This window comes from Sciurus vulgaris (assembly GCF_902686455.1).
Source record: "Sciurus vulgaris genome assembly, chromosome: 10".
NCBI lineage: Eukaryota > Metazoa > Chordata > Mammalia > Rodentia > Sciuridae > Sciurus > Sciurus vulgaris.
This window is the reverse complement of record NC_136470.1, coordinates 40,902,717-41,479,432: the sequence shown is the minus strand read 5'-3', so window position 1 is coordinate 41,479,432 and position 576,716 is coordinate 40,902,717. Positions and strand designations below refer to the sequence as shown.

Genomic DNA, 576,716 nt, shown 5'->3' with positions numbered 1-576,716 from the left:
CAAAAGAATAATGTTTCTCCATTACAATTTCTTGGTGTCTATGAATTAAGATAATAAGATAAGATAAGATAATGAATTAAGAAAATCTCTACTGACAAGCTGGTTTCATCTTAGAAATGACAAATATTTATCTCTAAAAATCAAATTGGCCAATTTTGAATAAAGTTACATTTCTTAATGATGACCTTAATTTTCTAGGACTTGTGCTTAATGAATCACATTTTGGGACATTGGATTTAATTTTGAAAAAAAAATTACAAAAATATTGCAGAGTATAAGTCTAACAGGTTTTTTAAAATCTTTAAGAAATGACATCACAAAAGAATCACCAGGTTCGTGATGACCTTAGAAAGGCCCTTCCCACCCATGTCTTTATGCTTTTGTGTAATTACACACAAATACATAAAATATGGCTGTATCTCTACACACGACATGCATTATTTTCATGCATTTCAAAATTTGAGATAACTGGTATAACCTAACAATTCTCAACATTTTTATTCTTTTTCTTTATTCACTGTGACTGTTACATATAAACTTATGCATTTCTAATAACACATTTAGGTTGTTTCTGTTTTTTTACTATAAACGAAAATGGTGCATTAAATATTCTTGAGCATATTTCTTGTGTGCATATGCAAGTTTTTTTGAAGTAAATACAGCACTTAGAATGCTGAATCTTGGGCAACTTAACTAAACATCACCAAATTGTTTTCAAAACTTACATCAGTTTATACAATCACTACAATCCTGTGAAGATTCCCTTTATTTCATTTCACCAGAATATGTCAGAATTTTTTGGATGTTTACTGTTTTGGTGAATGTGAAATCAAATAACATTGTTCAGATCCTGTTTGAAAGCCAAAGTTAAAACAAACTCAATTACTGGGTTGTGGGTTTGAGGTAGCTTACTAAATTTTCATTTAACCATTTTGTACCTATTTGGAATGTTACCATATGTGATATTTTGAGTCATCCAAAGAATGACAAGGGAAACACAGCAGATTGTCCTTTCCAAAGGGGAGAAAGACAGTTACCCTCATCATTTTCTCAGGGTCAGAAGTAACCAGTTAACAAGAACTCAACAAATAAGTCAGAACATTTTTGTTATATTACACTTTTGTAAATAATAGCTTCCATAGTAGTCCTTCTGTTCTCTTCTTTCCTTCCTTCTCCACCCTTTTCTTTGGTTTCTTTTCTTTTTCTTTTCTTAAGAAAACCCATTTACATATACTTAGTTGTAAAAATGAATTGGTTAGCCACTTCTTAGGACTTGGTAGAGAATACAACATTTCAGAGATTTTGTGTGTGAGTCTCAATACAGCAGCAGGAATGTAGGATATCATTAACTACTCATTAAGAGTTTGACAATTCTAATAAACTTACTATTCTCTTAAAACTCTGTCTTTATTTAACCATTCACCCATCATAGTAACAGCAAAACCTGCTCTGAACCAAATTTTCTGCAAAGAGAATTTTTGTTTCTAAGGTTTATCCCTGGGAGGTAGTTTTATTTTTAATTAAATGAAAATTTGGGTAAAAAATTGCCATACACAAGAACTACATAAGTTAGAATATTAATTAATGTGTATCTGTTTATTAGTTTTTATTGTTGATATTCAAGTAATCATGTAGGTTATGCATGCATATGGTCATGATTATACTTAAACAATAAGTTTCCTGGAGTTAATTTTATTTTTAAAATTATAAGAAGAATTTAAGTTCTTGTGAAATAATCAGAATATAATTCTTTAAGTATACTTTATTGTTATTCATTTTAAGGAGTTTTATTTGATCTTTATGTTTTAATAATTCATAAAAATCAAATAATATTAAATACTTTGATTTCTATCTCTTCTTTAATGCAATATTATACACTCCTTGGCGACTTTTCGGTAACTTACACTTTATCATAAGAAAATAAAACGCTTCTGCCTAAATTTCAAGGCCTCTATAACCTAACTCAACCAATTAATACTGATTCATCTTCTATTATTTTTCTATACACGTCCTATACCTCAGTTAAATTCTTTACTGATTCCTTAACTTCTGTTCACCAAAGGATGATATTTTTCTCTCTCTGCATCATGGATCATATCAAAATCTTTACATAAACACCTTTATATCAATTTCCTAGTGCTGATATAACAAATTGCCCCAAATTTTGTGTCTTAGAACAGCACAAACTTAGTATCTCATATTTCTGTAGGTTAGAAAGCCAACACAAGTCTTGCTGAGCTAAAGTAAAGGTATCATCAGGGCTCGTTCCTTCTCCAGTTCTGGAGTTCACTCTTAACCCCTGACTTGGTTCCTTCCTCCATATTCAGAGTCAGCAATGCTGCCTCTTTCTGACCATTCATTTGTAGTCATACATCCCTGTCTCTTATCCCCTAAAAATATAGTCGTCCTTCTACAATGTTAAGGACCTGTCCAATTAGATTGAGTCCACTGGGACAATCCAGGATCAATTCCTTGTCTCAAGGTCCTTAATTTAACCATATCTGCAGTCTCTTGCCACATACAATAGTATTCGCATGAGTTCAGGAAATTAGCACATAAACATCTTTGAGGCCACTATTCTGCCAACTATAACTTTCTTCTAGTCTATAAAGTTTACCTCTTTATCCATATACTTAAAGCATGTGATTCAAACTAGAAAAGTTCATTCAATTCACTCTCCCATTTTACAAATGAGGCCACCCAATCTCATTGCTGCCATGTAGTAGATTTTTATAAGGTATTTATTAAATGTGAAATGAAACAACTTGCCATTCTAGGCCAGGCTCAGATAATAACATTTCTTAAAAGTCTCAATTATACCAGTTTAAATAGATTTCTCACCCCAAATTCCTCTAGAATATAACATCTTACCACTTATTTTTAATCTCCCATTTGTTTGACACAATGGCAAATATTTCTTTCTCCTCTCAAATGTTATATCCATTATATGTCTCTTTGGTGATGTTTCTATTAAGAATAATGTCTTATTCTTTTATCTTTATTACATTTCTCATTCATTCCATTGTGCATTTCCTGTGCAATGTGCCATATTTATGGGCCATAGTTTACTAATCTGGGTTCACTCTATACCTAAAGGTAAGATTCAGGGTCCCCAGTTTATTTCCTGTGTAAGCTCACCTTTGTAATCTCTCTCACCAAAAAGTCAGTAGTATACCTTATACAGAGGCAGATTTTTCATTCTCTCTTCTTTTCCAGGTTTTCTGATGACAGTTGGAATGCTCAGTTTGCATTAGCATCCCAGGTCTTGTTGTCTTTAATTTATAGGACAATAAAGAGGAATCCTTACTTCACTCTCAGACCTGTGTTCCTGTCATGGAATTTCTAACAGGAAGAATCAGTTTTATTCATTACTACCTGCCTAATGTCCTGCATAACATCTAAATATATTATATACTTCAAAAACATTTATCAAATGAATGAATGATGAAATGTTGACAAAAATGTAAGGTCTTATGTATGCCTGAACTTTGGATGCAGGAGCAGGGTCGGTAAGATTCAGCTACTTTTCTTTTGTCAATCAATCTTGGATATTCATTTATGAATATCCTTCAGACAGATGACATATATACTTTTAGAATTTATATGTGTTGTGTTTTGTTTTGTTTTTCAAATTGTTAAAAGTCAGTAAATTGTCTTCTTTAAAATATTAGTGATTAAGTCCAGGGCAACCATTTTGGCCTAAGAATACATAGTACAACTTTAATAAAATTCATAGTAATGGGCTATTTCCAAAAGAACTCCAAAAATCCTTTATGTTCTTATGCCAATTTTGGAGAATGCATTCCTTAAAAAGGACTTATTCAGCAATACCACATATAAAGGTCTATAAAGTTAGTATTTTATTATAACTTTATGTTTTAGTATACCTTTCTTCTAGGCAGATCTCAAAGTTCTTAGAAGGTCTGATAAATCTTTGGAGACTTAAATCTAAGACAGTTACTAGGCATGGTAGTGCATGCCTATAATCCCAGTGACTTAGGAGACTGAGACAGGAGGATCACAAAGACAGTGTCAGCAACTTAAGAGAGGTCCTAAGCAACTTAGCATGATTCTGCCTCAAAATAAAACATAAAAAGGACTGAGGATGTGGATTAGTAAACACCCCTGGGTTCAATCCCTAGTACCATAATAATAAAAAATAAATAATTCTTTAAAAACCAAAGACAGTTACTACTTCTTTAAGTATAATGAACAAGTGGATATCATGTTTGGTCTCATTCCTTCCTCAGATAATATTGAGCATTAATATGTGCAAGAGACTGTGAAAGTTGCACAGATTTTAGCACTAAGCAAGGCATGGATGTTATCTGTTATCATGAAGAATGAAAAACAACTGTATAAGAAATTATTTGTCTCTATATATAAGGCTCCATTGAAGAAAAATTAATATGTCCTTTCTAAATATCTCTAGAATTCCAGATGAGCTCTCAAATTATCATTAAATAAAGATTCCTGACTATTTGATCCAATGTCCATGATTTCTCTTCATATTCAATATACTACCTCTCTCTATTCATAATGATAATTCCAGCAGAGTGAAAAGAGCTTCATTGGTAAAAATGGAATATATATTTTGGCATATATATATATATATATATATATATACACACACACAAATATACATATATATACACACATATACATATATAGTATTTAAGAGCATTTAACTCTATAGAGGCCTCATATATTTGGGGACTCATCTAACTGGTACATGGATTAAATAATTTTAAATTATAGTATTTTTGCATTTATATTAGTTGAGTACTCTAGTAGTATTCTTACAACCTTAAGAATTAAAGAACAGAAAGAAAATATATTTTTCTCCTTAGTTCACTGATGATGAAACAGAAGCATGGAATTTTTAAGCATTTTATTCTAAGACATATAATGATTCCTGATTAAAATCACTGTGAGAAATCAAAGCTTTTTGTTCAATGGCTTTAACAATGGACCATTCATCATCCTTGAACATTTTGCCTAAGTAATAGCAGCTCAAGATTAAGAACAATTCCAGAAGCCATAATACCCATATTCATTCTACATTAGAGCATTTAATTTTCTGTTTATGAATTCAGCATATTTCTCTGAGTTGGATGTAGTTCAGTGTTTTATTATAGGAAATCATATTTTTTTCCTGTAGGTTGTCAGGAAACAGTTACCCAATTACTAAGTTATAACAATGGTTCTTATCCAAAAAGCTGTTATAAGTAATGAAAATGAAATCAATTTATTGGCTCAACTCCCAGATTAAGGATTACTTTGTGAATAAATAAAATAAGGCATTGCATCTAAAAGGAGTATGGACAATTTATATATTATCAGGTCACTTCTTACTTTTCACTCTTAGTAATTAAATACTTACAATTTGGTATTGAGATGCCTCAAACTGTGATATTATTTTGCAAAACAGATAGGAAATAAATAGACATTCTAATAATAATAAATAATTTTAAAGCTGATTCTATAATAGTCTTACATGTACTGAATACTTTTAATATTTATAATATATACTACCTCTTCTATTTTATTTTCAATATTTTCTTCCCCAGCATATTAAGTTAAATGCTTTCACATTTTATATCTTTCTTGTGATCTACAAAGTAAACATGCCCATTTAGAAGGTTGTCGAACAAATCTCCATTGTCCAATGTGAAATGTCACATGAGGAATTATTAGCATTTTGACAAAGTATTTTCCATTTCTTCTTATTATTATTATTTCATTAATTTTATAAAACTTGATAAAACTAATAAATGATGAATAATGTTAAAATTATAACATTATGATATAATAGTACAAATATATATGTATTATAGTACAAAATATAAAAATCAAAGCAAAAAATTGAAAACTTCAGGGAAAAAAACATAAACACAGCAGTCTTGATATACATACAGCTAACATGTATTTTAACTAGAAAAAGAGCAGGAATTGAGGTGGCCCTCACCTACTTTCATTCTGGAAGTCTTCCTAAGCTCATATTTTCACCTAAGGGTTCATATGACAGGTATACTGCACTGTGAAATGAGTATATATCTTCTATCTACAATTCTCTGATCTCAAACACACTTGCCAACCATCTATTATGCACCTCCTCTTAAAAATACCATTGCCGGGGGGTGGGAGGCGGGCAAGAATGGAGAAAGGAGGGACTGTATAGAGGGAAAAGAGAGGTGGGAGGGGTGGGGAGAAGGAAAAAAATAACGGAATGAATCAAACATCATTACTCTATGTAAATGTATGAATATGCAAATGGTATGCTGTTACTCCATGTCCAAACAGAAACAACATGTATCCCATTTGTTTACAATAAAAATTTAAAAATTAAAAAAAAAAATACCATTGCCATATGTTTGGTCCATTGATACCATCCTCAACACCATTCCTTCACTTTCCAGACCTAACCAATATATCTACAAGTCTTATTAATTTGTTGTTGTTGTTGTTCCAGAAGTACCTCCTGAACATATTGGTTTCTCTCCATTTTCAACTCACCACCTATTTCGGGCCACCATCTTGGACTATTGCAACATCCACTTAACAGTTGTCCTTAATTCTATCATGACTCCACTCTAATCCAGTCTCCACAGGACAACCATGTTGATTCTCTTAACATGTAATTGCAATGATACTATGCTCCTGCCTAAAATCATTTAGAATAAAAACAAAAATGACTTTGAGATTATGAATTTAGACACTAAATTATCTCTCAAATCAAATCTAATCTTGTTCCTCTCTTGATCTCCCCTAACTACCACAACGGTCTTTTGATACCATATCCTCACTGTATTGATTCTCACCACAAGGTCTTTACTCATATTTTCTTTTTCTGATTAGAACGTGCTTCCCTCCCTTTTTCATTAAGTCAATTTTTATTCATCAACTCAGACTTAACTCCCTTATACTTTCATAGGAAAGCTTTCTCTACTTTCTTTAGAAGGTCAGATAATCTGATCATGTCAGATAATTTGATCATGCAGTTGATGTAATAAAAGGGGAACAAGGTGCTCCCATTTTATCACACCTACTTTGTAACTTATCAATGTCTGCCTTCCCCACCAGATTGTAAACTCTGAAAGGGCAGAGAGGGCCTAGGATTTTGCTCATTCTGGTAACCCAGAATTAAATAACTAATGTATATAGTAGATGTCTGAAAAATACTAGCCTAATTTAAGCATCAACTAAAAGTAATTAATTACAATAATTATAAAATAAAAATTTTAAACAGTATTTTAAAATACATAAAAATGTAAAACATTTAGGTATATATTTAGCAAAATATGTGAAGAACTTGTGTACACAAAATGGAAATAATTTCTGAGACAAAGTAAAATAGAACCAAATAAATGGAGTTATATAGCATTTTAATGAAAATATTGTTAATACACCAATGCATTCCAAATAAATTCCCAGACTCAACTCAATTCCATTTAAAATTCCAACATACTTTTTTATGTAGAAATAATAATCTCATATATTAACTTGCAATGAATCATAAAATTAGTATAATACTAATATAAATTTTTAGTAAAAATGGAGGAAAAAATCTTATCACCTTTCAATAAGAAAAGGGTCCTAGGATGAAAGATGATACACTATAAAATTTGATAAATTGGAATTTATGAAACTTTAAAATTCTATTCTTCAAAATATGCCTTTAAGAAAATTAAGACAAACTACAAAAATTTATGAGTTTTGTGTGTGTATATACTTAAACACAAATACACATAGGCAAACACATATATGTAGATTATATAAAGAATAATTATAATTCAATAAGAAAATAATTTAATCAAAAAACTAGGCAAAGATTTGAACAAAGTTTTAATAAAAGGTATATAAATAGCCAGTAAAAGATGTTTGGTATCATTAGTCATCTTAGAAATGCAAATTAAAACTATAAGATACCACCATACATTAATCAAGCTAAAATTTAAAACAAGCAAATATTGATGATGATATGGGTAAAATCAAATGTGCATGAATTTCTGGTGGCAAAGTAAAATGATCCATTTTGAAAGCAGATTGGCAGCTTCTTTTAAAGATAAATATATAATTACTCTTTTATGTACCAGCAATACTCAAGAAAGATCTAATTATGAGAGATCTAATTATGAGACTTATACACAAATATTTAAAGCACCTTTATTCATGATAGTCCTAAATTGAACACAGCCCAAATTTGCATTGAATAGTCAATAAAAGATTTTTGGTGTGGCCATACAATAAAATACTATTTATCCATCAATGAAAGAACTACCAATGTATGAAAAATTGTGGATATATCTCAAAAATGTTATGCTAAGCAAAAAGCAAAACAAAGAAGACAGATTCTAGGATTTCACTTATATGAAATTCTATGAAAGGCAAAAATAACCTATAATAAAAAAGAACAACAACCAAAAATGGATCAGTAGTTAACTAGGGCCCTATAGCGAGCAGTACATTGACAATAAAGGGTAACAAAGGAATTTTTCTGAGTAATAGAAATGTTCAATAACTTGATTATGATGGTAATCACATGGATGGCTACATTTGTCAAAATTCATCAAACTATATTAAAATGAACAAAGTTTATATATATATATATACCTTATTAAATCTGAATAAATAAAAAAACTAATTTTTAAAATAACATGGGGAAAATGTTACAGGCATATTTACAAATATGTTACAAGAAAAATAAATGTTTAGCCTACGAAATTGATACCATATCTCCTTTCAAAATGAGGAACTGAGAATCTTGCCTTCTTCTGGAAACAGATGATTTAGGGTAATCTCCATAGTTTTTTTTGGTTAATGCTAAAAGTAAGCCTTCATCATGGCCTATACTCTTGAAAACTCTTCCTTTAATAATATTTCATACATCTTCCCTACTAAAAAATATTTTGGCCACCACCTCATCCAAAACTTCAGTGTTGGTCCAGCTCATATATTCCGACAATCTCTTCTATTTTGTTAAAAAAAAATTTTTTTTTTCACTGAGTGCTCTCCACCTCTCCTACTTTGAAATGTAAACTTGATCTTTTCTGTGGATACCAAGTAAAGGCCATCCATTGTCCCATGCACTTCACACAATTACAGAGAATTGAGACCCTTGTTCCCTAACACTGCTCTGAGACCATTAAGCCTACTCATTTGTGGCTAATGGTATTCCAGTTCATCAACCTTCCCAAAACTCTGTATTGTCTACCAATCTCTGGGTCATTTTCCTTTTTTCACTAATAATCTTGGCTCCCAGATAACATCGTCCCCCTCTTGCCAAATCTTATTTTCTTTTTATTCTACATTTTGAATTTTACATTTCAGATTCTACATCTCCAAAGGAATTTTCCTCCACGTCATTTCAAACACATACTCTGAAACCACAAAATGAACCAGGCAATCACATTAGACTGCTTCAGAGATTTCACTGTCTAACCACAATCTCCTAAAATTCTAGATACATTCAGCTACTACAACTACACTTGTTTTTAAAATATCATTGAGTTCTTTGCTACGTTGATTTGATCATAATTCATTGTATACATATATTGAACTGTCACACTGTACTCCATAAATTATGCAATTAAAATACCAATTAATCTAAAATAAATACAGCTGAATCCATTGAATTCATTGCCTTTCTATATATGTATCTATCTACTTATCTGTACATCTATTGATCTTGTCTATATTTTGTTATTTATATCAACTTCATCTGTATTTATAGGCCTTCCATTTATTTTGATTCAATGAATCATTGTACTTACTACTCTTTCCATTCCCCAAATTTATTTTCCTATACAAACATGCCAAATCTCTGATTCTTGGTGAATCAACTACCCACTTTTTCCATGCTTATAATCTAGATGGAGGAATATTTAACTATTATAAAGGCTGTTTTCAAAAATATTAAGTTTTCAGATGGGCTTTCAAAGTTTCTCTTGACTCAGTATGTTTACCTAGGCTGCTTTCTTCTCTCTTCCCCTAAAGACTTTATCAAACTTTCTCTAATCTGTTTGAATCTAACCCCTCTACTTTCCCTATGTCTTCTGCAGATATGTGATTTTCTCCAATTTTCATTATCAAAGATATAATTTCATTTATACCCATACTCATCCTTTCTCCCTTTCTCCCTATACCAAGGGAAAATGTCCATCATTCCTCCCAAGGCCAGTTTTCCCACTTATCCTTTCGATTCCTCTTTCTCTCCTTTCTGTGAAACTTCCTTCTACTAATTAGCTACCTCTGAACTATAACACAACTGGATTTTGTGTTAACATTCATCACACATTCTTTCAAGAATGTCTTTTTTTGCCCCCTCTTAAAAACATAAAATAAAACAAGGAGAATAGAGTATTTGCTTGACCTAATCAGCTGACTAACCCTCTTGTCCTTTCTCTTTCTAAACTTTTCAATGTGCTGGCTGTTCTTTTCTCCAATTATTCATCACTTTTTGTTTCAAAACCATTTCAATCTGGATTCAACTTTCATAAACCCACTGAAACCATATTCATCAAAGTTACTAATGTCTTTTATACTCCAAAATTTGATTAAAAATATTTGTTCTAACCTTATGTAACTTCTTGAAAAAAAAATGACTATAGACTGCTTCCTCCTTTTCAGAACACTTGCTTTCCTGAATGTTCATGCCACATATCCTCCTGGTTTTGCTATTATTTCTCTGGCTTTGCTTTTCTGTTTTCTTTGCTTGTTCTACCTCTTCTGTCAATGAGTTCCTTGAAACTTGTCCAAAGCTCCCTTTTCTTCTCCCCTTACACTCTATTCCTAGGGGTATCCAATTCCTTCCATGGGGCTTTAATTGCTACTTCAGAGAATGTGGCAACAATTTAGCTATCTTAAGTCCAGAATTTTCTCCTCAATTGTGAACCAAATATCTAACTGCCCACTTGGTATTAACACATTCACAAGTTATATGGAGAAATAGTCTGTATTATTTTCTATGATCTAGCTTGCCCTATACTACCTGCTTCTTTTTTTGTATTTCATATTATGATAAATAATACCCCAATTTTCTCAGGTGATCCATTCAGAAGTTTGGGACTTCTTTTTGGCCATTCTCACTTTGTCTCTTCTTTCATCCAACTTACTACAAATTCAGACACTGCATTCTAAAGGTTATTAGTTTTATTTCTTTGTTTCATCTATTTTCCTCCATTAAAACCATTAGCAAATCACCATTGTCTCTTGAATGAATTTCTACACAGCCTCCTCATTATTCCCACTTCAGACATTATCAGGTGCTTTCCTCACCTTCAGTATCTAATTCCAGAGTAATCCTTTTAAAATGTATAATGATGGTGTTATTCTTGCTATATCATTGCAACTACTTCCCGTAGGACAATGGGTAAAGTGACAGATCTCTGTTGGCTTACCAACACAGCAACCCTTTTCCTGTTGCTCCAACCGCACCAGCAGTCTGCCTTTGCTGCTTCTGTTCCAATAATGATAGAATTACTAGTTTGTCAAATTAATCATTTTTTCTTATCACTGGTTGCTGACCTCAGCTGGCCTCTCTGCCTAGAATACTTTTTCCCCTATTCTTTTCTTGGTTATTGCCCAAACAATTGTGTATTCATACCATATGTGTTATTTTAAGAGCAGTAGCACAAGAAGAAAATTCTAGCTTAGACTTGACTTATTATATGGACATTTTGCATCCTATTTTTATTTTTTAGGTTTGGTTATTTTCTTTAATAATTTAAATATTTTATGCCCTGTATCTATGAGTACAAGTATTATGGTCCTTTAGGTGACAGCTATATGCCTAGTACCTAGCACATCCTGTAGTGTGTAGCAGGTTTTGTTTTTTTTAATTTGTTTGTTTTGTTTTTGTTTTTTATTTTTCGTTGTAGATAGACTCAATGCTTTTTTTTTATTTGTTGTTGTTGTTTTTTTTTTTTTTTTTTTTTTTTTGTAGTGTTGAGGATCAAACCCAGTGCCTCACAACACGGGCTCTACCACTGAGCTGCAACCCCAGCCCCCATAGCAGGTTTTTTAATAGTTTTTTTGTTGTATAAATAAATGAGTGAAAAGTATAATCCAAGAAACCTAAAAATCATAATTTGAAAAATTCTGAATAATGGTAGTAGCTAACATTTTTGGTTCTTATTAAGCCTTAGACAGTATTGGCATGGTATATCTGCATATCTTCATTTCTATTTTATATTTACAGGTCTCACATAGAGAAAGAGAGAAAAACTCAGACCTTGAAGATAGGTGCCTATAAAGTATTATTGCCCTCATTTTGCCTATGTGGAAACAACATATAAAAATTAAGCCATTTACTTTAATCATATACTCAAAGGTGAGAGCTAGGAATGAACAGAAGGCAGTTTGAGTCCAGAGACTAACTTCCTAATCATAATGTAATATTTCCTCCTAAATAAGTACTGACTGATTTTAAAATTTTTACATTTTAGGAAGGAGCTATAAAATAACAAAATATTACTAATGCTATTTTTATTATGTATTCATAGTCAGAAGTATGACTATGTATATGTATGACTATGTATTCATAGTTAGAAGTATGACTAAGTATTGCCTGAGTACACTATCACATGCATACCTATCAAAATACATAAGGAAAAAAAACCAGATTTTCCTAAATCTTAAAATAATTGTGGCAATAAAGCAGACATACATATTGCTTCATTAATTATTTCAGACTGCTCAAGAACTCATTAGTTAATATCTCACTAAATAGAATGCTCCTGTCCTAACAGAATTCATGTACTTCCAAAGCATGCAACTTTTAATGAGAGAATTAAAGCAATGCTAAAAATGCTTAATTTTGCTAACTTTTTTACTGTATATTTATTCTATCAAATATTTGGAACTGGTATGGTATGTCCCTTTGAGAAGACCTCATTGGATATGACATTTGGTCAACAGCTTAATGAAGTTTCACAATGCTCCATGACCACCTCTTTTGTTTCCTATGCTTGTCATCATTTTCTCCAAAGTACCAGGTTGGTGCCACTGAGCCTGAGAATGTTCCAGCACTAACCACATCCTGGGCTCTAAACCTTCAAATTTAAACCTTCAAATTCACATGTTCTGATGTTTAATCTTTACTATAACCCAAAAATGCTACATATAGAGTCAATTTTCTGTAAGACAGTCATTTGTTCTTTATTCCTGTTTGCCAACCTCATTTGTCTCCAATCAAGAACATCAAAGTAATTGTCATAATTTTAAACTTATTCAAATTTATCATCCTGCCCTTTCTATGCACACAAGTCCCCACTTTAAAAAAAAAAAAAAATAGAGTATCTTTTGATGCTTCTTATATTCATGGCATAGGATGGAGGGGCTTTAAAGTTCTATTCATCTTCAGAGAGCCTATTCTCTCATTGAGACAAACCATTCTCACATCTTTTCCCTAGAACATTATGGGGGTACCTGGTCACAATTTGTTCTGGTGATTTTCTAATGAAAGTGCACTAACATGATTTCTATCTAATAGACAGAATGCTTCTGCAGTTTAGGGGAAGAAAATTCTTCCTAACTTTAAAAAAATAATAAAGTACATAATTGCAGCCTCTCTGCTTCCACCACATTTTCCAATATATACTTTTGTAATAGAATGCTACTGATAACTCTATTTTTAAAATACATCCAGAAACCATCCTTCTTCACTATCTTTGCTCCTGACCAACTCCCTAGCATAAATCAGAATGATTCCCCAATCTGAGTATTTATGTCTATGCTCTCCCTGCCTCTGCCCTTGCCCTCCCCGAAGTGCATTCTCAGCACAGACTGACTCTTTTTTAAATGCATGTCAGATTATCTTATTCCTCTGCTTACCAATTTTTAATATCAATTGGAATAAATTTCAAAATTCTCATGATAGCTTGTAAATCCCTCCATGACCTGGCACCTTGAAGTCTCTGACTTCTCTCCTTCTGTCTCACTCTGCTTCAGCCGGGTTGGCTTTGCAACAAGTTCCCAGACAAGTTCCAGCCTTAGCTAGCCTTTCATCTGCTGTTGCCTCTTCCTGAACAACCTTCCCCCCAGAAAATCTCATCTTCATTTTTGATCAGATGTTATCTTCTCAGTGCTCACAACCCATTGTTTTAAACTGTGCTTTTACTCTGGTATTCCTGATTTCTCCATTTGGCACTTTATTTATTTTTTTTTACTTTTCTATTAAACACTAATCATCTAGGATATTCTTGTAATTTATTTATTTTGTTTTTATCTCCTCTAAATACATGCTGATAGGGGCAGAGATGTTTGGGTGATTTTAATTTTTTGGTGATTTTTTCTTTTGCTTTTTGTCTTTGTTTGGTTTCCTATTATAGCCTCATCTCCTAGAATTATACTAAGGAGAGAGTAGTTATTGAATATTTCTTAAATGAACAAATCAATTAGTATTATTATTTGGTGTCAAACTGTTTAGAGAGAGGAAATAATCTTAGAGAGGATATACACCACCTTTGGAAACCTATTTCAGCTAACCAGACAACTTTAGTTCAGCATACATTCAACTAACCAAAAATTAATGTTGCAGATAGTTTGATTAAATAGAAAATGTTTGTTTCTACATGGGACATGAAGGTTTTTCAGAATAGCAAAGGGAAATAAATAAAGATGGCAATGAGCTAGACAGCCAATCTTATGTCTGACTATAGTTAATAAAGCAACTTTCTCCACTTCCTGACGTAGATGCATTTACAGTCTCTATCCTAATGCTGAATTACAGGCTTGCATTTAATTAGATAATAGATTCTGTACATTTGCACTTCCTGTAAAATAAAGGACCATCATTTTGACCTTTTTAATTGACTTAATCTGCCAAGATTCTGACCAAAGTCTGTAACATTTTGACACTACATTTTGCAAAAAGCTTTTATATATTGAAGCTTGATCAAATTGAATAATATATGTGCAGAGAATGGAAATATGTACTTTGCTCAATATACTCTAATTAACATAATTGGCCTACCACCAAAAATGACTGGAAGAGTTAACATTTTAAAAAATATAGATATTAAACAGACTGTTTTTTCATGTAAGACACTAATAGTGTGTGTATGAGTGTGTTTGTGCATGTTCAATTCAAACAGGAATTTATATGGAAAAAAATTTATCAGTAGGACTGGGATTGTGGCTCAGTGGTAGAGCATTTGCCAAGCATGTATGAGGCACTGGGTTCAATTCTCAGCATTGCATATAAATAAATGAACAAAATAAAGATCTATTAACAACTATATATATATATATAAAATAAGCAAGGGGAACTTTTGGAACCTAAAATAGGAATGGCAAAGGAAGAAGGCTCATAATCGACTTGCTATTAGAAAAAGAAAAGTGAATAATATGTACAAAGAAGTAGAAAAGAGCTAATTAAGTAAACAAATATGGTGGAACACCCTGGGAAACTAGGTTTATAATAATATTTATAGATTATCTCAAGGCAGTTCTAGATGGGAAAAGGGGAAGAGAAATAAAAATCACATACCAATACCATCCTGCAGAATACTGTGAGAAAGAGAAGCTATGCACAAAACTGTGATGCACTTTGATGAAAATTTTGGTTTAAAATATAACGAGAACCATGGGAGCCACATCTAGTCTCTCCAGTGGGATACAAATATGCAAGCACACAACGTAAGGGGGAGAGTTTAGAAAAAACATGTGTTTGCTATCAATTATATTTAAAGGATGGCAGTCATTGCAAAACTGAAAAATAAAAGACTTATAAAAAGACTAGATTGAGAATGGAGTCATGAGGTTTCTTGCCCACTTTCATCTCCTTGCAACTTCTCACCCACTGTTTATTGCTTGCAGATTTTAGCTTCTATTTCATTGCATTTCCAACCCTGGTCTCCCATCTACCTCAGAACAAGTCTTTTTATTGACACCCTTCCTAACAATTTATCTCTCAGTTCCTCGACTCCTTCACTTTTGATTATCTTTTTCTTTCTCCCTCTCTCAGTCATTTTCTTACATAGTCAACCCCTGGACTTTGTTCTCACCAACAACTACACTATATAAAAATCTCTATTTTAGCCTTTCATTCACTGACTACCCTGTACTTTTCTTCCATTTCACTTCCAATCGTATCTACCACTGTAACATTCAACCGCTATACAATTAACCCCTTCTATTTGTCTGAATTCCTTATTCCACTCTCCCTCATTTTCCATATTCCTACTCTTCCTACTCCACTCTAGGAGACACGTTATAATCCACCCTGGAAACGGTCTCAGTTCTTTGTTTTCCCTTTGTAATACTTGGTTAGCCAAACCTTGAACCTGGCTTCACCAAATGACCTACTTTCTTGTCATTTCTATATAACAAGCTTAATATTACTGCAAACGTATTTCATAAATGGACAACCATACTTTATTTTAAATTCACAAATTTAAACCCAAATTGAGTTTTCCATATTACTCTAAGTTTCATATCTCCAAAGTAAATCCTCTTTCCCTTCTCCAGATTACGTTTCACACCTTTTTTCAGTTTCCTCAAACAAAAGCATATATCTTCACGCTCCTTCATGTTTAACAAACAATTTCATACTTGATTGAAATAATAGAAGTCATGGAAGATAATTCCTTCATCTTCCCACCTTAAAATCTACAAAAATAACTGTATAAGTCATTTTCCCATGCCTTGTGTTTCTCCTGTTAGGATGAAATAGGTGTTCCATGATTATCTACAGCTAAGTCACCTTGACCTTCAGTTTCCTGCTCTCATCCTCTCAAGGGTTTTACAGTATCAGTTAAATTCCTCTTGCAGCTTTGCCAATTTCTCTCTTTGTAAAACTTTTCTGTCAGCCTACAAATATGTTGTAGTGGCATCCATCTTAATAAAAAATAATTTTTCAGATCTTTTTTAAAAGAATAAAAACATTTTAAAAGAGTTGTTTACTACAACTAATACAGTTCCTTTTATTTCAATTACTCTTCAACTTCTTCCAGTCTGGTTTACAAATGCCCAACATGATGTATTTTTCTCCAGTTGAATCTTTCTATTCTATTCTCACATGATGACTGGGAAGCATTACAGATATTTCCAGCCCTCCTTCTTGGAACCCTCTCTTCTCTTGTCACTGCACACTCCTGGTTTTCCTCCTGTCTCACCAGTCCCTCTTTTTCTGTCTCTTTTGCCAGCTATTTCTCCTGAGACCAACATGAAATTGTTGGATTGCATCAGGATAATGCTGTGAGTCACTTTTTCTCTTTATATTACACTCTCGCCCGAGGTGATACAGTTATATCTTTATAGTATAAAGATATTTTATGCTATTTCTCAATATGAATCTCCATCTAGCACCTTTTCTACCGTTCCAGATTCCTATAACTAACTGCTCATTTTATATCTCCATCTTGAATAGCTTCAGCTAGGCTCCTCCTACTTAGCTCATTTCAAAAGGAATTTTTGATCTCTCTTCCCCCATTAACACTTCTCAATCTTTTTAATCTTAGAAAGTCATACACCATCTGCTCATTTCCTTATGATTGAGGCTTCATTCCTTTATTCCCCTCACTCACTCTAGCCAAACACTATGTTGAGTTGAACCTCCTAACTATATTTCAGTCTGTCTACCCCTCTTTATTTCTGTTGTCTCCATCCTAGCTCAGACAGCAGCATTCCAATTTGAACAGTGGTTAGTCTCTTTATTCTCACTACTTCCATTCTTATCTCACTATGGCCATTTTCTATAGCCACAAAAATTATTCACTTTTTAAAATATAAGTAGAGTCATACTACCTCTGTACAATGAAATGGTTCCAGAAGTTCTATTGTTCCTTGGGGAGGGGTGTTCTGTCAGATTATTTTCATCCTGTGATATCATTCTACCCCTCCATCACATATCACACCTCAGTACGGCCACACTAGCTTCCCGGCCCTCCTCTATCTTGATAAGTTCTTTCCAGTATCAGAGTCTGTTTCACTTTCTACGCTCAAGGCTTGTAAGTATCCTCTCCGGGCTCTCCACATAGCTATGTTTAAAAAAGAAAAAAAGAAACCCCTCAGGTCTCAGTGAAAGAGAGAGAAATGAAAAAGGAGAATGAGAGGGAAAGCAGGAGGGGAGGAAGAAAGAAGAGAAGGAAACTCCTTGACAACCCAATCAAAAATGACCCTTTTCCTACTTCTAGTTACTCTAGTTTAATATACTGCTTCTTTTTAAGCATTTTTCACAAACTACATCTTGGTTTATGCATTTGTTTCCTGGTTTGTGGTCCATTTCAGGTTATTAGAAAGGGACTTTTACTGAAGCAGTATTCTCATTTCATCTTATTCACCATGGTATTATTCCCAGTTCAGAGAAGAGCCTGACACAAAGGAGTCATTCTGGTAAATAACAAAATGAATGTGCAAATGAGCTATCATATACAGGCTAATGGGGAAAAGTTATTGTTTTCTATACTTCGTCCCTATATGTGAAGTGACCAAAGTGTATTTGTAAGAAGAAACTGGTTTCCATGGCTGTACAAAATTATGCACAACTCTCAGAAACTAGCATATGACTAATCAAACACAAGAAATGCCACTTAGGCCATATGCTGAATGAACAGTAAAGTGATTCCCTGAGTATCCATCTGGTAAGGGAGTTAAAAATAATAAAGCCTCCACTGTGCAGCAAACATTATGCTGGGTTATATTGGGTTACATGTATACACACACACGCACACACACACACACCACACACCACACACATGCACACACACAGTACCTCCTTTAACACTCACAACATTCTGAAGTGTACCTTATCATTCTGCCATGAAAAAATTCAACCTCAGATAGATAAGAATTTGCCTAAGATTTGATAGTGAACAATTTTAGACATCGTTTGCCTAATTCCAAAGTCCATATTGTCTCTATGATAATATAAAGTCTAATATTTTTCTATTTATTTCAAGAAATGAGAATAAATGCTCATTGAGTCTGATAACAAAGAGAAAGGCCCAGAAGAGAACCAAAAGTCCCATATTTTGTGTCCTTCAGGACCTACAAAGATGAAGAAAAATGAGGAGAAAAGAGGAAGGAGGGAGAAAATAAAGACTATTTTTAATGTACAATATAAGTTGTAGGTAAGCAGTGTCAGAGTTAGTAAATGGGAAATGTAACATTAAAACTGGTTCTTAGATCTAATCTAGTATTCTCTTCAAATGGCTTACTCTAATACAAACAAATGAACTAAGTCAGCAATGGAATCCACTAGTTAAAAAAAATTAAGATTGATATCATCTTCCTGAATATGAACCCTAAAGGCCAGAGCTGCTTTAATCACACGAAGTTACTCAGAACATCATTAAGTCCACAATTAATGACCTCTGTATCTTCCATCCTCAGGTCTTCACAACCGGGCCCAATGCCCACCTCCCTTAGCAGAAACAAATTAAACAAAGGCAGGAAATATACTACTTCTTAACAGTTCAATATACAAAGGGAATAAAAACAAATCTGTGACTTCTTTGCTTCCTAAAATCTTTTGATAGTGGGATCTAAACCATTTTCTTTTCCTGACACAATCCCTACATCATCTCTTTTTATACTTATTATTGTTCCCTTCTTAATTATGAATCATATTTTAGATGTAGTATCCTGCCTTATTTTGTTTTACATGGGACATTTCCAGTCAACAATAATAAAAATCTATTGTCTTCTAAATAGTGCTGTTTAGAAACAGCTGTTTTTCCTTTAATAGTTGTACACCTAGTTTATAAATAGCACTAATTAATAAAATAGTTCCTATAATTCTATGGACCTTAAAGATATTAGTAAATAGTACAAAAATCAAATGTGATCTTTAAGAAACTGTTGGGTCCTTGCAATCAGATCCTTTTTAGGAGCCACTAGTGTTAATTGACATAGTCCAAGGTATTTTTGCTACACTCTTTTGATTCTTATATTGCAAACCCTAACCCGTGCAATTAATAGTAATGAAGTAACTGTGGCATGCTAAAAAGTACAATGAATCTCCTTGGAAAATGAAAACTGATAATCTGCATTACAAAGCAACACCAAGTACCAGTAAATGCTTTAACACACCCACACACAAATTCAAATGTCATTACTCTTGGCTTAACTATGTCAAAGAATGCTGTCGCAAATTTATAGACAATAATGAGGCTAGGGCTGGGGAGATAATTCAGTCAGTAGAGTGCTTGCCTTGCAAACACAAGGCCCTCGGTTGGATCCCCAGCACCACAAAAATAAATAAATAAATAAAAATTAAAAAAAGAATGAAGCTAGTCTCAAATACAACCCTTTCCCCTATTTTTTTTTTTTTTTTTTTTTTTTTTTTTTTTTTTTTTTTTTTAGCTGAGTAGATTTGTACACTCTTTTGTACTTTTTTAACCAGTATTAGTTTACAGGCTTAAAGGGGAAGACCTAGAAAGTAGTCTTGAAGAAGATTCAGATAATTCAAGCCCTAAAAAAAGGAAAAAGTTTGTCTGACAATTTGTAAAAACTTAAAAGACGTTATGAAATGAAACAGAATTATCACTACCATTAATTGCACAGGCATATTAAAAGGACCTCAGAAAGTGACCTCCCCTAAAAGAGAGAATGTATGTCTAAAATGCCTTAATCTTCCATTCTGTAGTTAGATAAATGTCAAGTATATCTATCACCTCAATTAACCATAGGAAAAAACTGTCAAAATCTAATTCTTTCTTTTTTTAATTTTTTTGACAAGGCGTTTATTCTGAAACAGCAGAGAAAGGAACAAGGAGGTGCAGAGGAAGAAATAAGGAGGTGCATTGGAAAAAGACAACTACTACAAGGGTCAAACCACAAGCGATGATTTCCATACACAATAAAGCTGATTAAAACCATAGTGAATCTAGGCTAATGTTCAGTTTTTGTTGACTGAACTAGAGTATGACAGGGACTTTGTCTTCGGGTTGACTCTGGAGTGGAGACTGTTACCAGAAAAGATCTTTCTCATTTTTAGAAATACCAGAAAAATATGGATGAATTGATTGAATAAAAGCACTTTCCTTTAAGGAATTGTATAATCAACTGCAAAGATGAATGCATATATTTTTTATTATATCTTTTTTTACCTTTATTGCAGTGAAAAAAATAACATTATGGAGGAATTTATAACTCTAAAACTAACACAATTAAATAATTTTCAACAGATGGTTTTCCAGTCATCAGTCACATCACAAATATTTATTATACATTTTTAAACCCCAAAAAAGTACTAGATACATTAAGATACACAAAAAAATTTTAAAATGTGAATACTTCCCTCCAGGAAATGACAAACAATAAGAACAAGATAGGTATATGCTATAGTACTATAAATTTTAAAATATATATTGGTCATTCAGCATCACCTGCATACTATTATTGAATTAATAGTTTAGAATTGCATTATCCAGTACTGAAGCCTCTAGCCATACATGACTATTGAAGTTAAAATTGACTAAAATCAAATTAAACTAAAAATTAACTTCTTCAGTACTCTTCTGTGCAATGAATGTTATATTGAATTAACATTTCAAGTACTCAATATCCACATGTAGCTGTATCAATCACTGTATTGGACAGTTCACTCTCTTCCTTACTTTATTTTTATTTTTTAGGTTTGAGGACCAAACTCAGGGCCTTGCACATGACAGGCAAGCACTCTGCCACTGAGTTAAATCCCCAAACCCTCACTCTCTTCATTATGAAGAATCTCATTGCAAAGAAGTGACTTTGATTATAGAAATCTATCAAGTCATAGGAATAAATAAAATAACTGAGTTGCATGAGTGGAGAGAATGCATAGAACATCGACACAGTCAAAAAAGTTAAGGTACTATAGTATCAATGGCAAGGAAATACCATGAAGAAACACCAAACAGTCAGAAGGAGTGAAGTATATAGAGGGACAAAAGTCTTCATTTATTCATTTATAATGTATTTATTTATTTATTTTTACTGATTGGACAATAAAAGGTAAGAGTAGAGAAACAGCTATATATTTAAGTTGGAATTGCATCATTAATAAATCTGAATGACAAGAAATTTGCATAACAGCAAAACAATTTTACATTTGTTTTAGACAAGTATGCTCTGAAATATGGTATGGAATATGATTTTAAGTCATATTTTAATGGCTACATTTTATGGAACTGTGAAAATTGAAAGGAATATATCATTAGCACAAAAAATGTGTTAGAGTACCTATAGTATTTCTTAAGGGGGAGGCTGAAATATTTTCAATTATAAAAGGGTAAATTGAATCAAATTCATAGATGGTCACTGTGTATTTAATCAAATACCAACTTTAACATGTATGTTTTCTGTGCTTCAGTTTCTGCTACAAAATGAAGTTGAGAATATATTATAGGATTTACATGAGAGTTAATTATAAAGGACTTAAAAGAGCACATAGCATGAAGTAAGCACTCAATACAATTTTGCTACTTTTACTACTGGTAGTGATGTCTGCAACATTATTAGAACTATGTTTTAGGAAAGTTAATCTAGCAGTAGAATTGCAACATGGAGGAATAGAGGCGACGCTACAATTTGAGGGGAGCAATTGGATACACACTGAACCATTCTAATGTCAAAGGTGGTTCTGTGCCAGAACAGAGTAGTAGCAATAGGAAGATAAAGAAGCAGATAGGTATTAGAGACATAAAACAGTCAAAATAAATAGGACTTAACAAATAATTTAATATGGGGAAGAAGGAAAGGTAGAGATCAAAGGAAATACCAAAGTTCCCAAATCTAGATAGAGGGACACTGATACATAGTGAGAAGCAGATGTTTGGGAAGAATGGTGATGGATTTCCTTTCAGAAATATTGACTTTGAGGTTATGGCAAGAACTTTAGGTCGAGGTATCCAAAAACCAGTGAAAATAAGGATCTGGAACTTTGTAGAAAAGTCAAACTGCAGGTTTATAAATCACCAGCACATTGTTAATTATTAAAACCATGATACCACACGAAGTTGCCTTTGAAAAAAAAGGTGGAGAAAAGTATTCCAAAGATTACCTTCTGTGTGCAAGTGAAAAGAGGAGACTGAAACCAGAAATGAGAACACAGAGAAATCCAGAACACAGAGAAGTGGATGAAAAATCAGAACACTGTACCATCCAAACCAAAGTCCAAAAATGTTTAGAAAAGGAAAAGATAAACAACAACATTAACTGCTGCAGAGTGGTTAAGGAGGATGAAAATTTAGACAAGTCACTGGATTTAATAACTAGGAATTACTGGTAACCTTAGACTAAAAGACTTGGCGTTCACCAGAACCAATGTTCAATCTTGACATGAAGGTCAAATGTTGAGGCTTTTTTCAATAAATTTAGGCACTAAAGGAATGAGGGAAAGTATGTTAGCTTGAGAAAATGGCAGGGACAAAGGGAAAGTTTTTGCTTTGAATATATTTGTAGACTGAGAAAATAGTGGATGTAAACAGGGACTGACAATGAAAGCAAAGAGCATATAATTCAAAGAGATTCTGAAACTAGTGAAAAAAGTATATAATTTGTATTTTATGGCCCTGTTAAAAATAAATGTAATTCATTTTTTAAAAGAATGAATCAAGGAAAGGAAATACTGGGATAATTTAGCTATGGAGAAGGAGGAAGAAATTATTTTTTGGAAAAAGAATCAAAAATAAGTAGGTAAAGGTCTATAAGAATAACAGTTAAAGACTTAAGTTAGCCATCTGAGGTAACTAAAATCAAAAGTCTCAAAATATTCATTGGTTTATTCAGAAACTATTTGCTGAGCACCTAAAATGTGTCAGATATACACTATTCTAAAAGTCTGTAATATAGAAATGAACAAGAAAGGCAGGATTCTGACTTCAATGAATTTATTTCAGAGAAGAAATACAACCAAGAAGAGATAGCTGAGGTCAAATTGTGGAACACACCAATATTTAGTATAATAAAAGTTAGAAATAAGAGAAAATGAAATGGAAATTAATGATCAAAATAACTAAGTTGAGAAACAAGTATTGGAGAAAATTAAATTATACAAGAGGAGAGGGAATGACTGAAGGAGTAGCCAGGAAGACAGGGAGACCCTCTGCATTTGGAAAATACAAACTGAAATCAAGGAATTCTCCAGAGAGAGTAGAAATTCTCCTAAAGAGAAAACAGCTACTATGTAAATAAAATTTAAAATGAAAATATCTTTAACTTGGAGAAATAAGAAAGGGTCAGAGTGGTCACTGCACAACTGAAATCAAGAAATGATGTCTGGAGTAAATAGGACTATCAAGAATGAAGTTTTGAGTGTTTTTAGAAAGAATTTTGGGAGAGTGGTAGAGAAAGAATATTAAATATCATCTAGTCACATCATTTACTTTCTCATTCACATATGCTTCTAAAATACCAAGAGACTTTAGCAATCTGTCCATAACAATCTTTCCTCCTGATCATTAACAGATGATCTCATATCATTTCTTGGTAAAATTTGTCTAGATGCTGATAATCCTGTTATGGTTTATGTCATGTTATGTGCTAACGCAGGAGGTAATGATTAGATTATAAGAGCCTTAACCAAATTGGTCTATTTTGATAGACTGACCATGTGGTAACTGTATACAGGTGGAGTGTGGCTGGAGGATGCAGGTCACCGGGAGTGTGTCCTGGAAGGAATGATCTGCTCTACAGCCCCTTCCTCTCTCTCTGTTTCCTGGCTACCATGATGTGAGCAGCATTCCTCCCCACACACTTCCACCCACCACACACCTCCATTACACATTTCCACACTTTCAACCGAGTTGGTTGACCATGGACTAAACCTCTGAAACCATAAGCCAAAATAAACTTGCATACATCTAAATTGTTCTTGCTGGGTATTTGGTCAGACTATGCTGACTTACACACCTCCCAAATCCATATTTTTAGCTTGGAGCTCTTCAAAGAAGACAATACCACTTGGCAAATTCACTTGATTATCTCAGAAGCATCTCTAATTCAGCACAAACTAGAATTCTTCATTTCCCCCTTATCCCTAAATACACTTCTCTCCAGTCTCTCCAATTGAAATCACAGCTCTCTCTTCCCATTCATTGCCTAAGTCAAAGACTAGAAGTCATCTTGATTGTATTCTCATATCCTAGAACTGTCAAAATAAAAAGTACCATCAGCTCTCCCTCCAAAATATATCCTCAGTCAAACCACACTCATTAATTCCACTGCTACAATATTAATTTAATTTACTATCAATTTATTATGTAGTGTTTTAACAGACTCTTAACTAGTATCCCTGCTTCAACCCCAACAGTTCTCCACCCTACAGTTTAGTGACCATTTTCTGGAAGAATTTGTATAAAATTGGCATTATATATTCCTTAAATATTTGATAAAATTCATCAAATAAACTATATATCTTAGAATTTCTTGGTGAAAAGGTTTTATGTATGTATGTGTATATGTATGTATATGTGTATGTAGGTATCTATTATTGTGCTGGGGATTAAATCTAAGGCTTTGCACACACAGCAAGAGCTCTACCACTGAAATTAGAAAAGATTTTAAATTACAAATTTCAGTAATCCAACTTCCGTTGTATAGGGCTATTTAGGTTTGTATTTGATTTTGAATCATTTTTGGAATTTTTGTCTCAAGTATTTTCTCCATTTCATGAATTTTTGAAATCTATTGCATAAACTTATTGATAATAATCTCTTATCTTTTAAACTATTTGTACTGATATCCCATCTTTAATGCTTTATAATGGCAATTTTTGTATTTTAATTTTTGTGTAGTTGGTCAAGCTAGGTATTTATCAATTTTTTCAAACTAAAAAGAATCAGATTTTGCTTTCATTTAGTTTCTCTATTTCATTAATTTTTTCCTATTTTTATTTCAACAATTTTTACTGTTATATTATTTTTTTTTTACTTTTATTAATTTCATTTGCTATTTTTTTCCTGGCCTCTTTAGGCAGTAGCTTTGATAAGTATCTTTCAATGTTTGTTTCTTTGTTTTGTAAGAGAATCATTTACTGTTCCAAATTTCCTTCTAAACACCACTTTCCTACATCTCACAGATTTTGCTATGTCATGATTTTAATTTTATTCAACTTAATGACATTTTGAAATTTCCTTTTTTCTTAAACCCCTTTGTCATTCATTCCTTATTTATTTTCATTGTGGCCAGAGAACACACTTTCTCTGTCTACAATCCTTTTAAATGTAATGATAGGGCTTTTATTGCCCACAACACAGCCTCATTTGAAAAATGTTCCTTGTGCTTCTGAAAAGATATGAGTTTTTTGTTGTTGTTTTCCAGTTTTTTTTGTTTGTTTGTTTTATTGTTTTGTGTTTTGCTTTGTTTTGTTTTTAGTTGACGACAGTATTTTGTAAATATTAATCAGGTCAAATTATCTGAAAGTGTTTCTATAACTTTACTAAATTTCTGTAAAGTTGTTCTATCAGTTACTGAAAGGAATATAATCTCCAAATGTAATTGTTAATTTATTCATTTTTTTCTTGCGGTTTTATCAAAGTTTTACTTTAGTGTTTGTTATTAGTTGAATTCACATTTATAATTATCTTTTGCTATTGAATTTATCATTGTTATAGAATTTTCATTAGTTTTTATGACACTGTAACCAAACAACTGATAAGAACAACTTATAGGAGGGATAGTTTATTAGGGGCTTATAGCTGCAGAAGTTTCAGTTCATAGATGGCCTATTCCATTGCTCTGGGCCCAAAGTGAGGCAGAACATCATGGGGAAAGGGCCCAGCAGCAGAAAGCTGCTCAGTTCATTGCCGAGTCAGAAAAGGGGATGGGTCACAACCTAGAGGTCACAACCTTTCTAGGGCACATGCACAATGACCCACTTCCTCCAGCCATGTTCCCTCTACCTACAGTTACCACCCATTCAGTTCATTCAACCTAGGATAGATGATTAAGTTAAGAGCCTGTTAATCCAATCACTTCATTTCTGAATATTCCTGCTTTGGCCCCCCCAAAAACATATCCAAAACATGATATACATCTTTCTAATGTATTATAACTCCTTTATCATGAAATCTCTACCTTTGTCTCTAGTAATAATTCTTGTGTTAGGTCTGGATAATGCTTACTGCCTGCATGTTATATGTCCTCTATCCTCTTTCAACCCACATATTTAAAATGCATCTTTTGTAGACAAGATACATGAGTCTTGCTTTTCACGTAGAGTGTTATAGATTGAAGATCACGCACTTTTAAGGTAATTATAAATATACTTGAATTCATGCCTGCCATTTTTTTATTTATCATTTGCTTGACACCCTGTGTTTTATTCCCTTGTCCCTTCTTCCTGGTTTCTTTTGTGTTAAACAAATATCTTTTATAGTACAATTTAATTTTTCTTTTGTCTTATAAAACATATTCCTTCACATTTTTAAATGGTTGCCCTTGAATGAAAACACTAAAAAATTGTTTCACTATATCTGAATATTTACATTGTTTTGGTGATATAAGGAGACCTTCTAACAGTAAAGTTTCAGTTCATACCCCCCTTTTCTATTAACATTATCATGTGTATCAATGTTATAAACCTAACACTACAGTGTTATAAATTTGGTTTTACACATTCATCATTATTTTAAAGAAATTAAAAAGTAAGAGACAACTATAATATCTAGTTATTTGTTTATAATTATTTAAAATAGTTGGTCATGTTTATTTCATCCTTTGTTGTTCATTACTTTCCAACCAGAAGGATTTATTTAGTGGTGCAATAAATTCTCTCAAATTTCATTTCATTGTTAGACAACTCTTTCATTTTGGACAGTTTGACTGGAAACGGGAAATCTTGGTGGGCATTTTGTTATTTTTGTTATTGTTCTTTTAATACTTGGGACTATGTCATAAATGTCTCCTGATCTCTCTTATTTCTGAAAGGTCAGTTATAATTATATCATAATCTCTTGTATATAAGTGAATTGTTTTTCTCTTACTGTTTTCAATATTTTTTATTTCCAACATTTTAATTTTGATGTATATGGATGGGCTTTTCTCTATATTTTAAATTGGTGGCTCATTATCCACAAATCCATCCGTGTATCCATCCATGAGCTAATGTTTATCATCATATGTTAAAAATTTTCTGCTATAATCTCTAGAAATCTTTTTTCTGTCACTTTCTCTTTCTTTATCCTTTCTTAACTCCAATTACACATGTGTTGAACCACATGACACTTTCTAGTAATCTCTGAGGAAGTGCTGTTCATTTTTATTTGATCCATTTTCATTTCTGCTTTTTTGATTTGATAGTTTCTATGGAACCTCCCTAAAATTCACTGATTAATAATTATTAATTATTATTGTTGCCATCTCCGATCTACTATTGAATCCTTCTAGGGAACTTTGATTTTCAGTATTTGTAATTTTCAATTTTACAAATTCTATTTGGAACTAACTTTGGAAATAAGTGTTTTTTTCAGTTATCTTTAGTTTACATTTCTCTGTTAACTTTTCCCTCCTATCTTTGAACACATTTTTCTTTTCACTGAACATTGAGAGTAACCATTTTGACACCTGTTAATTTAATATCCTGACCCAATTGCAATCAATTTATATCTATGGATCATTCTGCATATGTCACTCTTGCCATTTGATTTCTAAGGCTAGCAGTATTTTGCTGTGAACTTGACATGGTAGGTAGTGTGTTTGAACTGCCATAATAAAATACCAAAGAGTGGGTGACTTAAATAATAGAAACTTATTTTCTCAATTCTGGTGGCTAAAAGTCAAAATGAAGTTACTGGTTGATTCAGTGTCTGGCCAGGGCTCTCCTCTTAGCTTGCAGAGAGCCACCTTCTCACTCTGTCCTCACACTGCTTTTATGTGTGCAAGGAGAAATAGAGAACTAGCTCTCTGATGTCTCTTTTCATCAGAAAAATCATTCTATAGAATCAGCCCCCATCCTTTATGACTTCACTTAAATTTAATAGTTCCTAAGAAAAAGGATTAGTCTCATCTCCAAAGCTCAGTTCAAAACTGACCTTTAGCAAGTACAGACTAAAGATGAATGTAAACACATTTGGGGAGAAAGTGGAAAGAAGACTAAAACTCTGGGTTCTTGTTGACAGGATCAAATAATCCTCAAAATGCAGCCACACTGGAGATAGGGCTTCAACATGAATGGGGGGTGGGGAACCCATTCAGGCCATAACAGATAGTATGTTTTAGTGACTTGGAAACCTCCTTTCTTTTTCTTAGGCTTATTGGATTTGGGTTCTAGTAAGCCACTAACTTGTCTGGGCTCACACAAATTTGTCTCCCCCGTGGTGGTGTAGGGAGGCTGATATCACTGCCAAGTTTTCTTGGCTTCTGGTACCTGCTTTTTTTGCCTGGCCCCCTGGTGGTCTTCTCCATGCCTATTTTGTTTAGGAGCCTGCCAAGGAATTTAGCTGGGTTTATACTCAGATTTTGAGACTCACCCTCTTGGTGGTTTCTTTCTCTAGGCCCCCCTAGTAAATTCCCAGTTGCTCTTCTATGCCATAATTCTGCCCTCTGACAAATCAACATAATAGGCTTCTGTTTTGTGCCACCCAAGCTGCATGTAGAGGAGGAATGCACTCAACCAAAGGCACCACAAACTCCAGTCTCACCAGAAGCAATACTGCATTTCAAGAGCAAATTCACCTCTACTTTCTCCCTACTTTTTGCCAAACTCCCAGGGGTCTCATGCATACATGCATACTTACTGATCATCCAGGGATCTGGACATAGTTTATACTCAGATATTTGGATTTCAGTTTTTTGTAGTATTCCTGCTTCTAGAATTTTACCTTAGGGATCCAGTGATTCTTTTCCTCTAAAACTGAGTCATTTAGGCTGAATTTTAACAAAAGATCCACAAGTTTTTGCTTTACGCCTGATATGGTAGCAATATTTCAGTAGTAAACTCTTCCCAAGTTTTTGAGTGCCTCTGGTCATTTTCCAATGCATTCAAATAACTGTTTTTGATTATTTTCCAGTTTTTGTAATTGTGTTCTGAAGAAGGAATTCTCTCTCTCTCTCTCTCTCTCTCTCTCTCTCTCTCTCTCTCTCTCTCTCTCATATACACACACACACACACACCCCACATACATACACTTAAAATCCAAAAATTGATTTCCCCTTCAACTAGAAAATAATGTAAATTCAGTACCATATAATGTTCTTGATAATGAAAACCCTGCCTACATGTCTGGCTTCTCTTCTTTCCACCTCTTCTTTCTTCACCATTCCATAGCCAGAGTGTCTGTATCTGATTATTAATAAGTTGTCTGACCAACAGATTTCCCCAATCTCCTCCACCTCCTCCAAAAAGAACTGTGATTTTTTTCCATGTCCTTCCTTCTGCCATGAAAGCTTAGATCTCAGTAATATGGAGTATGGAGGTCCTCCTACTTGTCATATCCAGAGGTGAGCATGATTTGACTAAGTTTAGTTCTGTTCTCCTCACTGGTGATTATGTCAAGACTGATCATTTGAAAAACGTGAGTAATGCATAAGGAAAGGTTTCCAGAACTTCTGAGAAAGTTCCTTCCCATCTTCTGAGACTTTTGGGTATTCACTTACTGGCCCTATGAACCTCAATGAGGTAGCCACTGGAATCCATCCTACCCCTACATAGTGAGCCAGCCTTCCCTGGGTACAGACCAAAGGCTAATGCAAACACATTGGGAAAGAAAATGGAAAAGAGGAAAAACCTCTGGGTTCTTGATGACAGGATCAAACAACTCTGAAAAATATCTGACATTTGCACTTCTAGTTATGTGAATTAAAGTATCCTAATTTCTTAAACCTACAATATTTGTGTGTGTGTGTGTGTGTGTGTGTGTGTGTGTGTGTGTATGTGTGTTTCTTCTGGAGGAAAGCATATTAGCATTCATTCCTCTCAAATGCAAGCTTGTTGCTGACCTAGGACATTTTAATAATTACCACTAGTAGTCCCCAAGACCTTTCCCTTTGATTTAATTTGTCTCCCTTTCATTGTCTATCTTCCTAACAAGAATGTTACCTCCTTGAAGGCAGGCACTGTGCATTGTTACTACTGAATCCTCAGTATCCAGAAAAGAACCTGGTAGCCAGTGGGCCCTCAACAAGGGTTATTAACCAAATAGAAAAGCAGAAACATCTCAATTTGTCTAGAAGTTTGCATAATAAAATTTGATCTTCATTAGAATATAATGTCTCCAAACATAGATTGTAAAACATTTACTTCTAAGAGAAAATGTTAATAATGTCATCTGAAACCCATATTGTTTATCTCATCACTTTTTGGTCCCCATAATTCCTTAGAGATATTCTCCAAAATATTTGTGTACACATTTTAACAACAAAACAGTCTCTACCACTTGAAAGCCAGGTTTAAAGGTCATTTTTCCATCACTCAAATTCCTGGAAACAAATCTGTTTACTTGGAAGAAGAACTAAATATTATCATCTTACCATTAGTCAAAAGACTTGCATTTTTAATAAATGCTATCCAAATGGGGTTTTGCAACAAGCCTTTGCAAATTATCACTAGTTCATATGCCCAGGGAACAAAACAAATCACTTAGATAACCCAGAAATTCTTCATGTCTTTAATGTTCAGCAGTGTCAGATGGGTTATTATCAAGTGCAGAAAAGAGTAGTTAGTGTGCATTTCAGTGGTGTGAAGATTTACATTACCTTGAACAGACTAAGGGATCTGTTTTCCAAACCTTTGTGTGAAACAAAGTTAGAGATAGTTTCTAAGAACACAAATTTCTGGCTGTTGGAAGTGGAATTAGGCAATGTGAAATCTCTTTAGAATATCTCCTTTTTGTCATTATCTACAAAAACTTGGGAATGCTCTTTCTATCTTAATTACAAATATCACAGAGCAATAATGTATGAAAAATAAAGCTCAGCATGATAAGCTACTCTGCTCAAGTGCTATTGTTACTGCATCTTTTCTCAGATTCCTGCCTCTGTCCCTATGTCACCTTCTGATCCTCAACCTTAAAGAGCTAGGTGCCTGCAGGTAGGCCCTGAGTATGATTTCACAACAAGGCCTCAACTTCCTCAGCAATTCTTTGACTCTTCTTTATCACTTTCACTTCTCTTTGTTATTAATATGAACTAATATATTACTCTTAATAATAACAAGGACTTGGACAAGCTAGGTTTCTGAAAAGAACACTTCAATTTACAAACTAATTACACCCCTATTTAAGAAAGGTGCCCCTTTTCTTTGTATTGGTTCCAATTACATGTTTCACTCCTACTTTGCCTTTCTTCCTCCCCCTTTCAATATAACCATTAACTACTGAGCTTTCTTAACACTGTAAATTGCTGATCATTTTAACTCTTTAATTTAAATTTCTCTGTATGTATTAAAATATAAACATGATAGGGGATGCAGAATTATTACTTAAAGAAGTGAAGTCTTTTGTGTTCAAACTTCATTCTAAAACCAAACTTTAGGATTTGCTGACGTAAAAACTTAAAATGCTGTAAGACAAATTCCTGTTTCCTAATATGCATTATGGGTTGACTCTATGCCTCACCAGCATCATCTGGCTATTGGCAAGCTCATGCCAGGACATCATGACCACATGATACCCACACACGACTATAGCTTAACCTTGCACACATGCCTGAACAGGAACAGCAGTGCTGCCTTGGCACTGCCGTGCTCAGAAGCACTTCAGTCATGGAACCAGCCACATGTGGAAATCCCAGACTGGCAAGGTCTATAGGCCCTCACGTGCTGGAGTTTAAAATGAGGACTAAGCTCCTATACCTAAGACTTAAAAATTCTCCACTCAGGAACAAATGCTACAGAGCAGAAAACCCACAAAAAACACAGCAGATGAAAAAGAAAATGGTCAAAATATAGTAACATTTGAACTGACTTGTACATTATAATCCTGTATGGTACAATATAGAAGGGATTCCACTTTCTTAGAAAGGAATTTGTGCCACTTTCCCTTTAATCTCCATTAGGGGATTTATGTAAATAAGTCTCTTAAAAGAGCATGTTGTTAAAATGACAATAATAGTAATATGTTTGACATTAGAGAGCTGAGGAATCACCTACCACACTAATACTAAATCATGAGCTAAGAAACAGGGTTCCACAGGAGGGACCCTTTAATACATATTCATTCTGGTGAATTCCTCTATTGCTGCAAGAAACTCAGGTGACCCTCCTGGGGTTTCTGTCACTGGTGCAGCACCAGATAAGAGAAGACAACATGTTTACTTCATAGAGATCAGTTCCAAGAGATGATGTGAAGAAATTCCACTGGGAAGGCCCAGGATTACTTCAGGAGTGATGATGGAAAGTATATCAGAAAAGCAAATATATGCACATTTTAGATTGTCTGCTGGAAGGTTGAGGACCTGGGAGCCTGTATTTCCAAGTAAAATGCAGTGCTCAATTGTAGGATTTCTCAACTTCTTGACTTTTTTTTAAGGTCTAGAAAAAACCATCCAGTATGACAAAAAATGTATAAAAATAAAATTTCATTAGTCAAACTTTTAACTCTAATTTGGCCAGTATTGTAGGTGATCTTAATGTCTATGAGCATGAATTATCCAAAACGTTACCTAAGGGTACTTAAATGACCCCAACTCTAATTACGTTTACTTCAGCCCTACTTCAGTCACTGACCGTAGGTCCAGGGTCACCCAGAGCTGCTCTGTCTTGACATCTTAACATTAATATCCTGCCTTCTGACCACAGTCTCTAATCCTTTCAGCTTTCATGTGTATTTTAATCCATTTCTATTTTAAACTCATTGGCAATATAGTCAGTGGTTATAGTGTGGGCTCTTAAATCAGGCTGCTAGGACCCACATCCTGTATCAGTCATCTTTTAACTTGTAAACTTGGGCTAGGCCTCAATTTCCTCATCTAAAGAAAATGGAATTATGTTCAACTAGAGAACACTCATAACCTCATATTTGTTACAAAGATAAGAATGAAACATCAAAATTTAAGTGCGGCATATAGTAGGTGTTAAATAAATGGTAACTGTGGTGAATTCATTTATTCTTAAATTTATTATTCTTTTCTAATTTCTACCATATTCAGCCTAAATCTGTGGTTCAGTGTTTTATTTTCTCCATATTCAGACATAGGTAAAATTAAGCAAATAACTGCTCTGCTCTACACCAAAACTATTGAAAAATGATGAAAATATATATACACTCTGGGAATTGATATAACCATAAATTTAAGACCTTAAAATACAGACTATGTTATTTTGTGGTTCAGTTATCATTTTACATGTCAACAGTCAACAGTGCCTCTAAATATTGACAACATGTATTTCAAGATTTTGCCACATCCCTCATTCTTTATATTTCCTTTCTGTATAAATTTTAAAATAATCTCTCCTTTTTGAGACTTTGTTGCTTAATTAATTGTCCTTCTGTATTTTCATACTCCATACTCACATTTTCCCAGATCCACCGTAACTTTTGCAGAGGCCAGGGCAAAAGTATAAATAGAAGCCTACGTATAATATTTTTAAACATTTCAAAATTATAAATCAAGCTAATAGGACCTTATGATTCTACCCAAGATGGAGTAACAGTGACCAGATTTACTATCCCACCTGAAGCAACACTCACTCGAAAACAACAGAGGAAAGATATAAAACAATGTATTTCAGGGAATCAGACACAGGTCATCAAAGGCCAGTGGTCCCTGGGAGATGAGGAACAAATGAGTCCTACGGATTGTTTAATTTACTGCCCAGAGTTGGCAGACTGTGGCACAAGGAGGGAGGATCCAGGAGGAGAGTGGTGGGTTCCCTCAATTGAGGAAGAAGACCTGCAACAGTGATGGGAAAAGGTGGCTGTAAGAGTTCAGAAGACAGAGCCCAAGGAGAGGATGACAGAAATAGCAACTTGAACATCTACAGAGGATGCCTCTGAACACTGTGCAGAGAAACGTCAGTGCATGTGTGTGAGGAGGCTGCCCAATGCCTGGAGAAAAACTCATCAGAACACTAACACGAGGTCAGGAAGAGTGTCTTCTCGCCAGGAAGATTAATGATACTATGTGCAGGTACTTGGGTAGAATACTCAGGAAGGTCAGTAGTGAGAGAAAATTAACCCTGGACTGAATACTAAACTGGCCCCAGCCAAAGGCTCATAAAAGCAAAATTAGAAAGAGTCAAACTGTTCCCAAGTAACTTAAAGTAAATCCCAGAATGAAGTTCAAGAATACTTATAGAAACACAAACCCTATCTAGCACTGAAAAAGGACAAACCATATTTAGCACTGAAAAAGCAAATTTACAATGTATGCCAGCCAATCAAAGATTACAAAACATGCGCCTCAAAAATTACCGAGCACGCTACCAGGTGGTGTGTACCTGTAATCCCAGCAGCTCGGGAGGTTGAGGCAAGATCATCACAAGTTCAAAGCCAGCCTCAGCAAAAAGCGAGGCGCTAAGCAACTCAGTGAGACCCTGTCTCTAAATAAAATACAAAATAGGGCCAGATGTGGCTCCTTGGTCGAGTGCCCCTGAGTTCAGTCCCCAGTTCTCCATCCCCCAAAGAAGTAACCAAGCATGCAAGCAAGCAAGGACACCAAGGACAAGAAGAATAATTAATAAAACAAAATTTAACCAAAATAAAGGTATGTTAGAATTAGCAGAGGTCAATAAAATGTTTATAACTATTATAGAGAAAAAAAGTTTTAAAAAGGCCCAAATTTAACTTGTATAGATAAAAACTAATATGGCTGAAATGGTATGAGAAATACCTTGAGTGAGATTTTTTAGTAGATTAGACATTACAGGAGAAAAGATTGATAAACTTGAGAAAAAATTTTAGAAAATATTAAAAATGAAAGAGAGGAGAAAAATAACACAAAAAGTTAAAAAGTAATGGTCAGCTATGATGCTTCAAGAAAGCTAAGTACAAATGTAAGAAAATGGATTCATACTCCACCTAAATCAGACTAAAAATTCTTTTCAAAAGAAAACAATTTGCCAGGATAAGCTATAGTCTTAGCCATAAAACAAATCTCCATAAATTCAAAGACATAAAAAAGTATGTTCTCTGACCACAATGGAATTATATTACAAATCAGTAAAAGAAAGGTATCTGGAAAATCCTCAAATATTTAAGAAATAACACTTTTCTAAATAATTCATGAATCAAAGAAGCAATAAGGAAAATTAGAAAAAAGCTTGAAAATAGCATATCAGAAAGCAGTACTAACGGGAAATTTTACAGAAGTCTTTGTAGGGTCTGGCAGTGTGACCAAAGACATTTGGACACAGAAATCTCAAGCTGGTCAGTAGGGTGTGTCTTTTTGGACCATAGAATCTTTTTTTTTTTTTCTTTTTTTTTCCCCCCCAAAACAAATGTGGCCAATAGAAAAGTAGTTGGGTCCTTTTAAAGAGCAGACTCTGGGCAGGAGTTCCATTTTCCTGAGGCTAAATCTTTAACCTTCAGCAATCTATAAAAATTCTTCCACACAAATCAAGTGACCTCTTGATTCTCCAATGGCATAAAGACTCAAGAAAGTGTCTTACTTTGGTTTTCCGCCATGTCCACAGTGTTGATCATCCCCTGCTCATTTTCTCCCCTATGCATCCATGATAACCAAGGTTGTTGGTTCCTACCTTACTCCTCCTCCCTATCCTCTTTATTCTCCCTAAGGACACTTGGCTTTCTGCAGTGTTGGAACATTGGCAATACCTAGAACATTAGTGATTCATAGCCCTGACATCAAGACACACTTCTCTGTGAAGTCACAAACATCCGTGGTTTCGATTATGATGAGCCTTGTGTGCTCCCACACTTCCTGCCTGGAAGACAGATGTTATCCAGATCTTTACTGACTTCTGCTTCCAAGATCATGTTTTCTTCTAATCCCTCTTTCACATTGCTGCTTCAATGATCTTTCTAAAAAGTTAATTTGATATTAAAACATGTAAGAGTTCTTTACCTCCATTAAGTTAATCACTACTTCCTAGCTATGGTAGGTAGGTGCACTTTCCTGGGTACTTGCCTGGTTTTCTAGCTTCATTTCTGTCTTTTAAAAATGTTTTTAAATTTGTTCTAGTAGAATGCATTTTGACACATCATACATAAATGGAGTATAACTTCTCATTCTTCTGGTTGTACATGATGTAGAGTTATACAGGTCGTGTAATTATATATGCACATAAACTAATAATATCTGATTCCTCCTATTATCTTTCCTACTCCCATACCCCCTCCCCTCCCTTCGCTCCCCTCTGTCTAGTCCAAATTACCTCTATTCTTCCCTAGCTATGCCTTATTTTGAATTCGCATTTGCATATCAGAGAAAATATTCAGCCTTTGGTACTTTGGGATTGGTTTATTGTGCTTAGCATATTTTCTAACTCATCCACTTACCAGCAAATACCATAATTTCATTCTTCTTTAAGGCTGAGTAATATACCATTGTGTATATACACCACAATTTCTTTATCCATTCATTTGTTGAAGGACACCCTAGGTTGGCTCATAGTTTAGCTATTGTGAATTGAGCTGTCTAGCTTCACTTCTCACATTCACCTGGGTTCAGGGCTAGCATTCACCCATGCCTCTGCCTGAAATGCTTGCTTGTAGTTCAGTAACTACCCCACACCCCAACACAGAGGATTCTGTTCATTATTTAAATGAAGCTGTCAGATCAGTAGCACCCATTCTAACTCATATACAGATTTAAATAATAACAATAACTGCTTTATATTCAGTATTTATTATGCATATAATCTAATTATTACAACCACACAAAAAGGTAGATAGTACTATTATCCATTTTCTATAATATAAAAAGCAAAGCTTAGAAAGTTTAATTATTTATATATACCTAAAAGACACAGGAGTCAAGATTTCAACTCAGAGCTATCTGACTCCTAAGACTGATCTCATCAGCCTCACGCAATTCTCTCCTTAGTCTCTCCATCATATATAAGCATATTTTTATGTCAGAAATATACTTAAAATACTATTATCATTACTCTACTAAATTAAAAGAATCTTAAAAACCAAGCTTTTATTTCTGTAAAGAAAGACCAAGTTGAACTATAATAACAACCCCTCAAATCTCAGTAGTTGCATATCCTCATGCTACTACACAACATTGGTCAAGAGAATGGCAGTGTTCATTGTGGACATTCAAGGATCCAGGGGCTGAGAGAGGTTTCCTTTGAACATATGTTTCCAGGTTAGGGAAACCAGAGTTTTATAAGCAACTAAGTTGTGATGAGCAAGTAATAAACTCATATCTAATGGTAAACAGATGCCATTTAATCAATACCATACCTTAGAACTAGAATGGTGTAGATAGCCCTAGTGATTATCACAAATTTTCTTTTTATGTTTCCTTTGTGTTTCATACCATTTCAATGCAAAGTAGCAGTTGACTCACTAAGTGTAAGTTTGTTGAATGAATAAATGAATGAATGTCTTTCCAGAATCCAGAGTTATGTGGTACAGAAAGAGTGGGGGAAAGCACTTAACTCATCTAAATAATTTCCCCTATCTAAAGAAACACAAAGAAAGAAGTTTCCATATAATAAAGGGCAGTATTTCTCATGGAAAGGGGTAGAGAAGTTTGTCCTTATTGTCTTAGACAACAAATAGTGTAGGATTTCTTAAGATGAACTTGAGATGAAATTAACCTGAAATAGAATTTACAAGACTAATAGAATTTATTAGAATTTATTCTTTGGAGAATTTATTAGAATTTGTTCTAAATTTCTGGAACAAGTTTAGGATGGATTAGTTTATACACATAAATTTACGCCTCAATATGATATTAATATAAAGCAATAAATTTAGCAGGAAACCTGACTAATTTAAATTCTGTCTCCCTGTAAATATCTGTGGAATTGAGAGGATCATGTACGCACTCTGTCCCACAACTTCTCCACTTAAAAAATGAAAGGATTAGATTGGCTAAGTCTAAAAAACCCTTTCAGATTCAATAGTCTTTTTAAATGTCTAATTGTCCTATTAGAGAGTATAAAAATTTTTTATTAAGTATTAAACAAATAAGAAATCTCAAATACGTTTCCCATTATTTTGCCATCTCTTTCCTATAACCTTTGTGTTCAAATATAAGACAATGTCTTTTCCCCAAAACAACCACACTAGAAAACTTAGTTTAAAATTAATTCTTTCAAAGGGTGCTTTTTAAATTCCTTTGTCTTGAGTAGCATTTTAGAATCTGGGTGAAGATATTAGCCCCAAATTTCCTTAATCAAGGTTCCACATAAAAATGTGTGTATATTTAGACAGATGAGAGAAAAAGAGAGTTAATACAACTGAAACAGTTAAACATGAAATCATAGAATATTAGCATATGTTTAACAGTTATTCCTGGAGTCTTTCCACACGATAGCAACTATAGTGTATGGTAACAAACAAAAACATTTTTAAAAGCAATATGATAAATGGTTATATTGTGGAGATTAATAAAAATACTAAATCTCTTAATGTTATGTAAATGGATCTCATGGCTTGAGATAAAATTTCCAGTAATAGCATCATAAGCGTATATAAAAAGTATACATGATATGGTCTGAAAAACTGGTGACTCAAAAGGATGTCTCCATTTATGAAAAATTAATGTTTCATGGAATCTGAGAATTTTTAAAAAATCAACATTCCAAAATTGATTTAATAGGGGAAAAGGGGACATATCTTACATTTAATTTTGCTTTGCATAAGGCACAAAAGGTTTACTATATTATATTTGACAAGGGAAATTATTATGTATTGTTAAATGACATTTTTATTAAACAATAAATAGAGATAAATATATAACACATAATTCTTGTAAAAATATCTACCTTTACAAAGGTACATCTTGGTATGACATCCTTCAACATATTGACTGTGATTATCGTCAGGTGGAGGGATAGCATTAAACATAATGTTTTGTTTTTGTCTTTGTTTGAATTTCCTATAATAAATACAATAATTCTGAAATTAGAAAAACAAAATACAACAAATCAACGACTTTGAAGTCATCATGACTACTTTTTACCATATTTTTTGTTCTATAAAAATATATGTATTTATCTAATAAGGTATCATTCATTTGTAGCATTCCACTCTAGTGTATTACTTTTAATTTTCATCCGTTGTCTACAACTTTTAATAAGACTTTGTTACTTTGAATTCATTATTGAAAGATAAGAAAAACTGCATCTTTTATATACAGGACATCCCTTAGCATCCATGGAAAATTGGTTCTTGGACACTTACAGATAACAAAATCCATGGGTACTCAACACCTTCATGTAAAACCATGTGATATTCATATATAACCAACATATACTCTCCCATATGCTTTAAATATCTCCAAATTACTTATAATACCTAACACAATGTAAATTTGATGTAAATTATTATACTATATTGTTTGGGAATGACAAGAAGTCTATGTGTTCAATATACTGATGCCATTTTTGGGGTTTTTTTCCCAAATATTTTGACTCATAGTTAGTTGAATCTGTGGATGCAGAACTCATGGGTATGGAGGGTTCACTGTATGTTCAAGTCATAATGCAATCAGTAAGCCATGCGAATCCAAGTTTCACTTCTCCATTTTCTAACATAAATAACTCAAGTTTTAGCCCTCAGAAAAGAATTCAGAGTTCTATGTTAAGGATAAGCAGGAGGAAGTATCAAACTACATCACCCATCCTGCAAACGTGGGTCACTTCCTTAGTTCCTCAGAATGTGAGTGTGTTTGTTTATTAGGGAAAGGGAAAAGGAAACAAAGGACAGTGAGCAGCAGCTCATTATGAGCCCAAGAAGTAGCACTGGGTAGTGAAGAAATACATGGACAGCAGCTCCCACCACGTGCCTTCTATTTTGAAATCTGTGCTCTAAGATCTCCTGTAAAGTCCTTCATGGTTTCTTCATATTTATTTTAGTTCTTTGTTGTAATTCATCCTAAAGATAAAAGCTAAAAGACAGCCTGCTGAGCTTCTTTTTTAACGTCCGGTGCTTACTATAGCTCTGTGAAGTTTAAATTTTTGTTCTTCTTTGAATTTTTTACCTTTATTTCCATAAGAGCAACAAATTTATGGATAGTGCAATAAAACAAAATATTTCTCCAATTTTTGCTCTTGACCAACTCATTTTTCTCCCCCATCTATTCCAACAAACAGTAGTATATTTCTTGCAACAAATACCTCAAAGAGGGCAAGTGAATTTGTCACCTAATTTATGCTTATAGTGGAACCACTCTATGAATAAGTCTTTACACACAGATTAAGATCTTTCTGAGTCATCAAACCAGTTTGGAAAGTCATAGTAGAGTGTAAAGAAAAACTGAACTAACAACTCTGAAAGAAGTAAAAGTGAAAAAAGAAGAGAGTATCAAGGGGAAAGATCACATGGTCTTTCAAGAGAGTTTAATGACAAAGGGACAGTCATGAGGGCATCCTAGGCTAGAACAAGAGCATGAAAGAAAAAGGGCCATAGGAGGGAATGCAGTGAGCACTTCTACCCAGAGGAAGCTGTTGTATAGCTAGTGAAAGTGAAGTCACCTCCTAGTTGGAAGGCAATAATACCCACTTTCATGAGTAGAAGGTGCTTAGCGATTACAGCTGACCCTGGAGACCAGATCAGAGAGAGTGACTTGGTAGAATAAATACCCTGAATGTATTATAATATTTTAAGAAGGTATGTGTCAAACTCAAAGTATTAGTTTTTATATTAAATTGGCAATACATTGAATGAAGAAAGGAATGGATCGAAAAAGTTATTTAAAATTTGATACAGTAATCTGGGTGTAAGGTCATGGAGTTTGGATGGTGGGGTTAATGGAGCAGAAAGAGTATGTCAGGAAAAAATATAGGGATAAAAATAATACTTGGTGACAGACTAGTTTAGGGGAATGGGAAAAAAACAGGGTGTTGAAGATGTCCACAAGCAAAAACTTTGTGGTACATATGACAGAAATGGAAACATTGAGATGGGGCTTATGTCCCAAGATTTGTATCTACATGTAGTCTTGCTGTTTTTTTTTTTGGTTTTCTAAGCATCTGCCATCTAGTCCTATAAGGGACTTTGTTGTACTGATTTAAAATGGTGAAAAAAGAAAGTTACTGGCTACCCATTTATAACAGTTTACACAAAAAGTACAAAAGGGTTTTGGAGAAACCCTAAAATGATATATTCCAATAGAGAGTTGAATATTCCTATTACTCTTTACATATATCTGTGAAGTCAAATGATACCTATTTTGTCTTATTTAGATAATATTAAAATTCACCCTATGTTTCTAATGATTGTTTTCATTTAGAACAAAAACCAAATATGTATATTTTCCATAGTTTCTTCTGGCTCTACGTGCATCTTCTCTAAGTTTTAACTGTCCTTTTAAGTCTAAGTGGAGTAGGCAATACTGTGTTCACCGATATCATTTTGAAACCATCCGACCCATTATTACATAAAGATGAGCGTTTCACTTAATAAAGCCTTAGAGTAACACAATTTGTTACACCATAATTAAAGATGGACACATCTGTTCCATTTTAATTCAAACTCCTTTGAACATAATTACATAAAGCTGGAAGAACAGAAATTCTCAGTCTTAGAAATTTACTATCAAAAAAAAAATCATTCTGTCCACAGAAACTACATGGTCAAAGGATAATTTGTAAAATGAAGTCAAATAGATGTCTCTTGGTCTATATCAAAGCATGAAATAAAGCTAAGGACCAGAGTAAAGTACTGTCCTTCTATGAAAGCTGTAATTAGTTAAGAAAGTCCAGATAAAGGACAATCTTGAATGTATGTATTAGTATTCAAACAGTGTAGGAGATTCTAACTGTATATATTCTCTTATCCCATAAATACATTTTTAAAGAAAGGAAAAAATATTAGGATTAAAAGGAAAGAAAGTGTAGGATACATTCAACATTCATATGTTACCTTTAAACTTCCTAATAGATTCTAAATTTCTAGTCATATTGATTTTACAGAGGTTATAAAATGTAGTGTGTCCTTCTGTTAAGAACTTAGCCATTATGTTCAAAATATTTTGCAGTTAATAATAGTCAGATGTTTAATTAAAGAATGCAAAAGTAAAGGAAACTATGTTTTCAGAATGAATTCTGTGAATTTAATAGCATGAGTTAAATGGCAAGCCATGTGCACAAATATCCCTGCAATGTAGGCTGTTCGTCTGTTTTATTTATGTCTCCATATCCTGAAGATGGCTTAATGAGGAGATGCAATCAGTATTAGCCAAGCAGTGAGAACGTGGAGGCAACAGGGTGGCAGTTAGATTTATATAAATATTTGCAGAGACTGGGAAGAGCAGATGCTCTTATAATCCAGACAATGTGTGTGCACTTGATTTTAAAATAAAATACAACAGTTGAAAGCCAAAATATAATTAATCAGAGGAAATGCTTTAATCAACATCTTCCAAATCCTTAAGCACTGCTGAAAAGATTAAAGAAACATAAAAGAAATAAAAATATGATATTCAAAAGGAAACCAGAATTAGTCTATTTCTGCTTCTATTTCAGATGTGGGATGGAGCACACAATTAATATACATTACCAATTGCTGCCAACTAGTGAAATTTCCTGGGTGTTTAAGGTACTAAATAAATCACCCAAGACTTACTGTATAATTTACAATGTGGTAATGATGTCTCTCCCTTCATTATCAATTTATTATGAGAAATGCATATGTTCGCCCTTATTTCCTATCTTTCCAATAGAATTGAAGATGGCAGCATATTATTAGGTGTCTACATGGAATTTTTTAAAGTTGCATTTCAAGAAAAGAATTAGTGCATTGATGTAGATATACAATTTGTATTATGCAGACCCAAAATAAAAGTGAGACTCTTCAAATTCAATTTTGGGCATAGTTCCTTTAAACTCAGGAACTCTCTTGCTATTATTTCTGTTGTTTTCTGCCCAATATTTGATGAGCTGCTCAATATGAACCTATAATTATTGCTAAGACTTAGGGAAGAATAATCTAAACAGAGGATTTTAAAACAATGTCTCAACAAAATAGAAAACACATGCCTTCATTGAAAGTTCAAAAATATGTAAACATTTAAAACACAAAGCATTTATTCTTTCCACAAAGAAATTTTTGTTGGTGATAGAAATTATTTTGTATATCTCATCAGTGTATTATAAACAGTTTTTTAAAGTAGGACTGAGCTCTGTGGATAGTTAATTCTTTGGTACTCTGTTCATTTCAAGAATACCTTTATGCAGGATTTGAGTCTGGTTATAATTTCCAGCAGAAATATATCAGCCTCTACTAAAATTCCACCACAAAGTCACCAGCACTTGGGATTGATTGGGAGACATAAGATCTTGAAAGTCTAATCCTGCAAACGTATTGCAGAAATCATTCTTACTGAAATGACAGAGGTTAGAATTTCTTACTATGTGCCATCCTGTAAATAAATCTTAGTAACAGGAAAAACTGTTTGACCTAAGAGATCCATTATAAAATCCAGATAGGAAAAATGAAAGCAGCTATGTGGCAATTTCTTTTGTATTCAATCATAATAATAAAGAAAAAAAGATACACAACATACACTCACACCGACTTCTCTTCAAATGAAAAATATCAAACAAAAATACCAAAAATAACATACTCATACTAGTATCTAAGTCATAAATCTGGAAATGATCAATTTCATGATTTAGATTCAATAAAACCTAATGACTTAATACAATTTTATATAAACATCTATTTAACAAGAGAGAATACAACAAACAAAATGCATCAGTACATGAGTAATTATATTACTCATATATCAGTACATGAGCCTCTTTATTGTTTAGAAACAAACTAAAATTTATACATTCAAATAAATAGTCACCTTCTCAAATAGCTAATTTTCAGGAGAAAAAAGTCAGACTCTGAAATATTTCTATGAATAGCATTAATGATGTCATGTCTTAATATTTCAAAGGCATAATTTCAAGTATAAAAATAGTTCAAGGTCATCTAAAGTCAATTCTGGACCATAAATTCAGTTATAATCAAAGTGAAGATAAAAATTAGTTAAATATGTAGGAATAATAATAATGAGGTAGCATTTATTGAGCGTGCATGAAATGAAAAGAGGTATTACATTTTAACATAATTATTCTAGTATTCATAATTATTTCCCATCTTACAGATATGGAAACTGCTGCTCACAGTCATTCATATGGACTAATGTCACATGGCAGGCTCCTTGCAAAACAAAGTTTCAGACTCAGAAATATCTAGCTAATGCAAATCTGGAATATGAGGGTTACTTTTCAGTGAGACATTCCAAAAACCATTTGCTTGCTTATAATGCTTTTTACTTCCAGAATTTGTTAAAACAATTCATATTAATCATGGTTCAGATCAATATTTAATGTACATTATATGATGTTATTTTTTAAGGAAAAAATCTATCAACCCAGTTATTTCTCCAAACATATTTTGATTATTTTTAATGTAGAACAATCAATAAAACCCTACAATAAAAATAAAATTCTTCAAATAATTGCTTATTATATTTGAATTTAAATCATTTAATACAGTTTTCATAAATTTCACATGTACCTAATTTTAATTGAAAAGTACATACATATATACTATGTAAATCTGCAATATTTCAAAATGAGAATAACAATGTGAATGCATGTAATTTGTTAAGTTCACAAAAAACTAACAAAATTTGATATAACATTAAATTTGCTTGTCTATCACATTGATTTCAATGTGTTAATGTGAAAGTGATATACAGCTTTAAAATATAACAGAATTATTATCTCATGCAATTCAATAAGACAAAGGTTCATATAAATATCATGTACCACTGAACACTTATCAATTAAGTACATAAACCTAAATAAAACTGTTCATTCAGGTGGCATACTAGATAGAGTGAAATTATTACAGTTTGTATCAATTAAGAAAGTTCAAGCAGTTATTTAAATACTTGAGGCTATCCATTAGCCTTTAAAGCTCAAAGAAATCACCAAAGTGTAATTATATCCAGCCTGGTGATTGGCACTTAAGTTTATAAGAGGTTGAGAAATCCCCACAGGTCTTGATTGAACAAATAGCTCCTTATCACAGCACCAGTGATATCTTAGAACACAATTATAGAGATCTTGGTACTTAAGTATGCCCAGTATATAAAGTAAGTAAATTTAATATAGCAACTATTATTTGAGAGACAATGCCAAGGAACCAGGATAAAATATGTATTTATGAACAATTCAATTAATTTCCAATAGCATGTATATCAGTAGCACATGTTTTCAAAAATTGGAGAAAGCTATAAATCTTAAATTCAGTCTCAGAAACAGTGTTAATAAATACATTCCCTCTCAGAAGTTTCCTTTCTATACATGTGTCTTGACTGGTTAATCATGCTCCTAAATACTACCTCATGGCAGGCAATTAAGACTCTGTAACTATTCAGAATATACATCTGTGTACCCATTTCTTTTGAAACAAGAAAAGAAAATTAGTTAGCTGTAATTCATACTCTCAATGAGTTGTAATTACAATGGCTTTATACCTTTTGAACCCAAGTAGTTCCCGGTGCATTTAGTATTTAAAAAAAAAAAAAAAACAAAAATTCTATTCAGCAAGTTCAAAGTCATTCAAGGACCTCACAAATAGGCAAAAGTAACTCCAGTTCTTAAGGTCCAATGTACGTCCAAAAATATCCATTTTACATTTTAAGATAGGCATAAAATGACAAATGGAGACAGTTATAATAGTAACCCAGAAAATCAAGAACAAAAGGGAAAAAAATGCTCCAATAGACCTAAATAAAGTATTTCTCCACTTAAGGAAATGACCATAAGTTCTCACCCCCATTATTAGAAACTGTTCTAGTTAAACTTCCTTTTGCCTAAGAATTATATGGTTTGTCAGTGTCCAAAGATTTGCAAAGAGTACCAAATCTATAATAAAGATAATTTAACTGTAGATTATTCAAAATTCCCTTGGGGAATTTTCCCCTGGCCTAAGTATTATCATTTCCTACATACATCAGTTCTCATTGTACAGTCCTAAGGGTACAGAATGCATAGGAAATGGATTTTTCCTATGCACATACATGCTTTGCCTATACATACTTTAAGTTACAGTCTGCTCAATATCTAAGGGGAATTGGTTTAAGGACCCTTCCATATACCAAAGTTCAGAGAACTCAAGTCCCATACATAAAATGGCATCATCTTTGCATATAATCTCCAATACACTTTGCATTTTTGAGTATTATTTATAATGCATACTACAATATAAATTCTATTCACATACTTGTTTTACTGTATTTCTTAGGGAACAATGACAGGAAGGAGGGTTTGTTTACATTTAGTACAGATTTAATGTTTTAAATGCAGCAGCATTTAATATGGTTGACCAGTTCCTCCTTTTGATACATTTTCCAGAACACCCTCCACACTTGGATTTCCTTCTCTCTTATCACATCTACTCTTCTTTATTCACTCCCTTAGTAATCTTATCTAGTTTTATTACTTATATTAGTACTTTAAATACATTGTTCCATCATCTTCTGTTATCTATGGTTTTTGATTAGAAGTCAGCAATTTTTGCAAATCATTATTTCCCTCTAGGCAATAAGTCATTTCCATCTTCCTACTTTCATAATTTTCTCTTTTTTTAATTTTATTTATTTTTATTTTTATTTTTACAGACTGCATTTTGATTCATTGTACACAAATGTGTTACAACTTTTCATTTCCATTGTTGTACACAATGTAGATTCACACCATTCATGTAATCATACATGTACATAGGGTAATGATGTTTGTCTCATTCCACTGTCTTTCCTTTCCCCTCCCACCTCCCCTAATTTCCCTCTACACAATCCAAAGTTCCTCCATTCTTCTCTTACCACCCGCATTATGTATCATCATCCACTTATCAGAGAAATCATTTGGCCTTTGGTTTTGGGGGATTAGCATAATATTCTTCAACTCCATTCATTTACCAGCAAATGCCATCATTTTATTCTTTATGATTGAATAATATTCCATTGTGTATATATGCTACAGTTTCTTTATCCATTCATCTATTAAAGGGCATGTAGGTTGGTTCCACAATCTATCTATTGTGAATTGAGCTGCTATAAACATTGATGTGGCTTCCTACTGTAGTATACTGATCTTAAGTCCTTACGATATAAACTGAGAAGTGGGATAACTGGGTCAAATGGTGATTCCATTCCAAGTTTTCTGAGGAATCTCCATACTGCTTTCCAGAGTGTTTGCACCAGTATGCAGCTCCACCAGCAATGTATGAATGTGCCTTTTTCCCCACATCCACACCAACATCTATTATTGCTTGTATTATTGGTAATAGATTGATTTGTATTTACCTTGATCTGAGTTTGCTTAGCTTATTTAATCTGTAATGATGACTCTTACATCAAGTTAGAGAATTTTTCAGCCCTTTTTTTTTTTTTTTTTTTACTATTTTTGGGGTCTCATTCTCTTTCCTCTTTTTTGTGCTCCAATTACAGTTGTATTAGACCTTTTGATTTTACCCACAGATTTTAAAATCTTTGTTCAAATTTCTAAATCTTTATTTTCTTGTTTTTTCAAATTGGATGACCTCTGTTAATCTTTCTTCGAATTCACTGGCCCTTTCTTTTGCCATCTCCATTCTTCTTTAGGTCTACCTAGTGAATTTGTCAATTTGGACACCATTTTTCAGTTCTAAAATATTCATTTTGTTCTCTTCTATGTTTTCTGTTGAGATTTTCTGTATTTTCCTTCCTTAAAAGCACTTTGTCCTCATTGACTACAGTTAAAATGGCTACTCTAAGATTCTTCTCAGCTCATTACAAGATCTGAGTTGACTTTAAATGGTCACAATTTCCTAATTCTTCATGTGTTGAATAATTTCACATTATATTCTGAATATTATAGATGCGATGTTGTAGAGGCAAAATATTTTATCAGTCTAAGAGTGAATTTTTTGTTTCACTAGAGAGTTAACTGGACTCAAACTATAAACTCTATTTCTCAGAAGTAACTCAAATGTTGGTTAACTTTTTCAGTTCTTTGCCAAAGTCTTTCACATGCAAAAATGGTTCAAATGTCATCCAATGTGATGGAGTTTATACACAATTAGTGCCCTACCCTCTCTGGTTCTCTACTTGCACTATCTGTGGTTATTCCAAACTCATCTTCTCAGTGTTCATGCCAGAGAAACTTAAGATTTTTCTATTGGAGTTTTAGATGGTCTTTGTAGACACTACCAAAGACAATATTTAGGCTAAAAATTGTAAAAATAAGAAACTTACCCCTTTACTTCTTACATGTTTCAATTTTGTTTTCTAAAATCTGCCTGGCTTGTTAACTCTTCAGAGCCATCAAGTAGTTCTTCTGTTATTTTGCCTTAAATTTATTGTTGTAATTTGCAAGATGGTGGTAGATTAGATTACTCAAATATACTGAAGAGAAACCAGTCCTCAATTCAGTCCCATTACTTTAAATATTATCTCTATGCTGAACATTCCTTAATTATCTTCAGTTAAGAACTATATAGACTCATTTATCTAACTACCTGCTCAAAATTCCAGTTGACAACCAGACATTTCAAATTTAACATGTCTGTTCCATCAATCTCTTAATCTTTCCTACAACCCCAAGCCTTTCCCATCACTATAGGTTGTAACTACATCCTTCTAGTAACTCAGGACACAAAAATTTAGAGTTCTCTTGACACCCCCTTTCTTTCCTTCATTCAGTTTAATAAGGATGTTATTGACGCCACCTTTCAAATATATTCAAAATCTGACTATAGCACTGACTTTGATTGTGGCACTGACTTTGATAATTCCCTGTTTTAATTATAGCAATAACCTCCTAACTGTTTTCCTTATGACTACCTTTCTTCCTTTAGTCTATGTTCATTGCAGCAGGCAGAACAATCTTTCAAAAAGGAAAATCAGATCACTTTTCTCTTTTCAACACCTTCATAGAGTCCTGTTTTACTCAAAATAAAAGCCAAATTCCATAAAATGAGTATAAAACCCAATGTTCTGAAACCGCCCCCCCCCACTACTATCTCTCTGACCTCTTCTCTTTTTACTCCCTTACTCTGTGCTTTTCCTCAAGCCAGCTTGGTGGGGTCCTACCCTAGGACTTTGGTTCTATCTATTCCCTCTCCCTGGAAGTCTTCCCCTGAAGACCTGTTAGCCTCCTCACCTCTATGAAGAATATGTTTAATTTACTACCCTCGTCACATTTTTATGTATCATCTTGCTAGAATGTAAGCTCCATGTGGTCATAAATCTCTGTTCCCAGTGTATCTCAAGTATCTAGAACAGTGACTGGCACTTTTCAATTCTGTAATTTATATATGTTGAATAAGGGAATGTCAAGTCACATAGTGTCCAACAGCAGAAAATGGAATCTGATTTCAGTTCAGATCTAATGTTGTTTATTCAAAAACTTCCTATGTGTTTTTCCCAATCTGTTACTTAATTGTTAGGGAATTATATGATGAGGAGAGAAGCAAAGAGGAGATGTCTGGCCTGTGGTTGCCTTCTGTGTTATATTGCCATCTTCTGAGATGACCACTGGGTCTCCTGACCACTGTTCCTGTGTTTATTCTCACTGTCTGTCTCTGGCATATCTACTGTCTGCAATAATATCAGACAACCAAAACTGAGATATGAATTTAGCCTGGTGATTATTTCAGCTGATTTCACACCTTCTTTGAAGGCACCGGAAAGTTTGGACTGTTTTTCCACATTTTTCTGTTCTCACAGAATCCCTAAAACTTTATTAAGATTTTATTGTTTTGGATGACACAAAAAGCAATCAGATTTTCTCATACTAGACAAAGGGGCCAAAAATATGCAATGGAGAAAAGATAGCCTCTTCAACAAATGGTGCTGGGAGAATTGGAAATCCATATGCAACAGAATGAAACTAAACCCCTATTTCTCACCCTGCACAAAACTAAACTCAAAATGGATTAAGGACCTCAGAATCAGACCAGAGACCCTGCAGATTATAGAAGAAAAAGTAGGTCCAGATCTTCAAAATGTCGGCTTAGGACCAGACTTCCTCAACAGGACTCCCATAACACAAGAAATAAAGGCAAGAATCAATAACTGGGATAGATTCAAACTAAAAAGCTTCTCTCAGCAAAGGAAACTATCAGCAATGTGAAGAAAGAGCCTACAGAATGGGAGAAAATCTTTGCCAATCATACTTCAGATAGAGCACTAATCTCCAGAATCTATAAAGAACTCAAAAAAGTCTACACCAAGAATGCAAATAATCCAATCGACAAGTGGGCAAAGGAAATGAATAGACACTTCACAGAAGAAGATCTACAAGCAATCAACAAACATATGGAAAAATGTTCAACATCTTTAGTAATAAGAGAAATGCAGCAAATTCTCCAGCATCTCAGATCAGGCCCCCCAGTGAGAGCCTTTCTGCACAGAACCAAGCTTCAGTTCCCTGAACCAGGGTGGCGAGTTCCTGCCCGCAGGTTGCTTCAGGAACCAGGACAGGGCAGCCAGGGATTTCCCCAAGCAGCCCGCAGCCCGGCCCCCTCCGGCAGGAAGCGCCTATCCAGGCTAGCTTCTTGGAGCAGACCCCCAGTGAGAGCCTTTCCACACAGAGCCAGCCACAAGTCCCCAAGCCAGCAGTGACCTCTGGCCCGCAAGCACCCTCTGGGACCAGGGCAAGGCAGCCAGAGACCTCTCCAGGCGGACCTGCCCCCCCGGCCCCCCCGGCCGCAGGCTTTTTCAACGGGGCGATCCAAGATGGCAGACTAGAGGGTGACTGCATCTCCAGTCGCTCCAGAACCCAGGATTCAAGAAGGGGAGGCGTTGAGAGACTCAGACTAAAATAGAGCCTCGGGGTGAGTCTCCCCCACCCGGTGAAGCGGTGAAGTGCTGCCCAGGCGGCAGGCCCGGATTCCGGTGGTTTATTAGAGTAAGGCAGAGCAGCAAGAGTCCTCCCCAGGTGGCCCTGCCCACTCCGGTGGTGGGCTCCTCCCACAGGGCAAGATTCTCCAGCGTCTCGGCGCAGGCCCCACAGTGAAAGCCTTTCTGCACAGAACCAAGCTTCAAGTCTGGGCGGCGAGTTCCTGCCCGCAGGTTGCTTCAGGGACCAGGACAGGGCAGCCAGGGACTTCCCCAAGGAGCCTGCAGCCCAGCCCCCTCCAGCAGGAAGTGCCTTTCCAGGCTAGCTTCTCGGAGCAGACCCCCCAGTGAGAGCTTTTCCACACAGAGCCAACTCCAAGTCCTGGAACCAGTAGGGGGCTAGGGGCAGCTTTCCTTGGAAGCACTGCATTATCAAGTTACTCCAAGATTTCAGGCTACTGAAAGCAGGAAGGTGATACACTGGAAACCTACAGGGACAATATAAGCCAATAGAAGAATTCTGAAATATCAAAAAGTCCCACTGACATCTGACCAATATGAGAAAACAAGGGAAGAAAATGTCCCAAACAAACCCAGATACTATATCAATAAAACCCAATGACAGCACAGCAGAAGAAATGTCAGAAAGGGAGTTCAGAATGTACATAATTAAAACAATCAGGGAAGCAAATGAGGAGATGAAAGAGCAAATGCAGGCATTAAATGATCGCACCAATCAACAGTTAAAGGAGCAAATACGGGAAGCAAGAGATCATTTCAATAAACAGTTAGAGATATTGAAAAAAAAAAAAAACAAACAAAAATCCTTGAAATGAAGGAAACAATAAACCAAGTTAAAAACTCCATAGAAAGCATAACCAATAGGATAGAACACCTGGAAGAAAGAACCTCAGATGTTGAAGACAAAATATGTAATCTTGAAAACAAAGTTGACCAAACAGAAAAGATGGTAAGAAATCATGAACAGAATCTACAAGAATTATGGGATATCATGAAAAGGCCAAATTTAAGAATTATTGGGATTGAGGAAGGCTTAGAGAAACAAACCAAAGGAATGAACAATCTATTCAATGAAATAATATCAGAAAATTTCCCAAATCTGAAGAATGAAATGGAAAACCAAGTACAAGAGGCCTATAGGACTCCAAATATACAAAATTACAACACACCCACACGAAAGCACATTATAATGAAAATACCTAACATACAAAATAAAGACAGAATTTTAAAGGCTGCAAGAGAGAGGAATCAAATTACATTCAGGGGGAAACCAATACAGATATCAGCAGATTTTTCAATCCAGACCCAAAAAGCTAGAAGGGCCTGGAAGAACATTTACCAAGCCCTGAAAGAAAATGGATGCCAACCAAGAATCTTATACCCAGCAAAACTAACTTTCAGATTTGACGAAGAAATAAGATGCTTCCATGATAAACAAAAGCTAAAGGAATTTACAAAAAGAAAGCTGGCATTGCCGAACATTCTCAGCAAAATATTCCATGAGGAAGACATGAAAAACAACGATGCAAATCAGCAACGGGAGGAACTAGCCTAAAGGAATAGCCAAATAAAGGGGAAACCAAATCAGGTCAAAAATAAAAATGAGTCAAATGACTGGGAATACAAATCATATCACAATAATAACCCTGAATGTTAATGGCCTGAACTCATCAATCAAAAGACACAGACTGGCAGAATGGATTAAAAAGAAAAATCCAACAATTTGTTGCCTGCAAGAGACTCATCTCATAGAAAGAGATACCCATAGACTAAAAGTGAAAGGATGGGAAAAAACATACCATGCACAGGGACACAGCAAAAAAGCTGGAGTATCCACCCTCATTTCAGATAATGTAAACTTCAAGCCAAAACTAGTCAGAAGGGATAAAGAAGGACATTACATACTGCTTAAGGAAAGCATAAATCAGCAAGACATAACAATCATAAACATCTATGCCCCAAACATTGGCACATCCATGTACGTCAAACAAATCCTTCTCAATTCCAGAAATCAAATAGACCACAACACAATAATACTAGGTGATTTTAACACACCTCTCTCACTGCTGGATAGATCGTCCAAACAAAAATTGAATAAAAAAACCATAGATCTCAATAACACAATCAACAATTTAGACTTAACCGACTTATGTAGAACATACCATCCAACAAAGAACAAATACACCTTCTTCTCAGGAGCACATGGATCCTTCTCTAAAACAGACCATGTCTTATGCCACAAAGCTACTGTTAGCAAATACAAGAGGATAGAGATACTACCTTGTACTCTATCAGATCATAATGGATTGAAATTAGAAATAAATGACAGAATGAAAAACAGATACTTCTCCAATACCTGGAGATTAAATAATACACTATTATATGATGAATGGATAATGGAAGACATCAGGAGGGAAATAAAAAAATTCTTAGAAGTAAACGAGAACAAGGACACATCATATCAAAATCTCTGGGACTCTATGAAAGCAGTACGTAGAGGAAGATTTATTTCATGGGGCGCATTCAACAAAAGAAGTAGAAATCAACAAATAAACGACTTAACACTACAGCTCAAAGCCCTAGAGAAAGAAGAGCAGAGCAACACCAAAAGTAATAGAAGACAGGAAATAGTTAAAATCAGAGCCGAAATCAACGAAATTGAAACAAAAGAAACAATCGGAAAAATTAACAAAATAAATAGTTGGTTCTTTGAAACAATAAACAAAATTGATAAACCCTTAGCCACACTAACAAAGAGAAAGAGGGAGAAAACTCAAATTACTAAAATTCGGAATGAACAAGGAAATATCACAACAGACAAGAATGAAATATAAAACATAATTAGAAGCTATTTTGAAAATCTATACTCCAACAAAATAGAAAACCTCGAAGACATCAACAAGTTTGTAGAGACATATGAATTACCTAAACTGAACGAGGCAGACATACACAACTTAAATCAATCAATTTCAAGCAATGAAATAGAAGAGGTCATCAAAAGCCTACCAACAAAGGAAAGTCCGGGTCCAGATGGGTTCTCAGCCGAGTTCTACAAAACCTTTAAAGAAGAGCTCATTCCAATACCTCTCAAAGTATTCCATAAAATAGAAGAAGAGGGAACCCTCCCAAACTCATTCTATGAAGCCAATATCACCCTGATATCAAAACCAGACAGAGACACATCAAGGGAAGAAAATTTCAGACCAATATCCTTAATGAACATCAATGCAAAAATTCTCAACAAAATTTTAGCAAATCGCATACAAAAATATATTAAAAAGATAGTGCACCATGATCAAGTGGGTTTTATCCAAGGATGCAAGTTTGGTTCAACATCCGGAAATCAATAAATGTCATTCACCATATCAACAGACTAAAAGTTAAGAATCACATGATTATTTCAATAGATGCAGAAAAAGCATTTGATAAAATACAGCACCACTTCATGCTCAAAACACTAGAGAAAATTGGGGTAGTGGGAACATTCCTTAACATTGTAAAGGCCATCTATGCTAAGCCCATGGCCAACATCATTCTAAATGGTGAAAAACTGAAAGCATTCCCCCTAAAAACTGGAACAAGGCATGGATGCCCTCTTTCACCACTTCTATTCAACATCGTTCTTGAGACTCTAGCCAGAGCAATTAGACAAACCAAAGAAATTAAAGGGATACAAATTGGAAAAGAGGAACTCAAACTATCCCTGTTCACTGATGACATGATTATATATTTACAGGAACCTGGAAATTCCACCAGAAAACTTTTAGAACTCATAAGTGAATTCGTAAAGTAGCAAGTTACAAGATCAATGCTCATAAATCCAATGCATTTTTATACATAAGTGATGAATCTTCAGAAAGAGAAATTAGGAAAACTACCCCATTCACAATAGCATCAAAAAAAATAAAATATTTGGGAATCAATGTCACAAAAGAGGTGAAAGACCTCTACAATGAGAACTACAGAACACTAAAGAAAGAAATTAAAGAAAACCTTAGAAGATGGAAAGATCTCCCATGTTCTTGGATAGGCAGAATTAATATTGTCAAAATGGCCATACTACCAAAAGTGCTATACAGATTCAATGCAATTCCAATTATAATCCCAATGATGTACCTTACAGAAATAGAGCAAGCAATTATGAAACTCATCTGGAAGAATAAGAAACCCAGAATAGCTAAAGCAATCCTCAGTAGAAAGAGCAAAGCAGGGGGTATCGCAATACCAGATCTTCAACTCTATTACAAAGCAATAGTAACAAAAATGGCATGGTATTGTTATCAAAATAGACAGGTAGATCAATGGTACAGAATAGAAGACATGGACATATACCCACATAAATACAATTTTCTTATACTAGACAAAGGGGCCAAAAATATGCAATGGAGAAAAGATAGCCTCTTCAACGAATGGTGTTGGGAAAACTGGAAATCCATATGCAACAGAATGAAACTAAATCCCTATCTCTCACCCTGCACAAAACTCAACTCAAAATGGATCAAGGACCTCGGAATCAGACCAGAGACCCTGCATCTTATAGAAGAAAAAGTAGGTCCAAACCTTCAACTTGTTGGCTTAGGATCAGACTTCCTTAACAGGACTCCCATAGCACAAGCAATAAAAGCTAGAATCAACCACTGAGATAGATTCAAACTAAAAAGCTTTCTCTCAGCAAAGGAAACTGTCAGTAATGTGAAGAGAGAGCCTACAGAGTGGGAGAATATCTTTGCCACTCATACTTCAATAGAGCGCTAATTTTCAGAATCTATAAAGAACTCAAAAAACTCTACACCAAGAATACAAATAATCCAATCAACAAATGGGCTAAGGAAATGAACAGACACTTCACAGAAGAAGATCTACAAGCAATCAACAAACATATGGAATAATGTTGAACATCTCTAGTAATAAGAGAAATGCAAATCAAAACTACCGTAAGATTTCATCTCACCCCAATTAGAATGGCGATTATCAAGAACACAAGCAACAATAGGTGTTGGCGAGGATGTGGGGAAAAAGGTACACTCATACATTGCTGGTGGGGTTGCAAATTAGTGCAGCCACTCTGGAAAGCAGTGTGGAGATTCCTCAGAAAGCTTGGAATGGAACCACCATTTGACCCAGCTATCCCACTTCTTGGCCTATACCCAAAGGACTTAAAATTAGCATACTACAGAGATACAGCCACATCAATGTTCATAGCTGCTCAATTCACTATAGCCAGATTGTAGAACCAACCTAGATGTCCTTCAATTGATGAATGGATAAAGAAACTGTGGCATATATATACAATGGAATATTACTCCGCCATGAAGAATGATAAAATTATGGCATTTGCAGGCAAATGGATGAAATTGGAGAATATCATGCTAAGTGAGATAAGCCAATGTCAAAAAACTAAAGGATGAATGACCTCACTGATAAGCGGATGAGGACATATAAGGGGGTGTAGGAGGGGTTAGTGTTAGGGTTATGGTTAGGTTTAGGGTTAGGGATAAGGAGGGTGGTAAGAATGGAGGAAGGAAGAACTGTATAGAGGGAAAAGAGGGGTGGGAGGGGTGGGGGGAAGGGAAAAAACAACAGAATGAATCAAATAACATCACCCTACGTAAATTTATGATTACACAAATGGTATGCCTTTAAGCCATGCACAAACAGAGAAACAACATGTATCCCATTTGTTTACAATAAAAAAATAAATAAAAAAAATATTAAAAAAAAAAAGCAATCAGGATTGACACCCTATTGTCATGGGAAATTCCTTCAAGAGAAAAGCCTGCTAAATCCCAGGACTGGTCCCCTCTATTTTCAGATATCAAAACTTACACAGTAGGGCTTTATCAATACACCCTCTACCTTTTTTGAAATAACCCAGGGTGAGGAGAAGAGGCTAAGCATGGCCCAACCCTAAACAGGTTTATGTACCTAGCTTGCTTCCTCTCCTTTTCAACTCTCCTCTGTAGTTCATAGAAGTGATTGGCAGGAGCAGGCAGAGTTCAGAAGTGGGTAACAAATATTCTTTGTCCTTCTTGAATAAGAAGCAAAGCTTTTGAACTTAAAAGACAAGGATTTGCTGCTTTTCCTTTCTCTTTTTCAGTTTTCAATATGTATCTAATGACTAATTTCTAAATGCTTGCACAGGAGAAAAAGAATTTTCAAGGCCCAAGGAAAGAAAATCAAAGAATGAGGGCAAGCAGAGATGGGAGGAAGTCATAGTGAGGAAGAGATTCAGTGGCTGCTTCAAAATATGCACAAATGTTAGGTCTAATCTTCATCACTTGAACAACTTATTATACCTGGCTTAGTCTTTTGTTAAAAAAATAATCATGTAACATAGAGAATAAAAGAGGATGAGAAAACTCAATTAATCTTTTCTCACAAGGTAGATTTCCACAGTAATAGTGAACTTACCCAGCATTTTCAAGAAAGCAGAACAAGCAATACACTAGCTCTGAAGATCTGATAATTTAAGGGAGAATAAATCTAAGTGGATAATGGTGTGAATGCCTTCCTGTCTGGGTGTAAATATGGCTTAGAGATTCAGGAAAACATAGGAGAAGAAAGAAAAAGAATTATCCTTCTTTGACATGAAGTATTAAGAAACAACCAGTATTAGCAGCATATAAAGCCAAAATCTAAATGAAGAAATTCTTAGCCTTAATGAAGGTCATATGTAAACATACAGAGAATTCCACACTAGTTTTAAAAGGAAACTTGGGAAATTAACTTCCACACATGATTAACTTTGAGGTTTTTAGAGGAAAGTAACTGCTTATATCCCAAGTAATATTATTTAAAATTTAAGTTCCTTTTTAATTAATGAAGCAATTGAAAGTGACTACCTTTTTATTGCAAGAGAGTAAATTTTTTTTTAAAACAGTTATATCCTCAGGATATTTGTACAGGCTTTCCTTTTGACAGACACAATCTCTGTGGCCTAAGATTATGCCTCAGCTGAAATAGCATTTCCTCAGAGAAGCCTTCCGGGACACCCTGACCAAGAAGGTCAATTCTATCTTACCTCCACTAATCACTAATTCCATGGTCTGTTTTTATTATTTTTAATTACATATTTGTTTATGTATTTACTCTTTTTTCTTTTTCTTTCTACATCAAATTTTAAACTTCACAAAACAAGCTATGACTCTACTTAGGTCTTCAAAGTCCTTCAGAGTTTGTCCCAGGAAACCCAGCACCACAAGTCAGAAACCAAAATCCATGGATGCTCAACTCCCTTACATAACATGCTATAGTATTTGCATATAACCTACATATGTACTCCTGTTTCTTTAAATCATCTGTAGATTACTTATAGTACCTAATACAATGTATATGATATGTAAAGGGTTATTTTACTATATTGTTTAGGGAATAACAAGAAGTCTGTACACATTCAGTATAAATGCAATTATATATATATAATTCAGTATAAATGCAATAATTATATATATATGTAATTAGTCCTAGGTTAATTAAATCTGCAGATGCATAACCCACAGATATGACAAACTGACTATAAATCTATCAACATAGTGCTTAGTATAGAGCAAGTTATCAATTAAATATTTTTAAAAGGATAATAGATGAAAGAAATTAAGTGTGCAGTTAATTGCTCTAAGATTTTTTGGGTAGTATTCTGAATGATAAAGACATTAGTACATATTAAAAGTAACAACCATTTCTATTTGTATCTTTTTTTCAAAATTGCTTTTGTGGCTGTTTACGGTGGTATGCTAGTAAATTTTAAACTATGTGCTCTCTGAATAAAAATGAATGTATGTATAGATATGCATATGTTCCTTATAAATGTACAGATAGAAAGAAAGGATAACATACAATTTACAGCACTGTTCATTGAAAATTCCATATAACCAGTTAACTTCCACAGAATAATTCTGTTGATTTTTCTTGAACTCTTATATCCAGAGTCAGTCTATATTTGAAACTGACAAATAAATACAATTCCAATGTACATTCATTAACATTTTTGTTTATATTATTGAGTGTAGTAGATATAATAACAGACACATGTCAGAATTTTGCATATTTGTTAATGGCATGAGCACTATTTTTTTTGCTGAATCCGATAAAATGTAGTTTTTGAATACTAGAAGATATTTTAAATTTTTTTGTGGTTTATACAATGTAACACCTGTACAGACAACACATTTTTAAATTTATTATGTATTACTATAGTCCTTCATAATTTTCTAATGTATAGATCAGAAGCATGAAAACCTTTTCTGTAAGAAATAATATAGTACACATTTTAGACTTTATCAGCCTTATAGTCACTGCTACAATTTTTTTCTGAAGCCATTTTAATATGAAAGCACTGTAGAAAATTTGTAAATAAATGGGTGTGTTAGTATTCCAGTAAAATTTTTTGTATGAAAGACAATGGACTGGATTTTGCCCAAGTGATGCAGTTTGCCAGTCTTCTGCCTAAATAATTAGCATGATTATAAATTCTCAATTTATAGAATTATAAATTGAGCCTGATTTTTAGCACTTGGTATTTTTATGTATATATGCTCACACCATTGCTGATTTCAAGCTACCAATGTGACATCACTGCATGCTGACTTGGGACCAGATGCACAAGGAATGCCATTATCTAGGATTTCCATATCATATATGATACATATAAATAACCTAAAGGGTACAAATAACAGTAAACAATAGTAAAATAATTAGAAAGTGATAGAATTTGAGTTTTGCTGACTGCTTTTAACATATTTTATTTATTTGGAAGTTCATACAGCATAAATTTATTATTTTTTACATAGTTGCATTTGTAAACTGGCCCCTGAAATATTTGAAAATTCAACCATCTCTTATGAGCTGATAGGAATGGGCTCATGCACATGACAACCTCATCTCATTCCTTCAAACTCTCTCTACGTCTCCTACTTCAACCTGATTCTCTTGTTTCTTCTCACTTTCCCTTATGTCTTAACAGGGCAGTTCCTTTTCCTAACTTTCATTTTTAATCTGTAGTGTTCACTGTGACTATTCTTCATCTCGACATAATCCCTCAGCATGCTTCCCCCAACTACTCCTACATTACTGATTATGCTCAAAATTATATATTTGGCTCTGTAGTACCATTCACATTTCTAAGTAGGTTGCTGGGTTTTTTTTTTTTTTTTTCCCATGTGTATATTTTGATTTTCTACTGTTGTCTCAAGTTTAAGAAATCTAAACAGGTCATGAAATTTTTCAGCCTCCTTTCTCTTTTCCCTTAATTGTTCAAGATATTGCCACAATTCTGTCATTCAGATCAGTAGGAAGTTTTTAGTTCAGCTTCTCCTGGGCCAGCATCTGACTTTACCAATATTTCTCACTAAATAGTCTCTCTATATCACATCTTCCCATATGGCTCATAATAAATGATAACAGTAGTCTCTCATCTGATCTCCCTATTGTTAGCTCTGTCATAGAAGGGTTTCTTATAATGCAGTGAGACTCATTTGTTCTGAATCCTAAAACACTAATCAACAAAATTGATTTTATAGGCTTCCTCACTAAATCTATTTCACACCTCTAGTTTCAAGTTTCATAATTTAGTTTATTGTTAGAAAGTATTGTGATTATTCAAAATATTTTCAAATAGATAAAATTCTAAAATATAACTTTTATTTTCTTTTTAAAGGGGTAGCCAATAAATAATGTGCTGATCTCTTTTAGTTTCTAATGCATTTTAAAGTGTTGGAAACTGCATTTGGAAATTGAAAAGATACGTTTGTACTCAAACAATAAAAAATGAATTAAAGAAACTATAGATATCCTAAAGATGCTTCATATGGGAAAAAAAAAACTTGTCATTTATCTATCCATTCGATAAGCTGAATAAATATATTAGCCAAGCCCTAAGAATTATGCCAAGTAATAAAGTTATTAGAATGAATAAGACACATCCTGTCTTTAAAAAACTGCAATGTACCCAAATAACATTATAAACAACATATTTTTAAAATAACCTTACCTCAGAAAGTTTTCAAGTTTTGAAAAAAAGTGTATTAAAAACTAAAAATCCATGTAGCATTTCAAGAATAATTTAAAAGAAGGTTCTTTGTTGAAGAATATTTTCTTCATTAGGCAAGTTAGATAAAGCTAAAGTTAATATTCAACAGCTTTTTTCAAGTTAACTTTTTTTTTTTTTTTTTTTTTTTTTTTTGCGGTGCTGGGGATTGAACCCAGGGCCTTGTGCTTGCAAGGTAGGCACTCTACCAACTGAGCTATCTCCCCAGCCCTTCAAATTAACTTTTAAAATACATTAAATTTCAGGCAGCAATAAATGTTATAAAGATCTTTAAAAATATTTTATCTCACTTCAAATTTTAATGGGAATTTTCATAGCCCATTTTATTTAATCTTTTCTTTCTTTCTTTCTTTCTTTCTTTCTTTCTTTCTTTCTTTCTTTCTCTTTTTAATTTTGGTACTGGGGATTAAATACAGGGGCTCTTTACCACTGAGTTACATCCCCAGCCCATTTTTATCCTTTTTATTTTTACTTTGAGACAGGGTCTCACTAAGTTCTGAGGCTGGCCTCAAACTTTTGATCCTCCTGCCTCAGACTACTGAGTCACTGGGATTACAGGGGTGCACCACCATGCCCAGCTAAATCCTTTTTTTCTAAGAGAAATATGTTTACATTTATTGCGCTAAAGCAATTCATACTTTAACATATGTTTGGCCCAACAGATCAATAATACTACTCTCAGAACAATATAGATTTTTTTACATGTCAAAAAAGTTTTAGTTTTAGTGATTATATACTCCAAAAAGGAAATTAAATAAATTTCTAAAACACCTTTTCAATCACCTTTTTAACATGTTGATTTTAGATGATATGTAATATCTTGAGTGATTATTAATGTAACATAGAATACTACATGTATATAGATCATAATAAACATTAAAATTAAAATATTACTTAGTTGGCTTCTCTAAATTAAAATACATGCTATCAGTTTTCCCATTAATAAAGTAGTACAACTCTGTAAGAAGACTTTTTTTTCTTAATATCATTTAGTAAAAATTCCCTGTTGTAAATAAATTGAAATTCCACCACAAACAACTCAAAATTTTAGTAGGAACTATCTATAATAAAGCTTTTGGATAATATAAACATATTTAACTCAGCTACAGTATAGTTTAAAACATGCAATATTCTGCATCAAAAAAATAATAGGAAAGAATAACAATTAAAATCCAGAGTATTTAATTCTTTACTTATATTGTAGAATCAAACTACCACATACTTAAGGAAAGGTATATATTTTTAATGATTATAGTGTTTATCCACCTGGATTTCATGAAATTCTTAATCTTCATTGTTATAGTAAGCCTAAAAAACTACTCTTTGGTTCAGGAGGATTAAGAAGAAATCTGTCTTCACTATTTCATTAACTCTAGTAGTAGACATTAAATCTCCTTCTTGGAATTAAATGTCCTATGAATGTGCAAAGTCAGAAAATGAATTTTTTGGTAAGCATTTTCTTGAATGACTTTGTGTTCCAAATGTGATAATCTGAATGCTATCATTAAACACAATTGAACCACTTAAAAAGTACCTTCGAGCTGAATAAGAAAGTTGAACAAAGATCTGTTTCAGTTCTGAAATACTATGATATCAAACTTAAAGCCTTTTTTAATTGCCTTAAAAGCTCATGAAAAATTTCTTTCTAAAGTCAGTGGAGATGTCATATCTTTGTCATATCTTCTTTCCATTAAGAATTTTTTAAATTATTCACCAGTTACTCAGTACCAAACCTCATGATAATTATCAGTGACCAATCTACTGCCAATTTTAGACATTATATGATATGACAAGACATTACATAAATCTCTCCTCTTCTGGCTCATAAACTGGTTTTGATAGAAAATAGTGAAATATACTCTAAATTGGTGAAAAATAATTATTATTTGAATATCTGCACAAAGTTCTTACTTTAGAGACAAAAATAGCAACGTGAATCTTTATTTGTTGAAAATAAATATCACAACTGTGAAAAAATGTACAATCACTAGTAGAAGCAAGAGAAAACAGAAGAAGAAAGAAATCTACATTCAAAATCAACTCCATCATTCTCATGACATATATATAACATGCATGCTACAGACATTCTCAGTTTTTAAGTTTTTATAAAGAAACTTTATAATTCATTTGTACAGTTGTAAACAAGTAGAAATTTGGTCATGCACCTAGAGTATGCATTACTTTCTCTGCTAGTGACTCAATTATATATTAAAGTAAGTTCAAAGTGAAACACTTCAGTATAAGTGCATTGATTAAAAATATACAGTCTTGGAGAGAGCAGCTTTCATGTATTTGATTCTCTATTCTCCATGGGGCTTACCCTTCCAGTCCTTCAAAACTCACCAAAGTTGGACTAAAGAGCCCTACCGAAACTTTAAAACCACATTGCACAGAAGTCTTCCACCAACTTTTAAAAAAAAAAATCAGTACCAAGGCATTTGAGGAAGTATGGATGGCTGATCTTCATTCAGGCTTTGGTCATCACAGGTATGTGCTGAACCATCCATCATTCTTGCTGCATGGCACACCCAGACCTAATGGATCAAGCTAAGCTGAGGGACCACAGGATTCCTCCTGCAAGTGCACCTCATAAGCCATTCTATCTTCTGATCTTGCAGCATCCCCAGCTAACAGAGAGTAGCTGTTGCTAATGTCAAAACCCAGATATCCTCCTCAGCACTTCCCCCCATATTTCTAAAGCCAGGAGAAATCTGTCCAGCCTGGAGGGAATCATACCTTCCAGTATAATGTGTTCAAGACATTTTGTCTATAGCCATGAATCCCCTTCCTTTCAACTCCTCCTTCATCCCTCCCAATTCTTCTAGAGACTTCTGCTTTCAGAAAGCAGAACCAGACAGATCTGTAGTCTCCTTTCATTCCATCCATGTCTGATTTGATGATCACAGTGGAGAAAATCCTCCTTAAACAGAAGGAAAAGGGAAGCAGAACACAAGAAGAAATATGTAGATTAACATCGCAAAATGCTACCAGTCCACAAGAGCATTTCTTCACTTTTTTTTTTAATTTCACTAAAATCATTTGAAGTATGCAAAGTCTCTTAAGAATACCCTCTCATCTAAATGTTCTGCTTCAAGCAACTAGTTTAGAAACAGTTGTTATACCTTTTATAGGGAAGACAAAGAGTGGTAGAGTTTGTGATAAAAATAATACTCTTTGAGTTATTATCTCCCCATATTTAACATTATAGAAAACTGAAAAGAAAAGAAATCATGGAGTTAAGAAAGGCCAGCCCTCTGCCTCAACTAGTCCGACCTGCCAGTAGAGTCCCAAAGGATGCTCAATCTTACCTTTACTGTAGATCAAATGGTATAATATCCTTGCCCTTCCATACTTAAGTATGTCATTGAATATTGTGATTATCTTTTCAGTATCTTCAATCTTCTCCTTCTCATCAAAGTTCCACTATTTTGCTTTACTCTCTTCCATATTGAAATTAATGTCTTTCCTCCACCTTTAAGGCCTTAGTAAGCTACCACCCTGTCCATCGTCAACCTTTAGAGCCAAACTTAAAAAAAAATGTGGACAGTTTTATCTCCAAATTCACTCCAGCCATCAGAGTAACCCTCTCTATAGAAGCATTTCTTATCCAAGGTGACTTCCTCAGGGTACATCCAGTGGGAACTTCTCATTTCTTACATCATTTCCAATGTATTATTTTCTGGCCTGTGTCTTCTGTTCATCTGCTAACACTATGAGGTCCACTGGGCATAGTGAAAAGCACATAGTACTTACCACCAAATCTGTTGTCTAATAAAGAAAGGTAGAGAAAACTGTACTCCTAGTTGTCTCAAAATTCCAGGAAGGAAAATATATTCCCTTGAAAAATAAAGATCTAGATGTCAGTTTGAAACTAATTCAGAAATGTCAAGAACTTTAGTTTTGTTTATTTTTATGGTCCTGTTGCTGGACCATTGCTATTGCTGCTTGTTGATATTGCAAAATATTTCTTCCAGGGACCTTAAGGAAGACTTTTCAAATATTCTCTCCAAACTGATTTTCTATCCCTATTATTCTTGGGAAACAGTTCCAAAATAAGAACAGAAAATCCTATTAAATCATTCAAAATATTTATCTGTAACTAATCTTTGTCAGGCTCATCATGATACAGATCCTCATAAGATTTCAAGCTATTTTTACCTTGGTATTATATTATTTTTGAATTTATGATATAGAATCCTTATGGTATGATAATTGTCATATCTTATGCTCCATTTTATAATGCAAGTATCTTGTTTTAGCAATAATTCAATAGATAGTACATTATTAATGGGATCAAACTACTTGTCTAAGAAAGTAATTGAAGGAGGCAAAACTGTTTTCCCATTGTCTGTGAAATAGTATTATTTCTTTCATAGGAAGGCTTCTCTGGTCCCCACAAATACTCCCTCCACCCTTTCAGGTCTCTATTGTCCTATAGATCACATTGCAAGACAAAGGTTTATTTCCTTCCACTTTATTTCAGACTGCTAAAACAGAAAGAGTTTGCTCTTAATCATCTGTGTATCTTTATGATCAACTACAGTGTCCTGTGTGACCCAATAATACTAAAATGATGAAGATAGCAAATTTATGATCCACCTACTTCCATAATTATGCTGATATCGTCTAAACCAAACACTTATTAATAATTGAAATGTCAGTGTTCAATGATATATAAATAATACTCAAATGTGAAACATAAATGATAAAAAGAGGCAGGTCATTGGCAGAGAGGGCACAATGCTTCTTCTGCCCTATAATCCCATATCCACTGTGATCTCCAACTGAGTTTTTTTTTTTTTTTTTTTTCTTAATTCCCCTCAGAACAGTGTAACACTCTGTCCCTGAGCCCTCACTGAGCTGCAGTGAGCATTCTGTTAGAGGGATCTTCTGTCACCACATTGCTCTGCATTGACTGCTGAGTCAGACAACCTTTGAAACTGAAGACCCTGAGAAATAAATCATGACATAACATTCCAATTATAGTAAGTTCTCTTCACCCTTTATTCAGATGTAGAAGAAACCAAAAAACCTAGAGTTTGAAAAGGTGGCACTAGGACTTAGAGACCTTGAATCCTGCACTCAGAATTATACACCACTGTTGAGCTGTCCCACTGTGTGATCCACCAAAGCAGTTCTTACTCTGGTACTCCCTGCAGGAGAACAAGTCAAGGAGTCTCTATTTGATAACCCAATATTCTTTTTTCATTACTTTTGTCTTCTAAATCCTACTTGTAGGTATAAGAACAAAAACTTTATATATGTATCAGAGATATATATTCACATGGTCACTGACCAAACATATATTTTTAGTCTGGTCCCAAATCCCCCTGATATACCATGGTAGATCTTACCCTAAAATCCCCATTCACATAAGCTATCCTGATAATGTGGTCCAGGGGAATCTTTCAAAAATCCCCACCCTGTCAGTAAGCAATCAAGGATTAGTCATGTTTCCCAGACAACACACTGTAACTCTCTCTATATATATTATCTTTGTGTCATCTGATAACCCTATTTTCCACACTGACTTGGAACCACTGATAGATTTGCTTTCCATGTCTCTTTCTATTGAATGTGTTTTTATTCTTTCTATTGAATGTGTTTTTATCATATGTTGTGCATTCAAGAAAACCTGCCTTTCTGGTTTTTGTGGGATGGAGAAGCATGGCTGGTGCCTCCTGGTCACTACCAAGAACTGATATTGCACCTAGGCTACTTTTGGTATACACCCAAACTTTGAAGTTTACTCAGTTTTCTTCAACTGTCTGAGCTTAGAAAAAGTGTGTGAATGAGCTGAGGGTTGTCCTTTATGTTCATTCTTTCTTTTTCTTTGTATGTTATTTTAACTATGATAAGAAAATACATAACACAAAATTTACCATCTTAATCATTTTTCAGTGTACAGTTCAGTGACATTCACATTTAAGTATGTTCACCACCACCACAAGCATCCATCTCCAGAACTCTCATCTCCCACACTGAAACTCCATACCCATTAAACAAAACACCCACTTCCCTTTTGTCCTAGCTCATGGCAAACCCATCCTACTTTCTATTTCTAGGAATTTGACTACTCTAGGTATTTAATTGTAATCACATAGTACTTGATTGATGATTTAATTCAGCATAATGTGGTCAAGGTTTATCAATGTCATAGCATAAATCAGATTTTCCTTTCTAAGGTTGACTATTCATTATATGTATAGGTTGTATTTTGTTTACCCATCCATCCATCCATCTGTGAACACTTGGGATGTTTCCATTTTTAGCTATTGTAACACTGCTATGAAGATAAGCATGCAGTTGTCTGTTGATTCCTTGTGTTAACTATTTTAGGTATAACCCAGAAGTGGAATTGTTGGATCACATGGTAATTCCATGTTTAATTTTTTTGAGGTATTGCCATACTGTTTACATTAATTCTTGTATCTACCATACTCCAAAATATTCTCTTCAAGTGCACATATTTTAGTATAAAAATGAGGTCAAGTGTATTAATTATCTAAGGCAGTATACCAAATTACTCCCAGAAGTTAACAACTTAAAGCAACAAAAACTTATCTCTCAGTTGCTGTGGCTCAGGAATCTGAGTGCAGCTTAGCTGGGTGTCTTTGACTCAGTGTGCTCTGCAACAAAGGTATTGACAGGGGTATAGTCAACCCAAGTTCCAACTGGGAAAGATCTGCTTCTAAAGTCACTTGTATGTCTAGAGAAAGTCTCAGAAGATGCACTGGCAAGTTCACAAATGGTTGCTTTGCCATAGTCCTTGCTGACTGTGGGCAGAGATAAGCAGTTCTTTGCGACATGGACCTCCACTTAGGGCAGCTAACAGTTGCATTTTCTGCTCTTTTTGAAACCTAATCTAAGGAATGATATCTCAATACTTTTGCTATATTATATTCATTAGGTCTGGTTGACACTCAGGACAAGGCAGGGTATTACATAAGGATATGAATGACAAGAGGCCAAGATCACTGAGACCATTTGAAAGGTTACCTATCACAGTATGATACCTATTTTGTTTTTGTTTCCATTGCTATCATCTAGAAGAACTGGCATATAGAACACTCTCAAAATATGTTTAATGAATAAGCAAATATTAGTGGAAATATGAAGACTGTCCTTCCTCCATACCTTATATGGTATTTGAAATCAGAAAATTTAACCTGGTATAACCTGAGGAAACTTTTAACAACAGAAATATGCTTTTTCAACTTTTTTTATTATGTAACATTAAAAAAATCAGAATCACATTAACGTATCACCCAGAAAGTATAAGGAAAATGATACCACTTACTAACTCCTTTTGTATATTTCCTGGTATTCTGGTGGTAATTTTGTCATTTTATGACATAAGGGAATAGATAATAAGGTTGGAGATAATGCAGTCTATTTTAAGAATTTAATATTGGTTACTGAAAGGCTTTTATGCTTCAAGTTAAAGAAAGCAAAGTGTATTACGCTATATACATACATGCTGTTTATTCTTGGATTCTTTTTTAAAATCATATTGATTTTTAGAGGAGACTTTTAAATTACATCAACAGTAAGGAGGAAAAATATCGTTTTTAGGCATGGGCAGACTGCTACCAAAAATATACCTAACTGTACCCCTAGTTATTTAATATTTTTAAATAATATTATTTGATATTGTTTCCTAAACTAGTTACTTATAATCAAATTTTTTAAATCAGTGATAATTTATTAGAGTCCTAAAAATTGTTAGGTAGATTATCATTCCTTGCCTACCAGTGTGAAAGATGTACTCTTGGATTTTTTCAAATTGTACAATACACAGTTCAAATATTTTCAACAACAACAACAAAAAGATGTAATTCTTTTTTTCGCTGATTCTTTTTAGTTACATAAAACATTTGTATGCATGTTGACATAATCACCAAAGCATGGAATATAATTTGCTCTAATTCAGTCCCCAACACTTCCCCTCTCCTCCCTGCCTTCCTCCTCCTGCTCTCCTCCCTCTACTCTAATGACCTTTCTGCAATTAATTTATAGTTTTTTAAATTAGTGTCATGTGGATATACTTGATGTTGGGATTCACTGTGCTACATTCATGTATGTTCATATGAAAGTTCAGTCTGATTAATTCTACTGTTCTTCCCTTTTCCTTTCTCTCCTTCCTCCATTTCAATCTCCTTCAGCTACTCTACTGATCTTTCCTCTATTTTGATGAAAGTCCCTCTTTTTTTTTCCTTTCTCTCTTTCTTTCTTTCCTCACATCCCCTATTTTATATTTGATTCTGCATATCAGAGAAAACATCCAATCTTTGACTTTGGGGGACTGGCTTATCTCACTTGCATGATTGTCTCCAGTTCCATCCATTTACTGACAAATGCCATAATGTCATTCTTCTTTATGGTTGAGTAATACTCCATTGTACATGTGTTTTATATACATTATATAAAACACATTTTCTTTATCCATTTATCTTTTGAAGGGTGCCTAAGTTGTTTCCATAGTGTGGCTATTGTGAATTGTGCTGCTATAAATATTGGTATGCTGTATCACTATGGTAGGCTGATTTGAGTTCTTTTGGATATATACCAAGGAGTGGGATGGCTGGGCTATATGGTTATTCTATTCCTAGTTTTTTGAGGAACCACCATACTGCTTTCCAGAGTGTTCCCACTAATTTGAAGTCCCACCAACAATGTATGAGTATAGAATTATCCCCACATCTTCATCAATATTTATCATAATGTGTATTATTGATAATTGCCATCCTGACTGGAGTGAAATGAAATCTCAGTGTAGTTTTATTTTTACACATAACAGTTTTTTATTTGTTTTTTTAGATATACATGACACTAGAGTGTATTTTGTCATGTTATACATACTCAATGTAGTTTTGTGTTTCCCTAATTACTTGACTTAAAGAACATTTTTTTAAAATACGTGTTGATCATTTGTATTTCCTCTTTTGAGAAGGGTCTATTTAGTGTTTGTGCCCACTAATTGATTTGATTATTTGGATTTTTTTTCTGGTGTTCATTTTTTTGAGTTCTTTGTATGTTCTGGAAATTAGTGCCCTATCTGTAGAACAGGTGGCAAAGATCTTCTCCCATTCTGCAGGCTCTCTCTTCATGCTCTTGTTTCCTTTACTGTGCAGAAGCTTTTTAATTTGATGATATCCCATTCACCAGAGCAGATCATAAGCTATTTGGAACTACTGTACTAGAGAGAGAGAGAATGGTTTAAAAAAGTTTCAGGGATTAGGTACCTCAGATGAGTGGGAAATATTTTAAGGAATCTACTGGCAAATATTATGAGGCCACTTGCAGGATTTAGCAGATGTATGTAATTTTCAGTTAGTAATGACTGCCCATGATGGGAGAGAAGAGAGCAGTAGAAAAAGATTTACTTGTCATGCTGCTTGCTGTGTGATAATGATGACAATAAATAGTGTCATCTGTTCTCTTATACTTCTTAGTGCCTATCACAGTTACTGAGGAATAAGTATTTGGGGAATTTTTTAATCCAAATATTGAGAAGTCTAAATAGTTCTTTATTACCCTTAATTTACGATGAAATAAGTGCCAGACTTCCCAGTCATATTGATGTTATTTTAACTAAGAAACACATCTTTCATTTTAATAATAAAATTATATTACTTTATTTTATATATCCTAAAATTCTGACTTTGCTGTTCATGTTTTAAAATGATTTTTATGAACACATATGCTTTTTAACTTCTTAAAAGTTCCTAACTCTATAGAACTTTTTTTTAAATCAACTTTTTCTTAAATTATAAACCCCTCTAAATATTAGAATTCCAAATGTGTTATATCTCAAAATTGTGTTAATTATTACTAAATTTCTTTAGAACTTCTCAACTTTGGTTTAAGAACTCATGAGTACACCTCCAAGTCTAAATTTAATTTGTTCTGTTCATAGCAAATAAAATTTACATTAATGGTCTCAGAGGGTTATTGGCGATACTTCAACCAAAATTTTGTTGTAATTCTTCCTGTTTAAAATCTGGGAGTATTAACTTAAAACCTGAATAATCACTTATAAATGATTTAAAATTACAGGCTTAAAATTAAAATATGAGTTCATAAAAAATAAGAATTTCATGAAAGAAATGTAAAAGAAACAGAAAAGTAAAAACAAGGTCCTCCATTATTTAAACATAAAATGATCAGCAGAAATCTAGGGTAGGAAATAGATTGTGTCATAATTCTAAGGTCAAGAACATCTTAGAAACTCAGGGTTGGGGAGATAGCTCAGTTGGTAGGGTGCTTACCTTGCAAGCACAAGGCCCTGGGTTTGATCCCCAGCACTGCAAAAAAAAAAAAAAGAAACTCAGGCAACTGTTTTTCTGACAATGAAGTTTGTAGGATAACAGTGCAACTTCTAATTGTATAATGAAAAGTTGATCACTGTTGATTAACTAGCCAAAAACAACAACAGAAAAAAAAAAAAAAAAGAATACATGTTTCTCATGTCTTCTACTTGTACATAAGGCAGGTGACATTCTTTTCATATTGCAACTGCAAATTAGTGTTTAAAGCCTAGTGAACTGCAGAAACCCTGTCCTTTGATCACACTGTGAGCGTGCTGTTCTCTAGAATTGGTTAAGGCAGATCCAAGTTCCCTCACTAGACTCTTAATCTCCTTATCATACTTTCTCACTATCAATACTTGAAGAGAACACAAGAAGTGCCAATTAGGGTACAATTTTCTATCCATTAAAAGAATCAACTATCAAGTATCATTGTTGGAAGATGAGTATACCATATCACTTTGCAATGAAAACTTTAAAGCATGATGTGATTATAAACTTGAAAAGAGCGTTAGATCAGAGTTCTTTAAAGTTCATGTAGTTTCTGAGCTTCAGGCATCAGCAATCCTAAAACTGTAATATGTAAGAAACCTGTTGAGGAACGTGCTTCTAATCAAAGGACCCCAAGAAAGAGAAGGAGAGAAAAGCAGAAGAGAAGAATGGCTCCTAGGTTTGTGGCCCGAGATATAGCTATCTCCACACCAGAAACTGATAATTCCAAGTGGAACAGATTTGGAAGGGTGGAGGTCAGGTGTTTAGGTTTGTATGGGTTAACTTTGAGATGCTTGTTAGGTAAACTAAGTCCTTATGACCTAACTAGGCACAGAGATACAGGATGGTAAGAAAAATAAAATTCCAAAACATGCATTGTTCATATAAGTAACAGTGCTATAAGGATATGCTATAGAAATCCTAGGACACATTGCTCTTGCATTTTGTACAAAGGCTAATGTTCTTCCCACATCCATTTAAAGAGAAAGAAATCAGTTTGCCTTTGAGAAATCATTTTCTTTCCATATGCATTATTTGTTGTTGTACTAGTGATATATGGCTATTAAATATGGTTATAAATATTTAAGCTATTAATGGTTGCGTTACACATTACAAATAGCACTATGAGCTCACCAAGCACTGTAAGTGATATACTCTGGTTCCCCAAGGAACTGCGGATAAAGTCACCACCACAGTTGGAGGACATAATGTGCCTTCACCAGTGACAAATGAGTGCTGTCTCAGGAACAGATACTACACTGAGTTTATTTTAGTCAGTAAAATTGTGGCATAGAGAGGATATTATGTAAACTGATAGGACACAAAGACTATGAAAAAAATTAAACTCTTTTGGAATTCATTTTACACCAGAATAAATCCTGAAATGAATGTAAAAGAATGCACTGATGACACCAGTTGTTTAAGGACCCTGCATACAACATTTTGTATTTTTCCACTCTTATATATTTCTTGCTTCTTTTTCTGCCCTTAATTTTTTTTTATAGTTTTCCATTTTATGGGGAATTTCTCCTGCTCATACTTTGTATCACTGCCACAAGGTAAAATTAATAACTCATCTCGGCAGACAGCTATAGTATAAGGTGCAGAATGGAAGAAAGGCCAAGTTGACAGAGGTCCAGGTTAGGTTGGTTTCTTCATTTCCATGAGTTTTGATTGTGTTACACATATCTATTAATTTCTCTGAGTATCAGTTTCCCAGCTTATAAAGTGGAAATTACAAACCAACCTAACAGCTATTGTGAAATTAAATGAATATAGAGAGCTGTTTAGTATAAGCTTCTATACTAATAAAATTAGTATGATATAATATGGCAATAATTACCTTTGTATAATTGAGACAAATGTGTGTGCAAGTGCCTTAGGCTAATTTATTATGGAACAGCCCTCGACTGTATGTTGCTTCTGCAGTGGATACATATGGTACATTATCTCTAATTTTTATAGCAATCTCCAAAAGCAGACATCGTTTCTCCATTTTATAAGGAACTGAAACCAAGACTCAGAACAAGTGATGTGCTCAAAGTCACACAAATAGGAAGAGGCAAAGCCTAGCCTGGTCTGCCTAATTCCAAAACCTGCGCTTAGTCCCCAAACCACAAATACAGTGGAGAGGTGACTAGGGCAGAAGTGCTTGACTGAAAAGCACCCCAACACACACACACCCCTCACCCCAGGCAAGTTACGGGAATGTGTTGAAACTCAGTGTTCTCATCCCTAAGATTACACTAGATGATCTTCAGAAACCCAGGAAAATAATTTCCCAGAATGAGTAAGGATTCTGGGATCTGTATATTTTTTAAAATGTGGTTTGTTTTTGCAAAGTCAGTTACCTAATTGAATCCTTTGCTGTTCTCAGATTATTCTAAGGCAAGTACTGATGTCAACACAGAGAAGGAATTTCCTTAGGTCTACAAAGGCAAAAGGAATCCGTCTGGGCTACATAAGCCTTGTTTGCTCTCTCTTTGTGCTGTTGTATGCTCTAGGCCTTCCCAGAAAAATGAAATTCAACACTACAACAAAGAATGAGTATATTTTCATGTACTTACATTATCTGTTTCAAGTATTTTTAAAGCATACTTTATTAACTATTATTGATGATAACAAATTACTTTCTAATTATCATTTGATGATGTCTATATTAAATATGGATAGATAAACTTGATTTAATGCTTTACTCTTACAGAAAGAATATGAGTGTCTTCTGGGATTAAAAAATATAAAAAAAGAGTTTATGTTTCTTACCTTCTCATTATTCTATACATCTGGGCTTGGAGTCAATATATCTGGACTACATCAAGCCTCTTGCAGTAACTTATAGACTATTTCCACTACATATTAAAAAAATTCTCGTATTACCCAAACATCCATATTACAAAATTCTTGTCCTTTGTTTGATTAATGCAAAGTAATTAGATTTTTACAAAGCTATGGGATAAATTTGCTGTATCTTCAGCCTTCAGATATTCTTTAAAGGTAAACAACAATACTGTTGGAATTAAATGCTATATTCAGAATTGACGACAGCTAAGGAGACTCCAGCGTAGACCATGGTATGAGTATTTTCAATACACAAAATTAAAGTGCAAAGTTGAAATGAGAATTTTTCCTTGATTTAATTAATAAGCACAAATTAAAACATAAAATAAGTAAATCAGGATAATTCTCTGATCCATGCTGCATCTTTGAAGTTTACGAAATTTCAACTTATTTTGTGATATGGTTCTAATTTCTTAAGAACCCTCACATTAACTAAATTAGTCTACTGCATTTGAAATCACAAGAGATTCTATACAACAAAACATTATGTTGATTGATTGTGATACTTAACTATGCTTAACACTTATTTAGCACTTTACTTCCTCAAAGCACTTTCAAACATAAACTAATTAATCATCATGTCACTGTGATGTCAGGAACGTGGTAGAATTCCCATTTCTGAGATGAAGGAATTAAATGAAGTGTCCTAAGACAATGGAAGACTTTAAAAAGTCTAAACATCAATACCTCAGGAAAGTTCCAACTAAATGTCTAGAGTGGAGAGTTGCCTGTGTGTTTATGATATACTGAGAGCAGTGCAAGTTAATTTCATATCACGATACAGTCATAGCCCCTTTCTCACCCACATGTAGAACATGTGGTCATTGCCAACAATTCTCAGAGAGAATTATACAAAATAATTCTGCCTAATGTTGTACATTTTAAAAACATAACATTTTAATAATTTAAAAATTCCTATGAATTTAAAAAAATATTTTATTCCAAAATTTTCATTTTTGCATCATGAATCATGTTTGACAAAATCAAGTACTAGAAAGCTTTAAAAAATTGTTTAAAAAACAACAAATATTGACTCTGAAGTCTAAGTTTTTCCCAAGGCAGATTGTTATTTTTTAAATGCTGATTTTTCTAAAATATAATCAATAAATAATTTATAGCTTCTTAAAGGAATGCCATTCAGAAAGTGTCACTATTTCAATTTTACTGAAGATTTTTACTTGTCACATTATATGGTACTGTTGATCTGACATAGATGAAACTCAGTATGCTACATATTCCAAAAGCATATTAATTTTTGACTGAAGTATAATATACAGAGAAAAAGGGATATAAATCATATAGTTCATTAAATTTTTAGCAAATTAATAAAACCGGGTAACCACCAGATGGATTGAGAAATAAAACACCAAATGTTCCTGAGTTCTTCCTCTTAGTAACTGTCTTCTAAAGGCAATCTCTGTTCTGACTCCTAGCACCATTAATTATTTTGCTTATTTTCAAGTTTTTTGAAAATGTAATTATACAGTATGTATTTCTGCTGTTTTGTAACTGTTTTCTTTCAATATTTTTGTGCAAAAATTATTCACGGTGTTACAAGCAGTAGTTCCTTCATTTCCCTTGTCTTATAGTATTTCCTAGCACTTTGTGTATCTATATGTGTGTGTGTGTGTATCTACACATAACACAATTTATTGATAGATTCTACTGCTGATAGACACTTGGGTCATTCCAGTTGGAGCTGTTACAAAGAGTATACTTATGAGCATTTCATATATGTATTTTGCTGCACATAGGTATAGATTTCTATGTAAAATCTCATACATGAGAGTTCCTGTTTTATAGCCTTTCCTCAAGGTCAAAAAGTATTCTTTCATGGTATCTTTTCTATTAACTTTATTGGCTTATCATTTATTTTAAATTATAAAATCAAGTTAATTTTTGCTTATGATGTAATTAAAGAATGGATATAATTCATTTTTTAATATTTTCAAAATCCTTTCTCCACCATACTGAAATTACCCCCATCAATGTAAAGATTTGTCATGGATTCCATCTCATTTCCTGTTTGTATTTATACAAGTGATATGTTGCTATTCATATTTCTGAAGTACCACAGCTTTGCAGCATATAATGTACAACCTACAATGTGAAGCATATAATGTAATCCTGGCAGTGTTAAGTAAATGGCCAATGTTTCAAAATCTAGTGTATAATCAAGAAATTGTAATTTGTAATTCTATTAACTACCTCATCATATTTAGAAGCACCTAAAACTAAAATTTGTGCTCATATAGAAAAAAACAGACCACTACTCTCCATTCCATTATAGTATTTCTCACATTAACCACATTCCAAAGGCCCTTCCTGGTCCTATTTTAGTTTCTCAGTTCCCATTGAACTTTGGCGGTAAGTCATTATGATACATCAGTGAAAGGTGACATGGAGTAAATACACCCTAGAAGACTAATGCCAAAAAAATTTCATGTCTATGTCAGCCCTGATGTGCAAAATTGAGCTCCAAAGCTAAAAGTTCTACAAAAACACTTTCTAGAAAACAATTCGTTTCCATGTATGTATAATGTATCAAAATACATTCTACTGTCATGTATAACTATGAAGAATAAATTTTTAAAACAGAATAAAGAAGAAAGCAATTCATTTAGCTGAACATGGCGGCTCATGCCTATAATCCCAGTGATTCCAGAGGCAAAGGCAGGAGGATCGCCAAGTGTGAGGCTAGACTTGGCAACTTAGTGATGCCTAAACAACTTAGGAAGACCCTGTCTCAAAATAGAAAACAAAAAGGGCTGGGGATTTAGCTCAGTAGTTAAGCACTCCTGGGTTCAATCCATGGTACCAAAAAGTAAAAAAATTAAGTAAAAATAAAAATAAAAAATTTATAATTACATTGAAATTTCCATGATTTCTGAAATACCAAAGACCTTTCCAAATACCAAATATCCTGTCTACTTAAATGTCAATATTTTAAAGAAAACAAATTGTTTAAACACATATATATATATATATATGTGCATCCTACATGCCTTGATTACCGATGGATAGATTGACAATAGATACATATAGATTCAAAGATACTTTTTACTACTTCTTAATCTAAATAGTGATTTAGATTTCAAATTGAATTTTGGTAATTGGAAACTTTTTGTTTTCTTGTTTGTATTTTGTGGTGCTGGAGTTGAACTTAGGGCTTTGTACAAATGGGGAAGCACTCTACCACTGAGCTATATCTTCAGCCCTTAAGACTTTTGAAATAAAGAATATTCATTAATTCATACTCTAAGTTCAGCTCGATAGCCCTATTTTATTAATAACTTTTAAAAGAAATTCTGAAAAGATTTCTACAAGTATGGGAGAATGCATAGATTCCATAACTATGAAAAAATAAATCAATAGATTTTTTTGAAGAGAAATGGTAAGAGGAAGATTTTTTTTTTCATGAAATGTCAGTAGGTTGTGTTTGTGTTAATGAGAAACATTATCTTACCAAATAATCCTGGTATCCTCATTTCCATTTATATAGGAAATTGATTAATACTTAACTAATTGGCACATGCAAATGGGGATTAACTGAATTCACTTTCTTCACAACTCAACGACTGTAATTTAGATCCTTACTTAGATTTAAATCTTTTATTATTTTTGAAGGTAATCATCTTCCTGTTGTTAGAAGTAAAATATCAAAGCACCATGCTAATTATAGCTTATTTGTGTCTCACAAATTAGCTAATTAACATTACTGAAATGTGAGTAAAGTTTAAACTTCTGAATTGGAGTCAAGCCTTTTATACAATACTATGATAAGATACATGCTATTGCAGGACACTGGGTCAGATAGACATTGGAACTAATAACTGTAGTCAGATTTTCAGTTCTACTTCAAAAGAATATATTATTCTGATGTTTCAATGCAATTACATCTGTGAACTTTTTGCAATTAGCCCTCCCAGATACAGAAGAGGTGTGAGGAGATGGGAAATAAAAAGATGTGCATGGCTGGGAAAGCAATCTTTTGAGTAAAATCTCAAAAGATTTATGGCATGCATGACTTGCTTAGGGAATCTATAAAATCAATTGTGTTCATGGTTTTTATATTAGCTGATATCTTTCAAAACCTAAAAGGCTGGCAACAATGATTTTTTAGGTTCAGGGGGGAAAAATCTTGTTTAACAGTTCATTTAGAAGGAAAAAGCTAGAAATCCAAGAGTTTCCTCATGTTTGGTCTTCCCCTGCTTTTTAAGGAATACATCAGCTGCCTCCAAAACTAGTGGCTCCCTGAGTTCCATCATTCAACTGGCTACGCACCACTCACCTGATCTGCCTTTCCCTCTCTTCTGTAAAGCTCTGTGCATCCCCTGCTCATCCTTTTCCTGCCTTTCTAGATAATTCAATAAACTAATCTGTGTTCAAACTGATAACAGTTTAAATCAGAGAAAATGTTAGTGGTGACCTTCTGGAAAAACACAGCTTAATCAAAAAGTTATGGGCTGACAAGGGGTTCCTTATAGGTGGAAAGCAAACACTGCGCCTTAAAATTATACCAAGAAGACTTGCTCACCCTGCTTTGCAATGAGCCTTAGATCTTGAAAGTTAACTTCCCAAATTACAGAATGTTTGTTCGAACAAAGAAGGCTTGCCTCAAATAAAGGGCTTTCAATCACCGTGTGAGCACATAGGAAAAGAATTGTTACTGGCAAAGGAGAAAAACCTCTCCTCTTTGACCCAGTGTCCCACTGAGTGGAAAGCATTTACTTTGATTCCACACACAGGTCAACGTACCACAGAAGCCAAAATCGGTTCTTAAGAACAACAGTGCTAACCACAAGCCACCCAAGAATCAGACACTTTTATATAGACCAGCTTCTTCCCTCACATGCTCCCTCATTTTCAAGGCCACATAGGTAGAGGGAACATTGAGCACCCCTGTCAAAATGGTTTCCAATGTACATGTGAATGTGTTCGTTCTGACATATTTTCTAATTATAAGGGTGTGGGAAAAAAAAAATGTCAAGGAAAAGAAAAATTTAAATTCAATTGTGTAAAAAAATTCACACCATCTTCAAAACATAAGAGAGAATGCTTAAAGGACAATTGTTTTGGTTATTTGCACTTTAATTCCCATCACCTAAAAAGAGGAAATATTGTTAAAAAATAATAAAATGGCTCTACTATAATATATCCCAACATAAAAGGTTAATTATGTACCCTAACTTTAGTACTGATGGTGGCTTAACCAATGTATAGTGTTCATTTCTTTTAGCTCTTGACTCCTAAAAACCTTTTCTGACCCACATAAACCATGTGCTGTATGGCATTACACCAACAGTACTGCTTTATTTTCTAATTGTTTTGTTGATTATATTTCTTCCCAAGTCAACTCCTTGTTCAATCTTCTACTTCATTAATAGATTTTAATATAGTACCTCCAAAAATCTAATGAGTAAATAAGCAAATAAATGAGTAAAAGAATGAATGAAAAAATGAGCTGTTTATTATTTGCCAAAAATTCAGAGGAACAGCATTTAGATAAATGTTATCCTTTGATTTAGAGGCAATCTAATTGAAAATAGAAATAATACATAGTAAGAAGGATAGAAATTTCACTATTTTTTCGAGATTATTAGATAATACTGAGGTATGTGTTGGATATTTTGGAAAGTTCTTTCAGACCTGTAAGGTACCATTTGATACACTGAACTAGACAGTTACTGAAAATAATACCCTGTTTATGTGAAAACTCATAGAACTACATTTTGATAATCAGAAAGCAATTGAGATTCTAGGGAATAAAACTTGCATTTCCATTCAGAACGGTGGCAATAATCAATAAGTAAGGCAGGAGTCATAGCTCAGCAGCAAAGTGCTTCCCTGACATGGGTGAGGCCCTGAGTTCAATCTCCAATATCACAAAAAACAAACAAACAAATAAATAAAATTCAGCATGGAGCCACTTTTCCAATTTTACAGTCATATGAAAAATGGGTTATCTTTCATAAAATATACATAATGCTAAAGGAATTTGTGTGGCTGATGCATTCAATGAACGTTTTAGTTCATTTTTTTTGCTGCTATAACTAAAAGACCTGACCAAAAATATTTAGGAGAGGAAATTTTATTTGGGGACTCACGGTTTCAGAGATGTTAGTCCCTAGAAGGCCAGCTACATTCCTTGGGGCTTGAGGTGAGGCTGAACATCATGGCAGAAGAATGTGGCAGAGGGAAGCAGCTCACATCAGGAAGCAGAGAGAGATTCCATGCTCCAGTTACAAAATATATACCCCCATAGCCACGGCCCCAATGAACCACTTCCTCCAGCCCCACTCCACCTGCCTCCAGTTACCACTCAGTCAACGCCATCAGGGATTAATTCACTGATGAGGTTAAGGCCATAAACCCAATCATTTCCCTTACAAACATTTTTGCATTGTCTCACACATGAAATTTTGAGGGATACCACATCTAAACCATAATAATGAAGTTTCCTTATTTTGTCTAATTTTAATAAAATGTATTTTTTATGAAAATGACATGAGTAATACCTTAATAATAAGTAACAGAAACTGTACTTAATAATTTGTATGGTATTATTTTCTTCAAAAGCAAAAACTCAATTTTCATGATAAATTTAATATTCTAACTTGCAGGTGGGGAAGCAATAGAATAGGGACAGAAGTAACTTCTCAAACTAATTAAAATTAGACCTAAACTTTGACCCCAATTCTGTGCCATTTCTGAGCTCAAGCTTATCATAATTACATTTTCTTTCATCATACATAACCAGAAGAATGTAAGTCCTACCAATACAGGTTTATTTATCTGGTACACCAACATATTACAAATTTCAGATCAATGCCTATCACATATAGTGGGAATGCAATAAATATTTGTCAAATGAAGGGATGATAGATAATAAGGATCATCTTGGAGGAACATTATGTTAATATTCTCAAATCAGTTCTCAACTCAACAAATCTAGGCGGTATTAACCTGAAACAAAACAGGGGTTAGAATGTATGAAGTTGGTTAAAATTTCTCCTGCCAATTGTGTTTTAGCAGTGCCTCATTGTCCACAAGAGTAAAATTTTTTAGAATATTGATGATAGTTTGGATAATTCACAATCTCACTCTAATACTTATGATAAATATTAGAAAGACTGAGATTCTTTTTGTCTATTGAACAAATTTAATAATTCCTAGAATAGCCTTAAAATATATGCAATGTTAAATAATTTCTTAAAACACAAAATTCAATGCAATATGTAAATAACTTCTGAATAGAAAAGGAATTTAATGTACTGAACCAGAAGACTCATAAACATAGGCTCAGCCAAGATGATCTACTTGCTAGTATTTCTCAAAATAGTTTTGGTGAAATATTTTGTGCTATGCATATTATCTCAACCTTATTTTTATTATTTCACATGATCAAAGCATGTAAGAGAGAGCATAAATAAAATAGCAGGGGCGTTGGGTACCAGCTGTCTAAATGGCTTTCTAATTCACAGAACATACTCCATGAATCTGCCATTGTTGGTGCAAAACACACTTTGTTCTTCCTTACCTCCACAGCTCTTCTCATGCTTTTCTCCTACTTGGAACACATTCTTAACTACCCAACTGAATTTCTAAGTTCAGTTAGTTTATACATCATTTCTGTGAAGAACTTTCCTAAGAAAAATATCGAATTAACAGTTTGGGAGCAATTTAAGAACTAAAATAACCCATCTCCCCCACCTGAATTTAGCATAACTTTTCCCTCTACTATTAGTTGGTCTTGCAGCCCAGACTTATACTGCTCAAGAGACAAATCCAGGCAGTAAAGCTCCAAGGTCTAGGCCTTTATCTCCAAGATAGATAGATAGATGATAAATAGATGAAAGATAGATAGATAGATAGATAGATAGATAGATAGATAGATAGATAGATAGATAGATAGATAGATCACATATATATAATTAAAGGCAGGAAGTAACAGTGGTACACAGACTTCTTGGCTAGAACTTGTCTGTGAAAGCTGTATCTAGGAGGTCTGCTTCAGCAAGACCTTGAAGAATATGCAAGATTTGAATAGGCAGAAAGCAGATGAAAAGACTTTGTAGATTGGAAAATGATCACATGAAAAGTTCATAAGGGAAAACAGATAATTTTAGGTAAATATTGATAGGGAGATAGATTACCGACAGCAAGAGAAAACTAACATTAGGATCATAAAGTGTCTGTTGATGAAGGAACTTCAGTGGCAAATGAATCAGAGAGTATTCTTTGAGATAAGACACAGCAGGTTCTTCAGTAATGGGAACAGCATGATGAAAGTGATTTTGTTTGTCAGCACCATTAACTTCTCATCTTACCTTTCCATCTGAATTATACCTTTTCTTTGATACAAAAACAAGACCAGTCAGAGGTTATTTGCAAGAATCATTTTAAAGATAAAAACTTCCAAGAAACCAATTTCAACCAATAAAGATCTAAATTTAATCATATGAGGAAAAAATCAAAACTTGGGTAGAACAAAAATAAATGTTAGAACTGGCACATAATAAATGTAGAGAAACTCACTAATGAAAAAAGCACATTTTTTTTTCAGACAATAAAACTTAGCTAATACTTATGTGGTGGAAAATCTCAACCTACATCAATTTTGCCAGTATTATGGGGTAGTTTTAATTATTGAGACTCCAGAGACTTCCCTCATTTAAGAAAAATATTACTAAAAGATACAGGATATCAACTTTCACCTTATATATTATAATGCAAAGAAGTTATTTTCGTGGGTTTTTCACCATGAGGGAAAATCCTTTCAAACAAATTACTTTCCAGTTTAAAATATTTTTCTGTACATCAGGGACCAACTCAATAATCTTGAGTGCTTTGAGGAGTGAAACACAGGAAATTCTTTCATCTTTCAGTTGGCATGTTTCCTCTTCACCACCATAATATCACACTTAGCGTTGGTTGGGTAAGACCAGGGTGTCTGTCCCACAACCATATTTGGTTTATTTGGGAGGCCAAGTTTAAGTGAAAGGTTCTCGGACCAGGTCAAAAGGATCAGCAGAGTGGCAAAACTGATTGTAGTAGAGTAAAATGCCATAGAGAAAAATGTTCATTTACCTTGTGTTTGATTTAAGAATAAGTTCCTCAGTTAAACCAACTCATCCAATATCACATAGTAACTCAGTTCACTATGTCCGAACAATCTTTGAACCTTTTGTTTTCTGCATCACATTTCTTTACCAAGCTAATAACCACCGACTTATTGTACAATCTCAGAAATTAAATATCATACATTCTAAATATCTTTATGGACCTGAGATTAATTTTTGTTACCAACCAATATTGAGATGGAATTATTTGTACATCGAACAAAATGCTTTTGTTCTACAAATTAGTAACACATTAATATCTATTTTGAATTTCAGGATAGTTCATTCTAGATTACATAGAAACCTTATTGACTCAATATCAGGAAGTCATCATTAAAAATAGTTTTATATTACATCTTAGGGACTGTACCTTACCTCCCATGATATGATTATGCACAATGTCTGAAACCTAGAACAAGTACAATGATTATTCACAGATATATTGTTTCATGATGTTGTAAGAGAAAGCAAAATAAGGAATCAAAGATTGATACTATTTATTTTCAGGACTATTTATATTTCTTTTGGGAATATACTATATGTGTAATATATTATTACAGTATATATGCATATATACTATATATATAATATATTACCTTCAGGAATATAAATAGAACAAGATATTTTATTGTCTAAGAAGGCAATAAGTTCAAGACATATTGAAAATTAAAACACTATGAATTCTGTCATAGGTACATTAGGAAGTTTCAGTCAAAACACAGACCACATACATGACAGTATACCATACAGCATATGTGTAGAGTAGGTTGTGTGTAGTATACCATCTAAGTTTGTGTAAGCGCACTCTGTGATGTTTCACAATGACAAAAATCACCTAATGACACATTTCTTAGAACATATCCCCATATATGTCATCATAAGTTGCATGAATATACTTATGTGTGATATTTTTATTTCCGATATCTTATGAACTTACAACATATCAATTTAACATAAGGAATGAAAGTTCTTTTCCTGATCATGCTTCTGAAATAAATATAAATATTCCTGAAAATAAATATCAATTTCAGTGTATACAAGTGATGCCTGACTATAAACAACTTTGGCCTGCTAGCATGTGGCCGTTTCAGGTTTTTATTTTTTCTGTACCTAATGGAAACTTATAGTTAAAAAAAAAAAAATTCTCATAGAATGTATTCTAAAAATAGATATTCCAACTCAAAGATATAATCAAGAAATGGTGGTCAGAAGACCTTCTCATTTTATTCTGACAAGTAATGACACACATATTCTTACTTCCCTTTCAATTTATCTACAGGTTTTAAAGACTAAAAATATCCTTCTGTGCCTTTGGAGAAGCATTAGCCATCATTAAACTAATAACATTAGGTGCATGTGCTAAATCATTTTGGCTCCGTGGAGGTACCCATTTAAGAAGCAGCTCATTTGCAAATCAATGCCTGCAATTCAGTTCATCTATCCTTGAGATTTCCCTAGGAGACTCTCCTTGCTTTCTGTGTCCATGGATGTCTCAACACAGGCTTCTACTATGTCCAGCCACTTGGGATTTTTGTAGTATCTCAGTTTCAGCTGCTCTTATAACTCTTAAGCACCATATAAATTATATAAAAATATGTCCATAAATCTTCTATGGCATATACTTGGAGAAACCCAAGGAAAAATCAAATGGAAACCACTGCTTTAACATCTTCAGTCAAAACTATTTGAAGTAACAGCATGTTGAAAGCTATGAAAGGATTTTGTTATTGTCCCAAACAGAGCAATATTAGCAAAGGGAAAAAAAAACTAAGAACTACCCAATACATTTAAAAAGAAGAGTGTAATGTTTGTAAAAATTTTCAACCAACAGAGAGGTTCAGTTGAATAAAGAAGGAGCAGGGGAGTTAAATTTGCAGACTAGGGCAACTCCAGCAACTTGAAAGGGGATATTAGTAAAGATTTTCTAAAGGAGAAAATCAACAGATATTTCCTCTAGATCTGCAAATTTGCAAAAATGTTTGGTGATGAAATCAACAGAAATTCCCTTATATTCATCATAAAACCATCACATGTCCAGTTGTTGAAAATGCCCATAATTCATCTTGGACCCTTTCTGTCTCCCATTCCCTACATTTAATAAATTATCACATTCTAAATCTCTTGATTCTGTCTCCCATTTCCACATCCTGAAAGAATTCTCTTTGCCACTTCTTACATTATCAGTATTTCATACTGTCCCTCATTATGTTTCATTGTACCTCTAGAGTAATATTTTATTAAGTATATTTTTGTTTTAAATAAAGTCATGTCACTCAGTCGCTTAACATTTCTCAAAAGTCTATACCTTATGGGATAATATCTAACCCTATGCTTTAGTGGTCTATATATTCTGCCCCCTCACCTAAGAAAAAAATCACCTTCCATTGTTCTTTTATTGCATTTTATGAACACATTGAGTCTACAATAGTTTCCCAAAAAGACAATGTGTTTTTGTGTTGTGGATAAAAGAATTTCTTTTTCTCTTACCTAAGGAGTCCCCTGCTAATCCATATGCAGCTCAATTGTCACCTTATTTTGAAGCCTCCAGACCCCACCTCTACTTCATAATGTCCTTACATGTAGTCTTCACTCACCAGGCACACAGTGCCTGAAAAGCAGGATTTATTTCTTACTCCATTTTGTATGTGAATGCACAATGTCTGTAATAGAAACCTGTAAACAGGTGATCTAGAATTGAAAGATTTATTCTATGTTGTCTCTGGTTCAATTGTCCAGAAGTTCATTCTAAGAACTGAATTTTTGTGCAAAAGATTCACTGAGGGAGTAGCCTTAGGAGAGTCCCGTAGGGCACTGAGGATATCAAAACATGACAGAGGGAGAAGCTAAGCAAAGGTTGACTTTAGTTCTAGTCATAGTTCTAATTCTAATTAGTCATAGTCTAACCCCACCAGGAGCTTTGGAGCACTAATGGCATACCAGAGTTGTGCTCTTTGTACCAAGCAGATCAGGCTTTTAGACCTCTGTGTTAGTCATCTATTGTAGTTTGTCAAGCATTGGAAGGCAGTGGTAGTAGGAAGTATAATCTACCCGTCCATCTCCAGACCAGCAGCTAAGGTCAGCTCAGCCCAGGTTTTGCCCAGTGAAAACAATTTTCTATAAAAAGAAATAACTTACTTCTTGAGTAGTCAATTACTCACTGCAGCTAAATCGTGGAAGGATTCAAGATGGAATACTATCTGCTTCTATTCCTAAACTTCAACACAACCTATTCTTTTTTAAGAATAGGTTATCTAAGCAGGGAACGAAGGCAGACAACCATAATCCCAGCTACTTTGGAGGCTGAGGCAAGAAGACTGCAAGTTCAAGACTAACCTCAGTAATTTAGCAAGGCCCTAAGAACTTGGTGAGACCCTGTCTGCAAGTAATAATCATAAATAAAGGGTAGAGATATGTCTCAGCAACTCTCGGTTCAATCCCAGGTACTGAAAAAAGAAGAACATGCTATTGTCGGTTTCTGTTTTTGTTTTTTCCTATTTCCTATCCGATTCCTCTTCTACTCAAGTGAATTCCTACCTCTGTACCTTGAACTAGTTTCCCAATGTGACATATTTGGGTGCCTTCTATAACCTACCTGAAATTATATAGCCATTTTCTGACAAAGCCACATCTATGACTTTAATGAACTGAAAAGGAGTGATATAATAGTTCTAAGAAAATTCTAAGCAGCCCCATCAGAAAATTCCTGTGAAAATTTCTGTTTCAATATTCAGTATTATCTGATTATTAATATAATTGCAAGAGAATCCCCAGGTTGGGGTTGGGGGTCCGTGGTAGAAAGTTCAATAGCACAGGTGAGCCCCTAGGTTCGATTCTCAACACCACATAAAAAAAAATAAAGGTATTAAAAAGAGAGAGAGAGAGATGCCCAAGTTCCCAGAAAATACCCAGAACATTTCTCTTTTTTTTCCATATTTTTTATTGGTGCATTATAATTGTACATTATGGTGGGATTCATTGCTATATATTCATATGTGCATACAACATAACAATATAATTTGGCCAATATAAGGAATATTTTATTTTTAATATTTAATTAAAATAAATTTTTAATTTTTAAACTCACCACAGATATTTTTGTTGTTGAGGTAATCCTGTGTGTCATATCTGAGGTTTGGTCCTTATTAGCCTCATCCCATATTTAGAGTAAATAAACTACTGGTAACCAAACAAGGTGTTGGCCTTATAGATCTGTTAAGTCTGTGTGGAGCTTTGTAATATTTCCTGGACACTCAGAACTAAATAAATAGTGCCTCATATATCCCAGGCACTTATCTTAGGATAAAACATTTTAAAGGCTTACATTTGCAGGCCATAAGAACATTAGTTTGAATTGATGATTATTAATATTCATACAGCATTTAGACATGCCTGCCCTTACATAAGTAGACAAACAAAACAAATGGAAATTATCTTTCAACTATATTTTAGTATTGTTTCATAATTAGTGCATTGTAATAAACAACTATTCCAAGTATTTTCTAAAATGAATAATATAGGTGAGAACACCGAAGATAAAACTGTCTCCAAAGAAAATATTTCTTCTAGTATGCAAATAAAGAGAGGAATTAAAGACAAAACAGAAAATTCCTGCTAGCACACATGCATATTTTAATCAATAGCCATGCAAAGATGTATGTAGCAATAAGAAGCTGCTGACCTTTTAAATTTTAATTTTGCACATTTTCTGTTTATTGTGTTGGATTCTGACCACAGATCCCTATTAAGATCACTGCATATTAAATGCAAGAGAATTCTACTTGCTTAAAGCTAATTTTGAGAAGTGTTTGTAAAAGTACAATGGCATCATATGTCACATTAGTAATGGGTGTGAAAAGGTACACAAGAAATGTCAATGGCAGTCATGTGTAACTGAGGGCAGAGAAGAGAGCATATTAATTCAGGAAATTCTGGCCCCACTCCAGGGATTTTTACAATCCCTAGACTATTTTTAAGAAGTTCTCAAAATTGAATCACACATTTAAAATGGAAAAAACAACTAACTGCATCCAACTCAGGTATGAAACTGAAGATAAGGAAATTCAGGCAGCCCTTGGCAGTGTGGTTTGAGCAGATAAAAATGGAAAATGTCCAAACCCTTTGACTGTAGAAAAGTCTCAACATTTGCATTTTGTTTCATTTTATTCTTCAGGCAGTATATTAACGCACAGGGGATTACTATTATAATTTTCATTAACATTGAATGCTCCAGATTCCGGTTGAACACATAATGTATTATTGAAACCTTGATTTCCAATTTTTAATGGTTGAGAAAGCAAGTGATTATATCCTTCTCTGAAACAATTTTAAATGACCTTCTATTAAATCAGTTATACAGAAAAGAAGTAATTTAGTAATAAGAATGAAAATCAGTCAGTTTGTATCTATATGAAATGAGGAGATGGATAAAATGAAACAATAAAATTAGCAGGCTTATTTAAACAAATAGATTCTGATTTACCTATTTGAAGTAAATGCAGTGGTGCAGTAGATAGAGCTTAGAAAAGTGTTATTTGAATAAATTAAGTTTCAGACAAGTGAGATTTGATACCTCAAGTTCTGAAACTCATTTTAATCATGTTATGAACACATTTTTAAATTATATTGCATTCTTCTTTTTTATTTCATTTGAAGAAAGTGAGGATGCCCATCTTTAATGATATAACATATTCTTAATGAATTGGGTTATTTTATAGATGTTAGATATATGTATATTAAAATATTTTGATATATCCCCAAACTGAGGAAATACTGTTATAGCATTTAAATGTGACCAAGTAACGTGCTCAGAATTATTGAAGTAAATATGATTTTTCTTTCTTGCTAACATCCCCAGCATGCAATACTTTTCTGGTCAATGTTTCTTCCTTTTGTTTTTTTTCACACATGACCAGATTATTCATTCTTAGGTATTTTTTATAGCAGCTTTCACTCCTGTTAATTTCAGCAGTCATTTCTCTTCTCTTTCAGTGTTTTTCCTTCGTCTGCCTACACAATGTTTTTCTTTCTTATTTTCCTCTGATTTTTTTTTGAAAGTCCTCATATGCCTTCACTTTCATCTGACAAAAAAAATGGTTTTGAAAGCTAGCACCACACAAATGAATGTCTGTTATTTTTCCTCCTGTAGTTTTTCCTTTGGTAACTTTTGGGGGCAATTTTAGATGACGCTTCTACTCGGTGCTTTATTTTCAAATTATTCCTGGTTTTTAATTATTTAAGACATTTGAGAATGCCAAACACCTGAGGGGATCTGTGTACAGTGACTAATTTCTTACCTTTTATAATAATGTAAATGTGTACTTTCCTCCAAGGGTTTTAAAGTATTTCCCAACTCTTTCCCTGGATAATTAGGTTTTCTCTTATTTAAAAAAAAATTTCCATGACAATGTCCTAAATACTGATCTTGCATATAAAAATACTTAAAGAAAATTCCGTTCTCTTAATTATATCAGAAGAAAGTATTTCTAAAAGTCATTCTGGGGGGCATGAATAATTCAGAAATATCATTGTGATGAACAGGAATTTATGTCACATTCTCAAAACTATAGTAGATGGTTAAAAGCAGGGAAGCGATTCAAAGCTTCATCTGAGATTTTTTTTTAAATATCAAAATAAGATCATTTCCATAAGGGTAGTTTCTGCTTTAAAAAAAATCACACTTCATTGATTGATACTGGTTAATTTATTAGTTGAGCTTTCTTAATGCTATTAAAGACAGAGTCATCTTACCCTAAAAAGAAAATATAGCATTATGCCCATATTACCAATACTAAAATAGTATTCTTATTTAGACACATAGATATTTTTGAAGGGTAGTTTCAGTTCAGTGACTTTTGTTATACAACTCAACCCCCATTAGTTCATTTAAAAGTCCCTTCAAAGCTGGTTTCTGCTTAACCTGCCTGGGATTCTCTTTCATCCCCCGCTCTAACTCTGGGTTCCATCCTTCATTGAATCGCTTTCGAAGTGCCCTGCCATATTTATTGTCTCTTCTTGTACAATCTGTTCCCTCTCTTCATTTTCATTCTCCTGCTTTCCACTTTCTTTGGCTAACTTTGGGCCTTTCAGAAGTTATTTCTCTAAGAAACTTTCTGGATTCCCTCCTTCAGGACTCCGGTTCAGATCATAGTACACACAGCATCACCAACTCAAGATATATCTCTGGTATCCTGGTTTTCAACAGTTTCTTCATTTCAATGCCAGCACAATTAACCAAAACTGAGAACTTTCCTGAAGTACACTCATGACCAGACTAGTTTTCATTAAAGAAAAAGACAAACATTTATATAAATTTGTATTTATTTTATTCTGAAATTTCATGGAAAAAGTAAATAATATAGTTTTGAGCACAAGGCAAAAATTAATATTTATCAGTAAGAATCTTGAAATAACAGGCAACTGAAAAAAAAGAGAGTGGGAGTGTTAGAAAGTGACATGGGAAATATTACTAGTGAGAGGGTTTTTACCCCATTCTGACTAAATGAAGAGGGAATACAGTCTATTTTCAACTGAATCATTTATATGTTAATAAGGTATCCAGAACAGTGATGTGGCTTCCAATGGAATTAATCATATGTTTTCTATTTAATCCAAAGACACTATGGGATATGCAAATGTTCAAGTGTAATATTAATTGAAGCAAAAATAATATGACCTTGGGAAAGTGGGCAACCAGAAATTAATTTTTATATATCCTAAAAATCCTTTGTTTGAAAATAATACAGCAATGAGGGGAAAGGTAGAGACGTGATTCTACCATGCATTTATGTATTAAAATATGGGCTTCTCCAAAGGAACAACCTAAGAAATGCCAAAGTGCCAAAAATAAGCCAGAAAATTGAGCTTAAAATAAGATGAGTGAATATGGACTATGATTTCTTACTAATGAGGTATAGCTAAATGAGTCCAAGTGCAGCACAAATAACATGGCTGAAGACTGGAAACCTTCAGGTCAAATATTCATTCATACCCACATGGGCAGTGATCTGAAAACTGAAAGAAGACCATTGGAAATATTTCTTCAGAAATATCCCCAGATGTTTTTAGGCTCTGGATTAGGGTTAAGATACATATTTAATGCCCACTTAATGACTGTATAATGTGTATTTGCCCATATGTATATAACTAGATAGATAAATGATTGATAGATAATACATACATAGATCACTAGGTAAATCAACAGGTAGATGTGTAAGTGTGGATAGATGATAGACAACAAAGATAGATGAATACATAGATGGATATGTAGATACATAGATGGTTAAGCATACATGACATGATAGACATTTGATACACAGATAGTAAGCATGAATAGATATATATATATATATATTTATGCTCATTCCTACATACATACACACATCTTACATTTTTCAGATAATTTCTATTAGATGTAGTATGAACCTTGAGAGGCTCAATGAAATAGGAAATTCTATGCATAAAGTCAATATTCAAATTAATTCATTCCTCTATACTGAAGTCTTAACACCAAGGTTATTTGTCTCTTTATTTTCACATGTACCATAACTCACTACTAGCCATCAATGTATCACTGACCCTTTGACCTATAATGCTATTATTAAGTGTACCAAATTAATAAGAAGCCTTGATACTCAAAGTTCATATGTCCAGAATAGTCTCCTAAGATTTACTTTTAACTTCAGTCTTTCTTCTAATTTGTTATCACACCTGTTACAATAAGCCCTTTGAGGGAAGGAATCATGCCTTTAAGTTTACTACATCCACACCAATCTAAAAATAGTTTTGGACTCATAACAGATGACTTATGAATATTTATTGACATATTTGGTTTGAAATTCCTCAAGAACCTGAGCCACAAAGTGGATCAAGGACTTAAGCATAGAACAAAGAATCTGCACCTAATGGAAGAAAAAGTAGACCCAAATCTCCATCATGTTGGCTTAGAAACTGACTTCCTTAACAAGAATCTAAAGCACAAGAAGTAAACTCAAGAATCAATAAATGAGATGCAATCAAACTTAAAACATTCTTCACAACAAAGGAAACAATCAAGATCACAAACAGAGCCTACAGAATTGAAGAAAATCTTTACCACGTGCACCTCAGATTGAACATTAATCTCTAGGATAAACAAAGAACTAAAAAAAAGAAAAGAGAAAAAGATAGAAAGAAAGAAAACAATAAAACAAATAACTCAATCAATAAATGAGTTAAGGAAATGAACACACACTTCACAGAAGAAGAAATACAATAAATCAACACATGCTAAGAAAATGTTTGACATTTCTAGCAATTAGAGAAATGCAACTCAAAACTACACTGAGATTTCATCTCACTCCAGTCAGAATGTCAGTTATCAAGAGTACAAATAACAATGAATATTGGCGAGGATGTGGGGAAAACAGCACACTCATACATTGCTGGTGGGGCTGCAATTTGGTGCAACCACTCTGGAAAGCAGTATGGAGATTCCTCAGAAAACTTGGAATGGAACCACCATTTGATCCAGTTATCCCACTCCTCACTTTAGACCCACAGGACTTCAAATCAGCATACTGTAGTAACACAGCCACATCAATGATTATAGCAGCTCAATTCACAAGAGCTAAATTATGGAACAGACCTAGGTGCTCTTCAACAGATAAATGGATAAAGAAAATGTGGTATATACACACAATGGAATATTACTCAGCCTTAAAGAAGAATGGAATTATGGCTTTTGCTGGTAAATAAATGGAACTGGAGAATATCATTCTAATAAGTCAATCCAAAAGAACCAAAGGTTGAACGTTTTCTCTGATATGCAGATACTAATTCACAATAAAGAAGGGATGGGAAGAATAGAGGTACTTTGAATTAGACAGAAGAGAGTGAAGGGAAGGGAGTGGGTCTGAGGGTCAGAAGGATAGTAGAATGAATCAGAAATTATTACCATGACTGGTATAATTGTACATCATGTACAACCAGAAGAATGAGAAGTTATACTCCATTTATGTATGATGTGTCAAAATTTATTCTTCTGTCATGTATAACTAATTTGAACAAATGGAAATAAAAAGAACCTAAGCCAAACAATGAAAGATGATAAAATTTAGCAATGGTTTTACTAATAAAGCTAGGCACCTGTGATCATATTACTAGAATTTTATGTCCAATATGAAGCAAATAAAACATGGGAAACTTAGTAGGAGTTTTGGTGGAGAAGACAGACACAGCAGTGTTTTGGGCAGAGAGATGAAACTACAGAATAATGCATTTTTAGATTCTAAATTGAACTGTATCTTTGTGACAGTTATTTAGGAAATTCCAAGTTTTTCATGGTTTCCTTAAGTATGGGGTCTGGCAATAAAAAATAATCTGGCATTTATCCTGTGGAATTCAGGCAGCCACAGAAGCCCAAATAAATCTAATTTCCATAGTTCCGTGATTTTAATAGCCATTTGCAGCACGGAAAGTGTGTTTGCTATTAAATTAGAACTATAAATATCATGTAATCTGTACACTAAAAATATGTAATAATTCTGGAAAGACCATGTAACTTCATTTGTTACTAATGTAATCAGGGTTATGATTTCCCACTGTATTGAGGAGGTAATAATTTCAGATTCTTAATGTCAAATGGGGCAAAGGTGGTGATTTTCATGTACACTTCTCTTAGAGCTAAACTACATATTTTTTTAGAGCAGGGTAGAAGAATCATAAGAATGGGATAAAAGGTCACATTTGTTCAGTTTATGTTTCTATGTATGTCCAAAACATTTTGGTAGGTGAAAAAAATATTGGTTAGTGGGGTATACCAGGATTTAACTCAGGAGCACTCAACCACTGAGCCACATCCCAACACTTTTGTATTTTATATAGAGACAGGGTCTCACTGAGTTGCTTAGGACCTTGCTAAGTAACAGAGGCTGGCTTTGAAGTCTGGACCCTCTTGCCTCAGCCTCCCAAGCTGCTGGGATTACAGGCATGCGCCCGTGGGATTCCACTGCACCCGGCATAGGTGAAATTTTAATAGCCAGTACTATTCTCAGAAGAATCACTACTAAATGTAAGAGTACTTGTCATATTCCTGAAGGAGATAGATGAGAAAGACAGGACGAGAAGCCCTATCCCAGTTTACAAGTGTTGGAACTCATACAAAGTTCTGTGTACATAGGAAAACTCATTTATAAAAATATTAGTCATTGATGTTTCCATAAAGCAAAGAGAGTTTCAACTCTATGACATGAGTCAATTACTGTTCCAAACCTCATTTTATTGTTTTGTTGTTTTGTGTTCCCATTCTAGTGCATAAATTTCTATACTGTTTTTTTTTGTTTGTTTGTTTTTTTTTTTGAAGCACTAACATTTCTAAACCTTTATGTAGAATCTTAATATGTTAATACTAGAAGAGACCTCGGACAATGACTAATTTAGACCAGAAGAGGTGGAACCTACTCTAGGGAAGGGCAGACCAGGGAAAATATCATCCAGATTATCCCAAGTCTAAAATCCAGAACTATCTAAAGGAGACATAGAACATTCAACCAAAGAAACAGAACCCACAGACAGGACAATCCATGTCTTTGGCAGTCTAAGAGATTTTTAGCCTGATCGTTTTCCCTATGTGATTATTTGAAAACAAAAATGAAAAGGATTTCAATTTCAGAAAAGCAGGAAATAGAGATATTAGGGAATGTAACTAGTTCATCTCCTTATATAAGTCTACATAGAATCTTAAGAAGAAGAAGGAAGAAGTAGTGGTAACAGAAGTAGTTAGCCAAAGTCCCTGCTCCAAAATAAATAGGCTCCAGACCCGAAAAGCAGCCATGGTTGGATTGTAAGTGGTTGAAGGACCCATGAATTGTTTTGATGATAAATGCCCATTTCCTGTAATATTCTTGGATTCCTCAAAAAGAAAGTGATGGTTTTCCCTCCTTAATTCTTCTCAGGAATTTTATTAATAACAATCATTTCTACACTCTCTCAATTTTATTATTCATGAATTCTTCCAAACCTGCCTATGTTCCCAGAGACACAGATGGAAGTGTTATAGTTTTGCACTACAAGTTACATAAATTTATAAAATTATCTCAATAAAGATTCTTTGTTAGCCCTCTTCAGAACCAAAAGAAGATTTAGAATTATTTTTATTGCACTAGAAGCTTTGAGGAGTTGGAGGAAAAACTCAGAGAAATATTGGGGACCCTTGACATAGTCTAACTCTCAAAATGAGAAAATAGAGGGCTCGAGTGTCTTCCCAAGGCCATTGTACTAATTAGTAACATAGCAAGATCTAGAATCCAGTCTTTCCAAAGTGAAAGCTTCTCTTTCCAAACAGGGCATCTAAAAGTTATTAGCTCTACAGTTCTGTGATCAATCTCCCAGTTAAAATCCTGCAGAAATATACATATGCATAAGAAACTAATGAAATAATCTTCTTCCTTCGCCCCACTACTCATAAAGTTATGAAAGACAAGGTTAGAGTTCTTTTAACCATAGGCTAAAGGCACAGTAATTTGCTGCCTGCTGATATTTATCTTCCATCAAATAACTCATATAAGGAGATATTAAAACCATGATTCTTCCTGGCTTTCAAATTTCCTAAAAATTAGTTTCTGTGGAGTATTCCATGTATCTTCATTTAATCCACTATCAACTTCACAGTGAGAACTTTGAAAGTAACATTCCCTTCTTTCTCCTTCACACACAGCCAAACCTGGGAACCCAAAATCTGGAAACATGGCTTATCCAGGCTGCCTCTGGAACATGCCATGTTCTGTGACTTGAATATTGAAGCTAATATGTACAGATAAAGCACGTTTGTACCAAAGTACATTTCTCCCAGTTTGTATCCATATTTCAAGCTCTAATTCTGATCAGAACTATTTCATGAAACCTTCTCCTGTAGACTCACCCACAGCTATTTCTCCCTGCTAGGGTACTCTGTAGAAAAGGGTTTGCTCTGCAGGTGATTGACTTTGTCTTTCCTTCAGGAATATAGCACGTGCCCTCTGTCCCAGCTCTGGTCATACAGACAGCTGCAATCTTCACTCTGACCCTCAGGAAATTTAGCTTCTTTTTGTTCTCCAAATTTAAGTTTGGAGGGAAGAGGAAGAATTTTTTTTATTAAATCCAGAGCTTAGTTGGAATTTTCTAAGAGATCTCTCCAAAAGGGAAAATAACTTAAAAAAAAAAAAAAAATGAAAGAGTAAAGCATAGTAACAAATTCATAGAAACTGTACCATTTTGTTGCATACTTTTAAACATAACATAAATTCGTAATAACCACAAACTGAATTGGCTGGTTTAATTTTGGGTATGCAGGCCCTCGGTTCTTGATCTCAACAATCCAGTCTATTCCCCATGCCATAAACCTAATTCGGAGAATATTCACACTGGGGCTTTTGTGTCAGTATCCTGTCTGGGCACAGGGCCACCGCCATGCTTCCTCTGACTTCACACTGCCCTGTCTTTTATCTGGGCAGCTACCCGAGCATAAAACCCAAGTTCTGATCTTCTGTGCCTTGAGAAGAACTTTCACTTCTTGAAAAGTCAGCAAGTCTCTGCAGATTCTCCATCAACCTCCTTTCCAAAATTGAAACCTATTCACCTATCAGGCAAATGAACACACAAAGACTATTGCAAGCTCCTTCAGGCCCTCGCAAATCCTTGAAGTTCATGCTCAAACCCCTTATTTTAATCTAGTGACCTTGCCTCAGATGGAGAGGTCCCTCCCAAGATTTTTTCCTTATGTGGGTTTCTTCCTGCCCCTTCCCTGCCCTCACTGTTCCTCACCTGACAACAGCAGCAGATTTCTACCTTTTCCAATCCACGAGCCACCTTCATTTGACACCTCTGGAAAGAATACTCAATTTTCTGTTAATTTGTAGAGGAGAGAAGATCGACATCTTCTAGCTCTTCTCAGAAGCTGATGACTCTCCCTGTTCTCTCAGATTCTCCAAGGGATCGCCTCAAGGGGCCTTGCCAAATTCTACACTTTGCAAATTTGTAGTGTTAAGACGAACTTTTGATTTAAAAAAAAAAAAAAAAACACATCCTGTAAGAAAAGTTCATTCCCTTGGGTTTTCTGTCGTTTTTCTTCTTAGCCATTGATCAAATCAAGTTATTTAGGAGAGTAAATTTTTTCTCCTCGTTTTTCCCCTTTCCCTTTTCTGTCATTTTAAGAGGCAATAGCCTCTGTGGTTCACGTTTCAGTGGAGGCAGACCAAAAAGAAGTAGCTTGAAAATCTTTCTCATTTTGGTATTTCAAAAGTCAAAACGCAGGAGAACTTGGAAAGTTCACAAACATAAACAGAGTGGCTTTGAAGAAACCTGAAGGGAAAGTGATTCACTCCAAACTAAGGACATATCCCAGGAAAGGACAGAGAGCACAGCTGCAGTTCTTCAGAACACTCAGGGCCCTAAGGGCACGCAGCAAGACCTCATAAACCCAGAGTGCCCCCATGATAGAGAGAGCAGTCAGGCACAGGCCGTCTTGAGGAGTTCCGGGTACCACACACGATAAGGAAGCAGCAAGCTGGCACAGCCCCTGAGGAGGCCCTGCAGACGGGGACCCTGAATTTCCTAACATTGACTTAGATGAATTAATAACCACATGAGAGTGCACCCTGGCCTGATGTTATATAAGCCCCAGAACTGTGTGTGGCACAGCTCTGCAGAAGGGTAGGAACTTCCCTAAAGTCATAAGATTAAATTAAATTTTTCACAGTACATTAAGATATTTCATAGAAAACAAAAATTTGTCTACAGTTTTTATGCCTGAGCTTGTAGAATAGGATTCATACTATTTGATTTACTCCTACACACCCTATTTTTTTAACTACTTTTATGGTAGTTGGAGACAAAGATCAAGCTTAAACTCACTAGAATCTATAAAAGACCTTGAATTCAATAAGTACTCAGTGTTAATAAATTCTGTATAATTAACATAATCCAATCATAAAATCTTTGAAACTAGGAGCATTAGAAAATCATATATCGTAATCTCTTTATTTCACAGATGAGGAAAATAAGGCCCAGATGGGTTGAGGGAGTGTTAAATTCACTGATCTACATAAAGCTTTACATTTGTTTTCTTTCCAAAATAATTTTCATCTTCTGAAGGGTGATGATTATATTTTCAAATATCTTCTTGAGGACTGGAACTTATTAACTGATACACCAGTAAAGTTATTTAAATGGGTAATGCACATTTTAAATTGTGTTCCCAAATCCCACCCTAGTGTTCCAACTACTTTTACAAATACAAGACATTGGTTCAGATTATCTTCTACACCGCCTCCTCCCCTAGGAGTATTCCCTTCCTCTGGATACTGGTGGATTAATCCCTGTACATTAAAAAAAAAAAAAAAAAAAAAAAAATCCCTGTACGTGGTTTCACCTCTTAAACCTTCACCTCTCTCCTGAGGAGAAAGTCAAGAGCACCATTTTTTAAGCAGGTCTTTTCCACACAGACAGAGTCCCTAGAGGGAGGTAAAACTAGATTGAGAAAGGTCCCAGGCCTTGAGGAAGATGTGGCTTTGCCAGATGGTACAAGCAAAAGCCCTGAGTGTTATGCAGCCCTCTGATAGGGACAGTCTACATACTCAGGACCATCAGGACTCTAATATGCATCCATTTGTTCTCAGAATGCTTGCTGTTTCCTTGCTACCCAAAGTTTTTCATTTTCTCTCCAGGTTATACGTGGCTTCATTTGAACCTCACTTGAACTACCTTTAATATTTAAGGGGGTAAGAGAAAGGATTGAAATGCCATGAATTTTGAACTCCATTCCTCATCCTTTGCCTTTGTTTTGTCTCCTCTCCTTTTGAGTACATGTCTAGTGGAAGCAAATTTCCCCAAATCTTCCAGCCTTCAAGGGTTTTTCTTCCCTTGCCAGGTGTGGTGACACATGCCTGTAATCCCAGGAGTACGGGAGGCTGAGGTAGGAGGATGGCAAGTTCAAAGTCAGACTCAGCAACTTAGCAAGGCCCTATCTCTAAATTAAAAATTTTAAAAGGGGCCGGGGATATGTCTCAGTGGTTAAGCACACCTGGGTTTAATACCTGGTACCAAAAAATTACAAGTTTCACTTTCCTTGAAATAGCAATTCTCTTAGTCACACTACAGCGGGAAATCCAACATCTCCCCATGTTCTTTAGACTATTGATTCAGCTCAAATTTTTAAGTCCATGTTAGAGTTCAACCCCACTGTCTTGCACACTGCAGTCCCTATCTTCTCTATAAAACCCAAACGAAGGTAGACCTTCTACTTCTTCACCTCCCAGATCATCACTAACTTGTCACTTGTCTCTATTTTCACTAAAGACATGGGGAGATCATGGCATAGGACCAAATAACAAAAAAACCTTTAAAAGGAACATTTAGACATCCTTTTTCGTTCAATGTTCCTTATTTACCATCACTGTAACTACAGGCTATTTCTCATTGTCATTCATCTTCTTTGACCCTTATCTGGTAAAATTTGGCATGTTCCTGTTTTAATCAGCTTTGGGTCATTGTAATCTAAATACCCAAAAAGAACAACTCAAAGGAGGGAAAGGTTTTTTGGCTCACAGTATCAGAGGCTCAGTCCATGGTGGGCCTATTCTATTCCTCTAGGCAGTGCCCACAGTGAAGCAGCACATCACTGAGAAAGGGTATGGTAGAGGAAAGCTACTCTGTTCACAGCTGGCCAGAAAGCAGAGAGGTGGGGAGAGAGACAGCAGGGAAGATGTACCCTTCCAGGGCACACCACTTCCTCCAGCCAATGCGCACCTGCCTACAGTTACCAGCAAGTATGCCCATTCAAACTAGGATAGATTACAGGTTACAGCTCTCAGAATTCAAAAAGTCCACCTCCAAACATCCCTGCATTAACCCAGGAGCTCTGGGGGCACCTCATATCCCAACCACAGCAGTTCCACTCTTACCTTTTCCCCCAGTATTGTCTGTCCCCTCTCTACTCCCACCCTTAGGCCCCTTCAACATATCACTCTTTGCAGATGCTGTATTTAGAAACTTCACCTTCTCTTATGTAATCATATAGCCTAATTTACCTCACATATATGTTATTCTTCATTTCCAACTAAGTTCTAAGGTCTATTTTCATACAACCAAAAGGTCCAGTTAATGAATTTGTTTAAACAAAAAAGTCACATATCCCCGAAGCTTAATAATTACATTCTTATGTGACATAGGAATAGTACTAATATCATATTATAATCCTAACTACTTTTCTCAATGTGAAAACTTTGAGCCTCTGTGTGTCTAAGAGGAGCAAATTATTCTAGTTTGATTTCCAAGTGAAAATGTCTTTTTCCAAGCCATGTGTTCCAGCTCAGGAATAATCAAACCAATGTCTCCACTATGGCCTAATTATGACTCTCCCTCCCAAATTCTGTACGGTGGACCATGGTACAAAACAGATGCCTTAGATAATCTTAAAAGCCAGTATTTTGATGTAAACATGTTCTCCATTTTAAAAGTTTTAAGTTGGGTATCAGATGTCTGCACTATAACCTCTAATATAAGGTGGCATCTCCTTGAACCAAGGCCTACGGTGTAGGACAGCAGCCTGTGGTTGGGATGGCAGGTCCTTTATGTAAGGGACACTGCTGACTGACAACCAGACAATTTTTACCAAAAAGACCCTGAAAAATGGTTCATGTGATCAACGATGGTGGTACCATCATACCCAAGTGCAGCTTCAGGCCTTCCTAGTTACCTGGAGCAGTAATAAGCTAAGGAAATCTTTGTCCTCATCATCAAGAATCCAACTTCTTGTGAGGTGCAGTGGCACACAGCTGTAATCCCAGGGGCTGTGGAGGCTGAGGCAGGAGGATAGCAAGTTCAAAGTCAGCCTCAGCAACTTAGCAAGGCTCTAAGAAACTTAGCCAGACCCTTTCTCAAAATAAAAATTAAGAACAGGCTGGAGATGTAGCTCAGTGGTTACGCACCCTGGATTCAATCCCTGGTATCAAGAAAATAAAAAAAGAACTCCAACTTGTTGGCAACTTTAATGCTATAGCGAGTGACTATAGCCAAGGAAGGGCTCTCTCACGTGTTTTCATCTCCAGTACTGCTTATTGTGAAGGGGATTATCTGCCTGTTCAGGTTTTCTCTTTGATGAACAGGTTTGAAAGTAATTTGGAGCATCACATGCACATGGAAACCAAACAAGGGAATATTTTGTGCAGCATTGTCAGATGACCTAGTTCTGTGATGACGTTTCCATGCATATGTACATTGACGTTGCATCCCTTCTTTCGTTGTCTGTAAAGATTGTCTCCTTACTCACGGGCACCATGACATTCACAGAGTCAGATTGTGTTCACATCAATAGAATTATCTCCCAAATTGGACTTCGTTCCTAATGATCACTGGGAGGCAGTTTTTCTCGAACTAGTTTAAAGATCAAGTATATGCTGTTTAGTTATATAAACCATCTCAATGCTTTCTTTGTAGAAAAGTTAATTCATAGTTTTTGTAATTACCCCAAAGTTACATGCATCATGAAAGAAAAATTTCAATTCAAAAAGCTAAGTCAGTTATTATCAATTTTCTTTTCTGGGATCTATCTCAGCCGTGAATATCCCCCAAACAGTAGTGTTTGAAAGCAGCTGATTTTCTAAATTAAAAATTTCCTAGAATTTCCTCTCTGATGCCAAAAAGCATAACATTTACTTTTTTATTCCATTAAAAAATATTCTACTATCGCTAAAAGCTAATTTTTGATGAAACCACAAATCCACTTCAGAATCTTTACCATGCTATAATGAGCCCCTTTCATCCATTCATTTGTTCATCCATTATCTTTTACATTTATTGAGGTCCTGCCACAAACAGGTCATAACAAGGTAATTATGACAACTAGGTGAAACAATTTATTTCTGTCGTGATAGTCACAAGATTGCTTCTTGCAAACTTAACAGGATCAATTCTCTGTCCAAGTGCTTTAATTACACTGATATAACAGGGTTAGTTATTCAATCAGAGCCATGGGAAATGAAAGAAGAAAAGAAGAAAAATGGTTGCTTGTACTGATCTTACTGATTCAAAGTCAATGGTGACACTTACAAGCATTGAAGAAATTTCCCAATATTTTTTCACCTCACCTCCCACTGAGAGCCTGAGGGGTGATTGCTTTGGTGGTTGTTTTTCCTAGACAAGTGCAAACAAGCATGGTGGCAGACTGACAAAACAATGCACTGAATTTGCCACTGTGATTCATGGAACCCAGTATTTAAAAAGCATTGCTTCTGAGAACCCAGGAACCAGGGGTAAAAAGCATCTAACCTTAAAGTGATAAAAGATAACATATCTGGAATGAGAGTTTTTCACTTCTTCTGCTTGTGAAATAGAAATCCCAATTTCTAAAAAAATTACCAAACACACTGGATGTAAACACATAAACAAAACTGCATGGCTCCACTAACCCACGTCACTTATAAACTAGAACTCGTTGTTTATGTACATATGACATGATTTGGTGCTACTGCTGCTGGATGGCTTTACCCTAATCTGTAATTGCATTTAGACAAGGATATGTGGTACAGGCCTCATGGCTAAGTAAAGTTCTGCTTGAATTAATACTGGGTACCTCAAGGTCAGATTGTTATAATAACCTCCTGATTGTCTTCCAGCCTCCCCACTACAATAGATCCTCAGACCACTGCCAGACTAATCTAATTAAAACACTGCTGGCTCTAAAGTACACTCATTGAATGGCTCCCCATTGTCTAATAAATAAAGTAAGAAGTCTTCATCCTGGCATTTGAGGTTCTCCACAATACAGCACCAATATAACTCTCTAGCTGATATGTGAGCCCTCCACTCCAGCTGCACTGGGTTTCTCATTGCTCCCCACATAAACAATGCTGATTCCCTTCTCCATAATCTTGTTTATGCTGTGGTCCTCTACATGTGACCATGCTAGAGGTTGGTGGAAAAACACAGCTCCTCAGTGAAAATCTCCTGATCTTTCCTTCCCACAATGACTTTTCCAAGGAATATTCAAAACAAAATTTCTCAATCTCAGCTTTATTGACATTTTGATCCAGGTAGTACTTTATGTGACAACATTCTTGGTCTCAGCTCACTAGATATCAATAGGAGTCATCCTTAGTAGTGATCATCATACATCAATATAGAAAAATCAATTGTATTTCTGTACAATAAAAATGAACAATAGAAAATTGGAATTTAAAAATTATCACTTGTAATAGTCTCAGCAAATATGATATACTTAGGGGTAAATCTGACAAAGAAAGATCCAAGGCCTGTATACTATAAACTCCAAAATGTTTCCAAAAGAAACTAAAGATCTAAAATACAATATCTATGGACCAAATGACTCAGTATTATTAAGTTGATAAGTCTTTCCAAATTCATTAATATATAAGATGCTCTCGGTATACAAGAACTCCTTTGGAGATAATACACTTGTATGTTTTTACTATATGAATATTTTTACATATTTCAAAAATTATGAAATTGTATACTACAAATATGTATCATTTGAATTTCAATTATACCTCAAGAAAAAAAAACCTGTTATAAAATAAATAAATATTTCTAAAATGCCAATATGTATTAATACTTTTAAATACAATCATATATTTGACTGAGGCTTTACATTTTTGGCATCTGTTTCTTTAAAATATGGCTAACAGAAGACACAATTACTATTCCTCAGCTATTCTTTACTAAAAAGCAGTAAGGAAATTTTAAATTTCATTAAAAACATAAAAATTTTACCAACTTAAGTAAGAATTTTTGCCAGGCACGATGGCACATGCCTATAATCCCAGTGGGTTTGGAGGATGAGGCAGGAGGATCAGGAGCTCAAAGCCAGTCTCAGCAACAGTGAGGAGCTAAGCAATTCAGTGAGATCCTGTCTCTAAATAAAATACAAAAAAGGGGCTGGGGATGTAGCTCACTGGTTGGGTGCCCCTGAGTTAAATCCCCAGTACCCCCAAAAAATTAAAAATAAAAAAAAAAAAAAGAATTTACAAAAGTGCCAATAAATATCAATAGTTTTAAATATACTCATGCATCTGACCCAGACTTTATATTTTAGGGATCTATTTCAGTAAAACATAACTGATTAAAGATACAATTGTTCCCTAATCAAGCTAATTTCCAGAGAAAAGAATCTTACCACATAAGATAAGAAATGAGGTCTGCAATTTACACTCTTTTTTTTCTTATCTGCTTCTGTATTTTGCTAGACTTTCAAATGTTTACTTCTAAGACTACTATTTAGATTAGCCAATAGTACCCTCCAATTGTTTTATACCCTACCTTTTTAATGCCATTTTTCTAGTTTGTAATTTTTCCCCAGTGCTTTCACTGAGTTTTCAGCAGTAACCAGAATCAGTTCTTCCCTGCTCTGGGCACTTCCAACAACAAGCCGCCCTCTGCCGTCCCACTCATCAGCAGAAGAGCAACTCAGTACCCAGAAGCTGTTCTCTGGTCCAGAATAGACATTTCCCAGCATTCTGAAGTAGGACTTCTCAACTTTCCTATGGAATAAGTCAATGGGTGGCCTGAGATCATGGCAGACAGCTTCATTGGATTTCCTTTCCTAGTTGCAGTCCGGATGCTCACCAACTCAGGATGACTGGAATGGGCTGAAAAGGTCTGTTTGAGAAGCCAGCAATGCCAGTCAGACACACGGACGTCTTTAACCAGAGCTAAATCAATCATTTTCTGTTGTGCTGTGTCTCTTTCTTTGTAATCCAACTTTATTTATACAAAAAAGCAGAGGCAGGGCTAGGATGTTGTTGTTATTGTTGTTATTTTTATGATTCAGCCACAATAAGGAGACAATTCTCAAGGTCTTAGAAGCGGATTTGTTTCTTTTTTTTTTTTCAGCTCCAATCAGATATTTTCTAAGACCGCACAGGCAGCAGACTCGACACTTGTACAACCTTCAATCTATTTCCACGGAGACAATCCCTACATTATAGATAACGCCAAGAGACCTCGCCATCCTAGGACAGTGCCTTTGGTGCCGTCCACATTTGTCATTGCTTTAGATTAAGCTTTTACCCCTAGGCCCTTGTTAAAAAGCACATCTGTTACCCAGAAAGGTTAGCAGAAGAGCCTATCTGCCCAGAGAGCAGGCCTGGGGCAGCCTGTCACAACATTTATTGAGAATGCAGCTGGGTGTCTGGAAAAGAAGCCCTCACTTGAGAGTAAGCAGAGCAGGTTCCTGATCCTGTCTCAGCTTATTGCTTACTGATTATAAGCCTCAGTTCCTCAGATCTGTTTCCCTATTAATAAGAAATAGAATTGTACCCACTGACCTCTAAGATTCCAGCTCATCTTAAAATTCAGTAATTCTATTTTCTGAACATAAAATGAATACTCTGACACCTCAGCCAACAAGAACAAGGTCTGATATTTTAAAAAGAATAAATGTTTGTATTTTAAATATCCCTATAACATATCCACATAGATAATTTTTTTAAAAAAATTGCAAATAATTCCAGCTGGTTAAATTTAGAATGCTTATATTAAAACCAATTCAACAATACTCTCTGGCACTATTCCCAGAACATTTCCATTTGATTGGGAATTGTTTAAATTTTAATCCATTTTAAGCCTTTCTCTCTCCCAATTGTGCTCCTCTTAGAATGACGCATTTGAAATATTGACTGCAATAGCACTGACTCTCTTATTAAATCATGTATCCCAGCAATGTTACTGCTACCCATTTGGGTTGTTTGGGGGCCACTTGCAGTGGGAAGGGGAGAATGCATTTATATGATTATGGATATATTTCTGTGGATTCCCTTTTCCTTCCAAGAGAGACTGCCAGATCAGCATCAATCCTCCTTCTCATGACCCAGATCTTTCCTTTTCTTTCTTTAAAAACATTTAAGATAATAGCAAGACAAGCTTCCTAAACATTTCTGCCAGCACAAATCAGAAAAACAATTAAAAAAACAAGTCAAGTTCTGCCAATTCCTTCAATCCAACAAGCTCATTTTCTGTAAGGTCATAATCACACTGTTCTTCCTTTTCTCATTCGTGCTTCCTTCTATTCCCTATTTTTATCCATCCCAGATCTCAATCTTTCATTAACCTTGGGAAGAAAAAAAAGAAAATGGAAAGAGTGGCACCCAAACTGTGAGAAGGGCTTCCAGCAGGACCCCTAGTGGAGGATCAAGCCCCATCTCCCACCCAGAACTCTCCTGAGCCTTCACTTTGGGTTTTATCACTGTATACAACAATGGACTATCACATTTTCTTAACAACTCTCTCTCCAACTCCTTTACTGACCTACATACTACTAGAGACTCTAAGATATTCTGTAGTTCTCATTGCACAGGTCTTTCACCTCTTTTGTTAGATTGATTCCCAAGTATTTTATTGTATTTTATTTGAGGCTATTGTGAATGGCATAGTTTTCCTAATTTCTCTTTCAGAGGATTCATTGCTTATGAATAAAAATGCCTTAAATTTATGAGTGTTGATTTTATAACCTGTTACATTACTGAATTGATTTATGAGTTCTAGAAGTTTTCTGGTGAAATTTTTTGGCTCCTCTAAATATAGAATCATGTCATCTGCAAATAGGGATAGTTTGAGTTCTTTTCCTTTCGTATCCCTTTAATTTCTTTGGTCTGTCTAATTGATCTGGCTAGAGTTTCAAGGACGATGTTGAATAAAAGTGGTGAAAGAGGGCATCCCTGCCTTGTTCCAGTTTTTAGCAGGAATGTTTTCAGTTTTTCTCCATTTAGAATGACGTTGGTCATGGACTTAGCATAAATAGCCTTGGCAATGTTGAGGTATGTTCCTACTATTTCTATTTTTTTCTAGTGTTTTGAGCATGAAGGGGTACTGTATTTTATCAAATGCTTTTTCTGCATGACTCTAAGCTATATAATAAAAGCTATGAAACTCTATAGTTGGATCTGAAATATTCCCCCAAATCCCTTGCTTGGTGCTGTTGGGTGGTGGCAGAAACCTTCAGAGGTGGTCATTGTGCATGTGCCCTTAAAGGAGATAATAGGACCCTACCCCTCCTTCCTTCTCCTCTCTCTCTGTCTTAATTCCCAGCCATGTGTTGAGTGGCTTATTCAGCCACATGCTCCCTGCCATGATGTGCTGCCTCACCACAGGTACAAAGCAAAGAGGGCAATCAGAGTTTGAAACTCTTGGAATCATGAGACAAAATATACATTCTGTCTTCATAACTTATGTTATTTCAGGTATTTCATTATTAATGGGAAACTGACCACCATGGATTCTTTTTTTTTTTTTTATTGTAAACAAATGGGATACATGTTGTTTCTCTGTTTGTACATGGTGTAAAGGCATACCATTTGTGTAATCATAAATTTACATAGAACAATGTTGTTTGATTCATTCTGTTATTTTATCCCTTCCCCCCACCCCACCCACCCCTCTTTTCCCTCTATACAGTACTTCCTTCCTCCATACTTGCCCCCCTCCCTAACCCTAACTCTAACCCTAACACTAACCCTTCCCTCCCCCCCATTATGTGTCATCCTCCACTTATTAGCGATATCATTCGTCCTTTGGCTTTTTGAGATTGGCTTATCTCACTTAGCATGATATTCTCCAATTTCATCCATTTGCCTGCAAATGCCATAATTTTATCATTCTTTATGGCTGAGTAATATTCCATTGTATATATATACCACAGCTTCTTTATCCACTCATCAATTGAAGGGCATCTAGGTTGGTTCCACAGTCTAGCTATTGTGAATTGAGCAGCTATGAACATTGATGTGGCTGTATCTCTGTAGTTTGCTGATTTTAAGTCCTTTGGGTATAGGCCAAGGAGTGGGATAGCTGGGTCAAATGGAGGGTCCATTCCAAGTTTTCTAAGGAATCTCCACACTGCTTTCCAGAGTGGCTGCACTAATTTGCAGCCCCACCAGCAATGTATGAGTGTACCTTTCTCCCCACAACCTCGCCAACACCTGTTGTTGCTCGTATTCTTGATAATTGCCATTCTAATTGGGGTGAGATGGAATCTTAGGGTGGTTTTGATTTGCATTTCTCTTATTACTAGAGATGTGGAACATTTTTCCATATGTTTGTTGATTGCTGGTAGATCTTATTCTGTAAAGTGTCTATTCATTTCCTTAGCCCATTTGTTGACTGGATTATTTGAATTCTTGGAGTAGAGTTTTTTGAGTTCTTTATAGATTCTGGAGATAAGTGCTCTATGTGAAGTATGATTGGCAAAGATATTCTCCCATTCTGTAGGCTCTTTCTTCACATTGCTGATAGTTTCCTTTGCTGAGAGAAAGCTTTTTAGTTTGAATCTATCCCAGTTATTGATTGTTGCTTTTATTTCTTGTGCTATGGAAGTCATGTTAAGAAAGTCTCGTCCTAAGCCGACATGTTGAAGATCTGGACCTACTTTTTCTTCTATAAGATGCAGGGTCTCTGGTCTGATTCCGAGGTCCTTAATCCATTTTGAGTTTAGTTTCGTGCATGGTGAGAGATAGGGGTTTAGTTTCATTCTGTTGCATATGGATTTCCAATTCTCCCAGCACCATTTGTTGAAGAGGCTATCTTTTCTCCATTGCATATTTTTGGCCCCTTTGTCTAGTATGAGAAAATTGAATTTATTTGGGTTTGTGTCCGTGTCCTCTATTCTGTACCATTGATCTACCTTTCTATTTTGGTACCAATACAATGCCGTTTTTGTTACTATTGCTTTGTAGTAGAGTTGAAGATCTGGTATTGCAATACCCCCTGTTTCACTCTTCCTGCTAAGGATTGCTTTAGCTATTCTGGGTTTCTTATTCTTCCAGATGAATTTCATAATTGCTTGCTCTATTTCTGTAAGGTACATCATTGGGATTTTAATTGGAATTGCATTGAATTTGTATAGCACTTTAGGTAGTATGGCCATTTTGACAATATTTATTCTTCCTATCCAAGAACATGTAAGATCTTTCCATCTTCTAAGGTGTTCTTTAATTTCTTTGTTTAGTGTTGTATAGTTCTCATTGTAGAGGTCTTTCACCTCTTTTGTGAGATTGATTCCCAAGTATTTTATTTTTTTCGAGGCTATTGTGAATGGGGTAGTTTTCCTAATTTCTCTTTCTGAAGATTCATCACTTATGTATAAAAATGCGTTGGATTTATGGGCATTGATCTTGTAACCTGCTACTTCACTGAATTCACTTATGAGTTCTAAGAGTTTTCTGGTGGAATTTCCAGGATCCTCTAAATATATAATCATGTCATCAGCGAACAGGTATAGTTTGAGTTCTTCTTTTCCAATTCGTATCCCTTTAATTTCTTTGGTTTGTCTAATTGCTCTGGCCAGAGTCTCAAGAACGATGTTGAATAGAAGTGGTGAAAGAGGACATCCCTGCCTTGTTCCAGTTTTTAGGGGGAATGCTTTCAGTTTTTCACCATTTAGAATGATATTAGCCGTGGGTTTAGCATAAATGGCCTTTACAATGTTAAGGAATGTTCCCACTATGCCTATTTTTTCTAGTGTTTTGAGCATGAAGGGGTGCTGTATTTTATCAAATGCTTTTTCTGCATCTATTGAAATAATCATGTGATTCTTGACTTTAAGTCTATTAATATGGTGAATTACGTTTATTGATTTCCTGATGTTGAACCAACCTTGCATCCCTGGGATGAAACCCACTTATTCATGGTGCACCATCTTTTTAATATGTTTTTGTATGCGATTTGCTAAAATTTTGTTGAGAATTTTTGCGTCGATGTTCATTAAGGATATTGGTCTGAAATTTTCTTTCCTTGATGAGTCTCTGTCTGGTTTAGGTATCAGTGTGATATTGGCTTCATAGAATGAGTTTGGGAGGGTTCCCTCCTCTTCTATTTTATGGAATACTTTGAGAAGTATTGGAATGAGCTCCTCTTTAAAGGTTTTGTAGAACTCGGCTGAGAACCCATCTGGTCCTGGACTTTTCTTTGTTGGTAGGCTTTTGATGACTTCTTCTATTTCAGTACTTGAAACTGGTCTATTTAAATTGTGTATGTCCTCCTCGTTCGGTTTAGGCAATTCATATGTCTCTAGAAACCTGTTGATGTCTTCGAAATTTTCTATTTTGTTGGAGTATAGATTTTCAAAATAGCTTCTAATTATGTTTTGTATTTCAATCCTGTCTGTTGTGATATTTCCTTGTTCATTCCGAATTTTCGTGATTTGGGTTTTCTCTCGCCTTCTCTTTGTTAGTGTGGCTAAAGGTTTATCAATTTTGTTTATTTTTTCGAAGAACCAACTATTTATTTTGTCAATTTTTTGTATTGTTTCTTTTGTTTCAATTTCATTGATTTCAGCTCTGAGTTTAACTATTTCCTGTCTTCTACTACTTTTGGTGCTGGTCTGTTCTTCTTTTTCTAGGGCTTTGAGCTGTAGTGTTAGGTCGTTTATTTGTTGAGTTTTACTTCTTTTATTAAATGCGCTCCATGAAATAAATTTCCCTCTCAGTACTGCTTTCATACTGTCCCAGAGATTTTGATATGATGTTTCTTTATTCTCATTTACCTCTAAGAATTTTTTAATTTCCTTCCTAATATCTTCTGTTATCCATTCATCATATAATAGCATATTGTTTAATCTCCAGATGTTGGAATAGTTTCTGTGTTTTACTCTTTCATTTATTTCTAACTTCAATCCATTATGGTCTGATAGAATACATGCTAGTGTCTCTATCTTCTTGTATTTGCTAACATTAGCTTTGTGGCATAATATATGGTCTATTTTAGAGAAGGATCCATGTGCTGCTGAGAAGAAAGTGTATTCACTCTTGGTTGGTGGTATATTCTATAAATGTCCGTTAAGTCTAAATTATTGATTGTGTTGTTGAGATCTATGGTTTCTTTGTTCAATTTTTGTCTGGAAGATCTGTCCAGTGGTGAGAGCGGCGTGTTAAAATCACCTAGTATTATTGTGTTGTGGTCTATTTGGTTTCTGAAATTGAGAAGGATTTGTTTGACATACATAGATGAGCCACTGTTTGGGGCATAGATGTTTATGATTGTTATATCTTGCTGATTTATGCTTCCCTTAAGCAGTATGAAATGACCTTCTTTATCCCTTCTGACTAACTTTGGCTTGAAGTCCACATTATCGGAAATGAGGATGGATACTCCAGCTTTTTTGCTGAGTCCATGTGCATGGTATGTTTTTCCCCATCCTTTCACCTTTAGTCTATGGGTATCTTTTTCTATGAGGTGAGTCTCTTGCAGGCAACATATTGTTGGATCTTTCTTTTTAATCCAATCTGCCAGTCTGTGTCTTTTGATTGATGAATTCAGGCCATTAACAATCAGAGTTATTATTGAGATATGATTTGGTTTCCCGGTCATTTGGTTCATTTTTAAAATTTTGTTTATTTATTGGTTTAACACCCCCCTTAGCCTTCAGTAGGCTGAAGTCTTGGAGGAAGTTGATAATGCGGTGCTCCACAAGGAAGCTGCCTCTCTAGGAGTGGTGGCCTTCAGGTGGGGTATAATCCCTGCTAGTGGGCAGAGGTGCCTCCACTTGTTGACCAATGGTCATCCAAAGGGGACCTAGGCTGCAGGCTGAGGCAAGGCCTGTTTGGGCTGAGTCTCTGGTTTTACCGTCCTTGTGGGGAAACCCCACCCGGCAGGGAAGACTCACCCGGTGGGGAGGTGTCGCTAGTCAGTTCCCTCCTAGAGGTTCCCCTCAATTTACAGCTACTGCCCGGGCTGGGCTGCCTTCCTCTGCAAAGTTCCCAGGGGCCCGGCCCTACCTCCTGGGCCTGGGAGCCTCACCCTTCGCAGATGAATCTCCTTAGGCTGCCCCTCCTCAGAGAATCTGCCCACAGGCCTGGAACCTTCGCTCCGCCCCTAAGCCTGTCTCTGTGCGGCTCTTCCACCAAGAAGCCTCCTAGATCCTGGGACCCTGCTCTGCACCTAATCGCCTGGCTATGTGGCCCCTCCTCTGAGCAGCCACCTGGGGCCCCGTATAATCGCTCTGAGTCCCAGAGACCCGCCACACGCCTCTTCCTCCAGACAGCCACCCAGTATTCCGGTGCGGTCACTAGGAGTCCAAGAAACTCACTGCGTGCCTCCTCCTCCCACCAACCACCCGTAGCCCTGGGCAATCAATCACTCCGAGTTGAAGTGACCCTCCCCGTTCCTCCTCCTTCTCCAGATAACCCCCTGGGTGTCCAGGAGCGGTCGCTCTGAGTGGTTCTGAATCCACGTGACCCGCCGCACGCATCCTCTGGGCAACCGCCTGGAGCTCTGGTGCGGCCACTCGAGACCAAGCGACCCACCACGCTTCCCCTCCAGGCAGCCCCCCTGTGTTCAGGAGCTGTCACTTTAAGTCCAAACAACTCACCACTCGCCTTCTCCTCTGAGCAGCTGCCTGGAGCTCCAATGCAGTCACTGCGAGTCCAAACGCCCTGCCGCACTCCTCCTCCTCCTCCTCCTACTCCTCCGGGCAGGACCCGGTGTTCAGAAGTGGTCTGAGTCCAAACAGCTCGCCGCGGAGCTTCTCCTCTGGCAACCGCCTGTAGCTCTGGTGCAGTCACTCCGAATCCAAGCGGCCGCGCTCCTCCTCCTCCTCCTCAGGGCAGGCCCCGGTGTTCAGAAGTGTCGCTCTAAGTCCAAACAGCTCGCCGCGCCGCTCCTCCTCTGCACCATGGATTCTTAATGAGAGAATTTCCTATGTATACCAAACTGAAGTTTCTCACATCCTTTAAGCTGTGGCACTTAATGCTAACACAATCTTACAAGTCAAGCATGACCTTGTTTGTTTTAAAACTAAGCAAATTGAAGCTAGAGGTGTTAAATCATTTACTTAATGTCCTCAAACAATGTGGAGTTGGGTCTAGGTATATACCCAGATCTATCTTGATTTACTGTATTTTTAGATTTATATATTTTTTAAAGTCCTTGTAACCAGAAAGTAGTAAAAAGTACAAAGTAGCACAACAGTAGTAAAGCATCACCAGAAAAATCTTTACCAGAATTTTCAACTTGTATCTGTATTCTGTGTCCCATAATGACTCTTAATTAGAGCAGAAGCTGGGAAAATCAGAAGTTAGATTTTTCTCATTTCCTTTGGCTACGTAACAAGAAGGAGGTTGGGTACAGAAATGTGTTTGCCAACTAACTAGAACTACCCCGGGCATGATTTAAAAGTAAAATGAAAAACATATTTAAAACTAATAAAAATTCCAGAAATAGTAAAATGTGTTCTTCTTCATATTATAAAGTATATAGTATTTAACTAAATAATAAATTGGGTTTTCTTTCAGAATAGTATATAGCTCACTTATGCCATTCACCAGATAACCTATTTGTAAAAAGAGAGTGCAATAGAATATCAGTGTGTTAACTTTCTATTACTGTGACAAAATACCTGAGACAATCAACAGGAGGAAAAATAGCTGAAATAAACAACAAATAAGGAAGAAAAATTGTTTTGGTTCAGAGTTTGGAGGTTTTAGTTCATGGTTTGTTGGCCCATTGCTTTGGGGCTATGTCAAGGCAGTCCTACTTCACAGCGGGAACTGGTAGAAAAATCTGATCACCTCATCAAGACCAGGAAGCAAAGAGAAATAAAGAAGAGGGACTGGGATCCCAATATCTCTTTGATCCTAATAAATTAACTTCCTTCTACTAGGTCCCACTTCCTAAGGTTTCCATCACCTTCCAATAGCATCACAGGCTGATGACCAAGTTTTTAAAAACATGACTCACTAAGAGACACTTGTCCAGATGATAGCAATCAGGAATGGAGACTATAAAGGAATAGTAGTTCTTGGGATACATAAATACCAAGGTTAGTTTCCCCACAGACAGTTCCCTGATGAGTCCTCTTTAAGAATGTGCAATTACACGTTTGGACACAAAATACAACACTTTTTCTACACATTCTTATTGAACTAATGCTCTGGTTTGAATGTATCCCCAAAGTCTGGCTTCCAAAATTAATTCCCAATGCAATGGTATTGAGAGGTGTGACCATTAAGAGGTGATTAATGCTATTGCAGGGCAGTGGGTTTCTACTAAAGGAAGGAGTTTGGCTCCCTTCCCTTCTCTGTCTCTCACACATGCAATGCCTTCTACCACCATTTGAAGCAGCAAGACAATCTTCACTAGATGCAGTCCTTCAGCCTTGGATATCCCAGTCCTCAAAACTTTAAGAAATAATAATCTCTCTTCTTTAAAAATTTTCCAGTCTCAGGTATTCTGTTATAGCACCATACACTGAACTAAAACACTTACTTTCAGTGTTCATTTTAATATATCACAATGTGTATATGCATCTCTTAATGTTTATTATTCTTCCTAGTCATCTTTCTAAATCTAAATTATAGCAATAAATCGATCTAAACTAATACATTTTTGTTAGACAATCTTAATAGAAAGAAAAAAATTAACTTCAGAAATAATAAATAAAATGCAGCTCTCAAACATAAACATAAGAATTTGATTAACAAAGAATGGGAATAAATTATCCAATAATTTATACTGTAGATAGTTTAAATCCCGCTATAAGACAGTACAAATAATAAATATTGGTAAATTCAGGTATGTTATTCTAAAACATTTCTTCTATCTGTTGTCTCTTCTCACAAAAATCATAAAAACACTTCTTAAACTATGACATAGCATTGCATATTTCATTTAATTATAGAAAACTAATCTGTCATGAAATTATTAAATATAATATAAATTAAAACACACATTTATGCTTATTCAATTTTTTAAAATTTCTTTTTGTAGTTATAGATAAACAGAATGCCCTTATTTTGTTTATTTTTATGTGGTGCTAAAGATAGAACCCAGTGCCTCACACATGCTAGGCAAATTCTCTACCACTGAACTACAGCCCCAGCCCATGTTTATTCAATTTTTAAATATGTGTGCAGGCACTCATATAACTAACTCTCCAATTATTCAAACAGCCCACTAGGTCATCTCATGTTTTTGTGTAGAGCTGAGGTGTCATTAACTACAATATAGGGCACATTGCTTGAGATTAGAATTATAAGCATAAAATTCTACAGAATAAAATATGAATGAATTTAAAACCATCAGAGAAATTAGGTCAGTAACACAGTTTTTAACTCTAATCTTCTGAGATTTGCATTTTGAAATAGAGGAGAAATCCAGGGATTCTGCATGAGAAAAATAATCCCATTACAGCTTCACTACACTGTATCAATTGAGATGAACTCTGCACCACATTTTCTGAAGGACCCACTCTGACCTCTCTATAACTAAGTCCCAGTTTCAAGAGATTTTTTGATTGTTAGTTAATGCATTAAAAATCTAGTTTTTAATGTATTAATGTATTAAAAGAACAGTTTGTGCACTTTAGTATTACCACTAATACCATTAATATCACTAAAAATCCTCTTTTCCTTTCAAATGCTCAGTAGGGTATCAAATGGTTGCTTAACCACACTACATGCAGATGGATGAGTGACTTCTACATTCTGTGACATGGAATAACAATAGTGTCCACTATAAATCAGTCAGTGACTCCTTGGTAACACAAACTCCGTCTGTGAATTGCCAATAGATCATACTTTCTCAGCATTATGGTATTGTGCAAATGTGCACTCAGGGCTGTTAGCACCACTCTGCTTTGACACACACCATGCAGGGTGCTGATGATCAACCACGTGAACACTGCCATTGCCACACATTCCTTGGAGACCTTAGGAAGACCCTTGTGTCATTCCAAGATAATGTAAGATTACAGTGTTCTATTGGGAATAGTTACAGAATTAGTAATTCTTTTAAAATTTAAGAGATAAAAAATGAGACAAATATGTTAATTTCATAAAAAAGAATGGGGACACTAATATTAAATTCAAATAATCACCTCCAGCCCTTCTTGATTTATGCACATGCACACAAAAGACCTTTGGTGCTATGGACTTTAATGAAGGCTCAGAGAGAGAAAAAAGTTATGAAATGTCAAAAAATTAACATTCACTATTGGATCCCTCTCTCTAAGAGCCCTTCACATACCTGTGATGTGGCTCAGTCTTGTCCACTGTTTACTCTCCACTCTTCCCTTATCTCTTAGCCCATTCTGTAAGAAAGAAAAACATTCTTCTATCTTACACAGTCACTCAGCTATCTCCAGTCTCTAGATTCAACTCAGAAAACCAACATCTTTTGCAGGTCCAAAGGCACATTAATAAGCTGAACTAACTCTTTTACTCCCTATGTATGTTTTCAGGAAAAAATGAAAAATACAGTGACTTCACGTACCCACGATATGACTTGTAGAAGCATCCTTAGAAATCAAGCATTGACAGATCTGTTTTTAGAATAACTAATATTACTAGTTTAAATAGATCAAATGTTTAACAACTTAAAATCCAAGTGTTACAGTTTATGGTTTTGTTCATTTAAAGCATAATGGAAGTCTGCATCACTTGGAAACAAATCCAAACAAAGCAAAAAATAAAGTATAATGTCTAGAGTCAGAGGAATTTTAAATATCAAAATTAAAATAAAACAAGTGATTTTTCTACATCGATTTTCATAAAATAACTCAGTCCTTTTCCTGTAAGTGAAATGTCAAATTGAAATAACTCTTAGTAACCTGAGGATGGAGATCTATGGACACTTCAAATTCTAAACTATGTATGACATCTTCACAGTCTACATCAAGTTTCTTACTTTGATTATATAGAAGCAAGTAACTTTATAAATAATCTTATAAGTCCTAACCCTGATAGAATTTAAAAATCATTAGTCAAGTGAGAATTAGACAAACACTTGTCTCTGTGGGTTTCTAGTGTGTCTGCATGTGCCTTATGCTTTCTGATCCAAGACATGTCCGTAGGTTTCATCTTACTTTATGAGAGAAATGAAAACAAATCTCCTAATAGAATTTCATTTCCTCTTACTCCTAAGATCAGAAAACTAAATCAATCACTTGGTGAATATATCATCTTGGGACAGGTGGTACTTCCATCATCCAATTGTGAGTTAGTCACTTTTCCACAAAAGCATAGAAGGCAAAAATAAAACTATTTTATTTAAAATATTTTTGCCTGTGGTAAATAGAAGGAAGTTTTAGAATGGGGAGATGTTCTTTAGCAAATACTATTCAAAGTGGCTGCACCAATTTGCAATATCCAAAATTACTATGTGTAAAAGCAGCTAAGTCTTATTTTTGAATTCTGAAGAACTACACATTAGTTTTATCTAATAATATTTATTATTATTACTCAATATTTATTATTATTAATATCTAATAATACTTATTATTATTAATAAATTATCTTGAGATTTAGGAAATCATAGGATGATTATCAACTAGTAATTCAGCAAGTGTTCAAAGGACTATCTAAAATGGATATTATACCAATGGTATCATAATTATCTTTACATCTTTTTTAAAAAATTTAGAAAAGCCAAATCACCTGAGTTCATCAAATTATAATATGCACTATCTTTAAAGAACTAACTACCTATCTCTTAGAATTATGTATATATTATAATTTAACAATCATATGAATCAAATCTTTAATATTTTCTAACTCTAGTGTCTATATTTAAAACTTGAGTTTTACATTTAATTTTGTAACTTGAAAGAAAGTAAACTCAAATGCATTGCTAGAAGGTATTATTGTAAATGATTTCACCAAAAAGAAATAATAACTATATGAGGAGATAGATGTACTTACTTAGATTTGAATATTATGCAATGGATATATGTATTCAAATACAGAATATCCCATAAGTAAAAATAATTTTTATATGTTGATATAAATTTTTAATGATAAAATAAAATTGCATCTGCCAAGTAATGGAATTAAAACCACAAACTTATATTAAAAGAGATTTTATAATGTCATAAATAGTAAATAAAAAGTGTATTCCCTATTATTTACTAAATTTTAGTTATTAAATTTAATACATATAATTTTTATTATAATTATTTTGTTTTTTAAAATAGTCCCATATGTTAATTACCCTTCACTTACAGATGAGGATATTAAGGCTCAGAAAGTGTAGGCCACTTTCCCACATTCATGTAGCAAGCCAAGGTGGGAAATCGAGTGACTAACTCCAGTATTTATGTTCTTAGTCATACCCCCATAATTCCCCACTAAGATTTATAGTAGTTTGAAAGATAACTGTTATGGTTTGCATTTGCATATGAGATGTGCCCCAAAGCTCCTGAGTTAATGCAGGAATGTGTACAGGTGATTGGATTGTGGGGGCCCCCCAGCCCCCACTGAGGGTGTTCCCTGGAGGGATTTATCTTCCCCTTTTCCTCTCTTTGCTTCCTGGCTGCATGAACAGAGTACAGCTCCTCCACCACTCCCTTGCACCAAATGTTCTGCTTCATTTTGGGCCCAAAGAAATGGAGTCAGCCAACCATGGACTAAACCACGGCTCTAGAACCATGAGCCAAAATAAACTGTCCATCTTCTAAGCTGTTCTCAGGTCTCTTGATCACAGTATTGAAATGCTGACTAACAAAGTAACACTTTCTGAATATTTATTTGTATCAGCCAGAAGTTCAAGTCCCCAGTAATTTTATGTCACCAAAAAGATACATGCATTGAAAAACTATCCTCGATTCCAGATATATTCTTCAACATCTTTTTCTGAAATTTAATTTCGTTATACAATTAATGCCAAAGAAATCTTTCCCTTTTCAGGCACATTACTTCTTGAGCATGTGAGAACTTATTCAGTATAAGAGGCATCTATCCATCTAATGATTGCCTTAATAGCACATGTGGTTATATTTTAGCTAAAATTTGCATTACTAACTATGAAGTAAAAAATTATCTGAATATTTCATTTTTATTAAAATGCAGCATTGAGGCAAACACTACCTGTTTCCTCACCTATAAAAATGCTATAGGACAGTCATTCGAAAGTCATAAAAATGAATGGTCTAGAGGCAGAAGAGTAATGGGTTCATAACAGGTACCCCATAAATGTTTGCTGTCTGGAACAATTCTAATCAGGAAGAAGAGGAGTTGAATGCAGAAGAATACAAAAAAAAAAAAAAAAAAAAAACAGTTAAGGGATAATTTATGAAAGATTAAAAAGTATATTTCAACAAAAGACTTAACTGCTTAATTTTTTGTGTGGCAATCACCAAGGACTTCATGGTCCCTAGATGATCCTTGGAAATGGTTGACCCTTGAATAATGAAGATAAAGGGGCAAGGGGTGCTGACCCTCCCCCCCCACCCATGTAATCAAAAATCAGTATATCACCTTCTCCTTTTTTAAAAAAATTTATTTAAGAGATTTGTTAACAGGTGCATACAATTTGTTGATGGTGGTGGACAAGTCGTGAATTTTTATTACAATTTAAAAGTGAAGTTCTTAGAAATATCCACTTGAGATACAAAACAAATTTAAAATCTTTAAAGCTACACTGATAAAAATAAAATGGACAAAATAAACCATGTTATTTGTTATTTTTAAAAAGCCATCTTGAGTAAAATAATGAGACTTCCATGCTGCATAGACAATGCAAATAATTCTAGTTACCTGGTCAATGGGCAAAACTAAGATCCTCAGCTCTAATCTTTTTTTCTTTTTTTTTTTTTTTTTTTTTTTTTTTGCTGAAATTTCATACATATTTATTCCTGCTGCATAGCTGGATGATGATAAAGATTATAAATGGTCATTTGCTCAGCCCCACTCGGCTCATCCTTCAGTCTGGAACAATTCTCAGCTGGTGGATCAGCTGTTTTGTCACTATGTCATCTTGTGGTTTAGTGTCTTCCAGTCTCTGTAACTGAAGTTGCAGCAGTACCCACATTCAGGAGGCTGCTAATCTCAGGTCTCATCTCCTTGATGTTTCTTGTCCTCTTCATCGCCATCCTCTCTAAGCTGTGGAGGACCCCTGTGAAATCATGATACACGACCCCAGTACATATTCTGTCTCCATAGTCCACCTGGTTCTCCTGCATCCTGGTTGTCAACACCCTCTATCACTTCTTCTTGCATAGGAGGGTTGGCACACTGGGGTCAAGCCCATTGAGGGGGCTCTGCATGTGGTAAGGTGGGAGTATGAGCATGTGGTAGAGCCAGTGTAGTTCCAAAAAACACTGTTGAATGTCTCAAAGGAGAACTCTCCAATTCCTCCTTCTTTTCTCCAGTCTTCTGATCATTCTGCTGGCAATTTCTTGGAGAACCTTATCACAGTAGACAGTGTCTATAATGGGTACATTAGGCTGTGTATTCACTGCCAAACTGAAACCACCAGAGCAGTAACATTGTGACCCCAGCACTCTTTTCTCCTTCAACAGCATCAAAGTCCAGTCTCCAACTCTTCCACTGGGAAAGTATTCCTGCAGTTACTTTTTATGGCAATCCTGTGCACAAATGCATCTCCTTAAGTAGACTACATTTGTGTCTTAGCATTGAATCATTTTAGTTTCCAAAACCTGCCTTGCAATTATTCTCTCACCCTTGCCAGCAGGCTCTGCCCTGTAGGGCTGCCCTGGTGTATTGTCCTGTAGGATTACTGTCCCTGGTGTCTGGCTTGGTGCCAGGCTTGGTGTCCACAGTGCCAACAGGAGGGGCATTGGGCAGGTATGGGTCCCAGCCATGCTGCACCTGGTGCTCCAGCTGCAAGAGCTCTGAGTGATAACTAGTCCAGTGGCCTCTGCAGAGCCTCTCAGGGCACACAAAGGCCCACTCTCTGTTTCCAGTCCAATTGCAATATTAATTTGTGACACCTAAAACACCAACACAGAGCCCACTGCGACCGTAAGCCTTATTTACAAGCAGTCAAATATCATGTAATTTGTTACACATATTATACAGGGTGAACAGTACATGAGAAACAGTAAATATATCACTTTTTGTCACAAAAAAAAAAATTATGTCATGGTTTGGATGTGAGGTGTCCCCCAAAAGCTCACATGTGAGACAATGCAAGAAGGTTCAGAGGAGAAATAATTGGGTTGTGAGAGTATTAACCTAATCAGTGAATTAAGCCCTGATGGGGTTAACTGAGTGGTAACTGGAGGCAGGTAGGGTGTGACTGAAGGGAGTGGATTATTGGGGGCGTGGCTATGGGGTATATATTTTGTATCTGGAGAATGGAGTCCCTCTCTCTCTCTCTCTTCCTGATCACCATGTTAACTGCTTCCCTCTGCCACACTTTTCCACCTTGATGTTCCAGCCTCACCATAATCCCCATGGAATGGAGCCTACCTTCTATGGACTAAGACCTCTGAAACTGTGAGCCCTAAATAAACTTTTCCTCCTCTATAATTCTGCTGCTCAGATCATTTAGTTACAGCAGTGAAAAAGCTGACTAGAACAGGTTATTTAGTGGAAAGACAAGCTGCTCATCAGATAATTAGTGTTGGTTTTAAGCAGATACTTCAAACACTTGATCTCACCCAAATAGCAACAGAAGGTGGCTCCAAAATTATTACAGCAGTACAGTATGTACCACAGTTTATTTCATGCAATTATAATTTAACACTGCCTCTTTAGATCTGTTTTTATTTCTTTCTACTCCAAATGCCATTTATGGTCTATATGTGTGCATAACTTTTGATGAGGGTTAACTTTTTTAGTTGTAGATGGACATAATACCTTTATTTATTTTTTTATGTGGTGCCAAGGATCAAACCAGTGCCTCACACTTGCTAGGCAAACACTCTACCTCTAAGCTACAATTCCAGCCCCAAGTGTTAATTTTTATAGCATATATTTTTAGATTTTATGAGAGTAAATGATGCAATAAACTATTATCCATATATACATATATATAATGCATTATTTTTTTTTTTTTTTGGTACTGGGGATTAAACTCAGGGGCACTTTACCACTGAGCCATATCCCCAGCCCTATTTTGTATTTTATTTAGAGATACGGTCTCACCAAGTTGCTTAGCACCTCACCATTGCTGAGGCTAGCTTTGAATTCACAATCCTCCTGTCTCAGCCTCCTGAGCCACTGGGATTACAGGTGTGCGCCACCATGCCTGGCCTATAATGCATTCTTGACATACATTTGTCAATATTTCTAGTGCAATTGGTCTACCAGTTTTATCAAATTGTCACAAAACTAAAAAAAAGGAAAAAAAAGATACATATAGGTGGGTCCACATAATTCAAACTACTGTTGTTCAAAGGTGAACTATAAAGCTGTTCCATATTGTCACTGAAATACACAAAAATGGTATTTTAAACTCTTGTGGTTTAAAGCACAATTTATAATTTCTTTTCCGAAAGATGTCCCCTACTCCTTTTTCTCAAAGAGCATGGTATCTACGCCATCCCACAAACCCCTTGCTCACTACAATGGGTTCAATAGTTCCCCCCACACCCCATGAAAAATTATTCATGACCATCTTAAAATATGACTTCACTAGGAAATAGAGGCTTTGCAGATGTACTGAGTCAAATTAAGATGAGGCCATACTAGATTGTGAGTGTGTTCAAAATCCAATGATTGCTATCCTTATAAGAGAAGACAAACAGGCACAAGAAAGAAGGTCTCTTAAAGAGAGAGACTGTAATGAAGCAGCTACCAGCTGAGGATTGCCCAGGATTGCCAGGAGCCACCAGAAGCTAAGAAGAGGCAAAGGAGTCTCTCCTAGAAACTGCAGAAGAAGCACACCTTAGTTTCAGACTTTTCACTTCCACAACTGTAAGAGAACAAATTCCTGTTGTTTGAAGACACAAAATTTGTGGTATTTTGTTATAGCAGCCCTAGAAAACTAATACATCATCTCTGAATACTCACTTCCTTGGTATCCTAAATGCTCTTCTATCTCAGCAGAATCATCCAACTCCTGTCAGGGTAGACCTCTGACTCCTTCTGGTCTCATTAGTCATCTCTCTTCTCAACGACGAAAGCCTACATCCATTCCTTCTAATTTAGCTTTGCGCTGTGAATTTTTCAAAGGCAGAGTCATAGCTGATATATTTCTAGACCAAATGGTGTCCCATACTTTTATTGATGCTTATAAAGGCTCTAAGCATCAGAGCACAAGCTCTGGATCAGATTTTGGCTCTGCCAACATCTCTGTAATGTCGAACAACCTCTCATGTAAACTTTCTGTGCCTTACTTGCCCCATGAAACCAGCAGCAGTCCTTATGCTATAAAATTTTCCAAGGAATTGAGCAAGTTAATACTGTAAAGCACTTAGAGCAGTCCCTACCATACAGTGATTAAATAATTCTAGATGCTATCTTTCTATTGACATTGTTACTATTTTCTCAGGAAAGTATATATTCGAATACACCTATTAGAGACTGAGCACAAACACATGAATAGAAAAAAGCTACAAATGAACAAACTAAGTAAAAACATAATACTCAAGGGTTTTACTCTCTGAAAACACAAACTTTTTTTCTATAATAATCAGCAGAGACTTTGTTTTTGGATAAATCATCTAAACATTTTTTTTTTCCTAAGAATAACCATGCCCTTCTCCAAAGTTATTATCCAAAATTCTGGATATCTTCATATGGTTTGTTTACGCCAGAACCCCTTCTCTCCATTCAAGAATTTCCTTCCCTGCAATATTGCCCTCTCCTCTCCCCAGCCAACTCCTGGCCCTTTTTTAGATCTAAACTCCCACCTTTGGCATGATTACTCTTCCAATGTCGAAAGCCCACCCTAATCCTTTCATGCTGTGAAGACTTCCATATCATAACACTCATCCCAGCACATGAATACCGATAATCTATGATTTTGCATGTGTATTATCTTGTCACAAGAATGAAAGTTCAGGTGAAGAATCCTTACCTCACAATTCGGCAGAATATTGACTACAAAGTCTGTCTTCTGATTGCATTTCTATGGTTCAGTCCACATTTATCACACAATTATAAGACTTTTAATACAGACAGAATGTCTTATACTAATACAGTCATTTAATAAACTCTGTGTGTGTGTGTGTGTGTGTGTGTCTGTGTGTGTTGCTTGAGATTTGACCCAAGGCCCTGAATATGCTAGGCAAGCAAGTAAACCTTACTTTTAAAGTAAGGGGATAATTTACTTCTTATACCTGGCCCAAATAAAAATTTTGTCTTATAATTTATATATTTTGCTATATATATAATTTTATGAGTTATGTTTACAACAAAGTGACTCAAAAAACAGCTGTGAGAAAACGCCTTCAAAGGAAAGTTTCAGAGAAATGAGATCATTTAGGCTGAAGAAAAGAAGTCAGATGAATGAAATAACTGAAGTTACATTTCACAACAACTGCATTTAAGTTTCTGCAGAAAACAGCCAGGTAAGAGATTAAAATTTTATGAAGATATAAATTTATATAACATAAAATCAAAAAAGGAAGAGAGAATAATTTCCCTCTTTTAGAACTACTGAAGAGTTGGATTCGCTAGCTGAACAGATAGTTTGCAGCTCTGCCTAAAAGTCTAGATTTGGGAAATAGAGTCTATTCTATAAGTCCTGAAATCAGCTTGAAATAAACATACATTAAACACATTTGGTTTAAAGAAAACTATCATCTGTAATTTTATTCCTGCTGTTTTTCCTCAGAGAGTGATGATTATAATCAATTCTTTAACCTTTTTAATTACAGGAAAATGGGCAGCTTAATTACACATCATGGGATAGCATGCAGTCAGAAAGCAGCTGCAGGGGTTGGGATTCAGGTAATAAAGACATTGTGAAAAGAAATACTCATCAGACAAAATAAACAGGCTGCAAGAAAAAGCAACCGGACAAGTAGAGAGAGGAAACATCTATGTTAACTTCAGAGGGCAAATGGGGAGAAAATATTGGCCATCTGCAGAGAGCAGGAAGGTGTGGAATGGCCAACTCGGAGGGAGCGAATGTGATGGTGGCATGGCGCTTGACCACACACGGTGCGGAGGGTCCACGCAGGCGTGAACTGATGAGGCTCATCGGGCACTGTTTGGTACTTTCCTTGAGTCGCATTCAGCTGCTCAATGGAAGGCACAAGATCAGAGGGTCAGATTTAACCAGAATTTGGTTTTGATCTGACAGGTAACACAGACAGAGCAAGGGATAAATAGCCCATGTGTGGCAGAAGTGCTCCTTAGATAAATGTATCCTAAATTCAATTCATTGACATTTGTATTTATGTGTATTTATTGGCTTACACCAATTCTCAACACAGATAGATGATAGATAGATAATAGAAATGTAGAAAGAAAGAGAAAAAGTACACAAGTTCAACAAGAAATAAAGTGTTCTCTTTTTACATGAAGTAGAAATTTGAAGATGAAGAAAAGAACAAAATTCAACTGAATGGCAGAAGTATTGCTTTGTGGAGAAAATCAGAAAAATAATTAAGTTCCTGATCCAGGAACACACATGTGAGAAGGCAAAGTGATTTGTCATCTAGTTTAGTATGAGCAGAAAGCTAGAGCACAAAGTGGACTTGATAATTTACAAAACCCTTGAGCATATCAACAGTCTTTATACAAAGAGTGAAATGGCGGTTTGCAACAATCTCAAGTAGATCTTAACACCAAAATGACATTATTTTCCCCTAGGGTTACATGTTTCACATTTATACAATTCTGTTTACCCACAAAATGAAGGTTATTCAACCAGAAGCTATGTAAGTTCAATTTCAGTTCTAACATCCTGAAAGTTTTTCTAGGGGGGAAAAAAAAAAAAGAAAAACCCACAGGAAATTAACCTTTGACCCCTCATTCCCAACCTAAAAGCGACAAAGTGAATATAACCCAACTTGAGTTTATTGCTACATCCTTAACCATTCCCTGTTCCCACTGGGATATATGCCTTAATGGATAAAGGGCAACTCTCCAGCTGCCCCCATAAGCTTGTTTAAAGTGATTAGCACTGTGAAAAGGCCATCAGGAGGCAATCTCATCGAGAGTGGCTTTCCAAGAGATGGGGATCTTCAAAAGAAGTCACATAGCCATGTGACAGGACTCTGCTGCTCCTAACCATTCATTTCTGCATTGTAAGTACACTTTCCAAGCCTTAAGTAATTAAATGAATATGAACACTATGTTCTCAAAGGTTAACTTACAGTACAGACATAAATGTTATATCATTGGCTCTTTGTTTATCTTGGAATTTTAACATCACTTCTTGAAAATATAAACATGCGTAGTTTCCATTACTAATTAACAAAGAAGTTGATTAAAAGGCATGTTCTTCATCTACTAGATACAGCATCTGGGAGAAGGATTTAAGAATTAAGATAGTTTCCAGGTGAAATGAAACAGACCCTTTAAGGAAAGGAATCTTACACAGCTATAATATTTACAACACTTTTATCAAGACACTAAAACAGAAGCAGATGCTTCTCCATAATTCTAAAATATTAGTTACACATGGTATAATGCATTACAGAAAACATAATAATAATAGATGAGCATAGAAGGACAGAGCAGTTTTCTCTCGGAGTTGGATACAGAACAGATCTCAAATATTTTCTAACTTAAACTTAATACAGCTGGGACAATCCTAGATGTGATGCAAAATAAATTTCACACTAGGGAGATAGGAGAAAGTATCTCTTTGTGTGTGTGCAAATATCAGAGTTGGGGTATGCTATACATATATATCCTTGTTTTTAATAAGTATGAATTATTAAAGCATCCATAATGTATTTCTACTTAACGTTTCCTGTTGATATGCTTATACTACTTGTACTTAAATACCTACTCCAAATCTGTTTGTGGGTTCATGCTACAGTACAGTCTTACAGCTCTGACTCGACTGAGTAAGACCAGACTCCATATTCTCAGATTTTGACTCCACTGCTTATTATCCTTACAACACAAATTGAGAAATGCTTCTAAGCCAGTCACTGTGTGAAACACAGGGATACAAAGACAAAGCTCTGTCTTGTGTAAGTCAGAAGAGTACACATGAGGGGGCAAGGTCACCTCTCACCAAATTCCCTCCCTACAGGAAATTGGGACCAGAAGTGAACTTGAGAATTCACAGAAATCTAGGACATGCCAATAATCTTTCCACAAATTGTGAAATGGAAATACATAAAACCAGTTTTCCAGTGGAGAAAGCCATACGCAGGAAAAAGCACACAATAATGTGATAAGAATCTTGCTGCAGGTCTATATAAGACACCATGATGGAAGAGATAAAGCAACTAAGGGCTTCTGGAACTGGATACAACTTTGTCAAGAAGGAAGTAATATTCCAAGTCTCTAGAAGGACGAGAAAGGAGAAATACACCTTGGAGAAAGGGCACAGACACCATAAGTGAAAGCATGACTTGAAAGAGCATGATATAGTCTACTTCATAAAACTTCCCAAAGCTATAACTTGCCAATCTTAGGGGGGGAAATAGATTGAAGTGTACCTACTACTTGTGTTAGTCAGATTTTTCTCACTGAAGCACCTGAAAAAAATGACTTAGATGAGAAATGATTTGTTTTGGCTAACACTTTCAAATGTTTCATCCATGATCAGCCAACTCCATTGTGCTTTGGGCCTGAGTGAGGCAGAACAACATGGTGGAAGAGCATAGGGGAGAAAAGCTGCTCAGCTCACGGCAGTCAGCAAACAGAGAAAGGAACCAGGTATGAGAAATACCCTTTCAGTGTACATTCTCAGTGACCTACTGCCTTCCACCAGGTCCCACCACCTATGCTTTCTACAGCCTCCCAGTAGTCCATTCAGCCATCAGTGATCTAATTGACAGATGAGGTCAGGGCCCTCATGAGTCACTCACTTCCCAAAAGCTTCACCTTTGAATATTGCTGTAGTAGGGACCAAGTCTTCAACACATGAATCTCTAGAGGACACTTCATATACAAACCATAACACCATTTTTAATACATATCAAATATTGTGCAGAATTTATAAAGAAAGCATAAGGTAACTCCATGATGTTGCTTCATTCTTGCAAAAGCATGCAAAGCTCAGCCTCTGTATGATTAAATTTTGTTCTGAAATTAAAGCAAACTTCTTTTTTCCCCAAAACATAAATATCTTTGTTCTCTGATTTGAAAAGCAAGAGTTGCTTAGTGTAAAAACAATTCAAGAGACATAGAAAAAAATAAAGAAGAAAATTGAATCCAACTTCCTAAAAACAAACATTGTTTACATATGGGTATACCGTATTTTAATCTTTGTGCGTGCATGTAATTGTGTGTAGCCTCAAGTTGTAGATTTGGGGTAATCTATGTATCTATGCCTGGTAGTGTCAGCCAATGCCTCTTTATCCTGTCAGATCCCAATAACATTAGCTCAAACCCTAAATCCATACCCTATGGATGAACTTCCAAGTTTCCAGTTGTTTCCCTCAGCTCCTCACCCTAACTCCAGACTCTAAACTTTATACATTTTCTTCATCTGATATTTTTTTCTACAAAAAAGTCTGCATTACACAAAATATCTGGAAGCGTAATAGACTTTACTAAAGATTTACTGGAAAGATAGAAGCAGATTCTTTTTGGTTTTGTTTTATTTTTGTTTGTGTTTATCTCAGCAACACCAACATTTAAATCGAAACCTTACCCATTCATGTTCCCAAAGGTCCTTTGGGAAACCCCCTACTAGGGAATTTGCACTGGCCTTGAATTTTAAGCAATCCCTTTCACACAATATTTAACTGGACCTCTGTCTTTTGACTCCCTTCACTCTCCTCTGCTCCCACTATGCAGAGCAGATGGAATAGGTCTTTTGATTCTTTAGTTCGCTCCATTCATGTCTCCAGGTTTTCAACATCAACCTAAGTGTTTTCACAAAGACAGTTCTTTCCAAACAGGAAAACTAGTACAACTTATTGTGAGTCAATTTAATATGTAGATAGGTTTAGCATCATCTCCTGTTGTAATTACAGAACAATGTCATTTTAATGGCTATATGGTATTCTACATATTGACTCAACCAACCATTTTATGGCTACTTACTTTTACCAATAGCTTCATTGAAATATTGGTGATATATATATACATATATATATATACACACACACATATATATACATATATATGTATATATGTATATACAACTGCTCAATGTATTTGTTAAATGGTGAAACTTTAATAATAGCAAAGATCTTAAATATTAACCACTAATTTTATTCAAGTGAAACAGAACTATTTCTTTTCAGAAATTGATCTCCTAAAAATTTCACCAATATCAATCACTGTTTAATCTGTGTTTGAATTTCTTGGGATTTCCAAGGTTTTAGATGCAAATGTATCTTACTGTTTTTTTTTTTTCAAAAACAATATTTTCAGGAAAAATCTTGGCATTTTTATTAAATGACCTATATTAGTCAAGTTCTTCAGAGAAACAGAACCTATAAGAGGTGTATATGTGTCTGTATATATTTATATATGAGCATATATGTATGTATGTATGTATGTGTGTGTGTATATATTATATATTATACATACACATGCAAGGAGAAAGAGAGAGAGAGACAGAGACAGAGACAGAGACAAAGCGACAGAAATGATAAGAATTGGCTGGCACATTTATAGAGGTGGGCAAGTCCCAAGATCTGCAAGTGAATTGGCAAGTTGGAGACTCAGGAGAACCACAGTTTAGTTCCAGTTTTTGTCCAAAGGCCTGAGAAATCAGGAGAGCCAATGATATAATTCCAGTCTAAAACCTGCAGACTGGAGACCCAAAAAGAGAAGATGACTGAATCCAAAGGAATGAAAAATGCTGATGTGCCAGTTAGTTTGAAGGCCCTCCAACAAGAATTCTCATTTTCTGGGGTAATGTCAGCTTTTTTTTTTTTTTTTTTTTTTTTTTTTTTTTCAGGTCTTCAACTGATTGAAAAAGGCTCCTTTATATTAGGGAGGGCAATCTTTATCACTCAGTCTACTGATTTAAATGTTAAATCAAAACCAACCTCACAGACACACCCAGAATAGTTTAACTAAATGTGGGGGTACTTTGTGGCCTCATCAAGTTGGCACATAAAATTAACCATCATATAACCCAGTAATGAACTACTCATCATGTCCACAATACAAGATAAAACTACTCCATGCTTTTGCTAATTGTATTTGAAGAACAAAACAAGGTTTTCAGTGTTTCCTTTCTGACCAGAGCAGAAAATTCTTCCAAATTCCTTCCTGTTACAAGGATAATTGAGCCATCTTTCCACAGCTATTTGTATGACTATTGATCACATTAATTGTACTAAATTATAATTTTATACCCTGTCTTCCTCCCTAACTTAACCCACAATACCTGATTTATCTTGGTTTTCTCATGGTCTGCATATCATAGTTGCTCAATAATGTTTGGTGAATAATTGAATATAACCACGTATAAAAACAAAATCTCAGGGCCAATAAGTGACAATCCAAGCCTGGTACAGAACTCGTCTCTTAAGTCATTTAACTACCATAGAGGATCCTAACTTCTTCAGAAGTCATTAAAAATCTCATTTCCATTCCCCTTTATTCATTTTCATTGTTTAAGAATTCCCACTTTTCAAATTTCTCCTAAACACAGAGTACAAACCTAGACTAGGCAGAGTTCATCATAATAAATACTGATTGCATGTTTCTTTAATTCTAATATGAAAACATCAGAAAAAAACTAAGGTTTGAACAATTAAGTCTATTTCTTTCTTTTTTCACATTTTAGATATCAGTTGAATCTGACATCAGATTGTACTAGCCAGTCCCCAAATTATTTCTGATTTTAAAACATGTTTATTGCATAGATATTTTGAAAAAAAAAAATGAAGTCTGCAATTTGTATACAGCAAATATCTCGAGTCCATTAAAAACTGTTAGTGCAATTATGATTTTCCTGTTACTGTGCCCTGAGAGTCCAAAGAAACATCCCCTTGCCAATTATTCATAATTAAATACAGGATCCACAACAATCTCAAATTCAACATGGCTAGAATTAAATCGATTCCTCGCCTCCTCCCCCAGTATTTTTTACTTTTCCCTATGTTCCTATTTCCATGAAATGTGCCATACCACTCACATTTGATAAGAGGAAGCTGAAAATTGCCCTGGATGCCACTCTCACCAATAAGCGTTAATTACGCTACTTGAGGAGTCTAAATATGTCCTCTCTTACTCTGATCTGACTTACTTTCTTAAGTCAGGTCTGCATTTTCTTTTGCCTGTGTTTTAACACCATACACCTGGCCTCCCTATTCTAATACTTATGCATGTTTCCCATCCCGTTCCAAATTCATCATCATTGCCATGACCAAGACAATGCTTTTGAAAAACTCAAAAACAAACAAAAAATAAACATACAGTCAGATAATGCAATTGTTTTACATTTTTAAGTATTCTTAATTTTCTAAAGGATGCAGTCTAAGTTTCTTAGCATAGGGAGAAACTCCCTCATGACTTTGCCCCTGTAACATCTTCTGTCTCAATACTCATTAGTATCCATTCCTATTCTCAGTCTATTGTTATAGGGAAATATGTGCCAAAGGAGCAACTCCTTTATAATTCCAGGCTCCTATGTAATCAGTCGATCCTTTTCTTAAGCAAAAACAAAAATGTGCACGTAGTAAAAAAAAATGCTTTGCTAACTGTGTTGAACCCATTTTCTGTTGCAATAACAAAATACCTGAAGTTGAGTACTTATAAAGAAAAGAGGTTTATTTATCCCACAGTTTTGGAGGCTGAAAGTACAAGTTCGTGTGGCCCCATTTTTTTGGTGTCTGGTAAGGAACTCTGTCACAACATGGTGGTGGCAGGATTGCATGAGGAAGAAGAGAATACATGGTGGAACAAAAGGCAGAGGGATCGAGAAGTCAGCCTTATTCTTTTGTAACAACTCACTCTCATGGGAACTAACTCATGGCCTGAGACCATCATTAATCCATTGTATGAGTATCATCCCCAAAAACAATTGAAATAATTCCCATGAGATCCCACCTCCTAAAGATTGTACCTCCTCCTAACACCACCACACTGGGGACTGAACTTTCAACATGTGAACCCATGGGAGCCTCATCCACACCAAAGTGCCAACCAAGAAACTTTCATTTTCTGTTGAAGATAGGCTTAATAATATTTAGGTTTGATATTACTCATTTCTCAGCCTACTCATGTATAATGTTTCTTTCCTAAAATTGTTTCTAAAGTTGAAAAGTGAAGCTACCTACCCCTCTTGTATTCTCTTGAGTTTGATAAAAATATTCACTTGGGCTTTGCCTTCCCAAAATTCTTGAATTAATGTTCTTTTCTGTGTGTAGTATTTCAGTTCTCTTGAGGTTTATTGCAGCCAGATGTGGTGGCACACGCCTGCAAACCCAGTGGCTCAAGAAGCTGAGACAGGAGGATCAAGAGTTCAAAGCCAATCTCAGCAAAATCGAGGTGCTAAGCAACTTAGTGAGACCCTGTCTCTAAATAAAATACAAAATAGGGCCAAGGATGTGGCTCAGTGGCCAAATGTCCCTAAGTTCATTCCCTGGACCGAAAAAGGGGGGGGAAAAAAAAAGTTTATTACCCCAGAACTAAACTATGAAAAAAGATCTCCCTTAAGGCTCTCTCAGAGTAGTTTCTTGGGACTATTTCATCTTGTTAATAAAAATAAGTTAATTTCCACATAATAATGACAAGATGAGTTCTACTAAAATACTCCTTCAAAATGTGTCAGTCCATAATTAGTGCTGACATCTAGAAATTTTTATAAAAAGATGACAGAGTATTTTATGTGTATTAAATACAATAAAAATGAAGATTTCTATTCAAGTTTTCTAGTAATTCATTTGCATTGTATTTTATAAAACCATCAGCCCAAGACAGAACAGACATATGGACATATAGTTTTGTTTTTTTTTTTTTTAAAAAAAGAAAGATCTAAGGTTTTCAAGATGGCAGAATAGATGAGATCACTTTCCTGGCTGCTCTCTGGCATGAAACCAAGAAAACAGACAGGCAGCTTCTCCACAAGGAGCAGAACCCAAGGGAGAATGCTGGGGGACAGTCTTACAGCATGGACCAGGAATTACCCGGCCCTGAAAGGTGCTGATTTTAAAATTCCAGACCAATTGACATTCAGCAACGAGCCTGGCACCCACCCAAGCCTAAGCCCTGCCTCCAGGAGCTCCACCTAAGCAGTCCAGAGAGTGGAGCATCACACTCCAGACAACTCCACTCACACTGCTGAGAATCTCTGAACTCCAACAGAAAGAATACTTTAACTTTTCATCAAGTTTTTTTCTTTTTTCTTTCTTCCTTTTGTTTTATTTTTTTCTGTGTTTAATTGTGACTTTAATGGTACATGGATATTTATACATATTCATATTTGTTTTTTTTTCTCTCATCTCTAGCATTTTTGAAGTCAGTTATTTTTCATGGATTAGTTTTTTGAGGACTAGGATATTTGATTAGTATATTTTAGTTTTTTTTTGTATTCCTTCATTTTTATTTTTAATGTTTTAAAATTTTTACTTTATATGTATTTTTCCCTTACCTGTTTCCTTTGACTCTCTTTCTCTCTTTTATTTCACTAAAAACCAATTTCTGTTATTCTCTCTTTAATTTTTTATGTCTATCTTCTCTCCTCTTCCGTCATAATCATCATGTCCTATGCCATTTCTGTTCTCTCCCTGTCCACCATTTGAAATTGTAAACCCTTTTGCAAATTTGCAGTTTTTATTGTAGGCAATAAAGGTCATATCATTTCTGTTTATTGTGATTGATAATTAACACTGTAGATCTCATACTGAGAACTATTTGGTTTGATGCTGTATATTGTTTGGTGGTTGTTATTACTTGTCTCCCCCTAAACAGTGAGGTACCAGAAACCTTCAGGGACACTATAGTCCACAGGGTAGAAACTCTACTTCTTCAGATCCATACTATTACATAAGTAGACACACAAACAGCATGAAAAAGCAAGAAAACAAATTGCCCAAACCAAGATGCTCCTATAACAGAATCTATCAACACCAGGCTGGAAGAAATGTCAGGGAAAGAGTTTAGAATGTACATAGTTAAACAGATTTCTGAAATAAATGACAGTATAAAGAGTGAAATCAGAGAGAAAATACAGTAAGTGAAAAATCACTTCAATAAAAAGACAGAGATTCTGAAAATCAAGCAGAAATTCACAAAATGAAGGAATCAATAAACAAAATTAAAAATTAAATTCAAAGCACAACCGTCAGACTAGATCACTGGGAAGACAAAGTTTCAGGAAATTAATACAAAATATATAATCTTGAAAACAAATTTGACCATGGAGAAAAGATGTTAAGAGACCATAAACAGAACTTACAAGAAATATGGAATAACCTGAAAAGACCAAATTTAAGAATTAGTAGGAAAGATTAAGGCTCGGAGATACAAACAAAAGGAAGGCATAACATTTTCAATGAAATAATGTCAGAAAATTTCCTGAACCTAAAGAATGAAATGGAAAATCAAAAAAAGAGTCTTATTGGACCCCAAATATACAAAATTACAACAGACCCACACCAAAGCGCATTATTATGAAAATGTCTAACATACAGAGTAAGGATAGGATTTTAAAGGTTTCCAGAGAAAAATGACAGGTAACTTTTAGAGGGAAACCAAACTGGATCTCAGCTGACCTTCAACCTAGACTCTCAAAACTAGGAAGTCTTAGAATAATATATGCAGTGCTCTGAGATAAAATGGATGCCAACCAAAAATACTATACCCAGCAAAATTCAGTTTCATAATTGAGGATGAAATAAAAACATTCCATAATAAACAAAAGTTAAATGAATTCACAACTAGAAAGCCTGCACTACAAAACATACTCAATAATATATTTTATTAAGAAGAATGAAAAATAAAAATGAAAACCAGCAAAGGAAGGAAATGCACTGAAAGAACAGTGAATCAATGGAGAAATTAATTCAAAATAAAAACCAGAAATAAATCAAAATTACAGGGAATAAAAATCATATCTCAATAAGATTGAATGTAAATGGCTTAAACTCATCAGTCAAAAGACATAGACTGGCAAATGGATTAAAATACAAGACCCAACAATATGCTGTCTACAAGAGATTCACCTCATAGGCAAAGACATCCACAGACTAAAATGATGGGGAAAAAATATCATTCATGTGGATCTCGTAAAAGAGCAGAGGTTTCTATCCTCATATGAGATAAGGTGGACTTCAAGTCAAAGTTAATCAGAAGGAACAAAGAAGAACATCTCATACTGCTTAACAGAATTATACATCAACAAGACATAAAAATCATAAATATTTATGCCCCAACAATGATGATGTACATACATCAAACAAACCCTTCTCAATTTCAAGAAGAAAACAGACCACAACATAATAATACTGGGTGACTGTAACATGCCTCTCTCACCACTGATTAGATCCCCAAAACAAAAACTAAACAAAGAAGCTATAGAACTATAAAATACAATTAATAATATAGACTTAACAGATATATATAGAATATTTCATCTATCAATGATTGAATACACTTTCTTATCAGTAGCACATGAAATCTTCTCTAAAATACCATGTTGTTGGCCACAAATAACACTTAGCAAATACAAAAAAAAAAAAAAAAAATAGAGCTAATACCTTGCATCCAATCAGATCATAATGGAAAAAATTAGAAATCAATGATAAAATAAAAAATAGAAGCTACTCCAACACCTGGAGTCTAAATAATTTGCTATTAAATGATGAATGGGTAGCAGAAGAAATCAGGGATGAAATTAAAAAAATACTTAGAGGTAAATGAAAATAGCAATAAGACATACCAAAATCTCTGGGACACTATGATGGCACTGCTAAGAGGAAAGTTCATTGCACTGAGTTCATTCAGTAAAAGAATAGAAAGTCAACAAATAAATAACCTAAAATTATGTATAAAAACCCTAGAAAAAGAAGAACAAATCAACACCAAAAGCAGTAGAAGACAGAAAATAATTAAAATCAGAGCTGAAATCATTGCAATTAAAACAAAGGAAACAATCCAAAAAAGAAACAAAACAAAAAGCTGGTTCTTTGACAAAAACCCATAAAATTGATAAGCCCTTAACCACTCTAACAAAGAAAGAGAAAAAACTCAAATTACTAAAATTCATGATGAAAAAGGAAATATCACAATGGACTGCACTGAAAAACAGACAATAATCAGAACCTATTTTGAAAATTCATACTCTAATAAAATAGAAAGTTTTGAAGATATCAACAAATTTCTAGAGACATAAGACCTACCCAAATTGAATCAGGAGGACCGACACAATTTAAACAGATTAATTTCAAGCAATGAAATTAATGACTCCATCAAAAACTTACCAAGAAAGAAAAGCCTAGGACCAGACAGATTTAGCTAAGTTCTACCAGACCTTCAAAGGAGATCAACACGAATACTCCTCAAATTATTCCATGAAACAGAAAAAGAGGGAACACTTCCAAAACCATTATATGAAGCAAATATTACCCTGATACCCAAACCAGACAGACACTTCAAGGGAAGAAAATTTCAGACCAATATTCTTCATGACCAATGTTCACAGATGCAAAAATTCTTAATAAAATACTGGCAAATCACATACAAAAACATATTTAAAAGATAGTGCACCATGATCAAGTGGGGTTCATCCCAGGGATGCAAGGTTGGTTCAGCATTCAGAAATCAAAAGACATTATTCATCACAGCAATAAACGTAAAGACAAGAATCACATGATTATCTCAATAGATGAAGAGAAAGCATTTGACAGAATACATCATCTGTTCATGTTCAAAACACTAGAAAAACTAGTGATACTAGAAATAAACCTCAACATTATAAAAGCTATATATGCTAAACCCAAGGCCAACATCATTCTAAATGGAGAAAAATTGAAAGCATTCCCTCTAAGAACTGGAACAAGGCAGGGATGCCCTTTTTCACCACTTACATTCAACATAGTCCTTGAAACTCTAGCCAGAGCAATTAGACAAAAGAAAGAAATTAAAGGGATACAAATAGGAAAAGAAGAACTCAAACTATCCCTACTTGCTCATGACATGATTCTGCATTTAGAAGACCCAAAATACTCCACCAGAAAACTTCTAGAACTAATAAATGAATTCAGCAAAGTAGCAGGATATAAAATTAACACCCATAAATGAATTGTATTCCTATATGAATATCAGTGATGAATCAACTGAAAGAGATATTAGGAAAACTATACCCGTCACAATAGCCTCAAAGAAAATGAAATATTTGAGAATCAATCTAAAAAAAGAGGTGAAAGACCTCTGCGATGAAAATGAAAGCAAGAAATTGAAGACCTTAGAAGATGGAAAGATCTCCCATGTTCTTGGATAGGCAGAATTAATATTGTTAAAATGGCCAAACTACCAGAAGCACTACACAGATTCAATGCAATTCCTATTAAGGTTCCGACGATGTTCTTCATAGAAATAGAAAAAGCAACTGTGGAATTCATTTGGAAAAATAAGAGGCTCATAATAGCCCAAGCATTCCTCAATGAGAAAACTGAAGCAGGAGGTATCACAATACCAGACCTTAAATCATACTAAAGAGCTATAGTAACAAAAACGGCATGGTATTGACACCAAAACAGACATGAAGACCAATGGTACAGAATAGAAGATACAGAGAAAAACCCACATAAAAATGGTTATCTCATATTAGAAAAGGCTGCATAAACATGTATTGGAGAAAAGATAGCCTCTTCAAAAAATGGTGGCGGGAAAACTCAAAATCCATATGTAATAAAATAAAATTAGATCCCTCTCACCCTACACAAAACTCAACTCAAAACTCAACTCGAAGTGGATCAAGGACCAAGGTATTAAAGGTATTAGACCAAGACCCTACTCTACTAGAAGAAAATGTAAACCCAAATCTCCATCGTGTTGGCTTAGGAACCAAATTCCTCAACAAGACTCTGAAAGCACAAGAGGTAAAATCAAGCATCAATAAATGGGATTCAAACTAAAAAGCTTCTTCAAAGCAAAGGAAACAATCAAGATTATGAAGAGAGAAACTACAGAATGGTAGAAAATCTTTGCCACCTGTATCTCAGATTAATCTCTAGTATATATAAAGAACTGAAAAAACTTAACACCTGCAAAACAAATGACCCAATCAATAAATGGACAAAGGAACTGAACAGACACTTCACAGAAGAAATACAAATAATTAACAAATATATGAAAAATGTTCAGCATTTCTAGCAATTAGAGAAATGCAAATCAAAACTACACTAAGATTTCACCTCACTCCCGTCAAAATGTCAGTTATCAAGAATATAAATAATGAATGTTGGCGAGGATGTGGGGAAAAGGCACACTGATACATTTCTTGTGTGACTGCAAATTGGTGCAACCACTTTGGAAAGCAGTATGGAGATTCCTCAGAAAACTTGGAATGGAACCACCATTTAAGCCAATGATCCCGCTCCTCAGCATATACACAAAGGACTTAAAACCAGTCTACTATATTGACACATCCACATCAATGTTCACAGAAGCTCAAATCACAATAGCTAAGCTATGGAACCAACTTATGTGTGCCATTCAACAAATGGATAATGAAAATGTGGTATATATACACAATGAAAAAGAATAAAATTAACAATAAAATTATGGCATTTGCAGGTAAATGGATGGAACTGGAGACTATCATGCTATGTGAAATAAGCCAATCCCAAAAAACCAAAGGCAGAAAGTTTTCTCTGATAGGCAGATGCTGATGCACATTAGGTTCAGGAGAGGGAAGAGTGGAGGTTCCCTGAATTGGACTTGGAGAATGGGGACAAGGGAGGGTGATGGGATGGGAAAGACAGTAGAATGAATTGGACATAACTTTACTATGTTCATATGTGAATACACAACCATTGTAACTACCCAACATGTACAACCACAAGAATGGAAAGTTAGACTCCATAAATGTATGATATGTCAGAATACATGCTACTGTAATGTATAACTAAAAAAGAACAAATAAAAAATATTTTTAAAAAGGAAAGACCTAAACCTTTACCACAGGTAATTTTATAAGCTCTGCACTCGCATAATTTTTAACTTTATTAATATATCAAACACCTAGAGTCTGACCTTATGATTCTGTCTAATTGTTATTAGCATTTTTTTCTATCTACTGATAAACTTCTTCAGCCTTATCCCTTCCATAGGTGAGTGCAGTCCCATATGGACTACCTCCTACTGAACACCCAGTTCCAAACATTAGATGCTGTGAATTAGTAGAATCCTGGTTGCCACTGCAAGCCTCCTTAGAAGAGTGGTCAGTGTTAGTGGGACTGACTCCTACCCCTACAGAAGGACTCATCAAACACACGGTAAGTCATCTCTCTTCATTAAGGGGGATGATATTACATTGCAAGTCCTATGTTCTAGCAACAGGGACAGTTTGGTGAAATGTTATAACTCTAACTCTGAAAAGCAGTATTCATCATCAAAAATAATAGGATTAAGGGAACTGTCCTTGAAAAGAAAAAGATCAGCAAAAGGTCATTTTATTTTAAATAACTGTTGTATGCCCTTATAACTCTCACTTACCTACCCAACTATTTATTCTATTTATTATTTGCCTCTACTTCTCCTGTTTCTGGCTTTCTTCCCAGGTGGTTAAAACTCTCAATGGGATTAAAGGAAATTTTCGTTTTTATTAAATCTTTCGGGTAATTCTTAAAGTCTTGAATTCCCATCTGCTTTAATCAGTGAGTTTACATCTCATTGTTGCCCTAATTTCTTATTTAAAAATTTATTTTATTAAAAAATGATACATAGAGAATTTCATTTTATGATTTTTAAAATTCCTGGGTTCTTTCCAAATTTAATAAACAAGGCAAATTCCATGTCCTTGTGTTTTAACAAAATAAATAAGTTACAGAATGTCTAATACATTTTTGGGGAATGGCTTCATGAAACACAAGTAGTGTGACCAAATACACTAAGAGATCAGGTCCACTTATTGGCTACATGTCCCCTTTGTTCCTCTCACTTTTCCACCATGCAACCCTGTCTGTTCCATTCACTGTCGTAGAGGATTGCAATGGGGAAGACAGCAGCATTCACTGAACCCCAGCACAGGTCCACAGACTCACTCCTTCTAAAACACTAAATCCAGAGCACACAAGCAAACCAGTCAGATGGAGTGTGGTAGTCAATTTAACCTCAGCTCCCCAAACATCATAGTTTTCCAAACCAACATTAAGAAAAAGGAAGAGACACTTGGAGGCTAGGAAGGAAATCAAATAATGTCTGCTACACAAACATTTTCTAAATATAAACTATAAGCAACCTGAGAGCAGGTACTTATCTTATTCAGTTTCATATTTCCAAAACCAACAGGCCCAACATGTTTTACACTATGTACGTATGCAAGTGTATGGATGAACAGATGGATGATGAAATTATGAGATTAATCATATGCTTCCCTGTGAAAATGCTTTTCAAAACCCTAAGGATAACTGGGCATGGTGGCTCACACCTGTAATCCCAGCAACTCGGGAGGCCGAGGCAGGATTGCAGGCCAGTATCAGCAACTTAGAGAGGCCCTAAAAAACTTAGTGGACCTTGTTGCAAAATTGAAAAATAAAAAGGCTGAGAATGTAGCTCAGTGGTAAAGTAGTGCCCCTGGGTTCAGTTCCCAGTACAAAAAATAACAATAATAATAACCTTGACCCTGAGGATTACAAAAACAACTAGATGGATCATGTTTTAGCCTTATAATTAATTGAGTTTCTCAATTACCAGTAAAAAATAATCAAAATGATGAGTTTTCCACAAGTCAATTTAGACACAAATAAATTAAGATTCAATGTCCTAATCAATGATTCATATAGGCCAACATCATCAGAGTCCAGGGTCCAAGATTCCACTCACACCTTACCTCATTGATTATCAGTCTAGTTGGTTATCAAAGTCTTGACTAAACAAGAGACATGAGCTATACCATACCACAGAAAACCCTGTGGTGCATGAAGCAACTTCTGATGTAAAAACTGTAAACACGAAATATCCTACCTTTGTGGAGAAGGAAGGATCCTATCTGAGAAAGACAGTGACATTCTCTGGTTGGTTTCAGCTGTCATAAGAATAGATAGAAACAAGCAATTCAGTGTTCACTAGGGGACCAGACTTCGGGTGGATATCATGTAATTGGTAAAACAGACTCTTTCAGGCCATTTCCAGGACTCTGATGATTCTCACAGAACTTGAGAACATTGGTAACCAAAGAAAACACCTTTGTCGTAAGTGTGACTCTCTTTTCTTCCTAAGTTTTCATTAAATCTGAGACTTTGTAAACACTGTGCTAACCTTGGAGTATAGTAAAGCGATCAGAATAGTAGATAAGTAGACAACTGATTTAGAAACAAGATGGAAAGCTATTAATTTTAATATATTAGTTAAGATTTCAGGAACTTACTTGAGTGACAACTGTGAAATTTAGCCCAATTAAAATGGGTTAAAAATCAAGTTTCTTTTGATGTCAAAAAATACAATCTGATTACAAGGACATTTACTTTCTAGGAGGGGCAAAACAGATTACAACATATAATATTTTCATATATTTAAATCTTTTTGACTAAGTTTTCTTTTGGAAATATGATTGAAAAAAAGATAATTAAGATTGAGGGAATGATTTAGTCAGCTTTCATGCTACTTTGACTAAAAGACCTGACAAGAACAATTATTAAGGAGGAAAAATTTAATTGGGACCTCACAGTTTCAGAGGTCTCAATCCATGGAGACAGTCAGCTCCATTCCTCAGGGCTCGAGGTGAGGCAGGACATTATGGCAGAAGAGTGTGGCAGAGGGAAGTGGTTCACATGATGATCAGGAAGTAGAGAGGGAGAGAGAAAGAGAGACTCCATTTACCAGATACAAAACATTATACCCACAAAGGCACAACCCCCAAAGACCCGCCTCCTCTAGCCACACCCAACCTGACTTCAGTTACCACTCAGTTAATCCCTTCAGGGGATTAATTCACCAGTTGGGTTAAGGATCTCACAACCCAATCATTTCTCCTCTAAACCTCATCTAAACCATTGTCTCACACATGAGCTTTTGGGGGACACCTCACATCCAAACCATAACAGGAAATAAATCATATGGCTAGTTCTGAGCTCTAAAAATATGTTCAAGATCTAATTCCCACCTAAGCCACTAGTTTGGGAAAGTTCTCAGGATAGATGAGATGAAATAGACACTCTGTAAATATGGCAATCTCAAATCCCATTATGGCTATTTGGAAGCTCTTGAAGTACCAGAAATGTGGTTTATTTCACATAATCAACATTCATATAAATTATTTGACACCCCCCCACCGCCACACACATCCAAGGGCCCTAAGCTAGATAAAGCTGTTTCAGAAGATACACACAAGACCCAAAGATCCTCATCAGGAGAGAAAACATTTCTCAGGCCTTGCCCCGCTAGGGGACTATCTTTAAGGTTTAGAAAGTTGACTAAACAGTTCACAATGGTTCTGAAATTATCCTGTCTTCCTCATTGAGAAATAATTATGTTTAAGATTCACCCTCATGAATCACCTAACAAAAAAGTATTATCTCTGCTATAGTTTACATTTCACCTTTCGGCTTGACTCAGGTACCCTGTGAGAAATAGAGAAGAGTAAAGAGCTCCGTCTGGAGAGGGCAGCAAGGGTAACCGTTGTCCTTTTGCTGTGACCTCCAGGGGCAGAGACAGCATTAGCAGAGGATAGAGAGGTCAGGGTCAGAGCCTCCTAGAGCTTCCTGGGCTTCAAACTCCTTCTGGCCTGAATTCGCCTCATCCTAAAATTCAACGCTGGTGCCACTGACTCTAAGGCTCAAATAATAGCCAAGTTTGGCGTTCATCTTCCTACCAGTAGTTTGCACCTCTTTGCTTTGAATTTTTTAACCTAACTTTGTCTCTGGCATTCACTTAGAATGCGTTCCTCTTTACTTGCTGGTGGAACTCCAATAGTCACCCCAATGGGTGGAGGTCAAATGTTCTCTGGCTCCTCAATTAGAGATGGCTTGAAATTGATCATTAGCACAACTCAGTTTTGTCTGAGGCAGGTCAAGGGGTTAATCTTATGACTCTGTAATATTGAAATAACTTCAAAATTACTAATAGCTGACTTGATATACTATCATATGCTTCAGAAAACTAGATCTCCTTTGAATTTTACCATTGTGATTTCTATTAAAAATAAATGGATGGTTTTATCATATGTCACTTATTGAATTCACTCTGTATCTAAAAATGTTAAATTAGTAGTTTATCCTAAAGATTTTTTAACAACTTCATAAAACATTAAAATCTATAATATTCATATAGAGCAAAACAATATGCTGTCCTAATTTAGAGGTCTAATTTCTAAGGTAATCACTCTAACGTTTAGGTGGGAAAAACTTACATTGAATTAAAGTTGTAAGATGGTAAATAGAATAGTAACTTTGTAAGAAAAATTTTTAAATCATTCATTTCAGTTGGTTTGAAAGGTCATGAAAAACTTACCATAATAACTTAATCTGTGTTTGAGGAAGAATAAAGTCAAACACCTTATTAAGACTCTGTGTATGTGTGTGTAAACAAAAAGTATGGGGCTGGGGATATAGCTCAGTTAGTAGAGTGCTTGCCTTGCAAGCACAAGGCCCTGAGTTCAATTCCCAGTACTGCCCCACCCCCCAAAAAAAGGATGAACAGGAAAATGAGTATAAGATTCACAAGGATTAGAGAATAACCTAGAGGAATTGACTTTATTTTTAAAAATTGCAACAATACAATCAACGTTTCTAAGTGAAAAGAATTGTGCCAAAATTCATAACACCCATGCATCTTTCCTATACAATATAACAGAATAAATGTAGTTTTCCCAAACTACTGCTTTTGATCAAAGAATAAACTTTATAAAAGCTCTTGAAGAAGTTCTGCAGTGATCTACTTGCTTTAATTTTAATTTTAAAAATGGTAAGCGTGATTGAAATAAAGAATACACATTAATCTATAAATCAAAAGGATTTACAATGAGATTATAATTAATTACATGCCAAAAATATCTTATTGAATAGGGTGGTGACCTCAGTTACTTTGTTTAATCACTACAATTCAATTCCCAAACATGAATTTGGATCAATTCCAAATATATCCAATTAAGATTATCAATTCACTAAGAACAGTGACAATAAACCTCAAAAATAAACTCTTTGAAACTTTTCTTTTTGATTAATGTGTCTGTACAAATTTTTATTAGTACTTAGGTGCTTAAGGAATACAATCTTGGCAGGAGGGCCCTGCTGGCCCCAGAATGCCTGAAGGTGATCATTTCCATACACAGTCGCATTGCTTTTCTGTTCCATTACCCAGCACATCAGTTTCCACGTCTCAGGCCCATTTGCAGCAGAACAAAGTCAAAGAATGTTATTCTTGTTGTCTTGTATACATCCTAGAAGTCTCTCAGATGAATAGATTTTTCTCTTAAAATGTAGAAAACTCCTTTATAATTATGATATATTCCTATATGCACGATTATATGTTTTAAATTCAGACTTTTATTTTTCAAGTTTCACAACAACATGTTAGAGTGTCTGAGAAAATAAACATAGTGCCAAAAGGTTACAATACAGTTCCCTAGCTGTATACCACACAGTTACATAGAGATGATTCAGAAACTGGAATAAGAACAAATCATTTCAGGCATCTTATAAGTGAAATTTTACTAATACTAAGTAATTTTCCACTTACATCGATGTCCTCAAAACTATGAGAACTGTTATTTTTTCAGAGGTATCTATTTCTTGTCACATAAAATGACTAGTACTTTCTTAATATTCTAATTGGTACAAAACACTAAGCCAGATAAAAAGGTTTCCAAGGAGCTCCTTTGAATGTATTTTAGAGGGAAACAAAGCAAACCTTCTCTAAACCAAACAAGGGTTAAACAATGTGGCTTATTTATTTTTTTAATGTTTACATTTGCTAATATATGCTCTGTAACTTTGAGACTGCACCTGTTTTGTTTAATCATAATTAACATTCTCAACTAGTTAGAAAGTGAATATGTCTTGATCTCATCTCTGTACATAGCACTTTTATAACGAACTTATATTGAACTTCTTCCCAGAATTCTGCCAAAATCTTTTCTTTGACCTTAATTTCAACCTTGGAATTTGGAGCGACTCAGAACTACAGGACCATTGGCATCTTGGAAATTGTGCATAACCAATGACAAGTGTTGATAAGTTACCAATGTATCTAATCAGTATATTAATGTAATATAAATAAGATGTGTCATTCTGATTTATTGTCAAGCTCTAAAAATTTACATTCAAATATGGATAAAAGCATTCTAGATGTAACCTGGACAGAAAAATCTTGTATGCTTTGTACGTTAAAATTCTGTCATTCAGTTGAAGTAAGATTTATTGTCAGAATTAATTTCAAGATAATCAATGTTAGTAAAAACTGACGAACTGGTCAAAAAAAATGTTAAGAACTTTTCAAGGATTGAATTAAAAAATTACTGAATTATTAGTATTAGGAGATAGTACATTATTGATAACTTTAGGAAAACCACATTGTTTTGGAGACAAGAAATGGGTATAAAATTAATAATACTATGCTTATTAGCAGAAATTAGAATAAAGCTGTATCAGTCTGAGTTTGATCATAAAAAGAGAGTCATGATTAGAATTATGAAAACAGAGAATGTTATATAGATATTATGGCTTCCACAATCATGGTAGGAGATGGGAAGTAAGATCTGGCAAGACATCAGAAAACATTTAACTAACAACTTCAACCTGAAGCACTGGACAATGGACAAGCTCTTACTTGCAGGGAAGATGGTGAAACCATGATCAGAAAAGAGAGTTCAAGAAGCAGTCTAAGTCGGGCAAGGTGGTTCATGCCTTTAATCCCAGTAGCTCAGGAGGCTGAGGCAGGAGGATCTCAAGTTCAAAGCCAGCCTCAGCAAAAGAAAAGCACTAAGCAACTCAGTGAGACCCTGTCTCTAAATAAAATACAAAATAGAGCTAGGGATGTGGCCCAGTGGTTGAGTGTCCCTGAGTTCAATCCCCAGTACTTCTTCCACCCCCACCCCAAAAAGGAAGCTGTCTGAAAGTCACCTCATCTGACCACAGTAATTCTCAAGAATATGGCTGCCAGGGCACTTCCACTTTCCAAATGTTGTGAAAATGGCTAACAGGGAATGCTAACCAGAATCATCCAGCAAAGAAAACTATGAAAAGCTTAGTTTTCATTTGCAGGAGCGATATCTTGGTGCCAAGTTAATACACAACCCATCACTATCCATCAGTATAAACACAGTAGAACTGATTATTGCATTAGCAATTAATATTTGAAAGAAAATCATCTTTAAGAACTGCATTTAATGATCAATTACTTAATTCCATGGAAATATTAAAACTTTCAAGAAAATTCTCCTGAGGAATTTGCCAAGTGTATGTGTATAAATTAAAATGGGGGTTTCAAGATGGCAGACTAGAGAGTGGCTGCATTTCATGTTGCTCCAGGACTCAGGATTCAAGAAGAGGAGATGTTGAGAGACGTGGGACCAACTCAAAGCCGCCGGGTGAGTCTCTCCCATTGGGGAGGCGTCCCGGATGGGGTGGTAGTCCCAGAAGCAGGGAACTTTGTAAAGTAGAGTTGCCCAATGAGACATCCCTACCCCCGCTGGAGCAGTGAACTTGGACAACTGGGAGCATTGGAGAGGAGGATCGCTCAGCATGACGCTGGGACTCGGAGCAACCCACTGGGGCTCTGGGCAGCTGCCCAGAGGAGGAGGTGCGCGGCGAGCTGTTTGGACTCAGAGCAACCGCTCCCGAACACCAGGGGGCTGCCCAGAGGAACAGGAGAAGAACAGCAGGTCACTTGGACTCGGAGTGACTGCATCAGGGCTACAGATGGCTGCCAGGAGGAGGAGGTGTGCAGTGAGTTGCTTGGACTTGTAGCTACCGCACCAGAACTCCAGGCAGCGGCCTGGAGGAGGAGGAGGAGGTGCACGGTGGGTCGCTTGGACTCAGAGCGACCGCACAGAACACTGGGCAGCTGCCCAGAGGAAGAGGAGTGTGGCAGGTCACTGGGACTCGAAGTGACTATACAGGGCTCCAGGTGGCTGCTAAGAAGAGGGGCCGCATAGCCAGGCGATTAGGTGCAGAGCAGGGTCCCAGGACCTAGGTGGCTTCTTGGTGGAAGAGCCACACAGAGACAAGCTGAGGGGCAGAGCGAAGGTTCCAGGACTGCGGGCAGCTTCTCTGAGGAGGGGCAGCCTAAGGAGACTCATCTATGAAGGGCGAGGCTCCCAGGCCCAGGAGGTAGGTCTGGGCCCCTGGGAACGTTGCAGAGGAAGGCTGCCCAGCCCAGGCAGTAGTTGTAGATTGAGGGGAACCTCTAGGAGGGGAACTGACCAGCAAGACCTCCCCACCGGGTGAGGTTTTCCCACAAGGACAGTAAAATCAGAGACACAGGCCCAAACAGGCCTTGCCTAAGCCCACAGCCTAGTTCCCCTTTGGATGACCATTGGTCAACAAGTGGAGGCACCTCTGCCCACTAGCAGGGAATATACCCCACCTGAAGGCCACCACCCCTAGAGAGGGAGTTTCCTTGTGAAGCATCACATTATCAAGTTCCTCCAAGACTTCAGGCTACTGAAGGCTAAGAGGGGATATACTAGAAATCTTCAGGGACATTATAAGTCGATAGAGGAAATCTGCAATATCTCAGCAGTCCACTGATACCTGAACAATATGAGAAAATAAGGGAAGAAAATGCCCCAAACAAATATAGATGTTACATCAATAAAACCCAATGACCGCATGGCAGAAAAATGACAGAAAGGGAGTTCAGAATGTACATAATTAAAATGATCAGGGAAGCAAATGAGGAGATGAAGAACCAAATGCAGGCATTGAATGATGAGATGAAAGAGCAAATGCAGGCATTGAATGATCGCGCCAATCGACAGTTAAAAGAGCAAATACAGGAAGCAAAAGATCATTTCAATAAACAGTTAGAGATATTGAAAAAAAACCAAACAGAAATCCTTGAAATGAAGGAAACAATAAACCAAATTAAGAACTCCATAGAAAGCATAACCAATAGGAGAGAACACCTGGAAGACAGAACCTCAGATATTGAAGACAAAATATTTAACCTTGAAAACAAAGTTGACCAAACGGAGAAGATGGTAAGAAATCATCAACAGAATCTACAAGAACTATGGGATATCATGAAAAGGCCAAATTTAAGAATCATTGGGATTGAGTAAGGCTTAGAGAAACAAACCAAAGGAATGAACAATCTATTCAATGAAATAATATCAGAAAATTTCCCAAATCTGAAGAATGAAATGGAAGATCAAGTACAAGAGGCTTATAGGACTCCAAATATACAAAATTACAACAGACCCACACCAAGGCACATTATAATGAAAATACCTAACATACAAAATAAAGACAGGATTTTAAAGGCTGTGAGAGAAAAGAACCAAATTACATTCAGGGAGAAACCAATATGGATATCAGCAGATTTTTCAATCCAGACCCTAAAAGCTAAAAGGGCCTGGAACAACATTTTTCAAGCCCTGAAAGAAAATGGATGCCAACCAAGAATCTTATACCCAGCAAAACTTACCTTCAAATTTGACAATGAAATAAAATCCTTCCATGATAAAAAAAGCTAAAACAATTTACAAAAAGAAAGCCAGCATTCCAGAACATTCTCAGCAAAATATTCCATGAGGAAGAGATGAAAAACAAAGAAGCAAATCAGAAAAGGAGGAACTATCCTAAAGGAATTGTCAAATAAAGGAGGAACAAAGTCGTGTTAAAAAATAAATAAATAAATAAATACAATGAGCCAAATAACCGGGAAGACAAATCATATCTCCATAATAACCCCGAATATTAATGGCCTGAACTCATTAATCAAAAGACATAGACTGGCAGATTGGATTAAAAAGAAAGACCCAACAATATGTTGCCTGCAAGAGACTCACCTCATAGAAAGAGATACCCATAGACTAAAGGTAAAAGGATGGGGAAAAACATAACATGCACATGGACTCAGCAAAAAAGCAGGGGTATCCATCCTCATTTCAGATAATGTGGACTTCAAGCCAAAGTTAGTCAGAAGGAATAAAGAAGGACATTTCATATTGCTTAAGGGAAGCATAAATCAGCAAGACATAACAATCATAAATATCTATGCCCCAAACAGTGGCTCATCCCTACATCAAACAAATCCTTCTCAATTTCAGAAACCAAATACACCATAACACAATAATACTAGGTGATTTTAACACGCCTCTCACCACTGGACAGATCCTCCAAACAAAAATTGAACAAAGAAACCATAGATCTCAATAACACAATCAATAATTTAGACTTAACAGACATTTATAGAATATACCATCCAACCAAGAGCAAATACACTGTCTTCTCAGCAGCACGTGGATCCTTCTCTAAAATAGACCATATATTATGCCACAAAACTAATGTTAGCAAATACAAGAAGATAGAGACACTACCTTGTATTCTATCAGATCATAATGGATTGAAGTTAGAAATAAATGAAAGAGTAAAAAACATAAACTACTCCAACACCTGGAGATTAAACAATATGCTATTATATGATGAATGGATAACAGAAGATATTAGGAAGGAAATTAAAAAATTCTTAGAAGTAAATGAGAACAAAGAAACATCATATCAAAATCTCTGGGACACTATGAAAGCAGTACTTAGAGGAAAATTTATTTCATGGAGTGCATTCAATAAAAGAAGTAAAAATCAACAAATAAATGACCTAACACTACAGCTCAAAGCCCTAGAAAAAGAACAGACCAGCACCAAAAGTAGTAGAAGACAGGAAATAGTTAAACTCAGAGCTGAAATCAATGAAATTGAAACAAAAGAAACAATACAAAACATTGACAAATAGTTGGTTCTTCGAAAAAATAAAATTAATAAACCCTTAGCCACACTAACAAAGAGAAGGTGAGAGAAAAACCCAAATCACTAAAATTTGGAATGAACAAGGAAATATCACAACAGACACGATTGAAATACAAAACATAATTAGAAGCTATTTTGAAAATCTATACTCCAACAAAATAGAAAATTTCGAAGACATCAATAGGTTTCTAGAGACATATGAATTGCCTAAATTGAACGAGGAGGACATACACAATTTAAATAGACCAATTTCAAGTAATGAAATAGAAGAAGTCATCAAAAGCCTACCAACAAAGAAAAGTCCAGGACCAGATGGGTTCTCAGCCAAGTTCTACAAAACCTTTAAAGAAGAGCTCATTCCAATACTTCTCAAAGTATTCCATGAAATAGAAGAGGAGGGAACCCTCCCAAACTCATTCTATGAAGCCAATATTACCCTCATACCTAAACCAGACACAGACACATCGAGGAAAGAAAAGTTCAGACCAATATCCTTAATGAACATCGAAGCAAAAATTCTCAACAAAATTTTAGCAAATCGCATACAAAAACATATTGAAAAGATAGTGCAAGTGATCAAGTGGGTTTCATCCCAGGAATGCAAGGTTGGTTCAACATCAGGAAATCAATAAATGTAATTCACCATATCAATAGACTTAAAGTCAAGAATCACATGATTATTTCAATAGATGCAGAAAAAGCCTTTGATAAAATACAGCATCCCTTCATGCTCAAAACACTAGAAAAAATCAGGATAGTGGGAACACTCCTTAACATTGTAAAGGCCATCTATGCTAAGCCCATGGCCAATATCATTCTAAATGGTGAAAAACTGAAAGCATTCCCCCTAAAAACTGGAACAAGGCAGGGATGCCCCCTTTCACCATTCTATTCAATATCGTCTTTGAAACTCTAGCCAGATGAATTAGACAGACCAAAGAAATTAAAGGGATATGAATTGGAAAAGAGGAACTCAAACTATCCCAAACTGGGATAGATTCAAACTAAAAAGCTTTCTCTCAGCAAAGGAAACTATCAGCAATGCAAAGAAAGAGCCTACAGAGTGGGAGAAAATCTTTGCCACTCATACTTCAGATACAGAACTAATTTCCAGAATCTATAAAGAACTCAAAAAACTCTCCACCAAGAATACAAATAACTCAATCGACAAATGGGCTAAGGAAATGAACAGACACTTCACAGAAGAAGATCTATAAGCAATCAACAAACATATGAAAAAATGTTCAACTTCTCTAGTAATAAGAGAAATGCAAATAAAACCACTCTAAGATTCCATCTCACCCCAATTAGAATGGCGATTATCAAGAATACAAGCAACAACAGGTGTTGGCGAGGATGTGGGGAAAAAGGTACACTCATACATTTCTGGTGGGGTTGCATATTAGTGCAGCCACTCTGGAAAGCAGTGTGGAGATTCCTTAGAAAACTTGGAATGGAACCACCATTTGACCCAGCTATCCCACTCCTTGGCCTATACCCAAAGGACTTAAAATCAGCAAAGTACAGAGATACAGCCACATCAATGTTCATAGCTGCTCAATTCACAATAACCAGATTGTGGAAACAACCTAGGAGCCCTTCAATTGATGAATGGATAAAGAAACTGTGAGATATATATATATATATATATAAAACAACCTAGGAGCCCTTCAATTGATGAATGGATAAAGAAACTGTGAGATATATATATATAATGGAATATTACTCAGCCATAAAGAATGATAAAACTATGGCATTTGCAGGCAAATGGATGAAATTGGAGAATATCATGCTAAGTGAGTTAAGCCAATTTCAAAAAACCAAAGGAAGAAAGATCTCACTGATAAGTGGATGATGACACATAATGGGGGGTGGGAGGGGTTAGTGTTAGGGTTAGAGTTAGCGTTAGGGAGGGGGGCAAGAATGGAGGAAGGAAGGACTGTATAGAGGGAAAAGAGGGGTGGGAGGGGTAGGGGGAATGGAAAAAAAAAACAGAATGAATCAAACAACATCACCCTATGTAAATTTATGATTACACAAATGATATGCCTTTACTCCATGTACAAACAGAGAAACAACGTGTATCCCATTTGTTTACAATTAAATAAATAAATAAAATGGGAATGTCAATTTTGCCACGATGACATTTCACTAAGAGGAAAAATTAAAAATCCTATGTAACAACTTCCATAATAAATCATTTTCAAAATAAACGTATTTAAGAATGTAAGTACAAATAAAAAAGAAAGTGTTAAAAAAAAAACTAGTTCTCAATTCTTTACTTTGTTCTCACTAATCAACTTCTCAATAATAACTCCATAAGAATACTCTGAAAATATTTGACTCTATGGGGTTAAAAATTAAGCAAAAACTAACTTAAATGATTATTATTCATGTTTTGAAGATGAAGGTTTTTTAAAGTTTGCTTTGTACAACATACAACTAAAACCATTTTCCCGATATAAATTCTATTGGATACAAAAATGTACTAATATTACTAGTTATGCCAGATGAAAGTACACATGCATTTAGTCATGTGGCCACAGTAACAATGGCCATCCAGAGGGTGTGAGGTTAGAGAAACTCTTATTCTGAATCCACAATGTCAGTCCTTCAAAATTTGATAACCCCCAATTTTAATAGTCATAATTTTAAATTTTCATATAAAATTTGAATAATCATAATATTAAATTTTTGTATAAATGTCGCTGGCTCTTTGCGGTACCAAATCCGCGAATATTTGTCACCGCCTGCAGCAACAATTTTCACGGGTCTTATGGGTGGTGGAGTGGAAACTGAGCCACTTCTATCTCTGGGCTGCTTCCTTGCTTGCTTGTTTATAGAGGATAGAGGAAATGAGGCTTACTTGTTTTGAGAGGAGAGAGAGAGAGAGACTTTGCTTTCAGAGATAGCTATGTCTTCTTAGTTTTCTGCTGCTTCTTACTGGTGCGTCCTGCATCCTGTGAACTAAGGATGTGTCTACCTAAGGTGCTTTAGTGATGCGTCTCAGTTCTCCGCTCTGCGATCTGCCTTACGCCACTTTCTGCTTGCTGCTGTGCCGCTTCTTTCTACCAGCTGCTGTCTTCCGCTGTCTCACTCCGCCTACGCTTATATCACCTCCAGGAGGCGGAGAGTAGGGCCCCCACGCCTCTTACGAAAAGATTAGCAAGACGCTAGATGTCCAAGCAGGCACAATTAGGAGTGCTTGAGAACACATGCACATACATTGTATGTGTGGACGATAAATCACCTGAGTGTGCTTATGTCAATTAACCTTCTTGCTGCCGATGTGATCAGGCGCCGTTCTGGCGCAGTCAACATGGCACAGCCCCCAACATATAAATTTTTAAATATTCTTTTATTTCACAAGTTCCCTGTTTTAGTGATATTTAAATTTGGTTTTGACTTTGAGAAAATATTGATCTTATTCTGCCAGTCAGCATTTGGCAAGAAAAGAAATCACATTTTAGGACACATCTCTAAATCATGTCAACACACTGTAACTGGTCTTTTTGAGGACAGCTTTATGTGTGTATAACTATCCTACTCTTTTTTCTTATTAAAACAGAATAAATTTTCAAGGACCACCATCTTTATAATACTTTTCAGTAATCTTACAGCCAGAGCTTTCTGCTTTTAGAGTTCTCTGTTTGTCTTCTTATCTCTCCACCAAATCTGAAGATGTAATAGCAAGAACATCTGTTTTTGTCTTTTTTTCCATACCCAATTAGAATTGTGAATCAGCAAACTTCATGGCAGTCAATCTGAAAATGCATTTGATTTGGTGGGAATACGTGTGTGTTTGTGTGTGTGCGCACACACATGTGCATGTGTGTGTGTTTCCTATGCAGTTGTTTTTTAAGTATGTATCAATCAGCTTTCCACCCTCTAATGAAATACCTGAGATGATTTTCTTATACAGGTGTGTTAGCTTTGCTGCACTGTGACCAAAATAACTGAGAAGAACAACTTAGAAGAAGAATAAAGATTTATGTTGTCTACCTTGTACTTTCAGAGAGTTTTAGTCCATGGTCAGCTAGTCCAAAGAAGAAAAATCATAGTGAAAGGGTGTGGAAAAGAAAAGCTGCTAAGCTCATGGCAGTTGAGAAGCAGAGGGAGAGAAAGAAACCAGCAATGTCCATTCAGATTATTAAACCATCAAAAGATGAGGTTAGAGTCCTTATGATCAAGTAATTTTTTAAAAGCTTCACTGTGAACATTGCTACACTGCCTACCACATGAGATTTGGGGGAACATTCCAGTTCCAAACCAGAAAGAAAGAGAGAAAATGTTTATGTTGTCAAATAGTTTAGGAGGCCCTGCCTCCCAAAGGTTCCAACACCTCCCAGTCTCATCACTGTGGGGGACTAAGGCCTTAACACATGGATCTTTGGGGAACACTTATCCAAAACATAGCAAACTATATTCACAGAATTGTACAACCATCAACATGATCTGATTTTAGAAAAATTCCATCCTCCCAAAAGAATCATATCCATTAACAGGTATTCTCTACCCATCTCCCACAACACTAAGCAAACACTAATCTATTTTCTACCTCCATAGATTTGACAATTTCACCATTTCATATAATGGAATGCTATCATATCTAATCTTTTATTGGATTCTTTGATTTGGGATATCATGTTCAAGGTCCAGAATGTAAATTAGTACAACCGTTACAGAAAACAGTAGGGAATTTTCTGAAAAAATTCAAAATGCACCTGCTATACAATCCTGGAATATCACTACTGGTTATTTATCCAAAGGAAATAAAGTCAATATGCAGAACAGACATTCACACTTGCATGTTTATTCCAACGTTATTTACAATAGCCGAGATATAGAAGTGTCCATCAACAAATTTATGGATAAAGAAAATTTTACATATTGTGTATATACAATAGGCATTGTATATACATTAGGTATTGTATATACACAATGAAATATTTCTCAGTCATAGAGAGGAATGAAATCCTATGGTTTGCAATTAAAAGAATGAAATATGATATGTAAAATGAGCCAAACATACACACACACACACACACACACACACACACACAAACACAAAAAAAAAAAGGCCACGTGCTCTTTCATGTGTAGAAGGTAAAATAAGCTGTCATGAATTAGAAGAATGATTACTAGAGGTTGGGAAGTTGGGGAAGGTGAATAGCTAAAGGAAGTTTGGAAAAAAAGGTACTAAAGCACAGTTAGATAGAAAGAATAAATTCTAATGTTCTGCAGCCTACTGATATGACTATAGTTCTGAATTACCTATCACATGTTTTATGAAGATCCAGAAGAGAGGAGATTGAAGTTTCATATATAAAAAAATGATAAGGACAGGAAAATGGTAGTTACCCTAATTTAATCAGTGCATGCCATTTACTGTGTTGAAGTATCACACCGAACCCCATTAACGTGCAGTTACTACTCATTAATCAAAAATAAGCATCTAATTTAAAAATAAAGAGAAAATGTGGAATTGGATACTATTCAGTCATAAAATCTTCAAAGGGATTAAAGGGAGAGGAGTAAAGGGACGGGAGGGGTATGGGAGGGGGTATGTAACACTTATTTATGAAGGGAAGAAAAAAATAAATGTTTAGGAAATTTTAAAAATCTCATGGTCACTAGAAAATGTGCCCCTCTCTTTAAATAAATTAAAATTATTTAAAAATACTTATGGGCAATTTTGGTATTATTTCTTTAATTTTGGAAAAAGGAAACTTCTTCCAATACAATCAATCAACAAATATATGAAAAAATGTTCAACTTCTCTTAGCAATTAGAGAAATGCAAATCAAAACTACTTTAAGATTTCATCTAACTCCAGTCCAGAATGGCAATTATCAAGACTATAAGCAACAAGAAGTGTTGGTGAGAATGGGGGAAAAGGCACACATACACGTTGCTGGTGGGACTGCAATTCAGTGCAACCACTCTGGAAAGCAGTATGGAGATTCCTTAGAAAACTCGGAATGGAACCACCATTTGACCCAGACTCTTCAGTTTATACCCAAAGGACTTAAAATCAGCATACTACAGTAAGGCAGACACATCAATGTTTATAGCAGCTTAATTCAGGAATAGCTAAACTGTTGGACCAAACTATTGGACTTTCAACAGATGAATGGATAAAGAAAATGTGGTATATACACACAATGAATATTATTCAGTCATTATTGTTGGGGGCCGCTGCCCTGTAGGGCCCGCAGTGGTGGCTGGCCTCGCCCTAAGATGGCGCCGAGAAGCCCAGCTGCAAGTGCTTTCTATTGACTGACTGATCTCCTCTGCGTCCGTGCTTAGCTTGTGATCAGTACATGTCCTCATTACCCACCATTAAGTCTCCACGAGCCAAACGCCTGACCCATTAAGGTGATTGGCTGTTATATCCCATAAAGCTGCGTACTTTGCACAGCGGGGAGAGCAAGCAAGGCAAGGAGCGCAGGCAGCAGCTGTGGGACGAGAAAAGAGAAGAGGCGGCCGCAGCGCAATGAGAGAGGAAGAAGAGAGAAGTGGCAGCTGCACGAGAGAAAAGAAGGAGAGAGAAAGCTGCGCGACAAGAGAAGAAAAAGAAGACGGCGGCGGTGGAGGAGGAGGAAGAACCAGGCACTCGGCTCAGAAGCTCTCCCATAAAAATAAAGACCTTAAAACTTCAATTGAGAGCTGAGTCTTCATTGTACTCACTGGATGAGACAATTATTCCATAAATGGAATATTTACTCAGAAGAATAAAATTATGGCATTTGCTGGCAAATGGGTGGAGTTGGAGAATATCATGCTAAGTGAAATAAGCCAAACCCAAAGAACCGAAGGTCGAATGTTTTCTCTGATATGCAGATGCTAATTCAAAATAAGGAGTGGGGAGGCCCTAAGGGAGAATAGAGGTACTTTGATTAGTCAGTAGGGAGTAAAGAGGGTTATGGGAGCAGGAAGGATAGTAGAATGAATTGGACATGATTACCCTATGTGTACATATGGCTATATAACCAGTGTGATTCTACATCATGTATAACCAGAAAAATGAGAAGTTAAACTCCAAATGTCTATGCTGTGTCAAAATGCATTCTATTATCATGTATAACTAACTAGAAAAAAATTTTAAAAAGAAAAATACAAGGAAACTTCTTCTTACATAACCTACACAAGTGGAGTTGCCATTACTGAATTTATGTCTATCATTTTGCTAAGAAGTAGATTAACACAGAGTGCAACTGGGCTTCTGTGAGGTCCATTAAAGGGTGGAGAGTGGCTGGAATCACTTGAAATACAAATTTGGCCTGAACTAGTCCACATACCAGGCCAGTTCACTTTTCAGGAAAAGATTCTATTCTGCCCTGCCTTCTAAAATGAACTGTCCCCTTGAAGACAGAAAATACTCCCTAGGGTACAGTGAAGATGGAGCATCTCAAAGAAACCCAGTTGAAAAGGTCTTAGCTCTGACTTTCCCCACCTTCCTAACTGTGGACTTGAGTGGCAGGTTCCAGGCAAAACCACAGATTTCACCTCAAGCCAGCACTCTCCCTGGAAGGGAGAAGCCCATTCCTTTGCTCACCAACTGGTCCACCAAAGTTATAGCAGGTAATTTCTCTCACACTTCATAAAAGCGAACTCAAAACGAATCAAAGACCTAGAAACTAGACCAGGAACTTAGCAACTCCTAGAAGAAAATGTAGGATCAATCCTCCAACACATAAGCCCAGACAATGACTTCTTAAATAGAACTCCTAAAGCTCAGGAAATAATATCAAGAATTAATCAATACAATGGCATCAAATAAAAAAAAAAAGAAAAAAAAACTTCTGCACAGAAAAGAAAACAAGAATGTGAAGAGAGAATAGACAGACTGGGAGAAAAACTTTTCTAGCTACTCTTTTAACAGAGAAGTAATATCCAGAATATATTTGAAAAACTCAGTTGAGTTTGGTGGCACACACACACCTCTCAGTGACTCTGGAGGCTGAGGCAGGAGAATGGCAAATATAAAACCAGCCTCAGCAACTTAGCAAGGTCCTAAACAACTTAGCAAGACCCTATCTCAAAATAAAAAATCAAAAGGACTGAGGATGTGGTTCAGTGGTCAAGCATCCCTGGGTTCAATCCTAGGTACCAAAACAAACAAAAACTCAAAAAACTTACCACCAAAAAATAAATTAATTAATTAAATTAAATAAACAAAAAACACATAATCTAATTAATAAATGGGCAAATGAGAGGAACAAACATTTCTCAAAAGAAGAAATACAAAAGGCCAACAAGTATATGAAAAATGTTCAACATCTTTAGCAATAGGAAAACACAAATCAAAACCACACTGAGATTTCATCTCACTCCAGCTAGAATAGTAATGGTCAAGAATACAAACAATAATAAATGCAGGAGAGGATGTGGAGAAGAAGGAACACTTTTACACTGTTGGTCGTATTGTAAATTAGTATACTGTGGAAATCAGCCTGGAGGTTTCTGAAAAGACTAAAAATGGAACAACCATATGACCCAGTTCCCCAACTCTTCAGAATTTATTCTAAAGAATTAAAGTCATTTTACTGTAGCTATACATACGTGCCCATCTTTATAGCAGTACAATGCACAATAGTCAAATTTTAGCAACAACCGACATGTCCACTGATGAAGGAATGGATAAAGAAAATGTGGTATATGTACACAATGGAGTTTTATTCAGCCATAAAGAAGAATGAAACCATGTTTTTGCAGAAAGATAGGTGGACTTGGAGAGCATTATGTTAAGCAATAGCATATTGATCGATATTAAACAATTTTATTTTTATATCATGTGCATATTCAAATATTTAACAACAAATAAAACCATTATGTATAATTAAAATATACCAATAAAAATGAAGAAAAACTTATAGCAGGTGAGAGAGGGAAGGAGGAGGATAAAGTGTTCAGCATAAACTAAAAGTCAGGTCTCCCAACCTGACCAAATATGAATGGAGAATCCTGCCGGGCCTTTAAGTTCCTAAGGACAAACGTACTGAGGCCAAACGTGATACAAGCCTCAATTCACTTCTCCTTCTGTCTGGGATTCAAACCCTTATGCATTAGTCCCTTGCTCTAGGTTCTAATCTTATTGTATGAATTGAAATAGTTAATCGATTTATATTCATAGCATCTTTCTCCTATGGTTACTCAAAACATATGCTCCTGAAGACCTTCCTGCTATTTCATTTAAGGAAATAAAATTATTTTGTCTTCTCAACCCAGAGTCAACCACACAAAGGCACCAGTAATGGTACCATTAAACTCTGCCAAAGCTGGTAACAGAACCCCCTTGTCAAGGTTGGAGGTCTTTTGCTCACCACCCAAATTCACCTTCAGTCATGAGAGTCCCTCCTTGTCCTGTACCCAGAGAAAGAAGCCCTATGTATCCAAAAGAAAGAATGTGAGGTTTTCAGCTGGTGTTATTTTAACTTTGAATACAAGAGCAATATATTGCTTCTAAATCAGGTAGACACTAACAAGGAAAATGGGTCTTATGTCCCCTGACATTGATTAGGACTTTTTAAATCTTTCTGCAATTACTGTGTCCAGCTGTGCTGTTTTTCTTACACTAATTTTCAACGAAGAAGCCAAACAATTACATGGTTTGAATGTCAAAGCCTCTGGGATCTCCCCATAAACAGTTCAGGGGAACACAGAGAAGATTCCCAATTTCTGGACAAGAGGTAGGAAGAAAGAATTGACTGAAGGAACCAGCTTCTTTAGTGAATCTGGTAGGCTCCTGTGGTTGGCCCCCACCCAGCCCCCAGGGCTCTGTGAGATGGAGATGGGTACAGGGCACTCTAAGCTCTCAGTTTGGTGGAGGATGTCTATCTGTGATGATAGGAGAAAAAAGCACCTTTGAGAGGGAATGGATGCTGCCCTTCTCTGAGTCATTTCTATTATTGGAGTAGCGTCTTGCTGATGAGACAACAAATGAATACTGCTTTCTTAAATGATCTACTAAGGCAATCTTCATATTGTCTTTACTGTCCAGGTACCCAAACACGTGTTTGAAATTACTGTTTCATTCCTCAGGGATAGGACAAATTGTTCATTATGGATTAGATACTTAAAACACATTTGTTTTACCTGAGTCACATCTTTATGGAAACTTTCCCAGGATTGAATTTGCAAAAATCCATGACTGGCATTTATCATAGTTATTAAGCATAATGAAATCCAAACCAGGACAAGTTCATCCACTCTATCAACCTCAAGGGCACCATTTCATATTCTGAAGGTCCGGGTTGCGAATACTGCTTTTAACTGAGACCCAATTACTATCTGTTAAAGACTCTAGTTAAGGGAAGTTAGCTTAGTTTATTTAAAAGCCATTTTAAATTCAATTGTTCAGTTTCTGCATTTAGAATAAAATCTCTTCAGAACCATTTAAGTTTTAAAGTAAATTTTAAGGTTTTTTACTTCCAAGGAAAGAAAATTGTCAGTGTTATATTTAATAAAATGTGTCATTCTAAAACATAGTAATAAAGAATTGTGCTTCATTATTTAGGCACAAACCTATAAAGGAATGGAAACCCCAAAATTGAGCCAGAATAATATTAGATATACTCTAAAGCAGTATGTCATGGCAACAATAATCTTGACATTGGGTACTGGAAATTCTTGTTTTGAGGGACTGTCCTGCACTGGCTGAGAGTATTATGGAAAATGGGGCTTGGAAAGTTAGAAATTTAAAAGGCAGAAGTCCAGACTTAAAAAAATATGTGTATTTTTCTGGCAAGAGTATGGAGGATGGCTGGAGAAAAATGGTTTCTTTCTCTTTATTTTTTTTTTTTGTAATGACCATGTTACTTACCTAAAGGCTTCTACCCAAGAGGTTCTTGTTGTGTCCTCAACCATTTAAAGATTAGAATTTTAATAGCATCTAAATTGATGCAATTTCTCATTTACATATAAAAAAGATAACTGGATAGATGCTGCATGTATCAGTCAGCTTTGTTCTGTGATCAAAATATTCGACAAGAACAGTTTAGAAGCTGGGCACAGTGGTGCTTGCCTGTAATCCTAGCTGCTCAGGAGGCTGAGACAGGAGACTTGCAAGTTCAAAGCTAATCTCAGCAATGGCAAGGAACTAAGCAACTCAGCAAACCTGTCTCTAAATAAAATTTAGAAAGGGATGAAGATGTGGTTCAGTGGTTGGGTGCCCCTGAGTTCAATCCCTGGTACCCACACCCCCCCCAAAAAGAACACCTTAGAGGAGAAAAAGTTTACTTTGGCTCATGGTTTCAGATATCCCAATCCATTGTCAGTCTACTCTAATGCTCTGGGCCCAAGGTGAGGAAGAACATCACAGAGGAGGGCATGGCAGAGAAAAGCTGCTCACCACTTGGCAAGCAGGAAGCAGAGATGGGACTAGGAAGGGGCTAGGGACTAGATGAACTCTTCCAGAGCACACTTCCATTGACCTACATCCCCAAGTTAGGTCCCATTTCCCAGTCGTCAGCTATCAATGGATAAATCAAGCAAGTGGATTAATCCATTGGATGACATCAGCCCGAGTCATTGCCCTAATAAAAGTTCCACCTTTGAACCTTGCTGTATTGGGGATCATGCTTCTAACACTTACAGTTTGGGGGACATACCAGATACCAACCATAACACTCCTCTAACAGCAAAGGAAAAGTGTGAGCATGGTACCAATTAAGAATGAAGGGGGCTGGGAATATAGCTCAGTGGGTAGAGTGTTTGCTTTGCAAGCACAGGCCCTGAGTTCAATCCCCAGCACCGCCAAGGAAAAAAAAAAAAAAAAAAAAAAAAAAAAATATATATATATATATATATATATATATATATATATGATGAAGACCATAGTAACAGAGAACATGTTTGAATTCTTGTCATTGGCCAATCACTGATTCTAACGACTTTCCACTCAGTAGCACTTACTCATTTCACCCTCATATAGCAAATTACAAAAGGCAGTAAGTCCAAACCATTTTTGAATGTTCCTTGCAATGTGATTTCCATTCCATCTATCAGAGGTGGAATTTATCTCTCCACCCCTTCAATCTAAGCTTAACGATGGAATTTGCTCTAATTGAGAAACATAGCAACATGGCTCAAACAGAGTCTAGGAAATGAACTTGCTCTCTATAGCTTCCTTGAGATCACTATATGAAGAAACCAGGGCTAGCCTGTTAGACAGTGAAAGGCACATTGCCATTACCAGAGGTAATACCTAGCAGATATGAGTGTGGCCTCCCTAGATCACTAGCCTGCTAACCTCCAGACATGTAATTAAAACTATCCTAAATAATCCATTCCAGCCCAGGCAAGCCTCTCTAGATCAGAAATACCTCCAAGTCAATCATTAGAATTATGAAAAATAATAGATGTTTTTGTTGTAAGAAAGTGAGTTTGGGGTAATTTATCATATAACATATCTTACTGATAAATCTCACTGCAATCCTAGGATATGGATACTGTAGTAATCAGCTTTCCATCAGTAGAACAAACACTTGAGATAATTAACTTATAAAAGAAGTTGGCTAACGGTTTTAGAGGTTTCAGTTCACGATAGATTGGCCCCACTGTTTTGGGCCTGTGGTGAAGCAGTACATCATGGCAGGAGTGCGTGGAGAAGCAAACCGTTTTTTAACATCACCAGTTAGGGAGCAAAAGAGAAAAAGAAAGAGATCAGGGTCCCACAATCCCCTTCCAGGGCACAACCACAATGACCTAACTTCTTTCCACTAGATTCCACCTCCTAAGGATTTCAGCACCTCCCAATAGCACCACCCTGGGGACCAAGTCTTTAATACTGGGACTTGGGAGGACATTTAAAATCTAAACTATAGAAGATACCAATACTACAGCTAATTTTTTAGGGAGGAAGTTCAGACATATGAAAGTTAAGTAATTTGATATGGTTAGAGAGCTAACAAATGACAGAGACAAGGATTTGAACCCAATTTCTAGATTAATGCATGTTCTTTGGTGTTTAGTCTGCTTCACTATAATAATCAGTTTAGTGTTTTCTCAATTAAGGAAACAGATTTTGCTCTTTCTTTAAAAGAAAATGAGGGGGAAGAAGATAAATGAGAATAAGAGATCATGGGGAAAAAAATACCCATCGGTTTTGTCACCAGCAACTAAATTAGAGCAGAATGACAATTGCATTGCAGTTGTCAGAAATAGCAACTCAGAGTCCATCAGTCAACTAAAAGACTCAGTATTCTGCAGGGGCTTCTAGGTGGTCCCCCTGCCAGTTCATGGTACTATGATCATGAATGACATTGCAATTTGGCATGAATGTATTTACCATATACCTCCATGACATGACATGCTATCAAAATGCCTTACAATTCTTCATATTTACTCTTTCTTTCTTTTTCATTTGGTGATGGCAAGTGAAAGGGATTTATTTCCATGCCTTGATCACTAGTGCCTGAAATGTTTGAGACGCACAGCAACCAAGCATACAGTGAAAGTTCTCCTAAAGTGTTCCAATCTGCTGGAACAGGAAGCAAAAATTTCCATGATAATGAAAAAGATAGCAGTGGGAATGTTGTTAGGCACAGGCACCACGTAGAACACAGTTATACTGTAAAGGTAAAAAGAAGCAAATTTTGATTTATTGAGCTGCAATTCCATTGAGGGTTTCTGGTGACTCCAGCTTCACACTTGTGGGTAGAGTATTCCCAGAACCCCTCAATGGAGTGATTTCCTGAAATGCACAGCTGCCTCTTATTTATTTTATTAACTTTACATAAAAACCATGGGAGCACAGTTTTTACGGTATTTGACTGTGATCAGCCTTGTCTTTTCAAGTTTGGGATAAGAGGGAGAAAAATACAAAATGCAATGGAACAGCATTTTAAAACTAAGAATTTTCAAAGGACTGATAAGTAGAAAGAGTTTTTGCTTGGGGTCATAATTTAACAGTGAAATTTCCTCAGACATAACCTATGATAATTGATTATATTTCAAAACAGATCAAGATCCAGATTTCATACCATGAAGGACAGTTGTGCAATATGCAAACACCTAACTAAAAGTCAGGTAAACTGCTGAACTCAGTTGTAGACTTCTAATTAAGGAGGAAGGTAATTTAATTTGTTATAGAATCTATTATGGTCCATTCTTAATTTTGTTTCAAGTGTCCATATTACATCCAAAAAGATTATTTAAAGTAATCATCATTTTTCAAAACATCATTACAGACAATTATCTTTAAAATAGAAACGATTAAGAGTCTGCTCCCATATTCTAGAGTTAAAACAGGACACTAAAATGCAAAAATCAGTATATTGTGAAGAAAATTTAAGTTAGAAATGCATAATTACTTGCTAATGGTACATCTATATAGTTTTGGAATAAATTTACATGTTTTAATAAATTCTCTTGGATGGGTATTTTGACCATTTATTAAAATTATAAAATATTAAGTGCAAATAAACCACAATCTAGTGTTAATGCCACAACGTTTTCTTAACTGAACAAGGATATAATCAGAAATTCCTCATGAAGTCCAACATATGGAGTTTATAGCCCTTCAATTATGTCAACATTTATTAGTTAAATAGAAATCACAAATCTTCCTTAAGGAAGTGATCCCAGATGCCTGCAATTAATATTTCTCAGTCCCACAGAAGATACTATAACTTAATTCCTAATGTCTTTACTTTCAAGGGCTAAAAACTCACAAATTATGTCATTAGAAACAGCAATGGCTAACCAGAGGTTTGTTGTAATGTATTTTCGTTAGCTGAAACTAATTGGAGCCAAATGAGAAGAACAATATAGTAAGGGCACGTAGAGAAATCTTGGGTCCTTAGGAACTGAAACAAATGAGGGTACTCGGCAGAATGCAGTGCATTCAATTAATATAAATAGGATGCAGTCAGCTGCAAACTGCACAGATCATGGTGAGTTCTGGAGGACAGCAGATGTCCTATAACACAGGATAAATACAAACAACATGCCAGACTGAACCAGATCAAATAACAAGGAAGTAGGGAACCAGGAGCTCAAGGAGGAGTCTTTGCAAATTTTTCTGGTGCAGTTTCACAGAGCATGATCTGGTCTTGATTGTCAATTTGTGTGGGTTGGCTGGTAGGAGAGGCTGCAGACAGGTTGCCTTTTCAAAGACAAAAAAATAAAATGTAGCTGAATGAGATAAAGCCGCTACTGTATTTCAACCATGGCAACAATTACTTTTACCCACACACCCATATAATAAGCATAAGAATTATTTTAATCTTGTATTTGATTTTTACAACAAATATTGATCTAAAATAGAACCATAACTGAGAAATCCCCTGATGCTGACATTCAGTTCTTAAGGAGTTAAACTTTGCAGCTTGGCTTTTGTTTGCCTGGTAACTTCAGGAAGATTCTTTTAATAATGGGCCTTTTTTGATGAGTTCCCCTTTCAGAATGAAATAACTTTAAACTCATAAATTGAAACTATTTTGAGCACAGCATATCTAAGCGGTGTCACCCAAAAGCTCATGTGTGAGACAATGCAAAAAGGTTTAGAGGAGAAATGATTGGGTTATGAAGGCCTTAGCCTAATCAGTGGATTCATTCCCTGGTAGGGATTAACTGGATGGTAATGTGTGACTGGAGGAGTTGGGTCCCTGAGGGTATGTCTTTGGGGTATGTATTTTGTCCTTATTGAAACAGCTCTCTCTCTCTGCTTCTTGGTGGCCATGTTCTGACCAACTTCTTTCTGCCACACTCTCCACCATGATGTTGTACCCCATCTTGAACCCTGATGAAAATGGAGTGGCCTTCTATGACCTAAGACCTCTAAAACCATGAGTCCACAAATAAACTTTTCCTCCTCTGATTATTTTTGCCAGGTCTTTTGGTCACAGCAATGAAAAGGCTGACTTAAACAGGCACATTCATACTGAAATTATTTTTCTTTCACTTTATCCTGATTTAGAAAGGCCAACCCTATTGTCATTATCAAACTTCCATGTAATAGATGTGTATGTTTTTCAACAGCCACTGAAATAAAACAATGGAATTTCTAATGAGTTCATATTTGAATTATAAAAGTCATTGTATAGTGAGAATCTTGGATTCAACCCCAACTTTGTGATTGGGGTGATTGAATGTCAGCCTCTCTGGGTTTCAGTTTCTCCCCATAAGATGAAGGACTGGTTTGGATAACCTTTAAGGTTTTCCAGCTCTCAGAGTCTAGGTAAACTGAGAACCAGTCAAATCGTATGAAACCACTAATAATTCAAGCAGAATGGCCTATTTTATTGTAATCTTTATAGCCAAAATATTTCTGGGGCTTCTGAAGTTCTAATTATGAGTCATTACAGGAAGTCATATAGGAGTCATGCAGTAAGCCAAACTGAAAAATTACAAAATACAGACCAGCAGAAAGAAGAAAATATAAACCATAACCTTAACCCCCAGAAAGCATCATACTTAAGATTTTAGCAGGTAGAAAAGGAGAGGAGGATAGACTAACAGTAGAGGAAATGCTAGAAGGAAGATGAGACAGATGGTATGGATGTGAAGCTAATAAATGATACAGCAGTTCAGATGTGGTTATAGACATGGTACCTAGACATAAATGATATAAGATGTGTAGGTATAGCATACTGTTCTCACTTTTTTTAACTTGATTTGATGCTCAAAAAATAAATATTTTCTTTGGTTATTAAGCTTCAAAAATCAACATGATTAAGCACTAGTTATTAGTAAAAAGGCTAACTACATGCTAATGTAGATATACTCCATATAGATAAATATGTCTGAACATATGTACATATACATTGATATTTTTAGTTTTGTAATATATATCCTGCAGCTAATTTTTACATATATCCATCATCTTTTACACATAAAAATAGTATAGGAATGCTATGCAGACTTTTAAGACTTCTGACAATCAATTGACAAGTCAAGCATGCATTAATGAGCACTTTATTTAGGACCAGAAGCCCAGCAAGGATAATGTTATATTGGGCCAAGTAAAAAGGAAAGGGGAAGGAAGGAAGTCTCTTGTTCTATCTTAACCTTAGTTGGTTGAAAATTAGAGGTCTAATTCCTAAAGAGAGATCCAGATTGATCCTGCTGAGGTGTGAGAAGATCACTGGTGATGTGTTTCGATCCCGGGCAATAGCAGTTTCCTCGTTTAATTCATCCCCATTTCATTCTAAATGGAAGAGGCAGGACAAGTAGAATGCTACCTAAGAGACCAATCTCCAGTATTGCTTTTCAGAGTCCTCCATTTCCCTCAGAAGACAGCAAGGAGAAGAACAGAAGCCAGAACTCTGCAAGAATGAAGACAGGTCCTTCCATACATTCATAAAAGAAAACTGCCCTGATTTTTCATTTTCAGATTCCCAACCACATAATGAATAGCTTCTCAAATTCAGTTCCTGAGTTTAACATTTCACCTTTGGAGACATCTATGACTTTCCACTAAGTATATTCACTGACCTTTATTTTTCTGATTGTTAAAAATCAAATATGAAGACATTTTCTGATCAGAAGGTCATTAGTAATGAATTTTGCACTGAAGGGGGATTGTAAATATAGAGGGCATTATTTGCCTTGGGTGACTTGTTGAGAGGTTTCAGTTTCTGGAATTCGTCACCCCATGTTGAGGGACTTCTTCCTCCCACATTTCAGTAGATATCCACAGTCCTACCTCCATTTTCTTAGGGTAACAGATGATCTCAGGCATCGTAGTGGATGGGCAATAGGAGAATGCCCTATTTTTCTCCTTTTATCTGCCCTTCAAACCTTAACTAAGTTCTGCATCCTATTTCTCCTGACACTAACACCAGTTAATTTTCCATATGAGAAGAGTCTGAGTCTTCCCTTCCTGTGAGAAAGGCAGTGATGAACTTTTGTAACAGTCAGACAGCTTCAGTAGCTCCAGGGAAAGTATGCACATCGTTATTCACTAGAAAATGTGTGCAAGTTGGAACTATATTCATACAGGGCATCAGGTCTATCAGGGAAAGGATTCAGGACACCTTTTCCCTGAAAACCTAGAATAGAAGTAATGTTTTATAGAAGGGCAGAGTGAGCCACTCTGAAGAAGAGAAGAAAAAACCAGCCAGCTCGTGGATAAGATCCCAGCAATACAAGACAACAGATCAATAATCAGATGTGCTACCCTAGGCAGGGGAGGGAGGTTGAGGAAGTGGACTGGGTGAGTGGGAAGGGGAGAATTATTTTAAGACATTTACTTTTCCACAGAAAGAGTTACAATCCCTGGCTCCGAAAAGGAAGGCTGGTGTCATTTAGAAAGCTGGAAATGTTGCTGGAGGAAGCCTTAGGGAAGTCACAATAAGCAAAGGAAACTACAGTAACCACACAGTGCAAACAAGGAGCCAAGTGGCCACTCGAGGACAGTGTGATGAGCAGACCACACCTGCAAAGAGCCATGTGGCAGATCCTTCCCGGGTCCCACCCCACTCTGGAAAGGTTTCCTTTTAGTCAGCCTGAAAATTATAAGTACTTGTTACAGGACACAGGCAGAGTGAGACAATGGGCTTCAGAGAGCCAAATGTGCTCTTTCATTTTCTTGTGTGAGTATAGTGTCAACTATAAATGCAGTCTTACATAGAAGTATTTTACCCAGTTACATAAAAGTAGAGAAACTGGAACTTGGCTGAATTGTCTGCTTTCTAAGAAAAGACCATTTTAGGTTTCTGAGGAATGACAGTTGTTTTGTCCTCCAAAAACATAACCTAAAATACTTTTATGTCAATGACATTTTTACCATAAAAACTAATGGAAATTCAATATTATCAGAAAACTAAATTGAGAAAAAATAAAACAAATACCTATGTAATTTTACGATGTGAGGAATTTGAATATGTGCAGCAGTGAAGTAAAAGAAAGGATCTTACAGGTTATAACAGTGAGTTTATTAAGTAAGATGGGTAACACATCATGATGACTCAAAACAGTAACAATTGATATCATCACTTAGTCTCTTGCCAAAAGACAATGCAAATACTTATAAAAAAAAAAAAAAAGCAGCAGCTCTTGAATAAAGATGACTTTAAACAAGGGAATAGTATACATTTGTACTGTAAGTGATATCCTATGAAGAAATAGTTTGCATATAAAATTATTCCTCCAACCCAACCCCACTCCACACAAGAAGACTGCAGCAGGACCATACCAGGAATGGTATACCTAAGATACCATCGAAACCAAGGTTGGACCCATGTCTCTTCTCACTGGCCCAAACTGACTGCTGACATTGTTGGGGATCCACATATTAACATCCAAAGGCAAAAAAGGTCAGCATTCTCTCTTTTGTTGTTTACATGACTGATGAAACCATTTCCTAGAAACTCCCCAAAGCACTCTAGAACCAATTGATACTACTGTTGACCGGTGACGAGTTCTGCTCCCTCTAATGTTGAAGTTTGAACACTAGAGAAGCATGCCAAGGCAAGCATATTAAGCAGGTTTTATTTAAAGGTAATAATACAGACTTCTCCGGGCTGATCACAGCCATGGCTGATGGTCTAAAGTCCCAAGAAGGAGCACACCCTACATCTTTTATAGGTTAAAGTCTCTTTTGTTCTCCAGTTTTCTCCCCCCTTATTTCTCCTGCCTGCCTACAGTGACTAGGCCCAGTTTTGCATAAAGTGAGAAGGATGGGCAGGGGGAGGGCCAAGGTGATTCAGCCAGGCAAAGGCCCAGGGGGCATTAATTAGCAGCTCCTTGCTTGCAGTCCTTGATAAAGGCAGGTAAATTTGGAAATCAATGAGCTCCAGAGATCCTTGACATTCCATGGCTTCATGGCTTCATTTCCTCGATTTGACCTGATCCCCTATTTCTACACTAACTACCTGTCCTTAATTCTGGCTTCACAATCAGGTCACAGAAATGAAAGTAACTGTAAAATGCTGACCAACTTAGGAACCCAAGCATTGTTGGAAAAGATGTGGCTCATCCCCTAGATGACCCAAAACTTGGTAGGTTTAACCAGACCTGTACTGACCAGGAGTTTGTTTGTCACACACACACACACACACACACACACACACACACATGCAAAAAAAAAAAAAAAAAAAACTTGTTCTCTGCCTTCCATCCACCCCACCACCACCACCATCCCTACCCTGAGCCAGCCCAAGGCAAAGGCCTTGAAAGTATGGGCTACGGGGAGGGGTGTGCACAGGAAGCTACACCCTGTGTGAATTTCCTCCCGACCCACCCATGGGTTACAGGCAGCCACATCCAGACCAGCCAGGTTATCACCAGGCTGAAGCTATGCTACGAGGTCGCAGAGATATCATGTTCTGGGCCTGTGACTCAGACAAGTTGCATCCCACTACCCTAGATCCCCACAACCACAAGGCAGATCCTCAGCTCAGGCTGCATTTGCAGGGAGCCGCCTCCTCTAGCAATGTTTTCCCAGCGCCCTCTACTGGGAAAGCATAACATCACATTCACTATCAAGGGGAAAAGGCTGAAGAAAGTCTGATTGATCATAGAACATATATGGACGGGTGCATTCAGAGCTGAAACAATAAATTAAAAGCTGACAAGATGACTTCATATCTCATTGGCCCAAAGTGCATGATAAGCACATGCTTAAACCAATAATTGGTGGAATTCATCATCATAACTGGCTTAGGCTAATCAAGATTTACCCCTAGGACTAAAAAAGAACTCTCTCCGGGGTGCCAGTGACCCACAAGGTCAGTCAGGGTGGTGTCCTCAAGAAAAAAACCTGAGAACTGACACAGAGAGAAACCAAGAAATCATTTTCCCTTTAAAAATAATAAAATTGTGCCAGAAACATCTTAACCATAGCAAAAGTTTCTGATATAGTAGAAGTTTATAGTAATTAAGTAGCTGAAGTTAGTCAGCTACTCAGAAAGCTGAAGCAGGAAGATCAAAAGTTTGAGGCTAGCATCCTCTACTTAGCAAGACCCTGCCTCAAAAACAGAAAAGCCACCATGTAAGTTTTTCATGATGTGAAAATTATCATTGTCTGGAAACCAAAGAAGGAAAAAATTCATGCTTGCTTAATATGAAAAGACAATGGTAGAAAAACTCAAGTACCCATCAATAAAAGTTTCTCTAATCCTCACTTACAGAATTTTTCAGAAACTATTTGATCACCTAACTACCATCACCCCAGACCTCTGATGCAACTTGACTTTTCCTTTTATTACTTTTTGGTCTCTACTGTTCTGTTGCACCTCTCAGTCTTACCCCTGTAGCACACCCATATTCGTGCCTGTCTTGGAGGGCCCTGTCTTTCTTCTCATTACCCTGCTGCCTCCACAGGATAAATTCACACTTTTCCCTGTATGCATTCATAGCAATGCCTTCTTTCCCTTTCAAAGGGAGTTACACCAAAGGTGTGTTTGATGGTGAGGGCATTGTTGATCACAAGTGCTATTCTAGAAATCGCACCTGCTTAATTCGAAGCATTATTTGAAAACATCAGCTTTACCTATAAAAGGAAATGTGTAACAGACATTGTATTCCTTTTACAATTCTGTTTTTTAAGACATTTTAATTTCACGTACTATCACTTTCCCCAGGACAAAGTCAGGCTTATATTTTAAAATAATGTCTCGAATTGCTTTTTCTGCTGAAGAATTATCTCCTGCCAACTCAATCAGTAGTCACCTCTAACACATAATGCTTCTACTGGTGGGAATAATCCATTTAGAGAAAGTTACAAGAATTTGCCACTGAGAGTCATATTTCTAGGTAACACATAACAAAGCTTTGGTAGCAGTCCAGTGTCATTTCCTTGAAAGCTGATACAGGATAATGTTGCTGAGGAATATTTGAAAGCTGCCAAGACCTTCCTGAACCACCTATATTTCAGGGATTACGTCCACTTTGAAATGTAGGAGTTGTATTTGTCATAAATTTGGCTTTGTTTATTGAGTTGGACATTTGTGACACTGCAAAGTTTAACAATTAAGTTGTATTTTGATGTGTGACAACATTCAGACATCAGATAGCATATCCAAAATGTATAGGAAACTGAAAGTAAAATGGGACTCAGAGATTTTATACTGGAGTAGATATGAAAGCTTAAACACATCCTAAAACTGACCCAGGCTCAGTATATCAAAGGAGAAAGTGAGGATCAGACTTAGGCTAGCTATGAAAGGGGATGCCTCCCAGCAACTACCTCCTTTCCCTGAAGTTTGCACACCCTCTCACTCATGCTTAGCCTGGGAAGGGTCTGCAGTTCCAGTTTCCTCCATCCAGAGTCCAAGCACCTTGACCAGGTGTGAGTTGTACAACCTTCACAATATTATTTAACTTCTTCATGCTTCAATTTTTTCTTCTGGAAAATATAGATAAAATGATATCTACCTGTAATGGTTGTTCTTAGGTCAAATGACTCAATACACATCAAATCTTTATAATAAAGGCTGGGATGAAGTAAGTATATATGAAATCAATATAGAACATTTTCCAAAATTGGGGGAATCAAAAAAAGTTGCTTTAATATACAAAGTTTAGATAATTTGAGGGTAAATAACAAATATACAAATCTTCACTAATTTTGGCTAGTAAGTCAAATGATTGGCTAAATGATTGGAAAGCTGAATTAGATATTGTATAGGAAGCTTTATTTTGCATAGCCATGCATCAGATAATAATGTTTTGATCAACAATGGACCACAGGGCTGGAGAGATAGCTCAGTCCGTAGAGTGCTTGCCTTGCAAGCACAAGGCCCTGGGTTCGATCCCCAGCACCACAAAGAAAAAAAAAAAAAAAAAAAAACAATGGACCACATAGATGATGGTCATCCCATAAGATTGTAATGGGACTGAAAAATTCCTTTCACCTAGTGACACCATGACCATCATACATATTCCAGTGCATTGCAGCACCATGAATTACTCATATTATTTGTAGTGATGCTGGTGCCAACAAATGCACTCTGCTGCCAGTTGCATAAAAGGCACATACAATTAACTGCATACGACACATGACACTTGATAATACATCGTATAAAAGTATGGCAGATACAATTATGTACATATGTAATATTTAATAATAAATGCCCGAGCTACAGGTTTATGGATTTACTGATACTAGGCTTTTATTATTTTAGAGTATACTCCTTTCACTTGTGAAAAGAAGTTTACTCTAAAACAGTATGCCGTGTTATGTGGCAGCCTCTGTATCTCATGTCTGCCTTCTCTTGGTTGAATGATCTCTTGTGCTGGATTTAAGCTTGTCTGGTTTTGTTTGTCATTGCTGTAGGGGCAATAGATTATACTATACATATATAGGTGTGTGGAGCATTGTAGCATTTGGCTATGTGTAAGTACACTGCATGATGTTCCAACAATGACAAAACAGCATAATGATGCACTTCTGAGAACCCATTCCTCTTGCAAGTTGCACATGACCATAAATAATTGTATGTCCAATTTTAAGCAAATGCATCCTGAAATTTTAAAATAAACCAGAGTAAATTTTGTGAATCATAAATATTAAATTCAATTAATATTTATTGAACAGCTGCTATTTATAAGGTTATTCCAGTTATCTATTATTGTGAAAAAACCTCACCAGTACTTCATGACTTAACAACTATTTTATTGTGTGCATTACACATGGCAGATTAGGAATTTGATGAGAGCACAGTAGCAATGGCTTGTCTCCATTTCATAACTGATGCTTCTGCAGGTTCAAGATGGTTGGGACAGCTAGACTGGGACATATGTCTAGAGCTTCATTTGGATGGTCACCTGGGTTTCTCAGTTTTCTTCCACATTGCATCTGCTAGGCCCTCTGAATTCACAATGGCTTCTCTACCCAGAGCTTATTCTGTGATGACTGTTGAGATATCTCTCTCTTCATGTGGCCTCTTCACGTGGCTTGCTGGGACGTCCTTAGAACATGATCTTCCTCATCCTCAGACTTTTTACATGAGGATTCATGGCTCCAGGAGCAAATATTCCAAGAAGCCCAGGTGGAAACTGCTGGGGGTTAAAGACCTATACTCAGAAATCCCGCATTATTTTCACCAACATGTGAAACATTATTTTCACCACATTCTATTCACCAATAAGTCACCAAGTCCAGCCCCAAATCAAAGGAAGTTTAACTAAAAACCACCTCTCAATGGGAGAAACAGTAAATAACTTAGATCCTTTTACCTACCTCCAAAAGCAATGAGTCACTGGCTCCGTGCCTTCCGAGCCATGCCCTTGAGAGTCGGACTTCTCCAATGGTTGCTAACCCACACTATCGCTACTTCTTAATGACCTTCAATCTCACTTTATCTCTCCATATGCCAGCAAAATTATTCTTACGTAAGTCATTAATGACCTTCATGTTAGAAAATAAAATGGAAAACGTCAGCCACCTTTTTCTCTCTTGCATTCTCAGCAGTGTTTGTAAAACACTATTTTCCTTAGGCTTTCTGACACCGTACTCTCCAGTTTTCCTCCCATCTCTCTAGCTGTTTCTTCTTGGTCCTCTTTACATCCACTTTCTTCCATCCTCTTCTTCATCATCACCAGCATCACCACACACATTCACATCAATTGTTATTTCTGTTTTAATTAGAACTCAAGTTCAACATTTATCTTTATTTTTACTGCTACTACCCTAATCAAAGTTAAAATGCTTTTGTATCTGATAGTAACATTTTGATTGCTCTTCCCCAGGCCTTCGTTGCCTCTAATCTGGCCTTAAAATCACATCCTGAACAATAGAGACTGGAAACCATAGGATTATATTCCAATGATCTTAAAATAAAAATTAAATCTTAACAACATCTCACCCCATTTAATTCCCTTCTCTACTTTGCTAAATTACTCTAAGTTCCTCAAACTTCCTGCTCTTTCCATTTTATGATCTTCCTCCCTACTCATCCCTCCAGATGGAAAATGCCTACATCTCTCCCATTTTTGTCCTGGCTAACTCCCACTCCCCTGACTAAATGTCTCCACTTAAATACCATCCTCTCAGAGAAATCTACATTTGCCCTCTACCTAACAGATGTGTTCTCATAATTATTTCTCATAGAAAATTATTATTTTTCTTCCTAAAATAACATTAAATGTTATTTTTCTTCCTAAAAACTAACTTTAATTATGTATTTGCTTATTTCTTTAATATACTCTCTTATGAATATGATTAGATCACAGATGCTATTTTTTTCTTTTGAATTTACTAGTATAATAGTTATAATTCTGACTCTAGAATCAGACTACCTGGTATATTTATGAATCTAGAACTAGCAATGACCTAGGCAAGCTATTTAATATCTTATGCTTCAATCCCCTATCACTAAATACCTTTCATTGGTAATTTGTTATTATTATTATTACCTCATGCACGGTGCCTAGAATGTAATTGGTGCTCATTAGTGTTTAACAATTTAAGAAAGAACAAATGAATTATATTTCTATGTATTAGTTTATATTTTATAAGCATATTATATGTTAGTTACATTTTTTAAAAAATGGTAGTATACATATATGAAAAAGCTGAAGAAAAATTATTCTTTTTATATCAAGCTAAATATTTCCCAGTTTAAATGCCTAGTCCATATAAAAATATATAAATAAAATGTGAATTATTTCTTTACAACTCAAATAAGGGTTAACTCCAATTAGTCTTACTTGAAAATTTATGCTCTCTGAATTAATGACATTCTGATTAGTAAGTTTTTCTGTATTTATGGTTTATTCTAAATTAGAAGTTAATTCTATGCAGTGATAAATCATTTCATTTGATTTTAAAAGCATTTTTAATGAGATAATTGAATAAAACTTTTCATGAATAAGAATATATTCATGGTATTATATACCATAAGAAAAAATAGACCTATGAAATTAAAAGTTAATTCAAGAACAAAAAGGAGAAGGGCTGGGGATATAGCTCAGGAGTAGAGCACTTGCTTAGCATGTGCAAGGCCCTGCATTTGCTGCATCCTCAGCACTGAAAAAAAAAAAAAACAATAATAATAATAAGCAAAAAAGTATTATTGTTTATATAATATTCTTGAAAATAATATCTTAATCTAACTAAAATTAGTTTGCTTTCAATTATAATCACATGACACATATTATGTAAGGATCATCCAATAATCCATAACTATCCAACTTTCCTTTTTAATAAATTTTGCCATTTCTATTACTAATAAATTTCTTGTGAGAAGCAGAAATGGAAATTCACTCTGTTTTAGCTCAATATCTTCAAATTTTTCAAATCTTTTTTCAATCTTTTCTAAGCAGAAAAAAAAAGAGTCTTAGTTATGGTTAAATCCAGAAATAGATATATTTATTTTATTTTAGTAATTCAATTTCATATTTTCTTTTAAAATGGAACATTCATTAAATTCCCAAAGGATATATTCATGGGATCAAATCATTATGTGTGCATTTGCATGTGCCGTATATGAAATTTTGTTAAATTATAGTGGTTTATATAATTAACCATAATCTGCCCCAATTTTTTTCACCAAAAATATCTTCCTAAGAGAGTTTTTTAAATAACCTTCATAAGAACCTGATGTGTATTAGAGGAGGGGCATATAAATACATTTTCCTAGGAGACTCTCAGAAAAGGCTCTGCAATTTTATTTGGAAATGTTTTCTTAAGAAAGAAATGTTTCCAGCTGGGTGTGGTGGTGCACACTCAAAATCCCAGCTACTTGGAAGGCTGAGGCAGGAAGATGGCAAGTTTTAGGCCAGCTTGAGCAACTTGGCAAGACCCTGTCTCAAAAAAAAAAAAAAAAAAAAAGAAAAGAAAAGACTTTGGATGAAGGTTAGTGGTATAGCACTCCTGAGGTCAATCCTCAATACCACAAAAAAGACAGCAATGTTTTCCAATTTGCTGTTTTTCTCCTGTATCATGAAAAATCATGGCAATTGAACCTTGTATTCCTATGCTTCTCATTGAAAACATTTAAGAGTAGTAATCATTTTATCTCATTACAATCCTTTGGCTAACATGTGCAATTTTTGGCATCATGAGAACAGTTCACTGTCTTCAAATTTAACAAAAATGTTTCCATATTCATTTTTTAAATACCATGTTGTCATATTTTACTCTGTCTTTGAAAATTATTAATTGAAGAACAATTCCATTCTGTATGTTTTACTAGATCACATTGTAACCCAAAACCACACTGTCCCATTGCTGATACCACGCTGGTACAACAGACAGAATTTCCAAAATGGCACCCCCCAAAGATCTTACCTCTGAACTCTAGTGGCTATGAAGACAATGTCATTCCTGTGACTATGTTGTGCTACATGGCACAGTTAAGCTTAGACAGAGAGGCTTATCCAGGTGAACTTGAAAGCAGAGTGCCTTCTCCAGCAATGCCGGAAGAGGAAATCTGAGAGACCCAGTACTTGAGAAGGACCTAGTGACGTGCTGTGGCTGCTTTCAGAACAAAGGACACCACTTAGGATGCCTTCTTGCTGTAAGAATAGTCATCCAGTCAAGGGCAGCAAAGAAACGGTACATCTCTCTGCAATAATGAGGATCATGGGGAGATGCCCAGCTCCTGATGAGAACACAGCCATTTAATACCTTGCATTCCACCTTGTGAGACCCTGAACAGAGAACCCAGCAATGCCATCCTGGATTTCTGACTTACAGACTAGGAGGTAGCACTCAAAAGGTTTTGAGTGCTAGATTTGTGCTACTTGGTTATACAGCTACTGAAAACTAATACAACATGGAATAAGCAGTTCTAGTATCCATCAAGCCAATGAACTTAGAGTTGTACATTAGGTCTCAAAGAAATCATTTAAATTTATCACCTGTTGATATCAAAACCACTAACTGGCATGTATAGTAATAAAACTATAGATTGCCTTTGTCTTTTAAACTTATTTTTTAGTAATGATAAACATGTTACTGTTATTTGGGGAAAAAAAAAAAAAACCTGTGAACAAAATTCCAGCATTACTTTCTAACAACTAGACAATTTATTAATAATGTGTCTGAAGGTTGAAGAAGCATTGAAGCTACTAGGTTTCAAAAGGGAGGCTCATTTCTACCCCAGAACCATATTTGGAATCATTTTTTATAGTTTGATAATACTGCTTGTCAGCAGCAGTATACATTCTTGTTCTAAAATGGACCCCTATCATCCAAAATATTATTCATGATTACCCACATATGCCTGCCACACATCTGTTTTTAGCTTTTCTCTCTCTACCCCTGGATTCCACTCTAACTTTTCAAGGCACTGATTTCTCAAAATTTCATCAACCACAAATTAACCACCCTACCAACCCCTCTTCCCATTTCCAAGTGACTCTCAGCACCTCAAGTCTTTGCGATATCACAGTACTCTCCTTGCCTAGCATTTCTTTTAAGTCAATTTTCAATAAACCTGACACATTAAATTAGTTTAATAAATATGGATGTGAATGAGTCATTAGTAGTAGAGTTGAAAGAAATTAACAATTGGTTTAAAGTGGAAGATGAATAGAGAGAGAAATTTAAAAAGTAAAAAATAAGTTTAAAAAAGTTTCTAAAAAATGGCTTGAAGGGGGAGGGAAGACTGTAAAAATAACAACAAAGGAAATACAGAAGAAGTCAAATCTGGAAGGAAATGAGTTGATTTTGGATATACTGAGATGTTTATTCAAACACAAAAGGGAAAGATTTATACCACAAGCTTTAGAATGTAGCCCTATTTTACAACTTTATACAGACTCCTAATCTCCTCTCCTGCATTTTGGACTCCTCAACCCATTATTATTAAATGAATCTATATTTTTCTTTATACCTCGAAACTTATTTTCATTTGTATATAATATGACTGTTCCTAATGTGAGTATAAGCCCACCCTCTCATTTATGAACCCATCTATTATGTTTCTCTTTGTAATTCAGGGAGTAAAAATCTTCTTTAGGGAATATTCTTCCAAACTTTATAGCTAGTTTACTATTATGACCAAGCAAGGAAATTTCACTTCCAAGTGTAACCACAAACCCAACTACTTTCCTCTGTAAACTATTGTTCCAACATATTTCAGCCTGAAATTTTCCAGCTGTGCACAAGGGCTTCTCACAACCACATGGAAACTATTTCTTGGGGCTTATTTTTAATTATAGCCTTTATTCTCCTTTGGTTCTTCAGATATTTCTGCTCCCAAGGTTACATGATGCTCCAGAGACATAACATTTGTGACACCACCACCGTATGATATTCTACAAAAACGAATATCATAGGACAGATGGAAGCTTTACCACAGAATTTGAATTTGTTTTGTAGTTTATTCAAAAAGATGTCCATACTGCCATTAATGTAAGTGCTTTGAACTCATCAGATGTTATGCATCCGGTTAGATGCCTATAAATACCACACAACTAGGATCCCACAAAATGTCATGCTAAGCAAGATCCATACCCTTAATGACAGAAGTGGTAACATACATTACACATCCCTCCAGCAGGAAAATGTACTAAGGAACATTGTGTAACTCATCTATCTTGAGAAGTAACCTCCTAATGACTGACATGTCTTCCTGGCAAAAGCTTTCAAGTAAACTTTCTAGTGAAGCTGCGTCAATTTCTCAGAAATGACCAAGAACAAACCAGAACATCCAGAAAGGTACATATAAATGTTTTAAATTTAGTATGAAATAATCATGGTGGATATATTCACAATTCTGCCTCGAATAATTAGAATCTCAAAAGTTCAGCTAGTTTAAAAGTAATTGCAGAATTTGTGCATTTGGAGAAGGAGTGAAAAAGATTTAAGATGTGATGTATCCAACCAGAACTTAGGGTCCACTACTTCTTAGGGACTCTTCCAGAACTATCCAAGAAAATCAGAATGATTATTATGCTCCAATTATATGATAAAGGGCCCTCTGGTAACTTGTCTTAATTATTTAGTGCTATTTTCGCCAAAAAGTCCATACACTATTGTCAACATAATTTTTTTCTCCTGCAAAGTGTGTATGAGGTGGAATAAAGGTGAAAGCTGAAATAAAAGTGGTATATGTTATTGAAAATTAGTTAACTTACAGAGGTTACTTATGCAAGATAGCTAATCATATAATTATCTTTCTACAGATGATGAATCTGAAATCAGAGATACAAAATGGCTTTTTAATAAAGGTTGAGCAAGAACTAAACCAAAGTATTTTGTTTTGCTTTGTTTTCATTTTAATTCTGTTCTTATACTTCTTTGGTTATACCACATCATCATCTCAATTTATCACTTTATTAACAAAAATTTTTTGCTTTAAAAATTATTGTTGCCAAAGATGAAATGCATAAATAACTATGCTATAGGACAGTGATTCTCATGGTGTGTTTCCAGAACCAGCTATAGCAGCAACACCTGGTGAGTTTTAGAACTGCATATTCTTAGACCCCAGCCAATCCTAATGACTCAAAGACTCAGGGAGTGGGCCCCAGCAACTTGTGTTTTAACATGATATTCAGTTGATTCCAAAGCATACTCAAGTTTGAGCTCCAGAACTACTATTCTATTTGGTATGCATCAGTACTACCCATACAACTTTTAAAATTCAGGGACTCCCCGCACCAGCATCGGAGTGATTCGTGCACAAAAGTAAGAGTGACGTTACTGTAGAATGTTCACAAGATTAATGAAATTCAGTTGCTTAACCAATAACTTCATTATTTTCATGCTTGGTCAATCTAAGAATATAGCAATGTTTTTCAACTGAGAATAATTCCACCCCTCCCCAGGGACATTTGTCAATGTCTGAAAACTTTTTTTTTTTTTTTTTTTTTTTTGGTACAAACTTGTGGAGATGTGCTATTGGCATCCAGTAGGCAAAAGGCTAGAGATAACACTAAACAATTCTGTAGTACCCAAAGTTTAATCCTCTCAAAGACACATACAACCACACAACAAAGAATTTTTCAACCATAAATTTCAAAAGTTCTGAGGTTGAGAAACCATGCACTGTAGGATGAAGAATTCAAAGGTGCACTAAATATCCAAAATATGATGCATAATTATCAATATTCTTCACTAAAAATATTTCACTCAACTCAGGTTGGCAAAATTTCTCTGTAAAGAATAACAATCAGTAGTTTAGGTTTTGAAGACCATATAGTCTCTGTCCACCCATTCAACTCTGCTGCTGAAAGGCAAAAGCAGTACAATAAGTAAGCAAATGAGCATAGATGTTTTCCAATAAAACTTTATTTACATAAACTGGCAGCTGGTAAGATTTAGCCTGTGGATCATAATTTGCCAACCCCAAGAATAGATCATTCACATGCTTAATTACAGTGTAAGCTACACAGCTACAGTGCTGTAACACAAGAAGGAGTCATGGATGACATATCTGAGAAGGCTTCACAATGGAAGAAGCTTTTAAACTGTCTTGAATGATCATGGAAGATAATACTTGTATCTGTAGAGAACTTAATCTCATTTTATTATTTGATTCTCACAACTGTTCTATGGGCTTATCAGGGCAGTAGGAAGATGGGTTTGGGAGATGAGAATGGATTAGAGACACTGGATGGGAAAGTGGGTGTACTAAAGGGACCTGAAAGGGACATTATAAAATAAGACTTCCGTTCATAAATTCTCTAAAAGCTTTGAAAGATTGTAAGTAAGGAAATGTCCTGCTTCCCTTTGGTAATGATTCATAATCCAGTAGGATTGGTTTTCTTAGAAAAGGAAGAGACAGCAGAGAGTGCCTGTCTTTTTCTTTCTCTCTCTCTCTCCCGCTTCCTCTCTGAGCAAGCATAGAGTAAAGGCCATGGGAGAACAGAGTGAAATGTCCATTTCCAAGCCTGGAAGAGAGGTTTCATCAGAACCAAACTGACCAGCACCTTGATCTTGGATGTCTAGGCTCAAGACATGCAAGAAAATCAATCTCTGGTTGAAGCCACCAAGTCTGTGGTATTTTATTGTAGTAGCACAAGCAGACCAATACATTAAGCAATCTACTGTGTCCCCAGAAGACTCTCTCATACACTGGAAATAAACTAGCCCTAAAAAAGGTTTACATTTATCCACCAAAGCATGGCTTTAAAACAAGTCCAGAAAGGATCACAATTATTTATTAGTGTACCTGACTGCCAGAACAAAGTACAGAACTTATTAAAGTAATATAACAAAATTCAACACTCAACAATGAGAAATTTCTACTGTCCAGTACTAATCAAACATTAATAAACATGACAAGAAGCAGAAAAATGTAAATCTGATAAAAAATTGATATAAACAGACAGATAAATGACAAATGATGGAATTAGTGGACAAAGACTTTAAGAGGTATAATCAATATTGTAAAATAACTCAGAATTTAAAGAATAAATACAAAGAGGAAAGAAACAAAAGATATAAAAAATCAAATGAAACTTCTAGAATGAAAAATACATTATCTCTAATATAAACTTCACAGGCTAAGGCAGATTAAATATTCCAGGGTGCATAGGAAAGAAAGGTAAATGGGAAGATACAGCAATAAAAGTTATCCATAATATAGCTCAGAGGGAATAGAACAAATAAGCAGCTGGATGGTGGTGCATGCCTGTAATCCCAGTCACTCGGGAGACTGAGGCAGGAGGATCACAATTTAGTAAGACCTCAGTAACTTAACATGACCCTCTTTTGGAATAAAAAAAAAAAAAAAAAGACCGAGAATGTGACTCAGTGGCAAAGTGCCCACCAAAGACATAAAGGGGGGGAAAAAAAGCAAACAAACAATATATACTCAGTGTCACATGGCACAATATCAAGCAACCTAACCTATGATTATTGGAGTCTCAGAAAGATAAAAGGTGGAGAGAAAGTGTGGGATGAAATAATTGAGGAAATAATAGCAGAAATGTTTTCCAACTTTGATAAAAATGATAAACTCAAAGATTCAAGGTTAACAAATTCCAAGCAAAATGGAAAGAAAGAGAGGGAGAGGGAAAGAGAGAGAGAAAAAACTAAATGGAGAACTTATAATTAAATTGCTGAAATGATTAAGACAATCTTCAAAGCAGTTAAGAGTTGGGGAAAAGACATTATGTGCAGAGGGCAAAGAAAAGAATGACTTCAAACATCTCCTTGTCAGAAACAGCAGAATAGATCCTCACCTTTAAAATGCTGAAAGAAAAAATAAGTCAAACTAGAATTCTGTGCCTAAACACATTTAGAACTGATAGTGAAATAAATAACTTTTTCAAAAAATAAGCTGATGGTATTCATAGTTAGCAGACCTGGACTAGGGAAAAAGAAAAGAAAAAAAAAAAAAAGAATGCTGAAAGAAGGTCTATAAAAACAGAAGAAAAATAGTCCCTATGAAAACTTGAATCTACACTAACAAAAGAAGAGCATCAAAAACAGCAAGTATTGAGTATATACAAAAAACCCTTATCTCAAATTTAATTTCTTCAAAATATAATTTTAAAGAGTATTTAACAGATGAATCTTCCAAACCTGTTTATTTTTTAAAACAATTTTTCCATGAACGTGTTTCTGTCTACTTTCCTGAGAAGAGACTACAAGTAGAGCGAGTTTGAGAGAACCACCATATCTTCATTTCATCTGTTATTAACATCCTGTCTATATCTTTCCCTTTCTTTTTTCCTTTATGTTGCAGCTTTGGAACTGATGAACATAGATGATATTTAATTCATTAGAAATCCCACAATTTTGATGATCCTCCAATCACTTCCCTATAACAATCACTCTCCTGGACACTCTGCAGTACTGAAGGTGCTGGAATTCTCAGAACATGCAAAAGATGCACAGAGCAATTTGGCAAGTCCCCTTGACAGAACAGGATCCAGGCTTCCTCATTGTAAGACACTGTTCAGCTTTAAGGACCTACATTCTCTCCAATTAAGCATTGAGTATAATGTTTGGGATTCTTTTTCTCCATAAAAATAAAGATAATGAATATTAGTAAAATATAATTTAAGAGTTTAATAGTACAATTTTTCTCAAATAGAAGTTAATTCCTTTCAACTATCAATTACGCAAATCCATTTCTGAATGGAGAATTACATTGTGATACAAAAGTAAAATACTTTCACCATAATTGAACATATTTTCAAAGGGATTCTTGGTGTGTTGTCAGTTTTGTTATTGTCTCTGTGGTTTTTGTTTGTTTGTTTTGTTTCTTGTTTTTACCCCCAAAAGCTTTATATCTTAAATTTATGATTCTCACATCCAAGTTCTTTTCTGAGAAAAGAAATACAAAACCAAAAGGGAAAAATAGTTTTTAAATCCTTAAAATTTTTAATGTTTGGGATTGAAATTTATATAGTTAGCAGAAAAGAAAATCTTCTTACTCTCCCTCTCACAAACCCTCCAACAGATTTTCACAGAACTTTGAATAAACTCTAGGGAAGGAGAACTGAGAAATGAAGAGCAACTGATACAAGGTTACGTTTAGATAGGAATAAGAAGTTCTTATGCACAGTAGGGGGTCTACAGGTAACAATGATGACCAAAAAGCTAGGACAAAGAATATTGAAAGTTCTCACAATAAAAAATGACAAGTGCTTGAGGAAATTGATAAAGCCAGTGCCAGTTTAAACATTACACAATGTATATATGTATTTAAACATCATGTTACCCTAGTAATGTGTACAACTTTTATGTTTTTATTCATCAGTTAAAAATCAATTTATTTTGTCTCTCCACATATTCAGGAAGAGTGCCTGACACAGTAGGCAATTCATACTTGGGGAATGAATGAACAGCTATATTTGCAGGTAAACTCATGAATGCTATTTACAAGGAGTGTGGTTTCATTCTTGAATGAAAGCCATGAACTGTGGTGGTATTTGCTATTATTTTATATGCTCTAGTGGCTCTTTCAAGAGCACTACATTTTGAAATTGGTTTATTGAGCATTACATGGACTCTCAGTTGTTGTATGGAGAATGAGACAGTTAAAAGCATCATGTTACATGTGTACAGAAAGAGGTTCCAGATGCATAAACATTCTAAAGTTCCCTATCAAAAGAAAGTGCCACACACATGTATGAACTTATACCAGGAAAGAAACACTAGTTTTATAGAATGGAAAGGAAAATCAGTACAGGCAGAGGAAATTCATGTTCCAATATGTGAACTTGGCATTTCTTATTCATGGCAAGGTGAATTTGTGTTGCAACATCTCCACACTGTGGCCAGACCAAGAATCGTATACTACTTTGTGTGAACGCACACTTCAGGTCACAAAGTAATGCTCCCGAGCGTTGATTCAATTCAAAATGAAACTGATTTGAAGAGTCTCTTGAAAATTAAAATCAGTCCAAAATTTGAATGCCCCTTAATCATCATTGCTTAATATAATTTTGGCAAAGTTTATTGGGCTTCTTTGTAATGGTCTATAACAATTTTTCATCCCACATATATCCAAAAACAATTTTTAAAAATTCAAATACTTTATTAAGAAAAGAAATTTTAAAAGAACAATGCACCTATTCTAGCAGTACTTCCTTTATTAACTATTATCCTCTGCCTCAAAAATTTATCTAATCTTCAAAAACCTGAGATGCAAACCCATTTTATGCTTATATTGTATAATAATTTTCAAAGCTTTTGTCATTACTTTGGATATCTAAGATCCACTGTTTTCATGCCTACTCGTTTTAAAATACCTTTGTGCATAACACTTCTTCTGGTATAGAGTGAGGAGTTAATTTCCTAAAAGAAGGACAAAGAGAAAAAATCCAACTGTATTTCCCAATCTTCCTATGTCAAGCCTTTTTGACAGCCTGACTATTTTGTTTGAAGTGAACTCTCGAAGCATCTGAAAATTGAAAACCTAATTCTGTTTGTGTCTGGTGCTGGAAATTGAACCCAGGGCTTTTCTCACTTTAAGCATGTGTTCCACTACTAAATCACATCCCTAGTCCCTAAAAAACATTAATCTTTAAAAACCCTTAATTAGTGTATTTGTTACTAATTTTATCACATAATGAAGCAAAGGGGGGCGATCCAAGATGGCGGACTAGAGGGTGACTGCATGTCCAGTTGCTCCAGAATCCAGGATTCAAGAAGGGGAGGCATTGAGAGACTCGGACTAAAATAGAGCCACAAGGTGAGTCTCCCCCACCTGGTGAAGCTTGGCCCCGGTGGCAAGCCCGGATTCAGGTGGCTTATTAGAGTAGGCAGGGCAGCTAGAGTCTTCCCCAGACAGCCCTGCGCACTCTGGCGGTGGGCTCCTCCCACAGGGCCAGATTCTCCAGCTTCTCGGAGCAGGCCCCCCAATGAGAGCCTTTCTGCACAGAACAAAGCTCCAAGTCCCTGAGCCAGCGCGGCAAGTTCCTGCCTGCAGGTTGCATCAGGGACAAGGAAAGGGCAGCCAGGGACTTCCCCAAGCAGCTTGTCTCCCTCCAGTGGGAAGCGCCTTTCCAGGCTAGCTTCTCAGAGCAGGCCCCCCAGTGAGAGCCTTTCCACACACAGCCAGCTCCAAGTCCTGGAACCAGTAACGAGCTAGGGGCAGCTTTCTTTGGAAGCACTGCATTATCAAGTTACTCCAAGACTTCAGGCTACTGAAGGAGGGAAGGTGATATACTGGAAATCTACAGGGACAATATAAGCCAATAGAAGAATTCTGCAATATCACAAAGTCCCACTGACATCTGACCAATATGAGAAAACAAGGGAAGAAAATGTCCCAAACAAACCTAGATACTAGATAAATAAAACCCAATGACAGCACAGCAGAAGAAATGTCAGAAAGGGAGTTCAGAATGTACATAATTAAAACAATCAGGGGAGCAAACGATGAGATGAAAGACCAAATGCAGGCATTAAATGATCGCACCAATCAACAGTTAAAGGAGCAAATACGGGAAGCAAGAGATCATTTCAATAAAGAGTTAGAGATATTGAAAAAAAAAAACAAACAGAAATCCTTGAAATGAAGGAAACAATAAACTAAGTTAAAAACTCCATAGAAAGCATAACCAATAGGATAGAACACCTGGAAGACAGAACCTCAGATATTGAAGACAAAATATTTAATCTTGAAAACAAAGTTGACCAAACAGAAAAGATGGTAAGAAATCATGAACAGAACCTACAGGAATTATGGGATATCATGAAAAGGCCAAATTTAAGAATTATTGGAATTGAGGAAGGCTTAGAGAAATAAACCAAAGGAATGAACAATCTATTCAATGAAATAATATCAGAAAATTTCCCAAATCTGAAGAGTGAAATGGAAAACCAAGTACAAGAGGCTTATAGGACTCCAAATATACAAAATTACAACAGACCCACACCAAGGCACATTATTATGAAAATACCTAACATACAAAATAAAGACAGAATTTAAAAGGTCGCGAGAGAAAAGAATCAAATTACATTCAGGGGGAAACCAATAAGAATATCAGCAGGTTTTTCAATCCAGACCCTAAAAGCTAGAAGAGCCTGGAATAACATTTACCAAGCCCTGAAAGAAAACGATGCCAACCAAGAATCTCATACCCAAAAAACTTACTTTCAGATTTGACGATGAAATAAGATCCTTCCATGATAAACAAAACCTAAAGGAATTTACAAAAAGAAAGCCGGCATTACAGAACATTCTCAGCAAAATATTCCATGAGGAAGACATGAAAAACAATGATGCAAATCAGCAAAGGGAGGAATAGCCAAACAAAGCAGAAACCAAATCATGTCAAAAAACAAAAATGAGTCAAATGACTAGGAATACAAATCATACCACAATAATAACCCTGAATGTTAATGGCCTGAACTCATCAATCAAAAGACATAGACTGGCAGAAGGGATTAAAAAGAAAAATCCAACAATATGCTGCCTGCAAGAGACTCATCTCATAGAAAGAGTACCCATAGACTAAAGGTGAAAGGATGGGAAAAAACATACCATGCACACGGACTCAGCAAAAAAGCTGGAGTGTCCATCCTCATTTCAGATAATGTGAACTTCAAGCCAAAACTAGTCAGAGGGATAAAGAAGGACATTACATACTGCTTAAGGGAAGCATAAATCAGCAAGACATAACAATCATAAATATCTATGCCCCGAACATTGGCTCATCCATGTACGTCAAACAAATCCTTCTTAATTCCAGAAATCAAATAGACCACAACACAATAATACTAGGCGATTTTAACACCCCTCTGTCACCACTGGATAGATCGTCCAAACAAAAATTGAATAAAAAAACCATAGATCTCAATAACACAATCAAAAATTTACACTTAACCGACTTATATAGAATATACCATCCAACAAAGAACGAATACACTTTCTTCTCAGCAGCACATGGATCCGTCTCTAAAATAGATGATGTCTTATGCCACAAAGCTACTGTTAGCAAATACAAGAAGATAGAGATACTACCTTGTACTCTATCAGATCATAATGGATTGAAATTAGAAATAAATGACAGAATAAAAAACAGAAACTTCTCCAATATCTGGAGATTAAATAATACACTATTATATATGATGAATGGATAACAGAAGACATCAGGAGGGAAATAAAAAAATTCTTACAAGTAAACGAGAACAAAGACACATCATATCAAAATCTCTGGGACACTATGAAAGCAGTACTTAGAGGAAGATTTATTTCATGGGGCGCATTCAACAAAAGCAGTAGAAATCAACAAATAAACAACTTAACACTACAGCTCAAAGCCCTAGAAAAAGAAGAGCAGAGCAACACCAAAAGTAGTAGAAGACAGGAAATAGTTAAAATCAGAGCCAAAATCAACGAAATTGAAACAAAAGAAACAATTGGAAAAATTAACAAAATAAATAGTTGGTTCTTTGAAAAAATAAACAAAATTGATAAACCCTTAGCCACACTAAGAAAGAGAAAGAGGGAGAAAACTCAAATTACTAAAATTCGGAATGAACAAGGAAATATCACAACAGACATGAGTGAATACAAAACATAATTAGAAGCTATTTTGAAAATCTATACTCCAACAAAACAGAAAACCTCGAAGACATCAACAAGTTTGTAGAGACATATGAATTACCTAAACTGAACGAGGAGGACATACACAACTTAAATCAATCAATTTCAAACAATGAAATAGAAGAGGTCATCAAAAGCCTACCAACAAAGGAAAGTCCGGGACCAGATGGGTTCTCAGCCAAGTTCTACAAAACCTTTAAAGAAGAGCTCATTCCAATACTTCTCAAAGTATTCCATAAAATAGAAGAAGAGGGAACCCTCCCAAATTCATTCTGTGAAGCCAATATCACCCTGATACCTAAACCAGACAGAGACACATCAAGGGAAGAAAATTTCAGACCAATGTCCTTAATAAACATCAATGCAAAAATTCTCAACAAAATTTTAGCAAATCGCATACAAAAATATATTAAAAATATATTAAAAAGATAGTGCACCACGATCAAGTGGGTTTTATCCCAGGGATAAAGCCAATCTCAAAAAACTAAAGGATGAATGATCTCGCTGATAAGTGGATGAGGACATATAATGGGGGGTAGGAGTGGTTAGCGATAGGGTTAGAGTTAGGTTTAGGGTTAGGGATAAGGAAGGTGGTAAGAATGGAGGAAGGAAGGACTGTACAGAGGGAAAAGAGGGGTGGGAGGGGTGAGGGGGAAGGACAAAAAAATACCAGAATGAATCAAGCAATATTGCCCTATGTAAATTTATGATTTTAATTAAAAAAATAAATAATAAAAAATTAAAATTAAAATTAAAAAAAGAAAAGGAATCTTGTTAGCTAAAGTCATTCATTCAGTCTTCTTTCATCCAACATTGACAACTTTTTATATTACTCTCTACCAGAGACCCAGCAAAAATATTTCCCTAAATATGTATCGCTTGGAAGGCAAGAACAAAGTCAACATCCGCAGATGCTTCCTCACTAGTTCCTAATATAGTTTGATGTTGGTAATGAAGTCCAATAATATTTAGAATGACTGAAATAAGCAAGTAATTTTTAACCATTATATTTTGTATTTGTTTGTAATTTTTCAACACTGCATCACTGGTAATGTGTTAACATGCCACGTGATTTTATCTAGTCCACTAATTTTTCTGGAATTCTCATTTCTCCCATGTCAAATGATGAAGAAATGACTCTTAATGTCTCTTCTAGATTTGAGACTCTATGATGACTCTGCATGTAAAAATAATAATTGAACAATATAATTTTTAAAACCCAATGTCAAACATTTAGAATTTACTATGATTTTTTAGAGAAATACCTTAAGTAGAAAGCAATGATGAGTCTGTAAAGATATGAAGTAGAGCATATGATTGTTCCAGAGAAAGAAATTGAGTATGTGAATGATCAAAATGATACCATTGTATCTAAGGGACAGATTTTGTCAAATGCTTGACAGATTGAAAATTTTAGCTAGAAAGAAAACCATAAATTAATTCCATTATTTCAAAAGATGTAGCTGAAATAGGTAAACATTATCACTAAAATCACTGGAGCAAGTCATTTTTAAAACCTTGGAGGATCGGAAGATGCCTCTGTCAATGGGGGAAAAAAAGGAAGCTAGACTGTTTCACTACACTTCGTTAGTCCTGTAAATATTTCTGGAAACTATTGTCTGGCAAATGCCCAGGAGGTGAGAAAGTCCCTAGAAGAATGATGAATAGAAAAGGAAGTAAGACAATCAACTAATTGGAACCAAATGTCACAATTAAGTAAAATAGCGATAGAAATGTAATCTGTTTAAAACTAAGTTACAACTAGAACTTCATGACAGTCTTTAACAATGCATTGTAATTTTACACGTTCTATTAAAACTAGTCTTTCAGTAGGCACTGGTGATCTGTGAATTATTAAATTCTGTTCTACTTCATCCGTGTGACTTCCACATGATGCTGTGACTTGTCCCTTTCTTAGAACTGGCTATGCAACTCTTTCTGGTTCTCTTCCACCATCCTAAAAATTGTCTTTCCAGAAGATTCTCTTCCACCAATATTTTCTTCACTTGTTTTCTTTGGATGGAGTCATAGCTACATGGTTTCTAGTATCACCATTGAGAAGACACATGGTTCTCAGCAGCCTTCTCAACCTCTTCATAGATAGTATACCAAATTCAGAGTTCAAAATGGAACTCATTATCTTTCTTTTCAAAAACCACTGTATATTGATATAGGTTTCTATTACTATCATAACTATTTTGCCATCTAGCTTCAAAACTTGGAATTATTATATGAATCTTACATGACTTCCCTGTCCCTGTGCTCAGGAAGACCCCGATCCTTCTCATTTTTACCTCGATAATACTTCTCGTCCCTGTTTCTTTCCCTCTTCCAGTGCCACCATCTTAGCCACAGATGCAGCTCCATCATCTATTACCAGGAATATCGGTGGCTTTCCCTAATTACATCTCACATACGAGTCATCATTTTTACTTCCAAGGTTTGACTTATTTTATACCATTTTGATATTTCCAAAGCCCAGACCAAATCTATTCATTTTCTACAAAAAAAAAAAAAAAAATTCCTAAATATGTTTCCATTTTACATAAACAAAATAGAAAACACTAATGGTCAATGCTTTTCCTGAAGCATCCTAAATTCTCATGCTTTCTACCTGTCTCCATGTTCCAGTGAACCACTCCCAGGTTCTCTCAGTTTGCTCCTAGTTTTAGTGAAGAATCTCATGCATCTTCCGATCAGGTGTGGTACTATTTTAGACAGCTTTTTCATTGCTGTGGTTCAGAACTTTTTGGAGCTTTTTTGAATTGGTGGGAGGAATTTTGAGATGTGTAGCAGTGTAAGCTAGAAATGCTTTAGATTGTCGTAAATGGAAATTAATAACTGATTTTGGTGAGAGCTCAGAAGACCAGAATGCCAATACAACCACAAACGGTGAAGACAGGGCTCAAAATGGTTTAGAGGAAAAAGACGGCACTATTGGAATTTGGAGTTGAGATCATCCTGTTATGTTCTGACTGAGAGGTTGTCTGCACTTTGCCTGTGTCCTTAGACTTTCTGTGAGGCTGATTTTAAAAGCAATGAACTTCCTAATCTGGCAGAAGAAATGTCTAGGCAGCATAGCATTCAGGCGGTGGCATGGATATTGCTGGCGACTTTTAGCCAAATTTATTGTGATAATCAGGAGCAGAAAGATTTGGAAAAAGTGAACTTGAAAGACTGGAGTAAAATTGGGACTAAAGAAGTTGCAGTTGTTAAAGACATTATCTCCACTACAGAAATGCTAAAGACTTTGCCCAGAGACAATAAGAAAGATGGCTTGAGGGCATCCCAGGAGCTGGCAAAACCACAGTCATCCCAGGTTCAAGGAAGTAAAAGTGAAAATTCTCTTGAGAAGAGACCAATGGGAAATCCTTCTTGGGCAAGGGGGTCTAGGAAGTTTTTTCAACGTGCTCAGCCACCCACACACTCAGAGGCTGCTGCAGCCAGGTTCCCAGAATGCTTGGCTACTGCTCAAGATGGTGTCAGACCTTGGCATCAACTACACGTGATGCTGGTTCTGCAGGAATGGAAGATGCTGGAGTTAGGGGGTCATGGAGGCTTCTACCAAGACTTCAAAGGAAGGCCTTGAAAGCCAGGCAAAGTGCAGCAGAGTCAGAGTCCCTGCAGGCACTCCCTAAGAAGGCATAGTGTGGAGATGTGAGAGGGAAGCTGAAGTGCAGTAGAGACCACCCCCCACACCCCAAGATTAGGATCTTGGGACTGTTGAGACTATGGGGACTCTTAGAAATGGACAAAATGTATTTTGCATTGTGAGATGGTGGTGAGATTTTGGGGGACAGGAGAGAAATGTTATGGTTTGGATGTGAGATGTCCCCTGAAACTCACATATGAGACAATGCAAGAAGGTTCAGAGGAGAAAAGATTGAACTGTGAGAGTCTTAACCCAATCAGTGAATTAATCCCCTGATAGGGATTTACTGAGTGGTAACTGAAGTGGTAAAGTGTGGTTGGAGGAGGTAAGAATTGGGGCTCGGCTTTGAGATATATATATATTTGTATCTGGCAAGTGGATTCTCTCTCTGCTTCTTGATCATCATGTAAGCTGCTTCCCCTCTACCACACTCTTCTGCCATGATGTCCTGCCTCACTTTGAGGCATGAGGAATGGAGCCAGCCTTCTATGGACTAAGACCCCTGAAACTGTGAGCCCTCAAATAAACTTTTCCTCCTCTACAATTGTGATGATCAGGTCCTTTAGTCTCAGCAGCAAAGAAAGCTAACTAAAGTGAGTTCCCTCTTCACTCCTTCTCTGCATTCACTTCTTTTGCTTCCTTAGCCAGCTAAGTCAATATCTTCCTCCAGCCAAAGTTGGTCGAGTTGCTCACCTCTAATCTTATCATCTTTTATATTTTTGGAATATTTCTCACTGCAGTATTATTCACAACGGGCAGAATATGTGAACAACAAAACTGTCCACTGAGGAATGAATGGGTAAGAAAAATGTGGCATACAGATTCTCCTTGCTTTACAATGGGACTGTGTCCTAATAAACCCATTGTAAGTCAAAAACTTTGTGTTTTTAAATGCATTTAATGCACCTGAATTACTAAGCATCATAACTTAATACCATCTACACTGCAGAGCATCCACTGTTTATCCATAGTATCTCATCAATGAATGGGAGCTACACCTCTCTATCACTGCCAAGAACCAAGACGGTACTGAAACCCAAGTTGGTAACCCAGGAACAAGTTAAAATTCAAAATACACAGCACATTTCCTGCTGAATATCACTTTTACACCATCATAAAGTTGAAAAATGTAAGTCGTACCATGGTTAGTTAGGACCATCTGTATGGGAACAATGGAAGATCACTCAGCATTCAAAACAAAGGAAGTCCTACCATTTGCAACAACATTAATGGACCTAAAGGATGTTATGCCAAGAGAAACAGGCTAGACACAGAAAATAATGCATGATTTCACTTAAATGTAGAATCTGAAGAAAAAACAAAGTTGATACACAAAGATAGACTTCCGGTGGGGAGGGTGGGAAGAAGGGATGAGGGGTAAGGAACTAAGGGGATATAGATCAAAGGATACAAGGTAGTAAAAGTAGTGTGGGCAAGTTTTGAGATCTAAAGTACAATGTATTGAGATCTCAATGTATTTAAAAATCCTGTGTTTAGGATCTTTGCTAAAAGAGTAGATGCTAGGTGTTTCTCTCTCTCTCTCTCTCTCTCTCTCTCTCTCCCTCTCTCTCTCTCTCTCACACACACACACACACACACACACACACACACACATTATGGTTTAGACATGAACCCCAAAAGCTCATATGGTAAGACAATGCAAGAATGTTCAGAGGTAAAACAAGCAGATCATGAGAGGTGCAACTTAATCAGTGGATTAGTCCACTGATATGGATAAACTGGGTACACACTGTAGGCAAACAGGGTGTGACTGGAGGAAGTAGGTCCCTGGCGGGTGTGCTTTGGCATTTATATTTGCTCCCTGGTGAACAGAGCTCACTCTCTACTTCCTGGTCACCATGTCCAGAGCTGCTTTCCTCTCCCAAGCCCTTCTGCACTGATGTTCTGCCTTACTTCAGACCCAGAGATAAGGAGTTGACCAACCATGGTCCGAATCTCTGAAACCTTGTACCAAAATAAATTTTCCTACTCTAAGTTGCTCTTGTCAGGTCTATCATAGTGACGCAAAAGCTAAAACAGTAAGCAATTTTGAGATGACAAGTATGTTCAATTGCTTGTTTAAAGTAACCATTTTAGTGTTTATATGTATTTCAAAACATCATGTCGCACCCCTTATACACATTTATAATAAATAAGTAAATGTAAGTAAACATCTTTCAAACTTAAAAAAGAAATATATGAACATATGTAAGAGTGTATCAATAAGTCTATAAGTAACAGAATTTAAAACATAGTTGAAGATCTCAATATTTCCTTCCCCAATGGAATTTCTTCTCTCTCACACAAAACAATCCATAACCATAGTTTTGGCATATTCCAAAGTGCATGCCTTATAATTTGCCATACATAGTTTTTTCACTTCTAAGTGGATTAATTTTATGCTGTATATCTTTTTCCCAGTATTGAATAAAACACAAAGGTGCTTCACCACTAAACTACATGCCCAGCCCTTTTCTTAAAATTTGTTTTTATTGGTACATCATAATTATACATAATTTTGAGATTATGCCATATTCATATATGCATATAATTTGATCAAGCTCCTTCCATTCCTCTCTCCCTCTTATCCACTTGCTCTCCTCTACTGATGTCCTTTCTATTATAATTATATATATAAGCAGGATTCAAGGTAGTATATTCATTCACAGACATACCATAATTTGGTAGATTTCATTCACCAGTACTTCCTAGTGCCCTCTTCTCATTCCCTCTCTAACCCCTTCCTCTACCCTACTGGTCTCCCACCTATTTTTGTAAGATCTCCCTCTCTCTTTTATTCTTTTTCCCTCTCTTTCTCTCTCTCTTGCTTCTACATATGAGAGAAAATAGTCAACCCTTGATTTTTTGAGCTTGACATTTCACTTAGCCTGATCTCCAGTTTCATCCATTTATCAGTAAATGACATAATTTAAGTCTTCGTTATGGTTGAATAAAACTCCACTGTGTGTACATGCCATATATTCTTTATCTATTTGTCTGTTGATGGGCACCTGAGCTGATTCAATAACTTGGCTATTGTGAGTTATGCTGCTCTAAACATTGATGTGGCTATATTGCTATAATATGCTGATATTGGTTCCTTTGGATAAATACCAAGAAGTGGAATAGCTGAGTCAATAAGGTGACTTCTTTCCTAGTCACTTGAGAAATCACCATCCTGCTTTCCAAAGTGGTTGTACTAATTTGCAGTCCCAAGAAAAATGTAAAAGTGTAATTTTTCCATGCATCCTCACTAGCCATTATTATTTGTATTCTTAATGATTGCCATCCTAACTGAAATGATGAAATCTCAGTGTAGTTTTGATTTAAATTTTCCTGATTTCTAAGGATATTCAACATTTATTCCTTTTTTGTTTTGTTTTGTTTTGTTTTTTGGTGGTGGTGGTGCTGGGAATTGAACTAAGGGCTCTGTGCATGCTAGACAAGCACTCTAACTCTGAGTCACATCCCCATCCCTTGTATTTCTTCTCTTGAGAAATGTCTGTTTAGATCATTTGCCCACTTTTATTGGGCTAATTTTTTTGGGGGGGTGTTGAGCTTTTTGAATTCTTTATATATTCTGGATATTAATCCTCTGTCAAAATAGCTAGAAAAGATTTTCTCCCATTCTGTAGGTTCTCTCTTCAACCTCTTAATAGCTCCCTTTGCACTGCAGAAGTTTTTTAATATGATGCCATCCCACTTATTGATTCTTGGTTTTATTTCTTGAGCTTTAGGAGTTGGTGCCTGCACCAACATGTTGAGTGGTTAGCAGCTGCAGTGCTTCTGGTCTAATTCCTAGGTCTTTGATCCACTTTGAGTTGATTTTTGTGTAGGGTGAGAGAGAAGGACCTAGCTTCATTTTTCTACATTTGAATATCCAATTTTCTCAGCACCATTTGTTTAAAAAAAAGTTCTTTGTATCTACATGGATTTTTATGTCTTCTGTTCTATTCTATTCTATTCTATTCTATTCTATATCAGCCTTCATGTCTGTATTTATGCCAATACTATCTTATTTTTAGCTCTGTAGTATAATTTGAAGTCCAATACTGTGATGCTTCCAGCATCATTTTTATTGCCATCCCCAGTTTTTTCAATATTTTGTTTAGGGATAGGGTCTCACCACATTGCAGAGGATGGCCTTGAACTTGAGATCCTCTTGTCTCAGCCTCCCAGGTAGCAAGTAGTACAGGTACACATCCATAAATGCATCTTACCCTATAATTTAGGAGGATTTGATGCAGAAGGTGGGGCAGGAACAGGGTTAGGTTAACATTCAGCCTTGCTGACACATATAATCCTAATTTAATTATTTTTACTAGTATATTCAGTTGCAATCATGTACAATTTATTCATTTTCCATGTTGAAGACATTTAAATTTCTTCCATATTTTTTACTATTGAGAATAATGTTGCTAAAATCACTTACTTATGCATATATTCCAGAGGTTTTATTCCTCCATTTATATACCTAGATATTAAATTACCGAGTTGCAGGATTTCTTCCACAGATAATGCCCTTGATGACCTAAGGGTCTTTCACCAGGTCCGGCTTCCTATAGGCCCACATCATCACCCAGGGAAGCAAGCTTTCAACACATGAACTCTTGGGTGATACCCAAACCATATTTAAGCCATAGCACATAAATTCTAAAATGTATCAACATGAAATAATGAAGGATTTAAAATCTCCAGTTGGTCATATTTCCAGAAAATAATTCTAAATAGCACCTTTTTTTTTATTATAGCCTGTAACAAACTTCCTAATAGTAAAGTTATTTGATTGCATACTATTCAAGATATTGTTAAATTCCTTTAATGTATACGTACTTCCTCCTCATTGTCTCTCCCCCAGAGTGTCTTTAAAGAATACTTTGCATAAAGAAAAGATCCAAAATATATTTGCCGTTTTAAACTCATGACTGGATGTCCTAATTTCTACCAAAGAATGAAAATCTGTAATATGCCAGTCTTTAAATGATTAAAAGATGAAACAGATTAAGCAGATTAAGCTATTGTCATTACTTACCAGAAGTTACCTTAACGTCAAAGAAGTAGAGTGTCATGGAATTCAAAGGAACAAAAAGTTTTGAGGAAATTTACCAACCCTACTAAATCACCAAAAAGATGTAGGAAGATAAAATTTTTCTAACTTTATTTTTTGTAGTAATAAGAAAAATTAATCACTTGTGAACTTATTGAGTTTTCAGTGGAATCATTTAGACAGAAGCCAAATTGCATTAGATTGAGAAGTAAATGGAAGGTAATAAAAGAATCAAAAATACTAGTACATATACAGAGGTATAGATACTACAGAACAAAAAGAAAAAAGAAGGTAGAACTGAGAATGTGTAATAGTTTTGTTTTCAGATATTGATACATTTGTGGAGCTCTTTGAACTTAGAAGATAATTTGAAATTACTTATGCACATATTAAATTTCATTTTCTAGTACTATTGGAAACAAGATTCATGTTTCTTCATCTTTGCATTCTTCACACAACTAACACAGTATCTTACAGATAAACAATGCTCAATACAGATTTAATGAGGAAACCAAAGTATCTTCAAGATATTCTTATTTGGAATGATTACAAAGCTGTGTTGTACATGCTTTCCCAATTATGATAAAGACAGTTCTTTTAGGCTTCTGATCTGCAGGTACTCTAAAGGGAAAGAAAACTGTCTTCAACCCTTTGTGTAAAAGGAAAGTGAAATATTCACATATAATTTCTAACTTGTATTTTCATTCATATTTTCCAGGCACAGTAAATGAGTTTCCAGGACAAAAGCATATTCTATGATTACAGGCACTGCAATGATTCCTGGACCTAGAGAAGTGCCAGTCTTATCAATCCAGGAGGATTTTACCACCCACCACAATTATTTATCTACCCCACCTAAATCAGGATCAGAATCATTGGATTTTTCTAGACCAATAATAATATTTTCAGCTCTCATTTACCATAAGAGTATCATCCTCACACCTGGAGGATATACTTACATCTGAGTTTACCTATTGAGCTTTCTTGTCAAAGCTTGATTCAGGTATACAGGTTGTGTGTGAAACTCCTGTGTACTTACATTTGGAAATGCAGATGGATGCATGAAAACATGAAATAAAAGCTGAATTACTACCCATTTCTTATTTACCCACCTCATTCTGTAATATTTTCTACCCCTTGTGGTCCTTGATAATTATGTCTTTGGGTACTGAGCCATGGTCTTGGCTCAAACAGAACTTAACATGAGCCAGTGATTTTTCAAAGTGAGTTCCCAGACAGCAGCATCAGCGCCGCCAGGGAAATAAGAATTGCAAATTTCTTGAAGGTGGGTGGTAGTAGCAATCTCTATTACAACAAGACTTTCAGGTGATCTTAATGCTCTAGTGGATGAAATAGGTTTGAGTTACAAGTGGCAGATTTTACTCAGTGAAAGATTGTTTTGTATTTTCTTCTGACTATCTCTAGAGATACTTTTTTAAATCATTTATTAGGAAAATTTTCAAACATTCAAAAGCAGATAGTATAATGTTTCACATCTGCCACTGACCTGGCTAAAACAATCAAAATTTTTAAAAATCATTTCATCTTTTCCCACTTTTTAATGTTGTTTAGTTGTCACACGGCATAATTGTTTTGCTAGCAAATCCCCCGTCCAAAAAAAAAAAAAAAACTTGCTAAAGTATTTAAGGGTGAGATAATATGATACCTGGAATTTGCTTTAACAAGAAAGATCTTTTAGCCAGGCGTGGTGGCGCACCCCTGTAATCCCAGTCGCTCTGGAGGCTGAGGTAGAAGGACCGCAAGTTCAAAGACAGCCTTAGCAAAAGTGAGGCACAAAGCAACTCACAGAGACCCTGTGTCTGAATAAAACACAAAATAGGGGGTGGGTGATGAGGCTCAGTGATCAAGTGCCCCTGAGTTCAATCCCCAGTACCAAAAAAAAAAATTGTAATTGCCCCCAAATTAGGGGAATAGTGGCTTCTCTCTTACCCATTGTGTTAGAAATTTGGTGACTGTGATGGTTAATTTAATGTGTCAACTCAAGGTGTACCATAGGGTATTCAGATCATTGTTTCTGGGTCTGGTCTGTCTGTGTTTCTGGATGAGATTAGTGTTTGAATCATTGGACTTGGTGGAGTGAGTGGCCCTACCTGACGTGGGTGGGCATCCTCTGGTCTGTTGAAGGCCTGAATAGAACATAGGCCAGAGAGAAGAGAAATCTCTCCTTTTCTCCCGCTTCACTGTTTGAGCAGGAACATCTCATCTTATCTTACTCTGACATCAGACTGCATTTGTCCACTTGTTTTTGAGGTTTCCAACTTGCAGATGGTAGATCACCATCACTTATAGATAGTAGATTCTGAGCCTCCAGAATGACCTGAGCCAATTCCTCATAATGATTCTCCTCTTAGTTCTGTTTCTCTAGAAAACCTAAATGCCAGTAAATATGGTGACTACTATAAGAAATGCTATGGGAGGAATTGTGCATTCATTTTTTGGGAGGAATAGATAATCTTTATGATCTCTACTAACTCTAAACCATATAATTACATGAAGAAATGCATTATTTATATTAAATGGGATTCTTAATTAAAAATATTTAAATTACTAAGATAAATTCCTCACTGAAATCACAAGAAATACTCAAATATATATTCATATGTAAATTTTAGACATAAATTAACATCACTAACATAAAAAGTCTATTTATATATTATAATTATGATATTAGAAATACAGGTTTCAAATTCAAACAAATCTTATACATAATCTCTATAATCATCATGGAGAATTTACTATATTATTAATCATCTCCCCAAACCAGATGCATTAAATAAGTATATCTACACTATAAACTATTGAAAGATATAGTCCACATTCATAGAATATAATAAAATTCATAGTTGGAATATAAAATAAATATTATTAAATAGCTGAAGATATTAAAAATTGACAACTTGTGGTCCAAGAATATGGCCTCCTTTGAAGACCATAACAAGGGAATTATATTTCTCTGAAGCACAGAAGACATCTAGACCTGAGATGACGATTAGATTTTTTCCCTCTTTCTAATGCCAATTGATTAGGAATGGTGCCTGGAAAAAAATGTATTCAAGAATGTGTGGCCTCCTTTGAGCTCAGTGGGAAAGAATGAGAAGATTGATTATCCCTGTCTGCCAAGAGTTGAGGGTGAAGGAGGGAGGAGGTTTTTTGGAGTCAAGTATTTACCAACTCTACTGTTGATCAGTAAACATTTACATTCTATTATCCTTCCACCCCACCACCTCTACCACCTTGTCTAGCTATAAAATCATTCATATTAAATTGTGAGCAGTTCCTCCAGAATACCTACTCTTTCAGCAAAATAATGGTTATTTTTAGTGGGCAAATCACTTTTTTTTTTTTCAAATTTGCAAAAGACCAAGTAGAACTCCAGAACTTCATTTCAACAGACAGTCTTCTTCCATCATCATATTATAATATTAATGAAGAGGGATTGTTAGGCCAACCCAGAGAACATCAATTTGGAAAAGAGAAAGTAGAATGGTGTGAATCACAACAGTGTTACAAAAAAATAAAAATGCTGTTTCAGTGTCCCTTCCCTATATGGACCCAATGGTGTCCCATGACTCCTCCTGAGTGGTGATTAAAATTCCCCATGCTGCAGTCATCAGCCCAGCTGTTAACTCTCACTGCTGGCACCAGTTCTCCCACAGCCAGACTGCCCTGACATAGAAGATTCACCACAATCATAATTGTTCCTTGTGGTGGATCTGTCACTCAAAAGAGAATGTGAGGAAATGTGGCTCAGAAAGACACAGCACTTCTGGGTAAGACTTGCCAGGGTACTTTTAAAAAAAAAAAACAGACTACCCTATAAGTACATCTTATTTTATTTACTAAAATTTTAATTATATGCAATTCCCAGGAACTCACATACTGATAAAAGAGAAATGTGGCAATTCTTAAAAACATTGTGAAAGCAAGGCCAAGACTGTCCAAATGAAGGTTGAACAGATCATCAAGGCCAGTAAAACTTTGTACTCTTAGGTTAATAGAGAACCTTTCTTTGTAAATGCCCAGTAGACCACTGCTGTGGATGTTTTCTGTTAACCTTCTTGCTCAAGATACAACTTGAGGATTGAGCTTCTCTGCAGCCTCTTAAATAGAAACTATTTTCTTTCCCATACTACTGGGTCTCTATGAAAATGACCATACTTCCCCATTCCTTCCTAAAAATGCTCAGCTTTGTATCCCACACCATTAGTCTATGCCAAACAACACTCTCCTTCTTATTGTCATTTACATTTACTTGGCCACTTTCCATCTTTAAGACTTTTTAAAGATTTATTTTCTATAGTATTGTTTCTGTGATTTTGATGATATTCCAATAAACAATAACCATTGCAATTCCTGGTCCTCTTCTATTCCAATTCTCTGGGTCACTCTCCTCCTTCCCATCTGCCATGGACTGAAATTATATCCCTTCAACATTTATATGTTCAAGCCCTAACTTTCAATGTGCTGATATTTGGGGATGTGGCCTTTGGGAGGTAATTAGGTTAGATGAGGTCATAAGTGTGGGGCCTTCATGATGGGATAGTGCCCTTATAAGAAAGGGTAATGGAGAGCTTCCATCTCCTTTTCTAGTCTCTCCCCACCAGCATATACTAAAGAAAGGCCGTGTGAGGGGGACACAGCGAGAAGGCAGCCATTTGCAACCCAAGGATGGAGCTCTTACTAGCAACTGATCCCGAAGACTCCTTGATCTGGAGCTTCTAGTATCCAGAAATATGAGTAATAGTTTCCTGTTTCTTAAGTTGCTTTTTAAGTTCCTGTTTTTAAGTTATATTCCATAATATAATATGGAATTATATTATGGAACCCAAGACAACTAAAACACTATCCACTCCTATCAGCATACCCTATATCATATCACCTGCAACTACAGCCCTTTCCTATTTATGTATTTATTTATTTATTCATTCATTCATTTAGTTATTAGAGATGAGGTCTTGCTATTTTTGACCAGCTGAATTTGTGAGCTAAAATGACCATCCCAGCTCAGCCTCCCAGGAAGCTAGTATGACAGGTGTAGAGCACCATATTTGGCTACAGTTCCTTTTTAAACAGGTATCCTGTTTCCTATTCACTACCTTTTATACTTCTTAGTCACTCCCTTTAATGCCATAATTCCAAAAATTCTTAGACCTATAGTTCATTACTCATGGTATTTTCAATGTCCCACATGGCTTTCGATCCTTTATCCCTTTTTTGCACTATCCAAGGGACCACTGTCTATCATAATCCCTCATGCATGTACCTTCAAATCTCTTACCTTTTCCTTCATTGCACTCATCTAGCAAAACCTGGAACACCAATTAAATTCAATTCCATACTCACTCCTTGATGCACCCAAGAAGATGAACATGGAAGAAATTTTAAGCATCTAACTCTGAAATTTATGCTCACTACCTCAAAGGGTACACAGTGTTGCTAAGAAACTCTACTGCATTTTCCTAGTCCAAGCACATTTCCAGTTCCCTAAGCAACTATGTTTGATCTCTTCCCTCTTTCCAAAAAAACTCACTCCTCTCCTTACTCCTCAACAATGGCTGTGTTCCCAGTTTTAGCAGTAAGTAAAACAATTAGAAAAGAACCCCCTCATTCTTCCTCCATCACTCTACCTTGACTTCTGCTCCTGTGCTTGTGCCCTTCTATTGCTATTTTAACAACAGCTGACACTTATGCTCATGCTCATTCACGTAGCTGTTCAGGCAGAAAGAAAAGCATGTACAATGCCTGAAGTTGCAGGGTGCTGAGCAGGTTTAAGGGGCATCAAAGGGCTTTTTACTGGAAATTGTTCTAAGCACTTTATGTAGATTAAATGATACATGACAGACAATCCAATCATTTGAAAAATGAGAGATCAGAGGCATAGAGGTAAATTAACTTGTTCCCTGGTCACACGGCTAGTGAGTGGACAAACTTGCTCCCTTAACTTCTTCCTGTGTTGTTTTCTGCTATGTTGCATTTATATGAATGAACTGTCTGTGATATCTCAGGCCATTTCCATCTATCGTGCCCTAAATTCCACTAAATCATTCCAGTAATTCTACCCCTTGCTGTGTCTTTGGTTTCTGTCTACAGGATATTTCGCACTAGGATACACATCTTTTCTCATCTTTAAAACCCTCCCTTACCCTCCATCTCCCCTAAACTGTGACTTTATCTCTGCTTCCCTTTAGAACAAAATCCTTGTGAAGAGTGCTAATTGCTCCATTATCTTTCCCTCTATTCCCTCTTGAACTCACACACTTCTGGCTTCCTTTGTCTGTCACTGCACCAAAATCACTCTTGTCAAGTTCACCAGTGACTGATCATATAAAACTCATTCCCTTCTTGAAACATTTTCTTCAGGAGATTCCTGTGTTACTGTCCTCTTGTGGTTTTCTTTTTATCTAGCTGGATACTAGTTTTCTATTTCCCTTATAGACTACTCATTTCCCTGACTTCCTCCTTTCACCTTCTTGGAGGAATCCAGAACTCAGTCCTCAGACTTTCACCTAAATTCATACCTTGATGGTCTCAGCCATTCTCATTGTGCTCAGTAACATCTTTATGCTAATGATTTTCAAATTTATACCTTTGACTGGAATCAATTCTCCAATACGTGCGATGGGTCTTCTTAGAAATATTTGAAGAAAATTGACAAAGGTATAATTAGTTTGTCATCAACCACAAACTTGATGCTTCGACTTACATAGCTATAAAATTAACATGTTCAAAAATAAACTCTTGGTTTTGTCCTACATCACTTCTATCCCAATTCTTTTCCTCCTGCAATTTCTCCATCCTAGTATATTACAACTCCATCTTTCCAGGTATTCGGGCCAGAACTTTGGAGTCACTGTTTTCTCTTCCCTCTCTGTCCCTTTGTTACAAATTATATCTTACATGTGACTAGTTCTCACAACCTCCACTGCAAGCATCCTGGCTTGATCTACTATCATCTCTTACCTGGTTTACTGTAAACGGCTTCTAATGGGTCTTACTGCTTCCACCTACATTTGGTCCTACTTGTTCTCATCACCAAGATCCTTTTGAAATACTAGAGAATATCACTTTTCTCCTTTAAATAATGCAATGACTTCCCTGTATTTGTGGAATAAGCCCACGTTCTCCTGCTGACCTATAAGGCCCTGGCATTGTACCCCGACCACTTCTCATTTCCCACCGCTCTTCCCTTTGTTCTTATTCATGATGGCCACACTGGCCTCCTTGATGCCCCTCAAGCCTGCTCAGCACCCTTCCACTCTGGGCTTTTGCACATGCCGATCTCTCTGCCTGGACAGCTGCACCACTTTCAGCTCTGCTTGAATGTTGCTGTCTTCGGGAAGTTCGCCTTCAGCACTATATGTGACCAATAACCTCTCCTCACAACTTTTCTCTCTGGTTTCTTTTTTCCCCCATACATTCATCATCCTAGCTTTATTTGACATGTTTATGTTCTTTCTTTCCCTACTAGAATGTAAACGCCATGAGAACCAAAGGTAATTTTGTGTCTTTTTCTCCCTGTTCTTCCATTTACAACCAAGAAAGTGCTTAGAACATAGTAGGCACAGAATAGATTCTTACCAAATAAATGATTTAATAATTAACTAAGTTGGTCAATTGGTTGGTTTGACATTTTGGATGGTGTCTTATTTTCACGTTTCTATAGAACAAATTTGGTAACCTCATGCTTAGTAATCTCAACTATAATCTACCTTAAGAGGTTTTTAAAATGATGTTGCTATTAATTATTAATAAATATTATTAATGCTTTTATCTTTTATTTATATTCCCCACTGACCACCATGTATATTCCCCACTGAGCTCCATGTATATTCCCCACTGAGCTATACATGTAGCTTCAGATGTATACCATTGTCATAATCTGCTAACATGCTTCCCCACACCAGTTGTTAATATGATGTTCTATTCTATTTTGCATACTGCCTCTAAATTCCTCTTTCTAGAGAGCACTATGGAAATCACTCCTTGGTTCAGAAAACTGTATGGAATCTCAACACCTGAATGTAAAAGTTCCAACTCTATCTGGCCCTAGTTCACCTCTTGACATTTTTTCTACTACTTATCCTTCCTCACTGCACTCCTACCACCTGCCTGTCACCTCTCTGCTGCAGAGTTTCTCCTCTACAGCAGAAAAAGGCAAACCTTTGCATTAAACATCGGATTGGAAATATTTGAGACTTTCTAGGACATAAAGTCTATCATAATTACTCAAGTCTGACCTATAGGACAGAAAAAATTATTATAAGAAATAAATGAATGAGCATAGATATGCTAGAATAAAACCTAAATTTCCCACATTTTTCACGTGGTACCAAATTTATTTTTAATCATTCAAACATTAAGACCATTCTTAGTATAAAATTTCATAAAGACAAAAACAAACAAGTGTTGGACCAGCTTTAGTTCATGGGCCATAGTTTGTCAACCTCATTCTACATGTTATCTTACCTAAGTCCTGCTCTTCTTTCACAGTTCAATCTACTCTGTGAATGACACCAAATTGTTAGTACCAAGGGTGCCATCTTCTCCTTACTAAATTTCATTGTGTTTATATAAAAAATTTACCATATTGTTGTGTACCTCTGCGAAAATCCAGTGTCCAGCATGATGGCACGCCAACAATACTAAGTATTTGTTCATTGTGATGATGACACTATGCCTGTTGTCACATCATATTACATCTTTTTGTACAGAAAGAAAAAATAAAAACCAGTTACTTAAAAACACACTGTGTATATGTAGCTTATTTCTTTAAACTTAAGACACAATCCAACTCCTATCACAAAAGCTTATGTTAATATTTTTGTGAAGTTGGATTTTTTTAATCCTATATACCTGTTGAGCATGATGCTAACTTTTAGCACCAGAAAGTAACTGAATTGATGATACAGCTTATAAAATCATACAATCAGACCAATACAGGATATTTAAATTATAAATGTTAAAATGAAAATTTTCTTCTGGACATTTTTTTCTGTTTTTATTTTGACCCTGTGCTATAGAAACCACAGCTCCCTGAATTTTGGAATATGGTTTTCATTAAAAATATTTATGGAGCACTCACACTGAACTAAATTTAGTTTCAGAAAACATTGCCACATACCTATAACATGTCAAAGTGGTTCCCCCCCACAACATATTGAGTCTTTATCTGGGTAGATAATTTTAAGTTGTATTCTTAAAACTTGTTTGCTTTTGTACCCCCTCAAAAGAATGTATATATAAAGTTCATTCCCTCACAAATTTGAGTCAGCATCTGAAATATTTAATTATTATGTTAAATAGTCAAAAAAGGAATAATTTTCATATTTTAAGAATAAAAGGCAAATAACTTTAAAATGCACCCAATGTTAACACATAAAATGTATCTAATATGCTAATTTGTTTGACTATAGTAATTGTTCTCTAATATATGTATATGGACACATCATGTTTTATACTTTAAAACCAATGTCATTTGATTCTATACTCAACAATATCAATTTAAATTTTAGAAATATTTAAATATTTACAAATATTTTTCTAAATATAAACTTCCGATTATATTTAGAAATTGTGTTGTATTCCTTTAATTTGTTTTAAAATTCTATCTTAATCTCATATATATTTTATATATATGTCAATAAAAGACTTATTGATCACTGTATAATACTTCTATGCAATTGAAATATGATCATAATTTTTTAAAATTCCCAACATTTTAAGTGCTAAAAAATTCTTCTGGATTGAGTTATAATTTTTAGTTTATATAATTGATGAAAAACAATATAACTAGTTTATACATTTTACTAGAAGTTCATCATTTAACAAAATGCACTAATATTCTTATTACTGGAATAAGTCAGGATTTGTCATCAATTCTATTCTTGTTTCTTTTAATTTTTTGGACATGATCAAGAAGTCATGATTATATTAGTAAGTTCAGAGGAATGAAACTACAGTATCATCCAATATTTTAAATACATTCCTAATTAAGGCATATATTTTAATATACGGAAAAATCAGAGAGTAATTTTTGCCAAAATTTATTTTAATGAAGTCTGTCAAATGAAAACAGAATTGTTTTTCTTTAATTTTATTGAATTTTAAAGAAAGTTGAGCAACCACCTGACTTTGAAAAATTTTATTGAGCAATCATTGTGATTTCCCTCCATCATACAAATACTGTTATATACGTTTGAATACAGATAGTGTCCTCCGAAGGTCCTTGTGTTAAAGGCTTGGTCCCCAGGGTGGTGATATTAGGTTAGATTCTGGATCCATCGGGAGGTGGGACCTCATTGGAAGTTCAGTCATTGGAGAATGTCCTGGAAAGGAATTTTAGGATCCCTGGCATGTCTGTCTGTCTGTCTCTGTCTCTCTTTCTCTCTCTGCTTCCTGGTTCATAATGTGAGCACTCACTCCTTCAGGCTGCCCTCTCCCAATATTGAACTTGAACCTTCAGTACTCTGATCCAAAATAAGCCTGTCTTTACTTCATAAATAGCCTGTGTCATTATTTCATTATATTGACACAAAGCTGAGTAATACCAACACCAATAATTCAAAATTCTCTTTGTTTAGCACCACCCAGAGGTTTTTATGACATAGGATAATACACTAAGTTAAGACTCAGGAGGGATAAGAAGTGGGCCCTTCTTTTGTAAGATGGGAGAATTTGACTGTAAAAAGAAGGTGGAAAAAGAAATGATATCACTCCTAGACCATGGGCATAGATAGGGAGAGTGCAAGGGAAATTGAGAATCAGGAAACTGACTGCCTTAAGAGCCTTTAGATGAGCTAAACTGTCTAAAAATGTCTTCAGGTATGCTCAGAAGTCTCATGTTTTCCAGTTGAAAGTTCATTACTATAAAGCCAATCCTATGACATAGACATAGAACACTCTGAGAAAAGCCTTGGCCACAAGATGTCACTAAATTTCCATGTTCTCGTTTAAGATATTACAGGCCTCTCCTTCAAAGTAATCAGCAGCAGCATCTGGGTTCTGAACAAAAGGAGGACAAAGTGCTTTGATTCTTTCTTAATTTCTTAATTTTAAAAGAAAATAAGTGACTAGGAAAGAAGGCATGGAAGAGTCATTTTGCTGTATCATTTCAGCTGTAGGGGCTTTTACAAATTTGTAAAATTGAATAGTAAAATGTAATACAATAACCATGTTTACATGGAATTGAAACTTAATAATTTTAAATTGGTACTATAAAATGAAAAAACTATTGTAAAAATTAATTTATCAAAATCTTCAGAAAATCTGTAACTTTTGTTTATAACAAATCTAAACATGAGAGCAAATTTACCTTAGCATATGAAATGTTTATTCAACAGAGCTATAAGTAGCTTCTAATGCTTTTTTCTTACTCAAGAAACTTAGTCTTGAAATAATTACCTTTGTTAAGTCATTCAATATTTATAGTATTCACTATACTGTATGTATCTTGAAGAGTTGTTTATTGTCATGATGCATTTTTTTATGGGTGAAAGTTAAATTCATACAGATTAAATAAGGGTTAAAAGAACTGAAATTTCTCAACATTCTAGATATTCAAGATATGCAGTCTAATTAGATATCAAGTTATGAATATTAAACCACATTATTATGTATCTTAAGAGCATTTTAAGTAATCATTCTAACTTTGGCATAAGTAGGCACAAATTAATGTCAAACTAAAATAATCTTCTGGCAATTCCTGCTGGTTTTTACTTGAAACTTAAAACAAAACTTTTTTTCTATTTTTTCCAGTGTTTTACTATAAAAGTTTTCAAACATAAAGTTGAAAGAATTATAAGTGAGCACTTGTATATTTATAAGATCCTACTATTCATATTTCAGTGTACTGACTCTATCATGTCTGTCCATTTGATCCTTCCTTAAACCCATTAATTCATCTTATTTGTATAAATGCTTCAGGGTGAACTGCAGATGTTAGCATACTTCCTGATACATGTATCCTAAATACATCAACATGCAAATGATTGAAAGAATTAACTGGGAGGTCATTAGATGGAGATGGCTCTAGGAAAACAAAATTTAAGTTTAATCAGTCAGAAACTTCCAATTAACCTGTAACTAGAGACACTGGCAATCAGAAACTGCCAATTAATCTCTAGCTAAAAAATTTATCAATCAGAATCTCCCAATTAATCTTAACTAAGGTCTTTAAAGCTACTGTTAGACTTTAAACAATCAAATACTTTCTGTTTTGCTTCTGTGATACCTTACAAGAGTATCCCCCCATCCCCTTCAGTGGAGTCCAAACTATTTATAGTTTCATGCTACCTTATATCTCTGCTCAAATAAACTCTTTAAAATTTTAACATTGCCTAATTTTATCTTTTAACAATATCACCAACTAGAGTTTAAAACTGTATGTTTATGTAAAATTTACATATACTACAATCCACAACTCAAATGTGTATTTGCTGAGTTTCCAGAAATACGTATACCTACCTACAACAAAACTTTATCAAAATATAGAACATGATGGTTACGCTTTTGATCTGGAATGTCAAAACTTCATGCTGCCGTCAACTGTTCCATTTGCTTTAGAACTTCTTGCTAAATAGTCTTGGTTTTATTTTCAAGCTGGTGCTTTGTGTTAAACTGCCATAAAGTCCACTGGCCTCGGAATCCTAATTTACAGTGGTTTCATTTGTTAACTCTTAGGGAAATTATTGCAAAAGTGTATGTACAAAGGTAAAGTTTTCCAAAATATTAGTATTAATTAACAAACAGGTGCTTTGCATTAAACCCTGGGACATGAACAATGGTAATTATGGTACAGACTATATTAATTTGGATACATATATATAGAAGAGAACTAAGTCTAATTGAACTCCACATGACACAACTGCTAGATTCAACCAGTGCCACCAAGAGCCTTTATTTTAATAAAAATTTATGCCAGTGAGAAAATCTTTCCATTTTTAATGAAGCAATTTTCTATCTTAAACACAAGAGACTATGAGTGTGTGCAAGTACAAATACAAAAAGGAAAATATTCACCATTATAGTGGTCATGGTGTGTTACCAGCTAAATCATGCCTCCCTGCAGTTTCATGTATTTTTACCAGATCTCAGAATGTGATTACATTTGGAGTAAGAACTTCAGGAGGTAAGATCAGTTGAGGTACTTAGGGTGGGGCTCTAATCCAATGTGACTGTTGTCCTTCATAAGACGAGTTTAGGACACAATCTCCCTAAGTCCTTGAATCCCTTCCTCTATCTTAAACCAAGAGATGAGGCATTTCCAACTCCCTCATGGTGTGCTATCTTTAGCTCCATGTTTCATTCAACCAAACAAACTCATAGAACCCTTTCCAACTCCACAAGCACCAATATTAATGCGGTCTCTGCTTTGTGGGTTTGAATCAATAAGTTTGATCTGATCCAACTTTATGTTCCTTCCATCATATCACATCCTTTTCAGTCATTCCCACACACATTCCCCAAATTTCTGTTCATATAAATTAGAAAACTTATATGACAAATTTATACATTTACTAATTATAACAGTTAATAAAGCTTTATTTTGGTAAGGAAATAACAAAGAACATAAAAATCATCTGATGAAAATCTTGCCTGTCCTCCAAAATAATTTATGTAAAAACATATCCTTACTCTACACACTTTTAGAGGAAAAATCTAGTGATAAATATGTCATTCGGAAAACAAAATGGTGTAATTCATAGAATTTAAACAAAAGATGTATATATGGATAAGGACATATAGGGAAGAATAGAGTTACTTTATATTAGGTAGAGAAGAGTGAAGGGAGGGTGTTATGGGGCTCAACTTAAGACCAGACAGATCAACACTGAGAAGTCCAAATTTGAGAGTCTTTTTTAAGCCGGCCTGCTGACTGTCTCACGCAATGACTATTGGGAGAATAGCACCGACCACAGGGTTGTAGGGGTTCTTATACCAAAAACCACATCAATCATAAGTGTCTGTTGCTATGATTCAAAATTACAAACTAACATCATGAGATCATCGACAGAGGGGAAGTGGGTCACCTAGGTACAAACTATAGAATGGTTACTAATAACCACACAATTATTGTTTACATGGTACATTGGTTAGGAGCAATAAGGATTAAAAGAGTGCAATTTTTTATTACATAAGAATTGTCATTTTGTGTTGTTAAACATATCACACTAAGTAATTGGTGATGGGTACAGAAGCAGTGTATTTCCATGGAAGAAACTTATTCCCTATATAACATGGAGTCTCAGAGCAAAATGGAGTCTGTTTAGTCATTTCCTTTATAGTCTGACTTATAACATTCTCATAGAGCCAGATCACATGCCCATCACATTCCCCACTGATTCATTAGTATAGAAGTGATTGTAGTGAGTGTGCAACACCATTAGCTTAACAGACTGGATTTTATCTCTAACATATTTAGTTAAACAGTTTATCACGCATGGCCCAATTAACATAACATAATTAGGATGAGAGGTCCTGCCATCACAGTTATTAAAGTAGTTAACCAGGGGAACCAAGAGAACAGATTTTGATACCAATTTTTCACAGGTCTCCAGTTCTCCTCCTGCTCCTTGAGTCTTTTTCTAATTAAAGATAAACTATCACAGATAACACCTGAGTGGTTAGTATAGAAACAACAGGTTTCCCCAAGGTCAGGCATAATCCTCCTTGTTTTAAAAACAGCAAATTTAACCCTCTTTTGTTTTGTAAAACTACTTCAGCAGGTGAACCAAGGGAATTTTTAAGTGGCTTAAGGAATTTTTTTTTTAAATTTACTTAAGTTTAGACCTATTTGTCTACTTAAGGTTTTGAAATTTTGGTTTCCTGTAATGAGGAACTGGCTATGTTTATTCCCACTAGGAGGGGAACTAAGACAGGGGCCACTCGTTTAGATCAATGTATGAGTCCCATATGTTTTCTTTTTCCCTCCCCATCATAATAGTACACCTGGGGAAAGATGTGAACAGTAACACAGAATTCATCCCATTTGGTAATCTTGAAAAGCTGAGGGCCAAGCATGGAGTTATTCCTGACATAGTCCAAGAGAAAAAAACATGATTAACATTTTTTCAGTCTTTCTTTAGGTGGTGGTTGGGGTCTCTGAGGGCTGTCCATTTTTCTGTTGTCTTAACTCAGATGTGATGAGTCCGTTTTGTGAGTAAGGTCCCCTCCATTTTAGCCTTATGTTAGTCCTTTTTGGAACATTTGACGTAGACGTAGTCTTCTGACTGGAATGGGTGTTGGAAATCAGTGGTCTCTTGCAGCTGGTTCTCTCATAAGTTGAGCCTGCTGGAGAGACTTAACCACAGGTTAGAACAGGAGCAGGTTCTTGGAAAGGGTGGAGGAAGGGCTCTGGAAGCATTAACATTTTAATCTCTCAGAGGTCATTTGCCTCCAACTTTCTGGACCAAAATTGGCCCTTATTTTTGTGATTTAACCCAATTTAACTATCTATCTTGACTGTCTTTTATTATTTATTTATATTATTTTAATTATTACCCCTCTAATTTAGGGACTTTTTACTGCTGTAAGGATAAAGGGCAATGACCGCTCTTGCTGCTTTGAGCTGAGAGGGGGCAATGTGGGGTGGGGCAAGCAGTAAAAAGTTCCTTTTTAGAAATTGGGTCTTTCTAGGGGTAAAAGTTTCTATGAAAGAAACAAAAAACAATGAGTAGAAAATAAATAGCATCTGGAACATGTCAATGAATATCATAAAGATGACAGAAATCAATAATCTCTTACCAGGAGGTGGAAGAGCTGAGACCTTGTTTACATAAAAAAGGCCTAACAAAGTCTAACAAGGCTGGAGAGGATAAGGGCTTAATTGTAAATCTTTAACACTGTTGGAGTTATCAGGAATGTAAACATAATATTTAGTTAAGTTACCTAATGTCATCTGATTTTTGAAAAATAGCTTTTTATTGGTATGATCTTTTTGTTTAGTGTGATCCCTTTATTTTTGTTACTTAGGGCTAGAGAATCATACTACCAAACATTAAGTCTACCTGTATCAGAGGTTAGGGAGACCTGTAGGCCTTAAACTGACTAAAAGCTTAGAACTCTGGCAGTTTCTCTTGATAGTTATCAGGCATTTTTATCTAAGAATCTTTTTCGTCACCTCCAGTTTTACTTATTTTTTGGGGGGCTAACACAAGTGTACATCTCAAGTCACATTAAAATAACAATTGTTTTGTTTTTAAAATGTCCAGGAATGACTGTGTTTTGGTTTTAACTGTTTTGCTAGGTATTTAAGACCAAGCTTGTCAAATTGACCTTGTTCCTATCTGTTGTTAAGAGTCAGCTGAGTTCCCATAGGGGTCATTTATGGGGAACTTGAGAGCAGCTTCTTAGCTCCTTTAGTGCCATTTATTTGGTAGGGTCTCCTTGATGAGGTGGCTTCCTCTGGAAACATTAGGGATGTTTTCCTTTTCCAATGACCCTTCTCTGCAGCAGGTGTACTGATTGGCTTTTTATCCTCTAGTGGTCTCATCAATCTCCCTGATCAGAAGGTCGTGTGGCCCAGGATTGCAAAGCTCCTTAAAGAAGTTCTCTTGTTCCCTGGGTTCAGGCAGACTCTGAGGGCAAGAAACAAATATTTATTTTCTAGTCCCCTTTATTTTAATCTTAATTTTTAAGTTTTGATTTTAAACATCCAGCAAGTTAGTTTCACCAGTCATACAGTAAGAGTACTGGCTTTAACTTTAAGGTCTATGAGTTTATAGTCATTTACCCACTTTTATTTAATTCTGGTCTATATTATCTGTCCTATAGGTGATGGTTTATTATCTCAAATTAATTTAGATTGTTCTCGAAGCAGTACTTCTGTAAAACATCAGTCAACAGTTACAGAGTTTACAAGGAAAATACAAAATGGAATTAACAACAGTAAAAACATATTAGTCGTGTAATAGCTATCTTAAATTTTGGCTGAGCTATATATTATATCCTCTGTTTGAGATCACAGTAATTTTACAACAAAAAACCAATCTTTTGAATATAACTTTAAGTGAGCTGAAGTCTGACTTGGAGTAAGGTGGGAAGCAGAGCCTTATCTCAGGTAAGGTGGGGATCTTCATAAATCTTAGGTAAAGTGGTCTAGTTCTGAAGCTAATCTTTATCTTTTTTTAATATCATTTTATAAAGTTTACATATATTGTTTCCTAAGTCTATATGATGTTAGTTAACACAGTATTATATTACATTTAAAACATGAATCAAAGAAAGCTGAAAGAGCTTTTAACTTTCCTTTTGTGTAGTAAAGTAGCAAAATGTTTTCCTGCTTCATGATATTAACCTTTAAACAGATCAGACTCTCATTATCTTTTAGAAATACATTTATATTTTTTATCCCAGTGTAGAAGGTAACATAAGATTCTAGTCCAGTTACAGAGCATTAAATGATATAAATAAATCCCCAATAAAATTCCTTATTCTGATAAGTTTAAAATTACCATTACAACTTTAGATTGGAGAACACCAGCTTGATAAAACGTTCTTTTAAACTTTTTAAAGACTTGTATACCTGGAAGATATGAACACATTTAATATATAAATAAGAGTAACAGAATCATAATTACATTGATTTTTTATATTAATCATGTTTAACTTTTAAAGAAAATTTAGAATTTGTAATGTAGTATAATACTGTAACAGTTGTTGTTTAACCAGAGTTGTACAAACCCCCAATTTTTAAGACTAGTTGTTCTAGGGAATAAAACTTAACAGACACAATGTCAAGAGTAAATTAATGTTTTGAGAATTATTGGTCATTTTAGCATATAGATTGAACTTTGGTTTATATCAGTACATTAATATTTGACCTTAGGAAAAAACCTTGAATAGTTTTAACTGTTGTGTCACTTATAAATACACATAAACCTTTAAAAATTTACCCTTAATTTACACGTTTTTAATCTCTTAATTAGACCCTCTTGCTATTTACTTGGATGTATTACAGCTTTATTTTATCACATAAAGACATTTTTACCTAGAAACATTTTTTACTAAATATATTTTTATATCAAAAACCTTGTAATGTTTTAATCTGTTGATTCCCCTTTTTAAAATTTATATTCTGAAACAACCTTTATAAATTTCTGAATCTAGATAAACTACTCCATTTTAATCAGATGAAATACTTTGTTTCTTATAGAACTCTATTTAGTATAGTTGAAATATTTGGACCCTTTATATAGAACAATACTTGTTCAGATTTTTAGTACTCATGTTTTCAGTGATAAAGTAAATTTAAACCCTTTTTTATTTACCAATTTATGAGAACATCAGAGATGTTTTAAGTATGTTACCCTGTGGAACTTAAGGAGTTAAGAGTACTTGATGTTATATTTAACAGTTAGCATTTTAACTCTCTAAACCAATCAGGTGTCTCTAACAAACACAATCCCATATATGTTAAATGTAATTTAGTTATTTTTTAAATTAAGATATCAGAGAAGTATATTGGGCCATAACAGTCATTTCTTTCCTGTTGAAGAAAAATCTAGAAACAACAGATATTAGACATTTTATAAAATTAACAATTTATTATTTTTTGGCCACCTAGAAACAAAACTGTGTTAGTAACTTGAAAGCCATACATTTGTTTACCTAATTTAAAAACCTTTTAAATCATGTGAATCAAAAGCATTTGGGTCCATTTTTAAAATTTTTAATTTATGAGCTCACATGTCAATTTTGGTACCAAATATATGTAGACATGACAATACACCAGTGTACATATACATAAAATAAACAGATGGACAAAGACCTTATAGCTTATTTTTTAAAACCCATTACATTGAGAGTTAACCCTTGTAAACTGGCCTCTGAATGAAACAGAGCATTAAGAAAACTTTATAGTTGGATAAAATAGGTCTGATCAAAAATTAACCTACATGAACCAGATTGAAAATTTTTAATTTATTTTTATTGTAAACAAATGGGATACATCTTATTTCTCTGTACATGAAGTAGAGGCATACCATTTGTGTAATCATACATTTACCTAGGGTAATAGTTTTTTATTCATTCTGTTATTTCCCCCCCCCCATTGAAATTATGAACTCAAAAAATAGAATCTTAAAAGTCTTTTTGGCTTCCATCCTGATGTGGTCCCTTTCATCAGAGATGAAAAGGCATTAAGAGAATATAGACAAAGGTTATGCCCTGTCCCTTCCTGAAGAGTTTCCTGAAGAGACAGCAAGGGAGCCTGCTTCCATTGGTCTGCTTGGGAGAGGTCTTGTTCTAAACTGGTTTTTCTGTTCTCTTGGATAGCAGCCATCAAAATTTTAGCCTGGCATTTTGATGGACCAACTCCAGTAGTTGGAAGTTTCTATTGGCAGTTTACATTTTAATGTAAGCTTCAGTGAACATGGCTAAAAACCTTTTTAACCATTTTTTCCCCCAAATTCAACTATAAAACATTTGATCAAGATGTTAATGCTGCCCAAAGACAATTTGGTGGTCCCCTGAGGAGGCCATCTGACCTCAAAAGTTGGTCATTCTCCCTCACAGAATTTAGAGAAAGAAAAGATGTCATAGCAGGTCTTCTCTGGAATTCCTGGAAATTTGTCAATATGCATTGAAGGGTGTATATGACGAACATGAGGGAGACTGACCCATGTCCAGTCGAGGCAACAAAAAACAGAAAAAGACAAACAAACACAGAACAGGCAAGACTCCAAAGACAATGACAAATGGCCACTCCTGATTCCTAACCTGAGGACCTGGGCAACATCTTGCCAGTCCCAGACTTGGGAAGTAATGCTGAGTCCAGCCTTCCTCAGAGTCCCCAGATACGAATCTTCCAGAAACAGACTCACGGGTCCCCCGGGGGTGCAGAAACAGGTGACTCTTGGAGAATTTAGTTAAGTTCTGGGGCATGGCTCCAAAGACTGTGCAGCCTGGGGCTGCGGAACATCTTTCAGAGGCCTTTCCCTAGGAGCAACGTTGTGGCCCCTCCCCTCCACAGGAGTTCCCAAGTCAGTGGTGAGTGGTGGTTACCCACCAGGCAGCGAGAATCTCGCTGGGGCCTTCAAACGTTATGGGGCTCAACTTAAGAACAGACAGATTACCACTGAGAAGTCCAAATTTGAGTCTTTTTTTTTTTTTTTTTTTTTTGCGGTGCTGGGGATTGAACCCAGGGCCTTGTGCATGCAAGGCAAGCACTCTACCAACTGAGCTATATCCCCAGCCCGAGAGTCTTTTTTAAGCCGGCCTGCTGACTGTCTCATGCAATGCCCCAAAAAATGACTATTGGGAGAACAGCATCGACCACAGGGTTGTAGGGGTTCTTATACCAAAAATCACATCAGTCATAAGTGTCTGTTACTATGATTCAAAATTACAAACTAACATAATGAGATCATCGACAGAGGGGGAAGTAGGTCACCTAGGTACAAACTATAGAATGGTTACTAATAACCACACAATTATTGTTTACATGGTACATTGGTTAGGAACAATAGGGATCAAAAGAGAGCAATTTTTTTATTACATAAGAATTGTCATTTTGTTAAACATGTCACACTAAATAACTGATGATGGGTACAGAGGCAGGGTGTTCCCATGGGAGACAATTATTTCCTACATAACATGGAGTCTCAGAGCAAAATGGAGTCTGTTTAGTCATTTCTCTTATAGTCTGATGTATAATATTCTCATGGAGCCAGATCTGTCATCCCATCACAAGGGGAAGTGGTATGGGGGAAGGCATGATAGTAGAGCGAAACAGACATTATTACTTCATGTACAGGGATAACTGCATGACCAATGTGATCCTGCAAAATGTATAATCAGAAAAATTTGAGCTTATACTCTATGTATGATCTATCAAAATGTATAAATGCATTCTACTGTCATGTATAACTAATTAGAATAAAATAAAAAATTAAAAAAAATATATGTGGATACGCACGCACACACACATGCGCATACGCATGAAACTAGGCAAGTACTCCACCAATGAGTTACACCCCCCCAGCCAAAAATATTTAAGTTTTCTTTCTCACTTCTATACCAAAAATATTTCAAACTGAGTCTTGATTGCATGGAAAGTGAAAGCAGAAAGTAAAGTGAAACCCAAATTGCCAAACACTGAGGTTATGAAAGAACAGAATGTAAGGGACATTGAATGGTTGTTAAAATGCAGGTGACAATTTGTTCAATTATTTGTATGAAAAGTAGATTGCTGATTTTTTTAACAACATATTGTCAGGTCAGCATAAGCATACAACTTGTTGAAAACTTTATAAGAATGATGTATATATTACTATATCCATAAAAAAGAGGAAGTGTGTCACTCTTCTGCAGAGATGAGACATGATTTACAAAGCTTCCTTATTTTTTTTGTTATACTGGGATTGAACCCGGATCCTTATGCATGATAGACAAGTGCTCTACTACTGGGTCACATCCTCTGTCCCAGTTGTGTGTGTGTGTGTTTTAATTTTTATTTTAAGACCCAGTATCAATAAGTTACCCAGGGGGCCTCAAATTTGCAATCCTCCTGCCTACGTTTCCAGAGTAGCTGAGATTACAGGCACTTGCCACCTTGTCAGACTGACTTACGAAACTGTTTTTCCTACTGATTGACCTATGTAATTCTTTTTCAGTCACATGCTTTCTCTCATAATACTCTTTATAACTACTGTCACTAAAAGAAAAATCTACCTGCAGATGGCATTAAATGGGTTCTCAATCTGTCCTTTGTATTTACCTCAGAGAATTTTCATGTTCATTGCAGTATTTGGATGTGGTTTTGAATAAGCCCCAAAATGTACTCTTTCTGAAGCAAGCAGAAACATTGAGATGGTGGGGAGAAAAATGAAGCTCTGTAGAACTGAGCCCTTTGCACAAGAGTCGTGTAATCTTGAAATAATCCTATCTCCTTGTCATTAAAATTCACATTATGAACTTGGAGGAATGGCGCTTCAAGACAGTAGATCGGTTGATATGCCACTTGAGCAAGGTACCTAATATCAAGGGAAAGCCTGTTACTAATATCTCAGAGAAATACTTTTAATCTCTTCCCTTAGCTCAAAATCTCATGCGAGCACTTTTTCTCTAAACAGTCACTATCAGAAGATAAAAACAATTTTGTTAAACTTCCTGCCCAGTTTTTCCCAAAACATTATAATGTAGATTTAAGCAATCAAAATTGATTATAGGGGTTGAGGATATAGTTCAGTTTTTAGAGTGCTTTCCTATTAAGCACAAGGCCCTGGGTTCAATCCCCAGCACCACAAAACAAACAAAAACAAAATTGATTGTATTTTCTACTCCCTTCAACAATCTACCTTCATCTTGATAGTTTCTTATTATACTTCTTTTAAAAAAGGATGTGTCATTGGTGGGGTTCTTTGAATAGTCCTTTTATTTACCCAACAATCATCTTCAGGGCTGCCCAGGTAGCTGGTGCTCCATCATTAAATGTCATGATTCACCCCTTCTAGTCCCAAAACTTATGTCCCAGTGAAGTATATATTCATGGGTTTTCAGGGATAAATGGAACAAGAAACTATTAAGAACTTCTCATATATTTAATGCACCTGTCAAATAATGATTCATATACTTCACATAGTGGTTTTGTCTGAAAAATGAAATATCTTTTTGAATACATGGTAAGAATTGCTCTTCCATGTTGTCACCAAATTATGCTATGTCCTTTTGGATTTTTTTTAATGTCACTTAATGCTATAAAGTTTTTTTTACATAGTTCTTCACAATATATTTCAGTTGTCTATCCAGTATTCTAAGTATGAAATACTATCAAATAGATCTGATTTATAGGAAAACACAAAACAGAGATTGATTCTCCAGTTTAATATATACAGTGCCATTAGTGGTTGTTATTTTTAGTTTCTTTTTTTTAGAATAATTTACTATATTTTTTTGCTGATAGCATTTCAGAGTGAAGTAGTTTTCAAGAGTAGATTTCCACAGAGAATCAGAAGTATAACACTCCAATGTATTTTATAGTGTTGACAGTTTATGGCTGGATATATATAATTTTTTTCCACTTTTTTCTTCAAAAGTCTGAGTGATGAAGAATCATGACTTTCTCCACTACTGTAGTAGTGCTCATATAGTTTTAGCAGCTTTCAAAACAGAGTTACGAGAATTCAGACCAAGTTGGCCCAGAACATATTTCATCAATGGCTATCTTAGTCATTTGGTTACGTGGATGAGTTTGAATTTGAACATAGGTAGGTGCCAGGAGGAGCTCAGGAATGGATATCCTCTTATTAAACCACACTTTAGGGTCCCTTATTAAACCCCACTTTAACACATCTTGAACATCTTTCTCTGGAATATCAGGAAATTCAATGTCATGATTAGGGTCAATTATGGCATGTAACTTAGGAATCTGATTAATTATATGCTGAAATGGTGTTCCCCATAAGTCATATAGTACAAACTGCATCCTAAGGACCAAACATCACTTTTGGGGCTTATCTTCAACTTGGATGTCCCATTCTTTCTTGAGAAAGACATATCTTTGATTGCTTCTGGTGGTATGTTATTAACGGTGCCAACCTGAGAATCTTTAACAATACTTGTATCTGGTTTCATTTGGTTTGCAATCCCAAAATCAATTAGCTTTAGCAGTCCATCAACTATCAGAAAATGGCAGGCTTCAGATAACTATGAACAATGTCATGTTGATGGATTGTGTGTGCTGCTCCCAACATATTTTTCCAGTAACTCTTGTGCTTCTATGGATTGATCGATTTCTTTTTAAGCCAACTATTACGATCAATATTTCCACATTCCATTACCATGTAGATGTACTGGTCTGTGATGTCATAATCATAAGGTTGGATAATCTTATCACTAGGTTGTAATTTTTTTTCAAATAAGCTATTTCATTCTGATAACTACCTACCAGTAGTTTGTTTCTTCTAAATACACATTTAATAGAATGTATCTGCTTCTTTTCATTCGACACCTGATACACCTTACTTGAACCTCCACTGCATATCTGTTTTAATATGGAATAAATTCTTCAACTGCAATGCATTCGTTTGTTAAAGATCCCAAAATCTAAGTTTTGAAGAAGAGTAGTGGGCACTTGCTGCTGCTGCTGTTGGAAACAGGCAAGCAGGCTGTATGGTGTTGATTACGGACACAAGGGTGGAAAATCATTCTTTAAAATGTTTGTTACTAATGAGACAGTTTTTACAAGCTTCTTAGCAAGTGTCTTGTACTTGGCTTTATGGATACTCTGGATGTGTCTATAATTTTGGACTCTTGCATGACAAATTTTGAAACTGGAGTGTATTATTTAACACTTGCTCAGGAAAAAAAATTACCTTACTAAGTTCACTTACCAGAGAAATCTGTGTTTTTAAAATAATGTGAAAACTGATTGGTGACATAAATATTTGACAGGCAATATGATCAGCTGATCCACAGTTGAAGGGGTTGCAGGCCAAAGACAACTTCATATAGTCATCATGGTTTTGTTTCAGCTATTAGAAAACATCAGTTACACACAATCTGCGCATACATACAATCTGCAATATACATACTGTTTTCACACTGACCTTTTTCCCACCATCTACATTGTGGTATTGCTATTTTTATCATTTTTCAATAAGCAAAGTTAGTGAATTAGAGATGTAACAGTATAATCTGTAAAATGCAAACTTAGCAAGCATTCAAATTACAGAAAAGATTAGTGATGGTGACGAACACCCTGCTAACTTTGTTGGTTACGGTTAAACTGACCAACACAACCATTCACAACCAACCAACCATGCACTTTCAATTTCAAAAAAAATTTTTTTTTTCCTGGTACTGGGGATTGAACAGTACCTCACACAAATTGGAAAAGCGTCCACACTGAACTACATCCCCATCCTTAACAATATAAACTAAATGGAATTTACATGAAAATCATCTTCCATTTGAAACTTTTAAAAATATGTGAATTATTTACGTAAGATTTGTAAAATATTATATGAATTATGTGGGAAACCACTTTTTGTGCTTTTATTTCTCTGAAACTGCCGGACTGCCAAGGATAACCATTCTTTTAGCAGCATTAATCTAGTCAAGAGGATAGGATTGTACAATTTTAGATAAACATCAAAAGATGACAACAGAAGAGCATCAACAAGAGATCACAGAGAAGTACTTTATGATAAAATAAACTCTTTATTCAACAGTAAAAATTACTTTATACAAGTTAAACAAAATGAGAATTGTATAAGAAACTAGAAGAAACAAATATTTTATATACTGAATGCCTTCTGTTAAAAATACCTGGCACATATTAAATCCTCCATTAAATGTTTACTAAAAAGAATGCTTACCAGAAAGAATGCTTAAAACATTAATGCATTCTTCCCCCTCCCTTTTCTTGGTATTGAGGACTGAACTCAGGGGCCCTCTGCCAATGAGCTCCTTCCCCAGTTCTTTTCATCTTCTTTTTCTAGATAGTCTAAATTGAACAGGCAGGTGTTGAACTTGTGATCCTCCTTCCTCAGCCTCCCACATAGCTGGGGTTATGGGTGGGCACCACCACACTCAGTCACTGATGAATTCTTTAAAATCAACTTTTTTTCTCCACCCTAAACTCTTGCTCTAGCATAAGTTGCCCATAAAAATAGTCTCTTGCATTTATTTCTTCTAATTCCTAGGAGCTTAATGATGTCCAGTGATTTTATAATTACTCTACCAACCGTTCCAGCATTAACATCCTTGATATGTTTGAATTGTTGTTTATTCTTGTTTCTGTACTCCAGGTTCTATCATAAATCTGACTACTCCATTCAGTACATTGAGTGTTGCAAAACTTTCTGCTTTAATGAGCATGTTTTATTAAACTTCTTGAAATAACTGAATGATTTTATGAGCAGCATCACCCAAGGGCCATGCTTTCTACAGAAAAAGGAAAAATCTGCCACTTGGATCCAATGTCAATCTTAAATATTTGCCAACTTCTGTTACTCAGTCTCTTAGAAGGAATTAACTAGATTGGGTTATTTTATTAATATCTTTATTCTCCTCAACTTACAGCAATGGGGTTACATCCAGATAGATTCATCATAAATTGAAAGTATCTTAAATCAGAAATACATTTAATGCACCCTACCCTACTGAAAACATAGTTTGGCCTAGCTCACCCCAAACATGCTCAGAACATTGACAGTAGCCCACAATAGGGCAAAATCATCTAACACCAACTAACTTTTATTTATTAACACTTAATAAAGTGTTAAATATCTTACATTTATTGAATACTGCATTGAAAGTGAAAAACAGAATAAGTTATTCTGTGTAACGAGCCTGGGAAAAGATCAAAATTCAAAATTTAAAGTACAGTTATCTATTCAATGTGTATTGCTTTCACACAATCAAATTGAAAAAGCTTAAGTAAAATCATCATAAGTTGGGGACCATCTGTACTGGCAGTCTTTAATTTGGTTTTCTGTCAAACCGTTTTGCACTTTTCTTGATTAAAACATGGAACTATATTGTGAACACATACAACAAGGCAGAAAAGTTTAACAAAACTAGTTTCAAACAGCTTTGGAATTTTTGTGATTAGGAAAAAAAATTAAATGTCATACTTTTGTCCATTTTCTAATCTATATATCATATAGAATATTTTTTATCTCATTTTGTTTTCTCCCTCCTATGGACAGAAATACACATACTGCCCACACATATACATAAAAATGTATTCATGTATATATGAGGAACACAAAGTGTGTTTTTCAATAAGCTAAAATTACTTATGAGGAAGTCAAATAATAAAGAATTAATTTCTTCAACAATAAACTACAAATTCCTTTAATGTTCAATTTCTGAGGAGGTATACAGTCACAAACCACATCACTTTAAAATCATAGCAGACCTCAGAAGTCATTTAAACTAGATGGATCATTTTTATATATGATGAAATTGAGAATTAAGAGTTTAAATTAGACTGGAAACAAAGAACAAGAAAGAATATCAGCTCTGCAGTTTAAACATAAGATGAATCCAAAAAAAGGCCATATGTATTATTTTCACAACAAAACTATGTGAAGTTCAGTATGCTACTTAAACTCAGTTTTTTCATCTTTTACAATAGCATATTAAGACCCTGATAATTCTATTAAAGTGTTGGTTATGTTAGAGCTCACATATCATTCAAGAAGATAAGTTTGTCTTTGTTCATTAAAGAAATATTCACTGAGCACCTAATACATAAATATGCTAGGCACTCTTTGACAGGGAAAAGTCTAGAAATTTTAAGGCTCTGAATAGAAAGTAGCACTCTTTTTTTTTCAGGGTTGGGGATTAACTCTGGACGTCATGCAAGGTAAGCAAGCGCTCTATCATTATCACTGAACTACATTTCCAGTCATTTATTTCCTTAATTATACCTTTAATAAATATCTTTTGAATACCTAGTTTCTGTTCAAGTGATGAAATTATATAACCATTACAGTCCCTGCTCTTATATTAAAATCTAATGGAAAAGATAATTATATAAATTAACAAATAATATCTAAAGCATTACCAATAAGCTCTGATAAATAGTAAGAGAAGATTTACTTAGTTAAAAGAGAAAACATTTAAACCAAGTCCTCAAAGGTGAAAATGAAACAGTCATGTAAAAAGTTTGGGAGAGATTACTAGACACACATTATACTCAAAATTCCTACAGAGAAAACATGCTGGACTTATTGAAGAAAAATTACTTAAACAATATAGATAAAAGCATTGTTGCTTTGGAAAGAGGACAACCAATCAACAAATGACCATCTTCATGCTGAGAATAATTAGTCAGAAAGGATCCATATATATAAAACCTTATATATAAAAGAAGCAATATTGCTCTTTAGTTCGAATATCTGGTTATAAGGGCTGTAACATTAGCTATGACAGCTTATAAGTTACTCAACCTTGGTTTTCAATAAAAGATGAATAATGGTATCCATCTCATACAGCTGTCAGCAGGACATAGATCAAGTAACTGACATATAACTGGCATTTAAAAAAATCACTCCAAATTTAGCCCTTATTCATTCTATAAAAGAAACTTGGGAAGGGAAGGCTGCAAAATAAGAATAACCAGTTCTTGATATTTACATCCTAGGGAGACAAAAGTAACCTGTATGTAACAATCTGATAACAATTAAGCATAATACTAATATTTTGCACAGTAAAAGATGAGAGATGAAAAAGATAATGCAAATTTATAAACTAAATGCTCTAATGATAAGGATTTCCTCAGTAGTTATATTTTCAAAAAACACTGAATCAGAAAAGTAACACAGTTGGTAGTGATTTTTCTTTCAATTCTTAAATTTAATAACTCAAATGTAACTAATTTCATATTTGCTATTTACCATATCTACAAACTGCAGATGAAAATTACTAACTCCAAAGTTTCACTAAATTACTCACTAAAAACAGTAATGAGATTTAGCAGTACTAGGAATAGAATTTACGAGGTACAAATTCTAGGCCAACAACTCCATGACTAACATAAATGGTTATGGAGTTTCTAATTTTATATTATATTGCAGTGAACTCAGTAAATATCACATACAATTTAATAACATTTTTCTGAAAGATTATTGGGAAGGGTCATACCAGAAAAATAAAGTTAAATGCATTTAGCACATTCTGATACAGTATGGAAACTTTTCCTTCCAACTCTAAGAGTGGTCTGTCAAAATACCCTTTATTCTGTGAAAATCTACATGTGACACACTGTAATTCCAGTTACTGGGAAGACTAGGGCAGGAGGCTTTGTAAATTTGAAGCCAGTTTGGAAAATTTACTGAGACCTGTCTCAAAATGAAAAGGTCTGGAGATGTACTTCAGTGGTAGAGGGCCCTTGGATTCAGCAGGGAAGCCTACATAGTTTAGCTAGAGCCATAGAGCTATTTGTATTTTCAGTTTTATTCTTTCTAAATAAAAGGTCCTATCTGAAGCCTTCAAAGGGACTAATGAAGCTCTTGTCATAAAACAACCCAAACTCAGAGGTTGAGATTTAAATTCATCATAAATTTGGGCAAATGGCCTATTTAATTATTATTGTGTCTTGCACTGATTTAGTGACTTAGAAATAGACATTTAATGAACATATGTCAAATAAACTTGAAAGACCCCAGATTCACAAAGTCTTGTTTCCTAGCACTGCAACTACTGTCTGCATCCAAATTGGGTAGATGTGAAGGTTATAAATACAATTGTGGTTAAGTGAGGGAGGTAAGAGTGGTATATAGTAATATCATATGTATAAACAATGGAGCAGAAATGTTCATATTTTAGAAATCCTTCATGAGAATTACCAAAATACAATCACTATTAAACAGACATCATCTTAGGATAGTTTTTCTAAATATCTTGAGAATATTACATTTTTCACATTTTATCACTTTCTCCAAGGCATGTTCAATATTTGTCACTAAATTTACCTTATCAAATAAGATAAATTCCAAATATTTTTATGCTTCACTCAATGGCATTTTGGCAGGTTTTAGCTTCATATCTAACATCTTTGGAAAAGTAAAAACATGTGAGACTACTGTAAACTAACAGATTTCCTAAAGATTATCCTTTCCTCCTTAATATAGTCCTCTAGCTGATAGACCTAAAACAATGCTAAAAAAATTTTTACTTCTTAATAGGTTAAAGGAGTAGTCTGAAGTAATATAACATTATGGGATTTTCTTTTAACATGGAACATACTATACTCAAATGTGCTTTAGCAAAGCCCATGAACTCACTGAAATAGTCTAAAAATTTAATACTATGTTCTAACATATTTCTTCTGGGAAGAAACAATATGTCTTTCATCTTATTTCCATAGGACTGATGATCACCAACCCCTACAACCGACTTAAGAACCAGGGGCACAATTGAGTGGTAAAGTGTGTGTTAAGCACACACAGGTCCTTGGTTTGATCCTCAGCACCAAAGAACAGTGAAGAAAGTCATCTAAATATGTGAAAATAGAGATCCTGTTCATTCTTAAGACCTATTTGTGAAAAATGGTTTCTGAAAAAAAATTTTAAACCAGTTCTTTACATCCTTTTCTGGTGCTTTTATAATTTCTCAATGGGACTAGGTAACTAGCTTTCTTTCAGAAGAAATATGTTACCATTTTGATAACACTGAAATATTTTCCTGATCTACCAGTGTTTGCCATTTGCAAGTTGATGGCTTTTTCCTATAATTTGGTATTTCAGCAAGACATATGAAATATACATTTGGCATTTTAGGTACTTACATAACATCCTAAAACAACCACTTCTTACAATTTAGTTTAAAAAGATTTAAAAATATTATCTAGTAAATTATTTTCGATTCTAACAAAAAAGGCATTCAGTCATATATGCCCAGTTATTAGGCTATGGCATATCAGCCTACAGAAAATAAAGTTCAAATGAGCCCCAATTTTGACTACCCAATTATCAGACATTATGTGTAATGTTGCTTTCTCTACCACCTGATTGCAGACTTTCCGAATACTACCTGGATATAACCAAAAGAGACTAAAGCTAGGACCTCTGCCATTCCTAAACATAAACAGACTAATGGGGTGGTGGTAAAAGCAGATTTCAAAGGGTACTTTTAGCCATTGCCGATGACTAAATCAAGCTCCATATTTCATGAACAGATTTTAATTCCTCCAAACATTTTCCTTCCAATACTGTTTCTTCCTATATTTCCCTTATATCTTTTTTTAGGTAGCGTTAGGGCTCTTAAAAACATCCCAATCGCCCTGAGCTTTCAAGGTCAGTACAGTTCTCCTCTCATATCTGTTATATTTAGGGGCCAAGAAGTTTCTGTGTATCCACATATAAAATTCAAACAAACTATAAGACAAAAAGACACTGATAAGAACAAAACATAAATTCTTTTTTTTTTTTTTTCCTAGTATGTAAGTTTTTGGCTCATAACATCTACCTATTCACTCCAACATGAGGCTCTACTTTGTTCCCAGATGGGGGGATGCACCTGAAACACACACAGTCCGAATCCACTTAAGTCTAAGATTTCAATTTTTAAGGTTGATTAAAAATGTGTACAAATTGCAGCCTTCCTTGGGTTTTCTACAAATTCAATATGCAATTCTGAAGATAGCTAGAGGAAATCCCTGCCCATTCTGAGCATCTACAGTAATATTTCTGCACTACTTGACATCAATAGCACAAAGAGATGAACTGTTTTAAATTTAATCCTTTACTTAGAATATTTATCCATATTTTATAATGGTATTGAAACCTAGGAAATAAGACAAAAAACTCAGTTTTCAAGCCCAAGCAGAGTTACAGGACAGGTAAAGATGGACTTGTGACCTAACTATCTTATAAAAGTATGAGATAAGTACTTTTCAAATGGCTGTTTTTTATTATTACTAATTATATTATACCTATAGCATAACTAGTGGTAGTAAAATTTGTTTTATTTCGGTTCAGTGTCTATAATTTTATCTAAGAGCAAGACAACTGTAAAGTAAATCTAAACAATATACTATTCTTACACAGACAAAAGGGATTTCCCTCCTTTATTAAGTTCTTATTTTAGGACATACCAATTTGTACTCCTCATAAGAAGCATACCATTTTTTTAAAAAAAAAAAGTGTTTTCCTCCTGCTTCCAATATTCATATGTCTTCCTAGACAATCATGAGTGGAGTTAAATGTTAAAAACTTAACACATATAAAACATCATCACATTTTCCCATTGAAGTTTTTCCTAAATGGTACTTTTATAAATCAAAATTCCTAACTAAACCCAGTATCAGCAAATAGTTGGGTGATAAGGAATTTAAACTTCAAAGCAACTACGTAATAAATCTGGCAACTCAATTTTGTAATTCAAACCTAGTAACAAATTAGAGGTGAAAAACTAAGTTCAAATTATAGTGGGGGCATACGTATGCATATATATACACACACACACACACACACACACACACACACACATGCATGCCCCATATTCTAAGTTTGTTTGTTTTTTTTTTTTTTTTTTTTTTTTTTTTGTGGGGAGGAGTCACCTCTACCAAGATCAAGAGGAAACACAGTAATTCATTTTTAAGTTAGGAACTAGGCACACTTTAAAATTTTCAACATTAATTTCCTTTATGTGGTGTTATAATAAATACTCTATAACACTATTTGTTGAAGCCTTGGTAAGAAAAAGGTCTGTTTTAAGAATAGCCATTTATCATCTCCCAAAATAGTTCAGAAAATGCTGGAGATTAAGAGAGATTTTTAGCTTGGATTAGAGCAGACAACTTTGAGAACTGTTCCTATACTTAAATTTTTCTCCCTCTGCTAAATTTTTGAACTTTTGAATGTCATTTGAGTCTTCTAAAATGACAACACTGAGTTGACATTACAACCTCTAAAATATCTAAGATTTTTTAAAGCAATACCATACTGAGATGCATCTGGAAAATATCCAATATCCATACCTAGATCAAAATAAATGAAAAACTTAAAGAGGAAAGTTTGAACACTACTAATCCTTTGCCATATGGAAAGTACAGATATCAGTAGAAAACTAAGTGAAAAATGAAGATATTACCTGGTTTCTAAGGCACACAGTTATATACAACATCTAAAGTGGGATTTATTTGATAAACTGCAGTAAGCTCTCAGAACATTTGATGAAACTCAGGTAGAAATAGGCGAGTATTCACATAATGTGTCAGTCTGCAGTCCAGAAAGTATTTCAACTAAAATATGTCAATCCTTACATCTGAAATCACTTAGAAATTACTGATGTAGTATTTGGAAAAGTTTCCATGTAGAAGACTTTGTAAGCTGACATAACAGAGATCAATGCTTTAGATGGCTAGGTAAACTCCATTCTCTTTTTTTCCAACAATGCCTCATTTCCACTACATAAGGCTTGGTCTCCAGTCCCACTATCCAATGTCTGCCTTACATTAAGTTTTACTTCGTTGTCACCACACAAAGTGATTACATTATAAAAGGCCTCTAGGTCACTCTGTTCAAATTTAACAGCTGGTTTCAGTGATGCTCCAGGAGCAAGGGAACTTTCTCCAACAATTCTCAGATTGATAAATTTGATTTTCCAAGTATTCGAGACAAAAGGACAGCGGATAAGTCCAAAAATTTGTTCAAAAATGCCCAAACAAGTGTTCCCTCGATGAACAGTGCCTGCAACACCAACCATAACTAACCCATGTGGAGAAGAAGCACATTTTAGGCCATGGGAGTCTAGGTTAGGGCTGAGAAAAAGAAATTCTTCTTTTACTAGTGACAGTAAACGAAGGCTTACAATTTCCGCTCCATGGTAGTCTATCACATTTTGTTCTGATGTATTGTAATAAAACCTAAGCTTGACATCATGCCAGAAGTGCTGTGGCCCCCATTCATCTTGAGGTGGTCCCAGAAAAGGATTCTGAGAATTAAGAAGTTCAAAGAACCAATGGCAGAATTCTTCTCCTAGGCGACGAAAATCAACTTTTTCAGCTTTTTTATCTTCTTTTGCCTGCTGATTAAGATAAAAAAAAAAACACTAAGATTTACCTCTTATAACTCTTTTCTATTTAATGTATTGATTACAAGAAACAAAAATGAACTAAATGTGAACTAACAGAACCCATTATGCATAAAAAGTCATTTTCCAAAAAGGAGAAAAATAATTTCAGAAATTTCCAGCTTAACCTGCTGAAAACTCAGCTAAGTAAAGTTTAATGAAGGCTAGCTGGGCTCACTGGTGTGCATCTGTGGTTCCAGTCATTGGAGAGCTTGAGATAAGAGGATCTCTTGAGCTCAAGAGTTTGAGCCCAGTCTGGGCAACATAGCTGGACACTTTTTTTTTTTAAAGAAAAGTACACACAGGCAATAATAAGGGAACATCATGTTCAATGACCATGAATTTGTAGTTTTAGATGAAATGGACTAATTCTTTGAAAAATATCATAAACAAGGCCCTTTAACATATCAGCAAGATTCAATAATAATGACTTATACAAGCATTTTCTCTTGATTGTGGCAGTGCTTTCACAGGTATAGTTGTCAAAAGCTACGTAAATCCAATAAAGCTGATAATAAAGAATCATTTTTATGTCTTTAAACAGATACTCTCAAGTGATTGAAATAAGTCCTTTTCTATGACTGGAGCTAATTTTATATTATTATTTCTCTTTTTACAGAGGAAATGTTACTCCAAAATTATACCTAATATATCAGCTAGGCTCTATCGCATTCTTCTATGTATTCCACACATCACAGTACCTCAAACAGATGGTTGAAAAAAACACCTATGCTTACTGAACATCTATTATCTAATATGCTGGGTATGAAGCTTGGCACTTAAGTAGTATTTCCTCCTATCTTCACAATATGCCTTAACACAGATATTATGATTTTTTTCTTTTTTTTTTTTTGATGCTGGGAATTAAATACAGGGCTCATACATGCTGATTTTACACTATAGCTAAACACACACAGAACTACCCCCACCAACCCTAATATAACCATTTTATAGATAAAGAAAACAAGACTCAGAAAGATCAAATTATTTGCCCAAGCTCATGCACCTATTATATGCCAGACCTTAATATGAAGTAACATGTGCATGATTTCAAAATCCATTCTCTTTTTAGTATGTTATGTAAAAAAAAGTCTTAAAAAGACTATTTCTTAATGTGAAGACAAAGCAATTACCTACAGTTCATTCAATAAACATTTAAAATTCACTGTCTATAAAATGGTCAGTGGATACACAAGAAATAAGAATAAATGTCAGCTGAAAAAAATTACCACAGACTTTTTCTAGTCAAAAACTTTACATTTCTTTCATGAAAATTTTGCACTGATATCAAAGAAACTTTTAAAAATGAGAAAAAATTTGCCAAGCCCAGTGATGCACACTTGTAATCCCAGCAATATAGGAGGCTGAGGTAGGAGCATCACAAGTTCAAAGCCAGCCTTAGCAACTTAGCGAGGCCCTAAGAAACTCAATGAGACCCTGCTTCAAAATAAAGAAAAAGGGCTAGAATGTAACTCAGTGGTAAATCACCCCTGGGTTCAGTTCTCAGAACCAAAAAAAAAGGACTTATAATAGGTTTCTTTAAAGGTAGAAAATAAAAAATTGGAGAACTAGAATCCAAATTCAAATGAAATGAAACTTACAGTTTATACTAAGAGTCTATTAGACATCAATGATAATAAAGGAAGAAAACATTCTTTTCCCTAAAAAATCAATAGACTACATGGGATCATCTACATAGTTTCAGAAGGGAAAAAAAAGTTTCAGAAGTAACTACAAGATCTGACTTACCTGCTGAAAGAGTCGGATGTCCTCTGTCTTTGAAACCCGCTCTGTTGTTTCCTTCAGTTTCCATTGTGATTGCTTTTCCCAGTAATCTTTTGCATGTTGAATAAGATTGTGTTTTTCAGTTGCTGGAGGTATAACCATCCCCTGTGTTGCCAAGTACTTAAATATAACTTCTCGGTGGACTTTTTTACGCTTAAGAAGCTCGTCTACACTTTGACTATACACTAATATTGCACGAATGGCATCTAGAAGAAAATTGCAATGATTAACAGAAAATCATGAGGTACTTATAAATGTGTCTAATGTCAGCAGAAATTCTATTGAAAAACATTTAAACTCTTGACACGTTAATGCTTTTGCATGAGATAGCTATCATTTTTAAAAAAACAGGAAATGGGTTGTCAGTCTTGTTTTTATTTTTTTAAATACAGTTATGCTTTAAACTTTCCTTACCCTCAAAAATCCTGTTGCTTACCATTGCTTCCCATAAGTAACAGTAAAATACCAGCATATTATTTTTAAAAATTGTGTTTTAGAAAAAAATTAAGCCAGAAAATTTTTTTCGATGAGGTCTAAATTAATACACAACCTCTAAAAATCAGTAAAATTACAGTATTTTAGGTGTCAAATAATTTTAGTCCAATCTCATTCCACAAAGAAAATTAAAGACAGGAGGTATCAATAACCATATTTCTAGGATGTGGCAGATGCCAGATTTTAATTAAAAAAAAAAAAAAACTGCATATAAAAGCACAGAATATTTTTGACATGTATGAGGTATACAGAATGGCAATACTACACTCTCAAATACATTCGTTATAAAGATCTTTTTCTTTTTTTTTTTTTTTGGTGGTGCTGGGGCTTGAACCCCGGGTCTTGTGCACGCCAGGCAAGCACTCTACCAATTGAGTTATATCCCCAGGTCCCTTACAAAGATCTTAACACAGGAAATTACTAGTATCTTTAAGGCCCTATTTCACCCCTTCCTGATACTATTACCCCTTCTTTTCACCCATCTCAAAGTAGCTACTACCTTAGATGTTTTCAATTCCTAGTGTTTCTATACAGTTATATAGAATATGTATCCCTAAACAACATATTCACAATGATATTTTTAAATGTTATATAAATTCAATCCATTAATATATGTAGTTTTCTACAATTATCTTTTCACTTAATGTTTTTAAGATTAATCTGTGTACAAATGTAGTTCTACTTAATTCATTTTCATTGTTGTACTATAGCTAATTATATGATTATACTACAAGGTTTCTATTCTTGTTTAGAAACTTTACTGTACCTGTCCTATTACAAACAGTACAGCTTTGAACATACATATCTCCCACTAAGAGGAGGGATTAAGCAATCTCTGGGAACTTGCTAGAAATGCAGAATTTGGAGCCTAACCCAAAACTACTGAATCAAAATTAACATTTTAATAAAATCCCAGAGGGATATTTAAAAGTTTGAGAAGCCCAAGTCTAGAGGGTATGACTAATCTTTCATTTTAGGAGATAATGTCAAACTTGTTTTCCAAAGTCTTAATTCTAATTTACATTCCTCCATTACCTGTCAGAGTTGCTACACCTGGGCACCAACACTTGAGATTTTTATTGCTAATGTTTTATCAATCTGGTACACAGAAAAGACACACTATGTTTCTGATTCTTATTACTCAATTTTTTAAGGAGGTTGAATATTTTTTTCATATGCTTATTTTTTCTTTTCTCCTCAAATCATGTAAACAATTTTGTACAGGGACGTTTCTATTTTTTTTTTTTTCTTTTCTTATTTGCTCTTAGATCCACTACCAATTACATCCAGCATTTAATCTATTCTAATTTTAAATTAAAACTCACCATGATTGTTAAGGCGATTAACAAGTAAAATATATAAATGATGAAGAAGTAGGTCGTCTAAAGCTATTTTCAGTCTAAATCCTTAGGAGTTTATTCCTTTAACGTTAAACCTTGAAATATCTACCAAAATGTGTACTAACTGGCTCTGAAAGTAATTCCTAATACACAAAATATTCTCGGAAAAATTTTGACTCCAGAGAGACATGGATTCAAACCATTTTCCTTTTCATTACAGTGGTTGTTTTACCTAAGAGATGGATACAAGGTGTTTATAATAGCCCCTTCTCCCGAAAGCTTGAAGAAAAAAGCCTGAGCAGCAGCTGACTTCTCATGTGATCGAAACTGAAAGGAGAAAAGAGTCTGGCTCCCCGAAAATTGTGAAAAATGACTACTGACGTGCTCCGAAACCTCGAACCAACAAGCATCTGCTCACAACATCAAGGAAGAAAACCTGGCAAGCTGTGCCATTTTCAGTGCGACCACCTCCCTCCAGGGCCAGGCCACCGAGGTCCGTGGGTGGTTCCAGAACCGCGGAGCAGCGGCGGTGACCAGGATTCCGCCCCGGCGTGACTGGGGGGCCAACTCGGGGCTGGCTAGGCTCCCAACCCCTTCCACTTCCACGTTCCCGCAACCAGGAGTCTGGGTGCGGTTTGGGCAGGCGCAGCCGCCCTCGGGGAGAAGGGTCTGTCCTTACCTTGGCGGTCCTCAGGTTGCACTAGACGGTTGGTGACGGTGTCGCATAGGGCCATGATCTCGTCGTTGTCCAGCAGGCCGAGCAGATGACGACAGCCCTCCATCTCTAAGTGGCTAAGCCCCGACATCTCGACCCCCGGGAAGGGGGGAGAGGACGACGCCAATACAGTTGCCTCTACCGCCCACAGGGCCCGCGCCTTAGCAACAGACCGGAAGTGCCTTGCCAGTCGTTCGCCGCCGAAGGGTCTCAGGTATTCTAGGCCCCTAGGCGGAAGTGATCGCTAAGGAGGTCAATGAGGAAACGCTGTGCTCCCGACTTGTGGTTCCGGGCTGACTGGGAGCAAAGTTCCACGTATCCCATTTAAGAGAAGTGTCGCATTTACACGGAGAACATCGACCTTCCGAAAAAAAGAAAGCTGGGTGCAAAAAGAATCCCTGGACGCCTCAGGAGTCCCTCCTCTAAAACAGTGCCTTGGAGGGCTGCGCAGGTGCAGGTGCGTGGAAAGTCGGCGGCGGCCCGGCGCAGGGCAAGCTCCCGTGATGCCGAGGGGCGGGCCAATGGAGGCGGCTCCTCCCCGCCCACGGGCCCGGCCCCCGGGAGCGCTTGAATGTCCTCTGAGGCCACTTCTGAGCAGGGTGATACGATAGTTTAATATTCTTAAGTTAAATAAATTAAAATAATTTTTTTTTTAAAATTATACTATGAAAAGTTGAAAAGAAACGAGTCGCCTGTCCTATCTCACGCCTGCCAACTTTCCAGCTGACTCCCTTCTCAAGCTGGCTGGGAGATTCTATTGCCTCAGTCGGGCTAGTCGCCGGCTCCATCCTAGGCAGTTTTAAGGATGGGAGTTCTGGAAGTTTGGTTGTCAAGGGTTTTACCCCACTGTTCAGTAGCTGTGACTGTGAGCTTGTTCCTTAAACTTTTTGACCCTTAGTTTCCTATCTCTAAATAGATGTAGTAAAGATCCAGTGCCTGGCAACTGGTAGGAGCTTAGTATATGTATATTGGCTGTTAGTAGTACTCTGACACTAATGCACATACACTGAGAGGAAAACAGTCATGCTCCACTAGATTGAGAAATCACAGTTAAACACATTCTTTGCTTCTGTCTTCTTCCGATTTTTATTCATACTTTAGAGTATTGGCACTTAGTAGTATTGGCATTAGTGTAGCTGCTAAATGACAATATGCACGGATCCAGGTAAGCAAATTTAACACTTTCAACAATAGCTAAATGTCAGTCATAAAATACACTGTATGGTCTTTAAAACAAGGCACCGTTAAATTGCCACAATATGTTATTTGGTGTACCATTTACCCAGTAGATACCAATTCTTTTTTATTAAGCACTGATGAATGTCTGTTATACTAGTTATTTAAGATCCTGAGAAACCACTCTCTCTTTCAAGCAGTTTTCAAGAGTTTTTCAATTAATGAGCACTAGCCAGGGATGGTGTCACAGGTCTGTCATCCTAGCAACTCAGGGGTTGAGGCAGGAGAATCAAAAGTTCAAGGCCACCTTGGGCACCTTAGAGTGCCCCTGGATTCAATTCCCAGTAAAGAAGGGGAAAAAGAGATAAAATTAAGTGCTTATTTATACTGGTGTGGAACCTTACCGAACTCGTGCATGATTGTCTTATTATTCATTCATTGCTTCACTTAAAATATATATATATATTTATTGTGCAGCTGCTAAATGCCAATTTGCCGGTTATTCTTCGTACTGAGGATAAATACAAGGCCTTTGGGGCTTGCATTTTAGTGAAAGGAAATAATATAAACACATAAGAAACTGTATACTCTATTGGTAGGTGCCATGAAGAAAAATAAATCAAGAAGAGGAGGTGTTAGTATTTTATATAGGTTGTAAGGAAAGCTTCTCAAAGTGACACAGAACAAAATGCTGAAGGAAGTGAGTGTGAACCACAGATGAATGATCTAGAAAGAAGAAATAGTACAGATTTTATAGATGAAGGGATGTTCTTGGCACAAAGGAAGGAGGTCTAGGAGGCTGGAGTTGCTCAATCCTTAAAGAAGACAATGAGAACTTGTGATTTTATATTTATTTTGATTTTTATCAATGGTTAGTAACTTCCTCCCTACATCAGGCCATAGAAACTAGACTTTTTCTTCACCAACAATGATCATAAAACCTCTGATCTTTTGCCTTTCCATCGTAGAGCTGGTCATAAACAAAGTGTCTGACCTACCCTTGTCTGAAAGTAGGTTTTAAGACCCTCCTCATTCCAAAGGGGTCTTGCCCCATACCCTGGAGGGAGGAATGCTGAACAGAGTGGCCAAGAATGCTGAGCAGACAAGCCAACCCCACTCCACCTATTAGCATTAGATCATACCCATTTTATCCAGTCATATTTTGATGTGGTTGTTTATGCTTCAGTTATGTCTGCACAATGAAGTCTCCATAAAAATTCAAAAGGACACGTTCCATAGAGCTTGTGACTAGCTGAACAAATGAAAGTTACTAAAGTTTGGCACATCTGGAGAGGGCATGGAAGCTCTGAGCCTCTTCTCCCAAAGCTCACAACCTTTGCAACTGCTCATCTGTATCCTTTGTAATATCCTTTGTAATCAACTAGTAAATTTAAGTGCTTTCCTGAGTTCTGCAAACTACTCAAGCAAATTATTTAAACATAGGAAGAGGTTATGAGAACCTGATTTCTAGCTGGTCAGTCACAAGCAAAGATAAACTGGGACTTCAGACTACTATCTGAAGTGAATCAGGAGACACATCATCTTGGGACTGAGCTTCAACCTTTTGGACCTGATTCTATCTCCAGGTAGAAAGTATTAGCATTGAATAGAGAACACCTGGCTGGTGTCTACCACTACAAAATGAATTGATTGCTTATTGCAAGGGTCTGGGGAAGCATCTGCTGTTGGAAGTGATCTGTATTGGGAGTATATTAGGAGAAACAGTTTGAATTAGACTTGTTTTTCCTAAATATAGCACTATTGACATAAGTTGGTAAGAATAATTCTTTGTCATAGGAATTGACTAGTGCATTGTAGGATGCTTTTGAGCATCCCTAGATTCTATCAACTAGGTTTTAGTAACCACCTCCTTTTAGTTGAGACAATCAAAAATACCTCTGGCATGTTGCCAAATGTTCCCTGGGAGGAAGCAAAATCACTCCCAGTTGAGAATCACTGATATAAAATAACCTGCCAAAGTGCTTTCTGAGATGATGAGATGTTCTTTGCATGTGCTGCCAAATAATAGTAGCCATCAGCCGCTTGTAGCTGTTGAGATCTTGTAATGTGGCTAGTGCAATTGAGAAACAAACAAAGTTATATTTGAATTTCAGTGAAATTATAATAGCCACATGTGGCTAGTTGCTATTGTATTTGATGATCCTTATAATATACTGTATTGTTTGTTGACACCAATAGAAAATGAGTTCTGTGAGACAAGGATGGTTTTTGGTTCATTTTGTTGTTGTTGTTCCAAAGACTGACATATAGTAGGTATGCAATGAATATTTGTTGAATAAATGAATGAGTTGTAAAGTCATTTGAGGGTTTTAAGCTGAGGAATAGAATAATCTGACTTATTTCTAATGGGATCACACTTGGGTGGTGTGAAGAATAGACTAAAGGAAGGCAAGAGTGGAGGAGCCAGGCCCAGTGGCCCATACTATTCCAGTTATTCAGGAGGATGAGGCAGGAAGATCACAAATTCAAGGTCCATCTTGATAACTTAGTAAATTATGAAAACATATACAAAATTAAAAGGGCTGGTGTTGTAGCTCAGATGTAGAGGACCCCTGGGTTCAATCCCAGATACAACCATTAAAAAAAAAAAAAAAAAAAAAAAAAAAAAAAAACAGAGAACAGGGACCTTCTAATTAGGAGACTACTACAGTAGTCCAGGTGAGAGAAGATGGTGGCTTGGGTGGAGGATGTCACAGGAATTACTCCAGGGTTTTAATTGATTTCTGCCACAAGAGTTGCCATTCACTGAGAGAATGAACACTGGGCAAGTATATTTTAATAGGAATATAGAGTAATCAAGGTCAGGCATTATGGAGCAAGTGGTGATGCCTAAGAAAGGTTGAATTAGTGAGGGTGGTGCAGAAGGATGCTGAAGATTTACCTCAGCTGGAGGGCAGTAGTGAAAATTGCATAGAACAAAATGGTATGGTGAGCACAGTTGGGATTGTTAACGTGACTGCCAGAATTGGAACAGTAACCACAGCAAGGGAAATTTAGCAAAATCGTGACAGAAATCAGCACCAGACCCCTAACAGATTTAATTCTTATAAACTTTCAAGAGCTATCCACTTTTACAGATAAGGAAGTCTGATTTCAGTGTAATATTCTTAAGTGCTTAGGTTTGTACTACTATAAAACTACCACGTTTGAACTTTAGTACAACAAATCTTCATGCCTTTTTGGCTGTTTTCAATAAACATTGCAATGAATACTTTCTTGAACAGAAATTTTAAAAATTCTCCAACTTTGAGCAGTTTGGGGTATTAGTTGTTACTAGTAAAATATCTATTCACCCTACTGATGGGACACTTTAGATGTCTTAGAAAGAGTTCCTAAGAAGGATCTATTAATTTAAAAGGAAATAGATTACTTTCTGGGGAAATAAAATGAACTGTATTGCTCTAGATCTGTGGTTTTCAAACCACAGAATTACCTGGAAGACTTGTTACATGACAGTTCCGTTCTCAACCTGACCAATATTTAACATTTTTAACAAGTTCCACGGTGATGCTGATTCTTCTGCTCCAGGGTCCAAACTTTTATGAATCACAGCTAATAGAAGATAATGAAATATCTGTGTCAGACTTTATCCTGTCTCTGAAATCACTGATCTTCGGACCTTTTTAGCCTTTTCTATTTGGATATATTAGATCCACTCATGTTCTATGTTTGTAGGGAAACTCACATGGCAGAATGGAAACATGGTTTTTGGACACTTATGATTTTTCAGTCCCACCTCTCCACTTATTAACTGTGTGACTTTAGTTGGTCATTGACAAAGTCTTGGTGTCTGGAAAGCAATGTTTATATTTATGCTTGAGTTTTAACAATTAGAGGTAATACATAGAAAGTAGCTGATACAGAGTAATTTAGTAAAATAAAAGCCATTTCTTCCCAGTTTAAAAGATCCATCAATAAAGAATGAACTTCTTATTTTTAATTTTTATTCCGTATAAAATTGGGTTGACTCCACCTAAAGTTGACATATAGCCCCAACTTCTGGTGCTGTTGTCCACTGATGATTTAAATCAATATAGATCTTATCTTTTTTTTTTATTTTTTATTTTTTTTATTTTATTGTAAACAAATGGGATACATGTTGCCTCTCTGTTTGTACATGGCGCAAAGGCATACCATTTGTGTAATCATAAATCCACATACAGTAATGTTGTTTGATTCATTCTGTTATTTTTTCCCTTCCCCCCACCCCTCCCACCCCTCTTTACCCTCTATACAGTACTTTCTTCCTCCATACTTGCCCCCCTCCCTAACCGTAACTCTAACCCTAACATTAACCCTTCCCTCCCCCCCATTATGTGTCATCCTCCACTTATTAGCGATATCATTCGTCCCTTGGCTTTTTGAGATTGGCTTTTCTCACTTAGCATGATATTCTCCAATTTCATCCATTTGCCTGCAAATGCCATAATTTTGTCATTCTTTATGGCTGAGTAATATTCCATTGTGTATACATACCACAGTTTCTTTATCCACTCATCAATTGAAGGGCATCTAGGTTGGTTCCATAGTCTGGCTATTGTGAATTGAGCTGCTATGAACATTGATGTGGCTGTATCTCTGTAGTATGCCGATTTTAAGTCCTTTGGGTATAGGCCAAGGAGTGGGATAGCTGGGTCAAATGGAGGGTCCATTCCAAGTTTTCTAAGGAATCTCCACACTGCTTTCCAGAGTGGCTGCACTAATTTGCAGCCCCACCAGCAATGTATGAGTGTACCTTTCTCCCCACATCCTCGCCAACACCTGTTGCTTGTATTTTTGATAATCGCCATTCTAATTGGGGTGAGATGGAATCTTAGGGTGGTTTTGATTTGCATTTCTCTTATTACTAGAGATGTTGAACATTTTTTCATATGTTTATTGATTGCTTGTACATCTTCTTCTGTGAAGTGTCTGTTCATTTCCTTAGCCCATTTGTCGATTAGATTATTTGTATTCTTGGTGTAGAGTTTTTTGAGTTCTTTATAGATTCTGGAGATTAGTGCTCTATCTGAAGTATGATTGGCAAAGATATTCTCCCACTCTGTAGGCTCTTTCTTCACATTACTGATAGTTTCCTTTGCTGAGAGAAAGCTTTTTAGTTTGAATCTATCCCAGTTATTGATTCTTGCTTTTATTTCTTGTGCTATGGGAGTCCTGTTGAGGAAGTCTGGTCCTAGGCTGACATGTTGAAGATCGGGACCTACTTTTTCTTCTATAATTTGCAGAGTCTCTGGTATGATTCCAAGGTCCTTAATCCATTTTGAGTTGAGTTTTGTGCAGGGTGAGAGATATGGGTTTAGTTTCATTCTGTTGCATATGGATTTCCAATTCTCCCAGCACCATTTGTTGAAGAGGCTATCTTTTCTCCATTACATATTTTTGGCACCTTTGTCTAGTATTAGAAAGTTGTATTTATTTGGGTTTGTGTCTGTGTCCTCTATTCTGTACCATTGATCTACTTGTCTATTTTGGTACCAGTACCATGCCGTCTTTGTTACTATTGCTTTGTAATAAAGTTGAAGTTCGGGTATTGCGATACCCCCTGCTTCATTTTTCCTGCGAAGGATTGCTTTAGCTATTCTGGGTTTCTTATTCTTCCAGATGAATTTCATGATTGATTGCTCTATTTCTGTAAGGTACGTCATTGGGATTTTAATTGGGATTGCATTGAATCTGTATAGCACCTTTGGTAGTATGGCCATTTTGACAATATTAATTCGGCCTATCCAAGAACATGGGAGATCTTTCCATCTTCTAAGGTTTTCTTCGATTTCTTTCTTTAGTGTTCTGTAGTTCTCATTGTAGAGGTCTTTCACCTCTTTTGTGAGATTGATTCCCAAGTATTTTATTTTTTTCGATGCTATGGTGAATGGGGTAGTTTTCATAATTTCTCTTTCTGAGGATTCCTCACTTATGTATAAAAATGCATTGGATTTATGAGCATTGATCTTGTAACCTGCCACTTTACTGAATTCACTTATGAGTTCTAACAGTTTTCTGGTGGAATTTCCTCGTTCCTCTAAGTATATAATCATATCATCCGCAAATAGGGATAGTTTGAGTTCTTCTTTTCCTATTCGTATTCCTTTAATTTCCTTGGTCTGTCTAATTGCTCTGGCTAGAGTCTCAAGAACGATATTGAATAGGAGTAGTGAAAGAGGGCATCCCTGTCTTGTTCCAGTTTTTAGGGGGAATGCTTTCAGTTTTTCACCATTTAGAATGATATTAGCCATGGGCTTAGCATAGATGGCCTTTACAATGTTAAGGAATGTTCCCACTATCCCTATTTTTTCTAGTGTTTTGAGCATGAAGGGGTGTTGTATTTTATCAAATGCTTTTTCTGCATCTATTGAAATAATCATGTGATTCTTGACTTTAAGTCTATTGATATGGTGAATGTCATTTATTGATTTCCGGATGTTGAACCAACCTTGCATCCCTGGGATAAAACCCACTTGATCGTGGTGCACTATCTTTTTAATATATTTTTGTATGCGATTTACTAAAATTTTATTGAGAATTTTTGCGTCAATGTTCATTAATGATATCGGTCTGAAATTTTCTTTCCTCGATTTATCTCTGTCTGGCTTGGGTATCAGGGTAATATTGGTTTCATAGAATGAGTTTGGGAGGGTACCCTCCTCTTCTATTTCATGGAATACTTTGAGAAGTATTGGAATGAGCTCTTCTTTAAAGATTTTGTAGAACTCGGCTGAGAACCCATCTGGTCCTGGACTTTTCTTTATTGGTAGGCTTTTGATGACCTCTTCTACTTCATTACTTGAAATTGTTCTATTTAAATTGTGTATGTCCTCCTCATTCAATTTAGGCAATTCATATGTCTCTAGAAACCTGTTGATGTCTTCGAAATTTTCTATTTGGTTAGAATATAGATTTTCAAAATAGCTTCTAATTATGTTTTGTATTTCAATCGTGTCTGTTGTGATATTTCCGTGTTCATTCCGAATTTTGGTGATTTGGGTTTTCTCTCATCTTCTCTTTGTTAGAGTGGCTAAGGGTTTATCAATTTTGTTTATTTTTTCAAAGAACCAACTATTTATTTTGTCAATTTTTTGTATAGTTTCTTTTGTTTCAATTTCATTGATTTTAGCTCTGAGTTTAACTATTTCCTGTCTTCTACTACTTTTGGTGTTGGTCTGTTCTTCTTTTTCTAGGGCTTTGAGCTGAAGTGTTAGGTTGTTTATTTGTTGATTTTTACTTCTTTTATTGAATGCGCTCCATGAAATAAATTTTCCTCTAAGTACTGCTTTCATAGTGTCCCAAAGATTTTGATATGATGTTTCTTTGTTCTCATTTAGCTCTAAGAATTTTTTAATTTCCTTCCTAATATCTTCTGTTATCCATTCATCATGTAATAGCATATTGTTTAATCTCCAGGTGTTGGAGTAGCTTCTGTTTTTTACTCTTTCATTTATTTCTAACTTCAATCCATTATGATCTGATAGAATACAAGGTAGTGTCTCTATCTTCTTGTATTTGCTTACATTACCTTTGTGGCATAATATATGGTCTATTTTAGAGAAGGATCCATGTGCTGCTGAGAAGAAAGTGTATTCGCTCTTGGTTGGATGGTATATTCTATAAATGTCCGTTAAGTCTAAATTATTGATTGTGTTATTGAGATCTATGGTTTCTTTGTTCAATTTTTGTCTGGAAGATCTGTTCAGTGGTGATAGAGGCGTGTTAAAATCACCTAGTATTATTGTGTTATGGTCTATTTGGTTTCTGAAATTGAGAAGGATTTGTTTGACATACATGGATGAGCCACTGTTTGGGGCATAGATGTTTATGATTGTTATGTCTTGCTAATTTATGGTTCCCTTAAGCAGTATGTAATGTCCTTCTTTATCCCTTCTGACTAACTTTGACTTGAAGTCCACATTATCTGAAATGAGGATGGATACCCCAGCTTTTTTGCTGAGTCCATGTGCATGGTATGTTTTTCCCCATCCTTTCACCTTTAGTCTATGGGTATCTCTTTCTATGAGGTGAGTCTCTTGCAGGCAACATATTGTTGGATCTTTCTTTTTGATCCAATCTGCCAGTCTATGTCTTTTGATTGATGAGATCAGGCCATTAATATTCAGGGTTATTATTGAGATATGATTAGTATTCCCGGTCATTTGGTTCATTTTATTTATTTATTTATTTATTTATTTTGAGACGACTTGGTTCTTCCTTTATTTGACAATTCCTTTAGGATAGTTCCTCCCATTGCTGATTTGTTTCTTTGTTTTTCATCTCTTCCTCGTGGAATATTTTGCTGAGAATGTTCTGTAATGCTGGCTTTCTTTTTGTAAATTCTTTTAGCTTTTGTTTATCATGGAAGGATTTTATTTCATCATCAAATTTGAAGGTACGTTTTGCTGGGTATAAGATTCTTGGTTGGCATCCATTTTCTTTCAGGGCTTGAAAAATGTTATTCCAGGCCCTTCTAGCTTTTAGGGTCTGGATTGAAAAATCTGCTGATATCCGTATTGGTTTCCCCCTGAATGTAATTTGATTCCTCTCTCTTGCGGCCTTTAAAATTCTGTCTTTATTTTGTATGTTGGGCATTTTCATTATAATGTGCCTTGGTGTGGGTCTGTTGTAATTTTGTATATTTGGAGTCCTATAAGCCTCTTGTACTTGATCTTCCATTTCATTCTTCAGATTTGGGAAATTTTCTGATAGTATTTCATTGAATAGATTGTTCATTCCTTTGGTCTGTTTCTCTAAGCCTTCCTCAATTCCAATAATTCTTAAATTTGGCCTTTTCATGATATCCCATAGTTCTTGGAGATTCTGTTCATGATTCCTTACCATCTTCTCTGTTTGTTCAACTTTGTTTTCAAGGTTAAATATTTTATCTTCAATGTCTGATGTTCTGTCTTCCAGGTGTTCTATTCTATTGGTTATGCTTTCTATGGAGTTCTTAATTTGGTTTATTGTTTCCTTCATGTCAAGGATTTCTGTTTGGTTTTTTTTCAATATCTCTAACTCTTTATTGAAGTGATCTTTTGCTTCCTGTATTTGCTCTTTTAACTGTCGATTGGTGCGATCATTCAGTGCCTGCATTTGCTCTTGCATCTCGTCATTTGCTTCCCTGAGCATTTTAATTATGTACATTCTGAACTCCCTTTCTGTCATTTCTTCTGCCATGCTGTCATTGGGTTTCATTGATGTAACATCTAGATTTGTTTGCAGCATTTTCTTTCCTTGTTTTCTCATATTGTTCAGGTATCAGTTGACCGCTGTGATATTGCAGATTTCCTCTATTGTCTTATAATATCCCTGAAGATTTCTATTATATCCCCTCTTAGTCTTCAGTAGCCTGAAGTCTTGGAGGAAGTTGATAATGCAGTGCTCCACAAGGGAGCTGACTCCCTAGGGGTGGTGGCCTTCCGGTGGGGTATATTCCCTGCTAGTGGGCAGAGGTACCTTCACTTGCTGATGAATGGTCATCCAAAAGGGAAGTAGGATGTGGGCTGATGCAAGACCAGTTTGGGCCTGTGTCTCTGATTTTACAGTCCTTTTGGGAGAACCTCACCCAACAGGGAGGAGTCACCTGGTGGGGAGGTCTCGCTGGTCGGTTTTCCTCCCAGAGGTTCTGTTCAATTCACAACTACCGCCTGGGCTGGGCAGCCTTCTTCTGCAATGTTCCCAGGGACCCGGACCTACCTCCTGGGTCTGGAAGCCTCACCCTTCGCAAACGAATCTCCTTAGGCTGCCTCTCCTCAGAGAAGCTGCCTGCAGTCCTGGAGCCTTCGCTCCGCCCCTCAGTTTGTCTGTGGGGCTCTTCCACCAAGAAGCCGTCTAGGACCCTGCTCTGCACTTTTCGCCTGGCTATGCGGCCCCTCCTCTGAGCAGCCACCTGGAGCCCCTTACAATCGCTCCGAGTCCCAGTGACCCGCCACACGCCTTTTCCTCCGGCAGCCACCTGTTGTTCCGTGCAGTCGCTCTAAGACCAAGTGACCCACCACGCACCTCTTTCTCCGCCAGGCAGTCATCCAGAGATCTGGTGCGTCACGAGTCCCAAGTACTCATTGTGCACCTTCTTGTCCCGACTGCCTCCCGTAGCCCTGGTGCAGTCACTTCGAGCCCAAGCACCCCGCCGCGCTCCTCCTCCTTCTCCAGACAACCCCCCTGTGTTCAGGAGCGGATGCTCTGGGACCAAACCACTCACCACGCTGTTCCACCGGATAGCTGCCCAGAGCCCTGGTGCAGCTGCTCCAATTCCAAGCGACGTGCCGAGCCCGTATTTCTCCTTCTCCTCTGGGCAGCCCCCTGTGTCAGGGGTGGTCGCTTTCAGTCCAAACAGCTCACCAAGCACCTTCTCCTTTGGGCAGCCTCCCAGAGCCCGGGTCGGTTGTGCCAAGTCCAAGCGCTGTGGTGAACAGCCACCTCTCCAATACTCCCAGTTGTCTGCGATCACTGCTCCGGCGGGGGGAGGGGCATCTCGCCGGCAGCTCTACTTCGCAAAAGTTCCCTGCTTTCGGGGCTACCGCCTCTTCCGGGACGCCTGCCCCATCCGGGACGCCTGCCCAGTGGGAAACACTCACCTGGCTGCTTTGAGTTGGTCCCAAGTCTCTCAATATCTCCTTTTCTTGAGTCCTGAGTCCACGCTGCTCCTCTGGATAGCCGCCCGGAGCCCTGGCGCAGCTGCTCCAAGTCCAAGCGACGTGCTGAGCCTGTATTTCTCCTTCTCCTCTGGGCAGCCCCCTGTGTTCAGGGGTGGTCGCTTTCAGTCCAAACAGCTCACCAAGCACCTTCTCCTTTGGGCAGCCTCCCAGAGCCCGGGTGGGTTGCGCCGAGTCCAAGCGCTGTGGTGAACAGCCACCTCTCCAATGCTCACAGTTGTCTGCGATCACTGCTCCGGCAGGGGGAGGGGCGTCTCGCCGGCAGCTCTACTTCGCAAAGATCCCTGCTTTCGAGGCTACTGCCCCGTCCAGGACGCCTGCCCCGTCCGGGACACCTGCCCAGTGGGAGACTCTCGCCCGGCTGCTTTGAGTTGGTCCCAAGTCTCTCTATATCTCCTCTTCTTGAGTCCTGAGTCCTGGAGCAACACGAAACGCAGCCACCCTCTAGTCCGCCATCTTGAATCCCCTCAATATAGATCTTACATTGTCCTAGGTGCTTTGGTGTTGATATGATTTGATTGTGTCTCCCAAAGGCTCATATCAACACCAAAGCATCTAGCATAATAAAAGATCTACATTGATTTCAATCATCAGTGGATAACTGCAACAGGAAAAAAAAAAAAAAAAAAAGCTTAGTCCCTGATTTTAATAATACCAAGGTAGTCGAGCTCTTAAGAAATGATCAGACCATGGGTGCACCATTCTTGGAAAGAATCAGTACAATTTTCAAAGGAATTGGTTTGCTCCTGAGATACTTTTATAAGAGTGAGCCTGGACCTGATCCCCTCTCTTTTGTTTCCTTGCTGTCATATATGCAGCCTCTCACACTAGTTCCATTTCTGCCTCTCCAACATGCTGTTATGTATCCAGAAGTGTATACAGAAGTGGCTCCATGTGGTTTTAGTGCTTCCAACCACCAGAATTGTGAGCTGAATAAACCTTTTTTAGACCTTATGGAGCATGAGATATTCTATTGTAACAACACAAAACAGTCTAAGACACAGTGAAAAGTTACTTAATTGTGTTATCTTTGAAGTGTACTTAGTAACTAAAATTCTTCACATTCTCAAAACTTATAAGTTTCTGGAAACTTCAAGAAAGTTCTCTATATTCCAATAATTTGCCCAAATACTTAATACTTTCATTATTCAAAAATGGATCACATTTAGTCTAAAACTGTGAATCATACAGAATTTTTCTCCATATTTTTTAATTGGTACATTATAGTTATATATAGGTGGTATCTGTTGTTAGATATTTACACATGCACATAACAGACAATATAACAAGACGGTTTGGCCAATATCATTCCCCAACACTTTCCCCCTTCCTCACTACCTCCCACCTCTTGGTCCCTTTCCTATTTTAATGTCCCTTTGATTTTCATGAGGTCTGCACCCATCTTTCTTTTCCTTTTTTCCCCTTTGGCTTTCACATGTTGCCCAAAGCTGGGTCCTTGTCCCCAATGCCTATTCAATAATGAGGACACTGTTTTGAGAAAAAGGAAAAAAGAAGGCTTATTGCTTTGTTAGCAAAGGAGAAACACAAGGACTCCTGTCCCAAAGGCTGTGATTCTCCCCATCAGGAGGAACAGGGGAGTTTTAAAGGAACTCTTCAAGGGTTACGTTCCAGGTGTGCTTTGGTAGGGGGTTCCAGGGCTCCTAGATGGTGGGTTAGGAGTCACTTGTTAATTTGGGAGATAGTCATCTCCCAGATCCTCAGCAGGCATCTCCTTCCTGTAGAGCACAGATGGCTCAGGGTAATCTTGTTCCCTGCCCCCAGGTTAGGGAGGCGGAGGGGGAAAGAGAGGAAGAGAAAAAGGAAAACTTGTCCAGTTTAAAAGTAAGCCTCAGATGAAGTGAATCTTGAGTGAGTTTGACTTATTTCACTTTACATAATGGTCTCTAGTCCTGGCCATTTTTCCTGCAAATGGCATAATTTTTTTAATGGCTGAATAAAACTCCATTGTGTATATATACTACGTTTTCTTCAACTGTTGTTGGACACCTAAGCTATTGTGAACCATGCTGCTATAAACATAGGTGTACATGTATCACTGTAGTATGATGACTTTAATTCTTCAGGATAAATGCCAAGGAATGGTATAGATAGATGCATGCCTAGCATACTAATTTCCATAGTGGTTGTTCTAATTTACAATTCCACCAACAGTGTAAAAGTGTTTATTTTCTCCACATCCTCTCCAGGATTTATTATTATTTGTATTCTCAATGACTGCCATGCTGACTGGTATGAGATGAAATTTTGCTGTAATTTTAATTTGCATTTCCCTAATTGCTAAAGATGTTGAATGTATTTTCTTTTTTTTTTTTTGCCAGTAATTTTAATCTCTTCTTTTGAAAAGTATCTTTTTAATTCATTTGCCCATTTATTAATTGGGCCATTTGATTTTTATGGTACAAAGTTTTAGTTCTTTATACATTCTAGATATTAACCCTTTGCCAGAATAGTAGCTAGAAAAGATTTTCTTCCGTTCTTCAGGTTCTCTCTTCACATTCCTAATTACTTCCTTTGCTGGACAGATGCTTTTAAATTTGATGCTATCCTATTTATTAACACTTGGCATTATTTCCTGAGCTTTAGGGGTCATATTGAGAAAGTTGTTGCCTGTGCCTCTCTGCTGGAGTGTTGACCCTTCATTATGTTCTAGGAGTTGCATATTTTCTGGTCTAATTTCTAGGTCTTTGATTCATTTTGACTTGATTTTTGTGCAAGGTGAATAATAAAGGTCTAATTTCATTTTTCAAATATGCATAACCATTTTTCCTAGCCCAATTTTTTTTTAAAAAGGCTGTCTTTTTCCAATTATGTTTTTGGCAACTTCGTCATGGATCAAATGAGTATAAATGTATGGGTTTGTCTGTGTCTTCTATTCTGTAACTTCGGTCTATATGTGTTGTCATGTCAGTACCATGCAGTTTTTGTTTTTATAGCTCTGTAATATAATTTGAAATTGGGTATTGTGGTGACTCCAGCATTCCTTCCCCCCCCTCCCCCTTTGAATTGCTTTGGCTATTCTGGGCCTTGTATTCTTCCAAATGAATTTTAGGATTGTTTTCTCTAGTTCTGTGAAGAATATCATTGATATTTTGATGGTGATTTCATCAAATCTGTATATTGCCTTTGGTCATAAGGCTGTTTTAACAGTATTGTCCACCTATTCATGAACATGGTAGTTCTTTCCTTGTTCTGAGGTCTTCTGCAATTTCTTTCTCCAATGTTCTATAGTTTTCGTTGTAGAAGTCTTTCACTTTTGGCTAGTTTTTTTTTTTTTTTTTTTTTTTCCTTTTTTCTTTCTTTGGCTATTGTGAATAGAATTGTTTTCCTGATTTTTTTTCACAGCAGATTCATTTTTGTCATATAGGAATGCTATTGATTTTTGTGTGTTGATTTTGTAACATGATACTTTACCAAGTTTTTTTTTTCTTTTTTTTTTTTAATTAGCTCTAGCAGTCTAATTAATTTTTTTTTAATTAGCTCTAGCAGTCTAGTGGAGTTCTTTGGTTTGTCTACATATAGAATCATATCCTCTGTGAACAATGATAATTTGACTTCTTTCTTTCCTATTAAAAATTTTTTTTTCTTAGTTGTAGAGAGACAAAATACCTTTATTTCTTTATTTTTATGTGGTGTTGAGGATTGAACCCAGTGCCTCACATGTGCTAGGCAAGTACACTACTATTAAGTTACAACCCCAACCCATTCCTTCCTATTTTTATCCCTTTTATTTCCTTCTCTTACTTAATTGCTCTGGCTGGAATTTATAGTACTGTATTAAATAGGAGTAGTGAGAGTACCATCCTTTCCTTATCCCAGATTTGAAAGGACATGCTTTCAGTTTTTTCCCACTTACTATGAAGCTGGCTTTGGGTTTTTCATATAGACTTTATAACATTGAGGTGGGTTCCTTCTGTCCCTAGTTTCTTCAGTGTTTTTTATCATGAGTTGGTGCTGAATTTCATCAAGGACTTTCTCTGCATCTTCTGAGATGACTGAGTGATTTCTGTCCTTAATTCTATTTCTGTGATGAATTACATTTTTTGATTTGTGTATATAAAATCATCCTTGCATCTTTGGAATAAAACCAACTTGGTCTTTTTGTACAGTCTTCTTAATGTATTATTGAACATGATTTCTTAATATTTTATGAAGTATTTTTGATTCTAAAGTTCATCAGGGATATTTGTCTATAGATATTTCCTGCCTTGTTGTGTCCTTCTCTGATTTTGGTGTGAGTGTGATACTGGCTTCATAGAATTTAGAGTGTCCCATCACTTTCTGTTTCATGGAATAATTTGAGGAGCATTGACATTAGTTTTTTGTTTGTTTGTTTTGTTTTGTTTTTGGTAATAGGGATTGAACTCGGGGACATTCAACCACTGAGCCACGTCCCCAGCTCTGATACTTGTTTTGTCAGATGTGAGAGTAGCTTGTCCTGCTTGTTTTCAGGTTCCATTTTGCATTTTACATCAGTTTCCATCCTTTCATTTTCAACCCATTGTCTTTGCCTGTAAGGTGTGACTTTTACAAACAATTTATATTTGGGTCTTGTTTTTAATCCATTCTGCCAACCTATGGATTTTAATTAGAGAGTTGAGACCATTTACATTCAGTGTCATTACAGAGAGATGTTTATTAATTCCTGGCATTTTGATTTAGTTATAATGAGATGGATCTTATTTTCTTATCTGTATTTCAATGAGATTTGTTCATTTGTGAACTTTCAAGTTTGTTTTTGACTTCCTCTGTGGGGAGTATTCACTAAGTAAATATGTTAGTGCTGGTTTAGTTGCCACAAATTCTTTGTTTCTGTTTAATCTTGGAAGTTTTATATTTCTCTTAAATTTTGAAGGATAACTTAGCTGGACATAACAGTTTTGGTTATTTTCTTTCAGGACTTGGAACATATTATTCAGCCTGTTGCCTTCCAGAGTTTGTGCTGAGAAATCAGAAATGATTCTTATTGGCTTGCCTCTAAATGTGATCTGATCATTTTCTCTTGAGGCTTTTAAAATTCTATCCTTGTTCTATATGTTAGGCATTTTAATTAAAATGTGTCATGGAAAGATTTTTATTTTGATTTTGTCTATTTGGGGTTCTGAATGCTGTCTGTATCTGGATGTCCATCTCATTCTGAAGGTTTAGAACATTTTCTGTTGTTATTTCCCTAAAGATTTTAATCCATTCCATTAGCCTGCATCTCACAACCCCCCTCAATTTCAGTGGTTCTTAAATTTGGTCTGCTATTGTTGTCCCAGAGTTCTTGCATATTCTGATTGTGGTTACTTTTTTTTCCCCTTTAATAATGACTGACTGTTCAAGGCTGGCCATATTGTCTTACAGCTCTGAGATTCTGTCTTCAGCATGGCCTACTATAGTAGAGAAACTTTCAACTCAACATTTTATTTGATTTATTGTCTATCATTTCCAAGATTTCTGGGTTTTTTTCAATATTTCTATCTCCTTATTGAATTTCTCATTCAGATCCTTTATTTACTTCCTTAATTCATTCAGTTGTTATTCTGTTCTCTTGGAATTCATTTATCACTTGTATAATGATTCTTTTTAATTCTATGTCTGATATTTCATCCACTTCAGTATCTTTGTGTCAGTTGCTGGTGAATTATGAACTTTAGGAAGTATCATATAACCTCGTTTGTTCATATTTATTGTATTTGTTCTGTGAATCTGTTGGAAAGCATTTCTCTTCTGCTCTTATGTGTGGGCCTTTTTAGGACATAGTCTTCATTTGCCAAAGTGTCCTAGAGTAATCAAGATTGAGACTGCCTTTATGTGCTATGCACAGCCTTTGTGTTAATTCCCTTTTTGCTATAGCAGTGAATGTCTGTAGGTGGGACCTGGGGGCCCACCCCTGTTTCTACTTAAGGCCTGGTCATAAGTTTGGGTTTTCATCTCTTGTATTCTTTGTATTAAAGTATAGCTGGAGACTGAGTGTCATTAAGGTATGTGGAGCAAGGTACTATCTTTTGGTTGAATTTAGTTCAACAGCAGAGTCTCTACACTTTGAACTTATACTATCCCTGTAGGTTTCCAGCATGTCACAGAATAGGACAAAACAAACAATAGAAACAACCAATGTAAACAATATATGACATTAAAATAAATACCTAGTTCTTATTATGACATCTACAACATTATTGCCAAAAAAACAAACCAAACCCAAACAGGAATGTGCAGTCAGCAATTGCCAATAGTAAAAACAATAACCATGAACTAGATCTGGCTTTAAAGCATACTGCTGTCAACAATATCATCCACAGAAGTACTAATTTTTTCATCATTAATGGTAGGGGCAGGAGTTATATAAACCAATTCTGAAAGATGATCAAAATACAGTTAAGAGAAAAGAAAATGTGCTAGGAAGGAAGAAAAGAATTTACAATTTCAAAAAGTGAACAGAGCATGCAGAAGAGATATAGCAAGTGACGGTAATAAGGAAAGAAGAGAAAAAATAGGAGAAAAAAAGTGAAGGGAGAGAGACAGAATAATAGAATTGGCTATTAACAGGAAAAGAGAAACAAAATGAACACATACAAATCAAAGAATACTAACTCTCCAAAGACAGCAAGGACAAATAATTACCTTAAAAATGCTAAAATTCAAGGAAAAAATAAATATCTATATATGTCCCTGAACCAACCAGCACATCAAAAACAGAGAGACAGAAAAAGAGGGTATCGCAATACTAGAACTTCAACTATACTACAAAGCAATAGTAACAAAAACGGCATGGTGTTGGCACCAAAATAGACAGGTAGATCAATGGTACAGAATAGAGGACACGGACACAAACCCAAATAAATACAATTTTCTAATACTAGACAAAGGTGCCAAAAATATGCAATGGAGAAAAGATAGCCTCTTCAACAAATGGTGCTGGGAAAACTGGAAATCCATATGCAACAGAATGAAACTAAATCCCTATCTCTCACCCTGCACAAAACTCAACTCACAATGGATCAAGGACCTTGAAATCAGATCAGAGACCCTGCATCTTGTCGAAGAAAAAGTAGGTCCAAATCTTCACCTTGTTGGCTTAGGATCAGACTTCCTTAACAGGACTCCCATAGCACAAGAAATAAAAGCAAGAATCAATAACTGGGATAGATTCAAACTAAATAGCTTTCTCTCAGCAAAGGAAACTATCAGCAATGTGAAGAAAGAGCCTACAGAGTGGGAGAATATCTTTGCCACTCATACTTCAGATAGAGCACTAATCTCCAGAATATATAAAGAGCTCAAAAAATTCTACACCAAGAATACAAATAACCCGATCAACAATTGGGCTAAGGAAATGAACAGACACTTCACAGAAGAAGATGTACAAGCAATCAACAGATATATGAAAAAATGTTCAACATCTTTAGTAATAAGAGAAATGCAAATTAAAACTACACTAAGATTCCATCTCACCCCAATTAGAATGGCGATTATCAAGAACACAAGCAACAATAGGTGTTGGAGAGGATGTGGGGAAAAAGGTACACTCATACATTGCTGGTGGGACTGCAAATTAGTGCAGCCACTCTGGAAAGCAATGTGGAGATTCCTTAGAAAACTTGGAATGGACTTACCATTTGACCCAGCTATCCCACTCCTTGGCCTATACCCAAAGGACTTAAAATCAGCACACTACAGAGATACAGCCACATCAATGTTCATAGCGGCTCAATTCACAATAGCCAGACTATGGAACCAACCTAGATGCCCTTCAGTTGATGAATGGATAAAGAAACTGTGGTGTATATATACAATGGAATATTACTCAGCTATAAAGAATAATAAAATTATGGCATTTGCAGGCAAATGGATGAAATTGGAGAATATCATGTTAAGTGAGATAAGCCAATCTCAAAAATCCAAAAGAGGAATGTTCTCACTGATAAGCAGATGATGACACTTAATGGGGGATGGGAGTGGGACAAGAATGGAGGAAGGAGGGACTGTATAGAGGAAAAAGAGAGGTGGGAGGGGTGGGGGGAAGGAAAAAATAATGGAATGAATCAAACATCATTACTCTATGTAAATTTATGAATATGCAAATGGTATGCTGTTACTCCATGTACAAACAGAAACAACATGTATCCCATTTGTTTATAATAAAAATAAATTAAAAAATAAAATAAAATATACATTGTCAAAAAAAAAAAAAAAACAGACAGAGAGACAGACATTGGGAGAGAGACTGAGATTCTTCTCCACTGAGGTGGTCAAAATAGTCACCAAGAATGGATGGTCACTGACTATGCCCAACTGTCTTTCATGTCCTCTTGAGCTGTGTCCTGAAAGCAAAAGCAAGGGCTGTGGATTGTTAACCCCTTACTCTTTTTGTATTGCTCTCTGAGCTGCCAGTTGTAGTGGCTTAAGCCTGAACCTGCCTGAAATAATTCTCAGCTTCCTTTCTCAGCACGATGAGGTAGAATGGAATAGGATATACTGTCAGTTGGAGTTTTGTCCACACAGACCAAGTCGGTGTACTCCCAGGGTGCAACTGCTTTAGAGTTCAATGAGTGGACTTCTGGTGGGGTGGGGCTTAGGTCTAATCAGACCTCAGGGAGTTTTTTCAGGGGTATCTGCTCTAGAGAGATTTGATCAACACACCCTTAGGGCCTGAAAGTTACTGCTCTCTTTTGGGGTTCTGGATCTCAGGAGCCTCCCAAGAATTCTATTCATGGGGCATGGGAGCCAATCCTCCACACATGCTACCTAGAACACTGCCTTCCCAGAATTAGTCCCTAAGTGTATTCACATTCCTGTTCGTATTTCCACCTACTTTACCTGGTCATGTGTGCTTCCAGACTCAAAGAAGTGAGTTGGGCTCCCCCTTCCTTTTCCAACATGAATCCCTATTTACAATCTTCTCTATACCTGTTTCCCTCATGTTCTGCTAAGTACACCCTAAGCCACACAGTACACACTTGCTGTTAACTGAAGAAAAGACAAACAAAATGAAAACATACAAAGAATCCTAACTCTCAAAAGATAAAGCAAGGAAAAATAACATTAAAAAATGCTGAAATTGCCAATTCCCCAGCTCCATGGCTGCTTCAGGATAGCTCTGCCTCAGTTCTCTGAGGCCAGTTGGGAAACTGAGAGCACTTTTGAAGCACCAGTGGGCAGTGCAGCCTCTGGATCACTTAAGTTCAGGCCCCTTTTTCTGAACTCAGGTTTTTCTGTACCAAATATGTTTCTGTGTTCTCTCTCCCTCTGTGGTAAACCAGTGCCACCACAGCTGCCACTGCCATAACTGGCTTGGCTCCAAGTTACTCTCATGTTTTTCTGATATACCCAAAATTTGATTATGACATTCTGACTGTCCAGTATTCAATTTTAGTGAAATCTCTTTCATCTATCTGAGTAGTATTCCAGCTACTTCAAATTCTATGCCACAGAGCAGCTGAGAATGTAGCCTTCCTCTAAACTGCCGTCTTGAACCTCCCAAGAATTTTAGATCTCAGAATGCTTCAACATAGCGTTTGTATAGTATGTACAAATCATGACATTCCATTATCTGTTCTTTCCCTTGCAGTTCTCTCATTGCATTTGAAGTGGTTGTTTTTCTACATAAAGCCCCACTTTTTTCCAGTTAAAAGTTATAGCAAATGTTATAAAACATTTCCTTTGTTGGTGAACCAAAAGAGGAGCCCTCATGGCAAAAATCATTCTTTTTGGTTACAGTTTATTAATTGACCTAAACACTTCCCCACTGAAATACTTTTGTAGGAATGTATTTCATTGTGATTTATATTTGCGTGTGCTGGGGATTAAAACCAGAGCTTCACACACATTAAGCATGTGCCCTACCCACTGAACTACATATCTAGGTCTCTTCCCTTTATAAGAGATTGTGTCTCCCTGTTTCTCGAGCTAGCTCCAAATTCCTGGGGTCAAATAGTCCTCCCGCCTCATCCTTCAGAATTGCTGGGAGTAGACATGCGTCACCATGCCCAGGATATCCTAATATTTTAACATGACTTCAATCTATTTTTTCTTCATTTTTTAAGTTGAAGCCCAATTTCATCATCTGTGTAGAATTACAAATATAGATAAATCCATTCACTACACAGTGAATGAATGAGTCAGTCTTTGGAGAGTTCTGATATTTCTTTCTTGTGTTCCTGCTAAGCAGAGTTATTTATCAGACTGAAATCACTTACCTGAAATGATAGAAAGTCAACTGTTGTTCCTGCATATGTACATTGGTTAAAATAATGTCCAAAAATACCTATTTTGTGTAAACTGTTAGATTTCTGTATTGTTTATTTAAAAAACATACAATAATCTGCTTATGTAACTAAAATACCCCCCATGCCTTTATGATGAGGCACAAATATTATATTAGAACTTAAATAAGCCTAATTCTTTTGAAAGCAGTGTACTACATAAGACTGAACACTTGCATTATCAACAAGGACAATGTTTTATTGAACAAATCTATGTACAGTACAAAAATTTTCTTGAAATGAGACACTGTTGTTGATTTATTGCAGTTCAATGGCTCAGTTTTAATTTGTACTCTTATAAAATGCAAAGTAAAATAATTTAATGTTCAACAAGGAAGCACAAATTTCCTTTCTTGCTGAATCTGTAATATCTTTCACATATTCACAATTCTAAAATGCATATGCAGCATTTACTCATTCCAAAAAGGTGTTTTACAGTACCAAATAAATTAAAAAATAAACACTATCATCCCTTTTAGATTTTTCACCCATACAACAGCATTAAACCAAATGTGAAAGGAGTACGGCTGAACCTTATGCGTGATTCAAAAAGTATCACAAGTTCAGTGATATAAATTATGTATGCATTATATAATTGGTGTTTTTTTTTTTTTTTTTTTTAAAAAAGGAATATGGCTAAGCCCAAAGTACCAGTGTCCTTGTCCACGGAGATTCCCCTTTTCTAAATAGTCTGTGGTGAGCAGCAAAAATTCAGATTTGCTCTTTTCTTGACCTGACACACAGCAGGAAGTTAATATTTAATATTTTGAAGGATATTTTTATTCAAAACAAACATTTGAAACTTGGCTCATATAAGATAGTCATATCCTCAAAAGAGAAGAAAGTAAGAAGAAAAGGAGAATAATATAAGGACTAAGAAGACAGTTTCCTTTTCTTCTGAATCTCAAAACTGTTAGAATTTTGTGCACCCCATAAAAGCAAAAAGATGTAGGTTTATGTTTTAGAAGACAGAAAAAAATACATTCTTTCAATAGGCATTATTTGAGAAGTATATAAATAAAGAGGTTAGAACAATGTGGTTAAATATTATTTTATGACATTTCTTGATTTCTATCAACCAATTTGATATCTTGCAGAAAATTTTCTAATACAAAAGTAGAATTTTAAAACCTCACATTAAAGGCAAAATAATATCAGGTTGAATATGTTTGAAACATCTCAGCATGAACTTAAAAATCAGTGAAAATATAACTTTGTGGGAATAGATTTATGTCAACAATTACAACTTATAAAAAATTAAAATAAAAAAGTGGCAAAATTCTATTTTAAGCTTCTGGAATGTACAAAGCAGAAATTTTATTTCAAAAAAATTTCATTGTCCAGATGAACCAGTTTTCAAACAAAATTTTTATTACAAGATGTACTTTTAGAGTGAACTGAAATAAAACTCATTACATTTTCAGTATCAGAAGTATGGAAAACATTGTTTTAGTTTACCTTTTTAAAGAAAGGATTTAAAAACTTGATCATGAGTTGTTTTTATTTATCTGTTATCTACATGTAAATTCCACAGCCTAATGTAGGCTACATAACAAAACAAACTTAAATTTCATTGGAATGGACGTAACGACCATCATTGCATAGTAGTGAATGCCCATGATAAATAAACTAAACTGAAAAGTATTTTTTAGATCAGCTGATCAAACATGACCTTGAAATCATAATTTAATAGTTTGGATGCTACCCTGGAAGAAATGTCCCATTTTTTCCCTAATAACCTTATTCAAGAAGTTTCAATATTCCTAAAATTTATAGTAGTAGGGTCTGATGAGATTATCTGGTTTGAACAAAAATTTAACAGTTGAAATAATTGGAATAGTTGGCCGACATTGATATATTAGTGGGCCAGTTTTTAAAGAATTTGCCTTTGCATTTTATCTTTTCACTTCTGTTTTACATTAACGTACTATTACGTAGAAGATCTTTAAGCATCCTTTTTTCAAGGGACAAGTGGAAAACATCTGAAAGGGTATTTTAAAATAATTTGTAAAATGTTTATTGTCTTAATAATTTATTAAGTTAAAATCTTCTTTAGGAAAATTACTGGTCACCAAGGAAAATAATGCATTAATATATCTCTTATTATGCTCCTCCTGTGCAAATTTTTGTGTAAATACTTCCTTTTATATAAACATTACTACGCAGACCAAATTCATCACTAATGAAAAAAAAACATAAGTAATATGGCTTACTTTGGAATTAATTCTAACTGAATAAAATGAATGAATTCTCAACCTGATTCTTAGCTGACATTTTTAAACCAGTTATTTTCATAGGACTGTACTTAGATAACTCACACTGTCTAAAGGACCTTACTATGAATCATCAAGCAGTGTCCTAACATTATATACAAATAAAAATATCCCAGTGTGCTTTTACCATTATTCACATTGAAGAATTTGCAATTCAGTGTTTTCCTTCAACTACGTAGCCTGTAATGGTCTTAGATTCTTCCCATATCCCCCAAAATTACTGATGGTACTTTTCCATTTAACTGATGCTGCTGTGTATGAAATATAACCAATCTGTATTACAAAAGTGGAAAATGTGGAAGGTCCTATCAAGAGCTCATTAGCAAAAGTGTTGTTTTATCTATTGTTTTTTAATTTTCAATACTGGCATCATCATTCATTGAGGTTTGACCGTCTAATCAATCATCTGGAAACAGTTATAATCTTTAATAGATAGCATGGTGATAAAGCAAGCTGTTTTCTATATATCAGCTTCTAAATTATATCACAAACCAAACAGCAAAGGTTCCTTAAAACGTTAGACCAGAAAGGAGGACATAATCTGATTATGCATGACAAAAAACCAAATTCCATTTGTAGAATGATTTACATTGTTTATTATTTTAAACCAGCTCCCACTCCACCTTTTTTATAATAGGTTAACTTTTCCTTTTCTGTAAGGCCATAGTTGTTTGTTTGGTTTTTTTTCCTCCAATTTTGTTGCCCAAACATGTTTTCACATAAGCAAAACCGAACATGCTGCTATTAATTGTCATAAAGTTTTTGAGAATGTGGTTTTCTGGATAACTGGTACTTTGGGAGTTTTATAATAACCCTTTTGGAGTCTAAGCCAGCACATCTCCTCTGCAAGTTCATTCTAGAAAATGTGCTTTGTCTTTTATCTTTAGTAATCCGAGACCACTCTAAAATTAAGGCCATCAGGGAAATAGCAAACTGATGATGCATTTTCTTGTAGTGCTTTTTTCACACTACTGCTTGATCGACAGATCATTCTGAAACATTTTTATCAGGCACCTGTAAAACAGAACATGTCTGTTAATTCAAATTTTATATATGTTCAAAAGGAATTCTAAGTCAAATTGTATTAATAAAAAGGCAAGCTCTTTTTTTACTCTTTTTTTTTTTTTTTCCAACTGTTTTCTTCTGTTTTTGTAATACTCAACTTCACTTGATTTATATTCTGGCATGCAGATGAAAAAGCATTTCCATAAAAATTGTTTTGTTTCTAGAATTTTTATTACATTAAATTTAGAATGAAGAAAAGCCTCTGACATAGTGGAAAAAGTAGGATCAGAATATACAAAACCTTTATTCAAGTTCTGGCTTCCACAGATTTATTGTCCTATGCCTATTCAAAACTTAACTTGTGAAATTCAGTTGTGTGATACATAAAACAGGAATAGTAATATCACCTAACAGGGCTTATGAATTAAAGGAAATAATGTGTGGGGTGGTGTTTTACCGTCTATGCTGTTATTATTTTAGTGTTGATTATTTTAGCCCCATAAAGATCTATTATACCTATATTTATGGCACTTCATATTTCTACAGATACATCTACTGAGAACATAGAAGACTTACTTTCGTCATCTGAATCAAATCCAAAGAGTGTCTGACATTTCTTTTGTGCAAGGTGAGCCTCAAGTGCTTCTGCATTACAGTAGGTGGTCAGGCATTTGCCACATCTTAATCTTTTCACTGATTTTTTATAAATGTTATCTTGATCAGAACAGGCATCTACTCTATCAGTCAGAAATTTTCTGCGTTTTGGCATACTAAGGTACCGTTCATCAAGGTAACTTGGAGGCAATGGTCTGACATATGGCTTTGTTAAAATTAAGCCATATGAAGTATGTTCACTTGCAAGATTTGGTTTAGATGGTGCCTGAGATACTGGCAGGGTATGTTCTTGTGGTACAACAGAGGGTAAAATAGAACCATTTTCTGTCCTGATTCTGTTTGCATCAGTTTTCAAAGCAGGATCTGATGAAACTAGAGGTGTTTGCTCTATTTCACTGTGTCCATTCACTAAATCACTAATACTACAACTAGTTTCAGAATTTGGCTCTATGTCAGGCATCTTTTGGTCTATCAAGCTTATATCTGAAACAGTGTCATCAGAATGTTCATTTCCATTCTGGACTAAACTGTCTGATTTGTTTTCCATACTTTCTATATATGTCTTTGGTTCTGTAGAATCTTTCCTTGATTTGCTAGTAGAAACAGGCAAACTAACAGTTTGTTTCTCATTACTAGATGAGTCTTTCTCCAGATGATTAGAATTTGAATCTGTATGAACATCCAAAAGAACTGCTTCACTTGGTTGTACAGATGATTCTGGTGTTTTACTTAAATAATGCTGAGCCTCATGTTCATATAGCAGAGGAAGATCTTCAAAAAGCTCATGGCATTCTGGAAAACTACACTGAGCTTGAAATATCCTGTGACTTTTTGTGTGCTGGGCAAGTTGGAATGGCAGCTTAAATGACTCATTGCAATTAAAATGCAAACAAAAGTACACATTTGGATAGCTGTGTCTATTAAGGTGATCTATAAAATGTTGAGAATCTTCAAATTGCCTTTGGCAAAATTTGCATTTTCCTTTGCTCCACTTCATTACTGTCTGTCGCACATTTAAGTCAGTTGGATGTACAGTTCTTGCATGTGTGTTTAGAAATCCAATTTTTTTAAATATCCTGACACAGCCTAGAGCAGGGCACTTAAAGTTTCCTTCTTGATCTGTAGCATATATGTCTTTTGGATGGCACACAGTTCCATTGATTTTATGAAGCACTGAAGTTTCTTGATTCAGGTCATAATCATCATCTTCATAATCACCTTCCTCATCTTCTTCCTCCCCGTAGTCATCCTCACATTGAGGTAAAGGCTCTGAAACATTTAAAGAAGTATCAGGATTGCCATTTTCAATAATGTTTTCAATCACTTCTTCTGGTACACCTAGGGGAATTTCAATGAATTCAGCCACATGCTCAGGAATGACTTCTTTGTTTCCATCACTGGCAGCAGTCAGAGTCCCTACTTCCAAATCCATGTTATCAGTATTTCCATTTTCAAATGAAATGGAAGGACTGGAATAATTTATTTCCTCTAAAGCAGTGATTTCCTGATCATCCTGTTGAGCTGCAGCAATTTGCTGTCTCTGTATCTTCTTAACATGATTCTTCAAATGCTTCTGCATAAGTCCTCTGTTCCTAAATTTCCTACCACATATTACACATGAAAAACTGCCTTTCTTCTGATGAGCTTGGGCATGCCTTACAATGTGACCACCAAGAAATTCCTTGTTGCATAGCATACACCGATGCCTAGGAACATTGTGATCCACTTTGGAAGTATTAAGAGTTGTAAGGTTTTTCTTTGTATTAATATGACCTCTAGGTTGCACTCCAGATAGATCATCAGCATCAGTCTCTCCAGTACTCTGATCTGTAAGAGAGTCAAGCCCTTCATCTAAACTTTGCTGTTCCGTTGTCTTTTTTAGATTACCTATAGAATTTTCCAGTGTACTTTCATTTAGAAATCTAACTGCTGATTTATCACTCAGTAATGCCACACAGTTTTTCTTAATCATTACAAAGTTCCAAAATTCAGGATCAAAAAACAATCCCTTTTTCAAAATTGGAAGTAATTCAAAACGAACACGATTTTGAACACTACTTGTGCCTTCATTATATTCTTCATCTGGACGTTTGTAAAGCTCTTCAACAGTATGATAAGCTTCTAAGGAACGCTCAAGAAAAAATATAGAGAGCGCGCAAATCCTGAGGATCTCCAAATCATTTGGCAAAAAATGTGCAATTGTTTTATAAATTAGACATTTAGTCTTAGGATCATCATGAAGGTCAAGTTGTAGAGCACATCCACAAATTTCAACACAAATTTGCAAGCCTTCTTCTTCAACCTGTAAAAAGAAAATATTACTACTAAATAACTTTTTTTTAAAAGTGATTATACTGCTTTTTCTTAAAAAATACAATTCTGAAAGGGAACCATTTAGTACACAGTATTGCATTGTGCAATTTTCCTTAATTTGTAGCTTTAATTCCTGTTTATTATTATATTTGTTTTTTTAAACAAGAAATCTGGAATAGGACTTTAGTTTTCACTTTAACAAACTCTACTAACCATAATAAAATACTTCATAAGCTTATAGTGATTAGGATGGCTTACAAATGCAAACTCTTGCGCTTTATTACTTTAATTCTTTGACAGAAGGGTTAACTTGTATACAGTGTTAAGAAACAAATAACTTTACGCCAGACATGCCTGTAATTCCAGTGACTGGGGATGCTGAGGCAGAAGGAACACAAGTTCCAGGCCAGCCTTAGTAACTTAGCAAGACCTTGTCTAAAAGTTTGAAAAATTAAAAAAAAAATAGGGAGTACCTCAGGGTAAACAGCCTTGGGTTCAATCACAGTTCCAAAATCAAAACCCAAAACTAATATGGAAACTTTTGTAATGCTATACTAAATATTACATATTTTACTGATTAATACTATTTTTTATTTTCAGTTCTGGGAATCAAAGTTGGGACTTCACACATGCTGAGCAAGTGTTCTACCATTGAACTACACCCCACCCCAAGTAATGTTTATCTAAATAAAGGGGAAATGCAGTATACATGAACAGGGCAGTTACCAGTTGGCAGTCTAACTGAATATCAGAATAATAAGTCTACTGGAAACTATCTGAAAATAATTCAAACTTTAAAACTTTTATTAATTACTCAAAGACAAACATAACAGCTTTTATTTAGGAATCTGTTGTTGATCCATCTTAAGTTCAACTTAAAAATAATTTCTCTAATAATCTGGAAGAATCTAAATACTTGTTTGAATAGGAGAAGATACCATATTAATATATCTTTATAGATTATTATATATAATATCTTTATATATTATTATATATCTTATTCCAATAGGACAAGATACCACATTAACATATCTTTAAAATCACATACACACACATACATCCATATATATATATATACACATATATATATATATATATAGTGCATATGTTAAATGTCATACTGCCTGCATATGGTTATAAATTACAGGGAGGAACACTATTTTGCCAGCCTCATGCCTTCTTAATCCCTTACATGATGTCAAACCCTGCTTAACTACTTAACAGTTCTACAAACAGGCCTTAACTACACAGACAGTTCCCACTTTATCCAGGTAGCAAATTCCTACCAACTATTCGTGATTTTAGTATCAGTTCTACTCTGCAATCAGTTTTCTTGATTCATTTTGGCCTGTTTCTCAAGGTAATCACTATTCTTTCCATTGAGAATAACTTAAAACCTAAGAGGCATTTATGTATTGTTTTATAATTATCTGTGTATATGCCTACCTTTTAATTCCTAAATCATAGGCATAGTATCTCATTCTTCGTATCCTCCCTATAAGGTTAGTACAGAAGTTGGTACATGGTGACCACTGAATAAATGTTTGCACAATGAATGGTTATCAGATCTATTCTACTGACTTTTGTTTGCCCCTATAAATCCATCATCTTGGGCTTGGAATCCTTTCTGAACTCAAAATTTTTAAGTCTATTACAATTAATTTTCCCACCTAGATTTTCCAAGTACAACAAATTCAAAATCCACCAGTTTAAAACATAATCCCTTCTCTGCCTTTCTATAAAATTCTGTCTCCATCCTCAAGTTTAAAAATTTTAAGATCATCAAAAAAGGACATAGGCTATTCCTTACCTGAAATCCTTTAGTGTTTTCAGAATTATGAACTGAAGTTACAATGAGTAATGAGCAATCAAGTCCCTTTAGGAACAACCCCTAACCCCTACTATCTCTGATTAGTCTCAACTCCCATCCATTTCACCATGTTTCTCTGTTCCCCTATTAATGCCACCAGAGTTGTGAAAAATAAATGAGGAAAAAGTGTTCTATAAACTACAAAATTTGCTACAAATGTTAGTACTATCTTCATCTGTTAAACAAAACCCAGGCTAAAATATCTTCTCTATGAAACCTTGGTAGATACGTCATTTGTGATACCTCCTTCTGAATTCACTATAACTATGCCTCTTTTCACAGCACTGAAACACCTGAATGATCTATTGGATAAAACCCTATTTAGTAGGGCATAAACCATTAAGCATCATATTTTTAATGTTTATTTCATCTTTGAGTATTTCCTCTTATTATGTATTCTTAATCTAACCAGACACAAGAAAGTAAGAAAGCTCTATAAATAATCATCAGAACATAAACTTTATATAACACAATCTCTCAACTTTTGGTACAAATGAGAACTATATATAAACATAGAGACAGATAAATAGATACATATGGCTACATCTTGATTTTTAAAAATGAAGTCTTATCAGTGGACTCAGATAAACATCATATGTTAAGTGTTCTATATCATACTTTGTTTCTATGCAGGAGATGTAACTTTGACAATACATTTGAATAATACTTCACTATTCAGTAAGGGTACCATAAGTGCAGTTTAAAAAATTAGAAATAAAAAGCAAAGCAAAAAACAAACAATGCTGCCAACTTTATATCATGGGAACATGATTACTACATGGTCACACATCTAATGAGTGATGTGATAATGTGATAAATACATAAATACATAAGAAAAAAAATCAAAATGTATTATTGAACAGCTGCCTCCTTACATATTTAAGAGTAACCTACATAAATACTGAATTAAGTGGAGCTAGAAAGCGTAGGGTAGCTTTATCTTTCCTGACTTTGTATTGAAGGTCTTGTTGGTATTTTGGGTGAAAGTCATTAAAAAATAAATATATATTATTTAATCGATGCCTATATATATATTTAAAAGTAACCCACATAAAGAGTTAATTAAATGGAGCAACAAAAAGAAGGATGGCCTTATCTTCCCTATCTTTCTATTCAAGATCTTGTTAATAATATTTGAAGGGAGAAGTTAAAGGATCTACAGAATTTATTTTCATGTCTATGTAAAATTTGTATGTTCAATTATATTCATTTGCAAGTGGCCCAAGAAAAACTTGATTCAGGACTATTTTAAAAACAGGCAATAAGTTTTTATAATTACTTCAAATAAATACTTTAAAAACCTGTCTTTAAGTTTCAAAAACCTCCCAGAATTGTTCCCTTTGATATAAACACCAGTGTTAAACTATGAACTAAGCTTCTCTGTGACAGTGAACAGGTATGCCCTATAGACAAGTAAAGGTCATTTGCCAATTAATATTTCACAAATGGAATTTAGGATAATGTTAAAAGTGACAAAACATATTTAAGAGATAACAGCTTCTTATTGAAGCAACTGTTCCCAAATTTTTAGTAAACTGACTTTTTTCTATGTTTCAGTTTTTTCCTTATGTATACCCACATTGGGAGATTGAAGTTAGGGGAGAGGAGGATGTAATACACGGAGAATGGAGCCTTAAAATCCTCCTTACTTTTGATTTTATAGTCAAATAAATTTTATAGGAGATTCGAGTTTCAGTGAATTGTCATTTAAATTTAATTTAAAATTCAAGGGATAAACATATCCTATTTACCTCATCTTTAATGATTTTCATGAAAGGAAATATGACTCTCACATTAGTTGCTGTTCTTAAAAGCTGGTAGCATTGATCTACAAAAACTTGTTTTGAAGGATTAGATTTAAGCTGTAGTTTACTCCATATGAAAATCAACTCCCTGTAAATGAGAAAAAAAAAAGAGAAATATCAAAAATACAGTTTATTCAAATACAGACATTACCTATCCTTCCCTGAGTCTAAAGTGCCCTGGAAAAGACATACATGAAGTGGGTGTAATTGTGTATGCTGATCCCCAAGCTACTTCTGCTACCTAACAGAAGCTGGGAGAAAAAGAGATCAGAAAGTACAGTTTTGAAGTGATAGGAATGAAATCCAATCATATGTTGGCAGATATTTCTAGTAATAGATCAAAAGAGAAATTCTAATCCCAATGTACAAATGTTGATATAATTTTAAAAAGCCATGAACTTTGGTTTACCCTACTTTTAAATTTAGAATCCAATGTTATAGACAATCTTAATCTATTAAGGTAACAAAAGTAATATAGATTAAAAGTGTAAGCAATAGTATTGATTCTGAAATTGTATGTTTTAAATAATTACTTTTGTTAGGTTATAGTATTTTTAAGCAGACAAGCTATATACCATTTAAAGTATTTCAGAGGTAGATACCTTTTTAAAATATAGCCAAGCTTAAAGGATGAATAAGGCTAGGAGCAGTGGGCTCTGAAGCAAAGGTAGAAGATATAAATGATGTATTTGATTATCACATTTTAGCAAATTAGAATTCTTTAAAACTTGTCATAAAAGCATAAAAGCATCATAATCTAAAAGTAATACAATAACTTATGAAAATCTGCAGCCATTTACACTAACTCAGCTCCTTTCCTCATGGGGCCTGAGTGTGAAATACTTGCAAACAGCAGCATCCTCAGTGATATACTCAAGTGTGTTGCTTGTTTGGATTACCCTAAGGATCCTTTAGAAATAGGATCCAATGGATCTTCCTGTCTCTTAGGCTGTTCCTAATCTAGGGCTTCAGACAGGTATTTGGGAAGCTTTTGGAAATCCCCAGGGCACAGTGATCAGAGTTTACACTGACCAAATCATCATGTCCACCTGCACCAAGTTTCAGAAGAACAAGGAGCATGATGTGATTGAGTTCTTAGCCAGGGCTCAAGTTCAAGTTCCCTGGTCACCAGAAGATTCACATCTCAAAGAATTAAGTTTTACCAAGTTTAGTGCAAAAATATGAAGACATGGTGGCTGAGAAGTGGTTCATCTTGAATAGCTGTGGGTCATATACATCCTTAATTATGGTCCCTGGACAAGTGGAGGGCCCTGTGCTTGTGAGGGCTTCCACTTTGCTGCCTGCCCCCTTTAATCATGCCCACCAATAAATCCTCCTTCCTGCCCCCCCCATTCGATGGACACCTTGACTGCTATATGAAGGTAAACTTAAGAAAGACAACACAGAAAACATAACACAGAAAATAACAGAAAGTAAAGAAGTAAAATCAAAATTCCACCTCTATTTCATACTAGCTGTGTGGGTGTTTTAGTCCACCACACATACTCTTTTAGAACTTTATCAGGTTTCACACTTTTCTTCCAAATCTCTAACTTTTACTTGTTTCAGAATTTCATGACTGTGTATTTCAATTTAGATTTCTTTCTATCACATTAACCCACTTAGAATTAATCATATTCCTGTTTGTTTTCCAACATATTTATATTTCAGTTATATTTACTCTCAGCTCTATCATTCTTTCCCAGTGCTATCTTAGGCCCTTTAATTTTAAGCATGTACTTCTACAGTGGTTGCTAACCAGATTTGTTTCTAGCCTCCTTGATCATTCCACTTAGTGCTTATGAAATACGATACTTAGTGTATTAGCAACAGAAACATGGGTGAAAAGGATCAATATTTGAGCCTTAGGTAGTCTCCTAGGGTGGTTTTCTCACTGTCGGTAAAAGTGCTTCATTTATTTTCACCATTGTTTCGTTGTTTATCCTGATTGCACTACTTGGAAAGTACTCATTTCAAAGACTAGTCATCTTTCAAAGTTTCTCTTCATGAAACTTTCATGAATACCCCAAACTAAAGTGGAAACTATTTCAGAAAAGATCTCGTCCCTCTTACCCTTCATTCTCTTCATACCTTTCATATGCTTCCTTGTGTGTGTTTTATAGGTTGCTTTCCCCCAACTTTTAATACATTATAAATCACCTCAGTGACATGTTGTACATTGGGAGTAGTGGCAAGAATATATAATTGGGAATGAAACCCCAAAATTTCAGTAACACATTAAATACTAATTGGAGGTAACAGTGAGCCACAGTTTCTGGGAATAGCCTTAGTACTACAAGGGTGAAACTCCCACGGCCATGTCTCCTATGTGTCCTCTCTTCCCTCTGAAGATATTATTCAGGAGTAGGAAACTGACCCCAGTCAAGCTAGAGTCCCTGGGGTGTTCTCAGCTCTAAAATTATGAAACCTGGGGACTCTTGGTGTCCCTGCTGATCAAGAGCAGGAGACACTAAAGCCAAATGACAGAAAACAAATTTTTGAAAAACACTAGCAATCTCTGTGTCTGTGATAGCAATGATCCCTGAGGACCAACTGTCTCTCTCTGCTCTTGTGTCTCATGTCATATCCCAGTATGCTATCAATAAATATTATCTTTCCTTTACACTACTGAAATGCAGCTTACTTCCAAACAGACTAGTATAAATCCCCATACTGTATTAGCTTTGTGGTGTTTATCTCTTTCAGCTACAGTTTCTTACACATAACAACTGAAATTATTCCTATTCAACATTTTTTTAATTTAAAATATTATTTTAGTGTTTGAAAAGAAAGACTAAATATATTTATTTCATTAAATGCTTTTGTTTTGAAGTTATCAAAAGACATATCTTTACTGATATTCATATAAGTAACTGAAATTTCAAAAATAAGACTGAAAAGCTAGTGCTCACTTAACTTTATTCAAGAGCTTTATTAAAAGAATTAAGAGAGATAAATGAAACACATAGATGAAATGTCTGGCATATACTGACATTTAATCACTAGTTTCTTATGTTTGTTTCTTGTCTTTGTAATCTTCATAGTACCAAGCACTAAGATTTAGTCAACAAATATTTTTAAGCTGATAATCTTGTAATTTGTGTTTGTGGGTGGCGGGGGGAGTAGTGGGAATTGAACCATGGTCTCACACAGGATAGGCAAGTACTCTACCACTGAGCTACCCCCAGCCTGATAATGTGGCAACTATTATATTCCTAAATGCTGAAATGTCTTGAGGGACTATATGAAGAGAAACTACAAATGGAATAAGATAAAAGATGATGGTGGACATTACAAATAAGGAGTATTTTTATGAAAAGGAGGATATGAATGAAGGAGGCAGAGACAGATCAACTATATTTAAAAAGGGCATAGTTCTTCAACAGATTTTAAAACAAAATGATAACTGAAAATCATAAGAGAGATATTCTACTCAATATCATACAAATGAATGTTTGACATGTTGGAAATGTATGTTTGTTTACAGCTTATTTAAAAAACCTGAGATTCCTCTCAGTCTAAGGGCACAAAATGAAGGGGTTTTTTGTTTTCATGTTTTTTTATACTTTTTGTTTTATGACAAAAATCCTTATTTCTCTTTTATTTCATTTGAGTCATAAGAAAACTTGGTAAACAAAATATTCTAAGATCCTAATAAGTTTGCCAGGATAGGGATACCAGATGGATTTCAGCTTTGTAACAGGCAAAGCAAAAATCCTGGCACATGGTTGTAAACCTCCATTTTGAATGAATTTATAAAATGAGATCTTAGTTTTACTTGTATGTTGGATTTTGAGGAAAAACAAGAAAAAACACCTTGAAAACCACTGATAGTCTTCATTTAGAGGACAGGTTAATAAAGCTTAGTTTTCTTTTAGTCAGAGGATCCTTAAGAAAATAGCACTCATAGGTAGCTTATAAAGGGCCCTATTAACTACTAATATAAACATCAAATTACCTAGTTTCAAGAAAAGACAATAATAGGATCTACAGTCACCCCTACAACAGTTTCTCTCTCTCTCTCTCTCTCTCTCTTAATTTGATGCTTTTATAGTAGATACTGTTTAACACCAGAGGCTGTGGTTTGAAGCTGGCTAGGTTTGAATCCTGGCTTCACTATTAAACTAAATGGCTTGAACACAGTATTATCTACTCCATAAGACTGTGGATTAAATGAGATAATCCATATATAAAACATAAAATATAGGAAGCACTCACTAGATGTTAGAAGTGTTTATTATTTTTGTTATCATTAATGACGGTGAAAGAGAAATGGGGGTAGTACCTTGCCCTATTGGCTTGAGATAGAATAAAACTAGATTGTGGACCTGGTTCTGTCCACATACGGGGGACATGAAGGGCAAGCCAAAATAAAACAGACAGTACAGATGTTATAGGCTGAAAAGAATCCTCCTCTTCAAACTAAAATAAAAATCAATGTGTAGAATAAAAATATCAAAACTTGGCATATTTAGCCAGAGTCAGCAGTGCGCATCAGTACTCCCAGCAACTCAGAGGGCTGATGCAGGAGGTTGGCCAGTTTGAGGCCAGCCTCAGCAACTTAGTGAGGTTCTAAGCAACTAAGCAAGATCCTGTCTCAAAATAAAAAATAAAAAGGGCTAGGAATATAGCTCAGTGGTAAAGTGCTCCTGGGTTCAATCCCTGGTACCAAAATTAAAAGACCAACAAAAACAAAAATCTCAGGTTATTCAGAAAGAAGGGTCAAAAAGAGGCGTAGAGAAATCTTTTCTGGTTAGACAGCAGGAGTCACACACTCAACTTCTATTCTTCTGCTGTCTGTGGCCAGTAGCTGGAAGACAGGCATTATTCCATTTTAAGGTCCCTCCTTAAATAACAGAAATTGGTTAACAAAGAAAAGAACAAAATAAGCATATTTTCCTGGGTTTTTTTTGTTGTTTGTTATACTTGATTCCATTCACTTGTGTATGAGTAAATTAAAAGACTAAAGATACACTATTTAGCTTGCTAGATCTATAAAGAACATACATATTCCACAGGAAAAGAGCTACTATTAACAGCCATGACTATATTCCATTTCAGAATATAAAAAATGATAATACTTTTAAAACGATTTAAAAGTTCACATGTCTCACTACCACCTCCTGATCTCTTCCACTATTTGCAATTCCAGTTGACATGGTCAGTTTTTCAAATTAAAAATATTAACAATTTAACTAAAAGTATACTTCCCTTGAAGACAAGTGTACTTCTTTCTAGGCCCCCTTCTATTATTAGCTATTTGAAAATTTTAATCTGTAAACCAAAAATGGTCAAGTATGATTTGGAGCTATATATCTTTAGAATTTAAGAACTTAAAATTTGAAAGCACTGTTTAAAAATCCTACTAACAACTTTTAAACAGTTTTAAAAATTTTTTTTAAAAAATTCAATTTCAAACATTGTTTTACTATAACACATCTTAAGCATTTAAACACTGAGTTACATGATTATTTTCTTTCTAAAGTCTCTAGTTTTTACAATATACTATTGTTGTTTGCACAAAAGTTTTAAAGTAGCTTAACATTTTTACACAATATTAAAACAGATATGAAATCCAAACTCTGCTAATCAATTCTCCCTCTCTTACCCATCTTATCATTTCATTTTAATTTCCATATTAGGAATACTTACCAGATACAGTACATATCACCATTCTGGAGCTGTGGAATAAGAAAGGATTCACACAGTTGCAAAGCTAACACAGTCTTGCCTTCTTTTTCAGCGTTACAGATGATATCAATTCCACTCTTACAGTCAGTTTTCAACAAATGCTGTAAGAGGAAAGGAAAAACCAGTTCATATCATTAAAAATGTCTAAAAAGCTAATTTCAATAAGTGTTTACACAGAAGAAAGTACTTAGATTTCTAGTTTCTTCTTCAAAGATAATGATGAATTACAGAGAAATACTTTAATGTTTCTCATTTTTTCTGCAATAGCACTTTCATTTTATAATGAGTGCTTGTAATTTCATTAATGCTTATAACCTGTATGCAAGTAGGTTCCATATTAGGAAAAGATTCATTCCTTAATCTTGAAAAAATAAATATGAGCTTTAGCATTTTAGTACTTTTTATTAATTTCATTTATTAGTTTCATTATTTGCTAATATCAGATTCTAATTCAACATGAACTTAAAGAATGGTGTCAAAAGAAAACATATCTAGATAATGTGATCTTTAAATCATTATATAACTGCAAAAAGAATTCAACAATAATGAGCTACCCCTTTCCCCACCTTTTTCAGTAAGGTTAAAATGGTCATTGGCAAAAGTAATCCCAAACAATACCTCACGGAATAGCTGGTCTTCCACAGGTGACATAAACAAACATGTGAAGAATGCTTGATGGAAGTACAAGTCTTTACTGATTTCTGGATGATTTATACAAGATTTAATAAGAGCCATTGCTTCAGGTATGCGTTCACAAGCAATTAGGTATCTGGCACGTAGTTCAAAGAACAGTGGATTTTCAGAACTTAAATATTTGTTCACTATATTAAAAAGAAACAGACTCTGTTACCCTCAAGAAAAGATTCTCTAAAACTTTGTTGTTTGAAACGTCACCACTAAAATATATCTGATTATATTAACGAGTTCTTTAACTAACATTTTCCTTAGAAAACTTTATTTATGGAAAGAATTTTCAATAGTATGGTTGGAAAAATGAAAATAAGAGCAATACCAAAACTGCATTCAAGAAATATTTGCTGATTTCTTCTCAGTCTAAAAAGAAAAAATAGAAAAAAAGAAAAAAATACCCTAAAACTAAAATTTAAGAAAGGGAAAATATGAAATTTTCTTCTTTTAGTTTGATAATGTTTCAAAGTGTACTCTCTATGATGCCTTTCTAGTCTCGAATTACATGGTTTTTCTTACAGTCCATTTTCATTACTGTAAGATTAAAAAGCTGAATCCTAAATTATCACATTAAACTACACTAATTCAGATTAATTTGAAATGTAACATAAATTAATGAAAAAACAATCATGATATATTTTATTAATTTTTAAAATAAAATTTATCCAAAATAGTGCCAAATGAAACTGCTTATTCACATATGTTCATGGATCACATAAGGCTAATTACTAATTTATACCTACTTTCACAGAGTCTGAAAATATATAGGCACCCTTAACTATATAAGTTTATTTAGACCTAACAACAACCTTATGACAGGTATTATGTTATTTATGTTGTAGGTAACAAAACTGAGTCTCAGAGAGGTCAAATGGGACTTGTCCAAAGACAAAGAATTTTTAAGTGGCAGGATCAAAATTGAACTTTAATTTTATGACTTTGAATCCAAAATTGTTTAATTACTTTCATATGTTTTATTAGTAAAGTGCTTATGAGTAATGTTTTATTTTGGCTTAAACGTTTGCCTTGTACTTCTGGTTACAATATGATAGGCAAACACTGATTTGTAGTTAATACATAAACTTCACCCTAGTCTTTACTGTAATGATCACTAACTAAAGAAGAGTTATCCATTTTAATAAGGCTCTAGCAGCTTTTCCCAAAGTGAAGTTTGCTAGTGTAGTTATGAAAGGAGTATTTATTATTCTAATCTGATATGCAGTCTAATGGGCCATTAGCCCTCAGACCAAACAACAATAGGTCTGCTTTAGCTCTGACTCAAAGAAGGCTAAAAATTCCCATAGAAGTCCAAACTTTCTTCTCCCTTGACCTTCCTCCTTTTGAAGCTCTTTGTCCATCTCCTATCTCCTAGGGCCACATTTCCCAATAATCTTTGCCTTTCCTATATTAGACTCTTAATACTCTTCCTAAATAATCCAACTCTTCCTCCTCAGTTAATACTGTCTTTCTCTCCTGTTTTTTTTTGTTTGTTTGTTTTTTGTTTTTTGGTTTTTTTAATTCCTTTTCAAGATCTACACACATCAAGCACAAGTCTCTTTTGTATCCCTTGGGTTCTCCATACCAGTATCACATATACCTTAGTTCTTTTCTTAATGTACTATCTCAAATATCCCATCCTACCCTACCACTTTGCACTACTTCTCCTGGTTTTATCTCTATTTTCTCTCACTATCATAGCTCTACATTTGTATCTGCAGGTGCTTTATTCTTAAATCAGAGAATCACAGCCCCCTTCCCCATTCACCTCCACTCACAACCTACCCCTCACTTCTGGTGTAAATGGAAATATCCTAACCTGCTCAGCAAAACCTAGGGTATGAAGTATCTTTCTCACCAGACAAGGACTTTACTGGTTCCAGGGTTGTGAGTTCTTTTTTCTCTGGCTTTCCTATAACTGCACTTTATAGGCTCTCTTCACACTTCGAAATGTTTCCCACACTTTCGTGCTTATTCACTGCTTCCAAACATACATTCTAGGTTTTGGTGATTCAAAATATTCTGAAGTTCAAAACAGTTTAATAATAGGCGACACCCCATCATACCCCCCCAAAAAAGAATTAACTAGATGACAGAACCTACTGATTCAAAAAGAAATTTTGGCCCACAAGGGTCCACAGGAGGATCTGTTTGACAGGAGGTGATGTCAAAGAAGGATATAGGTAGTAAGGGAGTGATATAAAACTTAACTTCTATTAGTAGATAAAGTTTAGGGAAATACTGCTCTATGATATTTGGAATTAGTATTAAAATGTATTTATTCATTCAATTAGTCATTCATTCATTCATTGTGTGGTCATTCATTCATTCAACAAATACTTATATTAAATAACTACACCAGGCACTGGACTAATTGTAGAATATACAGTACTGGTGAGAATAAATTCAGAGTTCCAGGCCTCATGGAGTTTCCTATAAGGGAGATTCCATGTGGTTTCATGAAAAGAAAGTTTTTCTTTTTACTTTTATAAATATGGGTATTCCTACTTAAACAGATTTTAAAACTATAACTGAAGTGATGAACTCCTTTTAAATAAGTAATGTTCAGCAAATATATTCTCAATTCTCATTACTAGAAATAAATGTATCTCATCTAATGTCAAAAATCACTCTGGGCCAGGTCAGAATAAAATTTAAACATTCTTCATTTGAAAATAAATAACTCCATTATTCAGTATTATAAAATAAGAGAAATGACTACTGCTGCTCTAATTAGGAAACAAAATTGTGTTTGCTTGTCACAAATGTTGGTTTTGATTTTTGAATCTCCTGAAGTACCTATCTCCTGAGATGCTGGCTGGGCTTTAAGAACAGCTTGCAACACTGGATCTTCCCATGGGCCACCATCTCTAATGATTCGAGTCACCAGTTCCAGATTCACATTTCCATATCTGCGGAGGTGATTCTGGCATTCCTAGGAGAGAAAAATCATTTTGGCTTTGTGAATTTAAAGGGATAAAAACTAAACTTAATTATCACTGCCAATAAAAATCACTGATGGCCAAATGAGACGGCTGTTAAATTATAAAAGAGAAAGGGGTACTATTGTAACATGTAGGGTGACAAAACCCCATTAGTACACAAATTGGCCTTAATGCCAAAGGTTACACAATATGTACATAAATGGACTTAGAAAATCCCATTAAAACAGAGATGAAGTGTAACCCAAGGGAAAAACTTAGAGAAATGCATCATTTCTAGGAAAAGAACCAGGTTGCAAAGAAACTAAAAACTAAATGTTCAGTTAAAATTATGTTAGGACTCAAAAGTTCCAATGGCAGGCAAGAGCTGAACAAAAGGATGTGGAGTGAGCCCTGCTCAGTATGCATACTCTGGTTTGCAGGTAGACACAGATCCCCTGCCCTGCCCTGAATTTATGCCAAAAATCTAAGTTGTGGTAGAAAGCTGGAAGATGGAAAGTTCTACTCTCTCTTGTTGAGTAATTAGATATGTAGTTTGGGGGTGAAGAAATGACAAGTTGAAGAAAATCTAACCTATAATGTGAAAAATTTGTATGAGGTTTAAGATATACGTTGGTTAAAAAGATATATGTTGCTAAAGTGAGTAATAATGGGTAATTTGTCTACATTATCTGTTTTTTTAAGGATATGTAAAATGTTTTTAGAGAATCTGTCATCTTTCATTATAATATGGATCTTGCAATAGAAGTTGTGTTTGTAAAAAACAGTTCATATTTGGGAGAACCTGGTTTACTGAATTTGATTCTAATAAATTTAATTAGATTTAAATGTACAAGATTTTCTTGGCTGATCATGCTTTTTGATTCATTATACTATACTGTTAAGTATTGTTTTTAAAGATGTTTCAGGAAATTCAGTCTGATAATTTCAAAAGATTAACTAAAGTCCCAGTGAAAGTATTATTTTCTATAATACTAAACTGAGCTTGAAGCCTTAAGAAAAACACTAAACAAAACGACAAACTGACAATGCTAAAATTTTGAATATTAACTGTGAATCAATTAAAATACAAGCAATTGCCAGAATTTCTTTCTGTGCTCACAAAATACTTCAGACATTAAAAACTTGATGCAAATATTCATGATAAAAAAATATTTCTTTGAAAATTACACTTCTCAGATGAATCATTAAGCTACATATTCAAAGTGACTATAAATATTTTACTTGTATTAAATTGCCATATTCTATCATTTGAACAGTCCATATTGAACTAAAAAAGTGATTTCTATATGCCACTTAAACTTCCTGGCTAAAACATACAAAAGAGGAGGTTTCATTTGTTTTGTAAGAAAACGAGGCAAAAGAAATGAAAGTTTAAAAAAATTAGTATTTCAGTCATATAAGTCAAAGGATTGATTGTTAAGTCCAAACATCATGAAATAAATTATCTACCAAAAGTTATTTAAGGGTATACCCAAATTAAAACAAGCAGGCAAACAAAAAAATCCTATAAACAGAGGACAAATTACTTAACCTCTCTGTGTCCCCATTATTAATTAACAGCACCTATTTCACAGGATTGTTGTGGGGATTAAATAATAATGTATGGGACAGTGCTTGGTTATTAGGCATTCAATAAATGTTAACTTTTATTCCTTTTACTGTTTTTTAACGTTTTGAAAAAGTATTTTATTTCAGGACATCCAGTCACCTTAGCATTAAAAAAAAAAAAAACAAAAAAAACCAGACTTTACTATTTCCACATGTGAGCATGTAGAGAATGCATAAAAAATAAGTATAAAGTTATTGGTTAACATAACACATTTGGAACATAATAATGATCTGTGGCAGAACTTTCATGGTTAAAAACAATCATCAATTTTAAACCTCATGAGGTAGACAAATAGTACACACACACACACACACACACACATATTATTGCCCCTAAAGTTCAACTATTAGGAAGCTGGCCTTCAGTCCAATCAAAACAAGAAATAAACTGGACACTACTCCCTGAGTTACTGGTTAGTCTAGTTCTACTGGTGAGCCCCTGGACAGTCCATTTTTCCAGCTGTCTAAGGGTAGATGAGACACCAATTATGTAGCCATTAGTGCTGGAGGACTTAGACTAACTAGACTTAGGTCCAAGTCACGGTGTAGTGCCTATTTCCTAAACTTGACTGAAAATAAGAAACACTTGGAGGTATTGTTAAAAAAGATTCTGGGCCCCAAGTTAGACTACTGAATCAGATTTGTAGGGGAAAACCTTGACAATCTATATATTTAACAACTCCCACTTATAGGCAACTTTGGATACTTGGGTTTAGGGGTTTTTTAGAGATAGGGTCTTGCTGTGTTGCCGAGGCTGGCCCCAAACTCTGGCCCCAGTAACTTCCTGCCTCAGCCTTTTCTTTACTAAGACTATGTACACATGAAACCATGCCAGTAGCATTCTTTTTGACACGTCCATTTAATGTACACTGCATAAAAGTTATCATAAATTATATACCATCAGTCCTTCTAGTAAAAATTAGTAAATTAGCTTGTATTCAAGTTTTCTAAAATAAAAATTAATTCTAAATGGTAGCTTTGTTTTTTTGTGTATGTACTGTTTTTTTGGAGACAAGGTCTTGCTCAGTTGCTGAGGCTGGCTTTGAAATTGGCGAACCTCCTGCCTCAGCCCCTGAGTCACTGGGATGGTGTGCTTCACCATGCCTGGCCTTGTATGAGTACTTCTTGAGTCAGTATACCATTATTTTGGAAACCACTCCTATTGGAAGTAGCTCTTGATAGGAAACAAATGAAATAAAGATTTCATTGTGGTCTATTTAAAAGGACAAGATGAAAGAGAACAAGTAAGTTTGAAAAAGTTTTTTGATTCTTCCTTCCTTTAATAGTATGTGGCTCTTTTTGTATGATATTCAATTTAATACCTCCAAAGTGAATAAGGAAGAACTTAAATCACTGTAGAATTCAGTTTATTCTCTTCTAGGATATATATGCAAAATTTTAAGGGATGTTTACTTAAATAATGAATTGGCATGTATATTGACTTGATCTTTTATTGTCATCTGTCTACCATTGTTATTACCTACTACACTATGCTAAATATAATCTCCTTAGATACTTCCAATCAACCTAATGTTTTTACCAATGTAGAAAGAAAACACAACTCTCTACCTTACTCTTCTTTTAGAATTCATCATGGGATGGGCTTGATGTTTTACTCCAGAAGACTTTTCTTCCCTGAACTGGCTGCCATTATAAATATGGCAACATGTATCTGTAAAGCTGTACATTGATGTTTGGATCCTTCAATATGTTGGCTTGAGCTCTTCAGCAGCTTATTGTAGAATGAAATTCTTAATGCTTTCACCTTACATATAAGAACATCCAACTACCTATTCATTCACCTATTATACACCAGGAATCCTCTTCTGCAGCATGATATCTGCCACATATCCCAATTTCACTTTGTATTTTCTTGCCTGTGCCTTTTCTTCATATCACTTTCTTTCTCCTACAACTTTAATAAAGCTCTCTAAACCCTATCTTTCCATAGTCCTAGTTCCCCTGAGAAGCCTCCACTGCTTCAACCCACAATAAACTTAATTGTTCTCCTGCAGCAAAATCTGTACCATTTAACTCTTCTGGTACCTATCATATAAGAGGAAGGTCATGGATTATCATCTTATGTGTTAACATCTTACTTTCTTAGGTTGTTAACTTTCTTAAAAAGGAATGTGACAAAGATACCTCTTAATACATTTTTGATGAACAGTGTTTTGTGGCAATAGTAACAAAAACAGCATGGTATTGGTACCAAAATAGAAAGGTAGATCAATGGTACAGAATAGAGGACACGGACACAAACCCAAATAAATACAATTTTCTTATACTAGACAAAGGGGCCAAAAATATGCAATGGAGAAAAGATAGCCTCTTCAACAAATGGTGCTGGGAGAATTGGAAATCCATATGCAACAGAATGAAACTAAACCCATATCTCTCACCATGCACGAAACTAAACTCAAAATGGATTAAGGACCTCGGAATCAGACCAGAGACCCTGCAGATTATAGAAGAAAAAGTAGGTCCAAATCTTCACCTTGTTGGTCTAGGATCAGACTTCCTTAACAGGACTCCCATAGCCCAGGAAATAAAAGCTAGAATCAACCACTGGGATAGATTCAAACTAAAAAGCTTTCTCTCAGCAAAGGAAACTATCAGCAATGCGAAGAAAGAGCCTACAGAGTGGGAGAATATCTTTGCCAATCATACTTCAGATAGAGCACTAATCTCCAGAATATATAAAGAACTCAAAAAACTCTACACCAAGAATGCAAATAATCCAATCGACAAATGGGCTAAGGAAATGAATAGACACTTCACAGAAGAAGATCTACAAGCAATCAACAAACATATGGAAAAATGTTCAACATGTCTAGTAATAAGAGAAATGCAAATCAAAACCACCCTAAGATTCCGTCTCACCCCAATTAGAATGGCGATTATCAAGAATACAAGCAACAACAGGTGTTGGTGAGGATGTGGGGAGAAAGGTACACTCATACATTGCTGGTGGGGCTGTAAATTAGTGCAGCCACTCTGGAAAGCAGTGTGGAGATTCCTTAGAAAACTTGGAATGGAACCACCATTTGACCCAGCTATCCCACTTCTTGGCCTATACCCAAATGACTTAAAATCAGCATACTACAGAGATACAGCCACATCAATGTTCACAGCTGCTCAATTCACAATAGCCAGATTGTGGAACCAACCTAGATGTCCTTCAATTGATGAATGGATAAAGAAACCGTGGTATATATATACAATGGAATATTACTCAGCCATAAAGAATGATAAAATTATGGCATTTGCAGGCAAATGGGTGAAATTGGAGAATATCATGCTAAGTGAGATAAGCCAATCTCAAAAAACCAAAGGTCGAATGATATCGCTAATAAGTGGATGAGGACACATAATGGGGAGAGGGAGGGTTTAGTGTTAGGGTTAGAGTTAGGGTTAGGGAGGGGGGCAAGAATGGAGGAAGGAAGGTCTGTATAGAGGAAAAGGAGGGGTGGGAGGGGTGGGGGGAAGGGAAAAAATAACAGAATGACTCAGACAACAATACCCTATGTAAATTTATGATTACACAAATGGTATGCCTTTACGCCATGTACAAACAGAGAAACAACATGTATCCCATTTGTTTACAATAAAAAAAATGCTAAAAAAAAAGTTTTGTGGAAATCTGTGTGAAGTGGAAGCATATGGAAAATCTATGATATTTTGAATTAAATATAGATTGCAGAGTAAAATTACATCAAATTCATAGGTAAGTTACTGCAGCAAATTGAAGTAAAAATGTTAAAAGGTCTTCAATAGGTTAATTTTATGAAATATAGCCTTTAAATTAAAGCAAAATCTTTATAATACTTTGAAATGAAATGAGAATGATCATATCTTTCATTTTTAAACTTTCATTAGTTATTTTATGGCAAAGCACTTCAAAAAGTTGTAATATTTGGACTGGGGATATAGCTCAGTGGTAGAACACCTGCCTGACATACATGAGGTCCTGGGGTTCAATACCCAAAAGCCATCCACCCAAAAAATAAAGTCGTAAAATTCAAGGACATTACATATTTTTTCAAAAAGACAATTATACTAATTTTCTGTGCTTTTCTATATGAGTTCCTAAGGAGTATTTACCTGATGTTTTTGAAAAAATCAAAAACAAAAACAAGTTCTTAGTTTGCCCATATAAAATAAAGGGAAGAGTTAACAATGAAAAATTTGTTTTTCCAAAGAAAGTTTTTATGGAGAAAATAGTTTAAAATGAATATTTGGAAGTGTTTGTATCACTACATGATCACTGATGCTGAAAAACCAGTATGTTACCTATAAAAACTTACAATTTTCTGTTGAAAAATCTTTGATTTGGGTCATTTTAGTGAGTTTTTAATTCATTTTTAAAAACTGATAAGTATTAGACTGGAAGGTATAGCTCAATCGTAGACAGCTTGCCTAGCATGAGGCCTTGGGTTCAATCCCCAGTATGTGAGAGAAAGTGAGTTAGTATTCAAAACACTGATTTCAGTAATAATAGATATTTCCTAGTCAAATTTCAATAAAACCATTGGCATAACTGGTGAAAGGTATTTTAAACTAAGTGTTCTGAAATGATTTTTCATTTGATTGTACCAAACCTATCCTCATTCTCTTCAGCTATGACAGCAGTTAAAAATCAATCATAAACTCAGCAACTCGGGAAGCTGAAGCAGGAAGAACTCAAGTTCAAAGCCAGTCTCAGCAACAGTGAGGTGCTAAGCAATTCAGTGAGACCCTGTCTCTAAAAAAAATACAAAATAGGGCTGGGATGTGCCTCATTGGTCAAGTACCCCTAAGTTCAATCCCTGGTACCCAAAGGGGGGTGGGGGTGGGAAATCTACGATCAAATTAAACTGAACCTAAAATCATATTTTGAGTCATTATATGAAAATGTATTAACAGTTTTCATAAATAAAGCATACCCAATCACACTGCTGTCAGTTTCTATACTATTAAATTAAAAACAAAATTTTATATTTTAATGTACATTTAATAATGTATATAGTATTAGTATATGCACATAATATACACATAATGAGTACATGTGCTCAAACTTTTTAAAAAAATTATACAATAATACAAGTCTGAAAATTCTTGATATTAGGTATTATTTGTTTTTATACTTGTGTATGGGGTCATATTTAAAATTTGTCTTTGTAGTCTACTAATCCTAACATCATGTCAGTTTTTAAAAATATCTTCTGATGTGTTCCTTCATTGCCATTTCTGCAATTACTATTCCAATCTAGACAAACTAAAGTTTCTTATCTACTATCACTCAGATCAGCAAACTGAAGTTTCTTCATCTCTTATCTCCTCAATAAGGCAGGCTTCAGGTTTTCAAATGTTAAGATCATGAATCTCTTAATAGTAAAAATAAAACATTTTTTTAAATCTGCTGCTTTCCCATGTACATTAATGCAAACACATGGTTATATCATTACATATAACAGATTAACGAATACATCCTACTAGAAAGAATGCTGGGTTGAGAAAAGACCTTCAGCACTTATTCTGTTTCCATAAACTTCATCTCTTTTAGAGCTGTTTTCAGATCTATAAAAAAGGACTTGGATTAAACAATCTTTTTTTTTTAAGTTTTTTTTGTACTGGGAATTGAACTGAATGGTGCCTTACCACTAAGCTACATCCCCAGTCCTTTATATTTTGAGACAAGGCATCACTAAGTTGCTGACGTTGGCCTCAAACTTGTGATCCTCCTGCCTCACCCTCCCAAGTTGCTAGATTTATAAGTGTGTGCCACTGTGCCTGGTTGAATTAAACAATTTCTGATGTGAGTCCCAGACTCAAAATTATAAAAATATATGGATACTTATAAATGACACAGACATTAGATTATTAAAAAATACTTAGGATCATGTACTTAGTGAGCTATTTAAGATACCACTTTGGAAATTTTACAAAAAAAATGAGTAAATATGAATAATCATTCCCTATTTAATAAACCTGATTAGTTTTTATATCTGCTTTTAAAACTTAAGTAAAAATGTAAATTTTCTTAAAGATACAGTTTTATTTGAAGGGGAAGCCAATCATAACTAACGTAAGTCAGTTGAAAAAGCACAGTCAAATTTCAAAGTGAATTGGTGGCTGCTATGCTAAAAAAGAAGTATGACCCTACCATTAGCATTTTAAAATAAGTAATGAATTAATATGGCTGCCAGCCAGGTGCAGTGGTGTATACCTGTAGTATCAGTGACTTGGGAAGCTAAGGCAGGAGGATCACAAGTTTGAGGCCATCCTCAGTAACTTAAGAGAAACTCTGTCTCAAAATGAAAAATAAAAAGGACTGATATGGGATTATAGCTCAGTAGTAAAGCACCCCTGGGTTCATTCCCTAGTATCAGAATTAAAAAAAAAAAATACATGGCTACCAGAGAAGTGCTATTGTCATAGTTTTAACCTGTAATAATAATATGGGCCCTGAAGTCTTAAGGTATATAAAAGATTTATTTGAACATGATTTCCCACATAAAGAAATAAACCAAACATCTAGCAGAAAAAGCACTGAAGTCTATCTAGAGAACTGAGCTCCATTGCTGTCTATGCTACAAATTAGGCAAGTTACTTAATCTACAAATTTTATTTGAGTGGATAAAGGTATGATTCTTTCTGGTCATTTATTTTACCATTTATTTAAAAATAAGACTGGACTTAGTACCTCTTACAGTTCTTTACTGCTTAAATTTTCTATGGCATGTTTAATCTGGAAAAATATAAACTGCTTCAAGCACTAATATGCTAAGAATTCTCCTTATTGGTGTTAGGACACTAACACAATCTGCTTTCAATAAACAATGAATGCTTGATGTGTAGTCAGAGATAGTTTCAAAGTGTTAACCCTATCACTGATTTTGAAGGCAATTTACATGTCTACTCCTCACAACACTAGACTATAGGATGCTCAAAATACAAAATCTTCCTTTATGGTTGGATACCATAGGTGAATAACTATCAGCATACAATGCTTAATTAATATCCTTTCTTGAAATGACTGCTTTTCTGGCTTTTTCTGCAATAAATACAACCTACTAATGTTGTGAGTCCCATCTTTTGGAGGCTGTCTCAAATTTATTTATTGTAAATTTCATCCTTGAAACAAATTTGCCTCTTGTACCTTCTCAAATTATACCAGTTTGGGGCTGGGGATAAAGCTCGGTTGGTAGAGCACTTGCCTTGCAAGCATGAGGCCCTCGGTTCAGTCCCCAGCACAAAAAAAAAAAAAAAAAAAAAAAAAAAAAAAAAAAAAAAAAAAAAAAAAAAGCTATTGCAATAAGACAGCCTTGAGCCACTCCTGCTTAGAAAATGGTAGCTCACCTTCCACTCACCCAAAGGACACAAAGACAAAAAAATGCTGTGAAATTCTAAGAAAAGAACTTCTTCTTGGGGTGGGGTGTTGGGGGTCTCTTTGACTTATACACTAACCCCAAAGGATGGGGATAAAGTTTTCTCGAAGGCTCATGTGCAGAGCTAGAGCCGTAAGGATTTTAGATTACTGTTTTGGTTAACATTTTGGTTACTATGTGAGTCTTTTATTTTTTAAATTAATCTTCAAAATCATAATATCTGTTTTTCTCTTGATTTATAAAAGTAATATATGGTCTTGGTTTTAAAAAAACAAAATTAATAATCCCCAGCACCATAAAAAAAAAAAATTTTTAAATTTTTAAATTAGGAAAGTATAAACATAGAACCATTTATCTAACCATTTTTTTTTTGGCATTAATACTTGGATGTTCTGATGATATTTAATACAGCAAGTCTGGAATGGGACTTACATCCTCCTATATTCTGTTTTTATCCCTGTAATCACTGCCCACTTAGCAAATGATACCACTTTATACAGTTACTTCAACTTAGCTTTCTCCAGAATATACTTAATTCTTGCCAATCTTACTTATCTCCATTTAGTCAATACTATAACCTGAGATTTTAGTTCCAGATTATTATGGGGTTTTTTTTGTTCCACAATCTGTCTCTCTTCCCGAATTATTTGACATTAATACAATCTTCACAACAGTCATAATAACAATAGTTTATAAACTCTTATTTGTTTCTTTAGGCCAGTGCCATTTCTTTTACTCTATAAGGATTCTAACTGTAAATTCTTTGTTTTGATCATATAGCATGCTTCTTTGTTATCCTGATAAAAGATCCATAGTCAGTCTGTTTTCCAAGTATTTAAACTATGTTATTTTTGTTGACCGCTCTTATAAACTATAGGGCTTGGCAGCTGTATTATTAATTTTTATTTCTTTTGAAAACTCCACAGATATTATTTATTTGTTCTGGCATTTGTTACCATATGAGTTCACTGCCAGCCTACTCTATTTACCCTTTGAGGGACTCCTGTTTGTTCTACACGTTTGTGGGAACTTTTCTTTATTTTGAAAACTGCAAACTAAAACACATATTCCTGAATGCAAGTGTAAGTTAAAAAAAACAAAACAAAACTATTTTTATAGATTATTTCCTTCACTAATTTTGTTTCTGCTGCCATTAATCTGTTGTTAACTGCTTTCACAGCACTTTCAATTTAGTAGTTTCATCTCCATGCAATATAAAATTTCATGGAACATAATTTGAACTTAACCTCAGAAAGAACATAACAGATCCATTTTTAAAATTTTATCATTTTATCTTACAATGTAACTGATGAAAGTGGTATTTATTTTCTTTGATCATCTTTGCATGTGGGGTGGAGGTACTGGCGTTTAACCTAGGGTTGTTCTACTACTGAGCTTCTCCACCTGCCTTTTAAAAATGTTTTTATTTTGAGACAGGGTCTTGCTAAATTGCCAAAACTGGCCTTAAATTTGCAGTCTTCCTGCCCCAGTCTCCCAGTCACTGGGATTATAGGACTGCACCACCACACTCAACTCTTTGGTCATCTAGAATTTTAGAATATAGGGGTGGACGAATGGGTCCATATTAATTCTTTCAGGTCTGAACAAAGAGAAGAGGGCAAAGTTTATATGCACTACAGTTATTTCATTAATTCAATGGCATATATATAAGGGAGGATACAGGAAGCTTTGGTGGAAATTAACCATACCTCCCTACAAGACTATCTCTCAGTATTAGAACAGATTGAGTTTCATTTGGATCATACTCCCATTTTCTCAATGGAAAGAAAGCTTTTAGGCAGTCATACATTACATTTTTAATGTGGGTATAAAGTTACATTGGGATTCCTGCTTTTGGGTCTCTACTACATGCCTGATGCACTTTTCAAAAACAACAACAAAGATGAGACTGGCCACATACCATATCCCCATAATCTGCTATTTCATCCAGTCCCTCTTGTCATATGCTAATGGTGGAGGATGGGATTACTGTATACCACTGGACAGTTTCTTTTTCTTTTTTCTCCTTCTCATACATTTCACTATTTCATCATATTCAGTCAACAAAGTATTGTTTGATCCATCCCTCAATCTGATTTTCAAGTCTGAGTGCTTTGCAAAAGGCCTTCATCCTAGTTTCCAACACTGACAATGAATTTTTTCCTCATTTTACATTATTTTTGCAATGTAATTTTGCTGGGTACCTAGAAGATATTTTAATGATGATCAAGTGTAAGGTAGGCTCATCATTTGAGAAGTGTGTCATCTTATGTTGAGGTAAAGAAAAACTTATTAGAATCAGAGCTAAGAAAGAAACTTTTGGATGCCAGGAAATGGAATATCTGGCTATAAGAATAAAGGTTTATCTTGGAATAGTGCAGAAAAAATTACAATCAATGGATGAGAAATTAAAAATACTTGTACAACTTAGATTTTAGGAGATCTGAAATAGATAAAATAAAAGAATAAGTTTAAGAGCTAGGTTTTGGTCTTATTGTAAAAACTGAAATTCAGACATTTAGACTTCAGAATCAACATCTTTCACCAGGAGACCTTCAAAATAGTGACATGGTCATTTTGCATGGAACAATAATAAGTACTCTGTTAATAACTATTCAAAGATGCTATGCACTGACTACAGTTATCATCACCAATTTATAAGTAAGGAAACCATTACAGAAATTATATAACTTGCACAAAATGACAAGAGTGCTGAAGCTGGGATATTCACAGTTGAAATATGGGAGGAAAAACAAAGATGTACACTCAAATCTAGTGAAGAATGTTAACCTACTGCAATTCAGCGTGGTCCAGGATTAGCACCAGCAATATCACCTGGGAGCTTGTTAGAAACGCAGACTATCAGGTCTTACCTTACTTACCTATCTGATTATAATATGAATTTTAACAAGCTCCTAAGGTAATCTTATGTACATTAAAGTATCAACACGTGTTTGCCCCGCTTATGGAAGGAGAAAAACAACTCCATCTTAATCTGGTATGACTCTACAAAAGACGTATAGGAACCACTTAGGGAAATAAGAACTTATACTAGTATAGTACAGAAGTATATTTCAAAAGGTGACATTAGGATTTGCATTGCATTATGAAAGATGAGACAAAAGACTGGATGATTTTCAAGCTTAGAAAATATAGAGTTTTAGAGAGGTGTACATGGAGCACATGTTGATCTTTGCTAGATTCCCACGGGTTAGAGGCCTGGGAAGCAATAATGGCAATAAACTCAATTTAGAAAATGAAGAATGATCCCCCAAGTAATACTAAAATGGGAGCAAAAAGTGAAACCTCTCTTAGGTGGTAAGAGTTAGAGAACTTGAAAGAAATTCACAGTGGGAAAAAGCCACAACAACAAAAGTGGCAGAGATTTTTTTTTTTTTTAAAGTGGCAGGTTATGTTTTAGTCTTTAGAAGTCAGCTAGGATTAGAGCAGGATATTGTTAAAAAAATGTGGAAAACCATGAATTCTCTCTTGAGGGATTATTTTAATAACAGAATGGAAACTCTGCTTCTAAGAGAATAAGGATATTCCCTTTGTGTTATGTTTTCATACATTTAAAATAGAAATTAAATACAGTCTCTCAATGACTGCAAACACTTAGGTGGTTCCCCTTATCAGTGCTCAGTTGACATCTCCATGAGGTATTTCCTGATCACCCCATTTAAAACTACAATGTGTTTTCCCCAATATTACCAGGCCAGCACTCTCTTAATTGCCTTAACTGTTGTTTTCTAAAAATATCTTCATTTACAAAGATTTTATTTACTGTCTTTCCCCACACTAGAATTAAACTCTATAATACAGAGTCTTTCTATTTTGTTTATTAATGTTTTCCCCAGAGTTTAGTGCCTGGCTCATTATGGGGAAATAGCACCTATCTGCTGAGTAAAAGTTCAAGAACGGATTGCCAAGAACACACATATCAAAGGAAAAGTGGAAAATTACCAAGTGCTAGATACTAGACTATATACTTTAATTAGATCTTGAGTTTCATGCCTGCCGGTATTTTGATCTCTTTTTACTAAGGTAAAATGGATGAAATAGAAGTAGCAACATAATTTACATGATACAGCAATACTCCTGATCATAAGCCTTTATTTTAACATCACAGTAATATACATACAATATTGGAGACTGCCACTGAAGAAGTTAAAAACATATTTTCCTTTATTCTAGCCAGGAGAGGTGCTGATGAGATAAATGACACATGAGTGAGCCAGGGAACTAGTTTGTTGCTTCCCAGGTAGAAGATAAAAAGATCAAATGTTCTTTTGATCTACAGGAGGGGTACTGAAATCTTGTCATTCTTACCTGGATTTATTCTTTCCTACACCAGATACAACAACAGCAACAAAAAAGGCCTGCGAGCTTGAGAAGGTTATTTTGAGATGAGAAAATCAAGGTACAGCCAAAGGAAAAAGGGACATGGAACAGCCAGTTTGCTTCTAGACAAAAATGCTTTTCACCATGGTTAAGTTCTATATATCACAGCAATAAAAAGTGAGATATATGACCAAATGTGCATAGGAATCTACAAAGACAATTCTGATCTAGCAGATGTGGAATTGGAATCTTGGCTATGAACTGTGAACTGCTTCAGAATATAGTTAAAAATTAATTTTAAGATCTTTATCTGCCAGTATAACAGGGTCTTAAACATCATCAACTTAGTGATCATAAAAACTTTTAAGCAATAAATAACTGATAAACTACTTTTAGGCTAGAATAGATGTGTACTAAATGTAGACAAATATGTTTTACCTGGAATGATCCAAGAATATCCTTTAAGGGCTCTTCATAGAACTCATCTCTTCCAAAGAACAGCAGCAACTCAAAGAAACTCCTAGAGAGAATAAAATGAATAACCTTCATTGCCTGAGTTTTTGATCCAGTTTACAAGATTATCAAGTGATAACAGCTGTCTAATACTACACATTTTATTTTAAAATATCTGTTTTTAAAAAAACTATCATTTAAATTCAAATTATGTTTTCAGTTAGATTATAAAAGAGATAGCCTAAAGAAATATATATTAAAAAAAATACTAAAGTTACTATAGAATGCAACAATTACATTACTTATGCCTACCAGTATCCACAAGCAATCAAATCTAATGGCACAGAGGGTGGTAAAAATGTTGACCATGCATGGAAGGATGATTTAAAATAGGCATAAAAGTCCAGCTCTACTCTAGTACAATGTGCCCTAAGAAAACATTCAAAATCTTTTTCAGAAGGATATAAGGGATGGATAAAGCTGACACAAAAACATAAAGCTTCGATCCCCAGCACAAAAAAAAAAAAAAAAAACAAAAACATAAAGCTAGAGAATCACCATGACGTTCTCAGCCAACATATATATTAGAGCATATATTACCAACTATATTAAGTAAATGACACTTTTCCTCAAACTCTAGACTTACCTTGATTATCCCACTTATAGCAGGGCTGCTCAAATTCTGTAGTTCTTCCTTTTTAAATAAATCATTTGGAAAATACTGTTACTAAAATCTTCATGTCCTTTTAATAATTTATGATGTCATAAAGAAAGGAATTTCCTAATCATGACCATGGAACATTATAAAATTACTTAATATTTTTAGATAATCCTAAAGTAATAAAAAGACGAACCTTTCCAAATCTTAGATTTTAATTCATTTACCATATACGCAACTAGAAATATCTAAGATATTATTATAAATGTTTGCCTTTAATAAAAATAAATCACTAATAAAGACTGAAATTTTAAAATGGAGATGTAACTATGAGAATAGTTTTTAAAAATATATGAGAGGGGCTGGGGATATAGCTCAGTTGGTAGAGTGCTCACCTCTCAAGCACAAGGCCCTGGGTTCAAATCCCCAGCACCGCAAAAAAAAAAATATATATATATGAGAAACAGTTAAAGCCAATTAAAAGCAAAATGACAAAGAAAGAAACAATCTCTGCTGATATTCCTAATAAAAACCTTTCATATATCATTTTCTTAAAAAGTCAGGAAAACAGAAAACTGAGAGAGAAGACTATTTCACAGAAAATGCAGGCAAGTGGACTTTTTTCCAAATATAAAAAAATGCTCACACTGTGATATCTTGTTGGAGAGAATGCAAATGGTACTACCTCTTTTAAGAGAAATGCATTAAAATCAAAATTTAAAACACACACACACACACACCCCACTAAACTTAGTAGTTTCACTTAGGAATTTCACCCTCCAAATATACAACACATAAATTCAGTGACATACTATTATGGTTTGAATTTGGAATGGCCCCCAAAGTTCATGTGTTGAAAGTTTAGTCTTCAATGCAGCAAGTTCAGCCAATCATGGACTAAACATCTGAAACCATGAACCAAAATAAACATTTCCTCCTTTAAGTTGTTCTTGTCAAGTCTTTTAGTCACAGTGATGCGAAAGCTGACTGAAACAAGCAGCAAGATGAAATCTTATACTGTCTCATTCTGTCCCAAACAGGACGTGAATCATCCCTTCATCCATTGTATCCATATGTGTATGCTATCTGCAACTTAGTCACTTAGTAGTTGGTTATCAGATCAACTGTCAAGTTATTGCAATGCTTGTGTTCAAGTAACCCTTATTTTACTTAATAACTGCCCCAAAGCACAAAAGTAGCGATGCAAAGGAGGTACCTGGAGACAAAACAGAAAAACAGAATATCTGGTATTATATGACAACATTGCAGTACATGCAGACATAAAAAAATATGTATAAGGTTTGTTACTATCCAAGGTTTTAGGTATGTACTGGGTGTCTTGGAATGTATCCCTCAGAGAAGAGGGTCTGGTGTGTATTATTTTTGTGCAAAGGGAATTGGGGGGGGGCTATGGAATGTACATACATACTAACACATAGAGATTAAACACTATCAGAGTACTTACAGGGAAATCCAACAACTATAGTAAAAGCAATTGCCTCTGCATAGGGTAAATAAGAATTAAGGATAAGGGATGAAAGCAAGAACTATTTTTCATTATTGATCCTTTTGCATTTATTTTACTATTGGTACGCATGGGGGGGGAATCTAATAAATGTACCTCTGGAACATTATCTATTCCCATTATAACAAAGTATTAATAATTTCCATCTCTCTCATCTTTAAAGTTCTACTGGACCTGTCTCTATCCCAGCTATTCCACCTTTGCCCAGAATCCATGTTCAACACAGATACCACTGTTATCACCCTAAAACATGAAAATGATCCCATTACTTATAGAGGTTATAAACTGCTGTTTGAACTATACCATTTAAGGCATGGAGTTTCACATGACACACTAGTTTGATATGGATAATACACTGTTTGAAAAGCATTTTAACTAGTTATCAATATTTTAAAATTGTGATATTTCTGATTAAATCTAGATTTCTGAGTTTTTGAAAAACAGGAACCCTTAAAACATAAGACTTGCATTTTTCTATAAGGGTAAGCTGAGAAGTAACTGCATGAACTCTCCCCTTTCAATTTGTCAGTCTCCATTCACCTTTCTTAGTTTTCTAATACACTGCCTGTTTAACTTATTACTTACATTCTCTTCCCGTTCTAGTTAGGTATTTGAGATCACTGATCAATCCAAATTTCCTATCACAATATCAGAATGTTTCTGTGATCCAAATCTGTCCTTACACACTAAGCTTTTACCATAATTTCTATGCTTTCCAACCATAGGTACTTCTCCCATTTCTTAAAATATACTTGTGTACTTTGAGATCTTCCAATCCATAACTTCAAGATCTGCTTACATGCTTTCACTTAGGAACATGACCTAAAACCCCTTTCTCTTCAAGCATACACCAGATTCTTCTGTACACCTATTCTCCTTGCACTTATCTCTATAATACCAAGTCAAAATATGAGGAAGTTGTTTGTATTAAGTAGGAGAGAGTGAGATTACATTATAATGTTGAGTAGATCATATTAACTGATGAACCAATTATAAAGGAGAGAGAGAGAGAAAGGTTATTAGTGGAAATAATATGTGCTGTGATAAGCAATAAATTTAGAAATTAGTATGAAAATCAATATGACTTTGTAAATAAGCAAAACATGGAAGAGACTGTATTGGTGTTTTTGTTATTTTAACAAACCACCTGAGGCAGGCTACTTTATAAGGAAAAGGTGTTTATTTTGGTTCATAGTACTTGGGTTGCAAGGTCTAAGGGCCTCATGTTGTGAAGGTCACATAGGGTGTTTTGTTTTGGAGGAATGTCCCCAAAGTTTCTCTTTGAAAGTGTGGTCCCCAGTGCAGCAAGAGAAGAGGCTTTCAGGAAGTGTTGGCTCATGAGGGCTCTGACCTCTTCAGTGAGTTAATCCACTGAGGGATTCACAGCTGGATGGCACTCTTGGGAATTCGTGGAACCTCTAGGCAATAAGGCATGGTTGAAGGAAGTAGGTCCCTAGTGGTGTTTCCTGGAAGAGTATTTCTTCTCTCAGATTCCTTCTTCCCCTCTCACCCTCACCCTTTTATCTTTCCTTCCTTCTTCCTTCCCTCCCTCTATCTCTGCTTCCCATCTGCTACAAGGTAAAGAGCTCTCTGCCCTACCACACTTTTTCACATTATATTTCAGCCCACCATTGACTGAAACTTCTGAAACTGTGAGCCAAAATAAAACTTTCCTCTCAAAAGTTGATTTTTCTCACATATCTGTCACAACAACAAAAAGCTGACTAACACACAGGACTTCATATGGCAAGACAGAGGAAGCATGCATGGTTACTGTACATCTGTGTGGTCTTCACCTTTTTATAAAGCTGTCAAGATTCAGTCATAGAGATTTTAATCCAAATCACTTTCCAAAGGCCACACCTCTAAGAATCATAGTTGAATTAAGTTTGCACCCTCTTAAAATCTTCATAATGGGAATTAAATTTCAATATATAAGATGGGGGACACTCCCAACTTTATCTGAACCATAGCAAAAATGTAGAATTATTGTTTGAATTATATGAACATAAATGTGGAAGCCAATACAGAGACCTCTGTGTGTTCCACCACTACCTACCTCAATAACAAAGTCCAATTCAGCAATAATATTTAAATATGAAAAATATACATGGTAAATAAATAAAGAGTAAATAAAGGCAAAACAAAATGGTTTGGCTGTTTCTGCAAGAGGGAAAGATTCATGAAACTCATGATGCATTTGGGCAATAAGAAAAGGCCAAAATGAACAAAAGAAGACTCTATAAGTAGAAGTAGAAATGTCACATTTCAAACTTGATGTCATTTACTGACTTACATAAAGGATGATTTAAATGTTTAGGGATCAACTTATCTAGTCCTCATGGAAGAAAACTTCATGGGGTACAGAATAAGTAAGTTCAAAATAGAACCAATTAAAACACCAAAATATTAGTGGCAGCCTAGATCAGGGCTGAAAAATTACTGCCTCAGGGTTAAATGTAGGCCAAAGAAGTCCAGTGTACTGCACAATCTAAGAACAGTTGACCATATTTAAATTATTTTAAAAAGTCAGAAGAATATTTCATGGCAGGTAAATATTACATGAAATTCAAATAAATAAGGTATTAATGGAACATCCATTTGTTTACCTATTGACTATGGGTGCTTTCACACTACAATGGCAGAATTAAGTAGTGGCAACAGAGATGTTATGGGTGAAAACCTAAAATATTTACTGTCTCTTTACACATTAATGGTCTAGAGGGTCTAGAATCACCTTGTATGAGTTTGAATCTTAGCTCCGACATTTATTTACTTGATGTGTAATCCTGGGTAAATTACTTAGTATTTCAATGCCTCAGTTTTATTTATAATACAGATTTAATAATAATAGTAGCTGCCTCTTGAAAGAAGAGCGCTTGAAACAATCCCTGGTATTTAGTCCCAAAGGTTTTTGCTGACAACAGTATAGGCATAGATGAGAAATACTATGATACTAGACCACCACAATAAAACAAATCATAATAAAGCCAGTCACACAAATTTTTTGGTTTCCTCATACATAGGAAAATTATGTTTATACTATACTCAGTGTGTGAGAACATTATCCTAAAAATCAATGTACATACTTTATTGAAAAAATACTTTTATTGCTAAAAAATTGTTAATGATAAGCTCAGACTTTAGTGAATCTCATTCTTTTTTGCTGATAGGTGGGTCATGTCTCAATGCTGAAAGCTGTGGGACAGATCAGGTCAGTGTTTGCTGAAGGTGAGATAGCTATGGCAATTTAAAAAAATAAGACAACAATGAAGTCTGCCACACCAAGTGACTCTCCTTTACATTCAGAAGAGATGGCATTGCAGCATGTGATGTTGTTTGATAGCATTTTACCTATCAAAGTGTATCACATGGTATAACATGAAGTAGAATTGTTTTCAAAATTGGAAAAAACAATACCCATAAATCAGGCATTTCTATACGTAAGCAATGAATCCACTGCAAGAGAAATTAGGGAAACTACCATTCACAATAGCCTCAACAAAAATAAAATACTTGGGAATCAATCTAACAAAAGAGGTGAAAGACCTCTACAATGAAAACTATAGAACACTAAAAAAAGAAATTGAGGAACACCTTAGAAGATGGAAAGATCTTCCAAGCTCTTGGATAGGCAGAATTAATATTGTCAAAATGGCCATACTATCAAAAGTGTTACACAAATTCAATGCAATTTCTATTAAAATCCCAATGACATTCTACATACAAACAGAAAAATCAATCATGAAATTCATTTAGAAAAATAGGAGACCAGAATAGTCAAGGCAATCTTTAGCAAGAAGAATGAAACAGGAAGCATCACACTGCCAGACCTTAAACTATACTACAGAGCAACAGTAACAAAATGGCATGGTACTGGCACCAACACAAACATGTAGACCAATGGTACAAAATAGAAGACACGAAGACAAACCCACATAAATATGGTTACCTCATACTACTCAAAGGTGCCAAAAGTATATATTGGAGAAAAGATAGCCTATTCAACAAATAGTACTAGGAAAATCCATATGTAACAAAATGAAATTAAACCTCTCTCTCTCTCACCCTGTGCAAAAATTGACTAAGTGGATCAAAGATTTAGGCACTAAAACAGACACCCTGTGCCTAACAGAAGATAAAGTAAGCCCAAATCTTCATCACGACAGCTTAGGACCTGACTTCCTTAACAAGACTTCTAAAAGCATAAGAAGTAAAATTAAGAATCAATAAATGGGATGGATTCAAACAAAAAAGCTTCTTCTCAGCAATGGAAACAATCATGAAGACAGAGCCTACAGAATGTGAAAAAATCTTTACTACACGCACTTCAGATACAGCATTAATTTCCTAGATACATGAAAAACTCAAAAAACTTGACACCGGAGGTTTCAAGATGGCAGCCTAGAGGGTGGTCGCATTTCATGTTGCTCCAGGACTCAGGATTCAAAAGAGGAGATATTAAGACACTTGGGACCAACTCAAAGCAGCCGGGTGACTCTCACCCGTTGGGAAGGCGTCCCGGATGGGACGGTGGTCCGGGAACGCAGGGAACTTTGTGAAGTAGAGCTGCCGGCGAGACACCCCTCCCCCCACTGGAGCAGTGAACTCGGACAACTGGGAGCGCCGTAAAGGAGGCCGCTCCGCACAGCGCTGGGACTTGGAGCAACCACTGGGGCTCCGGCGGCTGCCCAGGGGAGGAGTGGCAAGGAGAGCTGTGTGGACTCAGGACACCGGGGCCTGCCCTGAGGAGGAGGAGGAGGAGGAGGAAGAGGAGGAACGTGGCGACTTGGATTCTGAGTGACTGCACCAGAGCTACAGGCGGTTGCCAGAGGAGAAGCTGCGCGGCGAAGAACGACTGCTTCTGAACACCAGGGCCTGCCCTGAGGACCAGGAGGAGGAAGAGGAGCGCGGCCGCTTGGATTCAGAGTGACTACAAAAGAGCTACAGGCGGTTGCCAGAGGAGGGGCTGCGTGGTGAGCTGTTTGGACTCAGACCACTTCTGAACCCCGAGGCCTGCCTGGAGGAGTAGGAGGAGGAGGAGGAGCGCGGAGGGTCGTTTGGACTCGCAGTGACTGCATTAGCGCTCCAGGCAGCTGCTCAGAGGAGAAGGCGAGTGGGGAGTTGTTTGGACTTAAAGTGACAGCTCCTGAACACAGGGGGGCTGCCTGGAGGGGAAGCGTGGTGGGTCGCTTGGTCTTGAGTGGCTGCACCAGAGCTCCGGGCGGTTGCCCAGAGGAAGCGTGCAGCGAGTCACGTGGATTCAGAGCCACTCAGAGCAACCGCTCCTAAACACCCGGGGGGTTATCTGGAGAAGGAGGAGGAACGGGGAGGGTCACTTCGACTCGGAGTGATTGATTACCCAGGGCTACGGGTGGTTGGTGGGAGGTGGAGGCACCCAGTGACTTTCTTGGACTCCTAGTGACCGCACCGGAATACTGGGCGGCTGTCTGGAGGAAGAGGCGTGTGGCGGGTCTCTGGGACTCAGAGCAATTGTACGGGGCCCCAGGTGGCTGCTCAGAGGAGGGGCCACATAGCCAGGCAATAAGGTGCAGAGCAGGGTCCCAGGATCTAGGCGGCTTCTTGGTGGAAGAGCCGTACAGAGACAGGCTTAGGGGCAGAGCGAAGGTTCCAGGCCTGCGGGCAGATTCTCTGAGGAAGGGCAGCCTGAGGAGAGTCATCTGCGAAGGGTGAGGCTCCCAGGCCCAGGAGGTAGGGCCGGGCCCCTGGGAACTTTGCAGAGGAAGGCAGCCCAGCCCAGACAGTAGCTGTAAATTGAGAGGAACCTCTAGGAGGGAACTGACCAGCGAGACCTCCCCACCGGGTGAGTCTTCCCTGCCGGGTGAGGTTTCCCCACAAGGACGGTAAAACCAGAGACTCAGCCCAAACAGGCCTTGCCTCAGCCCGCAGCCTTGGTCCCCTTTGGATGACACTTGGTCAACAAGTGGAGGCACCTCTGCCCACTAGCAGGGATTATACCCCACCTGAAGGCCACCACTCCTAGAGAGGCAGCTTCCTTGTGGAGCACCGCATTATCAACTTCCTCCAAGACTTCAGCCTACTGAAGGCTAAGGGGGGATATATATAGAAATCTTCAGGGACATTGTAAGTCAATAGAGGAAATCTGCAATATCTCAGCGGTCCACTGATACCTCAACAATATGAGAAAACAAGGAAAGAAAATGCTGCAAACAAATCTAGATGTTACATCAATAAAACCCAATGACAGCATGGCAGAAGAAATGACAGAAAGGGAGTTCAGAATGTACATAATTAAAATGATCAGAGAAGCAAACGATGAGATGATAGAGCAAATGCACGCACTGAATGACGAGATGAAAGAGCAAATGCAAGCATTGCACCAATCGACAATTAAAAGAGCAAATACAGGAAGCAAAAGATCATTTCAGTAAAGAGTTAGAGATATTGAAAAAAAACCAAACAGAAATTCTTGACATGAAGGAAACAATAAACCAACTTAAGAACTCCATAGAAAGCATATCCAATAGGATAGAACACCTGGAAGACAGAACCTCAGACATTGAAGACAAAATATTTAACCTTGAAAACAAAGTTGAACAAACAGAGAAGATGGTAAGAAATCATGAACAGAATCTATAAGAACTATGGGATATCATGAAAAGGCCAAATTTAAGAATTATTGGGATTGAGGAAGGCCTAGAGAAACAAGCCAAAGGAATGAACAATTTATTCAATGAAATAATATCAGAAAATTTCCCAAATCTGAAGAATGAAATGGAAAATCAAGTTCAAGAGGCTTATAGGACTCCAAATACACAAAATTACAACAGACCCACACCAAGGCACATTATAATGAAAATACCTAACATACAAAATAAAGACAGAATTTTAAAGGCTGTGAGAGAAAAGAACCAAATTACATTCAGGGGGAAACCAATACGCATATCAGCAGATTTTTCAATCATTTATAGAATATACCCTCCAACCAAGAGCGAATACACTTTCTTCTCAGCAGCACATGGATCCTTCTCTAAAATAGACCATATATTATGCCACAAAGCTAATGTTAGCAAATACAAGATAGAGACACTACCATGTATTCTATCAGATCATAATGGATTGAAGTTAGAAATAAATGAAAGAGTAAAACACAGAAACTATTCCAGCATCTGGAGATTAAACAATATGCTATTATATGATGAATGGATAACAGAAGATATTAGGAAGGAAATTAAAAAATTCTTAGAGGCAAATGAGAAACAAGAAACATCATATCAAAATCTCTGGGACACTATGAAAGCAGTACTTAGAGGGAAATTTATTTCATGGAGCGCATTTAATAAAAGAAGTAAAACTCAACAAATAAACGACCTAACACTACAGCTCAAAGCCCTAGAAAAAGAACAGAGCAGCACCAAAAGTAGTAGAAGACAGGAAATAGTTAAACTCAGAGCTGAAATCAATGAAATTGAAACAAAAGAAACAATACAAAAAATTGACAAAATAGTTGGTTCTTCGAAAAAATAAACAAAATTGATAAACCTTTAGCCACACTAACAAAGAGAAGACGAGAGAAAACCCAAATCACTAAAATTCGGAATGAACAAGGAAATATCACAACAGACAGGATTGAAATACAAAACATAATTAGAAGCTATTTTGAAAATCTATACTCCAACAAAATAGAAAATTTCGAAGACATCAACAGGTTTCTAGAGACATATGAATTGCCTAAACTGAACGAGGAGGACATACACAATTTAAATAGACCAATTTCAAGTACTGAAATAGAAGAAGTCATCAAAAGCCTACCAACAAAGAAAAGTCCGGGACCAGATGGGTTCTCAGCCGAGTTCTACAAAACCTTTAAAGAAGAGCTCATTAAAATACTTCTCAAAGTATTCCATGAAATAGAAGAGGAGGGAACCCTCCCAAACTCATTCTATGAAGCCAATATCACACTGATACCTAAACCAGACAGAGACTCATCAAGGAAAGAAAATTTCAGACCAATATCCTTAATGAACATCGACGCAAAAATTCTCAACAAAATTTTAGCAAATCGCATACAAAAACATATTAAAAAGATAGTGCACCATGATCAAGTGGGTTTCATCCCAGGGATGCAAGGTTGGTTCAACATCAGGAAATCAATAAACGTAATTCACCATATTAATAGACTTAAAGTCAAGAATCACATGATTATTTCAATAGATGCTGAAAAAGCATTTGATAAAATACAACACCCCTTCATGCTCAAAACACTAGAAAAAATAGGGATAGTGGGAACATTCTTTAACATTGTAAAGGCCATTTATGCTAAGCCCATGGCTAATATCATTCTAAATGGTGAAAAACTGAAAGCATTCCCCCTAAAAACTGGAACCAGGCAGGGATGCCCTCTTTCACCACTTCTATTCAACATCGTTCTCGAGACTCTGGCCAGAGCAATTAGACAAACCAAAGAAATTAAAGGGATACGAATTGGAAAAGAAGAACTCAAACTATCCCTGTTCGCTGATGACATGATTATATATTTAGAGGACCCTGGAAATTCCACCAGAAAACTCTTAGAACTCATAAGTGAATTCAGTAAAGTAGCAGGTTACAAGATCAATGCCCATAAATCCAACGCATTTTTATATATAAGTGATGAATCTTCAGAAAGAGAAATTAGGAAAAAGTACCCCATTCACAATAGCCTTGAAAAAAATAAAATACTTGGGAATCAATCTCACAAAAGAGGTGAAAGACCTCTACAATGAGAACTATACAACACTAAAGAAAGAAATTAAAGAACACCTTAGAAGATGGAAAGATCTTCCATGTTCTTGGATAGGAAGAATTAATATTGTTAAAATGGCCATACTACCTAAAGTGCTATACAAATTCAATGCAATTCCAATTAAAATCCCAATTGTGTACCTTACAGAAATAGAGCAAGCAATTATGAAATTCATCTGGAAGAATAAGAAACCCAGAATAGCTAAAGCAATCCTTAGCAGGAAGAGTGAAACAGGGGGTATTGCAATACCAGATCTTCAACTCTACTACAAAGCAATAGTAACAAAAACGGCATGGTATTGGTACCAAAATAGAAAGGTAGATCAATGGTACAGAATAGAGGACACGGACACAAACCCAAATAAATACAATTTTCTTATACTAGACAAAGGGGCCAAAAATATGCAATGGAGAAAAGATAGCCTCTTCAACAAATGGTGCTGGGAGAATTGGAAATCCATATGCAACAGAATGAAACTAAACCCATATCTCTCACCATGCACGAAACTAAACTCAAAATGGATTAAGGACCTCGGAATCAGACCAGAGACCCTGCAGATTATAGAAGAAAAAGTAGGTCCAAATCTTCACCTTGTTGGTCTAGGATCAGACTTCCTTAACAGGACTCCCATAGCCCAGGAAATAAAAGCTAGAATCAACCACTGGGATAGATTCAAACTAAAAAGCTTTCTCTCAGCAAAGGAAACTATCAGCAATGCGAAGAAAGAGCCTACAGAATGGGAGAATATCTTTGCCAATCATACTTCAGATAGAGCACTAATCTCCAGAATCTATAAAGAACTCAAAAAACTCTACTCCAAAATTCAAATAATCCAGTCGACAAATGGGCTAAGGAAATGAATAGACACTTCACAGAAGAAGATCTACAAGCAATCAACAAACATATGGAAAAATGTTCAACATGTCTAGTAATAAGAGAAATGCAAATCAAAACCACCCTAAGATTCCATCTCACCCCAATTAGAATGGCGATTATCAAGAATACGAGCAACAACAGGTGTTGGCGAGGATGTGGGGAGAAAGGTACACTCATACATTGCTGGTGGGGCTGCAAATTAGTGCAGCCACTCTGGAAAGCAGTGTGGAGATTCCTTAGAAAACTTGGAATGGACCCTCCATTTGACCCAGCTATCCCACTTCTTGGCCTATACCCAAATGACTTAAAATCAGCATACTACAGAGATACAGCCACATCAATGTTCACAGCTGCTCAATTCACAATAACCAGACTGTGGAACCAACCTAGATGCCCTTCAATTGATGAGTGGATAAAGAAACTGTGGTATATATATAATGGAATATTACTCAGCCATAAAGAATGATAAAATTATGGCATTTGCAGGCAAATGGGTGAAATTGGAGAATATCATGCTAAGTGAGATAAGCCAATCTCAAAAAGCCAAGGGACGAATGATATCGCTAATAAGTGGAGGATGACACATAATGGGGGGGAGGGAAGGGTTAGCGTTAGGGTTAGAGTTAGGGTTAGGGAGGGGGGCAAGTATGGAGGAAGGAAGTACTGTATAGAGGGAAAAGAGGGGTGGGAGGGGTGGGGGGAAGGGAAAAAATAACAATGAATCAAACAACATTACGTAAATTTATGATTACACAAATGGTATGCCTTTACGCCATGTACAGAGAAACAACATGTATCCCATTTGTTTACAATGAAAAAATAAATAAAAAATAAAAATAAACTTGACACCAAAAAAAAAAAAAAAAAAAAACAAATAACCCAATCAATAAATGAGCTAAGGAACTGAGCAGACACTTCACAGAAGAAATATAATCAATCAGTAAACATATGAAAAATGTTCATCATCTCTTGCAATTAGAGAAATGCAAATCAAAACTGCTCTAAGATTTCATCCCACTCCAGTCAGAATTAATTCAAAAATTAATCAATTTTTGATAATTGCTTGATAATCAAAGCAATTATCAAAAAATACAAGCAATAATAAGTGTTGGCAAGGTGTGGCAAAAAAGGTACACTCCTACATTGTTGGATGGGCTGCAATTTGGTGTAACCACTTTTGAAAGCAGTATAGAGAATCCTAAGAAAACTTGGAGTGGAACCACCATTTGACCCAGCTATCCTACTCCTTGGCCTATACCCAAAGGACTTAAAATCAGCATACTACAGTGACACAGCCACATCAATGTTTACAGCAGCTCAATTCACAATAATTAGATGTGGAACCACCTAGATGCCCTTTATTAGATGAATGGGATAAAGAAACTGTGGCACATATACAAAATGGAATATTACCCAGCCTTAAAGAAGAATGAAATCATGGCATTTGCGGTAAATAGATGGAAATGGAGAATATCATGCTAAGTGAAATAAGCCAATCCCAAAAAACCAAAGGCCAAATGTTTCTCTGAAAAGTGGATGCTGATCTATAGTAGGGGGTGAGGAAAGGAAGAATGAAGGAACTTTGGATTGTTCAGAGGGGAATGAAGGGAGGAGTGGGTGGGCGGGAATGGGAAGAACAGTAGAATAAGACAGACATTATTACCCCTATATACATACATGAAAAAAAAAGTTTTTAAAATAATATAAAAAACTAGATTCCATCTCAAAAAACCACTCTTTCCTTTCCTTTTCTCTCTCTCTCTCTCTCTCTTTTTTTTTTTTTTTTTGTTTCTCCTTCAAGACAGGGTGTTGCTATGCTACCCAGGATGACTTTGAACTACTGGACTCAAGCCATCCTCCTGCCTCAACTTCTGCATCCTAGCTAGAAACCACTTTCTTTATTCATCCATAAGAAGCAATTCTTCATTAAAATTATACAATGAGATTGTACCAATTTAGTCACATCTGAGGTTCCAAGTCTAATTCTAATTCTCTTGCTCTTTCCCATATCTGCAGTTACTTCCACTACTGAAGTCCTGAACATTTCAAATTCATTCTTTTTTTTTCTTTTTCTTTATTTTTTTTTTATTGTAAACAAATGGGATACATGTTGTTTCTCTGTACATGGCGTAAAGGCATACCATTTGTGTAATCATAAATTTACATACAGTAATGTTGTTTGATTCATTCTGTTATTTTTCCCTTCCCCCCACCCCTCCCACCCCTCTTTACCCTCTATACAGTACTTCCTTCCTCCATACTTGCCCCCCTCCCTAACTCTAACCCTAACACTAACCCTTCCCTCCCCCCCATTATGTGTCATCCTCCACTTATTAGCGATATCATTCGTCCTTTGGCTTTTTGAGATTGAAATTCATTCTTGAGAGTTAGAATCAGCTTGTTCCAAACTCCTATTGGTGTTGTTATATTGACAACTTCCCATTTATTGCAAATGTTTTTAACGGCATCTAGAATGGTAAATCCATCTTAGAAGGCTTTCGATTTACTTCGCCCAGATTCATCAGAAGAACCACGGCCTAAAGCAGAAAGCATTATAAAAACATATTTCTTAAATTTTTTTAAATTTCTTTTTTAAATTTCTTAAATTTCTTTAAAGTCTTAAGACTTTAAAGTCAAAATTACTACTTGAATGATGGGTTCCAGAATGGTTGTTATGTTAGCAAGCATGAAAACAACATTAATCTCATTGTATAGCTCTCTACCAAAGCTCTTGGGCAAATGAGTACATTGATAATGAGCAGTGATTTTGAAACGAGTTCTTTTTACCGGGCAGAAGTTCTCAAGAGTGAGCTTAAAATATTCAGTAAATAGTGTTGTAAACAGATGTGCTGTCACCCATTGTTGTTACACTGTAAAGCACAGGAGAGTAGATTTAGTATAATTCTTAAGAGCCCTCAGACTTTCAGAATGGTAAATGATCTTCAACTTAAAACTCACCAGCCAAATTAGCCCTAACAATAGTCAGCCTGGCACTTCTCTTCCTGACTTCTCTTCCCTAAGAATCCAAAGTAGCATCTTCTTTCATTACAAAGTTGATTCATCCATATTGGAAATCTGTTCTTTAGTGTAGCCACTGCTGTTGTTTTAAACTTAAATGTCCCACAAAGGGACAAAGGTTAAAGGTTTGGCCTCGAGCCTATAGCAACATTGGGAGATGGTAGAACTTTTAAAAAGGTGGGGCCTAGTGGGAGGTCTTAGTCACTGAGGGTATGCCCTTGAATGGGATTATGGGACACCATTCTCTTCCTCTCCCTTTACTTCCTGGCCACCATGAAGGGAACAGCTTCTTCTGCCTTGTACTCCTGCAGTGATGTACTACTGCCTTATCACAAGCCCCAAAGCTACCAGGACAACTGACCATGGACTGAAACCTCTAATACTGTGAGCCAAAATAAACCTTCTCTCTTTTAAATTTGATTATTTTAGGTATTTGGTTATAGAAACAAAGTTGTCTAACACAGCCACCTTCTAGATGACTTGCTATAGTTTCTACATCAGCACTTACTGCTTCTACTTGCACATCTGTTATTAGGACAGCTTCTTTCCTTAAACCTCCTTAAACCTCCTGAACTGACAGCCTCAATCTTTCTTCTGAAGTTTCCTTACTTAGTTTTAATCTTAGTTCTAACATTAATCTTAGTCTTCTTTACTTCTTAGACTTCTTCAGAGAACTGAACTGAAGAGTCTTCCTCTGGATTAGCTTTTGGTGTAAGGGAATGTTGTAGCTGTTTTGTTCTATCCAGACCACTAAAAATTTCTCCTTATAAGAACCTGTGCATTAACTGGAATAGCATTTTTAATTTCATTCAAGAACTTTTCCTTTGCATTCAAAACTTGGCAAACTAGAACAAGAATCCTAGCTTTTGGTCTATCTCAGCTTTCTTTACTACTATTAATTGACATTATTATCCAAGTTTCCTTCAAAAAACTATTTATTTAAGAAAGTAAGTCTTCACAGGTTTGTTATCCTCCATTATACATGTCAGTTTTGTTGAAATATTACACCAATTTTTCTTAAGTTATGAAGATTTTTTTAAAATATCTGATTAGATTCATCAAAAGATTACTTTCCAAAATTTCCAAAATACTATTATATTAATATTTATATTAGCTTTTAATATAAACAAATTTATATTTGTTTCTATAACATGTTTAACATGTTTAATATGTTAATACTCCATATTAATTATAATCGAGCAAAATTATAGCGTACCTATAATTCATTTACTTAAATTAAAAGAATTATCCAAGATGAAATTACCTAAACAAAATGATCAACAAAAATAATTTGTGAGACAAATACACTATAAATGGTGTGCTTTTTGAATTAAAAAATAGATCTCCCACACATAACCATAAATAACTTACTTATTTGCCTGTCATCAATCAGTATATTTATATTAGCTATGCAAGCTTAACTAACTATAGTATTACTGAAATCCCTATTTATATAACAAATCACAGTCTGTCATTTGCGTAGAATTTAGGCCATACTTTCCTGTGTCTTACAAATAGTAACAAGGTACCAGACTTAGATATACAGACAAACACAAAGTGTTTGGTAATTATAACCAAACACTGTATCTCTACAGTCCATCAGTAATTTCCACACAGAAGTGTAAGAATGTGGATTTGTACAATTACCTACCATAAAAAATTCCACTATTGTAATACTTAATTATTCAAATATAAGAAATCCACTTACCAACTTAAGTCAAAGAAAATTAGGTCTATTTGATATAAATCAAATAATAATAGAAAAAATTTAATGAAATTTTACACTTTATAACACTCGATTCTTAAGAATTTTTCTGTGTATTAACTCTAAATCTTTGATATCTTACAGATATTTCTACTGAATGCTACTTAACATAAACAAAGAGCATTTACTTTGACATTTAACCTTCCATCTTTAACATATTTTCTTCAGTAACATGTCTATGAGGGAAGGAAAAGATTTTAGATTCGATTAATGATTATACCCCTGAGAATAACTAAAATGCTAAATAAAATAGTGGCCGTTACCTTGACTAAAAATTCAAACATATTCAATGTACTTTTCTTACCACATTTCTAAACTAAGGAAAATGGCCTTTCCATACTTAGTTTATGTAGTGTGAAAATTCTCAAGCCAGGAATTTAGTTAATATTGGTCCTGAGCTAGTAATATCCCCGTAGAACCTGGTTAAAAACAAAAACATAAAAAGCAAATCCTTTCTAGAGAGCCCCTGTTCAATCCAGGCTTCAATTACTAACACATTCACTAAAAAAGTACACATTCACAAGGTCAAAAAAAGTAGCCACACAAACCCACAAAATACTAGGAAACATAGCACCATGAACAAGAGTCAACAGAGAAATATTAATTTATAAGGGCTTAATGTATTAAAATCAGACAGAGAATATAAACTTTGAGTATAGTTTAAGAAATGAAAGCAAGGCGCAGTGGCCCACAACTGTAATCCCATGTAATCAATTGCAGCAACTTGGTACACTGAGCCAGGATGATGTCAAGTTCAAGACCAGCATCAGCAAATTAGTAAGGCCCTAGCAATTTCATGAGATCCTGTCTCAAAATAAAAAAACTAAAAGGACTGGGGATGTAGCTCAGTGGTGAAACAGCCCTAGGTTCAATCCCCATTACAGAATCAAACAAACAAAACAAACAAAACCTGTGGTGAGGTCAGAGGCAAACAAAGTCCATTTTCTGAGTAGAAATTTAAATGGTATAATCCTATATCATGAATTATAAATGGTATAATTCTTTACTAATGGAAGAAACACTGGGAATACGCAGCAAAATTACAATCTGCTCATCTTTTTGCCCAGATTCTTACCCATCCCAAATCTAATGACAGAAAAAGTAAAAGGACATATGCAAAAAGATATTAATCATAACACTATTTATAGTAGGAAAATGATGGAAACTACCTAAATACCTCAGTGAAGGATAAGCTGAATAAACCACACTGCATCTACACAAGAAAATATTATGAACTATAAAAGTGAATTTGAAATAGTCTGTGTCATTATAATCTCCAAGACATGTAAGTAAAAAAAAGCAGGAGAAAGCATATATGTGTGTCTATCCAAGAGGACAGATATGTAGGTTTATATATTTTAAGCTGGATCTTGCTTTTTCATCCAACCGACTTTCTGTCTTTTTAATAGGAATAGATCATTTTTATTTAATGTAATTTGTGATGTTTAGATTTTAAACTTACCATTTTAATTGTATTGTCATCTGTCCATATGAATCCAAAGACATTCATATTTGACCTCTTCTTTCACCTTCTTTTACACTGAATAATTTTATTCCTTTTCTTTTCCTCTTTAGCTTAATGTATCCACTAGTGGATACATTAGCCTAGGCTAATGTAGTATAGGTTTTACAAATATGTACCTTTGAAATCCAAGCCTGCCCACAAATAATACCATGCTATTTTAGGTACAATAATCTATGTGCTACTTTTATCATTTATTTAAGTATGCTATAAACCAACAATCCTTCTCTACAATTTTGCTTTATTCCCAGCATTTAGAAAACATGTTCCATACATTGGCTTTAAGTTTTGTAAAATTTCCAGGTGCTTACCTGTAGACCTAGCCACCTGAAAAGGCTAACTCAGGAAGATCACAAGTTAAAGGCCAACCTTAGCAACTTAGGAAGACTCTGTCTCAAAATAAAAAAGGGCTTGGGACGGACTTCAGCAGTACAGTGTCCCAGGGTTCAATTCCCAGGACCCCCCAAAAGAAAAAAAATTTTTATAAAACTTATATTGGAATGTAGTCACATCATTTATGTATTCTCTGTGAATACTTCTGTACAGAACGAAGTATCGTAGTTAAAACAAAGACATTAGGGTCATGAGTCTAAAATATTTGGTCCTATCAAATATTTTTTTTTCCTTCATCATTCCTCACTTGAAAATTGTTACTTCATTGTATTCTGGCTTATATAGTTTCTTATCTTTATTCTGTTTTGGGTAATGACTTTCCTCTTGATTTTTAGTTTGAATGTGATGCCTTTAGATGATCTAGGTGCTAAGTTCTTAAGTGTATGGGAGAAAGAGAGAGACAGGGAGAGGGAGGGAGAGAGAGGGGGACAGAGAGAGGGAGAGAGAAAGAGAGGGAGAGAGAGAGAGAGCACTGTGTTTAAAATGATCCTAGTTGGTGTTCTCTGAGTTTCTGGATCTGTGAATCGATTTCTCTCCTTATTTTAGAAAATTCTCGGGTATTATTTTGTTAGTATTTCTTCTGCCTCATTTTCTCTTTTCCTTCTGGGATTCTAGTATACATAGTTAACAGTTTTACATTGTCCCAAAGTTCTTAGTAGCTGTGTTCTGGTTTCTTTTTTTCTCTTTGCCTTTTAGTTTGTGTAATTTCTATTAATCTACATTCAAGATTCATTCTTTCCTCCACTGTGTCATTATCAACTAATGAACCCATCAAAATCATTAGTCATTTTTCATCTATTACTGATTTATTTTTTAATTTCCAGCATTTCCATTTAAGTCTTTCTTAAAGTTTCTGTCTCTCTGCTTAAATCCCCAATCTGTTCAAGTACACTTGACCATCATTTCCACTAAAGTCCTTACAGTTGAATCTGATTCTTTTAATTGCTTTGTCTCTTGATAGTGGGATAGGATGGTAGAGAATGAGATATACAGTATTTGTGCTTGGAAAGAGGAGTGTCTTTTCTTCTCCTGTGCCTTTATTGTGAAACATTTGAGGTGGCCCATGACTATAATCAGACAGTTGGGTGGGCTGAGGCAGGAGGACCATAAGTTCAACGCCAGCCTCAGCAAAAAGCAAGATGCTAAGCAACTCAGTGAGACCCTGTCTCTAAATAAAACACAAAATAGGGTTAAGGATATGGCTCAGTGGTGGAGTGCCCAAGTTCAATACCCAGCACTGCCCCCCTGCCCAAAAAAATAAACAGTAGTCAGAGTTAAGCTTAGCATCAGTTCTGTTATTGCTATTATATACATTAATGTAACACTGGCAATGTTCACATTACTGAACTCTTTTATTGTTTTTAGAGTGAAGATTGGGTTGCCAGATAATATTTTTCTTAGGCTTGTTCCACAGGCCACAGTTTTCAACCAGAGATAAAGATGAATGATATTAAGTAAAGAAAAGGAATATATAAAAGACCTGGAACTTTTATACATAAGAAATACAGTGTCTAAGATAAAAAGTATATGACAAGGTACTAACAGCAGATTAAAAACAAAAGATACTATTCATGAAAGCAAAGATAAGAAAGAAATAGAAACTTTTAAATAAAACACAAAAAAGAAAAAAAAAAATGTAGAGCCATCAACAAGCTACTGGAAAAGTGTTGGTTCCCTTCAAATGGTATTTCTGAAGAAAGCATAACAGCGGTTTCTAAAAAATGTGTTTTGAAGAATTTTCCCAAAGTTGAAAAAAAAAAAAAAAAAAACAACCCCATAGCCAAGAAGCTAAAGATCAGGAAATATGAAGAAAAACTACATAAGACATGTTACAGATTCCTTAAAATCAACAATAAACTTCAAACTACACCAATAAGAACATGAAAATACATGCCACATGGTAAAAAATATTTATATTATCACAGACCTGATAAAGAATATATAATAGCAGATAGCACATGAAAAGATGTTTATTCATGAATAGCACTGAGGAAATGCAAACTGAAACCAAAATGACATACCACTCCACAACCACTAGAATGGTTATCAAGAAAAAGATAAATAAGTGTTAGTGTAGGTGTGGAGAAACAAGAACCCCCCATAGGTGTTTGGTTAGAATTTTAAACAGTACAGGCACTTTGAATACAGTTTAGCAATTTTATAAATGTTACACATAAACTTACACATCTAGCAATTCCACTTCTAGGTATCTATCCAACAGAAATGATCTGCTGACACAGACATGTACATAGATGTTCACAACTCAAAAGTGGAAAATATCTCAACATCCCTCAATTGGTAAATGCATAAACAATATATACCTATTCTAAAGAATATTATTTAGGACAAATAGGAATGAGCTACTAATATATATTACAACATGGATTAGCTTCAAAAACTTTCTTGGATAGAAGATACAGCTCAGGGGAAGAATAACTGCCCAGGATGTGAAAGGCCTCGGATTTCATCCCAGCTGCACACACACACAGCCACACACACACATTATTCCAAGTGAAAGCAGTCATACAAGACAGTTACACAAAACTATCAAATATTTTCACTTGTGCATAAAAGCGTATTATATGAAATGAACAGAAATAGCAACTCTAGAGAAAGAATGTAACCAATGGTTTCCTTGAGGTGGGTAGGCACTGGTGATTGCAGATGAACATAAGGGAATTTTGGAGGGGAGGGGACAGATCATTAAACTATAGTAAAACTAGATGTGTTGATGGCTGCACAACTCTATAAATTTACTACATATCATAAAATATAATGGGTAAATTTAAGTATATGAAAATTATATTACTTAATAAAATTAGAAATAAAAAGATAACTAGTAAGAGATAAGGAGTAGGGAGGTGTAATCAAACCAAGATTGGCAATACACTGATAACTGCTGAAGATGTTTAGAGGTAAGGGTAGTTCTTTATATTGTTCCTTCTACTTTGGTGTATGATTGAAAATACTCATAATAGTTTGGTTTTAAGTCACTATGTTGAAAAAGGTGTGAGAAAATGTGTATTCTCTTAAATTGCTGGCAACAATTGTGAGACAAGAGGAAACCTGGCAATATTTACAAAAATGACAAATCTCATCTCTGATCTGACATTTCACTCCTAGGATATATCTAGGCTATGAAAATGAATTTATTAAAGGGTTACTGATAATAGCAAAAGATTGGAAGAAAACTAAATATCTATGAATTAGGGACTGGTAGTAAGACATACTCAACAGCCAATTTAATGACTGATAAGGTTCTTTCTACACTAATGGGGAATAATATACAAGTTAAAAAAAAGATTCAAAATAATATGCATAGTACATTAATATTTGCCTAAAATGATGAAAAGTGTAATATGAACATTATCCTTCTGTATGCATACAGTGTCTTTGGATGGGAATGAAAATAATTATATCAGTTTACTACTGTAATAGAAACTAGGAGAAAGGTAAAAGTAAATGGCATGGATATATCACTGCATATTAATCATACTTTTTGAATTTTACATGAGAAGCTGATATTATGTACTCAAAATTTAAATAAAAAGTAATAGAAATAAGGTGTCAAGCTTACCAAACTAAATAAGACCCTGATTTACTTCTAGAATAGTTAATCTGTCCTCTGATATTTCTCATGCTTTAGTTATTAATTTTAGCTTTTCACTTGTATGCCCCTGGTTGCACTGTTTGAGATTAAAGTGCTAACAATAGAGAATGTGCAAGAACAGAATCTTTAATGAAAAAATAGAAAAATTTTAAAACAGCCACCTCAAAAGTTCACATTATATATATGGAAACAGCTAAGAATGACAGCTGATATTTCAACCTCCCGGCACCCCCCAAAAAAATGCAAGCCAAAAAAAAAAGTAGATGGGTATCTTTAAAGTCCTGAAGATAAAAAAAACAAAAACAAAAAATACCTGTCCATCTAGAATGCAATAATCAGTGGAAACATCTTTCAAAAACAAAAGTTGTTGTCAGTTACACTAAAATCAGTGGCCTTAGTTAGGTTTGGCTAAAGGGAAGCCATGGCGGAAAATTGGAAATCAGGAGTAAGGGAGAAATGAGAGTGTTTCTCTCTTATTTTTCCCTTAGACATTCATTTCTCCCTTGTCCCTCTATTTCAGGATTCCCTATAGCACAGTTATATTTCCTCATAGATTCCCTCTTACACAAGCTGGTACTTTTTCTCCTCATCAATCATCTCTAGGCTCTAGTACCTTCACTGTCCTTTTCCTCCCAGTAGAGATAAGCAATTTGTATAGTTGCTAATATCTGGGTTAAACACCAGCTGTCTAATACCTAGATCTTCTAATACATTTAAAACTCATTCTAAGAATTTAATTCCCTCCATCAAATTACCTTACATTGGCATATCTTACATTTTCCTAACTGGGTCTTAAGTGAAATCTTAATTTAAAAAAAAAATGAAAACAAAAATAAACAAGGAGGAAGGTTTCTATAATTAAAAGGAAAAACTTTTTCAAGACATCAAAGCTTAAGAAAACTGCAGCCTATAGACTTCAACCATTAAACATACATAATTTGCTGCCTTGATCAAGAAAAAATGTCTTGTAAGATTTCTATATAAGCAGCAATGAGCAAAATCTAATCATTTATTAACAATGACAAAAGCATTTCCTTTTCTTTTTTTTTTTTTTTTTCTCCCTTTTTTTCAGTTGTCTTACATCCTTCCACAATGAAAGTTAACAGTATGTCATGGTCTAGTTCTAGAAACCAAAAATACCAGTGGAAAGAAACAGGAGTTAAAAGGTTCAGAACTGTAGTTTTTCAGTAGTCTGAGCTAGCACAAGATAAAGCCATTCAAATATCAAAAATATTCAGAAATGGATTTATACCCTTATAACTCTATTCATCATCTTCTAAAGAATAACTGTTCTTCCTAAGAGCAAGAGCTTTTAGCATCTTTTTTTTTCTCTCATTAGTTTGTATCCACACTGACCAACAGAATTGTCAATCTTTTCTTCCTTTAGTTATAGAAGAAAAATAGTAAGTATCATTTTCCAAAACTCTACATATACAATCCTCTAGATTCTGATATATACTAAATATGGATGGGAACAGGGTATCTCATCACATGATCATTTTCCATCCCTGCCAACACAAATATACCCCTAGATTATCCCCTCTCTGTGCCCATAAAAATGATGCAGTCTCAACTACTTAACAAAATTAACAGAAGGGGCAAAAACTACCAGAAATATAGAAACAAAGATGCTTGTCACAACTAACACTAATTGAAATCCTGAGCTTCTAAACATAAACAGTACAAACAAACGTACATTGGTTTATCTAATATTGACTTTAGCTACAATACATCCTAAAAATGAAATACTGTAATAGTAAAGAACAAAACAATTACAATAAGATCTCATAAAAGAAAAGAATTATGGTCACCAATATTCCTAAAAAAGAAAAAAAAAAAAAAAAAACACTCTCTTCTCAGAAAGAGAAAACAAAAACAGGCTAGACAATCTGTATTTCTCTCAAATAAATAAAGTCACCTGCCACAAATGATTAGTAATGATACTGGATGCAAACTGAAAACGGTTGAATAAAAGTTGGTCAATATAATTAAGAGTCAAGAAGCAGTTAAGAGTGCTCTATGTTGTGAGGAAGGAAGGACCTACCTCCCCAACCAAACTCCACCACTACCCCCCAAAAAATATACCTACAACACTAGTCTTTCTCATTTGATTTCTAGGCTGTTTCCTAAATTGGTTGAAGCCTAGACCTAAATTGTATATACAAATAAAACTTCATTTTAGTGTAGTCAAAACTAAAGTTGTGTACAAATGCTATGTTTGAAATACAGTACAATTAAGCAATATAATCAGAAAGGATTAATGATCTACCATTTACATGCATGGAGTGGCCCAACACTACTCTAAATAAGAGATTGACTATATCTCCTTAGCTCCGTGAATGAGACGGGTCTTTGGCCTTCTAAGCACATAATAGAAAGGTCCACAGTTTCAAAATGTGTGGCTTCCTTTTACCTGTGAAACTTATAGTATTCAATCAATCTAAAATAAAATTAAAAAAAAAAAAAAAAAATTAAATCAACTTTGCAAAAGTGGCCCAACTTCTCAGTCCTCACTTTCTTATCTGTAAAGATGAATTTGAGGTTCATTTTAATGCAAATACACACACACACACACATACCCCAAAATCTTCATAAAACACAGCTTACAAAAAGTTAACCCAGAAAGTTAGAAAATTATACTTAAAACAATTCTCTACATGACTATTCATTCCAAAACATTTGAAAAAACATTCTGGTATGAATAAAAATATAATCCACTTCCACCCTGTAAAGAATACCTTAATAGAACCTTTGTTTTTAAAGTCTTCCAGCCTACATAAAGCAGATCTTCATATAAATGTAATTATAAAGTGGGTAAAGGAGTTTTATGAAAGTGGGCAAAAGACAATATTGCCAGAGAATATAGTGACTTCCATATTTTACATACAACAGGTATTTTATATGTATAAAATAAATACATAAGACAGAAACTTAGACAGTATGTAATAAGTTAATTCCTGGGCACACCTATATATTTCTACTATAAAGTAAATAAAATTTTAAATATAATGATACAAATTATAAAATAGAATTCTACAAACAGATTCTAAATTTAATAAATTGTTAATATTTTGACTTCCTCTCCAGGTACCCTGAACACTGCTTTTGTCATACCTAGGAGGTAGTTCAGCTCCTCCATCTAAGTTATTTCTATCATTCTTTCAGAGCTCAGAAAGTGTTAGTTCACCCAGAAAATTTTCCCTGACATCCCAGACCAGATCAAGTTGTTTTGCTCTCTAATTACTGTAAGTATCCCAAAATTGCAATTACATAATAACATAACTGCTTATTTAGTATTCCATAGCTCTGTAAAGTCTTTCAGGAAAAAGACCTATCCATCATATTTCCTATTTTATCACTTGAACCAAGAACAGATTTTTACAGAAAATAAATGAACAGATAATTATGGAGTAATTGTTTTTCTGGTCGAAGATTTATTTAAGTAAAATCTGCCATTACAAACTCACTACTCCTTTAGTAGAACCACCATGTAGCTAATTCTTCATCTTTATTCTGATTTGGAAAATACAGTTCATTTTTCTGTTAAAGTAAACCCTAAGAATACAGAACTGTTGTTATTTGGAATGGAGATCCCGCTGAGGATGACGACGATGATGTCTCCGAGTAAACACAGACATCAGAGACCAGGCTCAGAATGCACAGATCTAATTTGACTTATGATTGCAAAGACATATACAGGCACATTATCCAATCAGGTTAAGACACTTGTTAAAACATAACAGAACCACCCTATAGGTAAGCGCTGTGTCATACTAATGTAAACAAACCAAGTATCCTAAGTGATTCTGTCCAGCAACAAGTCTGAGGCAAAGGACTGGGGGAAGGGCAAACTCTAGCACACAACATGAGGCGAGGCAGCACTGGCGAACTCACATCACAGCTTGCTGTGATGCCTGTTGAGCAAGGCTTTCCCTCAGCTCGTAGCTCAGCCTCAGTAACTGCAAAGGCCTACAATCCATGGCGAGTCTTTACCATTTCCTCAGTTTCTCCAACCAGACTGTTAGGTTTATTTAAACCATGGCAGTGACTGCTGTCAAATAAGCTTGAGGAATGTTCCCTACATTTCCCCCTTCTTTACTAATTGAAGCAAGCAGGGTCTTTGCAAATACTTGTGATGTGGCACGGTAAGCTAGTCCCTTAGAAAAAAGATAGAACATACAACGAAACCCTCATAAGCATAAGAGAACGACAAATTTAAGTATGAGCACAGTTACAAAAAGTTGCTTTAATCAAGATATGTCTGGTAACCAAGAAGTCAGCCAATCTAGCAGGCCTATATTTCCAGGTTCTTGATGAATGTTATTAACAATATTTTTTAAATGACTTAGCTCTTTGGAAATAAAATTATCATTATCAGTTAAATTGAAACAACACATATTATCACGCTTCTTACAGCTCTTACGGTGTAACAGCAACAAATAATCAATGGCAGCTTGGCGATGCTACCTTTGTTCCTCATTGAGCAGTGCAACAGCCATTTAAGTATGATTAATATTTTTTACCATGGCACAGGCTAATTTCATTATTCCTTTATATGCCCCTACAGCCAGTGTGGGAATTCCTACTAAAGAAAATGTTAATGCATCATACTCTTAGATAACAAAGTTACAGAGTCATCACAATTCTCATCAAGAGGAATGGCTCGCTTATTGATTCTCAGAGAGAGATGGTGTCCTAAAAGATCACGAGATGAGGGTAGAAGCACAGTAAGTCTGCTAACATAACAAGAAGTACCATGTGACTTATTAGTTGGAATATAATTAAATGTGTAAGCTCCACAGGAAAAGAACCAGCCAGAAGGCAAAGGAACATGTCCAAAGGCATAACTAATTGGTTCAGTAGAACTACAATTAAAAGAAGGACTTCCTACATCCCTACATTTCCCGCTACAATTTCAAATTTCAGCACATGTATCTGTTTGATTAAAGGCCACTATGGGAGTCAGGAATTCCACAGCATTAGAGGGTTTTTTTTTTTTTTTTTTTAAGTGAAGTCATACCCCAATTATAGTAGTCTTTATAGAAAATAATCTTGTTGAAGACTGAAAACACTGTCATATTCTTTACCTCTAGGACAGGATGACAAACAGGTAAAAGGCAAGATCCTAGCACCATGCTCATATGTGTATCTTGACAGATACAATTTCAGAGGAATTAACAATTTCTGCCAAACAAACTCAAATATTATAATGACTACAATCGGTCAAAGAGGAAGATGATGGGACAGAGGCATGAGCATTGGAATTAGCAGTGATTATAGCACACATTAATAGGAATAACGTCCCTGGCCCTGGAATGGCCTCCGGTGACATCTGCTCTGCTTGATGCATTAGATTCTTCATATCTCCCCATGTTATGGCATGATGTCTTCTGGTGTGGATCGAGCATCTTATCCTCAATCTTCAATTGCACCATCTGTCTTGTTGGTGGTGTCATCTGTTTTGTTGTTGTGACTGGTCTGACATTTCTTGCTGGCACCCAGAAGGGCCATGTTGCCGATTCTGGAAAGACACAAGCAAAACCTCGACCTTGGGTTAAAGGAGGACGAGGGCAGTTCCATTCCTTTGTCAAGGATCTTTCCATCTAACCAATGGTAATGGTGACGGAGATGATAAAAGTGATCCCCAGTGTTTATAAGCAGGGGATATTCCATGGGAAATGAAAGTTAAAAAATTTTAAGATAAATAAGGAAGATATTAGTATTTCTCCAGGGGAGGATGAGTTCCCCCTTTCCTTTTGTATTTGAGTTTTCAAAGAACGATTTGCATGTTCTATGACTGCCTGTCCTTGCAGGTTATGAGGAATACCAGTCAGATGATAAATGTTCCATGATTCACGAAATTGTTTAAATTGAGAACTAACAAAACATGGCCCATTATCTGTCTTCAAGGACCAAGGTATTCCCATTATCAAGAATGCTTTTTTCAATGGCATCAGAATGGCATGTTTTGTTTTTTTACCACTTAAAGCAGTAGCTAAGTGTAACTTGAATATGTATCTATAATTACATGAACAAATTTTAATTTCCCAAAAGAAGGTACGTGAGTGACATCTATTTGCCATAACTTATTTGGTTGTAGACTTCTAGGATTTACACCTTGAGGTTGAAGACATCCTAAAGGCAACAAGGGTGCACATTTAGCACATGTCTGGATCAAATGTTTGCAAGAGGAAATAGTTAGATCCGGATATAAACGATATAGAGACTGAACAGACATGTGAAATCTAGCATGTAGCTCTTTTACTTGTTGAATTAGAGAAGAATCTATGTACATTATCAATTTATCAATAGTTTCATTACCTTTAGTTAAAGGTCCTGGTAAGTTAGTATGACATCTTATATGTTGAATAAACCAAGGATTAGTTTGATTCTCTATTAGAAGCTTTAATGTGTCCATCGCTTGATCTAGTGCGCACAATGAAGGTCTAAAAGTAGAGTATGGGAGATTTTTTTGCTACTTGAGTTGCATAAGCACTGTCAGAAAAGAGATTAAAGATTCTGAGCAAACCTCAAAAGCCTTAATTATTGCTAATAACTGTCCTAATTGTGGCGATCCATTAAAGTTTTCCTTTATTATTCTTTGTTTTTTTGTAGGTGATATGATTAATATCCCCCAAGAAGTTCTATTAGCATCAGTAAAACTTACTGTGGCTTCTGGCAAGGGTTTAGACTGAGGAAAAACTTGTTGAGTATCAACAGGTAAAGTGTTCAAAGTCTGAAGAAGTTTGTCTTTAGGCAAATGACTATTTCTCCAGTAAATCCTTCCATTAATATTTGACAATTTAAATTGTTAGCTAGTAATGAAGCAAATTGGTCATGTGAAAAAGGAAGAATTATATTATCAGGTTCTCGTCCATATTGAGAACATATTATATTTTGTAATTTTTGAGCTAAGAGTAACAGTGTATCCGCCCATGAGTGTATCTTAGATAATTTACTTCTAGCCAAATGTACCCAATATAAAGGTTCTGACTGATAAATTAACCCTGTAGGAATAGATCTTGTAGATAGAACTATAACCAGAAGTGGTCTGAGAGGATCATATCATCCTAAGCTCAATGATTGAATTTGCTTATTTATCAATTTTATAGTCTCCTTAGCTTCTTCAGTCATAATTCTAGTGCTATTAGGATCAGATGAGCCTTCCAAAAGCGTAAATAATGGTTGTAATTGATTTGAAGTGACTGGCAAGGCTGTACGATTCCAATTAATGTTCTCACATAATTGCTGTAATTCAGCCAAAGAGTAAGAGTTTGCAATCTGTAACTGCAGCACTAGAGGGTACATGCTGTCTGACAAAACATACCCCAGAAACGAGTAAGGTAGCACATTTTGAACTTTATTAGAAGCAATATTAAGGCCCAAATCTAATAAATTTTGATGTAGTTGGTTGAATAATTCATTTAATATATCTGCATTTTGAGCTACTAGGAATATCATCCATATAATGAATTATGTAGCATAAACCCTGTAATGGCCTTTTTGCATGTGCCACATAATGTTGACACATTGTAGGGCTATTTTTCATCCCTTGAGGTAAAAATGTCCATTGAAATCTCTTTGAGGGCAGACTATGATTAACTGTGAGACCAGTAAATGCAAAATATGGTTTATCTTCCGGATGCAGGGGAGTCAAAAAGAAACACTCTTTGATATCTATTATTATACTGTGACAATTCTTTGGTATAAAGGGCAGATGTGGCAGTCCTGGTTGTAAAGTTCCCATTTTTTTTCATGTGAGCATTAATGGCTCTCAAATCATGTAATAATCTCCATTTATTTTTATCTCTTTTTTGAATAATGAATATAGAAGTATTGTGAGGACTAACAGAAGGTTCAGTAAGACCTGCTTTCAATTGTTCTTCAACTAATAAATTTAAATGATTGAGCTTTTCCTGAGTTAATGGCCACTGTCCCACCCATATGGGGGCTGTAGTGTCCCACTGCAAATTTATGGGATCTGGTTTAATAAACGTAACAGTGGCCTTTAGAATTGGGGGTGCCTCCCACTTTGACCTGTTTTGTCATGAATAATTATATCGTCATGGGGGCGTTATTATCTGTTGTGATCACTGCATCCATACCTTCCAACAAATCTCTGCCAAATAAGTTGTTATATAATCTTTCCATAACTAAAGGAGTAATTGTGCCTTTGCTACCATCCATGTCTTCCCAAACTATGGTATGTTTAAGTTTTCGGGAAGGTTGTAGTCCTCCTATCCCCTGAACATTAGGTCCTTGTTCTGTTCTCCATCCTAAACTGTCAGCTTCATCTACTCTTAATGATGTTATATCAGCTCCTGTATCTACTATACCCTTAAATGTTATTCCGTCAAACTTAATTTGCATTCTAGGATTATACATTGTCCACATTACTTTCAGATTATTTGTTCCTCTTGGTCACAGGGCTGAGGGCTGCCCCTTTTCCAGTTTAAAGGCCTCCCTGTATTATTTGATTTTGATCTACAATCTCTAGTCCAGTGAAAACCTTTATGACATTTTGGGCATTTAGAAGGAGGAGTCTTTCATAACTGTCCTTGTAGGGTTTTTAGATGGGCACTCTCTTGAAAAGTGTCTTCTTTCTCCACAAGCCCAACACGTATTTCAGCCTTTCTCTTGAATCCCTCCTTTTAAATTTAAGGATGCAGCCAAAGTTTCTGTTAACACCATAGCCTGAGCAGACTTTGTCCCTATATCTCTGCATGCTAACAATCAATCATCCACATCTCCATTTCTACACCGAGCTATAGCTCCTTGACATTCAGATGTCACCCCTTTAAATACCTCCTCTTTAAATAGTGCCTCTGCTACTGCAGCATGTTCTCCCTTGTGGTTAACTGCATCTGTGGCTCTAGCCACAAAGTCTGCAAAACTTTCATTAGGCTTTTGGATTAACTTAACTAATGGCTTAGAAGATTCCTTAGTAGGGACCTATCATAGAGCCCTGAGAGCACATGATCAAACCTGATCAAAATATTGAGGTAGTCCCAGTGTCTGTATAGCTGGAGATTCATAAATTCCATTACCCTATAAACAATCTACATTTAATAGCACACCAGTTGTTCTGTTTCTTTCTGCTTGTTGTTCACATTGATCCATATATGCAGCTTTCCAGAGTAAAAATTGCCCTCCAGGCAAACAGGCACACATTAATTACATTCAATCAAAAGGACAATTTAATTCTGAACTAATTTGTTCTGTCATCTGATCAAAGTATGGGGATCTTATGTGGTCCTCCAAGGCGGCTTTTCTCAATGATTTTATGGTTTCAGGTGGATGCGAATACCATCGTTGCAGCCTTTGAGCATTTATTACTGGATTAGCTGGAAAATCTTGAATTATATTATCATTAAACTCCGAATGTTCTGAAATCATGAGACGGAGGGGTTGGCCAAGCATTAGAACCTGCAGTATGGTCCCTAGAATTGCATAAGTCTTTGTAAAGTTCCTCCCATGCATGGGGACTTTCCTTTTCCAGTAGGGAGAGCTGTTGCTTCACTCCTTTCTTTTGGATAGGGTGGGTGGTCCACGAGGAATGTGACGGAACAGGATTCTTGGCTGAAATTGATTGGGGGGGGTGGGGGTTCCGTTCTCCCATTACTTGCAGAGGACAAAGAGGAGTACCTGGAGGGAGGTTATCTTCAGCTATATCTGCCGCGTGGTCTCCACCATCTTTCCCAGGCGAGACTACATTTTTTGCTTCACCTTCCTCTATAGTCCGAGAGAGTAAAATTTACGGATCTAGATTCTCTGTCAGAACTCCCTTTAAACAAGCATAGATCACTGTTATTATTGTATAAAATAGTGCTGGTGGGACTAAACTTTCTCTCACGTCTGCCTTCCTAGCAGCATATGAAACTCTCCCCCAAACATCAGGATCCCAGACATGAGCCACGGAAACCTAAGGAGCTATATTTTGAACCTTTTTCCCAACATGCTAATAATTCCCTTTCAGACACTTTAATCCGCCTACTCCGTAATAATTCTTTCAAAGCATTCACTTGAAGCCCCTTCGCTGAAGGAGGTAAATTACCCATTATGGAAGGTCACTCACACGACCTGAGGAATGTCAGCGGGTCCCTGTCTTGGGAACCAGATGTAATTATTTGAAATGGAGATCCCACTGAGGGTGATGACGACGATGTCTCCGAGTAAACACAGACATCAGAGACCAGGCTCAGAATGCACAGATCTAATTTGACTTATGATTGCAAAGACATATACAGGCACATTATCCAATCAGGTTAAGACACTTGTTAAAACATAACAGAACCAACCTATAGGTAAGCTGTGTCATACTAATGTAAACAAACCAAGTATCCTAAGTGATTCTGTCCAGCAACAAGTCTGAGGCAAAGGACTGGGGGAAGGGCAAGCTCTAGCACACAACATGAGGCGAGGCAGCACTGGCGAACTCACATCCCAGCTTGCTGTGATGCCTGTTGAGCGAGGCTTTCCCTCAGCTCGTAGCTCAGCCTCAGTAACTGCAAAGGCCTACAATCCATGGCGAGTCTTTACCATTTCCTCAGTTTCTCCAACCAGACTGTTAGGTTTATTTAAACCATGGTATCAGTAACTGCTGTCAAATAAGCTTGAGGAATGTTCCCTGCACAGAACATTTTCCTTTTAAGAAACATTACTACTGCCAGGTGAAGTGGCACATACTATAAACCCAGTGGCTCAGGAGGCTAAGGCAGGAGGATTGTGAATTCCAACCTTGTATCAGCAATTTAGTGAAGCCCTAAGCAACTCAGTGAGACCCTGTCTCTAAATAAAATATAAGAAAGGACTGGAGAAGTGATGCAGTGGTTAAACACCCCATCCTCAGTACTAAAAAAAGGGAAACATTACTACTTAGTAAGTAATCCAGATTACTAATTTCTTTCACCAAACTTTCTCCATCTTATGTAAGATTTGATTCTGTTTAATATTACTTATTACATGAGCAGGAGTAAATAAACTAGCAATAAAACAGAAATCAGTATATGATATTTTAAATAAAAGTACTTTTGAAAGATCTAAAGGCATTTTTACATTGCAACATTATAATTCACAAAGGTAGGGGGAAATCCTAATGGGCACTGAAAAAAACAATACTAATTGCTTAAAAACAACTCATTTCTTTTATACTTATTTTATTTTCCCTAAAATTCAGTAGAGAATAACTGGAACTGCTTTGCTAGCTTGTATAAGAACATATAAAAATGTTCTCTGAACATTTGTTTTTGTCTATCTAGTCAGCCTTTTTTCACACTGCCTCCCATACTTCTAAAGGGAACTGCTTATTTCTCTTAACATCTCTATGGTTCTGGGGGGCTACCATGTAGTACATTTGTTATCTCCAACCATGGGGTGGACTTGACTTCAAACAAGCCAAAAATTTTACCATATTCTCCTTAACTGAGTGATTAATCCAAGTGGTAGACACATAACACAGGCTGGGCCAGGTATTTTCCCAAGATATTTTTGGAATTGGAAGTAGTAGGGTAAAGGAATTTCTTCTTGTTTAATAAACTAAGCTCAATCTTTGTTGTTGTTGTTGTTTGTTTGCTTTTTGTACTAGGGATTAATCCCAGGGGTACTTAACCACTGAGCCACATCCCCAACCCTTTTTATTTTTTATTTTGAGACAGGGTCTTGCTAAGCTGCTTAGGGCCTCTCTAAATTGCTACAGCTGACTCTGAACTTGCAATCCTCCAGTCTCAACCTCCCAAGCCCTTGGGATTATAGACGTGTACCACCATGCCTGCCAAAGTTCAATCTAGATATGTTGGCAACTCTGAAATGATTAAGCCAAAAGAGCAAAGAAAAAAAAAGAAAAAGCAGTTCTAAATGATATTTTATTTCCCAAACTCAGAAGATTCTGAAACAAGTTCTAATTCTTGCTTTTCCATGGTTTAATTATCTAATAAATCATTCCAATCTTTTTTGTTGTTGTTGTTGTTAATTTGCTTAGTTAGTTTGACTAAGATTTTTCAGTTATAATCATATATCCCGTGTTCCTTTAGGCATCACAAAATGAATAAAAAAAATTTTTTAAATGATTGTTGTTTTTTTAAAAAATATTGCCTCACTTTTACAAATGTAAGCAATGTTATATTCTAAATTCTTCCCTCTTACAATTTTAAATATATTAAAAATCAATTTATAAAGAAGCACGAAATATATGTATACTTTCTTAAATTTCTTTTTTGTTTTGTTTTATATTTTGGATTATTTCTTTAACTATTAACTTCCAATGTTCCTCAGAACTTTAAATTTTAACCATATTTTCTTAATTTCAGTTTCATTTCTGCTATCTCATTATTCCTCTCACTTAGCACAATGTTGCTGTTTTAATGTAATATATATAAGTAATATATATATATCTTCTCAAATCTCTTAAAATGTTATAGATTTTATATTTCATTTTAATGTTTTAATTTTCAGCATTAACACTATTCCAGACTCTTTTTGGTTTGCTTTCACTGTATTTTTTTCATGTTAAAGGCATTCTTTAAATGTCTGATGATTTCTGAATGTCCATTAACATTTAAAAATAAGCCACAAGCAAGTACTTAGAAGCCTTGTGAGCAAGTCTGAGTTCCTTGACTAATGATTTTTTTTTTTCTTTGGGGTTATTAAGTAATTAACTATTTCAATGAGGTACACTTAAATGCCAGAATGTAAAGGTCTCTGCTCCAGGATCATTTTATTTCTTTAGATAAAAAGAAAGTAGTAAATACAGTTCCCCACCTTACCCTGGCCCTATAGCCTGGTGACTGAGCTGAATGAAAAATTTGCAATTGCTTTATCTCTATACTCCTAAAATATCTCATTCCCTATAAAATTTTATGCCTTCCATGTTCAAATTCCACGCCTGCTGGTGGGAGGAAGAAAGACAGAAAGGCTTCCTAGTATCTTACAAAATATGAAAATCTTGTTTTAACTGCTACACATAGTTTTAAAAAATAATCAATGTGTGCATACAAAAAAATAAATAAAACAATAGAAGTTTCACAAGTAATACTCATCCTATGAGACATTTCCTGATATTTTCTATTGTCTAAGTAAAGGTGATAAATACCTTCACATTATTATGTGAGTACAACCTAAAGCTAAATAATTATAAACAGATAAAAACCTATAACTTGTTCTTCTAGGTTTCAATTATCCCTCCTCTATCTGCTTTCTGAACTCTAGAAAATTGTAGTTATCTTTCATTTGATGATGCTCCTTCTCTAGTCTCTTTTCACTCTATCTCTTTTACCACTTTATGATAATTTTAATGGACACCTAAGAGGGCAAAAAGGAGAAACTCAAGTGCCCAGTTTGTAATTTTTAATTCAGAGTTCTCCACAGATATTTTTAAAAAATATTTTCCTAATTCTTTCTGGCACTTCTTAAGGTCCCTCTGCTAATTACCATGGCCTCAATTGCTGGGACTTACTATCTGATTATGAAGGCAATCTGGGGAATTAAAAAGCAAATTCGAGTGCTTATAGTGATCAGAAGATTCTATGTATCACAATTCCATTTAACTCTAAGACCAAATTTTGGGTTAAATATTCAAAATTAAATCTGAATAGTTAAATGAGGAAATGAAAAAGTTTTTAGGACAGACTTCAAGAAAATTTTCTTCAGAAGAATAATCAAAAACCATTTCTCAAATACATGAAGAAAAATAATGTATTTATATGAAATAAACAGTACTTACACAGCGAGACTACTCAAAACATATTGTACGTGCTCACATTCATCTGGGAATGATGCACTGGCTGAAGTAAAACAACAAAGTGCAGTCTGAAGAACCTGAAGTTGTGGCAATGGGACCTGCCATCTTCCAGCATAATCTTCAACCACCTGACAGGGAAGCAATCAAAAAAGTACATTACTATAGAAAATATTCTCAACTTTTCATGTTAAAGATGTGGAGACAATTTATTGGATAAAGTAAAACTTTTAGTTCAGCATGAACACAGATGACCTGAGGGATAGGGAAAAGTCCTGTATTATTTATTTTCATGGCATACATCTGAAAATAAAATCAATTATTAACTTTAAAAACATGTAAACAGAACGGTATTGATCAAACACCAATTATTAAATACTAAAATAGCTAGAATATAGTAATAAAAAAAATTATGTGTGATATTACCATCATTATTTATAAGGCTGTAAGCATTCTGTCAACAAAAGAACATGATATATTGGTTGTGAACATTTAATGGATATCCTATTATGAGGAAGAGTCCAGAATACAGTCAGTCTTGGCTCTGTCACTTAACTAGTTTTATGAATTTGGATAGGTCATCTTTCTGTGTGCATGAGTTTCCTCACCATAAAATAGAAATAGCATTGTTTATCATGCAGGTTTCCTCTGAAACTAAATTGGAAAACATTTTAGGATCCAAAATCTTTTTAAAATGTTAATTATAATCTAACATATTAAGGCTGCTATATTAAAACAATGTGCTATGTTAAAATCCATTGTATTAAACTATGGTCTATAGGCTAAATTTGGCCAGCTGCCTACTTTTTGCACTACCTTCAAGCAATTTATGATTCTTACGTTTTTAAGTGTGTGAAAAAAATATTTTGTAATGTGTGAAAATTTGAAATTCCAATTTCAATATCTACAATTATGTATCGTAACAGAATTTCATTCATTTCTATATGTTCTATGGTTGCTTTCTTTCTACAACAACCAAATTTAGTTGTTATGACTGAAACCATAAGGCTTGTAAAGCTTAAAATGTTTACTACCTGCTTCTTTACAGAGTTTGTTGCTTCTTTATGTAAAAGCTGAAAAAACCTGAATACAAAAGTCAACACTCAAAGCCCAAAAGACTTCATAATAATCACTTCCTATTTGGAGACAATGTTCTGTGAGTCTCTAAAATTTCTGTGATTTCAGAAAGAAGTTCTTTTCAAAATTATTCATCTTTTCAAAGACACATGTAGGAAACAACCTTGAAAATAAAGAGATGATGTTTCCCTCCAGAGCAGTAGCCTCTACTGCCCAGTACAAAAAGACAGAATCTTCTGCTGAGGCAAGTCAAGAAGACATGCTTACAGAACATTATAAGATTAGGGTTCCTTAAGTTTGAGGTTCCTCAGATGTGATGGAAACCTCAATATATAATATCCACCTGGGCCACTCACATCAACCACATGAGACCTGAGGGGCAAGGGCAACCATCATAAACATGAAGATCAAGCTGTTTGCTGTGCCATGATTAACAAAGTTCTTTTTTTCTGAGCAAGGAGTTTTAAGTCTTCTGCCAGCATTCATAAAATCCTGTCAGGCTAACCTAGATAAAAATCTCAGAATCTTTATAATTTTCAACAATTCCAAATGGTAATACCTGGTACTTTATACATTTTCTCCAATGTTCTGGCAACATATACAGATGAAAAGTAAAGGTAGAGGGGATAATCTCTATAAATTTGTATCTCTTCTAGATCTTGTGATTCTCACTAGCTAAGAAAATAAAAAGTACTCCTAGCTGTGCTTTCCCCAAGTAGGACCTTTCTAAACTACCTAAGTTCAATAAAGAATGAATGTTAAATAAACAGCAGTGACCTTGTTTCTAAATTTTCTCTTCACTAGGGTCTTAACTAACTTTATTGTTTCTTTCAGGCCACCATACCACTTTGGTGCCACATAAAAAATGTTTCTTGCAGTCTCACAACTTTCCTATCTCCACTCCCAAATAGTTTCCCCTAATTTATGTCTACTTACAACCTTATTCATTTCATATTCATGGACGTAATTTCTCTCCTTAGAAGTTTTCTTTTTTCTCAGGTTATACTTCTCATTATAGCTTCCCTCATTGATATTCAGTTACCACTACCTTGCCTGGTCTAGCTTAGCCCAAACCTGACATAATAAAAGTTCTTGTGAGCAACACCTCCAACAGGATTGCTACAATTCTCTTGAAGGGGCATAAAAAAACATGAAATGACATTTAGGTATATTTTTACACTAATGTCATGAGAAGCAGTGCTAATTCATCATAACACTATTTCTCTTCGAAATATTTTCCTTAAAATATATAAACAATTACTTGGAAACTTTTCCTACTCTGAGTGCTATCTAAGCTTTCAGCAAATGGGAGCTGATACCATTACATCATAATGTGAATGTGCTTTACCAGGCTGCAGTGCAGAGAACAACAAATCTTCCATTTTCTTTTTCGTGTTTTAAAAACTAATAGTCTTAACATAATGATAGACAAGATAATGCTGAAGTTGCTACAAACAATAGGAATGGTTTTTTACCTAGATCTTAAAAATCTACTTCTAATCTTACTACAGTTCTCAATTCTTAAAGAAAATGGTATTGAGAAGTAGAGAATCAAGGTCAGCAGTCCTTTAGGGATTGGAAGAAACCCTTTCCTTGGTCAGGAATGGTACTGCACACCTAGTAACCTAGGAGGATGGCAAGTTTGAGGCCAGCCTCAGCAACTTTGTAAGACCCTATCTCAAAATTTAAAAAGGAATGGGGACGGAGCCCACATGGTAAAGCAACCCTGGGTTCAAACTCCAGTCCCCCATACATACAAAAATAGAAACAAATATTTCTGTGGTATTTATGGAGACCATAGAACACTTTTGAAAGAAGTTATAGCCAAGCAAGTTATGATACAAGGGGAAATGAAGAGAAAGGCAAAACTCCTTCCCAAAAAAGATGTTGGAATAGTCTAGTAGTACTGTAGCACTTTCTCAGCATTCCCATTTACAGGAATATATACCTTGCTCTAAAAGTGATACAATGTTCCACAATCTAGCTGCTGTGAATTGAGTTACTATAAACATTGATGTGGTTACCTTACTGTAGTGTGCTAATTTTAAGTCCTTTGGGTATAAACCAAGGAGTGCGATAACTGGTTCAGAAGGTGAGCCCATTCCAAGTTTTCTCCACACTGCTTTCCAGAGTGACTGCACCAATTTGCAACTCCACCGGCTAGATTGTGGAACCACCCTAGATGCCCTTCAACAGATGAATGGATAAAGAAACTATGGTATATATATGCAATGGAATATTATTCAGTCATAAATAATAATATTATGACATTTGCAGATAAATGGATGGAACTGGAGAATATCATGCTAAGTGAAATAAGCCAGTTCCAAAAAACAAAAGGTCGAATGTTTTCCCTGATAAGTGAATGAAGATATATAATGGGGGTAGGGAGGTGGGGAGTGAAAGAAGAATGGAGGAACTTTAGATTATGTAGAAGGAAATAACGGGGTGGGTATGAAAAGTGGTGGAATAAGACAGACATCATTACCCTATGTACATGTACGATTACATCAATGGTATGAATCTACATGGTATACAACCATAGAAACAAAATGATGCACCCCATTTGTGTACAATGAATCAAAATGCAGTCAGTAAAAAATAAAAATAATTAATTTTTTTAAAAAGAATAAAAAAAGTGATATAATGTGTACTATATAGTGTCACATCTGAACAGCATAAATTTAATGTTAACAATAAGCACAGACTCCTCTGTCATAACAGTCAAAATACTGACTTAATGTAAATCTTTTAAAAAGTGAAAATTATATTATTTATTTAGGAACACTAAAATACACCATCTAGGGGCTGGGGTTGTGGCTCAGTGGTGGAATGCTTACCTAGCACTTGTGAGGCACTGGGTTTAATCCTCAGCACCACATTAAAATAAATAAAACACAGGCATTGTGTCCATCTACAACTTAAAAAAAAAAATATATATATATATATATGTATATTAAAAAATACACCATCTAAATTGTTATGGACTAAATTCTGTGCATCTAAAATCCTTATGATGAAGCCCTAATGTCCAATATGACTGTATTTTGACCCAGTTTTAGGAAGTAATTAAGGTTAAGTAAGATCATGTGGGATCTTATAATGATAGGATTGGTAGTCATATAAAAAGAAGTAGGAAAGAGATCTCTCTTCTATAAAGCATGCACCAAGGAATACACAGCCAGAAGGATACCATCTGCAAGTCAAGAAGACATCTCTCATAAGGACCTGACCATGCTAGTACCCTGATCTGAAACTTCTAGCCTTCAGAACAAATTTTTGTTGTTTAAAACACCCAGTCTATGGAATTTTTGTTGTGGCAGCCTAAGTTAATTCATGAATGTACAAAAATAAGGAAATGTAATAGTTCAGAAACAACAAAAAATAATAATGTTATCAACTGAAATATGGTTATCTACTTAAAGTGAGCACTCCTTTTTTTTTCTTATATAACAAAGAAGGACACCAAATATTAGATGTCACTGACCAAACAATGATCCTGATATATCTAAACTCAGGTAATAATTAATAGACTAGATCATTAACAACTTCTTTTCTATTAGTTAGCTATTCACATAGCTATCATTCTCCTTGAAATCTACCATTGTCATCAGCCTTCATTATTTTGAACAGTTCACAATCAATATTAATGTTCACTAATATTAATTTCATCACTTGTTTATAGTAAAATCATCCAGAAGACAAGTTGCAATTATCTTCCTTTCTAACAGCTTCAAAGAATGGATATAATACGCATTTCTATTAATTTGTTCAATATAGATTACTACAATCTAGGCACTTATAAGCTGCTAATTTTCTAAATATATGCTTTGGAATCAGAACTAGGTTTGAGTTCCAGCTCTCACTTATTGACTGTGTAATCTAACAAAGTTAAAAACTCTTAAGTTTCCAGTAAAATGAATTTAATATTGTCTTAATCAAAGGTCTATTGAAAAACTAAGATGTTAGTGACTTTATCATGGCATAGTTAGGACATGGTTAATGATTTGTTTCCAAATGTGATTAAATACAATAAAATTTAAACTTTCAGCAACAAAACAGGTCTCTCCCAAATAAAATCTCAAAATCCACTGTTAACTACTTAGTTCTATACTCATCTAACAAATGAATCATATTCTAGATAAAGCCAAACAAATAAAATGTCCTATGCCTGAAATATTCCTAAGGATTCACTGTTTTTACAATTTTGAATAATGAAGATAAAGAAAAACTATAATCAAAATCATTGTTTTGTCATTTTGGCTTGTTTTATCTTTATAATTCTGTAAACAAAATCTAAAAAATCATTTTAAAAACTATCAAAATGGTTTAGAAACACATTCTAGTAAATTAAAAGTTGTTCAGAATCCACAAAGGACATAATCTGGGGCAGCAAACAACCTAAAACTCAGTACTTTTCAATGCTTAATAAAGGACATTCTTTATTCAACTCATTACTCCTTAAGTTGATATTTCTAAAACATGAAGGTCTTTAAAAAGTTCTATGAATGTGGTAAAACTAAATCTTTTCTATTTGCAAGATGGGAGTGTCTCTAATTCTTAATAATCCTTACAATCTTACTGTTAAAAAGTACATTGAATAACAAGACTCCCAAAGCACAAGAAATAAAAGCAAGAATCAATAAAGAGAATAGATTCAAAGTAAAAAAGCTTTTTCTCAGCAAAGGAAACAATCAATAATGTGAAGAGAGATCCTACAGAGTGGGAGAAAATCTTTATATACACACTTCAATAGAGCACTAATCTACAGAATTTATAAACAACTCAAAAAACTTAACGCCAAAAATACAAATAACCCAATCAATAAATGGGCTAAGGAACTGAACTGACACCTCACAGAAGAAATACAATCAACAAATATATGAAAAAAATGTTCAACATATCTAGTAACCAGAGAAATGCAAATCAAAACTATCCTAAGATTTCATCTCATTCCAATTAGAATGGCCATTATTAAGAATACAAGCAACAACAGGTGTTGGAGAGGATGTGGGGAAAAAGGCACACTCATATATTGCTGGTGAGATTGCAAATTGGTGTATCCACTCTGGAAAGCAGTATGGAGATTCCTCAGAAAATACGGAATGGACCTACCATTTGACCCAGTTATCCCACTCCTCATTTTATACCACAGGACTTAAAAGCAGCATACTACAGTGACATAGCCACATCAGTGTTTATAGCAGCTCAATTCACAATAGTTAGATTGTAGAACCACCTAGATGCCCTTCAATAGATGAATGGATAAAGAAACTGTGGTATATATACACAATGGACTATTACTCAGCCATAAAGAAGAATAAAATTATGTCAATCACTGGTAAATGGATGGAGTTGGAGAATATCATGCTAAGTGAAATAAGCCAATCCCAAAAAACCAAAGGCCAAATGTTTTCTCTGATAAGTGGATGCTGATACATGGGGGTGGGGGGTTAAGGGAAGAATGGAGGAATGTTGGATTGTGTGAGGAGGGGAGGGGGCCGGGGGAAGGAAAGATCATGGAATGAGACAAACATCATTACCCTTTATACATGTATGATAACACGAATGGTGTAACTTTACATCATGTACAGCCAGAGAAATAAAAAGTTGTACTGTATTTGTGTACAATGAGTCAAAATACATTCTGCTGTCATGTATAACTAAATAGAACAATAAAAAAGTATATTGAAGATTTTCTAGTCCAACATACCAACCAAAGCATGAAAACCCATTATTACATCACTCCCAGAGGGTTAAACAATATTAATACTGCTACTAATGGATAGCTCATTTCCTCAAAAGACAACGTACTAGACTTAACAGATCAGATTCATTTATTGGAAAATTCTTCATTATTATGCAAAAGCTACTGTTATCTGTCAGTTCTAGCTTGAAGTATATAAACAAAACAAAGTTCTGACAAACATCATGAAGCAACCATCATTCACATTTTTTTACTATTCTCTAAACACTTTTCAACCATTTCAACTATTTCCTAATAGTCTCCAAAATTTTCACCGTCCTCACTAGTATATCCTGTTTATCATCCATGTTCCTTTTAAATATGGTTCCCAGAATGGTACTGCATCCTTGTTTTTGACTCTGATTATATTTATGCAGCTAGAGAATTCTTTAGGTTTTACTGATTTTGAGTCAACAAAAATGCTATATATTTTCCACACAGATTGCTATTAAACCAATTCTTCTACATCCCATAACTTTCATTTTCCCCATTCCTAGTGTCTGGCCCAAACCTTCAGTCCTACATTTCTAACTAATACATCATTAGCTTTTACTCCCAGTTTGTGTTGCCAATAACACAAACTCTGAAAATTAGTTTTTTTTTTTTTTCTAGTTACATCAAGGTTGTATATAAAAAGTAATTCACACATAACACAGCCAAATTCAGATCCTTCAGTATATATTAATGACAATTAACCAATATCATTTTAGCAAGAGTGGTCAGTTACTAACACTAATCTACCCCTCACATCTCCATCTTTCCATAAGAATGTCATGATAAAATTTTTGTAAAATAAAAAAATGCTGAAATCTATATATTCCAAGTATGTTACATTTCCTATACTCTTTAGCAGTAATCCTATTTTTTAAGAAGTAAAAATAAAACTTTTAATGATCTGATTTAATGATCCTGTAAAGGCCAGAGATAAAAATATCCTTTTCTAACTACTGACCTCCATATTATTATTATTCAGTAATTCTCCATATTATGCTACTTTTAGTAGTCTCTATAGTTTCCATAAGCCATCTTTTTAAAAAGCAGAGTATTTGCCCATATCTAGAATGAAGGCACATCTTCAGTTTTCTGGTTCTTCAAACACTGGTATGATTTTATACAAAATGTTCCCTGTCCCCTAGAGAATATAGGTTGTCATTTACCTGAGAGATTAAAGCTTATTTTGAAACCCAGACCAGCTTTACTTATATATTTTGGTCTTGAATTCTTTTAGTCATCTCTAACTTGAAAATCACTCACCTTGTTAGAAAATATATTTTTAAAATGAAATAGTTACAGTTTTTTACCCAAAGCATTCATATTCATTGATTTAACAGAAGATAATGAACATATACAAGAAAGAACAAAATTAAATAGTCATACCATAGGAACTCATCCATCTAAGAGGAAAGAAAATATATATCAAAATCCTACTAAATTAGTTTAACACAAAAATCAAATATACATAAAAGTTTGAAAGAGCGTATTATACTTTCTAATACAAGAATTCTAGATTTAGCATTATAATATTAAATACAAACACACTTCATAAAGCAATTCAGTCCATGAAGCAGTTTTTACTGTCATAAAACCCACCTAAAATTCAATACATATACAAAATAAAGGGTTTCTGGCAAGTCATGAAAAAATTACAGTGCAATTATATGCTATAAAGAATTACCTCCACACTAAAAATCAACCTTGGCTTGACAGATGACTGCCATTAATCACACTGTAAATAAGTCTTTGAACAAAGATGTTTGATATTAGTATTTAAAACTAATTGTGACTTCTGTTTTTCAACATTTGCTAAACTGCACTTTGCCGGCCTGCACTTGACAGTATACAGCATTTTTCATTTATCTTGCCTCCGTTATTTCAATAAAGAAAAGGTATCCCTATCCCAGAAGCAGCATCTTTTATTTTTATATTATTGTCACAATTTGAAGTTTTTGTATGCTTCATGAATAAAATGAGGAAAAATGATTTTCCATGAAACATTAAGTGTACAACTTTTTCTTCTTTTTGTACCTATCAACTTCATCTATAAGCCAAGGCAAAGAACCAAAAAGCAGAATTCCTATATTGGTGAGTTAAATAGAGATGAGAAGGGACGGGTAAACCACAAAAACTCATTCAGTACTCTTCTCCTCTATTCAAATCTTCTATCTTTTTTTGTTCTCTTCCTAAATTCTGGATACTGTGAGTTTAGAGAAATTTTTTTTCTTTTTTTTCTCTACACTCTCATTCATAAAATAGGAACTTAGTACTTTCTCAAAAACTACCACTGTGAGGACAAATTTCATCCTCTGCTAAAATTCCCCTACTTCATAGCAGTAAAAAAGTCAATGATACTAGTGAAAACCACCAGCTCCAGGTCAATGTTAATGTACAGGTTTTGTCTGTCTCCTTGAGTTTTCTGCATTCACTACATGTAAGGCAGGTCAAGACCTCCACATCTGGGAATCTGTTCGAAAAAATGACTTTATAAGTAGGATACATCATTTTAAAGGCTTCAGATAAATTTTGATCCCTCTAAATTATGTGAATTCCCATCTGTTTTGAAAACAGAGGGGAGAGTAAATAATATATTCAATGTTTTCTTCATAAACATTAAAATTGGTGCCTGAAGAAGGGAATCTCAAAATACATACAAGGAGAAATGTATGAAGATCAAATTAAAATGAGAGGTGAACAAATACTAAGTACCAGGTTTGCTCAGTCTCAGGATGAACTAAATTTGTTTTTAAAAAAATATACTTACATTAAAATAAAAGAATTTAAAATGGAAATAGCAAGAGTGAACCAGACCAGAAATCTAAGTGTGGTAAAATGCTCTTTTTAAAGACAGATGGAAGGCTGGGGTTGTAACTCAGTGGTAGCACACTTGCCTAGCATATGTGAGGCCCTGGGTTCAATCCTCAGCACCCCATAAAAATAAAATAAAAGTACTGCATGTACCTACAAATTAAAAATATATATTAAAAAAAAAAAAACCTAAATATAGATGGAAAGGTGACAATAAGAGCAAGCAAAAACTGCACCTTGAAAACAGACTACTATGCAAGGTAACATAAAACCCGTACAGATTTGAAAAGTAAAAAAATATTTAAAATACTGAAGCATTTCAGGTGCATTTCTACTTAACAGTTATTACAAATGGCAACATGATACAGCACTGTGCTATAAAGGAAAGTGCTCCAAAAAGTGAGCTCTCAGGAATGAACAGGAAAAGCAAATGCTAAAGAGAAACAAAGTAAAGAGATCAGTCCTGGATTTGACATTTGGGATACCCAAGATTTTCTTCAATAAGAAAGATGACAGTGGATGTGGGGGCAAAGGTACACTCATACATGTACAAATTGGTACAACCATGATGGAAAGCAGTATGGAGATTCCTCAGGAAACTTGGAATGGAACCACCATTTGACCCAGTTATCCCACTCCTTGGTTTACAAAAGGACTTAAAATCAGCATACTACAGTGACACAACCCCATCAATATTTATAGCAGCTCGATTGACTATCGCCCTAGATGCAGTTCAACAGATGAATAGATAAAGAAAATGTGATATATATTACTCAGTTTAAAAGAGATTGAAATTCTGGCATTTGTTGGTAAATGGATGGAGTTAGAGAATATCATGCTATGTGAAATAAGCCAAACCCAAAAACCAAAGGTTGAATATTTTCTCTGATATTCAGATGCTAATTCACAATTAAGGGGAGGGGGGTGAATAGGGAAGAATAGAATTACTTTATATTAGGTAGAGACCAGTGAAGGGAGGGGAAGAGATATGGGGATAGGAATGATAGTAGAGTGAAACAGTCATTATTACCTCATGTACATATATGACTGAATGACCGATGTGAACCTACAGTATGTATAATCAGAAAATGAGAGATTACACTTCACTTATGTATGATCTATCAAAATGTATAAATGCATTCTACTGTCATGTATAACTAATTAGAACAAAAAATTTAAAAAATAAAGAAAGTGGGCAAAAGTTTTTTGATACTGAAAACTTTTGGATGAATTGAGGACTCCTTGACTTTCATCTCTGGTATTATGGACGATACTGTAAGAGATTGAAAGAGCAAAAAGAAAAGAGAAAGGAAAAGAAAAATAGGATGGCCCGACCTAAGAATAGCCTAAAATGTAAACAAAAAAAAACCCCAGCTAGCTATGTTTATCTAAAATGACAGGACATATCCTACTATTGCTGAAAGCAATGTTATTAAAATAAATGTTTACACTGTCAATAAAGTTTAACAAATTATGAAAGACCTAAAACAATTAAAAGCTAAAAAAAAAAAAAACTAAAACAACTAAAAGTTTTAAAAAAGGACTAAGAAAAAAGGAACAGATATTATCTTCACTGGGCTCTGAAAAGCATAAACTTCAGAAACAACAATAGGTAATTGTTGATGGTTACTACATAAATAATCCAAATATGAGACACACAAAAAAACACTTTTTATGATTTAGTTCAATTTCGGGGGAGTGGCAACAGCTCACATAACAGGACTAAATACGTCTTGGCACAGAGAGATAGAGAAACAGACAAGGGCAGTAGAGAATGCAGGACAATGGCTGTGCTTGGATCCTTACACATTACTTGGAAGTGATATACACTACTAGATACACTACTGCACACTACTATACACTATATACTCTAGAGGCACAGTACAAGCTATGCCATTATGCAGATTCCACAATTCTTTCAGCACAGGAGCACAAGGACAATACAAAAGAAAGCTTTTAATATGAAGGAAATCAAAAGCAATAGATATCAATTAAGACCTAGTGCCTAGGGTTGCCACTCATGGAAATTTGCAAACTTTGCAAAACCACAAATTTAGATATGACTTTCAGGAACAATGAAATGTTTGAGGATAAGAGCTCTCAACTCTTCCCCAAAATGATAAATACACAGTGGCATAAGCAACTACTTGATGAGTTTTTTTTTTTTTTTTTTTTTAAACTTAGGTACAAGTTATAAATTCTGGCAGTTGGCACATAAGACCGACACCATGCTGAGGTTGAAAAGAAACAAGGACTCGTTACCCTATTTTCAGGACATTATCTTCCCTCCAATATCATTTAATCTACTGGCAAAAGTAATGTGATTCAACTGTATCCTTTAGTGGGGTGAAGACTCACAAGCAGGGGAAGACAAACCAAGTTACAGCTTGAAAAATTTCCAGCTCTAAACTATAGAGGCACACAAGAGAACCTTTGGCTTTGATGAAGCAACATTCTAGAAAAGAAGGAATTTGAGATTTTAATCTTTGGACTCTAGATTTTCTCCCTGTAAAAATGAACAGGATACATTCACTCGATCAAATGTGATATACTGTCATTCAATTGACTAAATATGATTTAATCCCCTGTACCAAAGCTGCTTACATCCCCAAATTATGACTTAAAAGAAAATTTTAATCTTAAAAACTATCATGAGGGAAAGTGTATGGTTCAGTAGTACAGCATATACTAAGCATACAAGTGGCCCTGGATTCAATCCTCAGCACAGAAGGGAAAAAAAAAAAAAAAAACTTACCTAAATTAACTAAAACAGAAAAGCAATCTCTATTAAAAGTCCTTCTAACAGATCTAAGTATTGAGGCTTTGCTCAAAGGAGAAAAAAAAGTTAATAAGTTTTATAGTTTAATAAATAATTATCAGTTACCATAAAATTAATTTTTCTTAAATGGGAATGATATCCTCTAGATAAATTAAAATGCACATTGTGGCAAATGATTAACAATTTGCTATTCCTTTTTTTTTTTTAAAGAAATGTACTAATTTTTCTAATCTAATAGAACCAAAATTATACTGTTCATTTAGATGTCTTAATTGTTCCTTCTACCATCTACTATTTATTGCTAATATTACTGCCATATGCCCAGATATTCAGAAAAGAAACCGAATGCAAGTTCATAGAATTCTTTTGTGTCTTCTCTTCACAGTCAACAAGATTCAGCTAAATTCTTTATTTCAATTATATTTCTTGAAACCATTCCTGCTACTCCATTTTCATTGCACTTCCTCAGCCAGGCCCTCAGTTATTCCTTTTCTAAATACTCAATAAAGTTTTCTTTTTTGTGAAGGTGTTCATTCTTTAACTTTAGTCTACTTTAAAGCATTTTAAGATTAATTAATGATGTCACTGCTTTGCCCTTAAACTCTATATATCATTCCACAGAATTCAAAACCCTAAGCCAAGATCTAGAGCAAAATATTTTCCCAATCTAATACCTACCAATAATTTCTAAGTCTATGTTCCAGTGCAGCGCTTCTCAGAACCTGGAAGACTTGTGTAAAACTAAGCTGGTAGACCCTAGCCCCAGAGGTTTCGGGGAAGCAAAAATTGCATATTCACTCTAAGTTTATAAACACAGCATAACATGCAGGAAATCAAATAAATTAAGAAAAGATGAATGCATTTAAATATTCCCACAATTCTAGTCTACCCATTTGTTTTATATTTTCCCTACTCTTGATAATAAGGTATATTCACTATAGTACCTTTGCATAACATTTAAGAAAAATAAAAGATCATTTCATTGTCCATATATAACAATAAATAACATCTTGATTTATTTCCCTTTCCTAGCTACCTGTTTTGGGAGTAGATACTTAACCCGCGTCTCAGCTGCATCATTCACAAATGAAGATAAAAATAGTGCTTACAAGATGGTTGCAAAGAATAAATGAGAATCTAGGACAGGGACTGACGTATTTTTTTCTTAAAGAGCCAAAAAAATAGCTTATGGGCCATACACCCTTCATCCCAATTATTCAACCCGGCTATATCACAAAAACTGGCACAGAAAATATAGGAAAAAATGGGCAAATTCCAATAAAGTTTATTTGCAAAAATAGGTAGTGCTGCCTGTGCTACAATGGCTTATAGCGAAGGCTCAAAACTTTTTGGTGTGTTTGGATTATTGTTGCTTTGTTTGTATGATGAGTTTTAAAATTAAGAGAATTATAAAAAACCTTGGACCTGCTCACAAAAGAAAATGCAAATTAAGTTTTACAAGTAATTTCAGAGAGTTCTAGACTTCCTGAAATATGCAAATGGCTCTTATGGATTATCATCAAGGAATCCTCTTTCTAGTGAAATAGTTCATCTGATTTTTCTTTAAAGTACTTTTCCTCTAAATTTCAGAAGTGACCCCACTAGGAATGGACTGACCTATAGTCTAATAATAGAATTCCTGTTAGGAACAAATTTTTTCTCTAGTTTTTTTTTTTTTTTTTGCAGTTACTGTTACATTTTTCTAGATGATCACATAGTTACTTAAAACAGTTTTATGGCTGAATGATATTTTAGTTATGGCAGTTAAAAAGATCACTCAATTATTTTAAAGTTTCTGGCTGCTTTCCCATTTTTAATTCATTCATTTCATTAATTATAATTATTATAATTAAAAGTTTTATTTCCAAATTTATATTTTCTAATATAAAGTTCTACAAGAAAATATATAATATATAACATATAATACATAGTTCTATAAGAATGATTAAGTCAAAAGGTACAAATTCTTTTTCAGATTTCTAATATACTTTGACAAATTGTGACCCGAAAGGTTGTGATTTTTTACTCCCCCAACTGAAATGAGATAGGCATTTGTCAGCACACCCTCTTGAGCATGGAATATACAAATTTTAAACTTTACTAATTCTATAATCTGGGAGAGCTTTGTGAAGTTTTTTCGAAGGATGATAATAGAACAGATTAAATAAAATCCAAAAATGTGTATCCATTTTATTTTGATTATGTAAGATTTCTCAACGTTAAATCTAAATAATATGGGAGACCAAAAGTTTAAATTTAAATAATCATTTGTAAACATTTAAAACATATCTCATACCTTCCTGCCTTAAAAACACAAATAACTTGTTTGTAATCAACAGAACTTTTATTTTGAGAATAACTGCTATAGTAAGCCACTGTTTCTTAAGTATATCCCATTTAGATGGATTAAGAAGGGAAGTTAAAAGAGTTGAGAATCACTTCCTGCCAGGAACTTCTAATATCTTTCATTTTTTTTCCTTTTTTTCTCTTTCATATTCATGAACTTCTTCAGTTTTTGTTGCTATGGGTCTTTTTTATTTTTTAATCAATATCCATTCCACTACTTCAGCTCAATCAATACTATTTTAATCTGCTACAATATTATGAAATAGACATGCACAGATGCTCTAATACATACCAAGTAGATATTCCAGATATAATACAATGTATATGTGTATTGTACTAGGGAAATGCACAGGCTGGCTCTTGGCAGACTGGCCAAGTTCTAGTCTTGATTATTATATACTAGCTACATGACTTAGTCAAGCCACTTAATCTCTTATCTTAGTTTCCTGACCTGTAAAATGAGAATAATGTCATTCTCCACATGGGTATATGGCAGATTAAATGAGATTAAAAAAGAAAAAGTACTTATCATACTTTGTGACCATGGAAAACACTGAAAATGTGAGTTATAGACACATACATATAACATCCCAATATAATTTCCAGATATTAAAAACATAATATACATACATCGAGTCATCAATGCTAGCTATAGTTTTATTTCCCCCACAATCTGTGTGTTGGAAACTTAATCCCCAAAGACATGTACTGATGGTATTTGGAGGCGCTACCTTTGGGAGGTTATGGGATCACTAGGGTAAGACAATCGTTATGGAATAAGGGGCTTTTATAAGAGAAAATATGAGTATACACCCTCCATAGCTCTTTCGATGTGATGCTTTCCATCATGTTTTGTCTCAGAAAGAAGGCCTTCACCAAAAGCAGCCCATAAATCCCACACTTCCTAGCCTCCTGAACTGAAAGAAATGTCTTTCATTTATAAATTACCCAGTCTGTAGTATTGTATTTTAAGAACAGAAAACAGTCTCAGACAATTAGCAACAGTGAGCAGTGAGGATTTAGAACATTTAAACTTTAGAGTAGCCAAAAATACTGGTAACGTCATTTAACTCTAATGGCAGAAATAAATGTTAATAAACTGAATACATATATTTTTGGAATAGTACGTATACACATATAAATACATATATATTTTCACAGTAGACACAGCAATGCTGTGACCTGTTTGCTAATATCTACTCACATAACACTTTTCCTTCTGTCTTTTTTCCTTTCACTTCTTTGTGCTGTTTTGCCAAATATGGGGCCAGAGAATTATCCTACTCTTTTTCAGTTAGTTAACCAATCAATTACACAGTATCACTCAACCCTGAATGAATGAGTCATGTTCTCCATGCCTTCACTTAGTAAGCACTGATAAAGGTACAAACTAGTAGTCACTTTATAATCATAATTAGCAAACTCAAATAGTGCTGAGGTCAGTTCAACCTACTTCTCAAAAAAAGTTATCATTTTAGGCTGCCATTCTCTTTAACCTCCAATCACCTCTCAAACAATGAACTATTTTCCTTCTGTAAAACTCCTAGAAAAGCAATCCCTTCATGTGTGCTTTGAAACTTGTAATTCCTTCCCTCCAGGAATTTTCCATTATAAATTATCCCTTCTTTCTTCTATATATATACCTCTTCCTTTCAAATGGCTCATTCTCAAGATTTTAAGCAAACCCAATTTTCACCAATTTATTTATTTTAAATTTCTTCCATTCAAGCCACACCTTCCAGTTACCACCCATATCTTTCCTTCTCCTTTACACATTATCTACATGTACCATCTCTATTTCTTCACCTCCCACTCCTCAAACTACTCTGGTATGACTCCTGAACCTACCACTAAGTCAAAATAGCTCCTCTTGGGAATGGCCAAAGGTTCTATGTTAATACAATTGGATCTCAACAGCTTTTGATGCAGGTTACCACTCACCCTCTCCTGAAACATTGTCTCACCTTGTCTTTAGGGAAACCATAGTTTCCTGGTTTTCTCTGATCTCTTCAATCCTTCTCAAACTTCATTTGAAGACTCATCCTTTCCTACTGGGTCATTTAATTTTGGAGTTTCTCAAGCTTCAGTTCTAATTCCTCTTATTTTCCTATTCTGTATTTTCTTCCTTATGTGAGCTCATTCACAAATCTGGCTTCGGATAACAACCACACAGCTCAAACCTCCCTTCTGAGCTGTAATTTCTCTAAGTTCAGCTATCTTTAAAATCTCCTGGTTCAAAGCAAAAGTATTTTAAATTCAACATGTTCAAACTAAACCAAAGAATCTCAGCAGAGCTCAACTTGCCCAAGAATCCACAATAGCACCATATCTACTATATATCCCCAAAGTCTTATATAAGTGACAAGCCTCAACCCTCACATCAATGATTTTATTACTCCTCAGATAAAGAGTTCGGGTTATTTTCATATTCACTGCTGCTTTTGAGAGTTGAAGGTATACAGTCTTAATGTGCTGAACTTTAGAAACAGGAACACAAATCACTCTTCTTTCATATTTCGGTTGCTACAGTGTTCTCCCCATCACCTAAAATCCTGACGAAGACATCCTGGCAATTTTTTTATCAAATTCTTTCAAATATTTCACCAGACACATATTTTGCCATAAATTTCTTGAATTTAATTTGAAGTTATTTCTTGTTTGTAATTGTTAAGGTATAGTTTAGCACATTTTGGCAGGAAAAAAAAATTGGTGCCAACATTAACAGTATAACTGGTGCCTTCTTTTTGGCAGAACTACAAAATGATGGTATAACTAAGAAACTTAAAAGTAACAAACTCCACTTTAAATACTTTCTTCTAACATTTTATCTACAAAATTAAAATTGGGGATTGGGCCTAGTACATACTATGCGAACACTTTACCACAGAGCTGCACCCCTAGTCTGAGTTTTGTCTTTGTTTTTTCGGTTTTTGCACCAGGTTTTGAACCCAGGGGCACTCTACCCCTGAGCTACAGCCCAGTTCTTTTTAGTTTTTATTTTGAGACAGAATTTTGCTAAGCTGCTGAGGCTGGCCTCAAACTTGATCCTGCTGCCTTAGCCTCCCAAAGGGCTAAGAATACAGGGATGCATCCCCACCCTTGGCCTAGGACAGATTTTTTTTAAAGCAATGCAATGAATGGTTATTTAGAACAGTAGATATATATCTAATCAAAGTCTTTGAATAAATAAGTTACTTAAGTTTAGGATCTCACTGGTCAACCTAAAATGATCTTTATTAAGTTTGCTTCACCAATTCTTTAAAGAAAAAGGCAGTTCACATATTTGGGGGAAAAAAATTAAAATTTCATCATACTCAAATTAACTAAATTGAATTGTAGAAAATAATCTGTGTGGAATAGAAAGAAAAAATTATTTTTATACTTTATTTTTCCTTTGATTATAATAGCAGTAGGTTTAATCAAGAAAATCTAAAGAAATAAAGAGGAATAAAGCAAAATAATGATCTAGGGATGTAGCTCAGTGATAAAGCAGTTGATACATAGGCCCTGGATTCAATCCCCAGCACCACAAAGAAAAATTTTTTAAAAGCAAGGAAACAAAATTCAGTCATAAATGTACCACTAAGAAGTCACCCACAGCTAACAATCAGGCTTAATGTTTTTTAGTCTTTTTTATTCACAAAGGTAAATCATCCATGTCCTGTCTTTGCAGAAGTTTTTATACTAGATGTTGAACATCCCTAAATCAAAATTTAAAATTCAGTGCTCCAAAATCTGAAATTTTCTAAGTGCCAAAATGGTACAAGTCAAAAATTCAACATCTGACCTTATGTGACAGATCAAAATCAAAAATGCAATATGCACCAGAAATATCAAATAAAATTACCTTCAGACTATATATATGAAGTATAAATGAAATATAAATTAAGTTTATATTTAGTGTTGGGTCCCATCCCCAAGATATCTTATTATGTACATGCAAATATTCCAAAATCTAAAAAATTCTAAACTCCAAAATACTTCTGGTAATAAGAATTTCAGATAAAGGACACTCAATCTGTATAAAAAATTTCCCATATGAAGAAAAATTATTTTTCTTTGGGGATAGGGAACACAGAATTGCATTATATGTAAAGTCATTTTACATTGAGATTATTTTCTCAAGGATTTATTACTATAAATAACATCATTATGAACAATTAGAATTCAACTATGAAACTCAACCTGAAAAACATTAGTTCACCAAATATAGGCATCATGACCTAAAGTTCATTTTAATTGTTTTTCCTAAGTATAATAAAACAGTTAATGTTTTTCCATGAAATTCACTTTTTATGACCTGGAAATATTCAAATGTGCCAGATTTTAAAAACAATTTTTCAAAAAGCATTTTCAAAAAAGAGCTATAATTTTTTCTTTGCAATTAGAAATAAAAATTACTCTGCCAAAGGAATACATAAGGTAAATGAATGCAACAAAATTATTTCTAGCTCTGAATACAGAACAGGTCAAGAATAATACTCTTGCAAAAGTAATAAATCATTACAATTACTTTTAATATTTTCCTTTTCATCACCTTCCATATCTATTATTCTTTACTGAGCTAGAAAACTAATTTGAAACTTCTTAGTTAAATGTGGCAGATTGAACACACATTTACTTCTGCTCCCACTTGCAAACTCCACTAAAATAACAGTAAAAACACTTTTGTTTTAGAAGACCTAAATTCACAAGGACAAAAGGAATGAAAAAGGAAAGATGACTATATTTGGGTAGCTGGAAATTAGGTGGATGGGTGGTAACTAGCTCACAGACCTAAGAAACTGAACCCATTCCATGAGTGAAGAGAGTTTAGGAAGTTAACTGATTTGTGCCTGAAGAACCTCAGAACCCCAGAAAATCTCAGGAATTTGAGGCACTGCATACCTCTAAAAATGGAAATAAAAGCAGAGTGAAAAACAGAAAGATCAGTTTAAAATCTTCCCAAGATTCCCTTCGTAGAAAAACAATGGAAACTACCTTCTAATTCTCTAGAGAGGCTGAAAACTAACTTTCTGGAAAGACACTCAGAAATGAAGAGGGATGTTTGAAAGAAAGGGATTATGGAGAAAACAGGGTAAAAATCAATGTGTACACAGCGAATGTGCTAAAAATCAAAATGGTAATGTAGTTCCTACCTTCTTCAATTAAGCTTACTGATCACGTGCACAATTAAAGAAAAAAATAGGCATGGTGGCGCACACCCAGCAACTTGGGAACCTGAGACAAGGAAGATCTCAAAGTTCAAGACCAGCCCCAGTGACATGGAGAAGCCCTCAGCAACTTAATTGAGACCCTGTCTCAAAATAAAAAAATTAAAAGGGCTAGGGATGTAGTTCAATGGTAAAGTTTCCCTGTGTTAAATCCCCTATTTTTAAATAAAGAAAACCCATTTTTAAACATGGAGGTAAATACCAAAAGAACTAAGAATTGTAAGCACTGCCTTTGAAGAATAAGAAGTAGGGGAGTAATGAGAGCATGATTGCTGTTTTTTATAAGCTATGATCCTTCCCACCATGAAAAGTTAGCTGAAATCTGTAATTCCTATTCTTATTTTCTTTCTTCCCTACTAGCAAAATCATAGACATGAAAACACAAAAATTTGAACAAAAAATTTCCTACCATTCTTTTCAGAAGGGGATAGCTAAACAAGCTGGAAGAAGTCAATAAGTAGGTTTTGAGGCAAGTGATTTTTTTGTCTATTCCCTGTTCCTGGTACTTGGAAGTCAGATATGACGGCTTCAATTTCAGCAATCATTTTAGGTCAAGAGACAAACTGAAGCTAGGAAGCAAAGGATGACGGATAAATGTAAATGATAATACAATAATGATAAGCACACTATACCCTGCCTGTCTATGTAAGACTTTTTACATGAGAAATAAATGCCTACCTTATTTAAGCTGCTTAAGTCAGGTCATTATTAGCAGCAAAATGCAAGTCCTGATATTTGGTCTAGTATGATTTTTTAAATAATGCACATGGATAAAATTAAAAGATAATTCCAATTAATAGCAACAATTGGCAAAAACTAGAAGTATTATATAAATTCTATATAAAAACCAAGATAAAGATTGTTTTTCACCAATTAAATTTTAATACCTCTAAAGAGACATATATGCATATTTTATAAAAGCAAGGATGCAAATTCTTTTTTCTGTTAAGTATGTGTTACAGTGCCTACAAGAGTTCATCAAAATTCTTTTTAAGTACATGTTACAGGGCCTAGCCCACAAGAGTTGATTAAAAAATTTTTAAGAATTATTAATTACCCTTTTGCCACTTAGAGCAGTAAACATATAAAGTACTTGCTAAGCGTCTCAAAATAAAGATATAGCAGAATTTCTCAACCAAGGCATCATTAGAATTTTAGACCAAATAATTCTTAGCTGGGACTATTCTGTGCACTGTAGGGCATTCAGCAGCATCTCTGGCTCTACTCACTAGCTGCCAATAACAACAATCAAAAATATTTCAAGATTTGCCAGATGCAGTGGTGCACGCCTATATTCCCAGCAACTTGGGAGGTTGAGGCAGGAGATTAGCAAGTTAAAGACCAACCTTAGCAGCTTAGCAAGACCCTGTCTCAAAATAAAAATAGAAAGGGCTGGGGATGTAGCTCAGTGGTAAAGTACCCCTGGGTTCAACACCCAGTACCCAAAGATAGGTAGGTAGACAGACAGCTGGCCAAATGCCCCCACCATAAGATACAAAATTTCTAAATACCCCTAAAATAGAGAAAATGTAGTGTTCTGCAAATCATTGATTTCACCAGGAAATAGTACAAAATTTAAGAATTATAACATTTCTGAATTTTCTCAAATTTATTGTAGGATACAAATTATAAACTACCTTCAGATTAGATTATCTCTAATGCCCCTTTTAAACCCTCAGTCGATTTCACATGACAGAAATATTAATAGCTTCTATTTAAGCCTATTTATGCACTAGGTATTGTACTAAGCACTTTATGTGCACTGTCTCAGTATATACTCATGACATCCTCATGTGATGGCTATTAAGAAAACTGTAGTACAAAATAAGTTTAAGGTCCACTTTAACATTTAAATGTGTTTCCAGAAATGCTTATTTATTATTCACTATATTCATTCTGGCACCTAAGAAGAAAGTACCTTAACTTGTTTAGTTTACAATTTATGACCAAAAACATTTTTTTCAATATATCTGGTAATAAAAGAAGTTTAATTATTATAACCTTCAAGAATTCAGGAAATGTTCATAGCATTTAACAAGTCAGAGAGACAATTATGTTTCTTTAAATATTTTTTACATTATGGTATAATTTAAGAATACTTTTTAATCTTTTTATCCATGATTCCTTGAGTCCTTCCGGGAACATTTTTTTCTTCTCTTTGTACAAACTTGCCAAAAATAAATTTTTTTTTTTCACTTTATAATTACTTGAGGATTATCTGTAATTTTAATCTGCCTTTCAGTATATACTGATGACTAGGTTCAAATCCCAGCCTGCCCACCCACAGGAACCTACACAGATTAATTTATTTAGGCCTAAATTTCAACTATGTAACTTGCTATCTCAAGGCTAAGAGTTAGTAGGTTTTCAAAAAAAGTTACTTTCCCTTAACTTTCATAAGTGAAGCTAATTAAGTATTAATTAAGAGCCTATTTTATGTAAGCACTGGTTGAGAATCTACTCACAAGGGCAAAAGGGAGTATGGGACAGGGACAGTTAGCTCAACATTACACAGATCTGCTGTTTTACTTTTCATTACGATGAAAGACACAGAACCTCTCTTCAAAAGAAGTGTTCCTTCCTCTCTCCCTTCACCCACACAACTAACTGCCAAGAAATTTTGATTCATATTTCCCTCTAAAAGGAGGAAGATAAATTTGAGCCTTTCTTCTCAAAACCATGGGGCTATGTGTATAATTCATATACTGAGTTAACTGTCACCTACCTAGTGCATGCTATCCATTTAAAAAATTACTCATGATTAAGTCATTTTCTAATGAATGCAAGTTATTTAATATTACTCTCAGTAAAGAGTAGAAAACCAAATCTTTAAAAAGAAACAATTTGGGGAATTAGGTTATATAATCCAATTTCCCTTACTGACAAAACAGAATTCCTATAGTAGAACTTTATTAATCATTAGACAAAATCCAACCTAATACAGATGATTCTTTTACTCCATCTCATAGGTTGAATATAAAAAATAACTTCACAAAGCTTACCTGCAAGGTGAAACCAGAACAGAAATTCAAGAACAGTTCTATTGGTAATATAGAGTATTATAATTAAAATAAGTAATGAGGTTTCAGGTTAAAGTTGTTAACATGAAAGTATGTCATTATAACATTCGAAATTTAACAGTATAAAACAAAAGTCCATTAGGTTCTTCCTGCTTAGTTTTATTTCCTTGGATATTCAGCAGGTACCAGAATTTTATAAAATTCTCAACTTTGTTCTTAATACATTTTACTGTCAATAATCTACCAGTTTCTCACAGGTTAAATCTGTTCATTTGTTCTTAAAATTGATTTCAAGAAACAAGAGTAGTTAGAAGTTCTCCAAAATACTGTGACATACAGTTTCAAGTTCTTCAGCAATTAAGCTTTATTTGATCAAGTAAATAATAATACTAATATGAACAAAACTGTGCTGTTGCTCAACAGTAGAGCATAGGCCTTAGGTTCAATCTCCAGCACAAAATAAAATAACATAAAATAAACCACACAAGGCCAAATTGCTTTTTAATAACATAAAAGGCAAAACAGAAAAACGTGGAGGGTTTTTTTTTCTTTTTTACACCTGAATACATTAACATCAATTATATCCTAATTTCAAAAGTTTAAAATTCCTGTTGACAAAGTCTACCATTAACATCATTTCTAGAAGTAAAACAAGTGCTTTGAAAATAAAGACACTGAACTTCTAAATCCAGTGACTGTCAATTACCAAAATAAAAATACATTTTCAAGAAAATCACTAAACAGAGGTCAAAAAAATTTGACACACCCTTTATACCAAGCCAATTTCAATCTGCAAATCAAATTATCGATGGCACTAGGGGCAAAAAAAAAAGAAAAGAAAAGAAAAAGAAAAAGCAAGTTAAATTCAAGCATTAAAAACCTACCTGAATGTCAACTTCATCCTTTTTATTTCAATGTTTAGAGGAGTATAAAAACCAAATGTAAGTAAAAATGATGCCTGCTTCTTGTTAGCTTTATTTCATGCTTGTTATCAGAAAGAAATTAATAGTTAACGATCCAAACCCTTACATATTTACTCATTTAACCACTATCCCTAATTGACAGAGGAGGAAACTGAAGCATAGAGGGGTTAACAAACTTGTACAAGGTAAACAGCTAAAAAGTGGTGGAGCAAGTATTTGAACCCTGCACATCCAAGATAATAAATTTTAAAAGGGGTAGGATGAAAAAGGAATAATTTTTTCCAAAGTAGTTTACAGAACAGTATTGTGAATGAGAAGAAAGCATTTAAATAATAAAGGTGAGAACACAGATTACCCAAACTTCACTCCTGAACAAGTAGGTTAGTACTATCATATTTTTTTTTTTTTTTAACAAATACTAAACTACATCCAATCCTAATGGCAGTTGACTGAGTAAAGGAAATAATTTACTGTCACTGTTTGGTCACTGAATTTATAGGCTAAACAAAATACAGTGTAATTTAAAGGACGATGGGGATGGTGATAGTGATGTAACTGGAGCAATAGTTTAAGGAAAACGACTTTCTCCATGAGCAGTTAATTAGGAAAGAGTGCGTGTGTCAAGAGAAGGGGTAAGAAAAGGAACGATGACAATCACACTCCCTTAACGCCCCCCCCCCCGAAAAAAACTAACTAAATAACCGAGGGTCAGCGCCAAAACAAACTGGAGGACTGACCCAAACGAGATCTTGGGAGGGGATGACAGGAGACCCCAACAGAGGGGGAGGGGTGGCGGTGACAGGAGAGGCAAGAGAGAAATGACATGCCTACTATTCCCCCGAAAGAGGAGAATAGAGAAGGCACGGGCGGAGAGGGAAGACAAAATGTTACCCGGGGTTCCAATGAAGTGAGAAGGAACAGTACAGAAAACAAGAAAGGCGGGACCCTCGGGCAGGAAGGGGTCTGTTTGGGGCAGAGGAGGCATGTCAGAACAGAGCTTTCCGACCAGCTGACCCTCCTTCTCCCTAGTCTCTTCTCCCCTAAAAAACTCTCACTTTCCCAACAACCGTAAACCCACAGGTCACTCTGCTCCCCGTCCCCCACCCGAAGCCCGATAGGTGCAGGCGGGGGAGTCGGTGGGGGGGTCACCCTCACCCTCCTTGCTGGACTGCAGAAGCGAGCACCGGACATAGCCCAAATTCGTGGATCAGAAGGCCACGAGACGCACAGAGGCCCAGAACCCCGGTGACAAGTCGGGGCGGCCGACAGGCGCCTCACCTGACAGAAGCGTCGGCAATAATCCCGACTGCTGATCCCGACGCCGTCGCCGCCGCCACAGCTGCCGCCACCAGCGCCACCTCTGCCGTCGCCCAAAGCTCTAAGCCCTATGGGGCCCGGCGGCGACTCCACAATGGCCACGAGCTCTTCTCCGAGGCGCTCGGCCTCCTGGTCGCTCTCTTCCTCCGCCATGAGGCTCTCGCCGCCCAGCGCGTACCAACCCCTGCGCCGCCGCCGCTGTAGCTGCCTAGGCTAACCTCCTCCTCTCCTAGTTCCCTCCCCCTTCCCTCCGCCCCAGCCGGACAGGGGCCACTCGGATGGGCTCTATTTCCGGCTCCGCCCACCCACGCCCCCAGTTGTCATTGGAGAAACATAACCGCCAATCATACTCATGCCCGCCCTTCCACTACTATTGGTTAAGTCAGCCGTCTGTTTGCTACAACCGCAGTCTGTTGGTCAATGCTGCTCGGCGGTTGCTGGGGACCGCCTTACGGGCTCTGCCATAGGCGGTACAGGAGGACGGGGCGCGGCGGGGGACACGGCGGCCGCCGCGGGGCTCGAGCGGGTAACGGCGGCGACGGCGGCGACGGCGGCGGCGGCGGCGGCTACGGGTCCTCCTCCTCCCTCACCCCCTAGCTCCTCCTTTTCTTCCTCTTTCCTTTCCGGCCGGGTCTCGTCCACTTCCCCTAACAGCGGCCCGGATCTTACGGTACCGTGTAGCTTGGGAGGCCAAGGGTGGGCCCGGCCGTTGGTGCGGGCTGTGGGCCCCGGGCCTTGGGTCCCGAAGCGGGAGCCGGGGGCGGGGCCGGGGCCGGGGCCGGGGCCGGGGCCGGGACGCCGTTGTCGGCGGGAGGAAGGAGGAGGAGACGCGAAGCCTGACAGCGGCAGCCTCCGCCAGGCGACTGCCGCCTCCTCCCCTGAGCCTGCCGCCAACTCGGCTGTCGAGTTCCTGGGCCCACAGCCGGTAGCTGGGACGCGGCCCTACCCAGCTCGCGGGGTGGGCGCGGTGGGGCGCCAGTGTGCTGGGCTCGGCGCGGGAGGACGGAGTCTAGACGCCAGGAACGTCCCGCGCCCCGCCTCTCCCCACCCCCGCCCGAACCCCGGGGCCTGGGGAGCGCGAGGAGGTGTAGAGCAAGGCGGAAATCCTAGAAGGTATCGGGCTGGGAAGTGTGGGGGTAAACGTGAGGATCGAGTTGGTGGCGTGGAGTTACCTAAACAGATTTTAGAGACACCTGCGTGGTAGCCGTTGATTTTTCTTGTTCATACTGTTATCCACCCTTCTTTCTTTCCCCTCCCCCATTTTTCTTTCCGTTTGTTTTCCGTGTTTTACAGTAAAGGCATGACTTCCCGGCACCTCAGGGAAAATAGGGTGCAAGCCCAGAAACTATTTCCCCACCACCACTTGTTGAAAAACTGATTTGAAGGCGTCTCCGGGTTTAAACAAACGAAAAGTGCCAGAATTTGATGTGTCTCAAGTTTTGCGCTGGAGACCCTTCACTACTAAGTATCAAGAAAAAATAAAACTGGAAACTAATCCGGTAAACACTTAAACTTGAAAAACTTCTAATGAGTTTTACTTCGATCTAGTAAATTAGTTGCTGTTTTTCTTTTGTTGGCTAATTTCTGCTCTTAACTTTTTAACTTCCTCGTTTGTTTAAAATATCCTTATTGTCTATTAAATACATTTATTGTTTGGGTCTGTCAGTTGGAGCCTCCTCTACTGGGTGGATAGTTGCCTCTGCAGTAACAAAAGATTTTTTGAAAGTTCCAGGACGTTGGAAAGTGTAGGCCTTTCACCGTAGCACAAATGATTGAACACTTCCTACTGCAACGAATTACATGTTTGTGTATTGTTTCAATATTTGAAATCAAATATTTAAAGATGGAAGATTTTTCACATAGAAAATAGAATTTAAACATAAGTGTGCACAGATATTTGACGTTTTTCACAACTACCTTAGACATTAGTCTAAGGGGGATTAGTTATAGGAGTGTAAAATACATACCATTAACTGAAAGTGCAAACATATAACGATAACTTAGTACTGAGCAGGAATCGTATCTGTTGTCTCTGCCATCACAAACCTATAGCCTAACACAGTACCTGACAAATGAGAGTTGTACTCTAAAAAAAAAAAAAAAAAAAAAAAAAAAAAAATTTAAGCCTGTTAAAAACCTAGACTTAATCATGCTTTTCAGAATTTCTGCAAAATGTTAAGTCCTCTGGATTGGGTCCAGAGATGTCCAACACACTGACAGTTTAAAGTTCTTTGGAGTGAAAATTCGCGTTACTCAGCTATTAGTTCTGTACTGTGGAGTAATGCAGTGGACTACTGCATTGTTTGTGATTACACTTGTAAAGCATAATTCTTCATAATATACTTGGGAATCTTTCTCTCAACATATTTATACAGAACAGAGTTCCAATTCAGTGCTCTCAAATTTATTTCATCTTATCCCTAGGGAAAAATTAAGACTTACCTAATAATTTCTCACCAACTAAAGTATGTTCATCATCTCAGGTCATCAATGCCTCTAATTTATGTTTTTGACATTTAATCCAGTGGTCATAAAAGTTTATAATTAGTAAAAATTGATAAATTATTAAGCTGCTTCTAAATTGAATAACTATTTGGACAAATAGTTAAGATGCTCATTTACTTTTTTTTTTTTTTTTTTTTTTTTCTCTTTTCGTGGTGGTGAGAATTGAACATAGGTCTTCACTCATGCTAGGCAAGTGCTCTACCATGGAGCTACATCCCTAGTCCTTCATTCACTTTTTTCATCAGCCAGTTTTGATTGATCATCTGTCATACTGGACACTATATTAAGTCCTTAAATTGTCTAAAGTATTAGTTTATAGTGAAATAAATATTAACCAATACAGTTATTCATGGAATAATGAATGGCAAAAGGAAACCAAGTATGGAAAAAAGAGCACTTTGCATATCTTGGATTAACACCATTTTGAAAACTTAGGAGTTGTATACTTGCATTAAAAAATAACTTCAAATTCTATATATTGACTTTAAAATTTAGTGTCATTGTTGCTGTTAACTGCATTTGGTTTATGTTCATTCTTAGTTTTTACTTGTTCTTCTCGGAATAATTTTTGAAGATTATATTCCTCTTCATATAGAGCTACGCCAGATTAATGGTCCACATGTTAGAACAAACTTTGTACACAGTCAAGTTCCTAAAATCATTTGCCCCAAAGTTCAACTTTCTATACTTGCCCCAGAAAGAAGCTCTTTTAAACTTGAACACATACCTAAATTGGATAAGATTAATATCATCAATACTCATAAAGTTTACACTGTGATTAGGTTTTCTTAAAAGATAGTTTGAGTTCTTTCATAGTTCTAATTTATTTGATTAACATTAAAAAACAAAGAACCTAGTTGTTAGTATAACTGTCTCTAGTTTTGTGTTCCTGTAAGGTTTAATGTTCAGTTAAGATTTAATGGAGTCCACTAATTTGAATTAAGTTTTATGAAGTCTTTAATCTTAAAATGTTTATACTCTGCCTTTTATTGTCAGTTACTTCTAAAATAAATTGTTGTCATAATACTTATCTTTGTTTCTCTTGTCTTGAAAGAACCTAATTCAAGATCAAAATGGAACGATTTGTAGTAACAGCACCACCTGCTCGAAACCGTTCTAAGACTGCTTTGTATGTGACACCCCTGGATCGTGTCACTGAGTTTGGAGGTGAGCTTCATGAAGATGGAGGAAAACTCTTCTGCACTTCTTGCAATGTGGTTCTGAATCATGTTCGCAAGTCTGCTATTAGTGACCACCTCAAGTCAAAGACTCATACCAAGAGGAAGGCAGAATTTGAAGAGCAAAATGTGAGAAAGAAGCAGAGGCCCCTAACTGCATCTCTTCAGTGCAACAGTACTGCGCAAACAGAGAAAGTCAGTGTTATCCAGGACTTTGTGAAAATGTGCCTGGAAGCCAACATCCCCCTTGAGAAGGCTGATCACCCAGCAGTCCGTGCTTTCCTGTCTCGCCATGTGAAGAATGGAGGCTCCATACCTAAGTCAGACCAGCTGAGGAGAGCATATCTGCCTGATGGATATGAGAATGAGAATCAGCTCCTCAACTCACAAGATTGTTGACAAGGAGGTTACCACCGTTGTGATCAAGATAAATAATGTGGAGTATTAAAGTTATGTGTTGATTGTGTGGTTCATTTTTATATTTATTTCATTTAAAATCATGTGATGCAGAGTAGTTTTGCAATGTGTATATAGTTGCAGGCAAAAAAAAAAACAAAAAGAAAAAAAAAAAACCTCACTGCAAAACTTATTGTTAATTTTAGTCACCAATGGTATAAAGCAAAACTTAGGTATAAGAGTGTGCTAGGATACCTGAAGTCTGATGGTTATCTTTAAAATTGATGGTTTTTCTCCTGAAATGTTTGTGCATGGAAGAACTGCCCTGCTTTTTTAACCCTGTTGCCATGTATGATTATTCCTTGTGAGATTACTTAATTATTTGGATTGAAGACTAGCCTAGGAAATTGAAGCTGCTGCCAGGCAACACCACTTACAGTAACTTAAAGAAATTATTTCTGATTAGAGGATCCTCTTTAAAATGGAAGAGATGGTGAGAAACTGTTCTTATTTCTTGAGATTCCCTCGTAGAAGTGAATGTTTATTTCAAACTTTTATTTGTATATGAAATAGTTACCTAACGATCCTTCAGTTCCTCACTGTCTTTTCTCCCCCTTTTTCAGGCTTGTTGTATTTAGTTAGCAGCTTCTAGTGACCAAAAGACTAAAATCTTTCTTTTAATGTCAATGCCAAAAAATATTGGGGATTTTGCAGTGACAAGATTTTAGTCTCTTACTATAAACACAAATTTTTGAAACAGCTTTCATTTTAAGCATCATCTTAAATTTGCAAATTTTTTTAATGTCTTAGTGTCACTTGAGGACTGATGTTTTACTTTAAACTGGTAGACATTTTATGGTTGAGTATCCTCTTTTTATGGAGAATTAGTAGTTACTTTTTGGCTGACAGATAAATAATAAGGAAATTGCTTTCTACACTTAATTTTTCCATAAAATTTTATAAGAGTTTATTTAGGTAAATAGACTAGACTAGAAACAAGTTTACTTACTTTCATTTTTATCTGCTTTGCCTCTGGTGGTGTAAAGTTTTTAAACATGAATGGTAAACAATTGGCTAGAAAATCTGGTGAGATTTTTGTAGTGGAGATCTGGCAGCATCCTGCATAGCTGTTTGGGTGAGGAAATAGTTCTGTTAAAGGTCAACCATGTTCAGAAAATGATCTCTTCCTGAATCTCACTGTCCTGTAAGGTTGTAAAAGTAGTGTAGCCCAGCTAAGTTCTCTCCATCAGAGATCCAAATTATATTTTTTAAAAATTTAACAGCTGAAAACTTGAACCAGAGCTTTAATAAAAATTGTTAATTATTTGAAAACATTCAAGTTAAAAATGTTTATAAAATATATTTCTATTACAGAGCAGTGACAAATGATGCCCTGTGTGACTTTTAGAGGGAGTTTTCTTTGAGGTCATTTTTGCCACATATCTTCATTTAAAAAAAGAAAAAACCAAAGTGAGAAAAATACTGAACATCTTAAGTGTCTTAAAAATTTAAGTTTCTAATTCAAATTCAGTGGCTGTCTGATTTTAGATTTTGTTTTGTTTTCATTTTTAAAAGCCTGCTACCAAAATCACTTGTCAAAATTTGAACTTTTAATTTTTCTCATGTTTGGTTATGTTAAAGTAGCACAATAATAACCTAGAGGAGTGCTCTTATTGGTAAAGCACATACACAAGGAGACAGCAGCAAAACCCAAAATGTGTGTTTTGCTTTAACTTCTTGAAAAGAATTTGCAGGCAACCATGTTTAATTTGAATTTTTTAATATGGTAGAAGATCTAAGAAGCTAGAAAAATAATTGCGTTATCTAGAACTGTTTTCATAATACAAAAATAAGGTTAGATATACAATCATTCCAATTTTTTGAAACTCCATGTGATTCAGACTACTCCCTATTGTTTGGGTTATTACTTTGCACTACTGGTAACTGTGTAATGGAAGACCAAGGTTAGAGCACAGCAGTGATTGATGTTACACTAGAAAAATGAGTAATTCACATTTGAGTTTCTAGCAGTTATTTCTTATTTGATGATAATTTGGTCCTGTTTATTTTAATGTATTCTTTCAGGCTCCTAACTATTCCCACATTCACTATATCTAGGGACATATCCATTCTGTTAGGATTATATCATGTCCTTAGAAGACTTTTCTATCCTATAGTGGTGGGGGTGTTAATGTTTCTTTACTGATTATGAACCGTTCATTTCCTGAAAGTGGTTAACTTTGTCTTGTGGTTAAATAAGAATGATTGTTTTAGCCTGCTCAAACTGATACAGAACCGTGAAACCATGATTGGCGTATGTTAGGTAACAAATGAGAATGTCCAAGAGGCATATGCTGCTTTGGAGGTAAAGTGAACGTGTGTACAGAAGCGTTCAATCTTAACTATATAGTGTTAGTGTGATGCTATCCTATTGGAAAAATAGCAACTTTTTTTTATTTTATAAGTTGTATGCATAAACATAAGATTTGTAATGTTTCATTTATAAACTGCCTTCAACACATGCTTAACTGTTAATAGTGTTTTCCCAAAGTATGGTAGTATGTCTTCCAGAATTTCACTATATGCTTACAGTAAATAGTTCCTAGCTTGTTGAAATGTTGAATTTCTTAATTGGTTTTGTTTTTGATTATATGGGGCATATAGCAAGCCTGAAGGACATTGTAATCATTTTTACAGGGTGAAAATTTAGAAAGATTTTGTATGAGAGCCTGTATATTTTATCCATTATCATCTTTGATTAAGGCTTTTTTTTTTCTTCCCTTCCCCAAACGCTACTTCCAGTTAATGCATTTGACCCTACCGAATTTCAGGGACCAGCAAACCTTTAAAAAGTCCTGCATCTTACCTATTGTAATCAACTAAGTATCAGTTTGGGATTGTTCTGAAGTATTAATTGCTTAAGAGCTATTTTATGTACAATTGGCAAGATCTTCAAGCTGAAAGTTCCATGTTAAAACTTTTGCCTAAAAGAATTTGTGTGTGCATCTTAATGGAAAATACCTACAAGCAAAATAAAATTTAAGGTGGCCCAAAACAAAAGCCACAGTTTACCATTTGATGCTTAGTCTTTGTAAGGGCTCTCTATTTTGACTCACTTCTACTGCCATTAAATGAGGCGGAAAACCTTTAAACATGTTAATTTGATTCATTTACATGGAAGATTAGTTCTATAATTTCATTTAAACCTTACCTAAAATTTCTTTAGCTTCTGGTCAGCACTGATTAAAATGTGAATAGTGAAGTGGCTCTTTTTAACCTTGGTTTATATCAACCCATACTATCATAGATTTCTGAGGTAAATAAAAGTTCTTATCTAGTGGTATTCTACTTGTATCCAGAATACTGTATTAATTAAAATTTTACCATGTTCATTTTTGTATTCCTGTGCTTATTTTTTTTGTTTTGCTTCTGCATGTATCTTTAGTATAAATGTATTGCTTTTTAATAAGGTTTTGTCTTTGTGACTTTTAGAAATAAATTTCAAAAAGTTGTTTCAGAAGTTTTTGAAAGCACATTTTATTTTGCAAGCCAATGACAAATATAGTTCATAATTTCAAAAGATAACAGAATTTTACTAATTATTTTTCTCCCTTTTTTAGTTTTAGTCCTTAACATTTTGCCAAACTGGACTCACATCATAGCTACAAATAACCTTTTTACCCAAAATAATATAAGTAATATTTAAAATTAACTAGTGCTTTAGTAGGAAACATTTGAATTCTCTATTTTTAGGAATGGTAATTAAGAAACAAAGGACCTCATTAGCAACTTAGAAATTTTATTTGATTTTTGAAGGATCTGCTTTATTCTGATCATTTGGATCAGAAAATACATAGAAAATAAAAATTGGTTTTCAATAATTTCAATACCTCTGCCACTTTGATTTATCAAGAAAATAAACTCGTAATTATATCTTCCTGGAAACAAAATAGTAAAAAAGATTATTTCTACTTCCAGTTTAGTATCACCAAACCATCCTGGTCTTTATTTTTCCTAAGGAATTTCATCGCAACTTTTAATAAATGTAAAACAATTGAAAGTATCTGGGTCTTGTATTTTTTAATTTTTGTTTTCTTTGTGTAAGCTGAGTTGTATTATGTATCTGTAGTGCTGTATGTCATTCTGCAAGATTATCAGACAAGCTAACCTTTCACTGAGAAAGCTAAACCTAGAAAGACTAAGAAATGAATGTGTGGTATTTATGGTATATATAGGATGACTCCCATTTAACTACTAGTCCACTACATTACTTGAGTTCAGTGGTTTAATGTCCATATTATTGATAGTGAATGCTTCTAGCTTGCTTTTTTTTTTTTAAATTGGTTCTTTTTATACATGACAGCAGAATCCATTTTGATATAATTATACAAGTGTGGAATACCATACTTACAGGTGATATGGTGGGATTCATTGTGTCATTTTCATACATGTACATGGGAAAATTATGTCAGATTTGTTCCACTGTCTCCTTTTCTTGTCCCCCTCCTTTCTCTCCATTCCTCATTGTTAAATCTGCTGCACTTCTATTCTTCCCTCACCCCCCCCCCCACTTCCCTTATTGTGGGTTAGCTTCCACATATCAGAGAAAATATTCAAACTTCGGTTTTTTGGGGACAGGCTTTCTTCACTTAGCATTGATAGTCTTCAGATCCATCCATTTGCAGACAAATATAAAATTCTTTGACTGATTTAACACTCCATTGTGTGTATATTTACCACATTTTCTTATCCATTCATCTGTTAAAGCGCACCTACCTTACCTATTGGGAATTGAGCTGCTATAAACATTGATGTGGCTGCATCACTGTAGTATGCTGATTTTAAATCCTTTGGGTATACCAAGAAGTGGGATTACTGGGTCAACGATGTTTTCTCAGGAATCTCTATACTGCTTTCCAAAGTGGTTGCACCAATTTGCAGTTGGACCAGCAATGTATGAGTGCACCTTTTCCCCCATGTCCTCACCAACATTTGTTACTTGTATTCTTGATAATTGCCATTCTGACTGGAATGAGATGGAATCTCAGTGTAGTTTCAATTTACATTTCTAATTGCTAGAGGTGTTGACGATTTTTTCATATATTTGTTGACCATTTATAATTCTTTTCTGCAAAGTGTATTTTCAGTTCTTTTGTCCATTTATTGATTGGGTTATTTGGGGTTTTGTTTTTTTTTTTTTTTTTCTTTAAGTTTTTTGAGTACTTCATATATCCTAGAAATTAATGTTCTGTCCAAGATGCAGATGGCAAGTTTTTCCTCCCATTTTGTAGGCTCTCTCATCATGCTCTTATTTCCTTTGTTATAAAGAAGCTTTTTAGTTTGATGCCATTCATTTAATGATTATTGATTTTACTTCTTGTACTTTAGGAGTCTTATTAAGGAAGTCAGTCCCTAAGCTGATATGTTGGAATGTTGGACCTACCTTTTCTTCTAGTATGTACAGTGTTTCTGATCTAATTCCTAGGTTCTTGATCCACTTTGAGCAGAGTGAAGGTGAAAGCTAGGCGTTAAATTTCATTCTACTACATATGGATTTCCAGTTTTCCCAGCACCATTTTTTGAAGAGGCTATGTTTTCTCCAATTATGTTATTGGCATCTTTGTCTAGTATGAGGAAACTATTTTTGTAGGTTGTCTCTGTGTCTTCTGTTCCATTCATCATGTTTATTTTGGTGCTAATATCATGCTATTTTTTTTTAACTATAGCTCTATAGTATAATTTTAGATCTAGTACTGTGATGCTGCCTGCTTCATTTTTCTCACTAAGAATTACTTTGACTATTCTGGGCCTCTTGTTTTTCCAATTGAATTTCATGACTGCATTTTCTATTTCCATGAAGAACATACTGGAATTTTCATGGAAATTGCATTGAATCTGTATAGCACTTTTGGCAGTATAGTAATTTTGACAATATTAATTCTGCCTATCCAAGAATGTGGGAGGTCTTTCCATCTTATTAGGTCTTCCTCGATTTCTTTAGAGTTCTGTATTTTCATTGTAGAGGTCTTTCACCTCTTTTGTTAGATTTATTCCCAAGTACTTTTTTTTTTTTTTTTTTTTTTTGAGGCTATTGTGAATGGGATGGTTTTCCTAATTTCTCTTTCAGTTGATTAATCACTAATGTATGGAAACACAATTGGTTTCTGGGTGTTAATTTTGTATCCTCCTAGTTTCCTAAATTTATTTATGAGTCCTAGAAGTTTTCTGGTGGAATTTTGGGGGGCTTCTAAAGATAGAATCATGTCATCAGCAAACAGAGCTAGTTTTAGCTCTTCTTTTCTTATTCATATCCCTTTTATTTCATTCTTTTGTCTTATTACCCTGGCTAGGAATTTGAGGACTATGTTGAAAAGAAGTGGTGAAAGTGGACATCCCTGTCTTGTTCCAGTTTTAGAGGGAATGTTTTCAATTCTTCATTTACAATGATGTTAGCCTTGGGTTTGTCATCTATAGCTTTTACAATGTTGTGGTATGATCCTTTTATCCCTATTTATTCTAGTGTTTTAATGCTGAATGGATGTCATAATTTGTCAGATGTCTTTTCTGCATCTATTGAGATAATCACATGATTCTTATCTTTATTTATATGATATATTACATTTATTGATTTCTGTGTGTTCAACCAACCTTGCATCCCTGGGATGAAACCTACTTGGTCATTGTGCCCTATCTTTTTAATGTGTTTTTGAATGTGATTTGCTAGTATTTTTGAGAATCTTTGCATCCGTGTTCATCAACAATATTAGTCTGATGTTTTCTCTCCTTGATGTGTCTGTCTGGTTTTGGTATCAAGGTGATATTGGTTTCAGAGAATGAGTTTGGAAGAGTTTCCTTCTTTTCTGTTTCATGGAATAATTTGAGGAGGATTGGTGTAAATTCTTCTTTAAAGGTCTGACATAACTTGACTGAGAATCCATCTGGTCCTGGTCTTTTATTTGTTGGTAGGCTATTGGTGACTTCTTCAGTCTCACTACTTGAAAATTTTCTATATCCTCCTAGATTAATCTGGGCAGATCATATGTCTCCAGGAATTTTGTCTCTAGGAATTTATCGATGTCTTCAAGATTTTCCAACTTATTGGAGTATACATTTTCAAAATAGCTTCTGATTATCCTCTGTATTTGAGAGATCTCCATTTCATCATGGATTTTAGTAGTTTGTGTGTTTTCTTTCTCTTCATTAGCTTGGCTAAGGGTTTATCAATTTTGTTTATTTTCTCAATCAATTTATTGATTTTTTTTGAATTTTTTTAAAATCTCGATTTTATGGATTTCAGCTCTGATTTTAATTATTTCCTGACTTCTGCTAATTTGGGTGTTGATTTGTTCTTTTTCTTGGGCCTTGAGTTGTAATATTAGATTATTTATTTGGCATCTTTCTATTCCATTACTGTATGAGCCCAGTGCTATGAACTTTCCTCTTAGAACTGCCTTCATAATGTCCCAGAGATTTTGATATGTTGTAACATTATTCTTATTCATCTCTAAGTATTGTTTTAATTTCATCCCTGGTTTCTTCTGCTATCCATTCATCATTAATAGTGAATTTGTCTACAGGTGTTAGAGTAATTTCTATTTTTTATCTTATTGATTTCTAATTTTATTTCATTATGATTGGATATAATGCAAGGTATTATCTCTATTTTTTTGTATTTGCCAAGAGTTGCTTTGTGTCCTAAATTACCTATATTTTAGAAAATGTTCCATGTGCAGCTAAGAAGAAAGTATAATTGCCCACTGGTGGATGAAATATTCTATATATATTTGTTAAGCTTAAATTATTAATTATTTTTTAGTTCTGTAGCTATTTTATTTAGCTTTTCTTTGGATAATCTGTCTAGTGATGATAGAGGTCACCCAGTATTATTGTGCTGTGGTCTATTTGATCCTTGATATTGAGAAGGGTTTGTTTGATGTACATAGATTCTCCATTGTTTGGGGCATAGATATTTACAACTCTTTTTTCTTATTGTTTTATGCAGTATGAAGTGGACTTCTTTGTCTCTTCTCATTAACTGTGACTTAAAGCTCACTTCATCAGATATGAGAATATAAACCCTGCTTGGTTTTGTGACCCATGTGAATGATAGGTTTTTTTCCTATCCTTTTATCTTTAGTCTGATGATGTCTTTGCCTATGAGGTGAATCTCTTGGAGACAGTATATTGTTGGCTCTTTCTTTTTAATCCAATCCGCCATCCTATGTCTTTTCATTGATGAATTGAGTCCATTAGCATTCCATTAACATTATTGAGACAATATTTTTTTATTTCCTGTCATTTTTATTTATTTCTATTTGATAAATTAGATTCTCCTTTGGTATACTATTCTTCTAGTATAGTTTCACACTCTGCTTGTTTTCATTTGTATTCTCCATTTCTTCTTCATGGAATATTTTGTTGAGTATGTTTTATAGTACCAGCTTTCTTATTGTGAATTCTTTTAAATTTTGCTTAACATGAAAGGTTTTAACCTCATCTTCAAATCTGAAGCTTAATTTTGTTGGATATAGTATTCTTGTTTGGCATCCATTTTCCTTCAGAACGTGGAATATATTATTTCAAGACTTCCTAGCTTTTAGGGCCTGGGTTGAAAAATCAGCTGAGATCCAATTTGGCTCACCTCTAAATGTGGCCAGTTGCTTTTCTATAGCTGCTTTTAAAATTCTACCCTTTTTCTCTTTGTTAGGCATTTTATAATAATGTACCTGAGTGGATCTGTGGTAATTTTGTATATCTGGAGTCCTATATGCCTCCTGTATTTGATTTTCCATTTCATTCTTAAGACTTGGGAATTTTTCTGTTATTACTTCGTTGAAAAGATGGTGCATTCTTTTAGTTCATACTTCAGGGCCTTCATCTACCCCATGAATCTTAGATTTGGCCTTTTTAAAGTTATCCTATGTTTCTCCCCTCAAAAATGCTTTTCATGGTCTCAACATCTTTTCTCCATTATCAACTTTATTTTCAAGATTATGTACTTTGTCTTCATTGCCTGAAAATCTATCTTCCAAATGGTCTAATCTATTGGTGATGCTTTCTAATGAATTTTTAGTTTGGTTTATTGATTCCTTCAAGAATTTCCAATTCTTCTTCAGAATTTCTATTTCTTTACTGAAGTGATTTTTTACTTCTTGTATTTTCTCTGTGATTTCACTCCTTACATCATCTTTTATCTCATAGATCAGTTTAACTGTAAACTTTCTAAATTCCTTCTCTGACATTTGCTCCGACTCTGGTGTTGGTAGAGTCTGCTATTGAGTCATTTTGGTTTGTTTGGGATGGTTTTTTCCCTTGCTTTTTCATATTGTTTGGGTGTCTATCTAGATATTCAAATGGATCTGAAACAGCAGAGCTTCTATTCTATGAGCTTTTAGAGAACCTGTAGGTTTCTTTTGCATTACAGATTGGGGGGACCCAAATAATCCTAACGTAACCAAATATGCATACAATATAAAGCACTAAATTAAGTACTTAATTCCTACTATGACGATTATAATGTTAATTGAAATAATAAACAGAAATGGTAGACTCAAATTTCTATCAGTAAAGACAGTAAATAATCATGAATTACATCTCACATAAAATCAAACAATAGGTGTTATTTATGACTTCTGTTGTACTAATTGTTGCTATAGCATTAGTGGTGAGGTCTGGCATTTTATAAAACAAGAGAAGTAAGGAAAGAGTTATTTAAGAGGAAAGAAGAAGAAATCAGAGGGTAGAAAAGGGGTTTGTAGTTCCAAGATGTGAATAGGGCAGAGGCAACACAGAAAGGATGAGTTGGTTAGGATGGGGGAGGAGAAAAAGTAGAAGTAAAAGAATTAAAGGAAGAGTGAAAGAGAGAACAATAGAGTTTGGTGTTAGCAAGAGAAAAGAGAGAAAGGGAAATGGAGTTGTGAAAAAGACAATAAAAAATCAATCCAAAATATACTAATCAAAAACCTTAACCCTCAAAAATCAGAGGAAGGAAAAATAGCTACCATCAAGAAATGCTAGAAATGAGAAAGCAGAAACAAATATATATGTTAAATTTGAATAATATGCAATCAATCAATCAATATTTACTGAATTTCTACCACATGTCTGACGCTACTCTAGCCATGGGGGAAACATCAGAGAATAAAATTCCCTGCCCTTAATAAGTATATATCCTAATCATGACTCATTTTCATAATACAGTGAACCTTGAAGTAGGGGGCAAATTTTGATCTTTCTATTAACTGCTTTAAGTATTTCTCGTGAAACTTGTTGCTATCCAAATAATACTGGTTTCCTGTGAATCCTCAAAGTCTTAATATGTTAAGAAGAGTAACAAAAATTGATAGTTTGCAGATTTTTTTTTAAAAAGATATAAAAATGTATTCAGTGATGGGATTTGCCAATGTAAATGTAAAGAACCTGAAACAGACATAATGAATTGCCCACAGTAAGCTAAAAACTTAATTGAATATTCAGTATCAAGACAGCCACTGGTATGCTTAACCACACAGTAACTAATGATTACCATAATCCAACTGCCTGATTTAAGTTGTAGAAGTAGCTGATGGATGCTAAAATCTTTCTTGTTTAAACATGAAAGGAATTACTGTGTGATAGATTTTGTATTTTGTATTCCTTTTCCATCTGATTTTTTTCTTTTTACCATGCTCATATAGTATATATTTAATAGTAGTAACGATAACAATTTTATATATTCTTTTTGGGCTATCAAATGCCACTTTTATGAATATATCTTACAGAAATAAAATAGCTAATTTGTAAAATACAGGTGAAAGGAAGTTTTCACTTTAGTAGTAAGCACCTGCAAATATTCCAAATGTCCAGCAATAGGGCAATGGTTGAAAATAATGACACATCTATATTACAAACTATTCACATTATCTAAAACTAAAGACCTCTAATTGCTAAATTTAAAAAATTACAGTATGTTTTCTCACTTAAAAAAAAAAAAGAACAATGTTATATAAGAGTAATACATGTGTATAGGTGGATAGACACACACCAAATGTTAAGATAATTGACAATGGTGACACTGGAGCAATGGGAGTACAATTACCTACTATATCTATATATACACTTCTCTATGGTTGACTTATTCATATCAAGCATATGGTGTCTTTGTTACATAAAATATGAAGTAACTTTTATTGAAATGAGTTCACATAATAGTTATATCCAAACTGTAAAGAATAACAACATTGCATAATTCATCTACCTTATTAATGAAAATTTAAAGAAATTTAATTCTTTAATTTTCATAAATTTAATAAATTTCATATATTTTAATTGTTGAATAATTTTTTTTATTCATTGTGCACAAATGGGGTGCAATTTTTCATTTCTCTGGTTATACACAATGTAGAGTCACACCATTTGTGTAATCATACATGTGCATAGGGTAATGATGTTTGTCTCATTATCTTTCCTTCCCCCACCCCCTCCCCATCCCTCATTTCCCTCTACACAATCCAACATTCCCCCACACCCTGTTATGTATCATCATTCATTCACTTATCAGAGAAAACATTTGACCTTTGGTTTTTGGGGATTTTCTCACTTCACTTAGCCTGATATTCTCCAACTCCATCCATTTACCTGCAAATGCCATAATCTTATTCTTCTTGAAGGTTGAGTAATATTCAATTGTGTATCTATATCATAGTTTCTTTATCCTTTCATCAATTGAAGGGCATCTAGGTTGGTTCCACAATCTAGCTATTGCAAATTGAGCTGCTATAAACACTGATGTGGCTGCATCACTGCTGTATGCTGATTTTAAGTCCTTTGGGTATAGGCCAAGGAATGAGATAGCTGGATTAAAAAGTGGTTCCATTCTGAATTTTCTAAGTAATCTCCATACTGCTTTCCAGAGTAGCTGCACCAATTTGCAATCCCACTATCAATGTATGAGTTTGCCTTTTTCCCCACATCTTTGCCAACACCTATTGTTGCTTGTATTTCTATTTTTTCCCTTTTAAAAATTTTTTTGTTGCTTATATTCTTGATAATAGCCATGATAATTGGAGTAAGATGAAGTCTTAGGGTAGTTTTGACTTGCATTTTCTTACTACTAGAGATGTTGAACATTTTTTCATGTATCTGTTGATCGCTTGTATATCTTCTGTGAAGTGTCTGTTCAGCTCCTTAGACCATTTATTGATTGGGTTATTTGTATTTTTGTTGTTAAGTTTTTTGAGTTCTTTATAAATTCTGGAGATTAGTGAGTGCTCTGTCTGAAGTGTGTGTGGTAACAATTTTCTCCCACTGAGAAAAATTTTTTGTTGTTTCCTTTGCTAAGAAAAAGTTTTTTAGTTTGAATCCATCCCATTTATTGATTCCTGCTTTTATTTCTTGTGCTTTGGAAGTCTTGTTAAAGAAGTCTTGTCCTAAGCTGACATGATGAAGATTTTGGCCAATATTTTTAAGTAACTAAAAAAAAAAAAATCTTTACTTTTATGAAATTTAGCTGCACATTTATAAGGTTAAATTGTATTGCTTTCTCCCAAGTCATTTATTACTAAACAGGTAATAAGAAGTCATTTTCAAACCTATATTAATATCTTCATACTTTTCCTCTGTAAGTAACCTATAATTTCAGTTGTTTATAGTAGTTTTATATATTACTCTACTGTGCTCCAATAAGGCCTTTAACAAACATAAATCTAATCACTGTTAAAATCCTGTACATGTGTTTCAAAATATTTCCAGTTAATGAAAACCTTCAAAAATGTCTCCAGCTAATGGAAATAAGAGAATGTCACAGAATACCATCAAGTTATTCTTTACAACTTATAATAATGTCTCTATATCACTTTAACTTCCTACTTTAGGAAATCAATTTCGGATCAGCATTGGAACTCCATGTCTGATAACCATTTATCATCTACTCCTCTCCATGAAGACTGCTATTCCAGAACTTTGTTTTCAGAGTGTTTTTTTTTTCCCTCCTGAGGGATCACCTAGCATCTTCTTGGTTCCTGACACAATAGTAGTTCCTTTGCTCTTCAGTGTAATAGTGGTGACATACAACAGTCAAGGTGCAGTCCTTCAATACGGTAGGTTTGGCTAGGCAAAATATCAATTCACTATGGGATCAAAAGAGTCGTAGACAAATTCATGCCTAGAATCCTTGCAATCATTTGCCCACTTTTTTAGGCGTATCCACAAAATGAAGCAGATTTTTGTAATTCAATCTCCGGATACTAACAGAATGCTGCATGTAGAGGTTCTACCAAGTCATACGTGAACATGACTCCAGATTCTACATTTCTATAGAAATAGGTATTATAATAAAATTTTCTGCCACGATTGTTAGGCAATTAACCTTAAATTCATTCAATGAATATTAATGGGTTTGTCACATGGAATTTTTGTCTGTTAACCTGTAATAATGAAGCTATAGCTATAAACATCTCATTGATTTAATTGTTTCCTCTATAAGGTTGTAAAGAGTATCAATTATTATATTACAGAGAAGAAATAAAAACCAGATCCTTTAAAATTGTATCCAGCATAATTTATTTCTTTTACTTCTATATTCTTTTAAAATTTTTTGTCAAAACATTACATACACATAGTTTAATAAATGCAATGATCATGCTAAATAAGCACAATCAGTAACCCCTGCCTCTCTCTCACCCTCTTTTGTTCTTCAATACCCCTTCTCCAAGATCACCTAGTTTAAACTCTTTTACCTGTTTCTTCTGATATTTACGTTCATGTTTCTAAACAACATGGGTACACTATCATTTTTGATTTATCACTTTAAGACATGATGATTTAAATGAAGGTTTTGTACTTTTCATTATTATTCCACTTTTCCTCACCGTAGTTTTTCTGTAGCTAAATCAAAAGACATTTCCATTTTAATGACCATGTCTATGATTGTCCACCATTGAACCAAATAGTAGCCTGTGATTATTTTCATTTCTATACCATTTTTTGATTTTTCCTAAATTGATTGATTTTAAGTTTGCGTTTCACTATTTCCAAGACCTATGGTAAATATCTATAAAGGATTTTTCCAAATGTTTATAAATGTCAAGTAAACGATCAATTCTCCTTATTTTTCTGAAGATCTCCCTTCCCAACCTTCTATTCTCCCTCTCAAACCTGAACTTATTTTTCTCTGGGTCCAATGTAATGGTTATCCTGGCATATCTCTTTGTTTCACTACTTTTTCGGCTAAATACTTCCTTTCCTATACCCATATCTTATGCCTTACTTATCCATTGCTTGGTTTAAGCATGCCCTTAAATTTTCCTAAGAAAAACATGCATGGAAAGTAGAACTAAAATTAACTTTAGTACCTTCTCATGTTTAATTGAAAATTTGGTTAAGCAGGTTGAAAACAATTTTCTTTGATAATTTTGAAAGCATTGCTCAATAAATATAAATAACAGCACTATTCAATCTTTCAGGATCCATGTTAGATTAAGAAGTTTAGTGTTTTTCTCAATCTTTTTTAATATTTAGTGTGATTTTATGGAATTTTTATATTATGCTTATAATATAAATATTTACTGCTACAAAATCAGCAAAACAGACATCCCAGTTTTACCACAACATGGACCTAGAGAAAAACAAGTTCTAATTGGAGTGACAGGAAAGATGATGGGGAAAGAAGATCTTCACATAAATAAAGGGAATATATATTATTTTCTATTTGTATTATTACATTGCTCATCTACACTGTTCAATTTATTTTATCCTGCTTTTGATTTCTAAGATGTCTTTATTGTTTTTTGAACATTTACTTTTAATAGCATTCCATTTAGGTTTATGATTATAGTATTTTCCTTTACTTCTCTGTGACTATTGGAAAATTTTAAAAGCTTTCGTCTCCTTCTGCATTGTCTCTGTTTCCTCTTGGCCCTCTATTTCTTTCTTTATTTGCGTGAAACAGAGGTAGGTACCAGGGATTGAACTAAGGGGCACTCGACCACTGAGCCACATCCCCAGTCCTATTTTGTATTTTATTTAGAGACAGGGTCTCACTGAGTTGCTTAGCACATTACTTTTGCTGAGGCTGGCTTTGAACTCGAGATCCTCCTGCCTCAGCCTCCCGAGCTACTGAGATTACAGGTGTGCCCTACCATGTCGGGCGAGGCTCTCTGTTTCTGACTGCTTTTTTCATTGTCTCTATCCTATTGGAAATGTTATTTAAATCTAGTGATCCTTGGATGCTTGTTAATACTGAAGGACTAAATAGTCAATGGAATCCCTGTGTGCGCAGAGGTGAGACTTGGCAACAGGGAATTGGAAGCAAAACACAATCTTTGATGAATGCCAAAAGTCAATTTTTGAAAATATTTGATCTACTATTTCCAAAATATTTTCAGTTTATCTAATCTTGAAGGGAGAGGCCTAAGAAAGATATGTATAATATACCAAATTATTGACATTCTAAGATTAGGATGAGTCAGGGAGCTGTTATGAGTTGAATCATGTGCCCCCCCCCGCCCCAAATTCATATGTTAAAATTCTAAGTTCCAGTACCTCAGAATGTGACGTTCTCTGGAAATAGGATTGTTGTTGATATAATAAGATAAGGGCATGGTGGAGTAAGGTGCACCCTTAATTCTATACCACTGGTGTCCTTATAAAAGAGTTGGACACAGACCCAAGTGCACAGGGAGAACCCTGTGTGAATATGAAGGCAGAGGCCAGAATGATGAAGCAGAGGCCAAGAAACATCAAGCCGGCAGACCACTAGGAACTAGGAAAGGAACACAGAAGAAATTCTACTCATGGACCTCAGAAGGAATTGACCATGCAGAAATTGTGGTCTTAGACTTCTGGACTTAGCAAATTGTCAGACAGAGCATTTATGCTGTGCGAGAAAACCAGTTTGTCATGTGTGGTACATTATTGATGCAGCATGAGGAGAAATTTCACATGGTTTCATATGGAATGATTCTTTTAATTCCTTATGCTATCCCATTGCATTCTCATTTGTTCTCTTGATGCAAATTGCTTTCTTTGAACTGGGGTTCCTCTGGCCCTGATCCTCCTAGGGACCCACTCCCACCACTCTTCTTTGCTACTAGACCTATAACTACACTCAAAACCAGCACTCTCCTATAGGTGAGGTATGAAGTGTTTTGCATGAAGACTTGCCCTGCATTTTAAAGGACAATTTGAGTTTTCTAATTTATGCAAGCAAGAACCTATGGAACACGTGCAAATGAAATAAAAATGTGAGATAACAATTCAATCAGGCCAAATGTGTTGATATGGGCTTATTAAGCAGAAATTCTGCATTTAATGTTGCAGCTAGAGGTGGGCGCTTATCAGATGATCAATGGAATTTTAGTTCAGGTCTATCTCACAGTGGGTCAGTGGGTCTCTACATCCATCCTGTGGTTATTTTCCCAGTTTTAGAATACATAATTGAAACAGACATACTCAACCGCTAACAGAATCCTCATGTTGGAACCCTGATCTGGTCAGCGAGGGCTACTATGGTGGCAAAGGCTAAATGGAATGATCTCTACCTAAGAAAATAGTAAACCAAAAGCAATACCATTTTTCTAAAGGGATTGCAGATATTAATGACCTCAAAGGTTTAAAAGATGCAGAGGTGCATCATCTGATGCAAGTTGCCTGTTTGGCCTGTGCAGAAGACAGATGAATATTGCAGAATGATAGTTGGTCATCATAAGCTTACCCAAGTAGTGACACCAATTGCAACAGCTATGGTAAATGTGATTTCATTACTTGAGTAAATTAACACATCCCCAATAATTAGTATGTATCCATCTGGAAAATGCTTTTTCTTTGTCCATACCTGTCAATAAAGACCATCAGAAACAGTTTGATTTCAACTATCAAGTCACCTTCACGTTCCCACTTCCTAGCCACATGCCATAATTTTGTTCACAGGGATCTTTGATTGCCTTTCACTTCCACAAGATATTACACTAGACCATTTGATTGATGATATTATGCTGAATGGATTTAGTAATTAAAAAACAGTAACCACCCTAGATATACTAGTAAGACAATTGCATGTCAGAGGGTAGGAAATAAATTTGACAAAAATTCAGAGATTCATAAAGAAAAGGAAATTAAAGATAAAACAAACAAAAAGGAGAAAAAAATCGAGAATTCAAGGTCTTCTACCTCAGTGAAATTTCTAGGGGCCTACTTGTGTGAGCATGTTGAGATATACCTTCCAAGATGAGGGTAAATTGTACTGCTACCCAGTGTCACAGAAAAAAAAAAAAAAGAAAAAAATCATGCTACATATTGCTAGCCCAGGAAAAGCTCAAACATCAAAATTTTTAAAAAGTTTTCTACTAAATATATAGTCTTATACACCAAGGATAAAGCAAAAAAATTATACATTGAAAAATGGTAAGTCAAAACACCATAAGGCAGCAGACTATACTTGCAAATAAGGTCACATTTACTGGTACTAGGACTCGGACTTCAATGTATCTTTTTAAAGGATGCATATCAACACATATTGAAACCTTGATTCATGGACTTAGCACAGCTATCAAAAAGCTTTTCCAGGTGTCAGAAAAAACCAAAGGTATAGACCACATTTACTAAAATGATCAATCAGATGATCCAAAAAAACTAAAAGAGAACATTGTAAAAAATTAATTGACTATGATGAGAGTATATCACATGAGAGGTACTATACCAACAAGACAAAAAACAGACTGCAATAAAAAGACAGCAAACAGGAGAGTGTAGTTCATAAAAATTAAAAAATAAAGTTTAACAGTCAATGCCAAGTGATGCATTTGGCAGATAAAGTTATAAAACTTTCCCAAACAGATAAGCAACGGGTAAAGAAATGATTACCAGAAAGACTTAAAGTTTAAAAACATAAAAGAATGATTTAGCATGGATATTATCTGTCAGATAAAAATATCAGGAAGATAGAAAAAGAGGAAATGAAGGAGATATTCGAATACATAACTGAAGAAAAATTTCCATAACTCCCAAAACCACAAGTGTTAAGATTTTTAAAAGTGCTCCAAATGTTAAGATAAAAACAAAACAAAACAAAGCAAACAAATAGAAAACTTTGTCATAGACAATCGGTCATGAAGTTTCAGGACTCTTAGGACTCAAAGGAATTCTAAAAGCTTCTATAAAGGAAGAACACTACCCATACTAAAACTGATGCATTGCAAATGCCATGAAGGAGTTGTGTGCATGATATTTCCTGACTTTGTGTCTCATGATTCAGATACAACTCCTGAAGAGAGGCAGTGCTACAGCACTGGATGGTCTTAGATGTCAATAGGCCAATCTCTGCCAATCACCAACAATAAATTACTTTGAACTTCAAATATATAATTATATGAACTAGAATTCAGGGGTGAGATCAAAAAGAAATAACTTTCTAACCTGAAAAATCTCCAAAAATTATCACCTACAGAATCTCTCTGAAATAATTCCATGAGAATACTTGTTAGAAAATCTTTAAATGAATACAAGAAAGCAAAAGTTGTGTGGAGAGCTCATACTCATACAAACCTGTATTTCAGTATTAGTATTGCTGCTGTAGAATGCTCAAAAATAGAAAAATATGCTTATAAAACTCCTGATATCAAAGTTTTAGAGAATGAAATAAAACAGTGGAGAAGATCTAAAAATAAGTAAAACTTAAAAATGTGCTAAGACATTTTGGAAAAGATTGTAACTACCATAACTATTAGATATTGCTAGAAACATAAATATGTACATAAGTACAAGAGCAGGACCTGGCAACTTCCAATTCCATTAACGGACATGCAACTTAGAAAAAAGAAATTCAATCAATCAAACAAATCCATAAAGAAATAAAAAAGAAATAGAAAAGACAACACGTGAATGGCAAGAATAAGTCCAAATATATTGGTCATCACAATATATGTCAAAGTCTTCTATTAAAAGAATATTAGATGTATATTAAAAATAACACTAAGTATAGTTGAAAAGAGCTGCTCTAAAATTTCACCAAAAGTTTGTAAACAATATGTTAACCTAATGCTGAGATCAAACATTTTTTGACAATTTCACAATAAAGAACCAATAGATTTCACAATCATAAAACAAAAAAGAGTAGTTTTTGTGTTGATAAGAAAATACTGTATCTTCTTTCTATCCCTTGCTAATTTCTCCCTCTCTCTCTCTCTCTCTCTCTCTCTCTCTCTATCTCTCTATCTCTCTATATCTCTTTCTCTTTTAGTACCAGAGATTTGAGCCCAGGGTTACTTACCCTCTAAGTCACATCCCCAGCCTTTATTATATTTTCATTTTGAGACAGGGTCTCGCTATTGCTTAGTGCCTTGCTAAGAGATTCTTCCCCCGCAGTGCCTGAGCCACTGGAACTACAGGACTGCACCACTATGCCCAGAACTATTTTCTCTTTTTAATGGAGAGTTATGGAAATCCCAGCAGGCACTTACATTGCCTTAGAATTTATAACATTATTTTGTTTCTACCGTGTTTATTTTTTATGGCTATATTCTATTCTCAGTTAACTTAAACAACAAATAAGTATTTCTCACAGTTCTGGAGGTGAGAGGCCCAGGTTCAAGATGCTGGCAGATTTGCTTCTGGTGAGGACACGCGTCCTGGTTTGCAGGTGGCCATCTTTATGTCATATCCTCATATGGTGGCAGAAGAGAAGAACACATTGTTGTGTTCTTCTTATAAAGACACTAATCTCTTTCCTGAAGGTGCTGCCCTCATCACCCTATCACTTCCCAAAGGCCCTACCTATCAATACCATTACATCAGTGATCAGAACAGCAACATATGAATTTTGTAGAACAGTCACATAAAGCTACACAGACCTGACAAAATCCACAAGGTGATGTGGCACAGAACTGCCACTCACCAAACCTGTGCATAGCTGGACTGCATTTCTGTTTTAGTAAGCTTTTTTTTTTTTTTTGCTGCTGTGACTAAAAGATCCAACCAGAACAATTGTAGAGGAAAAAAAGGTTTATTTGAGGGCTCACAGTTTCAGACATCTTAGTCCATAGAAGTCAGGCTCCATTCTTCAGGTCTCAAGGTGAGGCTAAACATCATGGCGGGAGAAGGTGGCAGCTGGAAGTAGCACACATCATGGTAATCAAGAAGCAGAGAGAGTCTCTGCTCAACAGATACAGATATATACCCAAAGCCACACCCTACCACCTCAGTTACCGCTCAGTTAATCCCTATCGGGGATTCACTGATTGGATTAAGAGTCTCACAACCCAATCACTTCTCCTCTGAACTTCTTGCATTGTGTCACACATGAGCTTTGGGGGACACCTCACATCCAAACCATAACAATTTCCCAGCCTACTTTTCCAGATAGTGGAATTCTGACTCAGGGAAGATAAGTGGAAGGTGAATGTTAAACCTCCTTTATGCAATCTTCCATTTGGTCCACTGCTGGCTCAACCCTGGGTTCTAGAGAAAGAAAGAGTCACAAAACAAAAGGAGCCCAAGGGGCTGAATTTGAGGTCATACAAAGGTAGGAGGAAATTCTGATAGCATCTTGTCATCAAGAACGATTTCTTGATGTAGTAACAGTAGTAACAGTTTTCCTCATTTGAAATTGATGGTATTAGCATCATGGAAAGATACACACCTTCACTCCACACACCTGTGTTCTGTTTGGTCCAATTAGAGTCCTCATTATATTATATATGATAATTTTTTTCAGCATTTCCATAATCATAAGATATCTTCACATTCATAAGAGAATAAATATCTTCTTAATTTTATCTACTTATGAATGAATCATTCTGTTGTATATCTGTGTGTGTGTGTGTGTGTGTGTGTGTGTGCGTGCCACTGCATGCACAATTCCTAATCGTGGTTCACCCATGCTATCTATTAACTATCTGTTTTATTTTTTTGTTTGTTTTCCTGATATCATCTTTTTGCCTTTCTAGGAATTTGTCAATTTCATCTAAATTTTCTAGTTTGTTAACAGGAAGTTGTTCATCACATTCCCTTATTATCTTGTTGACTTCTGTAAGGTCTGATTTTATTCCTGATTTTAATAAACTCTGTCTTGATAGGTCTGGATAAAATTTATCAGTTTTGCTGAGACTTATAAAGAATCACATTTTTGTTTCATTGATATTCTCTATTTTTTTCTGCTATTATTTTTCAATTGATATTAGAAGAGAAATGGAGATAGATAGGAGTAAAGAAGAAAAAGTTAGTTTTTTAAAAAATGAGAAGCATGAAAAACATTTGGATTGAGACAAGACAGGTGTTGATAGATGATTAATAGATGTTTAAGTTTTAAAAATTTGCCTTCCAGAAATTCAGTAGTTTCTATGGTTTGGTGATATTCTGGATTTGGTTAATTTGGCATTTTAAAAGTTCTTCCTTTTCAGTTACCTAATAAAATTTCTTTTGTGGAAAACACCAACACAAAATACATAGACGGTCAATACAACTGAAGATCAGCAAGTTGTAGGTGATCGTTCTGTTCTGGCTTGCCTATAAATTATTTACATGATTTGAATGAGTTCCTATAAACTTCTCTGAATCTCAGTTTTTACTTCCATGAAATGACAAGTCTGGTCTTTGTAGTCCCTAAAATGCTTTTTATCGATGTAACGATGAGAAAAATTCTAGTGATTACTGAGATGTTGAAAATATTGGTAATGCCAGCACACACAACCTGCTTTTGGAAAAAACAAAAATTCCAGAAGTACCTGAGCAATTGGAGGCCCAGAAGGAAAGAGGGGGACAACTATAGGCATTATGCAATTTCTGCCTGAATTACTAATTCATACTAGTGTGCAAACAACTAGAGCATAAATGTAAAAATTTCTTAGTGTAAATTTTAGAAGTAGTGACAAAAAACATACAGTACAGTAGTCATAAGGTAAGGTAGAATGTGATATAGGAATAGCAATTTAAGAATAGAGAGGAACAAAAAAAATTTCTTCCTTGTGGGTTTGAAAAAAATATGTTGAAGTATATCATCTTCAAGCAAAATTTGCTGACAGTTAATAGAGTCATGTGGTGGATTAAAAATGACCTAAAATTCATTGACATTCCTACTATTTGTAGGACAGGAACTATGTTCCCTAAATCTAAAATGTAGTGGACTCTATGATCAATGGATTATGGCAGAAGCAATGTTCTACTGTGCCAGTCTACAGAACCAGGCCTAAAGAAATCAGCAGCTTCTGCTTCCTGTTTCTTGAAAATCTTCCTGGGAGCCCTGTGTTGTCATATATGAAATTTGACGACTCATAACCATCATGCTGGAAAGGTCACATGATGGTGCTGTGGGCAACAGTTCAGTTCAGCTGGACTCAGACTTCTATCTTTCCCATGAAGTTACCCGTGATGAGAGGGAATGATCTTTAATAATTTCCATGCCACCACACCCATCAGTTGTATAAAACCCACTGACTCAGTCATTCCCAAAGGAAGCAGAAGAGTCTTGTTGACAGACTTGCTCCACTCCCTTACCCACAGAATTGCAAGATAAAATGCAATAAAAGTGTTGCTTGACACTGCTAAATCTTGGAGTTGTTATGCAGCAATAGATAACCAGAACAAGATGACTAAAGATTCTTAGAAGTAGGTCCTTTTTCCCCCTGTAGTTTTATTTGATTTGTGGCATCCTGGGGAGTCAGCTTATGAAATCAGACTTATTGCTTTTTGGAGGGTGCGGGTACAGGGGATTGAATTTAGGGGCACTCAACCACTGAGCTATGTCCTCAGTCCTATGTTTAATTTTATTTAGAGACAGGATCTCACTGAGTTGCTTAGCACTCGCTTTCGCTGAGGCTGGCTTTGAACTTGTGATCCTACTGCCTCAGGGTTTGTAATCCCAAACCGCTGAGATTACAGGTGTGGGCCACTGCTCCTGGCGAAATCAGACTTTTTAATCTTAGGTCTTTTTCATGATAATTTCTTTCATCTGTAGGAATAATGCAGTTCTGTTGGACTTTTTTTTTTTTATCTTTACTTTTCTATTTTTGGGTGACTGCATGCCAATTTGAGTACTAGAAATCCTTTAGGCTTGTCGAATGGGAATCTTAGCCCTATTAGGTAAATTCCAACAACTTCTTTTTCCAAACAATTTCTTCCCAAGTGTTCCTGATTCCATGATTGACACAAGTTCAGAATAGGAGAAATTTTATTTTTATTTTCTAACTGCTGAATTTACATAGAAGAGCTGAGACTTTTGAAATAGAATTTAGTTTTACCACTTATATGGATCCTGTTTCACCTTAGACAAGTTACTCAAAGTTTCTGAGCACTAGGTGTGTTTTTTTTCTTCATTTTTAAAATAAAATTAGGAAAATCTCTGTCTTGTTATAAGGTTGGTAATAGGTATATACATAAAAAGCATGTGCCATTAAATAACTTAGCAATAATATGACATATAAACATTTAGAATGTAAAGAATTTGACCATTAGAGTAAATTTCTCCCAGGTTCAAGTCCCAATCTGCTTCTTTCTGTTTGCTTCGACAATTCCTGAATGCCTGACATATTTCAGCTCTGACTTGGTCACTGGAGGTACAAAGATAGGTAAGCCCCAGATTCTGGCATTGATGAAATCATAGATCCAGGAGGCATTTAGAAATCAAATCAAACATGTAAAACCATCTAGCTGCTCCACACTTGAGGCATTATAAGGGCTCATCTACACATAATGTGTTATAAAAACAGAGCACAAAATCTAGGAAAGCTACTGAAATGCAGAATGATCAGTGTGGAATTCAGCAGGAGAGATTGCCCTACAAGCATGGAGACAAATGACAGGAGGCAAATCATGTTCTGAAAATCACAGTGAGAGGAGATGTTGAGAACAAAAAAAGTGTTGTTAGTTAAAACCACGAAATAAAAATCCACGTAAGTTAAATACGCAGGATTAGCATAAGCCTTAGATAGGCATGTTATAAAAGGTTTGGTAGAGAATGCCATGTATTTTGTTAAAAAGGTTTTTTAAAAGGTAAAATAGAGCAGTTGATGCCAGTAGAATGCAGATTTGCCAAATTGAGTCATTACGGTAAGAAACTGAAAGTGAAACTAATCAGAATAAATTCTTTGTAGCCCAGCTACTAACATGAGTGCACACATGAGTGTGTCTACATATGATCTACAATAATCACGGAAGTCAGATAATCTCTACTTTCAAAAACGTGCAACATCTCCTGGCACATATTCCAACAGAGGCCTATTTCAGGAAAGAAAAGGAGCATTAAAAGGGAAAAATGAAAAACAAGACAAAACTCTCACTAAGCTGCATCTGCAACATCCTCCAGGCCCTTCCTTCTGCCCCCTGAATTTCCCTTTTACTTTTCCAGACACAAGAATTCAGTGAAGAATATTGAAAAGAAAATGATAAGCTGTAGTCATATATGTTGGCACTCATTCATGCAGAAGTACAAACTGAGTACCAACTGTATTCCCACTGTACATGCAAATTATATTTTCAACACAAGTGAGTCTTATCAAATGACTTTCCTGAACTATTTTAAGACAAGTCACAGCCTTAATAACTTGTGATCCTGAAGCCATGATTTTGGGTGCATAATTATTTTTGCCTAAAGGAAAATTTTTTCTATCTGTACTCCAAACTTGATCACCAAACTTAAATTTGTCTGTTTTTGTAGAAAAATGAGATTGGTTTAGGATTAGATTAGCAAATACTGATATGCCTCTCTTCCCCTATCACAAGTCTTGAAAAAAATTGAAAATGCATCGATAATTAATTTAGTTATTATGTTCTGTAAGTGTCCAAAACAGAGGTAAATAATATCTTTGTAAGAATCTTCATAGTTTGGGGGTATAAGTAAATTAATATTTAGATCCTGACTTTAAAATGTCTTAAGGTATCTCTAAAGATCAGTCAAATATTTTAAAGTAAAAAAGATAATAGAAATATTAAAAGCATAGATATAAAGCTAAGCTTTAGGATCAGATAGGATAATTCATTATTTTAGATATTTCAATATTTGGTTGTATGTTTTTCTATGATTTCTAGCTTTCCTAATAGATATGAAATTCTAAAATATTTCATAATGATAAAGTTGATTTGGATGCAATTTAAGGAATGTTTTATTCTTCTGAGTACCTACTTTAATATGCTTTTATTTTTGCTTACTAGGAAAACATTTCTTATTGAATTATGTGAATGAATGTTAAGAATTCAGAAATCCAGAAATATATACCTAGAAGATGTGATGCATAAGAAAAAAATATATTTTGTTTAGTTATCTTGAAATACAAGATACTTTCTTTTTTTCTGTTTATGAATCATACTAGTGACTTTTGGTGGGGGGTACTAGAGATTGAAACCAGGTGTCCTTTACCACTGAGCTACATCCCCAGGCCTTATAATTTTTTATTTTGAGACAGCGTCTCACTAAGTTGCTCAGGGCATCTCTAAGTTGCTGAGGCTGGCCTAGAACTTGAGATACTCCTGCCTTAGTCTCCTGGAGTTGCTGGGATTACAGGTGCATCCCACCATGCCCAGCCAAATTATTGCCTTTTTAACACTGCATGTTATTCATTATTTTAACTCATTTAGTATGATAATATTCTATGAAGTTTTAAGTTGGATAAATATTTCAGTCCACTAGGGATTGAGAATACTATGAACAAAATTTGCCCACAGGGAAAACACAATAAAGTCCAAGGGAAATTTGACTCAGAACGCAAATCTGAAAATCTTTCAGAGATGTTCATTAGCTAGGCACTTCATACATTATGTGAAATACAATTTCCATGTGTTTTAGTCAGCATTTTTCACTGTCATGATTAAAAGACCTGAAAAGAACAAATTTAGAGGAGGAAAAGTTTATTTGGGTCCTCACAGTTTCACACGTCTCAGTTCATAGATGGCCGACTCCATTCCTCAGGGCCTGAGATGAGGTGAGGCAGGACATCATGGTGGAGGAGTGTGGCAGAGGAAAGTGGCTAGAAACAAGGCACCCACGAGGCAGAAAAGAGAGCTCTGCTCCACAAGGACAAGATATAAACCCCAAAGGAACCTACCTACTCTAGCCACCCTACCTGCCTATAGTTATCATCCTGTTAACCCCTATCAGGAGATTAAAGCACTGTTTGGGTTAAGGGTCTCATAACAATCATTTTACCTCTAAACCTTCTTGCATTGTCTCACACATGCATTTGGGGGGATACTACATATCTAATAATAGTAACATAATACTATATACAATATATAGTATTATATTATACATTACATATTATATATAATATATGTTATATATATTATATATAGTATATACTATATAAATTGTGTGTGTGTATATATATATATATATATATATATATATATATATTTATGTAACATTTTTTTTTTGGTACCAGGAATTGAACCCAGGGTACTTAACCATTGAGTCACATCCCCAGCCCTTCTTTCATATATTAATTAATTAATTAGAGACAGGGTCTCACTGTGTTGCCTGGAGCTTCACTAAATTGCTGAGACTGGCTTTGAACTCACGATCCTCCTCCCTCAACCTCCTGAGCCACTTGGGTAACAGGCGCATATCACCACAACCAGCTATAATACTATATATTTTTTGACCTCCCATATAAATAGTTTTCAGACTTACCTTCTGGTTTATTGTATTTTAAACTTTTAAATATTTATTTAAAAATTGTGACCAGTTGAAGAATAGTGACTAGACAGAGGGAATTTACTATGGATCATGCATTGTCTGTATAGGGCAGAACATGCAATCCAACATAACCCCTAAGCATTTATGTTTCCCATATGCTATGGTTGGGATAGGATATCAGCATGTTCTTCAGAGGTTCATGTGCTTGGAGCTTGGTCCTCATTGTGGTCATGCTGAGAGGTGGTGGAAACTTTCAAGAAGTGGCATCTAGTAGAGGTGATTAGGATCTTGTGGATGCCCTTAAAAGACATGGACGTAGCTCTGGCAGGACCTGGCTAGTTTCTGTGAGAGTGGGTTGTCATTAAAAGAGTGGGTCTGGCCTCTGGATCTCTCAGGCTTCCTGTTTTGCCATGTGATCTCTTCCATGTGCACTCTTGCCACTGTGATGCCATCTGCCTTGAGGCACTTGCCCCAGGTCTAATGAGGAAGCTGCCTGATTGAAATTTTCAGGGTCAGAAACTGTGATCTGAAGACTCAAAGAAGTACACTTGGAACAAGGGAGTTTATTGCGGGTATTTTATGACGGCAACAGAAAGAAGACTAGACAACAATATACGCCAATAACTTCTTCCTAAAAGTATTTGGGACCTTATAGTCAGAGAATTTCCTGGGTCCCAGGCGGACATTTAGTCAGATGTAGAGTAGACTGGACTCTCCAGGGAGTTATTTTTCATGGAAATAGCTCTCAACCAATAAAGAGTTGATGAGTAAATACCACAGTTTTTTGCCCCTTGAACCCAACAGCACTGAGGAATGCTCTTTGTCTGACAGAGGACTCCAGTGAGATTTAATCCCATTTTCCCATGTGACAATTTGCTCATTATCACATGTTGAATTCACTTCCATCCCTTCCCTGTCTCATTCTACATTCCTCCATTGATGCATCTTTGGAATCACTGCTGAATTAAAATATTTGCACTCAAATCCTTGGCTTAGGTTCTGATTATGAGAAAATCCCACCTAACACAAAATGGATATGTTCTTTGAAGATCAGCTTCTTAGCCCTTTTCAATTCCTACCAATTTCTCCAACTATGTTGACATTATTATTAGTTTATCTCAGAGCACCTATTGATGATATTTTCCCTTTTTTTCCCTGTACACTTTTTTGCCTTATTTTTTATTTTTATTTTTTAATACACAGTAAAAATTTTTAACTGTTCTTTTCTCTTCTTCATGGAATGCTTCTTCCAAAAGTGTTTTCAATAATGGCCATATATGATTAAAATCTGGAGACTTATCTTCTTACCTTCACATCTAAATGATTAGCTTAATTTAAAATTGTAATTCAAAGTTCCTTTAGCACTTTAAAAATATTACTCTATTGTCCCTTTACTTCTGCTGTTGTTGTCAGAAAGCCTGAAGTCATTTTAATTCTGGATTCATTATAGATGGTCTTATTGAAACTCTCTGGAACCTTTTAGAGTATTTTTTCCTTGTATATCATTTATTTTCACATTAACTGCAAGATAAAAATGTCCATATGACATATTGCTAAGATAATACATATTATATTTGGCATTCAAAGGTTATGTTTTATTAAGGATAAAGAAAATTTTGAAGGTGACTCTAATTCAAATGGCAATTGGGTCAGATGTGGAAGTAGAGATGCCACTTAGATCTCTTCTCAAGAAAGAGCTTGCCACAAAGAGTGTAGTGAGCTGACAGCTTCCAACTCTTTCCATTTAGCTCCCTGGACAAGCTTGCTGTGCTCAGTCACTAGACAACAGGGGTACTAGTGACTAAGCACAGAATACTAGAGCATGGCAATTTCCTCTCAAATTGGAAACTCCTCTACGAATGATCTTTGCACTAGAACTCTCCATTGAGCTGACAGATTTTCTCAGGGCCCAACCATAGTCTGAAGTGCTTCCTTCCCTGTCTTCCTTCCTTCCTCCCTTTCTGAAGTGACAGATGTGCATTGTGAATTACAGACTACCTCTACCTACTCTTGCTCCCTTTCTTCCTTATCTTGCACCCTCATTACATCTCTTCTTCTTCTTACTTTTTTTTTTTTTTTTTTTTTGGTACCAGGGATTGAACCCAAGGGTGCTTAATGGAGTCACATGTCAGCCCCTGACGTTTTTATTTTTTATTTTGAGACAGGGTATCATTAAGTTGCTAAGGCTGGCTTCAAGCCTGCCATCCTCCTGCCTCAGCCTCCTAAGCCTCTGGGATTACAGGCATAATCAAACTTCATCAGTCTTTGTCATGGTATCTGTTTCTGGGGGCCCACAACTGACAAGATTAAATCAGTACATGTCGTATTGGTATTTAAGTAACAGCCCAGATGAATTACGATCTGATAATGTCCGTATATATTGCCATGGGAGTGGAAGACTGTTATCCAGCAATCTCTGTTTTTCCTATTTTCTGTTTCATCAGGGTTTACAGTGAAATGAATTTTGGTCCCTCAAAATTGATATTATTTATTTATTTATTTTTATTGTAAACAAATGGGATACATGTTATTTCTCTGCTTGTACATGGCGTAAAGGCATACCATTTGTGAAATCATTAATTTACATAGATAATGTTGTTTGATTCATTCTGTTATTTTTCCCTTCCCCCCACCCCTCCCACTCCTCTTTTCCTCTATACAGTCCTTCCTTCCTCCATTCTTGCCCCCCTCCCTAACCCTAACCCTAAACCTAATCCTAACCCTGACACTAACCCCTCCCACTCATCCGCTTATCAGCGAGATAATGCGTCCTTTGGTTTTTTGAGACTGGCTCATCTCACTTAGCATGATAGTCTCCAATTTCATCCATTTGCCTGCAAATGGCATAATTTTATTGTAGGTTCTTTTTACTGTAGCCTTTGCTGACTTGCCATAGCATATTTTATATTTATCATATAAAAAGAATGCAAATGCTTACCATTATCTCTTTAATCCATTCATAGTTTACCAAGCAGACAATTTTTCCACAGTACATTATAACACCCCAGGTTTGGCAATACTGAGTACATTGTTCTTGCTTACTTTCTTAGTGGTTTCTGACTCACTGAGTTCAGTGTGTTATGCTTTGCAAAACACTGAAAGTTGAGAATTCAGACACCAAAAATTTATATTTTTTTGTAGGTTATAAAATAAAGTTTGTAAAGATGACTGAAGAGTGCATATTTCAAACAAAGATAAGAATTATTTTTAAACACCTGATGTGTTTTGGCAATATTCTTTGCATATACAGTGTCAAGGTTTATTTTTTTATTAAAATTTATTTTTAATCATATGATTATGAATATTTATGAAGTACAATGTGATGTTTTGAACTACGTATGTAAATATTGGAAGATTTAGTCAAGCTTAATTCACATATCCATCACCTCACCAACTTATCTTTGTGTGTGTACGTGTGCGATGAGAACATTAAAACTATTCTTTTAGGAATTTTGAAATATCTAATTCATTATTGTTAACTGTGGTTACCATACTGTGCAACAGATGATTAAAACTTATTTCTTAGACTGACTGAAACTTTCTTCCCTCTCCCCCAGCCTCTGGTAACAATTTTTCTACTCCCTGCTTCTCTGAGTTCAGCTTTTCAAGATTCCACATGTAAGTGACATCATACAGTATTTGTCTCTCTGTGCCTTATTTCACTTAGCATAACATCCTCTAGTTCCATTCAATATGTTTATTTTTATATTAAAGCATACTAATTCAAAAAAACATTAAGAACCTCCGTAACTACATTTTTAAATGCTTAGTTGTAGTAATTTGTATTTGATTAAGCATCAAATAATTTAAATTATTGATGTTTATGGTAAAAAGGTTTTACTTCTTTAGTCTAAAGACTTTCTCCAATATAAAATTTGGAGACATTTCATTAAAAACATGTGGCGTGATTATGTTTATTTTCATCTCAATTTTAATCTTATATTCATATGCATTCTGACTTTTTCATTCTAGTGGTGTCACTTCTGAGCTCACTGCTTATTTTCTATATCCACAAAAACCACAGAGCTACTACATGTCACATAACAGTTGCACAGCGGCAATATTTTGAGAGCCCTGGTGTGCTTGTAATATATTCTTTCTATCTAGAAACTATCAGTATGTTGGATGAATCTATATATTCTTGTCTTTTCACAATGATCATTCACAGTGGGATTCATCAGAACTTGGTAAGCTTACTCAATATGATGAATTTTCTAATTTTGGCTAGTTATCTGCCTTCTGCTTTGACCCACAGGCTGTATGACTAACTCTATTCAATGCACCCTTTCCCCCAATAAAGGGGTGAAAATCCTAACGTTTTGTCAGACACACAGTGTTCTGGGGAAAGTGATACCAAGGATGTTGGCACATGATTTCATTTCTTTTCTGGTTCAGTAATAAAACTTTGGGAGGGACTGGCATTATAGCTCGGTGGTAGAGCACATGGTTAGCATCAGCTTACTTAGCATGAGGCCTTGGGTTAAATCACCATTTCTGTTTTTAATAGATTATGGTGGGTGAAGTTTGGGTGAACGAGCTTAAAATAAGGAAAGGGAGCAGCATTATACTTTCCGTGGTTTATTATTATGGGAAAGGGAGAGGCAGAAAGTTCTCTATTCTCTCAGGTAGTACAGAACACTATGCATATATAAAACAGGACAGAATATGCCATGTCTCTGCTTGAAATTGTCATCTAACTGTGGCTTCCTTTCCAGGGCCACTTTTTAAATTCTATTTCTCTTCCATTGTGTGTGTGTGTCTGTCCCTGCCACCCTCCGGTCTAGCTGTTCTCTTCAGTCCTGCAGAATTCCTTTAGGGATCCATATTCAAATTCCCTTTCACATACCAGGTAGCACACAGAGAGGATTTCCTGAACACCTGTGCTGTTGGAGACTTTTGTTTCTTAAGCTTTTGCACACACTGGTTCTTCAAATTGTTTGTATTATGCCTGTTCTCCCCTCCCTTGACTTTTCTTTTTTTTCCTTTTAAGATAGTTTTAAAAATAAATTAGACTCCCACTTTCAAGTAGGATGCAGTAGCCCAACACTTCTGCCGTAATGATTAGGGATCTTCCCTTGGCTTGACTTTGTTGTTCATGTCCCATTTCAACCATGTCTTGCTACTTCGACTGGATTTTCATCATTGTTTTTTGAATCTGTAATATTGTCTAATTTTGAACCAGAAACTAAATCCTTTCCATACATTGCCTGGCGATGCATATTTTAATACAACCCTAGGATCTAAGCTGTTTACTGAAGGAATGTCAGTGGAAACCACACATCGGGTTGTTAGCCTGGAGTCCTGGATCACTGTCTTGGTAAAGCCATGGCTATTTCATACCCAGATTAAAGTCTTCCATGACTAGTCAGCATGGTATGAGAGGTAGAAGTCCACTACTCTGTGAACCAGAATTCCTGGGCTCATTAACCAGTAACAGAGTCCAGGGCAGAACTGCTGGCTCTGCATCCAGAAGTCCAAACCCCACAGCTCTGGAACCCCTCAGAATGCTGCAGTTTATTCTAAAGCATTTGCCAAAGCATTTTCCCAGCCGTTCAGTCCTGCTCCTTGCTAATGCTCTGTGTGATGACATGGAAGTATGCATAAAGCGCTTTTGCTGAATAATAAATATTATGATGGTTATCTCGAGAAAAACACTTGGGCTCTGGTTTCAATTGCAACTGAATAAACTGCTTCTTTTCATAGAATGCCATTTTTACTTGAAGGACTGATCGGCAGACAAATAAGATTATTTAGACATGGGTATTTGGCAGATATTTCTCAAAGATGAATGAAATGAGCTTGTCGTTTCAAGGGAAATAACCAACAATCTTTATTCCCAATAATAAATTTTATATTTTCAAGCAAGAGAGAGTGTCTAATATATATGAGGCTTATTTTACTATTTTCCTTATGTAGTTTTTTTTTTTTTCCTATAGTTATCCAAATTAAAGGCTAGAAAATTGCCTTTATTAAGTGACTCTTCCAACATGGCATTCAGTTATTTGAGATGATCAACTTGTACAATTCTTTTGGTGGCAAATGAGCTATAGAATGTCAGAGCTAAGAACTACGCTAACGATTAGATTTAGCAATTTTACTATCTTACCAGTAAGGGGCAGCAAATAACAATGTTTGTTCGAAAAAATAAGCTGTTACCTGAAATTATTTTGGAAACTTTTCTCCTCCTCCTCCTCCTCCACCACCACTTCTTTCTCCTCCTTCTCTCCTTCTTCTTCTTTTTGCCTAATGTATACATCCTTGACCTCTTTCCTTAATCTTCTTAGTGATGCTAAAGCCAGCGATATTGGGAATGAGAGGGATGTTCAAAAGGTAAAAGGATAAATTATAACATTTAAAATACAATGCTAAGGGTAAAATCTATTAGTCCTTTTGGTTGATAAATGGTGACTGTCATAATTTTCAAGTTGCATCTTAGTAACTGCACGTAGGAGGTATCCACAAAACTTAGCTTGAATCCATTAATGAGGAGAGACTCAAAGTAATATCTTGCCTTCCTTTGGTATTTCTTTCAAAACATTGGTTTCTCATCTGGGCTTTAGCTACTTAGTTTTTTTTTTTTTTTTTTTTTTTTTTTAATTTCATGTTAATGAGTATTTATGGAGCATAAACCATAAACCAGGAGCCATTCTAGGTGCTGGAGACAAATGATAAACAAAATAGATATGACAACTGTCTTCATGTGCTTACTTTCAGCAGGGAAAAGTCATTAAAAATAAGGGAGGGGCTAGATAGAAAAGCAGAGGAGAAATTATAAACCCTAAGCATGAACAGAGAATAAGACTCTAGTGATAGGACAGACTAATACCAAGTCCTAGCACTGGCAAGTCCTCTTCAGTAACCTCTTTTGATTCTTTCACTGGATTTTTCCAACCACAAATGTTGATATGAAAAATCTAAAATGCTTTTCTTATAACTGGGTGAACTACCTCGAGACTTCTTTCTCTCTGAGGGATAGAGCTTAGTTATTTCCAAGTAAACTCTATTGCTCTAGTGATTTATGCTTTTACTTGAATTCAAGAACTGCTCTCCCTAATATTCGTCCATCCTTGGTTTGCGAAAGGGCCTCACTTCTGTTGTGCGATCAGTCTCAATACTATGTTGGAATCTTAAAAATGTATCTCAAATTATATGGTACCCATGAGTTCCCTTCCCATACTGACCTTAGTATCAACCGAGATGCAATTACATCAAGTACAACCAAGATGCAATCTGTTGTGGTGACTTCTCCTTGCATCCCAAATGGCCCTTGCAGGGCAGTGGTGTGTTAGCACTCTTTTTCAGTCTCATCTTGTCCTTGCTCTCTGACTTCCATGTTCTATCTGGGATCTTTGGGAATAATTCCAGTGCCATCACAGGCCACAGGATATTCACTGCAGTAGCATTCGACTTTTTTTCTGCCTCTATGCTCTATGCAGCTATATATAAGATATTTCCATGGCATTACTTTGAATTAGAAAATACTGTGGAATAGAAAAATTTCAGCTGGTCAGGATCTCCAAAGAAAATAGGCTCAGAAATTTTCACTTTCATAAAACTCAGTACATTCTAGAGTTTTCTATTAGCTAACCCCATACTTAACAATTTTATTGTTGGAGAGTTTGAATGAGACAAATATTCCTTCAAATTTCTTCTAGGTTATTTTTGCATTAAGTTTTCCGAACTTAAAGGTCAATATTTGCATTTATTCTGGAGAAGTTTCCTTGAATGAGGGAGAGTCAATTAATGGAAAAGAAGGCTAGGGGATAAAAGAACCATATTAAGCAACAATTCACATATTGACCTACATGTTCAACTATGTTGCTACTTGAGAATCAAAACCAAATCAAGAGTTGGACTTGATGGCAAATGCCTGTAATTCCAGTGACTTGGGAGATTAAGGTGGTATGATCACAAGTTTGAGGCCATCCCCAGAACTTAGTGAGACACTCAGCAACTTGGCAAGACCCTGTCTCAAAATAAAAAATGACCGGGAATGTAGCTCAGTGGTAAAGCACCCCTGGGTTCAATCTCCAGTAAAAAAACAAAAAACAAAAAACAAACAAAAAAAAAAACATAACTTCTATCTCAAGCACATTGCTCTTAGTCATCTAAAATGTAATAGTTCCTAGTTGCATGATATCTATGCAACAGAAAGAGAAATTTGCAATTTCATAAGCATTCTTGTTGCAAGGTTGCTAGTATTCATCTGCATTGGGAAATAATCACAAGCCACATAATAATGTTTCTGTCATTGATGAACTACATATATGGTGGTGATCCCACGAGATTATAATAGAGTTGAAAAATTCCTATTGCCTAGTGAATGCACAGCTGAAGAAAAGGCAAAAGAAAAGAAAACTGCAAGAGAAGAGGAAAAAAAAAAAAAAAAAAAAAAAAAAAAAAAACCAAGAAAATGAAGAAGGAACTTTTGTAGACTTTGAAAATCTCCTTAAAATGTTTAAAAATATGGATCCTAACACTGAAAGGGTTTAATTAGTAGAGAGGATCGTTCATGATGTTCCTCTGCTTACAAGCAAATCTATGATGAAAGCAAACAAAAATCACCATGAATTTATTTTTGGGAAAAAAAAAAAAAGTGACATCTCTTCAAGAAGAGACTCGGGCAGGTCTTTCAGCAGTTGTTCCAGAAGAAAACAGTGCTATCACAGGAGATTATAGCCCTAGGCACCTTACTGCTCCTGAAGACCTTCCAGGCAGACAAAATGTGGAGGTGAAAGTGGAAGCAGAGGTGAAAGATTGTGACACCATGATCCTGCCCCTGATGTGTGTGTAAGATAGTGATGTTGATGATCCTGATCTTGGTGTATGTGTTTGTTTTAGTTTTTAACAAAAAGTATAAGAAGTAAAAATAAATAAATGATAGAAAAAACTTAAAGAATAAGGATATAAAGAAAGAAAATATTATTTGTATAGCTGTACAATGTGTTTTTTAAGTTATGAAAGAATAAAAAGTTGAAATTTCAAGAGTTTAGTAAAAAGTTATAGTAAGCTAAGGCTAATTATTAACAAAGAAAGAGAAATAATGTCTGAATTTAGGGTAGCTTAAGTGTAGAGCATTTAAGTCTATACTAGTGCACATTAAAGTCATGTTTAATTTCCACTCTCATTGACTCACCCGGAGCAAATTCCAGTTCTACAGGCACCATTCATGGTGGTGTCTTAAAGTTTACAAGTTTTTATCTTTTGTACTGTATTTTTATTATACCTTTTATGTATAGATACATTTATATACACACATTCTTACATTGTGTTACAGTGCCTACAGTATTCAGTATAGTAACATACTGTACAGGTTGCAAACTAAAAGCAAAAGGTTATACCATACAGCCTAGGTGTGTAGCAGGCTGTTCCATCTAAGTTTGTATAAGTACATTTGGATGTCTGCCCAGTGATGAAATTTCCCCCACTTCTTAGAATGTATCCTTGTCAAACAATACATAAAATACTTAACTGTGTAAGGTGTCCTCCCTGGCCAAATTCCAATATTGTATAGGAGTTTTAGATTCACCAGCAGAGGGCAGCAAATAGTGATTCAAATCCCTATTTTTAAAAAAATGTTTAAACCTCAAAGCATGAATGTTTGCATTACTTAAAATCAACACTGTAAGTTTTTGTTGATATAAGGAATATTTTTGTGGCTACTTTAAAAAAATAAAAATAAGTGCTAGACTGGCTGTCGGTGAAAAAAAGTAGTACAATTTACTTTTGGTAACTTCTTATTCTTCTGGAATTTCCAGAGCTTTCTTCTAGACAAAGAGGACCTGCTAACTGACTCTGGATACTGGGCATTCTAGTTTTCTTTGTGGGTTATTGGATTAGCCCAGTAAAAATAATTTTATTTTATTTTATTCTGTGTGTGTCTTCTTCCACGGATGGTGATAATTTAAATAGGATAACTACTCTTGTCATATGAATTTTCCTCTACATTACTTATCTAAAATGATGTTATTCTTAAAAAGAATAATTGCTATTGCAGGAAGATATTTTAAAAGCAAGTTTTACTTTGGTAATAACTGGAATGAAGCACGACTCCCCAATATCTAGGACAATGATCAGATAAGTAATTACAAAAACTCAACAAAATAAGGGAGAAAACTTACCAGCAGCAATAAAACAAATAAAAGGTTACAAACTAATACTATAAGTGAAAAGAAATGGGTCATGAAAGAAACAGAAAATATTGTTAACAGTGTATTATAATTTCTAGTCTTCACCTTTCAGAAAAAGTATTATTGGGAGAAAGGAATCTAGAGTATCCTGAAAATTCATTCTCACAAATAACTTTTAATTTGACAATTTATAAACTGAGGAATTAAGAAGGTAGCCCTCAGAAAAATAATGGAGAAGAACCACAAAAATATAACCCTAATTGTACTCTTGGAAATTCATGAAAGAAAAGAAAGGCCAATAAACTTACTATCTTTAAAGGAACTGTGCAGTGGTTTAATGACAACAAATCCAATCTTATAAATGGATCTTAGAAAAGAACCCTTCAGCAAGGGTAACAGTCCTCCACAACAGGGTTCCAGTCTTGCCATCCCCTGCATGCTCACGCACTTGAAGGGGAAGTCTAGCTGGTTGTGGATAAGATGGGAAGTGATATTAGGAAAATTTATATGCCACCTTTAATTGGGAAGTAATACCCAATGATATATGTGATTAAGGTAAAAATAAATGATATGGAAATTATGAAACTATACTAAAGAAAGAAGAAACAGAGGAAGGAAGGATGGAAAGAAAGAATGATGAAAGAAGGAAGAAAGGAAAAAACTTGGGGTTCATAATATGCAAAAGACTAGAAGGAAGCATAATGCAAACCACAGAGGCAGATGAATATTTTATGGTAGCAATAACATAATAAACAAAATAATTCAATATAAAAGAACTAAAAAACAAGGTGATTAAAATTAACAGGTTAAAAGATTTCAGAAATACGTAAATAATCTGAGAACCAACACACAATTGTAGATGTAATAAATAAATTTTAATTTCAAAAACAAGGGATAAATTATAATAAAATGGAGTAAAAGCTTGAGATAATTGTAATGAATGCATAAGAAAAAGCAAGCTTAAGTAATTTTACTTCCATTACTAATATGGCAATCTAAGTACCTAAACAGATTTTCTTGCTGTAAATAAACAAAACTGTTGAGTAAAAATATTAAATGCACGAAAATGCTGACCAAATAAATACTTTACTACCTAGACCAGAAATAAGTTTAAGTTAGGAAGACTGAGAAATAAGCACTGATGTTTTCCTATGGCCTTAATGCATTAGATTAGCTCAGCTGACCTAAAACATTACTTGTTAAAGTTCCAAGGATGAGAGACAAAACTCCATGCTCCACTCTGGGACTGTATAAGGAGACCCCTTCAAAATAAATCTGAAACTCCCAGTTTCAGAGTGAGTTAAAAATGAACCTGGACACTAATCTGGAGTTGAGAAAAAAGAAAATTTCCCATCTTGAAACTTGAGAACTGAACTTTAATTCTGATTGGAGGTGGAAAGAATTTCTTCTGAAGATTTATAACTATAATGTGGCTTTCATTCAAGTTTGTAAGCTGAATTTACACTATTGGTGTGATGAAACACAGATATATAAGGAAATTCAAGTCAATGATTTCATTTAAGTTGGTGTTGCACTGATAATGCCCAGATACACTGGACAGAAGAAAATGCTAATTCTCCGTGAAGGAATCCACCTTCCTTTCAGACCTCAAAAATTTTCACATAGTTCAAATAAAAAAGAGAAGCTCAGAATAAAGAGAAGAAAATCAACATACACATATAGAAATAAGGTGCTAGGAATGAGATCAAGCATAAACAATGTTAAGACCAAATGTCTTCAAATACAGGACCTGTAAGTCCGAAAAAATAAAAATCTGTTTGTTTAAATTTTTTAGAAACTGAAAAGGCATAAAATCATGAGTAAAGAGCAAATGAATTTGTAAAAAACCTAAAACTTCTAAAAATGAAAAATATAATAGAAATATAGGTCAGTGAGCTATTTTGTGCAAAATCGTGTATAATTGAAGCCTAGAGATATAAAATGGGAGAAAATTTGGAAGAGATGTGACAGACTGAACAAGATGCTTTAAAACATATATGGAATTCTAGTTGAGGAGAGAGATAGAAAGACAGAGAATGGAGTAGGTACTATATTTGAAAATATCGAGTAAGAAGTTTTCAGAATTTGTGAAAATAAACAAGTACTGTTTCAGGAATCCCAATGGATTTTAAAGAAGACAGTTTTTTAAAAAGTCAAAATTAAGAGTAATAAACTTCTAATCATTAAAAAAAGAAAAAGGAAAACATTTTTAAAAGTTCAATTTTTTTTCCAGAGAAGAAATTAATCCACCTCCTATGCCTTGTCATGTCTTTGAGATACAATTTTTCTTTTCTTTCCCTCAAACCATTGGAAAAGAGTGAGGCCATTTAGAAAGGTTCTACTTTAACCACTTCCAAGATTTTCTACATCTTTCAACAGGTTAAATGTGGTATTCCATTTGTGGTGGTCTTCCAAAGCTAAATTCAGCTGAATTAATCTGACAAAATACAATATAGTTTGTTCTGGAGATCCAACCACAACAAAGAGATCCATTGTACTAATGTGATGGTTACTAGCAAGCCAAGTAAAAGGAAATAGACCTTTAAGTTTTTGTACACTTACCTCACTTTTCTCTAGGAACCAAGACGAACATTCATAACTATTTGGGAACAGGTGCAACTGTTTGTTTTTCCTATTTTCCCCCCTAACATTATTTTCTGAATATTAATGAAGACATTCCTTTTTCCATGGAATATGTGCAAAAAGATTATTTTAGCAGCACTTACAGTCTTTTCTTTGCATCCTCTTAAATGCCAACTTTTTTCTTGTCTGTCAAGATTTATTTTGGGAGGAAAAGTTGAAAGAAGCAGTTTTAAAAAATTTAATACACAATTCAACATGGTGACATTCAAAATTGTATAGTTAAGAATGAGAAGCTGGGCAACCCCAATCCGGTCGCCTCTTGCTCCAGCAAGAGTTCTGTTTTTATTCTTCACACATGAGTAAACTCTACTCCTTTCAACTAGAAGAAGGAGGAGGAGAAGAAGAAAGAAGAAAGAAGAAAGATGAAGAAGGAGAAGGAGAAGAACAGGAAGAGGAAGAGGAAGAAGAAAATTGGGAGTCAGAATAAAACATATTTGTACTGATATTACTTTAGTAACAGTATTCCATAACTACCTCTAGTAATTTTTTTTTTTTTTTTTTTTTTTTGTGGTTTGTTGCTTTAGTTCAGGAAAAGAAAACAAATTGTCCTAATTTGAGTTTTTAAAGTCAGAATGCCAACTATTTAATTTTAGTGAAGTTAGATGAAAGAACTGGAAGTGAAGTTATTGTAGGTATCACAGTCAAAATGAGGGACATTGACTTTACAGCTCAGGACACTTAAGATCCATGTCTGCTTCACATTCTTATTCTTTCTTTGCAGTTTTCTTAATAGAATGTTTTAGGATATTTTGAAATTATTAAGTTAAAGCCAACACTCATTATTTGAAGAATATGATTTATTTCACATTTTAATCCTTTTGGGCTAAGTAACATTCAATTCCAGCATACATTTATTTTTATCACCCTCTTAACAGCAACAAATTGAGTATATTTTTATATTTCATAGGCTATTAAAATCCTTGTTTGAACATTTTTATAGTTTGAGCAATTGATATTAAAATGTTAAAATAAACTAACTGGCTTTTCATGTTTTTTTAATACTAATACAACTTATACATATTATTTTTCATCAGTGGGAAGATTTTGAGAAAGAAAATGCATTGGCTCAAGGTAAGGGCACACATATATAACTTTATTTGAGACATTATTCAATGGAAAATATAAGTAGGGGAAGTCTAGTATCTAACCAAAATTTCAGATGTTTTGCATATAATATACTAACAAGAATAGGGAAAAGGACAGAAGATTCCTAATGTGTGCATGCATTTATAATTGGAGTTATTTTGATATAAATATGCCAAGTACAATAGATAGTATTTAAACCTTTAGATTGACAGGAAGATATAGTAGAAAAGAAAACCAAGTTTGACAAAAAATAATCGTTATTGAGTTCAGTTTTACAATTTAAAACACCAGTATAAATAGAAACACAAGAAATTATGAACTTGCAATTCTCCTCTTATTCTTTCTTTTTAGAAGTATTTAATTAGAACCTGAGTTTGTGGATGAAAGGACAACTATGACCAGCTTTTTGGAGAACAAGAGGGATATGATTTGGTAGTCAGAGGTAATATATTGTGTGTTTCCCAAGGTTGGACTGATTCTCAGATGCTTGATGTGGAGTTGGGCATTTCTAAAGGGTTGACATTTTTGTGTTTGGTCAGCCAGACAGTACTTGTATCATAATCATATACAAGGGTGAAATGGGTAAGGACATGAATTATTTTTTCTCTCTTAATGCTTGACCTGAGGGAAATTGATAAGAAATGTTGTTTCTCCAGCTCTTGAACATATGGAGTTCTAGAATAACTCAGGAAGTAAGAATTGTTCCTGTTAAACTGAAGAACATATTGCATTTTCTATTTCAAAGCATAGGCAATTAAAGGCATTTTATATGTTGCATATATAATTAATAATGAATAATAATTTACTTATTAAAATTTATCATGATATACAAGCACATCTGGGAAATAGTATGACTTTTATGTATTTCATTTTCAGTAAGATATTTTCTAATTAAAAAGTAATGAACCAATTTTGTTTTAGCAATTTTTCATGTTTTTTTAAAAAAAATAATAATACGCTTGTATTTACTTTTATTAAAAGTAGGGGTAAAGATAAACCAGCTGTTTAACTATATTTTAGTTACTAGAACATAGTGAAATGGCCCAGGATTACTTACAGAAGAATATCATATTCAAAACTATTGGAAGCTGGCACTGTGGCACACATCTGTAATTCCAGCTACTCAGGAGGCTAAGCAAGAGGATTTGAAGTTTGGGGCCAGCCTCAGCAACATAGGGAGACAGTCAGCAACTTAGCAAGATCCTGTCTCAAAATAAAAACAAAAAGGATTGGAAATGTACTCAGTGGTAAAGTGCCTCTGGATTCAATACTCACTCCAAAAAAAAAAAAAAAAAATTGGAAAGGTGTGGCAAAGATATAGAGACACAAGCACATGTCTCTTAAGTAACTTACATTATGATTTTATTTGGAATAAAAAGTCAACACTCATGAATAAAGTAGGGCTATTTAAAATAAGGAATTATTGGAGATAAAATTGTGTGATAATGAACTGAAGCGCAATAGGAATTCCATTTAAAGGAGGAAGTGAAATTTAATCAGAAGGATAAGTTGCTTAGTATCAAGGGCAATTCAAGTAGGAGGAAAAACAAAGCTGAAGAAGGGATGAGACAAGGAGAGACACATTATGAGAGTAATGAAGAGAGGGACCAGACTGGAGAAGATAATATTCGGTAGGGTCAAGGAGGATAGTGGGAAATAAGACTTCCCAGAGAGTGTTTTTTGTTGTTGTTGCTGTTGTTATTAATACTCTAGGGCCCTCAAAGTCAAGCAAGAGAATCTGGATGTAATGTAATAAGCAACAGGGAGCCATCATTGAGTGTCTCCTTCAAATGTCAATAGCCTCATAAAAATTAGGAGTATTTGTCCTTATATTTAATAGAGCCTAAAATCAAGCCTGTATTCTTGTTTTCATCAACTTACAATTCTCATTTCAACTATAAATTTCCCCTCTGTTATTTAATGGATTAAAATAAAACAATTCTGGAGCGTTTGGGAAATCATCTCCAAATTCATCACTAGAAGAAATGAATACTAGAATAACTGCACTAATAATTTTTGTAGGATAGACAGATTGTATTACGTTTATCTCCTAGAGAGGTAAACAAGTTTTGAAGCTAGAAGGCTTTTAGGAATGGTAGTGGCAGAATGGAGCAAGAGAAAAGACTGGTGGGTCCCCTAAGGTGGCATTGCCATGGTTCAGGTGGGGCTGTTTAAAGAGTTACTGCTCCACAGGAGGAGGCCACCAATTAATGATTTGCTTCTCTCTGGACTCAGAAGGCAGCACACAATGTAGAGCCATGCTCCATGTCAAAAGTGCACTGACTCATTGTAGACTTATTACAGAGAATAATGATAATGATAATGGTAATTTACATTTTGTTGTCCTTTATCATTTTTAAAGAGAGTTTACTTAATCTCAGTCTCCTGAGTCTTTCAACTGTTGTCTGAAGAAAACAGTATAAAATGAAACTTGCTCAGTATTAGGTTATTTCAAAAGAATCAGGATTCATATTGAGCCTTTTCTAATTTCAAATGTAGAGAATTATTGATTCCTTTAAACAGCTGCTTCATATGTAATAAATAAATTCCTTGCCTTGGAAATTTCAACAGTATTCAACAGTATTCTGATTGAGAATAAATTATAATAGTTGTTTTTAACCGAATGCTTTATAATCCTCTCAGCAAGCTGATATGATTTTGACTTCTGCTTCTGGATAGTTTTGCATTAGGCACTTTTCATGTAGCAGCAAAATCGTTTTCTGGATTCTGAGTCAGTAAAATGGTGGTAACATTTCATTTTCACTTATTATAACTATGATCCCACAAAACACTTAACTATCGAGGGCTTTAAAGCAGTGGTCCCAAGAATGAAAGTTCCAGACTCCACTTTCATTGGAATAATCTAAGATTCTTCTTAAGACCCAGATTCTTGAGCTCCAGTTTGAACGCACAAACTTAGAATCTTTGGAATCTGTTGCCATAATCATTTCAGGTGATTTTCATACATACTAGTTTTTAAAATCTGAAATTTGAAGCACCCCACTTCCTTCCTTTTGAAAAATTCCCCACTTCAACTTCCCATTTCATCTTCAAGCTCAATAGTGTGCTATGCTAAGATTGATTTTTCTTCTAGTTCAGTATTTCTTAATACCTACTTGCATTGCAAAATGGCACACAAAATTACCCAGCTATGAAATAAAATTATGTGATAGTAATGACAACAGACACAATGTAAATATAACTTTTGGGTAAGAATCTTAAGTATATGTGGTTTAGGAATATTATTATAACATAATGAAAAAATATTGGAAAGCATAGGAAGAAAGATATGTCAAGCTTTGCTGGGTCCACATAAATGAAAAATGTCATTTTAGTGTCCTTGCAGAGGTGGAAACATTCCATGGTTGAAGTTGGAATTGTATCTAAACACAAGCTGTAATGAAAGATTGCTTGGATATGATTTATTGTTATTGTTGATAAAGATAATATTAGACCATAATATTACTCAAACAGAACTTTGTCATTTTTGACCACAGATGATAAATTCTTGAAAAAGTCTGTCCTTCCTAGATGGATTTTAAATACTATCACATTTTGTAGAGATGTCCTACAAACATATTAATAAACAAATTTTATTACAATATTGAAAAATATTTTTCAGCAATATTTTCCTCATTTTAAAGAATGAAAGAAAGTGTACTGATTGAAAAGACCAAGAAAAAGTATCACGATGTCATAAGAAAATATTTACTTTATTCATGACAAAAATACTAATTTGCTTTTAAAAATACTTTTTGGCAAAATAAGAGGTTTGAATATAATCACTTTAGTTATTAGGAAGATATTAGAAACATCTCTGAAACAAATTACTTTAATATGGACACATTTTGAATTAAGGAGGATTAGTTTTGAAGGACTTTGGAATATATTAAGGAAAAAAATCATTCATATTTTCTTTCAGTTGAAATGCATTAAATCTGTTTCTCTGACCTATAAGTCAAAAATAGTTTTGTATGAATTCACAAGAAAACAGTTTCTTCCTTGAAGTGGAGGAATGCCTTTTAGCAATAAATGTATGATTATTTCCCTCTTCATGCTATTTTGGGGAGTAAATAAGCACATTTTCTAGTAACTGGCTTTCAGTTAATTCTTCATTGTTTTTGATTTTAAAAATACTTGGATAAGAGGGACAAGATTAAGACTGAACCCATGAATATGGGGATTATACTCTACTAAGAGAACTAGTTTGTAATCAACACAACTGATAAGTAACATAGATGACTGGGGAATCACAAACCAGAAAAGGAAAAGGAGGCTAGCTTTTGGAAATTCAAAAAGGAAACTGGTTTTCCTTAAGGATCAACTCATCGAATGCTACCCACCTGGATAAAGCTGTTTGTGCTATGGGCCTATTGTAAAACCAAACCAACCAAGCCTATTAACAAAAGGAAAATAATCTTGGGCACATTTCACAGCGGAAGTGTATTTTCAAGTAAAATTTGTGCATAGTTATGTCTAAAGATAGATTGCTTTACTGAATTTAGTATCCATTTGTTGGATTTCTTTTTTGATTTTCTTTGCTTTTCACATATCCTATATTTGAAAAGATTCAGAGGAGAAGATCAAAAATAAATTCTTCACTTATTTTTTTGGTATTGTTATATACAATTTCTATCAGGAAGTAACCTTTCATTTCTCCTACTTAATCACTTTCTGTAATATTTACATTTTGTTCCTCTATGTTGTTATTTAAGTAAATGAATTGCTATATTATTTCATTTATTATAGATGGTAAATCATGAGCTTTTAGTAACTTGGAAAATTTTTCATTGAGAGACTAAATTGTGTATATTCTGGGAAATATATCATGTTAATTAAATGTGTTCTTTATAAATTTCAAAGAAAGTAAAAATTGCAGATTATTAGTCCCTGCATCCCCTACCATTTAAAGATTTTAAAGAGAAATCACTCATATTTGTTCATGAGGGATGGCAGGATCAGTATGGACCCTTAGCTTATGGGGAAAACACATAGATGAAGTGAAAATTACTATGATGTGCTATGGTTCCTGACAAAATGACCTCACACTCAGAGACATAATAAACTTGATTCTTTCCTGAACTCTGAAGGAATATTTGACTTCCCTTCACTTATGGTATAAACTTTCTGGATTTGAGCTTCTGTCCAACTCAAATTAGAAGGCAGTATCTATATTTGGGTAGCCCTCACCTCCTGAAATTTGTTCTTTTGGGTTGATGGTTTATGTGTCTTAGAATTTCCCAATGTAAATATATAAATTTAAGACATGGGTATAAATAAATTAATTTAACAGATCATTTTAGCTTTTCTTCAAATTCTTTGAATAAATCAACCACAGAATCAAATCTTGGTAAGTGAGGATGGGAAAGAGATGTTAAGAGAATGAGAGGAACTGGAATGTGCTCTTCCATTTCTCTGGCCTAAACCCTAATGTTATTTAACACCATTTTAGATATATTCTTTATGAAAATTTTCTGATTTTTCTGATTTCCTGATTTTTCTCAACCAGATGTGGTCAATTTTTTCTCTATACCATTATAACTATGTAAATAACTTTCTTGCCAAATCCTTGTTTGTTCTTTTCTATTATAGTTTTAATTTTGTATTGTTTCTTCTTTTTGATTGTAAACATGTATGAAGACAAGAAACTGTATTTTATTTTTCCTGTATCTTCTATTTAATACCTGTCTCAATGCCTTATATAAAATGGAAAGTGTAAATATTTATTAGATTGAGAGTAATATATCACACATATATTTTAAAAAGATGTAACATGCTCTTAATCACCCCACCAGCAAAGTGTATTTTAAAATAGAGGCAAAGGTGCAACTCAAAAATAAAGGCATATGTTGTTTTACAAATAGTCTTGGTTTACCATGGGTCTTCAAAGATGAATTGTTTTCACCAATCAGAAAACTAGAGATGTTCAATTAAAGGGAAAGTTGTAAGAGTTCCTATTACATTCTCTCTCATATGAAGGAAATGTATTCAAATCAAAGGTATCGAGATGAAGTGTAAAGTAACAGAGATTTAGTTAGTAACAACGAATTAACATTAATAGAAGTGAAATATATTTTCTATTTTAAATAAGAGATAGGAAGTATAATAACTATGGTGAATAACCTAGAGTACTTAGTGCCTTAAATTATTCTAAAATAAACAAGGGGCAATTAAAATTCCCGCCACCCCTTGGGTAAGGATTTGATTTCAAACGTTGATACTACATGATTAAGATAATATTCTTCTAGAAACTTATAACAAACAGACAGATAATTTAAAATATACACATTCAGTATCCAGAATTATTTTGCAATACCTAACCCACTTTATGATTACTCTGTACCACCTAAATACAAAGACAGTATTGATCCTCACTCATACTAAGTGAATGGTCAGGGTATGGTGGAGAAGTGGTTAAGAAGGAGAAATGTGTGCCTTGTCAAATTATATCTTTTCTGTAAAATAAAGGGTTACATAATAAAACAATAGGATCATAGAGAAATTATGGATGGAAGTATATCATTAAATGAAAATTCTTCTATAATTATTGTAAGATATGAACCTAGAAAATTATTGTCATTAATATCATATACATATATTTTTTCCAGTTAGTTTTTTAGATACATTGCATAGGCAAAACATTATAACCTGCATAAATTATTTTCTAATTTTGATTAGAATGATCAAATCAATACACTTTATATTAATGGTGCTATTAAAAAATTCTATCCTTTTAGCAGTTTTAATATTTCCTCTAAAAGTTTTTAATGTTATATTATTTAACACTCATTTAGTTACTCCCCTGCAAAATAAAAAACCTCTACCCTAAAATGATAAACTTTGTTTAAACTAACATCGACAGCGCACAAGTTTTTGGAATGCTTTCTTAAAGTCTTCATTAAAGATTGTATAAATCAGTGGATTTATAAGGGAATTGAGATAACCAAGCCATGCCAAAAAATTTGACATTTCTTCAGAAATTTTACATTTTTCACAAACATTAACAACCAATTCTTTTACAAAAAAAGGAAGCCAACATATCACAAATGCACCCAAGATTAATCCTAGGGTAGTGGCTGCTTTGCGTTCTCTTGTGCCTGAGATCTTTTGCCTTCTCCAAGATTTCTCATGCTTCAATTCAGACCTGGAACTTTTCACTGTGCTATGAATTTTATCAAAGTCTGTTGATGGATCAGATAAAGACTTTTCTATCATGTAGGGCGTGGAGACCAGTCTAGTGCTTTTCTCACCACTCTCCAAGAGGACTTGGCCATTCAGCTCTTCCTTTGCAATTCTGCTTGCTTGTCTCTTGTGGTATAATGTCTTTGCTGCTCTATATATTTTGTAGTAGAGGATCAAAATCAATACAAGTGGGATGTAGAAAGCTCCAAATGTTGAGTAAATGGTAGAAACAATGTGGTCATGCTTGATGACACACTCATCGTTTCGGCTAGTTCCTTGGTGTCTCCAGAATAGAGGAGGCATGGAGATAAAAACTGATATAACCCAAACTATTGTAATCATAATGCCGGCGTGCTTGGGAGTCCTTTTCCTGGCATACTCGACAGCATCTGTGATTGCCCGATACCGATCCAAAGCTATAGCTGAGAGATGCAAAATGGAGCACGTACAACAGATAATATCGACACTCAGCCAAATGTCACAGACCACTTGCCCCATGATCCAGCTCTCTCTCACAATATACACAATACTGAAGGGCATCACCAGGACGGCTACAAGGAAATCTGTGACTGCAAGGGAGCAAATTAAATAATTGGCTGGGTGGTGCAGCTTCCGGGTCACAATAATTGCAGCAATCACAAGGGAGTTGATGGTCGTTGTCATCAGTGCCAGCCCAGAGAGAGTGAGGGACACAAGAATTTTGGATGGCATTCTGTTTAACAGTTCCTCTGAAGTTAAGTTTTGATCAGATGAATTTAAGAAATCCATTTTTTTTTTGTTTTAAAAGATTAATATGGCTGAAATATGGATACCTGTAACAAAGGAGGGGAAAAAACAGTTCAGAGAAGGCGCTGAGAATTTTTCTCTTCCTTTTGAGAGTAACCTTTTAAAAAGTATAAGTGTATGTTTTCCCAGAATATTCTATGGCTTTAAAAATAGAGTTCAGATTGCAGACTTTATTTTTTTTTTTCCATTTAATTCAACAAATCCAATAAGAACAATAACAATTAGGTAACTTTGAAAACATTTCTCAAAATATGACTCTCACAAAAAGATATTTGAGTAAACTAGCAAATTACTAAAATATCTACTACTATAGAATTGCTTTTAAAAACTGTAGTAATCCTATGTTTTTCTCTTTGTCCATAGAAGAAAAATTTTAAAAGCACCTGTAATTAATATATATTTGTGCATTGTGTAATATAAGAAAGCATCATATTAAGGGCAGTATTCAAAATCATAAACAATTTTGTACTTAATTCAAAGTTACATTGAGAACATTATCATGCTCACAGAGACTACAGGAAAATTTAATATATTTTATCAGGATATAGAAGTTACATAAAAGGAAGTAAGTAAAAATTACTATATCTAGCATTCTATGGTCATTTTATGAAATTAGGAAAATGTCAGAGTATTTAGTAGTCTTTGTGGATATAAGTACTTAATTTGGTTTAAAAAGATAAAATAAGATTAGTTGGAGTCAAAGAACCATAGAACATTGCCCATTATAACAATGACATATGTAACCAAACATCCTATTTAAGAAGGCGAACTTGCCAGAGAGGAGAGCTGAGAATGGCATCCACCCTGAGATAAAGTTATTCTTCTTATAAGTCATCATTGTAGTGACTCTGTCACCTTACTTCTGAAAGAGGACTCTCCACCCATGGCTTGTAATTGTTACTGATAAGATCAGGGAATTTAATGACAGTTCAGCTGGTGCCTATGGGACTCTGTGTTGCAATACTGATTTTAGGAAATAAGATCACATGTCATAACACTCATAACCAGGGTGAGGGCAGGGAAATTAATAGACTTAGAGAAGAAAGTCCAAGATCTGCATGAAGACAGCACACAAACAAAAATTAAAGTAACATCATTTATTAAGAAACATCATATATTTGTTTATGGCATTTGCAGGCAAATGGATGAAATTGGAGAATATCATGCTAAGTGAGATAAGCCAATCTCAAAAAACCAAAGGACGAATGATATCGCTAATAAATGGATGATGACACATAATGGGGGGTGGGAGGGGTTAGTGTTAGGGTTAGAGTTAGGGTTAGGGAGGAAGGAAGGAGTGGAGGAAGAAAGGACTGTATAGAGGGAAAAGAGGAGTGGGAGGGGTGGGGGGAAGGGAAAAAATAACAGAATGAATCAAACAACATTACCCTATGTAAATTTATGATTACACAAATGGTATGCCTTTACGCCATATACAAACAGAGAAATAACATGTATCCCATTTGTTTACAATAAAAAAAAAAGAAACATCATATATTTGAGAACATCATTTATTTGAGAAACTCCTGGAAATAAGAGTGTGAGAAAGAGTGATGCTGAAAAAGCTGCGTAGCTGCCCTTAGTGGAGAGAAACTCATAGATGCCGTAGCACTGAAAAAATTTAAACAAATGAGAACTATGTTGATTATGGACAGAAATCTAACTCCTTGGACCACTAGTATCATCATCGCCTAGGAGCTTGTTAGAATTATAGATCTTAGGACCCGCATCAGACTTACTGACTCACAAACCCCAGAAGTGGGACCCCACGACCTGTTTTAATAAGTCCTCCAGCTGATTGAGGTTCCCTAGTTTGAGAATCCCTAATTTAGATTTCCAATTAGACTTTAGACTCCACTCTTTATAGGAAGTTGCCTTAGTTGTGCTTTACACATAAGTGGTGATATTAGTAATGTAGATATGTAGCAACTTAATCGTACAACAGATAACCACTCATTTTCTGGATAGCAGGTATTCAAATTTCTTCTGTCACTCAATTTGCGTAGCAGCAGCATTTGGCTTCAACAACTATCTGAAAGACCAAATTAAATTTAATCCAAACACAAGTAGTATAGTGAGTATGCATCATTCTGATGTATTTTATAATATATTTAATCACGACATATGTATGATTATTTATATTCCTAATAAGTATTTGATATAAAATATTAGATATTTTAAATTACTGTTATTAGTTTTGACAACTGAAACATTACTGCTTTAAAATCAAAACAATTTAAAGAAAGAGGAAAGTATAGTAACAATTATAATTAAAAATAGATTTCAATTTTACTTTCTTTTTTTTCCTAAGAAAATTTCCTAAGTTATTCCTAAAGAATTACTAAAGAAAGAGAAGAAAACCAATGGGAAAAACCTACCTTATAAAATATATTAATCTTATTTGATTATGAAAGAATGGACATTTTTTTTAAGCTGTCTGTTTTATCTCAACTCCCTAAGGTCTTCTCCCAGTGATGGGAACAAAGCCCTTAAAGCTGTTCCAGGAAACAGCCCCAAATTGAGAGTAAAAGAGTAATTGGAGCAAGATAGTATTCAGGCAGTTAAGACACCAGAATCTACACCCTGTTGTAAAACATTGTGAAACATGTTGTATGTTATCAGCAAACCCAGACCCCCTTTGAAATTTCCCGGCAGCTTTGTTCCCCTTTCCCTTTCATGTGCGACCCCTCCCGATGTGTGGTCTCTGCCTTTATAAACCTACAAGATTTTTTGCTCGGGACTCGACTCCTGGACTCCTGCGTGAGTCACGAGTTGGGTCCCAGCGCGCTGGAATAAATACCTCTTGCGGTTTGCATCAAGTGACACCTCCTGCGGTTGATTGGGGTTGCCGTCGATCCATGGGACAGAGTTGGGGTTTCCTTTTTGGGGGCCTTACAATTATACTCCAATTGCTCTTATTTTTTTTCTTCCTTTTTATAATTTGTTGGTGTATTATAATTATGCACAATGGTGGGGTTCATTGTTACATATTCATACATGTACATAACATGACAATAAGATTTGATCAATATTGTTCCCCAGTATTTTTCCTTTTCATCCCCTCTTCCCTTTCCCTGGTCCCTTTCCTCTACTTGCCTGATCTCCCTTCCCTTTTCATGAGATTCACCCCCTCCACCTTTCTTCTCCTTTTTCTTCTCTAGCTTCCACATGTGAAAGAAAACATATGACACTTGACTTTCTGAGTTGGGTTGATTTCCTTAACATAATGCTCTCAAGTTCCATCTATTTTCCTTAACATAATTTCATTTTTCTTTATGGCTGAATAAAATGCCTTTGTGTATATATACCACATGGTCTTTATCTATTTATCCCCTGAGGAACACATTGGCTGGTTCTATAATTTGGCCATTGTGAATTGTCAATTGCTCTTATCTGACTTCTAATTTGATTATAAACTGTGGGTGGAGAGTCCTCTTTCAGAAGAAAGGTAACACAGTCACTACAATGGTGACTTAGAAAGAAGAATAACTTTCATTTCAGGGTGAGTGCCATTTTGAGCTCTCCTTACTGGCAAGTTCACCTTTGTAAATGGGATGTTTGGTCATACATGGTAGTTGTTATGAGGGGTAACTTTGACTTCAACTAATCTTATTTTTTTCTTTTAATCAAATTAACTACTTACATCTACAAAGACTACTGAACACTCAGACATTTTCCTAATTTCATAAAATGACCATAGAATGCTAGACATACTAATTTACTTTAGTAAGTGGGTTTAAAAATTATTATTTTATTTGTTCTAATTGGTTATACATGACAGTAGAATGTATTTTGATACATTGTACACAAACGGAGCATAACTTCTCATTCCTCTGGCTGTACATGGTGCTGAGTCACACCAGTAGTGTAATCCTGAAGCCAGAATTGGGAACAGGTAGTTAATGTAAAAATAGGGGATCGGGTCAAATCGAGGAAATGGAGGCCATAAAGTCATCTGCCTCTGGAAGTTGGAGACTGCACCTGGAAGGATGGAATGTGAAGGATCTCCGGAGGCCATTGATTACCAAATTTACCTGCCTTTATCAAGGACTGCAAGCAAGGAGGTGCTGATTAATGCCTCCAGGGCCCTTGCCTGCCTGAATCACCTTGGCCCTCCCCCTGCCCATGGCTTTTCACTTAACTCAAAACCAGGCCTAGTCACGTAGGCAGGAAGGAGAGATAAGGGGGGAGAGAACTGGAGAACAAAAGAGAATTTAACCTATAAAACATGTAGGGTGCACTCACTTCTTGGGACTTTGGAACATCAGCCATGGCCCCCTTCTCCCTGCCAGGAGAAGTCTGTATTATTACCTTTAAATAAAACCTGCTTAATATGCTTGCCTTGGCGTGCTTCTCTAGTGTTCAATCTTCAACATTAGAAGGAGCAGAACTTGTCACCAGTAAACGGTGGTATCAATTCTACATGTATATAGGGCAATAATGTCTGTCTCATTCTACTGTCCTTCCTACCCCCACCGTCCCACCCTTCCCCTCACTTCCCTCTGCATAATCCAAAGTTCCTTCATTCTTTTTCTCCCCCCACCCCACTATGTACGGATCAGCATTCACTTATCACAGAAAACAGGTAAGTAGGATTTTTGGTCAAGGATCTTAGCAGACCTCAGTTTTTGTAGATTCTCTCTCTGGAAACTTTTTTTTTTTTTTTTGGAGTGGGTGGAGAGGAGAAAACGGTCTTGTGTAAAATGCTTTCTCTGAAGCCACAAAGATAATGAAAAGCATGCTGTATTAATTAATTTTTACTTCCAATTCTCTTACATTATTTAATTATAAAATTTACACAATTTATTCAATTTAAAAACAAAATAATTTTTTATTTATTTTTGCAGTGCTGAGTATTGAACCCAGGTGCTCATACATGCTGGATAAGAGCTAGATCACTGAGCTACACCCCTTGGATAGTTTCTTAATTGAATAATTTATTTGCAGTAGTGTTTACTTAGTGTTATGGGAATTGATTTAAAAGTACTGACATTTTCTATATTATAAGCAAAAATAACTTTCAACAGTAACTTGCCTGATATACATTTTGGGCATAAGAGATAATCCTGAAAGTATATTTTGGTAAGAATATTAAGTGAGAGGAACTGTTTGCAAATAGTTATGTGGGTTTTCATAATAAAAACCAGCGCTATAGGAAATTGGACCAGTTTAAAACTAGAAATTGAGTTATTTAATAATTCAACTGATTTCTCTGTCATACAGTAGTATTTAAATTACTGTAATAAAATAGTATTTAAAGGAAAAAAAATAAAAAAAATTTTGCCATATGTGTCATATAGAGTATTTTGCAGTTTACCAGACATCTTCCAGTATTTCATTTAGAAACCTAATTAATCTTCCAATTGTCATAGATAACAAAGAAAATAGGATAACAAATGCAGTCAATCACAATTGGGTTTCACTTTCATGACTTTTCCTTGCTACTTACAATTAGAAATCTAATAAGACATCTGTCTTCAGACATGATCTTTGACCAGATTCCTTCCTGTTCCTTTATATTTAAATTCCCATTGTGTGTCCTCATAGGACTAGACCCACCTCTTGATTATAGGACATAGCTCATGCTTCTCCTGCTCTAAGAACATAGATGATATTCTATATTTCAAATGTCTTTCCTGGGAATTAATCAAGATTTCTCTAGGTAAAGGCTATAGTCTCATCAGTTAAATGTGAACTTCCTGATAACAGCAGAGAAAGTGAAATTCCCCAGATTTTACTCAGCATAAATATTTGCCAATTTGCTCGTCTAGCCACTTGGTGCATTTACTTTTTTTGTTTATACACAGTATTTTTATAAAATATTTTTTTATATTCAGAAATCTATTTGATCTTGATGTCTATATATTTTGTACTCAGGTTAAACAATTAGCTTCTAGAGGCATAGTTTCATTTTCTTTCTACTGTGAATAAGGTCTGTGTGTGCATGGGTGTGTGTGATACAAATGGTTTTTATAATAACATTGTAAAGAGGCAAGATAGTAAAATTCAGTTCTATCAAGACCTCATGAAAAACTACAAGTTGACTGTTTCAGTTCATCTTTTCTGATTGTTTGCTTTTGCAGGTGTTACAGAGAACAGACCTTGTGTAAAATGAGGCAATGGGAAAGCTCCTCTTCATATTCCAATTCTCACAATCATGCCAGAAAGATTTCAGACATGTCTCTCAGACTAACAGGCATAAATTTATTGAGAGAGATAGGAAAAGGAAAAAAGGGACACTCTTAAGGGAGAAAGTGGTCCTCTCAGAGAAATGATCTTGCCCTCCAGTTTTATTGGGAGTCCCAGGAATTTTCCAGAATACCACCCAAGACTACCTTTTCTGGCTGACAGAATAAGAACTTGATGGACTGTCTCTAAGAGATGGTGTGGTGCTCATAGAGGAAATTGATTCTTCCTGGTTTTGCCTCGATTACCTGACCCCTTAATTGGTTTGTCACCCTTTGAACAGGCCTCAGCAAATCTTCTTTCTGAGGGTCATTGTAAGGTCCAGGTGATTTTGGAGTTGTGATGGTATTGGTGATTGAGGAGGGTCCAGACCACCTGGTAGGGTGTGACCTGATCTTGAAACAGTAGTTATTCTCAAGGAAATGTAACTATGGCTGGGGGAGATCTTAACATTCCAAATCCCCATCTTCCAGGTGCTATCACAAGGCTCCCTGTGGTTGTGAGTCATGTTTCATCTTCTTTTCCCTGCTCACCATTTATGGCTGACTAGTTATCTAATGCAGGTACTGTACTAAGTGCTTTACCTGTATTAAGCCATTTAATTCTTAATGCTATCTATGAGGTAGGTACAATTATTATTTATCTTTTCATAAATAGGAAAACGGAAGCTTGGAAGTTTAATAAACTTCTCTATAATAACAACATAAATCATTGGCAGAACAAAACTTTCTCTTAACCACCATTTTATCCTGAGACTTATTACTTAACAACTCTAGTCATGAGGTCTCTGAAGTAATTACTTTTTCTATCCAATAAAGATTTTTTTGTTTGTTTTATAAAGTAAGTAGTGTGTTGAAAGGAAGCAAATACCAATAGAATGAACATTTAAGGGAGTGGCCAGGTCTGTGTGTTGATTATAATAGTAGGAATGTATTCTCAGTGCTTTCTAATTTTTTAAAAACTGTTTTCTCAAGTCTGAGACTTCCTTTCTGCTCTTGTTATATTGTTCCCATTTATTCTTAAGAACTCTTTATTGAGAGATATTTATGTTCTGATTGATCTGATGGTTGTAAAAAGTATCTCCCACCCTCTCCAAAAAAACCCCCAAACCCCCAAATCCTAACACCAAATAAAACAAAACAGCAAACAACAAAACAACAACAAAACAACAACACAATGTTCTTGACTTTAAGAAACTAGCCATTTTAAAGAAATAGCTAAACACGTAATTATAATCAATTATGAGAAGAAATGAGAGCATTATGAAGGTATGTAATGTTCTGGAAATGCCAAGGAGGGAGAATTAATTATACCATGTGTTATGATTTAGACATGAGCTGCCCCCAAAAGCTCATGTATGAGATAATGTGAGAAAATTTAGAGGTGAAATGATTGGTTTGTGAATGCCTTAAACTAATCCATTCATTAACCCCCCAATAGATTTTAACTGGGTGATAACTGTAGGTAGTAGGGTGTGGCTGGAAGAGGTGGGTCACTGGGGACGTGCCTTTGGGGTATATATTTTGTCCTTTGTGAGGGAATCTCTCTGTGCTTCCTGGTGTGATATCCTGATGATAGAGGACAGACTCATGTGAGTGGTGGGAACATGAGGTTAAGAGAATAATTGTATAAAATGGGCCCACTGTGTTGAGCCCCACATGCTTTCTTTTCCAAGAAGCAATTTACTTGCAGCTCTGCCTTAAGTGGACATGATATGTTACATTCATCAACAAACTACCTACTATCTGAAAGAGAAATGCAGGCCTTAAATAATGAGGATAAAAGGAACCCATTACACTAAGGGAAAGACTTTGTCATCCTTTTCATAGACCATATCCCAAAACAGGGAGATAAAGATAATTCCTCCTAACCACAAAATCAGTAAGAATTTTTCGTTAAGAATTCAGTTAGAACTAATCAGCATGGGCCAAGGTGACCTAGAGTGTTCAGGCGGTGGGGACTTGAAAGTCTGATGTCATCCTGCTGACAGTCGGTGCAGGACTCTGAAAATTTTTCTGGGATCCCAATAAAACTGGAATGCAGGAAAGGCACACAGTCCTCTCCTTTCTGAGGGGACCCACTCTTTCCCTTGAGAGTGTCCCCTTTCCCTTTTCCTATCCTTTCAGTAAACTCATGCCTGTTATTCTGAGTGACATGTCTGAAATCTTTCTGATTTGATCACAAGAACTGGGGTTTGAAGTGGGGGTATTCTCTGCTTCTGTTTCCTGCAAGGCCCCAGCCCTGTAACTCAGAGCAGCTTTCCTCCGTCTCACTCTTTCACCATGATGTTCTTCCTCAGCTAGGGCCCAGAGCAATGGAGCTGGATGTCCATTAACTGAGACCTTTGAAACCATGAATCAAAATACACTTTTCCTCTTCTAAAATTGTTCTTATCAGGTCTTTTGGTCACAGCAGTGAAAAAGCTGACTTAAATATCATATAAAACAATAAAAGCCTTTGCAGAGAGATGGTAAGTGTGAGTAAAAGCAGGGGCATAAAAATGCAAGATGCATTCAGACTTGTGATGCACTGCGTACATAATGCAAAGGCACATTAGGACTGGAGTTGGAGGTAAGAGGCAAGTTCACTCCGAATGACAATGAAGGGCTTGCTTCTTATGATAAGGACACTGGACATTATTTTGTGGGCAATTAGAAGTCAGAAATGTTTAAGAAGGTACATGAAAGCATAAGATTCGTGTTTTGGCAGGGTGAGGAGTGCAGTAGTGAGGTATGGCTTGAACAGAGGAGTGCAGGGGACAAAGGTCAGGTAGTCAGTATAGGTAGTTTATGATTGGTTGAGAGGATGAGGGCTGGTTATCAAGGAAAGGACAATGGATTGCTAACACTTAACCTCTGTGATTGCACTCCCTACCACATTGGGTTCCTAATGATTAACACCCCTGCTCCTGCTTTTTTCTGCCCTTAGACACATACCCAGAAAAGAAAGAGAAGGTAATGATTAAAAGGGGGGTTCTGGGATCTATAATAGAGACAAGCCACTCCTCCCACAGACATCCTGCTCTGAGGTCCCATCTCTTTGGAGAAGTCTATCTCTGTCCTTTTCTTAAATAAAACTTGCTTTTTACACTTGCCTCAGCATTTCTTAGGTGTTTAATCTTCAACACTGGGGTACAAGGACCCATTCCTGATCTCCAACACCATTATCACTATCATGGAGGAAGACCTGAGCAGAAGATTACAGAGTAGTCTTTGGGTGTAGCTGGAATAGGAAACTCGGAAAGGCAGTTGGGATAAAATTGGTACAGTTTTTCTTCAAATCCTCTATTAGGGATTATATTATGAAGAAAAGGAGATGGGATCAGGAATTGGGATGCAAACTGGGGTCAGAGATGTTAGGTTCTGGGGGTGCTGAATCAGTGCTTGTTCCATAGAAGAGCAGACCAGAGAGAATGATGTGTTGAGAAAACAGACCATGTTTTAGTAATCTGAGGCCCTGATAATGTTCAGGAATAATGTGGTCTTAGGTGACCTGCAAAAATGGAAAAAAAAAAAAAAAAAGAGACAGAAAGGAGAGATAGTAGTCATGTGAACATGAAGAGCCTGGAGATTGCAGTTTCAAATTTAGGAAATGATTGTAGGCCTCAGTATAAAAACATTAAGGATTGTTCTAACTTCATTGTTTCAATGGAGATCTGCTTACAGAAAGGTGTGGGCCAACACAAAAGCTTTATACAGCCTCCAGTTAATGGAATCTTGCCCATATTTCCCATGTGTAAATTTTCTTTTTCCTATCTCTTTATCACTACCTGCTAGGTAATAGCCTAGGGGTCTTAAAGCATCTCTGCGCAGATTTGTCCACTCAACTGCCCTTTTGGCTTTGGATCCCCACTCATCCCCGGTATATCCTGCTTTAACTCTGCCCGTGTACAATGTGCTTCCTAGACGTCTGACCAAGTTTCATTCCATTTACAGGCTATCTTCTCCTCAGTCTGTTGGCTCCAATGATTCCCATCTCTCTCACACTCAAAATACTTTCACTTTCCCCCCAAGTTCTCCCAAACTCATTTAATCATGGCACCAGTCTTGTAGTCTATAATGATATGGATTTGCTTTTTCCATATTGTTAATTGAACCCAGGTGATCTTGTGTTTTTTTAATCAGATCAAGGAAAGGATGAGGCTCCTAAAGCCTGTGATGCCTCCTAACACAAAGACCTGTGAACTAACATGGCAGTATAAAGTGTTCTGGAAATGCCAAGGAGGTGTGCCCTAAATCTCAATATGTGTATAATGTGAGTGAGGGACAGGATAAACACAATCATCAACCCTATTCAAAACGCTGAGGAAACAGGAGGAATGTAGTGGCCACTGACCTGAAACCCACCCAGACAAATGTTATGTGGGCACTCTACTCTGAGGGCTAGAAATTCACCTTCATTAAAGCCCACTTTTACTCCTTGGGTTTCTAGTTCACTGTACTCTGCACATCTTGAATTCCCCTCTGGGCTCTTGACTCTTCCTGGAGAAGTCCTGTCAGGTGTTTGAGAAATCTAGATTATAGCTAAGCAGTCTTCTCAGGCTACTTTCTACCTACTTTCATTTTGAAATGTCTCTTTTCTTTTAGTTCAAGTTAATATAATGCTCTTAAAAACTGTGTTTTCCTATGAATCTGACTGACAGTTACAATGTGCTCCAATGCACATAAATTATTATTTTTGAGATACACTTTTCTCTTCTTAGGGAAGCATACTGGAGCTGTGGAGCAACACTTTACGATTCTTAGAAGTCCCTTTGTCTAGATTAAAGGCTTAACTATGAATCCACTTATTTTTTTCCCAGTCTTAAAAGGTTTTATAGCCATATTCTTTTTTCTTTTCTTTTCTTTCTTTCTTTTTTTTTTTGTTGTAAACAAATGGGATACATGTTGTTTGTCTGTCTGTACATGGGTTAAAGGCATACCATTTGTATAATCATAAATTTACATATGATAATGTTGTTTGATTCATTCTATTATTTTTCCCTTCCCCCCCCACCCCTCCCACCCTTCTTTTCCCTCTAAACAGTCCTTTCTTCCTCCATTCTTGTCCCCCTCCCTAACTCTAAACCTAACCCTAACCCTAACCCTAACACTAACTCCCCCCACCCTCCCGCTTATGTGTCATTATCCACTTATCAGCGAGATCATTAGTCCTTTAGTTTTTTGAGATTGGCTTATCTCACTTAGCATGATGGTCTCCAATTTCATCCATTTGCCTGCAAATGCCATAATTTTATCGTTCTTTATGGCAGAGTAATATTCCATTGTATATATATACCACAGTTTCTTTATCCACTCATCAATTGAAGGACATATAGGTTGGTTCCACAATCTGGTTATTGTGAATTGAGCAGCTATGAACATTGATGTGGCTGTATCTCTGTAGTATGCTGATTTTAAGTCCTTTAGGTATAGACCAAGGAGTGGAATAGCTGGGTCAAATGGTGGTTCCATTCCAAGTTTTCTAAGGAATCTCCACACTGCTTTCCAGAGTGGCTGCACTAGTTTGCAGCCCCACCAGCAATGTATGAGTGTACCTTTCTCCCCACATCCTCGCCAACACCTATTGTTGCTTGTATTTTTGATAATCGCCATTCTAATTGGGGTGAGATGGAATCTTAGGGTGGTTTTGATTTGCATTTCTCTTATTACTAGAGATGTTGAACATTTTTCCATATGTTTGTTGATTGCTTGTACATCTTCTTCTGTGAAGTGTCTGTTCATTTTCTTAGCCCATTTGTTGATTGGATTATTTGTATTCTTGGTGTAGAGTTTTTTGAGTTCTTTATAGATTCTGGAGATTAGTGCTCTATCTAAAGTATGATTGGCAAAGATATTCTCCCACTCTGTAGGCTCTTTCTTCACATTACTGATAGTTTCCTTTGCTGAGAGAAAGCTTTTTAGTTTGAATCTATCCCAGTTATTGATTCTTGCTTTTATTTCTTGTGCTATGGGAGTCCTGTTGAGGAAGTCTGGTCCTAGGCTGACATGTTGAAGATCGGGACCTACTTTTTCTTCTATAATCTGCAGAGTCTCTGGTATGATTCCAAGGTCCTTAATCCATTTTGAGTTGAGTTTTGTGCAGGGTGAGAGATATGGGTTTAGTTTCATTCTGTTGCATATGGATTTCCAATTCTCCCAGCACCATTTGTTGAAGAGGCTATCTTTTCTCCATTGCATATTTTTGGCACCTTTGTCTAGTATTAGAAAGTTGTATTTATTTGGGTTTGTGTCTGTGTCCTCTATTCTGTACCATTGATCTACCTATCTATTTTGGTACCAATACCATGCCGTCTTTGTTACTATTGCTTTGTAATAAAGTTGAAGTTCGGGTATTGCGATACCCCCTGCTTCATTTTTCCTGCGAAGGATTGCTTTAGCTATTCTGGGTTTCTTATTCTTCCAGATGAATTTCATGATTGCTTGCTCTATTTCTGTAAGGTACATCATTGGGATTTTAACTGGAATTGCATTGAATCTGTATAGAACTTTTGGTAATATGGACATTTTGACAATATTAATTCAGCCTATCCAAGAACATGGGAGATCTTTCCTTCTTCTAAGGTTTTCTTTAATTTCTTTCTTTAGTGTTCTGTAGTTCTCATTGTAGAGGTCTTTCACCTCTTTTGTGAGATTGATTCCCAAGTATTTCATTTTTTTCGATGCTATTGTGAATGGGGTAGTTTTCCTAATTTCTCTTTCTGAGGATTCATCACTTATGTATAAAAATGCATTGGATTTATGAGCATTGATCTTGTAACCTGCTACTTTACTGAATTCACTTATGAGTTCTAAAAGTTTTCTGGAGGAATTTCCAGGTTCCTCTAAGTATATAATCATATCATCCACAAATAGGGATAGTTTGAGTTCTTCTTTTCCTATTCGTATTCCTTTAATTTCCTTGGTCTGTCTAATTGCTCTGGCTAGAGTCTCAAGAACAATATTGAATAGGAATGGTGAAAGAGGGTATCCCTGCCTTCTTCCAGTTTTTAGGAGGAATGCTTTCAGTTTTTCACCATTTAGAATGATATTAGCCATGGGTTTAGCATAGATGGCCTTTATAATGTTAAGGAATGTTCCCACTATCCCTATTTTTTCTAGTATTTAGAGCATGAAGGGATGCTGTATTTTATCAAATGCTTTTTCTGCATCTATTGAAATAATCGTGTGATTCTTGACTTTAAGTCTATTGATATGGTGAATTACATTTATTGATTTCCGGATGTTGAACCAACCTTGCATCCCTGGGATAAAACCCACTTGATCGTGGTGCACTATCTTTTTAATATATTTTTGTATGCGATTTGCTAAAATTTTATTGAGAATTTTTGCATCAATGTTCATTAATGATATCGGTCTGAAATTTTCTTTCCTCGATTTGTCTCTGTCTGGTTTGGGTATCAGGGTAATATTGGCTTCATAGAATGAGTTTGGGAGGGTTCCCTCCTCTTCTATTTCATGGAATACTTTGAGAAGTATTGGAATGAGCTCTTCTTTAAAGGTTTTGTAGAACTCGGCTGAGAACCCATCTGGTCCCGGACTTTTCTTTGTTGGTAGGCTTTTGATGACCTCTTCTACTTCATTACTTGAAATTGTTCTATTTAAATTGTGTATGTCCTCCTCATTCAATTTAGGCAATTCATATGTCTCTAGAAACCTGTTGATGTCTTCGAAATTTTCTATTTTGTTGGAATATAGATTTTCAAAATAGCTTCTAATTATGTTTTGTATTTCAATCGTGTCTGTTGTGATATTTCCTTGTTCATTCCGAATTTTAGTGATTTGGGTTTTCTCTCGTCTTCTCTTTGTTAGAGTGGCAAAGGGTTTATCAATTTTGTTTATTTTTTCAAAGAACCAACTATTTATTTTGTCAATTTTTTGTATTGTTTCTTTTGTTTCAATTTCGTTGATTTCAACTCTTAGTTTAACTATTTCCTGTCTTCTACTACTTTTGGTGTTGGTCTGTTCTTCTTTTTCTAGGGCTTTGAGCTGTAGTGTTAGGTCGTTTATTTGTTGATTTTTACTTCTTTTATTGAATGCGCTCCATGAAATAAATTTTCCTCTAAGTACTGCTTTCATAGTGTCCCAAAGATTTTGATATGATGTTTCTTTGTTCTCATTTACCTCTACGAATTTTTAAATTTCCTTCCTAATATCTTCTGTTATCCATTCATCATGTAATAGCATATTGTTTAATCTCCAGGTGTTGGAGTAGCTTCTGTTTTTTACTCTTTCATTTATTTCTAATTTCAATCCATTATGATCTGATAGAATACAAGGTAGTGTCTCTATCTTCTTGTATTTGCTTACATTACCTTTGTGGCATAATATATGGTCTATTTTAGAGAAGGATCCATGTGCTGCTGAGAAGAAAGTGTATTCGCTCTTGGTTGGATGGTATATTCTATAAATGTCTGTTAAGTCTAAATGATTGATTGTGTTATTGAGATCTATGGTTTCTTTGTTCAATTTTTGTTTGGAAGATCTGTCCAGTGGTGAGAGAGGTGTGTTAAAATCACCTAGTATTATTGTGTTATGGTCTATTTGGTTTCTGAAATTGAGAAGGATTTGTTTGACATACATGGATGAGCCACTGTTTGGGGCATAGATGTTTATGATTGTTATGTCTTGCTGATTTATGGTTCCCTTAAGGAGTATGTAATGTCCTTCTTTATCCCTTCTGACTAGTTTTGACTTGAAGTCCACATTATCTGAAATGAGGATGGATACCCCAGCTTTTTTGCTGAGTCCATGTGCATGGTATGTTTTTCCCCATCCTTTCACCTTTAGTCTATGGGTATCTCTTTCTATGAGGTGAGTCTCTTGCAGGCAACACATTGTTGGATCTTTCTTTTTGATCCAATCTACCAGTCTATGTCTTTTGATTGATGAGTTCAGGCCATTAATATTCAGGGTTATTATTGAGATATGATTAGTATTCCCAGTCATTTGGTTCATTTTATTTATTTATTTATTTATTTTGACACGACTTGGTTCTTCCTTTATTTGACAATTCCCTTAGGATAGTTCCTCCCATTGCTGATTTGCTTCTTTGTTTTTCATCTCTTCCTCATGGAATATTTTGCTGAGAATGTTCTGTAATGCTGGCTTTCTTTTTGTAAATTCTTTTAGGTTTTGTTTATCATGGAAGGATTTTATTTCATCATCAAATTTGAAGGTAAGTTTTGCTGGGTATAAGATTCTTGGTTGGCATCCATTTTCTTTCAGGGCTTGAAAAATGTTGTTCCAGGCCCTTCTAGCTTTTAGGGTCTGGATTGAAAAATCTGCTGATATCTGTATTGGTTTCCCCCTGAATGTAATTTGGTTCTTTTCTCTCACAGCCTTTAAAATTCTGTCTTTATTTTGTATGTTAGGTATTTTCATAATAATGTGCCTTGGTGTGGGTCTGTTGTAATTTTGTATATTTGGAGTCCTATAAGCCTCTTGTACTTGATCTTCCATTTCATTCTTCAGATTTGGGAAATTTTCTGATAGTATTTCATTTAATAGATTGTTCATTCCTTTGGTCTGTTTCTCTAAGCCTTCCTCAATCCCAATAATTCTTAAATTTGGCCTTTTCATGATATCCCATAGTTCTTGGAGATTCTGTTCATGATTTCTTACCATCTTCTCTGTTTGGTCCACTTTGTTTTCAAGGTTAAATATTTTGTCTTTCATATCTGAGGTTCTGTCTTCCAGGTGTTCTATTCTATTGGTTATGCTTTCTATGGAGTTCTTAATTTGGTTTATTGTTTCCTTCATTTCAAGGATTTCTGTTTGTTTTTTTTTTCAATATCTCTCTAACTCTTTATTGAAATGATCTTTTGCTTCCTGTATTTGCTCTTTTAACTGTCGATTGGTGCAATCATTCAGTGCCTGCATTTGCTCTTGCATCTCGTCATTTGCTTCCCTGATCATTTTAATTATGTACATTCTGAGCTCCCTTTCTGTTATTTCTTCTGCCTTGCTGTTGTTGGGTTTCATTGATGTAACATCTAGATTTGTTTGCAGCATTTTCTTTCCTTGTTTTCTCATATTGTTCAGGTATCAGTTGACTGCTGTGATATTGCAGATTTCCTCTTGACTTATAATATCCCTGAAGATTTCTAGTATATCCCCTCTTAGCCTTCAGTAGGCTGAAGTCTTGGAGGAAGTTGATAATGCAGTGCTCCACAAGGAAGCTGACTCCCTAGGGGTGGTGAACTTCCGGTGGGGTATATTCCCTGCTAGTGGGCAGAGGTACCTTCACTTGCTGACGAATGGTCATCCAAAGGGGAAGTAGGATGTGGGCTGATGCAAGGCCAGTTTGGGCCTGTGTCTCTGGTTTTACAGTCCTTTTGGGAGAACCTCACCCGGCAGGGAGGACTCACCCGGTGGGGAGGTCTTGCTGGTCAGTTCCCCTCCTAGAGGTTCTGTTCAATTCACAACTACCACCTGGGCTAGGTAGCCTTCTTCTGCAATGTTCCCAGGGACCCGGACCTACCTCCTGGGTCTGGAAGCCTCGCCCTTCGCAGATGAATCTCCTTAGGCTGCCTCTCCTCAGAGAAGCTGCCTGCAGTCCTGGAGCCTTCGCTCCACCCCTCAGTTTGTCTGTGCGGCTCTTCCACCAAGAAGCCGCCTAGGCCCTGGGACCCTGCTCTGCACTTAATCACCTGGCTATGCGGCCCCTCCTCTGAGCAGCCACCTGGAGCCCCTTACAGTTGCTCCGAGTCCCAGTGACCCGCCACATGCCTTTTCCTCCGGCAGCCACCTGGTGTTCCGTGTGGTCGCTCTAAGTCCAAGTGACCCACCACGCACCTCCTTCTCCACCAGGCAGTCACCCAGAGATCTGGTGCATTCATCATGAGTCCCAGGAACTCACTGTGCACCTCCTCGTCCCGACTGCCACCCGTAGCCCTGGTGAAGTTACTTTGAGCCCAAGCACCCCGCCGCGCTCCTCCTCCTTCTCCAGACAACCCCCCTGTGTTTAGGAGCGCTTGCTCTGAGTCCAAACCACTCACCACACTGCTCCACTGGATAGCCGCCCGGAGCCCTGGCGCAGCTGCTCCAAGTCCAAGCGACATGCCGAGCCCGTATTTCTCCTTCTCCTCTGGGCAGCCCCCTGTGTTCAGGGGTGGTCGCTTTCAGTCCAAACAGCTCACCGCGCACCCTCTCCTTTGGGCAGCCTCTCAGAGCGCCGAGTCCAAGCGCTGTGCTGAGCAGCCACCTCTCCGATGCTCCCAGTTTTCCGAGTTCAGTGCTCCAGCGGGGTGAGGGGTGTCTCGCCAGGCAGCTCTACTTCACAAAGATCCCTGCGTTCGGGGCTACCGCCCCGTCTGGGATGCCTCCCCAACAGGAGAGACTCACCCGGCTGCTTTGAGTTGGTCCCAAGTCTCTCTATATCTCCTCTTCTTGAGTCCTGAGTCCTGTAGCAACACGAAACACAGCCACCCTCTAGTCCGCCATCTTGAATCCCCCTTATAGCCATATTCTTGATTTGTTCTTTATCCCAGAAATGTTTTTACTTTGAGAAACTTTTGCTATCTGGACTGAATGGGAATGTAGAATAGTTTTGTTTGGACAGATTCACAAGTTTTTTCCAAAATTCATTGAAAACTTATCTTCCAGGTTACTTCAGACCACATGTTTAGAAATTGATTTGCTATTATAAAATATGAGTTGTCATCTTTCTAGTCTTCAAGATAGTTTTTGTCCCCCTTTAGTTTCCACTAAAAGTTTTTTCATAAATCTCTTAGATATTTTTACAGTTTCCACATGCCACTTAGCCAAAGACAATGTCTCCTGTGAACTGACGCCGAGTTTACATGGAGGGAATATGCTGGGTTGTTTGTTGTCAATTCTGCCTCACTACTGAGCTCCCAATATCCTGCAATGTAAAGAAGCCAGAACTACATTTCCCAGAATGCCCTTCTCTAAGCAGCATGAGAAGAATTCTCGTAAAGTTTGGGAGGGGAAGCAACAGGAGGACTGATGACTGGTGGTGAATGTATTCAGATGTGTGGGCAGATCTTGACAACAGCTTTTCTGTGTGTTCTGAGAAGCAGTATTTGGGAGTCTTCCGTGATATACTTGGAAACTGCACCACTTCCAAAGCAGGCCTCTAAGAGTCACCTACTTCAGGACTTTAGGCTGAGGGGCTTCAGTGTCTGCTCCTTTGACTTTTAGGAGGCAAATGGATTGAATGTAAATTTTGACTCTCCTGCTCTTTGTCCTTTATCTTTTCAACATTGATTTTTAACTCTAATACCTTCATTAAACATCTTTATTTCAGGTAATATTTTGAGTGGTTGTTTTCCTAACCAGATCTAGTTGGATACAAGTAGGTATACTGCTAGATGGTTACTGGAAATTAGTTTTTCATCACCTCCATGTCTTATTATTAGAGTGTTTGAGGAGGACTTGGGTAATTGCCTGGGATGTTGACGAGTCTATCCTGGAAAGTAAGGCAGTTGCACACTTTTCCAGTTTTCTGAAACTATCAAAGGGCACATGAGTCAACTTTCATGAGACATACATACTCTTATGGGAGTGTTCTTTTGAGAAGATTGTTCATTTCTTGGTAGTTACTGACATCCACATGCAGTCTATTGATTTGTTAAGTAGCATTAACCACATCTTAACATTTAGAAAGAGAATAATTCTGATTTTAAATGAAGTGTATAAATATATACATGTACACATACATATACACGAAACAGTATGTATACACACACACAATGTTTTCATTAGCTTTTTCATCACCATGACCAAAATACCTGACAAGAACAACTTAGAGAAGAAAATTTATTTGGGACTCATGGTTTTAGAGGTCTCAGCACATATATGGCCAATTCCATTGCTCTGCCCATCATAAGGGAAGGGTCCAGGGAAGGAAAGCTGCTCAATTCATGGCAGGGTCAGGAAGCCAAGGGTGGGGGGCACGGGGAAGATGAAACCTTCCAGGGCATGCTCCCAGTGATCCACTTCCTCCAGCTACACCCCTGTCTATAGTGACCATCCAGTCCATTCAAACTGGGATGGATTGATTAGGTTACAATATTCACAGTCCAATTACTTTACTTCCGAATATTTCTGCATTAATATAAGAGCTTTTGGGGGACACCAGATACCCAAACCATAACATGCATATTTCATATCTCAAGTGGTTCTGGTTACTGTTTTCAAGAGACACTTGCTTAATAGGTACTTGGGAAAATAATCAAATCAAAGCAATGACAATCTTAAGAAAAACTGCACTATGCTCACTGAACACTGTGAAATAGTTATAGAAACACCTGTTATAGAAAAAGAAGCACATAGGCATGGATAGGCTGTACTGATTTCTTTGTTGCTGAAACCGAAAGAGGGAGAAAGCAGAGTGTGTGGGAGGGTGGAGGAGGTGTGGGGACATATGGCAGAAGTGGGATTATGAAGACAGAAAGAAATGGTGCTTATCCTAAGATCGGAACTTCAGCTTATTATTACTGGATTAGTTCATTTTGTGTTGCTATGACAGAATATCATGCCCTAGATAATTTATAAAGAACAAAAATTTACTTCTTATAATTCTGAAGGTTGGAATTCCAAGATCAAAGGGCTCATATCTGGCAAAGGCCTTTTACTCCATCATTCCATGCCAAAGAATGAAAGGGCAAAAGAGGGAGAAAGAGTTAACCAAACTTACTTTTATAATAAAGCCACTGTTCCAAGAATGGCATTAATTCGTTCATGATGGAAGAGAATTTATGACCTACACATCTCCTGGTAGGCACCATGTCCCAATATTTTTTCAATGGAGATTAAGTTTCTAACACAGGAACTTTGTGAAACATGTTCAAACCAAAGCACTTATCAAGCACATACTGTGAATAGAACCCACAATTTCAGCAGAACTTCATTTCATTTCAATCATGGTTCTCCCACTTACCACTATGAACTCAGGAAAGTCGCTTCAACTATCAAAGACAGTTTCATTATCAGCAGAGTGAAGATAGTAAAAGTCCAATTTTATGAAGTGTTGTTGAAAATTAAAAATAAATCACGAACGTGCCTAAGAGTCTAGGAAACTTAATGTTTATATCAATTATCTGTAATTTTGAATTAGCAACTTCTATCTTTAGGATTGGGGGAAGCAATGGAGAAATCATGGAATGGACCTGAGAGGGTATGATTTTACTTTTACCCCAGTTCTCATTTTATGCTGTACAAACTACCATCACAGTCTAATATCAAGTTTTCTAATACTATTTGTAAGGAAAATAATTTCTAAAATTAGTTAATTATTGACAATCTGGTAAATATCTTAATCAAAGGAATAAAATATTTTGGACTGAACAAACTATATCCCAAAATGAGAAATTGGAAATAGTTAATTTTCCATAAATATGAACACATTGTCATAGTAAATTATTTGGAAAAAATGGCACCTGCTTAGACTATGTTACAAACTTACTGAAAGTTGTGGTTTTGGTGTTAAAAGATACTTAATTTTAGTTATGATATTTGATTAGTAACTTCGGGATTTTTCTAGTACATTATAATTGTTAACCAAGCTAAGCTAGTGAGGTTTAAACAATTTTAAGTACAGCAATCCTTTCCTCCCTTTGCTCTTTCTTTCTTTCTTTCTTTCTTTCTTTCTTTCTTTCTTTCTTTCTTTCTTTCTTTCTTTCTTTCTTTCTTTCTTTTTCTTTCTTTCTTTCCTTCTTTCTAACCAGTACTTGATAGGCATTAGACTGTTATTTATATTTTATGCTAATAAAGGTACTTCATTTGATCATGATGTTTATTATTTTCTTTTATAAGTATGTTAAGTTTTTCATATTTAAAGCACCTTTTCCCTTTTGATTTCCTTTAGACTTTATATGTAAATTACATTTTTACATGAAGTCAGTTGAGAAGGGATGGGCTAGTTAGCGAAGTATCACAAATAAGACAAATGATTAACATTGACATTTGTTGGACACCCATGGCCCGATAGGGCTGGTATACAAAGCGGAAGTTTACAAGCACAGTGTGAGTGCTAATTGCTGTCAGTTGAATTTGGGAGGTTGATTTGCCATTTTAAATAATGACATCATAGAATGTTCAGCACTGAGTACAGGGCAGATGTTATATGGCCATAATTTGGAGTTCTGTTTGAATGCAATCTGGTCTTTCAGTCTGCTGGTTAACCAAGGCTAGCAACTAAAAATGAGGGGTAACTTAACTTTTATGCTTGGATAAGACAGGCAGTGATTGAGATATGTTTAGCCTAAATACACCCTGGTTTTATATAAAGTCTAAAGAGACCCTGATTTTAAATAAGGAAGTTATTTTTTTTTCTGTTTTCATTTTATTTAGTTTGTTTTAGTTAATGCTGTAGACTACAAAGATACAAATTGCAGGAGAGGGCATGATTAACGTACTAAGATCTTGAGATTCAACACCAAGATAATTGTTAAGAAACCTGTTTATATTTGAATCACAAGAAAACGAACTCCTTTTCATGTACTTTGGCTTAACATTTTTAGTACAATAATGAAATTGTTACTAGTTTTTCTCTTCTGTAAGATTTTTGCCTTAGTAGTTTTAACATACAAAATAAGTTCTCATTTAGTTACTTCTACTACTTTTACTACTTTTTTTTAGTTCTATTAGATTACAATTATTATGTGACTATTATTATTGTTTTATTTTAATAAGTAAGTACACTTGAAGCAGATGCTAATAAAAGTCAAATGTTTTAGAGTTAATTATAAAAATATAGAGTATGTTGAATATTTCAGAAATGACTTGATTAAATGACGATGGTCTATATGCTACTGAGTTGTATTAGCATAGAATAAATCTCAAGGGCCATCTGAATGGAATTATAAAATGATGGAGAATGTAACTCTTGCATTTGTGGATTCATTTCCTACGTTTTGAGCATCAGTCAACAAATACTAAGCAGTGCAGTGTGTGGGTTCTATATGTGATACATAAGCATTAAAGATGCAGCCATCAGACAGTAAATTATTTATCAATAGTTGAGGAAAATAGAAATACTCTTATCAGCAAACATTTATTTATATCCAGCATTATGGTCGGTACTCTGGATATATAAACGAATATGGCATTAACATTTTCTCAATAAGTTTACTATTACGTATATGAATCATTACAATGTGATGAGATAAATGTATTCTGGCAGTCATTTAAAAAATTTCTGGGCATACAAATATTTTCTGTGATACAACAGTAGAGATATTAACAGTCATAGTTATTGTTAAAAATAGTGAAATGTTTCCCTGACAGCTGATAAATGAAATAGTAAAAACTATAATAAGCAGTATATTGAATAATTCACATTCTGAAACTCATTAATTCTAGTCAATCAATAAAGACAAAATATTGAAAATTGTCCTTTTATTGTGAAATGATAATAGATATGCAGACTATGAAAAAAATCTTGGCAGAATTTTAAGGGCTGGGAGTATTTAAAATATAATTGCATTAGTTCAGCAGAACTGAGGGAGGATGCAGCATGATGAGTGATGTTGTTTGTTAAGGGATCTGCTGTTCTTGAGACTATAAGTTCTGCAAAGATGTTGCCCTTTGGTGCCAGAGAGGTATGAGGAATGGCCTGTGTGTGGTTTGTGCATGGAAGCTGGTTGCCCTGGTTGGCTGCTAAGCAGGCCAGGTGGCAGCCCAGGCATGAGCAATTGCTTTTGTCTGCTGCTCTAGAGCTGTATAGCATGCCAAAGTAGCACTGGTGGTATTATTTTCATTGAGACATGTCTCTGGGTCTAGGTCATTTATGAATCTGACATTTAAGTTCCTGCCATAGTGTGTAGGCATAATGCCTAGAACTATTGATTATAGTTCTATATCTACCCATATCACATCTTTATAAATAGTCCTTCTAATGGAACTCAAGAACATTTTGTTAAGCAAAATAAGCCAAACTCAAGAAAGTCAAGGGTCATATATTTTCTCTGATATGTGGAAACTAGAGGGGAAAAAAAAAGGAAAAGAAAAGTAGGGAGTAGGGGTGGGGATCTCATGAAAATCAAAAGGAGATCAGTAGAGGAAAGGGGACAAGGGGTGGGGTCAGGGAGGCAGGAAGGGAAGAGGAAGTGCTAGGGAATGATATTGGCCAAATTATATTATTACATTGCTTGCACGTATGAATATATAACAACAAATCCCACCAATTATGTATACCTATAACACATCAATAAAAAATGTGGGAAAAAGTTCATAAATAAATTCTTTCTGAATTATACCAGAAGAAAGGAGATAAGTGAAGACAATTAGTTTACAGCCAGTGAATATGTAAACATGTAGATTGATTGGGGGCATGAACTGGCAGGAACTTGGGGGTTTTCACATATCATAAGCTGTGTTTTCTCTTTGAATGGGGGACAGTGTCATTTGTTGAGAAGGCAAAATCCAGGGTCATAAAAAGTAAGATGAATGTATAGCAAAATTGTTGCAGGAAGCAAGGTGAGAAAAGGCAAAAGAATTCTGTGTACTGTGTATTGTTTCAAGTTGTATAGGCATAAATCTATACAACAGTGCAGTTTTTCTTTGGAAATGCTCAGTAATCATAGTAAGTGTAGAAAGGGAACATTGCTGACTTATATCTTGCTGTGGGGGAAACACAATGTACCAAGGGAGTTGAGGATAGTAGAAGAAAAATAGCTAGACACCAATTGGAAATAAATTTAGATTGCAAAAAGAGAGGAAAATATGTATTACTATTTTTATATTGATTACACACTGAAACAATATTTTGGATATACTGGAATAAGTAAAACGTGTTGTTGCCCATGCATGGTGGTACATGCTTATAATCCCAGTAACTTGGGAGGCTGAGGCAAGAGTATTGTGAGTTCAAAGCCAGCCTCAGCAATTTATCAAGGTCCTAAGCAACTTGGCAAAATCCTGTCTCAAAATAAAATATATAAAAGGGGATGTTGTGCACCCTGGATTCAATTTCAGGTACCAAAAAACCCAAAACAGAAACAAAAACAAAAATGCGTTATTAAAATTAAAAAAAAAATTTAGATTGCAAGATATTATGGTTTAGATATGATTTGTACCCCAAAAGCTCATGCATAAGACAATGCAAGACAGTTTAGAGGTGAAATGATTGGGTTATGAGAGCTTTAACATAATCAGTGTGTTAATCCTTTTGAATGGCTCATTTCAGTGGTAACTGTAGACAGGTAGGGTGTGGCTGAAGGAGGTGGGTTGCTGGGCATATGCCCTTGAGGTTTATATTTTGTACCCGATAAACAGAGCTCTCTGCTTCCTGATTGCCAGGTTCTGAGCTGCTTTCCTCTTCCATGCACTTTGGCCTCCCCTCGGACCCAGAGCAATGGAGTCAGCTGTCTATGAACTGAGACCTCAGAAACCGTGAGCTGCAAATAAACTTTTCCCTCTCTAAAGTCATTATTGTCAGGTCTTTTCATCTCAGTGGTGAAAAAGCTAACTAAACCACAAGGGAAGAAGACAGTATCTTGACCGGAAGGGTGATTTTGATCGGTTAAGAGGAAGTGAGAATTTTAGCCAGAGCTCATATGTCCTCTCCTCTTCTCCAGTTGATCACTAAGATTGGCTCCTCAGTTCATGATTTTCCATTGCTCAGCCCTTTGCCTCTGCACTTACAACTCTGGAGTCAAATTCTTTCAGAATGGCTTCCCTCCGAGAAACGTTTGCATTTCTCTGGTACATTCTCTCCGTGGGCTTTTCCTCTAGCTTAGTGATTTTCCATGTGTCATTCTTAGACCACCAGCATCATCATCACCCGCCATCTTCTAGAAATTTCAAATTCTTATCTCCACCCTTAATACACTGAACCCAAAACTTTGGCAGTGTATCCCAGCAATCTCTGCTTTAATTGCTACCCCAGGAAATCCTGATTGGATGCTTGAGTACAACCAGTGGTCTGGCTGTTCTTGGCATCTTACCAGAAATAAATACTTGGTTAATTAACTCCATCACCTCCTTCAAATCTTTGATCAAATTTCCACCATTCTACTTGAAATTGCAGCCTACATTTACCTCTCATCCTCCTTATGGCATCTCTTCCTTCATCCTAACTCAGTTTTAATTTTTCTTTTTTCCTTAGCATTTATAATCCCTAAGAATACATCCTCATTTATTATCAATGTTTTTATCTGTCTCTACATAGTAGAGGAATTGACTTGAGAACAGGATCTTTGTTTTGCTTATTGATATATTCCACATTACCAGAACAGTATCTGACATACAGTAGGAGCTCAATCAATATTTGTCAAATGAATATTTTTCTATCATCTGAACAAAGAGTCATTCCCAAGGCAGCCACCTTTGCTGGGTTTGTGGTGAGGCAGCAGGATGAAATAGCATCTCAACCTTCCTTTTTGCCATACATAAGTCCCCCTCAGTGCTGTTCTTCAGTCCACAGAAGTCTCCAGAATGCTTTTTGGCACTATCCTAGAAGCTCCTTTCTCTCAGCTTAGAGTGGAATTCTAAAGTGGTATGCCGAGTGTTACAAAAAAGCAGAGTAAGATTGGGTTTTATGTGAGCAGAGAAGTAACCAGCATGGCAGAGGGGCCTGAAGGGTCAAAGGGTGTGAGGCAGAATTTCAGAATGCAGAGATTGCCTCCTGACTTCTAATGATTGAAGAATGGAAGCTGAAAAGAGCTGAGAGCAGAGGGATGAGGTGGCTGGGCAGTGGAGAAGGTGACCTTTTATCTCATTTCTGCAGTCTGTACACTGACTGATGTCAATCTGGGAATCCTTTCAGACTCTGACCACTTTTGTCACTTTCTTTTATTCATGTCTATATTTCTACTCATCTAAAGTATAATATACTTCCTGAAACAAAGTCTACTTGGATCATGTAATGGTATTCTGCTGTGATAAAATGTCTGTAATAATACCCAGGAAGCTAAATTCATCTAAAATATCTACTTACTTCTTAGCATTTTTTCTCAATATACCTGATGATTGAAGTCTGGAAGTTTTTGCTCAAATGGGGTTTTAAAACCACAAACATGAGTGCTATAAGCAAGAAACTTTAAATAAATGTTATTTGACTCATTTCTATTTAAATTTAATTTATCACTAGGATAATTTAGGTTACTATTGTCATAGTACTGTATCAGGAGTCTTCAAAAATCAATGAATCATTTAAGTGATTTCAAAAGTAAACCTCATTTGTAGGTTCAGCAAGCAGAATAATTAATTATGAGTTAATGGACTTGAGAAATTAAACCTTATCAAAGCAAATGTCTCTTATCCATTTTTAAAAGCATAAAAAATAAATTAATCAGCAAGTATTTATTTTAATTATTAGATAAGTAATGAAGTTTTTAATCATTTGGTTTGAACCATCAACTTAAAACAATTCATTTACCATTTCTTGCCAAATGTCAATTGTCAAAAAAGAATGATAAGAGATCACAAAATGCAAAAGGTGTCCATGTGACAGACCATTATTTCTATATCAGAGATAAAGTTCAATATTCAATAGAAACAAAATGCCATATTCAGTAATCAATTTTCACTTTTGGATAAAAGGTTCATAAAAGTAGGAAAAAGCCTAATTCAGAAGCTAATTATAAAATAGTCCAGATTCCTCTCTACTAGGGTCTAAATTTTTATGTCACCCCCAAATATTCAGATGCTGAAAACCTTGTCCTGAAGGGATGGTATTAAGAGGTAGAGTTTTTGGGAGGTGGTTAGGTCTTGGGGGAGGTCTTTGTGAATGAGGTTAATACCCTTATAAAATAGGTTCGAGAAAAACCCTTCATCATCATGTTAAGTGAAATAAATTAGACACAGAAATACCAGGACCACATGACCACACTCAATTGGAATATAAAAAAGTTGATCTCAGTCAGAAGTTAAGAGTAGAAAGGGCGTATTAGAGGCTGGGAAGGAGGGTTGATCTGTGGGAATTGAGTTGCAGTCAGATAGGAGCAAGACGTTCTGGTGTGCCCTAGTGGGGCAACTACTGATAACAACAATATATTGTACATTTCAAAGAACAAGAAGAAAGGATTTTGAAAATTTTCACCATAAAGAAATGATAAAATATTTGAAAAGATAAATATGTTTAACCTGATTTAAACATGTTATGAAATATGTATGTGTGTTGAAAAATTACATGGTACTCCATAAATATGTACTTTCTAAAGGTTTTATGTATCAGTTAAAAATGAAAAAGTAAAAAGAATCCTGGCCCTTCCATCGTGTGTGGTTGAAGTGAGAAAATGAGAAGTAGGCCCTCACTAGACAGACTCCAAATCTGCTTTGCCTTATCTTGGACTTCTTGGCTTCCACACCTGTGAGAAATAAATTTGCATTGTTTGTGTTGTTTTGTTAAAGCAACCTGAATGAACAAAGATATTCTCTTTAGTCCTACCATATGAGGGAGAAGGCAAACCTAACAGTCCCTAGAGGACATTTTAGTAAAGAATTCAGTAGTAGATCATCTGAGATGCAGGGAAGTTAAGGGAAGAGGCTGCCATTCAGCGATTTCAGCAGATGTGGCTCTAACCTGAGTAGAGATAGCCTTAGTTATCAATTTTTGGTATGTATTTGAAAAACAATTCACGGCAATATGGATATTACTTGCCTTAATATCCCCTTCCTAAATTTTATGCAAGCCATTTAAAATTAGTGTTTTGAGAATAAGATCCTTCTGTGCCCATTTAGTATCCTCAAAATGTCTTGCAAAAGTTATTACTCATCATGTGCAATCCAAGTTACTCTAAAGACATCATTATTTAACATCCTTGGAGCTTGTCTATTGAGTTCATTTTAAGAAGCTAGCATATTATGAAAATGCATTTTGGCTATTGGAAAGTCCAAAGTGAAATGACATATCTTTTTCCAAATCTTGCCTTACTTTTATATAAACTGGTTCAATCTTATAATTTCCATTCTTTTATTTCATAATTTAACATTACTCATCTCTCTTGGACAGATGTTTAGTTTTGTAGTACATATGAAAAAGTAAGTGAATTACACAAAAAATCATAGAAAATGACTATCAAACAGATTTTGGAACTCCTTTTAGAACTTTTTTAGAAGATAGTATAATGTATCATATTTGCATAGAAATGCATGTCACTAGTCCAAGTTCATGTTATTAACTGAATTAATATGGCTTTATGAAGTTAATGACTGCTTTTCCAAAAGGAAATCCAATTAAACCTGCATAAGAAAAGGAGGTCATCAACAGGTGACCTTGTATTGCACAGGCAGGAAATGAGGCAGTGGTGGGTCACTCAGGACGCTGGGAAGGGAACAGGAAAATGGGATTGCCTCTTTGCAGTCCCAGTGATCTCTCTTATGCACATTTTTCTTGGCCTCTTTGTCCCTTTATTAATTCTCTCTGCTTGCATACCAAATCATATAAAATCCTGTCTCCAAAGTTTTATAACCTTTCTCTGCTCCAGCAGTTCATTTGCTCAGAATTTCCCTGCTCATTCTGAGGGGAGAGTTTGGTGTGGTTTTAGAAGGTGTTGTCAGATATTTTTAGGATACTAAAGTCAGGAACTATGGCAGAGGGGAGAGGGACCATAAAAAGAATTTCAGAGAAAGGGCAATTACTCCAAACTATGTCAAGTAAATTGAAATGTCGAATCTATAGTATTGAATTATTATATTATTGATTTTCCTTGTTGAAGATTTTTAATAGCATGTTTATGGCCAGAATAAATAAATAACATTATTTATGGCCAGAATAAATAAATGACATCAGAGTTAGTAGAGTACTTACTTTAGCTTATAGATCTAGTTAAAGGTAAGAGGATTCAGATTAAGGATAAGGGCTATGCTGTATTTTCATGTTTGTATTATAAAATGCAATAAATACATTTTAATCCATATTTGCAATTAGCAGCTCCCTGTGAGAGTCTGAATATCTTGGCATTCTTCTAAGGTAAGAAGAAAACTATATCAAATGAATACTCAATGGCCATGATTTTTTTGGCAATTAGCACCACTGTAGTCCCAATATCATTGAAATGTGGCTGATTTTTCATCTAAAGATCACTTTGCATTGGTCAGGACAGTGTAATCAGGACAGTGTAATCAGAGGAAATTACTCTAATTAATCTGCTTTTTATAGTGTCAGTCTGTTTAAGGCCTGCCTTCTCTTCTTCTTGCTTCTTTCAGGAGAGTTAATGTAAATATTTAAATAGAAGTAAGTAGAGAACCGTGATCATTGTATTCCATTATGCAATCAATATTAGGGTAAAACAGCTTCAAGTGACCTGTGTGGGTATTAAGGGGGAAAAAAATTGGCTTGGGTACTCAGGTACTGTAGGGATGGAAGAAAACTGGCCTGCACTGGACAAAGATCCTGAAGCTAAACAAGAAAAATTCACTGGATTTTTCAGTATTAATCTCTGAACATTTAGAGAAGCCCCACCAAGTAGGAAACCTGGTGCTCTGGGGCTATAATAAGAACTGGGCTGGAGTTGTAACTCAGTGGCAGAGCACTTGCCTAGTGTGTGTGAGGCACTAGGTTCCATCTTCAGCACCACATAAAAAAATTAAATAAGTAAATAAAATAAAGGTATTATGTCCATTCACAACTGAAAAAATATTTTTTTTTTAAAAAAGAAGAAGAGCTAAAGCACAGTCCTTGTTTCCAAAGGGGTTATGACTTAGTTGAGAAGACAAAACACATGTATTATTAATAGGCTTGGAAAAACGGACACAAATTTAGAGATAGTTAAGATCCCTGACTCTGAGGAGCAAGCATAGAAGCTTTCTCTCAAATCATTTCAACTCCACGGAGGTTGAAAGATCATTAACCCAGAAATTCTTGTTCTGAACTATATAATCATGGCTTTCCATCTACAGAGCTATTTGGAAACAATTTGATTTTTAAATTATTTTATTAATAATTTAATTAACTTTATCAGTTATGTTAATTTTTAAAATCATTTTTAAACACTATTTCCAAGCAAAGAAAAAGTAAATTGTCAGTTATATTGTGTATTTATGACTTTTATTCCCATTAGATACTTCAGAAATTCTGTACAGATAAAACTGAGGGGTACAAATAATAAAGTAAGATGTTGAGCTATGCTTTCCATTTACATCCCTTAGTCTTCAAAAGTATTTTTGACATCATATCCTGCTAATGTAAGTATTTAAAAAACTATTATGTTTATAATGAAAGAGTTAACAGAATGGATATACATTTAGCTTCCTTTCTTAAATATAGGAATAGCCTTTTGTATAATTCTCACATGCTGACTTAAATATAGTGATGTTCATATTTTCAGATATAATGATGTTCATATTTTCTTTTTGCACATGGATTTTTCTTTTAGCTTACCTTCAGTTTTATGCTAAAAAATTTTAAACTTCTTCAAATAAAAGTTGTTTGTGTGTTTATGACTTAAAAATAAATTCTAGTTTAAATTAACTTTTATAACTACTTAGCATACTATCAAGCTCCATTTACATGAATAGATAATACAATCTATATCTAGGATGTGCTTATGAGTTTTCTGTTTTCCCTTGAACATTAGCATTCTAAGTTGTTGCCAAATCAACTAGTCTGAATTTCCAAAGAGGACCTAACTTATAACACCTCTTTGCAAAAATTCCAAATTGCCTCTCTTTCTTTCCCCTTTTTACTTTTTCATCCTGGTGTATCAATATCTGAATAGTAAAAAATTATCTATTTTCATTTCTTATATTCAACGTATACCTTTTTTTAATGCAATTTAGATATTTGGCTCATTGAGATTGCCAGATTTAGCAAAAGAAGACAAAAAGAGATGGAATGGTTAAAATTGAATCTCACATAAACAATAAATAATTTTTTAAATTTATGTTATTGCATAGATCATGCCTAAACTGATAAAATATGTGTTGTTCATCTGAAATTCAACTTAACTTGGTGATCTCTATTTTATTTGGCAACCTTAGCACATTTTACCATAATGGTAGAATTTGTGTTAACTTCTCATTTCTCTTCAGATTCTAACTCCTCTCTTTTATACTATTTCCTTTATTTTCTGATTTTCAAATTACAAAATGAGAAAACAGTGAATTCAGCTGTAATGCTTTTTTTACCACACAGAGAAGTTGTTCTGGAGGCTTCAAATCCATGTTTTTTTCTGACCCACAAGAATTTGTTTAAATTGTTTCCCTTACCATTCTAAAGCAGAGATGATTCTTTTCTTTATTAATCACCTGGACAGCTACTATTTTCTGACACTTTCATGATTGCTTCTTTTGGTGATTCATCTAGTTTGTTTTCCAAATTGTCAATTGATAACCATCCAAAGAGATAAATGAAAGCTTATCAAGTGGTGACAAAGCAGCCTTTCTCTACTTGCTGCCTGACTACCTAGGGACCTCTAAAAAACACTGAATCCTGCTATTCAACCCCAGAAATTCTGATTTCATTGACCTGGAGTGTGTCATGGACACTGGAATTTTAAAACACTACCTAAGTGATTCTAATGTGCAGTCAAGTTGAGAACCATTGCTTTTAGAGATCAAGGAGAGCATATAAATGTGCTTGTAAAGAAGTCAAGAAGAAGCATTGGCACTTATCTGTAGTCTCAGCAACTCAGAAGACTGAAGCAGGAGGATTGAGAGTTCAAAGCCAACCTCAGCAATTTAGTGAGACCCTACACAACTCAGTGAGACCTGTCTCTAAATAAAATATAAAAAAGGACTGGGGATGTGATTCAGCGGTTAAGTGCCCCGTACAAAAAAAAAAAAAAAAGAAGAAGAAGAAGGGCAAGAAAATGTGTTAATGTTGCTTTTTGTTTAGCAGACTCATTTTTTAAAAATAGCTGCTGAGTAGAAGAATTTTTTTTTTTTCAGATAAAACATGAGCAAGTTAAAACTTGCTCTCTTTTCCTACTTAAATGATATTTGTATTCAGTGGGGTAAAATATGTATTTAATTCATTAGTTAGCTTACTGAGTCATTCCTATTTAATCTATAAAATTCATAATCTTTGCAAAAACCATGGTGGTCTCGCATCACATCCCAGTGTAGATTTAATTATTCCATTAGAAAATCACATTATCGAAACAGCATAAATTATCTCCAAATCAATATCGTAAATCCTTTTATCAATGCATTTTTTATATCTCATACTTGTTTCATACTAACACTTATCAGAGGTCTCATAAACTACCACTTTCTTGATGTAACTATAATGTTTTTCAAACTATTTTTAAATTTTGGATGTGAACATGCAAAATTAGAGGAAAAGAATTTATTAGATTTGTTATGAAAACAATATATTATGGAACTTATTTTAAAAGCAAATAATAAATTACAGCAGTGACCTTAACACTGGGTTGCAAACACAAAGAACCCAAAGTGCTAGGCTGTGGAACTGAATAGATGCAGGAAGCAAGGAAGAATTAAAAATTGACAAAGTTTAAACTATTAGTGTTTTAGTCACAGTCTCACTTAATTCTCTTATAATAGTAGAATTTAGGCACTATTACTATCCTAACCATACACGTGGGAAAATGGTGACTCAGCAGGCATTGAACGGAGTCCAGCTCTAGAATCTGCAGTCTAACTACTATGTGCTATTGCCTTCCTCAAAATAACAGTGTTTTCAGTTTGAGTGAAAGATTGGTCATGTCAGACTACACATACAATATATACATATTTAACTCAAGTCAATAGTTTGTGTTAAGCCTCAGGGTATTTGTATTTAGAAACAATTTGGGGTGCTGGAATTACTTTGAAGTAACTTGTTGGCATCAGGCAGTTACAAATATGGATATATAATTTGGAAGATGGTTCAGAGCTGAAAAGAAAGATGCATATACCAAATGTATGGAGATGGTGGTAGAGAACATGATAATGGATAAAATAGTCAAAAGAAAAGCATAAAATAAGAAGAGTTTTAACATTGCATCCTGGGGGAACACCTCTAATTGTGGAGCAGATGGGACCCAAGTGCATTAGGGAGAAAGAAGGCAAGATAGCAAAGAGAATACATCACAGAAACCCAGTGAAGAGTAATTTTAAAGAGAAAATAAAGAGAATTAACAGTCCAAATTCTTTGAAAAAGATCAGGAAAATTGATAAAATTCTAAAATTGGTCACAAAAAAATAAAAGATAAAACCAAATTTACCAACATAAGAAATGAATGATGGGGTTTCTATGCAAATCATACAGGTATCAAAAGGATAATAGGAGAATATTGGGAAAATTCTAACCAATTCGACAATTTAGATAAATGAACCATTTCTGCAAAAGCCAAAAATCACCATACTTCACTAAAAATATTAAAATAAATAACCTGAAAATCCTTAAATTAATGAGAGAAGTTGAGTTATTTAATACTTTTCCATAAAGAAAACCCTTAATTCTATATGCTTTCACAAGTGTTTCTACCAAACACTTAGAAAATAAAAAATATAAATTTAAAAGTAGATTTTATACAAACGTTTTCAGCAGACAGAAGATAAACATTTCAAACTAATTTTGTGAATTCAACAACATCCTCATACCCAAACCAGAAAAGACACCAAAACCCAAAGGCCCAATATCAGTCCAGGTGTTAGAATCCTTACCAAAATGTAAGCAATTGAATTTTGTAATATTTAAAAAAGATAACACATCATGGCAAAGTGGGATTTATCTCAGGAATGCAAAATTACATTAACATCTCCAAATCAATCAATGTAATATATCTAACATACTGACAGAATAAAGGAGAGAAGCCACACTGTAATTTCAATAGATTCAGAAATAAATATTTAACAGAATTTAAATTCATTCATGCTGAAAACTCTCAGCAAAGTATGAAGAGAAGGGAATTTCTTCCATTTGGCAGAGACAATCTATAAAAGAAATTTCCATCTAACATCACACTTCCTTGAGAAAGTCTCAGTGTTACTTTCCTGAGACTAGGAATAGGCAAGAATGCTTGCTTTCACTATTTATCTCCAACACTGTGTACCACAGAACTTGCAAAAATGCAAACCACACTAACCAACCAAACACCACCACCACCACCAACAACAAAAAACACAAATAAAACCAAAAGAAAACCCAAAACAATAAGAGCAGCAAATTCATAAGTATTGGAAGGAAGAGATAAAGCTGCCACTGTATGCAGATGATATATTAGTTTACTTAGAAAATCTACAAGAATCTGAAAATCAAGTATCATAAGACAATTTTGCCATATTACAGGGTAGAAGTTAATAACATCTCTTGTAGCTTTATATACTACAAGCAATTGGTAAATGAAACTTTAAAATGCAAGAGCATTGAAAACAAAAAAATTGGGAATTAATTTCTTTAAAAATATGCAAACCATCTGTTCTGAAAATTGTAGAATTTGGCTAAGAGAAATTTAAAGATCTAAAAAAAAATCGAAAGACATGTATTTGAAGAGTGAGTAAAATTAAGATGTCAGTTATACCCCAATTTATTGATCAATAGAGTCCCAGAAAAATTCAAGTGAGATTGTTTTTAGAAATTGGCAAGCAGACTCTAAGATTCATATGGGAAGCTAATCCTGCTTTTAAAAAGCACATAGGTTAGGAATGTATAATTCTTGAGTTCAAGACTTACTCTAAACTTATTGTAATGAAGACACAGTGGTAATGGTAAAAGGTTAAACATGTAAACCATAGAAATACTATAAAGGGCCTAAAAATAAACCCATATATATATATTTCAATTTTTTTAAAGCTATTTTTAAAATTTAGTGGTAGATGGATGCAATACCTTTATTTTATGCATTTATTTTTATGTGGTGCTAAGTGTGAACCCGTGCCTCATACTTGCTAGGTGAGTGCTCTTCCTAAGACACAACCCCAGCCCTATTTCAATTTATTTTTGAAAAAGGTGCAAGGGTAATCCATTGGGGAAAAGGAAAGTCTTTGAAATACTTGGCTATTCATGTGAAAAATAATGAATATGACCCTTCACAGATACCAAAAACAAACATGAAATGGATCGCAAACATAAAAGTTAATAAAATGGGTTAAATAAAAAATAGGAGAAAACCTTAGCCATTTTAGATTAAGCAAAACTTTCCTAGGACAAAAAAGGGTGTATTTAAGCAGAAGAAAATCATTAAATTGAACTTTATCAGGGATTTAGCTTTTTGATTTCAGAAAAATACTATTAAGAAAGAGTCAAGGAACAGAATGGGAAAGAATATCCAAAAGACAAAATGACAAAATAGGTGTATGCAGACTTTATACAGATTGTTCACAACTCAAGGAGATAAATAACTTATCTTTCAAAGGGAACATGAAATACAGATGCTTTATAAAAGAAGATGTTTGAATAACACAAATCCCAGGGAATATGATTCAACATCAAATTCATCAAGTAAGTCTAATTTAAAATGATAAGGAAATACCATATCATACTCATTAGAATGGCTACCACCAATAAGTTGAAAAATACCAATTGTTAGTGAGGATATGAAGCAAACAAAATTCTCATACACTAAGTATGGAAATATAAAATAGTACAACTATTTTGAAAAACTATTTAGCATTAATAAAAATTAATCATATACATGTCATGTGGACCAGTCATTTAATTTCTAGGTCGATACCAATGAGAAATAAAAATACCCATCCACAAAAAGTCATGTACATGAATATATAATCTGTTTTATTTGTAATAGCCTTACACCAGAAACAATCTGAATATTCATAGGCGAATGGGTAAACAAGACATGTCACTCATGCAATTGAATATTATCCATTATTCAGAGCAGCAGACACATGCAACATTGGAGAATATTAAAATCTTTATTCTGAGTTAAAGAAGTCAGGCATAAAGAGGGGTACATTTTTTTCTATGATTATCATAAAATGCTGACTAATATGGATGCCAAAAAGCAGATCAATGGTTCTCTGGGTCCAGGGACAAAGGTAGGAAAGAACTGCAAGGAGACCCAAGAAATCTTCTGATGGTGGTTTAAATGTATATTTTGATCATGGTGATAGATTCAGGGTGTATACAAGTATTAAAATTCAAATAATTTTGCATTTTAAATTGAGATAATTATGCAAATTATTCCTCAATAAAGGAGATAAGGCAAGGTCCCTCTCCCCATAAAACAGAGTTAGGCATAAAATAAAGCAGAGATAGTCACACCCAGAACACTCATCAAGCAGAATATAGCATAGAGTAGAGCCAGTTTATCTTGGAGATACTATAAAGACCGAAGATTCACAAATACAGGCATGATCTAGGCTGGAGTTAAAAAAAATGAAAAGGAGTTGAAAGATTCTTAAATTTCTCTCTTTTAAAAAATCAATTCAGAAATGAATTGTTGATTTTTGTTTTCGTAATATGATTTAGGGACTAGGGTTAGAGCTCAGTGGTAGAACCCTTACCTAGCACATGTGAGGCATTGAGTTTGATCCTCAGCACCACATGAAAAAAGATGAATAAATGTATTGTGTCCATCTATAACTAAAAAAAAAAAAAATTAAAGAAAAAGATGGTTTGTCTATTCACTCCTTTAGCTCAACTCCTAAGCCCCAGATTGCCTACATATTTATATTAGTATTCAAAAATTTTCATTGGCTATTTTTGAGGCTTTCAATAACATCCTATCAATTTTCTCTTTTCTTTCATTAACAGCAAAAAACATTTTTGACTCTCTACTATGTAAAATGAGAATATTTACACACCTGTCAATCTGTTAAATTTCTTTTTGCCTGTATCTCAGAATTTCTACTTTTACATTTGTTGAAGTTGATAACATTTCCCCTCACCATACTGGCAATTGAACACAGGGCTTTGTGCTTGTTAGGCAATACACTGTGAAAAAAAAAAAAAAAAAAAAAATTCTTAACCAAGATGCCCTTAAGTAGCTGAATGGATTAAACTATGCTACATCTAGACAATGGACATGTATTTAGTACTAAAAAGAAATAAGTTATTAAGTGATGAAAAGATGTGAAACGAACTTACATCTATGTTACCAACTAAAGAAGTCAATCTGTAAAGGATACATACTATATGACTCAAACTGTATGACATTCTGGAAAACACAAAACAATGGAGATAGTAAAAAAATGGATGATTGCCCAGGTTGAGGAGAGCGTGAGGAATGATTAGATGAGTATAGAGGATTTTTTTGGGCAGTGAAACTACCCTGCATATTACTATAATGGTGGATACCAGTCAGTATACATTGACCTAAATCCACACAATGTACAATAGCAAGAATGAACCTTAATGTAAACAATGTCCCCCCCCCCACCCCGGGTGACAATGATGTGTCAGTGTAGGTTAGCTCTAAAAATAAAATCTGTTTTAAAAAATCTGATGTAAGTTACTGATACTTTTTAGTAAGTATTTATTATTGGATGCTGTTGACCTTCTTGTGTGTACATTGCCCATTTTTACCATGAGGATAGAAACATCTGTCACAGAGGGTTGTTGGGACAATTAGTTAAACAGTACATCTAAACAATAGAGTACCTAGCACATAATAAACTCTAAAGCATCATTGCTGTTGTTCTTGATGCTAGTCATAAATAATATGATCTGGATACTATGTAAAAATAGTATAAAAAGTATATAGTCTGAAATTATAGAGATTGGGTATAAACTGATTCTTCTTGCACTCAGTATTATTGGCACAAGAGTAAAAAAAAAAAATAATAATTGGTAGTGTTTCCCATGATTTTCTCGCCTGAATCCTTATCAAGGGGAACTGGAGACAGGGAGGATTTGAGCATGTTCAATTTACATTCTTGGTTTCATAAATCTGGGATCAATCTGGAAGAAAGTGAAATCAGAGACATCCTGATTTCAACCCTGATTTTATAACCCTTGGCCTTTGAACCATAGGTCCATAGATAGGATGGTTGCAGGGAGGTTGATATGAAGGAAATAGTACAGATTTCAAGAGGGAGGGGATTTTGAAGTCATGATGAGAGAGCAAAAGTCTAGAAGTAGTCATAAGAAATGAAGGGAAGATCAGCTGGTTCTTCTGGCTCTGTGGGCCGTAGAAAAGAGATGACTCTGTCTTTCACCTAGACTTCTTAACCTGCCATGTGATGTTTCTCCACCTCCACCCCCAACATCTCTGTCAGGCTTGAAGGAATTTGAAGTCCTTCACAGGAGCCTATCTTTCTGAAAGAGTCCAGCTTCTCTACGAATTAGATAGAGAGGCATGGGTTTACATCCTAAAATCACCCTCGTAAGATGTAGATTCACACTCTGAAGCCACTATTAGTAACTGACTGAGCTGTCAGAGGTACAGGCACTTAAGTAATGAATCATGTTTTAGCAATTAGAATGGAATTATTTGTAGGACAGTGCTAAAAAGAAAGTGCATAAAAGATCTTTTTTTTTTCCCTTGGCAATATAATTTACTTCTGGTGTGTGTGTGTGTGTGTGTGTGTGTGTGTGTGTGTGTGTGTGTGTGTGTGTCTGAAGAACACAAACTTGTCTCTGAAGAATAAATTTATATACACATTTTATCAAGTTGGGAGTCTGGTTTTTAAAGAGATTTTTCTTTAATATTAACTGTCAATTCTCATATCTAATAGCCGTGCTAAGATAAATACTGATGGAATTTTAAGAGATACACAATTTGGTTTGAAATAGAATAATTTATATAACTAATCTGGAAACAAATATACTTTCTCTTTTGCAGACCTTAGTAAATATACTCAGACTATGGTTTTAGTGACTCACAACTTGAAGAGTGTTTTTTTTTGGGGGGGGGGGGTACCGGGGATTGAACTCAGGAGCACTCAATCACTGAGTCACATCCACAGCCCTATTTTGTATTTTAGAGACAGGGTCTCACTGAGTTCCTTAGAGCCTTTCTTTTGCTGAGGCTGGCTTTGAACTCGGAATCCTCATGCCTCAACCTTCTAAGGCTCTGGGATTACAGGCATGTGCCACTGTGCCTGGTTAAAGCATTATTATTAAGGTCTGTTTAGTACTTCTAAAGTGAGGCTTTGTAACATGGCTATTAGTTCTGCTATCAAAAAGCAAACATAGCATTAAAAATTAAAGCCTTGGCATAACCGCTTGTGGGTTGATGGACGACTTTGAACCCTCAAAAGCAAGATAGCAGTTATCTTGAAGCTGGGTGTCATCTGTGGTACTCAAGGAGAGCCAAGCTCTGTTTCTCCAAAACCCAGTAGTCAGGTCTGCTCATATCTCAGCATTTCTCCAGGACCAACCTACCACAGGATGGAGTGGAACACAGCACATTCACCTGTCACCAAACTGCCATTCTGGTTCCAAGACTGCATCTCTTCCCTGGACCAATGACAGGGTTGTCAGTGTTTTGCTCCTGGGTCTGATTCTAGCTGGATATTTGAATCCTTGCTCCGCAATGGACTACTTCTTGGCTACAGTCCTCACTCTCCATAGTCACTGGGGCCTTGAACAAGTTGCTACTGACTATGTTCATGAGGATGCATTGTAGAAAGCTACCAAGGCAGGCCTTTTGGCACTCTCAGCTTTAACCTTTGCTGGGCTTTGTTATTTCAACAATCATGACGTGGGCATCTGCATAGCTCTTGTCATACTGTGGAAGCTTTGACCTTTCTGACTTAATACCTTAAGAATTGATCATATGCCTCTTTTTCTCTGCTCTCTCATGCCATTCAACTCACAATAAGGAGGAAATAAGAGATAAATTCATTGGTGGACAAATCTTCTCCTAATCACATGGTTATTTTAGAATTTAATTGTTGAGGAAAAGGTTTGAGAGGAAGTCTGTCCAAGAAATTATGAGACCCAGTTCTGCATCCTAGTTAGTTAAGGAGTTATCTTCAAGCTTATGAGACTCACAGTATAACTAAACTTTACATATGAGCTTTTGCCTTTTGTCACTCTCTTAAAGAGAATTCAGCTTTATATTATCAACATATGATCATATTTCTGCTTTTGTCTTTGAAATAGTGGATAAAGGGAATTTACTCATGTTAAGTCATGAGTAAAGCCTTTGTAAAAAATTAAATAGTGTTTAATTTTGGAAACTTCACTCTCTGTTCAGTTGAAACAGCTACTGGTTTTATGTCCTAGGGAAACTTTAAAATTAGGAGATGATAAAATCTCAGATTATAGATTTCTAAATCCTAGGAAGGAAAGATTGGAGAGTTTCTGAATTTAGAGATGATCCAGTTAGAGAAGATGTCTTCCTTATAGACATATCAGAATATTACAAATTCTAAATAGTTTTAGTCCTCAAATGTGTTTCACTTGTCCTAAAATAATCTGTCCTCAAATATAAAACTAAAAATAATAAATTATTTTCCCATTGTGGGAATTGGTAATAAGAAAATGCAGTCCATGAAAAGAAATTTTTTTAGAAAACTAAAATGCTATATAATAAAAAATGTATTCTACTAAAAAAAATTAAAACCTTCACAGGAAAGTCCCAAAATAGAAATATTAAGAGAGAAGTATATTAAAAAGTATGTTAGCTGCCAGGAGAACTAAAATACAACTTTCTTCAAATCTTCATCTAGCTTGGGAGTATAAATGTATGCATAAATGGATATAATGAGAAGTAATTTAACAGGACAAAGAAATCAATTTTGGGACACAGTACAATATCTTGAAGCCTCTATTCTATAATCTTTCCCTTTTTAAGGAAGGATCGCTGACTTTTGGTCTTTTAAATTCACTTAGTTTTCAGAAAGTGTCATAATACCAACAAGGGTGCTCTGAAAATTGGAAACAGACCCAATTTTCAAACTAAAATTTAACCATAAAATTCCGAAACTTTAGAATGGAAGGGTGCTATATTTACTATTATTTATTCCTCTAGGATGATAAGATGAGCCTTAAAATTTTAATGCTTTTCTAAATGTAGCTTTTCAATGAGATAAGACTCTAAGAAGCTTAGTAATACCATATGCAAATCTTTTTTTTTCATTCTTTGACAAAGCCATGCATAAGAGAAGTTTAATAAATTTTTTAAATTAGCAGGTTTGATCCTGACAATTCAAATTTAAAGGAACATCTCACACAAGTCTATTTGGATTCATTGGGGGAAAATATTAGCATTTCAATAATCAAATTCAATAGTAACTATACTTATTGATAAACAATTATTATAATAATATAATTATGGCTAATATTTTTTTAGCAATTAATTTGTGTCAAGCACTTTAGTTCTCATGCACAGTAGCTCAAATAATCGTCACCAAAATCCTAATGAGCAGGTGTTTATTATTATCTCATTTTACCCGAAAACCTGAAACCACAGAGTGACTGTGGTTGATTATTTGAACCTCCAGGAACTCAAATATTTAAGCAGCATATTGTAGAGTCTCTCTCATATTTTCTGTGCCTTTGACATGTATGGCGATAGCTAACATAAATATTCCTAACTTTCTAAATGTTATGATTTTATATAATAGTATATATGACAATAATTCTAAAGTTTGTTGAACAAAAGCAAAGTAAAATTTCCTTTTAGTCTAAACAATTACAATTTAAGACTTTGAGAGGATGCATGTATTTTTCATTTGTCAATTAAAAGAGAACTATTTCAGCATTCTATATATAATTGCATCATCTTAAATTATCTGTTGAAGCCAATTTTCCCCTGTACTGTACAATCTAACTTCAAGACAAAAGATCTCCATTTAGCAGAGTCCTTCCAGTAGTTCAAATTGCAAATTGAATGAATGACAAAAAGAAAATATTATGATGACATTAATATTACTTCAAAGGCAAAAATAATTGTACAGCTAGGAGTATAGCACAATAGTAGAGCACTCACCTAAGAAGAAGATCCTTGTTTCCATCCCTAGAAGCATCAACCCCTACTCCCCAAAATTGTGCTCCTAGACTTCTGAGGCGGTCATGTCTTGATAAACCCATTGTTGAGTTGAAAATGTATTCCTACGTGTAACCTACTTGTGGTTTAGATATGAATTTTCCCTCAAAAGTTCATGTGTGAGAAAACGCAAGAGTGTTCAGAGATGAAATGATTAGATTTTGAGAATTGTAACCTGATAGGGATTAACTGGGTGATAACTGCAGAGAGGTAGGGTGTGACTGGAGAAATAGGTCACTGGGGTTCCTTTGGGGTTTCTATTTTGTACCTGGTGAGCAGAGCTTTCTCTGCTTCCTGTTTACATGTCCTGAGCTGCCTTCCTCAGACTCACCCTTCTGCCATGATGTTCTGCCTCACCTCAGGCCCAGAGCGATGGAACAGATCAACCTCTGAAACTATGAGCTCAAATAAACTTTTCCTCCTCTAAGTTGCTCTTGTTGGGTGTTTTGGGCACAGCCATGCAAAAGCTGACTAAAACACTACCAAACTTTAGCCACACAGTACACCATAGCGTGTTTCTCATTTAACCTTGTGTTCACTGTCATACTGGGGGCTCCTGGTTCACTGTTGCCATCTCTCATCACAAGAAAGTATTGTACTGCATATGGGAAAAGATAAAAATTCAGAATATGATTTCTACTGAACACATATCCTTTTTATACTATTGTAAAGTGAAAAAATCATGTCATACCATCCTAAATTTGGGAACACCTGTATTAAATAATACCATAAATTGCTGATTTTGAAGTAAAGATTTTATTTAAAAAGGGGTTTGAAGATACTCATTGAAAGAAAAACTTAAAGAGAAAGGTGAAATGTGTTCCTTGAGCAATTCAAAATCATTTTCAACATAACCATCAAATCATAAAACTAACTACTTAATATCTAGGGACAAAATCTATTATTTCCTTTCCACATTTTCCTCAGACTTAATAACATGTATATATGAATTATCACTTATCCTTTCATTCATGCATAGTAGGTATATTCCTATGACTTTCTTGGTGTAAATAAACAATTGATTTTAGAAAGGTTAGAAAAATCTGTTTTTTTAATAAACAAAAAAAACTATTTTCGATATTTTTTTGTTACATTCTTTGTGGGAAGATTACAGTTTCTTCTGGGTATATTTCTTTATTACATCTCAAAATTCTTGGAACTTAAAAACAAAACAATGGACTAGAAAAAATATGGACATTGCAGTTTTAGCTTTATCTCTTTACCCTCTATAATCACACAAATACACAGTAATAAGGACTGTATTGAAAAATACAACAGAATTATTTTTGTGTGTGGTATAATTGATTTTTACAATGATAACCTTGAGACATTTCAAAATTTATTATGTAAGATCAAGTTTAATCCTTTGACTCCCCTAGTGCTGATTTCAGGTTTTATTTCTCAGATCACTCTTCAAATATCAATATTTACATAATTTATATTAACTAATATATACCAGTACTGCCACAAATATTAATAAATTAAGATTCCATAAGTATTATTTTAAAAAGTGTTTTGTGACTCAACCAATCTTATTTTGCATTTCTTTAGAATCTTTTTGTTGCTTGTTTTACTATTTATTTTCTTGTTGTGTGATGGGTTGACATATTTGACTCCATGGAAATGTTATAGGACAGGCTATATGGGCAATGACTCAACAGACTCCTTTTTACCCTGAGACTCCATGTAATGTAGGAAATGGTTCTCCCGTGGGAACACCCCACCTCTGTACCAATCAACAGTTGCTTAGCATAGCATGTTTGGCAACACAAAGTGGCAATTCTTATATAATGTAAAATTGTTCTCTTTTTGATTCCTATTTTTCTTAACCAACGTACCATGTCAACAGTGATTGTCTAGATGTTAGTAACCATTCTTTACTTGTAAGGTCACTTTGACCCACTTCCCCTTCTTCTTATGATTTTAGATCTCATGATGTGAGTTAGTAGTTTTGAATCATAGCAACAGACACTTTGATTGATGTACTGACTTATGATATAAAAACCCCTGCAACCTGGTCATAGCTGTTCTCCCAGTAGTCATTTTGGGCATTGTGTGAGAAAGTCAGCCGACCGGCTAATAAAGACTTTCAAATTTGGACTTCTCAGTGGTGATTGGTCTGTTCTTAAGTTGCGCCCCACAATAGTTGTGCTGAGGATCTGATTATTAAAGACACCTTTATTACAAAAACTATGGAGACTATGCATTACTAGGAGGAATAAATAAAATCTGCATAATTAGCACTGATTTGTTTTTAAGCAAGATGAGAATTTTAGTCAAGTGAATGAACTTGTATGGTTAGATAAATGAAACTTATTTCAGTTATTTATTTTTTTAGGCTCTGAAATTCATTCTAGTTCTTTATTTTATACAGTATTTTGTAACTTACTATCTTTTTGGAAGTTTTGCTGCAACATTGGTCAGAAACATCGCAGATTTCACCTCCAGTTTCTGGTCAGGATCTTACTGAAATATTATAAAAAAGAATAAAATATTAATTTAAAATTAATTTGTTTAAAAAATAAATTCTAGTATATTACCTGTTGTGATCAGTGATTGATGATGTATTTTTTTGAAAGAGTAATTCCAAAGTAGAAACTCAAGCAGTCATGGAAACTCAGATTATCAAGGAAGAAAGAAAAAAATTAGCCTCTCAGACAAAATAGTGTGTATTATAGTGTTGCTCTAAAATTGTTCACTTTTGTTTGATTAATTTTCTACATTAAAAAGTTATGACAGTAAACTAATTTTTACCATACTGAATTAAAAAATCTTTCATGTGTTAAACTCATCAAAATATTGATCACTTATTTAGAGTAAATAATGGACACCTGCAAACATCAAAAATTCCTAAAATGTGGGAAAATATTATGCAGTCTAACTTTCTCAAAGACAGTGATTCTTGGCCCAAAGCATTTAATTTGCAGTCCATTAAATCAAATTCTAATGAAATTTAATGAAACCTCTCACACTCAGGATTTTGCAATATTTTTCAATAAATGGAAAAATTAATGAAATGCTACAACGGTTTGTTTCTAGTTTACTTGGCAGTTCCAAATTTTAGTTTGGAGTATATATGGTATAATACTTTAACACAGGAATTTTCAAGTTGTAAATTTCCATTTCCAGGGTAGTTCTCTTGAATGAAGCAATTTGACTTAGTGGAAAGTCCTTAATGAGGATAGGCTAGTTACAGGAGCTTCATCCTGGTGGAATTATTTAATTGAAAGTTGGGGAAAATGGAGACAATTTGCCTACTGTCCTTTTAGGTTTTTCTATGAGAGGGCAGTAGAGTGAAATTGACTCTTGAGGAACAGTCAATGCAATGAAGAATTCCCTGATGATGGAGTCTATCACTGAGAGACATGGGTTTGGGTAGAGAACCCTTCTCTGAGTTACTCCATGAGGCATAGAACAGCAGTTTTCAGGCTGCCCCTAAGCCTGAGTTACTCTGTTTGGTAAAGCAGTAGTTTTTCATAAACTACTCCATTTTGAGTCAAATGCCAAGGTAGAATGATTCCATACCTCATTGATACAAGTGAACAACCACTATCTTCCCAGCACCACCACAGGGCATACATTGATAAAAAATTTATATGTGCCAACTTATCAAATTAAATCAAGGAATACCTGGAAACATGAATATCCCAAATCATAACAGTAATATCAGACATAGGAGCTTATCAACCTCATCAGTTATAAACCCCTCATTAGAGCCCATAAAAGAAGAAGCCCTGGAGACTGAAAACAGTAGCATCTTGATCTGTCACCTGGTCATTCATCAGGAGCGTGGCCCAGGTAAACTGCCACAGCAACAAACCTCTGATTTCTTGTCCACATTCAGCTTCAGCAGAATGAAGTTTCTCCTGCTTGTGGTGACCATGCACGGTTCACTCCAAGTTGTCATCTCAAGCTGATGCTCTGGGACTGAAACTGCCTCAGTCTGAACCCTCTGCTTTGAAAACTCTGCTGAATTGGTTCCTTAAAATCCTTATCTGACCAACTACAGTGACTCTGTATTCATCTCTCTCTCTGCCTGTGCTCTTGGACAGCATCCTGTAACCCTGTGGCCCCTGTAACCCTTTTTTAATCTTTCTGTGACTTATTCATGCATCATTATGTGAAGTATTATGTGTGACTTCAGTGTTATCAATATTAGAAATTAAGATTTGAATAAAAGAACTTGTGTGTGCTGCGCTTATGACTACTAGTTGATTCACAAGTATTCAGTGAACTGCCACTGATGAAAGTGGTGTAGCTTGTGAATTTGTTGTTATTCAATAAATTCTCACGCTGTGGAAAGACACAAACATGTTTGTTCTATGTTAGTGTTATAGCTCACTCACCACAATTGGGAAGAAATAATATGCTACTCACACACCCTTTCTCTTGCCTCCTGAATTTTCAGGTCCTTATCAATAATCACTTTCAGGAAGTAACAGTTTAGAACATAAGTTTTAGAATTAAGACATACCGAATCTTTAGTCCAACTCTGTACTTCTTAGGGAAGGTCATAGCTAAGTTGCTTAACTTCCCTCTTAGAGCTGATGTGCAAATTAAGAGATAATCAACTTTGAAGTGGTTTAGTTTTTTGGTGTGTTTCTCAAAAACAGACCCGAGGAGAAGATTTGTACACAAGTGATTATTGAGTAAGTCATTCCTGGAGAAGCAAGAGGATATGGGTGGGCTCAGGGAAGAAACCACAGGTACAACTTCCTGTAAAGCTCCACTGACAGTAGCTTCTGCCCGATCTCATAAGCCAGGCTGGGGTGTAAATGTCACCCTAGAGTCATCCTGATCTAGGCACAGGAGCAGAGGCTTCATGACCCTGCCTGGTTCAGTCACTGTCTTTTGCTTTGGGGTGAGGAGAACTTCTGGTTCTCTCCACAGAGACAAAGCAACTCTGGGTGTTCCATGGCAGGTCTGCAAAGGGAGGATGGAGTGGGAATGGAGGATGGGGTATTTGTGATCCCAGGGGATCCAGGTGGAGCCCTGTCAGTGTCTGGTACAACTTTATGTGGCATTGGCAGGTGGGAAGCTCTCAATATGTGTTAGTTCTTATCGTTGCTACATTATCTCTCTCTCTCATGTATTCTCTTGATGTGATTTGATAGTAACTGGTCAGGGTTCAAGTAGGTCTAGATAACTCACTGAAGAATAGCTTGTAGGTCAGAAAGGAGTATGGAGATAAAGGCCATAAATGAGCAAAAGACTAACAAGTTCTTACCATATGACCTGTAGCAGGGATAATTTTCTCTGAGACTATGGGAGCTGACCAGTTGAAATTTAAGGTGAAAATATATAAACTAATGACACAGGGTCATGTGTGTCTGGCTCCAGGAAATTATGTCTTTTCATTACAGGCTAGGAAGTAACTTGGCAGAGAAAAGGACTTTCAAACAGAGGGAAAATATTATTTAAAGAGAGACCACGGAATGGTATTTTTTATTAAATGCAAGATTTTGAAGCTACTTGACTGGGAAAAATTTCTAGAAGCTCTTATTCTCTACAGAGAAAAATTTAGAGGCATAGAAATGTGTATGCCATGATTGAACAAAAAACTTCATATGTATATTGGTATGTATACAAATTGATAGTATTAGAGGTTCATAGGTATATAGAAATAAGTATGTACTTGGCACTGTTCTGAATACTTTACATATATGATTAATTCTTTTAAACTTATTGAGTGCATGAAATAAATGCCACCGTAAGTATTCCTGAAATAGACATTAAATGACTTGAACGTTCAAGGTCAAATAGTAGTAAATCTGAAGATGATTTTCAGTTGCAAATAACTTGATTACCTCTCCCTCCCCGCTCTCCTCTTCTGGGCTCTGGTCACTGTCATTCTCTTCTCATCTTCTATGATCACAACTTTTGTAGACTCCACAAGTGAGTGAGATCACATGGCTCTTGTCTTTTTGTGCCTGGTTGATTACACTCAACATAAGGATCTCCAGTTTCACCTGTGTTTCTGTACGTTACAGAATTTCATTCTTTTTTATGCTGAATAGTATTCCATTGTGTATATGCACACATTTTCTTCATCTGTTCATCAGTTGGACATTTAGGTTTTTTCCATTTCTTTCTATAGTGAATAGTCCTGCAATAATTGTGACAGTGTAAATGTCTCTTTGACATACTAATATCATTTCCTTTGGATATATACCCAGTAGTGGAACTGCTGGATCATATGAGAGTTCTTTATTCAGTTTTTCAAGGAAGCTACATACTGTACTAATGGCTGTACTAATTAACATTCTTACCAAGGGTCTGCAGAGGGTTCTCTTTTTTATATACCCTTACCAGTGTCATTTTCTATTTTGATATAGGCTGTTAAAAAATACAAAAATGTATTTTGATATATGGTATATTCTAATATTGATATATTCTGAATTTTAATGACTACCTCCCATCCCTTGGCAACAGACATCTGTTTGTAGATTATTTTTCAAATGTGAAAGGTAGGTTCACTATTTCAGTGATAACTAAAAACTCCGTTGCATTTATAGTAAGTAGAATTGTATCAAAATAATATATTGAGCTATAGAGGATCCCATATGAGATAGTAAGAGAGTAAATTAAAAACCCAAAGAAAAATATTATCAAAAGGAAGGGGAGAAGCAAGAGGGAGTAACATTTTTCTGTTTGAACAAGTTTCAAGTTGTGGTAGATGCTAAAAAGATTTGAAATGAAAAAGGATCATTCAATAGATCAAGGAAAGAGAAAATGGAAAACTTAAGAAAATAATATCAATATGTATATGATGTATGAGAAGAAGAGAAGTTAGACTTTTAATGAGTTAAAAGACTATTTATATAGATAATTAGGATAGCCAACATGGGATAGAAACCTTGGCAGGAAATATGACATAGGTGAGAGCTGCCTGATATTCATCCCCCTTTTAATTCTAGCTAAAGGACCACATTTCTAAAGCACTTTGCAGTTCAGTATGTTTATGTGATCAGGTTCTGATTAATAAGATTCAACAGGAAGTGTCATGGGGAATTTCCAGAAAGAATCAGAAAACTGCTTAAAGAAAGTTGGACAGTACACCCTTGTGACTTTCTTCTCTCTTCTACTGCAGGCCTGGATGTCGGGACATATGACTGGAGTTACGGCAGCTTTTTTTAGATGAGTAAAGTGATACTGAAGATAAAGTCATGAACCAAGGAAAGCAGAACAGAAAGAGAGGACTTGGATTTCTGAAGACACCATGGAGCTACCATATTAGTCCTACATTCCAAATTCAGCTTCTTTACATAAAAAATCAAATCAAAGCAAAAAACTTCTATAATGTTTAGGGAAATCTTAATTTTTAATGCAGCTTCTGCTTCAGATAGAGGCTGATTCTGTATCTCCAGAATTCTCCCTTGAATTTCTGCAAAGCATCTGCCACTAGTACTGGCCTCTAAAGGGAAACAGGGAACTTATTATTTGATGCATTGAATTATTTAAACACATATCAATGCATTGTTCTACTTTAACATTAGGCAAATAAAGCATATCATTAACATATTTTTTCACCATTGTTAGTGAAAGTATGTGTAATCTTGAGGATTTTGTTTGTAGAGACTGACCAGAGGTATCCTGAAGTAAATGGGCTAAGTTATAGTGTAGCAAGAATCATCATTAAAATTTTAATAGCTTAGAACAACACGACTTATTTCTAGCTCATGGCCCAGGTTTAATATGCGTTGCCTGGGGGTTCTTTTCTATGTAGCCACTCCATTTTTATATCCATTTGTATATTTTATATCTCTTTTGCACAGCTGAAGGCTAGTTGAACACCAGTATTTCCTGCTAGTTACAGCTTACCTTTAATTTGAAGGAATTAGTTATGTGACTACACTAACTTCAAGGGCTAGGGAAGCATAGTCTTCCTCATGCCCAGAAGCAGAAGAGAACTGGATATTTGAGAACATTAATAGTGTCTACTACTCCACTCAATTGCAGAAGAATCTATGTGAACATTTTCAATGCATAATAATGGTCTTACTTTGGTGGTATGAAGTTTTACTTTAATTAATTTAATTTCCCTAGAAAGGACAAAATAAAAAATCTTCCATATGAGAGTTTCTTTAAGACTAATCTCTCTTTTGCAGGTGATAGGTAATTTAACTGAAAAATAAGTCTCTGCTTGAAAAGATGAGCACTCAATCTTAAAGAGTCACAAACATCCACACAAGTTTATTCATTCATTCATTCTGCAGACACTGATTGAGCGTCTACTAGGTGCAATTTAGATAAGACCCATGGAAGTCAGAGGATAAGGAATGGGATTTCAGAAGGGGAAATGGACATGACTCTAAATATTTCTAAAATTCTCTCTCAAAATTAACTTAATTCAAAATACAGCAACTACACTATAGCTTCTAAATACATTTAAATTACGAGATAGTTCTTGGAAATTACTTGTGCCATCATGAGCAAGATATTGCTGTGACATTTATCTTAACTTTTTAAAAGACTATATACAGACATCATTACCCTATGTACATGTATGATTACATGAATGGTATGAATCTACATTGTGTACAACCATAGAAACAAAATGATGTACCCCATTTGTGTACAATGAATCAAAATACAGTCTGTAAAAAATTTAAAAATAATTTAAAAAATAATATATCTGAGTAAAGAAACTGGATTTTTCTGGAGATAAGCTACTGAGAAAACTTTTCTGATGAGCCAACTCCAGTCAAATGCGTAAACATTTTGTAACAATAACTTTAAAATATGGCTTTTCTTTTACTCTGTGAATGTGGATATGCAGCATTCCCAATATTAGTTTGGGGACAGGTTACTCATTCGTCTATTGTAATTTCTTGGCACCTTTGTCAAAGTTAATCATATATGCATAGACTTCTTGGCTTTCTATTTGGTTTCATTGGCCTGTGTGATTTTTGTTTTGTAGCATAACTCACAGAAATTGAGAATAGAGGTTACCAGGGGCCCCAAGGGTAAGGGAAATGGAGAAATATTGGTTAAACTATACAGAATTTTGGTTAAATGGGTGAATAAATTACTGAGACTCAATGTACCGCCTTATCTCTGTAGTTCATAGTAACATAGTACTTGAAATTTGCTAATAGAGTGGATCTTAAGTATTCTCATCACTGGTCTACAACTGAAAATAGCACAACTATGTGGGGTAATAAATATGTTAGCTAGCTTGATTGTGGCAATCATTTTGCAATGTTTACATATGCCAAAGCATTGTGGTATATATCTCAATAACTAGCTTGATTGTGGCAATCATTTTGCCATGTATTCATATGTGAAAGCATTGTGGTATGTATCGCAAACATATGTAATTTTTATTTGTCAGTTTTATTTCAATAAAGCTGGAAAATATTATAAAATATTTTTTGTGGGCTTTTTACCCCACAAAACTGAAGATGTATTGGCATTTTAATTAGACAACAATCTAATTCTTTTTGTTTCCTTAAAATGGTGTATCTATTGAGTTATTCTACACAAAGTATCACTGTACCAGAAATCTTTTGACAGATAATATAAAATTTCAAATAACTTGGAAAAATACCTTTGATGGGAAATCTCTCAATAGAGAGGATACTAATTATGCTTTTATGTTCTCAATGTATAAGATTGATGTACACCTCTGGAAATATTTGAAAAAGCATTTTTCCCAATTCCAACTATTTCCTCAGGATAGATGCCTTGAAATGTGAGTATTAGTTGAAAGGATATGAACATAAATTCAAAAGGATAAATTCAGTGCACACTTTAAATTGCTTCCAGAAACTAACAGATTGTACTCCAATATATAGTCCCTTGATATCTTTTTTCTTTAAAAATCTTATCAAAAATTATTCTTTCTTTGCTATTTGTTTCATGCTAAGAAAGTATCAGAAATCATATTATTTTTTTACCTATATTTAACTCTAGCATTATGATTTTGTTTTACTCTTTTGTCTTTAATTAGTTAATTAATATTTACTTCAGTCATCTTTAGTCATTGAAAGTGGTTTTTTTTTTTTTTTTTGAGAATAAAAGCTATTCTGCACATTTTTTTTTTTCTTTTTAAGAGAAAAGAAATTGTATTGTTTTTCTAGTGAAGGAGAAACACAGGGGTCTCCTGTCCCAGAGGCTGTGATTCTTCTCATCAGGGAATAGAGGGAATGCTAAAGAGGTGATTTAAAAAGCTACATTCCATGTGTTCTCTGTTGGGAGTTGTAATTCACTTGTTATTTTGGGAGATAGACATTTCTGAGATCTTCTGGTACCATCCCCAAGTCTGAATTGCTTCGTTCTTGTGGTGCATGTGTCCTGCACATCTTAAACTAGAATACCATTCTCATGACAGATGTGATGATTGTTTCTAGATATATGGTTACCTTTATCCCACACACCTCAGATAGAGCACTAATCTCCAGGATATATAAAGAATTCAAAAAACTTAACACCAAAAAAACAAATAGCTCAATCAACAAATGGGTTAAGGAACTGAACAGACAGTTCACAGAAGAAGAAATACAATTGATCAGCAAACATATGAAAAAATGTTCATCATCTCTTCAATCAGAGAATGCAAATCAAAACTACTCTGAGATTTCATACCACTCTAGTCAGAATGGCAATTATCAAGAATGCAAGTAATAATAAGTGTTGGTGAGGATGTCGTTAAAAAGGTACACTCATACATTGTTGGTGAGACTGCAGATTGATGGAACCACTTTGGAAAGCAGTCTGAAGATTCCTAAGAAAACTTGGAATGGAACCCCAATTCAGTCCAGTTATCCCACTCCTCAGTTTATATTCAAAGGACTTAAAATCAGCATACCACAGTGACCCAGCCACATCAATGTGGCTCAATTCACAGTAGCTGAACTATGGAACCAACCTAGATGCCCTTCAATAGACGACTGGATAAAGAAACTGTGGTACATATACACCATGAAATATTACTCAACCTTAAATAAGAATGAAATTATGGCATTTGCAGGTAAATGATTAGAACTAGAGAATATCATGCTAAGTGAGATAAGCCAATCCCCAAAAAACCAAAGGCCAAATGTTTTCTCTGATAAGTGGATGCTGATCCACAGTGGGGTGTGGGTAGGGAAGAATGAAGGAACTCTGGATTATGCAGAGGGGAGTGAGGGGAAGAGAGGAGCAGTGGGTATGGGGAATGAGACAGACATTATTACCCTATATACATTATGAAAAAAAAATTTTTTTAAATAAAAAAATGCTTCCCGCAGTGGTTTTTATCTTTAAAATTTCTGATGAATTTTCTGAGGCTTAATAAGATTTTCCAAATCAATTTTATTTCAGACAATTTTTTTTAATTATGGAAAATTATTAAATTTAATTTATGCATTTTCTGTTGTTTACAAACTATTTGATTAAAAATGTCATTAACTCTTCATTCCTATTAATTAAACCTATAACAACTCATTTTGGCACACAGCATTATTTACCAGCAGACTGTCAATATAAAATGATTTTTATTTCAAAATTATATGTGCTAAAACTTTGGCATAGCATTCCTCTAATGACTTGTTAAATAGCTGTTGTTTCCAGTTCCCTGAAAGTGATTGCTTTTTACAACACATATGGAGTAATATCAACAAAGATGAATAACAGGATGATAGGTCAGTTTCACAAGACCCTAGGAATAAACAATTTCAAGAAATGCATTTAAGAAGACCAATTTTGAAAAGTTATTCTAAATCCTTAGCCTTGGCATTTTTCCTCTGAATTATATATTGGTGCACATTTTTTCCTAAGTGAGAATTTAAACATTTTATACATTTTTTCTTTTTCTTTTAAAATGAAACACAAAACAAATGTGCACTTCAATGAATTTTTATAAGGCAAACACGCTTGTAACTAAAATCCAGGAGGACATACTAGACCTTTCGAGTCATCCCAAAGCACCTCTGTTCCTGTTCTCAGTCACCCTCATTCTCCCTCAACAGTAACCATTATTTTGACTTAAGTAAGTATCATATCCTGGTTTCCCTGCAGTTTATCACCCAAGTGCAAATCCCTAGGCACCACAGTTTCCATTTTAAGCACTTAACTTTAAATTTTTAAAAGTGCTATCTTTCTGCCAATTCCCTCAGAGGGAGGAGTAGAAGAACCTTTCCCATTTTGCTAAATAAAAAGCTTTTAAAATACAAAAGATTATGCCTTTCAGTCCTTCTTGAGGAAAGAAGAATGAATGAAATTTATATTTTTCTCATAGTCGCATAAAATGTAGACAATTAGTAATACCATTCTTTAAAAGGACTCCATTCCAAAAAAAAAGTTTAAATGACTGTTAGTATTGTCATAGGAGGCATGCAACCTTTTTATAATTTATTATCATACCCTTTATTTCTTTGTGCAGACCATACAAATTTTTTGTCCCTACCAATTAGCTCAATCTATATAGCCATAAGGAAAAAGAAAAAAAAAAATTAATCAAGGAACAGTGGAGGAATCAGGAAGAAATAGGCAGATTTTGATTAGAGAATGTTGGATGAGCAGATGTTCAATTAATATAAACAATTAATGTAAATGGTGCCCGTTTGTCTTTGTTTTTGAACAAACATTCTTATTGAAGAGTAAGAATATATGGAAAAGTAGACTACTTGTCATTACATAGCCTTATGAATTTTTGTAAAGGGAAAGTATCATAAGCCACCGCTTAGAGCTGGCTGCAGGACTCTGAGTACCTAAGAAGTATATTGGAGACCCCTAGGTACCATGACTCTTGACCCTTTCAAAAGATGACCACTATGCTAACTTCCATCAACCTAGCTTGTCTTGCTGATATTTCAACTTATACGCATGCAGTCATGTGCTATGTGTATAGTCTGTTGTGCCTGGCTTCTTTTTGATCATGATGATTGTGAGATTTGTATTATTGTATGCAATCATAGTTGTCTTTTTGTGACTGTATAGTATTCTGCGGTATGAGTATACTACAATTTATTTATCCATTCTATTCCTGATGGGCATTTGGATTGTTTTCAATTTTGGTCTCTTAAAAATAATGCTGGTAGGGACCTTCAACTACTTGTCTTTTGGAAAGTATACAGATGTACATATTTCTGTCCAGTAAAAAGACAGGGAAGAAATTGCTTAGTGAGAAAGTACTGATGCTGCCAAACAGTTTTCCAAAGTGTTTGGACCTTTTTATACTCACACCAGCAATGTGCAAAACATCTAGTCACTCATCATCCTCACTAATACTTAATGTTGTCAACTTTTTAAATTTTAGCATTTTTATTAAAAGTGCACTGGTATAACATTGTGGTTTTAACTTGTCTTTTTGTGATTTTTAAGTAAGATTAAATACCCTGTCTTATGTTTATTGGCCATTGGCTAGCCCCTTTTGTGAAATATTGGTTCAAATCCTTTGCTTATTGCGTTCAGTTAAATTGTCTATTTTGTTCTATTTATTTGTGGAATTTATCGATACATTTGGAATAAAAGCTGTTCATCAGATAGATGTCTTGCAACTTTCTACTTATCTATGATTCAGTTTTAACTTTCTTGATGAATCTAGAATTATGATCCATATATTTGGAATTATGATCCATCTGGAATTGACTTTTGCGTTTGCTGTGGGAGTAAGTATTGTTTATTGTAAAGTCACACTTGATATTGTGCTTTTTCTCTCCTTCCATTGGAATGCCTGTCTGAGACCCAGTTTTTGGATGTCTTTATGTGTGCTTTCCTGGCTCTTCTTACTATGTGTATGTATGTCCTGATGACTTCCAAATTTGTATCTCCAGATCTTTTCCTGGGATCCTATACTAATAAACACAGCTGTCCATATAAAATTTCTCCATTGGTGTCGAACATGCATCTGAAATTTAACACATCTAAGACCAAATTTCTGTCCCTTTTCTCTTGCTCTCTCTCTCAGTCAGTGGTAATGCTATCTTTCCAGTTATTGGGGTAAAACCCTTGGAGACACTCTGAACTTCCTTTCCTTCTGTATTTAGTCCATCAGCAAGGGTTACTGTCTCTAATTTTAAAATATATTTGGGAACTAATCCCTCCTGCCTCCTTCAGCAACTCTCTAGTGCATCCTCCGTTGTCCCTTGCATCCAGGCTGTGGTTATGACCTTCTCACTGTTCCCCTGCTTGCACCCTTGCTACCTTCATTGACCCAGCAGTCAGAGAGATCCTGCTGAAACTTAAGTGATGCCTCTCCCTTGTGGTAGATTCTCATGAGAATTCCCAGTTTATTTAACTAAAAGTCTTATAAGACCTGACTCCTAAATACTTGAGTTCATTTCCAACAACTCTTGTTCCTCACACTGTGCCAGCTATTTAGGACTTTTTGCTATTCCCTTAACAGAGACAGAGAATGCACTTCTTAATACCTCTGCCTTAAAAGTTCCTTCCCCATGTATTTGCGAGAATTAATTTTTTTTTACATTTTAAAAATTTTATTTGTTCTAATTAGTTGTACCCGACAGTAGAATGCATTTATACATTTTGAGAGAGCATGTATAAATGGAGTGTACTCTCTCATTTTTCTGATTCTACATATTATAGGATCACATGGGTCATGCAGTCATATAGGTACATGAGGTAATAATGTCTGTTTTTCACTCTACTTTTTATAACTTTCTTTAGGCCTTTGTTCAAATGCCATCCCATCCATGAGACTTTGATTGTGCTATTTAAAATTATAACAGTGTGCTACCCTTCATACCCCATATGTCCTTTTTTTCTTTATACCACTTAAGATATCACACAATTGAATTTTTATTTTGACTTATATTTGTCTTTTTGTATGTATGTAGAGCTTATGTGGGTAGGAGTTTTTATTTCTTTGATTCAGGGATGCATTCTCTACACTTAAAAATGATATGCTATTTTAATCCAAGTATATTAGGCTATTTAAGATTAAAATGTAAAATATAAGTTATAGAAAACTACAAAACTACTTATTTTTCATACATGCACTTTCATTTTTATAAATGTCTGAAAGAAAATTCAGTGGTACACACATATAATCCACTTGGGTGGATGAGGCAGGAGGATTGCATGTTCCAGGCCTTCCTTGGCAACATAGCAAGACTGTGTCTCAAAATTAAAATAAAAAAGAAATAAAAAAGGGACAGGGATGTAGCTCAGTGGTAGAGTGCCCAGGTTCAATAAAAAAAAAAAAAAAAAACTCAAAAAAGTAAAAGAAACATTAAGAAACTCATTACTAAGAGGCAAGTGAGTATTTAGAAAAGCTGTATTAATGAAAGATTTATGATAGCATTGACTGTCGTGAAAGGAACACAAACTTAAAATAGATTGTAGTATATTAATGCTACTGATGACATAAAAAGATTGAGGACAGTTTTCCCTTTCTGTCTGAGACTAAGAAATTAAATTGCTTTGGTTTTCTTAATACATTATTTGGCTTGATTAGCATTGTCAAAGGGCAATGTTTACTTAAATTCTTCATATTAATTTTAAGAAATGAAAAGTTTAGAAGGCTTAAGGAGGGCATAGAATACACGAGTTGGTACCCTTACAGAAATTGTCAGTGCTTACTTCCTGAAACATGTTATATATAGTCAATGTTGTATTTCTTACCCCAGAATATTATTACTATTTCAGAACAAAAGGGTAAACAGTTCCTGTGTGAAGAGACTGTATTTGTCAGGAAGGGAAAAACATACACAAAAATAAATGTCTTGCCTCAGAAATAACTTCTAAATCAGACTCTCAATGTCCAAACACCTATTTCAAAATAGAGCTTAAATCTCCCCATGTTATTAATAAGCACCATTTCTTACAGGAATAATTTTAGTAGGCAAATAACAAAGAATAATGAATAAATCTTTATATAAATCAAGAGCATTTAAAAACAGATAAAAAGAAATAGTCCTTAGGAGAAAAAAATAGAAGATGGTCAAATACCATATCTAACTAGCTATATTAGCTAGTCAAGCATATGGTAAGCACTGATACAATATTTGTAAATGAAAAAACATAAGTCATTTTTCATGCAAAATTAAATTTTTAAAATAAACTTAGAATGCTAGAGAAGAGCTGAAACATATTGCAATAACATACTACCTTAATCTTAGTAACGGTTAATCTCCTGAGGCATAAATTATGATTTAACTTTATGTCACATGCCAATTTATTCCTTTCATTTTTCTCCCTCCATAGGAAAATTGTCAGCATGAGCTGAGGCATTTAAAGGCTAAGGGTCTTACTTTAGACCTCAAGTAAATTTGTATTTCTGGGTCTCATTTTCTATGTCTGTAAAATTAAAGGCTAGGACTGTAAGAACTAGAATAAATTCCATGCTTTGTTTTCTCACACTCTAAGTTTCCACAAATAAGAGATGTGCAGAAATCTCTCAGCTCTTGTCACACTGTACTGTAATTTGGACTCTTACATTTATTATTTTATTTTTATCTTCTTTTTCTCTGATGAAAACTTAAAGGGAGTTCCACTATGTCTTACCTATGCCTATTCAACCATCTTTCTAATCATTTATGCATCTATTTTCATGCATTGTTCATCTATCAAACCACATACCCATTATCCAACTATTTGTCTGTTCATCTACTCATTCATTCTTCAACTGTTAAACATTTAATCTATTAGGTTTATAGTCATCACCATAATAATAATAAATAATATAATGCATATATATTATATATAATTCAGTTTTATCAGACTAAGGTAAGCCATAAGAAGATTGCATAAAATAATTTGTATCACAAAATTGGTTAGGGATAAATAGGAAAAATTTCCAGTATGAGATAAAAGTAAGAATTTCAAGATGGTGAAAATGGTGGGGAAAGATGATGAAGAAGAAGAAATAACATGCAGGAGAGTAAAAGAGCATAAGGAGTGGAAAAAGCAAAATTGTTGCTTCTGGGAAAATTTGGTGTCATCAGTTCATAAAGGGTTCCACTGAGTACAATTAATTAAAGAAATATCTTTGTAGGACTGATGTGGGTTAATAAACTCAAAGGTAATAAGCTAATATTTTCATGGGATCACTATATTCTTTTAAAAAATTGAAAGATGGTTTTTAGTTTTTATTTCAAATAAGACTGAGTAACCTTGTCTACAAGGTCCAGTTGATGTGTGTTAATTGAAGAAAATTAAAAAGTCATTAAAAATGTGAAAATTGTAAAAAATGATCACACAGAGTTCCCATTTTATGTTGAGGAACTTAAGTAATAGCAATAACCTGAATATTAAGTCAAAAAGGCTGGTTAACAATGTTTATTTCTCAGGGGTGATCTATAAGGGACTTTTGAATTCTTATTTATACATCCCTATATCACTCATGTTTTTATGTCCATAATATTATAATATTAGTAATCAGAAGAAGTAAAACTAGCTGGGCATGGTGGTGCACACCTGTAATCCCAGTGACTAGGGAGGCTGAGACAGGAGGATCATAATTTCAAAGCCATCCTCAGCAACTTAGCCAGGTCCTAAGCAACTTAGGGAAACTCATATCAAAAAGGGTTGGGAATGTGGCTCTGTGGTTAAGGCTCTTTGGGTTCAATTAATCCCTGGTATCGAGAAAAAAAAAAAAAAAAAAAAAAAAAAGAAAAGAAAACGTAGAACTATTTCCCAATTTGAAGAAAAGTTTCAAGAAAATAATTTTAACTACCACAGTGGGGTAGTTTAAAAGCAGAAACTTTAGCTTAACTAAATTTCAAAGAATTTATTATTTTCCTGATTTGATGAAATCTTTGTAGACTTCATCAGTTTCATCAGCACAGTGATTGATAGGATTCCTCTACATGACAGAACTAGATCCATAACAATTTTGATTAAAATCACCTTGGAGAGTGTTCAATATTATTTGCTTATTCAAGAAATAAGAACTTGAAAATATGAAGGCTCTATACAAATCCTTTGTTTAATTAAAATGATGGAGAGTAAATATTCACCAATTTTATGAACCAGCACAGACAAATTTAGGCAAAAACTCTTGTTAATTTCATGGAAAAATAATCAAAATTGCTTTGAAAATCCTTTTCAGATGAACAAACTATTTCTGTGACAGGATATTCTAAAACAAATGCCTAACAGAAAGTGAAGAACTGATAAAATTTTAAAATTACAATTTTGATGCCAGGAATATTTTTACTTCATTTATAGAGCCCCAAAGTTAGGTTAGAGAGACTTATTTAAAAAAATAAATTTTAGTTATGTATATTTGAGGTATTTAACAGGATGATAAGATACATATGTAGTAACATGGTTATTACAGTGAAACCATTAACCATTAACTTATCCGTTCTCTCACATTGTTAGCCACTAGGCAAAAACTAGTCACTTGAAAAAATTGTGAATATAATGCACTGTTACTAACTATAGTCCTCATCTTGTACTTTATATCTTTAGACTTGTTAATCCTATATATCTGCTGTTTTATATCATTTGACTTACATTTCCATTTCCTCCCACCCATTATTTCTGTATCTTTGCCATTTTTTTGATTTCACATATAAGCGAGATCATGTAATATGTTTCTTCCTATCCTGCTTATTACTCTTTGCACACTGCCCTTCCTGTTTTCCATAATGCCAGAGACAATGTACATTCCCACCAACAATATGCAGTGGTTCTTTTTTCTCCACACCCTCACCAATACTTAGCTGTCCTAACAGTTGTGAGGTGATAGCTCAGAGCGGTTTTGATTTGCATTTCCCTGATGATTAGGGATAAGTATCTTTTTATAAACTTGACCATTTTTATGTCATTTTTGGAGAAACATCTATTCAGGTCCTTTGCCCTTTTTCTAATTAGATCATGTTTGCTTGCTATTGAGTTTATGAATTCTTTATAAATTTTGGATATTGACCCTTATTAGATATATGATTTGCAAATAGTTTTCTCAGCCCATACATTGCCATTTAATTCCATTCATTGTTTTCTTTGCTTATATAAAAGCTTTTTCATTTGATATAGGCTCATTTATTTATTTTATTTTATTTATTTTTGCTTTTTGTGGTCTGAACTCTTGATTTAATATTTAAGAAATCATTGCCAAGGACAGATAGATATAGACCTATTTAAAATTTAAATTACTTGTATTCTTTCAGCTAATCAATTTGAATAAAGATTCAAAGAATGTTCTACCTTGGACTATATAATATAGTGATATTAATCATTAATCATGAGCTGGACACTATGTTGGTGGTACTGTACATAATATTCCACTCTAGCTTCTCCAAAACTCTTAGAAATAGTTATAATGACTAGTGTTCCTGCGACCCTTCTTACATGCTATGTGGCTAGTAATTTTTCTTTGTACTTTTTAAATATTAACTCACTTTCTGAGGTGACTTAGAGATAGGGAACAGACATGATTGATGAAAAATGAGGCTAAGGGAATAATTCTATATACTGGGCTCACTGTGCTGATCCCCAAACGTTTTCTTTTAACTGTTTTCTTTTAACGTTTTCTCTTAACTTTTAATGTTTTCTTTTAACTGTAGCCCTGCCTGACTTAAGTCAACAGGATATATTTAATTAATCAGCATACAACCTATTATCTGCAGAAGGAATTCAATCTCTAAATGTACAACAGAAGAATAGTTACCCTGAAGGTGGGGCCTTCCAGCTTCCAGAAGTCCGGAAAATTAAGATAATGTTCTCTAATCATAAAATATGGACAAGTTCCAATTAAAACCTGTTAGCATGGGCCAAAGTGACCCAGAATTGCCTCAGACATTGCCTTGGACATTTACCATGTACAGTGGGGACTTGGAAATCTGATGCAATTCTGCTGTCAGTCAAAAGTCAAGAGGTGAACTTGGGCAGAACTCTCTGGAAACTTCCCTGTTGACCTCCAGCATTAAAGGGCAGGAGGGTCATGCTGTCCTTTTTTCTGAGGATCTACTCTCTCCCTTGAGGATATCCCTCTTTCCCCATTTTCCCTATTTTCATAAACTTTGCCTTTCTTTCTTGTGTCTTGCCTGGAATCCTCTTGAGAAAGAATACAAGAATTCAGATTGGGGACCCCCGTGGCTGGAGGAATGGCATGGAAGAATCTCAAGAGAGAGCACTGGTTACTGCGACATATTAAAAAGCACTAGTTCCTTCAATGGTATGGGTAAGGTTATTTATACTATCACTAAATGGTTCAGGACACTATACTTACACACTTCCTTTTTTTTTTTTTTTTTGTGGTCAGGCATTTTAGAAACCACCTGCTACTCAAATAATAGCCTGAAAAATTGTGGAATCTAGGTATGAATAAGGTTTATTGGAGGATTTTTTCTTTAAAAAGTTAATGGATTGCCCAAATTTAGGCATCAAGCATATAAAACTACTTGAAATTGATTTTTGAGGAATGTTGAAGAATGTGAATAGTCCACAAGTACTAGAATTAATGTTGAGATTTGGTATCAGTGACTTGGATATTCAGAGGTTTTATATCCTTGGATCATGCTTGCTAGGTTGGGGGTTCCAAATAAGTGACTTCCAGATTAGTAACTATATCTCCCTATGTACACCATCTCTGGACAAGAAATAAAGGCATCAGGACTAAATCCTTTTATATTTTTAGCCAACTGTCTCATCTATTAAAAAAATGTACCAAATGAAGTACACATCTTTTAATCTTTTTAATCCACACACTATATATATTTAATTAATCATACTTAACCTGTGATGGTCAAAATCTCTAAGCTGAGCAATGCTCTTGGATGTTTAGTTTTGGCTACAGAAAAATAATAATGTTTTATAAATGACTTAGTCAATCTGTCCAATTTATTCTGGCTCCTTTTAATGACTCACTTTAGGATTTTATGTTGCACAGAAGAGGTTTAGATAAATCTATGCAAATATGCCACTCCCAAACAGAACTGGTTTTAATGTTAAGACCTATGACAAGAAATATTTATATTATTAAGCAACTGAATATTTATATATGAGAAACTGAAAATTAAATTGTTATTCAGAAAATATAACTGTAGTCACAAACATAATAATTTAGAAAATAGCTAGGCCACAAAAAAAATTTGTAAATCATTAATAATATAAGTAGATGTTAATCAAACTATGTATCAGTGCAATCAAGTTAAAATAAACCCACTTCAAAAAGTTTTAAAATTCTTTTATCAGAATTCTATTTGCTTTTAAATAAGTGCCAGATAAGTAATCAATAATTAATTAGAGTAAATCAGGATAAAGTAAGTTCTTGGCAAAATTTTCAGTTATTATATGGTGTGGTCATACCTCTCTCTCTCTCTCTCTCTCTCTCTCTCTCTCTCTCTCTCTCTCTCTCTCTCTCATACACACACACACACACACACAATTTGAAAATTACCCATAACTTTCAAGTTTTAGGTGAATATAAATCATGTGAAGATCTTATTGAAATATATATCTAAATTTAGTAGGTCTGGAGTGGGTCCTGAGATTTTGTTTCTAATAAGTTCCAGTTGATGTTCATGCTGCTGGTATCTGAGCCACACTTTATGTGGTAAGCAGTTTTTTAAATACAATATTAATTTTTAAAAATAATACCACATATAGTATAAATTATATTCCCTATAACATACAAAAGTATATATTATAATAATTTACTTATTTACATAAAATTGCTCTAATATATTTACAAAAACAGATTTTTCATTGAGGCAGGTTAGAGAATTAAGGGTGACAGAGGATAATAACTTTTCCAAGGTGATATAACAAGATACTGTCTGTTCCAGGAATCATTTAATTTCAAAAACCAAAAGTGCGTGTGATCATATAAGATTAAGCATAAAAGAGAACAAATTGGAATAATGAAAGAAATACATTGGGAAGGTCAAGGGAAATTTTCTGGCATGCGCTGATAAAATTCTAGTTGGAAGCCTTCAGGAATCAGCAGCTGAGGAGCAGCTACAGGACACGAGCCAGTTCCTCACATCTCTCCCCAAACAGCATGGTCTCTTGATTTTGTTTCTGTTCACACATCTGCTTAATTTCCTCTCTGCTGTCTTTGTTTTGTTGTCATTCTACAGGTATAAAAATAGTACTGTTCTAGCCTTTGAGACTCAGTACCTTATCACCTTCCAGGCTAAATACATTCCAATAAAATTTTGTGTTCTAAATTCAAATACAGAGAAGAGAGAATCTGATTCATTAGTTGGTCCTGAGTCTAGTCATCCTTTGGTCCCCCAGCCACTCAGGTGAGCTATGCAAACAGTCTGAAAGGGAGCTTGGACAAGACAGCAGACTGATTTATCTGAACACTGTAGTGCAGAGCTGGTACTAGAATACTTGGGTCAAATGGTGCCAAAATATTATTTGCTGCCCATAGCAGAAAAATATCTCCTGAGACTTAAAAAAAATAAAATAAAAACAAGAAAGTGAAATGGCTTTTTCAACTCAATTATCAATTTGCATTTGACTTTATTTCATAATTTTATTGAATAGAAACATATAGTTAAATCAAATAAATATAAGTCCAAAATTACAACTGAGGCTTGAATTTTGTACTTGAGTAAACGGATATAAAAAAGAGAAAATTCGTATTTAATAAGCAGAGTTATATTTTACGAGCTAATCATTGCTCAGCACAATTCTGGTTGAGGATGCCTTGTATGAGAAAAACATCTTATCACGACTGCATGGCTTCATGCATACACATTACACATCACTGTAATGTGTATAGTTAAATTGGATTCAGGAGATCTGGGTTCAATCACTGGTTTGACATCTAAATTGAGAGTTGTACCATATCTTGATTTCATGTTATCTCTAGTGAAATCTACAAGTTGAAAGAGACTTTTTTGTATATATACATACTCAGCCCTCCAGATCTGTGGGATCTTTTTCTGTGGATTCAACTGTGAATGGAAAACATTAGGAAAGTAATACTGCATCTATACTGAATATGTACAGTTTTCTTGTCATTATTCTCTAAACAATGCAGTGTGACAAGCATTTATATTGCATTATTTACTGTAAGCATTCTGGAGATGATTTCAGGTATATGAGAAATTTGCATAGGTTATATGAAAACATTTTGCCATTTTACATGAGGAACTTGAGCATCTTAGAATATTGGTTTCTGTGGGAGGTCCCCGAGTCAAAGCTCTGTGAATGCTGGAGTAACTCTATGTATGTATTTGTACGTGAGTGCACACACACGTTTTTAACATGTTACCGATCATTCTACTTTTAGAGATTTGATCAATTATTCATGAAAAATCTTTTGTCAAAAATGGTCCTGAGAGGTGATGTTAAGCAAATTGTTCTTTATTACATGATTGTGATATCAGCTACAACACAAAAATATTTGCAATTGTGCCGGAGACCCTAATTAAACAAACCGTTCTTAATCACAGTGTAGATGAAAACACAATAAAGCTAAAAAAGGAGTATGCAATATGATTAAATTTTATTTATTTAAAAATGTTGCAGTTGAATAAAGAACATTTTGTTTGTCAGTAAAACCAAAGTGAATCTAAGCTAAAAAGCAAGGTCATGGAAAAAAAAAAAAATTACTGACATTTTAAAAACACTGACAATGTGACAGTAACTGTAGTAGGTCTGTCTTCAAGTTAGATTTTACTCTTGTTATAGATGACAAGTTAGAGATAAAAAGTTACTTAAAATTTTCTGCAATTTGAACTTAGGTTTCTCTGACTTTGTACCTCAAGTTTTTTCAACTTGCTTTTTCCTTGCTGACTTTTAGGTAATCATGAAGCAAGCAATCATTACAATGGTTCTAGCTATTAAAATGAAAAATTGTATTAGTCATTGGGAATACATATGCTAAATGAAAAGGAGTCAGGCATTTAAATATTCCAGGGAAAATGCTAATAACAGAATTAAACTGACTGGCTATTTTGCAACATATTCTATTTTATAGTTTCACCACTTTTTTTTTTTAAAGAAATCAATGCCTTTTAATGTATCATAACAACATTTCCCTGATGCTAGATCTTTGGCTTATTATTTAATTAAATAAAATTTTATCAGTGAGAAGATTCATGTCCAATCATCAATCATCAGAACTGATGTCACACTGCTGCTGATGAGCTCTAAGGGAAATGATGCTGCTGTCAAAAGATGGAGCTAACACACTCATGTGAGTTAAAGTGATTCTTCCTCATTCCTGCAAGATCCAGGAAAGAAAAGATAATGAGTGAGATAGTGAAAATATATGTTGAGTTGGCAACTTAATAAGACTGTGAGCTTTACTTAAATGGTCTGTGACCCACTGCCTCCTGGAATTGCACAGTAGTCTAAGAGATTAATTATAGGCTTTTTTTTTCTTTTGGTACCAGTGTTTGAACTCAGATGCTTTCGACCACTGAGTCACATCCCCAGCCCTTTTTTGTATTCTATTTAGAGACAGGATCTCACCGAGTTGCTTAGAGCCTCACTTTTGCTAAGGTTGGCTTTGAACTCAGGATTCTCCTGCCTCAGCCTCCTGAGCAGCTGGGATTACAGGTGTGTGCCACCGTGCCTGACTCGAGATGAATTGTAAATAATGATGAATATATAGTTGATAACAGAGTTATTACTTCAGTATCCCCGAGACAATCACGTCTTAATGAATAGAACCAAGAATTTGACATACATGGCATATTGACTAATTGGAGAGTGGAGCAGTTAATTTTATGGGCATTACTTCATGAAAATGAGTTAAGTGGGTGAAACATTGAGAAACAATGAAATGTCAGTCAAATAACCTAAAATCATGTCTGTCAAGATAAGAAAGTAAAACATAAAGAGGTTTCAGAAACCAATAAGGTAATAAGCAGATTATTTGTTATGTGCATAGGGATACCGAATCTCAATTCTATTCAGGCAATTAAAAGTCATGGAAGGCTTTTTGCAATAAAAAAGAGGGCATTTGAAAAGTTTAATTATTATAATAAGAAATGGCTCATTTATAAAAGATTCTGGCTAAGTAATCCTGACAGATGAACTCAAATTCCCATATGCTAATCTCTTTACTTACAAATCCTGAATCGGGACTTGAGATGGCATTGTGTGTCCTGTGAGAAAATGACTCCCCAAGTCATGTGCAATAATGAAATATTAATATAACAGTACAGAAAAAATAGGGAAGTCAGGTATATAATACACATACATTAAATTTAGGAATAAGTGGTTGTTTTAGTCAGCTTTTCCACTGCTGCGACTGAAAGACCTGACAAGAACAATGTCAGAGGAGGAAACATTTATTTTGGGGCTCAGGGTTTCAGAGGTCTCAGTCTATATATGGCAACTCCATTCCTCTGGTTCTGAGATGAGGCAGAACATCACCACAAAAAGGTATAGAGGAGGAAAGTAGGTCAGGACACAGCACCAGAAAGCACAGAAGAGACTCCACTCACCAGATACAAAATACATACCTCAGATTCATGCCCCTAATGACCACATATCCTCCAGCCATACCCTACCCACTGCCTGCCTTCAGTTACCACTCAGTTAATCTATACAGGGGAGTAATTCACTAATTAGGTTAAAACTCTCATAACCCAATCATTCACCTCTAAACTTTCTTGCATTGTCTCACACATGAGCTTTTGGGAGACATCTTACATCTAAACCATAACAGTTGTATAATCCTCATGATAACTCGTGGGTGTTTTTTGTTTACTAAATTTATAAATGTTGAAGATAATTTGACATTAGAGAATATGTCATGTTGAATAGAACATTTTAATTTGTGTTTAAGAAATGAGATTGATGCTAAACTTGTGATTTTTTAATTTGAATTTTTAAGGTTTGTTCGATAGATATTAGAATTTTGATTTTAGGATAAAATGATTAAATGATGTATATTTTGTACTTATAATTTTAAATGGATAACTGCAAGAAAGGTTGTTTGTAAGTAATGTCTAAAATAGCACTTTAATACTCTAGGAATTCAGTCTTTTGGGGGTTCATAAATAATGGCCCATAGTTTAAGAGGTTGTTATTTATTTGATTTAATAAATTATTCATCTTAAGTGTTCAAAATACTTGAAGAATTAGGATGTTTTAAAATTTGGAACTGAAATTTAAAGTATTGTAGAAATTAAATTAATTGGGTTTATAATTGGTGTCAATGTTTTGGGGAAAGTAATCTGTCAAATTTATAAATTAATCGAATACTTGTTCAAAGAAGAAGGAAGAAGTGCATATTTTTTATTTTAACAAAAATACTAGATTTATATGAGAGTTTATTAGTTGTGATTTTTTGCTGTAAATCTTTGAGGATAATTAATTTAAGTTATAATTTTAACAAATTAAATACAAACTAAAGTATCAGCAACTGTAAGCATTCCTTTTTTGTATTTATGCAAAAAATTATATTCTTGGACATTAAAAAGTTTTTCACTTTTGGTAGAGTTTTGGGTAGCCCTTTCAGCTAGAACTCTAATCCCACCCTAGGATCAATATATGTTATTTTTTTGAAACAACTTTATTTTGGAGTAACTTAGAATCAAGATAAGTATCTTTCTCATCCTATCATTTTAGCAGATACATAGTATCCAAACGACATTACTGGCAATGCTATCTTGATTACTTAGAGTGTTTTTGCTGGTTTCTCCATTGTATATTTCCTATTCTTCCCTTTTAATATTTTTTCCTTTAATTAGAATAAAGTTGAGACTACACTCTGAGACAGATATTGGCAGCTTATCTCTGCTTTCTGGAGGAGGAAACTGTCTCCTATATTTTTTTTTATTTATTTTTTTATAAATTTTTAAATTTTTTACAGACAGCATTTTGATTCATTGTACACAAATGGGGTACATCATTTCATTTCTATGGTTGTACACAATGTAGATTCATACCATTTGTGTAATCATACATGAACATAGGGTAGTGATGTCTGTCTCATTCCACCATTTTTCATATTCCTCCCTCTCATTTTCTTCTACATAATCTAAAGTTCCCCCATTCTTCTCTCACTCCCCACCCCCCACCCCATTTGATATCATTCTCCACTTATTTTTTTGGAATTCTTCTGTAAGAAAGATTTGTCTTTTCTTTCCCTATTATTAATTAAAGCTTTCAAAAACTGTAGTCTTTCCACTTACATGATATAATTTAATAGCCATTTAGATAAGATAGTCTTTGAGTTTAGATCAGAAATTTTGTTATCAAGAATCTGTTGAAATTATATGTATTTCAATGAATAGACATATTTCCAAATACTTTATATTTTCCTTCTACAAAATTGTCAAAATACAACTGTAACAAAGGTCTTTTTATGATCCTCAAAAGGATTGAAATGATCTATAACAGATGTGAGTTTTATATAAACCACAAAGTTGTAAATAATTTATGTTCTTTTAACATTTATATTTTAAGGTTAATTATAAATGAATACATTTTAAAAGGAGTAAATTTTATGTGTGTTAATACTGAGTATCATCTTGAATTGTTTTTGCTTCCTTCAGATGCTGCAAACAGCAAACCATCAATGAAATGACAAATTTGGACCTGACTTTGGATGCCAAAAGTTTTTAAAAGAAGGACTGAATAGATATTCTCAATGTTAACATCCTATTATGTAGGTATATAAGATACAAATCTGAATGTACAAATACACAGTACAGAGGTTTAAACTTTCTATTAAATCTAAGATCATCTTTGTTATTGCTGTGTTTTGACAGTTTGATATGAGAAAAATTTTATAAAGTGTTTCTATGATATTTTAAGTATATTCATTACTTCATTGAAATCTACATTACATTTTCAACAGAGGTGCCTGATATAAGAGCAGCAATTTAAACTCAAAGGCTACCATGTCTAAATCAGTTATGTTATTAATTTCATTCTCACTTGTCAGACAGCAGGTTGGCAATTACTGAGCACAATACATTTCCAGTCATTAAATAATCAAATGGTAAATGTAAGATTACCAAACATGGCTCACTGAGCAAAACAAGATGAAAATAAAAATTTTCTATATAGGAACTTTTTTTATCCTCTAAATCGTCTTAGTTTAAAAACTTATCCTAATTTGGAGGGTGGGAATGTGTGTGGGGAGATGTTCTCTAGACTTACATTGATAAGATTAGATCTGTAGTGTTTTAGAAATCTCAGTCTTTTTTGAACAACCTAAAATCTAAAAGTGAAATGGTCTTCCATTATAATTGGGAAATGACAGGTGGTAAGATGGAAAACACTATTTTTTTTTTTTGTAGTATAGACTTAGTCATATGATTTTATGAATATACCTCCTTCTGTTTCTTCTAAAATAGAGAAGCCAACATTTTTTGAGTGCTTATTTTGTACTAAGTACTGTGCTAAACACTTTAAGCTCATTATCTTATTTAATCTTTACAATCATCTTGAAGTATAAGTACCTTTATTCTTTCCATTTTATATAATGGACACTGAGTTTAAAGAAACTTTCTTTAAGGGATAAGAAGGAAGGAATGAGAAGTAAGGGATAAGAAGGAAGAGATAGAGGAACTAAGGTTTATAGTCACTATTTAATATTATAGTTCTAAAATCATTTGATAATCAGATTTCCTGGTATGAAAATTTAGAGATCACATGAAATTGGCTGACCATCTGTAAAGTCCATATTCTTTATCTTACAATGGTTTTTCCTCATTCTTGTTACATTTCCTATTTCTACTTTAATGCCTTATAAAATATGTACCCATATCACAGTATAATCTTCCTTTACATATTAGAGTTTCAGTGGGAAACTGATTAAATTTGGTAAGTCTCTGATTAAGTTTTACCTCAAAAGTTTACTTCTGGAACTTCCAAAACTAAAGGGAAATTGGAAGAATAGTAAAATAAAAACCCATATAAGCTTATCTATATTTGCTGCATTTGCTTTCTATTTTTGACTGTGTCTCCTGGTCTCTCTGGCCCTCCATATGTAGTGGTACTCTGCAATGCACACACACACACACACACACACACACACACATGCACGCGCACACACACACACACAGTCTGTATGTAGCTGAGCCATTTAAGACATTTTGCAAATTTTAGTTTTGGGTACCAGTGAATAAATTGTAGAAATTTTAGAGTACCTCAGTTAATTTACTTTTAAAACAGCATTTAATCATACCAGGTTTCTAATACCCACTATTTATCAAAAGAAAATAAACTTTTTAAATTTTCAACTTAAATTTTTTCACATTGTGTTGTCTTTTTGTTGGTGGTATCTTTTGAAGAGTTGATTAATTTTAGTGAAAAGTGTACCTTTTTTCTTAATTTATCGAGATGTCATCTATAGATAATAAATGGCATCTGTTTAAAGCATACAGCTTGATGCATTTTAATAGTTAAAAGTACCTGAAAACCTTACCATAATCAAGATGTGGACCTTTGCTATCACTCCCCAAAGTTTCTTCATACCCTTTTGCATTTCTTCATTCCCTTTACCCTTCCCAGTCCCTTTCCTGCTCTTTTGTTACTATAGCTTGAATTTCCTAGAATTTTATAAATGTGATTGCACTGTGTGTTAGGTGGCTTTTCATTGCTGTTCCTAAGACTCTTGACAAGAACAACTTAGAAGGGGAAAAGTTTATTTTGGGGTCACAGTTTCAGAGGTTCAGCTCATGGTAGGCTGGTTCCATTGCTTTGGGCCCAAGGTGAGGTAGAACGGTTATGGGGGAATGGTGTGGCAGAGAAAAGTTTCTCAGTTCATAGCAGCCAGGAAGCAGAGAGGGAAAGGTGCTAGAGACAAATTTAAACCTTAAAGGCACTCTCACTCCTCAGTGACCTGCTTCCCCCAGGCACACCCCTTCTGCCTCCAGTTACCATGTGGCTAATCCATTCACATTATTAATCCATCAATTGGATTAATCCACTGATTAGGTCACAGCTCTCATCATCTAATCATTTTATCTCAAAATATTGCTGCGTTGTCACATGAGCTTTTGGGGGGACACCTACTATACAAACCATAACATACTGTGTTAACATTTTTGAGCCTGGCTTCTAGCACCAGAAAGAAAATTTAATTTTATCAAGCTTAACTCTCATACTGTGTTCAGATTTTCATTTTACCTGAAAGACAGTTTGTAAATGTTAAATTCTATATCTGGTTTAAATACAAAGTAATGTATTAGGATCACTGGAAAGGAAATTCTGAAAACTCTATATGTACATTTTAAAAGTATGGATAAGTAACAAATTAGTCTACAATTAAAACTGATATATTATTAGTGGCTTGAAAAATAAGAGGCTGATGTTATAAGTGTTGAGGTATTGAATCATGTTTATTTAATAAACTTTACTTGCAAGTAAATGTGTTCGTTAAGCTCTATAAGACTAATTTGTTTTATGGAAATATTGGGGATATGTTTTATAATGTGTTAGAATGAAGTCATGAGACATTTTTTCTTGAACTAAAAATTTAAAAATACTGAGAAACTGGCATCTTTCTACTTAATGAACAATTCATATATCAGAATGTTGTTATGGAAACATCACAGTAAAATTTAATTTAAAATACCATTCCAAAGTGTGTGTGTGTTGGTTGGGTTGATAAGCTAGTGAATTACCAGGTGAATTTCAAAGACACATAAGACATTTCTATAGTTATGGAGGGTTATGAGTTAAAACAAGGTGAATAACACCTTGTTAATGACACTGAATATCTTGATACACATCAATATTAAGAATTATATTGTTCCCCATCACTGCCAAAAATAATTATAGTGAATAAATATAAATATGATTAGAAGTGTTATATTCTTAGGGTAACTGTTTTAATTGAGAATTTAAAAATTGTTTATTGTAATAAATCAAATATTAACTTTAACAATTATTAATGCTACATACCATGATTCCACTTAGATGATGAATGTCAACATTTTGACATATTAGTAATAATACATTTTTAAAAGTAAAAGAAACTATATTATTGAAATCCATAAGTAGCAAAGAACAGTTTCATGGTGTATATGATCTTAAAAGATTCTTTATAATTATTGCATGCAAACTTAAAAAGCAAAAATCAAAATTTATTTTCTACTTTGTACTTAAAAATATTTATATCAGTTTATCTGTATTTATATGCACCTAACCATTATTTTGGAGTGTTAATTACATTATTTCTACTGAATGATAAAGAGCAACAGACTTCATACTGAGTTTCAGAGCATTAACAAAGTGAATATTCCATTTTCCACTACAATATGACACCTAAACACTGAACTTTTAATAAGACTCAAATTCAAGCAAAGATCTAGGGGAGGACATAAACCAACTAGCAATAAACAACTTTCACTCAATGGCTGGAAATAGCCTATACATATTTTCTTTGTTTTGGTTTTTATCTCTACTTGTGTCCATTGAAAAACAAAAACGACTCCTTGTGTGTATGTATGTACATGAACACAAAAGATAAAATCAATTGAAAATAATCAATCTCAGAGACACAATGAGCCTAGCTAGAAACATACTGCTTCTGTTTCATCCTACATGCTCAAGTGAGACAAAACTGAGCAAAAGTGAGGGTCTGGAGCAGCTGAGGGGCGAGCAGCTGGAAATTGTGCAGCTGGAAATAATTTTTATCAAAATTTCTAGTTAATTAGATGTCTCATACATAGTTCAAGTGATGTAGCATTTATTAACTGGTTATTTGTATATATTCCTTGGATAAATGTCTTTTCAACACTTTTGCCCATTTTTAATTCAGATATTTGTATGTTTTTTTTTCCTATTGGATGTATGAATACCTCATATATTTTGTATATTAATCCTTATCAGATATATGTTTGAAAATATTTTCTCCCATTCAATGGTTTCCTTTGCACTCTGCTGATTGTTTCCATTGTTGTGCAGAAGTTTTTAATTTTGATGTAGTCCCACTTTTCTAATTTTGATTTTGTTACTAGAGTTTTGGGTGGCATATCAACAATATCATTGTCCAGACCAATGTCGAGAAGCTTGTCTTGTAAATTTTCTTCTAATAGTTTTACAATTTCAGTCTTACATTTAAATCTTTAATCCATTTTGAATTGGTTTGGTATGCTGTAAAGTAAGGGTCTAACTTCATCATTTTCATGTAGATATCCAGTTTTTCCAACATTATTTGAAGAGACTACTTTTTACCTGTTGCTTAATCTTGGCATCCTTTTTGAAGATCATCTGTCCAGGCACTTCTGGACTATTCTGTTCCATTGGTCTATAACTCCATGTTTATGCTTGTTGCATGCTGTTTTGATATTTGTAGACTTGTAATATATTTTGAAATCAGGCCACAAACTTTCTTTTTTTCCTCACAATGTTTTTGACTATTTGGATGCTTTAAGATTCCATGTGAAGTTTAGATATTTTTCCCCTATTTTTGCAAAAAAATGCCATTGAAAATTTTGTTAGGTATGACAATGAATCTGTATATTGCTTTGGGGTAGTATGAACATTTTAACAGTACTTGGGAAGTGCTTCTTTTTTTTGTGTCTTAAAATTTCTTTTATCAATGTTTTGTAGTTTTCAGAAAAATGCACAAGTCTGTTGCCATCTTTGTTTTCTTTGTGATGGCATTGTAAGTGCAATTGTTTTCTTAATTTTATTTTCATATTGTTAATTGTTAATGTATAGACACAGTTCTGTGTGTAGATGTATAGACTTTCTATTATGCAGCCTTGCTGAATTACTTCATTATTAATAACTTTTTTTATTTTTTGGTAAAATTTTTAGGGCATTCTACATATAAGATTACATCCTGTGTGAACAGAAATAAATTTGCTTCTTGTTTTCCAATTTGGTTTCCTTTTATTTTTCCTCTTGCCTAATTGCTCTTGTGAATTCTAGCATTATGTTGAATGAAAGTAATGAGATTGTGTATTCTCTTGCCTTGTTCATAAACTTAAAGGGAAAGGTATTCCTATTTTGTGGAATGCTTTAATCATGAAAGGTTACTGAATTTTGCCAAGTGCATTTTCTGCATCTATTGTGATAATTGTGTGGTTTTTGTCTTTCACATTATGTATCACATTGATTTATTTTTGTATTTTGAATCACCCTTGTTTTCCAGGAATAATTCCCACTTGGTGGTGGCTTATAATCTTAATGTGCTGGTAAATTCATTTTGCTAGTATTTTTTGTTGAGGATTTTTTTTCACAGTATTTGTGATGATTATGTGTGCACTTGACTAGGATAAAAGATGCTCATATGCCTGGTTAATTTTTCTGTGTGTCTGTGAGAGTGATTGGGGAGCAGATTAGTATTTGAATCTGGAGACTGAGTATAGAAAATTGCCCTCATTAATGCAGGTGGGAGTCAGTCAATTCACTGATACCTGAATGGAACAAAAAATAGAGAGAAAGAGAAGGGGAATTCGCTTCCTGTTGAGCTGGGCCACTCAGCTGCTCATACTTTCAGACATCAGGGCTCCTAGTTCTTGGACTTTCAGACTTCTACATGGTCTTACATCATTTACCTCCATCCTCCACTCCATGTTTCTCAAGACTTTGGAGTGGAACTGAATTAAACTACTGGTTTTCTTAGTTCTCCAGTTTGCACATGGTAGGCCTTCTTGTTACCATAATCATGTGAGCTAATTCTCTGGAGGACCCTGACTAATACAGTACTCATTAGAGGTATTGCTCTGTACTTTTCTTTTATTGTGGGAACTTTGGTGGCTCTGGTATCAGGAGATTACTAACCTGATACCATCTGGGAGGGTTTTGAATACCAATTCAATCTCTTTACAACTAATTAGTTCTGTTCATATTTTCTGTTTCTTTCTGATTCCTGGGGGGTTGTATGATTATAGGAATTTATTTATTTCTCCTAGGTTATCCAATTTGTTGGCATAGAGTTATTCACAGTGGTCTCGTATAATCCTTTATATTTCTGTGGTGTCACTTGCCATGTCTCCTCTATCACTTCTAATTTTTGCTCTTTATTCTAATTTTGCTATTTTTTTCTTTTTTTCTTAGTCTAGCTATGGGTTTGTCAATTTTATTGATCTTTTAAAAAAGTAAATGTATTTCTATTGATTGTTTTCATTTTATAGACATAGGCTTAGTAGCAGAGAGAGTCTGTTTTTCTAATTCTTGGGTCATATTTCAGAGTTTCATGTTATTTAGTCCTTAATGAAATTATAAGTTCTATTTTTTCTGAAGCATTCAAAAATTTCAACTACTTTATGATAATTTAGATAGGTAAACTTTCACCTAAGAAAACAGAATGTAATAAAGGTATCAAATGCCAGTAAGGATGAAAAATTTTTAGAAAGTCTGCTACCAGGATTTGTGTTGCACATCCCTTTCTAAGAATAGTCTTATTAGCCAAGTATTTCTTTATCTGAGAATTATCTTTAATAAGTGTTACTACTATATGTAAAGGAATATTACATCTCAAACCAAATTTCAATAAGACAAAAATTAATCTGATTAGTTCTTTATAATTTTTTATGAAAAATTAAAATTTTAATCTTAGCGAATTTCATTTATTTCATTATTTTGAAAAAATTAAGACTAGAAAAAATAAGGAAATCCAAAATATGTCAGAAGTCTCCAAGCTAAAAGCCACCATGGCAACAAAACCATCTACTAAAGAAGTGTCAGAGACTGTTCATATTTTAATTGATGAATTAATATGGCTAATTAACATTGTAGGATGAGGGAAAGAGCAAAACATTAGCAGTGCTTTAAGAAACAACAGGGAAGAAAAACAGCAAATGAAATAGTAATGGAACTTTTAAAGGCAAGCCGATCACAAACCATAACTAAACAATCTATATTTACTTAGACCTTTGTCATTTGTCCAGCAAAATCACTATTTAAATGCAAACATTTAACTAATTATTTAGGCATAAGAAAACAGAAACCATGAAATCAAATCCAAATATGAAAGTTTTGGAGATTCCTCCAAAATTAAAAATAGAACTACCATAAGGTTCAGCTATACTACTCCTGGATATATAACTGGAAGGAATGCAGTTAGCATATAATAGAGACACTTGAATGCCTATGATTATTGGGACACTACTGACCATAGCCAAGATATGGAGTCAGCATAGGAGCCCATCAGCAGATGAATGGATGATGAAAATATGGTATACATTTGCAAAGAAGTATTATTTGACCATAAAAAGAATGAACTGATGTCATTTGCAGGTAAATGAATGGAACTGGAGGAATTCAAGTTGAGTGAAATAAGTCAAACACAGAAAGATGAGTATGACATGCTTTCTCTCATATGTGGAAGCTAAAAGAAGAAAAAGAAAAGACCTGAAAGTACAAGAGGGACAATTAGGGGCTGGGAAAGAGTGGAGGGAGAGGGGTGAGAAAGGAAGGTGACTTAAGATAGAAGGTAGAGTAGATATGATGAATGCACAATATATAATTGTATGGAATTGCCACACCAAAATCCGTTAATTTGTACAATTAACACATGTGAATAAAAGATTCCTATTATTTTGCATACCGTGGTACTACTCTAAACCTCAATAACCCAGAATCTATATATATATATATATTATGATTTCATTTATATTATGTTCTAGTACAGGCAAAATTAATAGTGATAGACATCAAGATAATTATTAGCTTTAGGGAAGTGGGTTTGAAAGAATGGACATTTTTTTAAGCTGTCTGTTTTATCTCAACTCCCTAAGGTCTCTCTCCCAGTAATGGGAACAAAACCCTTAAAGCTGTTCCAGGAAACAGCCCCAAACAGAGAGTAAAAGAGTAAGTGGAGCAAGATAGTATTCAGATAGTTAAGATATATATGATATAAGATTACCAGAAACTGTTGACCAGAATCTATGCCCTGTTGTAAAACATTGTGAAACATGTTGTATGTTATCAGCAAACCCAGATCCCCTTTGGAATTTCCCAGCAGCTTTGTTCCCCTTTCTCCTTCCATGTGTGACCCCTCCCAATGTGTGGTTTCTGCCTTTATAAACTTGTAAGATTTTTTGCTCATGACTCGACTCCTCGACTCCTGCGTGAGTCACGAGTTGAGTCCCAGCACGCTGGAATAAAAGCCTTTTGCAGTTTGTATCAAGTGACACCTCCTGCGGTTGATTGGGGTTGCCGTGGATCCGTGGGACAGAGTTGGGGTTTCCTTTTGGGGGGCCTTACAGGTTTACAGTGATTGGAATATGGCATATATGATTGTGGTACTGATAATATCCTATTTCCTGACCTAAGTGCTGTCTACCAAGATGTTTACTTTGAGAAAAATTATTCAAATGATACACTTTTGATTTGTGAAATTTTCCACTATATATGTAGAACTTCGATGAAAATATTTTCTGAAAAACATCTAACAGATGCATCAGGTATTACGAGAGAGAGACATACTATGATGCAAAATAGAGTGTTACATTGGTGATGCAAGATAAGAAGGAAACATTGTTCCTATGTAATTTTGACATGGTGAAACACATAAATAAGATCACTGATAAATTTAAAAATGATTATCAAAGATTCTGGTTGGGCTAAATAGCTCAGGCCAAACTCATGCAGATAACAACCGTATTTAATTTCCAAAGACAAAAATGAAAACATACCCGAAAGTACTAGAGAATGTCCGAAACCAGGAAAGAAACTGACACTTGGTATAAGCAATTATACTAAGTGAATTTCCCATATGTTGTGCACAGTTCATCAACTGATGATAGGCACCAATCTTTGTCAGGTAGGGCAGCTACAACCTCAACAGAAAATCCACAGCTTTACCAGCTTGAAGAAAGTGAGCAGAGTTTGGATCGACTATAATTGGAGGATATAGTCAAGGGAGATTATAGAAGTGGGAGAACCTGTGAGTAGGAACACTGAATTCTACACATTAACCCTGACCAGTTTTTTGACTGACCTGAACGATAATTGTGGGGAAGACTCCTTCAAGTCTACCTGTAAAGCCAGAATTGAGAATAGGCAGTTAGAGTAGAATAGGGAAACGGGTCAAATTAAGAAAATGGAGGCCATCTGAGTCTGGGAATGGAGACTGCCCCTGGAAGATTGGAATGTCAAGGTCTCCAGAGCCCATTGACTACCAAACCTGCCTTTACTACTCCCAAAAGGCTACAGGCAAGGAGTTGCTAATTAATGCCCCCTGGGCTATTACCTGCCTGAATCACCTTGACCCTCCCCCTACCCATAGCTTTTCACTTAATGCAAAACCAGGCCTAGTCACGTAGGCAGGAAGGAGAGATAAGGGGGGAAAGAACTGGAGAACAAAAGAGAATTTAACCTATAAAAGATGTAGGGTGCTCTCACTTCTTGGGACTTTTAGAACATCAGCCATGGCCCCCTTCTTCCTGTCAGGAGAAGTCTGTATTATTACTTTTAAATAAAACCTGCTTAATATGCTTGCCTTGGCGTGCTTCTCTAGTGTTCAATCTTCAATGTTAGAAGGAGCAGAACTCGTCACCGGTAAACGGTGGTATCAGTTTCTTCTTGCTGCTTGTAGTAAAAGAATGGACATTTTTTTAACCTGTCTGTTTTATCTCAACTCCCTAAGGTCTCCCTCCCAGTGATGGGAACAAAGCCCTTAAAGCTGTTCAGGAAACAACCCCAAACAGAGAGTAAAAGAGAAATTGAGCAAGATAGTGCTGAGACAGTTAAGATATATAGGATATAAGATTACCAGAAACTGTTGACCAGAATCTACGCCCTGTTGTAAAACATTGTGAAACATGTTGTATGTTATCAGCAAACCCAGACCCCCTTTGGAATTTCCCGGTGGCTTTGTTCCCCTTTTCCCATCCGTGTGCAACCCCTCCCGATGTGTGGTTTCTGCCTTTATAAACTTGTAAGATTTTTCTGCTAGGGATTCAACTCCTCGACTCCTGCGTGAGTCACGAGTTGAGTCCCAGCGCACTGGAATAAAAGCCTCTTGTGCTTTGCATCAAGTGACGCCTCCTGCGGTTGATTGGGGTTGCCTAACTCTGTGGGACAGAGTTAGGGTCTCCTTTTTGGGGGTCTTACAATAGTACAGTGTGAGAAGAAAAGAGAAAAGATGGGGGTAACAACTGTAACATAAAAAAGGACCAGCATTGGATGACTTAAGCTATCTAGATAAAGACACCAAAACAAACAAAACCCAACCGCAAATAAGTGAGGGTATGACTGGACAACCTTTTACTAATCCTTCAGAATGGATTAGTAAAAGATGGATTCTCAGCCATGTAAATGTGTGGATAAATATAAAAAGCAATTTTTTCCCCGCCTGTGTGGGGAGGAGTTTAGGTAACCATTGGAGGTGTGGGCTGGCTGGAAATAAAGACTAGGAAAGTAACATTAAAAAATAAACACAAAAGACCAGGAATATATTGAAAGCAAGGGCTTGATGGGTGGAAGAGACCTGATAGATCTGATCCTAACCAAGAGAAAAACCCGCAAATGCTTTATTTATAGTGACACACACCAAAGGGATTCAGTGAAGAGCTTTTTCAGGAAAACAGGATAAGAGTGGGGGAAAAAGTTTTTGGGACTTGGCAGTTTACAACTAGGGCAGCTGCATTTGAACCTAGGGTCTATGAGCTAAGGCAGGGTGCCAGCATGATCTGGGCTTTCTCAAACCAGGGACTTTCACCCAGGAGTTCCAAGAAAAGCATCTTCCCTGCCTTATGAGGGCTCAAACAAATCCACAGTTCATACCAGCTTCCAACAATTGATATGACATTGAATTCACTTATATAAAGTTTCTTTGAAAAGATTAAGCATGTGACTTAGATCCCCTCAGCATCTCATTAAAAGTCAAATACAGAGAAATCAGTCAGAAAAAAATGACATATTATGTATAGGAAGAAAATTTCTGTGATTTTGGACTTTTCACTTAGAGAATATCCTTTGAAGTGGTGGTTTTGATACCGCTCTTTACCGGTGACAAGTCCTGCTTCCTCAGGTGTTGAAGTATAACGCCGAACGCCAGAGAAGCACGCCGAGGCAAATGTAGAGTGGAAATTAAGCTTTATTAAAGAAAAGTAAAAGCAGACTTCTCCGGGGTGGAAGAAGGGGACCCAAAGTCGGAATCTGTGGGATGAGCAAATCTTGTCCTTTTTATGGGTTTTATTCTCCCATTCTCTCCCCCTTATCTCTTTCCTTCCTGCCTACGGGATTAGGCCCAGTTTTGCAGGTGAGATGTAAAAGGTGAAAAGCCGATGGGGCACAGGGAAGGCCAAAGTGATTCAGGCAGGTAAGGGCCCAGGGGGCATTTATCAGCATCTTCCTGCCTGTAGTCTCTGAGAAGGGCAGGTAAATTTGGTTATCAATGGGCTCTGCAGGTCCTTGACATTCCATTCTCCCAGGGCAGTCTGCAACTTCCAGAGGCAGATGGCTTTCATGGCCTTCATTTCCTCCATCTGACCAGATCCCCTATTTCTACACTAACTGCCTGTCCCCAATTCTGGCTTCAGTTTCTGGGAAAGATCTGTGGAGAAGCCCTTCATCTAATGGACTGATTTGTGTGACATACATGAGATAAACATGCATAGATCTTAGAAATTTTTTATCAGGGGAAACATTGCCAGTTGGAATTTAAAAAGGGCAGAGTACAAAATGAAGAAAGATTATTGGATTTCTAAAATTCTATAGGTAAGATACAAGATGATAAAATTACACAGCTGCAAACACATAATACCTTTCATAAAAAGGAAGACCCATTCAGTGGGGAGCTTTGATTCTGAAAGTGAGTAAAAATTTATAGACTATTTCCAGGTTTTGAAAACAAATGGAGTTGGTGTATCTGGATCTCAAAGCTGCTTAAGATTGGTGACCAGTCTCCCTTGCATTCTATAGGCATTAAAAAATATTCTTAAGAAATGGAGGCAAATTGAAGACAAATTCAGATAAAAGAAAATTCAATACAAGGAGACCAGAACTATAGAAAGATGATACAGGACATTCTTTTGGAAGATAGCCAGTGATACCTGATGGAAACCTAAACTTTCAGGGAAGAGATAAAGTACATTTGGAAATTGGAAATTTGTGGATAAATATAAAGGGCAATTCTTTCCCATCTTTATTTAAAATGTAAGTAATTGTTTAAAGGAAAATTTTAACACTGCTTTGGAGGTTTAAACATATAAAAGTGATATATGTATGTGGAATATAGGAGAAATAAATGACCCAATGTGGCTATATAGGTTTGGAATTTTAGGTACAGTAGTATAATATTCACTATGACTAGAATGTTTGAGAATGTAATCCCTAGAGCACTCACCTAAAGTCATTCAAGAAAGTATATTAAAAAATTAATAAAGATTAATATCAACAAAAGTTTAGGAATACACACATTCATGTAAGTCAAAGAGCTTTGGAAAGGACTCTGCTATCTAAATTTTCAAAGTGCAATATAAAAAGCTATTTTTTTTTTTAACTAAAATTTATGAACTCTACGGCCTTAAACTTAAGCAAGAGAAATTCAAATTTGATATAATAAAGACTAAAAGCATGTTAAATATTGCCAGTCTATACAAGGGCAGAAAATTGCTCCTGTATTTATTTACATAAAAGTCAGAGATTATTAGTTTATTTTGGGAATATAGTCCTTTTAAAGACATAGAATAGATGTGACAATCATTTTGAAGTTTTTTTTTTTCTCCATTCTATCTTGTGGGGCTCCATTTCATAATTTAATTGTTTAGGTTTCACTAAAAATGGATTTTGTATTACAATTGAAGGACCTCCAAAAAGGAGACCCCAACTCTATCCCTCGGATGGACGGCAACCCCAATCAACCGCAGGAGGCGTCACTTGATGCAAACCGCAAGAGGTGTTTATTCCAGCGCGCTGGGACCCGACTCGTGACTCAAGCAGGAGTCCAAGGGTCGAGTCCCTAGCAGAAAATCTTAACAAGTTTATAAAGGCAGAAAACCACACATCGGGAGGGGTCGCACATGAAAGGGAGAGAAAGGGGAAAAAAAGAAAAAATGGGGGAACAAAGCTGCCAGGAAATTCCAAAGGGGGTCTGAGTTGTCTGATAACATACAACATGTTTTACAATGTTTTACAACAGGACGTAGATTCTGGTCAATAGTTTCTGGTAATCCTACTGTTTGAGCACTATCTAGTTATCTGGCTCAATTTACTCTTTTACTCTCTGTTTGGGGCTATTTCCTGGAACAGCTTTAGGAGCTTTGCTCCCATCACTGGGAGGGTGACCTTAGGGAGTTAAGATAACTGGGAGGGTGACCTTAGGGAGTTAAGACAATGGGAGGGAGACCTTAGGGAGTTGAGATAAAACAGCTTAAAAAATTGTTCATTCTTTCACAATGAAAAGAGGGTCTAATAAACCATTCAACCTACAATCAGTTTTCTTGTGCATGAGCAAAAGCCAAAATTTCATACTTATTTAGGTATATTGTGTTCTGAATTGATAGTAGTATTTTGTATGTAAGTCACTTTGGACTTTTCTTCTGAAGTTATTTATTCAAATTCTCATTTTGAACTTATTTATTCAAAATTCTCACTAATAATGAGTCCAAAAGTTTCTGAGCACAAAAACTTAAATATTTCAATTACTGTGCTATTTTCTTATGCAAGAAAACATATGCTGATCTACTCTTTTTTTAACCATTTTTTTAGTTTTTTTAGTGTTTTAAAAGTTTTTTTTAACTTATTTTTATTTTTATAGACTGCGTTTTGATTTATTGTACACAAATGGGGTACAACTTTTCGTTTCTATGGTTGTACATGATGGAGATCCACACCATTACTGTAATCATACATGTTCATAGGGGTAATGATGTCTGTCTCAGTCCACTGATCTACTATTAAGATAAACTCAATACCTTTTCTGATTCTAAGCCTGAACCTTAGTAAAACTGAAAACATGGTTATCTCCCTCTGTGTAGTACGTGACTTGCAATGAGTGAGTGCTATCCTGCTCCCTCAGCAGGGCTTCTTCCATGGGCAGCCATATCGGGCCCCTGCAGCATCACCTCCTTCAAGAGGTGGTCTTTCTCAACCTCACGGGCTAGGAGAGCAGCAGGCATTTTGGCTGGGTGGGAGCCTATGTCTTCATCACTTATGATGACTGTGACCACTTCTTTGAAGATATGTACACTCTCAGACCTGCTGTAGTGATCATAGTGGTAGGAACCTTGCTTTTCATCATTGGGCTAATTGCCTGCTGTGCCACAATCTGGAAAATCTCTGTGGATTTGTCACTTTTGTCTCATTCTGCTCTTGTTTTTTGTCATGGAAATTGTTGTGGTTTTGGGATATGTTTACAAAACAAAGGTGGAAAATGAGGTTGATTGCAGCACGCAGAAAGTTTGTAAGACCTACAATGTAACCAAAACCTTTATTATGTTAGCAGGGCTATTGATAATGTACAGAGACAGCCCCACTAAAGTGAAATTCATAACTACTCAGACTGAGGAAATACAGGCTGGTTCAAAGAAATCAAAAACCAGAGTGTTCCTCTTAGTTGCTGCAGAAAGTCTGCTAGTAGTTGCAATGGCAGCCTGATGGATGTGAGGCTCTAGTTGTGAAGAAGCTACAAGAAATTCAGATACATGTTATCTGGGCAGTGTTGGCCTTTACAGCTATGTAGGTGTTGGGCATGCTTTGTGCATGCATTATGTTGTGCTTATGAGCTCGCATCACTGGCAGAACCTATGCATAGTAGATAGTCAAGCCTGAGCTTTTTAATCTTGTTTTGATTTGGAAGGTGAAGAGCAGATTGGCTGCAGTTGGCCGATCCAGTTCATCCAGTTAAAGCAAACATACACTGGTGTTGGATGGAACAGTTTGGCTTTTCTTGTACCTACCCATTTACCTATACGTCTGTGACTTTCTTTCCTTTGTTTTAACTGAATTTTCATGCCCCTAAGTGTTTAAGTTCAGTGGTAAATATTTTAATTTCAGAACCATTTGCAAGTTGCATGTGCCATAGAATTAAAGAAGAACATATGCCTGCTTTTGTTGCCTCCAAACAGTAATGGGACTGATGTCATTGTATCACCAGGTCCTCTCAGTCTTTATTGTAGAGAACTCCTGGCCAAAGTTTTTTGTGGCAAGGAGGAGGAAGCCAGCTGTCTGGTTTAAGTTAACAGCAGATGGTGCCCCTCATCAGTGTCCCTTTAAAGAACATACACTGTAGTTTGATAAGACTGCAACTATAAAAAGTGGCTAAAATAGATTTTGGAATCATAGAGAGTGTATCTTTGTTCATCTTCAAAATCAGAGTCTGATCTTTGAAACTAGTGTTTTTTAATCAAAGCTGGCTTTATAAGAGGAGATTAATGTATTCACTACTGCTTTAAAACAATTAGTGTGCATGTGTGTGTTGTTTTTTATGATTGAGCCCATTCATCATAAATCTTAAACTCATTAGAGATAATGTATCCATGTAGACTAGCAAAATAACAATGTAGATGTAATCTCAGTTGTGCATAGAAAAATTTAATTCAATAAACTCAGCCCTAAAATAACAACAACAACCAAAACTACAACTTGGTACTTTGAGTTGCATTTGGCATAGATATTTACATAAGTTAGAAGAACCCTTATATGTATTAACTGGTATGGTAAATTAAAAATATGGTTATTTTTCAAATTAGACAAGAGTTTATTTCAAAACTGAATTTCATTTAAACTTTTCCATTTTCCACTGCAAAAGTATGTATGACAAAGTATTATATGTGCAAAACAATAAATTCAAAATAATGTGTTACACAGTTCTCAGTAAAGTTCTATGTCTATGCAGGTGCTTTTTTTTAAAATTCTAAGTTGTCTTCAATGTGTGTATTTTTCCTAAGTGGTTACTTTGGAAAGACTGCTTTCTTAAGAGGCACATCTTTAGTGAAAATTCAATATTTATATTCTTCTCTTATTATTGTTGTTTTCTTTTATTTAGAATCTCTTGACTTTCTAATGAGTTATGAAGGTAGGCAAATCATAAATATTCATGATTTTGGTCTCTGGGTGAAAATATAGAGTACTATTTTTTTTTTCCTTAGTTTTATCAAGGACTAGACTTGTCATTTGAATGAGGATTGAATCCACCTAAATCACAGACCGGTGTTGGTTTGCTTTCAGCAATACACAGCCTAGGCTGGATGAATTACCAAAAGTATGGTGGTGTGTGTCTGTGGACATGCAGTGAGAGGCAAGCAGAGCCACCGTGGCAGATAGTAAGCGTGCTTTGTCCAGGAAACCCTGTGCCTCTTGCCACACTGGATGTCACATCTTCAGCACCTTTTTAAAATTCATTGAGCACTGCTGAATCACAAGTAGTGACTGCTCCAAAGACATAAAGCTGATATAAATTCATTTCCTGAGATGGTTATGGTTTTATTAATTTGCTTTCACTGTGTGATCGTAAAAAAAAAAAAATTGATTTGGTAAATATTAAGTACCTTATCAAGGGCAAAACATGCCGGAGGAATCAAAGATAAAATCATATTGGCCACCCCTAAGTAGCTTCTAACCACAAAAACTGTTGTGCATGGTAGTATCAAGATGCTTGTTACAAGGGGATTTTAAAATCAGGGTGAATTTCACCACCTTTGTAAGGCAATTATGTCAACTATATATATTAATCACCTAATTCATTACAGACCACACTTCAGAGCAATTTATATATCACCTCTTCTCCAGCCTATCCCTCACTCAGAAATTAGATTTATATTGCTATCTGGAATATTAATCATGATATTGTTTAGGCAGGAAATTACCCTTTAGGGGTAATTATAAAAGCAGTAGATGATACAGTTCCTTATCTGCTGAACATGAGGAAAAGAATGTTTACCTCTTTTATTTGTTGCCTCAGTGGCTTCTTAGAATTTTAGCTGTAAAACCAATCAGTGTCATATGGCTGTAAAGATGACATTTCTTTGTGGTTCTATTAGTATCTCATTCCTGTTGTTGTCTGTAAATAGACATACTGTATACTAAGAAACAATCTGGTCTGCTTGGCCTTTTTCCAGAAACCTGAGTCAGACCACTTTAGTAGTATAAAGTATTCTTTCAGAATGAATGACCATTTACTTGAGACTCATATGCTACAGTGATAAGCAGCAATAATACATTCTTATACCAAAGTTTCTTAAACTCAATGAAGGGAATACACTGTTGGAGAGGGAAATTTATTATACATATCTATGTATTGTAATCACTTGCCTCAGATCTCTGATTTTTGTTGCCTAGGTTTGTAAAGCATCTAGAAGTGGTTTAATATTATGCCTAGTTTTAGTAAAAAAATAAAAGAGATTAAGAAAAATGCTCAAAAGGAACCACTATAAAAACCACAAAATAGTCAAAGTTCTCAGATAAAAATTAGCCTTAAAAGTAAATGCATTTACAATAAAAATAAATTAAAAAAAAAAAAAGTAAATGCAAGAGCCGGGCACAGTGGTGCACACCTGTAATCCCTGTGGCTCAGAAGGCTTGGACAGGAGAATCACGAGTTCAAAGCCAGCCTCAGCAAAAAGCGAGGTGCTAAGCAACTCAGTGAGACCCTGTCTCTAAATAAAATACAAAATAGGGCTGGGGATGTGGCTCATTGGTTGAGTGTCCCTGAGTTCAATACTTAGTACCAAGATTTAAAAAAAAAAAAAAAAGTTAAATACAGGTGCTTGCAAAAACTAAACCACATCTACCACTGTTTCATTCTCTTTTGGTGTTCCAAAATATAGGTATTGATATTCAAGAAAGAATTCATGAAGAATGGGAGATTGGATTGTACTAATCTTTGAGAAGTAAGTTACAGATAGGCAAAATGGTGAATTGATATGAAGGGCATATCATATTAGTTGAAAGATAAGCCCAAGTGGAAAGGAAGCACAAAAGATATTATATTATATTCCCAGGCAAATCAGTGTAACTTTCTATCTGAGAGTCAAGTGTTCATTGACCTAACCTCTGTAGACACTCTTGGGAATCACACGCCATGTGAGGCAGAGAACATGCTTGAGGAATACAAACTTGCATGGTGCTGTGTATGATTTGACTTAGTAAGTTGTAGATTCAACAGGTTGGGTATATTTATCAAACTGTAGAAACTCCTTTATTCACAAAAAAATCACTTAAGACTTACTGAAGATAATTAAAATAGAACCTGATTTGGGGGGAGGAGGGAAGAGGATAGGTTATAGAAGAGATTATAATTTTCTTTCTCATTTTACTATTTTATTCATTGCCAAAGTAGAAATTAGAGTATAATAAACTTTTTCTCTCTTTCTCTCTCTCCCTCTTCCTTCGTTTGTTCGCTCCTTCCTTTCTTCCTTTCTCTCTCTCTTTCTCTCCCTCTTTTCTTGGTAAGGGGGTTTAACCCAGGGATATTTTAACAATGAACTATATCCTCGGGCCTTTTTTACTTTTTATTTTGAGACAGGATCTACTTAAATTGCTAAGGGCCTCACTAAGTTGCTGAGATTGGCCTTGAACTTGTAATCATCCTTTCTCAGAATCCTGACTCCCTGGAATTACAGGTGCCTCTGGGTCTGACCTCCATTTTTCTTCCTTTGTTAATATTTATTTTTTACTGTAGAACCTTAGAATATTGAAGAAATCTGGTTGGATAATAATAATTTTGACATCATCACTCTTTGGGAGAATATAACCCTTAAAAATACCCAGATCCTACAAATATATTACTGTAAGTATATTACTGGCAAAAGGGACTTTGCACAAGCAATTAAGCCTTTGAGATGGGAAGATTATCCTGGATTATCTGAGTAGGCCCAATCTAATAAAATAAGTCCTTAAAAGTGGGAAACTTTCCTGACTGGGTAAGAAAGATGAGATAAAAATAGAAGAGTAAAAGTGTGAGACAGAATCAGTCTGCTGTTTGAAAATGAAGGAAGAAGTACCTAAACCAGGGAATATGTTTGGCCTTTGGATGTTGGAAAAGGTAAGGGAATACACCTGGCTCTAGGGACTTCCTGTGGAAAACAGCCCTGCCAGCATCTATATTCTAGTTTAATGACATCTGTAATGAACTTCTAATCTACAGAATTGTAAAATAATAACTTCGGAGTTTTTGACTAAGTTTGTAGTAACTAAAATACTAAAACTTCCTTCTTCCCATATACAAAATCTAGGAAGAAAATAAACTGATATCATTTATGAAATTATTTTACCTCAATCCTACGCTTTACACTGATCTTTTATAATGTCCTATGGGAGATGGATTGATATCCCCAATTTAAAGATGAAAAGGAACATGTTAATAATTTGTCTGACTTTCGTCACTTCTTCATTCTCTCTAAAAGAAAAATATTAATAATGTGTCCTAAGCTTATAGAACAGAGTAGCATTTATGTCACTGAAGTATGAGGCTGAGGCACAGCAGTTCCGTCTTCCCAGGGCAACTTCCACCACCTCTCCTGCCTGCCTGCGTCTCTGGGAGTCAGTGCAAGTTTTCATGATACGATCTCACAAAAGCGACCTGTGCCTCCGATGCTCTTACTCACAGTTCAGAACTCTGACCTGTACGTGTGGAGTGGCCATCTTCAATAAAGAAAACCTGTCAGACATAGTAAAAAATCACGGGTATGTGCAATTTATAGGGGTGTGGGGATCTGGTTGACTTCTTTCCATCCCATGTGACGAATGCAGTCACTATACGCCACCATCTGCAGAAGATCATGAGGAAAATACACACGTGGAACTACTCTCTGTTGGCCTGGTCAGTCTTCCACTAAAGTCCCCAATCCCTGGAGCCAAACATGAATACAAATAATTATTTTCCAGTTTAGACTATTCATCCATTCTTGGAACCCAGAACCCAGGATGACATCAGGCACATGGGAGCCAGTTTTGAGTTAGGACACCCCTCCCTGCCTCTGAGAGGCCAGGGCACTTCATGAGGCCAACATCTTGATTTCACTACCAGGTAACAGAAGAGATTGAAAATGATTGAAATGACAGACTAAGAACACATAATTGGGGAGATGAAATAGGCCCGATTTGAGACCCCTACTGTGTTTACGGCAGTGAGCAGTGTCAGAATACATGGAAAGCCAGACATAGCCCACTTTCTCCAGGCCATTCGTCATCTGAACAGATGCCAGTCACTTCTATAGTGTTCTAGTTAAGGGTGATTTCTCTAATAATTGGGAGTTAAAAATGACCCTCCCCTTGACCTGCCTTATGGTGATGTCTCTTTAGATACAGCTCAATGCCACCAGGCATTCTGCAGGAGGGAGCCTGTTGCTTATCTTGGAGTAGTTCAACAAGAAAATAGATCTGCTCATTATTAAAAAATTATTAGTAATGTATAAAATGAAACTTTGTATTAAGTAACAGTGACAAGAAGAAGAATGATACCAACCTAATTCCTTCACTCACTGCCACTATATTTTGCTGGAAAAGGTAGTCATTGAACACATAATTTAAAATGTTGTATGGAGCAACAAAACAAGAAAAGGATATAAAAGTATATATATTTTGAAAAAAGAAATTAAACTCTTTGCTTATTAATGACATTACTGTCTGTGTAGAAAATCTGAAAGAATGAACAGAAAAATGTCTGAGAGACTAAAGAAACTAATAAGCAATTATAACAAAATTGTAGGAAACAAAGTTAAGATACAAAAATGGATCACTTTCCTATACACCAACAATGAACAAGTTAAATCCAAAATTTAAAGTACAATGCCATTTACATTAGCACCCAGAAATTAAATATTTGGTACAAATCTAAAATAATGTGGATAAGATGTAGGTAAAGTAAATTATAAAATTCTGATAAAAAACAAACTCAAGGGCTGGGGATATAGCTCAGTTGGTAGAGTGCTTGCCTCACAAGCCCAAGGCCCTGGGTTCAAATCCCCAGCACCGCAAAAAAAAAAAAAAAAAAAAAAAAAAAACCTCAAAATAGACAATATATTTATATTTATGTAAGTATATTTATATTTAAAATTCAGAACTATAAAATTTGATAATAATCAAAGATAATTAAGATAAGATAATGTGGGAGAAATACAAATGAAAACACAGTGAGATAATAATGCACGATCATTAAAATGGCTAAGATCTGGAGCTCTGATAACACCAAATGCTGACAAGGATGTGAAACCACAGGAACTATTAATCATTGCTGGTTAGAATACAAAATGGTACAGCTACTTTGGAAGACAATTTGGAAGTTTCTTTAGAAACTTAACATATTCTTATCTTATGGTTCAAAGGAATTGGATCGCCCAAAGATGGTCATACAGAAACCTGCACATGGATGCTTATATAGTTTTATTCATGATTGCTAAAGCTCAGAAGCAACCGAAATGTCCTTCAATAGGTGAGTAAGTAAGTTGTGGTGCATCCAGACAATAGACCATATTCTGCCCAAAAAATTAATGCATTACCAAACCATGCAATGACATGGAGGAAACTTAAATGCATATGTCTCAGTGAAGGAGGTCAATTGAAAAAACTATGTATTATAGTATTCCAACAACAGGACATCTTTGGAAAAGGTAAAACATAGAGATAGTGAAAAAGATCAGTGCCAGATTTTGGGGTAGGGAGAGTTGAATACATGAAGTACAGAGAAATTTTAGGGCAGTGAAAATACTCTGTGTAACACTATAATGATGAATAAATGGTATTAAACATTTAGAAAAATATACTATATTTCTATTTTGGGACTGTTTATACATTTGTCCAAATGTATAATATGTACAACACCAAAAGAGAACATATATGTAAACTAAAGACTGGGGGATTGTGACATACTACCACAGATTCACCAATTATAGCAAAGTCCTATTCGTGGAAGATACTGGTAACACAGGAAGTTCTGGAAAGATACCTCTGTGCCTTCCTTTTAATTTTCCTACAAGCCTAAAATTGTTCTTACAATGTGTATTTGAAGAAAGTTTGACAGATAATGCAAAGGGAAAATCAGAGAGCTTTTGGGACTGTAAAATAGAGACCAGAGTGGAGCCAGAAAGTCAGGGAAGATTTCTTAGAAGATATAATGCCATAGATGAGGATAATTAGCTAAATGAAGCAAGAGGAGTTTGGTAGTAGAGAAACCTTCCTGGATAAATAGGATACCATGTAAGAAGATGTAGATCAGAGGTAAAATTTAAATTGTTCAGAAATGGAAAGAATTATAAAAGGAAGTAGTAGTTCAGGTTGTCTGGTGAGGTAGATACACAGTGGTTCTAGATCTTATCTTAAGAACAGGAAAAAACAATCAAAGCAGTTTAGGAAAGTGCATGACTTGAAAATGTTCATATTTTAGAATATTTTTTTCTGGTTCCAAGAGTATGAATGGATTGTAAGGGAAATTGTGTGAAGTCTTCTGGGATAATTAAAAAGCCGTGGAGGTTGACCAGAAAAGGATGCCAAAAATGAGGATTTTGAAAAATTGATTCCTTCAAGAGACATTTAGGATTGACTTGGATGTAATGCAGCATGAGGCATTAGAAGTTAGGCAATAGTTAAAATTTTGCTGTAAACAATTGGAAACATGACATCCACTGTGAAGTGCTATGTTCAAGAGATGCTCTTTTCAAAAGGAAGGTTTTGAGTTCTGAGGGACATGTTGAGTTTGAGATTTCTTTGAGGCATGCAACCGTGGACCCTGAGTTGCCATTCACTATGTGAATCTGGAATTCAGGAGACTGGCCTGGGCTTGAGAAACACATTTGGGAATCATTGGCAAATAAGGAAGAGTATTCCTGGGAGAAAGAAAGGTGTCTGTGTTGGAACCTTGAGGAACCATTCCAACAATATCCAAATGGGGGATGAGGCAAGAGTTGAAATTCATAACCAAGTGTGTATTATTCTGAAGTCCAGAATTCAAGATGTCTTACTCTATTAAATAAAGCACACTTTTGGACAGTTTTAAAAAATTTTGAGCTCTGAGTGTAATGGAAGCAATGTACATTTGAAAGATACTGAAATACCTTTTTCAAAACAAATTATTTTTAATTTTTCTATTTTGGGTCTGTTTATTAAGGAAAAATATCTCTAAGCACATTCTATCTTTTGAAAGGTATTTGGCATGTATAATAAATCTGGATGAATGGCTTTAGAGAGGGACATTAATTCTAAAACCCCAGATTACATATTTAGTATTCATCTGATTCATCACAGTCAACATTTGGACACAAATTATCATGATTTAGTAATCTGTATTCACTATTTACAATAATGAGAAAACTTTGCCTAAAAGTTTCTTTATTGGAAAACATTTTAAGTTGGTACATCATAAATACATTTGCCAAATTATATTTCTGAAAATCCAGAGATCATTTTCTTCTGCTTGTCTCCAATCTGACCAGTGTTCTTTGTGCTCTTCCAGAAACAAAGGTGCACATGATGAATAAGTTTTTTGGTTTCAAAAAATACTCCTAGGTAGAACAATATCATAAAGAAAGACATAAAATGCAAATGAGCATGGAGAAATAAAAGGGTAACCAAGGCTGTACTTCCACTAAAGTACGGCTGGAATCAGCAGAGCAGAGACACATATTTTTCACTAATAATGTTAGAGGGCTGTGTTCTGAGGGCTTCATAGGGTAAAAACTTAACATGGGGGATATACAGATGGAATTTTATAAGAGCAGTTTGTGTGACTTTTATCCCATTGTTAGAAGTATAGACTCCGACTGCATCGTTTTGTATGAATTCACACATTTGCCTAGGCACATATTTAAGAGAAAACTGGTTAGTTGCATATTTCAAAAGTTTCTTTTAAAAATTTTACCTTTTTGTTTCACTAACTATGTGTTAGCAACTGATTCACACTTTACCTTTTTCAGTAATGTTGGAAAAAATTCTTTGCAGAAAGCAGTTTTGTGTATGCCACAAAAAACAGGTATAGACGTCAAATCTATGTTTGCAAGTCAATTAAATACAGGTAGTCTCTTGGACACTTTACACTTTTAAGTCATGTTCAAATATATTTACTTCTTTATTCATAATTTTAAGTGATACACTTTATTATTTTAGAGAGGTTGAAGGTTCTTAGCAAAATAGAGCACACGGCATAAAATTCTTCACATTCTCTCTGTCTCTCATCCATTTTAGTGCTATTTTATTCTAATAGAATTAATGGATAAAAAGGATTCTAGAAATGTAGCAGCCTAATATGCCCCAATTTTTTTCTAGCCTCAATATAAAAATAAATTAATTTTCTTTTGTGAGTGTTCCATTTAGACTAGATGGAAGATTCAGAGAAAAATCCATTGGAGGGCTATCATTCTCCTATCATTCCCGGAGAAAGGATCCAGGGGAAGATCTGAACAAAGTAATTCTAGGAAGAGCTTGGTTCATGAAGATCCCTGTAACATCAGGAAAAGGAAAGAATTGATATTTAAAGTAAGAATTCATCATATCTCCATGTTTTTTCTCCAGAGGGACAAGAAGTAGCTAAATACCTGACCTAAATTCTTTTTGTCCCTAAGGTTTGAAGAGCATGTGTGAATCGGGGATCAGAGCTGCATTGCCTATAAAGGAGAGAACAAAGCATCGTCCATCATCGATTTTCTGGGATTCCATATTGAAGGAATCCCAGCTGATGAAGTGGAAACCCATAGAATATATAAAGAAATGTAGCAATGTGTCTAAGGAGGGCAATAGCAAAAATGACAGAAAGAGAGAGAGAAAGGGAACAGATGTCCTCATGAAATTGAGCTGCTTAAGGAGACATACAACACCTGACCTCAACACTTGCACAGGATCTTATATAATAAAAAGCACAAACACCCTTTCAGAAGAAAAGGATCTGCTATTCATCAACTATCATACTCTCCAATAGGGTATAATCTAACAACAGTTCATTCTTTTCCCATTAGGTGGTTAAGCAATGACTATGAGGAATAACATCAAGGCATTTTCTTTGATTAAAAAATGTATAATGTAAACATGTTCCTACAAGTCACTCAGTTTTGATAATTAAAGGTGAAAAATATACATTTTTGGAGAATAGACAAGATGAAGAATTTAAGTTCATTTACCTGTTAAATTGATATTTTGATTTGTTTACAAAGTTGTGAAGTCACGGGGGGAGGGGAGGTATTCTATTTTGGTATGTTCACACATGCTCATTTCTGAGGAACAGAAGCAATGGCAGCATCAGGACTCAAATCATAATTGCTCAATCAATTTGCATTGAAAAGGCAAGAGCTATTTGATCCCAAGTATCATATGTTAGGAATGGGATATGTAACAGGGAAGAGAGAACCCACCCAAAGTAATTAAAGCTTCTGATAAAAATCCATTCTGGCCCAAGCCACTTACCGGCAATCTTAACAAACCATAGTATCTCTTAAATATGTCATTTTATGTCCTTCATGATCCATAATTTTGAATTCAAAACATTCTTCCTACTTTATACCGCTAAGTTAAAAAATAACATAAAATGCACTCCAAAAAAGAAACTACAATGTTTTCTTTCTTTTAAACCATAGTTAACACGTTTACTATAAAATTCTAGTTGCAAAATACTTTTCAAAATAGTTCTTATTAGGATAAAAATTACCTCATAAAAATCAACCTCCTTCACTCCTACTTCTAAATTCTCCATTCTAAGTTACTATTTTTTTTTAAACCTTGAAACATCTAAAACAAACAATTGTCTAAGAACAGCCTCATGAAAATTAAAATTACTAAGGGGGGATTTGCTTTAGAAAATAGCCTATATGAAAACGGATCATATGTGGTATTGGAGAGAAGAGAGCAACGAAATAGAATAAAATTCCGCAAATTGTTTGCAGAATACAGGAAAATTTAACATATTATGCACACTATATTAATTTGGTAGAGAAAAATATGGTTTAGTCTATAAACATGTGGGCATTACATTAGGATGAGATGACATTGAACCTCTATTTCGCATCATACACAAAATAAATTCCAGATGTTTTAAGGAATAACATTTTTACAAGTGAACCTTGGAGTCTACAGGTAAAAGTCTTAAGAAATCTTTTTAAACAAGAAAAGAAATGTGCAAATTAGGGAAACTCTTGGTATAAAATTTTCAATGAGGTTAAAATTTCATAAAAATGATTGGCAAATTGACAAGATAAAGACAAAAGACAATAGAAACCTAGAATGGAAAAAAATTATGGATAATAACTTCACACTAGAGGAAATCCAAAGGCTAATTCTCATAAAATATGATGAAAAACATCCATCAGGGGAATAAACATGAAAGTAACAATAAAGTACCATTTCATATCTATCAGACTGGCAATAATCCTTATTTCTAGCAGGACTCTGAGAAAAGTATATTCTGATTATGACAACTGTACATTATTATAGCTTTTTTAAAGGAAGAATAATCTGTTTCTATTTTAATATATATCCTTAGACTTGCTAATGTCATATTTGTAAATCTATCCCATAACAAATAAGGAATTGATTCACTGGGATAGATATTTGGGGATGTTGACTACATGAATATAAAAAGAATGTTATAGAGGAATGGTTAGGATATTTTTGGCCTATCAACAATTTGGAATATTAGGTTCTCATTAAAAAGGCTGAATTAACATAGCTGACTTTAAGTGTAACATGAGGTTGTGTTAAGCAAAAAAGTAAAATAAAATTTAGGGCATATAGTATTACATTTTCAAAAAGCTAATAAATCCCTTCACATATGTGGGTGATTATATAAGCAAATTTTAGTGTATTCCTCTCTGAGCTTAGGAATGAAATGAAAGGCAAGTTACGGCACTGAGTTAGAGGAAGTTTACAATAACTCAAAGTCTGCATGATGTGCTTCCATTTCAATAAAATTACTTTTGTGTGAATGATGTAAAATTACTTCTGTGTAAAAGTGTAGAAGGGATGTAGCACAGCACATGTGACAAACCCACAACATACATCATACTAAATGAGGACAGGTTGAAATTGCTTTCTCTAAGGAACAAGACAAGTATGCCCACTTTCACCACTCTTATTCGATACAGCATTGGTAGTCTTAGCTGGAATATTAAGACAAAAGAAAGGGAAAAAAAGAAAGGGCATCCAAACAGGGAAAGAGGTCAAATTCTCTTTGCAGAGGACATGGTTATATATATAGAAAAACCTAGACTCCAAAAACAAACTGTAAGGAATCGGGCCTCCCCTCCACCTGTCAATCTGCCATCTGCAGGCCTCTCCCGTTACAGGAATTTCCGGCCTCCCCATCACCTGTCAGTCTGCGTTGTTCCCGCCTCTTACGTTAGAGGAATTTCTGGCTTACTCTGTCTAATCTTCCTGCCTTCCACGTTACAGTTGTAACATGTCATTGGTCCATCAGTCAGTCTGTAAGAATTCTCCTCCGTGATTGGTTCCTCCCAGCCCGCGGAATTCCAATATCTGAGAGAAACCATGAGCCATGTTCTCTCTTTTCTTCTTTCCTCCCCGCCCCCCAGCGGACGTGAATTGTCCCATAAAATAAAGTCCCTTGTGTGGTGTCTGCTGAGCATTTTTCTGGGAGCTATTGATGAGCCACAACTGCTCCTAACACAAACAACCATTGAAATGATAAATTCACTAAGGTTGCAGGATACCAAATTAAAACAGAAAAATCAATAGCTTTTTTTATACCCCAATAACTAGATTGCTGAGAAAGAAACCAATAAAACAATCCCATTCACAATAGACACAAAAAATAATATCTAGGGATAAAATTAAGGAAGGAAATGAATAATATATACATTAAAAATGCCAAACACTGAGGAGAAAAAATTGAAGAAGACACAAAATCTAGAAAGACATCCCAAATGAATGGATTGTTAAGAATATTAAAATATCTATCCAAAGTCACTTACAGATTCAAAGCAGCTCCTAAAAATTGCCATTGAAAACCAACCACATAAATAGAAAAAGCACTCCTAAAATTTCTGTGGCTCTAGGAAAGAGTCCCAAATAGCCAAAGCAATCGTAAGCAAAAAGATTAAACCTGAAGTGATTACGATAGTTGAATTCAAAACACACAACAAAGCACCAGTAACTAAGAGATCATGGCACTGGCATAAAAGCAGACACATAGACTAATTATACATAATAGAGAATCCAGAAATAAATCCATGTCTTGTAGCCAACTGATTCTTGACAAAGGCAATAAGAACCTACATTGGAAAAAGGAAAGTCATGAGTGGTGCCTGAGAAATCTGGATATCTACACACAGAAAAAAGAAACTTGACTCCTATCTCTTACCATATTCAAAGATCAACTCAACACAGCTAAAAGACTTAAATGTGGGGAGATCTGAAACTATGAAAGTACAAAAATAAAACGGGGAGAATATTTCAAGACATGGATCTGGGCAAAGTATTTTGGCAATATCTCCAATTCATAATCAAGAAAGGCAAAAATTGACAAATGGGAATTCAACAAAACTAAAAAGTTTCTTTGCATCAAAAGAAACAACAGAGTAAAAACACAACCTTCAGAATGAGAGAAAATATTTGCAAACTATTCACTCACCATGAGATTAATTTCTAGAGCATGTAAGGAACCGAAACAACTCAACAACTAAACAATAACAAAACAAATAATCTAATTAAAATGTGTGAATGCCCTGACTAAACAGTTTTCAAAAGAGCCTATACAAATACTCAACATCACAACTTATCAGGCAAATGCAAATTGAAACTACAATGAAATATCTCATTCCAGGTAGAATAGCTGTTACCAAAAGACAAAAACAAAAACAAAAACAAAAACAAAAACAAAAAACAAACAACAGCAAAAAAACAAGCACTGGCAATCATATGGAGAAAGGAGAAGTCTCACATGGTGTTGGTGGGAAGATAAATTAGAGTTATTACAGAAAACAGTATGGAGGTTCCTCAAAGACAAGAAATAGAACTACTATATGGTTTGGCAAGCCCATAACCAGGTATCTGTCCAGAGGAATTGCAATCACTACTTTTAAAGAGACATCTGCACTCCGATGTTTATTGCAGCACTGTTCAGAACAGTCAATGTATGGAATCAAACTAGGTGACTCTTTATTGTTGGATGAATGAATAGGACAATGTGGTGTATAAACACAGGGATATTATTCAACTGTTAAAAAATAAAGAATAAAGTTTTATCATTTGCAGTAATATGAATGAAGCTGGAGAATATCATGTTACGTGAAATAAGTCAGGCAGAGACAGAAAAATACTGCATGTTCTCCTTTGTAAGTGGAAGCTAAAAAGTTGAACTCAAAGAAGTTGAGAATAGAATATTGGTTAGGAGGGCCTGGGAATTGTGGGGTCAGGGGTAGAGAAAGTATAGGCAAAGGGTACAAGGGTGCAGTGAAATAAGAGAAATTATTTCTAATGTACTATATAGCAAGTAGTATAATAAGGATTTAAAACAATTAATTGAATATTTCAAAATAGGTAGTAGAGAGGATTTTGAATGATCCCAACACAAAGAAATATATTTCTGAGATGATGGATATACCAATTTCTCTGATAGGATTATTACACATTGCATGTATGTATTGAAATGTTACACTATGTCCCATAAATATATACAATTATTATGTCAATTAAAAATAAAATATACTCTCAAAAAGGAAAAATATATTCATGCCATTTGTATTCTCAGAGTTTATATGTTTTTCTTCATGGTTTGTGCTTAATAAAACATTTAAAGATTTTCTATATCACTAAGTAATCATTCAAAATATTTATTACATGGGCATGTGTAATTTTATGGATATATCACAATTTTTGATTTATTACATCATCCTCAGTTTTAAACATTTCACATTTCTTTGCTTTTGCAAATTCTAAACATCTCCTTATATCTAATATCTGCATAAAGAAAATGTGTTCCTTTTATCTTATTTGAAATTTTAGATGATTTTGAAGTTCTATAATTTAAAAATAAAAATTATCTTCTCAAATTTGCCAAGAACTGTTGCGCTTGTCTCTCTCCTGGTCACTTTACTCCTCTAAAAATAGCAGTTGATTATACTGAAAAATAATCTTTCTATTCCTATTCAAGTTACATTATTTATTCTCTTTTATGGAAAATGAGGATTCTTGAAATATTAATAATTCAATATCAGAGAACAAAAATAAAAACTTAACAATTTTTCAATGAATCATAAAACATCTGTGATTCTGCAAGATTTTTTCCCCTAAAAATAAATTTCTGTAAGTGGAATTTTTCAGTTTAAGCTATAGAACTTTTCCAAGTACTTAATAGGTAGTATCAAATAGAACTCTGGTCAATTTGTGCCAATTAATTTGCTTGCCAGAAGTGTAAGATGAAAATACTTCTCTCAAATACTTCATTTTGATTCTCTACAATGTTTAAACCAAAAATAGTAGTTAATTTTCATTTTGATTGACTTTGTACATTTCTCATATTTTAAATGCTCCTTTGTATATTTTATTCTATAAATTTTAAATTCCTGCTTTCTCCCATTTTGTATTTAGATATTTGTGTTGTCTTTATCTTTACTTTTTTCTTTACATATCTTAAAAATAGAATAATAACATTTATCTGGAAAACCGATTTTTTAAAACTTACAAATATTATTTTATTTTTAGTTAAAGTAAAATAGCAGAGCAATTGACCGTAAAATGACATTTCACTATCTACTAGAAAATTCTTATAAAACTATTTTAAAATTCAACTCTAGCAAGAAAAATTTAGAATTTTCTTTCAAAAGCAGTAAATCTTCTTATATATTTAAGATACAATTACTCTCTTAAAGAATCTGTATCTAAACAAGAAGATGCTCATTCAAATTTTATGCTCAAGAGGGGGATCTTGTAATATTGCCAAATAGTATCTTCCTTCCATTTACAATACAGCACTCAAATGAGAAAACAACATTGGATTTATAGTTAAAAGAAAAAAAAGAAAGAAAACAAACAAACTGAAATGCTGACAATGTGGCTATGAAGTTAAGTGATTTGGAAAAGTTGTTTCCCTTTTTATGAGCCTTATTTGTCTAATTTGTTAAACCACACATAGTTGTATAACGTTAGTATGCTCTTGCTTATTCTGCTTTATCTTCATGCCATGTGTATATGATGTGCTATATGTATAATTATCTGTTTACTTTCTATCCCTTTCCCAGGAGAAGGCAGTTTTACAAGAGTGGGGACATTGGGTTACTGTTTATCTCTATTCCTTGCACAGTACTAGCACATACTAAGTTGCTCCATTAAAATGTGTCTAAAGAATTGGATGACTGCTGTATGCTAGGTGCTGGAAATTTGATAAGTAAAACCCCTGCTTCTGGAGAATTTATAACCTAGGAGATCAATTTCTGAATGAAAACACCAATATAATCATTTCAGAAGAGAGTATGTATTCCATCTCTAAATAATAAACTAGGATTTAAAAATAGAACTAGCATATAAAATATCTTAAAAAATCTCTGCAAAAGAACATATTAAATCAAACAATGAGAACTTGAGCAAAGCATGGCAATACTAAATGAAAGGATAGTGAAGGACCAGAGGGCTTTCTTATATAATGCAAGAAATTTATCATATTTGGTCATAATGTGCTTCAAAACAACACCTAGGATACAAGCATCAGAAATACTGTAAAATGTATTTGGGAAGAACACAACTTACATTTAACATCTTAGAATACAAATCATGAAATGTTAAATAAAAAACATCATGAACAGAATCCAGTTAAACATATCAATGCTACCCTAAGAAGCCAAAATAGTCTCAGCTTGTATTGTATTGAGACCACTAACACAAATCAAAAGATTTTACAAGTTATTTGCACTTTTAATTTTACTCACATTTTCATTTCTGAGGTTGTTCTTGAATGCAGATAAATTATAATTTCTTATAGGAAAGAAATTCCTACTATACAGGTAGAGATATAATCTCCCCAGTTTCAATGACATAGGCAAATATGAATCAGGGAGTCTGCCAGCCATGGTCAAAAAACTTGTCTGAATTTGTAACCCTTGGTCACCACTTTACTTTACTAAGACAATCATGGCTGGAAGCATGTCCCTTTCATTCTGTGCCCATTGTTTTGTGGTTCTTAAAGGAATTTTTCAGCTTTGACTCTGGTCTCTGACAGAGGAAAATCTATCCCCTTCCCAATGACTTAGTGTCAAGAGGTTGTTTTCTCAAGGGTAAGTCTTGAAACATTTCCTGGTTTGTAATCTGTAGAGATTTCCAGTCTCTTGTTTTTTCTGCAGAAAGAGTTTGGGTACTGTTTTGAAATAGAAATTTTAAAACCATCATATAAGTGGTAGTATTTCATTATAATTTCTCTGACTTTAATAACTTAGTAGCTGCCATTATTTTTGTGCCCCCACTGGAAATCATTAAAACAAAATTCTAGATATATGAAATTGTATTATAGCCCATGTAATGTTTTATTACTAATTTCAATGGAGTCTTTTAATAAAAAACTATTGTCTCAAACTGTTGAATTGCTAATATTTAAAGATTATTGATTTTCTAGCAGAATGAGTGTATAATGTAACCTTAATGGGAATAGAGAGATGTTTTCCAAAGCTAATCAAATTCTAATTTAAGGGAAGAAGAAAAGGAACATGACAGGGAATGAGGTTTGAGTAGAAGTTCTTGGGAAATCTTCAAAAGATAAAATTTATTTTATTTTAGTTTTTATGGTTATTGAACTTCATAGAAGTCTAGAATTTCAAATAATATATGTAGAACAAATTTCCTTTAAACTTGTCACTCCATTGACGAGAGCTCTGAACCTCCCTTGCATCTCCATATATTTGTTAAAATAATAAATTGCAAAATGGATTAATATTTTAGTTCCTCTTTTCCTTTCAAATACATAATGTAATTGGAAGTAAAAAATTTTCATTGCCAGATTTGATTAAGAGAATTAAAGGAAGTAAAGATTTAAGGAAAACCTAGAGATTTTCCTAGGAAGGAAGCTTTTAGACTCACTCGGATGACAGCATGAAGGAAGCCACCACTCTGCCCAGGCACTGAGTAGATTTTCCTTCTAGTCTTTGCCATCGAAGAGATGACCAGATTTAAAGACAGTGGAGATATTCCAATTCTATTTCCTTCCACATGAACTGCATATGTACAGTTCAATTGGTTTTCATTTCAGTCAATTATTGAGCAATATCATAAAAGTTTAAACATAAAAGTCATCAATGCAAAGCCACAAAAGTCCATTATAATAATAAAAAGGTATAAACTATTTGATATATACAATATTTTGGATGGATATCAAAGGCATTGTATAAGTGGAAAAAGCTCATCTCAAAATTTAACTTACTGCATTGTTCTAATTATAGAACCTCTCAAAATGACAAAATTAATGAATTTAAAACCAGAGTAGCAGTCAGGGATCGGGGCTGTGGGAGAAAGTATAGGTGCACCTGTGAGAAGGTAGCAGGAGGAAGACCTTGGTGGTGACAGAATTGCTCTGCATCATGTATGGTGGTTACATGAATCCACATATCTGATAAAATGGCAGAAATATACAGGCATATTTTCTCAAAGCTAATTTTCTGGTTGTGATATTATGTTACAGTTATGGAAAAGAATTACGTTTTTTGAACTGGGTCAACTGTATAAGGCACCTCTTTGTATTATTTTGCAACTTTCTGTGAATCTATTAATTATTTTGAAAGGTTAAAAGATCACCATTATTATCAAATAATCAAACTATTTTAATTGCTTAAAACCTTCTCCAGTGAATTTCAATTTTAAGATGAATTTTTATATAATTCTGTCATATATTGGAGATAACAAATAAACCAAAATTTGAAGTCTTATAGTCTGTCTTTTGTGAAATTAAAAAAAAAAAGTCTTTCGTGTTCAATCACCTCCTCTGCATATTATATTTTAGTAACAAATTAAAATTTTTGAAATCTAAGGCAAGAATCAGAATTAAGCACACTGATTTTAATAAATGTACCAGCCAAAATGATGTAAGGAAGTATCAGAATAAGAGGAAAGAAAAGGATTATGGTTTCATGGATTTTTACTGGGTTTTTCTGTATAGACATAAAAATTCCTTTTGTGTCAGGGTCTATCAATAAATATTCTGTTTCAAAGTCCCCATAAGAACTGAGGATTTAAAATAATCAATGTGATAATTGTTTTACCTATAGGCTAATATAACAGAACCCACATCTCTCTTGGACCAGCAGAACTGTGTTCAAATTGTGTGATTCTATCAGTTGTAGTGATATAACCCATACAAGGTAAAAATCACTTTGGAGTGACTGAGTTGAGGGGTACACAGAGGCAAGAAAATGGAGTCAGAGAGATAGTTAAATCCTTATTTACAGAAACTGAGAATAAAAAGAATTAAAAAATACAAGAGTGTTCAGTGTAAAGAAGCAAATATCTGAGGAGTTCAAATAATATGTGGATCCACAGCATCTGCCAGTATTAGCAAATGTGTGATCACTGTAATTTTGATAAAAATGATTTGAACTTAGTGAAGGTAACTGTTGAGGAATAAATGAAAGATCAAAAGGTAACAAATACCAAATGAAAGCATTTTTAGGATTAAAGATGCCAAAGAGAGGAGACAGATGGGACAGTAGTCAGAAGATTTTTTTAATCTATTCTTTTCTCATCTGCTATTTCCATAATGCATGTATACAGTTCAATTGGTTTTCATTTCAGTCCATTATTGAGTGATAATGCAACAATTTAAATGTAAAATTCTTCAACTACAAAGCAACAGAAGTCTCTTATAACAATAAAAGGAACACACTGTTGGCATATACAATAACTTGGAGGTTCACAAGGGCATAACTACAAAGCAACAAAAGGTAATTACAACACCAAAAAAGAACAAACCACTGATATGTGTAATAATTTGGATGGATCTCAAGGGCATTATGTTGAGTGGAAAAAGCAAATCTCAAAGTTTCAGATATAATTTCATTTATATAACCTTCTTAAACTGACAAAAATCACAGAGGTAGAAAATAAAGTAATGGTTTTGAGCAGAAGAGAAAAGGTCATGAGGTTGAAGATAGAGAGAGGTGGGAGTAGTGGGTACATTAAAGTCCTGAAATGGTTGAGAGGGATGGGACACAGAGTAAAGGCACTAGAAGAGTCCCTCTTCCACTGAGAAGAGACAAAATTTTAGGGATCGTGTTACTAGTAGCCACTTGCTAAGTCTTTTACTCCAGTTAACAGAGTTTGCATCCCTAATGGTCAGTTCTTATTAGAAATGATCACATCATCAAGATTTGTTTTCTTTATTCTTTACTTTGTGGATGTCTTTTGAAGTTTGAAACTGATTTCTTTTCAGTGATTTACTTTCAGTGTTTCTGAAATAATTTGTTCAGTAATTTGAATTATCATTTCCGGATAGCATTTGCACAGACAAAATTAGTTCTGTAAAAACATTAGTAAGTAAATAGAAATACAACACTTTACTGGACTGGAGATAAAAATATTCTTTAATAGTGACAATGATAATGTGGTAAAATAATATCTAAGTCAAAGGAGGTGCTCAATATATTTAATGTAATTTAATACAAGGAAATAGAAAAGTATCTTTTTAATTAAAAGATATGTAATATTTTTTCCACAAGAAAGTAAGGGAAAAATTTAGAAAACTGTCAGACAACATATACTTTTAAAAATTTGTTCTCTTTAGTTGTACATGACAGTAGAATGTATTTTGACATAAACATACTTGGAGTATAACTTCCCATTTTTGTGGTTGTATGTGATATGGAGTTACTTTTAATCATAATAATAATCTAATAATAGAGGATCAAGATGGGCTTGGATCTTTCGATTCATCTATTTCTACTATTAAACTATGAAAGACATTTCTTCTTTTTTCTGTGCATAATCCAGTTTCCTCTTTCCTAGTAACTGCACCCTGATTTCCTTTAGGAAACTATTCTCATCATTCTTACACGGTGCTTCGCATGAGATTGGCCACATACTCTGTTGTTGCTTGTGAACATGCCGGAGGTTGCCCAACCAAAGAATTCCAACTGTGCTCAATTTCAGAATTTTTGCTGGAATTCTTAAAGGTTTTCTGTTCTCTTGGTATTGCTAAACTAGTAAGATGAAAGCCTGGAGTTACTGGTGACTGCATTACTTGTGTAAGATAATGAAGGTTTTATGATGAAGCTAACGCTGGGCAAAGCAGAGCTGGGAGTGGGACCTTATGACACGTGAGACCCTACACTCCTAACTCGTTTTGTTATATGAATCAAATCTTTTCCTTCTTTATTAACAGAAGAAAAGTATGACTGGTTTGTTTATGTGTGTAACTAAAAAATGTATTCTATATTATTGAAAATGAATATCCAATTAGGGAGTTACTCTTGATTAATAAGCTATTTTAAGGAATCCACGTCATTTCAAATTCTTCATAAGCATAATAAATCTTGAAAAAACCCCCGATGTTTCTTATCACAAAAGAAAGGTAATCACAGTAAGTCACTGATATAGAATGTTCTTGCACCTACTAAGTATTATGTTACTGAAAAGATACTATATTAATAACCTGATGTAAGGACAGGATATAGCTCAGTGGTAGAGCATTTGCCTAGAATGCTCAAACCCCTTGGTTCAAACCTCAGCACAGACAAAAAAAAAAAAAAGATTAAAGTTAAAAGTTATCTCCATTAATTTGTAAATGTGGAATGGGCTCCAAGACTTTGTTTTTATTCTGCAACACCTAGCCTGATCTTTTTGACTTTCAGTTTTAGAAGATGTAAGATAGAGTTGATTCACATATTTTTAAACTTTTTCCTCAAGGATGTATCTGGAGGATTAGCAAATTACTTCTGTAAGTGTTGTCAGCTTCTCTGAGATAGGGATATTACAAATATCACTTGAGGTTGTAATTTAATGAGAGATGTCACATACCAGTAAATCTTAGCCCTTGATAAGTTGCAAACTAATTAATTTAAAAACATTAAAAAATTCTATAACTTCATCTTAAATAAACACTTAGGATGCCTCTATTATTCATAACAAAATGACATTGCTAACTGCTTTATATGCAAGTGGTTTATGAAAAAGTAAACCAATTTTGGACTTTAAGTTCTTTTCCAAATAATCGAGTGTGACACAATGTAAAGAGACCTGGGAGAGTATTTACCAGGGTACATTATTAGTGATTCTTAGCACAAAAAGCAAAAACTAAATGAGCAAAGTGTTTCTTAATGTTGAAAACTGCCAACATTTCAGTGGGCAGGAGGGTCCTCTTGCTAAAAGTACTTTCACGAGTACATTGAGTTTATTCACAATCTTAGTTCTCTGGTGGCAGAATAAGGTTACTGCCTTCTTTCCTAAAGCTGTGACTTGGTTCTCTAGATTCACAGCAACTTCCACCAAAGTTACTGAACCCTAGTATCAAATCCATGACCAGCATATCCACTGGCAGAAAATAAAATGCTTATAAAAAAGTACATAGATGACTTTTCCTTTTCTGCTAGGTAGAATCCTGGAAAAAAATCCTTAGGATTATTGTGGGTTCAGCATAGCTTTAGTGTAGGTTTAGTATAAGCTTAGTGCTTGTGACCTTAAAATTATGAAGCTAGGACTCTTTGCACTAAGCACACTACAGTGAATGCAAGGATCTGACAATGCCCAGAGCAATGCTTCTCATTTGCTATATAAGGTTCAAACTGGAAAGGTACAGATTAGCTAACAAGTGCCCAGGGTAAGACTTATTCCCAAGGAACCAAAATGACTCTAATGGCTTAATTTACAACCAATTTGGACATCTCTTTAGGAGAATCTATTACCTACCTAACTATTTTACCTACATAACTATTTTATGCTACTAAGGAGTTCAGTCTCAAGAATATGGAAATGAGTCCTTTGTGCTAGGAATACCACATCATGATTTTAGTTCTGGGAGAAGAAATTGAAGAATAATATGTAGGAAGAACAGGAAATTGAAAAAACAAATAGCCAAGAACATTGCTAACTGCTTTATGTACAAGTTCTGTTGTGACTTCCCAACTTTTCGAAATAGTTATCAAGAGCTACATCGAATCATTGTGTAAATACGGGCTCAGATAAATCCTTTAACTCGGGAAAATACATGTTCTCTTGCTTCATGGGAGGCACCACCAGTGTGTTCAAGCTTATAGAAAGTCCCATATTTGGGTTTCATTGCTCTGTGATTGCTGCCTTGAGATTCTTAGTGATTTTGTTTTTAAATTTGTATTTTTACTGAAGTTCACTAGGACTAGAGAGTACCAGCCAGGGGCTTGGAGCTTCAAAATTCAGTACTGCCTCCCCTCTCTATGCCTTCTCTCTCCTTGGGCACTACCAACTTCTGCTGGAGGGGTGAGGTAAAGAAGGCAGTGGCTGTCCATGCCTGGAATTAGTGACTCCATTGCACATTTGGTGGACAACCCCACATTTAGTGCATTCCTAGTTCAAAAGGTTTCCTATCTGTTGAACCTCATAAATTACACAGTCAATCCTCAGTAGAATCCTGACTCAACTCCAGTTCTGTGTGACACCAAGAATCTCTAAGAGCAACCAATGTCCAGAGCTTAAATTAATTTTCTAGGTTTGGAATAGTATGAAGGGAAAAGTCTTGAATTTTAAATTAAAATAACTGACTTTGATTTCAGATCCACTTTTTACCTTTTTATTGCAAGAGCACTTGACAATCTTTCTAAACTGAATGTTCAAAATGCATGAATGCAGCCATATGTAATACCTAAACAAACGAGCATGACTGTTTTCTAACAAAATCTTATTCATGGACACTAAAATTTGAATTTCCTATAATTTTATGTGTCATGAAATATTACCAACCATTTGACTTTTAGAAATTATTTAAAAATGTAAAAACTATGCTAAGCTCCAAGACTATAGAAAAATAGGTGGCAGGCTAGATTTGGCCAGAAAGCATGGTTTACCAAACCTTGGACTAAGTCATTGTTTTTCCATTTATTCATTCATCCATTCAACACTGTTCATTGATATGTGCTTATCACTGTAATGAGCATTAGAAATCAGGCATGAATCTTGTGATCTGGACCTTGAAGTTTATAATTGCCACCTGGTGTCAACTTTCCCAGGCCAAACAAATGAAAATGAAATAATGGACAATATCTCTGTTTGCAATAAAGGAAAATGCCCTTCTTAAAATAATATGGTTTTAAGTCTCAAATTATTTTCAAGATCCCCACAGATAGCCAAATTCTGGGATGCTCAAGTGTCATATAAAATAGCATAGCATTTGCATATAACCTAAAGCATATCCTCCTGAACTTTAAATCACCTTTACTTACAATAGCAAATAAAATGTAAATGCTGTGTAAATCGTTGCTACACAATATCATTTAAAAAATAATGACAAGAAAAAACATTTATCTGTACATGTTCAATACAGACACAACTATTTTTCAACACTTTAAGTTGCCAGCTATTTGAATGGTTCAGGTGCAGAAGCACAGGTACTGGTGGAGTGACTGTACATTATCCTTGTTTTAGAAATACAATCACTGAAATGAATTAGGAACGTGACTATTTAGGAGTTTGCAAAAATTAGAATACTCATCTTCTTTAGCTATTTCTTGCCATATATGAAACAAAATATACTCCTGAGTTAGGCTGTCAATCTGTATATTTTTTGAAGACAGAACAAAATAATTTTCCTTTAATCAATATTTAACATGTGAGTGCTGATTCTAAAGTTACTTAAACTGCAAGTAGATGCTTTTTCTTAATAGAGTAAAAACTTTAGAATCTGTGTCTAAGCCCAATGATATAAAAATATAAATAAAAAAATTTTAGAAGTGCTTTATGGGTGTGGAATTACCTGGGTTGCTTGTTGAAATATTGTTTTTCTAGCTTGGAGGTTGTAATCCAGTAGATCAGGAATAAGGTTAAGAAATTTGTATTTTTGAAAGAAGTAGGTCAGATTATTTTGATATAAGAGGCTCAGGGACAAAACTTGGGACCTGGATTTATGAGGATAACAGTTAATTTTTTATTTTTTCCTAGTTCCAGTTTGGGAATATCCTAGGCACTTAAGGGAGGCAAAAGTCTCTTTGCTCTCTATGTCTTTATTTAAAAACAACTCTCAAAGGAAGCAGAGTCTGCTAGTGGAAACAATGGTAATATTTCAAACAGATTTAGGGCCAGGAAAAAAACAACCTTGTAGACAAGGACAAACTGAGTGTCTCTCTTTGTCCCTTAAAAATTCTAAAGAAGAAGCAAAAGTCTCACACAGATGACTGTTTCTTGTCACCTGGAGAAAAGTTGCTGATAATTAAGGTCCACAGCATAAAAAGAACACTCCAGCAAGGAAATGGGGATTTCTAAGCATTCAAATTCCATCACACCAGTTGGAGCAACAAACGAACAAAACAAGCCTTGAATATATTGACTCCACTTGCCCACTATTCATTTCTGAAATTCTTAATAAATGTTTCAAAGATCTCAAGTATAACTTTCAAAGATTGTTATTTCATTAATATGGATTCTTGATCGTGTGGAATGTGAAATGCTGAGCTAACAGTGATGCACCTGGATTCTCCCAGAGGCCTCTGGTTTTGACTTTACTATAAATTCAGTTGCAAAATATCTGCTTCAAATGTTTGTATTTAGTTTTAGAATGTCTATTTGCTTTTGTAAAACCCAAATGAAGATTTATTTCATTTAAAATTTTCAAGAGTTAGATATGCAATTTGTGGGTTGATTGGTCTTTGGTTTCTAAGCATGCTTTCTCCAGCTACTCTCTACTCAATTTCTAATTTACTGCTGATCAGTAGGAGATGAGGTATATTAAGTATGAATGATAGAATCTACCCAAATTAATTCTCATTTCTAAGCAAAATTAAGAAACTCATTGGGAAAAAAGTTTTAAAGGGCTCTTAAAACTTTTGATTATCTGTAGATTCCAATTTTTTCATTCTCCATTGTTATAATTAAAAGTAGTATTTATTCTTAAACTGAATTTGTTAGAATCTTCCTTTTAAAGTGATGAAAAGAAGCTAAAAATAGTCTTATCTTTCTCCAGGCATGAGAGTAATGTTTTTTTAATGCTTGACTAATCAAACTTGAATGACACTCCCAACTCATGTTGTCTCAGGAAGTACAAGTTCCCCACTTTGACAGTTGTTTTATAAAGAGTGTTTTTGAAAAATTCTCATATGAGCTGAAGAATGTAGACAAACTTTACCAGATTTCTCAAAAGATGGGAAAGAATTTCTAAAGAAAATGTTAAATAAATAATGTAAAATTATAAGTATTAAATTATAATGTAAAATTATATCATCAGTATGGGAGGGAACATTACCATTACTGTCCCCTTGCCAGAGACAACAAAAGAAATCTTCAAACTATCTCATATAGACCTACCATGGAGTGGGTTTACTAGACAGATGTTTAAGTACTCTGCTCTCTCTGGCCTTTATCTCAGAGATGAAATTCTTGTGCAGAGAATTGTAGAAGTTTATTAAGTTACTCTAAGACGAAGGGTACACTTACTGTGAAAGTGTTACCTACTTGCCTGGTTGCAGCAGGTTAAATGCAATGCAATAGCTGGATGCCAAGTATTCCTATATCTCATTATCATTTTCCAAGTAAGTAGAATTTCCTGGGGCCATCATGGTAGGGTTTCACGTTTTGACTCCATTTTGAGATATGAAAGAACTTTGAGAATAAATTATAAGCATTTATTTTGAATGTTGTTCAAATTATGCTTCATTGCTTTCCAATTTATTTATTTAATAAACTGGCAAAATATGATTAATTTATCTAATGGTTTATTTTCTCCTAACAAGGGCTTTGAAATTTCTCAACTTTGAAATGGCAATTACAGAATGCTATTTTCATGCAAATGAGAGAAAAACATACATTTTGAGTATTTGTCTTGGTTTTAAAGTCTGGTGTTAGAATTATATGAACACAATGCTTTCATAACAATCACTTTTTCATGATACTGAATACCAAACAGTAGCACCATGTGATAAAGAAAATTCAGATAAGAATGTGACTGTCTAGGACAATAATTTTTAAATAAGTAAGAACAATAGAAATAATGACACCTTCTATTATCCATTTAGTTATGAATCTTCAAGCATATTTTAGGTGTGTAGTACTGTTATCCATATGAGTAATATACATGATGGTGGCTAAGATAACTAGTACAAAATGGTGTCAACAGGACAAGACACCTGTTTATAGAGATATATTGAAGTGCAGGAGGAACAGTAAGTTGGGAAAAACTGACTTCCTGGCATACAGGTAAGATTGCCAAAGTTTTATCAAGGACTTTATTTGGGAATACTGGGAGTTTATAGGACACGCAGGCAGGGAAAGTCATTCTAATCAAGAAGACTGGCTATACAGGGCACCAGGAACTTTTTGAGGAAGCCAAACAGGCAAAAAGAATGAGTGACAGAGCTGATTTTGTAAAAGTATAAGAAGGATAGAGTAGGGATTTTGGCTCATAAATCTTTATTTTTGCTTTTAATCGTAGCGAGGTGGGGGTTGTTAATGCATAGTAAAGTAAGGAAATAGCATAGAGAGAAACAGTTGCCAGTATTGAAGAATAAGGATTTAGAGAACCACAGAAACAAACGGGTTTCCTGAGACAGAATATGGGGTCTCATCCATATTCTAAGTCTACATAAGCATCTCATATGTGCATATCGCATACTATTTAAGAAGCAGGGAAATCTCTGATCCCGAATGATATTGGTCCAAAAGGGCCAGGAAAGCACGTAAGGTTTCTGGGTACCATTCGATTTTATCTAGAAGTGGTAGGAGAACACATCTAGGGAACTATCATCTGGGAGCATCCAACATGTGATAGCAAATATTTTGTAAATTACATGATCTTATTTAGCCTTTACAACAACCCTACAGTGTGAATTAGTCTCTTAAAATGAAATGTGGTTATACTAAGTTCCAGAGAGGTGAGTTAAAATGATACCACTGGAAGAAGTAGAGAAAGAATCTGAAACTACCTATCTGGTATTACAGCTTTCTGTAGAATTTCCTACTTCAAGTTGCATCTTTCTGGCTGGATATATAGTATTGAGATGACCATTCCCAAACCCTAGCACCTACCTTTTAGGGAGAAGGCTTTGGAGTACGATTCTGAGCTTACCCCCTCTCTGGTTTTATGGGAAAGAGGCAAGGAAGTTAGAAGGCAAGTGAATACACCTCTTTGATGGGTCAGTCTTTAACAGAGGACATGATGCTAAAGAAAAGAGCATAGATATCAGAGATTTTGCATGTAGAACCAAGAGGATATGGTGACTTTTTTGATATGTGATGTGAAGGAGAGGCAAAAAATGACTTCTGTCAAGAGAGATTGGATAAAAAAGGAACCATCAAGCAACACATAAAATATGAAAGGAGGAACAAGTTTCATGATTAAGAGATTAAATCTGACAATAGCCCAGTTCTTATATTTCTAGCAATTAACTGGAGGTCTGGTCAAAACAATGTAGTGGACAATTTATTATCAAAAAAGTCAGAATAGCTCTAGGGATTAGTATTTAGGATCTTTTAAGTATACCAAATACGACTTTAAGTTCTAAAACAGACACTATTTTCCTGGTGAGAAATGTGTAAATCACACTGGAGAGTTCATTTATTATAGCTATTATCTTAAAATTTGTTAGGGCAAATAAAAGATTGTGGAGGAGTACAATAGCAAGTTTGTTACTGTGACATTTTTATGTGCTTTGGCTATTGTGCCTTTAGAAATAATTTGGCAAAATCATACTTATCACTGGCATTCATTCGGAAACTCATTTTTGGCTAGGAGAGAAAAGATATAGTATAGGTTCCCAAGTATAAAAATTTGGGAAGTACAGTGGGTGGTTGGAGAGGGACGGCTCACAATAGAAACAAAAATACATCCCCTTGTTTTCTTTTTGAGAACTTTCATTTTTATAAAATTATCTTGAGTTGAAAACAGAATTATTTCTTTGGATCAATGTGACAGTTTTGACTTTCTGAAGTCAAAAGTAATACCAAGAATATATTTCATAAACAGAGAATGTATTTGTGAAGATACTTATACACGTGCACCAATCCAGTGTGCTGTTGATCAGGTATAGCAGTAAATCTGATTTCCCAACAATCCCAGGCCTGTCTCTATTCAAAAATTTATGCTATGGCTGTGAATTCACTCATTCTCCAGTACTACTGAGTATCTATAATATGCCAGGCACTATTTTAGGTATGGACCTGGGAATGAGGCTGAAAAAAGTTTGTGCTTTTTTAAAAATATTTTTTTAGTAGTCAATGGATCTTTATTTTTTATTTATGTTTTTATATGCAGTGCTGAGAATCGAACCCACTGCCTCAAACATGCTAGGCAAGTGCTCTATCACTGAGCTACAACGCCAGCTCCCAAAGTTTGATCTTAATATGGAAAGAGACAATAAACAGATAAAAAATATATAATTTCTAGGTTGGAAACATGCTATAAAAATGATAAGTGAAAAGGTCAGTTTTATATAGATGAAATAGTGGACATGGATCCAATAATGTGGCATTTTATAGGGCATAATAAGGGATATATATGGAGTAGCTCCAATAGGATTGCTGATGAATTGAGCAGAGGTGAGAGGGGAAAAGAGGGGTCAGAAAAAAATACCCATATTTTTGGCTTAAGTAACCAGAGGTTTAATGATACAAGTATAAAAATAGGGAAGAATTAGGGAGAAACAACTTTAGATGCAGTTGACTAGGTACCTATTTATTGTGAGATGATTAGGCACACAAAAAAAGATTTACATAGTTATTTGATACTCAAATCAAAAGGTCATGGAGGATTTTGCTATGTGGCTATAAATCTGAAAGACTTTTGCATATGGAATTTTTTTAAAGTCATGTGGTGAGTAAACCTCAGTGTGGACAGAGGAGAGAGGGTTGAAGATGGAGTCCGAAAGTATTCCAACACCTGGAGTCTTGAAAGGGAAGATAAGCTGCAGACTGTGCATGGATGAAATGATTTTGAATCAGAAACTACTGCATTTTCCATCATAACTGAGAATAAATGCACTATGAAAGTAAAAACTTTTATAAGGAATCCTGAGAGAATGGGGACCACTGGGGTTCTCTAAATCTAATACACAGAATTAAAAAGTAGTATAAACTGTTGGAAATATTTGCCATAGCACATAATGGTCATCCATTTAATTACAATTCACTTGTTAAACAGATACTTCCAGTTTCACATGTAACTAAAACTTCCCGGATGTAGTATGCCATTCCGTCTCTTCAAAATACTGATACATACACATAACAACATGACCATCCTAAGTTTGCACTGATCTTCTAAATAACAGTGTGCACTTTTATAAAACAAAATTTTTCAAAACTTTCTTACCAAGACAAATGAGTAAGCTTTGGAAAGACAAATATTATTACCACCATTTTGCATAATAAGCACATTGAATTGAGAGAGGTTAATTCACTTGAATAATGTCCAGCTAGGAGGTAGCAGACCTGTTCTGTGACCTGAGCAGGGACTGTAGAATTCCTAATCCATTACTCTTCCTGATATCAACATTTATTATGCTATTTGATGCTTATATAGACTTAGAATCAGAGGCAATGTGTATGAATTAACACAGTTTGTACATTGCATGCATAAGCTACTAATAACTCCCTCAGTCTGGCAGTTTGCAACCTGAGCAATGTAAGCAGTGATTTTGCTTAAAATAATATTTTGCTTCAAAAAGCCTCAGAAATATGGAACTATATGAGCTAAAATCAATTGTTCATCCTTTCAGGTTGAATCATCATCTTTCCAAATAACAAAATAGAAAAACTAGAGTTTTTACAATAATTATTGTTACTGATAAGATTATTAAATTTAAAATTCTGCAGGTTTTCTTTCTGATATAGTATTTTATGTTTATTTTTCATTTTCTATAAGCATTTCCCTTAATACACTTTTTCCTTAATTTATGTGCACTCAACCCAATGTCACCTTAAAAACTTTTCCAAGTGTCTGGAATGGACCCACCATTTGACCCAGCTATCTCACTCCTCCACCTATACCCAAAGGACTTAAAATCAGCATACTACAGAGATATAGCCACATCAATGTTCATAGCTGCTCAATTCACTATAGCCAGATTGTGGATCCAACCTAGATGTCCTTCAATTGATGAATGGATAAAGAAACTGTGGTATATATATATACAATGGAATATTACTCAGCCATAAAGAATGATAAAATTATGGCATTTGCAGGCAAATGGATGAAATTGGAGAATATCATGCTAAGTGAGATAAGCCAATCTTTAAAAACCAAAGGACGAATGATCTCACTGATAAGCGGATGAGGACACATAATGCGGGTGTGAGGGGGGCAAGAATGGAGGAAGGAGAGACTGTATAGAGGGAAAAGAGGGGTGGGAGGGGTGGAGGGGAGGAATAAAAACAGAATGAATCAAACACCATTTCCCTATGTAAATATATGAATATGAAAATGGTATGCCTTTCCTCCATGTACAAACAGAAACTACATGTATCCCATTCATTTACAATAAAAATAAATTAAAAACAAAGAAAAACAAACAAACAAACAAGCAAAAACCCTTTTCCAAGTGTCTATCCTGTTTTCTTCCAGGAAGGCTCCTGAGTCACCCTCTCTTTCGCCTTTAACCTTAACCCTTCACTCTTTCTCTGGTGGCCTCAGGAAACCAGCTCATTCGTGGCATTGCCCTTTCCTTCAAACCATATTCATGCCAACTTTCACCACTCCACTGCCACTTCTGCTTTTACTTCTTTGATCCAGCACATTTTTTTTTCGTTTTCTCACTAATTCTCGGCTTATCGTTCTTCGTGGTTTGAATCTGAGAATGCTCACCATATTGTGATAGTTTGGATGTCTGGCTTCTGTCATCACTCCACTTCTTCATGTTCCTGTTCTGATAAGTAGTCAGCGAAAGGCTCACAGTCCAATTCAAGATCACCTCAGCCTCTCCTTTAAAAAAATGAAACAAACTATTAATTCTCTATTCTTCAGTAATTCTGCCGACCATGATACACCTTAGCTCTGATCTTCTGAAGCAGTTGTTTCACTTCCTTCTCCCTTCCCCACCAATAACCACTTCATAAAAAGAAACAAATCATCAATTTAGAAGTAAAAAAAAAAAAAAAAAAAGAAGAGATTTGTGTGTGTATGCCAGTCATAGGTTATTTGACTTGTTCTTTTTCTAATTAATATTTGTAATTATCTAATAGACACTTAATTAGATAATCAATTAGAGAATTGGTATCATATTTAATTATGAGATGTGAGAGAGGTTTAATTGACCTCATTCTTAAGACATTATCTACACAGGGAAATAGGATTAGTGTCACTGAATAACTGAATAACTGAAAAGGCAATTATTAATATTTTTGAATTTTAGGTGTGATGGAAAAATTCTATTTCTAGAAGGTGAGGAACTTCAAACCATAATGATGTACTATATTCCACATTTTCTGGGATTAATAGTACAGTATGATAAGATAACTGAGTGTATGGAGTCTCAATTTATCATGGAAAAGCAACACTAATAAACTGATGACATTGACTTTTTAATTTCAGATAGTCGAGATGAGGACCAAAGTAAATAAAACACTAGGAAGTAGTTTATAAAATAAAAAGATTCATACATCGTTCTATGATGTTTCACCCACAGACATGGAGGAGCCAGCTATATTTTTAATGTTCCTATTAGAAACTCTTTGGTCTCTAAGCCTATTGGTATTAATACTGTAAGTAATAGAAAAAAAATGAACCTTTTGTCATATGTATGTATGTATTTAGTGCAACTCTTTCCAGATTTTGTGATTCACTTGGAGGGCCACTTTAAATCTTGGTCAATATATCTTTGTTAAGAACTTTTCAAACAAGAAGGAAATAATATGTGCAGAATTCCCAGTTACACTGCATTTGTGGATTTCTTTAGAACAACAAAGAATAAATCACAAGAATTCTTGTTTTTCTTTCTAATAATGATGTCTTTTGGGAATACTGGAAACGCAGATTGCCATTTCTGAAGGTTATTGGAGAGTTTCCACAGAATTGGTGCTTGTCAATTCCATCTCTGACAAAGAGTATCTTTCTACTAACTCTCCTGACTTTGACAGAACTGTGCTTTATATAGCACAGCTTCATCAGCAGTATGAGCAATAGTACTAAAGTGGCATCTGCAAAACTAATGAATGATGAGTGAAAACTTTGACATACATTTAAAACACCTCAGTAGTCTTACCATTTGTCTTTAGCTTTTTAAATTTAAACTTCCTTTATATCACTTGGAGTACAGGCATGTGAAAGATTGTCAGTAACAGAGGTCAAGTTACTTTCCAGCAGTGCATCTTATTTGTAACATTTAATAGTGTGCAGAATGCCAAAACCATTGCTTAGTTCAAATTCAGAACAATAATGAAAGGCCAGATCTCTCAGCAATGCAACAAGTGTAGCGTTCCCAACTGGTATGGTTGCAAAGACTCATAAATAATGTTTTGCTAGCTAAATGCGTATCATTATGTATAGGAATTTTGCAATGGGGATGGTAAGGATAACTGCTTGATTTTTCAAATCGTATGTCAATTTTTTATTCCTTCCTATCCTATTTATAACAGTTCAGTAAGTCACTGTTAATGTCAGGATGCTTTTTATTGACTATTTGTGTATAATGACACATTGCATACTATACAGAGATATACTTCTCATCTTTTAGGAACTTAAAATCTAAGCAAGCAATAATGATATAACTAAGATGATTCAGAAAGCTATGTTGAATGAAATCACTATGTCTCTTCCTTGATAGCATTCAAATGCAGGGCTACCAAATCAACAAAGTTGATATTTTCTCTACACACTGGAATTCATAAGAATTAATAAAGATAAGAAAATCAGTAGCATCTCATTTCATTTCATTTGTGGAGTGCATATGTATATATGCTATTATTCATTTGTGGAGTGTGTATGTGTATATGTATGTGACTATTTAAAAGTCCAGTAAATCTATAGGCTTAAAACACTTGATTTACTTAATTAACAAAAAACACTTATGTTTATAAAATATTTTTGTAATCAGTTTTCTTATTTTGATATCAAACAATGATTTTGATATTTTAAGGGGGAGGGGTTGTTGCAATGATTATTATCCTCCTTTTGCAGGTAAAAAATAAAAATTCCTGGAGACAATTGCTCTTGACTATCCTCCTGTTCCAGGTCCAAAGGACCAGGCTAAAAAATCAATGTGGAGTCACCTACACTAACTTTCACATTATCAAGTTGATACTAAGCTGTTTATCTGACCTACTGAAGTTCCCTTTGCTTTAATCCTTTTATAAAAGAGATAACTTGAAAAAAGCAGATGTTAATTAATCAGTTATTTTCTTATTATTCTGGTTCCCTATCCCTACCTTCAAGGAACCAATCTATGTTTTGTTCTTGTGTTTCTGTTTTCTTCATTCTTTTTCTGTCTATAAAACCAAATTCTTCTGCTTGGCTCATTAGAAAATTTATTTTATTTTACAGAATAAAATCTTGCCAGATTCTATAATTAATGCCAATTAAGATTCTAAACTGAATTGCTGTCCTTTGACAAAACAAAGACAAAAAGAAATACAGAAACTTGACTAAGCTGTTACTACTAATAAGTTGACCAGGCAATATTCACTAGACCTTCATTAGTCAATTGCACAGGAATTTGTTGATTTTTAAAAACATTATTGTAGTGATTAAGTACATGAATGTTAGAGACATGTTCTTTGCCATTCCAAAGCTCATGAGGTGGGAGAGGTATTTTTACATAACAACTATACAAACACATCGTAAATTCAACTACAAATATACAAATAGCAACTGTAAGCTCAGTAAATTTAATAACTTTGAGAGAGATTCTGAGAAGATTTTTTGAGGTTGTAATGGCTAAGAAATTCTGAGTTTGGAAAATTAGTCTAGAGGGAAAGTTGGAAGTGCAGATGGGGCCAGTTTTGAAGAACGTTTAGATCATATTAAAGATACTAGACTTTATTACTCTGCTACCCCTCTGCTTTTACAACACACTCTCCACTTCCAAGTACTACTAAAACAAAAACAGATTGACAAATTATGTAAAATGTGGGAAGAATAGTTTAAATGCCAGAAAACTCAGAAGAGTGTTACTATAGAAACTAAATGAAGGGGGGAAGGGAGGGTCCTGGGGAATGAAACTGACCAAATTATATTGTTTCATGGTGTGGATGTATGAATATATAACAACGAATCTCACTATTGTCTATAATTATAGAACTCCAATTTAAAAAAGTAGTAATTCCTAAAACTATAGTCAAATGTCGTCAAATGATGAGAAAAGGTAGGGGCCAAAGACTGTGTTTTGGATTTATTAATTTGGAGGCCAGAAAGAATAGAGAATGATTATTTCCCTGGTCATTCACCCAAGTCCCCATTCTCTACCAGAATGATATACTTGTAAACTTTGTCTTTTCCTTAATCATACTTTCTGGTCATGTTTCAAATTTTCTCAAGGTTCAGTTCTCTGCAAATAGAGCTGAAAAATTAATCCAAATGAATGTATTTCCCAAGAGTACAGATGTTACCTTTTTCGTTATTGAAAATTTGGATTAAAAAGTGTGAGATGGTTACCGAGATAACTTACATTTTACATACCAGAAAGGGTGAAAGTGCTTTCCTTGACACATTTCAGGGGAAGGAGGTGAGTAAAACACTAGAGGGTTCCTCTTGTTTTCATAAAGAAAGCTACTAAGACAGGTCTGCTATGTGTAGAGTGGTTATTTGGTGTCTGTAGTCATCAATGCTTCTACTTTGCATAAAGTAAGTGAAGAATTTTAATTACCTTCATCAAATAATTGTGAGAACTTAACACCCCTCATCACGTTATGCCTCTTGTTGAAATGTTTCGGTCCCTAGAATAATAAGTTGTATACCCCAGGGTAGGCAGGCATAACTACTCATCAGTGTTTTCTGTAAAATGAAGCAATGACATCTTTTGACATTATTTGGGAACATAAGCTAATATAGTGCTTGTTTCCTCAAATGTCTAATTAAGTAGGAAATGAAGGACAAACTCATAGGTTCCTTTTGTTGTATACATACTGCCCTACCTTAGGTTTAGTTTGGAACATATTAGCCACTTACCTTTTAACCCCCATTCGAAATATTTTTTCTTTTTCTATATCATTTATTTCTATAACATTTACTTTCTGGCCTCACCCAAAATGTTCTAGATATGAGCAATTTAAACCTATCAAAAATTGCAGATACCATGTTAAATGCCAGGTTTTTAAATCTCTTCCATTTACAGTTTTCTTTCATGAATTCCTGTAACTCACTGTTTCTGTTTTCCAGAGCTATATTTTTGTGGCAAATACCATAGGCTGGACTGCTTAATATGTCTTCCACATTTCTTGACTTCTTTTCCTCCACCACAGAGGCTGCAAAATGATGTGACAAAATCAGGTCATAAGGATTATCCATGTGCCATGGCCTAAAGCGCCTTCAAAGTTATGTACTTATTTTATTTTGACACTTCAAATAGAAAGGAAAACAAATGTTGGTATAGAAATCTTCCCTTGGTGCCTGCATTTCTTCTGAACTCCCCCCTATACAGGGACAATTTTCAGGTAGCTAAATAAGTGTGTAAACATTAGAGTCATAATCATCTCCTTTCTAATTATACTACATCTTCTGACCTCATTTTAGTGTTTTCTGGCAAGTGAGAACAGGAAGAAGGAAATGAGTAATACAGAAGCAGAAAGAAAAGTAATTATTATTTGTAATCTATTTATATATGAGCTATATTCATATTTATTATATTTTTAATCTCTATATTTGCTAAATAGTTCTGATTTTTTAGGATCTTACAGATGAATAAATTAGGCCTTAGTATATGGAAACTAAAGAAATCGAACTCAAAGAAGAGTAGGGTGAAAGGGAGCAGGGGGCAGGAAGGAGGCATTAGAGTGGTTTAGTCAAGGGGTGAACAGTTACTGTTAGGCAGAAGGAATGGGTTTTAGAGATCTGCTAAACAACATGGCAATAATAGTTAATAACAATGCATTATATAAAATGAATAAGAAATTTTAAATGTTCTTACCACAAATAATTATGTAAGGTAATGAATATGTTGATTAGCTTGATTTACCAATTCTATAACATATACATATTTTAAAACCTCATCTTGTACATCCTAAATACACACACTTTCTATTTGCCAAGTTAAAGAATAAAATACATTAAGACTTAGATAAATTAGGTAATTTTGCTACACATAGCTGCTGGGATTTAAACACATGAACATCTGATCCAATGGTGTCAATCCCCTGTAATGTGATATTATAACTGGATTAACTCATTCATTACTTTAACTGGGAAGTACATACCACCAGGCATATGACACTGCTTGCCTCCATCAATTAGGTCTTAACCATTTTTAAAAATGCTACAAGATAATGCCAGTGGTTTTCTGGAGTTGGCTTTCACTGGCTTACCAGTGTCACTGGGGACATTTCTTCCTGATTCTGTTCAGCAACTTCAGATTGACGGTTTGAAATTGATCATGCTGGAAATATTTACAGTAGGGAAACTGGTAAATTCCATGAATTCTTATCCCTCCCATAGCTGGCTGGTAAACATTTTCTGGAATACCACTAGCCAAAACACTTTTGAGACTCTTTATAAGCATCCTTGCACAATTTTAACAATGATGTTTTGCTTATTCAATCTTTTAGAGTTGAGTTTTCACTTGACATTGCAAATATCATTGTCATGTCTTTATATTTCAAAGACTTCTCATGATTAAAAAATAAAACACACCAATTTCCTTTCTCCCCTACTTTACTCATAGCCCTTCTTTGTGCCTTTGTAAAATTTCAATTTCATTGTGTAGTTGTATGGAGAACTATCATATGTCAAGTAATTTGCTTTTTTTGTAGGGATGTTTCTTTTCACAATAGAGCTCTGTAGAATGCCTTGAAAATAACTAACTGCAAGGGCGGATCTATGGTCAATCATTTAGAGAAATCAAAGACCAGAGTTGTGTGTCATGTCCAATTTTGTGATCAAGGTTCTTGTATAATTTTTAGATGTTTCCAAAGTGAGAATCTAAAGCAGTATGAAATAAGGAACCTTATTGAACTGTGAGAAAAAAAAAAAGTTAGCAAATTATTTCAAATCAGGATTATTTTGTAGTACTAGAAACTCATCACACATGATATATAAAAGTAAATTTCAGCTTGATCAAAGAGATAAAATAAGTAAGTCCATTAAAATGAGAAGATAGGAACAAATAATCAGCTGATCTTTGATGGAAAGTTGAAAATGAAACTAAAAACATAAAAATTGAAATGTTGAACTACACAAAATTTGAACTTATTTGCCTTCAACATTTACCATGAACCTAGATCAACAAAAGGAAAAAAATGTACAATGCACAATAGAAAATGCTCGGAAAACCATAAACATCTAAAGCAATATGAACAAAAGTCACTGCCAGATAATTCAAAAAAGGAGAAATTCAAATGATCACAAAAATAGAAAAAATTATATTCAACCTTAAAGGTAATCGAATGAAAAATATACTGATATCAACAAGTATTGAGACATGTGATCTTGGCTATCAATTATTTTATAGAATAAAGATATAATACTTCTTATGAGACTTTTGTTATAGAATTATGGAAGATTTTTTACTTTGTTCTTTAAAAAGCTTTGTACATTCATGTTTTCAGCAATGAGGAAAATGTTATTAGAATAAAATCATATCTTTGTTTATTGGAAATACCTGTAAAGTGAGCAATATAAAAGGAAATAAATTTTAGTTTTAAGTAAAAATACTGCAGTTCATTATTATTTTAAACCTAACAAATAATTAACAGATAAAATCTTTACTAAAAGGGAATCCAGAGAGGTTGTAGTTTTCTCTTAAATATTGGAAGATGATCGAAACAAGTAGAAATGTGGATTTCTGCCTCCAGTTCTGCCATTTATCAGCCCTTACTTTAAGACAAACCATTTGGTTTCTCTGGAAATCACCTCTCTGTTCTATAAAATAAGGACTGTCATGCCTGTCCAGATGTGAAGATAAAATGTAATAACATATTTGGATGCAACTGTGAAAACCATCAAACAGTGCATTCTCAAATGACTGTATTCACGGAATCACATAGTTCTGAATGATTCTTGTTGCTACCCAGTTTGAATCCACGACAGGGTATTTCCTATACTCTTCATTTATGAGGTCTGGTACCATTCTGTATGCTATAGGTAGTTGTAAACTTATTCACCCAGAAAGCACTTACTATCCAACTCTTCACTGTGAAGTCTACACATTTGTGTTTTACACTAAATTGGATGCTTTTCTGAGAAAAGTAATGTTCCAACATGTGACAGTGGTTTCAGTGTAACTTTCCTTAGTTACTGCAGGGGTACTATTTACAATTTTACAATGGGATCATGCATTTATAAACATTTTAAAAAAGGTAACAATTATAACAGATGTTCTCCCATTGTGGCCTGAAGGTAGCAGTGATGTTCAATGGAAGGTTGTTCCTACTTTTTAGTTAGAGAATATATATCAGAGAAAGAGAAACTTGCATAGAATTGAGCTTAAACTTGGTAAATTTCTGTAGGTAAAAATGAAGTTTGTCAGGATTTTAATCCATTTATTTGAAAGCTATTTCCAAGATTATGACTATGAAAGAAATGATGTTAGTTTTTTCTCTCCTGTTTTCTTAAAACTGGTGGTGGCAGATTGAATCTAATTAGGAAAACAGGGAGGAAAGAAACATCCCAGAATGAAATTCAGATAAAATGATTCTTTGGTCATTTGATATCCAGGCTTCTCTTGTTACAACAAAAAGTTTCCAAATCATAGAACCCAGATTTAAATATCAAAGATAAGAATACAGATCTCCATTACTTTTATTTCAACCAAAATTATGAAGATTGAAGGGTCCTTGGCTTGTCAAGCACAGCTGCCAAGTTTCCAATGTACAGCTAAAAGATGCCTTCAATTATTACTGTGGTGTCTCAGTGGATGCACTGGATAATACGCAGACAGAATGTTGAAATAACCACTTTCCAAATCTGGAACTTATTGCACAATAACCTATTCATCATTACTTGTACCATGTAACCAAGTTATTATTGCTTATAAGTTATTATTGCTTATTTAGCTATTAATGAAGTACTCAGGGATCTTACTTATAAAGGTAATTAGAAAATAAAATCATACATTATATATTTTCTAAAACATCAAAAGTGCTTCAAAATTCAAAATATTAGAAAATTAAAACATGATTATAAGATATTTTAATGACTACTCATGCCTTGATATTTGCACACACCATTGACTATTTTAATGTATATATTACTATTTATGTAGATTATATATCCCAAGATTTTACTCCATTCATTTTCAATATGAGTGTGCTAATATATTGATATACTAATTATAAGATTAAAAGAGGGTAACTACAAGCAAAATCCTCTGAATCTTGGACAAGATCGAAAGTAAAACATTTGCAAAAGAAGAATGGGTATCATAACTCCTGACTTGAAATATTGTTGTTTAATATTGGTTGACATTGTTTTGGAATAGAAGAAAGATTGATATAAAGAAAAGGTAACCCCATATTGTCCATTTCAAAAAGGGGAGAATAACTGCAGCCATCAGTTTATAATATATATGAAAAATAAAGGCAGTTGAAAACTAAAGTGGGTTATTGAGTAAGGTTATGTAATTTTCTTCCCTTGAGGTTTTATTATATAAGAGAAATAGCCTGTTTTGGAGATTGTAGTACAGAAGATTATGTTAGGAAGCTTCGCTGGTTTTCCTTTTTCCTTTTAATTTTATCAAAGAGTTTGAAAGAGGTAAATGTCATGGAGCCACCACTGAACAGGGAAAGATAAGTTTTAGATAGGGTTTCTAGAAAATTGCTCCAATCCCAAAGTAGCTGAGACATGTTTAGTACCATGGTTTGTTTATAGGTATAAAGGTGTACAATTTGAGAGATACGTTTTCTTTGATTCTCTTTGTGCTGAGCTCAGTTCCTGCCTCTTAAGCTCTCTAAAAGGTCCACTGCTCAAGTTCAAGAGTGGGTTACTCTCCGATAAAGGAAGGCATCTGGTAAGGTATATATATCTAAACACTGGCAAATGGCTAAGAATATTCCAGGTTGAAAGATATTCAGAACAGACTGAAGAACAAAGAGAAAATTCCATGTATCAGAGAACTATGAGTAGGTCCATATTGTTGAAGCATAGCTGGCAGGCAGGCAAGGTGGAGTGGCTAAATATTTTAAGCATGGGACGGAACTAATCCTAAAATTAATTTGCTGACAATATGGAGAAAATGATTCTTGGGTTCAACGCAAAGATTCAGGGAGATGAACTTCAAAGGTATGGCATATTGAGTTAAGTTATGGGTGGTCAGGAGGGTAGAGTTGATAGATTCAAGGGACCTAGTGGGAATGAACTGACTGAATTTAAATTTAGGTATGAAGAAAAATTAAAAAGAAGGAATCTGGGAGTCTTTCTGATAAGATTTTGCAATATTACAGGCTTAAGCAGGGAGAAAGCTGGGTTTAATTATCAAACTATTGATTGGGCTTGGAGTTCACTGATCTGTCCATTTATTAATCTTCAGGTTTTAAGCATCATAAAGAGGTTTGGCTTAGGTATGCAAAAGAGAGGACAATTTGCCCAAATGTAAAGATGGGTCCCATTGGATGTGCACAACATGACTATTGGACAAGGTCACGGTATTGACACCATTGTTAGGGAGTGAGGGATTTGCTTCTCTTTCAATTTTCTTTCCTTTTGGATTAACTCCTTAATAGACTTTCAATTTGGTGAAAATTTTGTTCCAAACTTTTGCTAGTCTTCCTTTTAAGCCAAGAAAAAGTCAGCTTCAAGTTCAAGATGTTTTAACTGACAATCTATATTTTTGTTAGGTTATTTTCCTTGTCTCCTATGGGTTGTCAATAATGTTGACTTTCTATGAATACTAATATAATTTTTATTTTCTATTTATTGATATTTTGGCATGTGATTCAATTTGTGGAGAAATTAAAGAAGAACCAGTGAGGTGCAAGGTATGGAAAAAGTCCTCAAGGCAATTTGTGTGAGGACAACTAAGGGGTGATGGCAGAGCTGAGTCACCCTCATATTTGGAATAATCAGAGTTCATCATTTCATTTGGAGTAACTGCAATCACAATAGCTGATAAAATTATTTTATGAGACAGTCTAGAAAGGATACCTCACTCCCAATGATGGGTTTCAGTGAGTCTGTTCATTCCCTGAAATTATCTGCAAATATTTGAAGCTATGTGATTTTTTTTCCCTCCTCAGGAAACAGTTGTTAGTGATTTGTGTGTACATTTGCTCATTTTTTTTGTAGAGTCTCAAAGGAATCTTTGACTAAAAGAGAATAAGAAAAGTGGAAGTGAATGAAGAAGACAGTTGAGGATAGATAATGGAAAAGGATCACTTAATGACTGAAGAGATGAAATTCAAAGAAAGGAAGTGGACCAAGAGAGGGCTGTCACAGATTTCAAAGGGAAGAGAGGTGTCTCAGACTGAAGGAAGAAAAGGCTCCAGTGGTTAATGGTTAACTTTGTCAAATGTCAGTAAGCAGTTCTGTGAGCTCAGGTTTCAGTGATCAGTAGCCTCAAATTTAACAATATGGTGACCATTGCCAAAGCAGTTTCATGGGGTGGTAAAAGTGGAAGCCAAACTGTATGTGGTAGAAGAGAAGTTCATGGGATAGAAGATGTCGCCAGGAAATAAAAATCAGGCTTTTTCCCTCTGGAAGTTGGCTGAGAAAAGAGGAGAACCAGGACTACAGGAACAAGGGTGTTCAGGAACACAGAGAGCTTTTCTGATTGTCTGTTTAAGGATGGGAGTGACGTGATCTTAATAACACATCGGATGGTGTTAGAGTAAAAAGAGGTTGAAGTTGCCCGTGATAGAAAGAATGATTTCTGAAGCAAGGTTCAGATTGGTGTGACTCTGTTATGGGGTCCAGAGCAGAGAAGGACAACAGGACTGGAGGGAAGAAGAGTGGCTGAGCAGATAAAAATACAGGAGTTAGAAGTAGTGAGGGAGATTAATTCCTGAGAGCCTCTGAATTCCCAGCAAAGAATCATCTTGACAGAGAAGCAGGCAGGGAGCAGAGACAGTTGGTTTTTGAGAGGGATGGCAAACTGGACCTGCTGCAAAAGGAAACTAGAGAGAGTGTCAATCAGGTAAGAAAAAATTTGTAAAGAGATTTTATCATAGCCTCAATTGCAGTTGTTTATACAAACAGCCCATGCAGCACTGAGCTTTAGGACTGTAAGATGCCCATGGAGGAAATGGCACTGTGCCTGTTCCTAATCATTCTAGTTCCTTCTCTTAGTAGTAACTGGAATGTTGTCCTCTTCTACTTATAAAAGGAATTTCCTCCTTATTTATTTTTTAAATCAAAATTTCCTTCTGTGTGGTTCATTTTCATGGTTTAATTCAGACATTAATAGCTCCCATTTAAAAAAAAAAAGTCTTCATAGCTCCCTCCAGCTTCCTTGAATCTTTTTTTTGAAAACTTCTTCAGAGAATTATGTTATATACAGTATTCATTTTCCTCACCACTCCATCTTTCTTTTCTCTTATTATTTTAAATTATAAGTACCTTTCAGATTAATATATAAAATTTTATTTAGAGTTTGAATAGGTACTTTATCTGCACATAATCCAAAGGTATTTAAGTACATACAAAAGTTTATCTTCCTCCACACATTATTTCCTGGCATCCATTTCCCTCTCTATAGGCAACCACGGTTATTTTAAAAGTACTTTTCCTATAAGCTCATTTGTCTTGGTTCTTTAAAAAATGGTAACACTCCAGGCATGCTGCATTGCATTTTTTTCTCCTTGCTTAATATGCTGTGAATATCTCTTTACTTTAATACAAAGAAAGCTGTCTTAATAATTTTAACAGTTGGATAGCATTCCATTGAATGGATACACATGGTTTATTTTGCTTATTTTCTATTTATAGGTATATATTTTGTTTTCAATTGTTTGCTTAGGTACAGAACTGCCTAGAGTAACTTTGAACATATATTATTTTACCTAAGTACAACTTTATCTGGAGGATAAATTCCCAGGGTTGAAATCACTATTAATTTTGTTCAATCCTTATTAATCTTTATTCATGACCATTTTGATTGAAATGGTTCTTAACAAGGTCATACAATTTCCAGGTTAACACTTTGTACCCACATCATTTACCCCTTGGCAGCATTGGACACAGTTGCTCACCATCTCCTTCTTCTTAAAGTACTTTTTTTCTTTTGACTTTCTTGATGCTACAACCTTTGGGGTTTCTCCCTATTTTACTGGCTGCTTCCCTTTCTGCCTGCTGTCTTCAATATCTCTATTTTGAACTGTTGTAGAACTTTTTCCTCAGCTTGATCTTTTAAATGCATTGTCTCCTGAAATTATTTCACAAAATTCCATTGTTCCAAATGCCATTATACAATGACACACATTTTCATCTCTGACTTTTTCCCTGGACTGTCCCAGCTATCTCTGAGAAGCCTGGACCTGGGTATATCATAAGATGCTCAGAACTTAACTGATCTGCCTAGTTTTCCCATGTCACTTGGTGACAACTGCATCCATCCATTTGCCCTAACACAAATCTATGCATATGCCTTCATTTGTTTCCTTCCTTCATCAAACACATTAATCATCAAGTTCTGTCACCTCTACCTCCAAACACAGCATTCAGTTACTCTTCACTGTTTTCTATTGGTGTCACAGGTTAAAGACTAGGCTAAGATACTCTACTAGATTCTTGCCCTTTCATCTTGCAGCAGGTAATCTCCACACAACAGTAAAAGGATCTTGGAAGACATATTTCCTGCTGAAAGTGCTTTCATGCCTTCTTATATACACAGAAGTCAATAGAAATTCCATCACATGGGTTTAAAGGTCACATGTTACTTCTGAAGAAGGAAGGACCACAAACGAGTTAGAGTATTATATTTTATAGTTCTCTCTCTTTGATACTCTTCTACACTCATTGTTAAAATCTTTGTGTATGTGTGTTCACTCATAGGCTCTAAGACAAATATTTGCAAGTGGGAGAATTATTTATGTTACAATTGCACTTCTGAATTTTCCTACAGTACTTTTAGAGCAGAAACTAGCATTTCATACCTACTTTAAGGCTGAGGGTACACGAATAGCAAGTGTTCCCAATGCAGGGCACAGGAACAGTTATTCTATGCTGAATCACTAGTGATGATTCCCGAGGGGTCTTTGGATCTTGTCCCATAAGGATATTAGTGTTTTCAGTTAACAGCAATCAGGACATGACACATTGCATCTTCTTTACTCTGCTCAAAATGTATTCCTCCCACCTCTTAATATTGAAAAACAGAATTCTGTCAAGAATGTTGTTATAATGTCCATATTATTTTACATTATCCATTTATTACTAATATACTAGAAAGTGTCCTTCCAACATCCTTGGAATGATTTCAGTAATATTTAATCAAATTCAAAAAGGACCACATTTTCTAGATAAGAAACTTTTCAGACTATCACTCTTTACTTCTAATTAAGAAGTTATAATTTTGGAAGTCTTTCAAAGAAACATATACTAAAATTTAAAATAAAACTATTTCCTAAGAAATATGTATTATTTTTATCATTAAGTTTATGATAATCTGTGTAAGAACAATATACCTAATAACCTTATAAAACTAGTTAAGAAATGTATTTATTTAAAAATTGCAAAAGCTGCCTTTACAAATATGCTGTTGCTCAATCCTAGACACACACAAAATTTGACTATTTGGCTAATGAGGCCAGAGGGCAAATATGATATTATTCTTTAAGTCTTCATTCCAGTACATAGGGAACATGTCTATTGTTGAAGGGAACCAACTTATTGTTATAACTTGAGCTCATTAGCTCTGTAATAAGCATAAATGGATGAGCCATGGACAAATGACACATATCAATAAAAGGGTCTGTGGAAAATCATATTAAATTTTTTTTAATAAAAATCAGTAAACTAAGTTATTTTTCAAAGCTGAGAACTTCTTAGCTAATACCAGGCAAGTACAATATTTGTTCTAGAAACATCTGACTTTGTCCCTTAAATATATATTTTACCCAAAGCTTAGAAAATCAGTTTTGATTGGATATACTGAGTAATTACTCTCATTATCTAGGCTGACCTTGAAACACAGATTTGAATGGGGCAGAGGGAATCAAGAACTACACTTATTGGAGGTAACAGAAAGTAGTGATACTTGAACTTGCTTATGAGTTTGGAGAAAATAAAGTAAGCAAAGGAGGAAGAGCTACTGTAAGCTCAGAGAAGATGGCAAGAGTCTTCCTCAGGTTTGCGTTGGTTGTGGGCTCTCACTCCATCAGTGAAAGGCAGCTCAGAGTTCTGTTTATCTCCCCTAACAAACGCATAGACCAATGGGGCAAATCAAAGATAAGTATCATTAGATGGTGGATCATCAAATCTGATTTCAAAGATCTGTATGCCAATGGAACTGAAGTGAAATCCATTTTGAATGTGTATTATTTTCCTGCATTGGGTATAGCACATCCAATAAAATGTAATCAAACTGCAGTAATTACGTAGCTATTTCAGAAAAACTGGGGAGGGGCCAGGTAACACTACCTGCTTATGTCGTCGTAAATGTTTATTTAACAAATTATTTAAATTATATTACAATCATCAGGGTGGTTGGGAATTACCTAGCCACAGGAAAATCAAGCCTACATCTTAGGGTTTCTTCCAGAGTGCGGTGCAGCCCACGTTGTTTCCACACAGTGCCCTATCACGGTCCACTTCTTTCAGGCTAAATAAATAAATAAAAATAAAAAATCAAATCCTGTATTTAAGGTACCCAAAATGTTAATCTCTGTAGACTTTTTCTTTCTCCTCATTTCTCCATTTCATTCCTTAACCATCTGGCACACAGTTCTGACTCTCTTAGCCCCATTGGGGCAGCAACCCTGGGAATGGACCCTCCTTCTGCCAGCCACTCAGACCTCCTTTTCTTCTTTGCTCAACTGGCTCCCTAAACCGAAAGGTGCCAACAGCCCCTCCTTGGACAAGACCTGCAGCGTCCAGGTATGCTGCAAACGCCGGGGGAAGCTCTCTTATCCCTTCACCTCACTGATTCTTACCCGCGGGAAATCAAGTTGGAAAACTACAAATGATTTCGGATCTAAGGTTTCCTCCAGCTAATCAATATTTATCTTATTTCCCCCCCTGAATCCTCTCTAGATCCGACCGAGGGATGGATTCGAGGACTCTACTGACCTTCCAGTGCCAGATTCTAGCCCATGCCCTATCTCCGCTCATCCTAGCGGCTACCCCAAGGCGGGAGAGCCTGCTACCTAAGTGGGCGATCACCGGTTTGAACCGCCACCCTTAGCCCTAGGGCCTGGGTCCAGATTCATGCCTCCCAGCCTGGACCACCTGCTCTTCCCAGTACCACGCCTGCTCCCCCAAAGTTCGCCCGGGGGGAGTAGAGGTTGGGGCGTGAATGGAAAGGGCAATTTTTAAATTCCTACGCTGTTCTCTCCAAGTAGTGTGGGAAAGGAATTGTCGCCAGCCATTCAGGGCTTCCCAGCCCTTCCGCGGAGAGCAGGCGCTGGCCAGGGTCCGGGTTCCCCTTCCCCACCTGCGCGCCAGCCGTGGGCGCGAGGCGCTCTCCCTTGCTCCGCGCAGAGGCTCATACTTACCCTGAGCGCAGCCCGCAGCAGTCTGGCGAGGGAAAGGTGGTCCCCCCAGGCCTAGGGCATGGATTGATAGGGGTTACCCACTGCGGAGCCAGCGTTGTCCTGGAGGGCAGTGGCGTGTCCCGACTGCTCTCCGGGCGGCGGAGCTGACTGGGCGCTGCGGTTACGAGCGCAGAGCGGCGGCGGGTTCCGGGCGCCAGTAGGCAGACAAGAGGACGCGCGGGGCTCTCCACCACCCGCAGGACCCTTCTTTTCTTGCCTTCATTTCTTTCATCAATACCCTTTTCTTTTCTTCTTCTTTCACTTTTCCTCCTTCCAGTCTCCTCTCTCATCGGTCTCCTCCCTCCGGTTTCACTGATGCGTGGAGAAGGGCGGGGGAGGGAAAAAGTCCTTCCCTTTAACTTGAGTGATACCTTGGAGATTATCTGTTCGTGGAATCTGGAAATGACGCGAACGACCTTTCTGAAAACATCTAAAATAAAACCATTTCATTTCCTTTGACTTTTCATCTTTACATCTCCCTTCCAGTCTATCACGTGGCTAAGGATAAGGTGAAGACAGAGAAGGAAGGGGGGAGGGATGTCTTAAGCAGCAATTTTGGAAGTGGGAGTGCCAACCAGTCGTTAGATGGGCCCAGAGATCTATTTACTTTCACAATAAAGGCATTTCCTGAAAAAGAATTGGGGTTGAGGACAAAAGGAGGCGAGAGACCCGCAAGGTAATGAAGTCAAGGTATATTCACAATTTTATCCCATGGCATCCCCAGTGGTTTTGATAAAGATGCCTTAGAATACATCTCTAGTGTTTTGACCTGGATTTGACCTTGAGAGAATACTTGACTTTTCCTGATCCTGGTTTTAAACTTTTTCCAGATCAATGTTTATATAGCCCTGTAAACAGAGCCCTGTTAGCCTAACAGGAATTCCCCAAATCTATTTTGACTGACCCCAGAAATTTGAATGCTTCTTGGAAGGTGCAGTTTTCCAGCAATTGAACAGATCTCCAATGCTGGGAGAAGTGGGTCAAATTTTTTATACAAATCACCAACCCCTCAGTTCACAGCTGGACCCAGCAGAACTGAGTTTCATCTCCTGGACTGACAGTCCTAGTGGAACTCCTGTCGCAGAGACCCTTTGTGCTCTCCCACATCCCAACATTTCCTGCTATGTAAAGACAAATTTATGTAGCTCTTTCTTATAGACCAATTCTGTATTTTCCAGCCCATCTTCTTTCTGTTGGATGTCATCCTTGTTCTCTAACATCATACATTTAAATGAGATACATAACATAAACATAATGCTTGGCACTTTGTACTCACTAAATGTTAGCTGAATCATGGGTAATAACTTCAGATTATCATTAGCATTTATTTCATGTTTTCGTTCTTTCACATAATTTCTAAACTTCGATTTTCTGTGCCATGATCTGCACAGTTCCAGGCCTTGTTCCTTATGAATATATGACAGTGTGGTTGCAGCTACTTATTTAGGTAGATACACTGAAAAGAATTCCAGAGGAACTCAAGATTTATAACATTTGTAATAGAACACCATGATTTTCCTAAAAGATATGATATTGACCACCTCTATTTTATATTCATATCCATCATAATTTGTAACGATCTTATAGTTCACAGCCACAGAGAAAGTCCAAGGTTATACCACCTCAACAAGCAGTTTAAAAATGTTTCCACCATCTATAGTTTCTGCAACATTAATCCAAAGAGCAGATTATCCACAAGGATGCAAAGATGCTTTGAGGACTTTTGTCTCTAGCAAATTGTATTCTTCTGTTTGGTAGTGCAGTAGTAACCAACTTGAAATCTGGAGCGAAGACCTCAACTTTAGAATATATCCAGATAGTATGTTTGGACCTGTGCCACTTGAGTTTTGAACATACCTCTAGGCAATAGATCATATTTAGTGAAAGTGTGGAAAAGACCCCACCTGTAATATGAAAGAGATATAAAGTTTCAGATCTTCTGCTATTGTTACTGCAGCAAATGAAGTAGCTTAGGTATCAGTGATGAAATGTACCTTGCATGCTGCAAAAGGACCTTGTGCCCTAGAGGTATTCCATTGCTATTCAGTGCACAGATACTTAACCTAACAGGCAGGACAGTCTTAGCACTCAGCAAGGTTTTCTCTGATCACCTAGAGGATATCATAGATCAAATATTCAAGACTGTTTCTTTGGATATTGGACTACATTGCAGAGGCCTGAGAGCAAGAGGTAGGACTCTCAGCAAATTTTTAAGTTTAAAAAGAATTAAGTCATCCCAGTCAAGTTCTTTTTGAAAGCTTTGATGAAAAAGTCAGAAAGTGTCAGTCTTGTTTATTTTTAATCTTGAATATGCAGAATGAAGGACACATGTATTAATAGGCAAAAGCTCTATTTCTTGAGCTTTTGCCAAAAAGACTTTATTAAGGACAAATTGCAATGTTTTGGTAATATTGATCTCAGTTTAAGACTAGGTTGAAGCTGTCTAGTTTCCTTCAATTATACTGACTGCACCATTAAGATAACTGTGAAAGACAGCTACAATGTACAAAATTAAAGAAAAAGCTGAGTCGTTAAAGAATAAAATAGAATTAGCACAAATAGTTCAGTCCTAAATAATGTAAGCTTTCCCAAAATGGTTAATGTTTTTCCTTCAATTATTTGATTACCTAAAGACTTCTTATACTTCATAAGTAAGATACACTGACTCATTTGATGCATCAAAAGGGCAGTTTTTAGGAGCAAGATTTTAGGTACTTTTTTATTTTGGAGAAAATACTGCAGAGCAAAATGCAAATTCATAATGCAAATAAAAGCAATCAAATAAGTTTACTGAAAAAGTATTTTTGTAATTATTCAGATTGACTTCATGCATTCATTAAATTTATCAGATAATTGCTTAGTTTCCTTTTGGAAGAAAGTCAAATAGAAAGATGTGAGAACATTGAATAAATATAATTTAATAATTCCATAATATTTAGGAGAAGACTAGATTGGCAAATAGTCTTCATTATACTATGAAATAATGTTATTTTCTCATAATATAAAATATACTTAAGCTACTTTATAGAGCGTATTGTCCCCTGTAAAGCACCAACTGAAAAAAGACCTTCATAATTTGTATTTTTTACAGAAATAATTAAAATTTCCATTTTAGTTAGCTAAAATTATGGGCTTTTGACCAGACTGCAATATGATAACAGAAAGACTGGTCAAAGAGGAGATTGTCACTATGAAACAAGCTTCCTTTAGGTAAATTAGGTCACAGTTAGCTCATCTCTAAAATTAGGAAAGTGAGTAGTGAACAAAATGGACATGGATAACAAAATGATTTCTTATCTGTTGCCACATTGTTCTTTGGCTCCATAGCTGAAAGAATTGTGGCACAGACTTTGCACACTCTGAGTGGTATAACTGGGCAACAAGAGTTGAAGACTATGTGATGTATTAAAAGGAGTAGTTACTAAGTCTATTATAAAGATATGAAAGAAAAATAACTGTTGATCAAAGTCAGCTAAAATTGATGCTTCACTAAACTACTAACATATAATCAAGCACTCCTGGTTAACAAGCCAAGCTATCACAAGACATAGCCGATGTCAATATACACATACCTCAATAATTTTGACACTACTTTCAGTTACAAAATAATTATGTATTTACCTAGAGACATTGTTTATATTAATCTCAATGTTTTTAATACCATTTCATAATTTCTCATTTATGCTACATTTGTTTATACAATGAGAAAACAGTTTTGTCTCTGCATTGGTGAGAAAACTAAGTATAAATTTCAGTAAGGAACCTTTGTTAGAATGGAAATAATGTGGCTCTTAATTTCATCTACTCATTAACCTGTGCAATAAATTAAGGAAGGTATTTAATTTCTTCCAATTTCAGCTTCCTAAAATTTATATGGGAGTAAGTCAATTTATATATCTCCACAAGTTACCTCGCACATACTAGAATATAATGTATGAACTTATATTGAAATATATTACACTTATAAGATCATATTATGGGATGAAAGATATCTCTGAAGTCAGAACCAAATCATCAGGCTTTGACACTTAATGAGGCATCTTTGAGACTGCTAATTTTTTTTATTAGAGTAATGTGTCAAAACTGAGCAAATTTTAAAATAAAAGTATTTTATAGAAATGTAATTTGTTCAGCTGTGGTACAGCCAGATAGGGTGCTTTGCATGCATTTGTACCATTGAGCACTCAACCAACTGGTGTATCCAATGGCAACACTGAAAAACTAGTATGCACTTAAGATAAACAGGTTTGTCTTTCTTGTCTTCACAGTGTACTTCTGGTAATTTCTATATAGATATAGTAAATCAGATAATGCCAATAAAAACAAAAAATGCTTTTGAAAAAAATCAAAGTAAAATCCTAGGCTAGATCATTGCCAGTTCTTAATATTATATGTAAAACAGGCTTAAGTGTAATTAGTATTTATTCTTGGAATTTTACTATGAAAAAAGAGTAGAATAGACTCGGAGTTTAAAATGGAATAAATTTATTCCAAAACATGAATATTTAGGAAATTGATTAACATATGTCCTTGATGCTAGCATCAATTGCAATCATTTGTACAAATGACTCAGACAGCACTAAGTTGTAGGAATGTAAGATGTTGACCAAAGCACAGGATTTAAAAAAAAATGTTTATTGTCTCTTGATAATGGATGCTTCTTTTATGAGTTGAACACAAGATGAATCAGCTAACAGTTTGATAAAGTCATTGATGTATTATAATTACTTAATTAATTGCAATTCTTGGAGGGTCTTAATACAATTTGTTCAAAGCTCCATGCCAATTCTTTAACCATTTAAGGTACCTTCATAGTAATAACCCAAAATTGGGAACAGAGAACCCAGTGCAACTGTAGATTAATATGATGTAGATATACTGATAAATTTGGAGTCCAGAAACATCTGATGAAGTGGATGGTTTCTTTGAAAGAGGGATTACTTAAAAAGTTTTAGTTCTTAAAGGAAAAAAGTTTCTCAACAGTTTTAGATTATAAGTTTTCCCTCATATTACCTTAAAAAGCACATATTTGGAAATACAATTTTATCAGTGAGTTTGTTTTAAAGTAGATTTTAATGCTGCTTTGGGAAGTAGACTCTCTCAAACATTTAATTTTTTCCCTAAATAAAACTCAGATTATAATAACTCCATCTTCTTTTATGATTTATCACACCTATTGTAATTGTTCACTTATGTGTGTGTGTGTGTGTGTGTGTGTGTGTGTGTGTGTTTGTGCATTTGTCTCTCTTTTCTTCTAGGCTCTGAGCTACTTTAAGGAGATGCTATTTTATTCATTTTCATTTACCCTTAATAATTTACCTAGTATCTAGAAATCACAAATGCCTAATAAGTGCTGAAATAAATGCATGAATAAATGTATATTCTGACCGCTATTATTTTTCAAAAAATGTTATTATTGAATGATAGAAATTATTCAGTGTCTTTTATAGTGTCACCCAATGATGTTGTATTACAAAAGTCCTCCTTCTCTTCACCCTCTGTCATTCCCTGATTTACGTGTTGAAGTTATCGTCAAAGGTCTGGTGTTCTTTGAACATTCATTAATCTTCAAAAGTGGGACACAGAAACTCTGCATGCCAAGATGCACCATTCTAAGAATGACCTTGTTAAAATTTATTGGTCAGTAAGCCAGATAGTCTATGGAAAGAGAGAACTTATTCTCTGGGGCAATTCAATTACTGCAGGAAGAAATCTTCTGATTTCTTTTCTGGAGATGCTATTGTATATTACTACATAGATTTTAACTGAGGCCTCCTATACTGCATCTTATACCTGGTAAATCTCCAGTCTCTCTCCTGGTGTGAAGGTAGAGAAGTTATTGCCTACCACAAAGTATGTCATGGAATTAGCCATAGTTTTTCATTACTCATAAAAGACACATATGCAACCTACTGTCAGCCTGTGTTCCACCCCACCTGTGGGGATCCTCTCTGCCACATCCCACAGGGTTAACTGCCGGAGGAGGATGGTGGCTTTTCTATCTATTCCCCAAAACCTTACCTACTCAATAAACACAGAAGAGCTAATACTCTTTTTATATGAGAGGGGGCATGATGGGTCTGACCATACCAACTCTGGTCTCTTACAACAGCAACTCACCCAACTCTCCTTTATTTATAACATATAGGCAAAGGGGACCAGGAATGGGAGGAGTTTCTTCTATGATGGACAGGATAGGGTGGAGTTAGAGAAGCCATTCTCTTAGGGGGAAGATTCTAGAAGGAGACAGGGAACCACTCCCACGCAGAGCCATATACTTCCTGGAAGTTCCTAGAAGCTAGGCCTCTGCATCCCATGACTCAACCTAGTCTGATTCTGCTAAATAAAGACGACTTCCCACACCCATCTTTTAAAAAGTTTTGTACTTTCTAGTGCTGAGCCTTTCATAGGCACAAAGGGGCCAGTTGCCACTCATTTATTTGCTTTTGTGCCTTACCAGTTTTCCCACCTCTTGATAAAATATGGTAGTCCCCTGTCTGCTCTTCTATTGTTCTGTTCCTTGTGAATTAATGTCATTTTATTTCATTATCATCATTTTAGCTGGGGTTTTAGGATAAATGCACAAATACATGATTAATTCATCTTTCAAAGTTTAAGCAGTGATTCTGTGAAAAAGGCAAATGTTTGGTTCTTTTTTTTTATTGTAAACAAGTGGGATACATGTTGTTTCTCCATTTGTACATGGAGTAAAGGCATACCATTTGTATAATCACAAATTTACATAGGGCAATGCTGTCTGATTCATTCTGTTAATTTCCCCCCCTCTATACAGTCCTTCCTCCCTCCATTCTTACCACCCTCCTTATCCCTAAGCCTAAGCCTAACCCTAACCCAAACGCTAACACCTCCGACCCCCCATTATATGTCCTCATCCGTTTATCAGAGAGATCATTCCTCCTTTAGTTTTTTGAGATTGGCTTATCTCACTTAGCATGATATTCTCCAATTTCATCCATTTGCCTGCAAATGCCATAATTTTATCATTCTTCATAGTGGAGTAATATTCCATTGTATATATATGCCACAGTTTCTTTATCCATTCATCAACTGAAGGGCATCTAGGTTGGTTCCACAATCTGGCTATTGTGAAGTGAGCAGCTATGAATATTGATGCGGCTGTGTCTCTGTAGTATGCTGATTTTAAGTCCTTTGGGTATAGGCCAAAGAGTGGGATAGCTGGGTCAAATGGTGGTTCCATTCCAAGCTGTCTGAGGAATCTCCATACTGCTTTCCAGAGTGGCTGAACTAATTTGCAATCCCACCAGCAATGTATGAGTGTACCTTTTTCCCCACATCCTGGCCAACACCTATTGTTGCTTGTGTTCTTGATAATCGCCATTCTAATTGGGGTGAGATGGAATCTTAGGGTAGTTTTGATTTGCATTTCTTTTATTACTAGAGATGTTGAACTTTTTTTCATATATCTGTTGATTGCTTGTATATCTTCTGTGAAGTATCTGTTCATTTCCTTAGCCCATTTGTTGATTGGATTATTTGTATTCTTGGTGTAGAGTTTTTTGAGATCTTCATAGATTCTGGAAGTTAGCGCTCTATCTGAAGTATGAGTGCAAAGATATTCTCCCACTCTGTAGGCTCTCTCCTCACATTACTGATAGTTTCCTTTGGTGAGAGAAAGCTTTTCAGTTTGAATCTATCCCAGTTGTTGATTCTTGCTTTTATTTCTTGTGCTATGGGAGTCCTGTTAAGGAAGTCTGATCCTAAGCCAACAAGTTGAAGGTTTGGACCTACAATTTCTTCTATAAGATGCAGGGTCTCTGGTCTGATTCTGAGGTCCCTGATCCATTGTGAGTTGAGTTTTGTGCAGGGTGAGAGATAGGGGTTTAGTTTCATTCTGTTGCATATGGTTTTCCAGTTTTCCCAGTACCATTTGTTGAAGAGGCTATCTTTTCTCCATTACATTTTTTTTGGCCCCTTTGCCTAGTATGAGAAAATTGTATTTATTTGGGTTTGTGTCCATGTCCTCTATTCTGTACCATTGATCTACCTGTCTACTTTGGTACCAATACCATGCCATTTTTGTTACTATTGTTTTGTGGTAGAGTTGAAGATCTGGTATTGCGATACCCCCTGCTTTGCTCTTTCTACTGAGGATTGCTTTAGCTATTCTGGGTTTCTTATTCTTCCAGATGAATTTCATAATTGCTTGCTCTATTTCTGTAAGGTACGTCATTGGGATTTTAATTGGAATTGCATTGAATCTGTATTGCACTTTAGGTAGTATGGCCATTTTGACAATATTAATTCTGCCTATCCAAGAACATGGGAGATCTTTCCATCTTCTAAGGTTTTCTTTAATTTCTTTCTGTAGTGTTCTGTAGTTCTCATTGTAGAGGTCTTTCACCTCTTTTGTGAGATTGATTCCCAAGTATTTTATTTTTATTTGAGGCTATTGTGAATGGGGTAGTTTTCCTAATTTCTCTTTCTGAAGATTCATCACTTATGTATAAAAATGCATTGGATTTATGAGCATTGATCTTGTAACCTGCTACTTTACTGAATTCACTTATGAGTTCTAAAAGTTTTCTGGTGGAATTTCCGGGTTCCTCTAAATATATAATCATGTCATGAGCGAACAGAGATAGTTTGAGTTCTTCCTTTCCAATTCGTATCCCTTTAATTTCTTTGGTTTGTCTAATTGCTCTGGTTAGAGTCTCAAGGACAATGTTGAACAGAAGTGGTGAAAGAGGGCATCCCTGCCTTGTTCCAGTTTTTAGGGGGAATGCTTTCAGTTTTTCACCATTTAGAATGATATTGGTCATAGGCTTAGTGTAGATGGCCTTTACAATGTTAAGGAATGCTCCCACTACCCCAATTTTCTCTAGTGTTTTGAACATGAAGGGATGCTGTAGTTTATCAAATGCTTTTTTTGCATCTATGAAATAATCATGTGATTGTTAGCTTTAAGTCTGTTGATATGAGGAATGACATTTATTGATTTCCTGATGTTGAACCAACCTTGCATCCCTGGGATAAAAACCCACTTGATCATGGTGCACTATCGTTTTAATATATTTTTGTATGCGATTTGCTAAAATTTTGTTGAGAATTTTTCGTTGATGTTCATTAAGGATATTGGTCTGAAATTTTCTTTCCTCAATGTGTCTCTGTCTGGTTTAGGTATCAGGGTGATATTGGCTTCATAGAATGAGTTTGGGAGGGTTCCCTCCTCTTCTATTTCATGGAATACTGTGAGGAGTATTGGAATGAGCTGTTTTGTAGAACTCAGCTGAGAACCCATCTGGTCGCAGACTTTTCTTTGTTGGTAGGCTTTTGATGACCTCTTCTATTTCATTGCTTGAAATTGACTTATTTAAGTTGTGTATGTCCTCCACGTTCGGTTTAGGTAATTCATATGTCTCTAGGAACTTGTTGATGTCTTCGAGGTTTTCTGTTTTGTTGGAGTATAGATTTTCAAAATAGCTTCTAATTATGTTTTGTATTTCACTCATGTCTGTAGTGATATTTCCTTGTTCATTCCAAATTTTAGTAATTTGAGTTTTCTCCCTCTTTCTCTTTGTTAGTGTGGCTAAGGGTTTATCAATTTTGTTTATTTTTTCAAAGAACCAACTATTTATTTTGTTAATTTTTCCGATTGTTTCTTTTGTCTCAATTTCGTTGATTTCGGCTCTGATTTTAACTATTTCCTGTCTTCTACTACTTTTGGTGTTGGTTTGCTCTTCTTTTTCTAGGGCTTTGAGCTGTAGTGTTAAGCCGTTTATTTGTTGATTTCTACTTCTTTTGTTGAATCGGCCCCATGAACTAAATCTTCCTCTAAGTACTGCTTTCATAGTGTCCCAGAGATTTTGATATGATGTGTGTTTGTTCTCGTTTACTTCTAAGAATTTTTTTTATTTCCCTCCTGATGTCTTCTGTTATCCATTTATCATATAATAGCATATTGTTTAATCTCCAGGCATTGGAGAAGTTTCTGTTTTTTATTCTGTCATTTATTTCTAATTTCAATCCATTATGATCTGATAGAGTACAAGGTAGTATCTCTATCTTCTTGTATTTGCTAATAGTAGCTTTGTGGCATAAAACATGGTCTATTTTAGAGAAGGATCCATGTGCTGCTGAGAAGAAAGTGTATTCGTTCTTTGTTGGGTGGTATATTCTATATATGTCGGTTTAGTCCAAATTGTTGATTGTGTTATTGAGATCTATGATTTCTCTATTCAATTTTTGTTTGGAAGATCTATCCAGTGGTGAGAGAGGTGTGTTAAAATCGCCTAGTAGTATTGTGCTGTGGTCTATTTGGTTTCCGGAATTGAGAAGGATTTGTTTGACGTACATGGATGAGCCAGTGTTCGGGGCATAGATGTTTATGATTGTTATGTCTTGCTGATTTATGCTTCCCTTAAGCAGTATGTAATGTCCTTCTTTATCCCTTCTGACTAGTTTTGGCTTGAAGTCCACATTATCGGAAATGAGGATGGATATTCCAGCTTTTTTGCTGTGTCCATGTGCATGGTATGTTTTTTCCCATCCTTTCACCTTTAGTCTATGGGTATCCCTTTCTATGAGATGAGTCTCTTGCAGGCAGCATATGTTGGATTTTTCTTTTTAATCCAATCTGCCAGTCTATGTCTTTTGATTGATGAGTTCAGGCCATTAACATTCAGGGTTATTATAGAGATATGATTTGTATTCCCAGTCATTTGACTCATTTTTGTATTTTGACATGATTTGGTTTCTTTTTTATTTGGCTATTCCTTTAGGCTAGTTCCTCCCGTTGCTGATTTGCATCGTTGTTTTTCATCTTTTCCTCATGGAATACTTTGCTGAGAATGTTCTGCAATGCTGGCTTTCTTTTTGTAAATTCCTTTAGCTTTTGTTTATCATGGAAGGATCTTATTTCGTCGTCAAATCTGAAAGTAAGTTTTGCTGGGTATAAGATTCTTGGTTGGCATCCATTTTCTTTCAGGGCTTGGTAAATGTTGTTCCAGGCCCTTCTAGCTTTTAGGGTCTGGATTCAAAAATCTGCTGATATTCTTATTGGTTTCCCCCTGAATGTAATTTGATTCTTTTCTCTCACGGCCTTTAAAATTCTGTCTTTATTTTGTATGTTAGGTATTTTCATAATAATGTGCCTTGGTGCGGGTCTGTTGTAATTTTGTATATTTGGAGTCCTATAAGCCTCTTGTACTTGGTTTTCCATTTCATTCTTCAGATTTGGGAAATTTTCTGAATTGAATAGATTGTTCATTCCTTTGGTTTGTTTCTCTAAGCCTTCCTCAATCCCAATAATTCTTAAATTTGGCCTTTTCATGATATCCCATAATTCTTGTAGATTCTGTTCATGATTTCTTACTATCTTCTATGTTTGTTCAACTTTGTTTTCAAGATTAAATATTTTGTCTTCTATGTGTGAGGTTCTGTCTTCCAGGTGTTCTATCCTATTGGTTATGCTTTCTATGGAGTTTTTACCTTGGTTTATTGTTTCCTTCATTTCAAGGTTTCCTGTTTATTTGTTTTTTCAGTATCTCTAACTCTTCATTGAAATGATCTCTTGCTTCCCATATTTGCTCTTTTATCTGTTGATTGGTGCGATCATTTAATGCCTGCATTTGCTCTTTCATCTCCTCCTTCAATGCCTGCATTTGCTCTTTCATCCCCTCCTTTGCTTCCCTGATTGTTTTAATTATGTACATTCTGAACTCCCTTTCTGACATTTCTTCTGCTGTGCTGTCATTGGGTTTTATTGATATAGTATCTAGGTTTGTTTGGGACATTTTCTTCCCTTGTTTTCTTATATTAGTCAGATGTCAATGGGGCTCTGAGATATTGCAGATTTCCTCTATTGGCTTATAGTGTCCCTGTAGGTTTCCAGTGTATCACCTCCCAGCCTTAACTGGCTCTGTGTGGAAAGGCTCTCACTGGGGGGCCTGCTCCAAGTAGCTGGCTGTATGGGAGGAGCCCACTGCCGGAGTGAGCAGGACTACCTGGGGATGACTCTAGCTGCCCTGCCCTGCTCTGATAAGCCGCGTCTATCCATGCCTGCCGCCCAGGCGGATCTTCACCCAGTGGGGGAGACTCACCCCGTGGCTCTATTTTAGTCTGAGTCTTTCAATTCCTCCCTTCTTGAATCCTGGGTTCTGGAGTGACTGGAGATACAGTCACCCTCTAGTCCACCATCTTGGATTGCCCCGTCAAATGTTTGGTTCTTATGTATAATTGTGCTCTATGCTTTTACAATATGATATTGCCACATGCAAATCTTATATGTCAGTTTTAACTTTTCTATGTTATTGTCCAGTTTTAAAATTGACAGAATAATAATTATTTGCTCCTAATTGCATATTTTTCTTGTTCTTCCTCTTTTTTGAGATCTTGAGTTTTATTGGTCTTTCATTCTTCAATGCGTCTAGTTCTGTTTTTCCCATCAGTTTAATTTTCTTTTCTGAATGGTGCAATCACAGTGAGAGATTTATGTTAACATAAAATGATTTACTGTTAGGCTTAAGGTCAGTTATTTATGTTTATTTTCCCCATATTCTTATATATAATGAGAAATATTTGCCATTCAGTAGGTATTTGATATGAATTTGATAAGAAAATCTTTATTATCTATATGTTCTGTAAGGCCTAGAAACAACATTCTATTAAGTAATAGGATTTTGATTTTATTTGTAGAAATTTCAGTAAAATATGGCAAACAGGATAATTATCACAGTGAATGTCAATAAGTATTATTATGTCCAAGAGCTACTGTTTATTGAATTTAATATACCAGAACAAGCACCTTATATGTCTTGTGAGACCAAAAGAGAGTTATTAGTATCTTCATTTCACAAATGGGGAAACTGAGTCTTAATGAAGTTAAGCAAATTTCTCATGGTTGACCATTGATGAAGTAGCATATATTAGATTAAAACCAAAGAATGACTGATTCCAAAGTAAGTTTTACCTAAAAGACAATTAAAATATCTCAGTAGTATATATTCTACCAGCTCAAATTCCAGCCTTTTACCTTGATGATTGCCTTGTCCCAGGTCTCTTTACCTTTACCTCTTCCATTTCCTTATTCTTTCATTGAGCTATATAATTCATATACCAAAATATTCACCCAAAACTTTGCATTTTCATGTTTTTTTTATATTCAGAATTGTACAACCATCACCACAATCGATGTTAGAATATATTCATTACTCCTAAAAGAAATCCTATACCCACTAACTGCCATTTCCCTTTCCCCCTTCCCTGATTCCCTGTCTTAGGCAATCAGCAATCCACTTTATGTCTCCATAGATTTGCCTCTTCTGTACATTTTATGGAACTAATACCATATCATATGTAGTCTTTTTGAATGGCTTCTTTCAATCAGGATATTTTCAAGTTTCACCCACATTGTAGCATTTTATTGCAGAATAGTATTCTGCTTCATGGCTATACCATATTTTATTCATCCATTTAAGAAGTGAAGAACATTTGATTTGTTTTCAGTATTTGACTGTTATGAACAATGATAATGTGTATGTTATGTACAAGTTTTTGCATAGTTGTATGTTTTTCTTTGTGTACTTGGGAGTAGAATTGCTTATCATATGGTAACTCTATATTCTGTTCAGAAATTACCAGATTGTTTTTTGGATATTTGCACCATTTTACATTCAATTTGAGGTTCCAGGTTTCCCCATTTCCTTGTAAACTGTCGCATTAGCTGTTCTTTTTATTATAGCTATCTGCTATCTGGTTGTGACAAGATGCCTCACTGGTATTTTGATTTATATTTCCCTAAGTGACTAGTGATGCTGAGCATATTCCCATGTGCTTACTGGCAATTTTTGTCTTTGGAGAAATATCTATGCAGAGTCTTTACTCACTTTTAATTGTTATTTGATTTTGTATTATTGGACTATAAAAGTATTTATCTATTTCTTTATATAAGCCCTTTATATGATATGTAATTTGAAAATATTTTCTTCAATTCTATGGGTTGTCTCTTTTTAAAATGTTCATTATAAATTGACAAATTACAGTTATATATATTTATGAGGTGAAAGCAATGTCATGGCTTATGAATACAATGTGAAATAATTAAACAAGGTAATTAGCATATCCATCACCTCAAATACTATCATATGTTTCTGTTGAGAACATTTGAACTGTCATTTGAACATTTACTATCAGCTATTTCAAAATGCACAAAATATTATTATTCATTATATTCACCAAACTCTGCAATATATCTGAAAAATCGTCTCAAAACTTATTCTTCCTGTATAACTGAGACTTTGTACTTTTTGACCAGCATCTTTCCATTCCTTGCCCTTCTCAGTTTCTGGAACCATCCTTATATTCTTGACTTCTACAAGTTCAATTGTTTTAGATTCCACATATCAGTGAGGATATATAATATTTGTCATTCTGTGCCTGGCTTATTTTTCTTAGAATAATGCACTCCAATTTCTTGCATGTTGCAAATGATAGAATTGGGTTTCCTTTATAATGCTGAATAATATTTTATTGTGTATACATATCATGTTTTTGTTATCCATTCTTCTGTTGATTGACACTTTAATTCCACAACTGGCTGTCATGAACAGTGCTACAATGAATATGAGAATGCAGACATCCTTTGATATATTGATTTCAGATCTTTTGTATAAATACTCTTAAGTGATATTGCTGTATGATGTGGTAATTATGCTTTTGGTTTTTTTGGGGAGACTTCATGCAGTTTTCTCTAAGAACTGTACTAAGCTGCATTCCTGTCAATGGTATGTAAGGATTCCCTTTCTTTCACAACCTTGTCAATACTTGTCTTTTGCTTTTTTGATCATAGTCATTTTGACATAAGTGAGGTGATCTTGTGATTGTAATTCATATATCCTTAATGACTACTGATTTTGAGCAATTTTTTTTCATGTCAACAATTTATAACTCTTCTGAGAACTGTCTATTCGAGTACTTTACACATTTTTTACTGGCTTATTTTCTTTCTATAGAGTTTTTTAAATTTCTATATATTTTGAATAATAACCCCTTATCAGATTGTTGGAAGCCTTGAATGAGCTATGGATTTGTTTGAACTGTCATAAAGCAGGGGGAGGCTGTTTTTCTGGGAACTCCTGGGTGAAATTCCCTGGTTTGGCTCAAGAAAGACCAGATCATGCTGTCATCCTACCTTAGCTCACAGCCCTAAGTTCAAAAGCAGCTGCCTGTAACCTGCCAAGAGGTGGGTGTAACTTACCAAAACCCAAACAACCTGTTTTCCCAACTCTTATCCTGTTTTCCTGAAGAAGTTCCTTACTAAATCCCTTTGATGTGTTTCACTTTATAAAAAAAGCGTTTGCAGGTTTTTCTTTCTGTTAGGATCAGACACATCAGGTTTCTTCCACCCATCAAGCTCCTGCTTCAGATAATTTCCTGTGTTTTTTGTATTTATTTCTTAATATTACTTTCCTAGCCTTTATGTCCAGCTGGCCCACACCTCTGTCAGCTACTATCTCCCCACGCAAGTCGTGAGCAAGATCAGATGTATGACTTGCAAATTTTTATCCCCAGTGTCTAAGTTGTCCCTTCACTCTGATACTATTTCTTAAAAAAATAAAATAAAATAAAATCATTGCCCAGATCAGTGTTGTATAGTTATCCCTTTATGTTTCTTCCTAGAAGTTTTGTGGTTTCAGGTCTTATGCTTAAGTCTTTAATTGATTGATTATGAACTTTTTTGGGTTTTTTTGGATACTGTAAGTGTCTGATTTCATTCTACATTTGAATATTCACTGTTCTCAATACCACATTGAAGAGACTGTACCTTTCCCATTGTGCATTCTTCACCTATTTGTCAAAAATCAATTTAATGGATACAAAGGCTCATTTCTGGGCTCTTTATTTATTCCTATTGGTCAATAAGTTTATTCTCATGCTAGTACCATGTGGTCTTCTTACTGTTGTTTTTTAGTATTGTTTGGAACCAGATGGTTTGATGCCTCTAGCTTGGTTCTTTTTGCTTGTGGTGGTCTTGTCTATTTGAGGTTTGTCTGTGGTTCTATATGGAAATTATAATTTTTTTTCTCTTTCTATGAACAATGGCATTGGAATTGTGATAGATTATATTGAGGGTGCATATTGCTTTGAGAAGTGTAAAGAATTTAACAATCTTAATTCTGACTCATGAACGTGATATCATTCAATTTATTTATGTTTTCAATTTCTTTCATTAATGATTTTTGGTATTCATTGCACAGGTCTTTCACTTCCTTGGTTAAATTTATTCTGAAACATTTTTGTAGCTATTGTAAATGAGATTGTTCTTTGTTTTTTTTGGAAAATTTGTAATTAGTGGTTAGAAATACTACTGATTTTGATGTGTTTATTTTACATTCTGCAACTTTACTCACTTATTAGTCCTAGCTGGTTTTTGTTGGAATCTTTAAGACTTTCTATATATACAAGGTCATGCATGTCATCAGCAAACATGACAAAATATCACTTTTCTATTTGGATGCCTTTATTTCTTTCTCTTGCTTAATTACTCTGACAAGGACTAGTGGTGAGAATGAGCATTCTTATCATTTTCCTGAACCTTAGAGAAAAGAGTTTCAATTTTTCAACATTGAATATAATGTTAGCTGTAGTCTTAACATATATGACTTTAAATGTGTGGAGGTACATTCTTTCTACACCAAATTTGTTTATGGATTTCAATTATTAAAGGCTGTTGAATGTTGTCAAATTCTTTTCCCGCTTATAATGAAATGACAATATGGTTTTTGTTCTTTATTCTGTTAATGTGATACATTATATTTATTGACTTACATATATTGAGTCATCCTTGCATGCTAGGTGTAAATCTTGCTTCAAGATGGTGAACGATCCCTTTAATGTGTTGTATTCAGCTTGCAAGTATTTTGTTGAGAATTTTTGCCTCTATGTTTATTAAGGATATTCAACCATAGTTTATTCTTTATGTCCTTTTCTGGCTTTGGGATTAAAGAGATTCTGGCATCATGGAAAGGTTTTAGAGTATTCCTTCCTCTATAGTTTTTGGAAGAAGTGGCAAAAGATTTGTGTTAAGTCTTTTTTAAATGTTCAGTACAATTCAACAATGAAGCCATTGGGTCTTAGGCTTTTCTTTGATGGGAGACTTTTTATTATTGATTCGATCTCTTTATTCATTATTGGTCTGTTCACATTTTCTATGGGTTATCTTTAAACTTTTTTGCATGGTGTATTATGAAGTTTTAAATGTTGATAAAGTCTGATTCACAGATTTTTAAAATTTTGTCTCATTATTTGGTGTTATATCTGCAAGTCTAGGAAGACTTTGGCTAAAGTGTGGTTCTAAAGACTTACTCCTTTGGTTTTTCCAAAATTTAAAAAATCTTACATTTTGGTATTTGATTCATTTTTATTAGCTTTTGCATATGGTACAAAAAGGTATCCATCTTCCAAGTATATACCCAGTTATTCCAGCACCATTTATTGAAAAGATTATTGTTTATCTTCAAATTGTCCTATACCTTATTTAAAATTAGTTGATCATATATGCAAAGGTTTATTTCTGGATCCTCAATAATATTCCATTGATTTATACATATTATCCTTAGGTCAGTAGGCATTGGAAATTTGATAGATTATATTGAACATATAGATTGCTTTGGGTAGTATGGAGAATTTAGTAATCTTAATTCTGATTTATGAATACAGGATAGCATATTCAATGTATTTGTCTTCAATTTCTTTCATTAATATTTTCCTGATTATTGTAGTTTTGTGTTAAGTTTTAAAATTGTTAAATGTAACTCCTCCAAATTTGTTCTTTTTTAAAGACTGTTTTGGCTATTCTAATTCCCTTTAATCTTCATATAAATATTATTGTCAGCATGTAAAGATTTTTTTTTAAACTAACTAGCATTTTGATATGGATTGTGATAAATCTGTGGGCCAGTTTTAGGCATATCACCATCTTAAACTCGTCAATCCTCTAGTCCTTGAGTATGTTGTGCCTTTTCATTTATTTATACCTTCTTTATTTCATATAAACATTACTTTGTGATTTTTCAGACTATATGATTTACACTTATTTTATTGTTTATTCCCTGGCGTTTTTTCTTTTTCATGCTAATAGAAATGAAATTGTTGCTTAATTTAAATTTTTGGATTGGTCACTTGCAAGTGGGTAGTACAATTGAATTTTATAGATGGATATTATAACCTAAACCCTGGTAAACTCTTAATGGTTCTAATAAGTTTCCCCTGGAATCCTTAGAGCTTTCTGTATAAAAGATTATATAACTCTCAAACAGACGATTTTACTTTTCCTTTCCAACTTTTCTGTCTTTTGTTTTATTTTCTTAATCTAATTGCCTTGACTAGAACCTCTAGTACTATGCTGAATATATAAGGTAGTAAGGATACTTTTGGGTTTTCTACATCTAGGCTTAGGGGAAAGTATTTGATTTTCACCATTAAATAGCTGACAGGTTTTCTCAGGTTCCCTATATGGAGTTGAAGTTATTCACTTCTATTTATAATCTGCTGGATATCTTTATTGGTTTTGTGGTGATTGTTCTTTATTTTATTGCTATGTTGTATTATATTAATTTATTTTTTAATGTAAAAACAATCTGGGACAAACCCAACTTGGTCAAGGTGCATAATGTTTTTATATGTTGTATTGTTTGTTAACAATTCTGTGAGGATTTTTGTATTTCTAATCATAAGAGATATTGGTCTGTAGTTTTCTTTACTTGTGATGTCATTGTCTGGTTTTCATATCAGGGGCACTACCCTTATAGGATGAGTTGGGATGTGTTACTTCCTTCTTTCATTTTAAAAAATAATTTGTGAAAAATGGTATTAATTCATCTTAAATGTGTGGTAAAAATCACCAGTAAAGTCATTTGAATCTTGGCTTTTCTTTATATTTTAATTAATAATTTAATATCTTTAGTTGTTATAGATCTATTCAGATTTTCCATTTCTCCTTGAGTCAGTTTTCATAGTTTATATCTTTCCGTAAATGTTTTTCATTTATTTGAAGGTGTTCCATTTCTTGGTGTACATTTTTATTTATGTAAGATGGTAGTAATTACTGATTTTTGTAATTTGAATTCTCTTTTTTTGCTCGTCAAGTCTAACCAGTTTTGTTAATGATATTGGTGTTAACATTAAAAACAAAAACAAAACACGAATTTGGTTCATTTTCTCTATTGGTTGCCTTTTCTTAGTTTACTGATTCTGCCCTACTACTCATCATTTTCCTCCTTTTGCATATTTTTTGCTCTTATATTTCCAGAGTCTTAAAATGTAAGGTCAGATGATTTAAGGTTATTCTTCTTTCACAATGTAAACATTTATAGCTATAAATTTCCCCCTAATCACTGCTTAAGCTGTATCTTTTCAATTTTGGTATGCTGTATCTTAATTTTCATTAATCTATTTCTGATTTCCCTTGTGGAGTTTTCTTTCATTCATTGGTTATTTAGAAGAGTGTTAATATTTGCAAATTCCCCAAACTTCTTTCTGTTTTTGATTTCTAATTTCACTTTATTGTGTTAGGATAACAAATTTTGCATGCCTTAATACCTTTGTTTTTTTTTTTGTGTGTGTGTGTGTGTTTTCTGTAAGTTCCATTTTATTTGATTTTATTATAGCCACTCCAGCTTTCTTAAGGTTTTCTATATGCAAGAAATACTGTTTTTATCCTTTTACTCTCATTACTTTTAATTTTGACCTATGAACAACATACAGTTAGGTTTTACTTTTTATTAAGTCTGTCAGTCTCTGTTTTGAGTGAATTTGTAGTCTATTCACAATTCATATTATTATTGATGTAGTTGGATTTATATTTGCTACGAATTTGTTTTCTGAATGTCTTATGCATTATTTCAGTTTCTCACTTATTCTTCCCCTTTCATTAAGAGAATACTTTTTAGAATGTTTTTATTCATCTCATCAACTTTACTATTTTTATAGTTATTTTGTTATTCTTGAATTTGTCATATACATCATAAATTAGCAGAATCAGTTTCAGATGTATGATAAATTGATCTAGTGAGTCATAGAAACATTACTCTCTATATAGCTCAGTTCTCTTTTATTCATTTCTTTTGGGTCAATACTGTTACTCATATTACATCTATATTTGTAAAAACCCAATACATTGTTATAATTACTTCTTTGTATAAATTTGACTTAGAGATCCTGAGAGTAGATAGGAGAAGGATATACAATATATAGAGTTTGTTTTATTAACATAACAGTTTACTCTTTCTTGTTCTCTTAACTTTTTTCTATCAGTTTGATTTACCATCTAATGTCATTTCCTTACTCCAACACAGCTTTGCTCCCTACTTTTGTGTGGTCATATTCAAATGCATTATATTTCTATATGTTACAGGTCCTATAATATACACATAAAGTACACATTATTTTTCATATTATGGATTTTAAAATAAATTAAAAGAGGTATGAATTTATGCTTATTTTTTAAATTACATAGTTGCTTTTACTGATACCCCTTACTTTTCAAGTGAATTTGAATTATAGTCTGAGGTTATTTGTTTTAGTCTGAGAAATTCTTTAGCATTTCTTGTGAGACTAATCTGCTAATAATGTCTTAACTCAGCTCTTGTGTCTCTTGAAATCTTTATTTTGTCTTCATTTTTTAAAGATTATTTTGCTGGATGTAAGATCCTTGGTTGATTGTTTGAAATATGCTATCCTACTTCTTCTGTTTGCTATTGTTTCTGATAAGAAGTCCATAATTACCTTATAGAAGTTCCCTTGTATGTGAATAATCTTTGTCCCTTGCTGTTTTTAAGATTTTCTTTTTATATTCTTCCAATATTTTTTCTGTGTTTTGTTGGGTTTGGATTTCACTATGTTATGCCTTTGCATTTATCTTAGTTGGGTTTCACTGGTCTTCTTGTATGTGTAGATTGTTTTTCAAAAAATTTGGGGAGTTTTTTGTCATTATTCCCTTGGATAATTTAAGTTTTTAATCTCCTTTTTCTCTCTCCCTTCTTTCTGGTAATCTTATTAAATGTATGTTGATTTTCTTACTGTTGTCCCACATTTCTTTGATTGCCTCTTCATTTTTCTTAATTACTTTTCTGTTTTTCCACTTTCATAATCTCTGTTAATAGATCTTTCAGTTTATTGAGTCTTCTGATAACTTAAATTTGAGCTCTTAATATGCTGGATACAAGTTTTCTAAAATTCCAGCTTTTGCTTGATATTTCAAGTATTTTTTTTATTAACAAACACATTTTGTCTTTCATTTCTCCAAAAAAGTATGTTTATTCAGAATTGAGTTTTTAAGTACACACTTTCTCAGAAATAAAGAAATGGGATTGTCATTTCAAGGACATTAAATACAGTAATTTACATATATATGTATATAAATGTATATAAATATATACACACATGATATGTATATATAAATTGAGATATCAAGCAAAATTAGAATATTTGGAAACGTGTCTGATAGAGTAGGTAGATAGACAGACATGAACAGAGGAATGAGGAAAGAGAGACTAGGGCTTTCTTCGTCTTGAGTGATAAAGGATTACTCCACCTCAGGTGGTGGAGAACCTCTCCCATAAACTGACTTTCATTGCTAGATACTATCTCCTTAAATCTTAGAAAAAAAAAAAAAATGGGTGTAACTGGGTTAAGGGATTTTCCAACTTCAGAGCATTCCCAGAGTGCTGAGGCACTATTCTTTGAATGACCTCAGGTTCATTCTAATATCATTACATGGTAGTTTTGACCCTACCCTATGGGTTTCACTTAGGTATTGAGGGGAAATTTTCCAACATGGAGAAATCAATACAGGCACACTGAGTCAAAGTTTGAAACTGCAGTAACTACCCCAAATACATAATTCATGAGGAGGGAGGCTTCCAGACCTAATATAAAAGCCTGCCATGTGGAAAGCCCCAGGGTGCCTCCTCTCTTGGGACAGCCTGCTCCATGTTCTCTGGAGTATACTTGCACTTTGATAAATAATTTATCCCATCTGTCTTTCGACTGAAATCTTTCAGGAAGAGAAGAACTGAGAAACTCATTGTCCAGTTACATATTCAAGACTTTAGTTATTTCAATATTTAAAATTATTTTTTTCAAGGAATCAGCAGTGATATTAATGGAAAGTAATTTTAAAAATACTGTTTAATAAATTGATAGAAATGAATACCTTAGTAAATCAATATTTTCAAAATGAACAATATATTATCTTACAAGTTAGGCATATAACTATTCAAAGTGTAAGATGGGATTATAAATTTTAATGTAAGAGTTCATAAAATTCACTGATAAGATTTCTGATTCTACTTTGCAACTAATATTTAAGGAATTACTAGATTTTGAGTATTGATATAATATTTTAAAATTTGTAATTATCTTCAAAGGACATTAAAATACTCCTCTTTTCAAACCACATTCTGGTAAGAGTCTATAATTTCTTCCTATACTTAAACCAAAATAACACATAACATCACATTGACTGCAGAAGCATAAGTGAGAATTCAGTCATCCTATAATATTCCAGATATTAAAAAATTATAAAATATGAAAGTTGATACTCATTTTATGTTTTTTAAAAAGCATACATTCATACATGCATATTTCTATATTTATATATAATTATTTAATTATAGTGTTAAAAACTGAACTGATAAGTATTTTAAAAGTTTACGTTTGAACTTAAGTGAAAGTGGGAGTGTACTAGAGTTTGAACTTAGGGCCTTACGCATGCTAGGCAAGCACTCTATCACTGAGCTAAATCCTCAGCCTCTTCTAAAAAATTCTGTTTTGAGACAGGGTCTCACTAAGTTGCCTAGGCTAGCTTCAAACTTGTAAACTTTTTGTTCCAGCCTCCTAAGTAGCTGGAATTACAGGTATTCACCACCAGTTTGGCTTCAACAATATTTTAGAGTACAAATGGTTGCTGAGACCAAACATTTCAGAATTGTTGCTGTGGGACAGGGGTCAGCCAACGTGACCAGCCTGCAGGATAAATCCTGTCCTTAGCCTGTAGCCTGTTTCCATGTATCCACAGAACTAAGTATGGGTTTTACATTTTTAAAAGATTATAACAAAATGAAAACAACAACAACAACAGAAATCCAAAATTGTTTTATAAAAACAATGGCTAGCTTACAAGCCAGAAGTATGTTTTAACTGGTTCGTTATAAAAGAAAAATTTGGGGAGAATCCAAGATGGCAGAATAGAGGGTGACTGCATCTCTCGTCGCTCCAGAACCCAGGATTCAAGAAGGGGAGGCATTGAGAGACGCAGACTAATAGAGAGTCACGGGGTGAGTCTCTCACACCAGGTGAAGTTTGGCCCGGGCGGCAGGCCCGGATAGGGGCAGCTTCTCAGAGCAGGGCAGGGCAGCTAGAGTCTTCCCCAAGCAGCCCACCTCCCTCTGGCAGCAGGCTCATTCCACAGCCAGCTTCTTGGAGCAGACCGCCCAGTGAAAGCCTTTCCATACAGAGCCAGCTCCAAGTCCTGGAACCAGTAGCGGGCTAGGGACAGCTTTCGTCAGAAGTACTGCATTATCAAGTTGCTCCAAGACTTCAGGCTACTGAAGGCTGGGAGGTGATATACTGGAAATCTATAGGGACACTATAAGTCAAAAAGGAAATTGGCAATATCTCAGAGTCTCACTGATATCTGACCAATATGAGAAAACAAGGGAAGAAAATGTCCCAAACAAACCTAGATACTAGATAAATAAAACCCAATGACAGCACAGCAGAAGAAATGTCAGAAAGGGAGTTCAGAATGTATATAATTAAAACAATCAGAGAGGCAAACAAGGAGATGAAAGAGCAAATGCAGGCATTGAACGATGAGACAAAAGAGCAAATGCAGGCATTAAATGATCGCACCAATCAACAGATAAAAGAGCAAATACGGAAAGCAAGAGATCATTTCAATAAAGAGTTAGAGATACTGAAATAACAAACAAACAAACAGAAATCCTTGAAATGAAGGAAACAATAAACCAAGTTAAAAACTCCATAGAAAGCGTAACCAATAGGATAGAACACCTGGAAGACAGAACCTCAGACATAGAAGACAAAATATTTAATCTTGAAAACAAATTTGAACAGAGAAGATGGTAAGAAATCATGAACAGAATCTACAGGAATTATGGGATATCATGAAAAGGCCAAATTTAAGAATTATTGGGATTAAGGAAGGCTTAGAGAAACAAACCAAAGGAAAAAACAATCTATTCAATGGAATAATATCAGAAAATTTCCCAAATCTGAAGAATCAAATGGAAAACCAAGTACAAGAGGCTTATAGGACTCCAAATATACAAAATTACAACAGACCTACACCAAAGCACATTATTATGAAAATACCTAACATACAAAATAAAGACAGAATTTTAAAGGCTGCGAGAGAAAAGAATCAAATTACATTCAGGGGGAAACCAATAAGAATATCAGCAGATTTTTCAATTCAGACCCTAAAAGCTAGAAGGCCTGGAACAACATTTTTCAAGCCCTGAAAGAAAACGGATGCCAACCAAGAATTTTATACCCTGTAAAACTTACTTTCAGATTTGACGATGAAATAAGATCCTTCCATGATAAACAAAAGCTAAAGGAATTTACAAAAAGAAAGCCGGCATTACAGAACATTCTCGGCAAAATATTCCATGAGGAAGAGAAGAAAAACAATGATGCAAATCAGCAACGGGAGGAAGTAGCCTAAAGGAATAGCCAAATAAAAAAGAAACCAAATCATGTCAAAAAATAAAAATGAGTCAAATGACTAGGAATACAAATCATATCTCTATAATAACCCTGAATGTTAATGGCCTGAACTCATCAATCAAAAGACATAGACTGGCAGATTGGATTAAAAAGAAAAACCAACAATATGCTGCCTGCAAGAGACTCATCTCATAGAAAGAGATACCCACAGACTAAAGGTGAAAGGATGGGAAAAAACATACCATGCACACGGACACAGCAAAAAAGCTGGGGTATCCATCCTCATTTCAGATAATGTGGACTTCAAGTCAAAACTAGTCAGAAGGGATAAAGAAGGACATTACATACTGCTTAAGGGAAGCATAAATCAGCAAGACATAACAATCATAAATATCTATGCCCTGAACATTGGCTCATCCATGTATGTCAAACAAATCCTTCTCAATTCCAGAAATCAAATAGACCACAACACGATACTACTAGGCGATTTTAACACACCTCTCTCACCACTGGATAGATCATCCAAACAAAAATTGAATAGAGAAATCATAGATCTCAATAACACAATCAACAATTTAGACTTAACGAACATTTATAGAATATACCATCCAACAAAGAACGAATACACTTTCTTCTCAGCAGCACATGGATCCTTCTCTAAAATAGACCATGTTTTATGCCACAAAGCTACTGTTAGCAAATACAAGAAGATAGAGATACTACCTTGTACTCTATCAGATCATAATGGATTGAAATTAGAAATAAATGACAGAATAAAAAACAGAAACTTCTCCAATACCTGGAGATTAAATAATATGCTATTATATGATGAATGGATAACAGAAGACATCAGGAGGGAAATAAAAAAATTCTTAGAAGTAAACGAGAACAAACACACATCATATCAAAATGTCTGGGACACTATGAAAGCAGTACTTAGAGGAAGATTTATTTCATGAGGTGCATTCAACAAAAGACGTAGAAATCAACAAATAAACGACTTAACACTACAGCTCAAAGCCCTAAAAAAAGAAGAACAGAACAGCACCAAAAGTAGTAGAAGACAGGAAATAGTTAAAATCAGAGCCAAAATCAACAAAATTGAAACAAAAGAAACAATCGGAAAAATTAACAAAATAAGTAGTTGGTTCTTTGAAAAAATAAGCAAAATTGATAAACCCTTAGCCACACTAAAAAAGAGAAAGAGGGAGAAAACTCAAATTATTAAAATTCAGAATGAACAAGGAAATATCACAACAGACACGAGTGAAATACAAAACATAATTAGAAGCTATTTTGAAAATCTATACTCCAACAAAACAGAAAACCTCGAAGACATCAACAAGTTCCTAGAGACATATGAATTACCTAAACCGAACGTGGAGGACATACACAACTTAAATAAGTCAATTTCAAGCAATGAAATAGAAGAGGTCATCAAAAGCCTACCAACAAAGAAAAGTCCGGGACCAGATGGGTTCTCAGCCGAATTCTACAAAACCTTTAAAGAAGAGCTCATTCCAATACTCCTCAAAGTATTCCATAAAATAGAAGAGGAGGGAATCCTCCCAAACTCATTCTATGAAGCCAATATCATCCTGATACCTAAACCAGACAGAGACACATCGAGGAAAAAAAATTTCAGACCAATATCCTTAATGAACATTGACACAAAAATTCTCCACTAAATTTTAGCAAATTGCATACAAATATATATTAAAAAGATAGTGCACCACGATCAAGTGGATTTTATCCCAGTAATGCAAGGTTGGTTCAACATCTAGAAATCAGTAAATGTCATTCACCATATCAACAAACTAAAAGTTAAGAATCACATGATTATTTCAATAGATGCAGAAAAAGCATTTGATAAAATACAGCATCCCTTCATGCTCAAAACACTAGAAAAAATAGGGATAGTGGGAACATTCCTTAACATTGTAAAGGCCATCTACGCTAAGCCCATGGCCAATATCGTTCTAAATGGTAAAAAACTGAAAGCATTCCCCCTAAAAACTGGAACAAGGCAGGAATGCCCTCTTTCACCACTTCTATTCAACATCATCCTGGACTCTAGCCAGAGCAATTAGACAAACCAAAGAAATTAAAGGGATACGAATAGGAAAAGAAGAACTCAAACTATCCCTATTTGTGGATGATATGATTATATACTTAGAGGAACCTGGAAATTCCTCCAGAAAACTTTTAGAACTCATAAGTGAATTCAGTAAAGTAGCAGGTTACAAGATCAATGCTCATAAATCCAATGCATTTTTATACATAAGTGATGAATATTCAGAAAGAGAAGTTAGGAGAACTACCCCATTCACAATAGCCTCAAAAAAAATAAAATACTTGGGAATCAATCTCACAAAAGAGGTGAAAGACCTCTACAATGAGAACTATTGAACACTACAGAAAGAAATTAAAGAAAACCTTGGGAGACGGAAAGATCTCCCATGTTCTTGGATAGGCAGAATTAATATTGTCAAAATGGCCATACTACCAAAAGTGCTATACAGATTCAATGCAATTCCAATTAAAATTCCAATGACATACCTTACAGAAATAGAGCAAGCAATTATGAAATTCATCTGGAAGAATAAGAAACCCAGAATAGCTAAAGCAATCCTTAGCAGAAAGAGCGAAGCAGGGGCTATCGCAATACCAGATCTTCAACTCTACCACAAAACAATAGTAACAAAAATGGCATGGTATTGGTACCAAAATAGACAGGTACATCAATGGTACAGAATAGAGGACATGGACATAAACCCAAATAAATACAATTTTCTCATACTAGGCAAAGGGGCCAAAAAAATGTAATGGAGAAAAGATAGCCTCTTCAACAAATGGTGCTGGGAAAACTGGAACCATATGCAACAGAATGAAACTAAACCCCTATCTCTCACCCTGCACAAAACTCAACTCAAAATGGATCAAGGACCTCGGAATCAGACCAGAGACCCTGCATCTTATAGAAGAAATTGTAGGTCCAAATCTTCAACGTGTTGGCTTAGGATCAGACTTCCTTAACAGGACTCCCATAGCACAAGAAATAAGAGCAAGGATCAACAACTGGGATAGATTCAAACTAAAAAGCTTTCTCTCAGCAAAGGAAACTATCAGTAATATGAAGAGAGAGCCTACAGAGTGGGAGAAAATCTTTGCCACTCATACTTCAGATAGAGTGCTAATTTCCAGAATATATAAAAAACTCAAAAAACTCTACACCAAGAATACAAAAACACCAATCAACAAATGGGCTAAGGAAATGAGCAGAGACTTCACAGAAGAAGATGTACAAGCAATCAACAGATATATGAAATATTCAACATCTCTAATAATAAGAGAAATGCAAATCAAAACTACCCTAAGATTCCATCTCACCCCAATTAGAATGGCGATTATCAAGAACAGGCAACAATAGGTGTTGGCGAGGATGTGGGGAAAAAGGTACACTCATACATTGCTGGTGGGGTTGCAAATTAGTGCAGCCACTCTGGAAAGCAGTATGGAGATTCCTTAGGAAGCTTGGAATGGAACCACCATTTGACCCAGCTATCCCACTCCTTGGCCTATACCCAAAGACTTAAAATCAGCATACTACAGAGATACAGCCACATCAATGTTCATAGCTGCTCAATTCACAATAGCCAGATTGTGGAACCAACCTATATGCCCTTCAATTGATGAATGGATAAAGAAACTGTGGCATATATATACAATGGAATATTACTCCCCCATAAAGAATGATAAAATTATAGCATTTGCAGGCAAATGGATGAAACTGGAGAATATCATGCTAAGTGAGATAAGCCAATCTCAAAAAACCAAAGGACGAATGATCTCGCTGATAAGCGGATGATGACATATAATTGGGGGTGGGAGGGGTTAGCGTTAGGTTTAGGGTTAGGTTTAGGGTTAGGGTTAAAGAGGGTGGCAAAAATGGAGGAAGGAAGGACTATATAGAGGGAAAAAAGGGGTGGGAGGGGTGGCGGGGAAGGGAAAAATAACAGAATGAATGAAACAACATTACCCTATGTAAATTTATGATTACACAAATGGTATGCCTTTATTCCATGTACAAACAGAGAAACAACATGTGTCTCATTTGTTTACAATAAAATTAAAAAAAAAAAAGAAAAAGAAACTAAACCTTACTGCTTATTGTGGTAGAATTCTGTCACATTTTCTGAATTGTAAGGCAGTTATTAAAATTGAATTTTGAAATACATAAAAAAAAAGAAAAGAAAAATTTTTTTGACTGCAGTTCTGGGGCATCAGTTGTTTTCACAGTATCACTTCCAAATATCTTGTCAAATTAGTGTGTTAAATAAAGCTTTGCTTCTTCTATTTAGAGAGAATTTCTGACAGCTAAAATATTAATTTCTTGTTAATTTTGTTCCTAAAGTTCTTTACTTCTTTTAATAAAGTCAGGGTTTCTGGATAGCAGTTATTCTACTGTCTACATTTTTTTTTTAATTGAATTTGCTTTTGCTTCATAATTCTTTAGAAAGAGAAAGGCAGCACTAGGACACAGTGGGGATTCCAGCTGCCCTGCTATGGGTTGACCCATCTCACATCAGGGAACATGGCCTCTACTGTGACTTTTCAATCTCTCATCGGGAGTTATTTAATCTGAGCATGCATTTAAGTGAGCTTACAAAGTGAATCCAGTTTACTTATTAGACAAACCTTTGTACATAGGTTAATGTTCATTGAACTACTCAGGAAAACTTTGCTATTTAAGTATGGATACCATTCATTTATTATTTATTCACCATTCAACAAATATTTATTATGTATTATGAGTTGTCTGAAGTTCTGGGAATACATATATTAAAATAAATTAAAAAGAAAAAAATTTCTGCCTTCATGGAGTAAATGTAATATCACGATCAGGATATTTTAAATTATGCTGAGGTAACAAGCATAAATGTCAGTGACTTCACACAGTAAAAGTTTATTTCTGTCTCAGGGATGCACTGTATCGTCAACATGTGTTTTAGAGGTGCCAATTTTCACAAGTAATCCCAGTTGATAAAGACTCTTGTTTAATAATTATATCTTCCAGAACATGTAGCTTTTTTCTTGAGCTCTTCCACAATAGAGGAGACCTTACATTTTTACATTTTGGTCTGAATTTGGTACATGTAACTTTGACTAAAAGAACTAGTCACATGAACAAAGGTAATATAACCAAACTGGCCCTGCCTCGCTTGAAAAGATCTGAAGAGTAAGGGACAGTATGTGAGTATTTGCTGAGCAATAGTATCTCTGCCACAGGATACAGATAATAAATTACATTATTGGGAAGGCATATAGCATGCTATGGATAAGAATAAAGGAGACTAGAGGGTGCAGGATATGATGTGGAAGGGGTTGGGATTTTAAATACGAAGTGAGATGTCTAACTATAAAGGAACACAAGCAAATCTTTGAATAAAATAAAGAAATAGAGCATTCCAACCAAAAGAACTGTAAGTGCAAAGACTGTGAGTTGGAAGAGTCAGTATGTCTCCAAGGAACAGCAATAAGGTCAGTGTTGCTGACAAGGAATGAATGAAGGGGAGGCTTGCTGAGATGAGGTCAGAGAGGTAAAGGCATGTGAGGGCTCTGACTTTTAGTTGAAAATTCTAAGATGAAAATGCTTTGGCTATTTTTAAATAGAAGGTCATGTGATATTTTAGTAAGATCACTGCTGCCATAATGAAAGAGACAAGGTTGATAGCAATGAAACTAATCAAAAGACTTTGGAATAATTTGTATGAGAAATGTGGATGTCATTTACTATTGTGCAGCAGAGCGGTGAGAAGTACATAGATTCTGGGTATATTTTGAAAAATAGAGTTTAGGTTTGCTGAAAATAGGGTGTGAGAAAAAGGAATAAGTCAGGGTTGGATGCAGAATTTTGACTAGATCAACTGGAAGAGGGTTTCCATTCTAGGTAGATTAAATTTGAGATGTTTATTAAATATTTAACTGTTAATGTTAAGTAAGCATTGGATCTAAGATTCTGAAGTTCAAGGAAAAGATGCAGAATGGAGATACCATTTTAAGTCACAGACAAATAAATGATATTAAAGCCATGAGACTAGAAAGGAAATGTCCAAAAATCAGCACATGGTGCACTCTGATACTAAAATTTGAGATGATGGGAAGAAGAACCTAGACAAGAAAATAGGAAAGTTTCTCTAAAACTACAAAGAGGAGCACTCCTCATGTTGCATAGATCCAAGTGTCTTTCTATTACCATATTATCTCTATCTGAAGAACTTCTTTAACATTTCTTAGGACATTAAGTCTGCTGTGTCAGTTTTTGTTTGTATGAAAAATATGTTTTATTTTCCATTTTTATGAACACATATTTACTGACTTTTCATTCTGAATTGAGAGGGTTTTTATTTTTTAGAAGAAAATGCTTTTAGAATCATATTATGTTCACAGCAAAATTAAGAGAAAGCTACAGAGATTTCCATATCTCCCTGATGCTGCATATTCATAACCTTTCCCATTATTCAGATCCTCTACCAGAATGTCACGTTTTTTACATTTGATGATTCTACATCAACACTTCATTAATTACCTATAGTTGATAGTTTATTTTAGGACTCACTCTTGATATAGTATATTTTATACATTTGAAAAAAAAATACAATTACATGTATTTACCACTGTAGTAGTATACAGAGTAATCTTGCTGATCTAAAAATCCTCTGTATTCTGCCTATTCATACCACCCTCTTCACTAAAACCTGGTTATTCTCTATCTTTTTACTATCAACATAGTTTTCTACAGAGTTGGAACCATACAGAAGATAGCCTTTTCAGATGGATTTACTTTACTCAGAAACCCTACCTCTTCTTTAGTGAGGTGTCTATTAAGGTCTTTGGCACATTTAAACATTTGAGGGGGTGGGATTCTGATTGTTGAACTTGAAGAGATTTTAAAAAAGATTTTATTTAACAGTAATTTATTAGGTGTGTGTTTTGCAAATATTTTCTTCAAATCTGTGGTTTGTTGGATTAGTCAATTTGTTATCACTGTGACCAGAATATATGACAAGAATAATTTAGAGGAGGAAAAATGTATTTTGAGCTTGTGGTTTCAGAAATTTAGTCCATGGCCTGCTAACTCCAATGCTCTGGGCCTACAGTGAGGCAGAATATCATGGTGGCAGAGGAAGACTGCTAGCTAATGATAGCCAGGAAGCAGAGACAGCGGAATAGGCCAGGGACAGATATAGTCCAAAGACTTGCCCCAAGTTACCTACTTTCTCCAGTCACATCTCATCTGCCTATAGTTACCATCCAGTAGTCCATTCAGCTATTGATAGAGTAATCCATCAAATGGAATCAACTGAGAAGGTCAGAGTTCTAGTCATTGCCTAATATTTCCACCTTTGAATCTTGCTGTATTGGGAACCATGCTTCCAATGCTTGAGATTTGAGGGGGACATTCCAGATCTAAACCATAACATTTTTCTTTTTATTCTCTTAAAATAGTTTTTCAAAGAGTAATATTTTCAATTTTAGTAAAATCCAGTTTACCAATTCTTTCTTTCATGGATTATGTCCTTGGGTACACACATAAAAAGTTACCACTCTTCTTTAAAGCTAAATAATATTCCATCATATATATATATATATATATATATATATATATATATATATAAATTTCTTTTTCCATTCCTCTGTTGAAGGCATGTAGGTTGGTTCCATGAATTAGCTGTTGTGAATTGAGCTGCTATAACCATCGATGTGGCTGTGTCACTGTATTATGTTGATTTTAAGTCCTTTGGGTATAAACTGAGGAGTGGGATTACATGTATGACTGCATGACCAATGGGATCCTGCAATATGTATAATTAGAAAAATAAGAGATTATACTCTACTTATGTATGATCTATCAAAATGTATAAATGCATTCTACTGTCAGGTATAGCTAATTAGAGAAAATAAAATTTAAAAAATTTTTAAAAATCTGTAAAATAATAGTCATCACTAAAATCAAGGCTATTTAACATAATTCTGATGTTATCTTCTAGAAGTTTCATAATTTTTGAGGACTGGGGATATAGCTCGGTTGGTAGAGTTCTTGCCTCATAAAACACAAGGCCCTGGGTTCAATCCCCAATACCAAAAAAAAAAAAAATTTTTTTTTATTTTGATTTAATTTTTGTGAAGGATGTAAGGCCCCTATCTAGATTTATATTCCAAAGTTATATTTAAGATATAGTAATCTTAAATGATACTAAGATAATAATTTGAATCCAACTACCTATTAAAATTATAGTGAATCATAAATATGTGAGGTTTCTTGCAGGAATGCAAGGTTGCTTTACCATTCTAAGTTATTATAATCTATCATTTTAATAATATATGGAAGAAAATTATATGATTATTTTAGTAGATGCAGAAAAAATGTTTTGAAAAATACCAACCTGCATTTATGATTAAACTGAAGTGAGATGCTTTCTTATCATGTTCAGGAAGATTCCTTATATTCCTAGTTTGTTTATTTTGCATAAGTCCACTATGGCCACCATGATTCTATTTTGTAGGAATCTCTTCACTCCCAAAGACATAAGTGGGTCTTGCTGGATACAAAAACTTATGAGGTGAAAAGTGTTTTTACAAACTATCTCTTCAACAAATGTTGCTTCATAAAGTTTTTAAAAAATCTAATACAATACATATACTTTATATAATTTTTATAAACTATAGGTAAATTAAAGACATGTAAGATCAAATTCTCCTATGAACATTAGATAAATATTTCTAGACTTTATTTTTCTTTTCTAAATTTAAATTTATTTTTTAGCTAATACATGAAAACATAAAATTGCACATATCAGAGGAGTACCATGTGATGTTTTGATACATGTATATGTTGTGTATTACTTATTCAGGATAAATACAACTTACTCAAACAATCCTAATTTTTTTTTTCTGTTGAAATACACAGTGCATTATCATTATGCACATTCACCTTCTTGTGCACTAGCACACCAGAACCTCTTACTCCTATTTCATTATAACATAATGTCCATTTGTTATGGTTTGGATCTAGCAATATCCCCTAAAAAGCTCTTTTTGAAAGTATTATCCGTAATGCAACAAGGTTCAGAGGTGGGGCTTTTAGGCAGTGATAAGAGCTGTAACCTCATTAGTGGATTAATCCTTTTGACAGATTAATAATTTGAATATTCTACAGGGTAGTTACTGTAAGGGGGCTGTGTTCAGAGGAGGTGGGAACCTGGGAGTGCGGCCTTTGACTACAGTCATCCCTGGCCTCTTCCTTTCTTTCCCTCACTTTTTCTTTTATTTCTTCTCTCTCTCTCTCTCTCTCTCTCTCTCTCTCTCTCTCTCTCTCTCTCTCTCTCTCTCTCTCTCTCTCTCTCTCTCTCTCTCTCTCCTCCTTCTTCCATGAGCTGAGCAGCTTTTCTCCATCATGGCCCTGCATGATGGTATTCTACCTCACTTCAGGTCCACAGCAATAGAACTGGCTGATCATGGACTGAAACTCTGAAATGATGAGCCCAAAATATACTTTTCCATCTCTAAGTTGTTTTTGACTAGTATTTTAATCACAGTGACAAAAAGTTGACTAACACAGAAATTGGTATCCAAAAGTGGGGCCTTTGCTATGACAGAATCTGATTCTGTGGTTCTAGAAGCCTTTGGAACTGATCTGTGGGAGAAATTTGAAAAGTTTGAAGGTGCAGGCTAGAGAACTCTTAGAATATTGTAAGCGGAGCTTATTGGACAATTCTGGTGAGAACTCAGGAGACAAGAATGCAGATAGGAATGTGAGCAGTAAAGACTGCATTCGTGATATTTCAGATGGGAATGAGGACTTTACTGGGAATTGGACTAGAAGCCATTTATGTTAGATTCTAGTCAAGAACTTGTCTACTTTTTGTCTGTGTCTTCAGATTTTCTGAGATTGAATTTAAATGTGAAGGACTAATTTACCTGGCAGAGGAAATTTCAAGGCAGCACAGCATTCAGGTGATGGCATGAGCATTAATGGCAACTTTTAGTCAGGTTTACTGTGAGAACTGGAAGCAGAGAGCAGACAGGAAAGATTTTAACATCTTGCAGTTTTTAAACATGTATAAAATTGGCACCAAGGAAAGTGTGGTTGTTGAATAGATTACCTCTACTAAAAATAAGCTAATTACTTTGCACCGAGAAGATAAGAAAGATGCCTCCAAGGCACATCAGGAACCAGTCCATCCACACCCAGGGCATGCTCAAGTGGAGAAAAGTGAAAAGTGAAAGGAAATTGTTTCACCAATTGCTCAACCACTCCGGCACTCAGAAGGCATGCAGCTGTGGCCAAATGGGATCCTGCCACTCCAGTTGGTGGCAAACTTTGATGTCGTCCACTGGTTCTGGTTCTGGTTCTTCAGGAATGCAGTGTACTGGAATTAGGAGGCTACAGAGGTTTCCACTGATGTGTCAAAGGAAGGCCTGGGAGGCCAGGCAGAGTGTAACTGGGTCAGAATTCCTGAAGGGGAATCCCATGAAGTTGTGCATGAGGCCAAAGCTGCAATGGAGACCCCAAGAATTAAAAGATGCCAGAATTATGGACTGTCTGCTGAAGAAAGCTGCAAACAGGCAGCAGAGCCAGGTCACAAGGGAGGCCACATGAGCTTTAGAGAGCAAGGCTGAAGGGGTGAGGCTGCCTAAACCCTTTGGGGCTCACATCACATTACCTTGAGCCCCAGATGCTAAACATGGACGGACCTACAGAATTTGCTATCCGTCTGAATGAGTTTTGGTCTTGCTTTGGTCACATTCACTTTTTCTGTCTGTATTTCTTCCTTCTGGAATTTGAATGTTTACTCTGCGTCACTGTGTATTGAATATATATATAACTTGCTTTTGATTTTTATAGGGGCTCACAGTTAAGAGTTTGCCTTGAGTATCAGAAGAGACTTCAGACTTAGACTTCTGAGCAATGCTGGAATTTTTAAGACAATTGGGACTCTTGAAAATGAACTGAATGTGTTTTGATTTGTGAGATGGGTGTGAAGTTTGAGGGTTAAGGGTGGAATGTTACAGTTTAGATCTCGAAATGTCTTCTGAGAAGCTCATGTTTTGAAGTAGGATCCCCAGTGCAGAAAGATAGGGCTTTTAGGCAGTGATTAGGGCTGTAATCTTATCAGAAGATTAACCCATTTGAAGGATTAATAATTTGAATGGACTACTGAGTGATAACTATAGGCAGGAGTTGTGGCTGAAGGAAATCAGTCAATGTGACATGACCTTGGGTTATATCTGTCCCTGGCATCTTTCTCCCTCTCTCCCCTTCTCTCTCTCCTTCCAATCTGTCTTGAGCTGAGCAGCTGTCCTCTACCATGCCCTTCCACCATGATGTTTTGCCTTACTTCAGACCCAGAGCAAGCTGACAATAGACTGAATCTCTTAAATCATGAGTCTGAAATCAACTATGTTGTTCTTGTCAGATATTTTGATCACAGTAATGAAATGTTGATTAACACACTATTGATAAAACTACTTACCAAGCCTCTCATTACTACTATCCTATTTTAAATTTCCATGAGATCTGTATTTTTAGCTTCCACATATGAATGAAATCATGTGGTACTTATCTTTATGTGCCTGGCTTATTTCAGTTAGCACACACTCAACTCAAAAGAAAAGATAAGGTAAGAAAAAAGAAAAAAGATAGCTTTGCTTTGGAGACTTGGAGCAAGCTTCGTTTTGGTCTTGAAGACTATAAAACGCTATAGTTACTGCAGATCTATTGTATCATAACTGGTAGGAAAAATACTTCTTGGATTTGGATTATCTTCTGTTTAAACTTGGGCTATTTATTAAGCCTCTTTGTGCCTCAGTGTTGCATCTATGTGCTGGAGATAGTATTCCTTTCATTGTATGGATTTAATATTAAATCATTAACATATGGCAAGTTAATTGATATAAAAAGCCTTGAACAATGTCTGATATGTAGAAAACTCTTACTAAATATTAGGTTTTGTAGTTGCTATTTTAAAAACATTGACTCAGATCCTGCCCAACATCGTTTTGGTATTTTTAGGTAAAAACCACACTCATTATCATTTTCAAGTAAATTAGCATTTAATTTTCCAGATCTCCTCAACTTTCATTGGTTGTTAAATCCTTCCTAGAAGTTCATGTCATGAAATCAATTCTATTATTTTTGTTGAAACTTAAATTTGCCTATAAAAATCTGAAGAACATGAAAAAATCCAACCCAATGCTTCTTAAACCCTAAAATGAACAGCAATCATTGGAGGATCTTTTTAAAGGGTAAATTCTGAACTGGTTGGTTTTGGTTGGGACCTGAAATTGTGAATTTTTGGCAGTCACAAGTGGGATGACAAGTCTGCTGCTGATGCCAGGACCAGATTTTGTGTAACAGTTACTAGCCTTTCTTCCTGGGATGCTCCGTTGCTCCTTCACTCACTTATTCATCCACAAAATAAATATTATTAAGGATAAGTTCTTTGCTAGTTATTATACAAAAAAAATAGTGGATACAATGGTGAACAGAGTCAGGGGAAATGAACTCTGATGATAATGAGTCTACAAGTAAAATTGCAAACACAATATCTGCAATCAGAGAAATGAGAAATTATACTCCATGTATGTATGATCTATCAAAATGTATAAATGCATTCTACTTTCATGTACAACTAATTAGAACAAATAAAAAATTAATAAAAATTTTTTTAAAAAAGAGAGCACGTGGGGGCTGGGGAGATAGCTCAGTCGGTAGAGTGCTTGTCTTGTAAGCACAAGGCCCTGGGTTCGATCCCCAGCACCAAAAAATAAATAAATAAATAAATAAAATAAATAAAAATAAAAAAAGAACATGTGTTCCTCTAGAATACTCATTGTATCTTCTCTGGCTGTCTTTTCACTTCACATAATACAGAGAACTGAGATTTGTGGGGTTTTTTGGTCATGAAATTCACCTTCTTTATAGAGACCAGGTGTCTCCTACCTGTGTGACACTTTCTGCTTTTCCTTGCTTCTTCTTTTTTTTTTTTTTCTGTTAACACATTCTCATTTTCCTCTTTAACTGTGTAGTCTCTGTTCTCCTTGCTAACAATGATCTAGCTCCACTGAGTGTACCTCAAGGATGGAGCTTTGCTTCACCAAATGTAGCTGCCATGTTTTTCTCTTTGTACAGTGGAGATAGTTGAATGTCAAGCACACCCTTCTATCTCTTCAAAATGAATATATTTAAAGTATTCTTGATGCATAAAAAAGCGTAAAAGAAGTACATCATTGTTGACACTAATGAATCATAAAATAAACTTTAGAATGGCATAAAAGATAATGTAAGATTATCTAATGTAGGATTTTTAGAAAATGTGGTTATAACTTCACAAATGAAGGAGTTATGGATTCATCATAATAAACTATATCAAGCTTGCTTTGAGATGTTCAATAAAATAATGCTCAGCTAAGTTTTAAAATAAGACATGGAGAAACCCTTTTACAAGGACAATGACAAAAAAGCTCCTATTATCTAGCAAATTGCATATCACTAATTAAATAAAAATATGCCATGATATTTATTGTGACACCATTCATTTAATATTATATAATTAAGAAAACATTTGATACTCAATTAGGGAAGTTGACATGGTAGAACAATGCTTGTGATAATCACAAACCATTTCGAATGATTAGAACATAACATTTCAATTAAAAGATTAACTTTTTAACCTAGTCTGTGGCAACCACATTTGCAATTTGGACCAGTTTTAAATGACTGTAAAACTGCAGCAATGCTATTCAGTTTCAGACAAAAGTTATTTGCAATTATGAAGGCAAACAGCCATATCTTTGATATTTACCAGCTGTAGCATAGCTCTGACAGACTTTACCCCAGGTTTAATGTCTACATTATGCATATTAGAATTTAATAGGCAAGTATATATGTAAAGTTAAACACATTAATTTTTTATATGAATAAGAATTTAAGTATAATAAAAGCTAAGAACACCCATTTAGTGTGGAGAGTTTTAAAATTTATAATCCTGTTAGCCATTAGGCAAATTAAGGTGGTTTAAAATTGGTCAAACTGGTTTTTGAATTAGCTTAAATTTTTTATATGTAAATTTTCTTATTTAGCTAATGATCGTAATAACAAATCAAGTCAAGAGATAGTCATATATTTTCTAAAAATTTATATATAGCATAATGAAATGGATTAAACACATGCAACTTTATATACCTAGGTTTATTCTGACATTTGCCATTCAGTTATAAAGCTTTAGATATCAGTTTACTCTTCATTAAAATGAGGAAGTTTGATTCCTTGTTCTCTAAGGTCCAGTTCTGCTTTAAATTTTTATGATTCTATTGAATTTTCTATTATTTTAATGGTGTGTATTTGCAAAGAATCATGATATTTATGAGACTATTTCCTCCTACATATTTGCCTTGCAATTAAAGCAA

General features: G+C 35.0%; 4 protein-coding genes and 2 pseudogenes across 17 annotated transcripts; 3 read left to right on the top strand and 3 right to left on the bottom strand.

Annotated features, from left to right (window-relative positions):
* Positions 1–230,504: 230,504 nt before the first annotated feature.
* On the bottom strand, positions 230,505–236,918 carry LOC306670788 (uncharacterized protein C3orf38). 2 transcript variants are annotated; one of them, XM_079155735.1, is made up of 3 exons: positions 236,369–236,918; positions 233,819–234,060; positions 230,505–232,021 (listed from the first exon to the last, which is right to left on the bottom strand). In XM_079155735.1, the coding sequence occupies exons 1-3, from the start codon at positions 236,493–236,495 to the stop codon at positions 231,359–231,361; spliced, it is 1,032 nt and encodes a 343-aa protein (XP_079011861.1). In that variant the 5' UTR covers positions 236,496–236,918; the 3' UTR covers positions 230,505–231,358. The 2 variants fall into 2 exon arrangements, with proteins under 2 accessions (XP_079011861.1, XP_079011860.1); XM_079155734.1 differs by having other exon boundaries at positions 230,505–232,024; positions 236,369–236,847.
* Positions 236,919–261,446: 24,528 nt separating this feature from the next.
* On the bottom strand, positions 261,447–352,792 carry ZNF654 (zinc finger protein 654). Of its 2 annotated transcripts, XM_079155725.1 has the most exons (9): positions 352,530–352,792; positions 327,331–327,476; positions 291,465–291,546; positions 277,562–277,697; positions 274,697–274,899; positions 274,040–274,179; positions 268,334–268,475; positions 262,361–264,701; positions 261,447–261,793 (listed from the first exon to the last, which is right to left on the bottom strand). In XM_079155725.1, exons 1-9 carry the CDS (start codon positions 352,719–352,721, stop codon positions 261,786–261,788), a joined length of 3,390 nt encoding a protein of 1,129 aa, XP_079011851.1. In that variant the 5' UTR covers positions 352,722–352,792; the 3' UTR covers positions 261,447–261,785. The 2 variants fall into 2 exon arrangements, with proteins under 2 accessions (XP_079011851.1, XP_079011852.1); XM_079155726.1 differs by lacking the exons at positions 277,562–277,697; positions 327,331–327,476; positions 352,530–352,792.
* A 172-nt stretch (positions 352,793–352,964) lies between these two features.
* Positions 352,965–360,039, top strand: CGGBP1 (CGG triplet repeat binding protein 1). Of its 4 annotated transcripts, none has more exons than XM_079156323.1 (3): positions 352,965–353,094; positions 353,862–354,067; positions 356,128–360,039. In XM_079156323.1, exon 3 carries the CDS (start codon positions 356,147–356,149, stop codon positions 356,648–356,650), a length of 504 nt encoding a protein of 167 aa, XP_079012449.1. In that variant the 5' UTR covers positions 352,965–353,094; positions 353,862–354,067; positions 356,128–356,146; the 3' UTR covers positions 356,651–360,039. The 4 variants fall into 4 exon arrangements, with proteins under 4 accessions (XP_079012449.1, XP_079012448.1, XP_079012451.1 ...); XM_079156322.1 differs by lacking the exon at positions 352,965–353,094 and adding an exon at positions 353,113–353,238; XM_079156324.1 differs by lacking the exon at positions 352,965–353,094 and adding an exon at positions 353,331–353,681.
* A 36,789-nt stretch (positions 360,040–396,828) lies between these two features.
* Positions 396,829–537,999, bottom strand: HTR1F (5-hydroxytryptamine receptor 1F). Of its 7 annotated transcripts, XM_079155727.1 has the most exons (6): positions 537,474–537,999; positions 536,478–536,581; positions 521,551–521,667; positions 449,398–449,474; positions 432,481–432,533; positions 396,829–405,096 (listed from the first exon to the last, which is right to left on the bottom strand). In XM_079155727.1, exon 6 carries the CDS (start codon positions 405,050–405,052, stop codon positions 403,952–403,954), a length of 1,101 nt encoding a protein of 366 aa, XP_079011853.1. In that variant the 5' UTR covers positions 405,053–405,096; positions 432,481–432,533; positions 449,398–449,474; positions 521,551–521,667; positions 536,478–536,581; positions 537,474–537,999; the 3' UTR covers positions 396,829–403,951. The 7 variants fall into 7 exon arrangements, with proteins under 7 accessions (XP_079011853.1, XP_079011854.1, XP_079011855.1 ...); XM_079155728.1 differs by lacking the exon at positions 432,481–432,533; XM_079155729.1 differs by lacking the exon at positions 536,478–536,581.
* Positions 441,061–445,799, top strand: LOC306670381 (succinate dehydrogenase [ubiquinone] cytochrome b small subunit, mitochondrial-like; annotated as a pseudogene). Its single transcript has 2 exons — positions 441,061–441,108; positions 444,278–445,799. The product of its transcript is annotated as a succinate dehydrogenase [ubiquinone] cytochrome b small subunit, mitochondrial-like (transcript).
* On the top strand, positions 488,727–491,896 carry LOC306670380 (tetraspanin-3-like; annotated as a pseudogene). Its single transcript has one exon. The product of its transcript is annotated as a tetraspanin-3-like (transcript).
* Positions 538,000–576,716: the final 38,717 nt, after the last annotated feature.

Excerpts from the sequence above, each read along its gene's own strand:
- LOC306670788 (XM_079155734.1), bottom strand. The coding sequence starts at position 236,495 with ATGTCGGGGCTTAGCCACTTAGAGATGGAGGGCTGTCGTCATCTGCTC. Across the intron at positions 234,061-236,368 it reads GCAACCTGAGGACCGCCAAG|ATGCCATTCGTGCAATATTA; the intron begins GTAAGGACAGAC and ends ATTTTCTTCTAG. Across the intron at positions 232,025-233,818 it reads ACATCCGACTCTTTCAGCAG|CAGGCAAAAGAAGATAAAAA; the intron begins GTAAGTCAGATC and ends TATCTTAATCAG.
- ZNF654 (XM_079155725.1), bottom strand. The coding sequence starts at position 352,721 with ATGGCGGAGGAAGAGAGCGACCAGGAGGCCGAGCGCCTCGGAGAAGAG. Across the intron at positions 277,698-291,464 it reads ATATTCTTGGATCATTCCAG|GAATGCCAGAATCACCTCCG; the intron begins GTAAAACATATT and ends TTTCTCTCCTAG. Across the intron at positions 274,900-277,561 it reads GCCAGCATCTCAGGAGATAG|TGAACAAATATTTAAGTTCT; the intron begins GTACTTCAGGAG and ends TTTTTAATATAG.
- CGGBP1 (XM_079156323.1), top strand. The coding sequence starts at position 356,147 with ATGGAACGATTTGTAGTAACAGCACCACCTGCTCGAAACCGTTCTAAG.
- HTR1F (XM_079155727.1), bottom strand. The coding sequence starts at position 405,052 with ATGGATTTCTTAAATTCATCTGATCAAAACTTAACTTCAGAGGAACTG.